General features: G+C 45.6%; 5 protein-coding genes and 2 long non-coding RNA genes across 23 annotated transcripts; 4 read left to right on the top strand and 3 right to left on the bottom strand.

Moving 5' to 3' along the window:
* The first annotated feature begins 23,996 nt into the window (after nucleotides 1-23,996).
* On the top strand, nucleotides 23,997-150,161 carry AGPAT4 (1-acylglycerol-3-phosphate O-acyltransferase 4). Of its 6 annotated transcripts, none has more exons than XM_015083256.3 (9): nucleotides 23,997-24,144; nucleotides 59,835-60,099; nucleotides 120,113-120,282; nucleotides 133,740-133,901; nucleotides 134,358-134,511; nucleotides 137,947-138,049; nucleotides 140,542-140,617; nucleotides 147,193-147,391; nucleotides 149,841-150,161. In XM_015083256.3, exons 2-9 carry the CDS (start codon nucleotides 59,922-59,924, stop codon nucleotides 149,933-149,935), a joined length of 1,137 nt encoding a protein of 378 aa, XP_014938742.1. In that variant the 5' UTR covers nucleotides 23,997-24,144; nucleotides 59,835-59,921; the 3' UTR covers nucleotides 149,936-150,161. The 6 variants fall into 6 exon arrangements, with proteins under 6 accessions (XP_014938742.1, XP_026912303.2, XP_026912302.2 ...); XM_015083257.3 differs by lacking the exon at nucleotides 23,997-24,144 and adding an exon at nucleotides 24,161-24,269; XM_053222014.1 differs by lacking the exon at nucleotides 23,997-24,144 and adding an exon at nucleotides 24,184-24,203.
* A 7,441-nt stretch (nucleotides 150,162-157,602) lies between these two features.
* On the bottom strand, nucleotides 157,603-268,214 carry MAP3K4 (mitogen-activated protein kinase kinase kinase 4). 10 transcript variants are annotated; one of them, XM_027056492.2, is made up of 27 exons: nucleotides 267,882-268,205; nucleotides 229,790-229,980; nucleotides 216,062-217,422; nucleotides 200,587-200,829; nucleotides 198,173-198,319; nucleotides 192,716-192,873; nucleotides 189,556-189,672; nucleotides 187,990-188,089; nucleotides 187,726-187,809; nucleotides 186,040-186,303; nucleotides 184,556-184,705; nucleotides 182,191-182,352; nucleotides 181,597-181,730; nucleotides 180,808-180,886; nucleotides 180,013-180,091; nucleotides 176,460-176,556; nucleotides 175,527-175,664; nucleotides 172,260-172,360; nucleotides 171,554-171,634; nucleotides 168,481-168,672; nucleotides 167,396-167,466; nucleotides 166,316-166,432; nucleotides 165,273-165,432; nucleotides 162,964-163,086; nucleotides 161,985-162,091; nucleotides 159,904-160,083; nucleotides 157,603-158,144 (listed from the first exon to the last, which is right to left on the bottom strand). In XM_027056492.2, exons 1-27 carry the CDS (start codon nucleotides 268,019-268,021, stop codon nucleotides 158,124-158,126), a joined length of 4,797 nt encoding a protein of 1,598 aa, XP_026912293.1. In that variant the 5' UTR covers nucleotides 268,022-268,205; the 3' UTR covers nucleotides 157,603-158,123. The 10 variants fall into 10 exon arrangements, 8 of the variants coding, with proteins under 8 accessions (XP_026912293.1, XP_026912294.1, XP_026912295.1 ...); XM_027056493.2 differs by having other exon boundaries at nucleotides 180,025-180,091; nucleotides 267,882-268,204; XM_027056494.2 differs by lacking the exon at nucleotides 267,882-268,205 and adding an exon at nucleotides 243,292-251,324.
* On the top strand, nucleotides 173,814-177,335 carry LOC128315454 (uncharacterized). The gene is made up of 2 exons (XR_008298219.1): nucleotides 173,814-175,696; nucleotides 176,288-177,335. It is a non-coding gene; the product is annotated as an uncharacterized LOC128315454 (long non-coding RNA).
* Nucleotides 268,215-324,280: 56,066 nt separating the features above from the next.
* Nucleotides 324,281-366,933, top strand: PLG (plasminogen). The gene is made up of 19 exons (XM_027056504.2): nucleotides 324,281-324,439; nucleotides 328,923-329,058; nucleotides 330,364-330,470; nucleotides 333,898-334,012; nucleotides 336,262-336,401; nucleotides 338,791-338,911; nucleotides 340,375-340,493; nucleotides 341,663-341,825; nucleotides 342,517-342,662; nucleotides 346,229-346,394; nucleotides 351,885-352,066; nucleotides 353,625-353,773; nucleotides 355,332-355,425; nucleotides 357,604-357,724; nucleotides 359,128-359,202; nucleotides 359,827-359,967; nucleotides 361,619-361,725; nucleotides 365,725-365,870; nucleotides 366,522-366,933. Exons 1-19 carry the CDS (start codon nucleotides 324,391-324,393, stop codon nucleotides 366,681-366,683), a joined length of 2,439 nt encoding a protein of 812 aa, XP_026912305.1. The 5' UTR covers nucleotides 324,281-324,390; the 3' UTR covers nucleotides 366,684-366,933.
* Nucleotides 366,934-367,522: 589 nt separating this feature from the next.
* SLC22A3 (solute carrier family 22 member 3) lies at nucleotides 367,523-461,852 on the bottom strand. Of its 2 annotated transcripts, XM_027056505.2 has the most exons (11): nucleotides 461,370-461,851; nucleotides 417,520-417,623; nucleotides 415,020-415,174; nucleotides 413,133-413,301; nucleotides 412,129-412,246; nucleotides 385,556-385,653; nucleotides 385,222-385,436; nucleotides 376,173-376,281; nucleotides 375,301-375,413; nucleotides 371,705-371,804; nucleotides 367,523-369,092 (listed from the first exon to the last, which is right to left on the bottom strand). In XM_027056505.2, the coding sequence occupies exons 1-11, from the start codon at nucleotides 461,778-461,780 to the stop codon at nucleotides 369,032-369,034; spliced, it is 1,653 nt and encodes a 550-aa protein (XP_026912306.1). In that variant the 5' UTR covers nucleotides 461,781-461,851; the 3' UTR covers nucleotides 367,523-369,031. The 2 variants fall into 2 exon arrangements, 1 of the variants encoding a protein (XP_026912306.1); XR_008298220.1 differs by lacking the exon at nucleotides 367,523-369,092 and having other exon boundaries at nucleotides 376,205-376,281; nucleotides 461,370-461,852.
* LOC128315455 (uncharacterized) lies at nucleotides 456,233-460,902 on the bottom strand. Its single transcript, XR_008298221.1, has 2 exons — nucleotides 459,062-460,902; nucleotides 456,233-458,386 (listed from the first exon to the last, which is right to left on the bottom strand). It is a non-coding gene; the product is annotated as an uncharacterized LOC128315455 (long non-coding RNA).
* A 63,238-nt stretch (nucleotides 461,853-525,090) lies between the features above and the next one.
* On the top strand, nucleotides 525,091-556,828 carry SLC22A2 (solute carrier family 22 member 2). Of its 2 annotated transcripts, none has more exons than XM_053222017.1 (11): nucleotides 525,091-525,975; nucleotides 527,819-527,922; nucleotides 533,289-533,443; nucleotides 535,817-535,985; nucleotides 540,197-540,311; nucleotides 542,146-542,252; nucleotides 543,565-543,779; nucleotides 544,663-544,771; nucleotides 545,306-545,418; nucleotides 548,919-549,018; nucleotides 552,489-553,741. In XM_053222017.1, exons 1-11 carry the CDS (start codon nucleotides 525,565-525,567, stop codon nucleotides 552,598-552,600), a joined length of 1,710 nt encoding a protein of 569 aa, XP_053077992.1. In that variant the 5' UTR covers nucleotides 525,091-525,564; the 3' UTR covers nucleotides 552,601-553,741. The 2 variants fall into 2 exon arrangements, with proteins under 2 accessions (XP_053077992.1, XP_026912308.1); XM_027056507.2 differs by lacking the exon at nucleotides 552,489-553,741 and adding an exon at nucleotides 556,217-556,828 and having other exon boundaries at nucleotides 525,203-525,975.
* The last annotated feature ends 14,483 nt before the right edge of the window (nucleotides 556,829-571,311 follow it).

The following is a 571,311-nucleotide window of genomic DNA, read 5'->3' on the forward strand; positions in this document are numbered from 1 at the left end:
TCCTGGTTTGCCTCCCCAATAGTTTAAGTGGTGCCGTGGCCTGGGAGCTTCTAAGATGTGAGGTACAATCACCAGGAACTTCTGTTTCCCTTTGAACAGGTCTGCCAACTCCCCGACGCTTCCCCTAGCCACGAGTAACATAAATATCACCCAACTAATGACAAAAAGCCACAGTGGCAAAATATATATCCTGTCAGGTGTAAGGTTTCTGCCAAGATCAGCGAGAAGAGCTTGAAGGTCGTGTAGTTCCCACGTGGGGCTCATGCACTGCACGCGGTCACATGCCTGTTCCAACCTGAAGACACATCGAAAAGGATTTTTCATTCACTTATCCATCCCCTCATTCATTCAACTAACGTTTATTTCTGGACTCTGTGTGTCACCTTGTGCCAGATCCTGAGTTGGGCTGGTTAAGCAGGGAGGGGTAAAAGAGTAGTTTCAAGGTTGAAAATTACATCATCTCTGGAAAAAAAAAGAGCTATAGAAACATTGTATTAGATCGTAGTATTGAGGGGCGCCTGGGTGCCTCAGTCGGTTGAACGTCCGACTTCGGCTCAGGTCATGATCTCGTGGTCTGTGGGTTCCAGCCCCGCATCGGGCTCTGTGCTGACAGCTCAGAGCCTGGAGCCTGCTTCGGATTCTGTGTCTCCCTCTCTCTCTGCCCCTCCCCTGCTCATGCTCTGTCTCTCTCTGTCAAAAATAAATAAACATTAAAAAAAAACTGTATTAGATCATAGTATTGAAGCAATGTTAAATCCCTTAAGATTATAATTATATCATTATGTAGGAAAATGCCATTGTTCTTAAGAGATATATATGTAGGGATAAAGTGTCATGATGTGTGCAGTTATTAAAAAGTTTTTCAAGAAGTAAATACGTGTGAGTATGTATATGTATATGTATATGTATATGTATATGTATATGTATATGTATATATACACACATACAGAGAGAGACCAAATGTCACAAAATAGTAATGATTGGTGAATCTAGGTCAAAAGAATGGGGGTGTTCGTTACATTTATCTTGCACTTTTTCTATGTTTTAAAATTTTTCGCAGTACAAAGAGGAAAATTTATCATCTCTGACTTCAAGGAGCTTACTATCTAGAGATCAATTTTTTCTAATAAAAAAGGAAGATAGGGAAGGACTAAATGTAATGTTTAATTTATTTTTGAGAGAGAGACAGAGCATGAGTGGGGAGGGGCAGGGAGAGAGGGAGACACAGAATCCGAAGCAGGCTCCAGGCTCTGAGCTGTCAGCACAGAGCCCGACGCGGGGCTCGAACCCACGAACCGTGAGATCATGACCTGAGCCGAAGTCGGTCGTTTAACGGATTGAGCCACCCAGGTGCCCCAAGAGAAGGATGAAATTTAAAAAATGTAGGATCAAAGTCACTGGAAGGATGTCGAAACTGGTGAACCAAGGCTGGAACTCTTTGGTGAGGAGGTCTTGGTGGTTTGTGGCCACACCCACAAACTGAGCTATAAAAAAGGAAGGCCCGAGGCAGATGCGCATGGGTCCAGCCGAGCCCACGGTGGATGCTGTCAGGAAACAAACACTGCAAGGCTCTTGGAGGCCCTCCTCCCCAGCCCCTGGAGGGGGTCTCCTACCCCATTCCTCAGAGATGACGACGGCAACACCGTGACTGGGGTGAGGCCACCGACTTCATGTTACAGGTGCCTGCAGTCACCGAGCGATGGCCAGGTAACGCTTGAATGGATATTTAGTAACAAGGAAAGTAGAGGGGATGTTTAGGAACATAAATCAGAAAGAATGTGGAGCAAACTCCCCTGCTTTGTCTTTATTCAGAAGGACTTCACGGAAGGTGATGGAAACCAACGTGGGAAAGCAGCTGGCCAGCCAAGCCTAACTGGGCCAGGGGCTGCGGGGCTCTTCCCTGCTACTGTTGGGGGCTTGGTGCCTCCATGAGACTAGAAGAAGCTTGAGCTTCTTTGTGGATGGCATTAACACAAGAGGACGAAGAGAGAAGAGTGGCTCTAGGGCCTGTTGGGAAGGGGTCGGGGTTACGGACCTGAGAGCAAGGCTCAGGTTCAGGCTCTAATGACCTCACGGCCAGGCTGGTGTTGACTTGGCCCGGAAAGCTGAGGTTTCCCTGCAACCCCTGAGTCACCCAGGATGGGATGACAGCCAAGCCTTCTCCCCAAGGACAAAGGGCCACCTGCGAAGCTGTGAGGCTTAATCGTCCTTCCCTCTCCGCTACATGATTACTGCAGGGAGATGTCACTGCTCGCTGTAAGCAAGTCCCCTCCGTCACAAATAACAGTATCAGAAGTTGGGGAAACACTCTCAGGAGTGGAGAAGAGCAAAGGTGGACCCTGGAGAGAATGTTCTCCACCGCGGCAGGAGCTGTAATCCTCTCCCTATCGCCAGCCAATTACAGGTCCAGGACTCAGACCTCAGCCTGTTCCACGACAAAGCCCGAGTCTGTGCCACCATGGACTCACAGAACCACAGGACGCTGTCTCACCATCTGACCCAGAATCGAAGGTTTCCTGTCATCCCAGTCCTGTGTGCTGACGTTAGCACCCCTGTGGGACTTTCTAATGTCCCGACTTTGTGGTTCTTGACCCTGCAATGCTTCTGACCTGTGGGTCACCTCATCTAGCAATCGTAACAATCCCCGCATGCCTGGTGCCTGCCCTGACCTCCAGTCCTGTTTGCCATCTTGGTTCCCAGGCCCAGATTTCTCTGCTTTGTTAGATTTGTTCCACCGGAAGATCATGCTCTAAAACTCCAGCTGGGGCCCCACTCTGACCTGAAATACCTTCTCATTCATTCTGAGTCCCAGCCACTGTGCAGATGATCCTCATGGTCTCTTTTAGTTGTAAAAAGCACTTGACTGTACCTTTTATTAACTCCTAAACCCTTAAGTCAGTTGCGTCCATCCCCGTGCTTCTGTTTTTCAGGAAGAACTATTTTTTGCTCTGACAAAGCTAACCCCTCATTCATCTCTGCTTTTGACTCCTTCCTACACCCTCTAGGGTCTTGTTTTAATTATTCTTCCTTATTTTTGAGATTTTTGATCACTCTGTTTGGGGCTCCTTGTTCCCAGACAGCATATCCAATCTTTCTCTGACACTCCTCACAGATCATGAAACGCAAAGCGCTTTCCTCCACCAAGAAAAGTGGCCATAGAATGTTCTGGGGCATATTCTACGGCTCATACCACGTGTTTCCAGGGAAGCCAGCCTGAACGCTGGCTATGACTGCCTGCACCAGAGACTGGTGTTCAAGCCAAAGGCAAATTCTTCCTGCCTGGACACCAAGGAAGCCAACAGAGTGTGAGGCAATTAAGACACAAACTGTGACATAGAGAGGTGCTCCATTCAGATCCTGTCCCAGAAACATAGCTCTAAAGTACCACCCAAAGAAAGTCATTGACCTGTTGAGTCCTAAACTGGGGTGGGTCTGTTTTCCAGTTCTTCACCAACATGGTGGTACTTCCCAGTGTGGAACATGCTGGATGCAAATAGCTTCCATGCTTTCTAAACCCACCACTTGAGAGAATCCGAGGTACACGGTTTCCTTTTCCTCCATCCTGCACCCCTTCCTGTGGGATGTCATGGGTAGTGCAATCAGGGAGTCTAGCCCTGCACAGGCCATGGTGTTCTGTCACCCCTCAACAAATGATCGGAGCTCAGCACGTGTATTTGACCAAAGCAGCTTCCTGCCATTTCATATCTCCACAGTGCCTTGCATTACTTCTCTTCTCTCTCATGGGTTATTGGTACTTCCATTTCAACACCTATGGTGCCTCGAGTTTGTCACCACCTTCCTGTTGTCACTGGCACTACCATCGGGCTTCCACCTAGACTTTCTGACCTCACGCCCCTCCTGCCAATCCATCCTATATAACTCTTAAAAGGCAATATTGTCAGTTCTCACAGTGGTAATTCTTGGCTCAGGGAAACACTGTTTTGTGATTTTATAACACTTAGAGGAGGGGTGTCTGGGTGGCTCAGTCAGTTGAGTGTCCGACTCTTAATTGGCTCAGGTCATGATCCCAGAGTCATGGACCAAGTCCTGAATTAGGCTTAGCATGGAACGTGCTTAGGATTCTCTCTCTCTCTCTCTTTCTTTCACTCTCAAATAAAAATTTAAAAAGAACTTTAATTTAAAAAATAATAAATAAAAAAACAATTGAACTCTTAGAGTATATTCAGTTTGGTTATCCAAGCTAGAGGTTCTTGTCCAGGGTCAGAGCAGGCAGGGATGCATGCTTCTTCTGTCTTCACAGACAGAATCTTTGTGTCGGAGCTATAGATAAGAAGCTCTCCCCTCCTCTGTTCTAGAAACTTCTTGTTCTGTCCTGTGGAGCTAGATGAGAAAGCCAAAGTTCTTGGCAAACACAACCCATTGTTCCTATAAGAAAGATCCCTGGTGTCAGAAGGAGGGGTCTTGGGTTCAAAGAGAATAAATGAACCAAGAGATACCTCTGAGAATAGAACCTGGAGAGCTTGCCCCAGAACCAGCCCTTGTGTTCAGGAAGATCTGTCTCTCTTCACATTTTCATCCTTCACAGTCTTTACTTTTTAGTATTTATGCCTTCAAATGCCCCTACATGCAAGTACTAAAGCATAATCTGATTGATTGGAATAGAGTTCTAATGTATATGTAATAATATTAAATGATGAAACTAAAATAAATTGCTTTTTCTTTCTTCCCCCATTTTTCATACAAGGCTTTTGGCTTGCTTAAGGCGATTAAATACCTTTTTATGATTTAGACATCTTCAACATTTAGAAGCAACGATGGTTTTCCAAAAATGATAAGCACAAAGCTATTAGATTATTTCAAAAAAATGTTTAAATTATTTTCTCCTATCCTTCTCCTGTCAGGCTGTGGCTGATGAGCTGATGACCAACATTAAGTGATAAGAAGAACAAAATAAATAACCCTTGAGTGTTCTTCCCACCCACCCCAGCCCCGACCCTTGGCTGAGCAGCTACTACAGGGGAATTTAGATGTTGTTGGTTAAAGCAGTTGCATCCAAGGGTCAAGGACGGAAGAAAAAATGGCAAAACTGGAAAGGCAAACTGAACTGGCTTGACCTTAAGGGTTGAGCAACTTCTCATGGGAAAAAGAAAAATGGATCTAGAAGAGGATTGTGGAGGAAAGCCAGATCGGGGGATGAGCACTCATAAAGCTGAAGTCTTAGACATTTGGGAGTCTGGGGGATAGATGGGGGAGAAGCTATTGCCACATGAGCTGTGTGAGATTTTGAGAGCCAGAAGGAATGGGCAAAGAGGATAAGAGAAGCTGGAGTGTGTTAAGAATGTACTCCTTTAGAGACATGGCAGTAAAGGCTCAAGTTACTTTCAATTACGGGATTTCTTCTGAATGGGATTCTGGCCAGAGACAGGCCTTAAGACGAGCAAGAGCTGATGTCTTTATGCAGATTAAATTTACAAGATAAGAGTAAAATTAATTTAGGAAGACTGGCATAGGCTTCCCTGTTCCCCAGGGAACTTTTAATGTCTGATTCCCAGCTGAAACTTTGTTCCCTGGGTGTGGAAAGAAAGAGTCCATTTACTAGACAATGGCCAGTGCGAAAATTCAAATCCACACATCCTTGTAAAAGGCACTTTTTGCATAGACTAGAAGACCTTTCTAGCATTGCAAAGCCTCCTTCTAACCCATGTATGATCAGGGCCTTGTCTACAAGTCATTTACATTTTGTAATGCATGTTTTCCTTGGTGTCTCTTCCTAGAGTGTTTTCTGAAAAGATATCAATCAATTCTCTCCCTCCAAACCAGCTTTATTCTTTTTCAGTAACATTATTCTTAAGCAAAAACACTTCACCTATTCAGGACCAAGAGATGAAGAAGCCAAAAAGCATCCATTATAGTCACCCGAACCATTCTTGAAATTCAGGCAGGTTAGTTACACCATGGCGTAGACCTCAGTTTCCTCTGACAGGCTTGGTTGTCAGGGTTCTCAGGTATTCATCTTCAGGAGAAAAAAAATTTTAAGGAAGTAGAGTGGCCCATGGTGCCCTACTTGTGTTAAGAGTTAAAAGGATGGATGTTAAAGGAGGAGTGGATGGATGTTGGGTAGATGTTGGGGGGAGGAATGCATGAATGTTGGGTGGTGGTGTGGATGCATGTTGGATGCATGTTGGGTGAGGGGGTAGGTGCATGTTGGGTGGATGTTGGGTGCAGGAGTGAATACATATTGGGTGGAGGTGTGGGTGCATATTGGGTGGATGGTAGGTGGAGGAGTAGATGCATTCTTCCCTCCACAGTCAACCCTGGGGTGAGGCAAGGATGGGAAACAGGGGGACACTGAGGGTCAGAGAGTTCTCTTGGCATTAAAGAGGAGAGAGAAGCAGTTAGACTGAGTTCTAGGGTCTCTATGAAGGCATAAAGTGGAAAGACAGCATTCAGGTTTCTGGGATGGACTTAGGAAGCAGCTGTGGAGACTGAACATTCAGTAGACTCTTACGGTGGCCAGATGTTAAATTCTGAGTCCTTTGTACCTACAGAGAGCTTTTTGTTCTCATCAGACAGACAGTATCTCTTGCCCAGTTGGTTTTTCATTGCTTTCCAGCACTCAGGTGACTGATGCTTTTTCTGTGGCCTTTTCTTAGCCCATTGTCACTGAAGAGGAAAAGCACAGAACTAAAAGGAGGTTGAATCGGTAGTGACAACTGCCAACCCCCGGAAGCCCAAGCTTCATCCCAGCTTCTAGTGCCCCCATTTCTGGATGGCCTAGGCTCTGTGCCCTTCAGCTCCCTCCGTGTATTCCCTGCTCTGCAGCTCAGAGGCAGCCAGCTGGCCTTCTCCTTTCCTCCCTCCCCTGCAGGACCTAGAAAACAGTCTCTAGGCTCCAGTTTGTAATATCAGTCACTGCCTTTGTTGGAATGATGTGGGAACAGATCCTTTCAGGATGAATGAATGTATCAATTTTTCTTCATTCCAGTTATCGTCTCAGAGTAAGCCTGTAACTACTATTCAAGGACCTTAACTGTAAGAATTTTATGAAATTCTGGAACCATTACAATAGTCTTAGTCCCTAGAGTGATTCATGGTAATTTTAAAAGTGAAAAAGGCCTGTTATAGACTGAGTTGTGTGCCCCCTCCAAATTCATATGTTGAAGTCCTAACCCACAGGATCTCAGGAGGTGACTGCCTTTGGAGACACTATCTTTCAAGAGGTGATTAGGTTAAAATGAGGTCACTAGGGTGGCCCTTAATCCAATGATTGGTGGCTTTATTAGAACAGATGAGGATACACACACACAGAGAAGGACCGTCATGTGAAGACACAGGGAGAAGACAGCCAACTACAAGCCAACAAGAAGCTGACCCTGCAGACACCTTGTTTCTGGACTGTTAGCTTCCAGGACTGGGAGAGAATGCCTTTCTGTTGTTGAAGCCCCCCAGTCTGTGGTACTTTATTAAGGCAGCCTTAGCAAATGAACGCAAGGTCTAAATCCCCACCCACAGGAGCAACAAAAAAAAAGATGAAACAGACTTTCTACTCATCCTCGGAGCAGTAAGCAAAGGGGAGGCACAGGAGGCAGCCCCAAGAGGAAAGGAAGTGGCCCTGTGCACAGGAAAGTGACCCCGGGGCTTCCAGCAGAAAGACCCTGGCGAGACCCCACCTCTGACATTTTCTAGCAAAGCAGGAGCCCCAACTGAGTAGGGTTCCATGTAGAAGCAGACGATACTTTTTCTCCACACCCACCCACAGACTTACAAACAATAGGTGAGAACACAGAAAAACCATCATCAGCAGATGTAAAAAATGCAAAATGCATTAAGAGTCTGAGCCCCTTTTGCAACTAGGAAACTGGACTTTGCAGCTCGTACCGTGTCTTAAGAGTATCTCCCCACTCACCAGTCTGGAAGGCAGGAGGCCTGGGGTGTGCCAGTCCAGACCTTGGACCAAGAATTAAAGCCGTAGCTTCTGGACCAGCTGCCTTCGAACCTAACTGCATTTTCCCGCTCTCCATTCCTATCATGCCTCCATTTGTGTGTCTAGAAATGGAGCTAGCTGCTCTCTAAGGGCCTTTTTTGTACTAAAATCCTTTGGTTTTGATTCATAATGATGATTCACCGTGAGTCAACAAGAAAAAGGTTAAATTATGTTCTGATTATTCTAGTTAAGAAAACAGGCAAGTATGTATTCTATTGTAAAAATGTTTCCGCCAGAATTATTAGAATTTGAGAACCATTTTGTTGTGTACAGATGTAGGGTTGAAATACTGAGAATGAATTTTAGCGGGGCCTCTCATCCCTTCTGATGCTAAATGGGGACTAACCGTACCTGTCTGTACCGCATTACTTCCTCAGAACCTTCTGGGCACAAGGAGATTATGTATCGTGCATTTTCAAGGTCAGAAAGTTCCACAGGCTGAAACAGCATGTTATTTCAGGGAGTGTAATGGCATTTAAAGTTGACATATCACATCTAATCAATCCCACTTGTCTTTCAGAAGCAGGATTATCCAAAAAAAAAAACAAAAAACAAAAACAAAAACAACCCAAAACTTAGGTATTTATAATGCAGTTAGCATCTTCTTTCCTAAGAAGTCAGTGGATTCCAAGTATTGAGAATCTGTAGATAATCTTATCTGTCTTCAAATTATTTTTAAAATTGTAATTATTTCAAAATCAAAACAAAGGGACATGAAGATTGTATCTCTGTCTCTTTCCTGTTAGATAGTCACATTCACTTCTGGTTTCTTTACCCCTCAAATCAGATGAGAACACCTTGGCAGGGCCAGCAGGTGCCCGCCTGCTAGACACACAGTACAGGGCATGGGAACAGAGGCAAGTGCCTGGAAAGCCCCTCTCTGCTTGAGACCCCTCTGCGTTCACCTCCACATCCAGGACTTATCTAGACTTTTGGTCCTTCTTTCATATGTTTCGCTGGCTCATTTTATTCTAAGATGAACATTCTTGCTTAACGGAAAAGAATAATTGTCTCAGTATCAATTGTCTAGAATGCCTGAACCACTGATTTGGTTCCGTGGTTTCCTGCAGTAAGGTGGCACTCCCAGACATTCTGTTGACAGGTGACAATGCTAATGCTCAGAGTTGCTTGGCTCCCTCCCTGCCCCGAAGAGGAACCTGGTGACCCTTCTTCAGTGTTCTCTCAGGAGAATGCAAATATGTATGCTTCTATTGATTCTTTCAACAAACATTTGTGGGAGGCCTATGCTGTTCAGGTCGACTCACAGAATTTTGGAGTTTCAAGGAATTTTCTACATAATCTGGACCAGTGTCTTATTTTGCAGTGAGAAAACCAAAGATCTGAGAGAAGTGATTTGCCCAGCGTGGAGGTTATGGAATTTGTTAGCAACAAGAGGGACTGGAATCCAGTTACCTGGGTCCTGGCCTGAGATTTTAGGGTTGACCTCCATTTCTGCTGGCTGTGGCTTCAGAAACGAATGAGAAGAGGGCAATGCTGCTCCTGAGTAGGATGAACGCTCCTCACTACCCTGGCCCCTCAGAGCCAGTGGCTCCTGCTGTGATGCGCCCAGAGCCTTTGCACAAGGATGTAGCTTGCCTTTTTGCAGATGACAGCAATGAACACCAAGACAGCAAAAGACATCACTATACTCTCCTTCCCTTAGCCTGGGATTCTCCTCCAGCCCAGGAAGCTAGGCTAGTCCACAGAAAAGGAGACCAAAAGAGTCATTGCTTAGCTTTTGACTTTTTCCATTTTTTATTGTGATAAGATACAACATAAAATTGTACACTGACCTATTTTTGTTTTAATTTTTTTCAATGTTTATTTATTTTGAGAGAGAGAGCCAGAGACAGAGAAAGAGCAGGGGAGGGGCCGAGAGAGAGAGGGAGACACAGAGTCCCAAGCAGGCTCCAGGCTCTGAGCTGTCAGCACAGAGCCCGACATGGGACTCGAACAAGAGTTTGGCGATAATATTTTGGTGCAAGAGACTGCTTCCCTTTCTAGACTGGGGTAGGAGTGTGGGAGGGGGTTTACTGCCTAATGCATCAGCCGCCTGCCAAGCCCTGACTAGGGACAGCAGAACCCTCAAGATAGATGTGGATATCCAAGTGTAGAGGAAGTGAGAGCAAGCCTCAGTTCTGGGGAGCGGGGAGCCCTCCCAGAGTCCCCCTAACCACAAGGACACGGGCCCTTAGAGTGGGGATGCTTGGGCAGGCAGGCAGAAAGGCATGGAAAGCAGCTAAATGTTCTCGGTGACTGGGAGTGAGTCCCTTGCTCTGTAGCGGGGCAGAGGTGTGTGGGCCAGAACGTGCAACCGTGTGTGATACCATTAAGGGTTCTGTCAGGTCTCAGCAGGGGCCTGTGGAAAGGGTCTTCCCGAAGGACTGTGGGCATAATGAATCATCGTGAGAGACAAGCAACACCGGGGTTCAAGTTCAAAGAAGTATCGCCGGAAACGCGAAAGTTCTTGATGCTCACGATGGTTATTTCATCCCTCTAGCCGCAAATCAAGCTCCTTTCTGCCTGTCATCAAAAGGAAGAAAGAACCTGCATAATTTAAGCAATATAAAAATAGGCTCCCTTTTGACTTAAAGAGGAGAAGAACTAGTACCTCTCTGTCCAGAACAGACAGGAGGGAAACGTCAGCGGATGGAGATGACAGTGAGCCACTCCGGAATTCTGGAAGGCTGGCCGTGGATCCCAGGCTCTGGTCCTGGAGGGATGCTGACGTTTATCCCCCTCCTGCATGGTGTTTTCTCATCTATAAAATGAGGTGCTGGGGTCAGATGTGTCTCGTGGCTCCCGCACGGTTCCGTGTGGAGAACTCTTTATGGATAAGCTCTAGGATTCCCCTTCTCCAAATAGGGTGTGGTCCCCTGAGCCCACCAGCATCTGTCTCACCTGGGAACTTGAAAGAAAGGCAACTTCTCAGGCCCCACCCAGACCTACTAAATGAGAAACTGGCCCTGGGGTGGGGCCCAGAGTTCTGTGGTTTAACCAGCCTACAGATAGTTCTGGAGTGCCTTCAACTTGGAGAACCACTGCCCTGATGTAAATAAAGTACTGAGTTTGCGGGCTGTGTGAAGTAGATCCTTACCACTTTACTCTTAGGAGGATGGCAAACGAGAATAGCACTTACTCAAGTATCCACAGATGTTAGAAGGAATAGGTTGGACTGATTACATTTGGTAACCAGCCTGCACCAAGATAAGTAAATTTTCACAATTGATAAATATGTAATGCTTCCCATTTATTTTAATGCAGTTAAATGATTTTGATTTTTTTTTTTTAAGAACAGTGCTGCAGTTAACCAGACGTCTCTATCTGATTAAATGTACAACATGCAAAAAGCTTTCACAGATGGATGAAGTCATAGAATAATTAAGTTACAGAGATCTTTGCAGCTTATTTTTCAAAGCCACATCATTGAGTTTTTTAGGGGGATAACCTATAAAATCAAAGTGTATTTAGATTTAAGTAGATAGATTATGCACGTAGCCAAAACACTGTGAGAGTAAATGTTATTTTTTTTTTTCTTTTAAAAACAAACGTAACACCCCTAACAATTTGCAGTTATGCGTGCTGATTCTCTGGCTCGTTTTCCAATACAAAAGGCTGACTAAGGTTTCCAGTCATGATATTATTTGGATAGGAGACAAAGATGAGCTCTGTGTTATCAACTGTGAGGCAGAATGTTCTTTTGAGTTGCAGCCCTGGCTTGTTCTCAGAGCAAGAGAATGTCCTGTGTATGGGGTGATATTACACTCTGCGAGATCACCTGACCCTTCACATTCAGTACCATTTTTATGTCTCAATGTAGCAAAGGCCAAGCCAACAAGTGAAGAAAGGAGGTTGTCTTTTGCTTGAATTAAGGGAGTTAGTGGTAACAACCACATTTTAAAAGTACTGAAGGATTCAAATGGTACCACTGCTGCTTTCTTTTTCCAAAAAAAAAAAAAGAGTATTGGCCGTTGGAATGTGGCTAAGTATGCTGTGGCGTGTGGGCCCTTCCAGCCCTGGAACGGTCATGCCCCCGGCAGGAGTAACTTGCTGCTTCCGGTGCGACCCGGAAGTGGGTTCAGTGCGTCCGTCAGGTGTCCCTCAGCTTTAGTCCTTGTGTTCCTGGAGAGCAGCTAATCACCTCCTCCTCATTACTGTCCCTCAGTTCTTCCCTTTTCAGCCCGCCTCCCCGTTTTCACCAATGCACATTACTTTAACCTACTTCAATTCTGTATCCACACTCGGGACTGCCTTTCCTGATGGAGGTGTCCAGTGAGTTTATTTAAAACCCCACTGATTGCGTTCTTTCTGGGGCATCTTCGAGATAGAAAGTGTCTACCCTAGCTCAAAGGTGAAAGTCATCCTGACCCCTTTCATCAATCAATCCAGCACCAGTGAACTGAGGTCCTGCACGTCAGGCCCCCAGAAGGAGGAAGAGCATTTATCTGTAAGCGCTGAGAGTCCACTCAGCACTACAAGGTGCTCACGCGCTGGGAGGTGACACCGGCCAGGGTCACCAGCAGCTTCCTCGTTGCCAGATGCCGTTCATCAGCTTTAGTCCTTGTGTTCCTGGAGAGCAGCTAATCACCTCCTCCTCATTACTGGTTTCTCCCTCGGGGGCCCAGGACCCTGCACACCTGGATTGTCTTCTTCCAGTCTTATCTCTCTGTCCCCTGCACATGCTCTTCTCCTTCTCCCCAACTGCTATGGACCCACACTTCAGTCCTTGGACCTCTCCCTTCCCTGCAATCACTCCTGAGGTAGCATTGCCAGAGTTTCAAAATGGGAATACAGAAGTCCCCATTAAGTTACAATTTCAGGCGAACCAATAATTTCGTAGTATGCATATGTCCCCAATATTGCACGGTGCCGAGTATTTACTTGGTTAACAAGTAAATATTGCATGAAACATGCTAAAATTATTTATCTGAAATCAAATTTAATTAGGTGTCCTGTGTTTCAGCTGTCTACCCTAAAATGATCTCATCCAGTTTCGGGACTCTCATGCCATCTAGATGCTGACTCCTCCCAAAATGTTTATCTCCAGCCTGGATCGCCCTCTCCCAAACTTTAGGCTCCTGCCGCCTACGCCTCATTGCCACATGGATAATTAATGGATGTCTCCACATCAACATATTAAAAACAAGGCTCATCTTTACCACAAATACTCTGCTCACAGGTAATTTTGTTCTCATTTGCTCAGCCAAATCCCTGAGCACATGATTCTCCTCTTTTCTCGTGCTTTGGTCCCGGCTGGTCTGCCACCAGCATCTCTTGCTGGATCAGTGCAAACGCCCTCTACTCCTCCTCTGCTTTGCCCTGGACCTCATACCGTTTTTTCTTCACGTGCCGACAAGATTCTTTGAAAATATTAGTCACATGATGCCACTCTTCAGCCCCAGCACTCCACAAGCCTCCCCATGCCACTCAGCCTGGAAGCCAAAGGTCCTTACCTCATCTTGCAGTGCCCCAGGCCCCCTCAGACATTATCTGCCCCTGCGGCCCCTCCAGCCACTCATTCCTGCAGCCTCCTTGTTTCTCCAGCGAGCCGGCATGGTCCAGACCCTTGGCTCTGGTGGCCCCTTCCTCCCTCCTGGAATGCCCTTGCCTCAGATACCCCTCCGCCTGGAGAAGATCTGTCCCTCCCCTAAATCTCTGCCCATATCTTGCCTTCTCAGAGTGGCTACTGACCATCTTATTCCCATGCTGATCTACTTACCACCCCAGGCACTCCAGGCACCTTTTTTCCCACTCTTCTCATCATTTTGCCAGTGATACCGACTTCTACTGTATTACAAACATACTCGTTAAATTATCACTTGTTCTCAGGCTCTTCCCACTAGAAAGCCCCACAACCCCCAGGAATCTTTGCTCGGTTCCCTGGTGTGTGCCAGGCACCCAGAAGAGGGCCTGCCTCACCGTTGGCATAAATGTTTATTGGATGAACAGACGAAAGAGCGCTTGTGGCTTGGACACACAGAAATGATTGCAGGGCACACAGATTCAGGTCAGTCTGTGCTCTTCCAGGGCATGGTCCACAGGGTGGAACAGAAGAGAAATCATTTGCAGAACTTAAGTCACCCTTTGCCTCCTTTCTTGCCACCCCCTTTCTATCCCTCGAAGTTAAATGCAAGAGGCGGTTGCCCTGTTTCTCCAGTTGGGTGGAGTCCCAGGAAGGGTGTCACAGCAAAGAGCCACCCGGGAAGTTTCCAGAGATAAGCCTTCTTGATGCCAATCATTAACCTCCTGGCTGGCAGACAGCTGTTTGTTCCTGGACTCTGTAGTTCCATATTCATCTCTAGGGAGCTAATAAACCCATAAGGAGTCACGTGACACTGATGGAATGACTACCACTGTGACTGGGGTGCTAAGCACTATCACTTGGTTATCAGTGGTTATTTTCCTGGGTATAAGTTCTGGAGGATCCTCAGAGTGTCACATTTTAAGGGTGAGATAAGGGAAGAACCGATCAAAGTTGCTTGATAAAGGGTCTTATTCATCTTGACAAGAAGAAGACACAAGGTAACCAGGTTGGGACTAGTCCCTGACCCCACTCTCCTCAACAGCCTGAAGTCAGGACTCATCGTACTTGGTGAGCGTGTGGTCCCGGGCAAGGTGACATGGTGCCAAGGGCATGGGCTTCAGGCTAATGAGTTGGATGAAGGTCCAGCACTACTTCCCTTATGGGATGCTTTTGGCCTTTCTGAGCCTCAGTTTCCCTTTTTGTAAAATAGGGAGGCTACGCCAAAGAGGTGTTATAAGACACAAATGAAATATGAATGTAGGGGCGCCGAAGTGGCTCAGTCGCTTAAGCGTCCGACTTCGGCTCAGGTCACGATCTCACGGTTCATGAGTCCAAGCCCCGCATAGGGCTCTGTGCTGATGTCTCGGAGCCTGGAGGCTGCTTCGGATTCTGTGTCTCCCTCTCTCTCTGCCCATCCCCTGCTTACACTGTCTCTCTCTGCCTGTCAAAAATAAATAAATGTTCTAAAAAACTTAAAAAGAAAGAAATATGAACATAATTATTTAGCATAGTGCCTTGAATATAGTGTGCACACAATAAATTATAGTGATTTCCATTTTGAGAGAAGTAAGTGACAGATGTTGGCTGCTGGGTCCCAAGAAAACAATTTAACTAGTACTAAGTTTCTCCAAGAAAAGTGAAACTCATTTCCCTTGAGGGTGTGGTTTTGCTTCAATGAATGTTTGGAGGTCCGACAAGAGTTTACCTATTGCCCAGGCCAGATACTTGGCTGTTCCCATGATGATAACATAAGAAGCCTGTAATCTTTTTTTTTTTTTTAAGTTTATTTATTTTGGGAGAGAGAGAGAGACCAGGAGGGGCTGAAAGAGGGAAAGAGAGAATCCCTAGCAGGCTCAGCACGGTCAGTGCAGAGCCCGATGTGGGGCTTGAACTCATGAACCATGAGATCATGACCTGAGCCAAAATCAAGAGGCAGTCGTTTAACCGACTGAGCCACCCAGGCTCCCTAGAAGCCTATAATCTTAAAACATCTCTCTGGTCAAGATACTTTTTAGTCCAAATTATATACCCACAAGATACAATGTCTTCCCAGAATAGAACTGGGTTAAGTAATTGGTTCCTGGCAATACTTACCAATCTTGTCTCCAGAGAGTTGGTATCGAGTAGTAGAGGCATGATAAAATAGATTATTTTTTAATATAAAGAATACTAAACTATAAGGTGCATCCTTATAATAAAGGAAAAAATCAAAATAGGCCACTGTTGGGGGGGGATACCCTCAAAATAATTACACAAAGAATCTCTCCACAAATGCCAAACTATTTTCAGTTTATACTGATCACATTAGGCCACCTTACCTACAATATTCTTCCTGAAGCCCTTTTCATACGCCAGAACGAGACTCAGTTGTATTCCTGGGTAACGTGAGCGAAGAGAAATTTACTTTCACATTAATATTCGGCTGGAAAAGGCTCAAATCTGTTGTTTTTGAGAGGAGAGCTAGAGTTTTTTTCTTGAAGAGCAGATGGAGAAATTGGAGTGAACAGTTTTTCTTCGCAGCTTTTTTATGGAAACAATACGCATGTGGAGAAGGGTGCACATCCTAAGTGTATACATATCAGTGACTGTCCCCAGAGTGAGTCCACCCATAAAATGACTACCAAACCAAGAAATAGAACAGTATCAGCATCTCTTATTCTTCCCCATTTGCTACCCTCCCACATCCCCAAAGGTAACCACACAGGTTTGTAACATAACTTACAACCCATGGACTACTCCAGTGGACTCAGAGGAGGATCCTCAGAATGTCACATTTAACGGTGAATCACGGAATAGGTTGTCGTTAGGGTCTAACGTCGTTAGGGTCTAACTTCGTTAGGTCAAAATTTGTGACATTTTTTCACATTGTCGCATTTACTTGAGTTCCATTTATTTCTGTTGGGGAATGGCATCATATAGCATATATACACCACCATTTCTTTATTCGCCCTCTACACGATCCCTTTAGCTGTGAAATCAGGCCATTGCAATTGTTTGCCAGTGCACATAATGCTGCTCTGAAGACTACTGAATCACGTGTGTGCACTTCTGTTGGGCATATGCCTAAGTGTAGAATTGCTAGGTCATAGAGGATGCATGGGTTCCACTTTATCAGAACACATTACGTGATTGTCCAAAGCGTACCGTCTGTTTACTTCCCTTCCAGGAGCGTTTGTTCTGATCACTCGACGGTCTTGTCAACAGCTGGTATATTTCATCTTTTGTACGTGTACGATGGGTGTGTGCCAGTGAAGTCGGCCACCTTTCCATTGTGTGTTGATGACTTGGATGCTCTCTTTTGTGAAGTGCCTATTGAGGTTTTTCACATTTCCTATGGGATTGACCTTTACTTACCAATTTGGAGCATATTTTAATACATTTGAGATAAGAGCTCTTAGTCATTCATATAACGAAGATCTACGCACTCTATGTACCTTGCCTTTCGACTCTGCATGCTGTATTTTGATGAACAGAACTTCTTCATTTTAGAGTAATCCAATTCCTCAGTCTTTTCCTGTATGGTTAATGCTTTTTGAATCATGTTTAAGAAAGTTTTTTCTACCCCAAATTCATAAAGATAGTTTTCTACTTTTCGTCATGATGCCTTACCATTTTATCTTTCACATTGAAACCTACAATGCATCTGGGAATGACTTCTGTGTATGGTGTGAAAAATCCGTTTTGTTTTCTCTGTGTGCCTATGCAATTGACTCAGGAGTTATTTCTTCTTTCTTTCTTCTTTCTTTCTTTCTTTCTTTCTTTCTTTCTTTCTTCTTTCTTTCTTATTTCACTGACTGTTCCTTCCCAACTGTCCTATGGTGCCATCATCGTCTTAAATCAAGTGCCCATAAATACATAGGTCTATTTCTGGACTTTCCATTCTGTTCCATCGGTCTGTTGTTTATTCTTGCGCTGTCTTAATCAGTGTAGCTTTATAATACACACCCGTAGCTCTTGCATCTGAAACTGTAGGTCCTCCCTCCTTTTCTGCTTGGCTTTTTGCATTTTCATGTAAACGTTAAAATCAGCTTACACACCGGCTGGGTTTGAATGGATTGCACTGAAACTATAGATCAGTTTAGGGAAAATTTACATCTTTGCTTAAATATTTGCATTTGTGTCCATATTCTTCCATTGATTAAATCTTCTTTAGGGGCACCTGGGTGGCTCCGTTGGTTAAGCATCCGACTTTGGCTCAGGTCATGATCTTGCGGTCAGTGAGTTCGAACCCCACATCAGGCTCTGTGCTGACGGCTCGGAGCTTGGATCCTGCTTCCGATTCTGTCTCCCTCTCTCTCTACCCCTCCCTCCCTCACATCCTGTATCTTTCTCTCTCCAAAATAAATAAATATTAAAACAATTTAAATCTTCTTTAATTTCTCTTGTTAGAGCTTTATAGTTTCCTATGTAAAGGTCTTACACATCTTTCATTAGATTCATCTTTAGGCATTTGAGTTTTTTGATACTATTGTAAATGTTTTCATTTTTTAAATTTCCGCTTTTTCTAATTGTCTGCTATGGGTGTATGTTTTGATGATCCAAAGCTGTGTGACAAACTACCCCGGACTTGGTGTTGTGAAATAACAGCCATTCTAGTATGCTCATGGCATCTGTGGGTGAGCTAGACAAGGCACAATGGGAAGGACTCCCTTCTGCTCCAGGATCTCCTCAGCTGAGAAGACTTTGAACAACTGGTGGTGACCCAGATGGCTAGGGAACCATCTGGAGGCTTCTTTGTTGGTGTGTTGGGCACCAGGGCCAGACTGACTCATGGGCTGGCCCCCTCTGGGACAGCCCACAGAAGCCCATCACGTGACCTCTTGTGTGCTTGGGCTTCTCACAGGTTAGTGGCTAGTTTCTGAGACATAGACCAGTGAGGGCAGCCCTACAGAGCCCAAGAATGTCCAAAGACCCAGGAGGAAGCTTCCCAGACTTCTCCGACTGAGCCCTAGCTCTATGACATCATCTCTACCACACTCTTTTGGTTACAGTCAAGTTCCAAGGCCACTGATATTCAAGGGAAAGGGAAGGGAACACCATTTCTTGATGAGGGAGTGGTAACGCACACTGAAGAAGAGTGGGTGGGATGGCAGAGATTTCCTGGGCATCTTGGGAAAATATAATCTGTCACTGATACGGAGATACCACTGATGTAAGCCTGTTGACCTGCAAAACTCACTTATCAATTCTAATTCATTATCTGCAGATTCTTTTGGAACTTTATTTGTACAAATATGTCATTGCAAATAAGGGGAATTTTATTTCTTTTTTTCCCATCTTTACACTTTTTACTTCTTTTTCACTGATTCGTTTCTTCATTGTTCCATAAGTGATTCTATCATACTGTTAAGTTTGCTCTCCCTACAATCCTAAGACACAATTACTTGGAAGAATAGTCTATACAATGACACAGACAGTGCTAAGATTGCCAGGAAAGGATGGGAGGGAGGGAGTGGTGGGTAGTAATGGGGGTGAGGAAAGGGAAGGGTATATTTTCTTCTTCAATAGAATGTTTGAAGCCCTTGATTCATTTTTTTCCTCTAGGCTCAACTATAGAATTTGTTTGAAAACATTCATTTCACAATTTAGCCAGAACTTCCTTGTTTTTTTAATGTTTGTTTATTTTTGAGAGAGAGAGAGAGAATGAGTGGGGGAGGTAAAGAAAGAAAGGAGGACAGAGAATCTAAAACCGGCTCTGCGCTGACAGCAGAGAACCCAATATGGGGTTTGAACTCGCAAACCCTGAAATCATGACCTGAGCTGAAGTCAGACGCTGAACTGACTGAGCCACCCAGGTGCCCCCTAGATAGTGGCTGTTAAGACATCCAGCCAACTGCTCCAGGTCTGCCTCTCGTGACTGGAAATGTCCATTGCCTTGGGCTACCCAGGGTCCTCTGGGACAGGGTCCTCTGGCTAGCTGGCATTCCTGTGTCCTGAATCTTCACCTGGAACAAAAACTCAAGTCCTCAAGACAGGGGTGCCCTGTGGGTGGGATGTGGGTGGATGAGTGGGATGAGGCAGGGGATCACAGTCTTCCTCATTATCTCCCTCCATCCCACATCTCTGAGCCCTGCTGGAGCATAGGAGAGTGTGCACGCCCTTTTGGGAAAGGCTACCCCCAACCACAATAGGATTTATCTCCACAGCCAGGGTCCTAACTCACATCTGTTCTCTCCTAAAGCCCAAGCTCTTTCTGTGTCAGCACACTCAAAACAAGGGAAGATTTATTTAATAAATGGCAGGACGGGATGGCAATTTGCTGAGCACCTTAAACACCGTAGACCGCACACAGAGGATGAGCTCAGAAGAAGTACTTAAGTACGGAACGATAGGACAAGGCATAGAAACTAGAACTGAGTGCTGAAACAGTTGAGGTCATAGAAGACACAGATTGACCAATCACAGTTTACACGCAGATGGTAAATACCAGGACCGAAACATAGTCAATGCGTAAGAATAGGTCTCACCGAAAAATGGCTGCAAATGGTAATAACTAAGTCAACCAAGAGAAGCTGGTGGGGGGGGGGGGGTAGGCGGAGGTGGCAGTGGGAGGTACGAGAGGTGGAGAGGGGGGGACTCTGCCAGCAGCAGCCACAGTGGGAGGAGACGCTTCTTGGAGGTAACTCTGAGAAGAGAGTTGCCAGTGCTGAGTGGGGAGGGAGAGCGGCAAGAGGAAGAGGGGGGGAGTCAAAGCAAATTTTGGAATCACCATTCACCAACGCAGGGAACCAGGGACCTGTGTGAAACTGCGGAGTTCTGGCAGAGTCGGGGCCAGAGGTCCGTCAGGGGACCTGTTCAGCGCGGGGTGCAGTTAGGGTTTGTCCATGAAGACAAGGTCCATGAAGACAAAGGTTATGGGGTAAATATGTCTGAGGTTCGCAGAGAGATGCCAACCGGACTCCTAGGTCTGTGAGTCATCTTTACGTTCATGAATGGGTTGAGGAAAAGAAGAAAGGAAGGACCGGTTTTTGAGGTCCTACCCCATTTTGGGTGCTTCCACCTCCTGTCTCATTTAAACCACCAACCCATGAATTTTATAGACGAGAAGGCCGAGGCTCTGAAAACTTCATAAAGAATTAGAACCCTTTGTTGCAAGTAACAAAGCTAGCTTGACGAGGGAATTTATTATATAGGGGACTCTCGTGGCACCCAAGGACAGCGAGAGAGGGAAAACCCGTATGCTCCTTTTTTATGTGGCACAGGCTGCAGGGTAATGAACGAGAGGACTGAAAAGTGGCAAAAGCAAACCCATGAGGCCCAGAGAGACCATTTCCTTTTTTACAGCCTCTTGGAAATCGGTCACGAAGCTCAGTTTTGTTGAATTAGACGTGGCTTTGGCTGGCAACCAAGATAAAAGATGGTGGAGAAGAGTTGTCCTATGCTTTTTGCCGACGTTGGGCCGATATTCCAGGATTAACTTTGGGTAAAACCAACACTCTATGTATAAATTCAAATGCATGGAGTATAGATAGGCTTTCAATAACCACACTTAGAATAACAACAGTTTAAGTAAAAATTATTTTTAGCATTTTTATGCCAGTGGAGTTTCTTTCAGACTTGCTTTTCATCTGAAAGCCTAGGAAACACCGAGGAAAGAATTTTGGGGTAGGAGACATTAAAAACTGAGCCTCTGCTTTAGCTGTTTCCTGTTCATTGTGTAACCCAGGACAAGCGGACCCAGCCTTCCCAGACTCTGATATGACAGATTCTCTGTAAATGAGAGATGCGGACTAATGCGAGTACTTCTCAATCTTTAACGTGCATATGACTGTCCTGGAGATGTCATTAAAATGCAGTTTCTGGGGCGCCTGGGTGGCTCAGTCGGTCCATTCGGTCTCCGACTTCAGCTCAGGTCACAATCTCACAGTTTGTGGGTTCGAGCCCCACGTCAAGCTCTGTGCTGACAGCTCAGAGCCTGAAGCCTGCTTCAGATTCTGGGTCTCCCTCTCTCTCTGCCCCTCCCCAGCTTGCGCTCTGTCTCTCAATGTCTCTCTCTCTCTTTCTCTCTCTCAAAAATAAACATTAGAAATTTAAAACAATAATAAAATAAAACAAAACAAAATAAAATAAATAAAATAAAATGCAGTTTCTGATTCACCAGGTCTGAGGTGAGGCTGGAGACTCAGCATGTCTAACACGTCCCCAGGTGATGCCCATGCTAATGGTCCCAAGCCACCCTCTAATTAGAATACCCTCTACGGGGCCATTAGGCTATAAGCTTAAGGGCTGCCAACTAAAGAAAAGCATACGTCACAATTAATAACAATACTTATTTTTAAAAATGAAGATGCTTTAGTTTTCCACTTATAAAAGTAATTCAGGATTATCAATGATTTTTTTTTTTAAACACACAATATATAAAGTTGCTGAGATAATTGAGACTGTGAGTAACATCATTGAAATAGACAAAGTGTTAATGTAGCAATAACACACATAATAATTATCATCATAATGGAATCAAGACATATTAAAGTACTGAGATCAGAATAAGACTGGCAATTGTCAAAAATTTTAATTTCATATTGTTTCCATTGAAATCAATGACTGTTCTTGTAGGAGCATCTAGGTGGCTCAGTTGGTTAAGCGTCTCACTCTTGACTTGGCTCAGGTCATGATCTCACGGTTGTGGGATCGAGCCCCTTGTCAGGCTCTGTGCTGGCAGTGCAGACCCTGCTTTGGATCATCTGTCTCCCTCTCTCTCTCTGCCCCTCCCCTGCTGGTGTTTCTCTCTCTCTCTCTCTCAAAATAAATAACTAAATTACCCTTGTAATATAGCACAACTTTATGCAATTTGCCGATCTTGAAATACATTTCCATTCAAGATTTAAATATGAAAAACAGTCTAACTCTACTTGAGAAGTACTTTGAAAAACCTTTGCAAGTTTCCCCCACACTAGAAATAAATGGATTTTAAAACATAATTTGAAAAGTTATAAAAACTCTCAAAAATCGCTTTGGCTGTAAGAAAGGTCTTACAAACATCTTTTATAAGCATCTCTGTATGGTCAAACTTTCTTTTTTTAGTTTACTTTGAGAGAGAGAGAGAGAGAGAGAGAGAGCGAGCACGAGCAGGGGAGAGGCAGAGAGAGGAAGAGAGAGAATCCCAAGCAGGCTGTGCACTGGCAGGGCAGAGCCCCACATGTGGCTCAAACCCACGAACCAAGAGATCACGACTCCAGCCAGAACCGAGAGTCAGATGCCCAACCCACTGAGCCACCCAGGCACCCGCATTTCTGTATGGTCACATTAATTTTCACATGGATATTAAAAGAAGACATTGCCACAAATGGGTTTTCTGTCCCGATTCCTGTTCAGATTCTTCTTTTATGCCTTCGATGTCCTTTAACGTCCCCCTCCCCATCCATGTCCCATCTGCCTCTCTCCCATCACACGTGCCACCAGCATGCCACACACCTTATAGTCCAAACCCCCCTTTGTCAATTGCGGATGCCCCCTTCTCTCCCACCATAACGGAGCAGAGCTCTTTCTCTGTTCTCTTTCTCTGCTCTCATGGCGCACTGTTTTGCTTGGGTTTTGGTTTGGTTTCCTTAGGTTTTAGCAATCTGTAGGTCTTAGTAGTTTTGCAGTGTGGTCTAGTTATTCGCGAGCATTCTATTCTTCCCCGTGGGCTGTCAACATCTAAAGAATGGGGGCCAACACAGGGGTCGTATGCAAAGGCTCCAGTGTTATTTGTGACTATGGTTCTAATAGTGGACATTTGAAGGGCGTGCATCTTAACTATTTGGAGGTTGAAATCATGCTGTGGGCATGTTGGAGACGCGGTATTTGCAGAGTTGCTGTTGAAACTCTTTTTAAAGTTGTGATGACAGCGTTTGATTCTAAAGGTGTGCCCAGACCCACTCCAACACACTGGGTGCAAATGCCACGTGCGTGTGTGTGCGTGTGTGTGTGCGCGCGGTAATCGACCCCGGCGGGGAGAAAACACACCGACCCCAGAGCTTCTGTTTCCTAGTTCGGAACGTCTGCGATCACTTGGACTTTCCGGCATTATTTCCTTGAAGGTGCTTCGGGGGGCCGGTGGGTGGAGAGCGATCTCCCCGCAGCCCCGGGCGTAGCAGCGAGGGCGGGGGGGATCGGAGAGCGCGGCATCTCTCCAGCCCCCCCCCCCCCCCCGCAGCAGACCCGCCGAGTGACCCGCGAGCCCGTTTGGGACCGTTTCCAGGTCGCCGCGCGGACGGGGCCGGAGTGCGTCCGGGCCGAGCCTGCAGGAGCCCTCGGGGCCCCGGGGATGCAACAGGGCGTGGGAGCCGCGGCAGGAAGAGAAGGGCCACCTAGCGGGCTTTGTTTCGGATTCCGGCAGGTTCCCCGAGCCGGAGGCTTTGGAACGCGAAGCCGACCGAGGAGGCACTTCCTTACACTAATTGCAAGGGGAAGGGAGTGACTCATGTTACACCGGCTCGTAGCTTCCCTCCCCGTAACTGCTAAATTGTAGCTTTAAAAGGAAGTGACATGGGGTGGGGAGAGACGTCAGCTGAGGACCACTTTTTTTTTTTTTTTCCCGAAGGGTCCACCCCATGGGTGGAGTCTCGCTTTTTTCTTTCCAGTGTTGGCTGACTTACAGCTCCTATAAACTAGTGGCAATTTCTGCACCCCAGCCTGCTCCCTTTCAGTTTCTGGTTCCCAAGCCCATGTGCCAGGGGCCGCCAGCAAGGAGGTATGTGCCGTTCGTGCGATTTCCAGGCGACTTCACCTCTGGGCGTGGCGGATGTTTGTGTGTGAGTGTCTGTGTCTCACTGTTATCCTCTGCGGGGCTGGACCTCACTAAAACCTCTGGAAGGGGTAGGTACAGAACGAGGAAGCGTGGAAGGTGGAGAAGGAAGTCAGGCTCCAGTGGGGACGTGGAGGGGCAGAGCCTGGAAGGCACGGGGGCTCTGCAGCCACAAAAGGACCCTTCCTTTGTGCTCAGCTGGGCGAGCGTTCGTTTCCCGGTGGTGATTTCGAGCTGCCGTTCAGGGCTTCCTCCCCGCCCCCCTCCCCCTGGGGCCCCCTCCCCTTGGGCCAAAGCGTTTTCTCTGCGATAGATGAAGCTGGGGAGAAGGTTCCTGTTACAGATCGGTCTCCTGTGTCATGCAACACGTTCTTCCGTCCCTGGCGTTTCTATGGCAACCACAAAAAAAAAATACTCCACAAAAGGCAGCCCCCGATATAAATTGATTTATTTGTATTTCGTTCCGAGTTTGCTGCTTTCCGGACCCGGTTATGGGCTCCGCTTGCCAAAATCCAGCACGGCTTTGTGGCTACCCCCTCCTCACTTTCATTTTGGTTTTTCCCTATCGGAGGAGGGCTGGGGGAGGGGTGTTGTCAAGGAAACAGGCATTTGGGATTACCTCTTTATTTACTTAATTTTTGGCCTATGAATTTCTCCGTCATATCTAGGAATTATGGAAGGAAGGGTTCTGTGTTTATGCGAGTCCTCAGTTTCTGGTCTGTTTTAGGAAACGAAGACAGTTTTCTAGACGTGGTATTAATGCCGTGAGCAGCCTAAGCAAGGGGCGAGCATGCACTTCTTTATAGGAGGTGAGGTCCTTGAGAAAAGTTTTAGAGGGTGTTTGAGGACCAGCGCTGATGGGAACGTTATTATCTGCCCAGGTGTGCCCCATCGCCCAAATATGCAAAAGAGGGTTCTTTGCTCTAGCCTGAACTTACTCAGCACAAAACCTAAGTTCAACAAGTACGAGTGGGTGACAAAAGGTAACTACTAGCAGGATTCTCTATTTGGATTTTTTTGTTTTTGTTTTTGTTTTTCTTTGCACATCTTCCTTATGTGGATCACCTGTGCCATCCGCTCTCGTTAAGGTCAGGGTCCGTAGACCTTCTCGTTTTCAAAACCGGGAAAGCATTAGCCCATCTATGATTATGAGGCAAGCGTCTGCAGTTGGAGAAAAGTATCCCGAGAGGAGGGAGAAAGTGTGTGTGTGTGTGTGTGTAGGTGGGCAAGGATCAAAGTCCTAAGTTAAAGCTACTGAATCTTCTCATCCTTTATGGGGAGAAAAAGAATTGATTTTCAGGAAAAGTATAGAATACAAGAGAAAAGTATCATCTCTCTGGTAATAAGCAAAGTTAAATATGATTAGAATCAAGGACATGTCTGCTAGAAAGACAGTCCAAATGGGCCTGTTAACAGGTGAGAGTCTTTTATTCAGCAAGTGTGAGGAAATATCTGATAATGGGCACTATTTTCTTAATGGGCATATCCCGAATTACAAGTTAGCCTTTATAAGATAGATCAATAGTCGTCTCATCCTCGATTCTTAAAATGATCTGTAATTTTAAATAAAGACTTGTGAAGGTCGCTCAGCCCTCCGAGTCCCTTCTCGTTCTTGAAACCAAAAACATTACTCAGAAACCTCAGGCTAACCCCTCAGCATGGAAGCAGGAAGAAGGGGTGGTTTTAACGAGGTTCTGTTTGCAGAGATCCTGACCTAAACATGCTATTATCTGGGACTTCTAAAACTTACTATAATGCAAGAGGTCTCAAGTATTTCAGATACAAAAGGGACCTGAAAATGAGGACTGCATCGTATGGCACGAGGCTAGCCAGAACCAAATGGAGGTAAAGCCAAGAGAACTAAAGAGCAAAAAGCAAAGCAAAGTGTCGTTGAAAAGAATCTGCCTCTCACTTTGAAAAGCGCCTGTTGGCACACCTGAGCAGTTGAGTTGTGGGTTTTCTGATGCTCGCAAAGAGCATGGAAAGCAGTCTTGCTAAGTTACTGTTTTCCTAGTCTGAAAATGGTCCTCGGGGATGTAGATTTACCCCTTGACCCCGCAAAGCAGATGGATGGTATGTGAGTCAAAGTCTGTGATGGGGGGCGCTCTGGAGTTTCCAGACCTAGCAGTTTCACAACAAAAAGCCTTCCGGCATGGAGTTCAGAGGGCAAGAATTATTGGGAAGCACAGCCAGAAATAAATAAATAAATACTGTCCTATAAATGGACCCTGAGCAGAGCTTAAAAACGTAATAATAGCCCTGACCTGGGGAAGGTCAGGGAGGCTATAGAGCAAAGCAAATTCAGGACGCCATGAAAGAGGCTGAATAGAGTTGGTTGGTTCCAAGGAAAGACCTTTTGACATTGGCGTCAGTTGCCACTGAGTGGGGGCCTCACTCCAAGGCTCTGAACTGGGTGCCGTGAAACTGCGAAGAAAAGAGAAGTTGTGGTCTGGGCTCCCAAGTTAAAAATCAAGTTAAAAGTTAAAAATCAAGTTAAAAACCCAAGTTAAAACCAAACAGGTGTGAATGACGTGTGCGGACGTGCACAGGGCTGGAGGGCAGGAGACCAGGCAGGAGGGAGGTGAGAGAGAGCAGACGTGGTTAGTCTGAGAAGACTATGACCGGGAAGAGGATGTGATGGTTGGAAGGAGAAGAGACAGACAAGTCAAGGGGAATAAGGCAACGTTGTCCCAGCTAACAAGGGTGGGTGGTAGGAGATGGTTCTCAGTTCTTGTCCCAAGTGGGGAGAAGTCCGTCTTTAGTGTGGAAATAGAGCAGGTATACCCTGTGCTGGTGGATATAGATTCAGGGGCAGAATTTTGTCTAAACCAGAGCAAGACAGACTGGTAGAAGAAAGATGATGTGAGTAGGTGGTGGAATCATACCTCATCCAATGATTGTTGAGTTGAAGCTCAAGAAGTGAAGGCCAGACTTCAATCAAGTAAGAGATTTGGGACAGGGAGCCCCACATGCCCCTGTGGCATCATCCTAATAATACCTACCGTTGCCATCGCTTTGAATTCTGGGATGGTCAGATGACCGTGGGGCCAACTTAACTACATTTTGTGCAGTCTGCCGTATTTTCAAAAGGAGGTCTAACGAGTTATGTGAAGACTCTACATTCACAGTTCTAAATGGTTTTTAATACCTAAATGTGTAGAGAGACCTATGTGATCAAGCCTGCTTAGTAATCATCCAACACTACCCAGAGCGTGGGCAACTCTAATTCAGTAGTCTTCGTCCAAGACAGAATCAGTTTGGAAATCAAGTTTTGGAACTCTGAAATTTGGCTTAATGTATGGACCAGGGAAGACCACGGCTAAGGCTGTGGGAAAGAGCAAGCTCAAATCAGGAACTCATTCTTTTAACAATATGCATTGTGCATGTATTATCTGTCAAGTGCTATGGACACAACTGTTAGCAAAACTGGATACAGAGTAAATGGCCACAGTTTTCAAATATCTGAAGCCTTTTCCAGGGAGATAATGTGACTGGCTGATCTCCATTTTCTTCTAATGACTGAGTAAGAGGAAATATCTTAAAACAAGAGCAATTTTTGGTGAGCATTATCCTGGGATGACCTGTCTAACCTATGTCTCCTCCACTTTTCAAGACACACCCTTGTTCCACCAAAGATTTTCTACCTGTTTTTGATTTTGTCTTCATTTTGTTACTCTAGTTGGGTTTGTTCCACTTCTTCCTTTGATCCTAAATCTTACTTTTCAGTCACCCTTCATTCATCCCTTTATACATTCATGCTTACATCATCCATCCACCCATCCATTACTCACTCACTCAACAAATGATATTGACTATCATGTGTCAGGCACTGTAAATGATGGATGTAGCAATAAATAGGAAACTATTTCTTTCCTAAATAAGCTCAGGAACTAACAAGGAGAGAAATGTGGAAACAGCCCCTTAAACCAGAGGGTGTTATCTTTGAGAGATGCATTTATTGGCTAATGGTGCTGCATTCTTGTTTCATTGAACAAATTTATACATAGATTGTGCTGGGCAGAGAATGAAAGGGTGGTTAGCTGTTGACCATTGTCCATGTTAAAGTTTTCTTGTATCTTTCACACTGGTTGAGCTTATGGCTGGTGTCAGTAAACATTTGTTGGTTAATGAAATGGGAAGAGGTAGGATTTCCGACCCAGGAGCCATAGAGGAATAGAGTCCAGAAGACTTACATGTTTTCTTTCTGAAAAGTACAAGCTGAGCCTTAATCTCTCAAAGTTCCCTCATAGTGAGTTACTTGTAGACTTCCATGGGACTATAGCTCCCTCCAGATGCACTCAATGTATAGCGTTTTTAAAAGAGAAACTCCCCCCTTCATCAAAATTATATGCCCAGTGGTTTACCAGAGAGCCTCTTGTCATTTAGAGCTAGGTTTCCCATAACACATTGCAAATCTATGTCTCCTTCCTACAAAACCTAGATTTAGGTTTCAACACCTTAAATCTAAATATCCAAAATACAGAATGTTAAAACTTTGTTGGAGTACTCCTGTTTATATTTCCTGAGGTCATGAAGCTCCTCTTAGAAATGTTTTGTGCCCACTTGATTTCCTACCTTCATCATGGAATTTATATGGGCAACCTAAAAAAGTTCTTCTGGAACACCACCCTCCTCTGCTTGTCAGACCTTCAGAGAAAACATTTAGCAAGTTCCCCTTCTTAGTTATTTTGATCTCATATGAGGTCAGCTTCTTCCTCCAGCATGAAGTTGTTGCAGAGTTCCAGATAATTCTGGTTGGCATAGACTCTCCCTTCTGAATTTGGGTTGTACATAGTAGCTATTTCATGGTCATTTCTAGGTGGGCTCCTACAACAGAAGAGGCCACATTTTGGACTTCTTAGGAGTCTGAAGCTGATCACTAAAATTTCTGCAGAAGGTTATTGCTCAGTCTGGGGGATGACAGGTAACTTGCAGAAGCCATCAGAGATGTTGAGGTGACCAGCCAACCTGTAGGCTCTCTGAGAACGCTTCTAGCCCGCCTTCACGAGGACTTCCTGTGTCTATTACAGAGACCTCCCATGTATCAATTCACTTGATCCTTATAATAAACCAAGCAGGTAAAAGTTTTCTTACTTTCCATTTTACAGATATAGAAGGCAAAGATTAGTGAGTTATTCACCTGGTTTCATAATAAGTAACAGAGCTAAGATTTGAACCAAGACCATAGCTTTCCCGAGCCCAGCTTGGAACCACTGTGCCCTCCGTATGGTTGGTTGGCATTGTATCCATCTGTCTGTGCCCAGGGCCAGCGCGGTGCTGCATGCTGAACAGACACGCAGCAAACATTTCTGACATAATCATCAGATCTCCACCATGCAGACCTTCCCCTGTATCCCTTTCATCTTAGTTTTTGGGAGCTGCAGAAATACTGGAAGAGACAGCAGTGGTTTTGAACTTGGGGAAAAACCAGTAGCAGAATGTATAAGACACGCTACTGTGGTTTTCAAGGAGCTTGGCTGTTCTGGTTTAGCCAGGGAAGTGATCTGGTGGGGAAGGGGAAGGGCCCTGTTGCTAAAATATCTGAATGACAGTGCAAGGCATCACATCAAATTAAATAGGAACTGTTCTCAAAACACATTTTTAACCAAGGGTTGAACTTTGCTTAGAAATTGCTCTTAAGGACACCTGTGGTGGCTTCTTGAAAGGCTCCCAAGGCTGTGGGTGGAGAGTCCGACTCTCTTTTCTGCTGTTGATTGCCAACAAATCTATCACCGAGTGTAAAGGCAGAGTGTCATCTGGGAAGACATTGCCTGTGCTGATCTCAGACAAACTTTGAAATAAGACCTGGTGAAATGAATTGATGGGGAGGGAAATTTGGTCTTTTTCCCATCTCCATCGGCTCCCTCGTGAGCTGTCACCTCTCTGTGGGCAGAGGTTAACCCAGGCTGATGAAATTTTAAAGAGTCTGTCCGTACCAAGTGCTTCTTCCCAGAATGCTGCCGCTCTCAGCACACAATCAGTGCAGTCCCCGAACCTTCCTACTGGGACCAGCTCACGCCCCCCTCTTTTCTTTCTTCTGCTGCGGGGAAGGGCAGGTTGCATGGAGATATGGCGACAGCTTCTTTCCCCAAATGTGCACCACCCTTTGGGTCTATCTCTCAAACTCCTGGCCTCTGTTTTCCTCCATCCCATCATCCGTGCTTTAGAAAACTCACTCGAGATGCCATTACGTTATATGACAATTCAGTCTTTATGGTTCTATCCTTTTTGGGTTTTTTTTCAGTTTTTTTTTAAAGTTTATTTATTTATTTTGAGAGAGAGAGAGAGAGCATGAGTCGGGGAGGTACAGACAGAGGGAGAGAGAGAGAATCCCAAGCAGGCTCTGCACTGTCAGCACAGAGCCCGATGTGGGGCTCAAACACATGAACTGTGAGATCGTGACCTGAGCCGAGATCAAGAGTCAGATGCTTAACCCACTGAGCCACCCAGGCGCCCCTTTATGGTTCTATCCTAATGATTGCACTGGGTGCTTCCTGGTGGACTGGGGTTTTCTAACTGCACTGTTTCTTGCACAGAGCACGGTCTGGCATTGAAGGGGTACTGTAGCCTAGAGAAGGGTGGGCGCAAGGAGTCAGGGGTCAGATGGCCCCCGGCAGGACTTCCCAGGCTGACTTTCCTTGAGGACAAATTCTCAACCTGGGCGCTGTTGACATTTTGGGCCAAGTCATTCCTTGTGGGGCCTTGCTGTGCGTTGTGGGATGTTTGCATGCCAGTAGTCACCTCCCCACCCCAGGAGTGACAGCCAGAAACATTCCAGACTTTGTTAAATGTACTCTGGCAGGGCGGAGTTACCTGCCATTGGGAACTCTAGGGAACTCTTACATCTGACACTCAGAAACCCGGTTAGCTGGCTAGTGATCTAAGAGAACTCATCTCTCAGGACTAACTTGCACTCACCAGCTTTATCACAATGGCCCCAACCAAAGGGGCAATTCGTTCATTTAAATCAATTGATAGGAATTGAAAAATAATAAGAACACAGGTGTAACCACAAAATAATCAAATGTGGCCCCCTGCCCAGGATTCCATTTAGGTTGCCCCTACCCCTCAGCTGGCTGAGCCCCCGGTGGGCAGGGGGGCTAAACTTTGGGCGGGACAACCCACTCCCCAGTCCTGGTGGGATGGATTAACATATGTAAGGAAAGAGTTGTGAGAACAGCTCAGTATTCCTGACTTCTGGTGAGTCTGCTGGGATTTACTGATTAATTCCCAGTTTCTAGGCCAACCAGTGTGCTCCCCACCCAGGTCTCCCTGGTTATTTATTTGCCTCTTAGTACCCACCTCCAATTCTGTAGGCATTTCAAGCCTCTCCTGCCTTCTCACTGAAGCCAGAGGGTCACTTTTATTGCTGGTCCTGGGACCAGCTCCTACTTCAGGTAACCCCCCCACCCCACCCCGCCTTGGCATCCCCAAGGCTCCCCAACGGCTCCCCACCAGACCGGTGCAACGCTAGGCGTCTAGTCTGTCCAGGTGTTGTGTCTGCCCTTCTCTTCCCTTCTTCCTTTCAGGACCAGAAAGATGGGCGTGGGGGGGGGGGGTCTGTTCTTCCAAACTCCCACACAATTCCAGAACGTTCTCACAGCATTCCTTCCTGAACCCTTGTATCCAGCCTATGGTTGGCCAAGCACTGAAGGTACAGAGATGAACCAGACGGAGTCTGCCCATGGGGATAAGACAGACTATAAAAGCATTGCATACACTTGCATGATGTGCTCTCTCCCATAACTTCCCTGGATCTTCTTTCAGGGTTAAAGGACCTTCCATAGCTTCAAAATGAGCAGAAATTCTACATCTTAACCCCTGAATCATGTGGAAATTTAAGAAGTTACTTAAGACCAAATAATCTAATGAGAGTTTTGTGGTGTCACTAAAATCCTCATTTGGCCTCCATTTCTAGCAGAATAATAGGGTTAAAGTTTAAGTAGGGGAAACAGGGAGAAAGGACTGCAGAGATATTTTAAATGTGCCTGATTGTTTTAATTATTTATATAGGGTCCAATTTTAGCTAGATTGAGATTTCATCCCCCCTCCCCTTCTTCCACTCCTTCTGTCTTCTCAAATGGTTGAATCTGTGGTTTGTCTTTAAGACAGTCTGGTCTTAACAGCTTCCCCTCCGGCCTGGTTCCCCAGAGAAGATGTACCTGTCTTGAACATGTGCTTAGCCAGGCTGGGATCTAGTTGTTCCCTGTGGGTGTTGGGCAAGCGTTGAGTTGCAATTTCCCAAGAACGGTTATGCTATGTGGCACACCCTGCCTGCCTCTCTGGGCAGGGAGAGGATTAGCAGGTGGGGAGTCAAGGTGTCCAGTCCTTGTCAAAGGCCACAGGAATATTTCATTAGCGAGAATCTGGTGACTGTCCCGCCTCCTTCCCTAGACACTTTCTGCTGGGCCACAGAGACTGGGGGTCTTTTCGGGACAACGAGAAGCAGCATGGCACAAGGGAGGACCAGGGCAGGGTAGCAAAGCCTGGGTTGGGGCCCCAGTCCTAGCCACCTGCTTCCTTTCAGTGGGACCTTGGGCTTCTTGAAACTAGGAGCTGTCTCTTGGTGGATACTGTCCCTGGCACTGGGAGGTAGCCTCACATGTCCTGTGTCCTCATTTCTCAGTCTGATCAGGGAGGAGTCCAGGCGTAGACACAAACGTCTTCAACCACCCACAGGTTGGGGTCATATTGGGGAGTGTGCCAGCAATTGTGCTGAGCTGCGGGAGAGACTGGGCCCAGGTCACCCAAGCATCCGTTTTGCGGAAAGATCTAAAATTTATTTTACTTTAAAAAAGACAACAAAGATGGATGGGCCATGATATAACACACAACATTTACATGAACTTTTAAGACAAAACCCGCTCGATTGTTTGGATGGCTTTAGGCCATAGCTCCAGACCTTTTGGAGTTAGCTTCCTCTGCTAAAGGGAACATTTCTGCAGAAACTTCTAGAGTGCTGAGTTGGATGATCTCTAAGTGACTTTGTGGGAAGGAAGAGTCGATTTATTGTGCTGTCCCTTCCAATGCCTTTCCTCTTTACCACGGTCACTAAATGAGGAGTCTTGGGGATGGGATGGGGTGGGGGAAGCAGGGTTTGAGTCATCTCTGAGAACTGGCCTGCCTTGACTCTGTTTTCTCCTCTCTCTGTTCCTGATGGTATAACTGATGGGGGGTTGCTTGGGTCTCTTTTTGGCTCTGGTCACCCACCACCCACCTTTTTGGACTTTCCTCCCTTCTACTGGAATAACCCCATCTCCGGATTAGCACAGTGCCTTGTTCTGTTCTTTCTAATGTCTCTTCCTCTCCCATTGCCTTGACTATCTCTCGAATAAGGAGTTACTTCAACTCCTACTGCCTGCAGCTATCTTTTATCTTATTGTCAGTTTATGATACATTACTTCCCATCCCCATAAGTATTTCTTTCATTGGGATTATCTTTTGAAATTTGGACAAAACAGGCAAGTAAAATTTGCCGATTCTAATCCCAACAAGCTGTCATAAAGGTACCCATTACTCCACGCTCTCCAGTGGGGAGAAAAATAACCCAAGTCAAACCTCCTGTGTAAATAAGAAGGCTGGATAGACCTTGTTGTAACAGAGGGAAAGAGGAGAACCCGACACCTAACTACCCTCAATAAACCACTTTTTTTTCCCTTTCCAGTTAAACTTTGTGGGAGGAAAAAAAAAAAAAGCTGAACTGTGGACTTTGCCCAGGCATAAGCAAACCATGTTTTATTTGGTATATTCGAGAATAATAAGGAAGAAGGGTCGACCTCGTGTGTGTGTGTGTGTGTGTGTGTGTGTGTGTGTGTGTGTGTGTCCATGTGTCCATACTCTTCTTAAAACCATGTTATTAGGCCACCTGGCTGGCTTGGTTGGTAGAGCGTGTGACTCTTGATCTCAGGGTCAGGAGCTCAAGCCCCACATTGGTTGTAGAGATTACTGAAGTAAATAAAACCATATTCTTAAGCATAGATGTGCTGTGTCACTTGGCCCAACATTTGACTGAAAATGCGAGTAACGCTGTGAAATTATTAGGCTGCTGTGATGTCTGTACATAAGAAGTCTTACCACGTATTCCAGTGCAATGTATATTCACATATTTGTGTGACATAGGATGGTGCGATCGGCATTATGGTGTGGAGCCTGTTGAAAGTAGAGAAAAGGTACTCTGTGACCACAGGGGGTTTATTATCTAATTTAGTTTAAACGAGCAAGTCTGCCAAAGTGCATTCCATTTAGGAGATGGTTGAATATCTGCTTGGGGACGGATTCGACCATGTGGAGCCAGCCCCAAATCTGTAGTGGGAAATAATTATTGTCAAAAGCCTATGTACTTTATGAGGCCAGATCTGATTTTTACCCTGAACCTACTGGCACGGCGTGTATAATACCAAAATTACTGGCTTAACAAGGGTGGTTACCTGTTTGCCTGCGTAAATTGTGAAAAAGCAACCACGATAGCAAGGTAGGAAAAGAAGGAATGGTCCACTGAACAAACTTGTCTGGGGGCGTCTGGGTGGCTCAGTCGGTTAAGCGTCCGACTTCGGCTCAGGTCACGATCTCGCGGTCCGTGAGTTCGAGCCCCGCGTCGGGCTCTGGGCTGATGACTCGGAGCCTGGAGCCTGCTTCCGATTCTGTGTCTCCCTCTCTCTCCGCCCCTCCCCAGCTCACACTTTGTCTCTCTCTCTCTCTCTTAAAAATAAATAAACATTAAAAAAAATGTTTTTTAAATCGTCCATGGTTGAGACACACTCACGTCCGGCAGAATCGAGGTCCTGAGCCGTTGGCGTGGTATCTAACCCACTCCATTTACTAAGGGAGGAGAGTCCAGATGCCAGTGGAAGAGAAGTTGCCATCAAAAACAAAGAACGGTTTTGTCAGCTTTAGTTCTAAATTTTAGCTTTGCCGAAAATTATTTTCACTCAAAAAAAAAGTTGTCCCTGGTTCACAGGGGTGACGAAGCTGATGGCTGCACGTAAAGTGCAGGTGGCCAGCTGCCTGCCCTCAGGCCGTAGCCCTCCTGCGCGGAAGCCGAGCTCTGAGCTGACCATCCAGGTCCAGATGGAGTCTCCTGGAGCGTCCACTCCCTGTTCTCAGTCTCCTTCCAACCTCAAACTCCAATGGAAGGAAAGGAATCAAAGGAAGAAAGGGTGAGCCTCCGTGGAGCTGGCCTGCTGACCTGGCATGCTTGGTCTTTGATGCAGAGGCAGAGTTGGGGACGCAGCCACAGAGGGCACGGAGGGAAGACGTGGCTCCAGCCAGCTACATCTCACTCCCTGTATTCCCGTCCCCGGGCCTCCGTGGCAGAGCCTTGCCCACGTTCTCAACCTTGCCTGCCTGTTAGAATTGCCCGCCTTGGACCAGCTGCTTGAGTCTCTGGTTCCTCGATTAAAAAAAAAAAAAAATGTTTCCTAGGTGATTCTGAGGGGCTGGGAGAACAGGAACCGTGTGACAGAAAGAGGGTGGCTAGTAAGACAGCGACTGGACAAACAGAAACCAGAACCAGGAGACAAGCAATGGGGATGATGATGATGATAGCCACATTTACGGTTATCATGTGCCAGGCAGGGTTCCAGAAACAGCTAATCTTCACCATGACCCCGTGAAGTAGGACCTACTATCTCCATCTTACCGAGGAGGAAACTGAGGTTAAGTAATCTGCCCGGGGTCGTGGAGCCCATAAAGGCAAAGCAGGTCTTTGGCTCTGGAGTCCCTGCCCTGGTGTTAAGGCTGATAACTTTCCATGACACAGCCTCTTCAGATACTCAGTCTGCAAGGTTCCGTGTTACAAGAGTGCAACAAGGAGTTCAGAGCCTACTTCGTAACTAAAACAAAAGGAATAAAGCGGATGAAACCAGTTGCAGGAAATCCCCTCATCCCTGATTTTGTTTTGCCTTGTGTTTTGCCCAGCGCCTCTTGGATTTCACTTTAATGGTGGTGGTAGAAAGTCATAGCAGAAAGAGTCGGGAAGGTTCTATCGTCTCTGACCGACATATGTTCCTAGGATGGAGATAGAGTTACATGACTGAGTTTTCCCACGTCAAATACAGCTTGGTGGCATTACGTTATCAGCTGGAGCGATGGAAAGTAAAATGTCCCACCTGCCTGTAGGAAGGCTGCTTCACTAACGAGGATGCCCCGGTCTGGGTGCTGTGTCACAGCTCCATTCCACTGACATTGTGTCAGGTTATTCATACGCGGTGAGCGTCTGGACCAGTGTGGTGGATGTGACTGACCATTGAAGTCATTCACGTTATGAATCTTTGCTAAGCACCTGCCACGGCCAGTTCCACGCGCTGGACACCGTGGATACAGACGAAAGCACTTTTGCCCCTCAGGAATTCAGGCTGTAGGACGGCAGACAGATACACAAAGGAAAACATTTATTGATGTTACACGGCCTGTGCTGAACCTTTTACATCACCTCCCCAGGCAGTAAGTAATCTTTACCATGCAAGGGTTAAGTTCTTGAATCCTGAACTTCACAGCGAAGATAGAGGGGACCCTGGGAAGGCAGGGAAAAGGGCATGTCTCGATTTGGGGGAGGGCAGCTGGGTGGTACAGGCTAGGGCAGGGTTTGGAAAGATGAGCACACGCCGGGCAAGTCAACTGGGGGAGGGGGAAGGGAGGGCAGCAGGCAGATGGGACAGACCCGGAGTGCAGAAGTGGGACAGTGAGCCCTGCTGGGGCAAAATGACCACTGAGGTGTGCCCTCTAGGAAAACCGTCCTGACTTCCTCACTGCCCTGCCCGCCCTCACTCACTTTTTATTCTAAAAACACACTGCATTTTGGGAGGTAGCTGTTATCATTTAAATTTCTCTCCTCCTCCTTCCCTACTGTGTAGCCAGCTCCTGGGTGCCATTGGGCGTTTCCACTCCCCTGGGTGGTGCCTCAGTAAATATTGGGGAAGGAGTGACGGGCATCCTCCGGGGAGGGGTCCTTACAGGGGGAGCCTCTCTCACCAACCCCCCCACCCCCCGCCGATGCTGCCAGTTTGATTGCAGCCTGAACCACATCAGAGCAACAAGCTGCCGGGCCAGCAGGGCTTCTGTTGGAGGCACTGAACCTCTTTCCCCAGGAGATGTTTCTGTCGTTAGAGGATGCAGTTCAGCGGCAGCCCCAAACACACGCAGTGCTCCGTGGCCGTGGAAGTCCTCCTGTGGTGGCCCGTGTGGGTCCCAGTGTGTGAACTGTAACGTCGCACAGAACCTCCCGCTTGGTATGAGCTCTGCACTCACGGTCTTGAAATTCTTCCTAAATTCTGACCAAGGGGCCCTACGCTCTCATTTTGCACCGGGCCCTGAAAATGATCTAGTCCCTACGGCGTTGAGTCTAGAGAGGTTTATTGGGTGTTCGTGAATGCCAGGGAGTCTGGTGGGGCTACAGTTCTGCCCTCACTGTGGACAGCTGTTCAAAAGCAAGACTGTGTGAGACAAGATGGCCACATAAAGATCCGTCCGTGACCACCAGCAGCTCAGGGCGTGGATGCCACTGCCAGCCAGTGTCATGTGAGGCCATCTTGGAGTAGGAAGGATGGTGCGTTTGTTGGGCAAAGCTTGTGGTAAAATTGTTCGCACACATTCTTTACCTCTGGCCATGTGATTAAATTTTCAACCGAATCTTCCTGAAACTCAGTCTGAAGAATGGCTCTCTGTTGATGGTGTTTCCATGGTTTTTGGGGGGGGGGGGGAATAGAACCATCTTCCAACATACGAAGATGCCAAAGTCCAAGGCCAAAGTTGCCTCAACTAAGAGAAATCATTTCTGGTGATCGTGAGAGATTATTGCTCTCCTGTGCCCATTTAAGTGTGTGTGTGTGTGTTTTCTGTATTTTGGTTGCCTTTCTGACTCGAGACCTGAATAAAAAATATATGTTTCAAGTTTTCTGTGAAAAACAGCAACTTTATATTCAGTAGAAAATAACTTTTTAAAAAACAAAATTCTAAAAATTAATACGTAGATACTTTCAGGTATTTGGAGATTCTGCCCACCCTGTTTATGGGAAATCTGTTTTCAAATGGGGAAGGATAGAAAAACGAAAAGGTGGGATTGCTGCCATTTTGAATTCTTTCAGTTATTCCAGCCAAGACAAATCACTTTTTAAGGAATGGAGAGAATTTACAGTTTTCATCTCTGAATTGCCATTCTCACTCTTGGCGATCTCGTGGGGAAATTGGAAAAGTATCATACGACTGAAGACAAGTGAAATTCCCCGTTTGCAAAAGCTGGGAAACATAAATACTGGAGCCTTTATTCTGGTATGCAGGACTGGCCCCAAATATTTCAGTTCATTAACTAATAAATAATCACATGGAGCCAGCATCCACTGTAGCTAAATTCTGTTGAGTTGACTTAACCTAATTTTTTCATTGGTACCATTATTGGGTGGGTCAATGGGGAAAACGCCAGAGCAAAGGTGTTATCTTTATTTAAGTAAAACTGTAACAGAATGTACCCATATGCCTTTATGTATATGACAGGGCAGCTGGGGGTTGTGAGACCAGCTGGACTCATAGCTAATGAAACAATGAAACAGGCATATTTTTATTTCCACTATGAAACAGAAGATGGAACTCATGCTGTCTTTCCTCTTTTCTATTTTACATCTCTTTCTCATTCATTCTTGCCTACTTTCCTTTTTAACTTCCACGAAGACAGTTTATTGAAACTGACTCCTCCTATTCAAAGGATCAGCCTATCGTTCTTTTCTATTGTTAGGAATTTGACCACTTTTTACAATTCTTCCATTCATTCATGTAATTGTTGATGGCTTTTTTGAGACATACTTTACATATCATAAAATTCATCCATTTTAAGTGTGTAGTTCAATGAGATGGTAAATGTATCCTGTTTTGCAATGGTCACCATTGTGTAATGGTCATTCATCACAGCCTTTTTTTGTCACCCTCAGCAAGTGCCTTGTTCCGATGGGATCCTCACTTGCACCTATAGCCCCAGGTGATCAGCAGTCCATTTTCTGTCTCTACAGTTTTGCCTTTTATGGGAGCTGCCTATCAATGGAATAACTCAACATGTAGTATTTTGTGTCTGGTTTCTTTCATTTAGCATAGTTTTTCTGAGACCTGTTCATATGTTGCATGGGTCAATCGTTTGTTCCTCTGTTTTGCTAAGCAGTAGTCCATTGGATGGACTAACCACATCTTGTTTATTCATTCACCTGGTGATGGATGTATGGTTTTCAACATCCATCCAGTTTTAAGTTCACTGCTTTTTTTAAAAAAAATTAATGTTTATTTATTTATTTTGAGAGGCAGAGAGAGTGAGCATGTGAACAGGGGAAGGGCAGAGAGAGAGAGAGAGAGAGAGAGAGAGAGAGAGAGAGAATCCCAAGCAGGCTCCACCCTGTCAGCACAGAGCCCCATGTGGAGCTCGAACTCATGAACCATGAGATCATGACCTGAGCTGAAACCAAGAGTCAGACTCGTAACTGACTGAGCCACCCAGATGCCCCAGTAAGTTTACTACTTTTATTCCTGATGCAAAGTACAGGTTGGAAATAAGTCCCATTTTCTTTGCTGCTTCATCCCTATCCCCAGAATCCCATTTGAGGGACACAAACATCCACAGAAGGGCTTGGAGGAAGAGTGAGGAGAGCTGCCCCCACCGTCCCTGGCCACAGTGTCTGTCTCTCAGACTATGCAGCAGGTGCTTCGACTTGGACGCTGTAGGTTGATCAAGCTAACAACTCTGATCTGGGGGAAAGAGCAGGTCTCTCAGATCTAAAACTGGACAACAGGGAATATAAATTCCTGACTCCTGTCATGGCTCATTTGTCTCCCACCCCCCAAAATGTAAAAATGTCCATGTTGCCAGACTGATGAACCCACTTTTCCCCCCTCAATTATTTACCTCCCCACGGATTTCATTGCTTAAGTAAAGCTTTTGACAATTTACCAAATTCCATTTACGAATTCTTTCCATAAGTGTCCGTTCCGCGCTGGCTCCTGGGGGGATGGGGTGAGCCCCCAGACCTCAGTCCTGCCTCCCAGGGTTGTGCTCCAGAGAAGCTTTGTCAGCTTCTGCTCTGTTTGGGCATCAAAGGGTAACTGACCTGGTAGCACTAGTAAAATTTCTTTCGCATAGTTGAGCCCTGAAATTTCATCTGAATTTAATCACCATGAGTCTGCTGTAGCAAATACAGCCTATCACGTCTTTGGGTGGGTAGCATTGAAAGTGATGACAGGATTCAATGTCAGGTGTTCAAAACTTTTGACCCGCAGAAGATTTTCTCTGGATCTTAAGCCCAAAGCCTAATTATCCTACATGGTGGCAATGGCTTCTGTGGTCTTGCATGCCTAGGGCTGATTTCCCGTCACTCTTTGTAGTATATTCAGAGTTGTGCAATCATCACCACTACCTACCCTTAGAGGATTTCATCACTGAAAAAAAAGAAAAAAAAAAAAACCCATACCCATAGGCTGTCACTCCTCCTCTCCAGCGCTGGACAACTACTAGTCTACTTTCTGTCTCTACAGATTTGCCTCTTCTGGATATCTCCTATAAACGGATCCAGATGATATGTGGTCTTCTGTGACCGGTTTCTTTCACTTGGTCTAATGTTTTTGAGGTTCACCCCATGTTGCGGCATGTATCAGTAATTGATTCTTTTTTGTGACTGAATAATATTCTATTGTGTGGATACACAGCCTTTTGTTTATCTGTGCGTCAGCTGATGGACATTAGGGCTGTTTCCATCTTTTAGCTATCACGAACAATGTTGCTATGAACATTCACATACAGATTTTGGGTGTCCAATTTTGGTTAGAGCGCATATCTAGGACTGGAATTCTTGGGTCATACATCTGGGAAACTAGAGGCGCCTGCGTGACTCCGTCAGTTGAGCATCTGACTCTTGATCTCGGCACAGGTCGTGATCTCAGAGGTTTGTGAGATACGGCCCCCCATCAGGCTATGTGCTGTCAGTGTGGGGACTGCTTGGGATTGCTCTCTCCCTCTCTCTGCTCCCCTCTCTCAAAATAAATAAATAAACTTTTAAAAAAATATTTGAAACAAAAACATCTGGGGAACTTGAGCTCGGTGTTTTCATTACTGCCTAAAATCTTCTCTGAGGCCAAGGAAACTGATGCTTTGCAGAGATGTCCCAGACTTTCAAATCAAGCCTCTTTGCTAGTCAGGCCTATCTGAAAATGATATTATTGAACGGATGCAGGAGAATTTTATGCATGAGATGCCACAGGAAAGAAACGAAGAAGGAACTATCAGAAGGGCTCTTGGTTCAACTCACGTAGTGGTAATTACATGGGGTTTTATGACAGGGAACCAGGGCTGTGTCCTGTCCGACCTGATGTACCTCTTACTGCCCTCAAAACAGTAAAAATGGTTTCTTGGGTGTGTTTAGCACTGTGTCCCTTTTTCTTTCTTTCTTTCTTTCTTTCTTTCTTTCTTTCTTTCTTTCTTTCTTTCCTTCCTTCCTTCCTTCCTTCCTTCCTTCCTTCCTTCCTTCTCTCCTTATTTTTGTTTTATGTTTACTTACTTTTATTTTAAATAGACTCCATGTCCAATGTGAGGCTTGAACAGACGACCCTGAAATCAAGAGTAGCGTGCTCTACCGACTAAGCCAGCCAGGTGCCCCAGTGGGTGCCTTTTTCTAACAGTTTTAAGACACTAGCTTTTTTTTTTTTTTTGCATCCAGGCATTGTATTTCCAGAGCTCTCCACTCTGCCAGGATTTGCTTTCTTAGAAACTAGGAAGTTCTGTGAAGAGCGTTATCTGAAACCCAGAAGCTTTCAGTATTGAATCCATTTTTTGTTCTCCCATTTGAGCCAGTATTTACTGATCTTTAAGAATTAAATTACTGTTAGACTAAAGCTTAGATCAAGGATTAAAAGAGTAAGTCTTCCAGCAGTAAACCATTTGCTAAACTATATTTCTGCCCATGGGGAGGACCAGTTGAAATGGTACCTTGAGGTTTTGTAAGAATGTATTTCCCCCACATTTCTTGATATTTAGTTCTTACTCTGTAAGAAGAGTGATGGAGATATAAAGAGCATAACTATGAAAAAAGACAGCCAATGAATTGTACATATATAAAAATCACTTTAATATTTTGTAGAGTTTTAAACAAATTGTCTTATTTTTCATCCCCAGTAGTTTTGTGAGGTAGGTTGATGGGAGTGACCGAAAAGGAAATTGAGGGAGCAAACTAAACAAGTTGTAGAACTTCCCTGAGCCTCCATTACCTTATCTATAAAGTGGGTACATGGATAAATCACAGAACATTATCAATCCCAAGTGATATACAACATACTTAAGTAATCTGAAAAATGCGGTGCAAAAGTTTGAGCTCTTTTTTTTTTAAACTAAAATACATTGCCTGAAATAAAAAAAAATACATTACCCAAGTGGGGTAGTGCATTACCCCAATACCCTTCTACCAGGGGTATTTACCAGCATCAAGAAGAAAATTACTATTTTCCATTATCTCTAACTCAGAACATCCTTCTGGAGTGTTAATTGTCCAACCATTTTTAAAAGCCATTCGTTGATATCTGGGAAGGCTGGAGGGGCGCTGTCCGAATAATGCACCAGTTCCAACTCCAGTGGTCATTAACACGTCGTCTAGAATAGAGAAAAAAAACCTGGAAATACCCTAAGTGTTCATCAATGTGATAATACGTTAATATTTGGTGTAGTCACAGAAAAGAATACTTTTCCGCACTTAAAACGACGAAACTACATGCATAAAGTTTCAAAAAAATAGTGTGAGGGTAGAAAGGAAATCACAAAAGGATTCAAATATTATTTTCACACGTCTTTACAACTCAAAAATTATGTATTGTCTGTGAATACAGATATATCCAGTAGAAGAATAGACACACAGAAGAAAACACGAATTTCAATCTCAGATTGGGGAAGTGGTTTCAGTATCTATACTATGTTATTTCCTTAAAAAAAAAAAAAATCAAATGTGACTAAATATCAATGAGGTAAAACATTTCGGACACTTTGTATATTTAAAATATTCCAGAAATTGGTGTGCCCGGATCACTCAGTCGATGGAGTGACCTACTCTTGATTTCAGCTCAGGTCATGATCCCAGGGTGGTGGGGTCGAGTCCAGCTCTGGGCTGAGTGCAGAGCCTGCTTGGGATTCTCTCTTTCTCTCCCTCCCTCTCTGTCTGTCTCTCTCTCTCTCTGTCTCTCTCTCCCCCCCCCCCCCTTCTCTCCCCTGCTCGAACTCTCTCTTCTTCTCTCTCTCAAAAAAAATTTTTTTTTTCGGAAATTAAAAAACATTTGATGGCTTATCATCCAGACTATTTCCTAAGCATAGAGATACACTTTTCTTGTCTCACAAAAGTTAGCTCCTGTGCCGGGCATGTTTTTGTTGACTTTGCATATTGTAAATGTCTTTTGTCACTAAATATACATTCTCATTGTTTTTTTCCCTGTGCCTCATAAGTCTTACTGTTACAATTTAATTATTTACTCAGAGAAGAATGTTTAGAACAAACAAAATTGCTGGTGCTTCCTCTTAATATTTTTAAATTATTTTCTACTTATTTATTTGTAATTCGAAATTATTTCTAATCCGCTTAAGATATATTTGGTCTCTGACACTGAAGGAGCTCATAACCTAAAAAGCAGAGGTAAAATTAAAGTCTGTTTTAACTAGGGCACAAAGAACCATGGAGTTTCCTAAGGAATTCCTCAAATTCGGGAAGTCAGTTTGGAACTTTAGTTTACTATTACCAAAAATAACAATTAATCAAACAAGTGCCTGGGTTGGAAAGAGGATTCGCCCATCCTCGGGCGACCCAAACTCTGTCACTGGCTGTTGCCCATGACTCCCTTCAGTTTTCCCTGTTTCCCAAGATGCCCTGTGGTTTGCCTGTGTCCCAGGATACCCTGCGGTTCTGCGTCCCAGGATGTTCTGTGGGTTCCCTGTGCCCCAGGATGCCTTGCGGTTTACTTGTGTCTCTGGTCTCCCTTTAGTACTGTGTCCTAGGCTGTCAGTCCTTCAGCAGGAAGTGGCCCAGAGGCCTTGCGAGGCTTTACTGCCCCCTCTATTCCTGGATGCATTCCTGATGTGGGTTCTGGAGATGCACCAGTTAAGACCACGACCTAAGCTCCCTGCTGTGCTAGGGTTTCCATTCCCTAATCTCTAATGGTAGTGTGTCCCTTTACAAATCTAAACAATTTGCCTCTCTGCTTTTGCTCTTTCTTCTTTCCACAGAAACCATCGTATAGGTAGCTAAGTATATCAGAACTGGCAGTGCCCTTACAGGTAGTGAGAATACTTCTTGGGTCTTTGGATGGGCAAAGGAAGGCCCAGGCAGTGGCTTCTGCATTCACCTTGGTTCCCTCCACTCCCAGCTGACATTATGTCGGCATGAGTGTAGTTCCAAGGTACAGCTTCCTGATTTCCTATGGATTTTTAACTAGTGATTGGAAAAGGCTGGTCTGTGACTCAGTAACAGTTGCTGCGTCTGAGAGAGCAAAATAGCATCTGGTGGCAGGGCCAGGAAGAAAGAACACTCAGGGCTTTGTCCCTACCCCCCCAGTGACGTGATGGGGCCAGTCACCTGACTGTCTCGATGGCCAATGTTTCATCTAGAAAATGAGTAGTCGGAGTATTGACCCCTGCAGTCTCTTTTTATTGGTATTTAATAGATGAAATTATAGTATGAATTAATGGAATAGGAAGGGTCTTTCAATAAATGCCTTGGATACAACTGGTTAAATATTTGGAAAGAGATCCACTTAGATCTTCACGGACTATCATAGCCCAAAATAAATGTCAGATATAGATTAACCAGTTAAAAATAAAATTAATTCTGGACCATAATATTTAAATAAAAATTCTAATAAGCATTAAAAAATAAAAAATAAAATAAATTAATTCTGGAAAAACCGTGACATGTGTTTTGTGCCGTTTGAAAAGTGAGGGTAGAAGGAAAAACTTTCTAAGTTTAAACTTTATGAAAGAAATCACTGTTCTTCACAATAATTCAAAGCCCCAACGAGCTAAAAATAAAAGCAAACTAGAAAAATGGTCATTCTAAATGGAATAGGAAGATGTTATTCTACTTAATAGATGAAAAGCTCTTGAAAATCAATATGCAAGAGATAAATGGGCAATAAATTAAAAGGCAAGTCATGAAGAAAAAGCCATAGTTTAATAAATGTTAAAGAATATCCAGCTTTACTTGTCACTCCAAAAATTAAAACAATGCGACACACTTTTAATGTATGAAGAGTGAGTCTGGTTTTTGTTGTTTTTAGATGAGACTTTTTAGTGTTGACATAAATGTGATAAAATGGGTATTTTTGTATTTTGCTGCTAAGAACATAAGTAACCACAAAACTTTTGGAAAATGATTTGGCAATATTTGCCAGATACCTTAAACTTTTATTCCTTGAACCCAGATATCCTATATGTTCTGAAGACCTAACTCAAGGTTCAGAAGAAAAGTTATGCCTGAAATTATTAATCATGGCTTTATTATTAAAAAGGCAAAAAGAAGTCTAAATATACAACGATGAGGCAGTAAGGTAATAATTAGGATATGCCCAGTATAAGTACTAGAAGAGTTATACTGTGATATTTGGACACATTGAAATGATCTCACTAAAGCTTAACAAAAGGGCATATAAAACTGATTTAACCTAAGAGTTCAACATATTTAAAAACAAAAAAGGCGTCTGCCTTTTTATGGTAAGTTCTACCTAACAAAGAAAAAAAAAAAAAAGGAAAAAAGCCTATGCATTCACCAAAGACTGAAAGAAAATAAACCAAAATGTCAGTGACAGTTTTAGGTGCTAAAATTTCTACATTGTAGAACTTGACAAATTTTTATATAATGAATATGAATGACTGTTATAGTGGAGGAGAGTTATCTTTAAAAATATCCATGACTATGGCTTAGTGACTTGCATAGAGCATATAGTTTCCTTTACTTTTATCAGATTTGCATTTTAATAGAAGAGTTTTTGTTTAAAAAAACAAAACAAAACAAAACAAAACAAAACCAGTCCCAGTCCGCTCTGGTCCCCAACCAACATCTGAGCTCCCCTACTGGAGTTCAAGTAGGTAATTTGCTTTCATTTTGAGTTATTTTCATGTCAGTTTGATATATTGCCTCATGCAATTTTAGCATTTGTAAAAGAGAATTCTGTGCTTGTTACACGCGATGTGATGGGTTAGGGAGCAATCATGGGGGGTTATCTGCATGGCTTTTGCAAGGAGAATAAATTGTTGGGTCATCTGACCTGTGCTTAATTTAATGGGAAAGAAACCTAGGACTTTATCAGTTCATGCTTTCGCTTTTGCACTTTGCTTTTGACGATTCGGAGTTATTGGTATAAAGATTAAATTATATTCGGTCGTCTAGAGATTCCGATTGAGTCACCATTTATGGAGTATCTACTTATTCTGTAAGAAGTGGAAGGGGTGGGGGCGCCTGGGTGGCTCAGTCGGTTAAGCAGCCGACTTCGGCTCAGGTCATGATCTCGTGGTCCGTGAGTTCGAGCCCCGCGTCGGGCCCTGTGCTGGCAGCTCGGAGCCTGGAGCCTGTTTCAGATTCTGTGTCACCCTCTCTCTGACTCTCCCCCATTCATGCTCTGTCCCTCTCTGTCTCAAAAATAAATAAACGTTAAAAAAAATTAAAAAAATTTTTTTTTAAAAAGTGGAAGGGGTAGAGGTTCCTCCTGAGCCTGGAAATATTACTCAGTAAGTGCTTTAGTTTATTGTGCACAGTGCTGACCCACATAAGACACAGAGAGGGGTTCTGTAACAATCCCCTGTGCTTACCTTCAGAAGTCTAATGCAGTGGTATAAAGTTATAACAATAAATACAAATCAATGAATTTCTAACTGAATGGATGAATGAGTAGCTTTGTGGACAACCTAATGCATGAATGGAGTTATCAATGGATTAATGAATGTTTGCACGGGTCCAAGAATATCTGTCCTGGATTCTACTGAACAGAAGTTGAAAAGAACATACCTGCTTTCACGAAGCATCCTCTGTTCCTGAGCTTTGTGACAAAAGGAGAAAAAGAAAGGGAGAGAAAGGAGGCCCTGCTTCATGTTTTATCACTGCTGTTATTAATGAGACTTTTCGAGGAATAGCCAGTCTGTAATGACCCCAAAAGCATTGTTCCTGTCTGAGTACTTCACTCTTCTGTGGTCATATTTCAGACCTATCTAGAAACAAGGATACTGTAAGTCAACTTATTTTGGGCCCTCACAGCCAGCATTTCTGTCTTCAATAAATGATTCATGTCAGGAAAGCATTTAAGTGCTTTTGTTTTCTAATAAGTCCCTCTTCGGGTCCATTATGCATGAATCCAGTCGGGGAAATTGCCTGGGTTCATTGACATCACTTTATGAAAATCAAAGAAATGAAAGATTTAAAATCCAGCCTTATTGATCTCCCACCTTCCACACACTTCTTACCAGAAAAGAAGAGTTGGCCACAACAGGGCCTCCAAGAACTCAAGGGTCAAGGGTGCTTAACCAACAATGAGGAATCTGCCAGAGAAAAGAGCCCATTTACTGGTGTCTGAGACACAGAAGAAAAAGGCCACTTGCTTATTTTGCCCGGAGTTATCGCCTCTGAGCAGACCCTCACAGAACCTACCCACCTTGAAATAAGCCCCATTGATCCTGACAGAACGAGTGGAGGGCTTCTTCCAAGCTCAACTCCCTGGTAGGGACCCCAGGGCATTAATGCTATGGCAGTTCCTATGAATCAGAAGCACTGTGGTTGACAGCATGTAGACTAGTGTCCCCATTTCCCATTTTCTGAGCCACAAAATTGGGTTTGACAGAGCCTTTCCTCATCCCTTACCTCACTGAACTCTCCCACCACCCTTCTACGTAGCCAGTGAATCTGTCATAGTCAATTGACAGATGACCAAGCTGAAATTCCTGGAAGCCAATGGCCAGGTTGATGCAGACACACAGACGGTCAAGAGTCAAACCCAGACCCAAGTCAATACTGGTGCTTCCCTTTCTGTACTTATGTTGTGGACCACTGGTAGAGTCATGATTTCTACCTTCCCAAAGAGAATTCTAGTCCGGTTGATACATGCCAGTGCAAGATAAGTTCCCAGTGTATCGCCCCCGGCACCCCCTGTATTTGCACCAAGTTAGCTATTGTGTACAGGAGCATCCCATGTCCATGTGGTTTTGTTACATAGCCCTCAAGCTTTGGTTCCCTATCACTTCATATCTTCTTGGTTTTCTCACTTCATATCTAATGCTCAGAACTTCCCCAGGACTGGCAGTTTGGGCATTTGTCTGAGGCTGGTGACCTCTGTTGGTTACAGGCCCTGTTTACCTGGCTACGGACAATGTTTTGTCCTGTGCGTAATGGCAAAGAGTCATGACTCCTAATGAGCTGTTGACCCAGACAGACTAGGTGGGCTAGGCCAGAATACGTGAAGAGATTTGTGCGGTCTCACCAACTTTACTGGAAAAACAATGCCAGAGAATGTGCTTGGCTATCTCTGGTGACTCAGTACTAGTGTCCTCACGGTTTCCTGGCCTGGCCATTCCCAGACCATGTGTCGTCTGGCCAAACTGAAGCCTGCTTTAAGGTTAGAGCTTCTAAATACTGAAAAGATTAGAGTTGTACCACTCTCTCAATGGGTACTGAGAGTGGAAATATTAAATTCTCAAATAAATTTAACGAAATTTTTGATGAAATTTTACATTTTGCCCTAAGTCTTAATTTAATTTAATTTTTTAAGTAGGCTTCATGCCCAGTGCAGAGCCCAACACAGGGCTCGAACTCACAACCCTTGAGATCAAGACCTGAGCTGAGATCAAGAGTCAAATGCTTAACTGACTGAGCCACCCAGGTGCCCCGCCACAAGTCTTAATTTTAAAGGCTTTTTATTATTATTATTATTATTATTTTACCTATTTTGAAACATTAAAGGTCAGATTTTATGAAAAAAATTTAGGCGCCATGATTTGCTGATGACCTAAGCACCTGTCTGTCCGCACCAGTAAGTTGTCCCCAACCTCACCCTGTTCAGAAGTCAGCCCCCTGCAAATTGCTTCCTGGTGGATACAAACTCATCTATTATCTGCTCCCTCTTATATATATATATATGTATATCTATCTTGTGTGTGTGTGTGTGTGTGTGTGTGTATATCTATATCTTGTATATATATGTGTGTGTGTGTGTGTGTGTGTGTGTGTGTCCTTAGCTTCTTATTGCAAGGCTCCAGGGAAATGCTGTGACATTCCAAGGGCACCAAGAGGACTGTGGTCTTAATCTTGTCAATATTGGTTTTTGTTTCTCTTCCACGGTGTAAAAGCAAGTCGCGTATCGTACATCCAACTTACTCCTTCCATGCAGTTTATATAGATGACTCACTGGTATCGCCCATCGTTTTGAAGAGAGCTTCAGAACCAATGGTTTTGAACTATCTTACTTGAGGAGAGGAATGAGGACCAAATCATTTAACTAAAACTTGTGAGTGGACTTTGGGGGTCTTACAAGTCACCTCACCTCATCCTGGAGTGTGTGGGGGTCAGAAAAAACAAATGTGCACACGAGGAATCTTACTAAAACAAACAGGAGAAATGGATTAGGAGAGCTGCAGAGTGGAAAGGCTAGTAAGAAAAGATGGTGAATGGTTTGGGGTCATGGGTAAAGCAGCTGAGGGAGGAGGAGACACGCCCGGGCCGCCGGTACCAAGGAGCTGCTTCATGTGGGCCTGAGCTTGGCGCTTTCTTTCTACACATTGGTGCAGGTCAGCGTCCCGCAGATTCCTGGAAGGAGGGGATTATTACCTCCATTACACAGACGAGGATACTGAGGCTGAGATGACGAGGCCAAGGTCATGCAGTTAGGAAGTGGGGAGTTAAACCCAGCGTCTTTCTGCGGAGCTTCTCCATGGCTGGTTTGGCCACCCGGCTTTGTCACGGCCCGTGTGGGAAGGGGAGAAGGAGGCACTGGAAGACCGCAGTCCTGACCACGTTGCCTTGGTGACAGTGGGACTAGAGTAGGAGGTGGTTTATACGCTGAATAAAGCTCTTTTCCCGTTTTTGGTGCCAGCTGGTGCTGCATCGAACTCGCGCCTGCTTCAGTAGGCCCAGGGCTGGTCCCGGGCCGTTTCCCCACTTGGAGAGACCTGAGGGGCTAACTGCTCCCTCCTATTTCCACCGTCACAGGTAGATTACTGGACCGATGGCCACCGATCTGCCACAACGAGAGTGGTGATGAAGAACCAACAATTTGCGTTCAACATCCATCTTGCTTTCGTTCTGTATTTGAAAAGGCTTCATTATTAATTGGAATATTCTTATTTAAAGCGGAAATGTCCATGTTTCCTGAATGGGAAGATTAGTGTTCCCCCATTTCATTTCAGTTTTTGGTTTCATGATACTGGATCTTGGGGAAACTTCCAGAGGTGGAACATAATTTCACAATGCATTTTCCACAGAGTACCTAGTAAAATAGTTCACACATTCTTGGTTGCTGGAATTGCAACCCACCAGCTAGCTCCTCAGACTGCCCAAACGCCGTGAAGTCAGGGCCCCCCCGTACCCTGTGACCGTGAGAGAGCTGGATTGGGGTGTAGAAATGGCAGGCATTGTTCTGGAAGGGAGGGTGTTCCTGAGGGCTGGGCAGGACCGACTGGCGGGGCAATAGCTCAAAACTCATGATCTCCCCAGTGTCAGAAATGGGACCATGAATTGAAATATGGAATGGTGCTATGAAGGCCCAAGTTCATGTGCAGTCCAGCTACCTCAGCTGTGTCAAAGCAGCATAATATCGCTCAGGGCACAAGTTTGGATTTTAGACATTTATTCACTCTTTGACCTTTGCATAGTCTAACCGCTTAGGCTAGCTAAATCCCCGTTTCCTCATCTATAAAATGGGGATAATAATACCTTCCATGGTGGGCTTTTGTGACGGCGACTGAGATAATGTGTGTGAAACGGTCAGTGTGCTGATCCTCACTGCGCTGGTTACTACTCAGAAAATCTCATGTTTAACTCTGGACATTTTAATCTTGTAGTCGTTACTGCTACAAAAGGCCTTAGAGAATATCTAATTAAATTTCCTTCTATCTTTGTTCTTTTCTCATAAAAAGGTACCTAGGGTATCCATCGGTGTTTATCTCAGAGTCTTGGTTTCCTTGGATTGGACAGAAAAGCTCTTCAGAATGTGTTTTGCTCTTATAAGCTACTCAGAATCAACTATTAAATATAAACTCAGAAGCCTCAATTTTCTATAGACCTAAGTTTTTATCATCCTAAAATTAGACTTTGGAGAAAGGCTCGGTGTTATTTATTAGAGGACGTAATGAAAACCTTGAGTATGACTTATGACTCCTTCGGAGCTTGGTTTGTTTTAATGGACATCATGTACGGTACAGGGATATTGGACAGAGGACTGGTCCATAAAATTTTAACATAAGCTAATTTTAATAGGCTTCTCTGCAAAACCATTCGATGGGGATCATTTTTTTAATTGAGGAGTATTGTAGTTACAGATGGTCCCAGAGACAGTTAAATTCAGTCTAGAACACTTTCTCTCCTGTTTTGTTTTGGGCCTTGGGCCAGTCTAACGCGCAGGAATCCAAAAACTAAATTTATCCTTGTTTGTCAGGACTAAGCCCTAAGTGGAAGCCTCAGGCTTCCACAAGGTAGTCGCTGCCCTTTTGGAGATTTCTGCTAAATTCATTCACCCTCACGGGGCACACAGAATCTGAATGTTCCAAGAGCAGAACATACCTCACTCATTTCCCCCTGGGACTACATCTGTGTCCCTTTCTTCCAGGGCCACCACCACTGGCCCCGGGCATTCTGTGCTCTACCGACCGAAAATACTGGTCCAGAGACAAAATTCACCAGCTAGCTGCACGTTAGTCTGTGCTACTCTCCACCAACCCTTAAGTTTTCTTCTTCTTTCCATCCAGTTGACCATGCCCCTTTGAGAGCCCTCTCTGTACATGGGAGCTGAGGAAGAGAGAAGGATCTCCTTAATCACTATTGAGGAGACCCCACTGAAATGACCGGAAAACCTGATTTGTGAGGACATACATTTCCTGTATTAGAATCAGAGACTGTTCTGTCTGTCAAAGATCTTGGAGCTCGCCTACTCACTGTCTTCCTAAGGAAGAAAATGCTAAAGCAGTAGTGAGGCCATCCCAACAGACTCCAGGTTGGCTGATGTGTCTAAGTGTGGGATGTGTGTATGTGTGTGTGTGTGTGTGTTTGTATGCGTATATAACAAATAACTGTTAGTGTTTTCGTAAGGCATTCTTGGCTTCCAGTACTTTTTTCTATACTTGATTTTAATGTGATTATTATTTATATATATGTATGTATATATACATAGATATGAATCGGGGTCCTTTAGCTCTTAATATATTGAAAATGTAGCCATCTCACTATAAACCTATTACAGTGATACTTAAATTGTGTGGGTTTGCCATAATTCACTTAATTGTTTCCACATGTGGAAATGTAAGCAGTTTCTAATTTTAGGTGCTTATAAATAATGCTTGCTGAATATCTGCATGCAGAGAGAATAGTCTAAAAGTTAATTTTGTCTTTAAGAGTGTTTCCCAGAAGTTGGTTACGAGATTGAGCGGTAGGAAGACGTTTCAGGTCTTTGTACGCGTGTCAAGTTGCTTTTCTAAAAAGACTGAGCGGTTGTTCTCACAAGGAGGGTGAGAGTCCCACTTCCCTTCAAGTCTTTCAGAATGTATTATTATTTTAGTTTGGAATGTAAAAAAAAAAATAGGTTCTGCTTGTTTAGTATTTGCATTTCTCGCATCTCCTTTCTGCTTTGTGACCTGTTCTGGTGCTTGGAGTTAAAAGAGCCTAAAATGAGGGGTTGTTTTGATTTCAGTGATGATACTACATTGGTCACGGGTATTATTTTAGCAATTCTGCTTGGACTGATTTCTTTGGAGGAACGTTTTGCTTCTTCTAAAACCCTGCCCTGGCTCGGCGCTGTAATAAGTGTGACAAACAAGCCAAACCCCGAGAAACAAGCTACTGAAGGACTTAAACCCATTTCAGACTCCTTCTCTCTTCCTGCCCGAGCCTGAAGGTCGTGCTTATTTAATGGTTTCAGAGTAGTGAGGAAGGCAGAGGACTTAAGTCTTAGTGAAGGCTCTTCTATCTGTCGCCTTATTCGAATGCTTTCCGTTGAAGCTCTCTATGCGCACTTAGAGGAGGATGCAGTTTGAATTCTCTCCTGGGGACACTCCGAGCTTTCTTTATTTGCTTATGTTTCCACTGCCTGAGGCTGGGCAACGTGGGGCACCATCTGCTTGACTGAGCTGAACTGGCTCAGGAGCCCCGCGGGGCCCTGCTCGGCTGCTGGGGTGCGCGCGGCTGCTGGGGTGCACGCGGCTGCTGGGATGTGCTGGGCTGGGGTGCGCAGGGCTGCTGGGGTGCACGCGGCTGCTGGGGTGCATGTGGCTGCTGGGGTGTGCTGGGCTAGGGTGCGCAGGGCTGCTGGGGTGCACGCGGCTGCTGGGGTGCATGCGGCTGCTGGGGTGTGCTGGGCTGGGGTGTGCGGGGCTGCTGGGGTGCATGCGGCTGCTGGGGTGCCCTCGGCTGCTGGGGTGCCCTTGGCTGCTGGGGTGCCCTTGGCTTCTGGGGTGCCCTCGGCTGCTGGGGTGTGCAGGGCTGCTGGGATGCACACGGCTGCTGGGGTGCACAGGGCTGCTGGGGTGCCCTCGGCTGCTGGGGTGCACAGGGCTGCTGGGGTGCCCTTGGCTTCTGGGGTGCCCTCGGCTGCTGGGGTGTGCAGGGCTGCTGGGGTGCACACAGCTGCTGGGGTGCACACGGCTGCTGGGGTGCACAGGGCTGCTGGGGTGCCCTCGGCTGCTGGGGTGTGCAGGGCTGCTGGGGTGTGCAGGGCTGCTGGGGTGCCCTCGGCTGCTGGGTGTGCAGGGCTGCTGGGGTGCGCGCGGCTTCTAGGGTGCGCTTGGCTGCTGGGGCGCACGGCCGCTCCTCTCCTCGGTGTCTGCTCACTTCCTTGCTGGGAATGCTGCGTGGGAAACGCAGCGTCCCTGAAAGCACGGCCCGGCTCAGACTGCCTTCCTTCTGGGGTCCGCTTCTCCAACTCCACACTTGGGAAGATTATTCCTCAGTGAAGAAGGTGAAGAGCCGCGAGCTCTCGTGAACGCATCGTTTCCCGTCTCTGAGTCACCGACGGAAAAGTAGAGGTTACAATGAAAACAAACGGGGGAGGAAATGTTTTCACACATTTGGAGGTAAATTCAGGAAAATGTCAGGCTCTAGATATGTAGTGAGAAGGGAAACTAAGTCGATTTCTATCCCTCTGCTTTCCCAGAAATGCTAAAATCACATTTCTTAGCTGCGCCCCTTTGCCTCTTTATTTTCTTGCCACGAGAAGAAAAATCTCCCACTATTTGGGCGCCGCCTGTGTGGCAAGCATTCCAGAAAGTGTTTCAAATGCGTTATTATCTGAGCCCCACGACCACCTGGTGTTGAAGGTATTGCTCTGATTTCACAGACACGGAAGGAACTTTCATAGCTGCTGATGGGCTGAGCCTGGATTTCTAGCCAGAGCTGCCGGACTCGCAATGTCCCCTTAACCTTCCCTGTTCCCAACCTCCTCCCAGGCACCTGTGCTGGGATGCAGGGTGGCATCCAGCCTCCACACGGTCAGAGCCTGGATTCTCACCTTGGCGCCCTCCTGACAAGGGGTGTGTCCTTCTCATCAGGTCTGTAGGCAGCACACTTGTTCTGCCTCAACGACCTGGGCTGTCTCCCCTTCTGCATCACACGGGCTCCGTCATCTGACCACAAGGAACCGCAATGCAGGCTGGGATCGGGTCCCTTCTTCTGTCCAGGGGAGGAAGAGCTCATTTCATTCTAAGAAAAGAGTAATAAAACAGGAGAAAAGAAACCGCCAGAATTCTTCCACCCAAAATTAGCCACTATTAATAGACAGCCATGAATATAGAAATAGAGATGTGAATGATATAAATATACACATTATTATTTTACAAATCTGAATCATGCTTCTTTGTTACCGTTTTTCACTCAGTGTCTTCTCATATTCTTCAAAGGCCTATACCAGCTCGTTTAATGCCTCTGTTATACAATTGGTTCATGGTCGTTCAACGTCCCCCATGTGTGTGACCCCAGGTCTCTCCCTTCCTTGGATGAACAGCTTCTTTTCTTCACAGTGGCACTTCAGGAGATTTCTTCCATTGAATAAGAGGCCTCCTCCAACATTAATGGCAGCTTTTTCAAACAGCTGTGAGCCGATTTAACATAGACTCATGGGCAACAATGTGCCCTCAAGGACTGCCAGAGACTTTTTCAAACGATGAGTTAAGTTCAAACTCTGCTAAACATCAGTAGCGGGGAAATGAAGGTAATTTGGAGTAAACTATCCTCCTTGAACCTATTATCCTCCTTGAACCTTGATTCCTGGTGACAGGAGCTTTCTGTCTGTGTTTAAAATGCTGGTTCAGGAATTTTCAGGTGATGGGTCAGACTCTACCTTCTGAAAAATTCAAATAATGTATACAGGTTGGGTTTTCTGGCATTTTTCCCTGTTCTCTACGATTTCTCTTTAAAATGTCTTCATGTTTCAGGGGCACCTGGGTGGCTCAGGCAGTTAAGCAGACGACTCTAGATTTCGGCTCAGGTCATGATCTCACAGTTCTTGACATTGAGCCCCAGGTTGGGCTCTGTGCTGAGTGTGGAGTCTGCTTGGGATTCTCTGTCTCCCACTCTCTCCTTCTCTCTCCCTCTCTCTCCCTCTCTCTCTCCCTCCCTCTCTGCCCCTCCCCCACTTGCACTCACCCTTTCTCTGTCTCTCAAAATAAATAAATCAAACTTAAAAAAAAATGTTTTCTTGTTCCGGCAATTCCTCCTACATGTTACCTGCATTCCCTGGGTTGTGACTGGTCTGGGCTTCAATATCTGGCAAGACCCCTGCTCCTGTTCTCAGCACAGCCAGCTTGTGTGCCAAGCCCCAGTCATGTCACCTCTCCCCTCTGTGCCCTCCTCAAAGATGACCTGGGCTGGACTTACCATCGTGAACACGATGGAAGGGGCTGTACCTCACAAGCCTGGAGTCAGCTCTCGGGGCCTGTGGGTGAGTGCCAGGGAGGGGCCCACAGACTGGGTTAAAGGCCACTTGGGAGCCCCTGATGTGCCGTCCACACTCTGCCCTGTGCAAGAATCCCAACCAGACCATGGCAGCATCTCGTTTGGGCTTTTAGGCACATAGGTTCTTCGTCATTGCTCTTGATGATAAGAAATATCTTTGCTCACAGCAATATGACAGAGAAACAGCTTCATGGTTATTTGTTGATTTACAAACTCCATAAATTACTTGTTCTGACAGTCTGTGAAATAAAATTCTTTGTCATTTCCTTGCTTCGTATAAGCTGCTGAAGTGAATTTGCTGGAAAGTTTCTTCCCCTAACATTCTAGGTAGTCACGCATCTGAAAGGGAAGTAGGCAAAGTATTTTTAACTGCTTTCACCGCTGGTCAGATATTTCTATCATCTCTCCTCAGTAGGGCACCGAATTGGCTGATGACCACATTCAAAAAAAGCTGTTCCTTATTCGGTATGGGTAGGGTGGCCCCCCACACTTCCATCTGGAATAAACTTAAGACACACAACACATATTTACCCAACAGATACCTCCTTAAATGATTTAGCCTTGTGTCTCTTTATTACTAATCAGCTCTGAGACTAAGTCAGTCAAATTGTTTAACAAACTCATGGCACCTGCCAGCCTTGTTCTTCTTCAGGCAGTTCCTTGGCTAGTCTTTTATTTTGCTCTTGCCTATAAATTTGAGAATCGGTTTAGCTTGAAAGAAAGAAAGAAAGAAAGAAAGAAAGAAAGAAAGAAAGAAAGAAAGAAAGAAAGACAATAGTCTTCTTGGAATTGTGATCCCTCTTTACAGATAGAGAAACTGAGATCCAGAAGGGTTACTTTACCTGAAGGCACATGACCAGTAAGAGGTACAGCAGAGGTTCAAACCCAGACAGTTGGACCCAAGCCCACGCTCGGCCACCACACTAGTCTAGGAAGAGAATTAGAGGAAGTGTGTGCAAAACCAAAGCAACCAGGGCCCACCTGCCTGTGATTCCCCCTTAAACATCACCAGTATTACATAGACTCCTGCTTCGTGCGGTACTAGCGAAGGTTTTACTTGAGGGCGTGGTGGTCCCTGGTCTTTTACAAGGGAAAAAAATCTTCCGTGTTCTTTGTAATGTCCTACTATTGACTGGAAATCGAGGAAGGCAGCATTTCATTCCCTGCGTTTCCAAAGTCTATTATCTTTTCTTAGTGTTAAGTCAGCATAGCAAAGGATTTGCAAAATACTTCACACGTACTAGATCATAGAGACCTAGGGAAGAATCCTACTTCTTTTGGCCAGATTGTCTGGAAGATTTTAGTGGCTCATCTAGGGACAGTGAATAAAGCTCATGAATATTCAACATCGTCCTGTAACTGCTGCCACACTGTAAACCAATGTACATCACTCCTCTTTTTGTGGCTCCTAAAAGTCAAGTGCATTGAAAGGGGGCTGCCAGCTTAATGCCTACTCATTAGAGAGAGACTGAGTGTGTTGGAACCAAGTGTGTCTTTGACAACCTGGAGATGTTTGTGGGAAAAGCCACCTGGGAAAGGTCAGAGACGTGATGCATCAATCAGTCCCCGCAGACCCTTGGCTTTGTGCCAGAGAGCAGGGCTTCTGGGGGGGTCGGGTGTCTCAGCTGACTCCAGAGAAATCAGGCCCAACGTTACTTTCCACTTCCCCCTACCAGAAACATATGGAAACCAGGCGGGAGTACCGTGTACCTTCCAGATCATCTAAGCAAATGTAAATGTTCTAGAGGAACACACCTTATGTCTGTCCTGCTGCCCACGGCCATCTTCAAAACCAGTCTGGGTGACCAGAAGCAAGTCCCATTCCCCACTCTGAATATAGCTTGTGATTTTGAACTCCACTGAAGGCTGCGCTCGTTTTTGCCTTTGGGGTCATCTCTGAGCTGCTCCGCAGAGCCCAAGAGAGCTCCCCAGCTCCCCCCTGGGAACAAAGCAGCCCAGGCAGGTGCACAAGAAAGAACTTGGAGATAAGACAGAGACCTATGATTAGTTATGGGCTGTGACGACCTTAGGCAAATCACCCAACCTGTGAGTCATCTCAGTTTCTTATTCTGAAGAATGGGATAATAATAATACTCTTCTCATTAGATTCATGGGAAGCTTAAAATGATATAATAGATGTGAAACTATTATGTAGATTTTTTGGTGTTATTAACACAGACTGATCTCTCCATTATTACTGTTGGAGGGTTTATGCTAAGTTTGGGCTGCTTCTAGAGAAGTTTGCAGTGAGATCCTGCTTCCAGGAGAACCAGGCTGCTGTGCGTGACTGCCTCAGCTTTCTTCCTTTTGCCATCAGAGTATTTGAAACTCCTGCCTTCACACTTGCCCTCAAAGGCTTTTTTTGCCACACTGTAAAGTCATATCATTATTCCATTTTGGGGTCGGAGACTGATTACCAGGCCGTGAGTCTGGCTGCTATTTGAGTTTCTTTCTGATTTTAGAACTGTGGGGGGGGGGGGGTGTGGTGGGGGTGGTTCTCTTGCCTTCATACTTGGTCATTTGTGTTTACTGATATTTCAAAGCCCATTCCTTGTCTACCTTCATTAAATCATTCCACATTTTTTTTTAATTAAGCTCCCCGAGGGGCGCCTGGGTGGCTCAGCCAGTTAAGTGTCCGACTTCAGCTCAGGTCATGATCTTGTGGTTCATGAGTTCAAGCCCCACGCTGGGCTCTGTGCTGGCAGTGCGGAGCCTGCTTGGGATTCTCTCTCTCCCTCTCTCTCTGCCCCGCCCCTGCTTGTGCACTCCCTCTCTCTCAATATAAGTAAATAAACTTTTTAAAAAAAATTAAGCTCCAGCTATGTGCCGATGACTGCTCCAGTCACTGGAGAGAAAATGGTGATCTTTAGGAGAACCGTGTACTTGGGAGCAGTGACGGTGCAGTGGGGGAAGGGGGAAGAGCAGAGGGTGTCCTCCAGGGATACACTGGGACAGGTGCTTTGGCAGGCAGAGGCCACCCCAGGGCTACCCCTAACGTCACGCGGGCCAGCTTGCCCGAAGGGACGTTGGAGCAGGCAGGATCTGGAGGAAGAGAAGTGGGCGGGGGAGGGTGTTCAGGCAGAGGTGGCAGCAGGAGGGGACACCGGAAACACAGCCTCTGCTGTGATCACCAAAGACAGGAGCTCGCACAGCAGCCGAGCCGCAGGACTCGAGCCAGCTCGGCCACCTGTGAACCTGGCAGCCGTAGAAGCCGTGGAACCGCGGCCGGGCTGCTTACCCTCCCAGGACCTCGGTCCCCTCCTCTGTGCTAACAGTCCCAGCCTCACGGGGTGTTAGGGCAGTGAAAGGAACTATTACTTTTAAAGGGCTGAAACCTGGCCTGACATAAGTAAGCGCCACGTGACTGCCGAATAAAAAGAAACCAACTCGTGTACAAAGTGTTTCATTGTAAGAGTCTATTTTAAGAGGGTTTTCTTCCCCCCCCCCCCCCCCCGACTCTAAAAGCACGTCTTATATTTTTGTAACGTGTAACACTGGTTTGTGTTCTAGACACTTCCCTGGGTGGCGGACCTTGGTTCCCTCTGGAAATATTCTCCTGCAAGTATTTATTTGTCTGAATCAACGCAACCCCGCGCCATGGACCTCCTCGGGTTGCTGAAGTCTCAGTTCCTGTGCCACCTCGTCTTCTGTTACGTATTTATCGCCTCGGGGCTAATAATCAACACCGTCCAGCTCTTCACCCTCCTTCTCTGGCCAATTAACAAGCAGCTCTTCAGGAGGATCAACTGCAGACTGTCCTACTGCGTCTCCAGCCGTAAGAGTCTCGTTTATTCTGTTTGTATCCTCACCGCTGCGGGGTGTCGGAGACAGGGCTGGGAGCGGCTCCCCGGGCTTGCCTGGCGGCCCAAGCTGCTTTTGGTTCTTTTGTGTCTGTTCCTTTGTTTTAGGTTGGGAATGTCTGCTTTGTCCTCACTCTTCAAAAGCTAATTTTTGACCGAGTGATGCCAATAGCCCACGGTGCAGCTCAACAGGCGCAGAACAGTCGCCTCTGGAAAGTAAATCTACATTCTGTCTGTGTTTTCATTTTGCTCCTCAGCGGCCACCAGTGTTAACGATTTCTTAGTTGCCCTTATGGAAATGGCATTATTTTGTGTACTGAGATCTTTACGGATTTATGGCTCTGATGTGTGTATGCAGGTGGGTCTGTGTGCATATGTTTGGATACATAATGTTTTTAACAGCGAAATGGCAATGTAACGTATTGTTCTTTTGCCCTGCATCTTTAACTTTTTATTTTGAGATAATTGTAGACGTACCTGGGGTTGTGAGAAATGACACAGAGAGCTCCCCTATACCCTCCAGGCAGTTTTCCCTAGTGAGAAATAACTTCTTGCATAACTACAGTATAACATCCCAACAAGAAAACCAACAGTGACACAATCCACCAGCCTTATTTAGATTTCTCCGGTTTTATGGACACTGATTTGTGTGTTTGTGTGTCTGTGTTTGATTATACTCAGCTATTTTAAACGTGACTAATTCCACTGGCCCGAATTTCAAAATTGAAGTGAAAAGAAGTAAATCAGAATATTGGGAGTACCTGGAGATGAGTTTTGTTGTTGATTGACCTTAAACCTGTACCTATTCTCAAGAGTACGGAAGGCAGTGTATCATTACCAATTATACATATGGGTGTGAATATATTTAAAAATATGAGCTCTTTCACATCAGGCAATTTAAAAATCTCAGCTATGTTAGATGCACCAAGAGTCCAAAATTATTGGCATTTTCCTGAAACCCTTTAAATGAAGCAATTAAATGTGAATTTGAATCCAGACAATACAAGCTGCTTACAATTATCCAAATGGATTACTCCTGATCCAATCAGTTATTAATTTAAACCTCAACATACCGACTTGTGACAAGAAAATGATAGAAACATCCTTATCCGTGATTTCTTTCACCAACTCAGAACTTACAAATCTCTCTGATACTATTTCTGATAGGGTGTCAGTGCTAGACCCCTAAGTCTTTTATTAGTGTGTTTTATATAAATATGTCTTGAAGGTATTCATAACATCCCAAAGGCAAGCTGTAACTGCAAAAAAAAAAGAGAGATCCTTGAAGCCATTTGTCTATGGCATATTGGATGCGGTACCCAATGCCCCAGTACATAATGCAAGTCTCCGTGTCATACATTTTACTGTCACGTTGGTCTGTGGTACTTAGGGAATGACTCTTCAGAGCACGGTGGCCGTAGTAAGAGATGTCTGAGCTGAATTGTAGCTGTTTGAGGAGAGAAGAGTTTGCATAGTCAAGAGAAGGCGATCACTGTCTGAGATGTACCTTATGATTTTAAGGTAAAATTTTAACTCCGGTAATTGGCATCTCTTTAAACAAAACTCAAATTTAACAAAGCAACGCTGATTGCACTCTTCATCGAAACCTGTATTTATGTGATGCGCACACACCTGTGAGATACCAACATCTGTCAGTTTGCAAGCTGAAACCATGCCTGTTGGCACCGTCACAACCCCAACCAAGTGTCAAGCACGTGGTTCGGAATTGGGTTTCTCATTTGGAGTCAAGAAGAAAGAGGTAGAATTCGGGAGGTGAGTTCCCAAGAGTAGTCGATTTTGCTTGTAGTAGGTGGGGAAGACACCCAAGGCTATGGCAGGATTAGGTCCAATTCTTCCGAGAGTGCTTTAGCCCACTTGTTTCTGGTGGAAATTAAGATGGGGGACAAATTCAGAAAGCAAGTGCATTTTTACCCGTCACAAATTGATGGAGTGATTTTAGAATAATTCCAAGTGGAACTCAGGAACTAACCATCCAAGACAACTAGCATTTTCCCCACACAGAGTGTGATGGACAGACAGTCTCACTACAAGGCCTGGGAGTACATCCATCCACGGTGTCCCAGAGGAAAGCTTCTGCAGGCTCTGGACTGAATAGAAGCAGGGCCATTGTACAGCTATGTGAATAGTGAAGGGAAGGAGCAGCCGTGGCTCCTGGGGAAAGAGAACATGGTAGGAGAGAAGGGCAATGCATCCCGGGCCCGGCTTGGGGGCACCTCCTTATAACGAGTTCCATGCAAAGCAGATTCCTCACCCCTGCTGCCCTGGCATGTGTTACACGGCAAAGCTACTCTCCTTCTCTTTCTCCTTTCACTTGTTCTAGCTGCTAGATATCCTTATTCCCTGGGTGCTTCACAACCACAACAGAGGACGTGTAACACACAGACCGTGGGCCGTTGAAGGTCACGGGCTACGGTCCGTGGGTTCCTCGGCAGCTTGGAGTAGGAGACGGTCAGGTTCCTTCTGTTGGCTTCACCCTCCTCCTCTCTCTCCAAGTTGAGATGAAAACTGTCTGTGGGGTTTGATTGTGCCTTCTGGCGTATGAATCAGTCCGAAGCTTAGAAAATCGGCAGCAGCCATCCCTGGCCACTGATATTTTAAGAAAAAAGGCAGAATAAATTGTCTCCTGGAGACTCAGGCCCCCTCCCTCACCCTGTTCACTTTACCAACAGGGCTGTGTCATCATCCCTTTTTCTTTAAATGTTTGTTAAGAGCTTGGTGTTGTGCCAGGTAAATCCGAAGTAATCCGCAGCCCTGGTGTGGGGAAACGCACGTGCCAAAGGCCACACGGATGTGAATGACAAGTAGAGACGAAATGCAGCAAAGACAGCGTGGTTACTGGCAAGACACACGGTGCAGAGAATTTCAGTCTAGTGGCCAGGACTGACATCATGAATAACAATTTGAAGGCATGTTTAATCTAGATGGCTGGGTTTGGGAGGGTTGTTGTATCTCACTTGCCCCTAGATTTGCCCGCACGAAAGGCTAAGACAGGCAGGCAGCTGAGTGGGGACGGGCAGGGTGGAGTCAGCTTCTGCAAGGAGAGAAGCAGGAAGAAAGTGACAAGATGCGAGGCAAGGAGTGGAATTGAATTACCTTTCCATTGCACAGGATGTGCCTTTTAATATCCAGGGAAAGGTAGCCAAGATTGGCTGGCTTGTTTTTCTTCCCTTCTGACACTGCAGGTTTAAAAACAACCACAACAACAACAAAAAAACAAACCCAAAGATTAAAAGAACCTGTTAATGGCAGAGTTTTTAAGAGGGGGTAGGGCAGGGGAGGACTACAGATGACTTAATGTTTCAGCAAGGGAAGGACTCTTGGTGAGCTCAAAGCAAAATGGAGACACCCCTGTTCCCTCTCCCCACCCCGCACCCCCCCCCCAGCCCCGGGGCCTCGCTGCCAAATTCTCTGCTGCTCTTCACTAGCCCTGTGCAGTTGCAATGCCATTTAGTTCCTCCGGACTGAGGCGCCCACGGTCACGATGCCTGCCTGACGCACAGCTCCAGGGCCAAGGCCGCATGGTGGCGAGGGGGCAGCCAGCATCTACGGTGCCAAGATGTACAAGAGAACGTCCTGCCTTCCTGCTTACAGCCTGACTCTTCACTTCTCCCACGGTGGCACTTAACTCCTTGGATAGGTAACTCCAAAACACGAACTCACATTTGAAGAAAAGGAATGGGGTGGAATTGACCAAGATTCCAAAATTTTTCTAGTTAAGGGTTTAGATTTTTGTTTTTGCCCTTGGGAAGATGTTCCCTCCTGTCTTTACCACCCCTGCTGCTCCCCTGACCTGGTTGATGGCCACCTAATCAGTAGTAGGCAGTGGTTGAGCATGACGAGAGAAGCGAGCTTCCCGGTCACCACCTACATGTGTCCTGCCTTGGAACAGATGCTAGTTTTCCTGCTGTAATAATAATACACATTGGCAATGGACTCTGGGGTGTGTACGTCACTTCGGAGTTGTGACCTGAGGAGAGGGCTTGGCAGTCTGGTGAGCTTGGCAGAAGTCAGTCTGTGATCCTCTCTGGAAGGATCAGGGCTCAGGAACTTTTCAGAACAGCCTCAACAAAGGCATGCGCACGCAGGCAGGGTGGAAGCTCTGAGACGCCCACGAAACTGTGTGTCCCCGAGGCATTCGATTCCGGGGATGCGTGTGAATCGAAGACCATGGGGAGAGGGAGGTAGCCCCATCCTCCTGAGACAGAGACCAGATTCTTCCCCTAGCCAGCACGCGTCATGGGTGCGAGAGTGACCCAGCAAAGAAGGGGCCGCTGTAACCTTTTCCGACATGACCTTGGGAGAAACAATATGTCCTGTGAACCTGGCAGCTGGCTGATCCATGTCTCTCTCCCCAGCCTGGTTGAGGGCAGGGCTGAGTTTCTCATTTCAGTCCAAACTGATTTCTCACTCTTCAGTCCTGGAGAGGTTTGACCGCTTCACTTGCCACAGTGGTCTCTCCTCCAGGATGTCAGAGAGGCTCTTTGTCAGATAATCCCAAAGCTCCTAGTCTTGACCCTGCACACGCTGTCTTGGCTCCTGCTGAAATGTGGGTCTGGGGGGGACCTGCCAGTACCTCCGCTGGTAGCCACGACCCGAAACCTGGGTGTTGTCATCACAGGTCTCCGGCTGCATCCTTAGCGGGTGCCAGGCGGTGAGCACCTCCCCGGAGGGCACAGATGCCGGGCTGTAGATGGACAGAGGCAGAAAAGCCTACAGTTGGCGCTCTCTCCTTTGCTACAGCTCTGTGATCGGATGGTGGCTTCGATGAGTGGTCAGTGAAGGGATTCTGAGGACTCATGATAGGTGCCTCAGCGCTGCCCCTATGGATTACCATTCTAGAAGGCAAAGCCTAGCTCCCTGAGGGACCCTCAGCTCTCTATGGGGACCCCTTCCTCTCTGCGCTCTGTCACCCGCTGGCACCCTTTGCGTCCCCTGAAGGTGCATTGGTCTCCCCACCCCCAGCTTTACCGAGCAAACGCTGCTGGCTTCACCTGGAGTCACCCTCTGATGGCTTGACCTGGGAGATTCCTCAACGTCCACGGTGGTGTTGAACGAGTGCTTTCAGGAACCGGCAAAGAGCATCCTCCTCCTCCTAATCCCCTCTTCTAAGGAGTATACCTCTGTGTTGACCCAGACGATGACAGCAGCATCCAAAGACAAGATCCATGACATGAGAAGGATCAAGCAACAGAGATCCTATGCTACGTAGCGTTTTGGTTTTTTTTTCTGGTGATTTATTCAACAAGTATTGAGCACCTATCATGTGCTGGGCACTGTGGTCCCGGGGACATAGTGGTGAGATAGGAAGCTCTGCCCCCAGGGAGCTTCCAGTCTGGTCTTCTAAAGGTCTCATCATAACATCTTACAAAGGCATCTTTAATGCGTCCTGCCTGCCACATGCCACAGCCGTCATTGTTCCCGGGCCCAAACCTTCCCGTTTGTCCCAGGATTGGGCGAAGCAGACCTCCTCCATTTTCTCCTCACTTAGTAAGGCCTCTTGGATAGCACAAACAGAAAACCATACCAGGTTAGCAAGTTAGCATTCCTACAGGAATATAGCCGAAGCGATCCAGAAATTGACTGAGGTTAGATCTCATTTAAAATTCCTTACAGAGCAAAAGAACTTGAGTGTCTGAATTTAAACGATGCCAGAATGATGCACAGGAGAGAAGTAAGGGCATAAGGGCATGCTGGCACGTGTAGGGTGAGCGGGACAAACCTCAGGTCCGCCCCTTTATTCTGCGGACTTCTGCCCAGCTAATAGGACAAGAGCACCTATTGTTCTAACACTGCTCTGAGTCCTTAGGCACAGAGAGGTTAAGCAGTTTGCCCAGGGTAACCCAGGAAGCGGAGAAACCATGATTGTATCCAGGAAGCCTCAGCACAGAACTTCTCTGCCGGGCTACCAGTGTGGCCTTGGGGCTGAGGACCAGGCTTCTGGGCTGAGGCCAAATGTCCAAGTGGCGATTGTAGTACATGACGTTCCACAGGGCCGTGGAAAAAGGAACTGGGAAATCATAATGGGTAGTTATTTTCATTTCTAATCATTGCTATCACTGCGGTCTGTGTGTTGACTGTGTATTCGGCAATTAGGCATCATGCTAAAACTTTTATATCCTTTACCTTGTTTGAGGCTATAATCCCTCTTTTGAGGGATTTTGAGGCAATCCCCCATTTTGTGGCTCAGTTAACTGAGGCTCCGAGAGGTCAGGTGACTTGTCTAAGGTCAGACAGTTAGTAAGTAGGAGAGCTGAGGTCCCAAAATGCATTTTTTTCTACCATATTTTGAAACAAACATAGATGGTGTGTGATAAGACTTCTTATTTTAACACCCATGGCTAATGTCAAACAAACATCTGCTAAGATCCACCCTGGGCATGTTAATTCACAGTCTTGGCCCCAGGTGACCCTACAGGATGCCTGTCCCTGCTCAGCAGGTGCTCTGGTCGGTTGCCCTGAGAGAGATCCAGTCTCATGAGGAAGGCATGAGGACACAAGCCATTGTGGGAGCATGACAGAAAAGCTAAGGTGGAGGAACTCAGGGAACAGAGGAAGGGACAGCCCATCCCGTGAGAGGGTAGAGTCATGTTCTACTGAAACATGTCACTAGCCAGGTGTTATGGAATGAGGAGGATTTGCAGTGTGTTAGCAAGAAGAGGAAGGATGGTCTGGCCTGAGGAAAAGGCATATTTTAGCGTCTCCAAGGGACAAATGGGTTTCTTCAGGCCGTCGGCCATCAAAAGGAGGGGGTCCTACCAAATCCCATCAAGAACCTTCCTGTGTCAGGAGACTGGAGCCAGCTGCAGCCCCCTAGGCCAGGAGGACAGCAAAGACACGTGTGCAGAGTGGACTCGAAGCTCCTGGTCTCCTAGATGAACCCCAAGTGTTTGTCCTCGGGAATTCCAAGCGTTATGAACATCAGTTTACGTCAGGATTTATTTCTGTTTTGCTCTAAGCAGCATTGTTCAAAATGTGCCTTGAGAAACCGTTAATTTGGTTTCTTCTTCTTTTTTTTTTTTTTTTTTTTGAAAAATCTGTTCACACATAATCTTTTATAGAAAGATACCCAGCTGGGTCTTTATTTCTTTGAACCATCTTATACCCTAAGTATAATATTAAGTAAAAATAGCATGATGCAAAACTGTACAATATAATACCAACCTCATAAATATAGACTGGACATAAATTCATCAGAGTGCCATTTTTAGAAATTATAATTAGAAATTTTTTTAATTGCCTTTGTATTTTCCCAATGTCTTCTATCTCATACGTGGAGCATGTCTTCTAAAGTGAAAGAAACCAAAACAAAATAAGAACCCAAACACCAAGAAGAACTAGAGAGTGGCTTATGGAAGGCAGTCAAGGGGGGAAATATTAAGTGAGCCCTTTGTGTGGTAAGGCTGGGTATAGGCTGGGTGTGGCGAAAGTCATGGAGACCTGGGTGACGATTTTCGGGCCCTACCTTCCCGGGATCGCATACAGCACGGTGAACCCCATCACAAATACTGCAGTGATTCAGTAGAAAGGAAGTGAGAGGGACATGTGGCCCCAGAGCCACGTGTTCAGGTTATGGGTTGAGCTGCGTCCGCCTCCCCAGAGGCTGCGAAGTCCTAACCACCCGTGACTGTGAATGTGGCTTCATTAAGAAACAGGGTCTTTGTCGATCATCGAATTAGGCAGCGTTCAGTGGAGTGGACCCTAAGCCACTAGCACTGTGTCCTTATAAAAAGGGACAATTGGGACACCGTGACAGATGTGCACTGAGCAAACACGGGGAGACACGTGGGGAGACCCGAGGCGGGAGAGGCCTGGAGCAGATTCTCTCCAGCAGCTTCAGTGACAACCAACCTGCCTACACCTTGATGTGGGGCTTGTGGCCTCCAGAACTGGCACAGTATTTCTGGTTTTGAGCGCCTCGGTTGGGGATAGTTTGTTATAGCGGCCCCAGCAAACCAGCACACTTTCCTTTTCTAAGTCCTTTTCCTTCCACTGTGGCTGTGAAACACAAAGTAAAGCCCAATCCATGGGCACCAGTAAGTGTGGACACTGCGTTTATTTCACCTTCTTCCCCCTCGCCTGGCTTCTGCCCACCCTGGCTTGTTTTACTGGAAGCACAAGAAACAGGTCACGCAGCTAGCCTTGTCCTTGCTTGTGGACCAAGCCAAGGACTCCCTTAAAGTCAGGGATCTCGGTGAAGTGGGGCTGGTGACACGGCACGCGGACGGCAACGCACTGGCCCGGAGGAGGCAGTCCGGTTCGGGTCCAGCCATGATTGGCATGTGGATCTTCCAGTGGATAGAGATGGCTTGCATGCTTCTTTCATTCTTTATTTCTTGTATTTCCAACTGGCGTTTATTTTTATCACTTTAAGTACACTATTCAAGTCCAGATCTGCTTTGGCTAACCACCAAAAGCAATCTGCCTGGGAAAAATAGAATTAAATGGTTCTTCAACCCTGCAGAAAGGTCTCAGAAGTGTCAAGGAAAGGGAATCGCTTACATATAATGCAATACTTGAGTCTGTCTGAGTAATAACCTCTCTGCCATAAAGGAGGTAACGAATCTTTTCTTCCCCTACTTGCCTTGCATAAAGAAGTCATAGCAGATGAAGCAATCTCAGCGAGGCAGTCTGTTCTGGCCTCCATGTGCCTGGATTTTGTATTCTCAAGTATCAAGGACGACGTCTGCCCAGCTTCGTTCAGATACGATGTCGTCTCTTCGTGATCAGTGTTACACTCCGTGCACCTCCCGACGAGACCGTTAGCGCAGAACTGGCCTTTTTACTTTGCTGACCTTTATCACGCACAGCTTGTTACAAAATTAGTTCTTTGTACCGCCACCTTTTTGGGGTTTTTTTCGGGGCGAAGAGGTATTGGGGTTGAGATCTAACGACAGAAGTATGTTACTAGCTCAGTCCCCTCAAGAAATAGCTCAGCCCCGTGCTTCGTGTTCCTGGCGATTGCAAGCACATTAAATAGCCAACTGGTCGTATCTTTTGTAACTGATTCAGTGAAAGGAGCATGTTAAGTGACACCGGACTTGTAAAAAAGTTTTTAAAGAGCAATGTAACTGTAGAGCATATGCCACGTTCAACTTGAGTCACATCCGTTTCCGTACCTTAAACATATGTGTGTGTGTATATATGTTTCACACACAGTAGAGGGATATATATTATATATAATATATAGAATCCTTTGTATAAGAAATTACATTTTATTTTTTTTAGTTTATTTTGAGAGAGAGAGAGAGAGAGACAGCATGAGTGGGGGAGGGGTAGAGAGAGAGGGAGAGAGAGAAACTCAAGCAGGCTCCGCATTGTCAGCAGAATCCGACGCGGGGTTCGAACTCACGAAACTGCTAGACCATGACCTGAGCCAAAACCAAGAGTCAGATGTGCTTAACCAACCGAGCCACCCAGCTGCCCCTGGAAATTATATGTTAGATAGGGAGACTGAGTGCTCCAAATTTCAAATAGGGGTAGTAAAAAGACAGCAAAATTAGGAATACTTATGTGATATTGAATTGTATGAGCAGATGCTTGACTTGGAGCAAGGTGTCTTAGCTGTTGATGTGGTTTATAAATAAATTAATTCTCAGCCAAGGTTGACATTTGTTTTTGCAAGCATTAAGTTTCACTTGTGACTTAAGTTGCAACTTTCAAATTAGGTTATAAGTTGGACTTGGGTGTCTCATAACTTCAGAAGACGATGGGGTGTGGGTGTTCCCCAGGAGGTAAACAAGAGAAGCCATTAGGGTATAGAAAGAAATTTCTGTTTCTAATTTATGTTTCTTTGATCATATATACACGGATAAGATAAAAGACATTTAAAATATTTTATATAAAACATCAATTGTTTTATACATAACAATTTGCATGTGCTAATAGTGCATATTTAATTTCTTTTGCTGAACCAATCAAAAGCATTTGGAGACCACTGCCTTAGCGTGTGGATTTGGGTACGAGCATACTGACGATAGAATTTAAGTGACACAGAGTTTGAGGCAAGGAAGAAACAGGCTTCATAGACGTGAGTTCCAGAGAAACGGAAAGACTAATGGCAAAAAGTATTTCCCTGTTTTCCTCTATTTCAGTTTATCTTGGGTCCAGATGGGAGACGAGGCATTTTCAAACAGTTTGAGGCATCCTTTCTCAGGCTCTTTCCCGGGTCTTCAGAAAGGAGGGGAGCTATCAGATTAAAAGTATTCCCTCGCCTCCGCATTTTGTTTTGGAGAAAAATAACGATTTTTTCTGTGTTTTATCATAATGTTTTAAAATACGTAGTTGGCCACTGCCCATCTCAGTGTGTCCATCCCGTGGGAGGCATGGAGTAGAGTGGGTCTTCCCTCTCATTCTCGGGCTGCCTTCGTAGTCCCCATGCAGCTATTTCGGGGTGGATTTATTTGGATGTCTTGTGTCTAGGGCTGTGGGGCAGGGGTGGGGGATGTCCTGCTCTGGTGTTCCCGGAAGGAGACTGCAGTTGGAGCCTGGCGTCCTGGTTTCCTGTGCACTGGCCTAACCAGCTTGGTGACTGGGCCTTGTTTTTCCATGCGCAAAATGAGGGAAATAAAATTTAACACGCTATAAAAATGTAAGGTGAAGGTATTCTTGCTGTTACTATGCACTTAGTCAGCAGGTGTGGGCCAGATGGGCTTGAGTATGCCCTACGAGGAGCTCTGGGAACCTGGGATGGGGGAGGAGGGAGTGGCTGGGAAGGTGGAGGAACCTGGGAAGGGAGACCGGCCTGGGAGGCGCCATAGCTGTGTCAATACTAGCAGGACATTACGTGGAGAAGGGACTACCGATGTAGCCCATAGCCTGGGAAGGAAGGAGACGGGCATGCGGAAGAAGCCACCCAGACACATCTGTAATGGCGGAGACTGGGGGCAGCAAGGCGGTTTAGGAAACGGGGAACCCATCCCCTGGACTCTGAGGAGACCGGGAGACCTTCCTTTGCGGGGAATGTGTTATAGGGCCTTCTTCAAACCACCTGTCTGCGTGGAAAACTTCCGAATCCCTTCGACGACCTTCCGAATCCCTTCCAACATTAAGAATCTGAGTCAGGAACGTTCATGGGGAAACAGGGCTGCAGGGTGCCTGCCACATCCTGGGTGCTGAGGAGAGAGTGTTGGAGGCTTTCTGCTGAGGTAACCCTCAGAGCTCAACAAACGATTACAAGAATACGGGGACTTGCTTCAGAAGAAGTAGGCGTGGGACAGATGAAGAGATGACTGAGGTATAAATCATGTTTCCCTGCTAAGGGAGGGAGAGGCTGGCATGGCCTCCATTAGATGGGCAGAGGGAGGCACTTAACAAATTATGTTTAAGACGATAGAATCAAATACTTTTGGTAAGAAAAATAACGTTTTGAACTGGCCAGAAGGTTAGAAAGGAGAGGCCTCCTTTGGTGACTGCTTCGCCTAACCATGGCTCCAGGAGCAAGGTGATGGGTGTGGGGGAGGGGAGGGTTCCCACATCAATAGGGCCCTCCCCCCACCTGCCTCTTCCTTCCCTGTGGGTTCCATTCATTCCGGTGGAGGGTCTTGAGGGCGACCAGCCTTCCGGGTTTGCCTCCAAGGGGCAGGATCCCCAGGATGTGGGATTTCCAGCTTTACCATCCCGACAGCCCCAGGTAAACTGACAAGTTCATCTCCTTAACTTGGGTTCAGGCACAGCCACCCAGGCCTAAACCCATCTCCAGAACTAAGGAAACAAGCTAATGTTCACTGTCTGCTCCTTGTGGGTGACCTTGGGCCAAGGACAAGAAATATTATGGTTGTGTGCACGCCCAAGCATTAATTTTTTACTGAACCTGCCTTTTATCATATGAATTCGCCGCTTTTCATTTCAAAAGGAGTATCTTTTGACAGACACTCTAACGTGACATTTTATTTTGAACGTCCTGACGGCTAATCATCCGGGTTTTGTAAACATGGCCTTCACGTGTATTGCTTTATAAAGGAGCTGTGTAAATTCAACAGTATTTTTTTTTTTTTTTTAATGTGAGGTTTTTGTTTAGAGGGCGACTATGCCTGGCTGACATTGCCTTGGAGGTCATTGTCATGCTATTCTCATAACTGTTTCGGCCAAGGCTGGACTAGTTCCTGGCTGAGATGTGCAAGTGGAAAAAATCTTCCACGTCATTGCATCAAAATAATGTGTGAGGTGCTTACGATTATTTTCTTGGACTAAAAGAGGGGATTACCACATTCAAGGAATAAGGTGATGCCTTCCAGCCAAGGTCCTGGCTGGTGTGCAGTGAAGGCCAGTGGTTAGTATGTGACTCAGCACCTGAAGTCTTAATTTGGCAACTCTGACTCAGTCCCGCCATTTGGGAAGCCCATGCGGGCTCCTACCCTCAAACCATGACTCAAAAGATGAGTCCCGCTCTTTCCTAGGATTCCCGGCGCTTGTCTCTGCCTTGACCTCCCTCATTGCTGTAGGGAATGTGAACTTCCTGGGGGCAGTGAGGCTTGATTGTCCATCCTCCCCGTGGGGCCGGCAGCCAGCACCCTCCTGTCACAGAGCAAGAGCGCTCTCTGTGAGGGTCATGTGGATAAGCCAGGGGACGCCCCACCCCAGTCCTAGAGTGAGCCACTGTGCACAGGGACCACCCCGCTTGACCCTGAAGGCATGTTTATGTAACCCCCAGGTGTGGGTGATTAGAATACTCGGATGCACTGGCTGCATTTCAGCGTTCTCAAGTCATAATTATTGAATGAGCCCAAGGCTGTTTATTATTGGGTACTGGTCTAGTTTCACCGTGCAACTAAGTATTACACACACGAGGGAACAGAAGACTGTGTTACTCATTCCAAAGTAATATGGGAGAGACCTGAGTCTTGTAGGATTTTAGTTAGTAGCGTCTGGACTAGTCAGGGAAGGCTCTAGAAAGGGAATGATGTCAGCCGGACCTCGGAGAATGGGAACCAAGGGTGAGAAGAGGAAGAGAGGACCCGTGCACCAGGACTCTCAGTTGCGTGGGGCTGACGCCCAGCTGGGCTGAAGGACCCGTCGGGACTTTACCAGCTCACCATAGCAAACTACAGGGAGGGTGGCTAGGATTGGCGTCCACCGGCCACAGCAGCCAGGAGGCTGGCAGACTAGCTCACTTAGCTTCTCTGTGCTGGTGGCCCTGCTTCTTCGCACGTGGGGTTTCTTCACCCAGCATGGCTTCCCCAAGTTCCAAACTCTCATTCTCCTCACTTCTGCTACCAAGGAGGAAAGGGGTCCCCCGCCCCCCGCCACGTCCCCATCACTTATGCTACCGAGAAGGAAAGGGGACCCCCCACCCCCCAGCTCCAGTGCCTGGCCCAAGCTGAGTCACGAGCCCATCATCCCTACAACCAGCAGAGCACAGGGTCACCAGAGCGAGCTGCTAAATCAGCAGTTTTCCAAGTCAATTAACCACAGCCATCACAAACTCACAATATATTACATTATAAAACAAAGGTAATAAGTATTCCAGACTTGTCACTCCCTAGTTAATTTGTTGCATTTTACTATTACCTCGTCTCTTCTGGAGGTTATTTACATCAGCCCTATACATACGCTAAAAATGCTATATAACTCCGCATTCAATGGTTACAAATTGGCAGTTTGACATTAACCGCAGTGGGAAGATTTACACCGGGAAAATTTACACCGTGGAAGTCGGCAAAGCCATAAATTGAGGCTTTCCCCCCACCCCCGCCCCTGCCCCCGCCCCCGCCCCTGGAGAGCTGGTTGTTAAACATTTCCCAGCACACCGCTGTCTGCACTGTCACTCTGGACAGGGAAGATTACCGAAGTGACCTTGTCCAGGTCACATGCCCGCCACTGAAGGGTATGCTTCTATTACTCAAAGAAAGGAGGATCCAGCTGGTCAAAGACACCAGCCAGCACAGAGCGCATCTAGTGATGGACGAGTAGACATTCAGAGGCCTAGGTAGGTATCACCGTAGCACAGGCTCTGGACCAAGAGGTGAGCAGGGAGGGGAACCAAAATGACAAAGCATCCTGAAGCCCAACCACGATCTCGTGGGGGCCACGCAGGGAGCAGGCAGTGCCAGCCATGCGGAGAGCTGTGCTGAGTGCCCCGGGATAGCCCCTGGCCACGGAGCCTCCTGGCTGGGCTGGAAGGGAGGCTGTTGGCTGCACTCTTTCATTCTGTTCCGAGGCTGTGGGTCGTTTCTCACTGGAAATCTCCATGTGCCAAGTAGAGCAGATGTCCCTGCCAGGCCATTGCTTTCACCAGGACAGTTTGGATGCTCGTAAATAGGTGATTACTCACGTACAATGTATATCTCTAAGCAGAAAGGAACAGATGATAGCCCTCTATCTCCCCACTAGAGGCGGGGCTCATGAGAGAGAAGGTAAGATGCAGTCAAGCGCCTTCACGTTGGGTCAGCACACGCATGCTTGGCCCTCCGGGTAGATGCAGGGAAAGGCTTCCATGTTGTGGGCATCGTTGCGATGAGCTTTGAACAGAGGCCCCCGCCCCCGCCCTCCCCCAGCACATCCTCCACCTGACACCCGATTCATTTTTGAAAAGCACACGCAAACAATGGAATGCCTTCCATTCATTTCAGTAAACATTTATCGAGCGCCTACTGTTAGCACATCGCAGGCATTGTGCTCTAGGTGCTGGGCGCCCACAGATGACTAGGATCCAGGTTCCGACCTGAGGGGCCTCGTGCCCCCCACCTCCACCCTCCGCTGCGTCCCCCTGCCTCGGCTTCCCAGCAAAAGGACCGCGTTTCCCTCGGCACTCCTGTCTCTGTGCATCTCCACACCTGCGCCTGCCCTGGTCTGTCCCCTGGTGTGCCTCCTTGTTGATCTGCTCATCATTCAGAAATGTTGTGAGTCAGCCCAGAGCCATGCTGTGCCCAAAAGGAAATCCTGATGGGAAAGCCTGGGAGCAAAGCGCAAGTGCATCATGGGGGCAGTATCAGCAGGTGGGAGATGAGGCCAAATGCAGAAGGGAAGCCCACGCTCGGGGATGGGAGGAAGTCAAGGCAGGGGGTGGAATCACTCAGGAAATTACCTTAAAAGAGAGAGTTGGGGTACCAGATGCTGCCCGAGCATTTTTGGAGCTTCGATGAGTAGCGCAAAGCAAGTGAGTGGGGAGGGAGGGGACGCGTGGGGAGGGAGGGGGTGCGTGGAAACCCTTTGTGTGGATGGAACAGCCCGAGAGAGTTCACAAAGGCAGGGGTACATGTCGTCTGCCCTCCTGATGCAAGAGGGTTGCGAATTTCACAGGGTCCCCTGAGGACAGAGAGGCTGGCAACGGGGTGGCCTCTCTGCCTCACAGCTTTCTTCCAGGAGCCCTGAGAGCCTCCAGTTTTGTTTCCCTCATCCGTTAGTTTATTCTCAGCCCAGCCCATGACCCCAGCATGGGGTCGGGACTCTCTGAACCAGGCATCTAGTCTTTGGGTGGAGGTGTCTTACAGTCCCTCCTTCATCAGATGCGAAGCAGCCTTGTCAGATCTGGAGGCCCGCGAGCTCTCGGGGGCCTCGCTCATCTGGCTTTAGTTGAATGTCATTTTCGGTTTGTTTTCTGTAATCCCTGTCAACAGGACTTGGAGCAGCAGAGAGAGAGGCAAGCTTGTCTGAACTGCAACAGCTCCCCAGCTCTGGGGGCAGGGAAAGGTTGACAGCCCTTCGTGGAAGGGTACGTGCCACAGTCTTTCCTGCAGACATACATCAGCTCGATTGTCTCCTGCATCCAATTTGGTGTGCATTGAGGGTAATGCTGTGTCAGTAGTAAAGGAGTGGGTACATGCACCTACAAAGGGGATGTTGTACGGGTTCCCGGGCGGCTCAGTTAGCTAAGTGTCCGACTCTCGAGTTCCAGCCCAGGTCATGATCTCACAGTTCGTGAGTTCAAGCCCCGCATCAGGCTCTGTGCTGACAGCACGGAGCCTGCTTGGGATTCTCTTTCTCTCTGTCCCTCTCTCTCTGTCCCTCTCTCGCTTGCTCTCTCTCTCTCTCTCTCTCTCAAAATAAATAAACTTAAAGAAAAGGGACGTTATAGTAGATTGGTGTAGAGACTTTTAGAGTTTGAGCCACCAATAGGAACCTCAGGATTTTTGTTGTTGAGGTGGGTGAGAGCTTTCTAGTGGGTGGTTCAAGCGATGGGCCTCTTCTCTCTGGCAAACATCTCTGTATCTTATGTGTGTGCTTGACTCCAGGACATAAAAGACTAGGATGTTTAAGGTTCACAAAGAACTTAATATCGGTTAAAATCCAGTTTCTGCCTATGTCTCTCTGTGCCAGAAAGACATACCTGGGAGAAGCACTCATGCAACGGAACCGGAATATTTCCGCGTGAGTCGCCGGAACCAGCCCAGGCTGAGTCACGGTCATTGGGTCTTTTTTTTTTTTTTTTAATTTTTTTAACGTTTATTTATTTTTGAGACAGAGAGAGACACAGCACGAACGGGGGAGGGTCAGAGAGAGAGGGAGACACAGAATCTGAAACAGGATCCAGGCTCTGAGCTGTCAGCACAGAGCCTGACGTGGGGCTCGAACTCACGGACCGCAAGATCATGACCTGAGCCGAAGTCGGACCCGTAACCGACTGAGCCACCCAGGTGCCCCATCATTGGATCTTTATATCATGCAGATTCAGGAGTGTGCAAAGTAGCAGAGAAGGGAGGAGCTGTAACGCCCAGGAGCTGGAGATCCAGCACAAATCTGCCCACTGGGCCGGGCAGACATTTCAACCCCTGCGTATACGGGAACTCACGTCTGGCAAGTCATGTTCAAAGCCAGCAACCGATGAGAAATGCAAAGCTTAGGCGTAGGTAGAGGTGGCCTCCTGAGTTAAATAGGATTAGCCTGTCATGTCCAATCGTGAAGACTCTTTTAATATTAGTATTCAACTTGTATTGAGGTCTGTAGAAGAGAGAAGTGTCTGCAGATATTCCCTTTGGGGGATTTAAAGTCAGTATTGAAAATACTAGAGAGAGGCCATAGCTGTAGCCTCTCTAAAGGAACGACTGTTACTGTTAAGCTGGATGTGAACCGACTTGCGGAGGCTGCAGTTAGCTGGCCCAATTGCCTTTATCCCAGGCCTGTCTAAGGAAGCTGGCACAACAGGTTTGGGAGCCTCCAAAAGCATAGTTTTGAGAGACACCAACTTGCAGCCCAACCCCATACGGTCCTCTTGCAGGCGCGTTCCCGGGGAGGACTCTGAGGGCTGAGTGCAGGCACCAGGCACCTCCCTGCTGGCCTGACAGTTGAATGGTCTTTGGCAGCCCCTCCGAGGCAGGGGTAGCCGGAAATGGTGCCAATGGACTTCTTCCGGTGCATAAATAGGGAAACAGAGCGAACCAGAGAAGTGACTCCCTCCCTTATTCGGTTCCCCTCAGGCAGATGCCCAATGAGCTTCAGGACCCAGGCTGGCCAGGCTGGTTCGGTTTCTGCCTCCGAGAGACTGCTCTGAGGCCTCAGGGTTGACTTATCCTGGACCCTCAGCTAATCTGGCCTCAGCTAGGCTCCGGGCTTCTGCCTGTTTCTTTCCGTCCCAGCTGTCACCTGGGGATTTGGACACGTCCCTCACCTTGTTCTGCCTCGTAGCAGTTGGGTTCTTCAGCACATCCTTGTCTGGTCTCCAACTCCTCACCTGTATTTGTGCCTTGACTGGCCTCCTTGATCCACTCAACAGACCTTTGTTGAGCACCTGCTTCTGCGGCCCACTGTCCTGGGAGCCGGGCAGACCACTGAGGACACCTTCCCTCTCGCTTGGGGCTTCCGTCCCCGTGCGCATGGCTGCTGACCCTCCGGGAGTCGACTAGCCTCTGACGCGGGGTCCTGCTACTTGAGAGCCCCCCAAACCCCGCTCTCCAGCCCCACCCCGCCCACTTGCAATTCTATAAATTCCAGGTCTCTCCTGGCCCGTGCTTTCAGATGCCCCCCTGTCCCGCTGGTCCCAGCTCCTCAGCGTGTGTCAGACCGAGTGTAGACTATCAAGGCTGGTAATAAAGGAACAGAAAAATTCCCTCATCTTTCTGCTTTTGTTAAAATCATTAACATATTTGGGGCACCTGGGTGGCCAGTCAGGTAAGCGTCCGACCCCGGCTCAGGTGGTGATGTCACTGTTCACGCGTTTGAGCCCGCATTGGGCTCCACGCTGAAAGCTCAGAACCTGGAGCCTGCTCCTGTGTCTTCCCCCCTCTCTCCGCCCCTCCTCCGCTCTCACTCTCTCTCAATAAATTACCTTAAAAAAATTTTTTTTAAGTCATTAATATATTTTATAGCTAAATTCGTGCAAACTTCTCTAGGGGCTTGGCAACGTTTCCCTCGTAAATGAGCGGTGTTTAAGCGCATCGATCCAGCCGGGTGCCACGTGCTGGATCACCAGCCGTGGGAGACGGTGATGTGAGCTCTTGGATGAACTCAAGTGCAGTAGAGGAGCAAACAATCACCTCTGGGCCATCAACTCTGGGCGAGGCTCGGGGTTTCTGATTGTGCCTTTCTGCTGAGCTGTTCTCCAGAGGGAGACAGTGCCATCCACACATCAGATTTCCACCCCCCTGGGGACTGCATCTCAGGAAAGCACCGCTCTGCCCTCTCGTCACCAGGCTTCAAGCTGATTTATGGGCAACCCAACTTTTTTCCGTTTGGCTTGCATTTCTGTCTCCTTGAGGAAGCCAGCCTTCCCCGTGAGATGAACTCATGCCCTTCCGATAACTGACACACGGGGCAGTGGTGCTGTTTACAGGGATCACTCCCAGTGCTGCACACCCACCCCAATTACGGTCCCCGGGGTGGTTCTGATTGCACATTTTGTCTGATTATTAACCGCCCTTTCCTGTTGGGTGGTGACACATTTCGTCCTGGCTTCTATTTGATTGTGACAAATTATAAATTCATGGAATTCAAATTCACTTTGTACCTTATGTAAATACTTGGAAAAGAACTCTTTATTCAAACCAATCAGCCACAGATCATTTCCTTTTGAGCACACCTGATTATTGGCCATGTCTTGCCATCTTTTTCCGTGGCTGTGACTCTTGACGATGTAAGTGACGAGCGATCGTGACTTTTTCAACCAAGTTGCTCGTTGCAGGCGTTTTCGTTATTGTTGACGTGCGTGAATTCTAACGTGGCCCGTGGAGATAGGAATTGTTGTGCGCCTTACTGGATTTTGTCTTAGATTTTGTGAGTGTTGTGAACAAAAATGAAAGCAACTCAGATCTGTGGATGTCAGTACCGTCTGGCGTGCGTGCGTTGTGTACTTTTGCGGACACGAGTGTGTGTACGTGGATGTTGCACGAGCTGTTGAGAACAAAGGACTCCAAGGTTGAAACAAAGAGAAGCCTCGTTGCCACAGGTGCCGAGATGATGAACAGGCCAGAGCGCGCCGTGAGGGCAAATCCAAGTCGGAAACGTCCTGAGAGATTTGTCGGAATCCCAACTAGCTTACTCTGTAGTACGGTGGGCTTTTTCTTGGTAGCTAATGTTCATGTACAAAAAAGCAAGACTGGAACGTAAAATGTATCCTTGGTTTTCAGAAAACCTGTTTCTTTTTAAACTGACCGTTTCCTCCTTGTTAGAATTGGAACTCAGCCGGGGCGCCTGGGTGGCTTGGTCGGTTAAGTGTCCGACTTCGGCTCAGTCCGTGATCTCGCAGTCCGTGAGTTCGAGCCCCGCATCGGGCTCTGTGCTGACAGCTCAGGGCCTGGAGCCTGTTTCAGATTCTGTGTCTCCCTCTCTCTCTGCCCCTCCCCTGTTCATACTCTGTCTCTCTCTGTCTCAAAAATAAATAAATGTTAAAAAAAAAAAAAAAAGGAATTGGAACTCAGCCTCACCTTGTGAGTAAGGGGGACATTAAAAAGCCCACGAAAGGATTGCTGATACTGCCTTTGGTTCTCATTCTTTTACCTCTGGTAAGAATATGTAAAATAAAACACCTCAGGGCAGGGGCTCCTGGGTGGCTCTGTCGGTGAAGCATCCCACTCCTGATTTTGGCTCAAGTCAAGATCTCACGGTTCATGGGTCCCAGCCCTGCCTGACAGAGCCTGCTTGGGAATCTCTCTGTCCCCCTTTGTCTGCCCCTCCCCCACTTGTTCTCTCTCTGTGTCAAAAATAAACATTAAAAAAAATTTTTTTAAATACCCCAAGGCATCCTTCAGATGATTCTACATCCACATCTCTCAGTCCGCAGCTCCTACACGAGCCTCACCCCTGTGCCATTAGCTGCTTCTCATAGGGCTTTCTTTGCCTCAGCCCATGGGCTGCCATATTGGCTCTCAGTGACTCTACATCTCCCTCGCCCGTATCCAGTGCTCACTCCCCCTGCATGCCCCTGATACTAGCCCACCATTTCTTTCCTTTTTTATTTTTTTTTCAACCAGAGGACTATAATTTTCTTAAATACTCATTTATTTATTTTTTATGTTCATTGTTAATGGTCATCTCTCTGCACCCCGCCTACCCCTCATGTCCCTGGAATTTGAGCTTATTTTAGGGACTTCTGTCTAGAGTTCACATATGTATTCCAACTCTACAGAGCAGTGCTTTCCACTAGCAGCACCAGTAAATATTTGTTGAAAGAATTCCTTCATTGCATTATGTTTGTTTGATCTTCTTACTGAATGTGTTTACCCAGTTTTACAGCGTCTTCATAGCATAGGCCAGTGCTCTGAATGACAGTTGGTACCAAAACAGGCTGGAGGCTAATCATGTGACCCAGGAGCTTTTTGTTTTGTTCTGTTCTGTTTTGTTTTGTTTCACTCAGATCCACCCCAGAGTGAGGCAGGGTCCTGGTACTCACTGGAGAACAGAGCAGCACAATCCAGTGCACCAGGAGCAAGAGGGCTCTTATCTCTTCCGTGACTGATTTCCACTGGCACTTTTAAGCAGCCAAAGACATTTTAGCAATTGTGCCTCCAGATTTCTAGAATCACTAATGGATTGCTCACTCTTTGCAGAAGAGAGATGGGCTCAGCCTGCATAGATGTTGTGGAAACACGAGACTCTTAAATTCACGTCTGCGTTGGAAACGGTGCCTGGATAATAGCTTTATACTTTCTAGGGACCCAGGCATTCCTTGGAATGTTCCACTGGGTAACTTGAAGGACTACTTTTCTGCCTTAGTTTTCTCCCTGTTGTTCCAATTGGAATTTCTGTTGTTCTGCCCTTGACTTCATGGATTCTTTTCTCTGCTTCTGTTCTGTTGGGCCCGACCAGCGACTTTGTTATTTTGCTGTTGCTTATTGAATTCCAAAATTTCCACTTGCTTCTTCTTTGTATCTTCTATTTATTTGTCGAGACTTTCTACTTCTCATTTCCTCCCAGCGTGTTCACAGTTAGCTCACAGTTACTCACTGAAGGATTTCTGGCATGGCCACTTTAAAACTCTTGTCAGATAAGCCAAACATCTATAGCATCTCAGTGTGGATAAGCGTCCATTGCCTTTCCTCATAGAAGTTGAGTTTTTTCTTGGTTCTTGGTACATCTGATGAATTTCCAGCTGTATCCTGGACATTTAGGGTGTCATGTTTTGAGACTCTGGATCTTCTTTAAACCTGTTTTAACAGGTTTCCTCTGACACTGTGTTAGTGGGAGAAAAGCTGCCACCTTCCTACTTACTGTTCAGCAAGGGTAAGTGCAGATTCCTTGCTGTACCACTGACGCCCCAAAGGGAAGGGTTCCTTGCTAGTGCTGAGCAAAGGTGGGAGTTGAGACTTCCCACCAGGCCTCCACTGACCACACCCGGGCTGGGAGAGGGAGGTCTGCCTTGTCACCTGGGGGGCTCAAAGGTTCATGACCAGCGAAGGATAGTGAAAGTCCCAGCTCCCCAATATCAGCCTTCCCAGAACCACCCAGCAGGTGGGGGAGTTGAGAGGAATGTTACATTATAGCCTGAAAGTGGTCCCCCACACCCCCCACCGGGCCTTTTCTGAAATGAATCAGAGTAGGGCTACAGTTTTTTCCATAATGTTTGGTTGGAGTAGGGCGGTTAATGTCTTACAGACTGTCTTACAGACTACTTTTTGCCTCGTCCTTGAGCTAGAAAGAGGAAGCTTTTGGGGCGCTTGGGTGGCTCAGTCAGTTGGGCATCTAACTTCAGCTCAGGTCATGATCCCACAGTTCATGGTTTCGAGCCCTGCATCAGGCTCTGTGCTGACAGCTCGGAGCCTGGAACCTACTTCAGATTCTCTATCTCCCTCTCGGCCCCTCCCCCACTGGCACACATGCTCGCTCTCTCTCTCTCTCTCTCTCTCTCTAATACAAATAAAAACATTTAAAGAAATAAAGAGGAGGCTCTGGGCAGGAGTGGGGGGATGGGAGGGGAGGGTGGCTTTTTTCATCCGCATCCCATTGGCATTTCCAGGTTGCGAACGCCTACAGCACCCAGTCTGGGATATACGATAAAGTCTATGTGAACACCAAGGAATGCACCACCTTGTTTTTCCTCTGATCCTGGTCCCTGCCTTTTTCTCTCCACCTTTCGGTCTTCACGCGCCCCTTCTCTACACAACACCCTGAACGAGTGCGTCCATTCCATCTTGTCCCACAACCAGAAGTCTAGAAGGACTATTGTAATATCCTGTTTTAGAATTTGTCCAACTTTGAAAAGGGGACCGACAAAGAATAGGGAGTTTTAGGTCGACACGTTTGTTGTTTAATTTCAACTCTTACAAAGTTTCTTTTTCTTTTCCCTCTAATCTAGTCCTGAAAATTGATTTCACTTCCACTCTGCTTTGATGTTTTTTGTGATTTGCCAATACGAAGATTCATGCTGCCTCTTCCCCACCCCCACCACCTGAAAGTGCTATTGTTTCTTGCTTCAGAACCAGGTATCCATCTGGTGCCTGAGTTCTTGACCAAAGCTGATGCAGGAAGAGAATGCTCTAACCTCAGCATCAGGAAACAGAGGCGGAAGGAGACACGAGGGAGACGTGCCCTTGTTCCAGGGGGCACAGGACTGCCCTTGATTCCTTTTTGGACTGCCTCTGGCCACTTGGTGTCATGGCCTCAGTTTCTCTGGCTGAGCCTGGAGAGCTGCTTGGCACGGGACCTGGAGGTTAGTGGGACATGCATGCCCACTGTCTGAGGTTGGGCAACCTGGAGGGGGCAGGTGGAAGGTCTATGTTTTAGGAACAGTCATGCCAGGGAATCATTACTTTTTCGACCCTGGGCAAGTCGGCAATGCAGTGCTCCTCACGCTTGCCTTACCACCCAGGGCGTCCGCAGGTAAAACTTCCCTGCGTGCACCCTTCCGTGGAAGGCCATCAACCTTTCTCTGCCCCCGTGTCAATCTCCTCTTGCTCAGCGCCAGTGGTGGGGTTGAGGCTGGGGCCATCTTTGGTTCCCCTCCAGCGTTTCGCCATCAATAATGCCACACAGGCATTTATGCCAGGGATACTGTTAAACTTGGCAATCTTTCACAGATGGGGGTCATCCGGTTTTCATTTTCTTTTAACCACAACTTACTTATTTCTATGGTGGATTCTGAAGAAGTTACAACACAGTACAATTGTGGGGAGGAAGGAAGAAAGGAAAAGTCATTCGAAGCTTTACTTCTCTCCAAGTATGTGTTTAATCCTAGGGGCAAAAATCCTGCTTCTTTTACAACAGAGTGTACCCATATCTATTATACTTGATGCACACAAATTCCTTGAATTTGAAGGAACAACCTTTTTCTTTTCTTTTTCTTTTTTTTTTTTTTAACAGCTGCTGGCGACAGACAACTGTAGATCAGTTTTGATTGACATTTTGTTGGCTTTTTTAGATTGAATTAGCATTTTTAAAATTTAGGAGAGTTAAACTTAATCATGACATAATGAGATAATGAGAACCAAGCTGTTTCTAGATAATTGTCTTTGCAGGGTAAATATAGAAGGAAAAGGAAATTTTGGTTGGGGATTAAGTAGAAGCTGAGGTATTTACCTTCAAGCCTGGTGCCAGTTATAAACTTGGGTATATGAATATTAAATTGAAGGCATTCATTGTTATTAGATCCAATAAAATAATAAATAAAGTCACAGGCTCAAACGAATTGAAACGTCTATCCAGACTGACTAAAACACCATTTTCTCAAATATCAGACGTGTTTAAAATGTATTCTAGGGGCACCTGGGTAGCGCAGTCAGTTAAGCATCTGACTTCAGCTCGGGTCATGTTCTCACAGTCCGTGTGGGTTCGAGCCCCACGTCTGGCTCTGTGCTGGCAGCTCAGAGCCTGGAGCCTGCTTCAGTTTCTGTGTCTCCCTCTCTCTCTGCCCCTCCCCCACTCGTGCTCTGTCTCTCTCTGTCTCTTAAAAATAAATAAAAACAGTAAAGAACTTTTTAATGTATTCTATACTTATGTAGAAATATATATTTTAATATATTCTATATTTATGCAGAAAGACACACAAATATTAATAAACACACGATCCCCTTTTTATACATTCATTAATGTAAGATTAAATGCATTCAACTCCTGAATGCAACTGAGAAAAAAAATTTAATTTTTTAAAATGTTTTTATTTATTTTGAGAGAGAGAGAGAGACATAGCACATGTGTGCATGCTTGAACTGGGGAAGGATAGAGAGAGAGGGAGAGAGAATCTCAAGCAGACCCAACGCCCGCTATGAGCCAATGCTCCTGGCTATGAGCCAGGGCTCCATCTCACGAACTGTGAGATCATGACCTGAGCTGAAATGAAGAGTCGGATGCTGAATTGACTGAGCCACCCAGGCGCCCCTATAAATTTAATCTTTTCAAACACATCTTCCAGCCCATATATTTGGAATTGAGAAGGTAAAATCAACTCCAGAATCCTAAAATTGTTTTCCAAACATTTAACCTAGAATCAAAATTAAATGAAAGTACCTGGGGGGCTCAGTCGGTTGAGTGCCCAACTTTGGCTCAGGTCATGATTTCACAGCTTGTGAGTTCCAGCCCCATATTGAGCCTGGAGCCTACTTGGGATTCTGTGTCTCCTCTCTGTGCCCCTCCCCCATTCGTGCTCTGTCTCTCATAAATAAGTAAATAAGTAAATAAATAAATGAATAAATAAATGGAAGTACCTTTTGACTTTGAGGCCACAGCCATGTTTATGATCGTTATTACTATTTATTTATGCTAATAGTATGCAAGTCTTCGCATAGAAACAGAAGGAGCCCCTGATTAAATGCTTTCGGGGTGAATCTAGAAGGTCAAAAGAAGGGTGGGATGAGAAGATAAGGAAGGAACGCCAACTCTGCGAGGGTCAGGGAGATGGGCACGTGAGCTGGACTGGTAAATGGTGGTAACTCTACTATAGGACTGCTATCCAGTGGATCTCAGGAATTCCAGCCAATGAGAACTATTCTGCCACAACTTCATGAATTCTTTTTCTTTTTTTTAATGTTTACTTATTTTTGAGAGAGAGAGCGTGCAAGCCGAGGAAGGACAGAGAGAGGGGGACAGATGATCCGAAGCAGGCTCTGCACTGACCACTGACAACAGCGAGCCCAATGCAGGGCTGGAACTCACGAACCGTGAGATCATGACCTGAGCTGAACTAACTGTGCCGCCCAGACGCCTCACAATTCCATGAATTCTTATTCATTCATTATTCGTTCAACAAACATTTGTTGAGCATCTACTACACGTCAAGCACTATGTTGGGTGCTTTATAAGGAGTAAGACACAGCTCTGTGCCCTAGAAAGCTTTCAGCCTAATAGTGTATCGGGGGAGAGCGTGAGAGAGCGCAGACAATTATAATGCAAAGTATGTTCCAGTTACTAAATACTGTGTAACCCAGAATCCCAAACTTAGCAGTTTAAAACAGCCATTCTGTGATGCCTACCGATTCTGTGGGCCATGAAACTGCACAGTGGTCCGTGGGAGCAGCTATACCCTGCTCCAGGATGTCTGGTTCTCAGCGGAAAGACTTCAGAGCTGGGGTCCAGAATGAGCGGGAGATCCCTTATTTGCTGGTCTAACAGTTTATGTTGGCTGTTGGCTGGGACGTCGGCTGGGGCTGGGGCACTCTATCCATGTGATCTGGCCTTCCTTGTGGCATGGCAGCCTCTGGGGGGGTAGGATTTCTTAGCTGGTAGTTCAGGGCTCCCAGGTGAGTGTCCTGTCCTAGCTCCCAGGGCAAATGGTGCTCTGCCTTTTATGACCTCACCTTGAAAGTTGTATCTTGCTTCCACCGTATTCTGTTGGTTATGAGTAAGTTGGCAGCCTCTCAGAATCAGGGGGTGGGGAATTTGTTCTACCTCTTGATGGAGGAATGACCCCATTCTAGAAGATTATGGGGCATAGGAGATATTGCTGCAGCTGTCTGTGAAAAATTCAACCGGCTGCAGGATGGTAATTTTTAAATATGTCTTTGACAATCCTTTCTACAAGAAGTGGGACCTAATTCTTCTAACTCTCAAATTCTGGCTAGACTTAGTGACTCTCTTCTAGCAAACTGAGTGATGGAAATGAGGCTCTGTGAATTTTCAGCCATAAAAAGTATAGTTTCTGCCCCTCCCTCTCTCCCTCCCTCCCTCCCTCCCTCCATCCTTCCCTCCCCCCTCCTCCTTTCCCTCACTCCCCTCACTGCTGCTCCTGTTCTGGGGAAGCCTGACACCACATCAGGAGGACATTCAAGCTGCCTGTAAATAGAATTGGGGTCTGTAGTCGGCAGGCAGCCTGCTGTGTGAACAGCTGCCTTAGAGGTAGACCCTCCAACCCCAGTCAAGCCCCAGCCGACATCCGGACCACAACCCCCCAAGAGACCCTAAGCCCGAACCACTCAGTCCTGTCAGTCTTGAATAATTCCTGACCCCAGAAGCTCTCAGAGATAGTGTTTCTTGTAGTTCTGAGCCATTCAGTTTTGGGGTACAAAGTGATAAATAACCAACACATCTTGTACAACAAGTATATAGGAGTGTGTGTTGGCATGTATAGGAGGCCCACCTTGTCTAGGTTTGGTGGGCCAGGAAGGCTTCCTGGAGGAGGAAACACATGTGACGAACCTTCAAAGGCTCAGACTGGGAATGGCAGGCTAAGGAATATGAACCAGGGAATACCACCTAAGAACAATGGAAATAGGGAAAGAATTATGGGTGAACAGTGACCGGAGTCTAACTAATTGTCTGTTATGGGACTTTCCTCTTGGACCATTCAGAGACTGAAGAGAACTAATATATTCAAAGAGCCGAGAACAGGACCTGGCCCTAGTTGGGGTGCGGTAATCCACCTACCTTTCTCCCCTAGGTCAGCCTCAGCACCACCCTGGAGTTAAAAAGGCAGATCTAAGCCCTAAGACTCAAGACCTAAGACTATGTCGTAAAGCCATCTGTAGGTGGTGCACATGCCTATGAAAGTTTGAGAGGCCCTGCTACACGGACGGACGCTGCCCCCCGCCCCCGCCCGTCCGCAGGGCGCCTGGCACCTCACAGGTAGAGCTCATGGTGGGGAAATCTAGATGGTGGCCTTGAAAACCAGTGACTAATATAAGAAGCAGAAAGCCATCTTGCCTGGTTGTCGCAATCGACTTTCTTACTTCTGTGTTCTATTTTTAACCCAAAGTGCTCTTTGAATAAAAATAAAACTTTAAAAAAAGGGGGGGGGGAATCAGTTCCTATAATTTCCTCTTCTTTTTGGTCTTTCGACATCTCCCTTAGGACTGTGGCGCTCATGAATCCAGTCCCCGGGCAAACTGTCATTTTTCCTTAATGACTTCCTAACCTTCGCCTTCTCTGATGAGCTATAGAATTAAGTCTGTCTTGAAAAGCCTCCAGTCCCTCCTTCCCTGCCAGCTTCTTTTCTCCAGGAAGACCTGGAAGATCAGTATTGTGGAGGAAGCCGAGCTGATCAATGGGACAAGATTTCCTTCGTAACACTGCCCGATTCATGACGACTTCCTCAGCTCAGCTGTTACCTTGGCGGCCGGCTGGAGAGTGAGGACAGGCTGCCTCTGTTAGCAGCTGCTGCTCTCCTTTCTCTGCTCATGGAAGGGTCCTCCAGCGGGTGTAGCCCCGTGCTTGCCAGTCCCAGGCTGGATAAGTGTTGTTTCAGTTGAGAGCAGTGAACCGAACGGTGACAGGGAGTCGTTCTGAAACGAGGTGGTGGGAGATCTCTATGTTTATGAACTTGGATAGGTCGTGTGGCCAAATAGAATGCCCTTCTCAGAGACTAGAGCCATGTGATGGCCGTGTGCCAAATGGCCCAGAACAGATGGATCCTCCTTCGAATTAAACATGTCATTTGTTTGTCCCTGATACTTTTTTTTTTTTTTACTCATTTTCTAAATTCAGTATATTTAAACTAAAAAACAAACTGAAACAGTTCACCCATTTTTGCCACCTCTAACCTTCCACTTCTGGCCGTTCTCTTTTTCTATGAGCTTGTTTATTTACTTTTAGATTCTACACGATATTTGTCTTTCCCTGTCTTAGTTCTCTTAGCATAATGCCCTTGAGGTCCATGTGTGGTGGTGCAAAGGGCAAGAATTCATTCTTTGTTATTGGTGAATAACATTACTGGTGAAAAATGTTATTGGTGAATAATAATAGTAAAATACACACACACACACACATCACATCACATCCTCTTTACCCATTCACCTATTGATGGACGCTTAGGTTGTTTCCGTATCTTGGCTCTTGTAAATAAACCTGCAATGAACATGAGTATACACATATCTTTTCAAGTTAGTTTTTTCCTTTTCTGTGGGTAAATAGAAACCCAGAAGTATGGAATGGCTGGATTATACAGTAGTTCTATTTTTCATTTTTTGAGGATCCCCCATACTGTTTTCCACGGTGGTTGCACGAATTTACATTCCCACCAAGAATGGGAAAAGGGTTTCCTTTTCTCCACATCCTCACCAGCACTTGTTATGTCTTGTCTTTTTGATACTAGCCATTCTAACAGGTGTGAGGTGATATCTCGTTGTGGTTTTGATTTGCATCTTCCTGGTGATTAACGATGTAGAGCATCATTTCATCTACCTGTTGGCCATCGTATGTCCTTTTTTTTTTTTTATTTAATTTTTTTATTTTTTAAAATTTACATCCAAATTACTTAGCATATAGTGAAACAGTGATTTCAAGAGTAGATTCCTTAATGTCTCTTACCCATTTATCTCATCCCCCCTCCCACAACCCCTCCAGTAACCCTCAGTTTCTTCTCCATATTTATCAGTCTCTTCTGTTTTGTCCCCCTCCCTATTTTTATATTATTTTTGTTTCCTTTCCCTTATGTTCATCTGTTTTGTCTCTTAAAGTCCTACCACAAGAATTCTTAATACATGGAACCTTAGTAATTCAAAGGACCTTTGAAGTTAACAGTATTCGATCATCTGTATGTACAAGAATCCTAACAGGTCTGATGTTAGTCATTCAAATGCAATTTGGAAAATGCATTGAGAATTGGAACAAAGTTGCTATTGGTACTCATTCATTCCATTGTTAATTAATATTATATTCTTTCCTCTTAAAACCTATATATATGTTTTTATATTTGTACTTAGGGAAAGATTAAGATACTTAAAATTATGTACTTTTGTTTTTTATGAATCATAAAACTCTTTTACTTATTTTTCTGTGTGTTTTAAGGAGTTATCCAATTTCCTCAAATGGGTTTTATTTAGAAAAAAGAAAAGCAAAAGAACAAAAAGAAGTTAGACAAAGGAAAGAAAAGTAGAATGAGAGAAAGGGAAGGAGGGAGGGAGGGAAAGAAAGAACAAAAGAAAGAAAGAAAGAAGGAAAAGAAGGAAAGAAAGAAAGAAACAAAGGAAAGAAGGAAAGAATAGAGGTAGAAGAGGAGGAATGAAGTACATTCCTGTACTGAATTGAAAATTTCCTCTTTTAAATTTACGTTCACCAGTCTTCTTGAACAACATAGAAAAGTTGAGTCTGTAATGAATATAATGGTTCAACAACAACCTGCTATGGAAGTTATTACAGTTCCCCTCAGGTTTCTTTTTTCCTTTTTTTTTTTTTTTTTAATATATGAAATTTATTGTCAAATTGGTTTCCATACAACACCCAGTGCTCATCCCAAAAGGTGCCCTCCTCAATACCCATCACCCACCCTCTCCTCCCTCCCACCCCCCATCAACCCTTAGTTTGTTCTCAGTTTTTAACAGTCTCTTATGCTTTGGCTCTCTCCCACTCTAACCTCTTTTTTTTTTTTTTTCCTTCCCCTCGTATGTCTTTTTTTGAAAAATGTCTGCTCAGATCTTCTGCCCATTTTTTAATCAGATTTTGTTTGTTTGTTTTGCTGTTGAGTTCCAGGAGTATTTTTTAAAATATATTTTGGATATTAGACCCTATCAGATATATGATTTGCAAATATTTTCTCTCATTCAGTAGGTTGCCTTTTCATATTTTTGACGGTTTCCTTTGTTGTGCAGAAGCTTTTTAGTTTGATGGAATCCCGCTTGCTTGTTTTTGCTTTTGTTTTTTTTGTTTTTTTTGTTTTTTTGCTTTTGGTGTCAGTTAAAAAAAAATCATTGCCAAAATCTATGTCAAGAAGCTTACCACCTATGTTTTCTTCTAGGACTTCTATGGTTTCAAGTCTGAATATATTCTGAGTTAATTTTTATGTATGGTATAATAAACTTGTCCAATTTCATTGTTTTTGCATTTGGCTGTCCAGTTTTCCCAACAGCATTTATTGAAGAGACTGTCCTTTCCCCATTGCATAGTCTTGGCTCCTTTGCCATAAATTAATTGACTGTATATGCATGGCTTTGTTTCTGGACTCTCTATTCTGTTCCATTAATCTATGTTTTTATGCCCATATTATACTGTTTTAATTACTACCGCTTTGTAATATAGTTTGAAAAAACGGGAGCATGATGCTTAGTTCTTTTTCAAGATTGTTTTGGCTACTTGGGGTCTTTTGTGGTTCCATACAAATTTTAGGATTGTTTGTCCTAGTTTTGTGAAAAATGTCATTGGAATTTAGATAGGGATTACACTCAATTTACAGATTGTTTTGGGGAGCATGGACATCTTAACAATATTAATTCTTCCAATCCATGAGCATGGAATAGCTTTCCATTTATTTGTTTCTTTTTCAATTTCTTTCATTAATGTCTTGTAGTTTTCAGTATATTTTCACTTCCATTTTCTTGGTTAAATTTACTCCTAAGTATTTCATTCTTTTTGAAGCAATTGTTAATGGGGTTGTTTTCTTAATTTCTCTTTCTGATAGTTCATTATTACTGTAAAGAAATGCAACAAATCTTCCTATATTAATTTTGTATTTTGCAACTTTACCGAATTCATTTACTCTAACAGTTTCTTGATGGAATCTTTAGGGTTTTCTAAATATAATATCATGTCTATTAAACAGTGACAATGTTACTTCTTCCATTTCAATTGGGTGCCTTTTATTTCTTGCCTAATTGCCCTGTCTAGGACTTGTGCTACTATTGAATAAAAGTGCTGAGAGTGTCTTGTTCCTGATCTTAGAGGAAAGCCTTTCAGCTTTTCACTGTTGAGTATGATGTTAGCTGTGGGCTTGTCATATGTGGCCTTTCTTATATAAGTTCCCTCTGTAACCGCTTTGTGGAGACTTTTTGTCATAAATTCATGTTGAATTTTGTCAAATGTTCTTTTTGCACCTATTCAGACGATTGTATCATTTTTATCTTCACTTCATTGATGTGGTGTTCCACCTTGATTGATTTGCAGATGTTGAACCATCCTTGCATCCCTGGAATAAATCCCACTTGACCATGGTGTATGAGCCTTTTCATGTGTTGTTGAATTTGGTTTGATCGTATTTTGGTGAGAATTTTTGCATCTACGTTCCTTACAGATATTGGCCTATACTTTTCTTTTCTTACGGCATTCCTGTCTGTTTTTGGTGTCAGAATAATGCTGACCTCATAAAATGAGTTTGGAGAGTTCCCTCTTGTATTTTTTTGGAAGACTTTGTCCCTCATTCTTTACTAGGAAAGCAGGGACCTCTGGTATACCCAGTCGGCATAATAAACATGATTATTGAAGAGGACAATAGGCATAGATAAATTCGAAGTATTCTTCAGCAATCAAAACATGAGATTATGTGGCACTGTCATGCTTAAAGACACGTATTTCTTTTTCTCTCCTTGTCCAGTCCTAGGCTGGTAACACACTGGACAGAGATGGAAGGAGAGAAAAAGAATGCAAATCTTCTCAGATAATTAGAATTTTACCACAGTTATTTGGGGATGGAATGGCATATTGTTTAAGAAAAGACCTTCTAGAGGCGCCTGAGTGGCTCAGTTGGTTATGTGTCTGACTCTTGATCTCCGCTCAGGTCATGATCTCAAGGTTCATGAGTTTGAGCCCCGCACTGGGTTCTGTGTTGACAGTGTGGAGCCTCCTTGAGATTCCCTCTTTCTTCTTCTCTCTCTGCCCCTCCCTCACTTGTACGTTCTCTCTCCTTCTCTCTCAAAATATAAATAAGTAAAGTTAAAAAAAAAAAAAAAGAAGATAATACTCTCTGAATCAGCCTGCTCCATTATCTACTGGCCTGTAAATCTTTTATTGTAACACTTGGTACACGGAGCTTAATTAAAAATTTAATAACACTTACTGAATGCCTTCTATATGAGTAGTAAATATATAAATGTTAACACTAATATCATTAGCAGTATTCTAGTGTGATTTTCTCATGGAAGTGATACAGGTTTACAGGGTCTAAATGCAGAGCTGAAGACTGTCCTTTTTCTTTCTTTCCTTGTTTCCTCCTTCCCCATTATGCCTGGAGTCATCCCAATTCAAAGTTGGGTTTCCCGGCAACACTCTTTAGTGCCTTTTCCTCAGTCTCTCTGTCCCTGTGCTCGTGCTCAAGAATGGTGGTCCTGCGAGATTTTAAAAGGCAAGTTCATGTTCCTGGAGGCCAAGAGGTATACATTCTTTTTTTTTTTTTTTTAACTTTTTTATTTTTGAGAGAGAGACAGAGAGTGAGTGAGTAGGGGAGGGTCAGAGAGAGAGGCAGACACAGAATCCAAAGCAGGCTCCAGGCTCCGAGCTATCAGCACAGAGCCCGATGCAGGGCTCAAACTCACAAACTGTGAGATCATGACCTGGGCTGAAGTCCGACACTTAATGTACTGAGCCACCCGGGTGCCCCAAAGGGTATGTATTCTTTATGCAAGAATTTACCTTGTGCATAAACCCAGGCAGTTTCTCCAGTGGTGGTGATGAATGTGGCCATCCCTCCCCAGCTCTTGGCCAGCCACTGTGTTCAGTAAGGGGTTGGTGTGTTCAACGGCACCAGTCAGGTTCCCACACAAAACAGAACAATAATAATCTCCACATCTGCAAAGACCTTTCCCAGCAGCAACACCTAGATTTAGATCGGGTTTGATTAAATAACAGGACACTGCAGCCCAGACAAGTTAACACATAAGCCTGCTATCACACGACCCATGGCTGGAACGAAGCCACGGTGCCCACGTGGGATTAGAGACCTTCACTCTGGCCTTGTTGGCCCTGTGCTTTGAACAGTAAAAAAGCAGTAGGAGGGGGGAGCGCGACAAGGTGATGCATGGAGGAAGTGGCAAACGAATGCCTGGTCAAAACATTTGCAGTCCTGCAGGAAGGGTTTTATATGTTTGTGCAAGTCTGATGCATGGTCTCGTAACGCATCATTTATGCAGAGGAGACACCAATGAATGTTTTCTGTAATTTCTCTACAATTACCCAACTAGAATCTTTTTAAAACCTGCATTGTTAGGCATGTCATATCCAGATGTTCTGTCCTAGGCCAGTGAGCCATGTGGAGAATGTAGACAATCTGTTCCAAAGGCCTACTGCACCGTGGATTCCAAAAACAAGTTTTAGGACTTCAGAGAATGAATTAATATTAGCAGGAATTCCGGTATGTGAGGGTTTGAGGATTTTCTAGAGTTTAAAATATAAAGTCTTGGATAATGTAAGGTATCTTTTCCTTAACAAGCTATGTAATTCTGTATTCATTTACAGACACAGATAAGTTCTGGGTCATTTCTTCTGTTAACATGCACACAATCTGCCCAAGAAAAGGAAATAAAACAAAACAAAACAACCGTCTGCAAATGCTCCAGGCACCGTCCCAAGTCCTTTATATGTGCTAGTTTACTGAAACCTCAGAACGGTTACAGAGGAGGAAACTGAGGCTCCGCAAAGTCAAATAACCTGTTCAGGGTCTCACGACAATAAACAGTGGAGCTAGAATTCAATGCAGACCAAGCAATTACGGATCCAGATCCAACCGTAAAACTGTGTGGCCAACCTGGCCCATCTTTTTCACTGTCGACGGTCATAAAGCGGGTTTGTCGGCCTCTGCTGACTAGTGACATTTGGGGCCGGGTAGGTCTTTGTCACAAGGGCTGGTCTGCGTATTTTAGGATTAGCTACACCCTGGCCCCAACTCCCTGATGCCAGTGGTGCTCCACCCCCAAGTTGTGACAACCCAAAATATCTCCAGACGTGGCCAAATGGCACTCTCAGCTGAGAAACCACTGCCGGAGAGAGAAAAGTCATCTGGTGGTCACACTGGGGTACAAAGCAAGCTGTGTAATCTCTAGGCTTTTATTATATTTTGGAAAGAATATGTAAATCATTGTACCTAATCCACTTTTAAAATGAAGAACAAGAAACACAGAACTCTTCTATCAGCATGTCAGTAATTGCAATGGAAATATGCTCAGTCGTTAGAGAAGGAGGGGAGGGACAACCGTAAAGGTACAAAATACACGATGAGTGAGGAAGAAAGAGATGTGGACGTTGAGGAAGAGCAGGGGTTAAAAACCGAAGCGGAAAATACGTCCTCCCCGACAGACAGCACGTTAAAATGGAGCTAACAAGTTGCTAGCCTGAATTTGGGTCAACTATGCAGGATTGCTCAGGTTGGAGATGGTGAGGCCAGGACCAAATTTCAATCAGTCACTAGTGAATACTGGCTGATTGTGTCATCTCCGCTTAAGCCCAGGCGTTCCCAGAACTTGAGGGCCCACAGGCACTTAACCCCTTGGCCGGTGCCCTCTGCCATGATCTCACTGGGAGGAGGGGCTGGGTCATCAGAGGCTCTCCTCCCCTGCCCCCCCCTCCACATGTCCCCATCCTTCCGGGAGCTTTTGCAAGATGACCTCTCTGGGTTAAGAGCAGCAGGGAAACTCCAGACCTGGTTTGGGAGATAAAAACAGGAACTCGAGTCAGTCTATGTCAGTACCTCCATCGAGGCCTGCCTGCTGAGGCAGGAGGGAGCTGGGTTGGTACTCTGGAGATTTCCCAGAGGATGGGGCAACCAGGTTTAGACATTGAGACTTTTTGCCAAGATTACATGAAACAAAACATTAAGAAATCAAGATAGACGGGTACCCTTACTCCATCAGGGATTACGGTTTCTGGAACACTAGTTCCTTAACAGCACCATAATGTGAGGTCAGGAGGTGGGTGCCAAGACCCGTCTCTGAAAAGTCTCATCAGCACATTGTGTCCTGAGAAGGCTGGTGGTGAAGACACTGATATGTCTCTTTTTTTTGTTTCCCTGAATGCTGATCTCCCCAAACACTTGTTAACGTCACCTAATAGTGTTCCTGAATTGGGGTTCCGTGGGGCAGAGTATGGGAAAGTGTTCTTGGGTGTGGGTAAAGTCTGCATGCTTTGGACCAGTTGTGATTAGCTTTTCTGGAAGAGGCTTGTGACACAGGCCCGTTGGTGCGACTGGACCGCCCTGAGCCCTACGTTCCACAAGCTCCCCTCCCCAACTTCCACTCTTTTTCTCTCCCCATCTGAAGAAACAGAGTCATATTCTAGTCGGAAACCTAACCTCTCCGTTTCCCACTTTCCAACCTCACACCATCTTTAAAATCACACCAGGTGAAGTCCTTCCAGGGCTGAAACCCTTCCGTGGCTTCCCATCACATTTATAGTAAAATCCAAACTTCTTCTAGTGGCTTCTGAGGCTGGCCTGGCCTGGCCTGTGTCCACTGACTCCCTCTTCCCACTCCCATCTCACACCTCGCGCTTCAGTCACTGTACCCTCCCACAGGGACTTGCATTCTCCACGCACACTCCACTGGCAAGACTCGCCTTTTCTGTCCCTTGTGCTGGCGACCCTTCCCCAGCTACCGATGACATCATAGGCGCTCAAGTACTGCCTCCCAGATGACTTCCCTGACCGCCTCCTCCTCCAATACTCCCCTTCACCTGCCAAACTTTCCCGTAATGTGCGCACCACTCCCTGCTCCCCCAGTGTCACCTCCATAGTGTGCAAGGTCTAAGAGGACAGATGCTTGCTTTTCTCGTTCATGGCTGGATTTCCGAGCCGGCCACCCAGTTTGCTCAATGCCTGTATCCTGATATAACCCTCCCGACACTCGCATTGCCAGTTTTCCTCTCCTTGCTTCTAGGATTTAACACATTACATTGAACTCTGGCCCTTAACTCTCGTCTTCCCCTCAGTCTGTTGCTTCAGACCTATTTGGGGTCCTATGTCCTCCCCTCCAGGTCCAGTTTCTCAGAGGTGATGCCCCCCCGCCCAGTCACCATGTGTTATTTGATGTGATTTCCCTACTGCACGTGACATGACCACTTCCTTCCGTCTTTTGAAATTTTCCCTTCTCTTTTTTTCTCCCGCCTTCCCTCCAGACTCCCGGACTCACCAGTTCCTGGATTTTTCTTAATGTTGCTTTAAATGTGGGTAAAAATTCAGCTCTCAGTGTCCACAGTGTAACCTACCATGTCCCTACCTGCTGCATTTCTCAGTCTCCTAGAAAACGTGTTTGACGATGGTGAACCCAGCCAAGAAGCCTGATCTTTCTGTTTTGTGACTGGTGTTGTTAAGGTCTGTTAAGCTACGCTAGTCCTAAAACTCTGACACCTGGAAGGGCTCTTGACTATCAAGACTTGTAGCAGCACATGAATCGTGAAACCTTGTACGAGTGGGGTGCACGGGTCACTCTGCAAGAGTGAGCAGAGCCTTAACGTGATCACAGTGCTTCAGAGAAGATGTGATTGGAGTAAACCTTGAGAAGTGTCACATTCTGGACTTGCCTTAACGCCTAATGGCAGAGAATCGACGTGCCCGCTGGCCACTGCACCTGCAAAGAAAAGGCAATCGGGAGTGACTGTGTGTGTTGAATGAGCCCGTTGGGAGTGTTAACCGTCCCCATGTCGGAAGTTTCCATGCATGTGAACTTTGGGGATCTGAGAGATAGAGGGTGACTTTCCTAGAATTGTATTCTATTCAGAACAAAGACGACTGAGGCATCCCCTATCTCAGGGTTTCTTGTCAACCTCTGAGTCTTTGACGACTTAACGAGGTCCTACCAAGTATGCCTTGGCTGCATACACCACGAACACACTGAGTGAACGGTGACATCGAGCGCACTCTACAAACCTTCTTTGGCCTTTCAAAGATGACTGGTTGCTGTACGAGGTGTTACTTCTAATGATCACGAAATCCCTGTAATTCGAGGTGGCTCTAGAGCTGGGAATGACCGTGTATTCTTTGCAGGACACATCACACAATGAATGTTGGCTTGAGAAGTGTTTATTCCAGTTTGCCTTCCAGTCGTGGTCCTACAGTGCTTGTCTTCTCTGGCTAATTGCTCCCCCCCCCCCCTTTATTTGGGAAGACTGACATTGGAAAGAGAAAGCCAGAATCTTACCCTGAACATAATAGCCCGTTTCTGGTCTTGAGTTACCCTTCAACTTGATCTTGAGTTAAATGGGGAGTTCGCTTCAAGCTCTGAATAATGTTTCCAGCGTAGTCAAATTAAATTGTATTATATTCTCTTTGGAGCAAAGGATATGTGTCATTTTGGACCTCGAGGATGATGATCTCCAAGAGGTCCTGATACATAGTACTGTGCTCAGTTATTTTTCTGAACAATTTGAGAATGTAAGCAGAGACACGGAGGATGGTGGCCAGAATATTTCCTGTGTCCCTGATGGAGCCTGTCTTGGAAGCTGTAGCTTTGTAAGAGCCAAACGGGCCCGCTGACCGAGCCCCAGGATTGGGCAAGCAGTGTTGGCCCAGAGCAGCCTCCCAAGGTCAAAGACGGCAGTTCCTGGAGAGTAGAGGAATGCTCACTTTCAGACGGAATGCAGAGCCAAGTCAAGAATTCCGGTTTAACTTTCCCCAGCTCACCAGTCGTGTAAATTACCCCACTTCTCCTGGGTCAGGTGAGTAAAGGGCTGTTGGAAGGGCAAGTGTTCTCTTAGAGAAACCAGAAGTCAGGAGAGGTGTTCCCATCTGAAAGTTGAGAGTGTCAGATCACAGGGGCACCTGGGTGGCTCAGTCAGTTAAGCCTCTGACTTCAGCTCAGGTCATGATCTTGCGGTTCTTGAGTTCAAACCCCACGTCAGGCTCTGTGCTGACAGCTCAGAGCCTGGAGCCTGCTTCAGATTCTCTCTCTCTCTCTCTCTCTCTCTCTCTCTGGCCCTCCTACACTCACACTCTCTCTCTCAAAAATAAATAAACATTAAAAAAATAAAGAGTATCAGACGACTTACCTTGGAAAGTATTTCATTCATTCATTACTCAAATGTTCACTGGCCTTCTACTCTGTAGTAGGCACCAAGTCTGATGATATAAAGATGAAAAAAAGTGTTTCCTTCCCCGAATAACAGTCTTATGGAGAACAGATACACACACACAAGAATGGTGACCAAGTTTGGCAGTGAGGCTCACCAAGGACATGGGAGCAGCTCATAAAGGGTCTTTGCAAGATGCTAAGGAGCTCTAACGTTTAGACTAGAGCTGTCCATTACAAGTCTAATGAGAACCACATAGGCAATCTTTCATTTTCTGGTAACCACATTTAAAAAAATTAAAGGAAGCAGGTGAAATTCATGTTTATAATATATCGTGCCACCACAATACGTTCAAATTCTCATGTCAAAATGTTACCATTATAAAAAAATACTGAGACATTTTACATTCTCTTCTTTGTTCTATGTCTTTAAACCCCAGTGTATACACCTACAGCATACCTCCCTTTGGTGTAGCCACTGGACAACACAGCTGTAGACACTGATTATCATCCCCGTCTTACAGATGGAAACATTGGGGCTTCGAAAAGCTAACTACCTTGAAGAGAACTGAGCCATTTTCAATATGGCCACTTAGGGTATTTTGCCCACTCTTCTTCTGCAAGAAGAAAGATTAAAAACTGAAACCTAACCTAAAAATTAAAACCAACCTAAATATTTTTATACTGAATAAAAAATATTTTTGAAAATCTTCTTCAAAGTATTAAAATGCTGTCAAGACACTAAGGACATACCAGATAAAATCTAAGAGAAGACAGGAGCCAAGAGTGTTCTGATCATTTTGAAGAAGGCAACAAAGGAGAGAGAAGAAAGACACATTGGAAATGTGGGAGGAATAATGTGACTCTAAGTCCAGGTAGGAGAGCAGTGCACCACCCCAGACCCCGTATAGCGCTGGTCACAATAGCCTAGGCTGTGGGCATTGAGCTGAAAGCCTCATTTCAGCTTTCAAGATTGAAGAAAAACAAATGACTTGCCTGAAGTCGTCACCTAGAAGAAGTGGAGTCAGTAATCAAACCCAGTCTGTGCTGACTCCAGAGTTTGAACTTAATGTGAGCACAATAACCTCGTCGGGGTCTAATTTTGTCCACATTAACTGGAACTCTTCTTCGGAAACTACATCCTTACCCACTGGGATGATGTGGATGCAATCTCTTAGTTCACTTAATCTACATCTGACAAAAATCCTTGTTATTGATATTTTAATGTCAATCGACAAAAGTCCAATGGCTGCAATTTAACCTTGATTGTGTCCTTACTCTAATGACTTAATCAATGTCTCCAGGACTATGACAGGTGGGAAAATATATATACATCTTTAATCTTGTCTGGCTCTAGTGTCACCAGCCATCAGAACTACTGGAAGGGGGGGGGGGGGGGTGCCTGGGTGGCTCGGTCGGTTAAGCGTCTGACTTGGGCTCAGGTCATGATCTCACCGCTCATGGGTTCAAGCCCCGCGTGGGGCTGTGTGCTGACAGCTCAGAGCCTGGAGCCTGCTTCGGATTCTGTGTCTCCCTTTCTCTGCCCCTCCCCCACTCACACTCTGTCTCTTTCTCAAAATAATAAATAAACATTAAAAAAAACTACTGCAAGTGGAAAATCTCTCCACTTGTATTTGAGACGTTTGGCCTCTTTTCTTTCTGCCGCTTGTTATCCTAACTTCAGTGGTCTGGGGGGGTTGTCTCCCTTGGCCATAGACTTACTTCCTTATACTTGAGTTTATATTGTGATGGTATAATTGTCCTAGTTTCTTTCCATTCTTAATTACCAAATTTTTACTGTTCTACATATTTCTCACTCCTAATTTTCATACAGTGTAGTAGTTAAGAGTGTGGGGGGTCAAAGGGGCGCCTGGGTGGCTCAGTCAGTTAAGCATCTGACACTTGATTTGGCTCGGGTCATGATCTCACAGTTTGTGAGACCAAGCCCCACATCAGGCCCTGTGCTGATAGCATGGGGCTTGTTTGGGATTCTCTCTTTCCCTCCCACTCTACCCCTCCCCGCTTTGTGCATTCTCTCTCTCTCTCCCCCCTCCCCCCAAATAAATAAATAAACATAAAAAAAAAAAAAAAAGAGTGTGGGATTTGGAGTCCACTGGGCCTAGGTAGAGTCTGGCTTTGTGACCCTGTATGTGTACTCAAGTCTTCTATACTTTGGTATTTTCATGTTCTGTACGATAACTACTTCATTAAATAAGACAATGTTTGTAAACGTTGCCACTACCCATAGCCTGTAACAAGCACTTAGTAAATACATTATTATACCTGGAATCTGGTCATTAGCCTTGTTAGTATTATATCTTTAGGGATTCAGAAACCAATGTAATGATGCTGGGAGATTTAAATACCAGAAGTAGCAGTGAGTCTAATAGACATCTATTTGTGGGAAATCTAGATTGGGAAGACTGGATATATTTGTCAAGAACAAATAACAAGCCTTGACTACCATTGTGACCTTAGATTATATTATCTATTCGTTAAATAGATCAAATTATGTCCCAAGAGCCAAAGCCATTGACTCTCATAATAATTGATTCCTTTCTGCTAGCCTTTACCTGAGAGATGGATATTTAAGGTCATGTTTATATCATTCCTTTTTCTTTTGGACCTACTGGGGCTTGGCAGCTGCTGATCTCCCTTTCGCGTCCTCATGATTGCAGAGATTTGATGTGTTGGAGGTGAAGGTGGAGTGGAGAGTCTTTCTCCTCTCTCCGTCAGCGTTGTAAAGCCAGGGATCTGATAGCACCTCTGTTTGCTTTCTTCATGACAAAGTGTTTCATCAGCCTGCTGTTGATGGGCCACGGAGAACTCACACCAGCTGAAAGGCGGGAGAGAAACCGGCAAGGGCAGAAACATAAACAATAGTTTATGTGCTTTCTGTAACATTTAAAAAAAAAATTTTTTTTAATGTTTATTTATTTTTGACAGAGAGAGAGACGAGCATGAGCGGGGGAGGGGCAGAGAGCGAGGGAGACACAGAATCCAAAGCAGGCTCCAGGCTCCGAGCTGTCAGCACAGAGCTGACTCGGGGCTCGAACTAACTCACGAACCGTGAGATCATGACCCGAGCTGAAGTTGGCCACTCAACCGACTGAGCCACCCAGGCGCCCCTGTAACATTTTTTTTTATAGAAGAAGTATAAAAAGAAATATAAAAGGATCAACTCACCCTGGCTTGTTTTAATTAATAGACTTTATTTTTTAAGAATGGTTTTAGGTTTACAGAAAAACTGTGTGGAAAGCACAGTTAGTTCCCATGGAACCCTCACTTCCACCACCGGCCACACACACACACACACACACACACACGGTTTCCCTACCATTAGCATCTTGCATGAGTGTGGTACATTTGGTACAGCTGATGAACCCATGCTGATATGCTGATATTCACTAAAGTCCATGGTTGACATCAGGGTTCATTCTTTGAGTCTTGATAGATGCATAATATCACGTATGGGCCATGACAGTATCGTACACAACAGTTTGCTGCCCTAAACACCCCAGTGCTCCACCTGTTCATCCCCCCCTTCCTCCCTGCTACCTTGACCGCTGGCACTGCTCTAACACGTGGCCGCATTTCAGATGCAGCCTGTCTAAAGGACATTGGCTTCCTAAGGTCAATTTTTTTTTTTCAAATTCCTATCTTTCACAGAATCTAAGATGTCACCAGTTGTGACGTGCATCATGACTTACATATCTCTAAGCAAGAAAAAGACACACTGCGATTACGCTGAGTTGCGCCACTGACCGTAAAATGCCCTGCCTTCAGGCATGTGAAAACGAGAACAAATAGCATCTCAGGACTGATAAAAATGTGACATGGAGTCCAGGCCCACACAGGTGACCCTGGCGCTAGGTAATGGGTGACGGCGTGTGACAAGCCTTGCTCACCACCTGCCCACGATGTGTGCTTCCCCTCTGCCTTCGTTCCTTGACTCCCCCCCTCACCTCCTGCACCATCCCTCTGTGTCCTTCCACTGTCTCCCCAACCCTCCCCCCGCCACCCTGCGCTCCGTCCCCCAGTCGACCTGGGCTGGGTTCCCTTACCTTGCATCTCGTGAGTCCCGGATGCCGGAGCCCTTGTGTCAGCCTTGGGCTTGCCTGCAGGAAGTAGCCTTCACAGTCAGAGCTGGTGGGGATTACCTAGGACACTTGACAGACAGCAAAGCCTCTTAATTCTTGGCCTTGGTGTCCCCGGGGCTGGGGAGCAATTAGGGTTTAGTGACGGATTGTTGTGCCACTCACTGGCTTTCCAACTTGATTAGGTAAAGCTCAGACAAACCCCAGTAAAATGATTTCTCGGGGACCTTTGAAAGTTTGGGATATAATTGAAGACAGGCTTATTATTTAACAATTGCTAAAATTCAAAGAAACACGTGTTGTGCATATTCGTGAGGTCAGTAAGGTGAGAAAACTCTCCCATCGACCACCAGGAATTCCAGATGGCAGCCGGAATCCTGCTCCCTCAGATCTGTGACTTTGGGGGGCCCTGGACCTTGCATCTTGTCATCTGGAAAGGGGGGGGGGGCAAGCCCATCTCCCGGATGGCCATCAGGGTTCCACGAGGTGATCATGAGAGCCCCGAGAGCTTCCGGCCCATCCCAGAGCTGCCTTTCTAGAGCCTCATCAGTGCTTGTTGCCATGGCTACTGCTGGCTTGCCAAGGACTCAGGCTGCCAGATTTAGCAAATAAAAATTCAGGATGCCCAGTGAAATTTGAATTTCGGATAAACAACGAATAATTTTTTAGTGTGAATTCGCCCCAGGTAGTCCACGGCTCGTACTTCACTATATCTTTCCTTTCCTATTGCAGGAGACATACTTATGCTGCAAAAGCATTTGTAGTTTATCTGAAATTCAGTTTCACCGGGCGCTCTGTGTTCTATCTGGCAACCTTAACAGGGACAGAATATTACCTTGTTGAAAACACTAGGAAGATGTTTCACTTGAAACAGCTGGTGTTAGGATAGATTCAGAACTATCTGGCAGCCTCATTTATCAGTTCTGCGTGAAGAAGAACCAGTTTATACATTATTCTCGATAATTAAACGTCGTTCCACCAAAGTTGGTCCTGTATTAAAGAAACAAAGTTAAGTACTTCGTGGCGTCCTAGGCTGAGAGAAGGAGTGTCTCATGTGATGAAAAGGTTTGTTGTTGTTAAAGTTTGTTTTTTTAGTGATCTCTGCACCCAACATGGGGCTCGAACTCATGACCCCGAGATCAAGAGTCACATGCTTTACCCACTGAGCCAGCCAGGTGCCCTGAAGAAAAGGTTTTTTAAAAAACAATCCCAAGACAGCCTCTCCTTCACATGACCCTAACAATTATTTTTGGATTTGTGTATATTTTAGCATCTTAATTTTTTTATCCTTTTCAAAATTACACTATATGTATTTCTCTGTGGGTAGCAAATTTGAGGCATGAAAATAAGCCTAATTACATTTCGATGAGGGGAAAGTGAGAGAAGACAGCAAAGAGATGAAAATTAAGAGCAGGTATTTATCTTAAGTAGATTCTAAAATTTGCTTTAGATGCTCTCAAAGTGATTAGTAATTTCTTAATGTTGCTTTTAGAATTTAAAAAAAAATGTCATGGGCTTGAGGACTCTACTATCCTTAACTGACTTTTGACATAATCTGGATTTTTGTGAATTTTCTCCTACCCGAAACTCGTGCTGTTCCCCAGGTTGGTGAATGACATATTTGTTGATGTTCGTACAAGCCCTGTTCTGTGTGCCGTAGGCAGTAAAGTGACAAAGTGGGCAAAGCCCGAACCCTCCCTCGAGGGAATGTGTGTTCTCTGGGGGGAGAAATACCAACCAAACAGGCCTCTGGAATGTGAGAAAGAAGAGAATCAGGCTGACTGGCCACTGCTACCTGTAGGTCCTTCTACAAACATTAGTCTTACTTAATGCTGACAACAATTTTGTGAGTGATACTATATTATTCCTTTTTAACAGGGAAAACTGAGGGCCAGAGAGGTTAAGTAACATGCCGATGTTATAAGACTAGTAGGTGATGGAGTGAGATTTCAAATCAGGTCCGTCTGACTTGGCTGTACTATCAGCACAGAGTCCCTAAAAGGGGGAGACTTGGAAGAGAGACAGGTCACTTCTGACAGAGGGGTTGGGTAGCATCTAGGACAAGTTCACGGGCAGAGCTCAGGTGAGCAGAGACCTGGTGGACAGATCAGGTTTTGACATGCCTTGGAAAGGAAGGGTCTTTGGGCCAAGAGAGGAGCTTGAGCAAGAGGCCAGACCTTGGGGTAGGTACTGAGTTCTAGGTAGTTCCAGGAATAACATGTAATTCACTTGGACCTGAGCTCAAGGTGTGTGGGAGGAAGAGGTGCACTAATGAGGTGAGCCAAGCAGGAGGACTTCGTGAAGGAGTCTCCCTGCCTCTGCGGATGGTGGGGAGCCAACAAGGGTGTTGACAGGGTTAAGCTGGCATCGGGCTCAGGCTGGATGAGAGGAGCATGTGACACTGGAGGCAGACAGACCAGACAGAAGGTCATCGGGGTGACAGGGCACCACTGAAAATGGAAAAGAGGGTGCATAGCAGTAGATGTGGGCAAAGCAGGCCTGGGGACTGGAGCGATGGCAGTGGATGGCAGGGGGAACTATAGTGGGGTGCACAGCTGACCCGTGGGTGGGCTGTAAGTGAAAATCCCTGGCCACAATAAATGGCTGTTTGGAGAGGAGCTCTAGAGATAGCAGGATGAGGGATGGACTTCCCCGTAGGCTGGTTGTACTCAGAATAGTTACCACATTCCGGAGTCTAATCCTCACTTTGTTGGGCTATGACACTGATTTATTATTATTTTAATCGGGCTCTAACAAACTAATATTAAGCAATCTTCTGATACACTTATGCAGGAAAATTAGAATGCAGCTAATCTATTTCTCAATGGAGACAATAAGGTTAAGTGAATGCTGACATTTGCTGATCAATACATTTTTACCCTGAAAGCTGATCTACACTTGAGTTCAGATTACATTCAGGAGGTAGAGGAGTACATTTGCAATCTCGGCAAAGGGATTTGGATGGGTATGCAGTGGTAGAGGTGTATCTGCCATGTGGACAGGCCTCACTCCCGAATGACCAGCATGCCTCTGGTTGATTCATTCTTCCTACAGTTGTATCCATTTCTTTAAATGAAGCCGGTGTCTGAGTCTTGGCCAGGAAACCATTGGTTCTCTTTAAGGTGACTCTGGACATGCCTGCACCGTCCCTTGGTATATGTTTTTACAGTGTTACCATGAGAGCACCATGTTGCACCTTATTTCCAGGCTCTTTGGCAGAAACTCAGTGTTGAATGTGGGTTTCGCCCGCACGGGTATAGGGTACACCCAGCTTGCAAAGTTGAACTTCCATTCAAGGATGTAGGGAAAGGACTCTTATCTTCAAGGAGAACATTTGGACCTGAGGCTTAACAAGGGTATAACATCTTTGTGCATATGGGAAGGTCAACACTTCAGAATATGACCGTGGCCTTCATACTTCTTGGTTTTAAGAAACCGTTCTTTCTTTAAAACAACTTAGCAAGTAATTCTGGGAGGACCACTCTGACTGAGACATTAGGAGCAGGCAGTAGAAGTCTGAGCTTCAGCCACCTCTGGAAATTTAAAAAACACATTTTAGTCATAGCTCAAGGATATAAAAGAGCCCAGAGGCATATGAACCTCCCATCGCTAAGCGGAAGGCACAGAGACCAGTTAGTTCACAAGTCAAGGGCACTTCAGTTTGGGGTCTGGAGTAGCTCTCCAAAGGAGGGAGCTTTGATGGGGTCTTGAAGGGCACTAGGATTTGGATCAGGTAAAAAGAGAGGTGTCTGTGTATCCAGGGTTGGATGGAGGAGACAGGTAAGAGTCTATTGCCCTTGAGAGTCTGCTGTCAGCCAGACCCTTTGCAAAGTGTTGATAAATCCCCATTTCTCTTGGTGGTTCTGTTCTGGGGGAAAGCCTGGAGGATTTCCTCCCAACCCACCCTGCAATGCCCAGACCTGGCAGAGAAAGCACTTAACAAGACTTATTTGATCAAGGTCGGAAACCTCGTCCACAGCCAATAACCATTAACAAGAAGTCACCTGGCTTTTATGTACCACTGACCTGAGAGCTTCGCCACGGCCTACTGGTGGCCTTGTCCCCACTTTAGACATCAGGAGACTGAGATGGGGGGCAGAGCTCCCCAAAGTCACTCTGCTGAGAAGGGGTGAAACTCAGGGGTCCGACCTCCATGGACTGACCCCCATGTGGCCTCAAGGCCTGGGAACTTGACTCAGGGATAGCGTGAACAGCGGAACAGCCGAGATTTTGCGAGCGAACTGCTACTCCACGGAGCAAGCAAGGGAGAGCAGAGCAGTGACGGCTTTCACACTCGGAGAACTTTAGACCTTTTCATCGCTTAACAGAGTGGCATTGAAATGCAAACTATTTTCAAATTGTACTTTAATCTTCATCTCCTTCAGAAATGAAAAAAACAAATCCATTTGCGGGGATGGTCTACATTTTACCGATGGGTATCTTCATAAGATTTTCGTCTTTGTGTCTTTCTCCTTGTTGCGTCTAGAGAGGCGGCAGTGAATGCTTGAGGCAGGACTAAGGTGTTTGGGGGAATGCCCTTGACCCTGGACTCAGTGCTTCCTGGACATACTCTTCTATGGAAGAGGGAACTTGTTTCCTTTTGCTTTTTTATTATGGAACATATAAATAAATATGAGTTAGAGGACATAGTGTAAGGATTCCCCATATTCACAGCACCTAGACTTAATTTTTCATCATACTGACATCTATAAAGTGAATCCCAGACCTTGTAGATCATGAAATACCACTCCAGATTATCACAAGGCATGTTTTATAAAGAATAAGGACAACTTTGGGGCACCTAGGTGGCTCAGTCCAACTTTGGCTTAGGTCATGATCTCACAGCCTAGGAGTTCAAACCCCATGTTGGGCTCTGTGCTGACAGCTCAGAGCTTGAAACCTGCTGCAGATTCTGTGTCTTCCTCTCTCTCTCTCTCTCGGCTCCCTGCACTCATGCTTTGTCTCTCTCTCTCTCTCTCTCTCTCTCTCTCAAAAATAAACATTAAAGAAAAAAAATAAGTACACCTTCAAAACGTTATAACCCCAATATTATCGCAACTATCAAAATTAACATTCTCTTAGTATCATGTTATACCATCTAGATTCAGATTTCTCCAATGGCTTCCAAGCTGTCTTTAGTTGTTTTTGTTTTTGTAACGTTTGGAGTGTTGAAATCAGGACTTGAATAAGGTCCATATACTGCATTTGGTTGTTATGTCTAGAAGTCTTTCTTATGTTAGAACAGACCCCTCTCACCCTTTTTTCCCTTCTTCTTGCCTCTGCCCTGTGGAAGGTCCCACATTCTGAGTGTGTGAGTGCTCATGGGGGTGGGGATTTACCTGCTCCTCCCTCCCTGGTAACTGGGAGTCGGGCACAGACGCTCCATGGATCCAGGCTCCGCGTTGTGCAAGAGAACATTTCGCGGCAGGGCTGCTTTTCCTCCCTGTGGGCAGTTTATAGAGAACAAAATCCAGGTGCTAATGGTGCTCGCTAATCCTGAGCTATCGCTGCTTCCAGACCTAGTGAAGTTCAATTTCTTGTCCTGCCAAGCACTGGAAGGCGTTGAAACCTAACGTGGTGACTGAGCAGGAAAGTGTTTTAAGGAGAATGACCAGCAGCATTTGGGAGAGAAGAGGTGGGGCAGGGCCTGGGGACAGAGTGGCTTGTGGCGCCAGGGGAGGGGGAGGCTTGAAGGCCAAGGTGGGATAGCACCATTACCACTGCATGGGTCCAAGCCAGGACTGCAGGATCCCTTCACTTGACAAATACGTCCCAACCCCCGCCCCCGTTCCCCCACCATCCGCACCTCCCTCCCTGCCCCATGTTTCCCAGCTCGTGCACCCCAGCTACTCAGGCGAAACCTCAGAATCTCTCCCTGACCGTCTCTCCTCCTGCACCCCATCCAGCCCATCCACAGACCCTGTCTGCTCCACCTGCTGGAACCCAACTCACTTCCACATGTCCGCCGCCCTCTGCCCTCTCCCTGGCTGATCACACGGCCCGCTCTCTGGTCTCCACCCTGAACCTAATGACATTATTCCCCCCACAGCAGCCTGTCACCTCTTAACTGTGTTCCCAGCTGTAGGCACTGGAAACGCCCCTGTGGACAAAACCAGCCCCTCGTCTGGCAGGGGTCACCTTCTAGCAGCTCACGTTCAATTAGGTCACGGCGTGCTTCAGGCTAAACTCCCGCGACAGCCAGAGAGGCCTCCTGTGAGCACCCCCACTGGAAGATCAGCCTTGCCCCCCTCTCAACAGCCCCCTGCTGTCCCCACGGCACTGACAGCCACCTTCTAAGTCACGTGTTTCTGTGGGCGTGCGTTTGTATCTCCCCGGCCGGAATTTGCTTGCTCACTGCCATATCTAAGCACCTCCAACTGTGCTGGATACCCGGTGGGCCCAGGATCTGATGACTGGATAAGTAAGGTCATTCATGTAACCAGGCCTGGAAAATCAGATGGTGGAGATGCCACAGCCCAGTGATCTCTGAGCTGCTTAACTGGAAGGGAGTTTTGAGAAGCCAGACGTCAGGGCACCAGAGTGGTGGGGTGGGGGGTTGGGTTCTAGACCCTTTCTTTCCCTCTCCTCCCATCTGAAGGTTCTGACTGAGGGTGGGAAGCATAGGGCTTCTCCCCAGCTTTTACTACCTCTCTCTCGAGATAGTCATATTTCTTGACATCCTGCCTTTCTGAAAGACTGACCCAGTAACTGGAAGCAGAGTGCTGACTCCACCTGATAAAAAGCTGATTTTTCACCCTTAACATGATTCACTCCACCGTTCATACTGTGAAGTCTTGTGACGTTCGTACTTGTGAAGTCCGTGAGGCACTCTCAGTCCACCTCTAGCTCAAAATCCATTACCCAATCCCCTCTTCTTCATCTGGAAGGCTCTGCGTACTGTGGGGAAGGAAACAGCACCCCCCTCACCTTGCGCGGTTCAGGCATGTTTTCACGGCCCCTCATCGCCCTCCCGCTCAAGGCTTCAGGAGGAAGTTACCGTGTGGCAACATTACCTTCTTACGATCTGGGCTCCAAGAACATACCAGGTCAAGTCCGTTTCCTCCGTACCTTGCCAAGGGCAAAGCCTGCCTGGAAACAGGCACTTCCTTTCCGGGGACCGGGAGAGGGACGGTGATGCAGGAGGGTGTGTTGTCGAAAGTAAGTGGCTTCGCACGATGCCGCTTCTACCAGATCAGTTTCTATCAGACGCGTGCCGCGGGGCTTCTCAAACTTCCCTCGTTCTCCCCGACAGTGTCTTTCTAGACGCTGTTTTCCTCAGCGGCCCCATGAGATGGCGGCAGCACGGGTGTACCGTGTGTGTCTTTCTGGGCGTCTGGCCTCGGCGTCATCCGATGACCCGGACACAGAAGTGGGAAAAGCCGGGCTGACTCTGGGGCGTGGACGCAAGTGTGGCGAGCGCACTGGGCTCCCCGCGTGGTGTCGTGGGAAGGCGGCGGGAAAGCTGGCTGTGGCAGAAAGGCGCCCGCCGCCGAGCTCACGGGAAGTGGCTCAGAACAAACCACAAGCAAGTGCCCAAATGAGTGGGGCACACTTAGCATCAGGAAGTTAGGGAGACCTGGCTCCGTGGCCTTGGATCTGAGACTTCACAGAAATATGGGCACGCCCTGAGCCTGGAAGGACGGAGAGACCTGGTGGGAAGTCAGGAGTGGGGAAGGAGGGGAAGGGGAGTGTGGGAGGAGCCGGCTCCAGCCAGTTTGCAGCTGGTTGGGCCCGGCTGTGAGTGAGGAGGACGAGGAGGAGGGGGTAGGCGGCTGCACTTCGAGCCTGGAGGGGGACGGGGACCAGCATGTAGGGTCTGCTCTCAGATCAGAAACCCCAGCAGCTGCGCCGGGCGCACGTGGTTACGGAACTTCACTCGCTCTACCGTCCCCGGGCCCACGCGCTCGGCCCTTGACCCTGGGCGTGCCGCTCAGCACCTGCTCAGCGGCCAGACCCCCTGGGCGCCACAGCCCAGACAAAACCTCCCTGTTTCCTCAGCTCCCAGTAAATCTTCAGTTTCATATTTTTATTCGAATTTTTGCCCGGGGCCCAGAGAGTGCGGGCGGGCGCCTGCGACTTGATGAATGGCTTCCAGGTGAAGGGCACAGGACAGGTGCACCAGAGAATGTCGCCGTCTCCTCCCAGGCCCCAGTGCCACGTGGCTGGGGCAGAGGCGTGTCCCCCACCCGCCTTCCGTACAGGATGGAGACACAACAGCACATCATGCACCAGACGCTTCAGAGTTTTGTTTTTGCCTTTTGGGGTCCTTTGAAGACGAGAAGGTTTAAGTTTTAACCTTAATTATTATCAAATTATAAAAACGGTTATAAACCCATAATTGTATATACTTAGTTTATAGATTACACATCATTATGGATGTGATTGTACAATTTTTTAAATTAGATAAAGTTAATTAGAAAACTACTATTTCCCTTTGTAGCATCTCTCCCCCGTGTCCGGATGCGGGGGAGGCTGTATTGTTGACGCAAGTTGGAACAATGAGCTCTGCTCAACAGGGTGGATTTCAGGGCCCTTTCTGCAGCCAGTTTGCCTCTCGTGTGTGATGAGAACTCCGCTCAGCACCCCCACCAGAGCGGAGTCAGGTGGGCTCAGCATCGGCTGTGTCCGGAGGGATGTCGAGACTGAGGACGGGGTGACTGGGGATGACAGATGGAGGGGCGGTCTGCACATGGACACTCAGCCTGGGGGGTTGCTCATCTCTTAACTGGCTGTTTTTCCGCTATCTCTTAATTACGTCTTTGGTCCTCAGGGCTGTCTGGTCGCTGGTCAGAGTGAGACGCCGGAGAAGAGCCGTGTGCCGGCTGCAGGTTAAATGCTTTAAATACTTGAGTGTATTTCACCTTCACCAGAAGCCCTGAGTTGATTATCTTATAGATAAGGAATGACCACCGTCTGCCTGAGGCCAGGGTTGACCTTCCACCGTAATCTTCCTCTTATCCGCCCCCCTCCCCAAATGCTCTCTTTCTTTCCCCTACGCCACCCCTTATAATCACGGCTTTTAGTGTCTGTGCAACCTCGGAGGGGCCTTGCAGGCACCGGTGTCCCCAGCTCTGGGTTCAACACCCGGCAGGCTCACGTCCCCGCTCTGGGAGCGTGGCCGGCTGCCTTGCCCCACCGTTTCCCTGTCCTCACCGGCAAGATGGGGGCAGGGACAGTGGCTCTCCAGGATGCTGTGAGCTAAGTCAGTGCATGCTACTTCTTACCCTTCTTCCCAGACAGGAAAATAGGCGCCTCCCCTCCTACCCCACTTTTCCTTTTGTCCATCTAACTTCTTGTTTCCCACCTGCGGTTAAGCGGAACGGCGCCGCAGCAAACAGAATAGACGTAAATCTGTGCTCCGGACCGTCTGTCTCTATAGCCACCTGGCATTGGTGCTTCCATCGGCCCCTGAGATCCTAGACCGCAGATGGGGTTTTGCGGTGAAAGTCACTTCTTGCGCCCCAGGCCCCTCCTGGCCGTCGCCTCGCAGAACTGGGAATTGGCCCCCACTGGTTCTCCAAATGGAGTTTGTAAAACTGGCCCCAGTGGTGGGCAGAGGCAGGTATGGCCCCAAGTGTAGATTCCAGGGGTGGTAGGGGAGGGGCAGAGAGAGAGAGAGAGAAAGAATCCCAAGGAGGCTCCTGGCTGTCAGTGTGGAGCCTGGCGTGGGGCTTAATGTCACCAACCGAACCGAACCGTGAGATCACGTCCTGAGCCCAGACCAAGAGTCGGAGGCTTAACTGACTGAGCCGCCGGGTCACCCCCGGCAAACCAAAAATTTTAGATGGAACGGAAATTTCAAAATTGCTGTATCGTATTGTAGGAACCTTGGCCGCAAATCTTAAGCAAATCTTATCTGTCATAGGTTTCAGACGGCCGAAGGCCCTGCCACTCACAGTGGCCCTGCCACTCACTCCGTGCCTCTGAGGAGAACCAGTGAACTGGGTGTCCCTCCCTCCCACAAGGAATTAACATGCAGCTTGAGGCTGCTGGAGTGGGAGGGAAGGGAATGTGATAAATTGGGTATTGGTTTGCCTAGGGGAGGGGAGGGGAGGGGAGGGAGGGACTGGATGGGGACTGGAGAGGGGAGGCAGGGGATGGGTGGGGACTGGAAAGGGGAGATGGGTGGGGACAGGAGGGGTGGGGAGGGGGTGGGGGGGATGGGTGGGGACTGGAAATGGGGAGGGGATGGGTGGGGACAGGAGGAGTGGGGAGGGGGTGGGAGGGGATGGGTGGGGTCAAGAGAGGGGAGGCAGGGGATGGGTGGGGACTGGAAAGGGGAGATGGGTGGGGACAGGAGGAGTGGGGAGGGGGTGGGAGGGGATGGGTGGGGTCAGGAGAGGGGAGGCAGGGGATGGGTGGGGACTGGAAAGGGGAGATGGGTGGGGACAGGAGGGGTGGGGGGGATGGGTGGGGACTGGAAATGGGGAGGGGATGGGTGGGGACAGGAGGAGTGGGGAGGGGGTGGGAGGGGTTGGGTGGGGTCAGGAGAGGGGAGGCAGGGGATGGGTGGGGACTGGAAAGGGGAGGGGATGGGTGGGGACAGGAGGGGTGGGGGAGGGGGTGGGAGGGGATGGGTGAGGAGGGAAAGAGCTTGGGGAGGAACCGGTTTTGGTGCGAAGGTGAGGAGTGAGGCCCTGCAGATCCAGAGGAAACTCATGTTTCTCCCTCTCCCTTTTCAAAGGGGCTTTCACTGCAGGTGAGGGGCGTGCCTCCCTTCCTCCTGTGTCCCCTGCATCTATTCCGTCGTCTGCCTTGAACAAACACTGATATCTCCATTTAGATTTATTCTGAGGTCAGAGCAAAGGGGCTTGAGGATTGGGGCTGGGGCTGGGGCGGGGCGGGACCCACAAAACCCAGCGCTGTCTGCATTGATGATGATATGGGAACGTTCTCGAGGACCTAGGACCGAGACCGACAGGAGAAGGTACTAAGGACAGAACCCAGACAGAGTGTGAGTCCAGAAGTCTCTGCACCCACTGAACTTCAGCCAGTGTGGTGAGGAAGCTCCTGGCTGGGCCACAGCAGAGCCTCTCCACCCCTCGCCCCATGTCCCAGGATTGCAGGGCCTGCTGTCACCCTAGCATCTCGGCCACCGCAGAGGCCACAGAAAAACGTGTGGAGTCCCCAACCTAAGGCAGTGCCACCCGATAGAAGGATTTCAGGGACGGAATGGAGAGGACTCTTCCTTGGGGGAAGGGCAGCAAAGAAGAGGGAGGGACCCGCCCGCCTGCACCCCCGGGTCCCTTCTTAGATCAGTGAAGGAAGTTTTTTCATGCCACCGATATAGCCCGATTATTCTAACCTACAGCGAAATGTGCCCAACCAGCAGGCCTCAGGAAGAGCCGGGAGGGAGGTGGCTCCGGTGGTCTGAGGACGCTATGTGGGGGTGGCTCATGGTCTCTGTGTGACTCGTGGTCTCCATGCGACTCGCTGCAGCCACCTTCCGTCGCACGTGGGTCCACTCGTCGCTCACTTTTTCCAGAGTGCAGGTACGGGCTGATCAAGGAGACACAGGCGGCATCACCTAAAGGCCCTAGTTACTGAGGTGCTCCATGGGGACATCACTGAGGGACAATAGTGGCTTCTCCACGCTCCAAAGTTTTCTGCTGGTCTTTGCCTTTTCTGTCTCGTGGCCATTAGTACTACCAGGCCCCCCATGGATGACCCAGCCTCAGGGGGGTGACCTCCTTGGCTCACCAAACAATCAGGAGCCTGGAGGTTAGCAGGTCTGTCTGGATGTTTTCTTTACCTGCAGCACCTGACCTTGGAAGAGTCAAATCCCAGCCACCTTCCCAAGTGACTTTCCTGGGCAGGGGCCCCAGTGGTCCTGTTCCCTTGTGCCTTCCTACAGTCTGCTCGTGGTCGGTGATATGTGGGGCAGTAGCCTGAGTGGACATGTCCACGGAGAGACCCTGCACTCGCTCACCCTCATGGCCAAGATATGGCCACCGAGTATGGAAGAGCGGGTCCTGGGGAGGCCCTGGGAACCTCCAAACTGCTGGCCATTTGCTGGCCTGGTTTCCTTCCTTCCAGCATCTTCCCACCGAGAGAGCCCTCTCAGGACACCGCTGCAGCCTCTAGGCTCTTGTCTGGGGCTGGCAGAGGAGCTCCCCTTCCCCCTTCTGCTTCGGTTTTGATGTGATGCATTGTTTTAATTCCGAGCTGCACTATTTTTCAATTAACTACTCAGTTATTGGCTCCAGTTCTCGTGAAGCAAAAACTTCCATTGCTTTTTTTCCTTCTGATTGCTCAATGAGGGTTGGTTTGGATACACAAACAAGAAGGTCAGTGCTTTGGGGGCAAAGACCTCATTTTGCATCTCTTATATTTGCCCTGGTAGTATTTGTTGTTGCCCCCTGGCCTCGTAATGCTAGCTGATGGGCCTGCAAATCCCAACAGTTGACAAGTGATTTTTCCCCCCGTTTTCTCATGGGCGTCATTGGCACCACTCACCTGTCCAGGGTCGTTTGGAGGGAGAGGGTCAGAGCAATCCCAAGATCTGCTGCCATCCTGGGCAGATGGTGAGAGCCCGCGAGACAGGCCATTGAGGGAGCTGCTGGCAGACCTCCCAGGATCCTGCGCCCTGAGCCGCCAGAAACCCTGACATTCAACACGCCATAGGGCAGAGTGCATCTAGCTCGAGTGACCGATGTCCCTCCCCCCCCTCCCATGGGAGCAGTCCACCAGGCAGGTGCTCTCGGGGCTGCCTGGCAGTTGGCTGGGAAACCGCAGAGCCAGGCCCTGACCCACAGCGCCGAGAGCAGCCACACCAGAGGGTGAATGAAACCTCGCTCTGGGAGGTATTTGTAAGTTGCGTGTAGTTATTCACATGGCACATCTCACTAAAACATCAACTGCTGAGTCATTCGACTAAAGGTTTTTGCGCACCTACCAGGGTGGGTACTGGGACAAGGGTGGCGGAGACACGAAGAGGAAGGGACGCGGGTGCTGCCTGGAGGGTGTTGCGAGGTAACTGACAAGAATCGCCCCATACTCTGTGGGAATTCGTGTTGAAGGACACGCGTGGTCCCAGACTACTAGGCGCTCCACTGTTAGCCCAGACAGGTAGGAAACGGACCGCCTCCCATCTTGGTGATTCAAGCGCAGATTGGTAGGATCTTTTTGGAAGGCAATTTGGAAATACCCATAAAATTTGAAAATATGCGTACTCTTCAACCCATAATTCTACTTTTGTGTATACCTATGCTGGAGAAATACTTTCACAAATATTTTTTTTCTAAAACATGCATTTTCAAGGGTGTTTATTGCCGTATCTGTAACAGTAAAAATGCTAATCAGTAGCAGAATGGCTAAATAAATCGTGGTATATCCATAGCATGAACAGCACAGCTGTTATGTTACCCTTTATGAAATTGTCATTCTGGTTATTTTTGACCTAAAACAAATGGCAGTTTCATATATTGAACAGAAATCCCTGTGCCTGTGTTTATCTTCAAAATGGGGATAATAATAGTGCCTCCTACTCTCATAGAATTAATGTGAGGATTTCATGCAATACCACGTGCAAAGCCCTTGGGACAGTCCCCAGCACATGGCTGGAGCCCAACAAATGTGTGCTAATATCACTATGTATACGTATCAACATGGAAAGATTCAAAATACACCCTTTGGAGAAAATCACTCTATTTACATTTTTACAAAGGCGGATGAAATATGAACCCATTTGTGGGTGGGAAACACATGAGCCAGTGTGTGTGCGTCGTTGAGTAAATGCCTAGGAACGGGACTAGAAGGCTTCCTTCCAAACTCTTCCTCGAGGTGAACCCTGGAGAAGGGAGCAGGAGGGGGAAGGGGAGGGAGCCGCTGGGAGATAAGGCAGCCGCCTGTTCAGGGACTGGTCTCGGGGACCGTCCTTATTCCACCGTGGGGCGGGGCGGGCTGTCTCTGCAGCTGGGGGTGTCATCTCTGCGGCTCATGTTGGAGCCTGAAACCCCAAGGGCAGGCGATCAAGGCGTGGTGGATGTAAGTTGGGGAGATCAAGGGGTTGGAACCCCCAAGTGCAACCCAAAGCCTTAGGAGGGCTTGCGTCAGCGAGGGGACACCCAGAACCTGGCCCAGGAGTCAGACGAGCTGGGGGCGGGGCGGGGGGAGGGGCAGTTGGAGACCCAGCTCTGATGCTGCCTCAGGCGGAAGAGGTGAATCAGCAGGTCTGCAGCCCTGTGTGTGTGTGTGTGTGTGTGTGTGTGTGTGTGTGTTACAGAATGCCGCTTTGTCCCCTCCACCTGCCAGACCTCCCAAGAGTGTTTGTGGCCCCCCCCAACTGGAAACAAACCAAACAAGGGAGTCTGGGAGATGTAGTCCAGCCTAGCCTAAGGGACAGGCCACCAGGCCATCAAGGGGGAAATGTTACGTTTTCCTCTATATACATCTGGATTTTTAAATTCTCTTACAGTGTGACCCTAAAAATGTATTTATTATGAATGAAAAAAAAATCTGAAAGCCCTTGGTGAAAAAAAAAAAAACAAGGAAAGAAAACTCTTCCTCCCAGTGAGATCTAACATTTGGATTTCTTGCTAACGGCTAACGGCGTCCTGAGAATCTATTTCTCCTCTGCTACCCGCCTGGCCTGGCCGCGGCCACCATCGCCTCCTCCCTGGGCGACTGCACTCACCTCCTAACTGCTTCTGGCCGACTCTCTCAGTCTGGTCCCCCTTCAGCCAGAGTGCGCTTTTCAAAATGCAAATTAGATGCTGCTGTGCGCCTGTTTAAAAATGCTCCAGTGGCTTCTCATTGCTTTCATTATGAAGCCATAAATCACAGCTCCCCACTCTGGTCCAGAAGTCGTTGTAACCCTCTCCCTCTGTCTCTCTCCCCCCACCTCTTCCCTCTTGCCTTTAGTGGTTGCAGAGCCTTGTGGGTGCAGAGCCATCAAGTTACCATGCAGATTACAGTAGTTCATGGCTGGCTACTGGCTGACCACCTACTGTGCGCAGCATTTGCTAGGTGCCTTGACGATGTCATCTGATTAAATACCCACGGCATGGGGTACAGGCTAAAAGCTTTTCCTGTGCCCAGTTTACAGACAAACACACCGAGACTTAGGGACAGAGAAACGAGCGAGGGGCAAGCGGCACCACTGGGATTGGAGTCTGGAGTGTCTGACCCCCATACCCATGAGCGTGATGTTCAGAACCATCCATCCTGGGGACAAGTCTTTCCTTCCCTGTCACACCACCTCGCGAGTGGGTAACGGGCTTTCCCTGGGGCAGTCGGCTCTGGGAGGGTAGGCATCTGAGCCATGTCTCCAATGCCCCGCATAGAACTCGCGCACAGTAGGTCACTGGTGTTTGTTGAAAGCGTGAGTGTGCTGGCGCCGTGCTGGGTTCTGGATTGCCACTAGGGTTATTAGACCCCAACGATGCAGTCCTTGCTCCCAGGGTTTGTGCTGTGGAGTAGGGGAGCTGGTCTCATGCTCTGTCACTAAGTCCCGGCAGGGTGCAGGGGGGCGGCACATGTGAATCAGCCCAGCCTGGCCCCCAGTAGGGAGGTGTGGAGCCCAGAGAGCCAATCAGGGGGTATTTGCAGAATGGCCGTGGGATGCGAGTCACAGAACTGGAACAACAGCCTTATCTCGCAGACTCCCACGTAGTTCTGCTTTTGGGGGCTTATCTGTGCTCCGTGGCCAGTAATGGGGTAGATTGGTCCTGCCCACCCAAGCTCTTAGAAGAAATCAGCGCAGCAATATAAGCTCCTCCTACCCAGTGGTAAACAACTGTCCTTTGTCCTGGGTGGTGCTGCCCGGCCCTCCCGCCCTCCCTAAACACTTACCTTCGTTCTGACTTGCTGTGTTAGGTCCCACTGATGTCATTGCCTGTGGGACAACTGACCGGGGACTTGGCATTTTCTCAGCTCTGAGGACTAGGCAGACACTTTTCATTACAAGTAAGGGGAGCCGGTCAGTTTGTCTGTCATGAGAGTGCTGGATCCTGAGTGGTTGGTTTGTTGGGAACTTCCTGTGTACTGTGCGTGGATCGGCCACTGTGTGCTGTATTCTTTAATCCTCACGGAATTCATTCTAAAGAGTAGGGCACTGAGGCACCAGGAGGCTCACTTGTCCAAAGCCCCACAGTGCTCACTGCTTAGAAACTAGCCTGTAATGCCTTCTAGAGAGTTCTAGGGCTCCAGTTAGAAAGCATCAGTCTCCAGCCTCAAGGAGAAAGGTTTCCAAGGGCAGCCACTGACGCCCTTAAAACATGAGGTGTGCCTCCAGTCAAGACTGCACCTGCTCATGTGTGCGTGTGTGTGCGTGTGTGTGTAGGGGGTGGGTGAGGAGTGAGTCTTCGTTAGATGCGTACCCCACTAACTGGTGATAAACAGGGCTATGGCCTTGGGGCACAGGCCTCACATACCACCCATCCACCTGCTGAACACCTTCAACTTTCAAAATTCATTTTAAAGCTTCCATGTAGTAGATAGAGTCTTAATCCCCAACGTGCAACTATTTTTCTGAGCCATTTCTACCATCGAGGCAGGCTTTTCCTGAGGCAGCCAGGTTGGAAAGGGGTCACCAGGAATAAAGCTATCACTGAAGAATAAAGCCAAATTGGTCATTATTGCCTGGGGCGGGGGGAGGGGGAAGGACTTCTCTATTTTCACAAGCTCCTTCCTGTAGAGAAGATTTGAACAGTTTCACTGAGGCCTGCAGTACGATGGCTCTAATGTATCCTGGCTTCCTGACACCATGGGTCTTCATTATTTCAGGTGCACACAAGCATCGTGAATGGGAGAGAGAAATTAGGTATTTAGTGTTCTTTGATGGAGTTTATAAGAATCCCGATTAGGGGCGCCTGGGTGGCTCAGTCGGTTGGGCGTCCGACTTCGGCTCGGGTCATGATCTCACGGTTCGTGAGTTCGAGCCCTGCGTCGGGCTCTGTGCTGACAGCTCGGAGCCTGGAGCCTGCTTCGGAATCTGTGACTCCCCCCCCTCTCTCTGTCCCCTCCCCAGCTCATGCTCTGTCTCTGTCTCTCAAAAAATAATTAAACGTTAAAAAAAAAATTAAAAAAAAAAAAAGAATCCCAAGTAGTCATTTTGCAGGCTTTTAAGAATTCTGTGCATCATCTCACGCTGCCTTTCAGAGCGCTGGAAACACGAGGGCAGGCATTCTTGATGGATTCTGGCTTTCTGATTTACTTCTCCCCAAGGTACTTAATCAAGGAATGCAAGCAACTCATTTGGCTTCTCAACGCTTCCTCTCCTTCCCCGGACACTGTTGTGAAGTCTTCCTTGTTTTCCTTCTGCTTCTAAGCCATTTCAAGGACAGGGGTCTGGGCTGAAATGATCTAGAACGTGACCTCTAGAAGTTGCTTTCTGCCCCAGCCGGGAGGGTAGAGCCTTGCTCCTGCCCGGCCCGGTAGAACCAAGCCTTGGTCACCAAGGACGCGTGAAATAAACGTCTGTCTGTTGTTGTGGTTTGTTCCAGAGCTGGTGATGTTGCTGGAGTGGTGGTCGGGCACGGAATGCATCATCCATACAGACCCCCAGGCCTACCCCAAGTACGGAAAGGAAAATGCCATCGTGGTTCTGAACCACAAGTTTGAGATTGACTTTCTCTGTGGTTGGAGCCTGGCCGAACGCTTTGGGGTGTTAGGGGTAAGTTGGATTCACATTTTTCCGCCTCACACACTTCCCTTGTTCAACACCATGACTTGCCTTTTTCTCTCAACCACTCAGGATTGCAGAAGCATTAACAGTTTCTACCTGATGAAATGTTCTTAACCAATTGCTTTTCATTCCTGCTTGGAGTCAAGATGAAATTCTTCTTCTTTTTTTTTTTTTTTTTGAGTTATTTTTTTATTAAGAGAGAGAGAGAGAGAGAGAGAGAGACCCCCAAGCAGGCTCTGCACAGTCAGCACAGGGCTGGACCCCACGAACCGTGAGATCACGATTGGGCTGAAACCAAGAGTCAGATGCTTAACCGACTGAGCCACTCGGGTGCCCCAAGATGAACATCTTCTAATGACCGACAGTGATATTTATTCAGCGACGACTGTGTGCTAGGTATTTCATATACCGTGAGTTTATTTGCTCCTTATAGAAACATTTATGAATAGATGATATATGCCCTCCCCTTTTTAACAACCTAAGTGACAGAGGGTTTAAATGATCTGCTCAAGCTCACAGACCTATCAAGTGGATTTGGACTCGGGCTCCTCTGGTTTGAGGCCCCGTCGCGCCCTTCGTCTCTGCGCTCCGCTGCTTTCCCGGCTACCGGCCAGGAGTCATTCCAGGGTGCACCTTCCCCTCTGTGGGCTTCAGCACGCTGGGTCCCCAAGCCAGAGAGTTTCAATGTCAGAGTTGAGAATAAATACGAACTTCTGTTTCCCGCCCCCAAGTAGTTTGACTTCTTGCACGCCTTTGGGACTGGGTTTTCTGGGTTGACTTTCATCATCTTGAAAACATCGCGTTGTGTAGTCACGCCCAGATCCGATCAGCGAATTTGAGCTGTCTAGGTGCTTAGGCTGAGCCGTCCCGACCGGGATGACGGGTGGCGGCCTGGGGCGAGGAAGGGCCGGGACAGCTTGAGCGCGAACTCGGGGCTCCTGTTTAGCCCTGTCTGCGGGGAACAACGCCTGCAGACAGACGGGGTGTCTGCTCACATTGTTTTTGGACGAGGGAGAGAAAATGATAGTGTTCAGAGGGGCGGAGATTGAAGCCTGGGAGGCTGGCGGGGCTGATGGGTCCACGTGTCTGACTCGGTGGGGAGGCCGCCTGGGTCTAGTCCCCGATGTGCCTGCGGAGTCTCAGAGACGCCAGCAGCACTTGGGGGGGCCCTGTGACTGACTATTTGGGAAGACCCTTCGTGAAGGAGGACTGCACTGCACGGATTACATTTTGTATCTGCGTTTAAGACATTGATGCACTTTTAAATTGGGGGCAGAAGGAGAGAGAAGGAAATGTGTTTAGAATCAAGTCCCATTCATGTCTTTGGGACAAAGGAGACTCCTTCGTAGGCACTGAAACCATCAAAAGGCAGGCAAGGTCTTTAGCAGTTTTTCAAGAGATAGAAACAGTGTGTTCCTTCACCATTGCCACCTTAAGACTTCGAGAAAGCTGGGTTGCCTATGAGCGAGTCACGGAAGGGATTTCTAGGAAAGGGACAGGCCTTCCGGCCAACGGTTTTCTCCTTTGTTTTCCTATTTATTCTTCCAGTTCTGACTTGGTATCTATGCGCACACGGGTGTTAAATATGTTTTCAGGAACAAGACCAAACACTTTAGCATCTGCCTTTCTCTGTTTCGGGCTCCTGGTCTCAGCTACAGTTCTGTGCTTTGATTCTCTGCGAGAGGAGACCACCCCCTAACGTGTCACAATCCGAACCCCATCACGGAGATGAATGGTCATGACAGGGTCCTTCTTCTGCCTTGGGAGAAAGGGTGCCTAGTCTCTCTGCGTCCTGACTGCTAGAACGTTCTTTCTACTGCCTCCGAGCTAGACTTCCTGGCGTGCCAGCGTCCCCCCAGGCCCGGGACTCCGGGTGTGGTTGAGGGACAGTTGGTGTGTTCTAGACTTCCCGAGGCTTTGGGGGTATTCCTGCTCAGGATGTGAACATGCATATGATCTGGGTGGCACCATCCAGTTCACGTCGTACCCTTGTAGCTCGATGACCACCAGCTCTTTCCGGGTACTTATTCACTGGATTTTGCTATTTCTAATTCTTAGGACATTGTCATTATTTACACTCCGTAAACTCCCAAAGCCTCAGTTTGGCTAAATCATTTGTCCCAGGAGCGTAACTAGTACATCTGATTTCAGAGCTCTGCTCTTCTCCCCCAATGGTGGTAGGGGAAGAGACGCAGGGGCCCTGGGGACGCTGGAGCCTTTGCATCAGAAAATGACCAGGGCCACCTGAGGACAGGGACCAGGCTGGAGCACAGTGGTAAGAGTGCTGATGGCTGGAAGGTTATTAACAGGACACCCCCATCTGGCCAACAGCACAGGGACTTCTCGCCTCCAGCTGTGACTCTGTAAACGGATACTCTGTCCGTCGGGTTTCCTTCCTTACTGTTGAAAACTGAGCAGTCAGGGTTGCCTGTGAGGGGGGTGTGAGCCCCGGCATCAGAGACTGTTCTAGGAGCTCGCAGGTTTCGGAGGCTGCCTGGCTGTGAAGCAGGTTGAAGCCTCAGCCTGGGGTGAAGAATGTCCCATTCTCACTGGAATTGGGGAGCCCTACTCAGTGGGGCCTCAGCTTCCGGGAGCCCCGGAGTCCTCGCTGGGACGGGAGGGAGAGTACAGCCGGGGACGGGAGGTGGCCGCCTTCCCCTGTCCTCCAGCACTGAGCACCGGCCTGTGGTGTGGCTGCACTTTCCAAGGTCGCCTCGTGCCGGCCAGGTACCTGGTGCCAGGAGAGCGTGATGGAGGAGTCAGCGACCCTTGTCGGGGTCGGGGGTTGGGCCAAGTCAGGGGGAAGCCGCCAGACTCTTCTCCCCGGGGACCGCCCTGTCTGTGCTGCAGGGGACAGTTCACATCCACACGTGCTGCTCGAGCAGCCGAGGTCCAGGCAGCGGCCGTGATGCCAGATGAGCCGCTTGGCCTCTTTCCAAAGTGGCACGTTTATTCCACCCTTCAGCGGCCACAGAGCAGCGTCTTGTTACGTTAATTGTTCAGCAGTGCCCTTTGGCCTTAAATCACCTGCCCCCCAAAATAAATGACTGAATAAACAACACGTGACAGCGAGATCCTTCTGGAGTCTAAGGAGCTCCAGAGCTTCTTAGAGAAGCTTCTTAGAGAAGAAGGGACAAGACGGAGTTCCTGAGGGGGCAGTTTTCACCTGCCTGTGCAACTGCCCACGAGGATGTGCGTTCATAGTGAAGCCGTGAAATTTGCCGAAATTCTTGAGAATGGGGTCACTAAATATGAAATTGGTTTTGGGGGGAAAGGGGTGGGATTTTCTTAAAAAGGAAAAAGACTTGTCGCCTTTTATAAGCATCTGCGGACCCACACAGTCATCCCAGTGGCCTATTCTCCCCTCAGAGCTGGCTCTTCGTGGCACAGGCCAGGGTTACAGCAAAGGCTCCGGTTATGACTTTGAAGAATACACACGCTTCCCTCCTGCCTGGGGACGGGCGTGGCCCATGGACAGTTAAGAGCGTGAATCACTGAAGCGTCCAGCAAAAATACAATGCAGAGGGGCCGGGTTTCCGAAGCTTCCGGAAGCTTCTCTTTCTGTCCCAGCAAAATACATACGTGTCACTTCATAGTGGCCCTGGCAGGTCACCCCAGGTCATATTTGTTGGGTCTTTGAGCGACACCAGGTGCCTGGTGAGCGTTCCATACACAGAAGCGGCTATGGTCAATATTTACCTGCTGGGTAGGTGTGGCCTGTAGGTTAACGTGGAGGCCGACTGGGATATTGTTCTTTAGATTGTTAACGAGCCCAGATCTGTTCTATCTGTGGCAGTGAGACAAGTCACCAAACACAGCAGCTTAAAACAGTGAACACGTATTGGCTCAGCCCATGTGCTCTGGGATCCAGGCACAGCTCAGCTGAGGGTCCCGGCAAGGGTCTCTCGGGAGGTTGTACTCAAGCTGCCGGCCAGGGTGGTGGTCTCATCGGAAGGCTCGCCGTGCGGTGACCTGCCTCCACCCTTGTCCCTGTGTTTGTTGCCAGGCCTGACCCCTCCCCTGAGCTTCTTCTCCGCTTTCCCCTGGACGTGGCCACTGGCTTACCCCAGGGGGAGCTGTCCCGGAGAGAGCAGGAAAAGGCCCCCGACACAGCACCCACGGCCTTTTTGTGACCGAAACCCCGAAGTGGCATCATCACTTGGTCATGTCGTATCTGTCCGAGGTGAGCAGATGAGTCCAGCCCACCCTCCAGGAAGTAGGGTGGGTTACAGGAGAGCTTCGATACCAGGAGGCCAGTGTAGACCAGTGGCCACCGAGGCCAGTGTAGACCCTGCCACCACACCACGGCAGGACATCTGCTCTCAGACCTCACATAAACATAATATATGATAGCTCAGCCTGAGAACAGATCGAATTTCTGTTGCGTTTCTTCATATAGGGGGAAGTAGAAGGAGAGTAGTAGAATCATTACCCTAAGCAGAGGGCACCCTGCTGTCCCTCACAAAGCTCTCAGGATGGCAATGACAACTACCGTGGGGAGGGGTTTCAATATTTTCACAACCGATGTAACATTCTGGTGCCTACCAGCACATGGGCTGTGGGGCCCCTGGGACACAGGGGACTTCCAGAAGGTGATAGCAATGGACCAAGGCCTCAAGGGCATGATTTGAGGAGCCACGGGAGATGCAGATGAAGGGATGATCATAGAGGTGGGGAGGTGCCTAAAGGGAGACCCTGAGAGATCGGCCCCCGTCTGCCAGGCGTCACGCCCCTCTTCGCCGTCTGGGCGTGGCCAGAAGTACGTATTAGTTTTCCCACTTATGTCACGGGCCGCCAGCTCAAGGCCACTGTGGGCTGCTTTCAGACTTACTGAGGCAAGTCAGAAAGAAGGGTGTGGGCAGGCTGCTGCCATTTTGGCGGACCCATCTGGGCCGAGGTGGGGGCCTGCACGGCTCCGGGTTAACATGGCCAGCAGATGTCATAAAGCCCTAGGAAATCACTCAGGGGCTGAAACCAAGAACGGAACCCAAAGTGTTGGTGTCCCGATTTAATTTTGCCAAGACATTTGTGGTCCGTAACATTGAATATGGTTCTCTCTGTGAAAGGTTGACACGTATCTGAAAACCAGCATTTCTCCATGTTTGATTACAAAAAGGAGCACTTTTGTCACTAGAGGTTTCCTGTAGGAAAAATACCAACGCACATTTGTTTAGAAAGGCTGCATGACTGTTGTTACCTATAAACCTCCGTCAACTATAACATTCCTTCAAATCGTAGGTTTCCTGGGTCTTGTGTTCCAACGTGTAAGACTTAGTAGGAAAGGGGACACTTTGAGAGATGAATCCATGCCTTCTGTGCTCAGATATCAAGAGCAATTGTTTCTTTTTCCCTCTACTTACTCCAGAACAGTTCTCTCCTAAGGGTGGCAGGGGAGACACAGATGTATAGGGAAAACAAAACAAAACAAACAAAACAAAAAACAAAACACACAGAAAAACCCGATGTCTTAGAGTCCCACAGATTGGGACTTGGAACCCTGACTCTTGCATTTACCAGTTGCACGACCTTGGGGAGGTTATCTGACTTTTCTGAACCGCAGTTAATAATTCCCACTTATGTGGTGTTGTAAGGGCTTAGCAAATATATAGGGCTTAATGGATATATGCCTCGGATTAATGAGTATAAGTAAAATACTTAGTTCAAGTGCCTTGCACAAAGTAGGCGTGCAGTAATTACTAGTTTCCTTAACCCTAATTAGTTTCCTTTCATTGAATGTTTTCATCTTACGAGAAGGAGGAAAGGGTATGGAAGACAGAAGAGAGAACAAAGGTTTTACGAAGTGGGCTTTGGCTGGTGCTAGACCCCCAGGCAACTGACACCTCCCCCATCCCATCATTTTTGTGCAATGCAAAGTGCGGTTGTATTCGCTCTCTCTTGGTTTCTTCATACATGGCAGTCAAGTTCCTTTTGGCCCCAGAGAGATTGGAAGTTTCTAGATGGGGAGAAACGTTTTGTTTTCCTTCCCATCAGATACACCTGCAGCTATGGTTTATCAGCTCCTTTAGGGTGGGTTTGCACCACGCTCAATGCCAGTATCACACGGTGTGAGGGAAGCATGCTCCCCCCCCCCCCGCCCCACCCTCAGGGGCTTGATCAGCAGCCTCCATATTGCACTCGGGTACCACCCACTATACTAAGAGTGGGCAGGGGTGCCACTTTTTGCCGCTAAGTATTGACCTATCGGGCCAGGCATGCGGGGATCTGGCATGACACAGATAAGGAGACCGAGAGAATAGTGATGAGGGGAGGCCCCTTACAACCCGGGGGGCCTCATGACTCACTGGCTAAGGACACAAGCCAGCAGCTCCGTGGAAATACAGATATGCACCTTGAGTTCTTAACTGAGTATATTCCTGGCCATGTTAGCATACACTTTATTTTTAAAAGCGTAGTGCCGAGTTCGACACACCAAGGTCTTTTTTTTATTAAACAGGATCCTCTGGCAATGTCTTTAACAAGCCAGGATTGGATTACACCAACCGATCGTAAATCCAGACTTGTTTAAGCAGCCCTACCATGGGGCTTCCTCCCTGCTCTTCACATAGCCCTCAGCAGACCTCCCAAGCCGGTGATGGGAACCAGCTCTGACTGTGCTGGGCCCCAGTAACTGCTCCCTCTTTGTCACGCCCGTGTCCTAAGGTGCTCGGGGCCCTCCATGCCCCCATCTTCCCTGTGCCTCTTCAATGGCTTATCAAACACCTGCTGGTGACAAGAGGTTGGCGGTATAGCTGTCCTGTTACCTTCTGCCCTTGCGGAGCGCTGGTCCCCCAGCCCCGCCCCTGGATTTCTAGTGCTCTGTCTTTCCATCTGGCCAGGCCCGGGGCCACCTGGGGCAGGACTCAGGAGGGCCATTCAGAATAGAGGATGGGAAGGGGACACATGGATCTGTGCTCAGGAAAGAGGAGCAGGGCATTGCGTGGCGGGGGGAGGGGGGGCTCCTCTCTCATCTGCTTTACCGGGAGCCCTGATCCGCTGAGCAGAGTCAAGTGTGATAAATACCCAATGCCCGAGAGTTTACTTTGCCTGCAAATGCCCTTTCCTTCCCCACTCCGCATCTGCGCACCAGGCAAACTAAGGAGAGCTTTGGGTTTGGTAAGGGCAGGGATGTAGACTGGGGAGGGGGGACAGAGGGCGGGAGGAGATGCTATGAAGAGCTTTGAGTATCGTGCTCCACCTGGATAAATGGCGCACGTTTATTTCCGGTCGAAGAGAGACGAATTCTCAGAGAGTGCTTTTGTGTCTTGTTTGTTTTGTGCATTTCCCTGTGGCTGTGACTAATTGTGGAACAGTGTTCATTTTGTTTTCAGACTCTCCGGAGATTTTTCTGGTAGGGCAAGGTCCCCAGCATTTTCTTTTTTAGCATCAGAGAAGGGAGACAGCAAGAGAAGGGAATGAGGGCAAGCAGAATGAGGCCACATGTACGTTACCCCAGTTGGCACGAACGGAGTCTCACCTTTTGACGTGCACACGCGTGCGCACACGCACATACACACACGCCCGGCTCATTGTTTTGAGCTCTAGTCTTATCTCCTGCCTTTTATTGTAGTGAGAGACTTACATTTCAGAGACACGTTCCAGCCCCGTCTCTTCCACTCTTGCACCGATCTCTTTTGCCAGAGAGCACGTGTGCTCCACTCGTTCGCAGAGTGGCGCAGGTAACACAGAAGTTGGTAGCTTTCTGTTTCTCTCCTCCCACGACACTTTGAGCGTCTCAAGGCCGTGGGTAACCTTATTCATCTCTGTGTCCCCAGCACCTGTCACAGTGCCCAGTACAAAGGAGGTATTTAACAGACACTTGTTGCATAGACAGAACAGAATAGGGTTTTTTTCAATGTTTTTTTAAAATGTTTATTTATGTTTGAGAGCGAGAAAGACAGGGTGCGAGTAGAGGCGGGGCAGAGAGAGAGGGAGACACAGAATCGGAAGCAGGCTCCACTCTCTGACCTGTCAGCACAGAGCCTGAGACGCGGGGCTCGAACTCACAGACCGCGAGATCATGACCCGAGCTGAAGTTGGCCTCTCAACCGACTGAGCCACCCAGGCGCCCCAACAGAACAGTCTAGATGGTAAAGTCCACACGTCAAAAAAGAGGCTGTGCCGTCGGCTGACTTTCTAGCCCTCTGCAGAGATGGGGCCTCACTCACAGTCAAGAAAACATTCAAAGGGTTGAAGTGTGGATGTTTTAGCCGGCTTTCAGAGTTCCACTTAAGATACCCCAGCCGGGTATTTCATATATTTAATAGAAATACGTGACCTTGGGTGAATCCAAATGACTGACTGGTGACTGTGCTGGTAAACCTCCAGGAACGCCCATGTGCTTGGAAACCAGGAAGAGATATTTACACAAACAACACATTGACCAGGGACCATCCTACTGACTAGCGTTAGTCCCTAATCGTGTTTTTGGAGCGGTCGGAGGAGGCGGGGGTGCCGTGGAAAGAAAGGATGCCCTACCTGTTCCAACCGTCCTACAAACCCAGTCATCGACACTTCATAGTTTCATCTTACCAGTCGGCGGGTGGCCATGTTGGAGAAAGCCCTTAGCTAGAAAGCCCTGATTCTGCTCAGTTTTCATCACAGAGGCTGTGGAGCTGAGAAAAGTCAGGCAAGGGCCACACGGTCTCAGGGTTGGAATGGACCAGATCTCGGTGTATCTTCAAAGCAGTTCTTTCTGGCACCACGCAGTGTCTGCACAGGGGTCGACCAGTTGGCTGGAGGTGCTGAAGGGGGTTGTGGGGCTGGCTGCTTCCCTGAGCTATTGGGTGGTCCCAACTAGGTTATGAGCCGATTGATTAGATTATTGGGCAGCTGTAGTAAGATGGTTCTCTCTCACACGCACACACTCTCTCTGACACAACACTCTCTATATACACACACACTCTCTCACACACACACACAATCACTCTCATACACACACCGTCTTTCTCACACAAACACACACATATAGATACATACTTTCACACATACTCTCTCTCTACACACACCATCTCTCTCTCTCTCTCACACACACACTCAAAAGTTTCATAAACTGCAGAACACGATATCACGTCAGCGACTCCCAACAGCTACTAGAAACAGCCAGGTCCTTGCTGTTGTGGATTCCTCATAGGAAGTTGTGCTTCCTATGAACATTTTTGATTTTCCAGATATGCTAGTGTCTAGAGGGGCCTGTGGTAAATCTAACTCCTCTGTAAATCCTCTCAGGTCTACCCTCAAAATAAACCCAGAGTCAACAAAATTGGTATTGTTTTTTGTACAGTGTCTTTCCTGAAGACGTTACTGTCCACACACAGAAGCCCTTGCGTGGCCTGGGAGGGTCATGATAGTGATGGCACATTGAGTTTCCGGGAGGACCGTAAGCACACTGAGGAGAAAGTTTCTAGTCTCTTGGTCTGAAATGAGCGAAGTTGGGTAAATCTCTTCGCACACGGCCTCTCAGGGAGCCCTGTAATAACCGCAGCCTTTCGCTATTACCATATGCTGAAGCATGGTTTCAGAAATGGGGGGAATAAAAAAGGACGTTTCGCCACTGTGCTTACTCTGTGGTGATAATAACAGCTATACGTTATTGAACACCCATGGTCAGGTTCTCACCTCGGCACTTTTGTGTATGCTTCCATGTGGTATTCAGTCTTTACAACAGCATGTCGCGGTAAGTATGACTTTCCTCAGAAGACGGCTGGGAATACTGAGGCTCGGGAAGGTTAAGTATCTGGACCAAAGTCACACGGCCGAGCCGTGGTAGAGCCTGGCCGAAACCAGGACTGATGTCAACGCTTTCCAAATCCTGTTATCCTTGCCAAGGAAAGGAAATCAAATAAAGTTGCTTTGATTTGAAAGGCAAAAGTTTCTACCTTAATATTTTAAAACAGTTCTTATATCAGGTAAACATAGCATCAAGGCCTAGGCCCAATGATAACATCCAGAACTTTAAGGCTGAAAGATGTATTAATTCCCCATAAAAACAGAAATACCTCCTCTGTCCCTTTTGATCATCACCAAATGGGCTGCTTTGATCCAGTCTCACTTAAGTGGTTGAAATGTGCCGATGTCAAGAACTTCCCAAAATGGTAGTTGTTATTAACACTGCAAAATATTTTGTTGGTGAAAGAAAACAGGAAAATATAATAAAATAATAAAATCGGGGGTCGCCTGGTGGCTCAGTTGGTTAAGCATCTGACTCTTGGGATTCAGCTCAGGTCATGATCTCATGATTTGTGGGTTCAAGCCCCATGTGGGGCTCTGCACTGACAGCTCAGAGCCTGCTTGGGATTCCCTCTCTCTCTCTCTCTCTCTCTCTCTCTCTCCCCCTCTCTCTCTCTGCCCCTCCCCTGCTCTCTTTCGCTCTCAAAAAAAAAAAAAAAAAAATCACTTCAGATTTGACCACCCGCCTCTAGCTACTGTTATTTTTTACTGTTTTACTTTTTTCATGGAGTCATAATCAGGCTCAGCTTTCATTCCAGACCTTTTAAAAATTTGGTAACATATAATAAGCATTTCCCCAGCTATTAAATTATCTGTAGAAAACAAGTTTTAGTGGCTCTAAATCAAAGGTTGGCAGACTTTGTAATTGGAGGGACAGTGAATATTTTAGGCTTTATGGACCATGTTGCCTCTGTCACAGCTATTCAACTCAGCTGTCGCAGTGTGAAGGAAGCCATAGCGGTGCGTACCCAAAGGAGAGTGGTTGTGTCCCAATAAAACTTTATTTATAAAAGCATATGGTGGAGCCGCTTTGGCCCACGGGCTACAGTAACTGCTCTATACTATCATATTAGGCACTGTATATACAGTCTGCCATATATACCACAATTCATCGAGCCCTTCTAGTGTGGGGCACTTAGATGGTTCGCGGTGTTCTAACACAGTAGGACAGTGATGGACATATAGACTCTTGAGCTCCCCTCTTTGGTCTACACATAGATCCTACATCACTGTCAAAGTTCATTGCCTTTTAGCAGTAGGTTACCAAAGGCCCACTTGCGTCTGGTGGGATAGAACCATTAATAGGAAATGCCCCTGAGAGTACTTTCCCCGCCAGACAGCCGTTGTGATTGACAGCATGGGGCCACTCACCTTCCTAGCCCCAGTGGCTGCTACCTTATAGAACATGATCCCCTTCTCTGTTATAGAACAGATCATGTTTTAGAATCCCTTCACATTGACACAAGGTATTTTGGGGATGAGTTCAAGGATACGTAATTTTTGTAAGTAGTCCTAACCTACCAAGAAGGTAAGTTTAGTTCATCGGGGAGGATTTTCTCTCTTGTTTCCATCTCACAGGCTGTGAGTAGGGAGGTAACAGGAAACAGAGAGCATGAGAACATTCCTGTCAATAGGAGGAGGCTGAGGGAAGGGAGGCAGGGCCTCCCACGACCTGAAAGCTGGCAGTGGACAGACCCGGTGGACTGTTAAATGGCTCCTGTGGGCAGAGTGATGATCCCCAAGGCCATTTGCTTTTGCGTTCTGAGTGACAGGCACTTCCTTCTCAGTCCTAGTGTGAGAGAACACAAGTCAGGATAATTCGTTCACGCTTTTAGGATTTAAAGCAACCCCATGTTGAAAAGAAAAAAAAGCTGACCATAGGAAAGATTCTCACCAGTAATGTGATTGATGCTCTGTCACAGGCCCTCGTCAGCTGGAGATGTACGGAAACCCTGACCCAGGGGCTTTGGCCTTGGAGACATTCTGCCACCTCAGAGGAGAGCAGGGCTGTAGCCAGATGCCTCCTGGGCTGGCCCAGCGGCCCCAGTGGCCTCAGCATTTCTAGGCTGTTGTCTCAGGGCCACAACATGATGGTCAAAGCCATGATACACTTGGCAACTATGTTCACGGCAGAAAAAGAGCCGGGCCTCCTGGCCATCTCTCTTTTTGTCGTGGAGCAAAAGCTTCCAGAAGCCCCAGAACATGGGCACCATGACCTCTGAGCCACCTTGCCAGAACTGGGTCAGTGCGCACACTAAGCTGAGGGATGCAGGAGGGGACACCAGGCTGGTATAGCGGTTAGCAATGTGACTCTGGGCTAGCTACTTCACATCTCTGAGCCTCAGTTTGATTATCTATAAAATGGGGCTATTTCTCTTGATTTCAAATTGAATAGAATTTATATAAGTGCACAGCCCATGCCTGGCACACAGCGGTCCCCCCTCCCCCCCGCCCACGTACAGCGAGTTCTCTGACCCACTGTCAGAGAACTCAGGGTTAGGGTTAGGACTGGCCTCTTAGGTCCTCGGGGGACAGGCCCCGGATCTTATGGCTTGGTTCTCTTCGAGATAACTTGCATGTTGGGTTTGTGAGAATAACAAAAGCAAAACCCATCAAAACATAGAGACACTGAACCTGAACGGTGTCTGTGCTTTGTCTTCCCCACCGTGGGGCAAGATGTTTGTTGTTGCTTTAACATAAAGGGGGCAAGTGGCTGTTTTTTGCCGCTCCAGTCTGCACAGGTGCGTAAGGGGATACGTATCGGCTTATTGGTCTTCACCGAGCTGCAGCTGTGTGGTTGCTGGGGACGTGACAAGTTTCGTAGGCTCAGGGCATACGTAGACAGTCGTCAGTCCGTATGGCTGCCCGACTGTCCGCATCACTGCCTTGGTCTCCCATGCCGTTCATCAATGACGGCTATCTCGAAGAGTATCTTGGCCAATTCCAAAATTAAGGGTGAAAAATATAGAGCCCAACCCACTAGATGTAAGGCAGTTTTGGGTCTCCCCTCATCCCCCTGGACCCCTGGTCTTCCCCAGGCCAGCACAGGCCGTGTAGACTGGCACAGCTGGTTCGGGGCCTTGGCTGAGCGGCCTCAGGGGCCCGCCGGTTGGTGGGCCAAGCCCTTGCGTCTTGAGCCAGCCTCAGGCAGCCTCGGGGGGATGTCCCGACCCCACTGCCAGCCTTAGAGATGAGCCAGCGAGGGGATGGGTGGGGAGCCCCAACACGATCTGGTGAGCTACGCTCAACTCCAGGCTTCCCCATTTTGTAGCTATGATGCAGAGAACCGCTCCACCCCCACCCCCACCCCATTTCCTAGTCTGCGAAAGGAGATCATGTCCGCCCTGCCTGCACAGCCAAGTTTGCCTGAGGACTGAGACCTACAGAAAGGGTTTGGTGTCACAACTGCATGGCCAGCTTGGAAAATGAGCTGAGCATCGATGACCCTTAAATGTCCCTCGCTGTTCCAGACGCTGCCCAGATGCCTGCACACCCCCGCTAAGAACGCCCCACTCCTCCTCCCCACCCCGCAGACTTAGCACAAACTTGGCCTCAAGTTAACCGCTACGGAGGCTCCGGCTTCATTGTGCTGTGGGACTGTCCCCTTAGGCCTTCGGAGAGCGCGTCCTCTCCACTTTTTCTAGTAGCGTCTCCAACCGCCGTGGGAGAGGCCCCGCAAATCCCCCTCGCGGACTCCTGGGCCCCCTCCTCTGTTCCAGGGCTCCAAAGTCCTGGCCAAGAAGGAGCTGGCCTACGTCCCGATCATCGGCTGGATGTGGTACTTCACCGAGATGGTCTTCTGCACACGCAAGTGGGAGCAAGACCGCAAGACCGTCTCGCAGAGCCTGCTGCACCTCCGGGACTACCCCGAGAAGTACTTTGTACGTGAGACCCCACCCCCCCCGGTGCCACGCCCCCCGGTGCTGTGAGCGCCTGACACGCCTCCTTCCTGCCAACTGCCCCGCTGGCCTCCCCACGGTCGCACACTTGTCCTTCCCTCTGAACTGACTGGTGCAGAAATAAATCCTCAGGACACTCTTGTCACACACACTCGGGACACTCTTGCCACACACACATTCACTCCTCTACTACCCTCAGGGTAAACGTTGGTCTCCAAAGCTCAGAGACAGGAAGGCCACCTCTGCGCCCCACCTGAGGCCGGGGGCCACGCAGCCGCCGGGCTGTCCCCACTCTGGCCGTTCCCTAGGGCTCCTGGGGGACCGTGTGTGACCGAGGCGTGTGACCGGGGGCAGCACGTGACTCTGAGAATGAGCGTGACCGGGGGCCCTGTGTGTGAGACCGGCAGCTGTGTGTGACCGTCGCCCTGTCCTTTCCAGTTCCTGATTCACTGCGAGGGCACTCGCTTCACGGAGAAGAAGCACCAGATCAGCATGCAGGTGGCCCGAGCCAAGGGGCTGCCCAGCCTCAAGTACCACCTGCTGCCACGCACCAAAGGCTTCGCCGTCACCGTGAGGAGTTTGAGAAATGTAGGTAAGGAAGATCCCAGAATCCCCTGCAGCAAGGAGACCGAGCCCCAGCACCCGATCTGAATGGCTGTCCCCTGGCAGCGGGCCCCAGCTGATGGCGGCCGGTCGCTGGGAGGGCAAACGGGGGACAAAGGATGGCTTGCCAGGATCCAGGCCAATGCTCGCTCTCCCCCCCCCCCCCCCGCCTGTCTCTGTCTGTCTGTCTCTCTCTCTCTCTCTCTCTCTCTCTCTCTCTCTCTCTCTCACACACACACACACACACACACACACACACACACACACGCACGCACTCGCGCACGAACTCTACGCAAACACCGCCCCCTCCTGCTCAGCACCGGGACTGCAGGGCTGTGCTGACCTTGTGGATTCCCGGGTCTTCACCTGGGGTCAGCCTGGCCCCACGCCTGCTTAGCCCAGGTTTTTGTTGTCATTTTGCTTTGTGTGGCATTTCTTGACCATCTGGTGGCACCAGCTGCCTCCAGCTGATGAACCCTGTGACCTTGCCATCTGTCCCCGCTGACCCCGAGTTGGGAGCATTTGTTTTCCAGCATCGGGTCATGACTCCGTCTCATCTTAAATCCCCGGGCAGCCAGCCCCCTCCCAGAGGTTCACCCCCTTCCTCGTCTGTCCTGAGCGAGGCTGATGACCCTCGTGGCCCACGTCCCCCGGGGCCAGGCGCCGCCCTGGCCGGAGTCCGGCAGCCGGTCCAACAGCTTCTGTCCGCGCACGGTCTTCTTTGTTTAGGCCCCCAGGTCTCGTCTCCCTCTTGGGAGCACAGGGATCTGAGTGTCCGGCGAGGGGTCTCCTGCGGCGCTGCCCGCGCCCGGGGTCGCGCGTAAACCCGCCCAGGCCCCCTGCAGACCCGCCCGAGCCGGGCCCCAACCTGCGGGGCAGCCAGTCCTCGGGTGGGGGGGCCCTACCCCCGCCCCGCCCCGCCCCGCGGCCGCCGCAGCAGGGGAGCTGAGCCTCCCAGGCCCTCGGCCCCGCCCCCGGCCCCGCCCCGCGGCCGCCCCCTCCCTTGCTCCAGGCCCGACCCCACCCCCTGGTCCCCTCGCGGTTGCAAGGCTGACCCGGGGTTTCCTCCCGCCCGGACACCACCGCGTCAGTCCGGGCTGGCTCGCGGGGAAGGGGGAGAAAGGAGAGCCCGGGCAGCCGCTCGCAGATCCCAGGCCACGCACCGAGGGCCCCCCCGCCCCCGGTCCGCCTGCAGAGCTGCCCGGAGACTAGACCCCGTCACTGAGCTCCCCGCTGCCCCCGGGGCCGAGGTCGCCCGCCCGGTTCCTAGTCCCTCCCTCGACCTCCCAAGACACCAGCTGCTTGCGTCCTGCATCGCCCCGGGGAGTCGGGGGCAGACCTGAGACCCAGCCCTGAGTGCCGGGGGCGGCGGGGGTGGGGAGGGGGCTTTCGCGCGCGCCGTGGGGCCCCGGGCGCATCACCTCGCAAAGCTTCTTGGAGTCGCGAGGGTTAAGTGAGAAAACGGGTAGAGGACTCGGCACCGGGCCTGGCGCGCACTGAACATTTACTCGGCGCTCACACTGCTCGCCTCACCTTCGCCCCCTGGTGGGGGCGCCCAGCTTCGGGGTCGGGTGTTCCCCGCGGGGTTCCGGCGCCGCGCCCAGACGGACCCCCTGGCTGAGCTTGGCCTGCAGGCCGAGGCATCCGTGCGCCCACCGCCCCGCCCCTCCCCCCACCCCGGAATGAGCGCCAGCGCGCGCAGGGCACTTGTCATCTGTCCCGTGCGCAGGCTCGTCACGCGTGGCGCGGCCAGAGTGTGCTTGCCAGATCCAGCGACGCAACCCTTTGTTTACTTCCAGTTTCCAGGTGGGGAAGTTGGGGCTTACAGAGAATTTAAGGAACTTCTTCCAAATGGCTCCACTAGTCCACAGAGGCTGGGGCTCAAGGGCTTTGCAGGCAGATGGGTTTCCTGCTGGGCCGTTGTGTCCCTTCAAGACGCTTCTCTTGGGGTTACTCCTCTGGAAACGAAGAGAACTGTGCAAGTCATTAGTTTTTAGGCTGTCCTCTGGGGACCCCCTGGCGCTCCCCCGTCCTTAATTAACCAAAGCCACCCCACTTGTGTGTAGGAGCCAGTCTGAAGGAAGGAGGCTGAAGCCCGCTGAACTCCATGAGCCACACGAGCCCTTCTTGCTCCCAGGCCCGGTGACCCCACAGCCACACCCGGTGCAGCCCGAATGCCTGTTACCATAATGCCTACACCAGCCTCACTCGCCCCTGGAGAGCCACACCTTTCCCCACCGGAATGACAGGATGGGGCAAAGGTCTGGGTTGCTGGGGGGTGGGGGGCCGCCCCCCGGGCACTCCTGCGAGCCAGCCCCAGAGCCCCTCTCTCCTCAGCAAAGACCAGCTCCAGCTGCCACAGCGCCCCACGCAGACCCCACTGGCGGGCAGGCAGCAGGTCGAAGCTAATGGACGGTGCTTTTCTGACCGGGTTTTGAATGCTGGTTCTTCATATTCCCAACTAGAACCAAGACATCCCGTCATCCTCCTGCCCGCTTTATGAAGAGTAGCCGTACACAGGCCAGGATCTCGGTACCGTATCAGGCGCACAGTCTCCCCGGCACAGTGTGCCAAGCCCTGCGGACAGTGGTGACTTTCGCCAGCTCAGCAGGTGTGGGAGGAGGGCATCGTGGGTCCCCTTCTCCAGGGGAGCTAGGCTCCGGGAGGCTGGGTGGCCTGTCCGAGAAAAGATCCCGCAGGCACCAGCCTGACTCCACAACTCCTGTTCCTTCTGCTGCCTGGTCCTGTCGTCCTGACGCCACAGGAATGGCATCTGTCTCCCCTCCATATTTCCCTCTCCACGGCTGTTCCCTCGCTGTTCCCTCTGGCATTCTGCATCCCTCCCCGCCTCCCCCCAGTAAGCTGCAACAGTGAATTCTGACAGCAAGCTGCGGGGTTAACTCACCGCCTGGGAGACGCATTGAAACCACACATTCTTCTTTGTTTCTCTGTCATGTTTCAGCCGACTCTAGTTCAACTCCTCAAGAGGTTCCCCACATCCACTTCTAGCTTTGTAGCTATCTTATTTTTCTAGGGGAGAAACGCTGGTAAAATGGTTACACTGCCATCAACTTAAGACACGTCCTTAGCATGCGTTAGATTCGTTGACCTTATTATTGGTATTTGTTGAAATATGGGTCCTTGTTGTAGTACGTCTAGAAGGGACATCGCAGTATTGCTTTCAACTGATCTGACCTCAGTAATAACTCTGTTCTCAGCTACTAAGTTAGTGTGCTGTCTGATTACAGAAAGTGATGTGTGTTCAGTGAAGGCATTTGGATGATATAGAAAAGCATGAAGAGGAGCCCAGTAATCCCACCATCCTGAGATACCCAGTTAGCAGATTTCAGTATTGTTTTCCAATGTGTGTATCTATGGGTTCACACGCTATATACTGCTTTGTATTTGTTTTATTTTTTTATAGTTTCAGCTGTATATGACTGTACACTCAATTTCAGAAATAATGAAAATCCAACACTGTTGGGGGTCCTAAACGGGAAGAAATATCATGCAGATTTATACGTCAGGTAAGTGGGTTCCATTTTCTTTCCAAAAAAGAGAGCGCCCATCAAAGTAAATAAATCCCAAATGGCCGGCCAACCTCTTTCCGGAGAAATCTGTTTAATATTTTCTTGTCTGTAATCTGTACTGAAACGGACCCATTCACTACCCGTATTAGTATTAGAAACTCAAGACACAGGCCACTCATGGGAATAATCAGGGGAGGCCTCGTTTCTTCTCAGCTACTTTCTGATTCTCTCTGACCAGTTCATACTCATCACAGAGCTCAGACTGGCCAGACGGAAGCCTAGTCATTTTATAGTCATTTTGAGATTGAGTATGAAGAGATTATTTCATTGACCCCTTTTCCTGGAGGATGTATCTGCTGCACACAGATGTCCGCGGATAAGAGAGTGTGTAATTTATAAGGAGGTCTAGAAACAAATGGAGACCATTTTAGCAGTATCTTACTTATGTGTTAGATTCCAAGCTATTACGATTTTATTGAAAACACTTCACAAGATTTTAGACAAGCTAGTTCTCTTTGCCCATTTATCAACTGACAGAATGGATCTCACCCTGGTCGTCTGCAATGTCGAGATTAATGGGAAACAGTTGAAAGACACTGCAGATGGTAAAACACAACGGTGCGCCCACATGAAACCCCATGTGACCAGGTTGAGGGATCACGCTGGTTTCTCAGGCAGTAGGTGGTCTGCCCAGAAGGCGAACCAAGGTGCTCAGACATGCCCACTGCTGGAGAGCTAGCCAAGTGTTCTATAGCATTCTGATTATTTTTTTAAAGACCTTACAGATGCTGAAGTCAACACAGGATGCAAATTCGGTGGCTGATCGTCACCACGAGGCTTCAAGAAAAAGCGCAAACCTTCCAGGACTGACAGCCTGGATTAAATAGCTTTCTAGCTGGAAATGACTTCGGCTCCCCCTTACAAAGAGGAGGGAGCATCATACTACTGTTTTCTAAGGCCACAGCCAACAGTCTGGCTTCTCACTCAGTTTAAGGCAGACGAGGGTAGGAAACGCAACCTTCCCAGGGGAGGCCTCCTTCCAGAAGTAAAGGAGGCTTTGTCCCCAACCCTATCACCTAGCAGAAGCGCCACTCAGTGGCCAGCTGGGCCCCTGGTATTTGGGGAAACTTCGCCCACTATGCAAGATTATTGCACCTCTACTAGGCCATCTCTCGGGTAACTGCACCTCTCTGGAGCACATGTAGGGATGACGGTTGTAAATGCAATACCCAGCAGGCCCACAGAAGTTGGTACACCCTCACGGCTTCCGAGGAAGACCGTGCCACTCCTCGTGGTGCAGGGGCCCTTTCAAAATGAGAGAGGCTTTCTTGTGTTTTACCGCAATACAAAGTGTTCAAAAAGCAAGGTGGAGAATGTCAAATAAGTTACTGAAAAGAGCAAAATTGCCTTAAACTCCTACTATTCGAATAAATAGTATGCAGGCTTTCTAACCTTTTTCAAGAAACACATTGAGAGATCCGGTTTCCAAACCAGGGTGAGCCAGTAAGAGCGCAGGAGTAGGGTATTGGTGGGAGTATTTGCAGGGGCCTACCAGGTGATTTCTCACCCTGAACAATACTGCCTCTGTTACAAGACGAAATCGCACGTTCTCGTAACGGGCTATAGTGTGACGGATAAGTTCTAAAGATGTATCTTCGTGCGAAGACAGTCCAAAGCCGGAGAGAGGACCCATTCCACCCATGGCAGTCATGAGGGATGTAGAATTTTACATGGATAAAATCAGGTGTGAATAAATACGGCTGGGCATCACAAAAGCCAGCAACCTGGGAGCACACAGAAATGTATGTACAATAGGAGACATGGTCCAGTGACTCCCCCTTGCTCACTGGGGCTGCTGGCAAGTGGCTGAGCCCCCAGCCCATGCCAGCACCAGCCCAGAGCCACCCTGGGATCTCCTCCACCTCTGGTGAGCCAAGAGCCCCGGGGCCTGGCCAGGATCCCCTGTCTCTCCCATCCTGCGGGGAACAGGAGTTGCCCAACATACAGGTCCTTCTGTTTGTCGAAATCCTTACATCAGGATCCACCTCTAACCTGTCCAAGAGGTCAAAGGAATCATTTGATGGGAGACACTTCACCACCGTATTTAGTCATTACCTGGCTGGCAGAAGTATTAGCAGGTTACCACCTACACGTAGATTCTCTGCATATACATTGGATTCTAACATGTGGGAACGGAGGCAGTTCTGCCCTCTCTTGGAGAAGCAAACAGCCGGTCTTGGGAGCCTTTCCATGAGGTAGGGAGGGAGGACGGAGAGAGGCAGGTGTCTGAGTCCCTGAACCTGCCGTTGGCCACTCCTTCGTGGACTATGATTACAACTGGGCCTGTATCAATTGAATTGCGCTCCTCACAGCCACGTGATCAGGTTAGCTAAACAGAAGCCCAGAGAGGTTGAGCACTGTTACTCTGAAACCGTGGTGGGGGCATCTGGCGTCGGCCTCCCCGCTGCTAGCTGCTCTCTGCTTTGCAGGCGGATTCCTTTAGAAGAAGTCCCAGAAGACGAGGATGAGTGTTCAGCCTGGCTCCACAAACTCTACCAGGAGAAGGTCAGTGCCGCGGGTGCTTCTGTGGGACCCAACGACCCCCGTTTCGAGTTGCGGCTGTGGGCGCGCCGTGGGGGCCTCTGGGAGCTGACGGTGGCGAGACCCCACTGCCTAGTTAGCAGCCGCCCTGGGGCTGACGCTCTGTTCAACAGTGGGGAAAAGAATATAGCAAAATATGTGTCAAAGGGGCTTCACAGGAAGAATGATGGGTGTAGTGGACAGAAGAGGAAGTGACGGCCCCAACAGCCCGTGTCTGGAACTCGGGGGTGGAATGTTCTTTCAGTAACGCATACGATCCCGATGGCTTCCAGACCTGCAGCGTGGCTGCCCGTGTGGTCTCAAAACCACCAGCATCGGCATTGCAAGGACCCACTTTGCTGGTGTGATCTGGTGCAGTGCCCCCCTGCCTCCTGCCTGTTCCAGCCCCTCAGCTCCCCCCGCGTCCCCGTCACTACCACACACACCGTCTTTGCTTCTTCTGGGCAGGACCTTACCTTCCGTTGGCTTCTCTCTTCAAAGACCTGCTCAGGGCAGAGGGAGGCTAATTATCATTGTCCCAACTGCCTGATTTTATGAAGGAGAAAAGGCTAGCTTCCACCTATGAGGAAGGCGTCCTTATGACCAAGCCTCACTGCCCATAAAGACTTATTTCTGATTCATCGTACATTGTAAGGGCAAACCAGCTTATTACCTAGAATCGAGCTCAATAAGCAGGATACTGATTTCCTGTTGCCAAACTCCATAAATACAGACTGCCTGCCTTTTTAATGTGCTGTCTTCCCCCCCTGCCCCATCCCTCTAGAGATAATTGCCCAGAACTCTATGGGCTGTCCCCTACAGTGGGGTAGGAATTTTAATCCTACCTTTGCCAATGTGCTTTGGCCCCAAAGCCTTCCCAGTTACTACCATCAGATTAAGTAGAGGCTCCATTTTGGGGATCAAGATCCTCATACTGTCTTAGCAAGAAGTCGCTCCTGTGTTCCCAAGGAAGTGATTTTCCGATGGTGCCTTTAAAAGCGCATTCACGGAACTTGCTTCGTGTCTTTTCTGGACGAGTAATAGGGATGGGCATCCAGTTTCCTCTTATAAATAGTCAACAGTAAACACCTGTCACAGAGTGTGAGCCATGCATCTTCCTCAGCCTCAGAGATTTATGCAGTGGGTCTGAGGAGCCCTGGAAACTTGTATTTCTAGAAGGCCGCCTCTGACACTCGGCCTGCAGGCCCGCCCTTGGAAACGCACTGCAGATGCTTTTTAGCAAGATTCCCAGTTATCACGCTTCCGTGCTGCCACGGGCCCAGGCCCGACAGAAACACACAAACAATACAAACTCTTTTCCTCTGGTTTCATGCACGAGGCAGCATTTTCCTTGCGCGGTTTTCTGGTTTAGTCATTTAGGCAGTATAAAAAAATGTCGCTATTAGCAAGACGAAAAACGTGCTAAGCAAAAGCCTAAGAAATGAATCGCTTTGTAAAGAACCACACAAATCTAACAAGCGCAGGACCCAAAACTCACCAAAGCAAAGGAGGTTTTTCTCCTTCAGCCCTTTCTCTCCTGTGTTCGGGCGCGAGAGCCGCGGCCGTCGTGTGAACCGAGCCACTTGGGTGTTTGGTGGAGAGGCACCTTTCCTTCTTGCCGACCTCTCTCGGGAAGGTTTTCCCTAAACTACGTATGCATTAGAAATGATAGCGTTCAGTTTGGAGAGGATTCTTGAAACGATCATCTGGCTCCGAGCTCTTAGGCTAGTGATGAGGGTATTAAGGTCCAGGGAATGACATCATTTGTCCATCCTCGCAGCTCACTAATAAAGCCGGGTTCCCGAGGCCAAGTTCTTCCTCTCTATGGAGGGCTGTGTCTGCCGGTGAGCAGACCTTTGAGGCGGGCCTTCTCCCTGGAGGGAACACCGCTGGGCAGTAAGTGCAAGGGTCAGCGGTGCCTCCAAGACGAGATGTGACCGGATGGCAGGGAACGATGGCATCCTTTCATTTCTGTCAGCCCTGTTTCCTCAGGAGCCTAGCTGGGTCTGGGGCTTTCTTTACGTACCAGAAATCTCAGGGCCCCACCATGCTTGTCAGAGTGGGGCTCTGTTTTAATCGTCATCTTTCAGATGTATGGTGTTGAAAGACAATTCTGTTGACTTTGAGCTTGGGACTTTAAGGCAGTAATTCTCAGGCTTTTGATGTCACAGACAAGCAAAGTGGCTGTCAGTGTGGGACAGGGTGCTGGCAGCCACACAGGGATGTGCTGACACTTTCTTCTGCTCCAGCAGAGACACAAAAGGAAACCCACTAGGGACGCCTGGGTGGCTTAGTCGGTTAAGTGTCCAACTCTTGATTTTGGCTCAAGCCATGATCTCATGGTTTGTGGGTTTGAGCCCCGCGTCGGGCTCAGGGCCGATGGTGCAGACGGAGCCTGCTTGGGATTCTGTGTCTCCCCCTCCCCTCTCAAAATAGATGGATAGATAGATGATAGATAGATAGATAGATAGATAGAAACCCATTAGCTACGACTGCCATTTTAACACCCTAAAATAGGAAGAGCATCATCTCTGAAGCCCGGGCCATCCTTTAAGTGGAACAAATTTGGCATTTCGGAAATGCACAATGTTGATCACTTGTCAGCATTCAGGACTGCTGCCGGCTGCAGGGTGTGGGCTTTGAGAAACCAGGCACGCCCTCAGGTGACCTCTTTGGGGACAACAGCAGCTCCCAAATCACCTTCCCCGGAGCCATGATGGTTCCTCTGTCATGTGGCTTAAACAAATTCTAACTTTTCATTTCTTTTTTTAAAAAATTTTTTAATGTTCATTTAGTTTTGAAGGAGAGAGAGACAGAGTGTGAGTGGCGGGGGGGGGGTGGGGGGGCGGTGTTACGCAGAGAGAGAGGGAGACACAGAATCTGAAGCAGGTTCCAGGCTCTGAGCGCTCAGCACAGAGCCCGACACGGGGCTCGAACCCAAAAACCACGAGATCGTGACCTGAGCCGAAGTCGGACGCTCAACCCACTGAGCCACCCAGGCACCCCGCTAACTTTTCATTTGTGACTTAAAGTACTCGGTTCCCTGGCGTGCAGTCTGAAGTCTGCTGCAGGGGTGAAGAATTAGTCCTTAATGGTGCCAGATGAAAAGTGGGTGAAGGAAAGGGGCATTCGAGCCGTCTCGTGGGCGTGCAGGGGCCGCAGGGGCCACAGGGGCCACGGTTGGCAGCTTCCCCGTGTGGGGTGCAGAAGCCAGCGGGAAATTCTTCACGCATAAGAACTGAGGGTTTTCCAAGCTGGCCAGGGCCTCTGCGCTTACACTGAGGGCATCGCTCCTCGGAAGGGCAGCAGGGTCTCTGGCCTGGCCCCGTGGTACCGTCCTTTGCCCACAGCACACTCCAGGCCAGAGTTCCGCCCCCATGTCAGGCTGATGCTGGGGAAGGCGTCCTCTGAAAATGTCCCTCCTGCCCAGACGTGCTTACTTTCTGTCTCTCGTTCTTTCCTCCTCTTCCCTTCCCTCCCTCCTTCCTCCCCCAGCACCATCGAAGACGTTTCAGTTTGCTGAGCCGAACGTTGGGAAAACCCAACCAGCCGGGCTGTTTCTGGCCGGCATGGCCCGTGGTGCCTGCCTCCCGGGGCTCTGGTTGTGTGCACACCGTGTGTGCTCAGGGGCTCTGCCCTGCGTCAGGAGGGCCTCCTCCTCCTTTACGCTTTTGGGCTGATGGCTCTTTCTGGAAACAGATCAACTCCCCTTTCACTAAACACATTTCCCAATTCCAGCCTCTCCTGGGCCACGTGATCCTAACACACGGAAACAAAAACTGGAAGCGTCATGAACCAAAGCCATCTCCCCGTAGGGCCGGACTTCATTGCAAAAGAAGGGACGTGACCAAGAGAGGCCGTAAATGCTGCTGGAGCTAACGTCTGGCCCCAGACGTGCTTCGGGTCTACCCTGCCGGGTCACAGAGTCACTGTGACGCCCCCGGGGAGGCCAGCAAGGGTTACTGCAGCAGCCACGTCAGTGGGGGCAGTGAAGGGTCTTAGTTTTCTGAACGAAACACAGACAAAGAAAACTCTGGGTTGAATTCGTTCTGACCCCCTAGAAAAAGCAGTGCTTTTTCCTCTTGCTAGAGGCACAAATAAATGTTGGCTTAGCCAGTGTCTTCCTGGCAAGAGATGGGGAAAGTGGCACCGGGCCCTCTGCAGAAATATCACAAGAGAAAAGTTATTATCAAGACTATTAAAGAGAAGAATTAAAAAAAAAAAACAAACAATTCCACTTTTTAAAATGAGGGAGTTTTATGAGATGTAAATGACACCTCAATAAAGCTGTTTGGGGTTTTTTTTAAGGCGCAAAGGTATCCCCTCCTATCTTTGTCCAATCAGGCTTGTATGACAAAGTGACAGGGACCAGGTGGCTTGTACACAGCAGACCTTTGCCTCTTGCAGCTCAAGAGGCCAGGCCAGCACCCCCCGCCCTCCCCCTGCCCAGGCTGTTGTGTCCTCACGTGCTGGACGGAGTGCAGGGGCTCTCTGGGGCCCCTGTGCTAAGGGGGGGCCCCCCCAGTCATGAGGGCTGCATCCTCACGAAAGGCCCCGCCTCCTGAAACCACCGCCCTGGGCATCTGGTTTCCACATGCAGATTCTGGGGGGGGCACAATCAGTCCGCAGCAAACCCCTTATCTGGTTATTGGGCTCCCGTGGCCCCAACCTGAGATGAGAAGCATCAGCCAAGTTAATGGCAGGGAGGGACCATGGGAGGCCTTGACAGAGTTAGGTGCCCTCTCTCTGGGCATCGGACATATCACCATCAGGTGGTCTGTTGTGGCCACAGGCTCTGTGTCACTTGGGCGTCAGGAGCACTCGGCACACAGGTCGGTTCTCCTAGAATTATCTGATTATTTGGCCCAAGCGCAGAGACGCAGGAGGAAAGTTTGGACCGGGCCTGGGAAGGGGCCACGGTGCAGAGCGCCTGAATCCCCAGCGAAGGGGTCAGAGGCTCTCCTTCCAGAAAGGCCCGTTTGCGGACTCATTTTAATAATGACCCTGAGTGGTCAAAAAGCATATTCCTCAGTACCTCCTGACTGGGAAAAAAGAGAAGTGGGATGTATTTTAGAGATTTCTATCTCAAGCTGTTGAAGGGAACAGTTTGGTACCTAAGGTGTAAGTCGCAGGCATATGGAGGCTTGTTTTCCAGGACCCTCGCCTCCTTAGACAACAGGGACATTACTGGGCTGAGACACGGGGCTCGCGGGACCCAGAGATGGGTTTGGGGCAGCATGCGTGTTGTCAGCCCCCGGGGTGTTGTTAGGAGATGTTAATTTGTTGCCGATATTCAGAAATGGGGAAACTGCCCACGGCTACCAGCCCTCATCCTCACACGGTGCCGGGAAGTGCCCATCGGTGTCCTGGTGCCCGTCCCTCCCGGCAGCACACTCCTCGGGGCCGCCTCCTGGTCCCGCTGCGTCACTCACTCCCACCTGGGGGCTCCGGGGAGCAGCTGGGCGAGCTCGCTGCGCAGGGCCGGCTTCGGGGCTCCCTGTGCTTCGCCGTGCCCCCACCGAGACCCGTGATGGCCCGCTGACACACACACTGGACCACTGGACCACCGGCCGTCCCCTCACCCACGGTCTGTGACCCACGGTCGGTGGCGGTGCAGAAGCAGGCGATCCTTCCTCTGACTCAGCACCCGGTCAGTAGCAGGCCGGCGGCTCACACGCCGTTCCTCCCATCGTCACATCCCGTGGGCATCTCATCCTCTCATGCCGTCCCTAGAAGGGAGGGTACGTGCGTGAAGGCACTGGGAGACCACAGTCACGGAGCCTTGGTTACAACGTTGTTGGAACTGCTCTATTTTGTTACTGCTGTTTGTCTCTTACGCACAAGGACTACACACAGGAAGGATGCGGCATATGTAGGGCTTGGCAGGTGCAGCCGTCCATGGTGGGTGGGGTTGGAGCCCGCAGAGAAGGGGCGGGGGAGGAACTCCTGTATTTAGTCTCGGGTCGGGCACCAGATGAGAATCTACTGAAATGTCAGGACAGGAGGCTGTTGGCCATCTGGCTGTGTTGACAGCCACTGCACACGGCTGCTGGATCCTGAGGAAGGAAGGAGGCACAGAGAGCATTGCCACTGGAGGCCGGCCTGGGCTGGGCACCGAGCCCTCCCCTGCCCGGCCTCCTCCGTGAGCACCTCGCCTCCCTCGAGCAGCCCCCACAGCCTTTCGTGGTCGTGTGGCCTGGGTGCCCGGGCCAGACGATCAGGACAGTGCAGCGGTGTCATGGGTCGGGTGCAAGAGGGTGAGCTCCTGGTCTTCCTGAGCCCCGGGGTTCTGGTCCGTTTTGCGGGCATCCACTGAGGGCCAGGATCAGTGTGTCGCCTCAGTTCGCTCCCTACTGGCCCGTCCTGGGCGGCAGAACTGCCCGTCTTGCAGACCGGGAGTCTGGGCCTCAGAGGCCGGTCACCTGGCCAGAGGTGGGGGGGGGGGGGCCCGGGGGGGGGGGGCCACGAGCCGCCCCCAGAAGCGGAGCCGTGGGAAGGGCCCGCATCAGTCCGGGGTCACGCATGAGGGAAGTGCTTCAGGGTCGCCTCTCTGTTCCCAGGATGCCTTCCAGGAGGAGTACTACAGGACGGGCACCTTCCCAGAGACCCCCATGGTGCCCCCCCGGCGGCCCTGGACGCTCATCAACTGGCTGTTCTGGGCCTCCCTGCTGCTCTACCCTTTCTTCCGGTTCCTCATCAACATGATCAGCAGTGGGTCTTCCCTGACCCTGGCCAGCTTTGTCCTCGTCTTCTTTGTGGGTAAGTAAAGACGAGAGGCCCGGAAGTAGGGACCACCCCAGCCGCGCCACCTCCAGGAGCGTCTGACGGGGAGACAGGTGGAGGCAGGAGTGGGGGTCGCCTCCACACGGGTGCCGTACAGCCTCTGGAGTGAGGGCGCAGGCTGCAGGTGCACAGGGAGGAGCGGACCGCAGGGCCCGTGTCCACACACACCCGGGACCCCAGGCCTGGAGGAATCTTTCCCCGTGGCCCGGCGAGGCAGGAGATCCGGTCACGGGGTCTCTGCGGACAGCACCGCTCAACTGTAGTCGTTTCTGCCTTCTCCCCAGGAAAACCCTTTTCCTGGGGCCCAACAGAAACCAACAAAGGCTCTTGGCCACTCGAAGCAGGTCCAGGCCCCTTCGGGGACGTGCGCGTGCTTCTTAAACTTGGTTGCCACGCGCACCGACACCCAAGAGAGGGGTTTGGTGACAGCGTTTTCATTGAGCCGTACTGGCTTCACGGACAGCAGTTTCGAACTGCTGTGGTTTCTTCGCGCCAAGGTTCCCTGCAGTCAGGTGCCCCTGGGGCCAGAGGGAGACGTGGCAGGATCCCCCGGGAGCCAGGCCTCCCGAAGCGGCCCGGTCGCCCTGAGTCTGGGAGGAAAGGCATCCTCTCTCGGGACTGGAAAGCGTGGGCAGAGGGCAGCCTGCTTCCCTGTGACAGAGCAGACGCATGTGCCGCGATCCGGGGGCAGGCGCAGTTACTCCGGCGAAACATGCAGGCGCCGAACGAACGCGCCAGGCGCCAACAGTATAAAAGTGTGTCAAATTGAAAGCGTCTCGGGACAAAATCGCCCCGTGAGCCTGCTTCCTGGAGATGATCATCGCTAACAGTTTGGCTCACATTCCTCCAGACGCGCGCACACGTGCGTATGTAAATTCACACAGATGGACTTCCCCTGCACTTGTCACAGCACACGAGACCTCTCTCATCCTTTTGGGTCAAACCAACCAATTCTAGACTGTTCGCAACAGGCCAAACTGGCTGTTATTCCCCAAACAGACCTTACTCTGGTCTTTTTAAAAATTAAAAGGTCTATTTTCATGTTGCAAATTAAAATAACGCCTGCTCTCTGTAGAAAAAAGGGGGTGTAAGAGAAACCCCATTTCCGATGCTTTAAGTCCCCCTCCCCCACAGGCCAGAGGGCCCCCTGCCGCCTGCTGGCCAGCTGACAGGCAGCTCCTGTGGTCAGGGTCTCCAGAGGGAGGAGGGAGGGGGCAGAGACCCGTGCCTTCGGGAGAACCTGGCTCCTTGGTGATGATGGTGTGTGGCGAGAGCCAAAAACGGGCTGAACTCTCTCCCCGAGGAGATGGGGTCCCCAGGAGCTCTGGAGGAGCAGACTGCCCTGTGCCCCCTGCCCCTACGCCTCATCAGCTGCGAGCCCCAGCCTCCCTGCACTCTGTCTTGGATTGCCGTGTGTCTTGTTCCCCTTTTAAGGCCTTTGGGCAATGGGGCTGTTTTATGCACCTCTTTACTCTCTACGCTCTCATCACAGCCACCGCACGGTGGTTCGGCCACTGGGACGGGTCCTCCTTAGAACTGGCCCAGGCTGAAGCCCAGCTGGTTTGTAACTGGCCCGTGGCATACACGGGCCCCATCGGGCCGGGCTGTGCTCAGGCACGCCAGTCAGCTCCACGGGTGCCTGACCGATGGTTCACTGGCCACGCTGCTCGCGCTTTTAAACACGTGCGTCACGGAGATTTCAGCTGTCACCCATTTATCCATTCTGAAACGTGTGCGACACAGTCTGCCGGGCCTGGGGTGTTTGGTGCTGGGCTCATCAGGGTGATTAAGACGAGCTCCCTGCCCTGAGCGAGCTCACCGAGTCTGCCCTCTCGGAGGGAGTAGCTTTAACTACAGCATCTGAACTTGGCCTTGTTTCCCAGCTTCCTGGTGGCTCAGCTGGGTTCTCACGAGGGTCCCTCCCGTTCTCTGTTTGGGCCAAACCTCACTTGGAGAAAAGGCTTTCTGCAGACTTTCCTTGTTCTCTGCTCTATAGTTATACCAACAGCAGTGCCGGGCACCGAACAGATACTTGAGCCCTAGCAATCTCCAGGCTCCTGGGGGGGCTATCAGGCTTCGCTGAGGGGCCTTAGTAAGCACCTGCCCTGCCTTCGCGAGGGAATCCTCTCTGCCTCGGGGGCCCCACGGGAAGCAGAGGAATTCCATAAGCCTCCGCGTATAGTGGAGCGTGGCTCACGCAGTTCGAAGGGTCGAAGGAGCATAAAACCCCCCAGCAGAACAGCCTTGCTCTGTTTTAGTGTCACTTAGTCTATCCTGACGCTTGTGCTCCAGGGTAACCGTGCAGCAGGAGGACGCAACGGGCCCAGGTTAGCCCCTCAGCTCATGCTGCAGCCTTGCAGATGGCTTTCCCGTCGGCATCTCCCTCAAAGGTTCCTCCTAAGTCCCTGCCTTCCCATCTCCGCAGCCTCCATGGGAGTCCGATGGATGATTGGGGTGACAGAAATCGACAAGGGCTCTGCCTACGGCAACATCGACAGCAAGCAGAAACGGAACGACTGACCCCGGACACATCAGCACCCAGAGGGGACCTTGGGGACTGGTGGACGCTGTCATCCTTAGTGGGACCCAGGGACGAAGCGGGGTGAGCCCCTGCTGGGAAGCCAGGGAGTCTGGTCTCGATGCCAGATGGGGAGGAAGATGTTCTTAAATCTTTTTTCCCCATCACGCTTTAGTGGGTTTTGGTTTTCTTTTCGTGTGTGTGTGTGTGTGTGTGTGTGTGTGTGAGTGTAAGAGAAAGAACACATATGAGTAAGAATGGTGTGCGGTTGAGTGTAAGCTTTATTTTGTGATCATTCGGGGGGGATCTGAGGCACAGGGGGAGGGCAGGGATGGGGAACGGAGGGGTTCCCCTTCATTCTTTGGTGCTGAGTTTTCTGTACTGGATCGCGAGAGAGTGAAAGGCGCTTTAGGTAAGATGACTAAATTATGCCTCCAAAAAAAACAAACCAATTAAAGTGTTTGGCTCTCTGTGGTACGTGTTTACACAGGCCGCCGCACGCTTCCACCCGGCTCCCTGCCGTGGCCCTGGTGTCCAGGTGGCAGTGACCCCGCAGCACTGCCGGGAGGGACAGGCGGGACTCCGCACGCCAGGGGCAGCCAGAAGGGACCCTCCCGGCAGGAGGCGCAGGGGCAGGAGCCCGGAGCGCATGCTCAAGGGGTGTGGCGGTGCCGGGGGCGGGCTGAGCGCGGCTGTCGGACACAGCGCCAGGCCCAGTGAGGTCCGGTTTTCGGAGTCTCCCTGGCCCAAGCCTTGAAGATGTGGCCGGTTCCCTGAGGAAACCGAATGGAAAAATCGTAAGCATTGCGGTCTGCAGTGATTTGAGAAATGACTTTATGTCCACTGCCCACCTCAGTAGCCGGTAGAAACCGGGTCCCTCAAACGAGGACAGGCTCCTTTGGTGCAAACACCATGCAGGGGCCACGGGACTCCTCTAAGCAGGGTCAGGCTGGAGCAGACACGGGGTACAAGCACCCCCTGGGCTTCCACGTCTTTCCCAGAAGCCCAGGCTCACACCACAAACGAGGGCTGCTCCTGGGCATGGAAGGTGTTCTTGGGAGTGACGGGCACACGCAGGGCTTCTGCAAGCCGCCTCCAGGCCCCACAGGCTAACGCAAAACACGAAAGAGAGGCAGCGACGCTTCTGGTGGAGAACACGTAGGTACCGGCCACTGTGTCCTCTCGGGTCAAGACGCGACGGCACTTGGACCGACGGTATTTCCAAGCGCGAAGAGTTAAGCGGGAGAAGCCTTTCTGTGCTCAGCGACACGCTGCTCAGGACAGAGGTCTATTCTGTGCTCCCAGAAGAAGCTGGGCAAATAGTACTGAAAGGCGTCATCTCTACAGACGCTCTCTCTGCTCGAGGGACAGTAACGTATCGTGGACATAAGCTGCAGAAGGGAGAAGAGGAACAAACTCTGGCTGTGGGACGGGCGTTCCGGTGAGGCCCAGGCCTGAGAGCAGGGTGGATGTGCCCCACGCGTGTGCTCGCGCTGCGTAAGGCCACGTGCTGGCTTCAGACGCACGGTTTCCACAAAGCAAGAAGAATAGAGAGGTGTGGGCAGATCCCCCGCAGGCCCCTGGAGCGGCTTACATGTCTGTATACGTGTTCCCATGTGTCAACCTGCACCTGGATGTGGGGGCTGCTCGCCGCTGGGGACTCCGTGCTCCGCAGGGGACCAGAGTAAAGCGGTCAGAGTCCATCATCCCTGAGCTGTGTGGTCCGCCCTCACAGCACTCTGCCGCTAACTCACTCCGAGACCTCGGGCCAGTCATTTTGCCACGAGTCCCAGCTTCCCCGTTGGTAAAACGAAGGTGATAACACCTACCTCTTGGGCTGTTTCAAGGGTAAACACACTGTAAGAATCCTAAAGCACTAAACAAATGAGGGATGAGAGATAAGAAAGCTGCCCTCCACCTCACGACTTCCCAAATTGCTCAGAAACCACCCTGAGGTGTCCAAAAACGTGTCACTTTCCTGTCACCCCCCCCCCCATTCAATACAGTGGTGATTCAGTTCTAATAACATATACCCTGCCTTCACTCCAGAACATAAAAGGGGCCCTGAGACATTTATTTTTTTTCTGAATTGGTTCTGGGACCAAACACAGGATCTGACAAGCAGACAGACGCAGGCTGTGCACCCGTGCCGTGGGTCCAGGTCGGAGGAGGGCAGGCAGAATGCTCTCCTGGGAAAGGACTCCTCAGCGCAACTTCTCAGAATTGCCTTAGGCAGCGAGAGAATGCGGGGTGCTGGGGACAGAGCCTGTCCTCCCTTCGGCTGTCTGCCCTCCCACGAAGAAGCATTTTGTCAGGAGGCACAGGGATCTGGTTTTCCTCCTACCCTGCTGCTGTAATGGCAGAGACGAGCACAGAACCTTGGAAAGACCCATCCCTGGGCCCCTTAACCTGTGCGCAGGTCTCACAGACGCCAGAATCTCTTCAGCAAGGAGCCGTTCTGGCTCCCAGGATGTAGATTTGTCCCCGAATTAAGGCCCCATGGGGTTTAAGCCTCCTGTAGTGCTCCCTGGTGGCGTGCCCCGGATGAAGAGCTTCACGTCCTGACATTTTCATCCGACTGTAGCTTGGGTCAGCCCTGCTCAGAGCCGGCACCGGGATCCAGAGGAAAACACCGTTTTCCTGCACTCTGGACAGCCACACCCCGGGCTTCCTGCAGCTTTGAGGCAGGGAGTTTGATGCACTTCTTCTAGGAAACCAACTCCACAGAGTGACTTTCTTTACCAAAATCCCCAGCCATCCAAAATGCAGCTTGTAGCCAGGGGCAGTGGACAGATTCTGGGCCTGCTAAAGGACCAGGAGTAACCATGGAGGAGGAACTCATGCGCTCTGTGAGTCTATCATCTTGCTTATTTTTTAGAGAGACCACAACCCTTTTCATGGGATCACACAGATGTACCGGAGTATCTCTTGACTTGCTGTATTCTCTAAATGAGTGCATGCAAAACCTTGTCAAACTAGTAGCCACTGGTGTTTAAAAATTAGAAACATTCATATTTTCCCAACATATCCGTAAAAGTGGATCTGAAACACAGTGACTTAGCAGTAAAATCCAATGCTAATCATGCAGCCATGACGTAGAAAGCCATGATGTGACGTCACCGAAAGGAGCCCTGGCAGCTTCCGGTTTCTCTCCCGGTAGAATGGAACAGCAGCCTGGCGGGTCCCCATGCGAAACGTTTTCGGCTTTGCAGAGAATGTAGCACTTACTCCTAAATATGGACAAAAATGACCAAAGGGTACCCGTTCTCTGCTCAAAACGCGGTTTAACCAACCCAGCTTGCCCCGAGGCACTGTTCAGACTCTTCACCGACTTGCTAGGCCCGGGTGAGGACAAATGCTCCGGGGGCAGCCGGTTTCCAGCGCGGCCACTGGAGGAGCGTCGGGGCCGCACCACCTGCCGTCTGTGTTGACAAGACCGCAGGAGCGAGAGGGGCCCGGGCTGCCGGCCGCGTCCGCACTGGCCGCGAACCATCCCGCCCTTTCCGGAGCTTCCGGGCAGGGCGCCCGCGGTGTCAGCCCCCGGGCCACCGTGCGCCGGGTTCCCCGGGGAACCCGGTGTCCGCCCTCCTTCAGCGGGCGGGTCTTGCAGCCTCCGCGGAAGTGGCTCTGGCGCGGGGCTTGCGGAGGACGGAGGACGGTGTTCGGGGCGGCAGCGATGGTGCGAGGGAACCGCCCCACCTGCGACCCCGCAGGGCCGCTCGCGTTCCCGGCCCCGGTTCTCCTTGTAAATGCTCTTCCTCCGACAAAACGGGTCCTAAGCCTAGCGCTGCCAGGGCGGGGGACGCAGCTCCGTGACACGCGTGCGCGGGCTTCCTGTGCGTCCACACACACGGCCAGGAGCTGCTGCTGCGTGTGCGAACTGGGAAGCCAGCTCAGTGGCTCTTAAGACGAATGACGTGGGGTTGGACGCCCTGGACGGGGGCGCAGCCCCTCCCCCAGGGCCAGACTCACGGTCATTTGCTGCCTTTGCCAAGGAATCGCGTGGGAATGTCACGCCAGCTGCTGAAACTCCATTTGTGGCTTCTTCCCCGCCTCTACGAGGACACTGTGGCTGCGCAGATAAAGAATTGGTTGCATCGGAGGAGGAGGATTTCCTAAAAGTATCCCTAGAGATTTAATTAAAAACCATTTTTAAAACCATTTTTTAATTTTTTGCCAGGATTGAATGAAGCTCACTTCCTTGATCGACATGCCAGACGGAAGGGCAAGTCCCTTCTCAAGGCCAGCCCCCCTGCCCTCCCTCCCCGCCCCCCCCCCAAAGGGCCCGTGTGAGGCTCCCTCGGCACCGAGCGCCCCGAGCGCACGGGAGCCTGACGCGTCAGCCACGAAAGAACGCACACCACAATCTGCAACGCGCTCCCGCACCCCTGGCTTGGGTTTTGAGTTATCTCCAGAGTTTCCACAAGGGTCAACGAAAACCAACCACTCCAGAGGCTTCGAGGCTTTCAGTCCTAAGGCAACGGTGCCGCCAAGCACCGCCCTACAACTTCAGAGGAGGGTAGGGGACTCACGGACTCAGGTTTCTCTAGACCCAGGACATCCTGTACCATTCCCAGCACCTGTCACCAACTGCTAAGGTGTCAGAAACAGAGTACGGGAAACTTGACCTAATTGGTTAGCGCATGTCTCCTGAGAGCATCAGCCCTCCAGGGCAGGGCCGGGGCACCGGCCACTCAGGGAAGGCTGGTGAGATGAAGGGGGTGCTGACTCAAGACGCTTTAGTAAGTGACCTTCCATGGTCTTCTTTTGATTCCCTTTCCTGAAGTAAAAGTAAGAACCTTTCTTAAATGCAAACGGGCCAAAATTAAATCCAGGACGTTATACACGGTATGTTGAAGCAGAGTTGGTGGTGAAAAAAAGCAAAGCTTTCTCCAGTGAAGGATAAGCAGCTCGAAAGGAGGCATTCCTCAGCCCCTGCAGCCTTGTCCTGCTTTAATATTAAGGTTCTGAATGGTCTGACAAGCACTTATCAAGTACCTACTTAGATCTTTTCAGTATCTAGAAAATACTCCTACGACCATGTTAGTAAAGCTTCCCACTGAATAAGACTCATACAATTTTTACCCTTAACATTTTGTTTTCATATGAAAGGAAAGTCTTGTTTTGCATGTTGGAGAAACTGGGTATTTTTGACATTTCTGGCATCTCTGTTCTGTTGAAATTTAAGGAGGTAAGCAGCATGAATACAAAGTTAGGATTCTGGGGGCGCCTGGGTGGCGCAGTCGGTTAAGCGTCCGACTTCAGCCAGGTCACGATCTCGCGGTCCGTGAGTTCGAGCCCCGCGTCAGGCTCTGGGCTGATGGCTCGGAGCCTGGAGCCTGTTTCCGATTCTGTGTCTCCCTCTCTCTCTGCCCCTCCCCCGTTCATGCTCTGTCTCTCTCTGTCCCAAAAATAAATAAACGTTGAAAAAAAAAAAAAATTTTTTTTTCAAAGTTAGGGTTCTGGAATAATAATCCCTTTGGACTTCAAAACTGCATTACGCCACACAAATCGCACTTTTTCTTGCTCTGTAGTCTCTAGCGGGATCCCTCCCAAGCACTTTAGGAAATCAGGAGTTACCAGTGCAGCCCAGAGCCATTTCCATCTGGATGTTTGCAAACGATGAGGAAGGAGAGCAGTGGAGAGAATTAACAAAGGTGATCAACCTGTGCAGGGTGGCTCAGGCTTCTAAAGTTTATGCAAAATAACATCACAAAACCACAGGACCCCACCCCCTGCCCACATGGGGCAGCGCCTAGAATGAGCGGTGCGCATCTGAGGCAGAAAGGCCGAGAGGCTCCAGGACAGGGGTGGCGGTGGGTGGGGCAGCTCCTCCTCCACTTCTCTGTCTCGTCCACAGTGGAAGTTAGGGAACGAGTCACTTGAAGTGCACGGTGAACCCTACCGACGTCACACATGACAATTACCTACAAACTGACGGTGAGCCTAAACGTAAGAGCAGAAACTATGAAAACTCTTTGAAGAAAACCTAAGTGTAAATCTTCATGACCTTGGGCCCGGTAATGATTTCTTAGATAGGATATCAAGAGAGCGTGCAATAAAGAACAAGTTAATGAGCCAGATTTCAAAAGACACCATTAAGAGAAAAGACAGACGGGGGGGGAAAAAAAACGACTGTAAATCATATCCCTGGTAAAGGGCTTGTATCAAAAATATATAAAAACCTCTCACGATTCAATCAGACGACAACAAATACCCCAATTAAAAGATGGGCAAAGGACCGGAACAGACATGTCACCAAAGAAGATGCAAATGGCCAACATGCAGGAGAAAAAACGTTCACCCTCCTCAGTGAAATGCGGACCAAGCCCCCAGTGAGCCAGCGTTTCCCACAGAGTGGACGCGATCAGAACGACAAGTCCCGTGGAGGTTATGGAGGAGCCAGAACCCTCGCACGTGGCCGGTGGGAGCGCAGGATGTGTGGCCACTGTGGGAACAGTTTGGCACGTTCTTAAAATACCGAACGTGGATTCGCCACGTGGCCCAGAAGTCCCACTGCCGAGAGAGATGAAAACGTCTGTCCGCGCGAACACGTGCGTGTGAATGTTCAGAGCAGCATTCCCCCCGAATAAGCAAAGCATGGAGCTCGTCGGTGAAGAAGTCGCGTGTGCAGCATCTGCACTCACTGGAGCGCTCGGCACCGCAGAGGAAGAAAGTCCCGGTGCGTGCAAGGGCCCGGATAAGCCTCCGAAGTGCCAAGCTCAGTGAGGGAGGCCGGACGCAAAAGACCACGTACAGTCAAATCCGTCTGAATGGCATGCCCGGAAAGGGCGAGCTGTCAGAAGAGGTGGCTGAGTGGTCACCTACGGCTAGGGAAGGGGGACCCAAGCGGATACGAGGCTTCTCCGTGGAGGGGTGTTCTGAGACGGGCTGTGAAGATGGCCGGCCGTACAGACGTACAACTCATTATGGAGAGTCACCTAACGGCATCCGTCCAAGATTAGGTGAATTCTACCTCAAAGAGCTGTTTGAAAGAGCTGAAATGTTTTTAAAAAATCTAAGTGTCTGTATAATCCTGCTGCGATGCCAACGTTCTCTGGACATTCATCTCTTGAAGGGGACTGCCGCCCAGGAGGGAAGGTGAACACACAACGTGCCGGAGAAATGAGTCTCCCAGAGCCAGCCGTTCGGTGTCAGCTTCTGAAAAGATCTCAGGAAGCTTTAAGCTCAATCTTTTAAAAACTTAATCGCAAAAAAGAAACGAAAGAACACCATCAATGACATATACTTTGGGCTAGTTTAGAGGACTAACTGCTGGAAGGTCACCTTCTGACAAAGATGCTTTCTCCTCAAGAGCTCATTCGGCGGTGCCTACCACTCACCTGTCACCTCTCCGTCCCGGGGTACACATCGATGGCCTCCATCCAGCGTGCGGTAACGAGGCTTACCCTTTCACCCTCCCACACTGCCCGGGTGACGTGGGAGAATTTAAAGGGGCCCTCTTGCATCCCGAGTGGTGCTTCCTTTATCTGCTTCACTCTTCACGAAAAGCCAGGAGGTCCTAGGTCCTGAAGGACGGCGCCCGTCTCTAGTGCGCCTGGCTGCACCCCTTTGGTACGGGAACACACGAGCGAGAGCAACAGACCTCTGTCTCAGGTAACGTCTAGGCCCTGAAGCTGGCAACCATTAAGAGACAGTATGACTGAACTTTCCTAAAATAAACCATTTATTGAAAAAAGAACCTTTTTCTGAAATTTCGTCAATCAGCCTTTGCGTAACAAGCCCGTGGCTTGCCAACGACAAAAAGGTAAGGTTTCACAGTCAGTGCACTCGACAAACAAGAAGTTTAACAACAAGGCCCAGGACACCGATAACACTACAACTGCTTTTGAACCCGGGAAGGTCAAAAATACTACACTGACGTCACGGTCCTCAGTCACACGAGAAACAGGTGACAGAGGCGATGGTCCGTGTACAGTAGTAATGGCACTTAACATGCAGCTTCTTTACCTCGTGGACACCGTCACGCGGAAGGGCCCCGCGCCACATCGGACAAACAGGAGCAGCAGGACGAGTGACGCTTGTCGCCTGTGCAGTCCTCAGTCTTGGAAGGTTAGAAAGGCTTACACTGCTTCTCGGCACAGTCTCTATGTAAATATTACATACAGTAGTGATTGAGAGAGAGGATTCTCCGAGCACACACACCACCAGGCCACAGACCAACTGGCTTCATTCTTCATCTGTGCAAACCTGTGAGGGAGGCAGGAGAGAGCTGAACACGATTCACGGTCCGCGCACAACTCACGGTGAGTCACTGCCGCCGCCTCCACGTTCCCAGCGCTGAGCCGGCGGGGGGAGGCTCGGCTGGTGCGGCGAATAAGGTCAGAGCTAAGTCACTGCTCTGTCACCTGACCACTGAAAGCGGTAAGAGTCTGTCTGTATGCTTTATAACAAAGAAATTAGTGTCTTTTTAATCACAGATCCTTAATATCTACATAGCAAATCCAGCTGTCTGTTCCCTAATTCCACCCACCCATGAACGTGGTCACTCCTCTCTTCCGCATCGTCCTTTCCTCTATCGGGGGCTCCCCTGCAAGGCCCTTCCAGTGTTGTTTTCCCCAGGGTTTCACGGGCACCCCACTTCTCCCTGAAATACTCTCTGGGAGTATTTCAACGTTCTGTCTCCCAGGTCTGCATCTGGGCCCCACTCTCTCCCGGGCGTGGGCCTGCAACACCTGCGTGCCCATCTGAAGTCCCTGAGCAGACGTTCCAAACGCGCCTCGACCGTGATCTGCCACAGACAGAACCACCACCTCCATGACTCAGCACCCCGCCAGCTGCCTCTGTACCCCTCCTGGCCAACGGGGTCTCTAACCTGGTGACCCAAGCCGGGGCCTGGAAGCCGTCCTGGACCCCACCCTCACTCGCCTTTCTCAGCTCATCAGCTACTTGGTGGTGGCCATTTTAACCCCTAAGTATTGCTGATAATTCGCCCCTGACCCCCCATGCCCAGCCTATTAGCTGTATCCAACTTCCTCACTATTCTGTTGCCAGAAGGATCATTCCAAAGCACTATTTAATATTATGCTTATAATAAAACTGAAATTCCTTCATGTGGCGCCTGCTTACTTTTCCAGCCTTACCTTTCACCAGTTTCCACATCCTAGGATCCATCTGCACACACAGTTCCTTGACTGTTTTACCCTCTTCACCCTGCCATACCCCTCCCTCCCTGCCTAACCCCTCCAAACCTTCCCACACAGCTCAGGCATCTCATTCCAGAGCAAGCAATACCTGAGATTACCTAGCTGGATTAAACTGCTCTTCTCAGTGACCCCACAACATAGCATGCGTACCATTATCACAGCTCTGAACATACTGACTGCTCAGTCATTACTAACTCTGTCTCTACTCTCCCAGAATTTAGTCATTACTAACCCTGCCTCTACTCTCTCCTGGTAGAACTCAGTCATTACTAACCCTGCCTCTACTCTCTCCTGGTAGAACTCGGTCATTACTAACCCTGTCTCTACTCTCCTAGATTTGAGTCATTACTAACGCTGTCTGTACTCTCCTAGAATTTAGTCATAGTCATTACTAACCCCATTCCTACTCTCCTAGTAGAACTCAGTCATTACTAACCCGGTCTCTACTCTCCTGCAATGTAGTCATTACTAACTCCATCTCTACCTCCTAGAATTTAGTCATTACTAACCCTGTACTCAAGCAGCCTACGCACTCTCCAGAGTAGAAACAGGGTCGTTCGGCCAGTTCCATTAAAAATTCCACAAGTGCACTGCAAACACACCCGGATGGATCAAGCAGAGGACCTCAATGAACACTTATCCCCCCAAAATAACATACAAAACCCCTTGGCATAATACGTTGACCTCCTTTCCATTCCAGATATAGGGATTTTATATCTAAGTTCCCAAATTCCTTCAGTGCCAGACATAAGCAGAACTCAAACACTGAAACATGAAAAACACTGTTCCGCGATCTGCCCAACCTTGACGAAGGCGTGGTCGAGGAGCTGGCTGGCCGTCCACCTCATCCGGGGCTCACTTTCAAGGCAGTGAGAAAGGAAGTCCTTTCCTTCTGGGCTTAGTCTTTCAGGGATCGGTGGCTTGTGCCCCATGCCCACTTTATACATAATCTGGAAGTTGTGTTCATATTCATGCCAAGGCCTCTAAAAGAGGGAAAAAACAGGTTTTAATACTACATGGCCTTAAAAAAAAAAAATGAAACTTTCAAGTCTTTTCAGGCACCTCAATATTAATACATGTCAGAGGCCGGCGAACTTTTAGCTACAGAGCCAAACGGTAAATAGTTTAGGCTTGCGGACCACGTGACCTCTACCACAACTCCTCAGTTCTCCCACTGTGGGGTGACAGCAGCCAAGGAAGGTGTATAAATGAATGGGTGTGACTGAATGCCAATAAAACCTTATTTACAAAACCAGGTGGTCAGCGTAGGCTGCCGACCCCGTGTGGATGTTCTGTTAGCCCAGCATTACCTAGAAGCCACATCATACAATAAAAAATGCAACACATAAAATGATGTAAATATGTCAAGAAAACATATAAAACTCAACAGTTATCTTATGGGGAATTACTACACTACCTTATTGAATAGTGAACGTGAAATTCTATTAGTGCGAAGCTCTGGTTACTTTATATATCATAAAACATAACAATAAAATGCTATTTCATTCAGAGGCCGCAAGGTATAATACAGTTTCCTACTAATAGCACGAGAGGTTTGTAACATCTCCTGCTTTACAAAAATGATGCTGCTGCATGTGCGCGCGCGCACACACACACACACACACACACACACACAATGGTACCTTTATACATTTGCCTCGTTTAATAGTATTTTCATCAAAAAATAAATTTTTTTAATAATAATAATTTTTTTAACAATGATTTTTTTAACTTTTTTTAGTGCTCATTTATCTTTGAAAGACAGTGAGAGAATATGTGAGGCGGGGGAGGCGCAGAGAGAGGAGGACAGAGGATCCAAAGTGGACTCGGCTCTGAGCTGTCAGCACAGAGCCTGACGCGGGGCTCAACTCACGTACTATGAGATCATGACCTGAGCCAAAGTCAGATGCTTAACCAACTGAGACACCCAGGTGCCCCCCAAAAGATAAGTTTTTAGACTTTGCAGATACTCAGTCCTACAGAACAGCCTCATTGCCCTAAAAATCCTTGTGCTCGATCTATTCCCCCTTCCTTCCCTTTCCCACAGCCCTTGGCAACAACTGATCCTTCTACTGCCTCTACGGTTTTGCCTCTCCTGGAATGTCACGTGCTGGAATCACACTACACATATGTGGTGTTTTCAGATTAGCTTCTTTCATGTGGTCGCATGCTTTTCACGGTTCCACCAAGTCGTCTTCTGACAGCTCACCTCTTTTCGTTGCTGCGTAATATTCCGTTGTCCGCATTTCCAGTTTGCTCATCCACTCACTTACTGAAAGACACCCTGGTTGCTGCTTCCAAGTCTGGCAAATTATGAATAAAGTTGCCCTCACATACCAGTTGTCGAGTGGACCTAAGTTTCTGGCTTCCTGTTTCTTTCTGTAGCTCCTCGCTTCTCAGTGTTTTAACTTCAGCTTCATACTTTTTTTATTCCCTCGTAAGAGTGCTCAAAGTTATAAATCTTATAAATATCTGGTTCCTAGTCTGTCACTCGTCTTCACAGTACTGTATCTTTTGACAGGTCACATTTTTTATTTTTTTTTAAATGTTTATTTTTGAGAGAGAGAGAGCACAAGTGGGGGAGGGGTAGAGAGAGAAGGAGACACAGAATCTGAAGCAGGCTCCAGGCTCTGAGCTGTCAGCACAGGGCCCGATGCGGGGCTTGAACCCATGAACCACAGGATCATGACCTCAGCCGAAGTCGGACACTTAACCGACTGAGCTACCCAGGTGCCCCGACAGGTCCCATTTTTTAATCTTTAGTCATGGTCTCTAGTTAGCAGATATGTCCATGGTATTGATAATAAATGATACAAGCACACGTCCAGTCTTGTCAGGGACAGAGCCCGCCGGGGGTTGGCCCCCAGGTGTGCACCCCGCTTACCTTGCCAGTCACCATCTCTATGACGACGCACCCCAGACTCCAGATGTCAGCGGCACGCCCGTGGCCTTCTCCTTTTGCGCGAGTGATGACTTCTGGAGCCATGTATGCTTTAAAAATCACAGATACGGGGATAGGAATAGGTTATAAACACAGTAGCACACAGTAATCAAGCCAACCATGAAATTAATATTGTCTAATATTCCACATAAAAGAAACAACTAATTTGCTGGGGGCAGGCAGGGAGATCTTTCTCTGAGTTATGTAATAGGAAATATCAAGAGCAATAGACATCTCGAATCAGTTTTCTGAGTGAACATTTTAAGAGGCTGAATTACTATCTAAAGGACGATTTTTGAATGGCAAATCTTCAGATAAACTGTATTCACATTAAAAATGTGAAACCTGCACTACAAAAGAGGATGAAAAGCTTTACGCCACTGAACAGTCGAAACAAATTAATTACCCTTTCTGCATGTCCCTCTTAAAGGGGACAAAAGAGTGGACCGTGGTGAGGAGCAGGCCAGGTGTGGGCGTGGCTGTGTGGGTAGCACGTGCCCGTGTGTGAAGACATTCACTTACTCCTGGGTGTGCCTACCCACTCCTTTTCCTTTAGAAGGGCCGATAATGCTCCGAACTGCCTGTCTGCTTTAGACAGACATGAAACGGTCACAGGTGCTGGACAATCAAGAGGTTATGTTCGAAAAGAAAAAAACAAACCAGCCCATACCATCGTGTTTAATATACATACGGCTGAGTTTGGGCTGGAATCATTTAAACATCCCGCATGTGAACAACAAACGATAGTGTTCCGGGGAAGAGAAGGAGAACTTTCCTCCTGCCTCTCACTCTGGGGGAAAGGTGTTTAGAAACCCTCCTCCCTGTTCCCGGGTCGAGCTGACAATAGGGGTGATGGAAAGCCCAGACAGCAGGCGCACTGTAATGAGCCGCCTTCGAAAAGCCCGATCGGGCCAGTCCCTACCTGCAGTCCCCAGGGTGCTATTCACTTCGCCCGGCATGGTCTGTGCGTTGTTTTTAAGCTTTACGGAGCATCCAAAATCCCCGAGCTTGATGAGTCCAGACGAGGTGAGGAAGATGTTGGCCCCTAACCGGAAGAAGAAGGGCACGCAGGTGCATTTAAGCTTGCCCGGTAACCAGAACTCCCAGGGACTTGCTTCACAAACTGAATTACGCAAAGCTTCATAAAACTCCACTTACAAAGATAATCACAGAAAGACCCTTCAGCCTTGTGCACAAATGTTAATACAAAGCAATTTTAATATCCGTACAAACAGCTTTGACCGATAGGTTCTGAAGTGAAATACACGCACAAACTCTGACACTAAAAACCCAGAGACAAAAAGGAGCTGTGTATATGGCGCAAATGCTTGTGCTGTGGGTCCCCGAAAACAGTGGGCACGGACGGAAGGCCCGGCACATGCACCGCTGCCCCGTAGGCCGACCGAGGCCGCCCTGGGCGGACGTCACCCTCTCCCTGAAGAGAACGCTCTGCCGCCTGCTTCTGTGTCTACAAGCAACGTGCCTCGCGTACCCCAGCTGGGGTCGGGGCTTATGCTCCCGGCTCCGGGCAGCTCGAGGCTCCACGATCTCTCCGGCACCGTGCGTCCTGTGGCACCTTCCTCAAAAAGCATGACGGACCCACTCGCGTTATATAAGCAGCCACACAATGAGCTGACATCTAACAGGGAGTCCTCAGCGCCCCAGTGCTCCCAGGGTACGCTGTCCCCACAGCGGACTCGACAGCGCTAACTTCACGACTCTGGAGCTGGCCCACATGTGCACACTGGCGGTGCTGAGTTATAACAAATATCACAAGGACACAAGTGAATGGATTGATTCAAGGACCCTGGCTGTGCTGACGACAGGAAGGTACCATTTTGTGACAGGGGTCAGAGACAGAACAACTGCAAACAGGCAATGCCGTGGCCTGACAAAGAACCAATTAAGCAAGTGCTCAGAATGACCCCCGCAGCGGTGTCGGCAGACGGGCAGGTGGGGAGGCAACGAGACTGGAGGACGCTGGGGATTCAGGGCAAGCCACTGCAGAGAGGGTGGACAACTCTTACACCCAGTCCAAACCAGGTTCTGGTGTAATCCATCCCCGCCCCGGGGTCTAGGGCCCGGCTGGAAGTCAGCCAATTCTAGAGTGAACGTGCTTAGGCTGGCCTCAGGCTGTGTGACAGAGTGGAGTCCTTTACTCGAGGACCCATGGGAGACCAGTAATTCGTCACTTGAATTACCTCGAAGGCTCCCAAATACAAAGGCCAGGGGCAAACGCCAGAGAGACAGTTCTGAGACCAGCAGGACCATTCCCCTCACGCCAGAAAACAAAAGCGCTTCAAATCAATCAGCGTGACCAAGTCAGTCATTGGCAGAACTCTATACTGGAGGAGGTTGGCGTCAATAAACGCTCTCGCCCAGGACACGGCTTCCATTTCAGACTCACTGTCCCTTCACACATTCACGAGGTCCACATGGAAATACCAAAGAGTCCGGACACGGGGAAAAGAGCTCCAGCAGTGAACGTCTAGTAAATACACAAGCTTGGCTAAATCAGCCTATAAAAATAGCAAATTTCATTTTTTTTTTTTTGAAAGTTTATTTATTTCGAAAGAAAAAGAGAGAGAGCACAGGCAGGGAAAGAGCAGGGAGAGAGGGAGAGTGCGAGAATCTCCAACAGGCTCCTTGCGGTCAGTGCAGAGGCTGATGTGGGGCTGGAAACCATCAACCCTGAGATCGTGACCCGAGCCAAAGTCAAGAGTCAGACATTTCACTGACTGAGCCCTGCGGGTGCCCCGCAAATTTTATTCTTAGAAACCAGACTTCACTGAAAAGAGTGTGACCCGCAAAGAGCAGACTTATCGGCTCATGGGTGGAGACAAGTGTTCTACATGGCCTCTCGATACTGGGCTCTTTGTGGAAGCACATTGCCAGTAAGGGTACTTCTTTGTGGAGAAGTGACATGTGGGAGTGGGAACGAGTGTCTTGGCAGCAGCCGCGTTCTGGTGCTGGGCACCAAGGAGTCTGGTCTCCGGCAGCCAGGTGAGTATGGGGGTCACCTTCGTTTTAATGTTTAGCTTGAGAGCAAGAGGGAGAGCGAGCGAGCGAGTGAGAGAGCGTGCGCAAGCGCCCGCATGTAGAAGAGGGCAGAGAGAGAGAATCCCAAGCGGGCTCCGCGCAGAACCCACGAACCGTGAGATCATGACCTGAGCCGAAATCAAGAGGCAGACGCTGAACCGACTGAGCCCTCCAGGCGTCCCAGGGGGTTACCTTTAATGTCTCGGTGAACTATGCCGTGCTCGTGGAGGACGTTGATGGCAACGGTGATCTGCTTTGAATACAGCCTGATGACGTGCTCCTGAAGTCCCAGCCTCGACACCTCTTCTAATGTCCCCTCGTCACAGTACTCCATGAAGATGTACATTTCTTCCTGCGGGTGGAAGAAGATGCAGCCGCGTGTTCACACGTACGCTAAGTGAAGAATCTGGAAAACGTCACAGGTCACACCCCAGAGGAATCTTCTTTCTAACGGTAGGCTACGCTTGTCCTCCTCGACACTGAATCTGTCTTGTAGCAGTCATTTCTCGCTCCTGCACACGGGTGTCTGCCTGCCTCCTCTGTCTGGAATTATACAGCTGGTTGGGACAAGAACGTCTTCTCCAAATCACAGGCGGTAAGTGTCCATAAACCTCTGAAACGAAGTCTGCTATATAATCTCAGACAGGGACCAACAGGGCTGTCCCTACGAATGTATTATTAAGTACTGAAACACATCCTTTTCAGACACGAATCTGTTTGGGAAAACATTGAAAATCACCGTTCAACTTCCCCCGGAAGTTCAGACTCCACCGGGACGCTCCAAGTTATCCTCTTTCCCTCCAAGTGTTTACTTCCAAACACAAGGGGGGAAACGAATTTGAGGCTGTAACGTTCTCATTTCACGATGGGCCCTTACACACGTGTAAAAGGAAAGTCAGCGTTACTCGATAGCGCACACAACAGCGGCTCAGTGAAAACTGGGGGAAAAAGTAACGCGCTGTGTAAGGGGCGCGTTGGAAGAATCTTCTGACTGGCAGGATGGGTTTCAGTGCTTTATAATGTCGGGTTAACGACTACAGTCTACAACTTACATTTTAGGAAGAACTCCTCTAGTTTCAGAGAGAAGGCAGAAATGATGTAACTCATGGAGATTTCCTGATAATTAGGCAAAGTTACTGTGCTCTGAAATGAGAAGACCTGTGATGTAGAACAGGACTCCACCTGCGCCCTTAACTGATTCCTCACACCAAACCGTGTGACCAAAGTTGGCTTACTCTATGCAGCTCCACACCAAAATACCGAACCAGATTGGGGTGCTTGACGCCCTCAAAGATTTTCAGTTCGTCTGCGGTTTCCTTGATGGTTTTATGGTCGTTGGGCTGAAACCGAATCTGAAAAGAAAACCGTCGATCAGCGTCGGTCCTGCCACAAACCGGGCAAGACACCTTTCGAACGCGGGGGCCGGGAGGCCGTCTCCTGACGTTTGTGCCATCCAGACCCACGGGGCTACGGTCAGCGGCTTTGTGACTCGATTTTGAGTCTTTCTTTCCTTTGTCGGGCCACGCGAATAAAATGCGCCTGCTTTACGATACTGCTGGGCGAGCAACCTGCTCACGGGATCACACTCCGAAGTGCGGACCGGACCCACAAAACCACGAGACAGTCAGTAGGCGATCACAGCTGTCTAGGTTCTGGGAAGGCAGACATGAGAGAGGATTCTGCCCTCAGGAAGCTTCCGGCCACGTGCCAATGAGGTTGAAGAAGCAGGGCGGGGAAGAGCCACACGGGGAAGACACGAAACGCGAAAGGGAGGCCCGGGGGCTGCGCGGGGGGCTACCGCGCCCACACGAACGGCCGCGGCAGCCCCACACTCGTCCTCCACGGGCTCCCCTGCCCTTCGGAGTCCCGAAGCGTCTCCTCACGAGCGACAACGGTATCCGTTTCCCTGACGGGCCTCCTCGGCTTTCCCCGGCTCCCCCCCAACCTAGCTGCAGCTGTTTCTGAAGCCGATCACAGAGGTCTCCTCCCCCGACTCCCCGCCAAGACGCTACCGTTGTCACCGTGCTCTGGGTCTTCGGCTAACTCTGCCTGCCTCCCCGGTACGGCCCCGAGCATCCCTGCGTGGGGGCAGAACCACGTGTGCACCGGTCTTAGCAGCCTCACCGGGATCCGCACTGGAGTCGGACACCCCGTTACTCTGCCGTCTCGGTGTATCTGCCCAGACGACGCAACACGGAGGCACCCGAGTTGGCTCTGTGCGCTAAGAAGGCCTCACAAACGAGCTGCTTTACCAAATCTCTGTCTCACAGAGAGGCTCCAAACAGAAGGGCCTCCGGGAAGGCCAGACCACTCACCTCCTTCATAGCCATCAATTCGCCAGTGTCGACACTGATGCAGGTGTAGACCTTCCCGTACTGCCCCTCCCCTGTGAACAGAACAAACACACTGCTCTCAGTCACCAAAGCTAGGTCATTTTAAGTCACTCAGATGTACAATAATCTTTTGAATTCTGGATCTATATTCAGACACCTACCTTACCTAGAGTCTACTATCGCAAGACCCAAAATGTTTCTGAATGTCCCCCAATAACCGAAAGCCATCTCTTCGCTGTGCCTTACCTGTAAATACCTATAAAGAGAAGTGACTTTGGCAAACCCCAGAAGAGGTACAGAGGTGCACACTCTGAGCCCTTATGACCCTTCAGGAGGTCAGGGTCAGGGTGGGGCACAGGGAGTAGCCAGGAGTGAGCCTGTGTGCAGGAGTGGATACTGCACCAACGTATCTTTGGGGACATTAAACTAAGGGCATATATGGCTAAGACTGGTAACAGTAACTGATAACATTTCTACAGCACGTCATTGTTTCCAGTGTTTCCTGCGCCTATGAATAGCTCTACGGAAACTTCAGGGTCCTGGAGGCTCCCAGAGTCCTATATTCCAACTGTGTCTGCCTCATCAGACCTAAACACTCCATACATAGATGCATTTAAAAGAGGGAAGGATGTGAAACATCATCAGGCTCCTTCCGTCACACAATCTCCCATGAGTTATTTCACCTGGAAATGAATTAATAGGCAATGTTTTAGGAAAGACTGTCTCTATTTGCATCCAGTCTCTCTTCGGTAATGTTCTTGAGGGAACACGATCGTAAGAAACACGATCGTAAGAATATCAACTGGAACAAATGACTAACTGGCAACTTCTGGAGTTATCGAGCAAAACCAGTCGGTTTAATGAGCCACTTAAAAATCCAAAATCTCCTCTCATATTGCTCTTAGAACACATTTCACAGATAAATGACATTTGCACAAACAAAAAACCAGAACCCTCTGCAAAAGACCTGCCACGTCTATGAGAGAAACGGCTTGAACCTAAAGACGTGCAATGATTGCCATTTCTAAGAGAGGCGACCTTTGTGTCACGTTCCTCAGTTTCCTTACCAATTTTGTTTCCTCTTTGCCACTTGAAGGTCACCTTCCTCAAGCCTACGTGCATAACATTATCATAAGATTTAGGGGTATCACAAACTTGACCAATGATATTCTTTCTCCTCATTTCTCGATACCTCTTTTCTTCGAACAATCGGACCGACTTCTGGATAGCCTCTATGGGTCCTTGTTTGGAAGCAGTGTCTGCAGAGAGAATCACAAACACAGGAGTCCCCAGTCACTAGCGGTGAGTCGATGTCCGGCAAATAATCACAGAAACAGAGCACTGCACGTGACCACTGCCGCACGGCAAGGCACAAACGAGCAGGTGTGTCCAAGAGCTCCCGGCACCGTCCTCCCAGCCCCGCCCTGCACAGGTACATACATAAAACACAGGCTAGTCAGGCACAGCGGGTGCCTTCCTCCCCACAGGCTGTGGCTTAGCAACCTCCCACCTGCCTCCAGCCTCTCCTGTCTCCAATCCACTCTTGTTGGCCAGATCTGTCTAACTAGCATGTAAAGTTTGATCATGTTCCTTTCCTACTTAAATTTATTTCATGGTTCTCAACAACCTGTTCACCAAAAATCCAAGTCTTTCCCACAGGATTCGAGGCCGTGTGGAATTTGGACCCAGTTTACCTTTCCCAGTTCACTTTTACAAGTAGTCTCCTTCTATTCTCTACCACAGGTCCCAGACAAGCCAAACTGAACACACTCCTAGAACACGGCAAGCCGTTCCCCACTCCCAAGCCTACGTTCCCACTTTCCTGCCTGCCCGAAATGCCTGTTTCCCGCCACAGTGCCTAGGGAGTAACCTCACCCCTCACAGCTCCGCTGAAGTTCCACACCTTTCTAGCAAGCATCTCTGATGAGAAGGGAAGTCAGTCATCCCTTCTCTAGAAAAAGTCCAGAGCAAAGGCTCTGGAACCAGAATGCCTGGGATAAAGCCCCAGCCTCGCCATATTCCACATGTCTGACAATGGGCAAGTTAACTGACGTCTTTATATATCCAATTCCTAATCTGTGAAATGGGAGTAAAATATCTTGAGTACAGAGCTATTGTGAGTATTTAATGAAATCCCACATGTAAAGTGCTAAGCCTTGTGCCTGAGACACAGCAATACTCAGTAAGATTCAGCTACTATTGTTCCTACTCCTTATTTTTTCATCTGTCTCTACATCTCTAGTCCTCCAACTTATTTGATTATGAAGGACAGTGAGAAGTAACTTTTACACACACAGGTATCTAAACAACAGTTTCATAAAACAGTGAAACAGACTCCATCCTATTTTTTAAATTTTTTTTTTTACATTGTATTTCTTTAGTAGCATTGGTTCTATGTAATCTTGATTATCCATATTAACTACAATTGTAATTGGAGTAATTTTATTTCCTACGGAGATAGAGAAAACTGGGAAAAGGATAATATTATGTTATACATAAGATAAACACGGCTCACAAGTACAAGCTGTATCTTTCTTGCCTTAAGAAATGTAAATAGGTATGTGTGACTATTAGGAGACATCCTGATTTTTTAAATGCTGACTTTCCGACCCTCCTAACCGATGTGTCACAACCCCCAATGTGAAAAGCACTGCTTCATTCATGTACCCATTACAGCAGCCCTCATACCATATCCTAGCTATGTAAGAGCCTGAATTTCTGGCCAGCAAAGAGAGGACCAGGACGGCTCTGAGGTTAACGCCGAAAAGAGAAATTCCCAAAGGTGCATCATGTTCTAACTGTAGTTTCTCACTACAACCGTTTCTTTAAAACATGAATCGCTGTTTCCTCTACCTCAGTAAATGACACATCAAGTCTACTGGGCTCTGAACGAGACTTCACAGCTACAAGGCCATGGACTCCACGGTCAAATATTTCCGGGAAAGGGTTTTTTTTCTTTTTTTTTTTTTTTACAGTAAGAACTTCTCAAGATTTCTCCATCTCTGTGAATGTGAACTGTAAGTCTCCCAACAGTTCCCAAGTTCTCTTGACCACAAAGTATTTGTTTTGAAAATCGTCACAAAGACCCGGTAAGCGTGGGAACTAGTGATTATGTGAGAGCCAGTGGAGACACCCTCTTGCCTGTCTCCCAGGCTCAAGCCTGTGGATCTCCTGCTCCAAACCCTCCAAACGCACCGCACCTGCACCAGGCCTGGCAAAGACTGCATCAGGGTCATTTCCTTTTTTAAAAATCCCACCTTAGCCTGATGTGTGACCATCTCCCCATTTCCTCCCCACTCCAGGCCAGCAGCTCACTCCACGCCGGTGTCTTCCTCACTCCTCCTTCCCACTCGCCAAACACACCAGCAGCTCAGGAGGCTGCAAGGGCTGCCCGCCGTCCCTGGGTAAGGCCTTCATCCGTCATTGAAGACCGGCCATGGTCTGACTTCCCCCAACACCTTCAAGATCATTTCCATTTCCAGCTACACTGCCCCATACAGCTGCTATATTCTTTAGACACTGGGCCTCCAGATGTGTTTTTTATTCTGTACTTTGCCCCCTGGCTTGATGCAAACCTGTTTTTTCTTGAAAAGCCAGCTCAAGCCTCACTCCTCCATGAATCACCCCCGCCCCCGGCCCCAACTATTCTCGGCTTTGGTGGGCAACATACTTCCACGGGGCGCTGAGAGGTAAGAGTACTGGACTCGGAGACAGCACTGTACGCACGGTGGTCCTAGCTCTGTCAGTTATCACGTTCACCAAACTATCTGGCTTCTCAGAAACTTTATCGCTTAGCATAACAGTTACTAATTTCACAAATATTAATTATATTCCTGTCACCTACAAAGAATTATGCCAAGGGCCCACTCAAGGTGACACATAGAATTAACCATCACATGTATACTTAAAGAATACAAAGATGCATAGAACACGTTCCGGATCCAAAGGAGCTTATAATTTATTAGAAGAAATAGGAAATGTATACAAACATGCTACACACAAGAAAGTGATGTCACAGGTCTAAAAGAGATCACTAAATATTAATGTAGAAGGTCTAGTAATTCAAAAGCTAACGCGTGTTTTAGCTGAGACTACTCACTCGATGCTTAAATGTTTTAAGTTCAACATTCTCTCTCTTACCCTTAGTCTGGCTGATAAGTGTCCGAAGTTCCCAACTTCTTCGAGCTGACCCACTTGAATCACCTTTTGGATATGCTGGTTCTGCAGGAAGTATGTTTTTCACACAAGTTAAGATTTACGACACAGACGCAGCTGATGTAATGGAGAGCAAGACTGAAGTGGTGAGTGGCAATGATTAGTTACCATCAACCCATCCTTTCTGGTAATTTCTAGTTGAGGTGAGTATGAGAAGCTGTCTCTATAATCAATTCTAGAGAAGTGTACCAAACGAAGAAGCTGACTTTACATGACTTTAACTACGTGAACTTTCCATAAGTAACAGACAACGGCATACTGAGCAGACATTAAATTGTTTAGGGACACCCCCCCCTCCCCCAACACCTCAAGAGGCCCTGCCTGGCATACCTCAGCATACCATTAACACACACAGTGTCAGTTTGTTTTTTTAAGCGGATGAGAGTGCTTGGCAATTAAAGTATCAGAGATCATGATTTTTAAAAAGTCAACAAAAGTAGACTTAGAAAGTGCAAATACGGCTAAAAAAGGCATCTATATTAAAAAGCCAGCATGCCGAGCATCAAATGTCTGAGAGTGCTGCCGCCTCTGTCTTACTCTTCACTTCTTTCTAAGGCACCAACAGTGGAAGCCGGTGAAGTGAGGCGGAGGATTCAGCCGGTCGGGGTCACAGCCAAGGCCTCACACTCACCATCGCGCTCCTCGGTGGGGCTTGAGTGGCGGCTCAAGGACCGAAACTGTAACTCCGCAGCTATGGAAGCCAGCCGGTCGTTCTCAGGGACGCTGGAACCCCTGTTTCGGTATTTTTAAAAATTCAGCTGTCAATTCAATGGAACTGCAAGTGAAAGCTCCGGGAGATTCTTCTAGAGCGGTGATTCTCAACTAGGGGTAATTTCTCCCGCCGGGGACACTGGCATCTAGCGAGGAGAGGAAAATGCAAAGGACGGCCCCAGATAACGAATTATGCACCCGGAACAACAGTGCTGCTACTGAGAAACCCTTCCTGGAGCTGGGAAGTCAGTCGGATTTTTATCCTCCACTGCTGACACATGAGAACCTGACTGCGTTACACTGTTTTAAGTTAAAAACAGCAAAAATAAAACCAAAACAGTATTTATTGAAGTGCTATTGACTTGTGTAGAAAGCTCCATCATTTCAGCCCAGGATGGATACAAATTATTAGTCAAACTGGCTAATGTTTAAAATTATGATCATACTATATATTTACGGGCTTAATTCCATTTAAAATGTAAAATTATTACATGATTCAAAGATTTCAAACCTCCTAATAAGAAAATGGAAGGAAGCACCTAGTGACTTTTTTAAGCAGTAGCCAAGCAAAGGTGCAGGACAGCAGGAAGCTTAGCACGGAAAGAACAAGGTTAATTTGCTGCTTTTCCAGAATAAAGTGAAGTGTGTTTAGAGATCCAGAATGAATCCAAAAAGAGTAAAGCCCAGAATTAAATAAGGGCAGTGTTAAAACTGTAATTCAAATAATCCACACTAAATATGGCATTAGTTTATTAACAAGTTTAGTATTTTGTACACGAATGATATTATGAAGTATGGTAGCATTTATGCTCTTTTTCATGATATGCTGAATGGATTTAAGGCGACGTGGTCTACTGAACACGTGTTCACAAATGACGCTGTAGGCAATGCTTTTTTATTCCCCTAAACTCTCAAATCCAGTGTAAAACTTGTAAGTCTGAAGAGTGGGGGGCATCCTCTGTGCCATGTAGCTCATCAGAGAGTCCTGACACCATCTCCCGGGAACAGCACTGATGCTGAAGTAAAGAAACACACGACTCCTAAACCAAGGACACGTCACTCAACACCCCTCTGTTCCTGACTTCCCAGACATGAAATCAGCCGATTCCACACCCTCAGAGATCTTTGCTAGGGCAAAAGGCAAAAAAATATCCTTAAATGAGGTAGCGTGCCGGTGAACGTCTCACTACCCGCTGTGGACTCCCAGTTTCAGCGGCGGGACGGCCGGCTTGCCAAAGCCGTGAAAAATTAACCATCGGTCTCGCAGACCGCTAGGAGCCAGTTCCAACGAGAACAGCGCAGGAAAGTTTTATCAACACGTCAGGTAACTGAAGCCCAGCCTGTTCCCTAAGTCAAACCCAGCCAAATCAAAACATTTCCGCGATGCCCCGGGGCACAGTGACAACTCCAGGGGCAGGAGCCCAGAACGTCTCTGAGACCTGGGCGGGGGGGGGTGGGGGGGGTGGGTGGTGGTGGCTGCACGCTGTGAGGCTGGGGCGGTCCTGCGGCCCCGGAAGTTCCAGCCTCGCGAGACTTCCCCACAGCGCCCTCGCCAACCGAGGGCTGTACACACTGCGGCTGCGCAGCAGCCGGCCACCCCGGGGTCCGCCCCGCAAGTTCCCGTCCGCCGAACTGGGCAGGCGCAGGTCCGGGACGCAGGAGGGCCTCGCTGCCCTCTGCCCACGGTCACACGTACGCCGCCAGAGAGTCGCGACAGCCTCATCCTCCGGAACCAGTGGCCTCGAGACGGCACACTGTGACGGCAGGGAAATCCCTGCGTGTCCAGAATCATCGGGAAGATGAAGAACACTTACGAGACGCTGCTCGTAACATGCTGAAAAAGCCTAAGACAACGCACAGGAAGGCCAACCACACGTACTTGGCCTTCAGACTAGTAACATCCGCTCAGCGTACCACTGGCACTCACAGATGCCTTCGGCCAGACTTCATGACCCTCGAGAACTGGGGCGCTCCTCCCCCCTCCCCTCTGCAGTCCTGCAGGAATGTTGTGCGGACGCGGACGCAGCACGCGTGGGAGCCAGCACCGCCGCCCTGGTGGAGTGTTCTGGAGTCTGCACTGGGGGGCAAGTCGCTTCCATTAACCCCGTGTGACACTTGTATAAGAAACATTGCGTCAAGAACAGTATCTGTAAAGGTCTGCCCTGCAACGCTCTAAACATAAATGAAGAAGGTGAAGGGGAGTCCGCTTACGGTTAACTGTTAATTGTTTTAGTTGACAGCTTAAGCTGTAAAGTATGTGGAATTTTTTTAGGTGATAGATGTTTATCACTACAAATTAGGGGCATCTGTTATTTTAATGAAGGAGAACAATGGAACTGCAGCAACTTGAGACTTCTATAAAGTACATCTAAAAACAAGTTGGTGTGTCTTAGATTCCAGAACTGTACGTCATCTTTCTGCCAATGACCTACTCGTATCTCTTACGAGCACCGAGTTTCTTTACAGTTTTGTCTGTTTTGATTGGATCACCCTCAACCCCTGGAGTTTGACTCTATCGCCATGTGTGTCCGAAGACGAGCACAGAGACAGTGTGTCCCCTCTGCCAGACAGAGGGGTGTAATGAAGAGTGACTGAATGGCTTTTCTCCACTAAGTGTAGGAGACTTGGCTGAAATCCTCTGTCAGAACGACTAGAACGGGTGCAGAGACTTCATGCAGGAGACCTCCGTTTTCCGGAGCTCGCCAGCTGTCTGACAGCTCTCTCCAGAAAGGACACTTTTCTCCGTAGAAGATACCAACCTCACGAACTCACTTTTCCACTCTTATACACTACTTCTAGTCAATGATTATATAAATGAGGAAAGCGGGTTAGGAAAGTGACCCTCCTCAAAAACAAATCCCCACCTGAGGGTATTAACTAGATGCCATCTCTGAACCACTATGGGGCGGGACCCCTCAGGAAAGGCGCTACTGGCCCAGATTCTCCTGTCCCCTTCGGTGGGAACTAGGTTCTCTTGTCCGATACTCTCTCAGAGGACTTGTTACTGGTCATTTTGGTTAACGTGTAGCTCCAAAGAAATACCGATCGGGCACACTGTCTCCTCGTGCTGCTGGGTGTGAGAGCCTTTGAGTCGGGACACCCCACGGGCGAATCCCAAAGCCGAGGCCACTGCGGACGTGCACACGAGGGGGACCCAGGGGACGTGGAGCCAGTGCAGGGTGACTACCTGGTGTCATGGGCACCGCTGATGGGTTTGGGCGGCACAGCGTCGCTGCCGGAGGGACCGGGCCGGCCGGCGGCGGCCACAGTGACGGCAGCAGCAGGGCCGCCGTGGCTCCGCGCGTCTGAAGGCACGCTCCGAGTGCTGGCACGAGAAGAGAAGCTTCAGGAACACAGGTGAGGAAAGGGAACGGACTCTTGAATCGTTTTCAGTTAGAAATAAAATAGGGTGAGGAAGGGAAAAATATTTAAAAATATAAAATGCAAAGTTTTCTTTGAGATTCAGGTCTAAGTATGAAGAAGAAAAAAAACTCATTATTTTGAAAAGTAATTGTGGTCTTCTCCTAGCAAATACTGTCAAATAAAATTAACTTTTAAAAAGTGATCCTACAGGGGAGAGAAAATGCTCACTCCCTCAAGATGCAGAAATGCCACCACATTCGAGGGAGAGACTTGGTACGAGAGTTCCAGAACTCACGGTAGTATTTAAGTTGCTTTGAGGTTACGTAACACGCATAAAAGTCAAGACTGAAAAGATCATTCCAATTGTTTCTCCACTTCTAAACTGACGTTTAGGATGGTTTTTCAAATGCTTATTACGCTATGCACACTCACATTTGATTTCCTAAGGTCATTTTCAAAGAAAAGAAAAAGAATTATTCCAAAGCCGGTCAGCATTTAGCAGCCTGAAGTTATAAATAAGCAGAGACACTAAGTTATCTTGAAAGGAACAAGTCTTGTAAACTTGCATGTCTTTTTCTCTTGCAGCTAAGGCACTGTGGTGTATTTCAAGATAAGGCAACAAAGAGCTTTTAAAAAAGGCTGAAGGAGGACACGGAAAGGATACTTAGTTACAGAGCAAGCACCCAGGAGCCCAGAGAGTGAGCATGCACGTCAGAGGAGGAGTCATAAAGCAAATGACTAGCTGAGCACCAAATACCTGAATCCCTCTGGAGTCGGGATAATCAGATGTGGGTTAGGAGGGTCACTGTGGCATCGCGGCACCTTCACGGGACGGGGACTGTTCCGATGGATGGCTGCCAGTGACAACGGAGACAAATGCAAAGTGTTAAAGGGGTGGACAGAAGATGCCGAACCAGACAACTTAGCAGAAACGGGATGGGCCTTAATTTTGCTGGTGACCAAAACAGATCCATTACATGAGTAAGAAAATCGTACTATACCTATACTCATATTGGGGAAAACACTGCTTTTTAAAAGTTAGTAAAAGTTACATCACACAAACTTTTAGCCGTTGAAAACATTTCTTAACATCCCGGAGAAAAAGTACACAACGGATGCAGAACAAACAACGTGGCCCATGTGAGAGACCGCGCCGTGGCAGCTCCAGTGAGAAAGGGCTCTTTCTGCTGGCTACACTTTTTGAAAGATTCTGGTCCATGCTGACGCCTCAACAGGCTCTGAGTCAGGGAGGGTCGCTGTCATTTTCCTGAGTACGTGGAGTTTTATTTAATTCTTTTAAATCTAGAATGAGGGGGGCCAGGCACAGTTTAAACAGGTTATTCTTTTGTTCAGAACACATTTTCTTCTCTTCTTTGTTTAAATAGTCTGGCAAAAACTGGATAAAATTTACAATAAAAATTTAAAGGGATAACCTTACCTCATGATTACAAAAACGCTGATAATTGTCCTTTCCCCGTAACTAGACACAGCTAGTGTTGCACATGTATTAAATTGTCTATTTCACCCTGACATGTTGTCCCCTTACTTCTGACTCCGTTTTAACTCTCCTTAATTTTGTAAATGTCCTATTTTCTTTTTATGTGAATAATTTCACTCCATGTGTTTTATTCACTCCGTATATGCTTTGTCCTAAGTGGAAACACTTCCTTCTTCATGGTTTTGGTTTCTTTTTAACATTACACAGGAAAGACAGCAGAAGTCCCCCAAACGGAGAGATCTGAAGGGAAAACTTGCAAAATAAAAATCAAGCAATTGTTAAGAAAAAAGTCAAGCAATTTGTGTCTCTGGCTCATTATCTCAACAATTACAGTAGTAAATAAAAAAACTCCAATTGTAACAAAGATAAAAAGAAACAAAACAATAAAAATGCCTTGGAGAAGATGGTGATGTCTTTAATTGGTGGTATCTTTAATTCGGCAAACGTACTGGGAATTTCTGAGTCAGAAACTGCTACACACTTTCCTCATAAAGGTATAAAAGAAATACCTGCTGCTAAAACACATGTGCCCAAGTTTTACGTTCCTCATCACAAAACAGAACATTTAAGAGTGTATACGACCCAACTGCTGAGAAACTGTGTGGTGTTTTATTGAAAAGAAAATCCGAACAGCCAATACAAGGAAAACAGATGCTCTAATTTCACTGGCAATGTTACTAGAGAGATGTTTTTCAGGGCAAAAACGAACAAAACAAATGTCCCCAAGGAAATGGTGCAAAAAATCGCAATACCCCCATCATGGACAAAACGAAGCCACTAAAGAGAATGAACCGGATCCATTCCTATTGACAGGAAGGAATTTCTACGATTGTCAGATAAGAAAACCAAGAGATTACTATCCAATGTGATCCAGCTTTTATACAGTGAGGCGAACGACCCTATCCACGCTTGTGTGATTACAGGAGCAGAGCCACACACAGCAGAACGCGCCCGTGCAGCTCCCTGAGCACAGGGAACCGAGGGGAGGCCACACACCAGGCCGTGCTCAGTGGCTACGAGCGCAGAGCACAGGGAGAGAAGACGGTACACAACGGAACGACAGCTGGTGTGCTCTCCACTCATTAACTGCCCTCGTAAGGGAAGGGCACAAAACGAGATGCGGATGGCTGCCGCGCACAGGACACTACAGTTTACAGCTCTCGTGACCTTACTGAAGCCTCATTAGCATCCAGTTGTAAGCATCTGCAGAGGAGCCTCTGTGATGTTGGATGAGCGGCCCCGGGTCAGCAGGATGTCAGGCGATCTGACTCGGCCAGTGCTGTTCCCAGCAAGTCACATGGCCGAGGGGACAAAGGGCACCTCCAGCCCACAGACGGCACTGCTGACCCACTGTCCCACCAGCAGTTTGCAGAGAGGCATGTGAGTAATTAGTGATGGATCGCACGTTAGCCGTGATTACCTAGCAACCGTAGGAGGATTGCTTTTTTTTCTTTTGTAATATTCTTCTACCTTGAAATTTTTTCTGCATGTACATTTTCTACATTTCTCTATATACTCTTCCTACATTGTAACTTTGCCACCATGGAAATGATTCCTCACGTAGGAAAAACTTTAAAGAAGTGATTTTTACTGAATTATTAATGATGTACTCTTAGTGAAATATTTTAGGAGATCAGAAAATCAAAGCTTTTAGGATAATATGATTAATCAAAAATTTGATAAGAATACAGAACACTATAAAGTTGTAACATTATATAAAATGTTCAAAGAGTTTTGTAAATGGTGACTTTCATAACAGCCTCGGGAGAAAAGCAGGTATAAACTGAGTGAACTGTTTTTTAAGTATTTATTTATTTTTGAGAGACAGAGAGTGCGTAAACAGGGGAGGGGCCGACAGGGAGGGAGAGAGAATCCCAAGCAGGCTCCGTGCTGTCAGAGCAGAGCCCAGTGCAGGGCTTGGACTCACAAACCGTGAGATCATGACTTGTACCAAAATCAAGAGTCGATGTTTAACTGACTGAGACACCCAGGTGCCCCCTGAGAGAATTTTAAAGATCAAGGAACCAAGCATTAAAACCCAGTGTACTAACTTTTCTATAGCTAGCAAATACCCTTTAAGATACAGTTCCTCCCGCTCGAGAAATTTACCATTTATGAATTATTTTATTTTGTGTAATTTAAACTGTTTTAAAATTACTAAATTTTCATTTTTGGATGTTTATTGCATACAAATAGATTTTTGCTTTTAGTTACTATCTCAAGAATGGGGTAAGGCACGGCCTTTTTCTGATACATACTTTGTTGTAAAGTTTCAACATACTCCATAAAACTGTAATATTAACTATAATTGAAAACTCTAATTGAAGTACATCATAGCATAACTTGTGTTTTTGTCTTTTTAAGTAAAATCAAATAAGAATTTACTATGTTAGTGGGGACACAGGTACCGTCTCAGCTGTGAAAAGGGGAACAATTACACTTGCCCCCCTCCAGCAGGAAAGGCCCTTCCTTGCTCCTTAACGGACAACTGTCTCCAAGTCTTTCCTTCCCAGAAGAAGAGATTTTAAGGGGGAGAATAAAGTGTTGGTGTGCAAAAAATAATGAACTAAAATGTGTAGTTAGGACTGCTGGCAGGCAGTGAATGCCGTGTGCTGGCATTTTAATCTTCCTGCTGGATTTGGAAGGACTATGGTCTTCTCCACAGACACACCTCATTCCTGTAACTTTCACTGTCGTTTTCCGGAATACCATTAAAGAACTTCTCTACACCGGGTAAACGGCCACAATTACAAGATGATGCGCTTGCCCAGACCAGGAGGTTCTAGGGGAAATGTTCTAACTGCCATCTTACCAAGGTACAAACCTGTAACAGGACTGTGCGGCTTTCCTATCACATGGCCAATGCATTCATTCATCAAGGCTTGAAGACTCTGGAAACCCGAGGAAAATAGCAAAGAAGAAGGGGAATGTACATTCTCTCAATTAGTAAGTAACACAAATTAACCTTTCAGTATATTTAAAAGAAACATGCTACCCTTAGTCAAGATTTTCAAAGTTTGTTTAAAAGAAAATAGCTATAAACATAAACACAAACTGCACATAACTTATAATGATAATACATACAATTCTATTTTTAGGAACAAAAACAAATTCACATTCAACTCCCCATAGTGCAATGATGTGCACAAGCACATCTCTACTACTAGAGGCTAAAATGAATGAATTCACATGCTGAACACCATCTTTTGGAACTGATGGAATGTACTGGAATAAAAGTGATAATATTCAGCATTTGGCACTACCCCCTCAAATGGCACATGCTTGTGTGAACCAGCTAGTCCCTCGTTAAACTGCCAAAAAGCAGCAACTAGTAAGTCAGCAATTCATAAAATCTGAAACTGACAAATATTTTAGAAGTGCTAGGCTTCCCAGCTATCCACGGACTTAGCCAGTTGGACACTATTGTTATGAAAAGAAAAGAACACGGAATTTCTTCCTATGCTATTAAGAGTGCTTTTACTTTAGCATTATCGTTACAATTATGAAAATAATATTTAAGAACAGCTATAAAAAATACGCAGAAATAGTAATCAATTCATTTCTTTAATGAAAACAAAACAAAACAAAACTCTAGAACATTCCATACCAAGAAGTCATCTTCTGGCAAAGCTGAAATAAAGGCAGGTTCAATGGCTTGTAGAAAATCAAAACCTTGGGTTGCCCACCTGTTACATGAAAAAGTTCAATAATCACAAAACCAAGAAAATACTGTAGCAGTTTTACTCTATACAATACTGAAATATAATCTGACTGGAAAATTATGGTCTAAGAAAAAACATACCTTTTGGGGATGAGTAAATTTATAGCATGTTTTGTGAGAAAAGGACAAACAACTTCTTCATAAAGGAACTGGTTACCAATTTGTTTCCACTTACATGAATAACAGGCTTAAATCTCATGAGGGAGGGAAAAAAATTAGCAATCAGGAAGACCTGTCCAGGGAGAAAGTGAACTCCCCTGAAGTTAACTCATTATGGGACAAATTTTGCTCTTAAGCTTTCCAAGCACTATGGAGTCTGCTGTGTTAATAGTCTCATTTAAAAACAAAACAAAGCAAAATCCTGATGGCCAAAGAGTTCAAAATGCTCCTTTTTGTGTCAGCTGCTCAGAAATCTCACATACAATATGCAAACGAAATATTGCCAATCCCATATCCCTTGTACTCCTGCATCTTCCAGCTTCACAGGCTGCTCCAACACTCACACTCACACATGCTCACGCGCTCACAAACACATACACACATGCTGGCTCGCTCTCTCTCTCTCTCCTCTCTCTCTCTCTCTGTCTCTCTCTCTCTCTCTCTCTCTCGTCTCTGCTGGAGAGACCGGAGTACTGAGTTACTTGCAGTTCCAGGAAACATGTCCTTGGTCATTACCTGGGTCTTGTACCTCGACCGCTCTCACATTTAGTTAGGACATAGTTCATCCACTTCCTGGCAAAGCTTATATATTTGTCTCCTATCTTCTGTCTAAACTCTCCAGACATCAAACGAACAACTTCTTTATGATACTGTAAGAAGATTTTGTGCATATCAAAATGAAGAAGAAAATAACAATTATACAACTATCTCAACGGTACAAATGCCATGTCTGTTTAAAATGTCATTTTTCTAAAAACAAAAAGCAAAGTCTAATTAAAATTTACACATTTTCAAGAGCATAAAAAGTTACAGATAATATAATATCTTAAAGTGCGGCTTCACGATGTTTTATTCATAAGTTGAAATTACAGACGTACTTTCATGATAGTAACCATCTCATAGAAGGTTTTGAACGCAGAAAGCTGTTAGCACAAAATAAGAACTAGGCAACGACTGGCCAGTCTAAAAGGAAACCAGCATTTCTGATACTCAGCAGCATACGATGAGTCGTGCCTGACGAAGCCGTGATTACCATCAACAGTCTGATGTGAGTGCGTTGAGGAGCAACTGCAAAGCTACACTGTGCTTCTCCTCTTACTCTGTACCTACCTCGAAACCAAAGTTGTACCCCTGAATCATCGCCTCGCGGTAGTACTGCTGCAGCGTAACAGACTCAGATTCGTCAACCTCCGCATCAAATTCGGAAGTGAACATGTGGTCCACTCGGTCGATGGCATCGCTTATTCTGTTGCAAAGCTCTAGCGCGTCATTCTAAAGAGGCCCAAAGCATAATGAATACAAACCAAGCAATCACCTAATACCTACTGCATTTTTAGAGGAATACTCCTTTCGTCATCACAGACGTTAACCACTGCAATATATTTTAGCCGTATTTATTCTAGTTATTCAAAAATAAAGGATATTTATTACTTATTTTCATGTTTGTATTCATCATTTGTATTAGGTCTTCTTTAACATCTTATGAAATCCAAGAGGAAAAATAAATCCATTTAAAACGATAATGTCTAGGGGCGCCTGGGTGGCTCAGTCAGTTAAGCGTCAAGACTCTTGGTTTTGGCTCAGGTCATGATCTCAGGGTTTGTGAGTCTGAGCCCCACATCGGGCTCTTCATTGATGGTGTGGAGCCTGCTGGGGATTCTTTGTCTCTCCCTCTCTGTCTCTGCCCCTCCACTGCTCTCTCTCTCACTCTAAATAAATAAACTTAAAGAGAATGCCTAATTACTATGTGGTCTCTGAACAGACGCTTTCCTCTTCATATTTTGCACATCAACCACCAGCTGCTTTTCCCCCCCCCGGGGGGGTTGCTGAAGTGTAAGTGTGGTTTCAATCCAACATGTGCACCCTGTATTGTCCTTCTCATCTCCCTGCTGCTACTTGCTAGCAGCCTGGGGGTTCTCAGCTAGGGCTGATTTCACCCGCCTTGTGCCAAGGGGACACTGACAATGTCTATTTTGGTTGTCACAATCTGGGGAGATGGGGTGTGAAATCTATTGGTATCTAGTGTGTAGAAACCAGAGATGCTGCTAAATATCCTACAAAACAGGGCAACTGCCCCAAAACAAAGAATTCTTGACCAAAAATGTGAACACTGCTGAAGCTGAAAAGCCCTGTCCCCGCTGGCACTTCATTGTCTCCGCAGGCAGGACGACAGCCACTCCAAGCTGGACCCCCACCCCGCCCCTGAAACGCAGGCATGTACACATGGTCTCCACCGGGCGCTCCCCCTACATACTGCTTCAAAATGCTCTTCCTAAATCTTCAACAACTCCCTGAGGCCTAGAAAAAAATAAAATCCAAAATCTCTCAACAGCCTGACTTTTGTCCATCTAATTTTACCAGCTTTATCTCCCCCAACTTTCCACTGTGTCCACCAAGATCCAGCCCAATCAGACTATTTGATATGTGGTGAGCACTCCGGTTCCCCTGATCCAGAGCAATGTTCCTTCCCAGTCTGTATCTTCGGTAATCCTACAAGCTGAAATGCCTCCGTGGTGGCAATTCCCAGATGCTACGAGGTTCTGATATCTCCCTCCTCAGGACTTCAGTGTGGCGGTTCAGGTCCTGAAGGCCATAAATCCCTTAGGCTCAAGAATCATCACTATCTTATATAATTTTACACTCTCCAGAGTTCATGGACTCAAAGACCAAGTCTCTTGCCCTGCTACTGGAGTGGGAAGGCAATCGGTGAGAGAATGTGTTTCCAGGTAAATAAGACAAATCAGACTGACAGAAGAAAAACAAATGTTTATCAAACTACTTCTGATTTCAAGCAGTCCAGCCCTGATGTGACTAAGAAGGCATAACTGAGGGCCTGTGGAACAGTGTGGATCAGACCACGGCTGATGACTGGGGTACAAGGCAGAAGTGGTGAAAACAGGAAATCCTGGGAGAAGGTGAGGCTCTGGCTCGCCCTGGACGTGGAAGGCCTGCCGCCTGTCTACAACTGCTTTCTCTGCCGTATTTCATTTGGCTGAAGTATCTGCTAGAGCAAGGTATAAACAAGGCTTCTTTTAGATTCCACATTACTGATCTGGAGTACCTCTAGCAAATAATGGTAATTGCTAAAGAAGAAAGGAAGCTCGATTAGAAATAAAGAGACCTAAATTCCAGTATCAACTTGGCTGCTAACCCACCACGTGCCATTAAGAAGTCACGTAACTGTTCAGACTTCTATCCCGTCCAATCCCAACGTTCTACGGCTCCAAGAAAGATGTGGGAAATTTGTAGTTGAAGTGTGGGAAAATGTGTATTGTGAAGAGGGAGAACGGAGAGGACAATGTCGGACTTCAGATTCCCCGCGTGGCATTACATTGTCACACCCGGACTCTTCCACAGCATTACCACGGAACATCAGTCAAATAGGCTGAGGTAGAGGTGGCAGGTGAGGGAGACGAGGCAGGGGGAGGCAGGGGAGGGAGAGGCGGCAGCTAAGGTTGGGGCGGCACCGAAATACCTTTAGCTGCTGCAAAGCCTTGGCGATGAGCGGCTGACTGGATGTCTGCTCCTGGTGCAGAGTCATGAGTCCCTCGATGGACTGCTGGAAGGCCTTCCTCTGAATTGTGAGATGGGCAGACTGCATGACAACTAGTAAAAGATTATCCACCTGGGAGGAAAATCAAGCACCGGGCTTAAAAACAGACCCACTTAACGGCTTCCCATTCCAGGTGAACCCCTCGTCCAAAACCAATGCCAACCTCACAGAGCCACCAGGCCAGAAACCACCGGATCAGAAAGCAGTTTTCAAGCAGAGCTACGCCTGGCAGTGGGCCCTACGTCTAAAGTCTTCCACACAATAGTGAAGAATCCCACGGAACTGTGTGGGCACGATGCCTTGAACAGCCTAGAACCACAAGTAACTCAATACTCCTGCAGCAGTCTGTGTGTGTGTGTGTGTGTGTGTGTGTGTGTGTGTGTGCGCGCGCGTGCGTGCGTGTGTGTGTACACGTGCTGGAGCAGTACATAACGCTGGAAAATGCAGGAATAAAAGAAAGTGACCTGAGCGGCTTTCCATGGAACAGACAAACAGCTAATTGAGACTCCGTTAGCTTTTTCTTTCAGCGACAGTGAGTCACTGCAGTATTTCGCAGAGAGGTGTGATGTGATCACAGCCGCGTGTTATGAAGGTCATTCTGAAAGTACCCACACAAACACAGACTTGGGGAGAGGGAAGGTGTGGCTGGAAGTGTGACAGTGCAGCAGTCCAGTCCCGGGATGACAGAATTGAACTGTGGTGGTGGCTCCGGACGGCACAGAAAGCGTCACGTGCTGGAGATGCCTCGGGTGTGCTAGGGCTGGTGACTAACCGGGGGGTAGAAGGACGAGTTTACACGGTCACACTCTGCGTTAAACACCTGAGTGGACACAGCAGCATTCACAGAGACAGCGAACACGAGCAAGAGAGCAGGTTGTGTGGAGAAGAGACAGCCGTGCGCTCAACTTTGGCCAGGCTGAATGCAGAGGGCATGCGAGGGTTTCTTCCAGGTTGCAATTAATGAGTTATTTCAACCCTCCTGGGGTTGAAACCCTCCCTGTCGGGGAGGTAGGTAAAAAGCTTCACCACAAAAATGGAAGCTAACAGCAAGTCAAGCAGAATACGCGAAGAAGCGGAACTTCTGAACGGGCGAGAGAACTCCTGTGAGAGTGCGAGTACACAGATCACGGCTGAACTAGGTAAGGACATAAGTAAAATACTCCAAATATTCCAGTATAATTTAACATACACAATTTGAAGGAATATGCTGGTACAAGTCGTGCTACAAAACTATGCAAACATCGAGGTCCATTTTGGGGGAAGTCTACACTTGAGACTCCTGTGGCAGTTAAACCAATCACTCGGGAGCCGGTCATTAGTTTTCTCTAAAGGTATTTGAAGTACCCAGTGCTGCCTCAGGTGGGGGGTGGGGAGCAGCGGGTGCGGGAGCCGCGAAGGACACACACCTGCATGCTTCTCAGGGTATCGACGGTCTCCACCTGCGGCACGACTTTGACGGGCTGCGCTTCCCACGCGGCCCAGCCATCGTCGGCATCCCGGGCGCGGTCGCTGTGCTTGGTGAGCAGTAGGTACGCGTCAATCAGGACGTCATCGGACTCTTTGGAGCAGTCCTTTCCCGCAGCTGCATTGAGCAACTGAAGAATAATGCTCTTCTCAGCGAGGGTGTCTGGGACAAACACCTGCAAGTTTTCCAAGCCGGGAATCTGTACCTGCAAAAGAAATGACCCAGAATCTTAAATTAGGGAATGTCACACATAGAAATGTTATTTAAAAAAGAAAACCAAAAACAAAAAACAGAAAAGGACCGGCCTGTGTGGGGAAGGCGCAGAAGGCACCTCAGGGCATCCAGGGCCACGCTGCAGGCGGCAGGGAGGACAGCACGGGAGCACTGTGCCCGAGAGGCCGGGTGAAGCCACTCACAGAGCACCCTCCCACCGCCGTATTTTTAGTATAAGCACAAAAATACCCTCCAGGGGAGGAATGTTGGCCTCCAACAACCTCAACCAGCGCTACTGTGAGATGCTTACAGAAAGTAAGGCAAAACATGCTAATAACGGATTCATTAATCATTCTTGGTGGGGGCATCATAAAAAGCCTTTTAAAGATCATTTTAATAAGGAACACGCATGTGATATTGTTGTGCAAATCACACATAAATGCAGGTGGGAGAAAACTGTGGGCTTGGGATAAAATTTCCAGTAATAAGACCATAACACAGAGTCTGTCAATACTAAATGTCCAACAACTTAAATGGGAGTAAAGATGGTGACTCAAAAAGGGGGTCCACTGATGGCAAACGTTCCTATAAAAAGTCTAAATTGTTTCAGGAAATGTAAGGGTAAAACATAAAAAAAACACTTAAAATAATTATTTTGTTATTTTACATTATTATTGTACACACATTATTTTAGATGTATGTGTAGCTAATTTTAACAAATAGTATGAATGAATATTTGATGACTTTATCTGCATTCTTTTTTTAAATTTTTTTAACATTTATTTAAAAAAATTTTTTTAATGCTTATTTATTTTTGAGAGAGAAAGAGAGCATGAGCAGGGGAGGGGCAGAGAGACAGGGAGACACAGAATCTGAAGCAGGCTCCAGGCTCTGAGCTGTCAGCACAGAGCCCGACACGGGGCTTGAACTCACAAACCACAAGACTGCGGCCTGAGCTTGAAGCAGGACGCTTAAATGACTGAGCCACCCAGGTGCCCCTAACGTTTATTCATTTTTTTGAGGAAGTCAGAGACAGCACAAGCTGTGGAGGGGCAGAGAGAGAGGGAGACACAGATTGCCAAGTAGGCTCCAGGCTCCAAGCTGTCAACGCAGAGCCTGACGTGAGGCTCAAACTCACAAACCGTTAAGGCCCATGACCTGAGCCGAAGACAGACGCTCAACTGACTGAGCCACCTCAACTTTATCTTCCTTCTTAAAGCAAGTCAATACATATGAAAAACTTTGTTTTTCTAATTATTTCATTGAGAAATTATGAGAAAGTCTTTTCACTGGGATCAATACAGCCAGCAAAGCCTAAAATATTTACCATCTGGACCATTAAGATAAAGTCTGTCCATTTTAGAGAAAAACAGGAAAAGCAAAATATTCCAGTTACAGCATTTTAAATATTTACCTTAACATACTGCTTTGATTTCAGAACATCCAGAAGGTCTCTGACTGGGGCTGAAAGTACAAATTCTGCTGCTATTTCCAGGTCCTAGGATCACAGTTACAAAGAAACTTCTTTAGGGTTAGCTTTTAAAAAGAAGGAAGGAAGGGAGGGAGGGAGGGAGGGAGGGAGGGAGGGAGGGAGGAAGGAAGGAAGGAAGGAAGGAAGGAAGGAAGGAAGAAAAGTAGGTAAAGGAAACATTTTCGACAATCAGGATTGTTAACTCACCTTTCTCAACATTTTGGCAAATCCGAGGGCCTTGGAGGCTCTTTCTCTGGCTTCGTGGAAGAGCTCCTTCAGCGCCCGACTAATCTCTATGACAGACCTCCTGCAAAGTCAGCGCCACCCAGTTAGAGCCTGTGACACTGTGTCAGGAAACCGCAACAAAGAGGAGCAAGTCCCAAGCCACATTAACAAAGACTGAGAACTGGACACATGGGAGCAAGCAGTTACTGAGAATGTGTCTGAAATACTCAGAAGCTCACTCTCTTGTAGTTTTCTAGAAGGTACTTGTATTCTTTACATAAGTAAGGCACATACAATAACCTTCAAATAACAGTAAGCTCAATTTTCTAAAGATTTGATTATAATAATTTCTTGGAGTTTGAGATAAAATTCCTAAAAGTTGACTCCCAGCGCAGAATCTTTCTGAAAAGGAACATACACAGTGGTGGGCTGGTAAATGGTTAACAACCGGCCCCCCTCAAGTTCCTGTCTTCATGGTGTCTGGTGATTTCTGTGGCATAAATACGCCCCTCGCGGCTGACTGCGAGCTACCAGCGTGACGGCACTGAGCGACGGCTGGGGGACAGGTGTGCACGATCGTACTTCGGCTCCCCGGAGCCGGGATGAGCCAGCACGAGCCAGACCCAGCACACCAGCGCACGAGCCCGCTTTTTAGATCCACCGCTAATAAAGAACCAGGGCATCCTAAGAGCCCTTCTCTAGTTCACCACCTTACATCTCCGACTCCCTGTTTATTCTGAATCCACCGTGTTACCTCCCAAACCTGCAGGACCTTCTACAGACCGACTCCTTCCAATTCTCAGCTATTCGTACTTTCCCAGGTTAAGAACCTGGGTGAACGCTTCTTTCTTTAACTCTGGCATGAGGACCTCCCAGGTATTCTGAAACCCAAAATGTGCTTCTCATCAAATTTTGGATGGTGAGAGAAACACATTTCAGCTCTAGAGAAGTCATTTCCCTTGAGCATTTCCTAAGCTTGAATCCTAGGATATCGCTAATAACTGGCCACAAAACAGCTATGCGGCTGATATACGTGCCACAGAAAGAGCAGTTTAACATGGTCCAACCTGAATACCATCTCACGGAATTGGAGGAAATGCAATACATGCGTAAGCCATGGTTTCATGTACTTAAGCGTCAAGTTCAACAGAAGGAATAAGCTATGCATAAAAACAATGACAATGTGTTAAATGTATTAATGGACTGACAGAAAGAAACATAATTATGTGATCAGAGACGTTCCAGGACACAGGGATGAATGCTCTCTACTCATTTTTAGTCAACTTGCACTCTTTCTCCCTTTCTCAAAAGACACTATTTTCATTAGGCCACTAAATTCTAAATTCACCTTCAAAGAAAACGCCACAGAAAATTCTAACTAAGAGAGGACAAGGAAAGATAAGACAGTCACAACCAGAAGTCTTCAGATCTACTATGGAAATCCCTACAGTCCAACAGTTCGGTTTGAACAAGGTGCATTTTAGACTCATCACCAAGAGCAGGAGTCCGTGAAATAAGGAAGGGCAGGGGAAGGGAATGAGGCACAACCTTATTTCGTCTGAAGCGTTGCTGTCGTCGGCGCTGGTCCAGAACTCGGCACAGCTCTCCTGTAAGCCAAACTCTAAAAAACTTCCTGTCGACTTCAGCAGCATCCCTGCGATGTCACTAAGGGAACAAAAGTACAAAAGTAAACCAAAGAAGAAAAACTGTCCTCGTTCTTTCTAATTCTAGAATGAGAAGCTGAAAGTCCAGCTGTTTTAATAGTTTGGGAATCAACAATAGTGAGAATTTTCTTGTACTATAAAATCCTGATTAATGTGAGAAAGGGGAAATCTCAACTACGGCATGTATCTGTCTTCATTCTATTATCACGGTTTTATCATAAACCTTAAAATTTTAAATCATATTCAGAGCAGCTAGGTAATTATTACACAAATGTAATTTTCTACTTAAAAGTAGCAGAAAACGGCCTCAAATATATATCTGTGACCAGATATTTTTTAAAAGCTTTATAAACTAAATGACGGCATAAGAAAACAAAGTGAATTCCTTAAATGCAACTGTTTCTACAAAGTTCCCTGACAATTAGCTTCACCTGGTCCATCAACACGAAACACTCCACACAGCTGATGGCCCTCGCGAAGTACACAATCCACACACTAGGGAAAAGGGTAAGCCCGAGTGTATAAAACTATCTAAATGAGTGAAGTAAAGACTCAACAGCAGTTTACCGGCCTCTACGTTCAAAGAGAGGAGCGTCTGTCTAGTAAAAGAGAGCGGGTAAGCATACAAACAGTGGCGGGCGCGGCACAGGGAAGCACCAGGGGACTTGCAGAGGACGAGACCAAACCCAGCTGCGTGCGACACAGGGGTACAAAGGAGAGAGCAGTGAGAAGAGAGGCTAGCAGCAAGGGAATGGAGGAGGAGAAGAAAAGTCCAGGAAGAACAATGAATACGATCGAAAGGCATGAAGACGTGTTAAGCAAGAGGTCTGGCTGCGAAAAGAAATTGCACAATCTGAAAGGAGCAAGACCCAGAACGCGAGCTGCGGCCAGGCTGCGAAAGGCCTTGCACGTCCTGCCGAGTGCCCCACCTTCAGTTACTGGGCAGAGAGGTCAGCCTTCAAAGAGACTGAGTGGGAAAGGGACCTGATTACAGACCCGCTTTCAGAACAGCAGTGGAGGAGGATACCCACAAAGGGTTTGCTCGACAAGCACTGAGTATCTGTTACGTAGTAAGCAGTGAACGGAACCGGTAAGAACCACTCCAGTGAATAGAGGAAAAACCAAGAAATAAAATAAAAAAGGAAAATATGGAGCAGTTCCGTTAAGTGCTATGGAGAGAAATAAGAGGAAAGGAAACCAAGAAGAACTTGTGGGTAGGAATTTCCATCTTCAGTATGGAGAAGGGGACATTTAGACAAAGACCTAAAGGAAGCGGAAAATGGGTCATGAAAATAACGGGGGAAGAGCAGTTCAACTAGAGGAACCACCAAGTGCAAAGGGCCGGAGGCACGGGCATGCCCTGTCCGGGAAAAACAATAAAGAGGCCAAGGTGGCTGTCCGGTAAGGCCCGGAGAAGGGGACAGAGAAGGGTGACAGAGAGTCAGTGAAAAGTCAGACTGTGTCCAGCCTTACGGGCCGTGTTCAGGAACTCTCACTTTTGCTGAGGAAGAAGGGAAGCCACTGGAGTCTTTGCAACGGAGGAGAAAATGGTCTGATGTGCACTTTAACAAGATCATTCTGGCTGTGGTGTTGAGAATAAACCAACGGGGTGAAGAGCTAAAGCAGAGAGTCTCCTTGGAGAGCGCCTGCAGTCATTCGAGCAAGATACGACAGCCTGGGAGGAGTGCCCACGTGGAGGGGTGTGCAGAGGTCAGACTGCGGATGAATCCTGCAGGGACCAGCGACAGGCTCAGGGGTAGTGTGCAAGACAAAGACAGGACTCAGGGATGGCTCCGAGACTGATGGAACCTGGGAGGAGCAGCCCAGGAAGGAGACCGCTGCCGTGCGCAGCCAGAAGTAGCCCGGCCCGCGGCGGCCGGCCCTCAGTCGGGAAGTGCTCAGAAGAAGGCACAGGAAGGTGAAGTTCAGACACTGCCGCGTACAGACAGCGAAGGACGAGCAACAGATAAAAACAAAAAACCGACAGGAGGAAACGAGGCTGGGGGAAATTACATAACATGAATGTGTGGCACAAATGAACAGTAACCTCTTAAAAAAAAATTTGTTTGACAAAGCCCGACAGCCTGGAAACAGAAAATGCAAACAGAAGAAATTACAGGCAAAGCAGAATTACTGGACATTAAGAGAAGGCGAGATGCTGAAAAGGGCCGTGAGCGCACTTTGTAAGAAGGCTGACTGGTTCTGGAACCAACCGGAACAGGAAGGCAGGGCCCAAAGGGCCAGAGAGGTCGGAGAAAGAGTCAGCCGCTCACTCACAATCCAGGGAGAGAGGACGGTCAGGGCAGGAGAGGGATTCTGAGGCCCTGCGCATGGGACACAGATGGGGGTGGGGGGGCTGACAGCGATGCCCTGTGAGGCTGGAGGGGAACCCGGGAGAGCTGCGGGCCTCACGACCCACACGACGGAGGGGAAGCTGCGCTGCGCACACGAGGACTTCTACGAGGGGACAGAGGAAACGAAATGGCTGATGGGGCAAGTGGGAGGGGGCGGCACTGACCCCCAGCAGCCGAGTCGAGAGCTGAGGGGCCAGCAGCGGGGACGCCACCTTGGGCACTCAGCTCCTGGAGAAGGGACGTGGGTGAGACACACGCCTGAGGTTCCCAGCGCCCCGCCGAGGCTGGGACACCCGGGGCCTCCGGTCTGAGCCGCCCTTCAGGGGCCTCAGAGCGTTTCCGCTAAGGCAGGGGTTCCTCAACTTCTCAACTGGCATTTTGGGGGGAGAATTCATGGTTTGGGGGCTGTCCCGTGCACTGCAGGATGTTCAGCAGTGTCGCCGGCCTCTAATCAGGAGCACCGCCCAGTCACTACAAGCAAAACTGTTTCTGGAAGGTGCCAAAAGTCCCCACACACCCCCCGCTGAGCAGCCTGGCTCCCAGGACAACAAAACTCGGGAGAGAGGCACATGCGCACGTGTGACTGCTTGTCACCTTCATGTAACTGAGCAGGTACACATGTCGCAGAGAACGGGGCGGGGGGCGGGGGGCGCGAATGGGCGGGCGCGCTCAGGAGCACAAGGGTCCTACCAGAAAAGTTTGCCGGCCTGTGCTTCTCCTCCCCGGATGTAATGGGTTATTTCTTTGGTGAAATTCCATTCTTCTTCTAACAGATTTTTTAAACTATGGGATGCCTGAGGTAACTGCTGTAGCATTTGGATCCAGCTTCTCATGTAATCAAAATACACCTTAAATAAAGAAACATAAAGGGAGATAGTTGAGAACAGAACTCAGCAGCTCACAACGTTCACCTCTGCTGACCTGAAAGCCACAAACGAGAAGGGCAAAGTGGAGGGGACGTTGAGGCACGCAGCCCTGCGAGAAGCAAGATCCTTCACTGCATCACCGAGGTCTGAATGGGCACTTCTCTTAAACTGTGCAACTCAACTCCTTGGCAATTTAACACATTATTTATAATCCCCTCAAATTACCAAGAAAATAAAATGTTCACAATGTACACAGAAGTAAAAAAAAAACACACAAACAAAAACCAAGATAATAATACCCAGAAATTTTCATTATTAATATATTACGAAATTATTCCTTTAAGAGGTTGGGATCTTTACTTGTTGAATCACCTAATTTAACTTTCGACAGTATCTTCTGTGTTGAGAGGAAAAGAGCACACTTTTCGCCACCATCCCTTCCTGACCCCGGACTTTTATGACACGGTTTTTTTCAAGATGTGTGATATATAAGTTATGGTATCTAATCAAAATACCCAGGTCCTCTGAAATGGGGTTTATGTCCACCACAAATCCCATGCAACAGCTCTCCCATCCCTACATCCTTATTTTGATGTATATGCTGCTTCCCTTTTCTCAAGACAGGTTCACAATTATTAGATTACAAAACCTCACTGTCTGTGGATTCTCCTACTGAAAGGACAACTTGACTGAGCATAAAATGCCTGAATTACACGTTCTCCGCTTCAGAATGTTTCAGGCATCGCTCCCGGACTACTGTCTGCCGTTGCGTGTTGTTCGAACAAAGAAACCTGATGGCAGCCTCGTCTCCCGCTGTCCCCGCTCTCCTCACGCCCTGAGGTGCCTTGCTTTTTCTCTGCCCGGATATATACGGGATTCTAGATCCAGTCTCGGATCTCAGTGACTTCCCCAGGCTACATCTTCGTGTTCACTGGAGTGGATGTTTTCTGAAATCCGGTACTAATTTTCGGGAGGTACATTTCAGGTCTTGATTTCAGAAAACCGTCTTCTGTTGTGTCTCTGGATGCCCCTGGGCTCCCCCAGCCAGCCTGTGGGGTGGGAATCTGCGGTCTGGGGTCCGTTATGAACACAGCTGTCGGGGTATGCGGAACCTAGCATTTGTGGGTCTACCGCCATCTCGTCCAAATGACACAAACTCTTAAATACGAGGCCAGAACCCCCTTTGGCTTCTCGGGGTGCTGCTCTTCTCCCCGGCTTCGCTCATGCCCGGCCGTCTCCCAAGGAGTGCACCTCTCCCTTACGGCCCCGTCACGGGGCGCCCGTGTGACCGCATACCCAAGGGCCGGAAGCATCTGGCATCCTCATGAACCCTTTGTTCATACGGTCACCTACTGATTTCCGACTGCTGCCATCCTGTCCCTCTCTGGTGTCCAACAGTCTTCTCTCCATCCCAGACTCAGCCACCACATTATGTTTCATCCCAGATCTTGTCATTACAGAGTATCTCCAGGCCTCAGATCACCCATCCAAACGCCTGATTCTAAAACTCCTCTCCTCATTCCAGTTTTCTGTTCAACTACCACCACCATGACCATTCTCGTATTGAAACCTTATGTGAACTCCAGTCCATGGGTTTCTCTTCCTTCTCCAGTTCGCTACTCCCTTCCTTCACTCCCTCTCCTCCTTTTTTGGCTTAGAGCCCACACGGTCAGCTCTCCACACCCCGGCCACCCCCCACCCTGCCACCCCTCCCTCTTCTTCAGCTCACCTGCCAGATCCCCAAAGCACGGTGAGCCCAACAAGTCCGCGCCCCACACCCTCACTCAAGAAGCTGAGGGTCGTGAGGGTCGCGGGACAGGGAGGAGCCCCTGCTCTACACATCGCGATCCCGACCACGTGGTGCGCGCAATACTTCTATCTCCACTCGACCCGTTGTCCTTCTCTCTACGACCACACTTTGAAACACCTCCATTTTCCTCAGACTGCCAATGCCCACCCTCAGCCCTTCTCAGCAGATGATCTATCTCAGCCCTCCTAACGAAGAGAAGTCATTAGATACAGGATCCCTCACCTTCTCCACCCCAAACACACACACGGCCATGTGACATCTCCTCCTAGTAGCGGCCGAGCGAAGCGTCCTCCCAATCTCAACACTTGTGTTGCGAGACCCGCCTCCTCATGGCATCTGCGGAAGCTCACAGTATCGAGTTCCCTCTCCTCTCATACGTGCATCATTTTGTTCATCTGTCTCCCTCCACAAAGTCAATCCCCAAGGCTTTCAAATGGCCTCCAGTAAGTTCTATTTAAGAGCTCTCACTGGACCCACAGTGTTCACTATCGGGGTACAAGCTGCACCCCAGCAGGAACACGGGCTGCACATGTCTCCCCTCTCCCTCCTGCGTCTTCTACAACTGCCACGTCTTGCTCCTCATTATCGCATTTTCATTCCTTGTAGGTTCTTTTTCTGTGGCTTCCTTAGATCCATCACACGTTCCTCCATCTCAATCATGTTCACTGCTTTGGTTACTTCTAAGGCCAGGGCCAGAGAAATGAGCTGAGACGGTTTATAGCTTCAATCTGGTTTGCTGCCTCAGCAAACGCTCAGCAAGTCACGTCCCTGGACCTGCTCGCAGGAGTGCTTCAGTTTTCCGCGTCAGGACGATGACGAAACGCGGAGTAAAGCCCCCAAAGTCACCGACGTTCTGCATCACGGCCTGCTCACCACTGCCTCCCGTCACCCTCCTCAGCAGCGGGATACGTTCGGACAACACAAGCGTGCCTGCTCCTCCTCTGTCTTGCAGACAGGCCACCAACAAGCCCTCCGCGGGGACCCCTCCAGCCTCTCCCTGGACCGCTCACACCCCCACACACCACCGCTCCAACGGATCCCTGGACGGGCTGTGAGATACTCAGAGCTTGCATCGACCCTCACATTAGTCCAAACTTCAAGGCAAATAACCGTAACGGTCTTTTGGTCAGGCAAGGAGAGGAGAACAGTGTGCCAAATTTTCTCCTTTGCTGAACATGGAGTTTTTTTCCTTACTCGCTATTCCTTTGGCTGTTTTTGAGTTTCAAGAGGAGGCTGTGTGGCAAACACGATGCAATGGGCCATCCAAAGACCATTCCCTCCTTCCTTTCTAACGAACACACCGATTGTGTTTGGGTTCCCCCAGATGTCAAAACAGGCCCGTGCCATTAGCCACTGAGCACATGTCGGGCACACGTTTAAAACTGCTGATAACTTCCAGCTCTTCATCTGTGAAGTCATGGAGATGAAACTAAGGGAGATCTTGTCTCACACAGATCATTGTAGCAAAACCAAAACAAAGTCCTAAGTACTTAGAGCTCTGAGGAGCTGCTGCGAATTTGGGTATTCCCTTCACCTGGCCTTCAGATATCTCACAGGCACACCGGCGGACTCCGGACTCCAACACTGAATGGCCCGAGGGCACACCCTGCCCACCTGCCTCTTACCCTTCCTGCCTCAGTGACCGCACTGATAAGGGTGCTTGCTGTGTGTGCCTTTGTGAAACCACCAAAGACAGTTTGGGAAGCTTTTTGTCTTTTTAAACTCCTGGTTTCACCATCCATTGAGAGAAAGGGAAAAAATAATTTGCATTTGTTTTTTTATCATGACTTTTCAATGATAAAGACTTTTCTGACCTAAGAAATACACTGTATTTCAAAATGTAGCCAGGTTACACACTCTGGTCTTTTATGCATTCACCCCAATTAAGAAATAATTTCAAACTCAAAATTCTTTCTTGTAATGCACCAGATATTATAAGTCCCCCTCCTAGCCACCTTCTTCTTTATTTTTTTTTTTAATGTTTATTTATTTTTGACAGAGAGAGAGAGAGAGAGAGAGAGAGAGAGAGAGCGCGCGCGCTAGCAGGGGAAGGGCAGAGAGAGGGAGACACAGATTCCAAAGCAGGCTCCAGGCTCCGAGCTGTCAGCACAGAGCCTGACGCAGGGCTCAAACGCACAGACCACGAGACCATGACCTGAGCTGAAGTCGGACGCTCAACCGACTGAGCCACCCAGGCGCCCCCTTTCTATCCTTCTGCTGTAGCAACTGGAAAGCTAAACATTTGAATCCCCAGCCTCTGCCACAGTCAAGAGGCCATGCCATAGGTTTGGTCAATACGATGCAGAGGAAATGTGGTGGGTGTGGCTTCCAGGAGAGCGTTCACTGCTCTGGACTTAGCTGGCAAGGGCACTTTTCCCCTTCTGCCCTTCTCTTTTCTTCTAGCCTAGAAAGTGGGGGTGGTACCTGGAGGTGCTGCAGCCACCCTGACACAGGACACAGCGAAACGGCATGCAAAATATGTCTTGAAAACCTTCCCCAAATAATATACCCACAAGCATGGTCATTCTTGTATTGTTTCATCAGCCTGCCAGGTTACAGAATCATCTGTGCATATGCCTGACTCAATCCAACAGGTACTGGCTACACACTATCCTCTACCAGACATCATGGAAGACAAAGTAACTCCAGGCTACAGCCGCTGGCTGATGACGCTTTCAGTAGTCTGGGAAACCTGAGAGCAGAGAAATGGTGTACCATTGCATATTTCACCGCACAGCTCTAACCATGACTGCGTAGAGTTCAGAGAAGGTGTCGACAGAGGCACGTTAAAGACTGAAATTGTCAGATAAAGCTTCCAGAGAAAAGCAAACCTGGCAAGTAAGTCTTAAACGGGCACCTAAGGTAAAAGGATACGTCCATCAGGAGCGAATAATCAGAGCAACAGGACAGGGGTTACAACGTGTGTGCGTGCACACAACTCACATGGTGTAGGGACTGGGGAGCTCCTCTGGGCAGGTCTGCTCCTGCCAGATCCCATTGTAATTCTTCAAATGGGCCCAGTTCCTCAGCGAACTCTGGCTCCCACACGTCCCCAAGCTAATTTAGGTGACCCATCTCCAAGTGGCCACCGCATTTCAGAATCCCGCCCAGGCACCTAGCGCTCACACCCAGGGCCCAGCCAGACTAGGAGCCTCTAACGGTCACTACTGTCTTCTCAGTCGTAGCGCCGGCCACGCAATGCAGAACAGCTGAGGACAGATGGCTCAATAAAATAGGACCAGACTATGACTCCATTTCTGAGCCGTTCTGCTCTAAGATGAAGAGTCTTACAGTTAACAAAATAGGGTAAGCTTCGTCAAAAATTCTAACGCAAAAACCCTTGAGCGTTTTTTAAAAACGTGGATTTAGGAGACACAAACGTAATCCAATACTAGATGAAAAGAATCAGGTTAAAGACTGCCCCCTCCCTCTCCCTCTTCCTCCCCCCCCCCCCCCCCCGCTGGGCCTCACCATCAGCATTTTGTGCAGGTCCTCCTCGAAGGCATCGATGTTGCAGTCGGTCTTCTCCAGGTCGTCCAGAACCTCGTGCAGCATGAACTGGTAGTACTGCTTCATCAGAAGGCCGCCCTTCAGCACCTCCTTGCACTCCCTCACCAGCTGCGGGAGCACACACACCCTCTGTGACGTCGCACACCAGGGCCGCACCATCTGTCAGCCCACACACCTCCCACCTAAATCCTCAAGAAGTCTCGAAGTCCTAAAGTGTTTCCAATTCTTTATCAGCTCCGTTCATATACATATCTTAGCAGTCTTGATTAGGAACAAAAAACCGAAAATAAGTATTTACTATTACAGCATGAATACACAGAGAGAGTACCAGACAGGCAAACGCCGATTTGTGACAATACGTTCCCCTACAAATAAAGTTATACAGAAGAGACAGCCCACACAGCAAGGTCTATTTTTCTACGATTTTGCATCATAGAAGACAATGGATAGAAAACTCTCCTAATGAAACTGCTTATTTTTAACCAAAAACATAGTAAAGATTCAAACACACCTACATACCACAGGGCATGACAATCTTTGCGGTAATTTAGTACAGTAACTACGTGATTTGTGGCCTTTACCATCAGAAGCCTCTAATAATCACAAAAATCAAACCTAAGATCAATTTGATGAAAATAGAGGTCAAGGGAAAACAAAACTAAACAAACAGATGAGTGACCCCACACACTAGGCCCAGGAGGCAGCGGGACAGGAGGGAGGGAGACGGGATGAGGTCACTGGCCCTCCAGCCCTTCCATCACGGCATCTCGCTAGATTATCACAGTATTGCTTAAAGCAACGGGGATTCCATAAATACGATGTACCTAGATAGCAGAGCACTGCTTTAGCCAGCTGAAATCCTTTTTTGAACAATGTTTAAGGGTAAAAACTCATCTCCTTTTCTTTTACTTGCATGTGTGGGATGAACAGGTGGACACAAATACACCGAAATAGTTACAGTGGTCCTCTCTGAGGGGCAGGATCATAGGATAATTCTCATTTTGTCTGCATCATTTTCTGTACTTGTCAAATATTCCAGAATTAGTACAGATTGCCTTTATACACATAAATTCCCCTTCAAACGGTTCTAAAAGTAATTACTATCAGGGAGCCACGGCTAGAGCGACATCTACTAAAAGCTGTTCTGTTCAGATGTACATTTCTCGGTTAAAGATGTCACTTAGGTGCTTATAACCAAATCTTTGAATGATCTAAGCCAAAACTTGTTTTATTTTGATTCTAGCAATACCACATTCATCTAAGTTTTGTTTTTTTATTTTTAAAAACATTTTAACATAAACTACTGTTTCATCTTCATAAGAGCCCCACAAGCAAAAAGTAAACTCTGCCTTGTTTTTACCAGGTTATATTCCTGAATATTGGTTTTGTGAGAAAGGAAGTCAGTATATACCCAGACCTGCTAAAGCCTGCTAAATTACCACTGCAACAGGTGGACAAGTGAGAGGCACGGCCACGGCCACAGCGGGCAGTGAGCAGCAGAGCGAGGGAGAGAAGAACACTCTCTGGCCGGTGCTGGGCAGGAACCCAGGAACCCAGGAACCCAAGCGGCAACAACAATGAGTCATGCCTTCTCGGAGCCACACCACCAAAGTCAAGTCCTATTCTGTGCCTATCCGATGACCTGTGCTTGTCCCCAGGTGCCATCCCATCATCCCCCTTCCATCCCCAGGGGACAGACAAGCACAGTTGACAAAAACATACCTTCCCTCCTCCCCCAATCGGAATTATTTGTCTTGTATAGTGGATATCCGTATGGTTAATACCATAAAGTACGAATACAAACACTCACCAGCATTCACCGTGCTAGATACAACTGCTTCCAGCCCTTCCTGTCACCTGTGGAGTATCAAACTCCCTAGAAAATCCCATCCAAAATTGATAAAAAACAAGAAAGCAGAAGCTGTCATTACTATTTAAACCATGCAACTGTCTACACGAGCAAAGAGTCCAAACATCTCCCAGCTGCACACTCTAAAGACAATGAATGATCTGTTTGCAGGTAGCTTCACTCGGACAAGAAAATAAGTGTAAGGAACTTAAACTACTTTTCCTGAGTGAATTTTAAGCTCCCAGCCTTCAACGGCTAACGTTGGGAGGCTACGCCATTCCACCACCATCCTTCCATATCCTTCCGGAACAAGAAAGTGATGGCAGGAAGGCGAACCACAGTCTTCTCTTTGAGGACTACAGGCAAAGAACGTTTGAAATTACCCTAAAAAGAGCAGCTTAACAACACCAACACGCACTCATTTTTCGCTGTTTGCAACAATTTTAAAAAATCCTCAAAATAAAGACTATAAGCCTGTAGAATAGCATAATAATTGCTAACTTTTTTTAATGTCTTGGAAACAGACCTGCTTAATACTCAAGAGAGATGGTTCTCCAGCAGGCCTCTGCTCCAATCTTAACTTCAGACACTCATGTATGACATTCAGAAGGACTCGACAGAGGACCAGGAAGGCAGGTTCAAATGAGGGCAAGTCCATGGACTGGAGTTCATCCCACGACACAGTGCTGCATTTCTGCTCCGAGGAACATGGCGTCCTGGATAACTGCACATAATCTGAACCCCACATGGGGTCTGGAAATTCGGAAAACTAGAACAAAAATTCAACAAAAGTTACAAGAGCATACAAAAGGAGGTGCTATGGTTGTGGTTGTAACTATTATTCCCTATAATTTGCTGGCAAACCTACAAAAATCACAATTTTACAGGTAAGATAATCTTTAGAAGAATTCAACATGTTTAACATAGACCCAAGCAGTTCTAAAAGTAACAGAAAATCCTAACAAGAACTAATACCAAACTACGACATTTTTATCAAAAAAGCACAGTGGAAAAACTACCAAGTTCATCATTTTCATCACAAATTTTATCATCATACTTAAACTGATTACAACACTTTACTTTTAGGGTTAGATACAGTACTATCCACAACTATCTCTAGACTGAGAAAACCAGAAATTATTAAAATCTGAGAAAGATTACCAGGGAGCCATTTACATAAACATAAAAACTAGCTGATTCTACCAATTCCTCTGGCCGTTGCTCTCCCGAGCTATATAAAAAATTTCTAAACTTCACCTGGCTGGTCCCACGCAAATGTTATTTGATACCCCTGGGAATCTCAGTGTCACTCCCCTTTCTTACAGTTACTCCATCCAATGCCTTATGCTGTTCCTCATAAAACAGGGAGTTTGGAGCTTCCCCACCGTTCTTAAACTTCTGGCAACATCACCCTGACCAATCAGATCCAAAGACCTTCATTTCTCCTTTTATTGACAAAACAGAGGCCAACAAAATTTGAAAACCCCAATTTCTCTTCAATTTAAAACGTCACCAATTAGAACTATTCTGCCTCAATGTCATTCATATCTACGTTCCCTGTCCTTTACTGAACTCTTAACTCGTCTCCTCTGCTCATATCCTTTCATGCTCAACACAGATTTCTGCCTTTAAATTAACACATGCTTTAGTTTTCTGTAACAGGCCAGAGTATTTAAAATAGTGCATCATTTTTAAAATGTGATAAACGTGGTTAGGGTTAAGACATGTCTGTTTAAAAGCTTTAGGCAATATAAATGCTTGTTTTTACCAGTGCAGAGAGTGGTACCAGATCAAAGGCTGATGTAAAGCTCTATGAAATTCCGCAAACTTTCTATGATAAAATTCTAAAGAATTCTTTTGGCATTCCCTAGCGTCCCAGTCCGTTTACCCACATGCTGCAAGCTCGCTGGGAAAGAGAACAATCCCTACTTGTCCACAGTGCAAGAGAACACCGCCTGGGAGACCCAACGGCCAGACCCACACACCTGCTGGGAAAACATGTTCCTCCTGGTGGTGCATGGCGGGTCAATCCCTGTCCAAGGAGGAGCAGGCGTTAAAAAACTACTGAGCACTGAAGAGGAAGTGGCAACTTTAAGGAAACCAAGGTGAAGAATCAGAACAGCTGACACTGATTTCATGTAGGAAACAGAAAGAACCATAAAATACTCTACTGCAAGATCTCATTGCAGTCCTCTGGAAAAACAATTTAACAAACCAAGACTTCTATAATAAATTCAATAAAGGCAGTAAGAACAGAATGAATGTGATAAAAATTAATAACTTAGGCAGTAACTACAGAAATTATCGCTGTAACAAAGAGCAAAAGAAAAAGAAACAAATTTTGGGTGAAAAATAGAGACACGGGAGTCAGATCTAGGAGCTTAACGTAAGAATCACATGAGTGCAGAAAGAACAGGAGATGGAGAAGGCTGTTTGCACAGTCAAGATACCACTAACGTGAAGAAGGAAGAAACCTATTTAGATAAGGAAGAACTCTAAGTACAATTCCTTTATCTTCACTAAAAAAAACCCTGAGGAAGTATAGTAAGGTCTAATCAAATGAAAATTAAATCCAAATAAAGATCCTAAGACAAAATACCCAAGGAAGTGAGAAGCCATGAAATTAGCAGAATCTATACAGGCAAATACAACTCCAGGATGATAACTCAGTTAAAGACTATAATGCAAGTTCTAGAAAGGAGTATTTGAATTTAAAAAAAAAAATACATATGAGAAAAAAAAACCTGGAAAGGGGCAATAAAGTGCAAGAATGGCACTATTTGTTATTATTTCCTTCATTTATTATTACCTCCAGTGAGAAATACAGGGTTAAATATGGTATAAAATCTGTGATCAATTCAGGCAAACTGGGCTGACTCCATCGTACACAGACATCAATAAAAATGCAATGTAATTACAAATCATAATCTCACTGACCTTTTGTGTGGATTAATAAACTCATTCAATAAAACTCATGTGGAAGAAAGTAATGTACAAAAATAAAAGCAGCCCAGAAATTTTTTTAAAAGAATTAATGGGAACGGGGCACCTGGGTGGCTCAGTTGGTTAAGCATCTGACTTCAGCTCAGGTCATGATCTCATGCTTTGTGAGTTCGAGCCCCACGTCGGGCTTTGTGCTGACAGCTCAGGTCCCAGAGCCTGCTTCGGATTCTGTGTCTCCCCCTCTCTCTGCCCTTCCCCTGCTCATGCTATGTCTCTATCTCTCATTAACGAATAAACGTTAAAAAAAATTTTTTTTAATAAAAAAAAATGTTTTTTAAAGAATTAATGGGAAGAATTGCCCCACACAATGGCAGACCTTACTAATGAAACTACTTTATGTAAAATAGAAAAGTACTGTACACAGATCAGCAGGGAAACATATCTAATTATCCATAATTTAATACATAAAAAAGGCAGCAGCTGAAACAGTTGGACAATGGATAATCTAATGTTCTAGAAAATTAAAAAATTACCTCCTTACCTCCCTCTATAACTAGACCTCATGCTGTCACAATTAACCATTTTTTAATTATGTGGCTGTTTAGAAATTCTTGCCTGATATGAGAAACCAAAGTATGTATTAGTGTAAGTATAAAAATATGTTTTGAACATACATATTTGGAAAGACTCCAAGCGTACTAAAACCTAAACACAGAGCTATACATTAAGTTAAACCATATGAAATTGTCATTTTAGGCAGTCGAAATGACCAGTCATTTCTAACTGTTGACCAGTTAGGCAGTCAACATAATAACAGGAATTCTGGAAAGACAGTGGTGGCAGCAGAATTTTGATTTCCCTTAGTTCCCCCATAAGAACAGACAAAACTAGGACAACAAGACACACGTCCAATACAACTTGGTGATGAGGTATTGCCATGAAGTCCAAAGTAGAAGAGATGGGGAGAAATGACCTGTTCCGAACCCTGCAGGATCAGCACTTGTGCAGGGGAAACCCAGGGGATTACCAGGGTGTCTGATGGGCCTAAAGAGGCAAATTCCACAGTCACCAAGGACCATTCGATAGAAAGCTCACTGCTTCCATTGAGGACTTCAGTGAGAAGAAAGCAATTTGGGCCCAGATTCACAAGTGAGGTGAAAGCGTTGTAATAGGTCTGAAGGGGCTGAAGCGGTTTAGGCTCCCCAGACTCTTAAAAACTATCCGCTAAAATCTTCTTCCAGGACAAACCTGCTAAAGTAAAATCCAACTGACCTGCAAACTACAGGAGACGTAAAGGAGCGAGAGGGTCCAGCAGTGGGAGGGGAACACAGCCAGAAGATCTCAAAAAGAAAGACTGTATTTTTTTGTAATTCAGAAGGAGAAGCTCAAAGCTATAAACCTAAACACGTTCTGAACTCTCTCTTTCCTTAAAGTCCATGAAAACAAATGTTTAAAAAAGAGCAAGAGGAAAGGACAGCACTAGAACCCACTAGGGCTGGAACCCATACGAGGTTATTACGCAGAGAAAGAAAGAGCTGAACCACTTTAGGGACAAAGAAAACCTGCCAGAAAGACACGCCCACTAAACAGAGCTGTGGCCCAATTTTCAAAAAAAAAAATGCTGAAAGAAATTAAGAAAACCACAGAAGATATAAAAGAACAACATAAATTAAAATTAGAAGGACTCAAAGTGATAGTACTCAGAAGATAATTTTTCATCATTTCAAAAACAGAAAACAAACTAGCAGGAACATGAACACAAACAGAACAGATCATGGCTTCACAGAAACGGGAGGTAAAAATGAAGAAAATGTTATATATCAGAAAGAAAAGAAAAGAAAAGAAAAGAAAAGAAAAGAAAAGAAAAGAAAAGAAAAGAAAAAAGAAGATTTGAAATAAAGGGACAGAGAAGAGAGGGGAAAGTAGGTCCAAAACATATACAGCAGTGGTTCCCAGAGAAGAAAACCAAATCAATGAAACAGAAAAAAGTTAAAACAGTAAGAAATTCACTTGAAATTAAAAAAAAAAAAACAGATAAAAACCAAACAAAACCTGAAATAACATATTAAAATGGCACCATGTATTCAAAAATACCAATGTGGAAAAACCAACACCAAGTAAACTAGTTGGAGTTTGAAGAAAAAGAAAACAACAACAACAACAACACAACGATCCTTTGGGCCTCCAGGTTATAAATAAATAAATAATACAGGTGAACAAAGGTCTTACAAGTAGAAACAAAAATGTATTGTCATCAGACTTCCCAACCTCCATGCTGCAGGCCAAAAGACAAAACCATTACATATATCAAACTTCTTCAAGGAAAGAAAATATAGGCCAAAGATTTTATAGCCAAACAGACTTGCAAGAGTAAATGCCACAAACTGTTTGGAAAATTCAAGAACACAGAAAACGCTGTTTTTGTGAACCCTTGCTGAGGACTACTATGGAACAAAATGACTCAGGAGACCATTAACAAAAATCAAAACATGAGTCTCAAAAATTTTAAAAAAAGCCAAAAACTTTGTATCTAAATCTCAATCTCTGTCTGTCTACTTCTCTATGTCTGTCTATCGAAACTCACACACATACTCCCCTAGAGCTGAAAGGAGGGGATAATGTAAGGGAGAAAGTATGGTCAGTAACGGCTATACTGTTGAAACACTGCAAGGATCACAATCTGGGGGGCCGGGGGTGGGGGGCGGGCATATGCAATTTCTTAGCATTTCACTGGACGTAAAAGAAAAATTACTTCAAATGAAAACCTGGGTTTAAAAAAAAGGGTAATTCCAGTATCCTCATAGTTGAGAACCCACAAATAACAACAAAAAAATGTTGGGCTGGGGCACCTGGGTGGCTCAGGTTAAGTGTCCGACTTCAGCTCAGGTCATGATCTCCCGGTTCATGAGTTCAAGCACTGTGTCGGGCTCTGTGCTGACAGCACGGAGCCTGGAGCCTGCTTCAGATTGTGTCTCCCTCTCTCTCTCTGCCCCTCGCCCACTCACCCTCTGTCTCTCTCTAAAATAAATAAACATTAAAAAAAATGTTGGGGCGAGAGAGAGCAGTAAGTATATTCTACAAAGATATTAATGTAAGTATAACCTTAAGGGGTAAAAATACACTTGTCATATATTAAAAGTAAATAAAGAAAACTGCGTACACAGCTTATATTAGAAAATGGAAGAATAAAACATAATCTTAAAGCGTAATACCTTTATCAGAGAAATCAGATTTCCTTGAAAATATATTATTCCACAGATTTTTCTCTTAAAACAAAGCATTTCTCATAACTCTTGCAAAATTAAGGTTAAAAAGCAAAACCTAAAAATAAAAAATACACATAAGAGATCTCTGAGTGGGTGAAGAAAATGTGGGACACCCACATTTCAGTGGGTATTATTCAGCCACACAGACGAATGGTGCATTGATACAACCACAATGTGGGTGGCATGAAAAAAGCCAATCCTGAGAGACCACTAGAGGATTCCATTTACAGGAAATGGCCAGAATAGGCAAATATAAAGAGACAGAAAACAGGTAAGGGGTTGCTCAGGGCTGCAGGTGGCGGGTGGAAAGACTGGAGGTGGCAGCTAACTGGTCGCGGGCCTCGCGCGGGGATGCTGAAGATGTTCCCAGGTTACGTGGCGCTGATGATTACACGGCCCTGAATACAGTAAAAACCCCTGAACTCAACACTTCAAAATGGTAAATATCATGGTATGTGAACTCTGTCTCAATACAGCTGTTATTTTAAATAGATAGCCAAAAAAAGAAGAGAATCTAAACACATGTCCAGTTGGTGGCATAACCATGAAGAATTATTCAAACATCTTTAAAACACAGTAATTTGAGGGCATATCCCCAAAGGGCTGTTCCCTAAGGATGGGAACGTCTCAGAGAGACAGTCATACATTCTGTGTGTCCCGATGAAGTAGTACTAATGCCATTAATCAACCAATCAATCAAGAAATCCTGAATCTGATCAAGCCACTAGACCTTACAGTCACTTTACACAGAACAAAGAGAAAAAGGAAACACATAATAGGACACCTGTAGGTCCATTTGCCAAAATTCAGACTGTGGGAGACTCCACGGGGTAAAAGGCCCAGGTTGTTCAATAAACATATGGCAAAAAAAAAGGAGGGGGACTTACACTTAAGAAATATAACGAACTGTTACCTTGTGTGATGGATATTCGAAAACTGATGATTTAAATTGTTAAATGGTTTTCAAAGAAAACCAAGATAACTATGACACAATCAAAATATGAACATTAACTTGATCTTTGATGATCACAGGAGTTAATGCTACCTTTTAGGTGTGACAATGGGACTGCGGTATATTTCTAGAACAGGCCCTCTTCCTTCAGAGAAATGTATAAAATATGATGATCCCTGAGCTTTTCTTCAAAATGATGGAGGAAGTGTGGAGTGGCAGTAGGTACTGGCCAGGAGTTAATAACCACTGTGCTGGGATACAGATTCAAAGGTATTCATGGTATTATTCTGTCTAGTTTTACATGGGTTTAGTATTTTTCTTAACAAAATTTTCCTGAACTATGCAAAAACAATTAGGAAAAAATACAGAATGTTTTATAAACTTGGACTACACACAAAATAAGGTGATGAAGGCTATAATAAAAATTTTAAGTTTCTGTGTAGGGAAAAACATCATAAACAAGTTAAAAGACAGTTTGAAAAAAAGATGTATAGCCATAATAAAAAATGAATAATATCCATAAAATATAAATAACTCCAACAGATCAAGATTATAATAATAAAAATAGAAAATGAATAAAATGAGGAAAAAGAAAATTCAAAGATGACATATATGTGGCCTATAAACTTGACAACAGGCTCAATGTCACTAAAAGTGAGGAAAATGAAAGACTAAAAGGAAATTACAGTTTTTACTGATCATGGTTGCAAAACTGAGGACTAATGGGATTTCTCCTCCACTGTCAGGTAACCATGAATAAAGCCATTTTGAAGGGCAAGTTGGCAGTGTCTATCAAAGATTTAAATGTGCATGCACAGTGAGCTCACAATTCCATTTCAATTAATCATTCTTACAAGAACAATGAAGTAAGTTTATAAAGGGGAATGTACACAATACTCTTGACTGCACTATTAAAAGTTAAGTGTCCCTTAAGAGTGACGTGGTTATAATCATCAGGGAAACGCAAAACAAAACCACAATAAGATATCACCTCACACTTACTGAATGGCTATTACCAAAAGGATAAGAAGTAACAAGTGTTGGCGAGGATGTGGAGGAAAGGGAAGGCTTGTGCACTGTCGGTGGGGATGTAAATTGATGCAGCCACCATGGAAAACAGTATACGGATGTTCCTCAAAAAATTAAAAATAGACCTACCACCATCTGATCTGCAAATTTCACTTCTGTGTATTTATCCAAAGAGAATGAAAACACTAACACGAAGAGGAATCTGCCCCCAGTCTGTTCACTGCTGCACTATGTACAATAGCCAAGATATGGACACAACCTAAGTGTCCATCAGTGGGTGAATGGATAAAGGAAGTGTGAGATTTTATATATACGCAAAATGGAATTATCATTCAGTCACAAAAAAAGAAGGAAATCCTGCCATTTGTGACAACAAGGGTGAACCCTGAAGACATTTTCCTGAGTGAAGTAAGTCACACAAAGACCAACACTGTATGATCTCACTCATATGTGGGATCTAAAAACAAAGCAAAACAAAACTGTCCTGGGAGACACAGGGAACAGGTGGATGGGTGCCAGAGGAAGAGGGTGGGATTTAAACAAGAGAGTAAAATGGTTAAACAGGCTATGGTACATTCATATGATGGAATACCATGTAGTTGTTAAATGGAACTGAAGCACAGCTAACTATACCAACATGGGGGCAGGGGGGACAACCCATCAGTCACAGAATAAATACAGCATTATCATTAAAAGAAAAAAAAAAAAGAAGCGCACTGGTGATGAGCACGGGGTGTTTATGGAAGTGCTGAGTCACTATATTGTGCACCTGGAGCTCGTATCAGGCCATATGTTAACTAACTGCGATTTAAATAAAAACCTGTTAAAAATTACCTGTATCACAGAACAAAGACATACATTTATATAAGCACAAAAAAAAAAGTCTACAAGATCCAAACCAAAGGATTTAGTACTCTGAGCAGGATAAGCAGCAACTTCATCTCTTTGTATATACACTCAATATAGAAGTAAAACAAAAGAAGGCACATCGTCTTACAAAACGAAGGAGCAGATCAAAATACAGCTGACCCTTGAACAGCAGAGTCTGAACTGCATGCGTTCACCTACACCAAGTTACTTGACCAACCCGCCTCCATATATAGCAAGTACTCCGTTAATGGCAGCTACTAGCCTTGCTGCTGCTGCTGCGTTGTCATCACGGGATCCAGTTCTCCACTGCAAGCTGATGAGTTCTCTCCTTTGATCTTTTTCATCTTACATCCGGTTTCACTCAGTTGGCTCACCGCAGTCAAAAATAACGCAGAACAAATATCTATCTTCCCTCAAGTGAGTATGCTTCTTTTAAGAAAACAGAAAACTTATAGGCAAGTGAGCAGTATGTGTTCATTGGCTTGCCACTTACTCAATTAAAAAGTTCATCATTAAAAAAATTTTTTAACAAAGGGGGTGCCTGGGTGGCTCTGTCAGTGGAGCATCTTCGGCTCAGGTCACGATCTCACGGTCCGTGGGTTCCAGCCCCACATCGGGCTCTGTGCTGACGGCTCAGAGCCTGGAGTCCGCTTCGGATTCTGTGTCTCCCTCTCTCTCTGCCCCTCCCCTGCTCACACTCTGTCTCTCTCTCTCTCTCAAAAATAAATAAACATCAAAAAAATAAAATAAAAAATAAGTAATAAAAAAAAGTTCGTGTAACTTTACTAATGCAATCAGACAGGTGATGACTGAAGCAAATGAAAAATTAACTACGATAACTGTATTAATGAACACCGATCTGGAAGGCGGGGGTAGGGGAATACCGTAGCCTACTTAGTGTCTCCCACAGGCTTAGCCCGAAGCGCACTGCGCTGGTCCCGCTCCGTGTGAAGCAAGTCGGAGGGTAAAGATGTCGATGCTCATGTCCTACCCCAAGAGATTCTGATTTGCCCTATAACCCAAAAGGCCACGAGTACGTGTATTTTCAAAAGCTCCCTGTGTAACAGTGATGTGCAGCCAGGTCTGGACACCACGGGCACAGTTGTAAAGCCCTCTGACAATCAACAGCTCCTGTGATTTGGAGCAAGTTACCTACTCCCCTTATTTGTGAAATATGGAATGAACACCACCCCTTCCTTGGGTTGTTGTGCCTGGCACAAGGCAAGACTTGAAAACGAGTAGCTGTTGTTGCTACATGTCCCAGCTTCTACAGGCTTCGTCCGCTCTGAATACAAAAGGCAACCTCTCCAGGGCTGCTTGTGCTTATAGGAAAAGTTAGCATAATTATATATATTCTCGGATCATAAGGCAAACAATATTTGTTTGGCCACTAAACTTACGATAAATACATCACCATTTCCAACTCAAAAGAGAGTTAATTTATAAAGTAACCAAAACTCCTCCTTAGGATTTGAGGTAATATGCATGGTAACATGCAATGAGTCAGGCAACTAAATTTTTTCATACACTAAAGTAAAAATTTTCATTTTATCTTTCTCTTCTTCTGAAAAGGTATAAATTTCAGATGGTAAAACAAAAAGGAAGGAACAGAGAATAACCATATCACAATCTATGGCTCCAATATTTTATGGGCATTTGACATTTTAAAAAATGCACAAAACTCACAGATCTATACAACACAAAAAGTAAACTTTATGGTAGGTAAACTTGAAAAAATCAACTAGGACACTGGGGAATCCCCGGACGGAAGGCAGCCTGAGATTAAGTGAATCTAGCTTGGGGCGCCAGGGGTGGCTCAGTTGGTTAAGCGACCGGCTTCCACTCAGGTCATGATCTCATGATCTGTGAGTTCAAGCCCCACATCGGACTCAGAGCCGGGAGCCTGCTTCCAATTCTGTGTCTCCCTCTCTCTCTGCCCCTCTCCCACTCATGCTCTGTCTCTTTCTCTCAAAAATAAACAAACGAACAAATAAATAAATCTAGCTATGTTGCAAATGTATGCTATAACCTCACTGAAGAAGCTGGAGGAAACTGGTAACCTAACTAACTAACTGGTAAATTCTGTTGTGACACTCTGAGACTAAAGACAAAACAAACTGTACCTAAATGCTGTACTCTAGCTGGCCAATTTATTCCTCACAGGGGCCCCGGTCAGTGCTTCCGAAACCACGTTGCATGTACACTCCAGCTGCACGAATATGCCAATGAACTGCAGTCACGGGAGCCAGGTTTCCCACTGCCAGTGAGCAGAGGAGGGAGGCTGGATGAAACTTGTGGTGCTGGATTAGACCGCAGACATCAACCGGAACTCATGTTTATTTTTAACGGACAGACAGACAGACAGGTAGGTAAGCAGATAGACTGATCGATCGATCAATCGATAGAGAAGGAATTGCAGATCTGTGCATACACGTGGGCTGAAAGACATACCTATATTTTCTAACGCTATCACTGAAGGGCATGGAAGAATGACACCTGACAGTAACATCCAGGGCCCAGATCTTCATTTCTAAATACCATACTCCAGTAAAAGGAACCAGAGCTCCTCGGGTAAACGGCTGACTTCAGGACAGCAACAGGAAAAATAAAGGATGATGCTTTAAAATAAGAAACTGCTCAAAAAGCAAAACCATACAAAAAAAGATGCAGGCATGTCAAAAGGACCCAGAAGCCAATTGAAAGATTCCCGATGGCTAAAGCAGCAACAATCTGAGCAAGGAAATAAAGAACAATATTATTAGATTGCAACCCAAGAAAAAGATAAAAATCTATGACTCCACACAGAGACATAAATAAATGGGAGAGAAGAGGTAAATCTTTCAAACAGAAGAACTCCAAATAATACATGTAAATATTCCCTCCTCCTGGAGGTGGAGATTCCTACAGGAACTCCCCTCCCCTTAAATGCGGGTTCCGTTCAGTGATTCACCTCAAAGAATGCAGCATGGAAAGGGAAAGCCGCTAACTTGTGGAGGAGCCTGTCGGACACTTCACGGGGTGATCCAGGTTAACATGACCGTGATATTATGATGCCGTAAGAGTGGCATTCATGCCCAAGCCTGAGAACCCAGTCTACTCTTGAGAAAACATCAGACAGACCCAAATTCAGGGACATGCTGCAAGCCACCCAGATCGTGAGAAACAAGGGAAGACTGAGCAGCTACCACAGATCACAGGAGACTAAGAAGATGCGACTAAATGCAATGTGGTGTCCTTGACCGGATCCTGGAACGGAAAGGGGACATTAGTAGAAAAATAGAAACCCAAATAATGTCTGCAGTTAGTTAACAGTATTTTATACCAAAGTTAATGAATTAATTTCGACAAATATAGCAGAGTTAAGTAAGATGTCAGCATCAGAGGAAGCAGGATAAAGAACATAAATGAAAACTCTGTACTATCTTTACGAGTTTTCCAGAAGTCTAGAATCAACTGAAGATTACAAGTCTTTACATTTAAAGATTTTGAAATATGATAATAAAATTTTAGAGAAAAACTGCTTCGTAAAGCATGTTGATAAGCCAAAGGAAATTAAACATAAGATCACGTTATTCATAAACACTAATTTTAAGTAACTTAATCATGAAGAATAAAAATACAAAGACATAGTCAAGAAAAATAAAATATCACGAGTATATTTCCTCCTTTCCACAAAATCCTTCGACTATATTCATTACTATTATCACATAAGCCATAAATACAGTGCAAAGTAGAAGATATGTGTTGGGTACAATGTGTGGCACCAGATGGTCAAGATGTTTCTAACAATTAAGAATGAAAATAAAATCGTCTTTAAACCTAAAGGCTATACACTGCTTAAAATGTACCTTTAAAATGTCTGAGTATTTGGCAGAGATTGCAGAGATAAAAAGGTTAAATACACTTTAAAAATAAAAATACAGAACAGTCTAGCCCATATTGACTTACAGTTAGCTTCTAAAGAGAAAAAAAAGTTAACAAAACTTATAAAAATTAATAGTTCATATTCGGCTTCTATAGCATTTTACTATGTATACAAATACCTTTTTAAGCCTCACAACAACCCTGTGAGGTAGGTAGTGAAGTAATATTATAGCCATTTTACAGACGCAAAGGCTAAGGGTCCGAAAGATTAAGTTATTTACAAAGTCATGTGGTGAGAAAGACCCACACCAAGGAATGGAATCCAGTCACTTGATTTCAAAACTGCAGCTCTTCCTCCAAAATACTTAGTCAAAGTCTAAAACGAACCAAGAAGGTAAGTCTATATATAGTCATGCGTATACATACACACCTCCCCTTACAGAAATGATGTTCCTCAAATGGAAATAAAAAGAAGTCTTCCTTTCCCACGGAGTTAATTATAATTCTGGGGCCTCATCTTTCATTAGTTTGGACTGATCTCTAATACAGAAGAATTTCTACTTCAGCTCTCGGTTACTCTTTCGTTCTTTGACAAACACATTTTATGACACAAAACCTGAAACAACAGGGGCTTCTGTACTCCATTTTTGTTGTGAAAAGCAAACACTATCCAAAAAATTCTAATAAGCAGCCTTTAACTCCCACGCTTTATGAGCTCTGAATCTGTACGTCTCCTCTTTTCCCTAACAAGGATAACCTTCTCAGTTACATCTCCACTGGTCAAACCGAAGGAAGGCAACTGTGATGGGAACCCATCTGTACTCAGCTTGAGTTCTAATACAAAATGTAGTGCACTCATCACCCATTCTCAGCCTCTTTCTTGTTCCAACACATCTAAGGGACGCAAAGCTCTACTGTTAGCATCGACAGTTCACTGCCACGGAGGATCCCCAAGGGAGAGGGAGACAATCTGGGGGGAGGGGGGAGTTTAAAGCAGTCGTATGAAGCCCCCACATGCGTCCCGGGGCCCTTACCATGAGCCCCCCTCTCCTGTGAGATCCACTGAATTAGAGGTGAGGTAATGCTGCCAGAGCCGCTCCATTCATATCACTTCAAAAATAGTGCTTCACAATAGAAGTTAATCATCGACCCTGTCTTGCCCACATGTGTCCTCACTGGAACTGACCCACTCCAGCCAAAAACCTAGACCAAAGTCAGCCATTCACCATCTGAAGTATCTGGCAAATCCTTATTCCGTATTTAGTTTGGTTCTACTGATTTTGAAACCTGCACTATAATGAAATCATACAAAACAGTGATTCAGGAGCTCAAAGGGAAAAAAGTCATTTGCCCTAATTAAAAGACGTACATAAAAAAATCAGAGTTAAAATACTGTCCAAAGAAAATCTCATAACAAATGCACTTTTAAGACATCTAATTAAAACAATAATCAAAGTAAACTAACTTCTTGTGGCTACAAAGTACTGATTCCTTTTGCAAACATCTCGCTATATTATGTTAATGTCTTACCCCTTCTCCTAGAAGTTCATGATCTAGTTCACAAACAGTAAAAATCTTACAAACTGAGGCTCTCGTCCACTGTTTCCGATTATTAAAAAAATGCTGTTTTATCACCTCTCACTCCAAAGCAAGCCAGATTGTGTAAACTGAAGTTTAAAAAATAAAAATAGGGGTGGCCTGGGTGGCTAAGTCAGTTTAGCATCCGACTTCAGCTCAGGTCTTGATCTCGCGGTTTGTGGGTTTGAGCCCTACGTCAGGCTCTGTGCTGACAGCTCAGAGCCTGGAGCCTGCTTTGGATTCTGGGTCTCCCTCTCTCTCTGCCCTTCCCCTGCTCACACTCTGTCTCTCTCTCTCTCTCTCTCTCAAAAGCAAATAAAACAAAAAGTTAAAAAAAATTTTAAGAATAAAAATAAAAGGTGCATACATACATATGTACGTAGCTACTAAAATTTAGAATCGCAACCTAACACAGGTGTAAGGGATCTCAAAGATCTGAGTGTTTCTGCTTTTAGCCAAATGAACACGCAAACTCGCCACAGAGAAAAATTACTCTTTTGCTCTGAAGAACAGTATCCAACAACGTGCTACTTTCTAGCTTTAACACCCTCAACAGTGAAGAATTTGAGACCTCAAGCTATCAAAATGAAATTTGTACTGTTTTCCAACCCCTTTTTCTAGGAGGCATATTCCTTTCCCAGAAATCTTCACATATCAAACCGCAGACTTGATAATAATGAAGACTTCCCTTGAACCTCCATCATCTGCGCTAATCACTAGCTTTGCCAAACACAGAAGTGAACTCTTTTTTCCTTTGATCATTCTTACATTTCTCCACAACTCACATCTCTTTAAATAAAATACAGTGGCCAATGGGGCGCCTGGGTGGCTCAGTCAGTTGAGCATCCGACTTCGGCTCAGGTCATGGTGTTACAGTTCGTGAGTTCGAGCCCCGTGTCGGGCTCTGTGCTGACAGCTCAGAGCCCGGAGCCTGCTTCACATTCTGTCTCCCCCTCTCTCTGCCCCTCCCCCACTCGCGCTCTGTCTCTGCCTCTCAAAAAGAAAGAAACATAATAACAAAAAAAAAATTAAAATACAGCGGCCAAACAGGACACACTACTCAAAAGGGAGTAAGCTATTTGCCAGGAATACAGAAAGAACTATATCCATGACCTTGGATGCCATATTCATTTAAAAATATTTCAGCATCATGTTGACTTTTTTACTGACTCATATTCAGCTTGTGGTCACCCATGATTGTGGCTTTCTTCCCTCTTTATTTATACCTAGCCTGTCCTTCTCCATCCTATATTTATATGGCTGGATTTTTTTTCCCTCCACACACCACCTTCTACTTAATTCACTGAATTTCATACAGTTTTCATAGATCCATTTCCCCATTTATTTCAGTACTTGAGAGAAATGTTTAAATCTGCAAATTACAGTAACTACCACTTACACTTAAAATATCGAGCCTATGAAAGTACCAACAATCAACACAACACCTTGTAATAATGGAACTAAGGACAAGAACAGACTAATGCCTACCAGAAACCTACCTCCACTGGATGGTCACTCTTTACCAGTGCTATACGTGCCCTTTGCAAGGAACCGTCCATCAGCTTGTGAAGTCTTAAAATTAACTTTCTTAACCCCATTTGCTTCAGCGCTTTGTCTACAAATGGCCTATAAATAGAAGTCAGACAGTGTCTACTAAAGCCTGCTTCCGTGCTGCAGTCTGGGGCTCCCCAGCCAACAGAATCATCCTCAGACTCAAGCCGCTCAAGCTTCTTAGACACGCAGTCCTGAGAATGGATGCTGAAACGGCGGTCAGTGGGCTGTGTGGGTTCCGGGGCCCTTGGACCAGAGAGCTCTTCTTCGCTCTCGTCCGCACTACTCTCCAGCCCTTTCAACTCCCCTTCTGTGTCATCACCCTCATCTTCCGGCTCATTGCCTTTGGATGATCGAGGAGAAGGGATTTCAAACACTGGCCAGCCAATGTCTGATAAATTCTTGATGCCCAAAACAGTGCCCATAATCCTTAACTTCTGATTTAGGTCTTTTGTGATGTTTAACCACAAACAGAGCGCCTGCACCCTGTCTTGGAAGTCTTTCGCAGCATATTTTTCGTAGTCCTTTTGAAGAGCCTGCAACGATGGATAAAGTGCTTCTATGTACTCCAGCAGCTCCATTATCCGTTTCACCTGCTCGAAGGACACCCTCTGGCGTTGGAGATGCTCATGATATGTTGAGTAACCCACAATCTTTGTTCCATGAGGGGCTCTGCGCTGCCCTTCTACTGAAGTACCATTAAAACTAGCTCCATTTCGAACAAAGGCAAAGCTCCCATAATTCACTTTGAAAGTAAGGATTTCGTTGATAATATCTGGGATGGCTTGACGGGCTGTGTACAAAAAGAGGTCCTGGTCATTAATGGTCCGTCCTGCATGCCAGGCTTGTAGCTCTAACCAGATGAGTTCGTTAGATCGGTTAAACCAGAGAGCAGACGTATTTTCCTGTCCTCTTTGCTCCCTGTCCTTCTTCTTTGAGACTGAGGTAAGCTTTAGCAGAAGTCGTAAAGTCTCAAAAAACTTCAAGCGATCTGCCGGACAATCAGTCCTAGAAGTCTGGCGTGCAGTTCTGGCTATAGGCATGGGCACGGATACCGGAAGCTTAGCATTGCTGCAGCCAAGACTGAGGTAAGGCTTATTAAGATCCACATCTGGAATTGATTTTTTGGGCAAAGACCCACCCACCGAGTCCAACATGAACGAGCACTGCACATTTTTCTTATGGTCGCGCTCTGTTGTCCTAAGAGCTGCTCGGATCTTTTTCTCCTGCTTATAGCTGTATTCTTCCACATTCTCCACAGTTTTTCCAGTGTCTTTGTGTGGAGGCTGGTTTGGTGCATTCATTTTTTCTATTTAAAAACAAACAAACAGAACATTATGTTACTCTAAAACGTGAAGCTACTCTCGGCATCTTCAATAAAACTGATACTCACATATACTTCTTTTTCAGGCTGTTACCGGAGACAAAATCATAGCCATTTGCTGAAAATTAAAAGATTCAGAATATATGCATTTCTAAACCTCTAAAAAGAATTTATCCATCTTCCCTGCTTTATTATACTTGCTATAGTCTCTAAGAGTCTCCGGTGGTAGCCTAGAACAAGCTGTGTACCTCTGTGCCAAGAGTGCAGTTATACAGGGAGAGAAATCGTCAGAAGTTAAGCCTTCACCTTACAAGAGACACAGCACAGCAGATCTGACAGAAACATGGTTTAGAAAACACATCCAGGGCCGCCTGGGTGGCGTAGCTGGTTAAGCCTCTGACTCTTGATCTCAGCTCAGGTCATGATCTCACAGTTCGTGGGTTCAAGTCCCGCATCGGGCTCTGGGCCGATGGCGTGGAGCCTGCTTGGGATTCTGTCTCTCCTCTCTGCCCCTCCCCCACTCATGTGCGCACTATCAAAATAAATAAACTTAAAAAACAAAACGAGACAGAAAACACATCCAATTCTCCCCTTTGCCGTAAACTAAATGTATTAACTCAGAGCAAATCACATAAGTTTTCCGGGTCACTTTTCTCATTTGTAAAATGAAGTAGATTGAACAAAGAATCTTTAGGCACTTTCAGATTATTTTCATAAAAAACGAAAGACAAACAATAGGCAAAAGTGTTATTCTCCTCCTTGGTTTCTTCTTTCCCACAAACAAATGAACGATAACATTTTGAATTTAGCATTAGCAAAAGTGAAAAGATATAGATTAATTCAGCATCACTTACCTGTACCGGCATATAAAGTAATTCAAAACTAATGCAAAGAAAGTAAACACACACTTTTTTGTCAAACAACTGTAGAAAGTTCCATTAATTTAATTCCCAAGCTCTGAAATGTCCTGTTTGGCATTTCTGCCGCTACCTTGCCGAAATCCCTCCACTCTGTCGCTTTGTAGACACAACAGTCTCTGGGTTCTTTCCTACTTCCCAAGTCACTCCTTTTCAAACCCCCTCCTTGCAACTTGCATCAGAAAATGCTAACGTTTCTCAGAGTTCCACTCTTCTGCCTCCTGTCTTGCTTTTCCCTCCCTCGGAGAGCTCCTTCACAGCCACTTCAGAGATCGAAATGCCCAAACCTAAATCTCCAGCCCAGTCTCCCCTCCACACCCAGGATATACTTCGTTTCGTTGAATCTACGATACACATTCTCTATTTTAACATCTCTGAAATGAAAATATGTTTCATAATTAATAATGATATGAATAAGTTTTAGGAACAAACTAATAGCTTTCACTTACATTTTCTCTTTTATATATATATAAATAACATATATAACATATAACATGTATATATGTATATATAACATATACATAAGAAGAATAAATAGCTTTTTTAAAACCTGTGTCTAAATATCAGGAAGTATAAAAGGGTTCTTTCAGTAAATAGAAAATAAAAATTCTAAGTATGAAAACACATTGCATCATCAATTGTAAGCATTTTTTTCCTTAACACATATTATAGTATGTCTTTAGACTGGGTGAAATATGGCATATTTATACGGGTTACAAACTAATAGACCCCAAAATCAATTCACTAAAGAAAATTAGTTTAAAACCAATTTACCTTCTAATCAATTCAAATGAGAATAGTTTTAAAATAAGAATTTTAAAACAAATATTCCTAAGTGCAATATTTACATTATATTTAATTTCCTTTATGGTCCATCAAAAAAGATTTTATCTGTCTATATGGATTTTTGCTATATTTTAATATAAAAACTATTATTTTTTAAGTTACTACTATTTTTTAAGCGATATAACTTTTAACTCTGGTTTTAATCTACTTTACTTCTAAATGTCTTAAAACTTGTTATGCAGTCCATTGAAGAAACTTCTTCATAATTTTGTTTCTAGCTACAAAAGCCTATCAATGCTCATTCATAAAAAATTTGCCCAGTCCAGGGCTTTCTCTCCTCTGTGATGTTTTAACTGTGTTTTCCATGTCTTTACCGACATAGCACACGCATACATCCATCTCTACTCGGGAGAACAATGGTTACTTGAAAGCAAAGCTAACAAGTGCTTCCAAATTTAACTCCACTACTTGTATTTTTCAAGATATGAATTTATACTATGTTACTATGAACATCATAGCACACTGTTTAAGACTAGAGAAAAAGATACTGAGTAACTTTTTACTACACTAAGTTGGAGGTGCCTACTGGATAGCCATGTTGGTTGGAGATATCTGTAGGTGAGTAATACGGGTCTTGAGTTCAGGTAAGAAATCCAAAGATACCGATTTGAAAGTCATCAGTATATACAGACGTCATTTACTACTAGGAGAGTACATAAGAACATCCAAGAAACGTGTACAGAAGAGAGGCAATGCAGGTCTAGAAGAGAATGTTTTTTTGGTACGTGCATCCAAATAAATGGTTTTGAGTCAAAGACATCGAATACTTAAGTAACAAAAACCAATTTTGTTAGCTTAGGGTTTAGGATCCTAACAAGACTTCATAAAATGATGCAGAGTAATGTAACTGATAATGGCCAGAAAATGTTTGCATATAGTTTATCATTTGAAAGTAATAGTGAAGAGTGAAAAAGTATTACTTGGCTTATAGAACTCATAAATGTTCTTCTAATCCATGATTTAAAGATCCTAAGGAAAACAAAGGGTTAACTGAGAGCGGCTGGAATGGTTTTTCATAACTCCAGAAGACTGGACTATAAACATTATGTCCAAATCTATGCTGTGTTTTCTAGGAAGCTAATCTTCATAGCATGAACATATTAAGAGGTAAAACTTCTCAGCCTTGATCTTTATTTCAATAATTAAGAGGACTTAAGACCAATAAATGGCACAATCCCATGTTTCTGTATAAAAGAATCAAATTTTAGTAGCATAAAAAGCTAATTTTTGTAGATTATATAGAAACCTTGTTAAGCTTACCTCACAGCATACAAAATGGTTTATTACACAATTTTTTTTTTAATTTTGTGTTTACATAAAGCAATGGCTTATTATTTGGATCTACAATGTGTATAAAGAAAAGCAAATTGGGAAAGGCACAAGATGGAACAGAAAAGCTTTTTTTTGTTTGTTTTTGAAAACAAAAAACCAAGTTGATTTTGAAAATAAATACACAAATGGAAACTGATACATCTTAATTTAAAGTTTTTTTTACCATTTACTTATTTTTGAGAGACAGAGACACAGCATGAGCAGGGGAGAGGTAGAAAGAGAGAGAAAGAGAGAAAGAGAGAGAAGGGGAGAGAGAGAGAGAGAGAGAGAGAGAGAGAGAGAGAGGGAGAGAGATACAGAATCCAAAGCAGGCTCCAGGCCCTGAGCTGTCAGCACAGAGCCTGATGTGGGGCTCGAACCCACGAACCACAACATCGTGACCTGAGCCGAAGTCGGACACAACGAACTGAGTCACCCAGGCGCCCCTGATACATCTTAATTTGAAAATGATTAATTTAAACTTAAAATAGCCTTTAACTACTGTGGGAAAAAAAAAATCAATCTACTTTATCGGTAGCTATACTTTTAGAATAATGTATTTGTGATGGGCAGAGGAAACACAAGCCTATTTCCTAGCAATCAGTGACCCGGTAGGCCTCTATGAAACCATAAGGGACCCATCAGTTAAGGGAGATGTAGAAATACTAGGTGTTGAGTGGGGAGGAGTGGAGGAAGGGGGGGGGGGGGGGAAGAAACTGTGCAAGTTTAGATACAGTTCATATTCCCAAGCATTTAATATTTTGTCTTTACCCAATCTGACATGAGTATAAAACTTTTAATAATAACTTAAAAGCCCATTGATAATAGACAAGTTTCTTTCTTTATCTAGTTTTCTGTTAATACTAAATCCCTTTGCAATTAATAAAAAGTCAAATACAAGTAGTTTCTGAAAAGGAGAATAAATCAAAAGTATACAGAATGTATTACATGAAAAAATTCTAATTATAGTATTACAAAACTAGTTCATAACAACTTAAGTAAGACTAATGGAACATCTAATCTCCTGAGTGGCTATAAATTAAATAGTGTGATTTGGTCAGTGCAGTTAAAGTGATCTTCCAGATAGTTACTTTTTCCTTTGGCCAATCACCAATAATTCCTGCCTAATGAGAAGAATATGAAAGGAAAAGAAAAAAAAAATTATAATGAAACCAAAAGCAACCAGTGACAAGCAATATGGTTCACTTGTTTAAACAGAAATGAGACATTCAACTGAATTCTCCCACCATCCATATCTAGAACTGGCTCATTAGAATATATAGAAAATGTATTTTTTATCAAGTCCCTGTAATACTTAGGCTCTCCCATCTGTGCACTGTCCAAATGCAAAGCAATGGCCTTCCTCAAGCTCTCGGATGAGTAAACGTAAACAGATGGCTGCCCCTTGCCTTTAAGTAGGAGACGATCATTAGAGCAGTGACGTCCTGGATGATCGATCACACAATGTCAGCAATCTGCAGGGGCTCAGAGATGGAATTCGAGGTTCTAAAATTTCAGTCAACACTAAGAATCACTTGGATTCTTGCTAAAATGCAGATTCCTAGGCCCACCCCCAGTGTCTCTGATTCAACCTGGCTAGAACGGCAGCACACATCGGAGGGAAACACTGCTTTCTTCAATCCCCTCCCTTTCAAGGTAGAAGCTGTACAGAGACTGTTGTCATCTTCACAACAACACTGTGAGGAAGACCACCATGGAACACAGAGACAGACAGGAAATGTCAGGACGGGGATCCCGACCAATGTTCATGCCATCACTCCACCGTTACACCTGTCACAGGTGCTCACGGACCAGCACTAACCGTCCAACGAAAGGTTAGACACTGAGGGTCGTAAACAACAGATTATAACAGGTGATCCATAAAGGCTTGAAGTAAGACCACATGCTTGACTGGGGCCTTAAAGAATGGAAGGAGCTCAAACAAGGGTATTAAGAAAGTCAAGAGCATCTTTGAAGCCAGAGAAGATCATGAAAAAAAGGAAGAAAAGAAGAGAACTTGGCTGAACAATGAGTCTGTATAAGGGTAGCCTGGAAATATAAATTACAACTTTGACTATCAGGCTGAGTTTAGACTAAAGAGCTGAAATGCAGATTTTTAAATCCACTCTAGTTAACAATGAACAATCGTGTGACTGACTACACAGCAGACCCCCTAAACAAGAAGGGTTTGAACTGTGCAGGTCCACTTATACACAGATTTTTTTTGATAAATACTGTAATTTTTTGATAAATACTGTAAATTCCCTTAAGTTTTCTTAATTTTTTTCCTCTAGCTTACTGCACTGCGAGAATATAGTACATAATACATACATAAATACACGTGAGTTGATTCCAGTCAACAGTAGGCTATGAGGTTAAGTTGTTGGGGACTCAAAAGTTATACACACCAATTTTTGTGCACAGGGTTGGCCCCCTAACACCTCCCCTGCATTGTTCAAGGGTCAACTCTATAGACTGAATTTGACTTTTATCAGTTCAATTTTATGGCAGTATTATAGTCTCTCAAAAAAAAAGTTGCCGAGGCACCTGGGTGGCTCAGTTGGTTAAGTGTCCAAATCTTGATTTCGGCTCAGATCATGATCTCAGGGCCGTGGGAATCGAGCCCCACATCGGGTTTTGCGCTAAACATGGAGCCTGCTTGAGATTTTCTCTCTCTCTCTCTCTCTCTCTCTCTCTCTCTCTCTCTCTCCCCGCTCCCCCGCTCACACTCTCTCTAAAATAAAAAATTTAAAAAAAATTTTTAAGTGCTAATCCTACTTTTAGCAAAAAACACTTTTACACACACATACCTTGAGATATTGTTTATGATAGGGAAATTATGATGTTTGTTTATGATATATATGTATATATACATGCACACATAGGTACCAATTCTGATTAAATGTCTTGAGATATTTGTTCTATCTCTATAATTTGGCAATTGCGGTATAGCGTAATACTGCTGTAAAAATGGGGCTGGTGTTGATTACGAGGCAGATTCACCCTGGAAAGGACTTTTTGGCTTGAGTGTTTTCATTCTTATTTAACCTATTTAAGCTATTAAATGAACTAGCTTTTAACTACGTTAAAAGAACAAAACTTTACAGATGCGATAGTTTGACTATCTCTTCCTTAAACCCATCTTAAGAAGAACAGTTACATATGACTAATTATTGTCCAAAACTTATTAAAATCTTAATTGCTGTGATTGGGCAGTTATTTACCATTATCCAAAAGTATAATTTAAATAATACCACAATTAGATCCTGTTACTCAGGGAAGTATGAAACCCAGCCTGGTCAGTGAGCTAAGTCAAGAGCTTAACTGGCAGGTTCCATCAGTCAGGATGTCACATAGCTGACTTCTTTTTAGGTAATAGGAACTGACCGTTCTTCCCGAGCTATCATAACGTGGCTATCATATTTGTCACAGCTTCTAAAAATAGAAGTTAATATTCTGACAACAAAAATGTCTTTAACCGCAAAAAACGGATAAAATATAGTTCTGCACACTTCTAAACTGGCAACCATTTAAAAGTCCATCAATACAAAGCAAGAAATAAAACACCGCAACAACGGTGACCTCGCCTTCGCCCTCACGTCCCACCCCCGTCTTCAGTCCTCTCCCGTCTCAGTCTCAGACAACCTCTGTGACAGACACTGTTTTGAACTGTCCTGTCTGGTGGTTGCACGCTCGCATACTACAGCTGGAAATCACAAACGATGAATGACACATGAATCTCTGGGCAGCATTTACTATGTGCATTTGCAGGGACTTCTCTAAAGTCTACTCCCAGTGTGTGGATTTGCCGGGTCAAGGACATAACCGACCACAACTTGACCGTATTAACAAATTACTGTCCCACAAGGATTGAGACCATTTATACTCCCGTTAGCCTGCATGAAAGCTGCCATCTCCTCATAACTTTGCTAGCAGTTACTCACTGAGGTAACTGTAAGAAATATATTTGGTTTTTGTCCAGGTTCCTGGCACAGAGCTGCTAAAAAACCCTCAGAATTTCCTAAGTGATAGGGGTTATCTTTTATTATTCATAAGGAGCCCCTTTCAATCACATCTAATAAATTTATGCTAAAGAGGTGACTTAGGGGGTGCTCCTAGAAAGCCTCCAGATGGGGCTGGTCACAGAGGGAGCAAGTAATTAGCAGCCCCCTACCCACCTTCCTAACCTCCCAGAAAGGGGTTAGAGAGGGCAGCCTGGAGATTAAGAGCTACAAAGACTCGCAAACGGGAAATGTGATGAGCCCCGGGTTGGTGAACACATGGAGGTGGTGGGGGGCTAACTAACACCTGGGAGGACCCGGAAGTTTCATGGGAACCCGACACCCTGCCCTACACATCTCTTCCATTTGGCTGTTCCTGAGTCCTTTATACCATAAAGTAAGTAAAGTGTGTTCCTGAGTTCCTGTGAGTTCTAGGAAATTATGGACCTGAAGAGGGTCTCATGGGAACTCTCGATTTATAGCGGGCTAGTTAGAAAGGGGCCTGGGACTGAATTTCCAATTATAAAAAAAATAAATCTATAGTAGTTACTACTATGGATTAGTAGCAGTTACCCTGAGCCTATAATAATAAAAATATTTGAAGAATCATATCCATATAATCAGTTCATGACAATGGTTACCATTGCTAAAAGAAAATAAACGTTAATAGTTACTCTTACCTCCTTTCAATATAATGCCCTCAGTTACCTTTTCATGTGGTTATATTCCTTCAGGAATGCTTATGACGTTGTCTGCATTCACAAAGGAGAGAGGCTGGAGGCATAAAGACAGTAAGGCTGCCCAGACACAAATGCTCCAAAGCTTTATATCCAATGCAGGTAGGAGCTAGTCTCTTACAGCTAGCAACCCACCTCCTGCTGGTGAAATGCCCTGTGGTCCCCCCACCCCCCAACAAATTCTGGCGGCCATGTGTCGCCAAAGAATTCAGCAAAAGCGGTGTCATGTGACTTCCTAAGTTATGGACCCTTACAACTTTCACCTCGACCTCTCATGACACTTGCTCTGGGGGAAGCTAGCTGCCACGTAAGAATTCCCATTACCCGGGACCAGTATGCTGTGAAGAAGCCCAGGATATTACATGTGGAAGGTTATGTAGGAACAAAACAAGGCCGGCCAGCTCTCAGCCCAGGTGCCAGACTCGTGAGTAAAGGAGCTATTGCGGACCACAGAGACCCAGCGACACCCTGTGGAGAGGAACCGAAAGCCCACTCTGAGGGCCCTATCCAGACCATGACCACATCTCCAGCCAACTGAGCCATTTCAGCTAAAGCTCCAGACATGATGGGTTTGAGACAAGCTGTGACCTGCCCGGACATGTGGCCCGCAGAATCATGAGCACAATAAAACGGCTGTTCTTTCACGCCACTAAGTTTTGGGGTGGTTTGTTACACAGCAATAGATAACCTGAAACATGCAAATACTATTGGTGACATTTATTAAAAAGATGAGTCCAACTTGGGACTGTAGTTCTAAAGTGAAGAGTCTGATTCGGAGCGTCTTTGCTTGTGGCAGTGAGAAAGAACGAATGCACCAGGTTCACATTTCCTTGGAAAGCTTTTAAAATAAAAGCTGACCAACCCAATTAATTCTAAAAGCTCTTGAAAGTACTGAGGGACCAATATATTATCATGAATCACACACTCCTTTGAAATATTGGTCTCCCTGACTCAGCCTTCAGGTCATAGCACAAATGTCACTTGTTCCAGAAGCCCTGAAGCCCCAGGGGCCTTCCCAGCCCCTCCTGGGGGGGCGGGAGGCAGTCTCTCCTCACCAGCCTCTGTCCCACCTCCGCCCCCAAGACCACACTGCCCGTTTACCTGCGTGCTTCCCACGCAAGTCGGGGCTCTCACCAAAGATAGTACAAGTTATCATTTCTATGTATTGGGTTTATAGGTATTTTTATTTCTTTTTGTTTGTATTTTCGAAATTTCCTACAATAAACATGTCATCTTTTACAATAAGAGACAAGATTAAGTTATTAAGGATTTTGGTCTCGTAGGTGCCACTGGATAGGTACAAGCCAAAAGACACATAGCGGGGCACCTGAGCAGCTCAGTGGGTTAAGCGTCCGGCTCTTGATTTCAGCTCAGATCACGATCTCACGGAAGGTTCGTAAGTTCAGACCCCGCATCAGGCTCTGTGCTGACGATGTGGAGCCTGCCCAGGATTCTCTCTCTCTCCCTCTCTCTCCCCTACCTATCAAAATAATATAACAAACTCTATCAAAATAAATAAACAAGCATACACACATAAAATAAAGACGTATGGCCATTCACTTCTTTACCTGAAAAATGGCAAGAATTGGAGTAAGCAGTCCTAAGACCCCTTCCAGATCTAAAATTCTGTAATTTTATGGAATAAACAACTGAAAGAAATTGAGGAGGAAAGGAGGCAACCTTCCATCTTCTACCTCCCACATACCCCAGAAGGACAGTAGCCATTCAGCAAATATTTAGTGACTATTTTTCTGATTAGTGAAAGATAGTTAACTCAAGTACGGCATTCAGGTAAGCTTAACATCTGCTGCTTGTACTAGAAAAAACTCCAAACCAAGTACCAGGAGAACTATTTCTAAAAATACTCCTGTCACTATCTCAAGTTTTCTAGCCTTGAGGTTGCTTTGAAAATCCAGGCCTCAGGGGTGCCTGGGTGGCGCAGTCGGTTAAGCGTCCGACTTCAGCCAGGTCACGATCTCGCGGTCCGTGAGTTCGAGCCCCGCGTCAGGCTCTGGGCTGATGGCTCAGAGCCTGGAGCCTGTTTCCGATTCTGTGTCTCCCTCTCTCTCTGCCCCTTCCCCGTTCATGCTCTGTCTCTCTCTGTCCCAAAAATAAATAAATGTTGAAAAAAAAATTAAAAAAAAAAAAAAAGAAAAAGAAAATCCAGGCCTCAGTTTCTCAATCTACAAAACGTGAGAATTATGCCTTCAACTCCTATTCTAAAATGGTATGGACCAGGGTACCTGGGGGACTCAGCTGCTTAAGCGTCCAACTCTTGATTACGGCTCAGGTCATGATTTCGCAGTTTGAGCCTCACACTGGGCTCTGAGGTGACAATGCAGACAGAGCCTGTTTAGGATTCTCTCTCTCTCTCTCTCTCTCTCTGTCCCTCCCCTGCTCTCTCTCTCTCTCTCTCTCTCTCAAAATAAACAAATAAACTTAAAAAATAAAGAAAAACCAGGGGCGCCTGGGTGGCTCAATCAGTTAAGCTTCCAACTTCGGCTCAGGTCATGATCTCACAGTTCGTGGGTTCGAGCCCCGCGTCGGGCTCTGTGCTGACAGCTGAGAGCCTGGAGCCTGCTTCAGGTTCCGTGTCTCCCTCTCTCTCTGTCCCTCTCCCATTCTCATTCTCTCTCTCTCTCGCTCTCTCTCTCTCTCTCTCTCTCTCTCCCTCTCAAAAATAAACAAATGTTAACAAATTGTTTAAATAAATAAATAATGGAAATAAGTAAAAATAAAACAGTATATGGACCAACAAGTGAAGAAAAGGCAGATGTGCTGCAGGCACCTTCTCAGTTTTCCCAGCTCGAAGCAAATATGTGCTAATATTGATTCAGGAGATGCTACTTCACTGACACCTATTTTAGATAAGGAGCTTCTATTGACGTCCTGGAGGAAATGAATAAGGGTTGATTTTAGAGATGATAAATTGCAATAAAAGCTATTAGTTTCCAAAGGGGGTTGTAAGTGCAGGTCGCAAGTTAACATCCTGGTGCAAATAAAGTTTTAAAAGAAAGTAAAAGAATCGGGGTGCCTTGCTGGCTCAGTCACTAGAGCACATGACTCCTGGTCTCAGGGTTGTAAGTTTGAGCCCCACACTGGGCGTAGAGATGACTTAAAAATAAAAAAAATAAAAAAAATAAAAATCTTAAGAGAAAATAAAAAATCACCTTCCCTGTGGAAAAGAAAGACTACTTACTGCTTAGAAATTCTTTCCTGGGTAATATTTCACTCAAGCAAATAAACAAAATCCATTTCTCTCCCCCTCCTTCTTTCTTGAGGAAGGGCTACGACAGGAATACAGAGTGAATTTGCCAACTTACAGCCATGAGAGGTCAATGTGTGGAAGAAATCTGTAGGAAGGGGAACCTGGCCAAAGAAAAAGGAAGAACACGGACCAAAGAAATGCAGAAATGGGCAGGAGCTTGATGTCAAAAAGGGAGAACATGTGATAGGGGAAATTTCTCAGATAAGATCAAGAATGAAATCTCTACCTCGTGCAGCAACTGATGATCAACTTCCAAAAAGCTAGGAGATCAATTTTAGGACAGGTGGTTTGCTGAAATTAATAGAGAAATGCTAAAGCCATCAGGCTTCAGTGACCGGAGGATCTAAGCCAGAAAGCAGGGAACAAGGAGGTAGCAGGTCGGCATGATTTATCTCCCTCAGAAAAGAACAGCTGTGACATGCTGGAGGAAGTGAAGAAATGAAAACAGAAAACACTCCCAGCTTCTAGGAACAGAACATTATCTGGCTCTGAGATTCTAAACAAAGAGAAAAGGAGGACTGTCTGTGCTGATGAGGTGTAGGGTACCATCTCGGCACTGTGCCTGGCAAGAAAGAGGGCCACACATGCACGCTTAGGGCCATGTCACGGTCACCAACAGAGAGCACACGTCATGAGCTGCTTGCAGAAGCCTGGCTCTGCCTCTCCCAAACTACCCACACATCAAGTCTAGAAGACAAAAGCTAGAGATTCCAAGAATGAAAAAGGCCTGGGTGGCTCGGTGAGCGTCCGACTTCAGCTCAGGTCGTGATCTCACAGTTCGCGGGTTCGAGCCCCGCATCGGGCTCTGCGCTGACACCTACAGTCTGGAGCCTGTTTCCGATTCTGTCTCTGTCTCTGTCTCTGTCTCTGTCTCTCTCTCTCTGCCCCTCCCCCATTCACACTCTGTCTGTCTCTCAAAAATAAATACACGTTTTTAAAAAATGTGTTGTTTTTTTTTTTAATGAAAGGCCAACTATCTCATCCAGGAGTACCATCCCGAAGGAGTACACACTCGACTTCTTCCACCACTGGCTTTAACAATTACTCCAGCCAAACCTTTCTAGCTCTGGAGAATTCTTTTCTCCTTCATTAACAATACTGCTAGTGGTAATGATTCGAAAGTTAAGAAGTGAAATTTAAAATCGGCATCAAAATTAAATTTAAGATAAGAAGAAAAACATTCTCATAGAAAGGATCGGTCAATAGTTATGTGTTCTACCGATTATGTACCAAAAGCGTCAGGCCTGTGTGTGTCGTACGTAGCGCACTCACCTTTCAAACCAGACCGGCCAGCAGGCCTCCCGACGTTATTCCTCTGGTTCTTGGTGGACATGCGTTTTATCTGCCGAGGGGTGCTGGGGGGAGAGGTGCCATCAAGGTTCTCTGTATTGGTTTCATCTGAAAAGTCCTCTGGGTCAGACTCGGAATTCTGGCAGCCAGAATCTCCTAACGCGCGCTCTTGCCTACGAAACATGATACACAGAGAAAATACTCAGTGACGCGGTAAGTGAACTCAAATGTAAACTACTTGCAATTTCATTTAAGAACTCTTTGCAGAACTTTGCTACGGATACGTCTCCTCCTCGGCACCGGCGTCGTTCTCCTCTATTTGTACGTGTGGCACTCACAGGAGAACTCCTCTTTCGCCCGGTGGAGTAACGACCGCGACTTCTGCTCTGACCGCGAATGGCAAACAGCAGGGGAACCGCACGAGCAGGACGGCCCGCAGTTTCTCTGCTTAGAGAATTCTGACGTCAGTGACGTTTAAAACCAAAAGCTCACAGATTGAGTAAAAAGAGAGCAAAGGACTGGAAGATACCAATCAGACAGAACGAGGTATGTACGTGTGTGCTGGCCACTGAAAGCCGGGTGGGCGAGTGGACTTGCCTCGTCCTGCCCCGGACCGCGGGGCTGCTCTTCCTCTGAGGCACACAGAACAGAAAGCCCAGGAACGTTCTATGGTGAGCCCGGCAGCAAAGCAGGGGGCACCGCTAACAGACGAGAGGTCAATGTTCCTATGTTCTCCGCCACACACGACAGGGCAGGGCTCGGGTGAGCAGTGGGGGAGGACGCTGGGGAAGGAGAAAAAGGAATTCGTTTCTCTTCAGCTTCAAAATGCCACTCCTCACTAACTTGTCCTCTGGTAATGCTTCCGGCCAATTCTCTATCCCCAGCCAGCTTCTCAAACACCACTATTTTGATAAAGTTCTATTTTTGCAAAACCAACAACAACAACAAAAACCTTATTAGTATAAACAGAAACAAATACAATCCCAGAACAGCAAACTAGAAGGAACCGATCATGAAGCTCCTTTCAAGTACATACCACAGTCTACCGCGTTCTGAATGTTCTTTATTAAATACACTTCAAATTTTTAAACATAACTCCACACTGTATCCAAGACAGAACCAGTTTTCTTCCTGGCAATTCATATCCTAATATAAAATCAAAGCTATCACAAAATCAAGATGGAAAAAAAAAAAACACTCTAAGATACAGGATACATTATTGAATTATACTGACAAAATATCAGAAAATAAACTTTCAAAAAATAAAAATGCTGCAGAACTACATAAATTGACAGCACTGAAATCCATACAGAATCCCTCAGATGGGTCAAAAACTGACGTAACCAGACAAGACCACTCTAGATACTGTGACTATACATGGCCCCACACATATGTGCATACATTAAGACATACAAATGAAATACCCTGAAAGCTGACTACAGCAAATCAAATCATAAGCAAAGTTAGAAATGAGTTTTTTTTTATTTTTTTAACGTTTGTTTATTTTTGAGAAAGCATGCCAGAAATAAGTTTTAAGTATTCCTGTTCCCTCAGGCTAACCACATCTATAATTTAAGTATCACACAGTCATACAATAAATAATACAACTTCCAGATGAACTTGGAATTTCCTACATCCATTTCTTCTACACTCACTGCAAAATAGCTGATTCAGCTGAACAGAAGATATGACTATCAGTGACAAGGTCACTCATCTCATTTCCCCGTGTTGTAGTGGTTACTAGCATAAGCTTGGAATGATTAACACTAGGCTTTGTGGCACAAGGGACTTTGGTTCAAAGGCTGACTGTGCTAGTTAGTAGCCATGTGGGGCTTCGCCAAATTACTTAGTATCTCCACACTGCGCATTTACCAAATAAAGATAATGCTTAGAATCCATACCTATGAGGATTTAATCCAATAATGCATGCTTAACAAAAGAGTAATAATAGAGCAGGGTTCACTAAATGATTGCTACTGCTCATATTATAAACCGTGGAAGTCACCAAGCCTATTGGCCATCATGAGGGAACCTGAGTTCCTTCCTCATCTGCTTAACATTAAGACAGGGGGTACCTGGCTGGCTCAGTTGGTACAGCAGGCAACTGCTGACCTCATGGTTGTTAGTTACAGCCCCACGGAGGGTGTAGAGATTGTTTAAAAATAAAAATGTTTAAAAAAATAAAAAAGGAGAGGGGCACCTGGGTGGCTCCGTCGGTAAAGTGTCCACCTTTGGTTCAGGGCATGATCTTGCAGTAGGTGAGTGAGAGCCCCGCGTCGGGCTCTGTGCTGACAGCTCGGAGCCTGGAGCCTGCTCCGGATTCTGTGTCTCCCCCTCTCTGCCCCTCCCTCACTCATGCTCTGTCTTTCTCTGTCTCTCAATAATAAATGGACGTTAAAAAAAAATATTTTTTTTAATAAAAAAGGAAAGAGAAGTCTGCCTTTGAGTTCAGCATGGTACAGGCCCAGAAACTATCTTAACATTTTTAACACCTTCTAAATTGTTTCAAATTCAATACTATAACTTTTTTTTCCCCACTAAGATAAAGTCAATGGTAAGGAAGGGCAGCATATTTCATTACTTTCGTATCTCCAAGTTTCTAGGATAGAACTCAAAAGCATTCAATGTTTTACCACAAAAACACATTTCATATTTCAGAACGGTAATCACAACAAAACTACAGCACAGACATTTAGTCAGTTAAACACATCAAGGCCAGATAGCAGTGAATGCCAGGCTAAACAGAAAAATGGAGTCAGATAAAGGAGCAAACGAGACAATCAAAACATCCCTCTGCAGTGAAGAGAGACGTGGACTCAGGAGGCAGAAGACCAAAGGCTAAGTCCCAGCCTGACTAGACCGGTGACTGCACACGTGACTTAATCTTTCTACGACTAGGAAAAAGACTAATATATAATTTGTAAAGCCAACATTCTAAAATACTTCAGGAAATTCAGTTATAAATATTTCAAAAAAGTCAAGGATATCAAAATACTGGAAATAAACGGCTATGTGGAAAACACTACGGGATAAAACAGGCACAGAAAATGGCCTGTTTTAGTAGCATCCAGCAGCACTGTGTGCATGAATAAATTACTAAAACGCAAAGTATAGGAGGAGGAGGTTTTTATGAAGAGGGACTGAAAATGTCCAAACATCAGTGAGCCAGGTCTCCAAGGGCCAGCTCCTGGAGCTAAGGACAGAATCATGATCTCGGGATGAGGAGCGTTTATTTTTAAAGAAGTACCTTTGTCTGATCTACATATGATGGAAACAAGTCCACTGCTTTAGCAGATAAAAAGAGTCAAAGACAGTACATGTAATAAAGATGCTAACTTTTATGAAAAAATTTAATTTGGGGAAACAGAAAAAAAAATATTTGTCATCTAACTACGGACAAGTTATTTCTCTACACACGGAAAAATTCACTTGGCTCACTCTCCAAATAAAAGTAAAAGACTAAATCCCTGTAATACTTCTCCAGAAGCTGAAGATCTCTTGTTTTCAAATCTGCATCTATCCCCAAACAGAAAGTCATCTTAGTCTATAACCTCACACACACAATAGACACTACTGGTTTCAAAGTATTTCCAAATTATTTAATTACTCTAACAGCAAACATAAAAAATGCATGGAAGCAAAGAGGAATACTGTCATAAACAATGTATTAAAATAAGATAAAACACGGTGCACTTCATCACTCTTTATTCATTACGCCACACAGAAAGTGAGGTAGAAAAACTGCCATGTGGAGCTGACAGCCACTTTCTTAGGATTACTTAAGCCCATCGAGATGGTACTCACACTCACTGAAAATGTTAATAGTTTACATTCCATCCAAGTAACTTAGTAACTTAATACATGTCAGTACAAAGTCCAAATATATTTGAAGGAATTTTTTAAAAGTCTAGCACTCAATAAGTAAAATTCATGTCTGCCATCCTGTCAAAAATTACCAAAGAAAAGGAAAATATGGCCCAAACCAGGAAAAAAAAATCAGTAAGCAGGCCAGAAATTTTGCTCAAACAGAACCTGTAAAGATGAAAACTATATCTGAAATGAAAAACACTCTGGATGGGATTTAAAAGCAGATGAGACACAGCAGAGGAAAAGAACCATGAACTTGAAGATACAGCAATAGAAATGATCCAAAATGAATCAGAAAAAGGTTAAGGAAAACAAAGAAAAAGAACAGAGCATCAGTTATCTGTGGGGCAGTAACAAGCAGTGTAACGTGTGTTATTAGAATCCAAAACAGAAAAAGGGAAGCACAGAAAAAATCTTTTAAGAATTAAGGGCTGAAAATGTTCTAAATTGGAAGGAAACTGTAGTTCACAGATCCAAGGAGCTCCACAAACTCCAAGCAGAACAACTTGAAGAAAACTATCAGTTTTGACTATGCACATCATAATCAAATTGCTGGAAACCAATGATGAAGAGAAAAATCTTAAAAGGAGACAGAGAAAAACAACTCGGCTTGGGAGTCTAAGCTAAGAAGCAATATACAATAGAGGGGTGGGAAGGGAAACCAAGCTAAAAGTTTCTTTTCTTTCTGTAAAAAGAAAAATTTATGCACAAAATCTAGGAATATAAACACTAGTGGTAAGTTCAAAAGAACGTGCATCATTTCAATTAAGTAACCCAAACCATCCAAAACCTCATTTTGTATTAGCTCATGTGAGATGAGCTAATGTGGTCAGTTGACTGGTTCAGAATGTTGCCATGGATACCAATTATTTTGGATGAGGAAAGTAATACAAGGTTTACATCAATTGCCCTGAAACACTGGCCTGATATGTGCTGAAAAACACACAAATGTGAAATTTCTTTCTAGTGCTAAATTTCTGACAGTCATATAAAACAGTGTCTCACTCTTTTCACATCAAACTTTGCTAAAGTACTATTCACTTGACATAGAATCTGGTCTAACAAAAGTGTGCCCTGAACTCAACCCAAGGGGTTTTGCTGTCATTTCAATGGAAAATGTGTGGAAGACAAGACAAAAATTCAAGTAACTAGGGGTTAAATAGTTCTGCTGTGACACAGTTGGTGAACCACATGGTGCCCGAAATAGCTCATCTATATAAAATAATGAAGTTGGATTAGACGAGTTCAAAAACATCTGTGGTTTTGCAAAAGCCCAAACACACCAAACACACACACACACACACACACACACACACACACACACACACACACACAAACACACACACACACCCTTCTTTAGAAGTTCTTTAGCAAAGTCCCTAGAAATCAATTTTAGGGACACCTGGGTGGCTCAGTCAGTTAAGCTTCCAACTTTGGCTTGGGTCCTGATCTCACGGTTTGTGTGTTGGAGCCCCACGTCAGGCTCTGTGCTGACAGCTCAGAGACTGGAGCCTGCTTCAGATTCTGTGTCTCCCTCTCTCTCTGCCCCTCCCCTGCTCACACTCTGTCTCTCTCCCCCCAGAATAAATAAACATTAAAAGAAATATATTGAACTTTTTCATTGACTCAGAGTATAGGGTCTTTACAAACCTACTGAGTCTTGGTTTTCAAGACAGACATTCAAACTTAATTTTTTTTGAACTAAATTCATTTTTTTTTTTTTAACAAAAGCAGATTAAAAAAAAAAAAAAAGATTTCCCGTGAAAAGAACTATCCCTCCCAACCAGTCTCAAAGCTCTGGGAAGGCAGGGACCCATCTATTACTGTTTTACCACAGTTTCTCCAATGTCTAGGACAGTACCTGGTGCAGATTATGTGCCCAATAACTACCTACTGAATAAATGAACTTGTGAGGCAAAAATAATGTTCTCTTTTGATACTTCAGACTTAATCATCATCTAAAGTCTATTAAAATACAATCCCATTTAATTATTTGAAGAATGTAATTTTTTTTAAAGGCTGCAAGAATTAAATGATTGTTGATTTCTGTGGATGATGTTATTGGGATACTGTAACCCTAGGTGCCAAGGTAACTACCTCCCGTACAGAACAATGGCAATGGTGGTTAACGGAGGGAATCGTGGTTTTGGAATCAGATTAACATGGGTTGAAATCCTTATGTCCCCACTCTTAAGAATACAAGCTTTAATCGAATTACTTTAAATTTGCTTACACTTTCATTTATTAGAAGCCTTCTTATCAAATGCCACTGAGACTTGTGGCTAGCCAGTTAATTTTAAAAACACATATCAGGGGTGCCTGGGTGGCTCGGTCAGTTAAGTGTCCAACTTCAGCTCAGGTCATGATCTCACAGCTCGTGGGTTCAAGCCCCACATCGGGCTCTGTGCTGCCAGCTCGGAGCCTGCAGCCTGCTTCGGATTCTGTGTCTCCCTCTCTCTCTGCCCCTTTCCCACTCGTGCTCTGTCTCTCTCTCTCTCTCTCAAAAATAAATATTAAAAAAAATTTTTTAAATACATATCAAGAGCATTAAGAATGAAACACGCAAACTCGAAAACCCGAAACATCTGTGGTGGCTGTGACTTTGGTGGCCTTCCACAAACCTGGCCTCCCAGTATTCACACCCTTCTATAATCACCTCCTCTTGAATCCAGTATGACCTTGTAACCTGCTTTAACTAAAGAGATGCAGTGAAAGTGACACAGGGCCAGTTACACCCTTGTCCTTCAGGGGAGGCTGGCCACAGGTAAGAAGGCCAGCAGCCCTGAGACTTCCGCAGTCTTCAAAGCCCCACCTAGGCAGGTGGACAGGCTGCAGGAAGAGCCTAGCTAGTCAAAGTCTTGTGAGCTTCCAGCTGACAGCCAGCACCAACTTGCTAGCTTGTGAGTGAGGCTATTTTGGACCTTCCAGCTGTCCACTGAACCCAAGCCAAGACCATGAGAAGCAGAAGACCCACTCAGTACCGTAACAGATAAGAAATGGTTTTCATTTTAAGCCATTAAGCTTTGATATGGCTTGTTAAATTATAAGAGATAACAGACACACATATAAAACTTAAACATCTACTTTCACTTTAAGCCCATGAATGAGATTAAACCTATCACCACTCTGATGAGGGCCACAGCCTTGCCTTTTAGTGTGGGTCCCTGAGAGAAGTCATGAGTCACACATACCACGACCAAGTGCGGTGTCTGCAATCCACACTCTGGTTCTTTAAAATAGAACAAGAATCTAAAGACTTTCGTGGAGCAACTTTTCCAGATTTTCATGATTTTTCTTCCTAAATGTTAACAGTCCTCTCCTTTACCTATTTGATGGCAATTTTCTTTTTGTGACCTATCTTGAGACTTTCCAAAGTATTCCATCTAGAGAGAAACTACAATTCTCTTTTGCATTCACAGTTCACATGTTTGTATAAAAGCGTACTAACAACAACAACAAAAAAAAAGCGTACTAAATTATGCAATAACAATTAAAACATACAACAGACCTAAACAGATTTAGGAACAAACAAGGAACTCTTGATAAGCATATGTTTCAACTGGTGGAAACAGAAAGTCACGGCCATTCTAGAGTGTAACCTGTCAGTCATTCATAATGCTGCAAGCATCAGTAGATATGTTTCATAGAAGAAGTGGAGAAGGTCAGGTCTTGGAAAGGGTTAGGTCACGTATGGATAAGGCTTACCTGACTTAGATCTTCTAGCAAAAGTCTTTTATTTAACTCACAGATTTACACAAAGTATACTTTATCAGTCCTAAACTAACTAGAACAAAAAGAACACCTAAAGATAAAAAAATAAATATACACTCCATATGGATAAGTTCTGCTCATCATTAGAAATAAAAACAATTATAACCTGTTGAAAAAAGATTTTCAGGGGTGCCTTGGTGGCTCAGTCAGTTGAGCGTCTGACTCTTGATTTCAGTTCAGGTCATGATCTCACAGTTGTGATACTGAGCCTCACATCTGGGCTCCATGCTGGGCGTGCAGCCTGCTTGGGATTCTCTCTCTCCGGCTTCTTCTGCCCTCCCCCTCTCCCCACCACTCTCAAAAAAAAAAAAAAAAGTATTTTCAGATGAAGTCTTTCAAAAAACAAAGTCTTATAAACAAATATAACAAACTGCTTTAAAGACTTATCTTTCATTTCTGGTTAACTAAGACTACTGGTAAGACTACTCCAAAAAAGAACTAGAACCAAAAGAAGAGAGAGAGAGAGAAAAAAAGATAAAGAAAGAGAAGCTTTAGGTATCTAAATACATATAAGTCATGCTACAGATGAAAAGACAAATGTGATTATTCTCGTTTTTTCTGCAATTTTGCTGCAAGAACTGAGGATAAAAAGAAGAGGGCAAAGAATAAGACATTTTCAGGTGTGCTTTCTTATTTTTACCAGTTCTAACAGCTCCAAAAACGTATGAGCATATCTATCATCTACATCTTTTTCCAAAGCTCTGCAAATCAACACTAGATCGTATGAATATAGATTCGCAAGGAGACAATCAAAATGGAACAAAAACCCTTCTGAGATGCACCGATTTGGGGCCTTCCAGCTGAGTTGTTCAACATGAACAGGAGAAGGATGCCGGCAGCACAGGTGAGAGGATGTCTTTTCAATACAAGACGTGAAAATAAACACAGATCAGTCTTGTTGTGAACGCATCTGATGATGAAATGCCCATGGAAAAGAATTTAAAGAAAGCAACATAAAAGTGCTAATTCATTCAAAAGCAGAATTGCAGGGGTGCCTGGGTAGCTCAGTCAGTTTAGCACCCGACTCTTGGTTTCAGCTCCGATCATGATCTCGCGGTTTGCAGGTTCAAGCCCCACGTCAGACTCGGCGCTGACAGCGTGGAGCCTGCTTAGGACTCTCTCTCTCTCTCTCTCTCTCTCTCCCTCTCTCTCTGCCACATCCCTGCTCATGCTCTCGCTCGCTCAAACTAAATAAACCTAAATAAATAAATAAATAAATAGAACTGCAGGGCTGAAGCAGCTTAAGTGGGAAGATGAAAAACTGGATCAATGCTGGAAGGAAGAGCAAACAAAGGGTCTTCTATGCCAAGTGTGCACAAAACATTAAAGAGAAACAAGAAAAATGCTTAAAATTTTAAAGGGAGCAAAAAAAAATTTTTTTAAGGTAGCAATAAGAATTATGATGTCCCTCTACCTACTCTAACAAATGAGAACATTTTTTAAATTCCCTTATTTTAATTTTAATTTATTTGTGGAAAAAAAACACATTTTCTATCATGAATTACTCCCTGTCATTCTTAGAAATCAAGTAACTGAGGAGGCTCTTTCTGTAGGAAACACATGAGCTGTCTGAATCGCCTTAGCTCAAGTTACCTTTCTAATTCAGATTTTTAAAATAGTTTTAACTATAAATATGCTCTGTGACACACACACACACGCACACACACACACTCAAAAGATGAACCCTAACTCTTGGGGGTAGATAGATCTAGGAAATATGAGTATATTAAATATATTCTCCCAGGGTTTTTAGCGACGTAAACTGCAAAGAAAAGTGAGGAAAGCAATTAGGACAATTTGGACATAACATTCCTCACCTCTGCTTTGACATCAGCTCAGAAAAGCTCATTTATCTAGGGACCAGATCTTGGGTTTCCAGCACCATGCTCCAATAGAAGAACCAGAAGAAATGGCTGAGTTCAGGACTGGGGCAAAGAAGATGTAATACAAGCCTGGAGCACTGTGTAGTGCCAGCAAGGGAGGAAGTGCTCAAAAAACAAACAAACAAACAAACAAACAAACAACCTATGGGAGTATTTTAGAAGGACACAGAAACAGAGCTCCCATTGGCCAAAACTGGAAAATTCTGAGCAACAAAATACAGATATATAGAATTATACTCAGGAATTATATCCAATTACAACCATGAATCCATATTGATATAATTACTAAATAAATACATGGGAGAAGAGAGAAATCACCTGTACAGACAAAAATCCAAAGAATTGAAGTCTACACTCCCCTCCCAAGGACGGGGAGGTTAACTCCCCACCACTTAGGTAGAATAACGTGTCAACGCTGGCTCACTAGCTGTGACAAATGTAGACAGCAGAAATACTGAAATTCTTTACACTATCTTTGCAATTGTCTCTAAATCTAAACTATTTTATAATAACCAATTTATTTTACACTTGATTATCTTAATGATGCTGTATGAGACAGTTCCTCGATGATGCTGAATAAATTTGGTGTTACTGTACCAGGTACAAAAGACTAAGAACCAGGACTAAATGGAAAATGTAGTATTATGAAATCAAGCAATTCTTTGTCAACAGAACTGATGATTGTGGTTGTAAAAAAATTTCAAACGATAAGGAAAGAAATGCCCTTTAAAACAGTGACTTCCAAAATTGGGATATGCATCAGATTTCTATTTATGTTTTTAATCAGCTGTATAATTCGTTACACAGTAATGAATGATTTCCATTCTAACAGTATAATTGCCTCCATTAGGTACTGAATTCTGACCATCTGCCAGGCACTATGCTAACCACCATATGTAATTTCACCTAATCCTTGCCAGAGCTTATGGAGCCATTGTAGAAAGGCTTCTTTGCCCAGAAGGCCACTTCTCATTGATTATGAGAAGCGCTCGTCATCAAATACCCATTACATACTAGGTAGTCAGTTAGGCACTCTATAAATGTTATCTTATTTCGCCTTCCCGACGACCCCCGCAGGTACTACTGCGATCCCTGAGCTGCAAAGGTAACTTGTGTGATCAGCTGGAAAGGACCTGAGCCAGAACTGGAGTCCTGGCCCAACCCCATGGCCCAGGGCCCCTGCACCCCCAGCCTGGTTGCTGGGACGTCTGCCCTCTCCCGGTGGCAGACACGGAGGAATACTCCCCCTGTGGAAGGAGGCCCTACGGGCTGGAGAAAGAACGTGGGAACAGTTCGGAGATGTAGTACTCAGCCGAGCTGCAGGACTCGTATCTTTGCTGATGCCTTTTAACCACTCCACGTCGAAATTTCCTCACCTATAAAGGCGTTAGCCTGGCTAAGATACTGAGTCTCAATTCGGCTGGGGACCACAGTGTGACTACAATTTAAGTGAAAAAACAAAACGAAACAGAATAGTGAGGGCTTTGCTTGCCCTACTTCTTTCTGCGTATAAAAGAAAAGGTCTAAGTCAAATCCTCTCCCCTTCAGGTAGCTGCTTACCTTCCCTACCAAGTCCAAGAATTACACCCTGTCTTCCCTTAATTTACTGTCCTCTAATAGAGCACTCCTCAGATCAGGCTAGTGTTTCCACTCGTTTTGTGTAAATCTGCGTGTGTTTATACCTAAAACAGAGCCTGAAACTAGAAGGACAGAAAAGCAAGCCTTTTAAATCAGAGAACGATAATTTGAAATTAACAATTAACTTTTTTTTCATCGAGAACAGGATTTTGTGTAAGAGAGGAGACAGAGGGCGATATAAAAATGTTAAGGTGTATTATCTTATTCACTTCCGTTTTTTTGTTTCTTGGGTCTTTGTTGTAGTGACTGGTTTACTTAGAGCTGAAAACACACATTAACTGTCCCATGCTTCCCTGTGTGTGTAGCTGCGTCAGCGACACTATGAGCTCCTCCAGGACGTTAACTGTGCCATTCGTTCAATAGCGGCCCTACCGGACAAGCGTTGTGCTAAGAGTTGAGGAAGAACACACGACTCAACGAGAGCGTCACCATTCCTGCCCTCCTGCAGCTTCCAATCTACAGAAAGAACTAGATACTTAGCATGTAAGTGCGCACACACCAGTGTTTTCAGTGCGGTCCCCCACTACGCTGTGAACGACTGCTGGCGGACGGGGTCCAGCCCCGAGAACTGGGACAATTCCCAGCGACGATAAAGCAGACTTCTTTACGAAGCAACATTTCAACCGAGATTTGAAAGCTCCGAAGGCCCCGACTGGACGAAGGAGAGGAGGCGCAGCTGAGACAGAGGAGCACGGGGCTCAGGAGGAACCGAAAGGCCGTGACGACCAGGCGCAGAGCGGGCAGAGTGAACGAGAGCCCCCGCAGGCGCAGGTGGCCGTCGGATTATGTCCTTCGTCCTAACAGGAACATGTAGCCGCGCGGGCGCTAAAGCGAGGAGGACATGCGCGAACCCACCTCCCTAAGCATCTCCCGCCCCACTGTGCTCTACTAGACAGACGTACAGATACGCACCATTTTCTGGCACTACGTCGACTTTCTCACACACAAGGCTTCTCAACTATTCCATCACAAAGTCAACCTAAAGGGTTATTCTGTCTATGCTATTTCAACAAGCAAGACCGTTCCCCGGCTGGGAGCCCAAAGAGGAAAGAGAACTGCTCACCTGAGAGGAACGATGCCTTTAGGGATCGTGAAATCCTTAGAAATGGCCCCTTAACAACCAAGAAGTAAAACACTACCCAACACCAAAGACGTAATTAAAGATATATACACGTACACAAAGTTGTCTCGTGAAAAATATAATTTTCTTCTAATTAAAAACTATGTAAACTAGGAAAAAACGTAAATGGGTCTAAAACAATTTTAGAAGAAAAAAATAAAAGCTCCCATTTTTAATTATATAGCTTTCTTCACTCAAGAGAACATAATTGGTAACTGTGGTTGAATACATAAGGCCAACGTGAAATTTACTGGAAATGTAGAGCCTAGAAGTCTTGTTTGTGCCAAAAATAAACACCACCTACGGTTTCAGAAAAGAATGTCTCACAGTATACACTTAAATGCAACATGTACAAAAAATATAGGGAACGCAAAAAGAGTTAACGTATCAAAACTGTATTTCTGTTTAATTTTTTTTTCTAACGTTTATTATTAAGAGGCAGAGAGAAACAGACCATGAGCATGGGAGGGCCAGAGAGAGGGGGAGACACAGAATCCAAAGCAGGCTCCAGGCACTGAGCTGTCAGCAAAGAGCCCAACGCAGGGCTCACACTCACAAACTACAAGATCATGACCTGAGCCGAAGTTGGACACTTAACTGACTGAGCTACCCAGGTGCCCCTTTTTAATTTTTATTTGAGAGAGACACAGAGAGAGAGAGTGAGCACTTGCTAGCAGGGCAGAAGGGCAGAGGGAAAGAGAAACATTCCTAAGCAGGCTCCACACTCAGCACAGAGCCCAATGTAGGGCTCAATCCCACACTGAGGTCAGGGATTATGACCTGGGCCGAAATCAAGAGCTGGATGCTTAACCAGTTGTGTCGCTCAGGCACCCCAAAACTATATTACCTTATAGCTCAATCATCAGACCACGAATTCCCTGAAACTGAATGCAAATTTTTATTACGTGCATTTTTCAGAGTCAAGAGTCTACGGTTTTGATCAGATTCTCAAATACAATCTATGACCGAAAAAAGGTAAAGAAGCAATGACCTAGAGAATATTTACCACGCAATTAGCAGAGTTCTCTTTTCAAAATACCTCATCCTGACATGTACTAGACACTCAGAGAATGAGGTTTCAGAGGCATAACTAATTCAAAATCAATACTCAAGCTACAAGGGCACAGCCACACTAGCCAAGAACGGAGGAAAACCCCCTCCCAACCACAAATACTGGCTTCACACAAAACTGACTTAAAACTCACCTAATGGTCATGAAGTAAACCAAATAAGAAAATCATTTTCAATCTTTGGTGACACGCTGTTGCTTTAGGTTTAGGATGACATGAACCTCCACACTCCCTGCAAAAGTGGTTAATTAAAATAACATTTAATTTTGTAACACAGTTAATTTAAGAATAAGTAAATCCTAGAGAAGAACTAGAGAACTACAGAAGAACAAGAGATTTAAGCAGTGATTTTTCCAGTGATGGTTGCCTTTGTGTTTATCCTTCCTGGGCCTCATCAAATTTTTTAAATCTATGGGTTTATAGTGCTCATCAAATTTGAAACATTTACAGTCATTATTTCTTAATCTTTTCCCTGTTTCCCCCTTTCTTTCCTCTTTTAGGAACTTCAATTACACAATGCTGACTGCTTGATACGTCCTCATGTGTCACTGTTGTTCTCTACATTTTTTCTGGTCTTTGTTCTCTCTGTACTACATCTTACAACACTGACATTGCTAGGCCCACAAGTTCAGTAATTTTTTTTCTATAGGGTCTGTTCTGTTGAAAATCCCATCTGGTGTATTTGTAATTTCAGATACTCTATTTTTCATCTCTTGAAGTTCCATGTGGTCTTTTTTATCTATTTATTTTTCTCCAATGTTCGTTCATGTTTTCCTTTAAACAGCTGAATTGCAACCACATTAACAATTCCTTCTTCTACTTCTATCATTTTTGAAATTTCTGGGATTGTTTCTATTGATTGTTTCTCTAGGTCAAGGGTCATCTTTTCGGGCTTATTGACATGTCTAGTAATTTTTGGTCACATGTTAGACATTATAATTTTATGCAACTGACTATCTGAATTTTGTTATCTTCCTTTAGAGACCATTTGGCATTTTCTTTTTTTTTTCACAAGCTGTTATTTCTAATTCCACTTTATCCTGTCAAGGTTTGTTTTCAAGCTTGGGTAGGCTAATTCCAGACATGCTTTTACTCTAGGATTCTACTACTAAGATGTGAATCTTCCATATCTTTATTGCATGTCCCAGTGACCAACAAACAAGAACTTTTCACTTTGACCACTGGAAATTCAAATACCTCCAAGTCCCATGTGAACTCTGGGCACCTTTTGGCTCACAGTTCTCCAGTGGCTCTTTGCTTAACCTTGTAGAGTTTCTACTCTACACAAGTGCATCTTGTATTCAAACACTCAAAGAAGTCTTTGGTAGATTTCTGGAGTTCTTTTTCTATATCATTCCTTTCTCTACAGAACTCTGCCCTCAACTTCCAACCACTTCAGTCTCCCTGAACTCCAATCTGCCTCCTCAATTCAAGAAGACTACTCTGCTTTGCTGCGGATATTCCTGCCTGCACCACAGTCTAGAACGGTTTGCGGGCAGAAAACCAGGGTAATTACAGGGCTCTCTTCATTTGTTTCCCTTGTCTCAGGGAGGACAATCCCGTATAGTCCATTATCCAGTGTCTGAAAACAGTTGTTCTGTATTTACATTTATCCAAAGTATGATAGGAATGGTTTATTATATACCACTAAAAGGCAGTATATGTATAAATTTTTATTTTAAAAATTGCTCTGTGGACTATTTAGTGTTAAAACAAAATGGTACTCTATCTACTCTGTTTTACATATAAGGAAAAGCCATACTTAACTTTCAAAGTGACTAATTTCACAACATAGCTAACTATTTTATGATAGGATCATACAGCAGTTACTTTAGGAAACGAAGAAGAGGGAAAATTTTGTTTAAAAACAAAGAAATTAATATAAGAAGGGAAACATTTCATTTTATTGGTTAAAATATTTACAAATAGTCAAATCCAACCCATTTATTTTGTAGCAATTAAAACACTTTGTTTGTGTCCCAGTTTCTATAATTTACATAAGATCAGAAAGACTCTTTGTAAACCTAATTGTAGAAGGGAAGATAAAAGATCTAAAACAAGATTTAGCACACAAAACTGATATCACTTAAATATACGAATATTTTAAAAATGACATACTTTTCAACTATAGATGGCACCAGAACACCAAACAAATACATAGCATTTTTGGCAGTTTCTCATGTCTGCTTGTCAGAAAAACTATAAGTAGTTCTATTACTCTAATTTCTACTGCTGAAGGGAAAAAAATCATTAACAGAAAAAAAATGCCCCTAAATTTTTCTGACTTAGCTACAATCATCCAAACAAAATTTCTAATATATTAAGACAAGACGCCACTCGATTTCTTTTTTTTATAATTTTTTTTAACATTTATTTATTTTTGAGAGAGAGAAAGAGACAGAGTGTGAGCAGGGTAGGGGCAGAGAGAGGGAGACACAGAATCTGAAGCAGGTTCCAGGCTCTGAGCTGTCAGCACAGAGCCCAATGCAGGGCTCGAACCCACGAACCATGAGACCACAACCTGAGCTGAAGTTGGACGCTTAACCGACTGAGCCACCCAGGCACCCCAAGAAGCCACTCAATTTCTGAAAATTTATACTTAAATAAACAAGTATATCCCTCTTCTACAAGAATAACTTTAACTATACTGAGTCTCAATACTTCCTTACAGCTTGATATTGTGTTGGTTAATCACTACTACTTTTGTTGATGTTTTTTTCATCTATGATTCTTTCCTCAGTGCCTACAGGACCTTTAATATAAAGCAACATACTTCCATGATATATTGCATTACTAGAAACTTTTATTAACAGAGATAGAAATAATAAGGAACTGAGGTATCTTACAAAATATACTGAAAAAGTGTTGGCTACAGCTGGAAAATTCTTTTTAAAGAATCAATTTACCGCTTAAATTGAAGCTGAATTAGTTACTTTAAAGCATCCTTGCAATAAATACTTACAAATAGTTACTATATCCTAAACATTATTCTAGGCACAGGGATACAAGGGGTTAGAAGATAAAGGTAACCGAAACAATCCCATAAAGACTACTGTTGAAGGACTCACCTTCCCGATTTCCTGTTGCAATTACTACAAAAGTAACAATAATTAAGACAGTGTGGTTATGGCATATGATAGGTACATAGATCAATGGAACAGAACTGAGTGTCCAGATATAAACTTAACGGACTTTTGACAAAAGTGCCTAGACCTTCAATGGGGAAAGAAGAGTCTTTTCAGCAAATGGTGCTCGGATAAACAGATAACCACATACAAAAGAACGAAGATGCACCCTTAACTCACACTATATACAAAAATCAATTCAAAATGCATCAAAGATCCAAATGTAAGAGCTAAAATTATAAAACTCTCACCCAAAAACTGGGGTAAATTTGTAGGACCTCAGATTTGGCAATGGATCCTTAGATACGGACTCAAAAGCATGAGCAACAAAGGAAAAAAATAAATTAGACTTCATCAAAATTTAAAATGTTTGTGCATCAAAAGGCACTATCAAGAAAGTGAATAAGATAATCCACAGCACGAGAGAAAATATTTGCTAATCATATATCTGATAAGGGACACATCAAGAATATACAAAGAACTCTTATAACTCAGTAATAAAAAGACAGAGAACCCAATTTAAAAATGGAGATAGGATCTGAATAGACACTTGTCTAAAGAAGATATGTAAATGGCTAACAAGCATCTGAAAAGATGCTCACCACCATTAGGAAAATGTAAATCAAAACCAAAAGATGGCACTGGATACCCAGTAGGATAGTTATAATCAACAAGTTAGATAATTACAAGTGTGGGCCAGGAGGTGAAGAAATCAGAACTCTCCTAAGCTGCTGGTGGGAATGTTAAATGGTACAGTCACACTGGAAAACATACGATGGAACAGTTGCAATCCTAAGTATTTACCCAAGAAAAATGAAAACACGTGTCCACTCAAACACTTGTGTATGAATGTTTATAGCAGCATTATTCATAATGCCAAAAGGTGGAAACAACTCGATGTTAATCAAATGATGAATGGATAAACAAAATATATTAAATCCTTTAAAAGGAATATTATTCAGCCGTATAAAGGAATTAAGACTGATACATGGAATATCATGGATGAAACTTGAAAACATTATGCTATGGGAAAGAAGTCAATCACAAAAGACCACATGTTGTATCCTTCAATTTATATAAAATGTTTAGAACAGTCAAATATCCAGAGACAGAAAGCAGATTAATGGTTACTTAGGGTTGAAGGGCATGGGGATTTGAGGGTGGCAATAGCTAAAGGGTGTAGAGTTTCTTTTTGAGGTGATTAAAATGCTCTAAAATTGAGTGTGGTAGTGGTTACATATACACTCACAGATGTATTAAACCGTGAAAGTATTAAACCAATTGATCTGGACACTTCAGATAGGTGAATTATATGGTATATGAATTATATCTCAATAAAGCTACTTTATTTCTTTTGCTTTTTTTTTCCCCTTGGGGTTGGGGGGAACACCTGGATGTGAATCAGAGACTTCCTGATGCACAGAAAGCTATTTAAAAAACAAAACAAAACAAAACAATAAAAGCAAGATCCCTACTCCTATAGTTCTCTTATGCTCCATGTAAATTACAATTCTGACTACTTTCTGATCAATTAGATGTGCAATGCTTTCGATAGTCCAGAATTCAAATATATATACACTAAGGTTAGTACAAGCTTTTAGCACCTTAATACCAAGAAAGTCTATCTCACCTGTTCATTTCTTAAAGAAACTGTGAACAGTAATAAATTTGGAAAACTGTATGGTACAGATCTCCACATACCAAATTAACTCATTTAATCACTTATTCAAATTCTGAAAGAAAAAATGAAAAAGCACTAGCAAACTAGCAGGATCTGAGAGGAAGGCAATCGAATATTTCTACTAAAACAAGGGAAACTGGGATATTACGACAGGCTCTACATTAACTCTCACTCAAATACCATTTCCAGGAACAAAGCTCTTACCAGGCATGTAACATATAGTACCAGTGATGCAAAAAAGCAGTAGAAATATACGCCTAAAAGAAAGGGCACTCCTGTGTCTTTTTATTAGTTCACTAGTTCTCAGAAAATGAGTGCATACAGAGAATCCAGAGGAAAAGGTGCCAAGAACCAGTGAAATTTACTGAAGTGGTTATCAGTGATAATTCATTGAATTAACTCTTATTCATTCCATCGACAGTTAGGACCTACTATGTGCACAACTTACTGCAAGAAGGTTTCCAATGATGTAAAAATACATAAAGCCCATATTATAAGCTCCTTTACAGCTTGCATGTAGCCTACAGTAATCTTCCAGAAAATATCACAGAAAATGATATTTATGTTATAAATACTTATTTATAGATTATAAATATTTATGTTATGTTATAAATATTTACAAATAAATAAATATTTGTTATTTTTCCAGAAAATGGGTCTAAAATTATTTTCCCTTAATTTCATGTGTTGGACTCTCTAGCTTTAATAAATGGAAGAAAACTAAAAGACTTAACTATGTGGGGGCACCTGGGTGGCTCCATCGGTTAAGCATCAACTTCGGCTCACGTCATGATCTCACAGTTTGTGAGTGTGAGCCTCACGCCGGGCTCTGTGCTGGCAGCCAGGAGTCTGGAGCCTGCTTCGGATTCTGTGACTCCCTCTCTCTCTGCCCCTCCCCGGCTCAGACTCTGTCTCTGTCTCTCTCAAAAATAAATAAAATGTTAAAAAAAAATAAAAATAAATAAACATTAAAAAAATTTTTTTAGGATTTAACTGTGTGAACATTTAAAACGCTAATATATTTTTTAAAAACTAAGCCATATTAAAAGCTAAAATGGAGAAAAAGAACACATTGTCCTGAATTTATAAAAGGCTCACTAAATCTGGCAAGAAAAACCCAAAGACATCAACAGGAAAATAAGCAAAGAATGCAAAAAGATAATTCACAAAACAAATTTAAATAGCAATAAAACATGAAAACAGTTCCACCTACACCAGTAACCAGACACTCGAATTAAAACCAGATAACCCCTTCTGACCTATTAAATTAGTAAAGGCTTCTTATAATACTCAGAGCTACAAAGGGCAAAGTACAGTAAGTACTATTTGTGGCCCACTGTACATCTGTACAATCTTCCCAAAAGCAAATGTTTAACAATAGATATTAAAAATCTTAAAAGTGTTCAAAAGACTCCTTTTGAATCCTACATTCAGAAGTTAATTTTACAAGAGCACCCCGACTGCAGTCCTATCTAAAACAGAAACTGGTAATAACTTAAATAGGTTATGGTATAACCATAAAAAGGAGTATGATGGAGCCAATTAAAAACGATGTTTTAATATTTTTACTGACATGGCAATCGCTCACAATACATTCAGATAACATAACATGCCCACCTCAGCCTAAAGAGACCTCTTCCCATTCCTGCATAATGCATTTGGCAATTAATCATTCTTGTGGTATTCTTGCTAAAACAAGCTATTGTTTAGATCCTTCACCATGTCCTTTCACATTTATGCCTAAGGACATAGCACATAACCACAGACTCTGAAGCATAACAAATACAGATGAGTCCCAGCTCCAGGTATTCTCACCTAATCTGTCTCTTAAAGTCTCATTTTCCTCATCTGAAAAATGCACATCTATTTTACAAGCTTGTTGTCATCGTTACGTAAAACAGCAGGTTACAGCACTCAGATGACGGCACACAAGTAGATGCAGGTGTAAATTTATCACCATTTCTGCACCAGACTATGAGTTATCAAATTTCCATTATTTTATCTCTTCTCCTTAACTAGATTATAAATCCCCTGAAGGCAAGGCACATTTTACATTATGTTTATTATGGAATAAAACTACTATCTGTCTGGGGGAGTGTGGGGATATTCACAAGTGGAGTGCCTTCGGGAAGGACTCCAGTGGAAAAGGCAGGAAGGAGCAGCTGACACCCAGGAAACAATCTAGGAAAGGCGAGAAGCTGAGGAAGAACACAGCGCACTGAGGAACTGGGAAGATGGTCAGTGTGAATGCAGATTCTGAATTCTAAGAGGCAAGGAGTTCAGCGGGTCTATTTGGCCTGGACCGCCAGCGTCAGCCTGAAATCTGGCTGCTACTGAAGGGCAAACGTGTGTGGGGACGCACCGTAAGGTCTCTTCACCAGTGGGATTAACTGAAATTTGTGGCCTCCCTGATTCTAGCTCAACCTGAAGGTGGGGAGATTTCTAACTCACAAAGCTCCCTGGGGCTAATCAAGGCCCGTAGAGGGCCTGGTCATCAGGTCAAGCCATGTCTTCATTTCATCCACCACTAGCCGCCCCATGGTCTGGCCTATCACTGCCTGACACTTAATTCATGAGCTGGGCACAAGGGAGATTAATAAACGGTACAGGATATTTAATAGTTAAAACGGGATGAGGACACAAACTACTACTGACTACCTGTCACTACAGTTAAGGTGGGGTTCTTAAATCTACTGCACAGAGTCAGGCCAGCCAATCTCCCTTTTTAGAAATCATTCCTCAATACGCACATACTCCTTTTGGTTTCCTGTTCAGTAACCTCTGGATATTCAAAGAGCCAAGCAAAACTCTTTTACAAAGTAAAAACTCAGCTCTGAAGTTGAACTTCACGGCAGACGTTTCTGATATTTCCAGAAGAATTTCTCCCCAATTTACTTCCGACATCCTACTTCATCAGATAAGTGAGTGTAATCAAACAACTTCTAAATTATTTATTTTAGTTCAAGACATGATTTCCAAAATTAAGTGTGTGACTGGGGGCAGGGGAAGAGGTGTTGAAAGGCAACCAAACAATAAGAGGTTGCCACCATTTTGCTTTGCCAAGTAAAACATACAGAAAATACATAAAATCTACTGCCACCATCATCTCCAAAAACATACAATTTAGCCTGGAAAATAAGTGTAATTTTATAGAAAAACATCACCACCCTGTCATTTTATCAATTCACTGCAGGCTGATAATTTGAGCACCTGTCTGGGAACCTCTCGCTAAAGGAGTTTATTTGACATATGCTGCCAAAGAAACTTTCCTTAAAAGCATTTTCCTTTATAATTCTTCGTAAGACTTTCCTTGTATAAACCTGTTGGGACAGTGACTGCTCCTGTGAGTCAGGAAGCGTGTTGGTACCCACCTCTCCCCACTCGTTTGTGCCCCCCCCACCCCCGCCAATGCTCTCACCCTTCTCTTTGGGGCTCTCCTCACTTACTCCCCGACAAGCACTCCTGGAATCACACACCCACGAGGTGTCTAAGCAAAGTCACCAGAGTGTCAGAGTTCTCACTCTGACAGCTGCCTTAGGATCCTCCAAGGAGCATCCGCTCCAAACACCCCAAGGAGTAAGAGGCACAAAAAGCATAATCAAAGCCACACCAAAGGACAACCTCATAGCCTTCGATGAACATAACTCAAAAGTTCCAGAGCAGTCAAAGTTGCACAAAATGCTTTGTATCAGACACCCATATGTGGCAAGATAAGTTCTCTTCGAAACTGTCCAAATATTTAAACTGTTAGTGGTTGAGTACTTAACAAGGATTAAAAACAGCGATACAGCAAAGTGATTAATGGTATGATCCTAAGCCTAGACTGAATAGTATCGTCAAGCTTATCTACTCTACCTAAAAGAAAATAAAGGGGTAGGCAATTATACAATTAGATGGGCTAAGGTCTAAGGAGAAAAAAGAAATGTAATAGATCAAAATGACTTTTATTTAAAGCTGCCTATTTGAAAAAACTAATACATATTGGTTTAACCTAAGAAACGTAAAAAAAAAAAAAAAAGCCTACAATAAAGATAACTTCTAATCTAATGTTACTTGAGTCTAGTTATCAAACACTACTTGAGACTGTTTACTATGCAACTACTTTCAGAAATGTTTTCATAACTGGTCACAAACCAAAAAGTACCATCAGGACAGTATTATCCTGTATCAGGATACAGTCTTATGAGGTCCCAATACAACCACATACAAATGTATTCATTCATTTACCAAACATATCCTGGGCATCTCATGTAGTTGACATAGAACTAGACAGTTCAGGGATAAAAAGAATGTCTAAGATGATAGTTACTACCCTCAAGTAGTTCACAGTCAAAAGAACGATATATGAATAATTTTTAAGACACAAAAGGAAGAAACGTAAGTAACCAATTGACATAGTTAAACCTCACAAGTAATCAAAACACTAACAAAGACTTAAAAATAATCACTGTAGGGGTGCCTGGTGGTGGCTCAGTTGATTAAGTGTCAACTTTGGCTCGGGTCACGATCCCACGGTTTTTGAGTTTGGGCCTGCGTCGGGCTCCGTGCTGACAGCTCAGAGCCTGGAGCCTGCTTCAGATTCTGTATCTCTCTCTCTCTCTGTCCCTCTCCCACATGCACTCTGTCTCTCTCAAAAATGAATAAACATTAAAAAAATTTTTTTTAATGATCATTGTAATGGCAAGACAAAGCTCACATGTTCCTAGTGAAAATTAACACAAATTTTATTTTTATTTATTTTGAGAAAAATAAAAAGCAAGCAGGGGAGAGGCAGAGGGAGAGAGGGAGACATTCTGTGCTAACAGCTAACAGTGCACAGCCTGATGCAGGGCTCAAGCCCACAAACTGTGAGATCATGATCTGAGCCAAAATCAAGAGTCGGACGCTTAACTGACCGAGCCACCCAGGCACCCCTGAACACAAGTTTTCTGAAGAGCATTTGGCAATATACATCAAAGATCTTTAAAATTATACAAACCTTAAAAGATGGAAGCAACCCAAGTGTTCACAGACAGATGAATGGACAAACGAAATGTGGTATATACACACAAGGGAATATTATTCAGCCTTAATAAGGTAGTTCTGACATGCTGCGATGACGCTTGAGGACGTTATGCTAAGTGAAATAATCTAGTCACAAAAAAGTCAAATGCTGTATGACTGCACTTACATGAGGAACCTGGAAGAGACAAGCAGACAAGACAGTAGAATGGGTCCCAGGGACCAGAGGGGTGGGAAGGGAGGGGTGGGAAGCTGTTATTTAATGAGCAGAGTCTCACTTTTACAAGATGAAAAGAGTTCTAGAGACTTGATGCACAGCAGTGTGAATGAATGGACATAAAGCCCTACTGAACTGCACACTTAAAGACGGTTCCTATGGCTGAGGCACCTGGGTGGCTCAGTCAGTTAAGCATCCAACTTTGGCTCACGTCATGATATCATGGTTCGTGGGTTCAAGCCCTGCTTCAGGCTCTGTGCTGACAGTTCAGAGCCTGGAGCTTGCTTCGGATTCTCTCTGTCTCTCTCTCTCTCTCTCTCTCTCTCTCTCTCTGCCCCTCCCCTGCTCTTGCTCTGTCTCTGTCTCTCAAAAGTAAGTAAAAACATTTTTTTTTAATTTAAAAAGAGATGGTTACTATGGTTAAAAAATAATGAATACATACACTGTGATACAACCACACAACAGAACATTTTACATATTTTACAGCATCAAGAGTAAAAGAACCATGACTACCCAAAACAAACCACACAGGTGAATTTCACAAAACATCCTATTGCATGAAAGCTGGAAAATATCAGCAAGTGTCCAGGTAATGGGGAGAGGCAGAAAAGTGGCTGTGTGGGGGCCAGAGAGGATTTCTAGGAGACTGCTCACGGTCTACGTCTTCACCTGGGTGATCTCACATCAGAGCACGTGCACTGCTGGATAATTTATCAGGCTACCCATTTCACACATACGCAAGTATTTGTATTATATTATACAACAAGAAATACTATTAAAAAACTTAAAAAAAAAAAAAACCTGAAGAACTTACCAGGTCCTGCCTAATGGGTCAACTGGCCTCTCTTTCATCTCTGTATTACCAAATTCTGCCAACAGCCTGTACCGTTGCCTCCATTATATATAAACTCACTATGTAAAATTCTGTATTTAAAGGATAGCAGACTGTAACTAAAGAATATAAAAGCATATTTTTTTGATACAGCAATTACATTTTCAGAATTTTATCCTAATAAAACATCCTGGATACACATAAAGATTGAGCTAAAAAGGGGCGCCTTGGTGGGTCAGTCAGTTAAGTGCCGACTCAATTTCAGCTCAGGTCATGATCTCACAGTTCGTGAGACGGGGCCCCACGTCGGGCTCTGTGCTGACGGCACCGAGCCTGCTTGCGATTCTCCCGCCTCTCTGCCCCACCCCCTCACATGTGCACACACTCGCTCGCTCTCGCTCTCAAAATAAATAAACTTAAAAAAAAAAAAAGATTGAGCCAAAAAGAATGCCCATAACGTTGTTTATAATAGGAAAAGAAATGGAAACACCCTAAAAGTCCAAGAAAGGACTGGTTAAATTAAGATCACCAACAGCCTCTTGGAATAGAAACATCAGAGAACTGAGTCAGCATCCAGTTTGCTACACAACAAAAGTTCCCACTGGTAGACTGAGATTATTCCAAATTTTCTGTAATAAAAATTAACTACATCCCACTTTCTTTCTACCCCATCCCACTTCCTTTATACTCTTCGTGAATTTATCAGAATCATGTAGAAGCCAGCAGCTTCCCCTGTATATACACACCACCATATATATCACATCAAGTTTAAAAACAATGGGAGTCAAGACCTTCCCCTATTTCACTGATTTTAAAACATGCATTTTCCACATCTTAACATTTCTGATATTACACTACTTCCTACAATGATATAAAAAGCCCTGTGTCATAGTTTAATTGCAGTATTTTTTCCCTTGTGATATATAAAATCATAGTGCATCTGACAATCAAGGGCATCTTATATTTGATGAAATACTATTTAGAAGTTCATTTCAGTAAGTTAAATGAACATTAGGCAGCCAAAAATGAAGTCTATCCAAGAGCAAAAGCACGTGAATAAGTATGAACCAAAGCAATTTTTTAAAAAGAAAAAAAATTTCTTTAGAGTTTTTTTAGAGCCTGTAAAAGTTCTGTCCAGATATTCACAATTAAGTAAATTACTTCAAATTACTTGACGCAAATGAAGATACTCAATGTTATAAATAAAACACGGTGAGCTGGGCACTTACACATAACACTTGTGAAAACTGTTCAGTTTCATCTGAGCTCTGTGCTCCTGGATGAGAGCGAACAATAAGAAACCCTCCACCCTTTTGTGGTCCAAGAAATGGCTAACCTGAGGGGCCACCATGTCCTTGCCTATTAGAGACCCACCTCTATCTTCCTCTATGATTTCCAAGTTTCATAAAACAAGCTTTCTCCCTCCTCTTTGAGACACTCTCCATTAATGAACACTCCCATACTGTAACTGCCTGAACTGTTCTTCATTGTTTAAGAAAGCAAAAGTTTCTCGTGAAGGAAAGGTCCTTTACAATCAATCGTGTTACGCCCATGTTCACTTTTTTTAAAAATTTTATTTATTTATTTAGGGGGCGGGGAGAGAGCATCACACAAGCTGGGCAGGGGCAGAGAGAGAGGGAGAGAGAGAATCCCAAGCAGGCCCCACCCAGTGCAGGGCTCAATCTCACAAACCTCGAGATCATGACCTAAGCTGAAACTGAGTCACCCAGGCACCCCCTATGTTTACTTTGAAAATCTTTATTGTTACTTTGGTTAAATATATACTCAAGCATCACTTCTTGGTAAGCCGTAATCCTATCTTAACCAAAGTGTTCAGAACTCCTGACAACTTTCTATACTTGCCTTCCCAAAATTAAATCCTAAATAGTATATTTTTTTACACCTATAACTGTCTTGGAGATTTCCCACAGGGGCCTTGGAAAATCACAAAGGATTTGTTTTTTCTTCTTGTAAAAGGAGAGGTGCTAGAAATAATAAGATTTATTTGATGTGTCCCTATGTTGATGAGTTACCAAATCAGAGGAGATGCTTAGGTTAAGTTCGTCTGGGTAAGATGTCATAGTATTTCAAAAATGGCCTGCTGTAGGAGAAGTTCTTACAGAATTATCAACGCCCTCACTGTCCACGACACGCTTAGATCAGAGTGCTGGACCTACGTTACTGGATATTAGACAACAGCCATATTCAGGCATAATTCAGGTATGTTTTTTATATTGTTCACTTAGTCCCAAGTTATTTTTTTTTATTTTTTAAATGTTTATTTATTTTTGACAGAGAGACAGAGCAGTAGTGGGGGAGGGGCAAAGAGAGGTGGAGACACAGAATCTGAAGCAGGCTCTAGGCTCTGACGCGGGGCTCGAACTCAGACCATGAGATCATGACCTGAGCCAAAGTTGGACGCTTAACTGACTGAGCCACCCAGGCTCCCCTGTCCCAAGTTCTTTAATTTGAATCTAGGATTATCTGGGCCAGTGGCTCTCAAATGGAAATTCATTATCACTTACCTGTGGAATTTTATAAATACACATAGATGTTTAAGACCTGTTCCAGATTTACAGAATCTCTATACTTGGTATTCTTGATATAGTCTTGGAATATTCTAACTGTATATTTAGTATATTGCTGGTATATTATTATATCTGGACTATTATATGTTACCTGTGAAGATCTTTTTTCTCTATAAAGATTAAATGTTTTCCGTTTTCATAAATTAGACATAATATCCACTCTTCCTTGACAGGAAAGTTAACCATTATGTTTATAAATATTTTATCTAAAGATTTTTGGACTGACTTTTATCTTGTTTTGCATGTCACAGAAACAACCAAATTTTCTTATCCATTGCCTCAATCTTATCATGAATCCCCACTAGATCTTATACTTTTGAAACTTAGCAGTAATAAATTAACCAGAGTCATGTCAAGTTTCCCATCACCTACAGATAGGTTTTTGTTATACTCTGCCATTTCCCAGAAAGCACTTGCAATCGGCTATAGGCCTGAGTGCCTATCTTCAACAAAGAAGGGCTGTCCCAAAGTTTGGGGAAAAGGACTGTGCCAGGTACTTTTGGGTACAGGCTTCTGATGGCATGTTTCAACAGCTCTAAGACCATACCAGTGGACTGAGTCAGGATTTCTGAACTCCAGTCGAGAAGATGGATTCATAAAACTACTAAGTAAACAGCAAGCAGAACCAGAACTGCCTAGAACTGAATGCACTGATGAAGGATGACTACGGCTTTTGTTTAGAAGACTGTTAGTGAACTAATGTTTCGTTGTCCCACTATGTAAGAAACCTCTTTTCTCTTAACTATCCATAACTCATAATTTTGTAAACTATGCTTTTGTAACTGAGATTATCCAGTGCATTTTGTCTTTCACATCAGTATGAGTAAAACAACTGAGTACCTTCTAAAAGGAAACGTGGCGACGTCTCAAGAGTCTTAAAACTCTAAATATCTTACGACCTAGTGATCTATGTTAAAGAAATAATCTAAAATACTTAAAAGTTTACATAAAGATTTTTATCAAGTCATTAACAGGAAGTGGAAACATGTATTATAAAACAATTCAAGAATAACTGGGGCGCCTGCGTGGCTCAGTCGGTTAAGCAACCAACTTCGGCTCAGGTCATGATCTCACGGTTTGTGAGTTTAAGCCTGCATGGGGCTCTGTGCTGACAGCTCAGAGCCTGGAGCCTGCTTCAGATTCTATGTTTCCCTCTCTCTCTGCTCCTCCCCTGCTCACACTCTGTCTCTGTCCCTCAAAAATAAGATAAAACATTAAAAAAAATTATTTTAATGAAAAAAAGAACAATTAAATTATGGCATATACATAAAGAGGAATACTCTGTCATTAAATATGTTTACAACATAAGAGGGTGCTCATGATATGGTAGCTTTTGAAGATAAACTGTATGGAGAAAAAAATGTGTGTGTATATATGTATATAGGTATTTATGTATGTGTGTCACACACACACATAGACACCACACACATAGATAAACCCAGGAAATAAATGCTAAAATGTTAATGGTAACTATATTTAGGTGGTAACATTATGATCGGTTACTTTCTTCTTTATACTTTTCAGATTTTTCAGACACAATAGATATGCAGCTTTTATAATCAGTGAGATATCTGGCTGATTAAGTTAGTTTTATTAATCAAATTGTATTTGTTTTTCTGAGGAAGCAGCTAGATCAATCTGAAAAATATTACTTTTGAATACAGCATACAGCATTTTAAAAAATGAACAGTACTGGGGGCATCTCAGCGGCTCAGTCAGTTAAGCGTCTGACTCTTGATTTCCGCTCAGGTCTTGATCTCGTGGTCTGTGGGATCGAGCCCCACACTGGGCTCTGTGCTGACAGAGGAGCCTGCTTGGGATGCTCTCTCTCCCCCTCTCTGCCCTTCCCCACCTCTCTAAATTAACTTAAAAAAAAAAAAAGACTAATATTGACCTAAGTTATAGACATGTCAAGTTAAATAAACAACTAAAAAGAACTTCAAAAAAAAAAAGACTGAGCTGTGCCTACTAACCTAAACAAGTTATTCAATCAGTAACAAAAAATTTCTGATTCCAAGACCATGCTTTAAGACCCTCTGAAGGACAGTCAGAATCCCAAACACCTTTAGGAATAATACGCTAAATAAATCAAATAAGTGAAGCAAAAGAAAGAATTTTTAAAAATCAGGTCCCCAAATCCTTTTTCTCCCTTCTTTGACTTCTGCAGACATAGAAAAAAAAAAAAAAAAAACAAATGTTTCCTGGGTAATGCAGATGATTGCAGTTATTTTTAAAAGTAGCTAGTCCCTAAGCCATTTGTGATGGCTTTTTAAGAAAATTAATTACAGTGGACTTCCCCTTTTTTCATTTTAAACCAAAAAGGAAGAAAAGAGAACTGTAACCATGATACCTAGTATGTACGGAGCACTTTATGTAAAAAGGCCATTATTTCATTGAATCTTAACGTAGCAAGTAGGTGCTACTACTCTTCCGTTTTTCAAATGAGGAACTGAGTCTGAGGGAGGTTATATAACATCCCAAGAGCAGACAGCTAACAATCAAAGGTAAGATTCAAAGCCTATCTAATACCAAATTCCCACTCTAACCAACATATTCACTGTCGCCTGCGTCCAACAGGTATCAGGGAAACGTACTAACCTTTAGATGCAGTACCAGGAAGTGGGATATAAAAGTCAACAAAACCATGTCCCTGCCTGCACGGGGCTTAACGTTAGGGGAAGGCAAGGCACAATGAGCAAACCTGCTCACAGATCTCATTACAAATCTTGACACACGCTGCGGTGGCCAAGTACAAGGGCTATGCGGACTTGTAACAAAAGGACCTAATTTAACCTAAGGGACAGGAGGAGGGGGCCAAGGAAAGGTTGACTCTGAAGTAAGTAATGCTGAAGAGAAGACCCTGAGCAAGAGGAATAACTAAGAGGGTAAAGAGAGGGCAAAAGACAACTCTCCACTCTCCAGGCCGTCTTCTCTTAAAAGTATACTTCACTGGGGCACCTGGGGGGCTCAGTCGGTTAAGCAGCCGACTTCGGCTCAGGTCATGATCTCGCGGTCCGTTGAGTTCGAGCCCCACGTCGGGCTCTGGGCTGACAGCTCAGAGCCTGGAGCCTGTTTCAGATTCTGTGTCTCCCTCTCTCTGACCCTCCCCTGTTCATGCTCTGTCTCTCCCTGTCTCAAAAATAAATAAAACGTTAGAAAAAAAATTTTTAAAGTATACTTCACTGTACTGAAAACTGCTGTGTGCGTGCACACACACACACACACACACACACACACACGGCAGGGGAAGGGAAAATAGGATTTTCCCCCCACTTAGGGGCCACTCTATTTGAAAAAATGTAAATACAGATCAGTGTTTTAAAGAAAAATAAAATATCAAAGGTATTCGTATATTCCAACTTCAATTTTCCTCTAAAATTAATCCTAAATTCTAAACCTCCCTTTACAATTGCTGTGTTTTAAGGATAACCAACCAAGAGAACAGCCCGGAAGGGCCAGGGTAAGATGTGCTCTTACTCTCGACTTGAGGAAATTACACTGTTTTCAAGGAAGAAATATTCAGATCCTAACCTCGCCCGCCTTCTTCACCACTATCACTCAGTGGATAAGCGCTGTGCCATTCTCCTGACTTAATCTCAAGGGACAAGGGACAAAGTACAACAGCACCTTTTTTTATTTTTGGTAGAGCCATGTAGTTGTTCAAAGTGAGGGTCACAACCCATTTGTGGGTAATAAAATCAATTTAATGGATCATGGTGAACAACTTTTTTAACAGAACAGAATTATCAGAGTGTATCACATAAGGCCAAACATTACCTGATAAATTTTTATTTCACTTATATAACATATACATACTGTTGTAAAATTTATTTCTTACTGTAGGTCACAGTCACGGCCAGAGTTTCAATATCACTACCCCAGAACAGAAATGACAATCTTACTGTCTGCTTAATCTAGAGACTGAGTACAGAAAAGAACTGCAAGGTAACTAAAACGGTTTGAGCAGTGGTTCCTCTTTATTCTGTGAACTTAAAGTTTCATGAGAAAATAAAAAAGATGTGTACAACGAGTTTGGGGGAGTTTGGGGGGGAGGTGCATTTTTTCCTGAAAATGAATCTTTCATCACTGCTGTATGCTGTAAACTCTAATCAATCCGGAAAATACAGTATTCCCCAGTTGCCGAGTAACTGGTCACGTGGGTATGAGCGGATGCTGGCCTAGGCAGTCAGGTGGCTGAAGAGCACCTTTAGCTTTGGACCCCAACCAGGGGAGCACAGTGTGACATAAAAGGAAGGGAAGCAAGAGCCTGGAGACCTGGATCCTCAACTGTAACCTTGGTGAGGCAGTAGCCCCTCTAGGTGTCTTTTCTCATCTCTAAAATGAAGGGCACGGCTCCAAATTCCCTTCCAGCTCCAATTCTTGTAATTCTGCAAAAGCAGCGACTGAGAGGTGGGACGAAATAAATATCAACAGTCCCACCACCCGTGAGGCTGGCACTGTAAGTGCTTAATTCCTTATTTGAGTAAGAACGAAAGAAAATCAAGTTATAATGACATCTTTAGGTTCCTACGTAAAAAGACTTTAGGATCTTTAATGGCACAATAAAAATAATGCATGTATTAAATTTCCTTCCAAAATATTCCCACTGACAGAGTAAAAAGGTTGACAATTTCTATTAATTTTACGTCTCCCAACTAGCTGTCCTCCAAGAAGCCCTATTCGGAACATTCTACAGTTCAGCAGTATCCTCAAATAGCCTGCTCACATGCACAAAAAGCTTCCCCTGAAAACATCAAATCTGATCAGCTTTAAAGCTTAGTACCCACTTTTCTCCACAGAAGGCTTACTTCTTCTGAAATTATGCTGAAATCAAATCCACTTACGAAATGCTTTTGACAGAATGCCTAATATCCTCTTAATAGCTTTCCCTGCTACTTTATAAACATTTGGCATCCAAATGATCCCTGAGACTAATACTTCCACTGACGTCTGCAAAATATGTCAACTAAATGTTCTTACAGGTAAGAAACAAATTCTCACTTTGCCTATGCTGTTAGTGAATAAATATCTATGGCAAATTACACTCCATTATATGAGTCTGAGGTCTGTGAGATACAAGAAAGTACCTACCACACCTACTTTCCAAAGGAATAATGCTCCTTTGAAAACACAGTGGTTTTGCACAGGCCTCTTAGAGAGGGGAAGGCATTTTAACATAATATACATGACGAAGATATATATTCTAAATAGTTCTATAAATATGGAAACTATCATGAAACAAACACTGTTTTTGTCACTCTCACGTTATTTTTTTTTAATTTCTTTATTAAATGTTTTTCATGTTTATTTCTTTTTGAGAGAGAGAGGGACAGAGCATGAGGAGGGCAGGGGCAGAGAGAGAAGGAGACACAGAATCTGAAGCAGGCTCCAGGCTCTGAGCTGTTAGCACAGAGCTCGAAGTGAGATCCTGACCTGAGCCGAAGTCGGCCACTCAACTGACTGAGCCACCCAGGCGCCCCACTGCTCATGTTATTTCTAACCTATAAATTCTGTTACCCAGGATGAGGTAATTAAAGAAAACCATCTCGATATAGTCAGTGCAGTTAGTTCATAGATACAAAAAACACGTTTTAAAAAAGAAAATTTAAGTAATTAAAATAATTTAATTTAAATTCTGGCAACCATATTCTCTTTATGTAAAATATAAAATCTCATCAATTCCAATTTTAGTAACCATTCCAAGTAAGGACACGTAAAATTATAAATGTACTAGTTAAGCATTTAGGCTCTATGATTAGCTTTTTATTATAAAATAAGAACATGTAACATGGTAATTATAAAAAACTTAGGAAAAAGTTAGTACGTGTCCTTTCAATCCTTTTTCTATGTCGATACACACTTTTTAAAAATGGGATCTATACTGAGCATTAGTTAGGATTAAGAAGCCCAACTCAAACTATTCATAATTTAAGCAAAAACAGAGAATTTATGAACTCACATTTCAAATCAAGAGAAAAATGGGGGTAAACCTAGCATAAAAAGAAATTGACCAAAGAGCCCTTTTGACCCCTCTGCTCTTTCTCTGGGGATTAATGTTACTGCCTGAAAGCAAAGTACTTCTCCATGAGACTGACTATAGCTTCAGGGAGCCAGCTCCAGGCTCAGAACTCCACATTGTATACATTTTGGTTATTTTATACACATATGTATAGTTATTAAAAACAGCACTGCTCTCCTCCAGCTCCAATTCCAAAGAACCGGCTTGGGTCAAGTGTCCATCCCTACGGCCAGGAACACGGAGGAAGATGGCAGGTCCAACCTGAAGCAGGGAGCTAGAGCCAATAGAGAAAGAGAGGACAATGGGAACAGGGAGGGCAAAGGAAGGACAGACACACTGGCGGAGAAATACACACCAGCTGTGCAGCCACCTCACGTTCTGGCTGCTATGTTCTGCAAAAAGCTTTTCTACTCTGTTACTGAATGCAGCGATGGGTATGTAAACATCAGAACTACTTGAGAATCTTTTTAAAACCAGGTACTCAGGTCCCACTTATCTATAAAGCCTTTTCTGGAAGGACTTCTATCGTGAGCATGTTTCCATGTCACTGAATATTCTTTTTTAAAAAGCGGGGGTTTTAATAGCGGCACTGAATTCTAACATGGTTCTAAATTTTTTCATTTTAATGATTTAAATCCAGAAAAACCACATACCATCATGATCTTTTTTTGAACATAATACTCCCGAGAGTCAAAAAGCATTTTATGAAAGCAGCAACCACTGCCACACCTTTTTCAGAAAGTATGCCCAGGATTCTTTGTGGGGGGTGGCTGCAGGGGGGTGGGTTATGCGGTGGGTGGAGACAGTTAGGTGACCTTGAGACTTACCACTACTAAAAACCTAGCACTGAGGGTTTTTTTAAACAAATGTCTCTAAGGGACAAGGATACAACATACCTCAAAGTATAGCCAGAAAAGCAAAGTCTGTCATAGTCTAATTAAAGTAAGACTGAAGATTATAAACAAACACAGTATAACGCAACTAGCGGAGGGAAGTGAGTGATGAGAAGGGGGAAAAAGCAGCCTGTGCAAAGTCTAGGGAAATGAAAGCTTACAAGTAAGACTCTGTCACACGCCTCTCATACGAGAAGAAGGAGGTACAAGCCAACCTCCCCGGTCTGTTAACATGAGTTGCTAAGATCATTCAACCAATTTCCCTTGTTGATGTCATGTTCACCAATCCACTTCCTAATTGTACTCTGGCTTTCTATAGGCAAGAAGAATACAGTGGAGACAAAGCTGAGCAGGGGCTAAAGCACAGGACCTGGAACTTATCCTGCCGAGGGAATGCCAGCTCAAAAAGACCCATAGCAGTCACTGCCCAAACTCCTTTTCTGACATTTCTTCTATTTTCTCTTTAAAGAAACTATTTCCAATGGTCTACTTTTAGGCAACGTGCAAATGTCTCCAAAAGGAATGGATACCACCGAGTCAAGTAAGAAAGCTGAGACAACAGAATGCTATGAGTAAAGAGATAATCACTGAGGAATGAGGAATTATTAAGTACCAGGAAGTTATTAAAGCAAATGTATCCAGTAAGCAGTCAAATCCTTATATCCCCATTTTTCAGGTAGAGCTCAGAACAAGATTTACAAGACACCGAGAGAAGACACGGGAGGAAGTAGAAGCAACTTCCAACAATGTGACAATTAAAGGGAACTACAAAGTCCTTCTTGAAACACTAGCTGTCCCCATTTCAGAACGCGAGAAAGCTTCTGCCTTCGCTGGAGCCCTTTGTTGCTGCTGCTGCATGGTCACTGCTTCTCTGCCGGAAGCCACCCCCACCAATGGGATCTAACGTTGTAATGTTCTCAAGCCACGCCCATCACTGAGGCGGCCCAGGCAGTCTGCAGCTGCACCAGAAGGTGGATTTCGCTAGGGAGGATAGGTGACCTCCAATGTCAAGATTAGAACACGGAGGCTCAAAGGGGACATTCAAGTTGAGAGAGAGAAGGGACACAAGATTCAAGAACTCTTTTGTAGTGAAACCCATTTTTTTTTCCAAATGAACTTATGGCAACATATTACATAAATAGTAAATAAAGGTACCCTGGGTTAAAAAAGGGTGATTTTAAAGTTCAGGTAACATGCACTTTTCAAGGTCAAGAAGTGGGAACAATGAGGCTATTTTAACATACATATTTTAAACGAAAAGTTACAGATAGGAGCCGTCTTTTATCAGCCTTAATATCCGAGTTCTGTGTTTTTTTAAGTGCAGATTCAAGAAATCCCAAAAGTAAATTGTTCCAAATTGTTTTTAACGTCTCTCTTTATAATCTCAGGATCTTCCTACAAATGACCCAGAAGCTTGAAAAATTCTAAGACATGTTTACTTCTAAGTTAAATCACGAACAGCTGCCACCCTTCTAATTCCTTATCAGAAGCAAGGGCAAGAACTACCCGGTGCCCGCCTGTAGGCAGTACAACTATTAGCACTGTCACCTCTCAACCTGTTTTGTGTTCCTTGGTGACTGTGTGACCCTCACGTCAGCACGCACCAAGCAGATGTGCAGGGCTGGCACCGGTCACGGCGGTGCGCTGGCCAACATGTGCAGACCTGAGTTCTGCAAAAGACCTGGGCATTAGAACAGCCTTCCTAATCAATGACATGTTAACATAAAGTACACCAACAAAGATGGCCGAAGAGTTTTATTCTGTCTGTCCCCAGACCAGTTACCTTGGCAGCACAAATCACCACGTCATTGGTCTCCAGGATTAAAATGTGGCATCTGTCATTTTGAACACGCATATGGAGCTTCTTTAAAATCGTTACAAACATAAATAAAAGCAGTCCAAATAAATACTTGCAGAATCCTGGAAGCATGTTGTCCTAATGATCTACAGTAAGTCCGTCAGGGGTCAGCTCTGTATACTGAACAGGTGGTGGTGACAATGATGGTGTATGAAAGACAAAATAACAGCTTTGTCAAATAATCTGTTTTACAGATTTGCTATTGTAAAATTAACTGCAATGTTGCTAAGAAAAATATTTCTAAGATCTTCTTGTTCTGCACACTGCTGTTCACTTCAAGTTGGATGAAGCCCATTTATCCTGACCTATTTTTATTATAACAAAGGCAGACCAAAACCTGACTGAAAAATCAAGGTTTCTTTTTATAGTTGGCGAAACAGTCCCTTTTCAGCACATTTCCACTTCTCTCTTTACTTTTACCTAAGAAGGATCACATCTATTTCTTTCCAAAGTACCGTTACACAGAATTATAAACTTCTGATCTGCCCATCTGGGTAATAAAACCACGCCTCGGGGCGCCTGGGTGGCTTGGTCGGTTAAGCGTCCGACTTCGGCTCAGGTCATGATCTCACGGTCCGTGAGTTCGAGCCCTGCGTCGGGCTCTGTGCTGACAGCTCAGAGCCTGGAGCCGGTTTCAGATTCTGTGTCTCCCTCTCTCTCTGCCCCTCCCCTGTTCACGCTCTGTCTCTCTCTGTCTCAAAAATAAATAAACATTAAAAAAAATTTAAAAAAAATCACGCCTCTTCTTCAGGGTGTTTAAGGTTGTGTAATGTGCAACCAGACCTGAGTTCAACTAGCTGTGAAACCTTAGACAAGACACTTAACCTTTGTGTCTCTGTTTCTTCATTCCTAAAGAGAAATAACAGGCCCTACCTCATAGGGTTGTTGTAAGGATTAAGGAAGCAAAGAAAATGGCACATTTTAAGTAGTTAATGAGTGTTCACTATTCTTCTTCTTCAAGTTTATTTAGTTTTGAGAGAGAAAGAGCAGAAGCGCTTGCACAAGCGAGGGAGGGGCAGAGAGAGAGGGAGACAGAATCCCAAGCAGGCTCCTTGCTGTCAGTGCAGAGCCCAATGCGGGGCTCAACCTCACAAACCGTGAGATCCTGACCTGAGCCGAAATCAAGAGTCTGATGCTTAGTGGACTGAGCCACCCAGGAACCCCTCGCTATTATTATTATTCTTAAAGAAAAATTTAAATGAGTCAAAATGCCAAAAGATAACCTACTAACAAATTCATACAATAAGCTTTTTGATAAACTTCTAAAAACGTTAGATGCATTCAAAAGGAACAAAATGAATTCTCATTACACCATGTACTATTATTTAGAGAAGCTGCTCCTTAAGAGTTCACAGAAGTATCTCAGAATTTAGGGAAACGAAGAATGACTTTTTTTCACAACTTATAAAAATAAAACAAATCTGTTTGGGCTGACCTGGTCGACAAGCAAGAATATGGCGCCTGTGTTCAGTTCTAACTACAGCTACAGAAATTGTTTTAAATGTCTTGAAGCAGGAAAACTAAAGACACTCGCCTTATTCGTGGAACTACAGAGCAAGACAGTAATGCAGGAGGAACTCGGCAGGTATTTTCACTATAAGGGACAGGGGGCAGCAGTTTGCAAGTTTACTCTGGGATGCAAAGGACAGGGGGTAAGAGGACGTTTGAACATACAAACACAGGCAATACAAGAGGTAAATTCTTAGTTATGGTGAGTCTGACTTCCCAATCAGAAAAAAAAAAAAAAAAAAAAAAAAGGTGACATGAAACGAATTAACAGAGTCTATAAGGCACAGAATGCAACAAATGCTTTGGGTACCAAAGTTCCAACTTAGAGCTTCAGGCGGTAGCAAAGTTTTAGAGAAATCAATCCTGGACTTTACGTGCACGTGTGAGCAACAATCTGCACAATGCTACTACTGAAGGCGGTCAAGGGCCCTCAGGAAGGGAAACCAACCTGCCGGTTTGCGGAGACGAAGTGCAGTTTCGCACTGGAAAGACGGCAAGCAAACGAAAGGGGGAGGGGGGTTGCAAAAGGAGGGCAGGAGGAGAACGCAGGGGAACCGCCAGTGCGTGTCTACTTCTTCACTCGAATTGGGGCAGAGGAGAGGGAGCATTTTTCGTTTGGCCACGATGGAAGCAATTTCTGCGCGGCCCCCGGTCTGAAGCTGGCGGCGGGGACGAGGTCACAGTTCCCGCAGGACCAGGGGTGCCCCACTACGCTCCCGGCCCCGCCGCGTTCCGGGCGGGCACCGAAGCTGCAGCGAGGGCCGGCGGGCTGGACGCTCGGGCGGCCCCGCGGTCTCGGGCAGGGGTCCCTCGGCAGACTCGGCCGCGGTGCCCTCGGTCCCAGGGCTGCACCCCGCCCCTCCGACCCGGCCGCGGAGCCTGGATGCTGCCCTCACCACCTGGCGGGAAGCGCAGACCCCCACGCCCCCTTGGCCTCCGACGGAGCTCAGGCCGGGACGCGACCCGCTTTCGGCGCCGGGCCGCTGCGGCAGCCCCACTCACCTCGCCGCCCGGCAGCGCTCCGGCTCGGGCTCAGGCTCGGGTCCCGGCGGCGGCGGTGGCGGCTCCTCCATGGCGGCGGCGGGGGTGACGGCGAAGGCGGGCGGGGGGACCAGCTCGGCGGCGGCGGCGGCTTCTCTCATCCGTGCACGGGGCCTCGCATGGCCGCGGCGGGCGGTAAGCTGCAGCCTGGCGCGGGGAACCGAAGCCCCGAAGTGCGGGAGTGACTCGGCTCCGCCTCCGCCTCTAGCCCGCCGCAGGAGCCGCTCGCGCCGCGGCCATCTTGGGAACGGCGACCGGCCAGCGCCGGGCTACGGCGGGCGGCGAGGGACAAGCCTCCGAGGGCGGCGGCGGCGGCGGGCGCGGCAGCGGACGGGCGGGGAGCCGGCGAGGGGAGGGGCGCGGGGAACGGCGCCGGGGGCCGGCGGCGTGGGCGACCGCGGCGGCGGCCCGGGAGGCACGTCGGGGCCACTTGGCCCGGGGGCCGGGGGCCCGCGACGGCCGCCCGATTTCGCTAGCGGGGAGTGTGCGCTGGGCCGTGCCCGCCCTTGGTCCCGGGGCGGCCGGTGGGGGGCTGGCGCGGGGGACCCCGGGAGGGGCCGCGCGGCCCGGATTAGGCGGCGACCGGAGACTTTGAAGGGCGCCGTGAACTTTAGCAAATGGATCGCCGCCAAAGGTGATACCATGCTCAGAAATAGGGCGCAGTGCAACGCAGACGCTCACTACCCACACGCGGGCCTGGGGGCTCCGAGGGTCCCGTGAGTCCGGGGGAGGGTGGGGCGCACTGGTGAACGTGCAGTCTTCCGCCTGCACGTGAAACTCGGGTTTCTGAGACTAAACAAAGTCTCGGGACACGCAGAGCATTAAAGCTACCCTCTTATCAACAGGGCAGAAAAGAACATTGATCTAACCTCGCCTCAGTATCACAAGGTGGTTTTGATCTTCCGGAAACCCGAGCGGGAGTGCTGCTACGGTGTGGAGAAAAGAATTCTACAGATTTCTTCAGAGTTACAGCAGTACTCTTGAAATTCCAGTGCATCCTGTGCCCTTGGAGAGGACTTGGGGCTTCACAGTTTTAAGTTGCACATATTACAAAACTTCCCACAGGGTGAAGTCCAGAGTAAATTCAAAATGAGCATCTTTTACAATTAAGTATATTTCTGTTCATTCAAACGTGCTGGTTTCTAAAACTTAATTCGGTGGAGCTCGAATATGTAAAATACACGTTGGTTGAATGTTGGTAAGAAAACTGGCTGAGATAGAAGACTTTAAATATGATCATATTTAAAGGCAGTTGTGAAATTATCTGTATTTCTCTCAAAGTACCTTCCAGAAATTTCTGCGTCAATCTACTGTATCACGGTAGTCTGTACTGACATTCATTGTATTTATTCAACAACACTCATTCAACAAATACCTATCAAATGCATATATGTGCTAGGAACTGTACTAGATAGTGAGGATATAGCAGTGAGCAAAACAGACCATATCTTTTCCTGGTCGAGCTAACATCCTAGTTAAGCAAGGCAAAGAGAAAGAAAAAAGAAAAAGAAACAAGCGAGCATATAGCATCCCAGCCAGTGTAACGGCTATGCAGATGTCGGCTCGGAAAGACTGGAGAGGGGAATGCTGTTTTTATAGAGAGAGTGTGTGCATGCACAAGTGAGGGAGGGGCAGAGAGAGAATCCCAAGCAGGCTTCACACTGTCAGTGCAGAGCCCAGAGTGGGACTCCATCCCAGGAACCATGAGATCAAGACCTGAGCTGAAAAGCTAGAGTCCTACGCTTAACCTACTGAGCAACCCAGGGCTGTGAGGAGAATGCAGTTTTACCAAGATTGGGTAAGATGATTAAATGATATGTGCATAAACCATTCTTACTTACTGAATTTCACATTGTCTTTTGAGACAGTTGTATGACCAAATCTGTTAACTTTATTTTCACTAATTCATATTTAAGTATTTTAATACTTAATGAGTATTAAAGTATCTATTATTTATTTATTTATTATTTGGATAAGTCTTGGTTCACAAATAATTCCTGAGAACTGTCTGAGCCTGTGGCCTATCTTCAGGTCTCCAAGCTTGCTTGCAAGTCTATATTTGATATATAGACGAACATTTGAGAGATGCGTGGTTTGTTGTTTTAATTTCCACTTGAAGATGCTATCTATTTTAGCATGAACCAAATGAACTTACATTTAACTAAGCACCGAAGGCACCAAGTGTAGAAACCTCAGTTAACTAGTACTAAATATTCAATGTAAGTGCAGTGAAGTTTTTCTTCACTTAAGGTAATTTTGTGTTAGGCATCCCCCCTTTTTTATTCCTTGTGTTCACCTCCTGTTCTGGGCCACCTCATTTCAGCAATCCACTATTCCAGATTCTGAGATCTGAATGGGTTTCCTTCTTATCCACACGCCCTTCAAAATTGCACCTGACCTGTGCTCTCTGACTTGGTGGTGAACTGTAGCAGCCTCGATTCAATCAGAGTTCTGAACCACCAGGCACCGCTATAACTCATTTTAAAGTAAAGAAACTTATGAAGGGCTATGTGAATTCAGTCTTGAGAACAGAGAGTGAGAGGCAATCTATAATAGTTCGTTAATGTGAAAAATAAAAACACCCACATCCTGAATGCGATGATATTTACTAGCCCCCTGACTAGTGCGTCCCAAATCCTGGCAAATTTTACCTCCCCTGTGGCATCCATGCACCTCTCTCCATTCTCCAGTTCAGCCCGCCATCATGTGTCACCTAGATCACAGCCAGCCTCCAGGTCTCCCTGCCCCTCACACGGCAGGCAGTCGGCTGCCACACTAATCTTCCCACATCTGCATCCAAACACATCACCCTCTTACCTAATGCATTTTATTAGCATCTCATTGCTGTCAATGAGAATAAAGTCCATAAAGAGACTTCCTGAGTTCTTCAAAAGCTCCATAGTTGGTCCCCTGACTAGGATTGTGCGCAAGCAGTTCCTATGCTGTGACACCACCCTTTCTACCTGGCTGGTGCCCTCCCAGGGCAGGAGGGAGAGCCGTGCCCTCTGGCAGGCTAAGAACTGGCATCTATTCAAACAATAATTTAAAAAATTTGTTCATGTATGTTATATATGTATGTTATATATATATGATATGTATGTAATTATAATATTATATAATATATAATATGTAATGTATATACATGTCACTTACTAATCCATGTCCAGTGTGTGAAGAAAGCCCAGCAAAGTATTTCCCAGCTTTCTGTAATTCTGGTTCTCTACTTAATTTTCCTTTATAATTTTCCAGGCCAGAAGCCTTCTTGGAAGGCATATTAAAAATGTTAAATGTTATATACGCAGATAAATCCCTCTAGGGGCGCCTGGGTGGCTCAGTCAGTAAGCGTCTGACTTCAGCTCAGGTCATGATCTCACGGTTTGTGAGTTCAAGCCCCGCATCAGGCTCTGTGCTGACAACCTGCTTCAGATTCTGCGTCTCCCTCTCTCTCTGCTCCTCCCCCACTCACACTCTGTCTCTTTCTCAAACATAAATAAACATTAAAAAAAAATCCCTCTCCTGTAAACAGCATTATGCCATATATTCTTTGATGTTGGTATTCCAACCAAGTGTGACAGCTGACTTTAATGGAGCTGATATACACACACATACACACGAGGCACAAAAATATGCCACAAATATAAACCAGCATCTGGGAGTGACTTCTTGTTATCTGAATTTCCACTTAAGGGTACTCTCTGTTTTAGCAGGAACCAAACAAATTACAGCAATCATGTAAGGCATCTTGTGTAACTGGTGCTAAATATTCAGTTTAAGGGCAGTGACTGCTGGCCCCCACAGCACCCACCACCTCCTCCAGCCCACAGATTCCTTTTCTGCCTTCTCCACTAGAGATGTGCTCCTTCAGGATTGGAGCCTTCTGTCATCCGCCACTGTGACTCCTCACCACCAAGTGAACCATCCTGGAGGGAGGGGACCACGGTGTCACCTGGCTGTCTCTGGTGCCAGCACAGTGTTCAATACATCACAGGAACTAGTAAACAGTGTTGCACTCGGGAGGTAGGTGTTATTTTTAACAGTGATGAACTGTTATTACAGTTAGATTTTTGTCTCTAAATGTATCACTGTTATCACATGACTGGTCTCATTGCCTTTAATCATGTTCTTAAAAACAATGACAACAAAATCTGCAGAGGAGTGCCTCGCTCTGTCCTCAAGACTGGGTTCACATTGCCCTTATTAAATTTCATTACTTTAAAATGAGTCACAAAAGCTAGATTAAAGTTTTACTGAAGATCCAGTTTAGTTAGAGGTTGAGCTACGTAACATTCTCAGCTTTGCTTACTATGAATGTTAGGCCCAATTTTGACACATGCTACCCCTATTATGAAGCCTCAGACTGGTAGGTAGGTAGGTAGGTAGGTAGGTAGATAATAGATGATGGATGGATGGATGGATGGATGATATAGATAGATGATAGTAGATGGATGGATGGATGGATGGATGGACAGATGATAGATAGCCACATAGATAAATGGATGGATAGATAGACAGACAGACAGACAGGAAGACTTCCCCAGCCATTCCCTCTCCTCTCCAGTGGCTCCCTGGAGCCCTGCCCAGCTCTGCAGAGACAGAAACACAAAAGCCCAGACATCCTCATCTGCTCATGACCAGGGAGGGCTGACTTATTTCCACTCCGGCACACACCACGAAGTCCAGCTCAGAAACAGCAATAAAAGCTTCACTCCTATTGAAGAAAAGCTAAACTGAGCATTACACACATAGGTCTTTTGTTTTCCCTAGTGATACAGTGACATCTATTTCTGACTAGTAAAACACAAAAAATATTGGATACGTACAGAAGATAATTAGTCCTTGGAACACTGAAGCTTCACCCTTGAGGAGTTAGGTAAAATCTCCCCTGGGTTTTCTGAGGGGTGATTTGCCTGTTCTTGTTATTTGTCCAGCTGGACACCAATCATCCCTTATTTCAGACGTTCTCCTCTGTACAAAGGAATCATTAAACGATGGATAAAAAGGTCACTCTCCTTTTCAATGGTTACAGGAATATGAATGACAACAATAGAGGGAAAGGAATTGTACTCCAACCTGTGAAAAGTCAGGCCAGAGAAGGGGGCGTGTGCTCCAGAGATGCACAGAGGGAAGAGCCCTTCACCCGATTTCCTTCTGGAAGTGCAGACAGTGGAAGTCAAGAGAGCGTACACTTCTTCAGCCCTGCTCAGCAGTCTCAGTTCAGCTCTCCAGGGTCCTGCCAACCTGAGCTTTGAGCATTTAAATCCCCAGGGGAGCCCACTCTTCTCGCTAGCCAAACAGCGCTCTCATTTCCCCACCAAAACGCCTACAGACCTTGCCAGATCCTCTCCCTTCCGTTCCGCTTTCAGACGTCCAGGTGCCCGCTTTAGAGAACCATGCCCCTGCAAGTGCACTGCCTAAATGAATTTCAGATCCCTTCAGTCCCTACACGTGGACTTCACGCAGGACACAGAGTGGATGACACCGGCGACGAGCTCCTGGACCCTCTGCCCAAGGCTTCTGCTCCTCGCTTTCTCCTGCCACAAAGTCACTCCTCCTTGCAAACGCAGACGAAGGTTCTCCCAAACCACTCTGGAAAGACATCTCTGAGCTCCACCACCCGTCTGTCCTAACCTGACAACTGGGTGGTGCCTTAATGTCCCCGTAACATCTTTTTTAAAATTTTTTTAAAAGTTTACTTATTGGGGGGGGGGGGGCTGAGTGGGGGAGGGGCAAAGAGAGAGGGAGAGAGAGAATCCCAAGCAGGCTCCCCTGCTGTCAGTGTGAGGCCCAGCACAGGGCTCAATCCCAGGACCCTAGGATCATGATCTGAGCCAAAATCAAAAGTCGGATGCTCAGCCTACTGAGCCACCCAGGCGCCCCTGTCCCGGTAACATCTTGGGCAAATCCTCACTTTAGCACTACCTCCCTATCTGCATCTATACGTTCGGTTGATTACATGTGTCTTTCCTCGCCTGTGACCTTCTAGAGAGCGGGAAATACTTCTTGCTATTGCTGTCTCTTCCGGACCTAAAATAACACACCGCTCGTAGTACATGTTCAGTAAAATGTCCGTTGAAAAAACGAACTGGATGGATGAGTGAACATATGGACAGATGGAGACACGGACGGATCCAATTGGGGAAATAAGCCTTGGATAAAAATCACTCAAGACTCTAAGAAGCATCATAAGGCAGCTTTTTAAAGTGTCACAGACGTTCTAAAGGGTCAGAGACAATCAAGGTGGACACAAGTAAAGACGAAAAGTTACATAAAAAACAGGCATTCAATATGAGGGGTAAAAGCAATGTTATTTCATATCCTGTGAGGCTTCAAGTCACAAAACAGAAGAACAGAACAGAAATAACCTGGATTTTTAGACTGACAGTGAAGAATCTTAATGACCCCTTTGGTTGTTTGCATTTACACACCAACAAATAAAAGGCTCTGACTTTATTCTGGTTAGAGTAAAAGAACAATAGTGATGGATAAATGTTAAAATGGAGTTTAAAACACTGATTTTTATTGAGATACGACTCTGATGCACATCGGAAATATTTTGACCCAACAGACTTATAACCAAAGGCCAGAAATAAGTTCCCAGAAGTCAAAGACCTATCCTTCTGATGTGTACATTTTCAGAGTAGTTTTGCAATAGGAAACCTTTGAATTAAAACTATTCTTCAAAGCCACCTATCTAACTGTCTTCTCAGAGCAAGATTTTTCTCTTCATTAAGTACAGACATGTCCAAGGCTTGAATTTGTCAGTTTCACAAGACAGTCTCTTCTGTATTTTGACAACTCTTATCCTTTGAAAATCAATGTTTATAATAATTCCAAACTTGCCTCCTTAATACATCTACCCAATGTTCTATCTAAGACAAAGCAAAATAAAAGTTCAACATTTGAGAACAGCTATTGTGTGGTTCTCCCCAAAAATGGCAACAAAAAAGCCTTCAAAACCTTTTTTTCCAGATTCATCATCCTCTCCCCTCCACTTCAGACTTGGGTAGTGTAGGCTAGCAATGACTCCACAGGAAGATCTTTCTGACAATGGTTTACTTGACAATTCCGACCTGATAAGAGTAGTTTTGCTTAAACTAATCACAGAATTTGACAGCAAAAGCAAAAAGTGCCTGGTCTGGGTGGGAGGACACCAACATGACCATAGCCATGAAACAAAATGCCACCTGCTTGGGATAATTCAGGGCAGAATGCACTTCTAGTAGAGTGGAGGAATAAGTCATAAGTCACCTGTGGGGAAAAAAATCAGTTTACATTAGGTTTGAGCAGGATTATTAAAAGAAGTTTGGAAAGTTAAGATATAGATCAATGGGTCTTCCCTTTGGCTGCAGGGCAGAACTACCTGGGGACGTCTTAAACACATTAATGCTTGGATCCCACCCCTCTTCTACATCTGAGATTAACTGGTCTGGGACAGGTCCCCAGCATCCACAGGCTGAGAAAATTCCTCAGGTGGTTCTAATGTCCAGCCAGGGTCAGAACCACGGTCATGGACCCCAACCTTCAACCGCAGGATGGCTTAGGAAACACCGTCTAAGAGTATTCCTCAATGATTTACTCAGGGCCCAATCTGAACAACATTGTGTGGCCTCAAGCTGGGAATACAGAGGTCTGGATAACCAGCTGCTGGTCCTCACGGGAAATGTCACCCAGTGGGGACCCAAGAGGCCCTGCAAACACAGAACTTTCCAGCATAGCCTTGACTGCATTGGGTGTTCACAAGGGTGCTGCCCCACCCTGTTTTTTTGCCTCCCCCCATGGGTCACAGACCTGTGCTGCCAGTCATCCAGTGCCTGCAAACAGTGGTTCAAGATATTCGGACCGATTTTCTAGTTGTTTATAGGCAGCTGGGTGTAGGAGTATCCCAGGGCCTCCATAATCCCCAAGTACCACAAACAGCAGGGCTTAAGACAACAATTTATTCTCTCACACTTCTGATGGCCAGAAGTCCAGAATCGAGGGGCCAGCAAAGTTGCTTCCTTCTTGGGGCTCAGAGGAAGAATCTGTTCCATGTCACTGTCATGGATTCTGGTGGCAGCCAGCAACCCGGCTTCCCACCACGTGGCTGTCTTCTGTCTGTCTCTGTGGTCTCTTCTCATAAGGACGCCAGTCATAACGGATTAAGGGCCCACCCTCCTCCAGTAGGACCTCACCTTAATTAATTACATTGGTAACAACCCTATTTCTCACAGGGTCATACTCTGAGGTTCTGGCAAGGACGTGAATTTAAGGGTGACCATGTTCAACCCCATGCAACAGGTCATGGTGGTCCTTGTCACTCCAAAACACTGCACAATGGGAGTCCTCACTTGCATTGTAGATTCCTTGCTAGACAGATTGGTTCTTACATACTTCCGTGCCTTTCACCATGCTCTACCATATTGCAACTCACATGCTGAAACGAATTAGAGTCACATACCGAAATATAACCAAGAATTCTGTAAGTGCAGACTTCATGGCCCACCAGGCTCTGCTGGGTCAGAGTCTTGGGAGGAAGACTGGGAACGTGCATTTTTAAGGGCTTCTGGGTTGTTCAGATAGGTTTAGGCCTTGTTCTGGGAGATTCTGGCATGGGGGTTGACTATATATACTTTGCAGTGAGAAGGAGTGGAGTTCAAATTCTCACAGGGTGTATCAGAGAGCAGAGAAACAGAGCCAATAAGAAAAATGAGAAAAATGTATGTGTGTGTGTGTGTGTGTGTGTGTGTGTGTGTGTACGGAGAGAGAAAGATTTTAAGCAATTGGTTTCCAAGATTAAGGAGGTTGACAAGTCCAAAGTCTGCACTGTGGGCTGGCAGACTGGAAACCCAGGGGAGAGCAAATGTTACAGATGAAATCCAAAGGCCATCTTCCAACAGAATTCCCTCACACTCAGGAGAGGTCAGGCTTTTGTTCTATGCATGCCGGCAACTGATTAGATGAGGCCCACCCATGCTATGGGAGGCAATCTGCTTTCCTCAAAGTCTACCAGTTTGAGTATTAATCTCATCCCAGACACCTTTACAGAAACATTCAGAATAATGTTGATCACCTATCTGGGTAGTGCAGCCCAGTGACGCTGTCACATAAAATTAACCATCACATAGGGATCTCATTGAGGCCGGCACTGAGAGAGGGCTAAATAGGAAAGGATCAGGAGAGAGGAGGCAGGGGAAGGTTGGTACATCTTAGGTTTGTGTTTCTCCAAGGAGGAGGACCTTTCTACCCCCAGCACTGGAAGCTCTACATGGAAACACAAATCACTGGGCCCCATCCAGGAATCCGTGAATCAGAACCCATGGGGGTAGGACCCAGGCATCTATATTTGAAACAAATCCCCTTGGTGCAGCAAAGCGAGTTTAAGACGTCGCGCTGACCAACTGACTGCAGATCTAGACCGGTCAAAAGTGTCCATCTCACCAAACACGTCTGGCATAAAGCACTACATGTGGGCCTTTCTGGAAGGAAACTGCTGAGCAACAGCTTCAGGCAGGAGGGGCACTGGAGGTCCCTGAGCCCAAGCGGATGCCACAGGTAGAAAGGGCGTTGGGCACTGGGGGACAGGGAAGACACGGAGCAGAGCCGCGTGCAGGGTTGGGGCTCAGACACGGTCCGGACGCCGTGGTGATAAGGGTGGGCCCCTGGCTGGGAATTAGAAAGTAAAGGCTTTCAAATGTCAGTCCGTACTTTGTGTGCAAACGTGGTGGCGGCTGGAGGGCCCCGAAGGTATTCTTCTCAGTTTCCAGTCTTAATTTTAGAATCTCGGTGCAACATAAAGGATCATAACAAGAGGACGGATTAAACGGCATTGAGAAGTCGCTGTGGTTCCCTAGCAGCAGCACAGAGAGAGTGACGACGTCTGCCTGGGCCTGCAGCCCGGGCCACGTCAGGAGAGACTTTTTAGCCCCTGTCCACGTCTGAAACTTGGAGAACTTAAGGCTGGAGACTGTAAATCTCCCTCTCGGTTGGCAGTCTCTGCCGTGATTCATTCATACCAGATCCCCAGTCACAGCGCCTCCCGGGTCCCGTTCCGCTGGGTGCTGGGGAACTGGGTGAAAAGCAGAAGCCGAGTGTGAGGCTTGGACACGTCAGAGGATTTCAGGCCAAACGTCTTCATGTCCCCTGCCGCCTGCCAGGTCGTGACACTTCTGTTATTATTAGGTCATCACCATGGCGTGTTTATGAACTGGCCAAACACCCCGGCCACGCGAGGGCAGATGTGTGGGAGAGTGTTTCTGGGAGCTGGGTTTGCTCCCATTTCCTCTTTGGAAAACACTGAAACCAAGGTGCTTAGCGATAATGAAACAGAAGTGGCTAGTTCAAGTGAAAACGGAGGAATAAGACACACCCCGGATCTCCCCATGCAAGCTTCCCCAGGTCCTTCCTTGCTCCCCGCCCCATCGCCCCTCTGTTCCCTGAGTCCAGCAAGGTAGGCAGGACAGGGAGTCCATCAGCCACGTACTCTGCTTGAATGGACACCACACACACACGTCTCAACACGCTTACATCTGGTGTCCAGGGTCCACTGCCCGCAGCTATCAGGCTTCCAAATTCAATGATCTCATCTAATTATTAAATTTTTTTAAAAAAAACAACTCCTCAGCCAAGTTTCTCTAGGACGTGCCTAGCAAATCAGCCTCCCCCTCCCTAAAAGTGGCTCTTGAGATGGAGACAAAAGCTGTTTTCTAAAAAAATGCTCATGTGGAGGTTAAGAACACCGCCAACATCAGAGCACAACACAATCGTTTAAGATAAGCACTGGAAACAAATCTCCGGCTTTATCATGATGATAGCGAAAGGTTTACAGGACAATTAACACATTTTTTTTAAGGTTTTTAAAGAGAGGTCCCATTATCAACATTAGCAATTTCAATCCTTGCAGATTAACCTCTTGACAACCTCATTCCAGGGGAGATTATTAGTCACTTACTGTATGCACGGCTCTGTGCCGGTTATGGAGGGAAAGGTCACTCTCCCCTGAGACTGTGCAATCTGGCTGGGAGATAAGACGAGTGTGGGTAACAATTAAGTAACAATGTCAGGCAGCAAGGTCTGCTTACCTCCTGCCCATCCTGCTGGCTCCCGCCCAAGCCCCACCTCCTCTGTGACAAAGTCCTCAGCCTCCCCAGGTGGCCCGTCTCTCCCTTCCTGGGCTCCTGTATTCGTGCCTCATTCTGCCACTTCCCTGGGCACTGCCTTTGCTTCTGACTTGATTGTCTCCGGTGCATTTGTCCCCGAGCTGGATGGCGATCTTTTGGGGGACCAAAACACACATTTACATTTCTTTTGCATTCTCCTCAGCAACTAGCAAGTGGAAGAGACTGAATTAATACTCAGGTAAAAAAAAAAAAAAAAAAAAGCATAGGGCTCAGTCTTCACTGAGGCCCGCTCAGCTCCAGGGCAACTGTTAGCTTCCGGGCGTCTCATAGAGAATGACCTAGATGTAATCAGTATCAGTAGTCAGGATTAGTTATGAGCTGGGGTCTCCAAAGGCGAAAGTTAATAGGTTATCTATTTTCACATCACAACCAGTCATAACCAGCCTTGTTTGTATTTGGAGCCAATTTCTGACAAACATAAAAAGCTAACCCCAAGGCCCCAGACCATCCGGTGGTACAACGCAGGCAGAGATACGAGGGATCATCGAAATCTTTCATATTTGCCTCAAAACATCTCAGTGAATATAATCGTGATAAAGCCAGATCTCTAACGTGTATTTCAAATTGTTACTTGTTCTATGCTCTGATGGTGACCACGTTCTTTGCTGAACTCTATATATAATATACTTTATATTTAGTTTACTATGAACTATATTGTATATGATTACGTATTTATATGTTAATACTATATACTTGATATTAAATATTTCATTATATTACATATTTATACAGTGATATTATAATGTAATTATATAATGACATATTACATATTTTATATGAACATAAAATATAAGTTATATAAGTTCCACTTAAAATAGAGTAAAAAAGTTTAGCCTCCTCTCTACAGATATAATGCAAGTCACAAAGGTGCACCATATATAAAGTTTTTAATCAGCCACATCAAAAAAATAAAAAGAAACAGATAGAATCAATTTTAATAATAAATATATTTTATTTAGTCCAAATAACCAAAATACCATAATCTCAACATGTAATCAATATAAAACTTTATTCATGAGATATATACTTTTTCATACTAAGTCCTCACAATCCAGCGTATTTTACTTTTATAGCACATCTCAATTTAGATGAGCCACTTTTCAAAGACTCAATCACAGCCCCATGTGGCTACTGGTTACCATATTAGACAGCGCAGCACTGGTTGACTAGTTATAACTGATAAAAAAAAATTACATAAACTGTTGTATTTCTTTTTGCTGCATTAGTTGCCAGGAAACCCAAAGCTAAATTTGGTGCTCGATTATAGAGATCTTCTCATCCGGAGGTCCTCTAAAATTTATTTCTCCTCCTTCTAAATGGATTTGAATATCTCTGTTTTGTACGTCCTTTTAGAGAAGTAATTTAATACTAGTAACAGCCATAATGATAATTGTCTTTTATTATTCATAATGATACTAATTTATCGCTCACCCGCTGTGTGCGAAGCAGAGTGCCATATGCCTTACATGGGCCACACAGCAAGACAGTGGTCGAGCGGCGACGAGAGCTGAGATCTGATTCTAAAATCCTCCTTCTCAACCATTCCGCTCTTAGAATGCTTGTATCGGTGAACACCAGCACCACTCTGTTCCAGGAACCTCACACACACTCCATCCTTCCTCATCGTACAGGTTAGGATCGAGGCTCGGAGGTCAGGTCCCCCGTCGGGGTACGGCTAATAAACACGAGAGCCAGCATATGAACTCAGATGCTTTGTGCATTCACTTTCTAAATGCTCTCTGCTTCAATTATGTAAAACCAACTTTAAAGGATCAAATTCCTTTTGAAGATCAACATATCACAAAGTTATTAATTCAGTAGCTGTATTTTGAGCTCTTTTTGTGAGCCAGGCACTGGCCCCTCCCCACCCCCCAACACTGGGATTCACAAACGGAAGGGACAAAATCCCTGACCTGAGAGGGTTCATAATGGAAGAAATGCAAAGTGGAGAAAAATGTTACAAATACTAACTGGAAATTCTCTGCTGGGTTTTGCAGAGCAGGTGCTAAGCAAGTATTTGCAAAGAAACCTATCTAGCAAAGATCAAATGAGTAAAATAAATTAGAAAAAATAGTTCAAACCACTTAGAACTCTGAGTGGATGCATAAATGTGTCAGCGTTGATTGCTGCCCTCCTGCTTCTCCTAAAATGCCCTACATGCCCTCTGTATCTCTACACGTGTTCCCGCGAGCTGTCCAAAAGGCAAATGGCCCACGGAAGGAGGCAGCCCACACCCTGTCTCAGCATAAACTGATACTCAGCACCATCAGCTAAATTGTTCGGGTGGCTCATCGAGTTCACAGGATGAGAACTCACAGCTGCTTTCTTGAACGTCTGGCAGGGGCTCACGAATGCATTTCATCAAATTTGGCACATGGGCTGTTAGCAAACGCACGAGCAAAAGGCACTCGTGTTTTGTTCAGTGCTGTCACTTTCCCATCCTCCCCCCAACATCTGGCCCTGACATAGACTGATCTCAAATGAATGCCTGAGACTCACCGCCACGTAACGTTGTTATGCATTCGCTCAGCCACCATCATTCAGCCCAGGTTCTCCATGCTCTCTCCCTGTGACCACACAGGCAGGTAGGTAGAGACATGGTTTACTGAAGCTCATTCATCAGGAATCCGTGCGGGGTCACTGGCTCAACCCCCTCCCTATTCTCCATTCTGACATTATATCTGATTCTAAAAATACCATGGTCTTAAGCCTAACCTTTAAATGACAGACACCTCATTCTTCATGCTATAGTGTCCTTAATTACCCCCTCAAAGCCAGTGATTTTGAAGGTTCCCAGGAGACCTGGCACGAGCGAGTTATAGTTTTCACTGGAGGGCTGTGTTTTCTGTATGCCCAGCAGAGAGTTTCTATTCAGATTGTTTTGGCTACAAGGAACAGAAGCATGCTTTAATCAACTCAGGAAAAGTGGGGCTTATCGTAAGGACACAAGGAAGATGGAAATGGAACCTGAGGTATGAAACAGGCCCGGGGACTGATGCAGGGCCCACGCGGGCTTGGCCTCTCTGGGCTCTCCCGCCGTTCTGTCTCCTGGCCGCTTCCTCTACTAATCACAGCTTTTCTCTCTTACAGTCTCAGACCCCATGGCCCTGACTCTCACTCATGACATCCTTTTAGCTGCAACCCCAGCATTCACCCATTCATATTCCCTACAGACATCACTGTTTTGGCCCAACCCAATTTTGAAGACCATTTGTCACTGGCCAGCTCACGGATTTGTTTATCTTGAGTCGGATGCCCAACTGTGGCCCAATTGTTTGTGGCTTCGAGGGCGGAGTGGGATGGGAGTGATGTGGCACCAGCAAGGACCCATGAGGGGGCAGGATCCCTAAGAGGTGTGGTCAGGGATGACACCTGAAGGTTTGCTTTGCCCAGTACAGACAAGTAAAATCACGTAATATGCTAATCGACGAAGAAACGTCTAGGAATTAAGTTAAGGGAGATGTCTGAAGCGGAGAAAGAAGATGAATACCGAAAAAATAAATTAATTAAATCCAGTAGAATTTGCTGCTGAAATTAGTATTTATTAGCCACTTCACGCTAAGCACAGTGTAGGCATTTTATATGCATTATTTCATCTAAGCCTTCCGAACACCCCGGAAATAAGTGTTTCACTAACCCATTTTCATTTGTAGGACCTGAGGCTTGGGAGACATTACCTACGTCACTACGTGACTCAAGGTCACAAAGCCAATGAACCAGGATATGAATCCATGTATATTTGACTCCGAAGTCCTTTCCACTATAAAACACACAGAGAAAGAGCTAAGTATTAACATCATTCTAATCTACCTGCTAACAAATTATAAAATACAGCCGTTTCCTTGCAGACCTGACCTGCAGCGATACGAATAAACAATAACTCAACTTCAGTGTCTTGACAGCACTAAAAATCATTCATAACAAATCGCTGGGTTATAACAACGTGGGCACTTATTACTTGGAAAAAGACCAAGCCCTTAAAATAATCCGTTTTAATCTACCGTATGAACGATTCTTGTCACCACCAACAAAATGCAATCGCTACCTCCCTGAGCCAGTCTGCTACTCTGATTCTTTTCTCTTACGTCTTTCAAGCTGAGCCAAAGGAAATGTAGGTACTGGCCCAATTGCACCTTGTTTTAAAAGTGCTCTCACAGCTTACTCCAGTATTTCTTTATAATGCAAATATCAGTTTAATTAATCATAGCAATATGACATTGGGTTAAGCTCTTCAAGACACACACTATTTTTAAGACTCAGACCCGATTTTTTCAGATTCACAACAAAGTGAATCTAAAATGTGGTACAATGTCCAGTGTTGATCTGATGGACACTGGAACAGGAACACATACAGTTTCTTGAGTAGAGATGGGTAAAGAACACGGCTGTTCGTAACTTTTTTTATTCTGTTAAAGACTGGCATCATCTGATCAAGGTAGAAATATATTGCTTTTGGCCAAAAAACTTTGTAAGATAAAAAAAAAAAAAAAGCATGAGCAGGGGTGCCTGGGTGGCTCAGTTGGTTAAGCATCTGACTTTGGTGTAGGTCATGATCTCGTGATTCGTGAGTTCGAGCCCCACATCAGGCTCTGTGCTGACAGCTTGGAGCCTGCTTGGGATTCTCTGTCTCCCTCTCTCTCTGCCCCTCCCCTACACTCTCTTTCTCTTCCTCTTAAAAAGAAGTAAATATTAAAAAAGAAAAAAGCAGGAGCAGACACAAAATGATCTTTAAAATCAATATCAAAGTTTAAATATAAGGATAGCACTTCAGACAAAACAAATGAACAAAGGGAAAAAAATAAGAGGCAGAGAGACAAAGCAAGACACAGACTCGACTATAGAGAACACACTGATGGTTACCAGAGGGGAGGGGATCGGGGAAATAGGTGACGGGGATTAAGGAAGGCACTTGTCATGAAGATCACTCAGTGATGTATGCAACTGTTGAATCACTATATGGCACCTCCAACGTTAACATTATACTGTATGTAACTATGCTGGAATTAAAATAAAACTTAAAACACAAACAATAGATCACGCTCCGGAACTGTCATCATAAAAAGAATCCTCACATTTAACACCACCGTGTCACTCTACCTTCACTGTCCGAAGTGTCTTTAGCTTTTCAGCTTTGAAATGGCCAGAGCACCTGGAGATGTAACAACACTGATGTTTCTGGATATCAGAGCTCTTTTTTTTTTTAAATTAACTTGTTTATTTTGAGAGAGAGAGAGGGAGAGAGAGATTCCCAGAGAGAATCTGACAGCGCAGAGCCTGATGTGAGGCTCGATTTCGAGAACAGTGAGAATCATGACCTGAGCCAAAATCGAGAGTCGGATGCTTAACTGATTGAGCCACCCAGGCCCCCCTCAGAGCTTCTAGTTAAAAACAATGAAAGCTCATTTTAACTGACATAGGCAAAACAGAAAATGTGTTTTTCTTTAAATACTGGCCTCCAAGACATGTACAACAATGTTCACGACAGCGCTATTCGTAGGAGCCACGTCTGGACCCAAGCCACATGTCCGTGCCCAGTGGAATGAACACAGGGATTGTGATACGTATATTCCTCCAGTGGGAAACAGCATCTGAATGAGAGTGAATGACGGACAACAACATGGAACACGGAGGCTTCTCAACTGCAAAATGAAGAAGCCCAACACCACAGAGCGCTATACGATTCCACCTTCTTAACATTCAAAACACAGGCAAAACTAATGAACGGTGTGAGAAGTCAGGATAGTGATTTCCTTCTAGGGGCACCGGTGACTGCCAAGGCACCTGACAGGAAATGAAGGGTTTCTAGGGCTTTGTTTATTGATATGAATGCTGGTAAGGATTGATCCCCTTCGTGAAAATCCATCAAAGTATACTCTTAAGATCTGTGCAGTCTTATGCGTGTGTGTCCTTTTTCAAGAGACAATTTTATGCAACGCCATGGGGCTTCAGTATTGCCAGGAAGACTGAAGGACCAGGTTGAGGGCTTCACGTCTGGGAACAAAGCTTGCTACAGAACTGGTTGGCCAACGATGCTGCTGCCACCACGTGACTACCCAACAGGGGACCTGTCCACCGGCCCCTACTGCCCTCTCTTCCCCTGGGGCTGACCCCTGCGAAGCTTCCCCCACTTTGCCTCCAGACTGCAAGGCTGGTATCGCTGTGGCCGGCACGTGGAGCTGGTGTCTGGAATTTACAACTTCTGTGCTGAAAAACCACAGGGAGACACATAAGGCACAAAAGACAGATGCGAGGCAGGTGTCGAGAAGGCTAATATCTTCTACTGCACCTGCATGGGACTCTGTTCTGGGCTGGACACGGATTCCAATGACTCGAGCAAGCTTCAGGCCTGGTGCCAGATATGCAGAACAACATAAAAGATGTTTTAGGAGATGCTTTGGTCCTCAAGGAAGGTCCAGAGAAAGGTCACCAGGTAGGGAATCTGAGTTAGAGCACCGAAGCAGGGGTGGCTTGGAATCAGATTGTTAAATGGCACAACAGATAGTAAAGAAAGCCATACTGGCTCCTTCGGGTGGTCTGTTAATGGCCGTTTGTAAATTAATTTTTATTTTAAAATAGTTTTGGACTTAACAGAAAAGTTGTGAAGATAATACAGAGCTGCCATATCCCCCAAACCTATTTTCCCCTCTTCATTCACATCTTACATCAGTATTGTGTGTCTGTCACAAATAATGAACAAACATCGATGCATTATTATTAACTAAAGCTCATACTTTATTCAGATTTCCTAATGTCCTTTTTCCATTCCAGGATCGCATCCTGGATACTATATTACCTTTGGTCCTCACATATCCTTGGGTACCTTATGGCTGGAACAATTCCTCACTTTCCTTGTTTCTGATGACGGTTTCGAGTAGTGGTCAGGTATTTTGCAGGAAATCCACCAACTGGGGTCTGACATTTTCCCCACAGTTAGACCACAGTTATGGGTGTGACGGAGGAAGACCACAGATGAAGTGCCCTTCTCTTCACATCATACCAAGGGGCCTTATCACTGTTGACGTTGACCTTGACCACCTCACTCGTGTTCATCAGGCCTCCCCACTGTAAAGTTTCTCTTTTCCCCTTTCCATTCTCTGCTCTTTGGAAAGAAGTCACCATGTGCCACCCTCATGGGGGGAGGGGTACCTGCCTAACTTATCTGGCATTCTTGAGTAGGGGAAGTTGATAATCATTTTTTATCGCCTTCTAACATGTGGGAGATTGTATATCCCAAATAATTAGTTAACCAGATACAGCGTTTTGATCTTAATTTGTTATATAGTTAGTATTTATCTTAAAAATAACCCATGAATCCAGAGAAGATCAGAGGTGACTGTGTTTTGGTACTTTGACTCCAGGTCTTGTAATGTTAAACCCAGATGTAAGCAACTGGAGTTGTTTACCTGATGTCAGGAGAGGAAAAACATGTATTTAGCAAATACTGGAGAGGGGTTTCAATTATATCAACATTTTAGAGGTTTCATATGTTTTGACGGTTGGCTTTTATGGGAATGTCTTTGTTTATATATAGACTTTTAATTATGGCCAGATGAATACAGTCTTTACCGGATTTAATATTGCTACCAAGAAATGAATGTAAGAGACTACTTTTTGGGGGCTGGGGGGATTAGATTACCTTTAAAGATTTACCGATTTGTAGTGTGTGCATGATCCCAACCTCTACTCTGTTTGAAATCTGGGCCTATAGCTGTGCTGCAAAAAAAAAAAAAAAAAAAGAAAAAAATATTGTATGCAGCACCACTGTCATTTCAAAATTCTATTTGCATCTTTACATATTGTGAATTTGCATACAAAAGTTTACTAACACCATTTCTGAATAGATTTCAGTTTTTGTACTTAAAACAGTGCGCCTTTTCTTAAGGTATATTCAAATTGGTTTAAATCATATCATAAATGTCTTGTATCTGAGTTTTCTCTGCAATGTTCTAAGTGATGAGAGCAAGCATTTTAACCCTGAGAAGCACAGCCCCGAAGAGCCTGTCCTCAGAGCTGGGGCACGCGGGGGACAGAGTCCTCTGGCCGGATGCAAGAAGGGTCCAGAGGTGGGTATGGAGACACAAAGCCATAGCTATTAGGATTCCAACCTATAAATCTGAAGGCCCGGGTAACAGGAACCAAAATGTCAAGAGAATGGGCTGAAAACCAAGCAGTCGGGGGCTTAGCCCCAAGCAGCGGTTGCATGTTGGAACTTCCTTCCTCTTTTCAGGGTGGTCCTGAACTTGACTGTGACACCAGGTGAAACAGATGCCTCCCGCTTGGGTTAAACAGTTGACTTTGGCTCTTTCCATCCCTCACCCCTGGGCGTTGCAGTTAACCCTACCGACAGCAGCGTGCCTCCCTCAGGCACAACAGAATTAGCATGAGTTCTTGGAATCTGATTGGCATCCTAGAAAGAAGAGAATTCTTAGGAAAGATTGAAAAGAAGGTTAATGCAGTCTTTTGGCCGTTTTCCAGTCCTGAAATTGTAAAAATCAACACAGCTGAATTTTAAAACAAGAGCCCCCATTCTTTTACACTCTGCCATCTCTGGGGAGCAACCTTTGATATTTCAGACTTGGCTGGAAATTAGTTAATTGCGAGGCCTGCTCACAGTACTTGGAATAAAAACATGTTTTGGGAATAACGCCGGAAAATACCTTTAGGGTGGCACATGGAATTGTTGACTTTTTCAGATTTGCTTATCACGCATTTAATGAATGGCAGTTGGATATGGGTCCGATTTCACTGGGTTCAAGAGAGGCTTTGTGGCCTCAGTCCGGAAAAATAGGCTCTTCATATTCAATCACGAAGGTGAGGGAGGTCAGGAGACGGCAGGGGCTGAAAGTGTATTTGGAAACTCCTAGGTACGTTAAAGAACACGTTAAGTTTAAGCTTTAATATCCATGAGTGTCCCGACAAAAGTTTGAATCTGGACTGTTTGAACAACTCATGTCTCTGGATCCAGACAAGGATCCATCATACACGTTATGACTAGTAATCACGTGTGTGACTAGTTGCCGTACGTGTGACCAGCTATCGCACGCATGACCAGCAACCACACAGGTCTTTAGCATGGCACTTATGGGTCGTGAGGTACAGGTATTTTCTACTTAGCATTTTAAACAGGTTTTGAACACAAATAAAGCATAGGTCATAGGTAATACAGAAGTTCACTGTGCATTGTTCCATAAACCTTCTCAAATGTCACCACCGTTAACCTTCCCGTCAGAAGCATTGTGAAGAGGTCCTGCAGAGCCCTCTGGCCCTTTGTCACTCTCTGCCTCTGTGGGACAGTGAAGCCCCTGGGGGCGGGAATAGGGTGGCAAAGAGGAAAGCTTTTAGGTTCAGGGAGCACAAGACGGATTGAGGCAACTTCTCCCATCTAAGCATCCTATGAGGAGTTGGAGAATAGAGCCGCCAGGAGTCTATTCCTGTCCCCATTCTAAATCAGCAGAGACTGAAGACTTCCACGCCCATTATCAGTTCAGGAACACTGTCCTCCTACGCTGTCTACTTCCCGCAGCCCAGGGCTCACTAGACCGATGGGAAAGCAGGTAGCAGCACAAAGCACCGAGGAGCTGAAACACAGACCCTGGATGTGATTACGTGGCTTGAGCAATCATATCATAAGACAGTTATAGTATTTTTATTGGTCACGGCTCCAGGATACGGCTTCTCAAATTGGCCTTGAATCAATGAGAAATACAAGTCTACAATCCATGCAGCCATCTGGGCGGCCATGTGCCATGCTGGGAAGGAAGGTGTGCGCAGAGGATATCAAGAAGAAGAAGATACACGCCCTGCCTTCAAGAATACGAGGCCGGATTGAATGAAACAGAAAATAAATATTATGAACATCTCTTTAAATACAAAGACGTTTTAGGTACTATTAAGTGACATTAATGAGGCAGAGAAATATCAGGAAAAGGGTAACTGGGCTGACAAGGGGATAAGAAACTAAGTCATAGAAAGAAAGACCATGGACAAAAACAGACACTCAGACCAATGGAACCGAATAGAGAACCCACACACCTATGGTCAACTAATCTTGGACAAAGCAGGAAAGACTATCCAATGGAATAAAGAGAGTCTCCTCAGCAAGTGGTGCTGCGAAAACTGGACAATGACATGCAGAAAAATGAACCTGGATCACTTTCTTACACCAGACACAAAAATAAACTCAAAATGGATGAAAGACCTAAATGTAAGACAGGAAGCCATCAAAATCCTCAAGGAGAAAGCAGGCACAAACCTCTTTGATCTTGCCCACAGCAACTTCTTACTCAACATGTCTCTGGAGGCAAGGGAAACAAAAGCAAAAATGAACTATTGGGAACTCAAAAAATAAAAAGCTTCTGCACAGAGAAGGAAACAATCAGTAAAACTAAAAGGCAACCGACGGAATGGGAGAAGATATCTGCAAATGACATATCAGATAAAGGGGTAGTATCCAAAACCTATAAAGAACTTGTCAAACTCAACACCCAAAAACCAAATAATCCAATGAAGAAATGGGCAAAAGACATGAATAGACACTTCTCCAAAGAAGACATTCAGATGGCCAACCGACACATGAAAAAATGCTCAACATCACTCATCATCAGGGAAATACAAATCAAAACCACAATGAGATACCACCTGACACCTGACAGAATGGCTCACATTAACAACTCCGGCAACAACAGATGTTGGCGAGGATGCGGAGAGAGAGGATCTCTTTTGTACTGCTGATGGAAATGCAAACTGGTGCAGCAACTTTGCAAAACAGTCTAATTTCCTCAAAAAATTAAAAATAGAACTACCCTACAACCCAGCAATTGCACTACTAGGTATTTATCCAAGGGATACAGGTATGCTGTTTTGAAGGGACACAGGCACCCCAATGTTTATAGCAGTGCTATCAACAATAGCTAAAGTATGGAAAGAGCCCAAATGTCCATCGGTGGACGAATGGATAAAGAAGATGTGGTATACATATACAATGGAGTATTACTCGGCAATCAAAAAGAATGAAATCTTGCCTTCTGCAACCACATGGATGGAACCAGAGGGTATTATGCTAAGTGAAATTAGTCAGTCAGAGAAAGATAAATATCATATGACTTCACTCATAGGAGGACTTTAAGGTACAAAACAGATGAATACAAGGGAAGGGAAGCAAAAATAATATAAAGCCAGGGAGGGGGGCAAAACATAAGAGACTCTTAAATATGGAGAACAAACAGAGGGCTCCTGGAGGGGTTGTGGGAGGGGGGGTGGGCTAAATGAGTAAGGGGCACTAAGGAATCTACTCCTGAAATCATTGTTGCACCATATGCTAACTTGGATGTAAATTAAAAAAATAAATTAAAAAAGAAAAAGAAAAAAAAGAAAGAAAGACCAAAAGATTAGGGTTTGTTTTCTAAAAACCAGAAGACTGTAAAGGGCACAGGGGTGTGCATATGGGGATCTATATACATGGGGCAGAGTAATGTGACTGCTCTTTTCAAATATTTGAAAGCATGTGTGGAAAAGCCTTACTCTGCGTTCTTAAGGCCAACACCAGAACCAGCGGCAGGAAGCTGAGACAAAAGGAGGGGTTTCCCCTAGGCATTCTATTTGCTTCTGGGCCTTCCTTGCCCCCGTGCAGTTAGGTAGCACCACGTGAGCAGCTCTGGTCAGGGGGGTATAGGTGGCAGTGACAGGTGTCACTTCCAGACAAGGCATAGAAGAGATGTGGGCTGTTTATTACTGTAGCATATCCTATCATATCCTAACTGATACAGAAATTATGTGAAAGGAGATTTGAGACCAAAAAACCCTAAGCTACTAAAACTATTTACACAGATTATTTACTATTCATGTTGCCTTTGTCTAGAAGTGTTCAAAGCGAGGCTGAATGTGGAACATACAGTAGAAATTTCTGACATGGGTGAAGAGATTTGGTTACTTTTGGGGGGAAAAGGGCAGTTAAGGGCCTTATCTTTAACTATACATAATAATAAATAACTTCAAAACACTTAAAACTTAGAAATCTTGAGTTAACCTGTATACACCTACAGATAGATATTACTTTCAGATAGCAAACAATTTTTTATATTTAAAAGAAAAGGAAAATACAGGTCAATTTGACCACATAAAATGTTAAAACTCTATAGATCATGTAATGCCATCATAAAACCAAAATGTAAATAGTTGAGGAAAATATTTACCCCAATATGACAAAATATCAATATTCTTACTGCACTGGTGGCTTGATCAAGTAACTAACAAAAACAGAAGACTTCAACAGGTAAACTGACAAAAGACATGAACAAAAGGCCTACAAAGCCATAACAAGCTTATGAAAAAATTGCAAACATCATTGACAATTTTAACTCTGTTGTCAAAGAAAGAAAGAAAGAAAAAGAAAGGAAAGAAAGAAAGAAAGAAAGAAAGAAAGAAAGAAAGAAAGAAAGAGAGAGAGAAAGAAAGAAAAATGACTAATACATAATGTTGGTGAAGCCACAGTAAAATAAGCATTCCTCTGTCACAAAGCCAAGAGGAGCATAAACTGGAACGGTCTTTCTGGAGGGACCTTTAAATACATATTCACTTTTTGGCCTTACAACTCCATTTCTAGAAACTTATACTGCAGTATGAAGTGATTTCCACACAAGCGTTATATACGATGCTGAAAAACTGATACAGACACCCAGCAATCAGAGAAAAGCAAATAAATTAGAGCACACCATGAGATGAAACACTATGCAGTCGGGGGGTGAGAGGGACGTGAGGGTGGGTGATGGGCATTGAGGAAGGCACCTGTTGGGATGAGCACTGGGTGTTGTATGGAAACCAATTTGACAATAAATTTCTCACACACACACACACACACACACACACACACACACACACACACAAAAGAAAAGAAAGACTACACAGTCATTAAAAGCCACATATGAGCATATGGAATAATGAAATGGAAAAGATTCATAAAGTAGTATCAAGAAGGCAAATACATACACATACTGTGTGTGTGTGTGTGTGTGTGTGTGTGTGTGTGTGTGTGTAAACACAGATGGTATGATCCTAATTTGTAACTAAGTAAGCAGAAAGACAACACCGAAAGTATTAATATTTTGGGACGCCTGGGTGGCCCAGTCGGTTCAGCATCCAACTCTTGATTTCAGCTCAGGTCATGATCTCACGGTTTGTGATTTGGGAGCCCACCTCTGCACTCATAGCATAGAGCCTCTTGGGTTTCTCTCTCCCTCTCTCTCTCTCTCTCTGCTCTTCCCTGGCTCTCTCTCTTTCTCAAAATAAATAAATACACATGTAAAAAAGTATTAACATTTTATTTTTTATTTTAAAATTCTCTATTCACTTCTGATTATTCAAATTTTCTTCAGTAAAGGGCACTGCTTTAATAATTAGAAAAAATGTATTTGAACATAATTGATAGCATTCACTGCCTGAAGGGAGTGGTAAAAAGCATCTCTCACTCATTTCGGATGGGTGTGTATATTCCTATAAACTTTCTCAAAAGGCAGCGAGTGCCCTAAAATGCTCCTACCCTTGACTCTTCTTGACTTGTATCACTTGTGGCTAAGCTATCCTAAGAATTCACCTCCAATGAAAACTAAGATGTTATTTTCAATGATTTTTATAGTGGTAGAAACTGGAAAACTTAAATGTCCAGAAGTAATGGAATAATTAAATTAGGATAAGGTATTGTGCAGTCCAGTCACCAAAAATAATGTTTACACAGCACTTTCAATGGCCTGGGAATATATGATGCAATATTAAGCTTATAAAAGAAAATTACACATACTCACAAATATGTATTCATAATATGGTCTCAAATAGAGGGGGAAATGCATTAAAAAACTGTGAATGGTTGGATTGTGGGCAAGTTTTTTTTTTTTTTTTTGGTTTCATACTCCTAAGTTTTTACATCGAGCATATATTTCTATAAGTCAATTTTTTAAAAAATTGCAATGCAAAAATAAAAAGACCAAGCTTCTGCCATTATTACTGTGTTTTAACACTACTTTTGACACCGAGAAAGAGAAAGAACAGTCAGCCCACTGAAGCTACCTGCACATTGCTAGAATTGTTCGTGTCTCAGACCTCCCGACACCTGACCTATTGGAAGCACCTGACAGAGGTGACCCCACCCAGGCCTCCTGGACATCATCTCTCTCTCTGCTTCCCCTCCCCTCGGGTCACACTTTCTCATGTTCCTTTGCTGGTCCCTTGCTATCCACTAACTGGCAAATGTTGGACTGCTACAGGTCTCTGACCGTGGCCACTTCCTTGTTTAGACCCACTCTCCAGATAATTCCATCTACTTTCATGGGTTTAAACCGCATCTCTGCACCGATGTATCCGAATGCATGTCTCCAACCCAGAACAGGCCCCCGGCTCCTGTCAGACTCTCGCTAATGAACATGCCTCCTGGACATCTCCACTTGGATAGCTAATAAACTTCACACGTCCCACATCGAACTCCTGACTTCTCTTGCATCCTTCAAAGAAACAATCAGACCTACAAAAACCCGCTCTGCCTGCAACATCTCCCTTTTGCGGATACAGAAACCCCACTCTCCCGGCGGCTCGAGCCAAAAGCTTAGAATTCTCTAATTTCCCTCGAACCTTATTTCCAAACGTTCAGCAAGATTTTCCCAGTTCTACCTGCACGGTACATCCAGAATGGAGCCACTCTCCGCACCTCTGCTGCGACAGCTCCCAGGTGGGTCTGTTGAGAGATCTGCTCTCCCGGCTCCCCTGGTCTCCCTTCAGTCTTCTCGACACAGCAGCAGAATGAACCCCTATCCCTCAATCCCACTCTCCTTGCATCTCACTTGGAGCACAAGTCAAGGTTCTACGATAGCCTGGAACATTCTACCATGGCCTGGCCGTCTGCCAGCTCTCTCACCTCTTCCAGCCCCTCTGGCCTCCTTGCCACGCGCTTCCAGTATCCAAACCTGGCCCTGCCTCAGGGGCTCTGCACCGGCTCCTCCCTCACTGCAACACTGCGCAGATGTCTGCAGGCTCGCTTTGGTCCCTGCCCAAAATGCCACCTTCCCTGCGAGGCTTCACCTGGTTGCCCAACGTCAGACAGGACACCTGATGCCTCTCCCCCTTCCTCTTTCCTCTATAGAGCAGGCATGTCTACCGGGCATGTGGCACATCTTCTTGCTGATTATTTATTGTCCTTTTCTCCTACGAGGACAGAGGCACCACCGTATTCCTAGAACAGTGTCTGGTGCGTAAAAAGCATTCAAATATTCATTGCATAAATGCGGGACAGCTGCGAATGGTGAAAAGAACACTTACGTGGAGTTCAGGACACCTCGGACCCACAGGCAGCTGTTGGGAACTCAGGCGTAAGTGCGACTGTCGTTGCCTTAACTGTCACACAGCAAAGGTACCGCGCGCTTATGAACGGCTGGAAGCACGAAGCCAACGAAAGGAAGCTTTTGCTTCCTCCGGGGCAAGCGGGCGGCATCCGTTCCTTCACTGGTTTTCTGTTCTAGAACAACAGTACGGGTGCATAGCTTCGATGCCGTGCACTGCTCCAGTCCCCAAGGGGCCTCCTGAGGGGTGTGGTGGGCTAAGGGCTTCCAGTGGGAAATCCGTTTGTTTGCTTTCTCAGAAGCCTTAAGTCACTGGGACAGCTGAGGCGGTCTCCAGGATGGCTCCAAAGAATGACATGAAGCTCATGACTATTCTGCTCATGCAGTAACCGCCACTGTGGACCAGGCGCTTTACATACATTGTCTCTAATGTTCACAACAATACCAAGTGCCATCGTGCACATTTTCCTGAGGCGACAAACAGAGCGACCGCTCTAGCTAAGCCATAAGTCCGTGCTCTCCTTCTGCGAGCTTCTGTGCCTCCCTAAGTTTGGACCTAGTCTTTGTGATTCTTTACGTCATGAAGAACGTCCTTGGTAGCTGGTTACAAACAATTTTTAAAATACACAGTTGATGCACTGTATCCTTCCCACCTAGATTTAAACCGTGCAGAAAATAAACATTTGACTCCACTTAAACATGAAAAACACCCGATTAACTCACTCATTCACTCATTCACTCACTCATTCATTCCACAAATATTTAGAGACCCTACTGTGTGCTGGCACCACGTGAGGCACTGGAGATACAGCATCTCACAGAAAGAAAACAGATACTGCTTTCATTCGGCTTACGTTTTATTGATGAAAGCAATCGGCCTACTAAATGAGCAAATACATAGTCGGTATGTCAGAAGGTGGTGAGGCCCAAAGTAGAGCAGGGAAAGAGCATGAGGTAGGTGTAAAGTGTGGAAGTGAAGCCTTTGGTCTGGAATAGAGTGGTCTCGGTCGACCTCACCGCGCCGGTCAGGGCGCATAATCCGATGGATCAGCAAATGGGCAAGTTAGGAGCCTGACCCCTAAAGTAGATTTTCACTTTAAAAAGGACTGTGACAAAACGACAAACGCCTCTAACTAGCCATCTTGCCTAGTATGATTTGATTCACAGAAACCACGCACATCACCCCAGCACACGTTCCCACGTAAGCAAGGTCCACCAGCTGTCTTAAGAAGGTTATTATCAAATAAGGTTAATCTCAAATACATCGCGTAAAAACAAATGGGTTTTTTCAAGCTTGTTTAAAACCCTGCAAGAATAACACATACTTTCGCATCTGGTGTAACCTTCCAAAGTCAAATGTCCCTAGGAAGTCCCAATAAATGAAACTATGGAAAGATATGTCAAAGGTTCCTGCCAGAGTCAAACACATGCATCCATGAGGAAAGGAGCTACTGTCTGCTGAATGTCTCAACAGTTCAAGAAATGTGCCTTCAAAGTTTTCTTGGACAAAGACGCCTCTGAGCTCACATTCTTTCCTACGCAGTATAATGATGCTTTGCAAGAAGGGGAAGCCATTTAGAAGCGGAATCAATGCAGGGCTCTTAGGGACAGAGGGAGACATTGGCGACAAAGGGAGCCTCCAGTGCACACGGAGCTACGAGGGGGACTCAGGCACAGGCTGGCACACCATGAACACGGACGGCGTCGCTGAAACCATCCCTTGACTTGATCGACCACTGGCACCATAAAACCTTAGGACAACGACTACAGCACGTGGAAACAGAACAGATATCACACAGCTGATTTCTCTCTGATTTAGTAAGGCCACCTCCAACAAAAAAATTGGGAAAGAATGAAAAGTTTAATGTCAAGTGTACTCACAGGGTGGGCTTTCTGTTTTCCTGAGGGTTTTTTTCTTTTTCCGCTCAGCAAAGGGTTTAATGTATTTCTATTTTTTCTCTTTTTAACCAGTCCAATAAAAGGTCTCCCTTACTTGCAAAGCATTAGGAGTGGGCAGGAGTTCATCAGTCATGCGTGTCCAAATCCCCTACTAGCTTCATGAAGAAACAATACCCAGGAGAGGTGATGTCCCTCGCCCTGGATCACAAAGCTGCCAAGGGCAGGGCTGGGGCTGGACCCCAGGCTCAGTGATGTGGGTAGCTCCAGTCTCTTTACCAACTAACAAGTCCCACAGGGCTGTCATTAAAAATAAAACGGGCTGTCATTAAAAATAAAACACCGTAGAGGGATGCTTGGGTGGCTCAGTCGGTTAAGCGTCTGACTCTTGATTTCAGTTCAGGTCATGGTCTCACACTTTCGTGGGTTCAAGCCCCGCATCGGGCTCTGTACTGGTAGCACAGAGCCTGCTAAGGATTCTCTCTCCTCTCTCTCCCTCTCTCTCTGCCCTTCCCCCCTCCCTTTGTGCTGTCTCTCTCTCAAAATAAAGAAATAAACTGGAAAAAAATTACTGCAGAAACCTGACTGAAAATGTACGGCGGACAGTTAATGATGATCTGAAAACAACTCATACTCCTTTCATACAGAAGCCTCCCCTGTGCCAGGCAGCCTGCTAACGGCAGAATGATCGTGAAGAAGGCCAGCACGATCCCTGTCCTCAGGAGCCTGCGGTCTAGTGAGGAAGACAGACAATTAAGCAAGTAATAAAAATGAAGCACAGTTTTGTTCCCATAGGGGAAGCACGGGCACTGTGGGAACAAGACAGATTTAAAACTCGTGTGTGTGTGTGTGTGTGTGTGTGTGTGTGTGTGTGTACTTGGTCACGTGGCAGGTGTAGAGAAAGCCTCACCCATCACTTGCCCCTAAAACAGACTCTATTTTATTCTCGATCTTGCCATCCATCCGGACTCCTGAGCTAGGATGCTGGGAGTCACCTGGACTTCTCTTGCTCCCTCGGCCTCCTATCCAGGAAATCGTCACGTTCTGTTGGTCGGAAGCTTATCGTTCTTGAGGCTGCCTCCCTCCTCCAGCCCTAACACCGTCTGGTCCACGTCTTACCCCAACTACCAGCAGAGTCTCACAGCTCCCCTCCTGGGGTTCCGTCTTGCTGTCAGTTCTGTCCTCTGTCCATTAAACTGCCTAACGTGCAACTCTGACCACGTGACTTCCCCACTGATAACTTTCTTTTCTTAATTTCTTTTTCACGTGTATTTATTTTTGAGGGAGAGGAAGACAGAGTGCGAGCAGGGGAAGCGCAGAGAAAGAGGGAGACACAGAGCCCGAAGCTGAGCTGTCAGCACACAGCCCGACACAGGGCTTGAACTCACGAACCACAAGATCGTGACCTGAGCTGAAGCCAGACCTTTAACCGACCGAGCCACCCAGGCGCCCCTTCACTGAAAACTCTCGATGGCTCCCTGTTGGCTAATGAAGGATGAAGCCCGAACTTATCCACACGGCCCGGGAGCGCTCAGGAGTCAGTCTGGCCTCGTTTTCCAGCTTCCTCCTAGCCTCTGATCTCCTTCACTGTATATGCCAACAACGCCCTCCTCAGAATGCAGACTGCTCTTTGTTGTGACTCACGGGACATCTCTGCCGTCACTGCCGTCCCCTCCCACACCGCCTCCCACTCTGGTTGGAGACAGGCTGATGTTCATCCTCCCTGACTCAATCCAAGCATCCTTCGTCAGGAGGCCTTCCCGGCTGCCTCTTCCCGAAAGCGCAGTTAGGGACGCTTCTCCGTGTCACATAAAACCGGCATGGTCCACATGGAATTACAGTCATTCGCCCCTGGCTCAATTTCCCTCCCTAGCTCTCAACCTCCTGGGGGACAGGGATTGCCCTGCTCACCTTTGCACACTTAGCACCCAGCATGGTCCTGACACACAGCAGGACGTCAGTATGTGTTTGTTAATGCCACAATGCTTGCATCACTCGTGGGCAGCGCTCAGCCCAATGGCAGCCCAAGGTGACAGTATTACATGTGGAAGTAAAATTAATGGGGTTTTGGTTTCCCAAAAGTGGAATAATTGGTTTAAGTTTCCTCAAAGTTACCGGTTTTGGCAAGACACATAACAACACCTAAAAGCTGTCTACGTTATCAAAAGACAATGGTTCCCGCTGTTTTATTACCGAAGAGATGTCCATATGTACACAGCTGAATTATAAGTGCTAAAAACTAGCACAGCACTAGTCCCGGGTCACAGCCTAGTGGTTTCTCTAATAGTGTGAGATTAACAAACTGGTTAGAGACTGGCTCCTGGGCAGGGCTCCTTAAGTGACACACTGCCTGGAGATGTCACCATCCAAAACAGCAGGTAACCAAAATGAAACACCTTTGCCCTCCCTTCTCCGAGTAGGGTTACCTATCTTCCAAATTTTGTAAACACTGTGGGGACATTGAAGGAGGGCACTGGAAAGAAAGCAACCTCGGAAAGTGTTTAGACAGAAAGCCGAGGCCAGCTAGACTTTGAAATGATTACCAAAAAGAGTGAACTACCGACTGACCATCTGCAAATTTTATAAGTGAAAATGGACCATGCTCCAACCAGAAGTAACCTGAACTTCAAATTGCGAACTGTACAGTCAGTGTGGAGAAGAAAATGACCAGCCAATCCCTCCAAATGCAAACATATACACTGGTTTTCTTAACACAGCACACATGCTTTCACATCAGCCCCAGTGAGGGAGTGGAGGGTTTATATACCATATTCCGGTGGTGTTTGTTTACAATATGGGTGTGGAGTAAAATATCATATCACAACACATTATCTGCTTCCATGAGAACCTCTCCTTCCCGCCTAGAGCGATCTGTACCCTCCTTTCCAACCCCGTATTTAAAAAGTGTATCTTGTCAAATTGTGACAAATTGTTGTTACCCGAATAGCAAAGAACTCGCTAACTAGAAGTAACTTTCGTTTCCTCCAAGCACATCCTTTAGGTAACAAACTGAATCTACTCTTTGTACTTCCGTAACCTTGAAAAAAAGGTGGGCCGGGGGCTCGGCAAAACCACTGGGTTATTCCCAAGAAGGCTCCAACACATTTTCAAAACGGTTTTCAGGCGGAGTATTGCTTTCAACTTACAAAAAGGAAACAGTATAGGCTGGTGCAGAACTAATCTAAAAATAGGGCTTTGGTGAAAAGGCTTTCTGCCTTCAAACATGAAGGGTGCTGGTATGTTGGTGCGTATCCATTCATCTATGGATGGACACTTAGGTTGCTTCCGTATCTTGGCTACTGTAACTAATGCTACACTACACACAGGGGTGAATGCATCTCTTCAATTTAGTGTTTTCATTTTTTCTGGGTAAATACCCAATAGCGGAATCACTGGACGGTATGGTATTTCTATCTTTAATTTTTTAAGGAAACTCCATCCTGTTTTCCACAATGGCTCTGTCAATTTACATCCCCACCAATAGCGCACAAGGGTTCCTTTGTCTCCACACCCTTGCCAACATTTGTTGTTTCTCGTCTTTTTGATAGTAGACATTCTGACAGGTGTAAGCGGATATCTCACTGTGGTTTTTATTTGCATTTCCCCGATTATTAGTAACGATGAGCATCTTTTCACGTATGTGTTGGCTATCTGTGTGTCTTCATTGGAGAAAATGTCTATTCAGATCTTCTGCCCACTTTTCAATCAGAGTATTTGTATTTTTGGTATTGAGTTGTAGAAGTTCTTTATATATTTTGGATATGAACCCCTATTGGATATGTCACTTACAAATGTCTTCTCCCATTCAGTGGGTTTGACTTTTCATTTTGTTGACGGTCCCCTTCATTGTGCAAAAGCTTTTTATTTTGGTGTAGTCCTGATAATTTAGTTTTGCTTTTGTTTCCCTTACCTGAGGAGACCTATCTAGACAAACGTTGCTAAGGCTGATGTTAAAGAGACTACTGCTTATGTTTTCTTCTAGGAGTTTTATGCTTTCAGGTCTTTAAATCCATTTTGAGTTTATTTTTGTGTATGCTCTAAAAAGTAGTCCAGTTTCGTTCTTTTGCATGTAGCTGTCCAGTTTTCCCAGCCCCACCTATTGAAGGGACTATATTTTCCCCGTTGTACATTCTTACCTCCTTTGTTGTAGATTAATTGAGGATGGTTCTTTTGTCTTAAGGAAAGCGTTGGTGGGAGGACAGAGGAGAAACCCGGGTACGTATATGTGTTGTAGGAATGGTATGAGATAAGTGGGGGAAGAGATATTTGCAGTACAATTTTGGCTATCATCAGCTTATTTCTTAGTTACTTTGGCTAGGGTCATTAAATAACAGGAATAACTATTTTTGCAATTTTGTTAGTATTTTCCTTTCAAGCAAAATACAAAAATGGCTAAGAGGTAAAAAATTGTCCATGGAGGGCTTCTGGATATGCCACTGTAGGTATACTCACAGCGTAATGTAAAACTTTATTTATATGTCAGAAAGAATATACCATGATGCTCCATAGATGTGTCTTTCCACTTTAGTTAGTCCTGTATCTGTGAATTAACATTCTTCCCAAAATTAAGACACCATGTAGTCATGACGCAATTAGTCAGAAGGCCACAATCAAAAGCAGCTGTAGAAGTATCTCTCAGACTTAAGTCATCATTTTCACAGCCTGGCTAACGCACAGAAATTGAAACTATACTTATTTATGCCATAACTACTAGGCAATAACTATTCAACCCATTAAAGTAAAAACTGGGAACAATCTGAGAATTTTAGATGTTCAGATTCCTGAGAACAAATAAGGTAAATCAACCACTGAGGGAGTTTCTACTGTGATGTCGAGTCCTCTCTTTCTGCCTAGTGTCAAAGCTGATGATGCGAGGAGTAATGGTTTCATTAAAGACGTGAATGAAAGAAAAATCCTATTATCTGATCTGTAACAGTCATGTATTAGAAATAGTGATGTAAGTTTTTACCTTTCCCCGGGATACTGGCACGTCGACACAGTTATAAGTGATCTCGGATCTGGAGGTCCACGCAAAGTGAGACATAACTCGGCCTGAACATAGGCTAGTGCCATCAAGTTCTTCTGCTTTGGCAAATGCACTGGTGAAACATCTGACAGATTACACGTGGTTTGTTGTTGTTTTCGAAGCGTGTGAGAACAATTTTACTGTTTCCTTTCCAGTTTGATTTTTTAAATTGTTTTGGTTTTGATTCCAGTAGTTAGCGGTGTTGTATTAATTTCAGGTGTACAATATAGTGAGTCACCAATTCCAGATGTCACTCGGTGCTCATCATGACAAGTGAGCTCCTTAATCCCCATCACCTGTTCCGCCCATGTCCCCGCCCACCTGCTCTCTGGTGTTCCTCGGTGTGTTCTCTGTAGTTAAGAGTTTTGTTTCTTGCTTTGTCTCTCTCTGTCTTTTTTCCTTGGCTTGTTTGTTTTGTTTCTAAAATTTGAGTGAAATCATATGGTTTTTGTCTCTCTGACTTAGATTACATAGGATTTCAATACTTGCTCCAATGCATACTTAAGGTCACAGAAAATTCTAATATTCAAAACATACTGGTAGTTATGTTGACCCAAATAGGCAAAGCAGTCAGTCAATAGTTTACGGCAGTAAAGCCTCAAATCTCTAATCAGAAGTATATGAACAGCTCCCCAGTGGCATTTTCTATACACCTTCAGAGAATTTGCTGCCCTCAATTTTCTGATTGAAATGGGGAAGGCCAAGTTCCTTTGATTGTTCATTTTATTTTAAGATCCCCTTTTATCACCAAAACTTTCCCTTCTATATAGCAGAGGGGGAAAATGAGGCGAAATAGAGGTAGCAAAAAAAAAAAAAATCTACAAGGGAACAAGAGGCCATATTGAGCACATACTGAAAGAAAATCTTTCTGGAAAGACTGTCAAAAGGTCACGTGGAAAAGTAGTCCAGGAAAGACAGAAGCATAAATGATACCTAAATAAAAAGTCCATGTGAGGAACAGTTCAAGGTATTTTGATAAAAGAAGGATAAAATAAACAAGCCAGGGTGTCCTAGGGGAGTAGAAACGAAGCAGTCACTCATAAATCACTTTAAAGACAGTAAATAGGGAGGTTTTTCTAAAGACAAAATAGCAAAAGGAGAAATAAACTGTCATAACTTGTTACACCTCTTGATTCTAATGGAGCGAATGTTAAGTTCTGCCGCAGAGAGGAGGTCTATCAGAAGGAGCCCTGGAAGATGAGGAGGTCGCAGAGGCGATAAAGTACAATCGGGGAAAAGGGTTTAGTGAGGATGAGGCCGCCTGAGTCAACGCCACAGAATCCCTCCTTGAAACGGTCAGCGGCGGAATAGTGGTGATTAACACAGCAGGACAAATGAGTCGAAAAAGAGGAGATCCCAAACCAAAGACAAGAACGAACAAGCAAAGGCCAACAAAAGTTAGGGTCTACACCGACCTAGTGAGTGAGCCGACCAATTTTAGGTTGCTTTCCATTTTCAACTTCAAGATCTGGCCACATGGCTGGTCTAATTCAGATGATAGGATTTCATGGCTTTTCTAGTAGGACCACTACCAACAGCAGGCTTCAGACAGTCAGCCTGAAGTACCCCGATTCTTTCAGTTCTCTGACCCATTACTCAGTCCTGGAGTCCAGTCAACCAAATGTCACACAGAACACTCTCCCTGAGCTTCCCTCCCACCCACAAAAACCAACCCAGATCTTGTCCCTGAAGGAGCTCTGGTAGGGAGTCCCATTCTTCTTGGGGTGAGCCCCGACGTCAGTGCAGAGAGGCCGATCTTTGGGCCCTTCCCTCTGCAGAGATAAACCTCTGACCTCCCAGCTGGGGCGAAGGGTGGAATGCTGGGAATTCTGTGAGAATCTGGGTGGAGGAAACACTACCGTGTTCCCCGTAGACTTTGACTCACACCCTTCTCTGTCTCTGGATCATCCCTGGCTGCATCCACACCTGGAGCTTCTCCAGAACCCCTGCCCACCTTTCTTGTGCATCCCCATCCGTGGGCGTCTTCCAGACTGTACCATCAGCTACCAATTCTTGTTTCTGCCATGGTCTCTGTCACCAGTGGCTCCCCTTTCTCTCACCCTTGTGGAGTGACGCTTTTCAGATCTCTACGACTCTTTTGGTGGGTCTCTCTCAGGAGGGGGCTGCATGGGCAGGGGCAATCAGACACTTGAACCAAAAGTTCCACAAAGTTATTGGCACCTTCCGCATCTATACTGAACACACTGCTTTTTGGTCACTGGTGCTATGATTTCAGTGCTTTGCTTTGCCAAATAGATTCTTTAAGTTGTCAGGCTAGGACTCTTTATAAGCCTTAACATCAATGGTGCTGGACATAGAACAGCTATGCAAAAACGCACGTGGCTCATTTTGAGCCTCAAGAAGAAAATCAGGTTTCCGAGCGTAAGCATACCTTTGCTCACCACTCGGCCTGTGGCATCCTCCTCTGCTCACTTTCTACCTAATGTCCTGGCTGTTCCTCCAGCTCCACCTCTTTGCCTGGCCCTCCCACGCCTTTGATGCTGGTGCTTCTTGGCGATTGTGCCCTGGCCTCTCTTTTCTCACTCTGCACGCAGACGCTCTCACCCATTCCTCTGGCTTCAAGAAACCTCTACGTGCTGATGACTCCCACGCTTACGTTCCTCAGACTAGATACGCACCTATATCTACCTATAGATGTCTGCTTGGATGTCTCACGGGTGCCTCAAATTTCACATGGTCCCCACCCACCTGTGGCTCTTTCCGGGTTCCCCAAGTCAGTGAACATCACCACCTGTCATCCAGATCAGAAACCTGGGCTCTGTGCCCCACGTCTCCCTCTTTCTCACCTACCCATCCCAACCCAATCCAATCATCCAAGTCCATCCCCAGCCATTCAGTTCCCTAGGTGCCAGCCACCCCTGTCCTCACTCTGGCCGCTGTCATCCTTCAAGAGCCTCCTAACCAATTGCTTACCCGCAGCATCACACTGTGGACATGTAATCCAGTATGTCAGTTTCCGGTATATGTAAAGACCCCCCCACAATCTGATCTTGACTCACTTCTCCAGCCTCATTTGTTTGATGATTCCCACCTCATAGGCACCATGCTCTGTGTTTATTTCCTTCAATGCGCATGGCTCTCCACTAGCCCCAGACCTTGGTGGATATTATTCTCTCTGCCTAGAAGATTATTCCTTCCACCCCCATGTTCTCAATCCACCATCTTTACCTCATTCTTCCTTCAGATCCCTGCGCAGAAAGGACTCCAGAAGTCTCTCTGGCTACCCTACCCTCCACCTATTTTGGATTCACTGCCTCCTATGGATACCATAACACCCTGTACTTCCTCATCATGGGTTTTATCATAGAGTGTAATTGCCTTTCTCTGTCTGTATCTCCCTCTTACCCATAAGCTCAGGGTGCACAATGCCCATGCTAACTTGTTCATTGTTTTAATTGCACCCCGGGGCCTAAGACATGGTGCACAATCCATATACACTTGTGGCATGAATCCATGAAAGAATAACCAGTATTTCATTGACTTCCGTTTTAATCTTTGCTTTCCTATAACTTTTGATTTCTAACATAAAACATTCAAAAGACAAATATTTCTCAAGACAGATGCTTTTTTTTTTAATGTCAGAGGTTTGCTTATTTATTTATTCCAACATATTCCATTCTTCCCTTATGCGATTGGCCTGAGGAAGAGAGCCACCCAAATCAGCGCAGTCCCAGATGGGCCAAAGAAGGGAGTCTACCACTTTCTTGGGTGACCTCCCATGAGGAGATTCCAAAGGTACAGAGATTCTTTGGGAGCTGGGAAATAGGTTGTGGTATCTCGCAAGCAAGACTTCTAAATGCAGGTATAGATTTTAGCCCACTGGCCAGAATACACAATATTTGTATTTTCTCTAAAGCTATTTCTTGGAAATTAAATAAAGTGTAGAGATTCATTATTAATATACATTTTTAAACTATCAGATGACTCTGCATAAAAGTAACAGTTGGTTCTTCTTTGTGTTCAAGATTTTCGTGTGTGTGTGTGTGTGCATGTTAGGAGGGGAAGACTGGATTAAAATCTTTGTTTATAATTAAAAAAAAAAAACCCAGACACTCTATTATTTAGGATTCTATGTTCTTTTTTATGGACCATTATTGGAGGTCAAGGGCTGAGATTGGTGTCTATGTAGATTTCAGAAGAAAGTTCCCCCAAAGGAGTCAAAGCTAGAAACCATTCACTAATTCTGATGATTCAGCTTATTAATGATAATGACAACAAACACTGGCTGTTGTACGCCTTCCTGAGCACTTAGAAGGAAACAGGTGATGGCTCAGAAAAAAATCAAGGCAAGCTGATCTCGATAAGCAGCTGGAAACAGTAGAGGGGAAAACGGTCTTTGGCATCAGATTAGACTGTCACCTAAACTCGCTCCTTCATCTCTCTGAGCTTCACTCTACCGATCACTAAAACTGTGGTAATAATGCTCCATTTTAGTGGTAGCTCTAGAGACATTGCGTGAAAACACATGGTGTCTTGCAGCAATACAATAAATGGTAGCCATTATTTCCTCTTTTAGTCTAATGATTTCGCTTGCTGCAGATACAATGCGTATCTGTTCCCCAGTAGGGCATGTCACAAAGCTGCTCATGGTAGCCTTGTGCAAAAGGGAAACATGAAGTGAGATTATAGCACATTAAATTAAATTAAATTAATAAATTAAATTAAGTAAACAGCCCCACATTCTGTAAGGACAGATCACTACCCACCTGAAGACTGGTTTCTAGGAACCTGTCACAAGGCTTTCTCATTGGCTCCATTCAATGCAATGCTTTTATCCATGATTTGGAAGAGGAACAGAATTGGGAGGTGCAGGTAGCATTTTTATTGTTATTATTTATTTATTTATCTTTTGCACACATCTCAGTTGTCTTTACTAAAAGATGATACAGAAATGACAGAGTGACACCTAAAGGGTCTTGAATATAAGATAAGAAGACAGAGGTCCCTAATGGAATGTCCCCGAACCTTCTGGCACTGGCCCCTGCAGGATCTGTTAAGTCTCCTTGCATGATTGCTGCATATCCCTTCCGGTGTTCAACCAGCTTCAGGAATACTTCATATATCTTGTCATAGTATCTTTTATCCTCCGGTCTAGGAAACACGACTTTCCCAACTTCGCTCATTCTAGCCATTGCCTCCGGTACAGAAGTGAAAGCCCCAGAGGCACTGGCACCCAGAATAACAGCGCCCACAAGAACAGACTCCACTTCTTGCGACAGGACCACAGGCATGCCTGTAATGTCCGCATGCACCTGCACAAAAGGGGATTCCTGCTCAGGCCTCCACACGGGAAAACAGCGCTGATACAATGCCCTGCCACCCCCAAGGTCTCTATAATGAGGTGGGTCCCAAAAGCAATGGCTTGAACTGTGGCCAGATAGAGAATGGCAAGATCATTGAGGTCCTGAGACAGGTAATATTTTAAAAAACAAGACAGGGTATTAAGTAACATTAGGAATTATTTTTAATTTTTACAAGTATGCTGAAAGGATATTATGGTTACCTAAAAGAGTATCTTTTTTTCCTGGGGCAAAATATCAACATATGTGTATATGTCACTGAAATGTTATAATGTCTGTGTGTTTATCCATGAACAATCTAAAAGTAAAATAACGTACGTGTGTGTGTGTGTGTGTGTGTGTGTGTGTGTGTGTAATGAAGACAAAGAAAAATCCCCAGAACTGAAGGACATGACTTTGCACTTTGAAACAGCCCACTCAAAAAATAAACCCACATGAATGTACATCATAATGAAGTACTTGAATACTGGAGATTAAAAAATATCCTAAAAACTACCAGAGAGAAAATATAGGTTACATGTGAGGCATGAAGAATGAGAATGGCATTAGGCATCTCACAGCAACTGTGGGACCAGGAATATAATTCTGGGGGGAAATTTGAAATTTTTATCCACACAAATTGTCAAGTAGGTGTAAAGGTAGAGTCAAGACATTTTCAGACATAGAAGATATTAAAAGATCTATTCAGTCAACTGATTTTCGATTAGAGTTCAAAGACATTCCATTGGGAAAGGACAGTCACTTCAACAACTGGACAGCCATACACAAAAGCACCAAGTTGGAACCCTACCTCACACCATGCACACGGATTAGCTCAAAATGGACAAACAACCTAAATATAAGACCTAAACCGTAACACTTCTAGAAGAAAACAGGGGCAAATCTCCATGGCTTTAAATTTGACAAAGGATTCTTAGACATGACACTAAAAAACAACAAAAGAAAACTAGATAAGTTGGACTTCTTCAAGATTAAAAAATATTATGCATCAAAGAACATTATCCACAAGGCAAAAAGCAACCTACAAAATGGGAGAGAACATTTACAAGTCATATATCTGATAAAGGCCTAGTATCTATAATATATAAAGAACTTTTACAACTCAACAACAAAAAGACAAACAACCCAACTTAAAAAATAGGCACAGGATTTGAATAGACAGTTCTCCAAAGATATACAAGTAGCAAACAAGTACATGAAATGATGTTCACATCATTAGTCATGAAGGAAATTCAAATCAAAATCACAATGAAATACGACTTCACACCCACTACGATGCGTATAACTTAAGAAAATGGAAAATAACAAGCACTAGTGAGAATATAGAGAAGTTAGAACTCTTGTTCATTGCTGGCAGGAATGTAAGATGGTTCAGCTGCCATGAAAAATAGTTTGGCAGCTTCTCAAAATGTTAAATAGAATTACCATATGATTCGGCAATTCCACTCTTAGGTATACACCCCAAATAACTGACAACAGGTACTCGAACAAATACTTGAGCACAAATATTCATAGCAATCGCTAAAAGGTGGAAACAACCCAGATGTTTGTCAGTGGGTAAATGAATCAACAAACTGTGGTATATATACACAATAGAATATTATTAAGCCACAAGAAGGAATGAAGTACCCATACATGCTACAATATGGCTGACCCTGGAAAACATTATGCTAAGTGGTTGCTCATTGCTAAGGCTGGGGGAAGGGGAAAGGGAGTGAGTACAGGGCATTATTTTGGGGTGATGGAAATATTTTAGAACTAGTAGAGGGAATGGTTGCACAGCATTAGAGATGTCCTAAATGACAATGAATTTTTCACTCTAAGATGTTTAATTCTGTTACATGAATTTTACCTCCATTAAAAAAAATTCACGTATCTTTTCTAAGGATTTCCTCCAATAAAATGAAGAAGTAATAAATTAAAAAAGGAAAGAGATGTGAGATCCAGGAATCAGGGGGTCAAATCAAGGAGGCTAAGGGATCTGGTAGATGACAAGACATGGGGATCACATGACAAGTGTGCATCAGGTCTGACACGTACCCAGGCCAGGTGGGAGCAAGACAGAAGGTCCAGAGAAGAGATCCCTAAGAGCAGAAAATCACTAGGCTGCCTAATAGATCCGGGTGTATACAAAAAAGATTTGTAAAACTGGTAGAGAATTTGGGGTGGGAATTAGTGAAAATCCATGAAAAGCTTACAAAAATTACGAATTCTAGCGAGAAATGTAAAAGTATACTACATGACTTAGTTATAAACAGCATTTTCCTACTCATTAAAGATCTGAACACTGAAGATTTACATAACCAAAATTAGAACGTAATTATCTATTATATTGGGAGCATATGAAAAAGGACGTGTGTGTGTGTGTGTGTGTGTGTGTGTGTGTGTGTGTGTGGTGTGATGTTGACAGGTGAGTTTCCATACAAACAAATTGGTTTGGTCAAATTGGTTTCCATACAACACCCACTGCTCATCCCAAAAGGTGCCCTCCTCAATACCCATCACCACAAAAGGCCCCGAATAGCCAAAGTAATTTTGAAGAAGACCAAAGCAGGACGCATCACAATCCCAGATTTTAGCCTCTACTACAAAGCTGTCATCATCAAGACAGCATGGTCTTGGCACAAAAACAGACACACAGACCAATGGAATAGAATAGAAACCCCAGAACTAGACCCACAAAAGTATGGCCAACTAATCTTTGACAGAGCAGGAAAGAACATCCAATGGAAAAAAGACAGTCTCTTTAACAAATGGTGCTGGGAGAACTGGACAGCAACATGCAGAAGGTTGAAACTAGACCACTTTCTCACACCATTCACAAAAATCAACTCACAATGGATAAAGGACCTGAATGTGACACAGGAAACCATCATCTTTTGTTTTTTTAAAGAATAATGCTCAAAGGACGAAAGGTTCACAATTATTCATTCCAGGTTGTGGGAAAGCTGGTAAATTGCTTTGGTATTTGTTCATTCTGTACTTTTCTGTATAGCTAACATTTCTTAAATTAACATATGTTAATGAACTCTATAATCAGCTTCACAATCCAGGATGGAAAGCTACCTGAAGGACGGTTTACACACACACACACACACACACACACACACACACACACACGACTGCTGAGCTACTAGCTTAAAACGAAGGGTCTTTTAAAAAATGTCTGCAGAATTCATAGAAATCTGGCATTCTGATCAAGGGATGCGTAACAGTGGACCCATGGGGCTCTGTCTTAGTTCTCTGGAACATACCTGGAGGCCGTGGTCTTTTCTACGGTGGTGCATATGCAAGGAATGGTGATGAGGGACTCAGGAGACTGGTAGCCCTGGGTGATGCTTGCAGACATCTCTGGAAGACTGTCCTCTACAAGAGAGGCTGAGGGATGACTGGTCCAGCACAAGTGGTCCTTATTACTGACAACATTTTTTGCTCGCCTTCTATGAGGATGCTGTGATCGCATTTAAGTTTCCTTTATGCAATTTACTTTCCTAAATGCAATTTTTTATACCTGTTTTCTACTTTTGTAAGAAAGATAAATAACAAAGAAAGCCAGAAAAATCTGTTCAAAAGAGTCATTTCCAAGGTATCACACTGAGAGAATGTGGATTGGGTCACCTGCATTTAACTGCATTTTTATTACTGACTGCCGATAATGGCAACCTCACGCTTAACCAGCAGTACAGATTATTGCTTTCGGTTTTTCAGTGTGCTTATGAAATCACAAAAACATGCAATGTTTTTGTTCCTGTTGCTTATTTCACAGATCTTTAGAAGTCACTTCTTTTTTTCATTTAAAAAGGGTTTAGTGAGGAGCAATAAAAGTATAGACTTAGTACAACGGATAACACACTTTTTCTTATAAAGATATCTAGCTGCTTATACACGCATACACATGTACATCATATGGGTTAAATTACTAGAGGAAATAAAATTTTTAGAAATTGCAACGTTTTCTGATTGTTAAGCATATCAGCTAGCTTTAGGGTATTAATTTTACTCTACTTATATTAATTGAAGCCCAAGCTTCAGAATAGTGGGGGATAAACGTTAAACTGATCTAAGTAAAAGGTTTGTCCTTTATTCCCTCTTCTGGAAATAAGGGGAGGGAGACGTAAAGAGAAAACAGTAAGCCCCCCAGCGCCCACTATATACCCTTGAAGTAACCAGCTCACAATTCTCAGTATCACTTAGAAAAGATCATCTGTACTTCTATATAACATGAGGCAGACGGAACATATAATTATCCATATTTAATTAAGGGTATATAAACCCGTGTTACCTGGGATCAATATGCCCTGTGGTAAGCTACTTCCATCAGATTCCATAAAGGAACATTGTTTTGCATAGCTTTCTAGGAACCCGTCTATCGCACAAAACAAGGCCGATCTGTGGAAGGAAGCTTACCAAAGAAAGTCACACTGGGCACGTTAAGGAGAAGGAGCAGAACTCGCTTGTCCGGTGTTGGAATTTCTCCCAAAAAACACAGGTGCGAACTCCCTGCCCCTTCCTCCCTAACCTAGCCTCCCCAGTCGCTGCCTTCATCAAAAGGGTGTTTTGAAACCGGGAAAGGCAGGGCGCCGCCGGCCTCCAAACGCCGCCTACGCGCACCGTTTCTCAGCGCAGGCTTCGGCGTCTAGAGCGTCAAGACTACGCATCCACGCACGTGCCAGGTGGAAATTCCACTCCTCCTCTTCCACGCGGATTGTGCGCAGGCCCACCCCGGGCGGCGGACGCTGGGCCAGCCCTTGGACGGAGCCCATCCCCGGGCGCGGGATGGAGGAGGGCTCCTACCTTTGCTTCCCGCCGCCGCCGCCAAGTCACTCGGCCCGAACGCGCGCAGCTGCGCCCCGCCCGCTCCCCCGGTCCTCCCCGGGGGCTTCCGCCCTGGTCCCAGGCACTAACCGTGCACGGGAACGGCCCCGGGCCCGCACCAGCACCCCCCCCCCGCCACCTTGCGGGGTCTGCAGCACCAGCACCCCCCACCCCCACCCCATGCGGGGTCTGCAGCCTCCGAAGGGATGTGACCCATCTGCTGGCGGAGTCGCTGAGGCTAAAACCTGCGACAGGTTCGGTGACCCGGAGACTCCGACCCGGGAGGCACGACGCTCAGCCTCCGCCGCGGAAAGCGGCGGCGTCTGCCGCCCCCTGCCGGCCCGGGTCGGCGCGCGCTTTGCTCAGCAGCGTTCCAGAAAAGCGGAGCACCTCCAAGGCACGTCCAGAGTAAAGGCCGCCTGCCGCGTGGGCCGGAGTTAAGTCTCCCTGCGTCAGAGCGGTGGCCCCAGGCGCTGGGATCGCCGCAGGAGGGGCGGTTTAAGGGCTGCGTCGCTGGAAACTCCAAGCCCTAGCGGGAAGCCAACTTTCCACATTGAGCACGTAACATAATCTACTTTATCTCCTCTGGTTTACCGTCTCTCCAGACGAGCAAGCCTCTGCAAAATCGGGCTTACGAAGAAGTTTTCTTCGGAGAAGCAAATTGTTGGCTGTGCCAATTCCCTGCCTGGGAGTTGTTGGCCGCATGGAACTGATGCCCTTAAACGCATTTGAACAATCAATCAGGAAGGCGATTTGAAAAGGAACGTTCCATTCGACTGAACAGGTTTCTACTTGAGCACCAAGACGCCCTCTGCAGGTTTGGGGATATAAAAGAGAACTAAAATGAGCCGTGTGTTTCCTGCAGGAGTTCAACTCAGCTTGGCGATGTCCATCCCAAAAGCAGGAAGCAAACCGAACTCTGCACAACCAAGAGGCAAACTCAGTGCAAGAAATTAAAATGTGCAGACCTGAGCAGATAGTCCCGGGGCAGTGGTCCCAGAGTAAGTTGGTCTAGGCAGCACCCTTTAGGCAGTGGCCTCTGATTTGGATTCTGCTTTGTCTACCTGACCTTGGCTTTGCTCATTGCTGCAAATGCAGCAGGCGCTCCATAAATGCTTATTTATGGTTGATGCAATGGTTGATAACTTTGGTGGATAATGAGAAGCTGGAGGCTTTCTGTAGCAGTGAGGCTGAAGGGTCTGGCTGGGGCATTCAATGCCCTGCCAGTTCCTACCCCAACCAGCCTCACTAGCTGTGTGACACTGGACCCGTTATGAACCTCTCCTCATTCCTCAGCCAGCAAAATGCAAATGATAATAACAGTGCCTCCTTCTTAGGATCAGGATGAAGAGTAAGTGGAAATAACATATGTAAAGTGTTTAGGGTGGAGCCTAGTACATAGCCAGTACTCAATCAAGTGGTGCTATTATCCTTTTTGTTACCACTGCTGTTCCTTCTTTCCCCAAGTTGCAATGCACTAGTTAATAGCAGTCACTTGAGGGGCGCCTGGGTGGCTCAGTCAGTTGAGCGGCCGACTTCGGCTCAGGTCATGATCTCGTGGTCCGTGAGTTCGAGCCCCATGTCGGGCTCTGTGCTGACAGCTCAGAGCCTAGAGCCTGTTTCAGATTCTGTGTCTCCCTCTCTCTCTCTCTCTCTGACCCTCCCCCGTTCATGCTCTCTCTCCGTCTCAAAAATAAATAAATGTTAAAAAAAATTTTTTTTTAAAAACTAAAAAAATTTTTAAAAAAGCAGTCACTTGAAACCCAGATATTTGGGTAGGAAGGTGGCCAATTTCCACTGGCATAACACTGGACAAGTGAGTTTCAATCTCCTGAGCTATAAAATGGCAATGATTATAATAGCAAAGGATATAGTGATTATTTCGTGATGTGACATTGTACTTAATTCGTAGAGTTGACTGTGCCCAGTGCAGAGTGGACAAGCCTACAGTAAGTGGTAGCTAGTAGTAAAACAAATTTTTTGTTTAATTTTTATTCATGTTGAGAGAGGGGGCAGGGCAGAGAGAGGAAGAGAGAGAGTCCCAAGGAGACTCTGAGCTGTCAGCACAGAGCCCGATGCGGGGGTCGAGCCCACGAACCCGTGAGTTCATGACCTGAGCCAAAGATCAAGTGTCAAATGCTTAACTGACTGAGCCACCCAAATAAATATCCCAAATAAATTGTTTGAAAGGCTGTGTTTAGACTAACCACCAATGCTTAATTGTCCCCTGAGGCAATATTCACGTCTTTGTCTCATTTCACTTTTCCATCTATTTACTTAGCAGAAGGTTAATTCTTATCAAATTGCCAGTGTCTGAACTCTGTGACACGAAGGTCAGTGACTGTGTACGGCACTTTGTCTGAGTCTGAAGGGCCTTGAGGACTTTTGCTGGTGATGACCGGTGATTATGGCCTGGGTGGGTGGAGGGTCTTGTCAGAGAAACCAAACACAGTAACCTTTTAGCTCCGGCAATTATTCGGATACGCCGCTTGGTTTTGAGAAGTTGATCAAATAAAAGTGAACAATATTTGCAACAATCTGGCACTCCTTGCTGACAGGAAAGGATTCTGGAAGGAACGGGGCTAGAGATGCATGGCAGGAGGCCGGCAGTGAGATATGGGGTACCCATCCCCTGTCTGTATACCTTTTCAGGACGATATGCACACCCGTTACTGGACTGGAACACAGACTTAGCAGATGCCTTTTACTCTCTGGGCGCCCTTCGGGACTCAGGAAGCCAGGCTGGAATGATTCAGGAGAGGGTTTTTAAAAGTCCAGGCAACTACTTTCTGTTTCCGTGCTCTAAGACTAAGCACCAGAGAAACTACTCTTTTGTGAAGGTCAGATGATCCTAGAAAAGGAAGGGCCCTATCTTCTTTTCTTCACAAATGACAACTTATTCTTTTTCAAGGAACCCGGAGCTCCCCAGTTTGTAGTATACCCTACCTTAAGTCACAGCCTTTAGGTTAAAATGTATAATATTTATCAAGCACCCCCTCCAGTCATCTGACCCCATTCTGATTTTCCACTCTTAGCATCCTTCCCCCCATGCTCTTGGTCTAACCATGGCTTTCAACAGCCAGGCAGGTAAAATGATTCCTGATGAGAGCCAGTTACAAATTTTTATTTTATTTTTTAACGTTCATTCATTTTATTTATTTAAAAATATTTTTTAGTGTTTGTTCACTTTTGAGAGACAGAGAGACAGAGCACGAGCAGGGGAGGGGCAGAGAGAGGGAGACACAGAATCCCAAGCAGGCTCCGGGCCCTGAGCTGTCAGCACAGAACCCCACGTGGGGCTTGAACTCATGAACTGCGAGATCATGACCTGAGCCAGAGTGGGACGCTTAGCCGACTGAGCCACCCAGGCGCCCCGATATTCATTTATATTTATATTTTTGAGAGAGAGAGAGAGAGAGAGTGTGTGTGTGTGTGTGTGTGTGTGTGTGTGTGTGTTCATAAGCGGGGGCAGGGCAGGAGGGGAACAGAGGATCTGAAGTGGGTTCTGTGCTATTAGCTTAGAGCCCAATGCAAGGCTCCAACCGACGAACCTGAAGATCACGACCTGAGCTGAAGTCAGAGGCTTAACCAACTGAGCCACCCTGGCACCCCAGCAAGTACAACTTTTAAAAGCATAGTCACTAGCAAACCAAAGTATTGTCACTTTCGCCAGCCACACAGAACCACATTCACTGTCACTCTTCCCTCTGAGCTGTCTCCACCCCTCCAGCCCAGACTCAGTTGGAGCAGCTCAGGCCTGGGAGATGTTTCCGGCAGGGATGAAGGTGCTGGGAGCCTGCCCCCTGGGCCAGGGCACCCACGAAGATGTGATCCGAACAGGCTATGCTTCATTCTCTCGAAAGGCCAGAGGGGTCGCAGGCTCCAGAGTCCAGGCCACCTCTCTGGGCAGCCAGTCCTGGGGCTCCTCCCAGTCTCCGTGAGGAGGCTCACGGACTGGCTCAAAACACCCTTACCTCCTCTCATCTCCTGCCTGTACCCTCGTGCCGCCTCTGCTCTGGGGACAAAATAGAACCCTGAAGGGGCTCACTCAGTTTCCTCGGGGAAACTGCAAACTCCCTGTCAGCAGAGAAGGGTTCTCCCTCTCCTGGTGCTTGGCTCGCGGCCTCCTCTGGCACCTCAAGTCAGTGTCCTCTGCTCTGGCCTCCTCATCACCCTTGCGCTCTCCCATCAACCCCACAATGTGGCCTTTGCCCCACACTCCCTCCAGCCCCGACTCTGTATCTTCCCTCTACTCCCTCACGGACCCACTTCCTGAAAGAGCTGTCTGCACGTTGTTTCCATTTTATTTGCCTCCGACGCTTCAGCTGTGGCCTGGCGCCCCCTCCCCCCTGTCTGCTGCCCCCCCTCGTGGCCGAGCTCAACGAACATTTTTCAGTCCTATCCTTATAAAGGGACATTTGGGTCGAGTAGGAATTGGAGCTCCTACAGCACTGAGGAAGAGAGTCGGAGTGTCCCCCAACTGATCTACAGCTGGGGCTTGAGTACAAATGCAGAGCTGGGAGGACCCTCTTACCCTGTCTTCACCTCCCCGATTGGCCTGGGGACAGAGGAGCCACCTGGGAGAAAACTACTGGGATGTCCACACTCTAATGCCTGTTGACGTTCAAGGATGTAAAGAGGTGACCAACTTGTGGGAAACCACTCAGGCTTCCTGGGAGAGAATGTACCACGAAGGGGAAAAGGACCTTATACCAGAGGTCTACCCCAATACCATGATGTCAAATTGGAGGGACTTTTGGTTCAAGACAGAATAAGGCGCTAATGCCAGAAGTCCATTTGCATCCTGACACCATAGTACCAAAACACACGTACTTGAATATGCTTTGCAAAAAGATTTCGTGTTTATGATAATTGAAGATTGGAACACTTTGGACCCCCCAAGGAACTTTGTGTTGTTATATCCCTGAATGAACGTAACAGGTGGGAGATGGTATCCTTCCAATAAGCCAAAACCTCCCTCTCTGTGTGCAATGACAATGTGGAGTTAATTGTCTGTGAGCCACTGAGGATAGATGAACAAGCTCCTTTACCTAACAAAGGCACAGTGATATTGAGGTGCTTTGACACCAGTAGCGGAAGGTGGGTGAGAACAAATCTCTGATTCTACTTTCTTTGGAAGGAGATGTGCTTGAAGCTCTTTGGGCAAACTGTAAGAATCTGATCCGTGTCTAGGTGGGAGAGGGAAGCGTTTTAGCAAAGTACTTTTGTTAAGCTATAGAAAGAGCTGAACTATGAAACACATGTCAATAGATCCAGATGTACAGTGAAACCAATAAAGCTGAGGCTGCAGGGTCCCCTGCAGCAGATTGTGTTTTTTTCCAAGATGGCGGCAATAGGACTGCCCATCACGTATGCTCTTCTTACAGAGTGAGGCCAACAGTCTTCCCACTGACCGGTAGGCCCTACGTGTTCTCCTTTTGAGTCTGGGTGGGCCTGTGACCATGATGCGTATACTTTCCGAGCTAGGTCTCAAAGAAGCTATAACTTCTGCCAGATTCTCTTGGAACCCAGCTGCCACACAGCGAGGAAGCCCAGGATACATGGAGAAGCTACAGGTGTTCTGGCCTGTAGTCCCAGCTGAGGTCCCAGTGACAAGACACCTTTGAGAGGACTCCAGCCCTCACCACCATCTGACTGCAACATTGGAGTGACCCTAAGAGAGAGAACCACCAGGCTAAGCCCAGTCAACTTACACAGTTGTAGGATATGATAAAATAATTGTTCTTATTGCTATGAAATGGATCACCACGTTTAGGGGTGATTCATTCCATCGCAATAAACAATTTTAACAGGCCCCTTGGAGGCTCTGCAAGGGCCCCAGCAATGTGTCCAATGTGATCATATGCTTTTGTAAGATTTACAAAGGTAAGATATTTTAGCCACAATTGGTTAAAATTTCTGTTTATTTCCACCCTGACTTCCCCTCTGTCTCTGCAAGTGACATTAGAGTAGATGTGGGCACTTTGAGGATTCAGCTAAAGGCAAATTGAGTTGGGGTTCATTGAACTTGGGCTCAATGTGGTGTATTTATGTGCTGTGGACTCACTTCTGTGTAAGTTACTCTGTAAATAGCTTCCAAAATATTTCTAACAACTGCTGTCCCGGTTTGGGGGTGTGACAGGAATGTGTAGGACTACAGATCATATCATGACAATGCGCTATATGGCATGTGGATTTGAAATGTACCAAGTTCCAAACTTTACAGCTCAGACATAAGAATAGTTCAACAGATGGGGCACCTGGGTGGCTGAATCGGTTGAGCATCGGACTCTTGGTTTTGGCTCAGGTCATGATCTCATGGTTTGTGAATTCGAGCCCCGTGTCGGGCTCTGTGCTGACAGGGTAGCACTTGCTTGGGATTCTCTCTCTCTCCTCTCTCTGCCCCTCCCCTGCTCATGCTCACTCTCAAAATAAATAAATATTAAAAAAAAAACTTTCTAAAAAATACAGTTTGACAGTGGCTTTCCTAGATGTGACTATTATCCTGAAAATTTATCTTTTATTATGAATAATAAGCTATGGAAGCTGAAACTATTACAGTCTATCAATAATAAAATGTAAGGGAAAGAATGAATTATTTTTCTATTCTCTCATGGGATCTGATGTTACAAAACCATTGTTATGTGAAGATTCAATAAAAAATTAGCCAAAAAGGTTAGGGAAAGAGCATTACAGAGGTGGCTCATGAATTTAATAAAAATATACTATTTTCCTAGGTTTCTTATATATTTGGTGATAGCAGTGGACAGGGTGAACTTCTGTGGGAGGCCAGACCCTTTTGAGATTGGCATTGTTGAGACGCCCAGCTTTAAAGCCCTGGCTTCCCTTGGCTTCTCTGAACCTCCAGTCAGTTCTTCTCTCCAGCTAACTGGTCCCCGTAATCTGGAGGGACGTCTCTTTCTCTGGGACCTCCCGTGGTCCCTCTTTCTTCTGTCAGGGCACCCTCACCCTACTCTCATTTCAATGCCATGGTCCTGCTGCAATCCCAGATTCTACACCTCCAGCCCACACCTCTTTCCTAGACTCTAGGGCCAGACAGTAAATATTTTATGCACCTGCTGGACATCTCACCGCCTCTGTCCACCTCAGCTCGACGTTGTCCTGCAAATGTAGCAGTAGCCAGTAGTCAGTTGGTGGGTGTGGCTGTTTGCCAATGTAACAGGATTTATTAAAACAGGAGGCGGCCCCAAGGGCTATATTTGACAACACCTGCCTTCGGCCCAAATATCCAGTTACTTCTGGAAGTTTCCCTGTGGACTTTCACTAGTTCCCAAATACAACATGTTTCCAAACAGACTCATTTTATTCCCTCCCGGCTCTGTGTTCCTTCTCAATGAACTATACCACTGGCAGGTGCCCAGGACAGAAAGGGGGGCACGAGCCTTGGTTCCACCCCCAGAGTCAGTCAGTCACCAAACCCTATCAATTCTGCTTTCTAATCGTCTCCCTGATGTCATCGCTGTTCTCTTTCTCCGCTGCCTTCTTTGAGACCCCTGTGTCCTCCCTCCTTCCCCCCTGCTTCTTACAATCCCCTCCCACTCTGCAGGCAGAAGGAGGGTGCCACTCTTCCAATCTAAAACCCTCCCGTGGTCCCTGCTGTCTGTCGGTTAAAGAACCCCCTGCCGCAGTGTAAGAGGCCAGCAAGACTGGACCCCCCTCAATCAGCCACCGGTTCCCCATTTCAGCCTGAATGCCTTTCAGTGGCCCGGACCTCTTGCCTCCGGGACTTTGCACATCTATTCCTTCTTGCTTCTCATCCCTCCCACTTGTCTTCTAGGGCTCTGCTCGATGTCACCTCCTCGGGGAAGTGTGTGCTCACTTCTCAAGACAAGCCAGGTGTCGCTCTGCCTGCTCCATGTAGCCTGGGCCTCAGCAGGGCTGAGCACTCACCATGCCACCTGACAGCCCAACTTATGGATCCACAGCGGCCCCGAGTCCATCAGGTGGGAAACTCCCTGAGAGCGGGAATCGGGTCTTACCCACTCGTCTACCCAGCTCCCAGCACGGAGCTAAACACTGTAGACACCAGAGAGGCTCTACCCAGGAGGGCCGCACCCGGCACAAACCCTGGCCTCCACCCCACCCTCCTGCTTCACTCAGGGACCTTCCCACACTTCCGCTGGACTGTGGAGTTGGTGTGGCTGAGTGGGAGACGAGGGAGGCGTCATCATGTGGGGCCCGCTTGGTTTGGATGGTGTTTTACCTGTGTGCAGAGGTGTTGGGTGTCTGAGAGGTGGGACTCCTCCAGCCTCCGGATTCCAAACCCGTGTGTGGGGGCTCCTGCTGCCGGGTAGCTCCACCAGACCTTAATAGTCGTCTTGGCCTTGGAAGAAGGGGCAGTGGAGGTGGGGGAGGGGGCCTCTCCCATTCCACTCACACTTCCCCTGCGCTCACAGAAATCAGCCAAAGGCTGAGTCCTGCATGCTGATTTAATATTTTGGTAGTTCTTTTAAATATTATGGAAGCATTTACCTCATCCTGGGTCCTCTTAAATATATACATGTATGTCCAAATATATATATATATATATCTCCAAATATATATACACATGTACCCAAAAATATATACACAAGTATCCAAATATATATACACATATATGTAAATACATATACACACATAGCCAAATATGTACACATGTAACCAAATATACACAAATATATAAACATATAAACATATATGCATATATAGATATATATTTTTGCTTTTTAGCTTTATATATATATATTATATATTATATATTTTTGTTTTATTTTGCTTTTTGCATTATAAACATACAATAAGCTACAAAAATAATGCTGAGAGATTTGGTATTGCCATTACCCAGCACCCAGCTCCTCCAAGGGTAAAAACTTGCATAACTGAAGTTCATTGTCAATACTGGGAAACTGCTCTTGGTCCAGTGTAATGAACTAGTCCACGGACGTAGCTCAGATTTCACCAGTTTTGATATAGACTCATTTTTTCTTAAAACATTTTTATGTTATGTACATGTTTTGTGTCTTCCAAGTACTATGAAGAAAGATTTTTGTCATAATTAGCTTAGAGAATAACGAATTTTAAAGATGGAAAGAATGATTTGGCTTCTCTCTTTGTTTTATATGTGGTGACTCTGGATCTCAGAACAGAAAGGATGTTTGCCTGGATCTCGGGGGAGTCCTAGTGCTGACTCAGTGTGAGCTGGTAAATTTCTTCACTGCTAATATTTTTTTTAGGCAGATAAAAATCAAATGAAAAGGTATCCCAATGAAGGCTAATTTTGTTTTTCCAAAAATGAATAAACATCTTGATTTCTGCAAACACAACTCAATTAAGAAAATATTGCCTTGCTGAACACTGAATTAGTCAGTCAGATCTTACTTAGAAAGTGCTCCTGGACTGGTTACATTTTAACCCCTGAGCTAACTGGAGCAGCCCTGTTATCTCTTTACAGGAGCTGATACATATCTCATTCCATAGTGCCAGAGACTAAGGAACAAAGGCTAACAGATTTGAAAGAAAGGTCGGATTAAAGAAATGAAAGCCACCTTCCGGTTAATGAGGACATGTTTCCTAGGTCATATGTCCTAATAAAATAACACAGTAAAAGCACTCTGCAAATTGACATGCAGGGCAAAGAAAAACTTGCCTAGAACCTTTGCAACAAGGAAGGTATACTTTGTTTGAACCCTTACTGGATTAATTAATTGTTGCTAGTTTCATTTTGAAATATATGGTCTTATTGGGGATACTCAGAGAATGGTCATGGTAAAGAAATGAGGTGTCTTAGAATGACAGTTCCCAGGGGGCAGAGCCTGGACTGGAAGGAACCCTACTGGGACTGGAGGAAGGGGGAGAGTCAGTAGAGAAAGGTGACCCGTGCAAATGTCAGGCCAGCAACACAAGGCCCAAGCAATGTGAAAGCAAGTCCCTGGGAAGTTGTGACCTGGCCACAGCTTCCACTTTAGGCAAAGTGGGGGCAGGTGCCACCGAAGGGGAAACTGCCTCACTCTCCTGGTGAGGTTGACCTGGCCTCGTGTTCATAACTTACCTCTCGGGTTCTTGCAAGGAATTTGCCACTGTAATGCCTGAAGGGAGGGTACTAATTCTCCTCTTCGTAAGGGAACCTGAATGGATCTTGGTGGCAGGCCCCGTGCTGCAGAGCTAAGGAAATTAGATTCATCTTCCGTCTAACTTTGATGTCCTTGTTGTTGGCTACAAGTATAGCAGAAGTCTTCACAAATCTTCGATGCAGAAGTTTCCTGGAGTTCCTTTGGGTAGGGACTGTGATTTGTACCTTTCATGTAATCTTAAAGGAGCCCAACACACAGTAGGTGGTCAGTAAATATTTGATGAATTGGGGGCGCCTGAGTGGCTCAGTCGGTTCAGCATCTGACTCTTGGTTTCAGCTAAAGTCACGATCTCACGGTTCATGGGTTTGGTTCGTGGGTTCGAGCCCCGCATCGGGCTCTGTGCTGGCCGTGCGGGGCCTGCTTGTGATTCTCTCTCTTTCCCTCTCTGCCCCTTCCCTGCTCACACACACTCTCTCTCAAAATAGTTAAATTTTAAAAAAAAAACTTTAAAAAATACTTAATGAATTGAACTCAATAAGAATGTACATCTCAGAATGTATTCAACCTGCTGAAAGTATAGAGAGATGATCTCTCCTTCTTTTATCTCTTTCCTCAGTTTTTGCCATTCTTTCAAGTTGAAAATGACTTATTTTGAATTAATTGTCTTTGCAGCTTTGAGCAAAAACCCCGCCCAACATCCTTCTAAGAGTGCTGGTGTGAGACTCCTATGAACTCTCTAGAATAGTCCATTGCTTTATGCTTACGCTGTGCCTGTGGAGCTAAATCATGGAGGACCATGCCATAACGGAAGTCTCTATGCCTTCGGTCTGGTACACACCTGAGCAATACATTCCTCTTTGCTCTTCTCTTTACACACTACAATATCTGATGGCACATTCACAAAACCCTGCTTCATGTTTATCTGAGCTCTCATGATGCTGATACATTATGAAGGTGAGGAAGAATGTATAGGCAGAAGACCATAGGAGGGCAACCTGATTTACAAAATAACAGGTGTAGAATCGAATCATTCAAGAAGCTTCCAGGAGGAAAGGGGACAAAAGGCATACCACCACCACCCAAATTAAAAAAATCAAACAGGAACAGGAAAATTACACGGATACAGAATTTCTTGATGACATTGTTCCTGATGCTTTATACATAAAGCAGTAATAAAATATTAAGCTAAAAAAATGTTTATTTATTTATTTGAGACAGAGACAGAGACAGAGAGCATGAGTGGGGGAAGGGCAGAGAGAGAGAGAAAGAGAGAATCCCAAGCAGGTTCCTCTCTGTCAGCACAGAGCCTGATGGGCTTGATTTCATGAACCATGAGATCATGACCTGAGCTGAGATCAAGAGCTGGAGGCTTAGCCGACTGAACCACCCAGGTGCCCCAAAACTAAAATATTTTAAATGGAAATAAATGCATACTGGAAACATTATGTATCAGAAAAGTCTGGTTTTTTTCCCCAAAGAACTTTCTCAAACACATCAACATAATCCCCCTAAAAGACTTTTGGAACATTTTTAAGAAAAACAGTCTGCCCAGTTCTGACTCCTCCACTTGCCTCCACACTGTGTCCCTGTTAGTAAACCAGGCCACTTGGGGACAGGGAGGGGTGAGGGGGACAGAAGAGTTTGGGGAGAGAAGAAAGCCAGGAGGAGGTAGAAAACCGGGAAATGTGACCAGGTCCTCCCTGCCGCTCACAATAGTTTGCCGCCTTATTCTCCAGCACATTTTGTTCCGGAGAATTCCACAGAGGACTTGGGTCCCAGGGAATTTAGCAAGAGGTTCCACCCAAGACAGTTTGGTGACGACCTCTACACTTTGCTAATTTACAGAAAGGGATTTCATAGCCTAGAGTTCTTATTTCACAATTAAAATAGAATCCATTCCACTCCTCCTAAATATTGGTGAATGCTGAAATAGGAGGGGTTTAAAAAAATTTTTTTAAAATATTTATTTATATTTGAGAGGGAGACAGAGACAGACAGTTCACGAGTGGGGGAGGGGCAGAGAGAGACAGAGAGGCACTGTGAATGTCTTTGGGGGAAAAGACGAATGTTTTTATAGCATAATTTATAATCATGGAAAGCATGTGAGTCCAGGGGGCATAAAGAAATTTTGATAAGAAAATATTTTAACTTTCGTAGTAATTTCCATATTGTTTGGTAGGCCGTGGGAATATGAATGCCAATGCCCTAGTTTATGCTTATAATCTAAGGCCTACACAGTCTGGGTCTATTAGCCTCAACCGTTGGCAGCTAAATAACCTTGAGAAAATTAAACTTTCTGAGGCTGGGTCCCCCCCTCTAAAGAGGGGGTGTTAATATTGCTTGTTTTGAAGGGTGAGTGAAACTGCGTATGTACCTCTTAGGAGAGTGACTGGCCTAGGAAAGTTCTCAGCAGAGGTTGGCTATTAGCATGATTGTCTTTCTTTCTTTTTGCCTCCCATTTTACTCAAAGCCAGGGAAGGAAAGTGGGGAGGAAACCGGACGGAACGGGGAAGATGGTAGGCTTGGTGGGGAGAGGACCGGGGAAGATAGTAGGCTTGGTGGGGAGAGGACAGGGGTCGGAGATAAGAAGGCAGCCTGGGGCGGTGGGAGGGGGGGAAGGAGGGAGGAGGGGAGGACGGCTTTCACCACTTCCCAGCATCTATTGCATACTTGGCTCTCAAACATTGTAAGGTGCTCCAGCCGAGGTAATGTTTGAACCCTTGGGAGCACAGTGGCGATGGGCGTCTCAGAGAATAATTAACTCCATGCGATTATCTTGTTTGTGGATGCGTTTTCTCTCCTGTAAGTCAATAACATCTCGGGATTGGGACACCCAGGTTTCTGGGCACTGCTGGCCGGTCCCAAAATGGAACACAAGGAAGTCATCCTTCTACTTCTTTTATTTCTGAAATCAGGTAAGACAGAGGGTGTGTTTGTTTTACTTTAATTAAAATGGTTTTCCTAGCAATGTCCTAAAGATAGATCGCATGACGGCTTTCTGGGCAACCTGTTTAATTTAGCTTTTGATTCATGAGAGTCCCAAACCAAAACCTACGTGCAAGGTTGAAGAGTTCTCTAAGAACTAACTTTCATTTCTCTGCGAATGCTAAAGACCAGTGGGCAGAGGAAATAATGAACGACTTTTTAAATCTAAAAGATTGTACCTTGGGGCGCCTGAGTGGCTCAGTCAGTTAAGCATCCGACTTAGGCTCAGGTCATGAACTCACGGCTTGTGAGTTCGAGCCCCGCATCGGGCTCTGTGCTGACAGCTCGGAGCCTGGAGCCTGCCTCCGATTCTGTGACTCCCTCCCTCTCTTCCCCTCCCTCACTCTCTCTCTGTCTCTCAAAAAATAAATAAACGTTAAAAAAAATTTAAAAATAAAAGATTGCACCTCAGTGATGGCTGCTAGAGTGGCAATAATAGCCCACGGAAGCGAAAGACCCCCAAAGTTGTGGGCCCCCTCGCCAGGCCCTCAGCTTGATTGAGATCATTTTTGTTAGTGTCCTGTATTCTCTTCACTTTTAAATGTAAGCGGTGAACTATCTCTTTGACTGTGTCCTTTGACCATTCTGTGGAGGTCGTCGCCAGTTCTCTGCCTGCTTCGGCTTTAAGACAGTCTTCCACACGTGTAAGTTTGCTTCTTATGCGTGGAGAAATCACGGCCATTGATGTGCAGAATGATGTGTGCATGGGGAAATTTAACAGATACTCACGTAGTGCTTGAGGTAGACCAAGCACGTTTTTATACACACACACACACACACACACACACACACACACGTGTGTGTGTGTGTGTCCCCTTAGATACTACTAGCTTATTCAGGTGGTATAGGTAGGATAGGTAGGGTAGTATATGCATCCCCATTTGACAGAAGAGGAAATCCACACTTAGGGAAATTATGTCATTTCTCTTTTGACCCTACTCCCAAATCCAGGAAGCGAAGAAACCAGAATTTAAACCAAGGCTTTTCCAGAAGGAATCTGGTGCTCTGCTCACTTTTCAACTTTGTTTAAACTGTCTTTAAAATATTCTAAGCATGGCCTTGTAGGTTTGGGGTTTTTTTTTTGGACAGCTTTATTGAATTACAATTCACATACAATTCGCCCATTTAAAGCATACAATCCAGTGGTTTTCAGAATATTCAGAGTTGTGCAACCATCACCACAATACATTTTTGAACATTTCCATTACCCCAGAGAGAAACTCCAGGCCCCTTGGCTGTCACCCCTAGTCCCTCTCCCCATCCCATCCCTCTACCTCCATTCCTACCCAGCCCCTGGCAATTGACAATCTACTTTCTGTCTCTGGGTTGCCGATTTTAGACATTTCATATAAATAAAATTATAAATAAAATTATGATGGTAATTCTTCATATCAACAATGCATAGATACTTGAAATTCGATTTTTAAATTTTGCTGGATAAAATTTTATAGGCTGTACTTTAAATTTTTTTAATGTTTATATATTTTTGAGAGAGGGAGACAGAGTGAGTGGAGGAGGAACAGAGAAAGAGGGAGACACAGAATCTGAAGCAGGCTCCAGGCTCCGAGCTGTCAGCACAGAGCCCGACGTGGGGCTCAAACCCACGAGCTGTGAGATCATGACCTGAGCCGAAGTGGGACGCTCAACCGACTGAGCTCCTCAGGCAGGCACCCCACTGTAGGTTGTACTTTAGAGTTAAATGTGCTTGAAGTTAGCAGATCCGTTTAAAGAAATACCAAAGAAATACAGAACAGAAGATTGAACACAGCGATTTTTTGTGGGCAACGGTCCTGTGGGGGGATGCAGGTCTGTGTCTTTTGTGTTAGCCTACGGAAAACAGGATCCAGAACACCATGAACCAATACAGTGGATCACATCAGAATGGGAGAGCAAACTCTTCTGCAATAGATCAACCTGGCAGGGGGAGACTTTCATAGGCTCTTTTTGAAAGGGAGGCATTTACTCTGTTTCCGTGGATGTGTTTCATCTTTCCAGGGCACAGACATGACTGGGGAGAGGGAAAAAATATCCTCTTACAGCCATTCTTGGTGGTTTAATAAACCACTAAGACTTTCGTTTCAAACACACAAGCACGGGTGTATGCATATGCGTTACAGTGATTAAACAAACAAACAAAAAAAACCCCAACCACATTATTAACACAATACATTTGCTTTGGTGGCAATATACATCTAAATTTGGCCTAGAATATAAACATACTTTTCTGACTAAAAAGATGTGTTTAATATTTCTTGGTCAACCAATAAATTGTATTATGCCCCACTGCTATATAGCCCTGCAGTGAAAGAAAATAACGTGGGAAAACTTTTCAAGTGAGAAAGAAAAAACTGATCTCTTTTGGGATATTGCTTTGAGACATCAACTCCTCAGGTGGTCTCAGCAGCTTTTTGCTATGAAATATAACAACACAATTAAAGGCCACTTAATTAATGGGTAATATAAATGGAAATTTTCTTGTCTTGGTATCATTCATACACCCCAGCCTTCTCAACTTTCTGAGAACTCTTCAGAAGGTTTATGTCTTTATAGGATATGCTTTCCAGAGTTACTGTGATCGCCATATTTGTTTTTTAAAATCACATCCCCATCTATAGAATTCAGCCAAGCACACCTTTTCTTGGAAATGAAAGCTCAAATTTGGGGGAAATGCAGGATGAAGGCACGGATATGGGTCTAAAATCTCTGCTTCTCCATAATCCTTTGAAACATTTTTCCAGTGCTTTCTGGTGCATTAAATGTAAATTACATCAGCTAACTTCCTGTTCCATTGCCACTTTCCAGTTTAGAGTATCCTAAATTGGGGAAAGCAAATACCAGAAGGAAGGGAGGGTGGCCTCCGGAAGATGGCTTGTCTCCACCTGCTAGAGTGCATTGCCTCTGTGCCCCAGGTCTCTCCAAGGTGGGCAGGGAGGGTCTTTCAGAGAATGAGGGGCTGACCTCTAACGGTACTTCCTAGTGGATAATTTTCATTAGCATCTAAACAAGCTCTAGAATGTCTCAGCTTAAACAAAAATTCCATGAGGGCACATGCCCTCTGGGAAAAGCTGCTTTCACAGCCAGGCTTCTGAAGACTTGCCTGCTCTTGAGGCTCCAGGGCTCCTGTCAGTCTTCAACCCGCTCAGCCTGGCTTCCGTCCTCACCACTCCCCTCCAGGCGGTCAAGGCCTCCATGTTGCCTAATCCCATTTAGGCAAACTTTAGGTAACTTTGCTGTCTTCGTTTTATTAACCTCTTCCAGCCTGTCACCCTGGGAACATCACTAGGGTTCCACACCAAAAGCAAAAAGTGGGGAGACCGTCGTCTCTGGGTGGGGAGTCAAGGTATCAAAGCCAGTTCAGCGCTGCCTGGAGGCCTCGAGACAGAGAACACTCCTGTAGCTCCTGTGGGAACAGTCTCTGAGGTGGCAAGGGCAGAGCAACCCTGGGACAGATTCTTTGCTTCAGATTTTATCTTCTAGAAAAATCAAGGCCAGTGTTCGTCCCAGGATCTGCTTTTTTATAATTTCCTCAGAAATGCCAGATACTTGTCATCATTGTGGGGAAAAAATGATTTCTCTTTAATTAAGAGTGAGGTGTCACTGTACTAAGCCCAGTATAAAAATGACCTTGTGTGGTAGTTGAGACGTAGTTCAAACCTTCTTTATTAAAATCATCAACTTGCTAACGTGGAACCATTCAGAGAATGTCTGTCTCATCAGTTTAAGTAACAGAGTCGCAACCAAAGTTTATAGTGTTGGAAATCAAGGAATGGCCTCCAAGTTGGGTTCACATCCAGCGAAGGACAAATCAACATTAGTAATTGCTAACGTAGTGGCCACTGGTGGTCTCTTACTGTTCTATCATGGTGTGGTGATCCATAGCAAACAAATCGAATTTTTCTTATTTAAGGTTTCATGCTCATTAATGTAGCAACAGAAGTTGTTAAATAATTCTAATCTTTTTCTTTTTAATTTTTTAAATTAGTTTTCTTTATTTTGGAGAGGCGGAGAGAGACAGAGCACACGTGGGGGAGGGGCAGAGAGAAAGGGAGACACAGAATCAGAAGCAGGCTCCAGGCTGTGAGCTGTCAGCACAGAGCCCGATGTGGGGCTCGAACTCACGAACCGTGAGATCATGACCTGAGCCGGAGTCGGTGGCTCAACCACCCAGGCGCCCCAATAATTCTAATCTTAATTAACCAATTGGTCCGGTTGATCTTTTAATAGAATGCAACCCAATGATGGAACTGTTTTCCTGACTAAACATTCTTATTCATGACACCCGTCTGCTTTCCAAGAAAGCAGCAAGTTTCATTTGGTTGATGCAAAGCAAATAGATGATTATGAAGTCATGATAATTGAACCATGGTGTTGATGAATCTTACCAATTATCCCACCTTTATCTTCCATTTGTAGGTCACGGAGACCCCCTGGATGACTATGTAAATACCCAGGGGGCTTCTCTGGTAAGCCTCACTAAGAAGCAGCTGTCAGCAGGAAGCATAGAAGAATGTGCAGCACGATGTGAGGAGGAGACAGGATTCATTTGCAGGTATTTCCCTCGTCACTGCTCACGCGCAGAGATTTTGCTGTTTGAGACCCTATTGTTTTGATAGCGAGAAATTTGCTCAGGGATTTCTTAGCAAAAATAGCATTTGAGAGGAAAGAGGAGTTTCATGGGACTGGAGTGTATTTGCACTCTGGATCTGAAGCCATGTGAACAGTTCCTTGTCAAAGTTGACTCGCATCCCTTTTAGAAAACTGCCCCCAAAGGATGTTATTTTTACCCACGACATCACCAGCTGTTGTTCTGAGCTCTGGTTTTTTGACATCCTCGTCGGTAAATATTTAATGAGCATCACATGACTGGAAGTGTCCTGTGCCTAAGGAGCCAAGAAGCACAGATACAGTGATCCAGGGTATATGATATATATGATCTGTGTCACCGGCATATATGATATATATGATCTGTATCAGTATGTGATAACTCTCTGTATAGTTGAACATGCGGTGTTTGCCTTTTTCTGTTTATGGTGTACTCACAGACACTGGATAAAATGTAAAAATTGTTTAAGAACACAGGCAATTTGAGGTGTCCGTAAGTGACATAATCAATGGGTGCTTTATGAAGATGCAGAGAAAAGAACTCCTAAGGGGCGAGAAGGCTGGAGAAAGCCTGGGGAGGACGGGGCTTGGAAGGAAGAGTGAGATATACTGACGAGGCAGGAGGCATTCAGGCTCAGGGAGCCTCGTGGCCCTGTGAACAGGACAGTGAGAGGCTAAAGAAGGGCTCATGGAGAAAATGGAGTTGGAAAGACAGCTGTGGATGGCTTTGAATGCCAGACTGAATGTCCACGGCAAGACCATGGCAATGGGCAAGGCGGTTGAGGAGAAGGGAGAAGAGGGGAAATGTAGAGGCAGAAGTCAAGTCAAGGGAAAATTCTGGGAGTCCACAAGTCACATAGACCCTCCTGGAAAGAGAAATCTGAGTTGGTTCTTTGGTTCTTTCAACATAAAAGCAAATATTCTAGCACTGAACTAAAAAAAAAAAAAAAAAGAAAAGAAAAGAAAAGAAAAGTGAAGAGAGAGCAGAGAAGCAGAGAAGTTGAAACAGAAAGAGAAACTTTGGAGGGGGAGAAGGCAAAGGTGGAAGACCACAAGAATAATTACCACCTTGATGTGTCCTTTCACAGCGCCTGACTGATAACTGGACCAAATTCAATGGAAAGGAAACATTCTGAGCTCCGTGACCCATCAAGAGATACAATTGCCTTTTGAGTCTCTTATTTATTAACACAGGTTTGCTTTCCTTTAATAGGGGAAAGCATTTGTTGTGTTTCCTGATTTTCTTCTGCAGGTCATTCCAATATCACAGCAAAGAGCAACATTGTGTGATCATGGCTGAAAACAGCAAGAATTCGGCTGTCTTCAGGATGAGAGATGTGGTTTTATTTGAAAAGAAGAGTGAGTACAATGTTTTCTTCCTCCTGTTCCTGTCCTTCTTTTCCTCCCCACATCTTCCCCCCTCCCCTCCTCCCCCCCACCACTTCCTCTTTTATATCTGTCCTTTAGCAGCTAGACCAGAGAATGGAGACACTATCACGCAGGGAAATTGAGTTCAGACTCACGGTAAGATTTGGTCACGAATCCAATATATATTGATATATGTTATATTATATATTGAGTACATATTATTTCCCCCTTTAGAGTTCATTTTTGTTGATTTGAAAATGAAGGAATTGAACTGACAAAATCACTTCTACCTCTATAACCCCGAAAATAAGATATTCAACTTTGAGGAGACGGGAGTCTAAATGTTCCTTATGATCGTGACTTTTTATTCTGCAGGGACCATGGTCCTCGGGCCCTGGCTTCTGGACCGAAGCCTAGGGAAATAGAAAAACTGAGGTGCCTTAAATCCTCGGTAACATTTGTATACAGACAACATATTTTCATTTTTAACTTTACAGATGTTTTATGTCACAGTCTGTATTTACCTCAGGCTCAGAAATATGATCTTTTGAAGATGTGCAACCCCCGTTGCTTTTCCATAATTTCCTTGAAAATTCTGGATCAAGAATCCCATTGTTTAGGATAACAGATGGGCTAGACTCCTATGAAAATTGTATGTCCTTTTAGATATGCCAAATCCCATTAAGTATGCCTGAAGATTTCAGTGATTGTGTGACATTTTAAAAGCTCCTCCGTACTCTGTTGTTGGCTAGGAGTAAGACTATTTATAATAACAACGTAGCTCTCTAAATATACTATGTCACAGGTGTGAAAGACAACAAGAAACATCCTCTAGCGTGCGTTATTGACAATGACCTGCAACATTCTCTCTAATCTCACCACAAAACTCTAAATAAGATTTTTTGAAGTATTTCCTTAGGTTAGGATTATTTCTGTGCCTCGGTTCATCTTCTGAGGTTTAATTAGCTGTATGCCTACTGCACTCCCTTTCTTACCATTATTTATCTCTAATTCTTTAAAAAAAATTTTTTTTAATGTTTATTTTTGACAGAGAGAGAGAGAGACAGAGAGACAGAGCATGAGTGGGGGAGGGGCAGAGAGAGAGGGAGACACAGAATCTGAAGCAGGCTCCAGGCTCTGAGCTGTCAGCACAGAGCCCGACGTGGGGCTCGAACTCACGGACAGTGAGATCAGGACCTGAGCTGAATTCGGATGCTCAGCTGAGCCACCCAGGCGCCCCATGTTTATCTCTAATTCTCAAGATTCAAGTGCAGAGTGAATCTGAAGTTTATCTGTTGAAGTTATTCATTTTTACCAGTCAGTGCAGGGTGAGCTATATAGGGTTACCTAGTAGATTTTTAAAAAAAATAGACCGGTAGGATTTTCCCTGCAAAATGCTAACATTTAAATAAATCCTTCGTAAATTGTTAACCAGAAGGAGCTTGGGGGTGATCGCTAGGCTTAGCATGAGTAGTTGAATAGTGGCTTGTTTTCAAGGTGATGGAAAGGAGCAAAAGGTTATATAAACTCTAGTGGGTACATACAAACAGAAGAGAGGTAAAAAGTCAAAAGTCAAGTCATTTGTGGTGCTTGTTTCTTTACTGTAGCACATCGACCCGCTGCTAAATTCCCTGCCTGAGTTTTTCTGGGAATACTCCATGTCAGATCCCATTTACGTCTGCCCCTCCCCACCACGGTCACCGCCACCACCTGGGTCTAAGCCATCACTATCACTGGCCAGGCCATGGCCGCAGGTGGGCTGTAACTTCCCTGCTTGCTACTCTTCATGCCTTTAGAATAAAATCCAAATACTTAACCTACTACGACTGGAACCTGTACTATTTAAGCCCACCCCATTTGCTGGTTCACTAGGCCTTTCTACTCCAGGCTTGTATCTGTTCCTCCCACATGCCAGGCACACACCCCCATGCTGAGGCCCTCTTCTGTTCTTTCCACGGCGGGACCCTTCTCACCTCCCGCGTCTCAGCTCAAGCATCACCTTCTTTGAAAAGTCTACCCGGACCCCTGGGCCTCCAAAGTGCCTTCAGTTTATACTTTTGATCACTGAAGTATGTCTACTGCCATAGCTTATCAAATGAAGATATATTTGGAGTCTTCATACACGAACTTGAGTTAAAAGCATTTGTTTGCTATGGGTGTGTTAGAAGTACTTGCCCCAGATAATTGATCAAATTAATTTAAAACCTTGGCAGGACATCGTAAAAGATGACACAAATAGACCGTATGTATTTTGTATTTTTAAAGAAAACACAATTCATATTGACACCTTTTGATGAAGAGTGGAAGCTTTTTTCTTTGAATATGGGGCCACCAATAGCAATTAGCAGGTCATTTCCTGCACAAACTCCGCTCTAAGCGCACCGTCTAGGATAAGTGCCTTTCATCTCTTTGAAGTGAAGCAAGGTCTAGAGACATCTGTTAATCAGTCTGACTGTAAAATACCTTTGTGTTTTTAGGATTTCCCACCCAAAATTATATAGCCAACAGTATGAATGGATTGCCCTCAGTGGGTTTGATAGCCTTTTTAAAGACGATTCGAGTCTTTCGAGTCCTTAAAAGCATTCGTCTTAGCTTTTTTTTTTTTAATTCATCTTTGATTTTTTCCCACATTCATTTCTCAGTTTAGATCATCTTAAACCAAATACAGCTGTATCAGAAGTTTAATGATGAAAATAGTTGACTCTTCTAAGTGTAAAATCCAACTGGTGGGAACAGAAGTGGGTGGGCACACTGGAAAGCGGCCCGCCAGCCACAGGTGCCCACCTTATCACACGGAGAACACAGGTGGGCATCTGACAGTGCGTTCTAAAAATGGGCTGGAGACTACTACTGGCTGACCAGTGAGTTGGTTAAATGGAGGCTAGTTGAGAGTGTCTACTGTGAATTCTCAAGCTGTTTGACATTTTTTTTCCATATCTAAAATACTGGGAGCCTCAAAAAACAGAAGTGGCTTGGATCTCTTTCCACCTCTGAAAAGCCCCCTCCCCGTTCCCTTTGACTCGCTCCTCATGTTATTGGTCCTGTCTGTTCCGTGTGTGACCGTGAGGTTATCTCATTTCATGATCTGTGACCTTGATTACTTTCTGTAACCGGCCCCTCTGCCTTCCCTAGACTGGAAGCTCCATGAGGGTAGGGCCTCTGTTCTCCTCTCCGTGTGTCTCCAGCACCCAGCCTGGTACCTGGTACACAGAGGGGCTGTGGCTTTGAATAAACCAAAGCGCCAAACAGCTTGGTGGACTGCAGCTCTCACACAGATGTAAAATGCACAACATGGTCTTTCCAAGGAGTAGGAAAATGGTGTCTCGAACGCGAATTTTTTCCACATGACTAAGCAGCACAGGGCTTCTTGGTGGTGGTTCTTGCGGAGGTCTTGACCGCTGTGTGGATCCCCCTTCAGTCTATCTTTCAGAGTGCAAGATTGGAAACGGGAAGAGCTACAGGGGGACAATGTCCAAAACGAAGAATGGTGTCACCTGTCAAAAATGGAGTGACAATGCTCCACACAAACCTAAGTAAGACTCTCATCACTGCGTTCCCCTGTGATATTTACAATGATCCCCATTACTTTTTTTTTTAAGTTTATTTATTTATCTTGAGAGAGAGAGAGAGGGAGAAAGCATGAACGGGGAGGGGTAGAGAGAGACGAGAGAGTGAGAAGCACAAGCAGGCTCTGTACCAGTATGGAGCCTGACACGGGGCTCGAACCCATGAACCGTGAGATCATGACCTGAGCCAAAGTCCGACACTTAACCGACTGAGCCACCCAGGCGTAGCACCTGCTCCCCCACCCCCTGCCGCCATTACTTCGAAATCAAACAGAATATGCGAATAAACCGGTCTGGAGAGAGCCTTATTGAGGTTGATGTGGAACGGGTCGGCTATTTATAGCACAAAAGCAGAGAAGGGTTCCATTTGCTCTTGTGTGTGTACTGTTTTGGAAGACCTGGAACGTGGAAGGATGCCTAGTGGAAAAGAACAGTCAAACCACGAATCCCAGGTGACTCAGAAAAGAGCACAGATGATCCTGTTTAGGACAGGATTAGTCTAACCCAAACATATCAAGTGAGAACCCTCCCCACGTGTTCACCTCAGCATTACAGAGCAAAGTAGCAAATAGAACATAAACGAAAAACTGATTATCCTGCAACTTGCCTATTATTATTTTAGTGTCATTCTTTTTCTGCTTTCCCCAGTATGTCATTAGGTGGCATGAACAGTAACAATTCTCATCAATTCTTAGTGACAGTGCTTATCAAGTAGAATTTAGTGTATATGACCGCCCACCCCCCCCAAAAAATTCCATGGGCAGATATAATATTCCCAAGACATATGGCTTATAGAGGAAAAACGATCAAACCAAAAGGCAAAGTCACGGAGTGTCAGGGGCTTTAGAGATAATCTAGGCCATCTTGACCCTAGCAGATGAGGAAACTGAGGCCCCGGGAGGCACTTTATCAAAAACAGGTACATAGAAGAACAGAAATGAAATCTGCTATTTAGACTCTAAGTCTTGGGCTTTTGATCTGATTTTTATCTCGACACAGCATCTAATTTCTAGAGCTGGAAATGAGCTTAACTTTACCCACCCCCACACATTTGGAATCAGACGGGTTGATTTGAACTTGAGATGCTAGTTAATTAGGTGTTCACACTGAGGCAAGATGTATTTTGTTTGACGTTGCTGTGCCTCAGTTTTCTCATCTGCACAATAGGGAATAATATGTTTCCCTTTAGGGGTTTTATCAAAGCTAAATGAGAGAATGTAGAGGAAGGTTTCAGTATTGCCTGGTGCATTGCTCACACAGACAGAAATGGCATTAACTACCACTATTTTGACAGAGTGAAGGTTACCTGAAAAAAGCAGGTGTTTGGAAGGAATCAAGAATTTGGCAGGCTTTTGAGGTCTTTATATTTCTACTGACTGTGCATAAAAACACTTTGGCTCTACTTCTGAGACTCACCTGTCAATATCATAATAATGGTAATATTAGCTTACCTGTCAATATCATAATAATGGTAATATTAGCTACTATGCTGAAGCAGTCTAACAGTAGAGCATTGGAAATCAGACAACACAAATGCTGAAGCACATAGCGGAAATGCATTTGGATGACAGAACCTTGAACCTCAGATGGGAATGGCATCTCATTCTGCCTTCCTAACAGCATACGGACTTTTAAAACACATTTGACCCCTGGGGCGCTCAGCTGGTTAGGCATCTGACTCTTGATTTCGGCTCAGGTCGTGATCTCATGGTTGTGAAACTGAGCCCTTCACTGGGCTCTGTGCCGGGCACGGAGCCTGCTTGGGATTCTCTCTCTCCATCTCCCTCTGCCCCTCCCTGCCCGCGTTCTCACCTTCACTCCCCTCCCCACCAAATTATAAAATACATTTGACCCTAGAACAACACAGGATGAGGGCCACTGGCCCCCTGCGCAGTTGACAACCCATGTATAGCTTTTGACTCCCCCCAAACTTAACTACAAATAGCCTACTGTTCACTGGAAGCCTTACTGATAGCATAAAGGGCCAAGTAATACACATTTTGAATGTTTCACATATCAGAGACTGTATTGTCACAATAAGGTGGGCTAGAGAAAAGAAAATGTTACGAAGACAATCATAGGGAAGAGAAAGTCCATTCCAGTACTGTGCTGTGTTTATTGAAAACCATCTGCATGTAAGTGGACCCATGCAGTTCAAACTGTGTTGTTCAAGGGTCAGCTGTATAGTCACGGGGATTCTTTCCCACGCTCTACAGCTATTCACCTGATAAGTACCCTTCGGAGGGGCTGGAGGAGAATTATTGCAGGAACCCCGACAATGACGAGGACGGACCCTGGTGCTACACCACAGACCCAAACAAGAGGTTCGACTACTGCGACATTCCAGAGTGTGAAGGTCAGGAGCGGCTCTAGAAAATGTTCTCACATCTGCCATCTATCTGTAACATGCTGTAGAGCGATTCCCTACAGGAATATTATTAACATTAGTGGCATGTTTGACAAAATTGAGTAATGTGTATACCTCTGGGAAAAGACCAAAAATTTGCTCAGACTCATCCCTATTTATTGGCCTCAATTATTTTTATTTAAATGTTGTTTCAATATGTACAAGTATCAAAGTAGATGTAAATTCTAGATACAATTTCTTTTTTTAAGTTTATTTATTTATTTTGAGATATAGAGAGCGTGAGCAAGCAGAGGGGGAGGGGGAGAGAGAGAATCCCAAGCAGGCTCCGCACTGTCAGTGCAGAGCCTGATGTGGGGCTTGATCTCATGAATCATGAGATCATGACCTGAGCTGAAACCAAGAGTCCGATGCTTAACCGCCTGAACCACCCAGATGCCCCTAGATACCATTTCTTTTTTTTTTAATTTTTAAAAATGTTTTTGCTTATTTTTGAGACAGAGACAGACAGAGCATGAGCAGGGGAGGGGCAGAGAGAGAGGGAGACACAGGATCCGAAGCAGGCTCCAGGCTCTGAGCTGTCAGCCCAGAGCCTGACACGGGGCTCGAACTCACAGACTGTGAGATCATGACCTGAGCTGAAGTCGGACGCTTAACCGGCTTAGCCACCCAGGCGCCCCTCCTAGATACCATTTCTTACGCTTAAAGCTCTTACACAGGATAAAGCCAAAAACAGATTTGCGATTAAATCGTTAGAACCACAACATCAGTGAAATCCAAATACATGTATTCATTTAATGCGGTAGACTTTGCTGTTTTGTCAAAGCCAAGCATCAACCCGGGTTTTTAAACCAGCAATCTGCTATCTTTAAGGACCAACCAGTTGAATAGCATACCTTGAGAGTAAATGCTAAAAACTTTAAGAACCTCCTACTGAAAAACTTTTCTTCGTTTCCTATTTTCTGCCACATTTATCGGTGCAAAAGGGGCATGGATGAGGGTGGAATTTGTGTGGCAGTGTGGATTGTATACGCACCGTGCGACAGCTCACTTCTCCCGTCTTTGTTCCAACCACAGAGATGCCTTACTGGTATATGATGTCATGAGGTCATTTGGCCCTTAAATGACATGAAAGCATCAGTTTTGTATCAAGTCCGCCTCTGGTTTCGTTATCATTCCGTAAAAATTAAAATCCTAGATTCTTCCACTGCACCATGTTATTCCAATAATTCCAAAAAGAAAGAAAGAAAGAAAATGTAAATGGGAGGGAAAAAAAAAAGAACTCCCGACCAAAGTTTCAGTTTTTAAATAATGTAGGAGTGCAAAAAACAAGCAGTCTTGCTTCTCAGTACAGGAGTGCCCCCCCCAACCCCGTCTTATCTGCAGGGGATACGTTCCAAGGCCCACTGTGGATGCCTGAAACTGTAGACAGTACAGAACCCTGTATATACTGTCTTTTTCCCTGTACCTACATACAATAAAGTTTAATTATAAATAGGGCGTAGTAAGAGATGAACAACGGTAAGTGATAATAAAGGGGGGTGATTATGACAATACACTATACACAATAACTGTAATCAAAGTTACGTGGATGCGGCCTCCCCACCTCCATATCTTATTGTACCATATCCTCCCTTCTGGTGGTGACGTGAGATGATAACATGCCTACAAGATGAGACGAAGCAAGGGGAAATGTCGTAGGCATTGTGATGTAACCTTGGGCTACTGTCGACCCTCTGACGATAGGTCAGATCATCTGCTTCCGGGCTGCGGTTCACCGCAGGTAACTGAAGCACAGAAGACAAAGCCACGGATAAGGAGGGGCTACTGCTATAATATAAAAAGAGAAGCCCTGTCACTTTAGGTGAATATTGGTCTCCGGGGAGGCCTTGAGCACCATCAAAAACTCAAGCACTAAAATCCAACTCACTGGCAGTCATCCACATGATCAGAATAACTTCCTAGAAATTTCTAAAGACTGTTATTGAAATGAAGACATCAAGTATTTAAAAATCTTTGTAGAGAACTTACAGATTTCTGGGGATACATGCACCTTCTCCCCATACCCTTCCCACCCACCAAGGGCCACTGGATCCCAGTTTGAGGAACAGGGTGTTACGGAATTTCTGGACGTGGTCATGAGTATAATAGTTGAGGGGGTATTGACCGAAATACATGAATTTTATTCTTTGAAGGAGAGAATGACGTTTTAGAGTGTATTAGAAGAGTGCTTGCAGCAATTTCATTGTCAAGTGATTGTTGGAAAGTGCAAATGAACAAGTAGCTAGTGGTATTTGAGGCATTGCTAGTTTTTACTCTTTTTTGATTCCTCCATTTCCGTTTCTCCTTCATTCCTTTCCTCCTTCTCCATTCTGCCCAGATGAATGTATGCACTGCAGTGGGGAAAACTATGAGGGCAAAATTTCCAAGACCATCTCTGGAATCGAATGCCAGTCCTGGAACTCTCAAACCCCACATGCTCACGGATATATTCCTTCCAAGTAAGTCTTACTGGAAAAGCAATTCGACGGTTACAACTCTACACCTCTAGGGAGCGTTTAATGTTATTTAGATGTTTTCGCATGCCTCAGGAAGAGAACACATCTGATGTTTTGAATTTGAAAGTGTGTATCCTCCCGCACCATTGCAACTGAGGTATAATTTCTTGCTACTCAAAATGTGGTGCAGGGAGGAGTGATATCATCTGAGAGTTTGTTGGAAATGGAGAATCTCTGACCTTCTGAATCTGAATTTGCATTATAACCAGCTTCCTGGCTGATTCATATGCACATTGAATTGTGAGAAATACAGATACATCTCACTTGTGTATTTTCCAAGTATTTCCCTCCTCTCTTTATTCCTTTCCTTTTCCTTTATACTGATGAGATTCAAGGCTTCCTAATGTATGATCAACGGACAGGCCTTAGGGATTGTGAATCCCCCATCGTTTTATGTGTATTTATATCAGTGCATTTTTCTGGGGTGAGGATTTTCAACTTCCACCAGAGTTTCAAAGGGGATCATGAATTTATAATAGGAATAAGAATCCATGATCTGGAAAGTAATGATGATTCCTAGAGTAAGGTTTTCTGGGTCTTCCTTCTCACACTAATTGTACTGGAAAATGCCTCGTAATGGGCCTTATAAAACTCATAGGAAATGGGACTAAGCCACGGATTTCAGCGTGGCTCACAACTCCCCTGAATTTCTATACATCCCATTCCACAGGGCTCGCTTAAAACACAGCCGTTGTCATTTGCCTTCAAAGGAGAAATACGGTAAAGGTCTCAAGGCCCAGACTGGATAAATTCACTTTCCAGAGACTAGAAGAGGCTTGTTTAAGCCACTGCTGGTTGTTCTCTACATCCTGACTGAATATTCACAGCTTCAGACAGGGACGTGAAATGAGCCCAAATGGCCACAGGCTTGCCGTGCATCTCACAGTCTCCGTCACTAGGTCCCTGCAGAGGTCCTTGGGCACTATTCGGCCAAGTGCTTCAGGAGTATACCTTCTCCCTTCCAGTTTCTATAAGCTTAAAGGCTAACAGGACCAGAACCTGGTAGACCAGAAGGACCATTCCTTTAAGTTATGAAGATGCCAACTTCTTGACTATACAGTGTCTTAGATGACCATCCCTGGTCAGTGAGTACTTTGTATTTTCAAATGGCTATCATTTGCAGCTGAATAACTGGAGTTTGCCTACATTAATTTTCCAGATGGCCAAAATGATGAAGGCCTGTGATTTTTGCATATATACACTGTTAGAAAAACATCCCTTGGAACAGTGAGCTAATCTTTCTAATGAGATAGTTACCTCTTTGAGGATAGCTCTCATCCAGTCATTTCTTTGGGTGCCTGACTGTGCCTAACACACAGCAGATGCTCAATATTTGCTCATTTGAAGTGGTTCTCACCCATAAATGTAAATGCTCAGTGCTATTAAAATCCTTCTTACCCCTTCAGATTTCCAAACAAGAACCTGAAGATGAATTACTGCCGCAACCCTGATGGGGAGCCCCGCCCGTGGTGTTTCACCACAGATCCCAACAAACGCTGGGAGTTCTGTGACATCCCGCGCTGTAGTAAGTATGGCTCCTGCCCAGTCCTCAGGGATCCTCACCTGTTATGCCCTTGAAATAGAAACAAACAAACAAAACAAAACAAGCAAACAACAACAAACAAACAAAAACAAACAGAAACCTTGCATCAGGCTCGAGCGCTGTGCCTAAAACGTGCCCTATAGGTCCCGTGGGATATAATTGTTCTTTTAAAACAATTTATTGATGACTGTAGGTAATTGATCAGAGCCTCTACTGATTATGTTTTCGTTGTTGTTTTTCTTGCCTCTTCCAAGTACAGTTCAATGTAGGTTTGGGGGAAGTATCTCTGCTATCCTACTTTTCTCTAGTGCACAAGGGCAACAGACCCATGCTTTCTGATACATGGATTTCAAATCAATCCGAGTTCCTCATGACTGTTGCTTTGTAAACAAACGATCTCTCTGGATGCGCAGTTTTTCAGTAAGCCAAACTTGTGAGAGAGCAGCAGAAAGATAGTGTTCAGGGGAAGACTTGGCAGGAATGACTTGGAAGAAACAATTTTATGTTTTCCTTCTGGGAGAACCTGTAACAGAGGACTAAACATTTAGACAAGGACAGTCATCAAAGATTAAAAAAGATGCAGGAGACCTTGATGGTGGCTTCCTGTTCTTTGATCTGACAATCGTGCTTTGGGACTCTGAAGGTTATCAGGTGCTCTCCTTTATGAATATCAATTATTTTGTCATCTTTTTTTTTTTTTCCTCTCAAGAATTTCTTGATTTCTGTATGCATACGCTTTTCCTTGGAGGTAATTTTTGCCTTCTTTCAATGGGCTCCTTGTTGTTTGGCTTTATAGAATGCTGGGTGTTCTCCAGTTATGTTTACTCAGTGAATAATTTATTCATTGCAAAGGAAGTTGTATCATTGGTATATGTGACTCTTACCATGAATGATGAACTGAGCAGAGAAAATATAAAAAGAAGCATCCACTCCAAGGGTCTTGTCTTGGGAAGAGTTCCTCATTAGATGATCTAATAAACTCTACCAAGTCAACTTCTTTTGAAAATGATGGACAACTTTCAAATGCCAGATTCCGAGAGAGGATGAGCCGAAGACAGGCTGATTCTCCCTGTCTCCATCCCTCCTACACTATCCATCTGTGCATTCTTTATTTTTAAAATACTCATAGTAATTTATTACCTCCATTCAAGCAACACCACCCCCAACTTCTGGTCCAACGTATGAGTGTCTGAAAGGCAAAGGTGAAAACTACCGAGGGAAGGTGTCTCTCACCGTATCTGGACATACTTGTCAGCGCTGGAGCGAACAGACCCCTCACAAGCACAACAGGACCCCTGAAAACTTCCCTTGCAAGTAAGTCGGCCTCTGGTCTCAATCCCTGTCTGCTGAATGGAATGTGAAATCCCACTGACTCGGCCTTGGCTTTGTTACTAGAGGAACCAACATTAAAGTATTCTCGAATGAGAACTGGCCAAGTCATACACAAGGAAGTGAAATTTCACACTGCCTTTCCTCTAACGCTCGTTCTTTAAGTGTGGTTCCCCAGACCAGCAGCACTGGCATCATCAGAATTTGTTCCAAATGCAGATTCTTGAGCCCTGTCCAGATCCACTAAATCAGAAACTCGGAAGTGGGTCCCGACAATGTCTTTTGGAAAGCTCTCCACTAAATGCACAGTAAGGTTTGGGAACACTTAAATTCTACAGCTATGATGTATCCTTCTTGAGGCAGAAACGGTCTGGAAAATACCCACTGTGTTTTCCACATTGAGCATAGCACCCAGCCCACAGCAAAAGACCTATTTTGCTTCACTATCCACAGTTGAGGTGTATAGTCCCATCATTTGCCAGTGAGAAGCATCGGTGCCATAATTCTGCGGATCCTGCGGAATCCCTCTGTGCTTAAGTTTCCGCCTGTTACTTGATTTGTGTCATTCTGGAGAATTAGCTGGGTGCATCCCCAATATCACTATCAACAAGCATGCATGCACCATTATGTATTGAGCCTTTTTGAAAAGCTGGATTCCCAATCACTTCTTTTTCAGAAATTTGGATGAAAACTACTGTCGCAACCCTGATGGAGAAACAACTCCGTGGTGCTATACGACCAACAGCGAAGTGAGGTGGGAATACTGTCAGATCCCGTCCTGTGAGTCCTCGCCACTGTCCTCAGAACATTTGGATGCCCCAGGTAAGCAAGGGGAATGAGAGCTTACCGAGGGCCCCGAGGCATTCTGGGTTTTTCCACTTCAGTGGTGCCACAGGACACAGTAGCTTTGTATATAGTTTCCTTCTGCTCTGTTCAGAGAGCATGCTGTATGATTTCAATTATTTTGAATTTGTTGAGGCTTGTTTTAAGGTCGAGAGTATGGTTGTCTTGGTGAACGTGCCCTGTGCTCTTGAAAAGCAGGTAGCTCTGCTGTTGTCGGGTAGTGTTCTACGAAGGCCAGTTAGGACGGGTGGGTTAGTGTTGTTTCGCTCTTCTGAATCCTTCCTAATTTTTGTTTTTATCTCTGTTCTATAGATTTCTGAGAGATGAATGGTGATGTCTCCAACTTGAGCTATGGATTCGTCCATATCTTCTTGGTCTTGTGTTTGCTTTATCCATTCTGGAACTCTTTGTTAGGCAGATATACATTTAGGATTGTTATGTCTTCTTGAAGAAATGACCCATTCATCATTATGTAATGTCTCCCCTTATCTTTGGAAAGACTGCCCGCTTCAGTCTGCTTTTACTTGTAGGAATACAGCCCTTACAGCCCCATTTTCACTATTGTTTGTATGATACCTCTTTTCTCTCAGCCTTTTAACTGAGATGTTTAGCATTTGCATTTAATGTAATTGCTTTATTTTTATTCTTATTTATTTTTAATTTTTTAAATGTTTTTATTTGCTTTTGAGAGAGAGAGAGAGAGAGATCAGGGGAGGGGCAGAGAGAGAGGGAGACATAGAATCTGAGGCAGGCTCCAGGCTCCGAGCTGTCAGCCCAGAGCCTGACACAGGGCTTGGACTCATGAACCGTGAGATCATGACCTGAGCCGAAGTCGGACGCTTGACCAACCGAGCCACCCAGGTGCCCCTAATATAATTGTTAATATGGTTGGATTTAAAAGTTGTTTCTACTTGTCCTGTTTGATTTTTGTTATTTTTTTCAATCCTCCTCTGCCTCTGTGTTCACTCAATATTTTTGATTCTCTTTTATCACCGCTATTTGCTTATTAAACCAATTTTAATGTTTTTACTATTTTTTTCCAATATCTACAATGTCCATCTCTAATATCACATTCCACCTTCAAATGATATTAGTCTCCTATATTTGAAATGCAAGAATCTTAGAACACTGTATTTCCACTTCCTCCCTGCAGTGTTGTGCTACTGTTCCCAAAGGGCTTCCTTCTACTATGTTATAAATCTCACAATATATTGATACTATTTTTGCCCGAATAGTCACCTTTTAAAGTGATTATAAATTAAAGTGCTTATGTTCTTCATTTCTTTTTGAAGATTCAAATTTCTATCTGGTATCCTATTTCTTCTGTAAAAAAAAACTTAACTGTTAACATTTTTTGTAGTACAGATCTGCTGCTAATGAAGTCTTTCAGCTTTTATATGTCTTAAAAAGTCTCCATTTTGCCTTCAGTCGAAAAAATAATTTTGTTGGGTGTAGAATTCTAGGCTAATTTTTTTTCTCTCACTACTTTCATGATATTCTGTTTAGAATAGCTTCTGACCAGAAATCTTATCTTTGTTCCTAAGTATTTCATACTTCTTTTTTCTCTGGCTGCCTTCAAGATTTTGTCTCATCTTTGGCTTTCAGCAGTTTCATTGTGGTGTGTCCACATGTGTTGTCCATTTATTTACATTTTGTATCTATCCTGCTTGAGGTTCTCTGAGCTTCCTGTATGTGTGGATTGATGATTTTCATCACTCTTATAAAATTCTCAGACATTATTATGAAACTATTTTTTTCCTGCTCTCTCTCTTTGTTTTCCTTTTTTAGACTCTAATTACCCTTTCATATTACCTCATACCTCTTATATATTCTTCTTTTCCCTTCCACTTTTTTCTCTCTTTGTGTGTCAGTTTAGACAATTTCTTTTTTTTAAATTTTAATTTATGTATTTGAGGGAGAATGACTGGGGGAGGGCAGAGAGAGAGAAGGAGGACAGAGGATCTGAAGTGGGCTCTGTGCTCACAGCAGTGAGCCTGATGTGAGGCTCAAACTCATGAACTGTGAGATGATGATCTGAGCCCAAGTGAGACACTTAACCATCTGAACCACCAGGAGCCTCAGTTTAGATCATTTCCATTAACCTATTTTCAAGTTCTCTGATTCTCTTTTCAGTTGTGTCTAGTCTGCAGATCAGCCCATCAAAGGAATTCTTCGTCTCTAATATCATGTTTTTTAAATTTCTATCATTTGCATTTTATCCTTTCTATCTCTGCTGAAATTCTTCACCTATTCATATATCTCGTTCACCTTTCCTATGAGATACTTTAGCATATTAATCATAGCTACCTCACAATCTCTGATAGTCTGCTCTGGTCATCTCTGAGTCTGGCTCTATTAATTTCTTTATTACTGGCTTTTTTAGTGTGCCTTGTTATTTTTTTATCCAATGTGGGACATTATGTGTAGAAGAATAGTAGCAATGGCAGTAAATAGTACTTACACTTTGAAATGGACACCCTCCTTCTGTAAGCATCTTGTGTGGGTAACTGAGTCAATCTAATCAGAAGATGAACAGAATTTGAGTTGTCGTTGCTGCTTTTACTTTAAGCAGGTTTCACATTCCTCATATCCCCTTCACATTCCTTCACATTCCTTACAGTAAAGTTTGGGGGTGCTCAAGAGTTTTCTTAGGATTCTTAATCCGGTCTTAGTTTTTAGCAGTCACTACATGCTTGCATCACAGAGAGCTCTTGCTCTAAACCTGATTTTAGTGATAGACTGCTATTTCTTGTTACTCAATGCTAAGCTTTTGGTGGAGGTAGGCATTCTCTACCTTCCTGATCTACCCTCAGTCTTAGATGGACTCTGTACACTTGGGCTTTAAAGGTAGTGTTTTCTTAATGTTCTTGCTCCTTCTTTCCATGGAACTAAATTCCAACTTGTATCTGTGGTGGGTCTTAAGTGGAAGAGTACCAGACTTCTGCTCTGGGTCAGTGAACGATTCTGAGCACCGGAGAATTCCCTGTCCCTTTTCCAGGGGAATAGATCTTTACCTGTATCCCTCCTTGAGAAGCAATGGACATTTTGCCTGCACTCTTGGGTGCAGAACTATTTCCTGCCCCATCTCCCATCAGATTAAGGCTTTGGCTTTGTATAAGCAAAAGGCCTGGGGAAACACACACACACACACGCACACACAAGGATTTCATTTCTGCCCCCACTGGAAGCCAATCATCATGTGCAGCTTACACTATTGAATGTGCCTCTGGGATCCTACCCATCTATTCTCATGAGCAGCCAGTGGACATCCAAGAAAAAGAACTTGCACATGAGTGCAATTTCCAATTAAAGTACTCTGACCCATTTGTTTTTTCCTGAATTTTAAATTAAATATTTACAAAAGAAAGTACGTGATTAAAATTCTACAGTGTGATGGATCTATTGTTTTCTTTACAAGTCCATCTGACTGCCAATATGGAAAAGAAAGCAAAGTTAATTTCAAGAGACTACTGTTCTGTTTGTGTCATGAATTGCTTCACATATCTCTGTTCTAGTCATTACTTAGTTGATTTCTTCTATTTCAGTTTCAGTACCACCTGAACAAACTCCTGTGGTCCAGGAGTGCTACCGAGGCAATGGACAGAGTTATCGAGGCACATCATCTACTACTATCACAGGAAAGAAGTGTCAACCTTGGTCATCTATGGTACCACACCGACATGTGAAGACCCCAGAACGCTACCCAGACGCGTATGTCTTTAATTTTAACCACAAGAGGAACAATAGCCAAACTAAATTTCTGTTAGAAGGTCCATGCTTTAAGCTAATGTCTTAGAACCAAATTTCTCTTTCACACTCTGGCTCCAGAATGTGAGGCAAAATGTCTTAGGCACCTTGCCTTTGAGCAAAAGCTCTGAAAGTAGAGACGTTAGAAACTGGCTATCTTTCCTGAGTAGTTTTGTGAAAGAAAAGGAAGATGTGTAGAGGTGTTACAGTCACACCAGCAGAAAGCTCAGGAGAGCACATGACCAAAAACTTAGAAACAGAACCATTCTCTAACCCCTGCTAAAGATCAATGAAATCTTTCAACTATGGAGTTTTATCATTCCAAACTGCAACCTCTGAAGTGGACTTTATCATTGGATCACAAATATTTATATATATATATATATATATATATATATATATATACACACACACACACACATATATATATACACACACACACACATATATATATACATATATATATATACACACATATATATATTCAAGTATATATAAAATGTAATATATATCACTTAAGTTGTACTGACACACGGCTCCTGAGCACAAGTGGTCTGCAGGGGTAGGTTGCCAGGACATGAAGAGCAAAAGCAGAAGGGCAGATGAAAGTCAGGGAGTATACAGATACCAATAAGCAAAACAGGTAGAAGGACAAAAACAAGCATTTCTGCTGTAAATGTTTAGAAAATGTAAGGAAAAACTATTTTCACATGACGGACAAAAGGTGTCACAGGACTGAGAACTTTTAGAAAGGGAAATAAATTAGTAGGTAGTAAGTTAGTTATAGGATTACTGAAGCTGCAGGGGTTTTGTAGGCTGGGGAATAATGAGGAAGGATCCACGAAGAGAAGGAGCCGAAAGAATATGCACAGACCTCCTTAAATCTTTGGCTGAATAAAAAGGTGCACCTGCACAGGGAAAGATTCCATAAAGTTTGCAGGACAAAGAACAACTACTGAAGAAAGAACAACTACCAGGGAGTGGTGAGATAAATGGAGATTACAGAACTCACACAGCATTGGGAGATTCTGTGTTCAGAGATTTGAGATCCTGAGTAGCCAGAGAGGGGAGACCTCATGGGACACCGTGAACATTTAGTCAAGACTATAGAAAAGTCACACTTTACGAGTAGACTTAGTGTATTCCTAAAGTAAAGGCTATTCTAGAAACACCCCAGCAAAGCCTAAAAGCAATCTTAAAAGGATCAAAATAATCTCTATGTAATTAACTACTTGCCACAAGTAAACTCAACTCTCTTTAGAAGAAAACGACAAAATCCAGTCACTCAGTAATGTGGCATCCAATAATGTCTGGCATAAATTTAAAAATTACCAGACATGCAAAGATCATTAAATGTAATCCAGAGCCAAGAGAAAAATCAGTCAACACAAGCAGACCCAGAAATAGATAAATTTTAAAAAGATATTATAATTGTGTTTAAGAATTTAAAGGAAAATTGAATATAAAAGAGAAAAGTCGATATTCTAAAGATAAAGGAAAACTATAAAAGAAGCAAATGGAAAAGGCAGGATTAAAAAAAATATATACATCAAATAAAAAGTACAGTGGATGATCTTACCATCAGGTTAGACATTACAGAAGAAAATCTTTGCTTGAAAACAATGTAGTAGAAGCTATACACCCTGAAGCACAAAGTCAAAAAAAAAAAAAAAAAGACTGAAAGAAAATAAAGGAAATAAGGATCTCTAGAAAAATATCAAAAGTTCCAATATATGTGTAAATCAAGTCCCAGAAAGAGAGGAAAGAGATATTGAAACAGAAAAAAATACTTGGAAGTAATGATGGCTGAAATTTTTCCCAATATGAAGAAAATTATAAACTCATAGGTTTAAGAAGCTCAATGAATCATAAGTAGAATTTCAAAATTTTATCAAATATTTAAGGAGAAATAATACTGATCCTTTATCATGTAAAATGGTGGAGGAGGGAATACTTATCAATTCAATTTGTGAGGCCCAAAAAACTGAGATACAAAAAGTAGACAAGAATATTGCTAGAAACTACAGAACATGATCTGTTGTGAACATAGACAAAAGAGTTAACAAAAAATTAGTAATTTGAGTGCAGGATTGGTTTAACATTTGCAAACAACCAAACGAATCCAACGTGTCAACAGAATAAAAGTGATATATCATATGATGTTATCAATAGATGTAGAACAAAATTAGACAAAAATTAACATTCATATGATAAAAAAAGTTTTAGCAAACTGAGAATAGAAGGAAATGTCCTCAATTTGATCAAGGCCATCTACAAAAAACCTCCAGCTAATATATTAATGGGTAAAGATAAATGCTCTCTCTATAAGACTGGGGACAAGAAAAAGAAATAAAGAGGCTAAAGTTTAGAAAGGAATCAGTAAACCTATCTTTATTCACAGAAAACTTGATTAATAATACAGAGTCCTAAGGACAAAAATAAGTGAGCTTTTCAAAGTCGAAATATACAAAAGTATATACAATATCAATGTTTAAAAAATCCATTGTATTTCTATACACTAGAAATAACCAATTGGGAAAAGAAAGATTTTAAAACAATGTCACTGACGATGGCATCAAAAACAAAATATTTAATGATAAATTTAACAAAGTGTGTACAAGAACTATATACTGCTTACTACAAAATGTTGAGAAAAATTTAAAAGATCTAAATATAGATATACTATGTTATGGATTACAAGAGTCAGTATCAATTCGCACCAAACTGATCTTTGGATTCAACCTACATTCAAGCAAAATTCCTGCAGCTTTTTTTTTTTTTTTTGAAAAAGAGACAAAATCTGTAGGCAAGGGACCTAGAATCAGCAAAACGATCTATAGAAGAAGAACAAAGTTGGAAGACATATCCATCCTGATTTAAAGATTTACTATCAAAGTACAGTAATCAAGACACAGTGGTAATGGCAGAAAGGTATACAAATAGAAAAGAGGACGGTCCAGAACCAGACCCACATACACATGGTCCATTGATTTTCGATATGATGGCAAAGCAAAGCAGTACAGAAGGGAAGTCTTTTCCAAAATCATTCTCGAACAACTGGATATCCAGGTGGAAAAACAAAACCAAACAACCCAAACCTTGACTCTTCTTACCTCAAATTAGAGAAAACTCTTAGACCTGAAGGTGCAGGCTAAAACCTAAGCTGAAATACAAAGCTTCCAGAATATTTTCATATCCTTAGGGAAGGGAAAATTTTTTTTAGACAGGACCTAAAAGGCAGAATAAAAGAAAAAAGAATGTATATTTTGGACTTTAACAAAATGAAAACTCCTGCTCACCGAAAGTCATTGTTTAAAAAAAAAAAAAAGGTAAATCACAGACTGAGAGAAAAATACTCTCAATTCATATATCTGCCGCATGGCTTATATCCAGAATATATACATATTCTTCCTACTTGCTAATACAGAAACAAACAACCTAATAAAAATGGACAGATGAGTTCATTAGGCATTCCACAGGGAAGATACACAAACGGCCATTAAGTACCTAAAAAAATGCTCAATATCTTAGCCATCGAGGAAATAAGAATTGTAACCACAATAACCAATGGCAGTGGCTGTTATTGAAAAGAGGAAAGACTGACAACAATCAGTGGGGCCAAGGTTGCAGAACAACTCTACCCGCCGCCCCGTGTTCTGGGTAGAGTAGGAAATGTACAATCATTTCATGTGGAAATCAGTCTGCCCAGCAATAAGAAAAGGAATCAGTAATTGGTGGTATATTCATACAATGGATATCATTCAACAACAAAAGGGAACAAGCCACCGATACTCTTAAATAGCTCAAAAAAATCATCCTGAGGAAAGAAGCCAGACACAGAAACGTACGTACCATGAGTCCGTTTTTATGAGGTTCTGGAAGAGGCAAATCGGGTTTATGGTGAGAGAAATCAATAGTATTTCCTCCCCCAGAGGGGCAGCAGAGATACATTGAACGCTGACCCCGCTTTCTGGGGGGATGGGAATCCCGTATAATCCCGTATAATCCCGTGGGTTGTACAGGTATATGTGGTCAACAAAACTCATCAAACTCCCTTGAAGGTCTATGCATTTCGCTCTGTATTAAGTATACCTCGATTCTAAAGAAGAAAGAGATCAGGGCCCCATTTCAAAAGGTAGAACTTTCGACACATCCAGTTGCTTGGGGGCCTCTCTGAAGGGCTTCCTCGGATTGTTGGCCAGGCCCCGAGACAGTCACTTGCCTGTAGTATCCACAGACATAGTGCTGGATTCCCATAATTCATAGTATGTTTCAGTTTTCTCAGCAGGTTGTGGGTCTGAACTCGAAAGAGGATTGCAAAGCTGAGAAATCCCAGAGGCTGGGGCAGTTTGGGGGGGGGGGGGAGGGGGGCGGCAGGGACCGCACTGCCCAGTGTTCCCAGGTTCCTCACCTGCTGTGCCTCTTTCCCAGTAGTCTCTGACTCTCCCGTAAGCCCTCAGCCCGGCTGCTGCACCCTCACATCTCCTTTCACCCCTGCTTTAGCATCGTCTGCCTCCCTCCATCCTATGTGGCTGCGGCTGCAGCGAGGGAGTCCCCAATCCGCCTGCCCCCACCTCTGCATTTCCCCAGAAGGCATCCTTTAGAGAAACACATTCTGCCTGGGAGCTAGTTTTCCAGGCGAGCTTTTCTTAATCTTTCAAAGCCCAAGCCCACGAGATGTACCTGAGAGGCTATTTACAGTGTTTTCATGCTAAGTGCACAGCATTTTAGCAACATGGTGAACCAGTCGATGGAGGGGGCTGGCCTGGGAGTGTGGTCATGACGTCACTCCTCAGGGGAAATATTCAGTTCCTAGTTACATAGCTCTGTGTATTCATAAGATAGAGATAGAGATATATTTGTATGTGCATAAGAAAAAAAAATCTAAAACATCTGCTTTAAAATCAGTATTGGTTATCCCTGGGGAAATGTATATAACATTCCCAGGGAAAGGAAGACATTCAGGTACTTTCTTTTACACATTTAGGTATTATCTGTTTTTATATGAAGTGCATATAAACTGTATTATTAAAGTAAAAATTATAAGCTATGGTTTAAAAACATTTTTTTAAGTTTATTTATTTTGAGAGAGATAGAGACGGCATGAGTGGGGAAGGGGGATAGAGAGAGAGAGTGAGAGACTCCCAAGCAGCCTCTGCCCAACACTGGGCTCGAACTCATGAAACCGCAAGAAGGTGACCTGAGCCAAAACCCAGAGTTGGGTGCTTAACTGAGCCACCCAGGCGCCCCTATAAGCTGTGCTTTAAATGTACCCCGTTGTTTAGAAGTTGAGAACCATCTGTGCTTGTCATGATTATAATAGCAATTGGCACTGAGGTACAGGTAAGGGAACGATTTCAAAGTCACTATCAATCAGTCTATAGTTATAACAAAAGTCTGGGAGGGCCCCAGAAGATCCTCCACCTCTCACGCCCTGTATTGTGGACTCCACAGCGGCCTGACCATGAACTACTGCAGGAACCCAGATGCCGACAAGAGCCCTTGGTGTTACACCACCGACCCCAGTGTCCGCTGGGAATTCTGTAACCTGAAAAAATGTCCGGACAGAGAAGAGAGTGCCACCAAGTCCCCGACTGTTTCCCAGGTTCCGAGTGCAGAGGACCCTTCCGAGTCAGGTGAGAAGTCCGTGCCCTGACGTCCACACACCTGGGCATCAGGAGGATGCGAGGTGGGACGTCTCTTGGAAGGGCTTTATTGCTACAAGCAACTGAGCCCCGGCTGACGGTCGGCCACCGGAGGCCACAGCCGCTACTGCCCGTGTGACGTGGGTGGGCCACGTTTTAAGGACTTGCAAACCAATTGGTGGTGAGGGATGGATGAAATGTGAGCCTGAGGAGACTGAGGGGCTGATCATGGCAGCACTGGCCAGGATGGAATCTGCTGGAACACCCAACGCTCACCTCCTCCATGGAGAAGTAGAAATGATTAATTCGGGTTTGAATGTACTGAGTTAGGAAGGCTCAGAAGGCAGTTGGGTGAGGCTCCCTGACACAAACCTGGGAAGGTGGATGTGTGGCTTGCGGGGTGCCTGGGCCCGAACACAGGGTTGTGATTGTCATCCGAGGAAAATAATCACGCTCCCCTGTGTTTCCCTGGCCCTGGGAGTGTATGTAGCTCTGAGCGCTTAGCACCTGCTTCTGGGCTTGTCTCCCCTCGGCCCCAGCATGGAGACTCAGGGGTGCAGGGCCCATCTGGCCACATTCAGGTAACTCAAACACCTCCAGAGGGTAATGACTAAAACAAGAACTTTGCTGGAAGTTGAGACCCCTCTCCTTGCTGAGATGGGCTTAGTTCCTCTGAAATGCTCACCTCCCGTTCCCTTGACCAGGCTGAGTGCATCTCTCTTTCCTCTCTCTCGGTGACACCCTAGGCTCTGGGCCTGTCTGCATATCCCTCCTAGATAGTACTTGAGATGACCCCCCCATGGGTCTCCCTCATGCCTGCCTCACCTTTGGTGTGCGGGGTAACTCCCCTCCCCTGGTCCTGGCAAACACCGAGGTTCCAGGCTTCCCAGATGGCCCCCCTTCTTGGCAGAGAAGCTAGCTGGCCCAGCTTTTGTTTTTTGTATTTTCCAAATGGCCATCAGAGCACTGGTGCCCTGGGTCCCCCTATGGGGTATGTATCATGTTCTCGGCGGGGGGGGGGGGGGGGGGTCTTGTGGAAGCTCCCTTTCCCGAGGCTCGAGTTGAAGATGGGCTTGAGGAAGAGGCCCCAAGTCATTTCTTTAGGAACCCTTTCACCGCAGAGGGTGGGAACTCACAGCACAGCTCCAGCCAAGATAGACTTGTTTATAAAATCCTTTTCAGTCCGCACTCTTTTTATCCACCCTTGATGAGAATGGGGTGCCCAAGGGTCGCCTGACGGCTCACAGAACTACCTGCGTCTTGTCAACCCTCCACGTGCTAAAACTCCCCTTGTTACGAAATTGACCTAGTGTCCTAGCCAAAATTCCCATGCTAACATCTTGGCTTGTCATTATTTCCCAGGCAGTAGCGTTTCCAGTAACATTTTAAAGTAGTCAGCGCTCACTGGGATTGTCAGCATTCCAGGGCCCTGAGAATGTGACCGCAGGATCTGTCGTCAGAGAATCCGCGCAGGCTGTATATCTTCCTTGCCATCCCGGAACCGCGCAGGACATATCACCCCCCCCCCCCCATTTTCTTTTCCCTACAGACTGCATGTTCGGGAATGGCAAAGGATACCGGGGCAAGAGGGCAACCACCGTTTCGGGCATCCCCTGCCAGGAGTGGGGAGCCCAGGAGCCCCACAGACATGGTATTTTCACTCCTGTGACAAATCCACAGTCAGGTCTGGAAAAAAACGTAAGCTACTTTGATTTGGACTCTATTTGGCCTTCTGCTGACCAATCTTTGCAAAGAGGATTGGTCCTGTGGTACAGCAAGGCAGCTGGACAGGTCCTCGGGGGCGGCAGAGAGGATTAGGAGAGAACTCAGGAACTCAGCCTCCGTGTAACTGGCATCAGCACGTGGCAACGACCCTTTCCAAGGGCAAGCGGACCTCCGGGCTTGTGGCCACTGGGCTCAGGCCCCTCACTTCGTCTGTGACCTTTAACATTGTGGGCTGTTTCTACTTTCTCACGTTTGTCTTCTACGTTCTGGTGGTCAAGGGTGACTTTTGTGACATTTTAGTCAAATTTTTCTAGAAAAAAATGTGGATGGTCCATTAGGACTCCACGCGGTAGGATTTTTCCTAGTCTCACCCACTCTGTGGGGTGGTTTATGTGGGGGGTCTATACAGGACAGGAAAAGAAAGACATCGCCTTCCTGTGGCTTGACCCTGTTGGAATGTGCATGGTTGCTGAGAACAGTTTCTGGAACAAGAGCAGATGGGCGTCACTGGGGAGGACACCGCAGAGGTGAACCTAGGGATGAGTCAGTCGTGTCCCACGGTCCACTTTTGCTACTGTTTGGTCTCTAAGAGGTCCGCTGACACAGGCTGCTGGAGGGGCGGCCCCTTTCTATCACCTCTACCCAGGGCACCTGGGGGGCTCAGCCAGTTGAGCGTCTGACTTTGGCTCAGGTCATGATCTCACAATTCATGACTTTGAGCCCCACATCGGACGGGCTGCTGTCAGCGCAGAGCCCAAGTTGGATTCCGCTATCCCCCTCTCTCTGCCCCTCCTCTGCTCATGCGTGCTCCCTCACTCTCAAAAATAAAATAAACATTAAGGAAAACCTATAGCACCTCAGGGCGCCTGGGTGGCTCAGTCGGTTAAGCGTCCGACTTCAGCTCAGGTCATGATCTCACAGTTCGTGGGTCCGAGCCCCACGTCGGGCTCTGTGCTGACAGCTCGGAGCATGGAGACTGCTTCGGATTCCGTGTCTCCTTGTCGCTCTGCCCCTGCCCAACTTGTGCCCTATCTGTGTCTCTCAAAAAATAAATAAATGTAAAAAAAAAATTTTTTTTTTAAAGAGAAAAACCTATAGCACCTCTACCTTAGCCCCTCGGGGGTTCTATCCACTCACAGGGGGCTTGACCGATGTCAAACTGAGTCAGAAGCTTTATAATATCCTAAAAAAATAACCTTGCCCCCTACTGCAAAAAACTAAGAACACTACTTTTTATCTTTTTTTTAAGCGTGTTTATTTTGAGAGAGTCAGAGAGATTGAGCAGGGGAGGGGCAGAGAGAGGGGGACTGAGGATCTGAAGTGGGCTGTGGGCTGACAGCAGAGAGCCCGAGGCGGGGCTTGAACTCTTGAGCTGATAGATCATGACCTGAAGCGAAGTTGGACGCTTAACCGACTGAGCCACCCAGGCGCCCCACTACGCAGCTTCTAACGACAGCAGTGAAATGTCTGTCTGAATACCTTCTCTGCCCTGCTGTGCCCAGCCCTCCATACACCTGCCTTTTGTTTTCAGTACTGCCGCAATCCCGATGGTGATGTCAATGGTCCTTGGTGCTACACGATGAGTCCAAGGAAACTTTTTGACTACTGTGATGTCCCTCAGTGTGGTAAGTTGCTTGCCTTTCTGGAAGGAGATGACTTCTTGGATAAATGCAGCATCATCTCCCCGATACAGATTTGCAAAAGGAAGGCTCTGAGCTGAGTGCGTCGGGTGGGCTGCCCTCTCTTCATCCTGGGCCTCTTGAATCTGTCCTCCTGGTGGCCCCATTGGTCAGGGAGTCCCCTTCCCTGACACCTGAAATAAAGTAAATACATCATCTTTGCAAAGAGCAAACTTAGAGGTGATCCGATCAGCCTCAGGATGGTCTCACTGAATTCTCCATGTCCCGCTTGAGCTGCCTGAAAAACAAAGTTAAGTCCAGTCCCCAGACAGGTGACTCTTCTCTTTCAGTGGCTGAGAAGTAAGAAAAAACATACGAACAACATGACCCAGCTAAGCATACCATGTACGTTGCAAACCTATAAACTGTCATCCTAAGAATTCAATGAGAAGTAATGTAGATTTTTACCAAGCCCCAAATCTCCTTTCTCCTCAGATTACTGTTCATTACCCACACATTAGCCACATAACTTAGAGAAAGCTTGTCTGGATTCTTTCCTCATTTCCCTGAGGTTTTCCAGGGAGCCAGAAGCTTGGATCAGGGAAAGGAGAAAATTTGGAATAACAGATCCATGGGAAGGTCTGGAGAACAACGTAAGCCTCTTTGATTTGGACCCTGTGTCATTTCCTGCAGACCTGTCTTTGCACACAGAATTCGTGCCGGTTACAGAAAACCAGGCTGGACCTCCCCTTTGCTCGGCTTGGTTACATGTGATTGTGTCTGATTGTGTCTGCCTGGTGGAGGCACTAGTGCTGGGGAGGGAGAAGCTCTGACTGCCGAATCACTGAAGACCAGCGTGCAGAGGCGGTTGGGGGGCAGTCGGGAGCACAGGTGAAGAGCACGGGAGCCACTTTGCCAGGCTTTGCACCTGGGGCCCTCCTGGGTAGAGCTGCGGGGTGGAAGGAGCAGCCAGGGGGACAGGCAAGTTTGCACTCGGCTGCTGTTATTCTGCTGTCTGGCTTTGGGGGGAGTTTATAGCTGAATCTTCCTCGAGTGGGTGTTCTCTCTGCTCTGCAGAAGCTCTCTTGGCGGCCCCTTCATCTGGAAGTCTCTGAATGGGGTTACTGCCTCCTCTTCAGCGGGTCACTCCTGATCATCAGCCCTGCCCCTTCTGGAATACCTGGCCGCCTCTTACGGCCCAGGCTCTCCATGCTGGACAGGCTGCTTGCTTGGCAGGATGGCCTTTAAGTTGTCTTATCAGCATGACATTCCTGCCATGGGCTCCACAGCTGTGCCTGGGATGATGCTCCTCAGTGCCCATGGAGGAGAAGCACAGTAACTTCACAGGTGCAGCCCTTGGCCACCACCAGATGCTCTGGCCTTCTGGAGGCTAGAGCTGTTTTAGGCATTAGTGGGTGGCACCAAGGAAGGAGCACGGCCCTTATTGCCTAGGGGGAAAGGTAGGAGGGAAATAGAGAATAGGGCAAGTGGCTGTAAGTCATCCCCAGGGCATTGGGTTAGTCTTTGGAAGCTTCTGGAAGCCCTGTCCCGAGGCTGGCTGAGAGATGTTTAGGACAGTTATCTTTGTTACATACAACTATACACACACACGTACACGCACGCACACACACACACACTCTGTATGTACACACAGAGTTTCACATCAAAAAAATACCCATCGTGCCTTTCAATGGACATGACAACTATGGTTTTCAGTAAACTTTGTGTGGTTCAGATGGCACAGAGGAAGAAGAAGAAGAAGAAGAAGAAGAAGAAGAAGGAGACAGAGAAGGAGAAAGAGGAAGAAGAAGAGGGAGATGATGATGGAGATGAGAACCTAGATCAATCACATCAAGTCAGAATAACATTTGTGTCATGGCGCCCTCAGCAAACTCTCACTGTAACACCTAACTCTTCTTCATCCCTCCCCCCAAAATAATACAAGAGCACTTAACATTTTCCTGAAAGGAGAAGGTTCTGTGTTGTCTGCTGCCACTTTTGAAATCAAGGGGAAAAAATATCCCAAAAGATGCTTGTGACCTTGCTGTTCAGTTTGGGCTTCGAGATGTCAAAACCTTCGTGCTTTGACCATGACCCATTGATCTCTCTGGGGTTGTGTGACGCAATGGCTACCTTTCATTTCGCTTCTTTAAATGTGACTCTCTTCTCCACTTTGTGCCACAGCGTCCGCTTCATTTGATTGTGGGAAGCCCCAGGTGGAGCCGAAGAAATGTCCTGGAAGGGTTGTAGGTGGATGTGTGGCCAACCCACATTCTTGGCCCTGGCAAGTCAGTCTTAGAACAAGGTAACAACATTTCCAGAAACGATTAGTTCTATTCTTCTAGGTAAGCCCTGCAAAACCTTTCTCATTTCACACTGAATCCACAGAGCTTAAGTTATCAGTACCTGCCTCTATATTCTTAGGAGGAAGGAAATCTATGAAAATAAAATTATATTTTTCTAAGTTCTCTACTTTGAAAATAGCCAGAATTGGAATATTTTCCTTGATCTGGGCATCTATCGTCAAACTCTGCGGATGTAGTAACTTACACCAAATTCCGATATTTCTGGCAAAGTATTGGAGATGCCTGGAGGGTTTTTACCAATGTCTATTGTCTCTTTGGAAGACAAAGGGCAGGGGGTATTTTTAGAAATGTGTTACGTTGAGGGAGGCATGGGCAAAGTTATCTATAATCTTTGACCGATACCCCCCCTTTTTTTTTTACACTTTTGTGAATTCTTGAATTTAATCAAAGGGTGCTCAGCCATTCATTCACAAGCACATCCCATGTCTTCACTCTAAGTTCAGGAGCACCATAATTCAAGAGTGATCAGTTCTGGTCCTATGGAACCCAGAAGGTTCGGGTGACTGTTTCAGTGGCATGGGCTTTTAATAAGTTCGATTTTCCTGGATGCCTCTTATAAAGCACACGTGTGAAACAGGCTGATCTGTTTTCTGTGTTGCTCTGTCATCTTGTTTCGACACCAGGGCAACACTTCTGCATTCGGTTGTTGTTCTCAATTGCATTCCTTCCCTATATTTGGGAGATGCCACCACTAAACTCGACTTGAGTGTATTTCATTCTTTTGTTGAGTTGGCTTTTCTTCTCTTCACCTTATCATTTATTAACTCTTTGCTATACAAACCCTCACCTTTCACACATTTCAAGTTCTTTCTTTCCCCAACCGTGCTGTGGTCTATTTCCTGAGTGATTATTCGGGCACTTACAATTTGTATCCCTTTCATTAAGAAGGAGTGGCTGACACCCAAAGGGTAAATATAAGCAGATTCCCACAAATCACAGCTATTCGGGGTCACATTTGGTTCAGGTCTTGCATAGGTCTTGCCAGAAAGAAATAAAAGAGGCCTCAAGGGTAGGACCTTTGGCTGGTCACTTCTGTTGGAATCCGGGGCCAACGAGTCTAAGCCACGGGTGTGGACTTCCTGTTGCAGCCCCATGGCTTTGCTCTCCTGTGGACCGGTTGTGCCTGGGTCTCCCCCTGCCAGCTAAAGCGTGGTGAGGATGAGACCTTCTGGAAAATACACTACTGAAGCACAACTCAAAGTTCTTGCCATCCTGATGATAGGCTGGTAGCCTTTTCCTATGGGAGCACCAACTTTGTTAAAATTGAGTGAATACTTCTTTCGGGCTTTCTGTAGAACATATCATCCGATTTGAACTAAAATTCTGGCAATTTTCCTTATAGATTTGGAAAGCACTTCTGTGGAGGGACTTTAATAGCCCCAGAGTGGGTGTTGACAGCTGCCCACTGCTTGGAGAGGTATGTCTGGGGAACATGAAGACTTGTCTTAAAAACTCTCTGCCTCTCTCCCCCTCTCCTTTCCTGATTTCCTCCCTCCTTTCTTTCTCTCTCTGCCCCTTCTTTTCTCCCTCTCTCCCTCCTTTCTTTCCTCCTTCCCTCCATCTTTTCTCCATCCCTCCCTCCTTTTCTCCTTCCTTCCTTCCTTCCTTCCTTCCTTCCTTCCTTCCTTCCTTCCTTCTTTTTATGGCAGTGACACTAGGGACCAGGGAATGGATGTGAAGGTTGAATCAGAATTTCCAGGGCCACTGGATGAGAGAGAAGGGGAATAATTCTAGGGAGGGTGGGTATGTAGGCCTGGGTCCATGGTAGAACAGACCTCCTCACTGTGACAGACACGGGTCCTCCCAGGTTCTCCCGACATGGGTATCTGTCCATTCTTCTTCTGTGGTCAGGCCAAAAGCAGCTCGAGAACATTCCTTAGTGACCAGATTCAAGTAAACGGTGAGCTTTGTCTCTTGCCACTTGGAGGTCACTGACTGCGGGTAGCGAGGTGGGGAGAAGACGCCATGTTTATGACTCAGAAGGCCACCTGATGAAGGGGCTGGCACATGACTTTGCTCCAAATGTCACCACCTTTCCTAGATCCTCAAGGCCTGCAGCGTATAAGGTCATCCTGGGTGCACACCGAGAACTAAATCTTGAAACGGATATTCAGGACATAGAGGTATCCAAGCTGTTCTTGGAGCCCACACGTGCAGATATTGCCTTGCTGAAGCTAAGCAGGTACTAACTCACCCTTGGTTTTCATCCCAAGATCAGGGATAACATTTGTTTATGCCCGGGGTTTCATGAGCATAACAGAGTTGTGCGTATGTGTGTGTGTGTGTGTGTGTGTGTGTGTGGTGGGGAGAGACACCGTCTAGGACACGAAAGACACAAAGGCTTTGGGGAACAGAGAAAACCTGGGTTCGGTCCCATTCTGCCACACATTAGCTGTGCTCTTGAAAAAAGGCATCAGACAGATATCACAGGATTTCACTCGTAGGTGGAATTTGAGAAACTTAACAGATGATCACAGGGGAAGGGGAAATAAAAACAGAGAGGGAGGCAAACCCTAAGAGGCTCTTAAATACAGAGAACAAACTGAGGGTTGATGGGGGGGCGGGAGGAAGGGAAAATGGGTGATGGACATTAAGGAGGGCACTTGTTGGGATGAGCACTGGGTGTTGTATGTAAGTGATGAACCACAGGAAACTACTCCTGAAACCAAGACTACACTGTATGTTAGCTAACTTGAGACTAACAATTAAAAAGAGGCACCAGGATTCGGTTTCCTTGTGTGGAAAAGGAGTGAGTTGAAATACAAAGTGCATGAAGCTCTCACTTAACGTTGGCCAGTCAGCTAACATACATCCATGATCAGAGAAGTATTCAATTCTTCCAGGTTGGCCGTTGTCCTCTCAAAACAATAATTTGTTTGTGGGAAACCAAACGAAATCACATGTTTCAGAGCACTTCAAAAGCTACAACATAGGGGCGCCTAGATGGCTCAGTGGGTTGAGCATCCGACTTTGGCTCAGGTCACGATCTCGCGGTTTGTGAGTTCGAGCCCCACGTGTCGCTCACTGCTATCCGTACGGAGCCTACTTCAGATCCCGTCTTCCTCTCTCTGCTCCGCCCCCGCTTGTGCTCTCCCCCACCCCAAGTAGATAGTTTTTTCAAAAAGCTACAATATAGACCCACACACAAACACATACACACACAATTCACAAATGCAAGTTCCTCTTCCTCCTATCTATGTTTTTGTTTTTGCTTTTGCTTTTTTGGGAGAGAGAGAGAAAGAGAGGGCGAAAGTGAGCGAGGGGCAGAGAGTGAGTGGGAGAGAAGCAGGGCTCACCCGAAGCGGAGCTCATGTTTTTACCCAAAGCGGGGCTCAAGCTCACCCGAACGCGCGAACTGCGAGATCATGACCCGAGTCGAAGTCGGATGCTTAACCGATGGAGCCACCCAGGCGCCCTTCCCTGTCTTTCGTTTTATTTTCCCCGTGGAAATAGAATTTTGTTAAGTCTGACGAAACGATAAATCTGCTTATGTTACTTAAAGTTAGTGATATTTGGAAACTGGTGCCAATGGAGAAGGCTGATCGGACAGCTGTTTTGAGAATAGGCGCATTTGGGCCGGGCAACAAGGCCCAGAGAACACGTGTACCGTATCTGGTGGATTCCAGACAGCGTGGGATGAGCCAGGATGGGCCAGGCCAGCACAAGGAGGAAAGGTGTTTTCTGCATCGTACTGTGTCAGTGGAGCAGGGAAATACCAGCTCAGAGGATTCTGGGGGCTTTGGGCCGATGGCATCTTGTGAGTGACCAACAGAGGAGTGGTGCAAGAATCCTAGTGAGGCAGTCCGATGTAACCTTTGATGTTTTTCTTTCAGATCCGCCGTCATCACCTCCAAAGTGATCCCAGCTTGTCTGCCACCCCCAAATTATGTGGTTGCTGACCGGACATTATGTTACATCACTGGCTGGGGAGACACCCAAGGTGAGAGAAATTCCCAAACTCACACAAGGAATTGGTGTAGACCTATAGCCTACAGGAGAAAACGACCATTTGTGCAAATTCCTACCACTTTTCCTGAGGGTCCACCCTTCCTGACTTTGTCTTGGTTCCCGCCTAAGTCTCCATAATTCATCATCGAGGGACGTGGGCGAGGGACGGAGTAGTCCCTCTTGGGACTCAGTCTCTTGGCCCATACATGCAACGTTGATATCCCATCCCCAGGTAAGTAGGGTTTTGAAGTAGACCTAAACATTAAGGGTGTTTGATTATTCTTCACGTGAAGTTAGCCACACTGAGCTCCCTGACATGGCACGACACAACAAAAATTACGTTAAGCTCATCTCCCCAGATCCCCACACGCATTCGTAGGCGCGGAGAGGCTGTTGGTGGTGGGACAGACTGACAGCTGGGGGAAAGGAAGGAAGGTTCCAGCCCTACGGTGGCGTTCAGTGTTGGTTGATGGGGTGTGCGTGAAAGAGGAAATGCTTATGCAGGATCCTGTATCAGCACTCGTGCTGCATTTGGGGGGCCCCATCTTCCTTGGCAGTAGGCCCTAATAGGGATTATATTCATCCGACTCGGGCCTCAAAACATTGTAAGAATGCCTTAGATCTCTGCCTCGATTTCTCCAAGTGTTGGTGAGGGCTCCAGAATGGGGGTCAGGGGCTCCGGAGGGTAGATCTCGTTCTGCCGCTCGCTGGGCAAACTGGACAAATCACCTTGCCTCCTTGTACCACTTGGCCTGGAAGCCCTCACCTGTAAAACCCGCGTTTTCGAATTGTGTTTCACACAGTATTTTGTTATTAGCTTCCGTTTAAGCAAGGTTTTGTGGTTTGGGGGAAAAAAAAGTTAAACATGACTGGCCTTGGTCACTTCAAATCTGCCTTCCTTCTTTCTGCACTTTTCCTACATTTGTGAAACCCCACCTCCTGAATGTTGCACATCCCCTACTTTCTGTGCTTTGGAGGCTGTGAGCACTGAGAAGTTAAAGGGAAAGCTTCCCAAATGAAGCGTCGCTGTGGGTGTGGCAGTCTATTCCGTTGTTTTGCATTTAAAAAAATTTAAACATCCCAAACCCGTATGAGCTCAATATTTTTTGTTTCCATTTTGGAAATGAGGGATCTGAGGTTCCGAGAAGGTACAGGGCGGCCCCCTGGGAGCCGCATGCACAAAGGGCGGGTAAGGGGGGTTCTGAGTCAGAACCCCGACTCCCACCTATCGGCTGCAGGCTCTTCTTGAACCTGTTTCCTCAGCTAGAAAACGGGTTGCAGGGCCATGGTGGGGGAAACGATGAGAGGGGTGCACGGAGCACTGAGCATGGCCACCATCCACAATTTTCTAACTGCCATCCTGTGCTAGGTTCCTCCATCTACCCTGGCCTCACCCTCAGGTCGAGTGGGAAGACGATTCTCCGTACACTCAGTGAACCAGGAGGAGTCACGAAACAGAAGTCAGGCCTGTTTACCACTTTTCTTATGTCAGTAGTAACGTTAGATCAGTGTTCTCAGCTTCTCGGCGCGAAGTCAAAACTCTCCCATTCTCCCTTTCAGTCTCCGGACTTTCCCTGACTTGCTATTTCAAGGCAAGGTGAGCATTCAGGCAAGGGGCTCCTTCCGGTTAGTCCCTCATCAGCAGAGTGCTTCTGGGGCTGCTGCCTCTTCCTCCCCACAGCCCCTATCAGGGCTTCATCCCTAGGACACCTCCAGCCTCCCGGCCCTCAGCAATGCCGTCTCTACTGTGGCCACACGATGGCAGCACTTCTGCACAGACCACACCAATTTCGCCGCCAGCTAGTGGGGGATTTTGTCACCAGCATCAGGATGCGTCTTGCTCAGAAAGCAGATACAAGGGCAAGACACTTGAACAAATCAATTTTCAGCAGGATATTTGAGAAGGCCGGTCCCTCCCCACGAGTACTCAATTCAAGTAGTGCACTCCACCCGATGCCTCCTCGGGCCCTTCTTCCACGGTGGCTCTGCCCAGCCAGAGCTGGGTCAAGCCTCTCCTTCCCAGATGGCGGTCCCCGTCCACGCTCCTGTCAACTCCAGATCCAGCGTAGGTATTCCAAACTCAACACGACCGTCCAAGTGTATTCAAAGTCTTTGGAGAAGGAGTAGCACCCCGTCTCTTGGCTGTTCCACGCTAGCAACGCTTTTTTGCGAGACACGTGAAAGCCGGGCTTGCAAGATTCGAAAACTGGGTTATTTCTGAAAACACATGCCCGGGTGTGTCTATCTGGAAAAGCAGCGTTTCCTCTGGCTGTTTTGCAAATGTTCCACTTCAATTTGCCGAAGTAGAAAAAAAAAAAAAAAAGGCAGTTTTTTACAAAAGAAATACGAGGAGTAAGACAAGCACACGGGAGAATATTTACTCTTCCTAACTGGAAAAGAAGTGAAAATTAGGAAACAAACCAGGACAATTTTCACCTATTATATTAGCAAATATTTTAAAAAATATTAAATACTCAGAAGTGTAGGGTGAAGTGCCCTTTTTTTCTGCTGAAATTGTGTCCTGTCATACACTTTTAGAAAATAATTTGGCAACGTTAACCGGGAGCCATAAACACATGTATGTAATTTCCGGGAACCAGGGTAAGAAAATATCAAGGAATATAAATAACATGCATGAACAAAGATGTGGACAGTTGGAAACCACTGTAGGAGCCCAGAAACACGGGTGTGAAGAATTTGGGCAATGATGTCACAGACCCAACTTCAAATCCCAGTTCCTCCACTGACTTGCTGGGTGATCTTGGGCAAACTACCCACCCTCTCCCAGCCTCAGTTTCCTTCACTGTGCAATAGAATTGACAAAAGTGCCTATTTCGTGTGACTATGGTAAGGATTAAATGAGATACACCACCGAACGAGCTTGTGCCTGAAAAAGTTTATTCCGGTAAAAGGAGGCCATTTTTTTTTATATTGTGGTAAAGTATATATGACATAAAGTTCACTATTTTAATTATTTTGAAGAGTACGACTCAGTAGCACTTAGTACATTCGCAATGCTGTGCAACCACGACTACTATTTCCGGAACACTTTCCTCACCTTAAAAGGAAACTGCCCACCCATGAAGCAGTCACCCCATCGAGATATTAACTACGGGCACCCGGATGGCTCATTGACCATCCGACTCCGGATTTTGGCTCAGGTCATGATCTCACGGTTGTGAGATCCAGCCTCACATTTGGCTTCTCGCAGAACGTGGAGCCTGCTTAAGATTCCCTCTCCCTCTCCCTCTGCCCCTCCCCCGTTCGTGTGAGCTCTCGCTCTCAAAAAAAAACACAACCCACTAATTACAAAGATTGTAGTATCCAAAAAAAAGCCCTTATTATATAAGATTGTGTGAAATCAACCAGGGTATAAAGTCGTGCAATATGATATAAGTAGTAAAAAAGAAACAAGCATCTAAAAAAGACTGAAAGTGAATATATGATATAGTTAACACCTGTATTTCTCAATCTCTCTTTACATATTAAAAAATATTTCTTTAGAGTTAAAAAAAGAACCAAAGAAACATAACAACATGAACCCCAAACCACCACAAAGAAACCCAGATTTTTAAATCCAGGTCTTGGGAACATGAAATCATATATAATATTTATACCTTTAAGGGGTAGAAAGAGAAGAATTCCAGTAGTATTAGGAACTGACTTCTTTTAATTTTTATTTTGAGAGAGAGGATGTGAGCAGAGGAGGGGCAGGGAGAGAGGGGGACACGGAATCCGAAGCAGGCTCCAGGCTCTGAGCTGTCGGCACAGAGCCCGACGCGGGACTCGAACTCCTGAACCGCGAGATCACGACCTGAGTGGAAGTCGGACGCCTAACCCACTGGGCCACCCAGGCGCCCCGGGAACTGACTTCTTTATACAACCTCACGGTCAAACAAGAGACCTGTCACTGTTGCTCTGTTGTGCCGGAAGTTTCCTTGGGGGCATATTTGGGATCTGGTAGCCATTTCCTTAATCTTTTTAAACACAGGGACCTTTGGCGCTGGTCTCCTCAAGGAAGCCCAGCTACCGGTGATTGAAAATAAGGTGTGCAATCGCTACGAGTATCTCAACGGAAGAGTCAAATCCACAGAGCTTTGTGCTGGGAATTTGGCCGGAGGCACCGACAGTTGTCAGGTAAGGACAAAGTCCAATCTTCTGCCGTCCTGCGTCGGCCTCTTAGATACCTCTGCCCCCCCGAGTGGCAAATCCAGGAAGCCTTTGTCCATTGAAGGCCACGTCCACGTGCTACCCAGAAACATTTTAGGTCTGGCCCTGAATGCGGACTGAGATCATCTGAGGGGATTTCTCCGGCCCTGAGTTCCAGATGGGTTGTAAGGGAGTCGTAAAGTATCATCACTGCCAGAGCCCCACACACCTGGGGACTGTGTTGGAGCATGGGACTCGGGTGGTGGCCTTACTAGCAGGGAAGCAAGGGAGGGTATGGGGAAAAGACCAACTGTGCCCCCTTTGCAATTATTCTGGGGTTTACTCTGCCTAAGGGAAACCCCAAGGCACGAAGGGATGAGTCCACTCTTTGCAAGGGACTTCTCCCCCAGGAACACCAAACGGTGTGGTTTTGCTAAATGTACCCTGTTAAGTACCAAAGCACTTCAGCCCTTGTTGGGTACTGAAGCTACTCAAATAACACATTAATAAGTTTCTTTCTAATTGCAAAAGAATGTTCAAGTGCTGGGAAAACATACATTTGGGTAACAGAGGGGTGACATCCCATAATAAAAGGGTGCCGGTTTAATCCTCTCGTGGTTCTTTTCTCTCTCTGCCCAGGGTGACAGCGGAGGGCCTCTGGTCTGCTTCGAGAAGGACAAGTACATTTTACAAGGAGTCACTTCTTGGGGTCTTGGCTGTGCCCGCCCCAATAAGCCCGGTGTCTATGTTCGTGTTTCAAGGTTTGTTCCTTGGATTGAAGGGATAATGAGAAACAATTAATTGGATGGGAGACAGAGCGAGGCGTCAGCACATCTAGAAGCTGGAACGCGGGTGGGGCATTGAGCACGCTCAGAAATGATTGACAGTAATCAGACCAACACACTGTACTCACACCGCCCGCTGCTAAACCTCAACAGTTTTTAGTATTATCGTGGATAAATTGTTCCTGTCCGTGGACTGCTGGATTCTGTAATAAAAAACGTAACACATTTATAACATTTGTTGAAAATAAACTCTGTACTTCCTTTAACTTTTTTGAGCTTCACTGTTTTCTTGTTCTTCGTTTATCCTACCCATTTTAAATAGTGTGACTGCCAGACTTAGGTGATCTCTCTCTTTCTCATAAGGAGTCGTTGCATAAAGGACAAAGGAGCCTGTAAGATCATAGAGAAGAGAGCAGAGAAGTCCTAGTAAGCCTCCCATATGTTTATCATGTCTACAAAAGACGGGTTGACACACGTCTTTATTTCTGGCACCGCGATGGATGTTTTCAAAGCTGCAGCATGTATGGGGAGTCATGAGAACAAATTCTATTCTTGGGGATGAAATCTGTTACTGACAACTTGACGTTAGCTGAGCACAGCGGACACCGGGCGGAGACGTGTGCACGGTGAAGGGAACCGGGCAATGGCAGTGTAATACAAGACCCGTAGGGAGCCTGCGTGCTATTCTGGGTTACATTTGAATCTAGGAAGGGTACCAAGATCCACGACCGCAGACTGAAGGTAGAGCACTTAATTTCCATCCCTAATTGTCTGCCCCGACAGCCTGTACTGTCATGCGGGAACGGTGTTTTCCAGTGACGCGTGTGCAAAAGGAAGACGGAGAACAAACCTTGATTGTTCTTGACAATTAAACACTTTTTTATTGTGACCAGAACCAAAATAGCAACTCAAGATGCAATTCAAAGGTGAGAGTATCGAGGAGGAATAGTCATCTTCCAGCATAGAGAGAAGTGTGAAAACAGCGACACTGCAAGTGTGGACGAATACAGGGTGACGGCAGCATGAAGTCCCCAAAGAGTGGCGTTTGTTTCATGGGAAAATAAAACATTCATATTCAGTCCTGTTGTGCTGGAGGATTACAAAACTTATTTTACAATTAGCCCACACCCCGTACCTATTGTCACGTGTTCACAAAGAATTGTCTTCTTCGTTGGCAAGACTCTCCTCGGTGCTCGTTTTGTCTGTCCACACAAAATAACTCATGAAAAACTTCTGCGTAAGATATATACTGAATCGGAAATACCACGAATATAACATACAAAGCAGAACAGCAGGAAAAGGTAACAGATATGTATTTAAGCTCTGCATTTCAAAAGTCTCAGTAACAAAAAAAGAAAGATCAAATCCCTTATTAGTGTCTGTGACATCACTTCTAAAGCTTCTCCCAATTCTTTTAAACATGGATATAAATTGACCTTACTTTTAAATTAAAGTGTAAGCTGCTTCCCAAGACAGGTTAAACATGTCAAGGTTGAATGAGAACAGTCCATGGTTTTCACCCTTGACCATGGGCAGCATCATAGAACTGAACTCACAAGATATAAGATAAATATCCCTTCAAGATTAAAATCTTAAGACCCATGAACTCAGAATCCATGGATGTTGTTCAATACTGAACTGAGTATGTGGCTCTATCTTCTGAGGCCCAAATCTGACTTAAGAAAACAGTAGGGTCAAATCCTCAAATTGTACAGCGGGTTTGTTCATGATCACGGAACAAGGCCCCAGCATGCCCGCAGGCCCAGATGCTACAGTGGCTTCCACAGGGCAAAACAAGAAGAGAAAGGAAAGCCTCAGTACCACGTGGCCCAGGGGCCTTAGATTCAGTCTCTTCACAGGCAGGATTTCCAAATCTTCATCCTCCCTGGAATCTTCAGAACGCTCAGCTCGGAGCTTTCGTTCGTCGATCAGATTTGATGAACCCGCTCTGGACACTTTTCCCCGATCCCTGGTTTGCACGTCCTTCATCTTTGATGGAGCAAGCAGTCGTGAGAACTTGGTGAAGGTTTCTCTCATCCCTCTATAACTGGGTCAGACCTGCTGCCCCAACTTTAGACAAAAACTGGGGCGGGGGGCGCTGTATGTGCGACAGGCTCTTGGCTACACCAGCCGCATGTTCTGTGCGCCCAGAGAGTTCCCTAGCGCCATAGATCCTAATTCATCCAACATCATATAAATATACTCTGGGCAGTTTGAATGTCTTTGTACAGCATGACGAACACTTAGAGCCGCGCGGCATAAAGTGGCTAAAATGGACAACATGCACGTGTGTGCAAGGCACATCGGTTCCTTGAGAGACGTCGACCTAGAGAGCCCCTCCCTTCTGTCTTTGGCAGGGGGGCCTCAAAGGTGCGAGCTGCAAACTTGGGTTTTCTTTTTCCTGACACATTTGTAGGAATATGGACTAACAAAACAAGGAGAGAAGAGGAAGTCCTTGTCAACTATTATACAACAAACTACCACAAAGTTTTCTTGCTCAACATGATAGTTGGTTTTGATCAAACACACGGAAGTGTAACATCGCATAAAAGCCCAATTCAAAGGTGACAAAAAGACTGTCACCAGGCTCATTTTTTAAAACCTGCTTTCAGACCCTAGGCAGGGTTAATCTGCATGTAAGTTCTTTATGTGACAGGGTGCCACCCACCCTGCCCTGGTCCCTGAACTCTGATACAAACCAAGCAATTGTCTAGAGAGACACAGTTAGCAAAATGTTTCTTTTGGATAAAGCAGGACCTTACGATGGTATCAGGCTCAAGAGGATTTCACACAGTTTAACACCTCTTATAAATTTCTTAATTTTGACTTGCAAAATGGCAGTATCTCAAAGAGAATCTTCGACCTCACTCCAAATTTCAGGTATCATTGCTCTAAGGGTGAAAAATGGGTGGAGCTTTTGGGTGAGAAGTCAGTCATCACTCGTCACTTCATTTCCAAACAAGCGTAAGCATCTGTTTGGATTACTTCCTGAGGCAAATGCCCACCTGTTCTCTGACTGTTATAAGTCAGTTACTGCGACATGAGCTGATGGTTTTATTTTACACACACTGGTGAGCTTTCCTTAGGAAAGTTCTGAGATGACGAATCAATCTTATGTTTCAAGATAGCATCAAGAGACAGGGTGATAAAATCCAATGAAATCATTGTACAAGTTTTAGAGGTTTGGTAACATACTCAGGAGACACTTAGCAATGGTTGCTGACCTGAGCCAAAGTCGGACGCTTAACCGACTGAGCCACGCAGGTGCCCCAAAGCTGTGAACCTTTCTAAGCATAGATTTCCTAGTACTGAAATGAGTGAGGATAAGAACTGCAATTGCATAAAATCATTTTGAGTATTAAATAAAATGGCATGCGTGAAACCATCCATCACACGGGTACTTAAAAAATGGCGCCTTCTAATCTCTTCCTAATCTACAAGTGAGGAAAAGAACTGTCATGAGGTTATTAACACTTCGGTCTTCTTATAAAGCTTTTTGATGCAAAATTTTTTTTCAAGTTGAGAGAGCCACATACTTAATTTCCAGGCCGTTAGTTAGAAGACTGGTTTTCTTTTAAAAATCAGCAGTTGGGGCGCCTGGGTGGCGCAGTCGGTGAAGCATCCGACTTCGGCCAGGTCACGATCTCGCGGTCCGGGAGTTCGAGCCCCGCGTCGGGCTCTGGGCTGACGGCTCAGAGCCTGGAGCCTGTTTCCGATTCTGTGTCTCCCTCTCTCTCTGCCCCTCCCCCGTTCATGCTCTGTCTCTCTCTGTCCCAAAAATAAATAAAAAACGTTGAAAAAAAAATTAAAAAAAAAATAAAAATCAGCAGTTAAATTGTTTGTTAACTATGCAAATAATACAAGGCCATGTGTTGTAATGAGAAAATTAATCAAATAATACAAAAGTCTACAGAGTGTATGGGGCTCCTGGGTGGCTCAGTTGGTTAGGCGTCTGACTTTGGCTCAGGTCACGATCTCACAGTTTGTGAGTTCGAGCCCTGCGTCGGGCTCTGTGCTGACAGCTCGGAGCCTGGAGCCTGTTTTGGATTCTGTGTCTCCCTCTCTCTCTGCCCCTCCCCGACTTGTGCTCTGTCTCTATTTGTCTCTCAAAAATAAATAAAACATGTAAAAAAAAAAAGTCTACAGAGTGTAAAAGTGAAGTCTTCCCAATTCATTGCTATCCCAAGAGGGTCTACATTACTATATTAGATTTTTTGCTACACTCTCATATTTCATATCCTCTCTTCCTCTTTTTATTATGAAACACTTCCAGCAGAGGAAATTAGAAAGAATTTGTGTAGTGTGAATTTTTCTTGATATAACTCTTCATGTTTGTGTATCAGTTAGATACTTGCCCTACACACCAGTTAGACGCCCTTCTCCAAAACTTAATCTCTCTTTCTCCTTCTCCATCATCTATTGATCTATTTTTATCCATCCACCCACCCATCCATCCATCCATCCATCCACCCATCTTCCATCCACCCATCCATTATCTCTTTTCTCTCTCTTTCCATCTTCTGTCTTCTCATCTAGCTCCAGAGAGGATTCGCTATTGGTTTTATTTTTTAATAAATACTGAAACACATTGTTCAGCAACTTTTCACTTTGTAATCAATCTTGAAGATCTTACTGTGTCATTCCATACAGATAGATCTCAATTCTTTTCATCTCTATATAGTAAGCCATACCATGAATATATTACCATTCTCACAATCAGTTTCCCACTGATGCACATTTATTTCTGCTTTGCCAAATGACCCATTCTCTTCCTTTAGATTTTTTTTCTGAGTTTTAACACCTTAGCAATGTTTCCCTCTTCATAGCCACATCTTAAAAAATAATATACATTCTTACAGAGTTTTGTTTTTTTTTATATTAATCTTCCAAATCAACTTTGAATCTTCTGCTTAGGACGTGAGATGACGGATTGATATTATTTCCCCCCATGAGAGTTCAATTTTCTCCACACCCTTTTTTCCCTTAGTAGTTTGAAACGCTGCTTTTATTTAAGGTGCACTGAATTTCATACGATACCTGCCAAGTTTTTCTACATCGTCCACTGTTTCTGGCAAGGCGATACCTTTGGTTTCAGGCAACAGCATCACGAGCCCGCCGCAGACAGATGCTAGGATACCTACGGAATAAGGAAAGGCGACAGCACACGAGGAACGCACAGCTGGCCCGTGGCCTCCCTCCCTGCTCACCCTGGAGCTTAGCCTTAACCAGTTAACCAACTAACCTTAACCAGCCCTTACTGGCAGCAGCCCTCTGGTTACCCACCCAGCTCTCCAGTTCTCTTCTGCCACCCTTCCAAACGTTCTCTTCCTTCCTTGGACCCTGTGTGGTCCCACCGTCCCGGGACTCTTGCAAACACCTGTTCATTCGCTCACTTCACTATTACTTATTGGGCGCCTAAGTGAGAGAGAAGACCTCACCTCCTGCTTCTCACAGGATTCCTCTCAGCTTCCTTTTACCCACCAAGCGCTTTACTGGTTCCTCTCCCTCCCCTTCCTTACTGGGTCACATTACACGGTCGGACTCGTCCCCACTTTAGCCCAATGGCCATCTCTTGGAGTCTTTCTGGGCTTCTCACTGTGCGCCGAACGCTCTGGCTCCAGTGTCTGCAACGGGCTGGTGGAGGCACGGACCCTATGCCAGTCTCTCCTCTTTCGGGACCCTTCTCCCAACCTCGCGTTATCCTTTAGTTGCTGTCCCCACCTTTCCTGTTCTTTAGAGCTGAAATTCTTGAAACACCGTCCTCCCCTACTTTCCACATCTCTTCACGTCCTATGGATATGCCAGTAAATGTTTAGCAACCCGCCCTCCCGAAAATACAGCGCCGACTTGCAGCGTCTGCGGATTTCCGTGGTGTGAGTACCCCCACCACGGGCATCTCTAGGTCCTGCCACGATATCATGGATCCAGGCGGTGGGAAGGGAGGGGCGGTGACCACGTGTGATGTCGCGTCTCCCCCATAAGGACACGACAGACCAAAGTGGCCCGAAGAACACAGAGTAGGGAAATGTACGTGAACTAGGAAGTGATGGGGTTTGAGTAATTATCTCCTCTGTTTTTAATAGATTTGATACAGGGAAGTTTGAACAATGGCTATGCTAACCCCTGGGCTCAAAAATCCCTGAAAACTTCAGAGCTGGCTTTGGCAGGTGGGTGCTGGCTGGCGTCCTGTGCCACCCCCCACCCCCCGCCCACTCTCTCTGGGGTCTGCCCTGCGTGCTCCGGACCCACCTTGCCCACTGGTCGGGCCCCACGGCAGCACCGGCCGCTGGTGAAGCCGCTGCCCTCCCCTGGCCCCGCTTCTCTCTGGCCTCTTCATCCCTCTCGCATCCCTCCTCCTCTCCTTGAGGCCTCCAGGCCCTTTGCCACCCAGGACGCTTTGTCGCTCATCAGGGCTCTGTCTTGCCCGGGCCCTCTCCTTTCCTCTCACCTGGTCCCATTCCTGGGGTGGGGGTCTCAGACCCTCCCATGTCAGTGGTTATCTACACTCAGATGGCCTCCCGATCTCTGTCACCGGGCCACGCTTCTCTCCCGAGCACCGGCCCCAAAGGCTACTGGCTTTCTTGCAGGCATTTGCTGCAACCCACACCCAGACAGGTTCCTTGGTGTCCCGTGGGCCAGCTCCTCTGGTGTTCACTCAACGAGGGCCTGGCTGTCTCTGCTTTTCCCAGCCAGGAGCTCGGCCTTCCCCCCTCCCTTTGCCTCTGGGGAGCCCCTCCTGGGAGCCCACTCAGTCACCCCTCTTGCCAGTTTTACTTTCTTTTTAAGTTTATTTATCGTGAGAGAGAAAGAGAGAGGGAGAGAGCACAAGTAGGGGAGGGGAAGAGAGAGAGGGAGAGAGAATCCCAAGCAGGCTCTGCACTGTCAGCACAGAGCCCGATGTGGGGCTTGAACTCACAAACCATGAGATCACGACCTGAGCCCAAAGCAAGAGTCGGACACTTAACCGACTGAGCCACCCAGGTGCCCCCTTGCCAGTTTTACTACTGACGTATTTCTCGAATCTCTCTGCGCCCAGTGCTCCTGGTGTCATGGCCTTAACCCCCAGCCGCCAGGCATGATCCCTTCCCTGAGGAACTGGCTCCCCACCAGCACGGCCTCCCTCCAGCCCATTTGCACATCAGAGTCCTGCTTCTAATATGTAAACCTAACACTGTCAATCCCAGCTTAGATCTCCTAGCTTCCACTGCTGTTTGGATAAAGAGCAAACCTTTGTGGGACCAGGACTACCCTTCATGACTGTGATCTGGTCCAGCCTGCCACCCAGCGTCCCCTCCCTTCCCCGCGCCCCCAACCCCCCACATCTGGCATCTGCTTTTGACTTCCCCGCTTCCCAGACAACAGCTTCACCCTTGGCCGCTAGGCCTTCCACTGCCTGGAGCCCAGGCCCACGCTTCCCACATAGGTAATTTCTACTCCTCTCCGATCTCAACTATGCACTCCTCCCTCCTCCACTCCAGCGGGTCAGGTGTCCCTACCCTGCGCTCGCCTGCCCGCGCCCTCTGCTTTCAGTGTTTAGCACACTGTCCTGTGACTGATGGTTTGGAAGGAAGTGTGGCTTTCTCCCCAGCCAGACTCGGCAGGAAGGGGGCATCAGGGCCGGCTTTCCCAGCACTTGGCTGCAAGCCAGGCCCAGACCTTGAACGACTGCCGCCCCACCCCCAGCCCAGACCACTTGGTCTTGGTTGAACAGAGGCACTCTCTGCTTTTTCATGCTGGCCACAGAGTCAACACTGGGCTTGTTCATCAGACCCCATGAAATAATCTGCGATGATCTTTTCTTGAATTGGGTGCTGTCACGTGGTTAAGAGCTTTCCTGCCCCGGGCTAGCGAGCACCGTTAGGGATTTTGCATTATTCGGGATGTATGTCCCCACGGACTCAATATTTTCATTGCAAGTTAAACTGCTGAACACAAAGTAGAACACAGTCTCTACCAGGAGTGAGGACATGGAGGTGGAGGGAAGGTAGGTGGGAAGGGGGCCAGCCTGTGTGCTTTCTTGCTGAAGAGAGTAGAGCAGGGACGAGACACAGGCAGAAAGGTGAGCACAACACTTGAGAAGCACTGGACTGAATTACCCTACGCCCCCAGCCCCTATGCCTTGCTTCTGTCCCCTCAGGAGGCCTGCGGAAACTGGAGTTGGAAGGAGGGCATGGACTTGAGACCCATTGCAGAGCTTATAGTACATGGGCAAGGGGTTCCACGCACAGCCTGCTTCACGTCAGAGCAAACGAAGATACGATATCTAATAGGTATCGAACATTTAAAAATCTAATTAGTTTGTAGGCTTATTCCGAAACAGCCGGAAGGTCCAAATTGGTCCCCTGAAAATTAGTCGTGTGGTCCCCCAATTTCAAGAGTTTTGTAGTACTGGAATGCAACTCAGAGCTTAAGCAAAGAAAGCTAATGGCTCATCACGACATTTTTATATAAAATAAATTAAAATCATTTAGGTTTCCCATAGGACTATAATCGGTTTGGCCACTCAAAACTCAAGCAATTGTCATAAAAAAATTGAATGATCTCATTAATAGCAAACCTAGTAATCACTATAGATGAAATACAAAGAATATAGATGAAAGCATTTAGGAATCACGTATGAAAGGAGTTCTTACCAAAGATGATAAGAGGTAGTTCTAACCAAATGGCCGCCAGCCGGAAGAGCAGAAATGGGGCTATGATTCCCCCAAAATCACATAAACCCGAGCAGAGAGAAACTCCGAAGTTTCTGTAGAGTAAAACATTGTTTTAGAGACAAAAATATTTAAATGTAGTCAGGATAAGGGAAACGTTCAGATACACAGGCAACAAAGCAATCTTAGTAACATTTTCCGTTTCTGTAGCTTTCGACTTTGAGAACTACGACCTACTCTCCTATTTCGAAGCACGCCGTTTCCATTCTGCCCCATTTCACATCCGGGCAAACGCCGAGTCCCCGGAGAGCGAGGTGGTCTACAGCGCCGGTGGAAATCACTCTCTCACCGGAGGCTCACCGCCCAGCCCACGCCGCAATGCTCAGGGATCACCTCGGCACCCTCACTTGACAGTAAGGAAGGCCCGTGAATACTCCCCCGGGAAAGGAGGCCAACGTGCAGCCCGCGCACGTTGTTTCACTCTGTCCTTCCTCAATCACTCACAGCTGCCAGACGTGGAATGTGGTCAGAACAGAGGCCGTAGCCTTCAAACGGGGTGATGCCGACGAGCGCAGTTTTGACCCATATCTAAGCAAGCACGCTACCCAGATTTTCCGATCCCACAAAACCACCGCTGTGTATACAGATACTGATATGAGAAATGTTTCTGTCAAGAGATGCGGAAGGTAGCAATGCAGAAAGCAGTTACAGCTCAAAGTGGATCTTCTTTACTGGCTGCCTCCAGCCCGGGCTAATATATCATCAAGTTAGGAAAACTGTTTCATGGGTTGTAGGTGAAAACATTTGGCTGCAGAATCACTTAGGAGAAACCAGGACATGTAGGTTGGAATTACCGTAATGTTGTTGGGTACAATTCTGAATTTACCAAATAAACAATTTCAAAGGCCATGGTAATCCCTAGTCTTCCCAGGGTAGCCACTGTGGTTCTCAACCATGGTATCCCTGCAAATAGAAAATGTGGAAGGGCAGAGTTAGGGGTTTGCTTTCAATGAAATATCACAAAACAACAAAAGGCATTTGTTCAGTGTTCCCCCAGCCCTAAGTCTTTGCTAATGTTAAGCACAAATGACAGATATCTTCTAATATTGTAGCCAAATTTATTTTTAAGTGTTTATTTATTTTTGAGAGAGAGAGAGCATGAGCAGGGGACGGGCAGAGAAAGAGGGAGACACAGAATCCAAAACAGGCTCCAGGCTCTGAGCTGACAGCTCAGAGCCCGATGTGGGGCTCGAACTCCCGAGCTGTGAGACCATGACCTGAGTGGAAGTTGGACGCCTAACCGACTAAGCCACCCAGGTGCCCCATATTGTAACCAAATTTTAGCAGCAACAACCACCAGGATGATAGCTTATATTTAGCGTGCTAGTTGCCTTTCTGAGCAGGGTTAGATGATGGAAATACAATTCAAGAACCATTTGTTCAGCAGCCACTGTATTGAAAACAGTGTTCCCGGCACTGCCATCCTAGAGGGCCTGCGTGCCCTGGCCTTCTGGAAGGTGGTCTTCACTTGGGCCCTTGAGAACCGTTATCATAGCCTATTGCCCATTTGCCCTCTCTCTGTTCCCACCCCTTAGTGATAACACACAGAACACCTGCTCCAAGCAGGCCAGAAAGAATCTGGATGTGAAGCCAATGTTGCTTTCTAGAGGGTAGCAAAGGCTTGGAGACTGGAACCTTCAGAAGGGAAGATCTATGCCTTGTGTTATTGGTAGGGTGTATATTTCTTATTGTCTTCCCCATCCCCAATCTTGCTGCTTCCCCAAGAAATCATCTAGAAGAGGCCAGATTCTTAAAAATCAGTTGGTTCATTCATGAACTATTCTAGGGGCTGCACTGGTTATATGAGGAAATTCTATCCTCCAAAGTAACTAGGGGAAAAAGCTCAAAGTTCTTCATTAAATGTTTTATTTCTTTTGAGTTTTAACAGAAGAGGCAGTAAACCATCTTTGCCCTAAAAAAGTCAGTGCTCTAAATTTCTTAAGAGTTGCACAAAAACAGACACTCAGATCAATGGAACAGAATAGAGAACCCAGAAATGGACCCACAAATGTATGGCCAACTAATCCTTGACAAAGCAAGAAAGAATATGCAATGGAATAAAGACAGTCTCTTCAGCAAATGGTGCTGTGAAAACTGGACAACGACATGCAGAGAAATGAACCTGAGCCACTTTCTTACACCAGATACAAAAATAAACTCAAAATGGATGAAAGACCTAAACGTAAGACAGGAAGCCATCAAAATCCTCGAGGAGAAAGCAGAAAAAACCTCTTTGACCTTGGCCGCAGCAACTTCTTACTCAACCCATCTCCAGAGGCAAGGGAAACAAAAGCAAAAATGAACTATTGGGAACTCAAAAAATAAAAAGCTTCTGCACAGAGAAGGAAACAATCAGTAAAACTAAAAGGCAACCGACGGAATGGGAGAAGATATTTGCAAATGACATATCAGATAAAGGGGTAGTACCTAAAATCTATAAAGAACTTATCAAATTCAACACCCCAAAAAACAAATAATCCAGTGAAGAAATGGGCAAAAGACATGAATAGACACCTCTCCAAAGAAGACATCCAGATGGCCAACCGACACATGAAAAAATGCTCAGCCTCACTTATCATCAGGGAAATACCAATCAAAACCACAATGAGATGCCACCTGACACCTGGCAGAATGGCTCACATTAACAACTCAGGCAACAACAGATGTTGGCGAGGATGCGAAGAGAGAAGATCTCTTTTGCACTGCTGGTGGGAATGCAAACTGGTGCAGCCACTTTGGAAAACAGTATGGAGGTGCCTCAAAAAATTAAAAATAGAACTACCCTATGACCCAACAATTGCACTACTAGGTATTTATCCAAAGGATACAGGTATGCTGTTTTGAAGGGGCACATGCACCCCCATGTTTATAGCAGCACTATCAACAATAGCCAAAGTATGGAAAGAGCCCAAATGTCCATCGATGGATGAATGGATAAAGAAGATGTGGTGTATATATATATATATATATATATATATATATATACACAATGGAGTATTACTCGGCAATCAAAAAGAATGAAATCTTGCCATTTGCAGCTACGTGGATGGAACTAGAGGATATTATATTATAAGTGAAATTAGTAAGTCAGAGAAAGACAAATATTGTATGCCCTCACTCATATGAGGACTTTAAGGGACAAAACAGATGAACACAAGGGAAGGGAAGCAAAAATAATATAAAAACAGGGAGGGGGACAAAACGTAAGAGACTCTTAAATATGGAGGACAAATAGAGGGTTACTGGAGGGGGTGTGGGAGGGGGGATAGGCTAAATGGATAAGGGGCACTAAGGAATCTACTCCTGAAATCATTGTTGCACTATATGCTAACTAACTTGGATATAAATTTTAAAAATGTTAAAAAAAGAATGATTAGCAAGATTCACACACACACACACACACACACACACACACACAAAGAGTTGTGCGACTTATGCCATCCGTCCTTAGTGGACATGGGTCTGAGATATGTGACTGATGGACAAGCACGTATCTGTTCTCCCAAGCAAAGCTAAGGACATCCTGACTTGCATCTTTGAAAATGAAACTCTTCCCTTTTATATTCATATGTATTCATGCTCACTCAGTACTAAATGGTCCTCTTGTCTCCTAGAAGGATTAATGCTCATTCCCGAGCACATGATTTTTTTAGTAGAAAAGCAGGTGTGGAGGCGGAGGATGAAAGAAAAGAATCGAGCTTGGTAGATTTACCGGTCTTCTCTACAGAATAGTCAACGACAACAGCAATAACAACAAAGCTAAAACCGACCAAATAAAACCATTGCCTAGGACGTCAAGCACAGAGAAAGACGGTTTAAGAATCCAGATCACTGCTGGGAGGCTCCAGGTTACTACATTTTGACCGCAAACTGGCCGAGGACGTCCTGGTGTACTTGACGTTTTTCCCAGATGAGGACACCTGTAGCTCTCACGCTAACAGTTACATCAGGGGGTGAGGAGTATCAGGATTGTGCTGATGTGCTGGGCTGCCATGTGCCCTGGCACAGAGCAGTGGTAAACATGTGTTTTATTTAGGCCTTGCCTCTTCATGAAGGCCAGAGAGGGGGACTAGGAAATGCATTCCACCCCAGCCTTCAATGAGCAGGTGGTACAGCGCCAGGGGCCAGGGAACGGAAAGTGGGAGCCCTTGCCCAGATTCCCTGGGTCCCAGCCCGACCGGGCAACCTCTCACTGTTCTCGGGCTGCAAAGAATGTCGCCGGCTACCGTGGAAATGACTTGATTATCCAGGTTAAATTCTTAAGTTAGAGGGGTTTTTTTCCTACTGAATCAAGACTCCTCTACAAGTGAGTCCCGCTGATAACTTTCATGACAATTTAAGTTTACGAGTGAGGCTATCACCGTTTGCCAGAAAGAGCCACACGAAACCCAAGAAACCGAACACACACACACGCACACACACGCAACACGTGGTTAGCTCAGTGAATACAGACAGATAACAAGTCAATTCAGCGGTATGTTGAGAAAATGCTGTCAAGCGGCCACCCTTGGGGAGACATGGTTTCTCCTACATGCTGACTTTACCCCGAAAGACTCTCAGTTCGTTCCGAGCAGCAGAGGCCACTATCTAACCACCCTGAGCTAGAGATTTCGGTGAAACGTGTAATAAAACAGAAGTCCCAAGGGCACTGCACTGTTCGTGAACTTAAAAGTGAAGTGAAAGCGATTTGTCAGGAAGTGTAAATGATGTGTGGATATTACGTATGCAAACAGAGACTTCTGATCATCCATCACAGGAATGCTCGAAGTTCATCTCAGAGAGGCAACAGGCACCTTTCAGGAACAGTGACAAGAAAACACACAAGACAACTTAAAAATGAGGAGTGCTGCTGGAACTAGGCTCCGTGGAGTCCTGAGAGCACAGAGAAAGATGGTCCCTCTGAATAGACGTTTATTTGGTCAAGGGACTGGAGATTACTGAGAATAATGCCTCAATTTTTGAAGAAAGGATATGCAGGATTTTAAATGAACACTATTTTACATCTCCTCTGACTGTACCATCTGCTTGGAGTTCTGAAATAAAACGGTAGTGAAAATTTGTAATAGAGATATGTAAATTAAGATGTATTGGCTTACTCCTCACTTCAAGGGAAATAAAAGGCAGAATTCTCCTTTCAAAAAGACTACTTACCAAAAGGGCTAGGTTTGTACCCATCCTAAACAAACCCAAATGAAAGATGCAGACAGCTACGGATAAAGAAAACCTAGTTCTCAGACTTCAATTAGAGTTCAGAAATTTGGGTCAAAAGCAGAGTGCCTTAAGTGAAGAGACAGCCAGAAAGACTTTCTTTTTCCAGAATGTCATTCTTTAGACCATGAAAAGTTGTGCTCAGTGGAGGCAAAGCCAGTTAAATTGTTCTCTAAGAGATAATTTTAGAGCTGATTCCTCTAAAAGGCTAATCAGCATTCAGTGCAGGGGCCCTCCTCCTGTTCATGACGTCAAGAACGACTGAGAGGAAGAGTCTTTCTAATGTTAATCCAGCAGCCCAAGTAACCAGGTCCAAAACCTCCCTTAAGTAGAAGTTAGGGCTGCCAACTCCAGCGAGGAACCTCTGTTAAAATTTGGTGCTCACAAGGAGCATTAGGGCTTGAACCTCTTCTTGTCAATCATGGCCGACGTAGGCTTTTATAAAAGCAGCTGAATCTGTGAATGTACACATCAGATGTGTCCAGAATAAAAGCAATTATTTTTCAGTCCTGCTGAGAACAATTCTAAGGCTGAAATCGGGAAATTATGTCTTCAAAATAAGACGGATCAGACCAGACAGAAAAGTCTATTCTTTGCCTTATGGTTTTCAATTTATGAGTGTTCTCTACAAAATAGCTCTGTTCCCACACATTTAGTTCCTCCAACGTTGGTGTGGACATATGGCTTAGAATGCTTTCTGGGATCGTGCGGGATGCAGCACCCATCAAAATGAGCCCAATCAGTCCGGGGCCAGAGAGAATTTTCCAGGGAAAGATTGTATCATGAAATGATGGGCCACCTGTAAGTCATTAACCTTTCTCCACACCTTCCTAATTTCATATGCAATAAATAATTCCTATTCCATGTGCGATGAGGACAGAAGACTTCGCTCTAGGGAACTAAATCCAAAATGATACAGTGTCAAAAAGGGAAGCAACAGCGAGGTCTCCAATGTTCCCCATTCGTCCCCCTTCTAGTTCAATTGTGCATTGTTCACAAGGATAAGAGCTACGTCTATCTTGTTCAGGCTCTGTTCCCACTCCTAATTTAGTGGTGGCAATTAATAGATACTAAATAGGGGCGCCTGGGTGGCTCAGTCGGTTGAGCATCCGGCTTAGGCTCAGGTCATGATCTCACGGTCTGTGAGTTCGAGCCCTGTGTCGGGCTCTGTGCTGACAGCTCGGAGCCTGAAGCCTGCTTCGGATTCTGTGTCTCCCTCTCTCTCTGCCCCTCCCCCACTCATGCTCTGTCTCTCTCTGTCTCAGAAATAAACATTTAAAAAAAAGATACTAAATAGACATGTATTGACCAATATGAGTTATACAGATTCCTCAACTGTTAGAATGCTTGAATCCAGTGTTGTGGGTTGAATAGTGTCCCCTAGAGTTCATGTCCACCCAGAACCTAGAATGTGACTGTATTTCTATATGGATCTTTGCAGATGACATAAAGAAGAGAAAGTCATACAAGGGTGGAGGTGGACATTGGAATGATGTCAAGCAACACCCAAGATTCCTGGCAACTGCCAGAAATTAGGAGGAGGCAGGGAAGGATTCTCACCCAGAGCCTTCAGAGAGAGTGTGGGCCTGCCCACACTGGGATTTCAGATTTCCAGTGTCCGAGACTGTGAGAGAATACGTTTCTGTTGTTTCAAGCCACCCGGGATGTGGTGCTTTGTTACAATAGCCCTAGGAATCTGGTATACTCATCAAAAATGAGATCAGTGTAAATAAACAGTTCTGTTTATCATCAACCATTCCAATCAGAAGACTTTACATCTTTTAAAAAAATTTTTTTGTAATGTTTATTTATTTTTAAGAGACAGAGAGAGACAGAATGTGAATGGGGGAGGGCAGAGAGAGAGGGAGACACAGAATCCGAAGCAGGCTCCAGGCTCCGAGCTGTCAGCACACAGCCCGACATGGAGCTTGAACTCACCAGCTGTGAGATCACGACCTGAGCCAAAGTCAGACGCTTAACCGACTGAGCCACCCAGGCGCCCCAGAAGACTTTACATCTTAATTTTCTGGTCTGAAGGGGGGCATTTCTGTAATTTTATTTAAATAGGGTTTGGGGACTTCATAAACCTTCATATAATTAACAAACTGATCTGTAAATGTCTATTTTCACTTCCACAATACTGGAGCTTCTTTCTTGACCCTCAAGTGATTCTCAAAAGAAAAGACAGACTCTCTGGGGCCAACAAAAGGGCTCCCAGAGAATCAGCCCTCTCAGTATCCCCCACCCCACATACCCCGGAACATGGAAAGAACGAACTTGCTCTAATTCCTACGCATTCCGTGGGGCTTTGAAAAGCTTCCCTGTCCTGCGTCTGCTGTGTCCTGTGGCAGAGATAACGCGGGTTGTGTTAACGGTGCACTTGGGGTCACCCACCACCTCCTCAGCGTGCACTGGCCTCGGGCCCCCCCACGAACTCTGACTTCTCCCTGAAATCACCCTGTGCCCCCCGGGCCGCCTGCCACAACCTTAACTCCTGCTCTCGGCATCTCTCTCCTCACTGGAGAGATCCAACCTGATGCGGCGAGCAGGAAGCTCGCGGGACCATGCCCAAGTTCCTGGCACGGCCAGGGAGGCCAGTCACTGCTGGTGGCAGGTATCCTCGGCCCCTTCTCGTGCATGTTCCAGCAATAACAGAGAACGTGTGGTCCCAGGACTCCCGAAGATGGCTCATACTTTTGAGAGCTCTGCCCTACTGTGGACAATCTCTACTACCCTTCCCTTCTGTCCACTACATTTCCTTTCTCTTCTTTTTTTAAGCTTATTTATTTTTTTAGTAATGTCTACACCCAATGTGTACGAACTCGTGACCGTGCGGTCAAGAGTCACATGCTCTTCTGACCGAGCGGGCCAGGTGCCCCTGTCCAGTACGTTTCTTTTCCTTCGTATGTGCCGAGTTCTTGCCTCCGGAAGCTTTTCCTGACTACTTCATGCATATCACTGCTTGCGTCTATTTTTTTAATCAGTCAGAGCCTTCAGAGAGATTTATTTTTCTAAATCTTGTATTGTTGGCTCTGGAACAACAGGTTTAAACTGCATGGGTCCACCCACAAGCAGACACTTTTCACAGTGCTGTACTGTAACTGTATTTTCTTTTCCTTATGAGTTTCTTAACATTTTCTTTTCTCTAGCTTACTTGATTGTATGAACACAGAATATAACACATATAGCATACAAAATATGTGTTAACTGACTGTTTTGTTGTTGGTAAGGCTTCTGGTCAACAGAAGGCTATTAGCAGTTAAGTTTCGGGGGAGTCAAAAATCATATTCAGATTTTCAACCATGCAGGGAGTCAGCGCCCCCACCGTTGTGTCAAAGGTCAACTGTAAATAATTCCATTATTTCATGTATTATAGTGAGTTGTGAAAGCATTAAAGTGTCTATATCCCAACATGCACCTCGGTGTTTACAGCAGCATTATCAGCAAGAGCCAAGTTATGGAATGACCCCAATGTCCATTGACTGATGATGAATGGATAAAGAACATATCGTATAGATATGCAATGAGATACTACCAGTCATAAAAAGAATGAAATCTTGCCATTTTAAATGCAACCGTGTGGAAGGAGCTGGAGAGTATTATGCTAAATGAAATAAGCCAGTCAGAAAGACAAAAACCACATGATTTCACTCATGTGCAATTTAAGAAACATAAGACATGAACGTGGGGGGAAAGAGAGGCAAAGAACAAACAGACTCTTAACTACAGAGAACAATCTGAGGGTTGCCGGAGGGGAGGTAGGCAGGTGGTCGGATGGATTCAATGGGTGATGGGTATTAGGGAGGGCATTTGCTTTTTAAAATTTTTTTTTTAATTTTTAAATTTATTTTTAAGAGAGAGAGAGAGAGAAAGAGCGTGAGCAGGGGAGGGGCAGAGAGAGAAGGAGACACAGAATCCAAAACAGGCTCCAGGCTCCAAGCTGTCAGCACAGAGCTCAATGTGGGGCTCGAACCCACAAACCGCGAGATCATGACCTGAGCTGAAGTCGGACGCTCTACTGACTGAACCACCCAAGCGCCCCAGGAGTGCACTTGTTGTGACGAGCACTGGGTGTTGCATGTAAGTGATGAATCACTAAATTCTACCCTTGGAGCGATTATTACACTATACATTAACTAACTGGAATATGAATAAAAACTTGTAAGAAAAAAATTTCAAAAATAAGGTATCTATATCTCTTACTAGGTTGTGAACCTTTGGAAGTCAGAAGTGTCTTCCTTGCCTCCTTTTGTAACCCTGGTGCTTTGCATGGGGCCAGTGATATGGCAGAAGCTCAGGAAATATGCAAAACATGGTCGGCGATATCATGAAAATAAGTCAAATAAAGGCGATCAAAAGCAAGTTACATGGCTACAAGCTAGATTTTGCACATCTATTTCATCCATAAATGCACCTGAAGTGGAGAAAACAGAAAAGTCTATGGAACCAACTGCTACACTCAAACTCGTTATGCTGATTAAGCAGAAAATCGAGTGCCATCACTATAGCTTGGCTGGTGCTAAGATTTTGATGCAGTGATACGTTTTCTGAGGACAAGAGGCTCCCATTCTTGATTATTTTGATTTAAGACTACTTCAAGGCCTTGAGTGCCCAACAGATTCAGGGGCCCATTACCTTCTGGTAAGAATGCGGTGACAAGGCAGGCCACGCCTGCCACCATGTTGCTTCCCGCAAAGGGAAGGCGGCGTCCAAAACGCTCAATGGTCAGTAAGATCAAAAGGGCTGCAGGCAACTCCACAACTCCCGAGATGAAGAAGTCGATATACAGGTTGCCTCCTATAATCCCCAGGCGCATGACGAGTCCTTGATAAACCACGGCACTTGTGAACCTGGGGTGACATTGAGAGACAACGGAGATCAAGTAAGACATAACTTCAGCCTGACCTGCACAAGGGGACACGTCGTAAATTCGATACAAGGTTTTGAGCTCATCACAAGTCAGACTTACCAAGCAAACATAAGAATAAGTGTGCACTTCCTCATTTGGGGAGTCCTCACCAGATCTAAAAAGGATGGGTTACTAACTTCCTCATCTGTAACAGTGATCTATATGAGAGAAGCAGATTTCAGTAGCAAATACAGCAAGAAACACCTGCACATTATAGATTTTCACTGACCAGGTTCAAAGCCACTGAGTCAAATGATTTGACTGAACTGACCAGGGTCTTTCCACTTACTACATCTGAAAACCTGAGAATGAAGACTTTTGAATTCCTCGCTTTGTTAAAAGGTCAATTTCACCAAGATGTGGTTGCCACACTGACACTCAAGCACGTATCAGCAGTACTGAATTCTAATATGACTAAACAAGGAAAAACGGGGTGTTTTAAAGTAAAATACATTTGTGCATTTATGAAACTGGAGAAAATAAACGTGAAAGTGGCAAAAGCAGGGGGGATCCAAACGAGTGTTTCTTTGTTGAATATCAACCTGGTGTTAACACACCAAATACTAGCGAGTTCAACAGCAAGCACCGCACCAAAGAGATCAATTTGCTTCCGTCCGTTTCCTGGAATCCAGCATCTTTTGGAGCCAGGAAAATTCAGCTCATCTCTACTCGGCCGTCCAAGAAGTTGGGTCTTTTCTTGAATTGCATTAAACACATACTGCTGTTTGCCTACCATGTGTAAGGTACTGTAAGGGAAACAAAGCTGAACAGCAGACCCTGGGTCACCACGGCTGCTCCAGTCTAGCATGCCAAAGGAATCCTACCAGAATGCCCTCATGCGACAGTTCCCATGCTCTTGCACATTCTGTCTCCTCTGCCCTTCGACCTCCCCAGTCGTGATTCCAGCTCCACTGGGAGGCCTTTCTGAGGCTGCCCGATCTGTGCGTCTCATCTGCACGTCTACTTCTCTTTCTCCCTCCCCGAGCTCTGGAGCTCCAGGAGGGCATGGGCCGTGTTGTAGCACCAAGCAAAGTGGCCGGTCAACCAACGTTTGGGTGATGACTGAGTGTGAAGCCAGAAGTCAAGTGCCCAGGCCATGCCTGTTCCCTCGGAATACTGCCCTCAGTCTTTGTCCTACTAAGTGAGAGCCCCGACTAGGAAAGACAGGACCCCTACTATCTTCTTACTCAACTCCACATCCGGTCAAGACTGAGTGGAGATTTAGGCAAAATTTCCCCCCCAAGACTTTGAGACAAAAGTCTCTCTGCCAGCAGTCACAGGAATTTGACTTAGAGCACGCTCACACTGATAGTACTTTGTTAGTCACCTAGTCGAGCATTACACTTGATGGCTAAAACAAAGTTTGATATCTCCTGTCAAGGCTTGCTCTAAGGAAAGTCACACACACACACAAAGACTGCAAAAATGAAAGTCTTTGGATCACTTTCTCTTCCTCAGTCTTTCCAATACTGTATTTCTTCTATAGCGAGACACAAGTTTTTCACATTTTAACACCTCTTAAATTGGGATGGGTCCTACAACTGAGCTAATAAGAAAATATGTTTAATAGAATTTTTTTTTTACTTAATCGTGCATAAAATGATGGGTTTTACAATCAATAGTGTCATAGCTCGGGGAAACAACACTAGTTTCCATGACAATACCCGTGGAAGACTGTTAATGGATTCCACCGTCCACTCTTTCCTCCTCCCGATTGGTAACAGAATCCACTGAATTTTAGTTGGGCACATGGCTGCCTAGCTAGAGTCACATTTTCTAGCCTCTTTTTCAACTGTGGGTGGCTATTTGACTAAAATCTCGGCAATGACATGCGAATAGAAGCCAGGTATTTAATTAAGCTCTACATACAATCCTTTGAAAAGGATGGCTTTGCTCTTCCTTCACTGCCTTCCCTCTCCTAAGGGATAGAAGGAGAAGATACTAGTGAACCAGCTTCTACGATACAACCTACTGCAGTTGACAGTGGACAAACAAGGTAACTGGAACCTGGGTCCTGGAGGCCCTCATGGAGCAGAGCTGTCTTCCGCTGCTGGGCCTGCTTACCTCTGGGTGGGAATGTTAAAGACCCTTCTCTTCCCTCCCTCTTTCCTCCCTCCCTCCCTCACTCCTTCCCTCCCTCCTCCCTCCCTCCCTCTTCCCTTCCTCCCTCCCTCCTTCCTTCCTTCCCTCCCTCCTTTGTTCCTTCCTTCCTTCCTTCCTCCCTCCCTCCTCCCTCCCTTCCTTCCTCCTCCCTCTTCCCTCCCTCCTTCCTTCTTCCCTCCCTCCCTCCTTACTTCCTTCCTCCCTCCCTCCTTACTTCCTTCCTCCCTCCCTCCTCCCTCCCTTCCTTCCCTCCTCCCTCCTTCCTTACTTCCTTCCTCCCTCCATCCCTCCCTCCTTCCTCCCTCCCTTTCCTCCCTCCTTCCCTCCTCCCTCTCTCCTTTCCTCCCTCCCTCCCTTCTCCTCCCTTCCTTCCTTCCTTCCTTCACCCTCTTCCCTCCCTCCTTCCTTCCTCCCTCCCTCCCTCCTTACTTCCTTCCTCCCTCCCTCCCTCCTCCCTCCCTTCCTTCCCTCCTCCCTCCTTCCTTACTTCCTTCCTCCCTCTATCCCTCCCTCCTTCCTCCCTCCCTTTCCTCCCTCCTTCCCTCCTCCCTCTCTCCTTTCCTCCCTCCCTCCCTTCTCCTCCCTTCCTTCCTTCCTTCCTTCCTTCACCCTCTTCCCTCCCTCCTTCCTTCCTCCCTCCCTCCTTACTTCCCTCCTCCCTCCCTCCCTCCTCCCTCCCTCCTCCTTCCTCCCTCCTCCTTCCTCCCTCCTTCCTCCCTCCCTCCTTCCTTCCTTCTTTCCTTCCTTCCTCCTCCCTCTTCCCTCCCTCCTTCCTTCTTCCCTCCCTCCCTCTCTCCTCCCTCCCTCACTTCTTCCTTCCTTCCTTCCTTCCTTCCTTCCTTCCTTCCTTCCTTCCTTCTTCCCTTCCTCCCTCCCTCCTTTCCTTTGCTCCTTCCTTCCTTTCTCATTCTATTTTTTGGGTCTCCGTTTCAGCAGCAAGTTGACCTACATGCTCAACTAATAACGTGCTTATTAAAATGTTCCCTGATCTGCTCTTCTAAATGCTAAGACGCCAGTAAAGGGTTTTAAAAATCTATCTTCACTTTTGCTGGTCCAAAAATAAAGCAGGAATATCAAAAGTGGAAGAACTTAGTATATTACAACAATATATCATTATATGGTTGGTTATCAAATGTCTTCCACAACTATCTTGTCCACATCAAAACGGTTCACTCCTAAGGAGCATGTAGTATTTGTTAGATTCTGGGCTATTTTCCATGGATTATTTCACTTGATTATCATCAAAACTCTCTAAAGTTAGTCCTTTTTATCAATCCTATTTTGTAAATAAATTAAAAAAAAAAACAAGCCTTAGGGCATTAAAGATTAAATGGAGGGTGGCTGAGCCAGGATTTGAAATCAGGCAGTTGATGGAGATCCTTTATTCTTAATCCTCACACTGCGCTGAATGTATGAAAAGCTTTTTGTTCTAGAAAAGTTCTTTGTAGTTGATGGTCACTTCATTTTTAGAGAAGGACATTACACATTTGGCCAAAAATCTAACGGCCTTTAGTTAAGACACTATTTTTTGGAAAAGTTGGATGTAACTAAAATAATTTAGATCTTGAGGATCTTTAAATTCAAGACCAAAACGACCCATAAGGTGAGGGCGGTGTTCCTCCACGGATGTATCACTTATTCCAGTGATGCTTTTCTCTTCCCTTATGGCTTTTCCGAGCCTCAGGCTTGGGTCGGCTTCACTGTGCTCATTCAGACTGGGGAGCCCTTCCCATCCACACATCTCCACCACTGTTCACCCAGAGCACACAGGGGGCGACAATCTTTTCTTTTCTACAGCAACATCTGCAGCGACTTGTTATGGGTTCTTTTTCATTTGCTCTTCAGTCTTATTTTCTCCCTGTAGCTGTGACTCCATACAAATTCACTTTCGTTCATGTCCCAGTGTCAACACGCCAGAGTTCAAGGGAAATCACGTATCACGTATTTTAAGATCTCTGGTCAATTCAGATAGATAATTTGGCATTTAAACACCTTGGTAGATTTTTCAATTACTCATGGTTCTTAACTATTTCTAGCTGATAAAATAACTTCGCATCATCCCTCGCCTTTGTGTAAGCTCTGCAGATGTCACTTTTTCTTGATCGTATCTCCAGGCTGGTTAAGTTACTGCATGACCACAGAACTATGACATGTGAGATTTTGACAAGACAATAGAAGTCTGATGGTCTGACCCAGAGGTTGGCAAACTTTTTCTGCAAAGGGCCAGATCAGAAATACCTTTGGTTCTGTGCGCTATATATAGTCTCTGTCGGAATGACTTAACCTTCCCATTGTAGCGTGAAAGCAGCCATAGATGGAAACACAAACAGATGACCGTGACTGGATTCCAGTAAAACTTTGTTTATGAAAACAGGCAGCAAGCCAGGTCTGGCCCGCAGGCTGTAGATTGCTGATCTCTGAGCTCCGAGGTTACTGCCAGAGCAACTTATAGATACTATTCTTATGTCTATCACAGAGAAGAAGTTGAGGCACAGGAAAGATAAGTAGCTTACTCAGTGAGGACACACAGATAGCAGGGTGACATCTAAGCCTGTATACTGCTAACCATTAGGCTATACTGTGTCTACAGAATACACAGTACAATATTTTATTATTTAAAAATATGCTTGTATCACTCGTTAATAGTTCTTATGGCGTAGTGGGATTGTAGTGGTTTTTACTCTCTTCCTTTTTGTTACAAATATTCTCTTAAAATTAAAATTTAAACCTAGAGTACTTTCCTAAAAAGAAAAAAAATACAGCTCCCCTTTAAAGTAACGGATTTAAATTAGACCCTAATGTACGTTTTGTACTGTTGACTCAGTGTCAATCTCCCTTTCTCTTTCTTAATGGAGCTGCCACTGCCCCCACCCCACCCCACCTTCATCCATTTGTGTTCTCAGGGGAGCTGATTCTGTTTCCAGTTGTAGGGCAGACCTGATTACCGAAGGGTAATTTCATCCTCTGTACGAGGGACTGGGCACGTGACCCGATCTGAACCAATGAGAAATGGCCATGTGACCCAATTTGAACCAATGAGAAAAGACCTCCAGAAAGTCCTTCACTGACCTTAAGCCAGAGGCTCCTGAAGGAATCTTCTCTCTGGATTCTCAGGAAATTAGTGGGAAAATGGTGGGCTCAAACAGATCTTAGCAGCCATGCTATACCCAGGAGGGAACCAGTGTAAAGAGAAGCCATCCAGGCAGCAGGGTAGAGAGGAAGGAAACCATGGCTTGATGGGACTGTTGAGACCCAGGTCTAGCCAACCCTGAACGGGGCTGTAACTCTAGAATTCCAGATACACAAGCCAGGAAATGGGCTTCCTGTCTAAGCCCATGTAAGTTGGTTTCTGTAACTTGTTGCCAAAAGCAGGATTATCTGGAGAATTCAGGGCAGAACAATGCTTTGGCATTAATAATTGAATATTTGAGGCAAAATAATTCTCTGTTAACTAATTAAAAATAATTGCTTTTGTATTCCAACTTAGTAAAAATATTCAATATTCATCTTAGTTTCAAATTCTTAAGATTTAGAATCAAGCAGTCACATGATCCCTGCTTTCCCAAAGCACAAGTTTAATGCCTAATATGTACCCTCTACCAAAAGAACATGCAGTATGGATAAAACCGAAGGTAATCAAGACCATAAAACCAATCTTCCCTGTCCAGTGAAGGAAGGGATTAATAGTACTTCCAAGCAAGTGAGCATTTTGCCAATTTAAGAGTAAATCCAGCTGGTTTTTGATTTACTGACATGTTCTCCATAGTGACGCAGATATTCTGAAAGACGACCCACTTTCTGGGTGTCCAAAGACCTTGAGAGACTAAATGCAGTATCTTGGATGGAATTCATCCAATAAAGTCTTGGCAACTCATTCTCAGTGGCTGCTGCAGCTACTTTTTTTTTTTTTTTACAGCAACTTCTAGGTCTCTACTGTGAAATTAAGCTGAGTTTATTTTCTGTTGCCAAAGGGTTACTGAATTTCACTTACTCTGAGTCAGATACAAAAGGGTAGAAAGGCTATATTAGGTTATCATATATATGTATTTTAATTCGCTTTATCGACACAGAACTTTCATACAATAGAAGTCAGCAATTCCAAGGGTACACTTCGGTGAGTTTCGACTAATGGGTTGAGTTGTAGAAATCCCTACTTCCACCATCACCATCGTGAGATGGAACGTCTCCATTACCCTCAGGAAGTTTCCTCCTGACTCTACGGTCACCCTCTCCCCACCCCCAACTCTTAGCCCCTGGCACCCCCTCATCTGTTTTCTGTCATAACAGTTTTGCCTTTTCTAGAATTTCATATAAAGGGAGCCACACAGAATGTTATCTTTTGTATCTAGCGTGGTATTCTATTTCGTCGTATGATTATGCCATCTAAGTGGTATGTGCCTGCTTCAGTTCGGAGTAAAGGAAGACAGGAAAGGCTCTTGGTAACATTTGCGTGTTTGGACTCTTGTTGCCTAGTGATGTCACTCATAGGAAAAGGTGTTGCTCACAGGTAGATTGCACATGTTGGTTTCCTGATGTGTGTTTACTGAGCTGAGTGCCATTTGTCCTGTCTCTTAATGGTCTTTTAGCTTTTCCAAGACTTTTACATTACGTTACCAGTGATTCAGCTTACGCTGAAAGTATACTTTGTTCATCTTTCTTTGATCAATCTAGCTATATTTACAATCCTTCCTGGTGCCTTTCTGAAACCATTCTTTAAGTTGACATTTTAATTTAAATTGCTGAGGAAGAGAAAGACATTATAACTTGCCATCTGTTGGGGCGCCTGGGTGGCTCAGTCGGTTGAGCGTCCGACTTCGGCTCAGGTCATGATCTCACGGTCCCGTCCGTGAGTTCAAGCCCCGCGTCAGGCTCTGTGCTGACTGCTCAGAGCCTGGAGCCTGTTTCGGATTCTGTGTCTCCCTCTCTCTCTGACCCTCCCCCGTTCATGCTCTGTCTCTCTCTGTCTCAAAAATAAATAAATGTTAAAAAAAAAATTTATAAATTGCCATCTGTTCTAAATATGGTTCAGTGCGCCCCTGATGTGAAAGACAACCAGCCAGGGGGTGCCTGGGTGGCTCAGTTGGTTAAGTCTCCAACTTCAGCTCAGGTCACGATCCCGCTGCTCGTGGGTTCGAGCCCCCCATCAGGTTCTATGCTGACAGCTCAGAGCCTGGAGCCTACTTCAGATTCTGTCTCCGTCTCTCTGCCCCTTCCCCACTCAAGCACAGTCTCTCTCTCTCTCTCTCTCTCTCTCTCTGTCTCTCTAAATATAAATACACATTAAAAAAAAAAAAGAAAAAAAAAAAAAAAAAAGGACAACCAGCCAGGATCAGGCCTGAGACACAGTGTTTTGCTCAGAATGTTTTCTTCCTGACATGTTACTTAAACTCCATGGACCTTACTTCTCTGGTCAGGAGTGTAAGGATAGTAACCCTCATTTTACTAGTATTTTGAAGATCCAATTAGATAATCCGTTTACATACACACACACACACACACACACACACACACAGGGCACACACACAGCATTCAGTAATGGAAGTGATCAGCATTACTATTGCTTTTTTATAACATTTCAGAGATATTTACTTCCAGATGATGGTTCCCTTGGCACTTTTTTATCTTTTCTGTTAGTAAACTCTAGCTGTGAGTAAACTCCCCTTAGGGGGAGATGCTTTTAAAGGTTCCCTGTTGTGAATCCCTTTGTAAAAAGAATGGTCAATCCTTTTTCAAGGTTTTCTTTTTATATTGGATTTTCTTAAGTTTACCAGGTATATTTAACGCCAGTTTGACACGTTGATCTCCCAGGCCTCAGGCTGGATAATTTTTCGGGAATGTCCACACAAGCAGATGACGTTTTGCGAACGTGCTTCTCAAAGTGTGTGTGGTCCGCGCATCGGCAGTGTGGCCATCACCCGCGAGCTTGTTCAGCACGCCTCAACCCAGATTAGGGAATCAGAATCTGCGTTTTTACAACATCCAAGGAGACTAGTGTGAGAAGCACTGATAGTCAGTGAGTTGTCCCGCCTCAGGGCTGCCTCCTAGAGTTTACTCTCCCCAGGCTGAGAAGTAATAGCGCCCCCCAGGCTTCAGAGGAAAGAACTCGTTCGCAGGGCCGGCCAGGGTAGGGCTGGGGGTGGCGGGGACAATGTCAGGTGGCTGTGTCTCCAGCCTTGCAGTGTCATCTGCTTGTTCTCAACAGGTGGATTTTTCATCAGTTGCCATATTTCACAAGGAAAAGGAAGCCACCAATGAGAAGGAGGCTTTATCTGTTCCTGAGCCAGACCCTGTAATTTAATCAGTTGTTGCTGGTTCCCTAAAGCTCTGTTTTCTAGAAGCCTTGACTCACTCAGAAAGCTGTGAGAATAAAATATTGCTTGGGGATTTGGGGTTCACTGATTTGGAGGCCCAGGGGCCACCTTTGAAGTTCAATTGCCCACACGTGTCTCATACAAGTGTCAGGGGCCAGAAGGCGGGGCTGGGTGGGAGGAAGTCCACCGATGCCTGCTGGGCACCCATGCCCTCACCCCCTGGCCCCCTGCCTCGTGCACACCCCCCTCAGTGAGATGAAGGCCGGCACCAGAAGGTCCAAGGGTAAGTATTTAACATTAGAAAGCCTAGGCCAGCTTAGCACTACCTGGTATCCACAAAAGAGAATTTGTCAAATAACCCATAGTGCTTCAGGAATTGTTAAAAACCTCATTCTACTTTAAAACAAGAGTTCGTAGGGGAGCCTGGGTTGGCTCAATCAGTTAAGCGTCTGACTTCGAATCAGGTCATGATCTCATTGTTCATGGGTTCGAGCCCCACATCGGGCTCTGTGCTGACAGCTCAGACCCTGCTTGGGATCCTCTCTCTCTGTCCCTCCCCAACTTGTGCATGTGTGTGTGCTCTCTCTCTCACTCTCAAAATAAATAAGTAAACTTTAAGAAAAATAAGAGTAGACAAAATATTTACCATGCAGAGTTCACAGTAAAAGGAAAAGTCCACATTAAAATGGTAACAAGCATTTGCCTCTTATTAAGGTAGTTAAAGACACATCTCCGTCACCTGGACTGAAGCCACCCCACAAAATTATAATGCGACTTACACAGTTCAGTTTAAATTTTCTAGAAGCCACATTAAAAGGGGTGAAAATAAACAGTCAAAATCAATTCTAATAAAATGTTCCATTTAATCCAATCTATCCAACATGTTACCGTTTCAACAGGTAATTAATATGAAGTTAACAAGATATTCTACGTGCTCTATGAAATTCACCATTCAGCTTGCTTTTACAGCTCATTTTGGTTCAGATTAGCCACATTGCAAAGCTCCATGACTACACATGGCTAGTGGCTGCTGTACTGGACAGAGCGGGTCCCAAGAACCTGGGGCCCAGCCAGGTCTTCTGTTACGGTGCCGTGCAGAGAAGATATTTATTCCATCCGTTTGAGTCTGGCTGGAGAGAGCCCCTCCCCTCCATTCCCCAAGCAGGCACACTGCCTAGAACAGCAAAAGCGCATCTATCTAGAGGTCCCACGAGGGATCCAAAGTGCAGACTCAATATTAGCAAAGGTTAACGGGTTGCAGCTGTGGGTCACGTGTTGGAACATTTCTTCATTTTAAAAAAACAAACTGAAAGAGGTTTTTTTGGGGGGGGGTGTGTTAAAGTAAGAGAAAGAGAGAGAAAGAAGAAACGGCACTCTCAGATCTAAAACTCTAACCCAAAAGGCTCAGAATTTGGGGGGGGGGGCGCAGGGACACCAAAATGATTGAATTGAACATGTCCGTCAACTCTCCTATAGCACCTACAAACGTCAGTGACAATCACTGAAACAGAAAAGTTCTAAATATCACGTTTTAAAGGACGTCCATTGTCTTATACTAAAGTAGCATGCTTGGATACACAAAATTTTTAATTCTATGAATCCACAAATTGAGTATCTATGAGTCACTGGTTAGTCAAGGACTTTTTTTTTAAGAGAAAGGAAAAAGCTAGTGAGTGAATTAAAGTCATCTGATATGTCACAAATGAAAGCCAAACCACACTCTTCCACTCATCAATCTTTTTATCATTGTTTCTTTTCAGTCTTCTGAATGCTTCAGACATGGTTTTAACAAGAACACACTCTTTAACGTGTTAATAACAGGGTAGATAGAAACTCATGAGACGGCCTTTCTCTTCATCAGCTGGGGCAGGGGGTGGTATTTTCCACTAGGTTCTGCGAGCTGTTGCCCACGTCAGCTCTCTTTTCCAGATGTTCAGGTATTTGCAGGATTCCAGTAAAACGACAACTCTGCCCAGTTAGATTCCCGGCAGGTGTCTTTCTGCCCGGGCCTGCGGGCCTAAAGGACTCCTGCCCCGACTCTGGGTTGGCAGCCCTTTCTGGACAGGCCAAGGACAGCCAGGCGGCAACAGGCTCTGCCACACAAGTGCCCAGGGCCACGGTGATGGAGCGAGTCCAGGATGGTATTCTCAGAACCTGCAGGTTGGTGTCAGCTGCCTCCTGTATGTCCCCCCAGGGACGGGGTCTCTCTCTTCTCTTCCGTTCTCCGGCCCCTCCCAGCCTCTCCGCAAGCCCAGGTGGGGTCCCCGCCTATTCCCGGGTGCTCCCCCTCCGCTTGGTTCTCGGGCATCTCTTCAGGGCGTTTTGTGCGAATCCCTGCCCCGAACTGGCCCCCACCTGCCGGCTGTGCCGGGGGGACACCTGGCGGCTCTTCCACTTGCCCCTGTCCCTGTGTCCCTGACGTCTGTTCCTTTGGGCACGGCCCTCTGTCCGCTCCCAGGGTGCCCCGAAGTTGGGGTTTCTCTGTCGGGAAACAGGTCTTCATAATTGTTACTATGTCTTTCCATCACAACTTTTAAAATATGGGTACACTTCGACCAAATTTATTTATTTATTTTTTTTTTACCAGTTATAGAAGGTGAAGCCCGCTTTGCAGTAATCATTTGAACTGAAAAGCATTTATCTTCCTGAGTCAGTGTTAACTGAATCCTGTGCTCTTAATCATTTGTTTCTATCTTAAAAGGGGCTTCTGGTGGTACTTATTAGCACTGTTTGCCAAATAATTTTGCTTCCCTCCCTCCCTCCTTACCCCATTACAGGGGCATGATAAGATTGTACTTCTTGGCCCCTTGTGCCTGGTGGGGGGGGGGGGGGCCCGCTACCCAAATCTGCCAAGGACATGTGAGCATTTCACTGCTGAAGTAAGACCCCCTCGAATTCTCTTTCCTCTGATAGTCCAGGCAGCAGCCGCTAGGACAGCCTGGATTATAGGCGGAGAACCCCGCTCCGAGGAGAGGAACCCCCAGTGAGCCTACGGGCACAGACGAGACTTAGCCCTTTATCGTTTTAAGCCACTGAGATTTGGGGAGTGCACGTTACACACAGGCCTAGCTTATCCTGAGTGACCAAGAGTCTGTAGATTTCTCAGGTTTACCCAAAAGACCTCTGGTCCACACCTTCTTCCTGATGGGAATTCACATGCAAAACACTAAATTTCTATTTGGAATTAAACTTAGACTGTCCGATTTAAATTTGGAAAACTTGCAATCTTTACGATTTTGTTTCTCGTAATAACCCCTTTTGACAAAATCGCACCATTAAAACGCCTAAAAGGAAATGAGGACCATTTCTACTGCATTTTCAATTCACAGGCACTAATCAATTTATCACAGAAATAAACCATGGAAGTGTAACACTAAAGCAGAGGGCCCTGGTGCGAACTTCCATCCTGTGGAAGGCTTTCAGCTAAGAAATTGTGCAACTGCCCAAGGAAAGAAAACGTTAACAAATCAAATTTCAGCCCCAGGTAGATCTCATGAAGGTGTTGGTGGGTCTAAAAATCATGATCTCTTTTTACATTTCTGAAGTGTGCTCATACACATCACCTCCCTTTACAAGGTACAGAGAGGGCAGGGCATCACTGTCGCAGAGAGCAAATCTCATTTTTTAAAAATTTTTTAATGTTTGTTTATTTTTGACAGAGAGAGAGACAGAGCATGAGTGAGGGACGGGCAGAGAGAGAGGGAGACACAGAATCCGAAGTAGGCCCCAGGCCCTGAGCTGTCAGCACAGAGCCCGATGTGGGGCTCAAACTCACAGACCTTGAGATCATGACCGCAAAGTTGGATGCTTAACTGACTGAGCCACCCAGGCGCCCCCGCAAATCTCACTGTTTAAAGAAATGCTGAGGGGCGCCTGGGTGGCTCAATCAGTTAAGTGTCTTGACTTCAGCTTCAGGTCATGATCTCACAGTTTGTGAGTTCAAGTCCCGCATCGGGCTCTGTACTGATGGCTCGGAGCCTAGAGCCTGCTTTGGATTCTGTGTCTCCCTCTCTGCCCTTCTCTGTCTCCCACTCACGCTGTCTCTCTCTCTTTCAAAAATAAGTAAACGTTAAAAAAAAATTTTTTTTAAATAAAGAAATGCTGAGTATTTGGAGGAACAAACATATCCCTTCTGCTTTATTCCCGGGACGAACAGAATGATAAAGGGTGCTGTAGAGAAGGGCAAGAAGGAGAGGGGCAGAGAGAGAGAGAGAGAGAGAGAGAGAGAGAGAGAGAATTTTAAGCAGGCTCCATGCCCACCGTGCTGAGCCCAACGCGGGGCTCGATCTCACGACCAAGAGATCGTGACCCCCCCTAACCGACTGAGCCCCCCAGGTGCCCCACGTATTCATCTTTTGAGGCCAACAAGGTGAAGAGGACTGTTTGGTAGTGCACACAAAGCTGGGGTCTAAATGCTGTGACTCATTACCCCTTTCTTTATCATATGGAGCTTTGCAAGCATGCCGTCACTGATAACATCTGCAACCCATCTGGATCCTGGCTCAAGTCTGCAGCACAGAAGCACATATTTAAGTCACCAGCTATTTGGTTCCTTAAAAATAGGAGACAGGCTTTGGCTTGGAAACTAATTCAGACTCTGAAACAGGAACTTGATAAATGATGCATTTGCTTAGTAGCTGGAGCTCAAAAAAAAAAAAAACAAAAAAAAAAACAAAAAAACAAAAAAAACAAAAAACAACCAGCTTGGCATTGAAACAAATAAAGATGGATCATTGCTTCTCAGTCGGAATGGTGGGGGGCAGAAAAATTCGGGCGTGACTGTGGTAGCTAAAGCCATAGCTAATAGGGGAATATCTTTGCGGCCCTTGGATGTAGAAGAATATTTCTTAAACGAAACCTATAATACAATCAATACACAAAAATACACACTCACTTGCCCGTATCGAAGAAGTTTAAGGCTGTAAGAATTTTTGTTCAATGAAGAAAAAAGTAGGCAAAGTTAAAAGTAACTAAAACATTGAGGAGAATACACTTGGAATGTCAAAAACTCACAAGGGGTGGTGGTTTTAGAATATGAGAGGAGATCCTATAAATTGGAGGAGGCAAATGCCAGAAAATCCAACACACGTGGGCAAGGAGATGGCAAGGCAACCCACAGAGAAGGAACCCAAATGGCAGAGTAAGGTGCTTGAAGATATGCGGAATCTCACTAGTAACCAGAGATGTGCCACTGCAAACATTCAGGAGGCGGGCCAAAATTAGAAGATCGGAAAATACCCAATGTGTGTGGGCACCTGGACACTCGATGGGTGTACACGGAAAGCAATCTGGCATTACTCAGGGCACGAATCCTGCCTGCGTCACAGGACCCAGCATTACACTCCACGGGGAACCTCCAAATCTTGCCTTCCTTTGGTACCTCAGAAAACCCTTCGTTTCCTGTTTATTCGCTTGCGTTGGCAGATGCGGAGAAACTTTTCCGCTGACGGTCAAGTACAACCGAACAGCAAAAGACTGGTTGAAGTGTACCTCCGTAAATATCACAATCCTTGGTGCGTTCTAGAATTTGCAAGCTGCTCCCTTTCCTTGATTTGCGAAAAATTTTTTCCCATACAGCTAGTTATTGTTCATTGGTATGTCCTTATTGTTCAATGCAGAACAATCTTTAGAGAGGGACGAGATGCTTCTATGTACAAGCCACGAGCAGATGGCAGATGCCATCCCTGGAATTCTGTTTCCGGAGGTTTTCGATAATGAAGCACGTTTAGTCTCACGGCTTGACTCTGGACCACGGTAATGTGCATCGAGGTGAGCCTGTGCACACGATTTACCCTAATTTTGAACTGTGAATTGTTTTATTATATTTCACCTAATATATATGTTCGTTTTCATCATTCACAGCTATACTGACTGAGATCCAATAAGAATACCTTCCTATTTATAAACAAATGCAATAAATAAAAAACAAAAAACACTGAAATGGTTTCCAAACACTGCCCATGAAAGCTAAGCTGTCCTTCAACTTTAACTGACAAGAATTTAGATTTAGCCCTATTCAACATCCCTATATGATGAAAGCGAGTATAGTTGAAGAGATAAGGAATTACCAGTCACGGAAACTGAAAACAGCTCCAAAAAGACAAAAGAAACAAAAAAGCAACCACAAAGAATTGGAAAAAAATGCATCTTGAATGCCTGTCAAGAAACATTTTTTGAAAGTGAATATTACATGGAGGTTGTTTAAAAAGCAGATGTTTTGAACACAGCGCTTGGTAACTATTTGCCGACTAAATAGATACACAAATGACAATGAGTACCAGCTACACCGGGTGAGTCAGTGTCCTTTTGCTTCTGCGCAGCTTCATGTCAATTAAACTTAAATGGTTTTTCTAAACATGTGACCACCAAATAAAATATTCTGTGCTTCACTCTGTAACGTGAAAAATATCTTCATGGCAACGATCAATGACTTATTGAACTTAAGAAGCTGGTTATGTTTAGGCAATAAAGTCTACCAAATAGTTTACAGAACTTGGGAAGAAAGGATAGGGTAAAAAATACTACATGAAGCAGACCCTACGGTTCACTCAACTGCCATCAAAAAGTCCGTCCCCTGCTAATTTTGGAGCAGTCTCTATAAATACAGCATGTAAACGATCATAAATGGCAGAGTGAATGCTTCAGCTGTCTTTTTTTAAAGTTTATTTATTTTTGAGAGACAGCACTAGTGTGGGAGGGGCAGAGAGAGAGAGGGAGAGAGAGAATCCCAAGCAGGTTCCACGCTGTCAGCGTAGAGCCCGACCCAGGGCTCAAACTCATGAACCATGAGATCATGACCGAAATCGAGAGTTGGATGCCACCCAGGCGTCCCTTCAACTGTCTTTAGCAAAATTTCTCTAAGGTCTCAAAGACAACTATTTATGCCTGGAGACTACACATAATGATCAAAACAGGAGGAGACGTACTTAAACTCTACGGCACTCTAAATAAAATAATCACGCTGAGCATTCATTCTGTAAGCCTCCCTCATTCTTCCTCAAAATCTAAACTATTTGTGTGTGTAGGCTCTGAAATGTGAGCAGGAAAGAAAACCAGGATTCACCTTTTCGAGGTAGCAAGGCAACGGTACACCGAGTCACTCAACCCTTCCTACTCAACACGTAGAACTTGTCCACAAGGTCAGTGAAAGGGCAGAATACGATGCACTTGCGTTTACTTTACTGAATCAAAAAAATGAATGAATCTTGGAAGCTGTCAAGATTCCATGTTTATGAAGACGATGAGAGGTCCTTCAGCTCTTCCTGAGAACATCATGTAACTTTAACTGTGACAGCTCAGACAACAGTTTTGCAGCAGATGGAGACTAATCCTACTTATGCTGACAGATCAGTGACTCTTATCCCTCCCGAATATTATGACTTCCAGGTAATGTCAAAGAATATAACGGCTGCCCATATGATAGAAGTTGTGCTTTTAATTTCTGTTCATTGAGGCCACATAACGACATAGATTTACTACCAACCCAATAAGATCTTTCAACCCATTAGTTATTATTACGAACAATTGCATCCGCCTTCATCTGAAAAATTAGTACGTATTTATCCAAGGTGTATTAATTCAATCTACAGATAAGGCTTGGTTGCGAATGGTTTGAGGAGTCTTGCAGAACTTCCATGGTCCCCAAGGGTCTGCGGCCCCTTGGGGCAGACTGCCACCTGATTATCCCATCTGCCGTGGGGCTGAAGTTATAGCTGCTGGGAGACACCAGTGTGTTAGCAACTCTGCTCATCAGGATTTTCTGTCTGGTCGCCCTCCATACGCCACCTTACTAGGGAAGGTGACAAATTTTGCTTTTACATGAAAGTTTCCTCTAGCAGAAAGAGTGTCCTCGGTTCTGGCCATTCCCCCCAACATTCCCCGGGTTCTTCTCCTGGGAAGGACATAAAGACTTCACTCTCAGCCCTCCTTCACCCGGCCACATCAAGAAGGGTGCATTCACTACGTGGAGAAGGAAGGCTTCCTCCCAATCAGGTTCCCTTTAAACAGCACCAAATTCAAAGAAAAAAGAAAACAGCACAGGTCCATACTATTTGGTTCCAAAACAAGGCATCCAGCCATCTCTGGATCGTGTGCGCCTAGTCCCCTTTGCATCTGCACCCACATGAGGAAGCGTTGGGAAGGCGACACAATCGATATTCTTCATCCAGCCATCTGGGTGCCCTCTCAGGAAAGAGAGGGTTGATCCCATGAAAGATCTAGCACCTGACATCTTTCCTACCATTTTCCAGGATGGGGCCTCGAGCGAAGGAAAAAACAAGTGGACCTTAGTGTGCTTTCTCCTTTACTCTCACACAATTTCCTCCCGTGTTTATTTGCATCAATGGAGCTCGTCTGTGTTCACCAGCATCAACTTGGCCTTGGAGAATCTGAATGATTTCACCTGCTCCCCAGGCTGCACCTCTTTTCTTAGGATTATTTTGTGAACAAAGGCAACTTTCCTGGTGGGATGAAGGTCGAGCAGCCAGTATCGTCATGGCAACGGCAGCTCTGGATTAGGAGTAACGCCCAGAATCCCTGCCAGGGAGCTGGACACACAGGGCTCTGGACATTGTACCCCTCATCGCCTTCGCAGCAGGGAGCGCGTTCACAAAGAGCTAGTATTTTCTCATTTATTCACAGCGGGGAAGCACAGCAATTGGGATTGCACAAACTGGTTTTGCCAAAAACACGAGACTGGGCCAAATGGCGCAGGAACAAAATGCTTCGAAAAGCCGAGCATCTTTCTCGCTCACACAGAGCGTGAACGTTTCAAAGACGGTATTAGAGGGCCGTTCTCTTGGCAAATGCTTGAAAAAGAAAAAGAAAGAGCAAACCCACTCCCCTATTCTATTAGAGCGGGATTCAGAATTAAAATAATTGAATTAAGCATTTTCACAATGCCCACAAAAGAGAGCTACCGTTATTAACAGAATAGAAAAAGCCCGTGTGGCTTATTCATTTTCTTTTATACTTGAATTCATTCTGTCCGTCATGCCACCAGGACTTGGGCTCGGCAGAAAGAGGCAAGTGCCCCTCTGCATCCTACAGCATGCTGCGGCTGGAAGGGGAGGGCCATTACTCTCCAGGGCGAGGATCAGCCTTTGAGAAGGAAAAAGGGAGGGGTCCCTGATTCCCAGATTATGTAACAACGAATGACCCGCTGAAATGACTGTGAAGGTCACCAGAGCTTGGAGCTCTCTGCGCCCCCCACCTCCATCATCCCCCACAGAGATTTGCTGGAGTCTCAGCAGGAGGGAGAGCAGGCCACGTGTGAACGGATGGGCCGTGGTTCTGTGCCTGGCCACAAATGGGACCAGGACCTGCAGGTGGAGAGGCTGGTGCAAGGAAGGGCACACGTGGGTCTTGCATGGGCACACGGCTGTCTGTGGTCTGGGACGCGTCTGCAGAGGGGGCTCTTAGTGGCAGTGGTCTCTCGAAAGAGCAGGTGCCGGTCATCAAGAGAATGTGGCATGCGGCTTTCAGAGAACCGATGAGCAGATATATAAGCAACAGGCTCCTACTTTCCAGAGAGAGGGCAAACATTAAGCAGGGGTCAGGCCCTCAAATAGGCTAGGGTTCAAATCAGACTTTTTCTTTTTACGTTTATTTATTTTGAGCATGAGAGAGACAGCATGTGTGCAGAGTGAGCAGGGGAGGGGCAGAGAGAGAGACAGAGAGAGAGAGAGAGAGAGAGAGAATCCCAAGCAGGCTCCAGGTGTCAGCATACAGCCCGACGTGAGGCTCCGACCCATGAAACGTGAGATCGCGACCCGAGCCGAAACCAAGAGTCAGACGCTTAACCAACAGAGCCACCCAGGCACCCCAAATAGGCTAGGGTTCAAGACCAAGTAAGAACTAGAATAGAAAGGGGAGTAAGCAAGCTGACTAAATCAAATACGTGCAGCTTTTTGTGTGTTTATCAGATGTCAGTCAAGTGTTATTTTAAAAAAGGAGTATCATTTCATGTCGGAACTTCAAATAAAGGCCGTAAAAGTTAAAAAACAAAAAAAGAAGAAGACAAAGAGAGAGAGAAAAGAAGTGAGGGATTGAAGAAGAGATGGCTGGAAAGAGAGGGGTCTGGTGGGCCCTGGGGCGTGATGGCCTGCATCTGACTTTGGGACTAGTCCAAGGAGCAAACTCGGAGCCCATCCTCTAGTGGCGTCAGGCAGGCAGGCAGACGTGAAGCCCACGTACGTAAACCTTTGTATCTCCCTCTGATACAGCCAGGTGGGCGAGGACTGACCAGCTCGTCCCAGTTTGCCTGAGACTTTCTCAGACTTTCCTGCATCCCAGGAATCCCCCCAGTTCTGGGCAAATGCGGACAACTGGTCACCCTACTGGCGCCTGAGTCCACTGTCCTGGGTCCTGCAGGTCCCATTACTCGTCAGTGATGTCATGAGACACCAGGACCGATGCACAGGATCGAATACCCGGAGTGCACGTTAACAGTAACGCTGCGTGCTTTCCCTTCATACTTCTGACGGATGTTTTTCAAGCTTTTACTTGTATTTAAATGAAACAGTTAAGGTTCTGACAAAGGTGTACGGCCCAGTTATTTCTAGAGGGAGTCTGGAAGTTGGGCGTGAGGAACTGGGGTGGGGGGGCTCTGTCTCTCCAGGGTTCCCCACTCGAGATGCTGTTCTTTGGGGAGGCGTCCTGAAAAATCTGCCTTATCTGCTCCAAAGCTGCAATCTCATTCCATAAGAGATATGTCACTCAGATTCCTAGCTCAATGAAAGCCATATGATGCTCCGGAACATCCTCCCATCAATATTTGTATAAGTTAAACGAGAGTCCACCGACCTGGAAAGAGTTTAGGCAGAATTTCCTTTCATGGGAGGGGCTTAAAATTTAATCACCCACTTTGGGGCGGAGGGAAGGAGCTCACTCTGGATTCAAAAGTCCATCAGGACTGTTTTTTGTGGCTGTTCTTATTGTAGCATTTTCCCCCTTTGCAGGCATTAGTTTTCTTCACGCAACATTTTACCCTTTTCGTGCAATACGGTCCCATTTTGAAAGGGTTAAAGACATGGGAACCAAGTAAACAACCCATTTAAATATAGGTCATTCGTTGAACTCAGGCTATTTGTGAAAATGTATTTAGGTAGAGTACTATTAAATTAACTCTCAGCTCCAAAGGTCCATTCTATGTTAGCTATATAAAGTGTCCTGCTATTTTTTATGCATTCGAGAATATTCTAAATTAAAGTTAACATGGCAGCATGCATATTCCAGTAATTTTTATATGCCAGTATTTTTACTGGCATATATGCTATTTTTTATGCATTCGAGAATATTCTAAATGAAAGTTAACATGGCGGCACGCATATTCCAGTAATTTTTATATGCCATTTTTAAGGATGATGGCTTTGCTGGTACGACTGGCACCATTAGTTCTGTGTGAGGTCAAAGAATGAAGCTGGAATTCTGTGAAGGGAAAGTGGTGTATGAGTTTCCGGTGACTTTCTTTCCGATATCCTTCACTATTTTCTAGACTCACGCCTTTCCCACTCTTGACATGGGAAGTGGACTGGAGCCCCGCCTTGGGCACTGCTTGGGCCTGAATTACTTTCTCTGTAATCGAATTCCAGGAAGAGAGTTTTCAAGTCCTGAGATGGTAATTAAACACAGCATTAACAAAGACAGTACAATAATTGGGCTGAAATTCCACACAGCCCAGATGGGCTTCATGACAGCCAGAATCCTGGTGTGGTTCCTTCCTTGGAAGAACAAGAGTTACGTTTATAAAAATCCCCCATTGAAAGGAAATGTCATAAACAGACATTCCCAAGGCTGGAAAGTCCCTTTCTGTAGTGATATTGGCGTCTGTGTGATACTTCGTTAAAATACAGATAAGATGGCAGCTATCAAGAGTTGGAAATCACTCTGGTAACTGAGGTAATCTTAACTTTAGCCTGACACTATCTAATGAGGTCTTAATCTTTTCTATTTTCTGTTTCTTATATACCTGCCTAAAGGCTTGGGATCAGAAAGCTCAAGGATTAGCTCCTGATGTTATGTAAACATGCCACCAGGGACACTGCCCACAAGTGTTATTTATGCACGAATGGGCATCAAAATAACATCTGGCACTTGTATTTTAGTAAGTTGTAGGTTAGCTGTGAACAAGGAGCTATATAAGCATAGCATCAAAATAGGGAAATTACAATCAAGACTTATTGGTTTTGGGGGCCAACACAGAACATCGCTAACGAATAGGGACAAATATTCAGTTCTACGCTGTTAGAGGCTCTTTGTTAACGAGAATTGCAACATACTCTTTTCCATGAGCATATTGCATACAAAGACAAGACGTGGAGGAGTAGGGGAGGAGAGGGAGCTTTAGGGTAAGGGCTTTTAAAATCCTTTAGAAAAAAATGCAAGCACAACCACAGCCACAGCTGCTACCTACGCAGTTGTACGATCTGGGTCGGTAAGCGCCAAGAGCTGTTTAACCAGCGTATTGGTTAAATAATGCTGCATAACAACCATCGATCTCAGTGGCATAAAATAATAAGCATTTGTTTACCTCACACATTTGTGAGTTGGCTGAGAGACTGCTGATCTAGGTTTGAAGTTTTGGTAAAATAAGCCTTACTCCAAATGCTTCTCAGCCTCCTCTGGGGCCAGGAGGCGAGCCTGGGAATATTCTTCTCCTGGTGATGGCTGAAGCGCAGAGAGCAAGCCCACATCTCAAGAGCCTACTGCACCACGTCTGGTGGTAGGTAACCTGCCATTGGCCAAAGCAACTCGCATGGTCAAGGCGTGATCAAGGCCAAAGTCAAAGGGCAGGACATACATTTCACCTGCCACGAGACCAAAGCGAGTTACGCTGCCCTGCCCGATATCAATGGAACCAGGAAGTATTTTCATCCAATGGAAATGAGGGGCGCGACATGAATATTTCAAACAATAAACTACCACAATCCACCATCACCCAGGTAACCAAAAATGTGTTGAATCACTAAACCCTACTCTGGCAATTGAAACAGTGCTATTATGATCAGCTACATTAGTTAGGTTTGGCCACCATAACAGACACCCTCAAATCTCCAAGAGCACACTAAGACACATTGAGCAGACTGTAGTTGACTGAGGAAACAGTTGGGTTTGGGCTGTATTCCATGTAGTGGCTGTAGGTCAGCTTCTGCAGCTCTGTTCCAAGTTGTGGTTCTTCTCATTCTGAGACCACGCTGAAGGAACAATACCAGTTTGGGATATGCTGTCCTTGTGTCAGAAGGAAAGAGCCAGAGAGCTGTCAGAAATGCATGCTGCCTTTACAGCTTCTGCTCTGAATGGGTACCTGGCCACTTCTGTTCCTTGGGCCATCAAGTCAGATGGCCAAGCCTCAGTGGGGAAGTATATCTGCCTGCCTGGAGGCACTGCGGCCAGTCACATGGCCACAGGTTGGGGGGGTGTCATCCTCTTACAGAGAGAGGTGAAGAGCTGGGAACAAAAACACAGTCTATCACAAGTAGTACCGCCTCGTGATGAGAAAAGGTCACTAAGCAACAAGCCCAGCTCTCCACTACGTACCAACAGACCAAGCCTACTACTACCTAAGCCTCAGCCCACTTAAATACTTGCTCGCTTTCTCAGCTGTTTTGACACACATTCAGTTTTTAGGGCAATGGCCATCTCTTCAGACCAGCATTGCCATTCGATGCCTTGTTCAATCACACACACAGTACTGGTGCGTGTCTACCATACGAGAATGGAAAGTCGGATCGACTGGTAACTTACCAGGCGTGAGGCAAGAAACAACACACGCCAAGTGACAGGTCGGAAGTAACGTCAGACTGATGCCAAATTTAACCGCAACGTGTAAGAAGTCTGCCCGGCGTGGCCAGGGCAGGAAACAGTTCTATCACCAACATGCTCCCCGGGTCAGAGGATGGCTGTGGATGCCCCCGAATGACATTAGGAGACGCTATTGTGCCATTGCTGTGCCTGGGCTATACCTACCGTGATCTTGCCAAGAATTTGGTCTTAATTTCTTCAAGTGTGCCTTAAACAGTGCAAAGGCACCCATGTAAGTGTCTAAGCCAACTGTCTTCCTGCATTGGCTAAGTGCCTCGTGTTCCACACTCAGCCCCTCCGCTGACCCTCTACGGGGGTCTTTGATTTCCGTTTTCTACATTGCTTCAGCTTCCTAGAAGTTCCACCCACCTGCCTCATCTGCATTGGGTTTATATTTTTGGACTTTTCTTTTCAGTAAATAATAACTACACTGTTCATATATCCAGAGAGCCTGATGTTCTCATCACCTGTATTTCTACCTTCCAGCTGTGGCTTTAACAAAGTCAGAAGCCCGCTGGGAATTCTGGCAAATGGAAGCCTAGGGACCAGTGAGACAGAGAGCCAGAGTTTATTGGCCCATGACATGAGTAACATCCATGTGAAATATAACTGTGATGGTTTATTACACAGCCAAACCTTAGAATAACCCACCTGGTTGAATGCTGGAATTCAATCCACCCTACCTATTTCTCCCCAGTATCCCCCTTCCATTTACAAAGCCCAGGGGGTTGGTGTAATCCTAATTTGTGGTGAATTTCAGGATCTCTTCTGTGATAGAGTATTGTTTTAAGCTAGGTCTTTTGATCCCCATAAAACAGACCAGGATCTTTGGTGCCAGCGATGGCACGGGCTAGGGTTTGGGGGTGGCTGAGGAAGACAGCATAGCTGCCAGTCCTCCTGCGGACAATGTGCGTCAAGCAGATCCTTTCTAGTTGATTCTAGCTTCACTGCAATCAATGATGTGCACCCTTAGGATGAGGTGGGGATTGGAGAGGTCTTGGAGGATGCAGTAATTTACGTGATAATAACTTCTTCCTAAAGTCGGGATTTACTGACAAAAAGGTTCTGTGGAAAGAGAAAAGGCTATGATCCTGGGCCATGGGGGCGTCCTTGAGATTATATCCAGAGAGCAGGGACACCAGTTAAGGCAGCAAAAGGACACAGAAGGTTTGAAGTGACTATGTAAACATCAGGTTTCAAGGTGACCCGGACATTGACATGGGCAATTAGTTATCTGAGTCACTAGAACATGAGAAATTGACAGGGTTACACAGAAACCATAACAGGACCCTGCTTTGCTTTTGGCATTGGGGCTCCAGCCAATGCACTTGAGTGCAATTCCACCACTGGCCAGTATTTCTGAGTATTATAAACTGTATCTTGCACATGGTTATGCTTTGTGGGAACATTAACATCTCTGAAACAGAAAATTGTGGTTTGGCCTATAATTTGACTGAATTCCTCTATTAGCAAGGGGTTTTAAACTGAAATGTCAATTCCTTCTCTTCTTGAAGACAATACTTTGCTTTTCTACTTACGTTGTACAATTTTAAAAGGTTGGGGATGGATAGGTTCAGTTTGAAGACATTTGTTTCACACCTCAAAGCACCCTTTGAGAAGTGGGTGATTCCAAGAGGGAGACCAGAGACCACAAGATGAGCCTGGGAAAATGTCACCGTGCTAATGAGCAAAGCGGCATTCTGAAACTCCTAGAATATGGCAGAGGGAGCCCGGAACCAACAAAGATGAGCCTTGTCTGTCCAAAGATGGGGCGATCTAAGCACAAATCAGGATAATGACAACAACTGAGAAGGGCTGACTCATAGTAGGTTAAAACCCAGATGTTAATAATGAGGCTTAAAAATTTTTTTAAAAAACCCCACAACACACAATTCACTGATAGCTTTTGCAGAATGCAGTGAACCGACTTGTTATTTTGAAAAGAAAGAATTACACGTTTCCTGCCTTTCCTGTAAGACCTGTATCTCAGAGTCACCAAATGATTGATGGGAGAAGTTAGTCTTTATGTAAGTATTCCAGCAATAAATGAAATAATAACGATAACATGGGAATACTGTCACTTGCGACCTCTGATAAATTCATAAATCCAGGCAACGACGATCAGTGGCAGCTAACATCACAAAAGAAGAAACCGGCAGACACGAGTTATCTCTTAATGGAAATGTACTAAACCACTTACGAAGTAGGATTGCCAAAAGTATCAAACCCAAACTTAATTAAGCTCTAGATCTACCTACCGACTGATAGGGAACACAAGAGACAGAGGGCCATATTAAAGGATCCTAAGGATGTAATCAACAAAATTTAGACTGCAGGCAAGTCTACAGAAACAAAAAAAAAAAAAAAAAAAAAAAAGGAAGAAAGAAAAAAAAAAAAACCCTAGCATTCTTTATTCCCAAGGTTGCAAGGAAAAGAAAAGAACAGGAACCTACAGATTAAAGACCGAAGAGGCTTATGAGCCAATCACAATATGTAATCATCAGACAGTGGTGGCTGGGGCACTAAACTCCGCGAGAAACTCATGTCTGGCTTCGAACCTGACTTTCAAATGGAGATCATCTCACTGCTTAAAACCAGAGTTAACATGTTTTGGAAGCCACTGGATCCATCATTTACGATCCTTCCACAAGCACAACCATGTAGAGCATTGGACTACTTCCCCGGGGAAATGTCTCTACAGTGTTTGTGAATTAGAAGTGGGTCAGTGGGTCTATGGGCGCAGCGTTGAACTGGTCCCCCGAGGATGTGCAGAAGTAGCTGGGGCCTCTTAGCAGTACTCACAATAACACATCACATGCCTCGTCAAGTGGTGCCTTCTTCTGGAAGCCATCAGAACACACTGGTTTCTTTCTTTCTTTTTTTTTTTTTTCTATTTTTTTAAAACCTTGATGTAGATCTGACAAATGCTTAACGCCAGGACTACGTGTGCAGTGTCTTCAGGATACTGCTGAGTGAGGAGTAAAAATACTTATTGGACTATTAAAACTGAGTGCAGATTATTATACGTTTGATCCTGTTGTGACGGCCAAGGCTAACGGGATGAGAGCAAGGTGTGAAGGCAGTGGATACTTTTTCCCTAAAAGGAATACACAGCCCAAAGGTGCTCAGAGAACCAGGATCGCTTTAACCTTAATGGTTAAAACAGATTTTTTTCTTTTTATCTTTACCACACATTGTACGATCTGTAAACCCCCAGGTACATCATCACAATCCAGTGACAACTGGTCAACTGAAACCTTTGTAAACATGGAGGCTCCTGCTTGTTGCTGAACATAAGAGTGAAGGAAAAAGGTAGAAATCCAAATATCTCCGACCAAGTTCTGGGGGGTTGGGGAGGTGATAATAAAACCAACGAAGCCTGTTTTCTATCAGAATGTTCTATCGAAACTGAGTGCTACCAAAAAAAAAAATGTTAGCGACCTAATATTCTTCAAGATTCGTATCTTCCAAAAATTCTTCCCTCACATCCCTTTATAAGAAATCTTCTGTTATTCTATATTCACTTAGTCTCTGTAGTAAAGCATTGCCATGTCTTTTTTTTTTTTTTCAAAATCTTATTTATTTTTGAGAGAGAGACAGAGCATGAGAAGGGGAGGGGCAGAGAGAAGGAGACACAGAATCCAAAGCAGGCTCCGGGCTCCGAGCTGTCAGCACAGAGCCCGACACGGGGCTCAAACCCACAAACCATGAGATCATGACCCGAGCTGATGTCAGACGCTCAACTGACTCAGCCACCCGGGCGCCCACATTGCCATATCTTTTTATATATTATTCTCTAATTATTCAGGTGTGGCTTCAAATATATCTGAGGCATATCAAACCTTCCAAAGAGCAAAGAATAAGCTTTAGTCCCCACCATTTCTTTTAGTGTAATGATGCAGAAGCACCCCAAAAGGCTTTGCTGGACAAAGGAAGAAGAAAAAGAAGGGAGGAAGGGAACGAGGTAAGGAGGGAGGAGTAGGCCAGCCAGCATGTGTAAGTCTAAAGGTTGAAAACTACATTCTTGCTCAAGCTCTGATTCGAAGAAACAGTATTTCCAAGACTAAATTTAAAGACAAATCTTTAGACGACACTGAATGTCAAGAAAAGATCTCTAGTTTGTGCAATTAAGATGAATGAATGATTTCATAGTACGGGGCCTACGGTAGGTAAAGTTTAATAATGTAAGTGACAAGGTGCAACTATGAAAATACGGACTAAGTGGCCAGTTGGGCTCAACCTTAATGCTGTCACAGCTTCCAAGTGTGTCTTCTCTAATGCACCTTGTGATTCTCCCCAAGGCGGTTTTTTTTCCTTTTTTAAAGCCAAACTAAAAATGATTTAGTCAGATGTTTGATAATGAGACAAATTAATTCACTCACTTGAATAATATTTGTTACTAGTAATAAATGAAATTACCTCTGAGTAATTTGGTGAGAGATACTTCCCATTGCATTTGGCAATGTTCCTCAGAATTTTTAATGCTTTATCTCCTTTCTTCCGAGTAATCAGCCAGCGAGGAGATTCAGGAACCACCCTGGCAAGAAGACTTTGTTGAGTTATGTCTAGGAATTTCAAAACCTTAACAGTTAATTAACAACCTCACTTTCCCTCTTAAAATAGAGCTTGCAATTAGATAAAACTTTAGGAGATTCTGAGAGTTTAGAACATGCTCTTTGAAACATAGATTATCTTGGAAAGCTTATAATGGAGGGAAAAAATGCTCACTTGATAATTGGATCATTGGTCATAATAAAAACAATCAATATTACATTGTTCTTGTAAGACCAGGCTACCCTAGAATACAGTGTCCTAAATTACACACGTGAAAAGAACTGAAATTACACACATGAAAAGAATTCAATGGGCACTTAGGCAGTAAGTGCCTAATCAGTATGTAAACTGATTTCCCCATATATTAAAATTAAATTAGAGAAATGATCAAAATGTATTTGCTTCAGTAAGAGTCAAATGTATACACCTGTAGCTTTCTGGTAACTTAATTTTCTGATGCTCTCAACGTTTTCTTATTCCTCAGAGGATTCCTGAACAATATTAATTTGCGTAATAGAACACACAGGGAAGCAAAGCGATTTCGTTGCATTTAATTTGCATGTTGAAATATCGGCAGATAGGGTTTGTTACCTTACAGTGTTCGTGAAAATATTACAAAATAACAAAACATAACTAATACTCTGCAGTTTCGCGTTTTGGTACTTTATTAATCTATTTTAATGAGAACTATTAGTCAATTAATGACCACTCTCTATAAATTCTCAAACACTCTAGAAATTCTCAAAGCCCACGGCTATTCTGGAGATGTCAGAAAATCTCCTTAATTGCTTTCATTTTCCTGTTGGTTTAGACAGTTCTACATTTCTGTGGAATAAGAATAAATTCAATAATGACCAGAACCACTTTACCAGTAATAAAGGAGGAAGAGAAAGCTGGGCAGCGTTATGGCTAGCTGGATCCCTTGCCAACTGGGGATAAAGTAGGCAATTCCAGGGAGAATTATGATTCCAAGGGTGAAGAACATTTGGACTACTATCCCCACAATTCTCCTTTGCTTTGAACCTACTATTTCTGTTACTGAAGGAAAACAAACACAGAGGTTAGGGAAGCTCAAGTTGAGCTCCAAAATAAACACACAGAGACATTACATCTGTCATATCCATCGGCATTGTTAGAACACCACAGAATTCTCTTTCTTTTTTAATTTTTTAAAGTTTATTTATTTATGAGAGATAGAGACAGCATGAGTGGGGGAGGGGCAGAGAGAAGAGGGAGACACAGCATCCGAAGCAGGCTCCAGGCTCTGAGCTGTCAGCACAGAGCCCGACGTGGGGCTCGAACTCACAAACCGTGAGATCATGACTGGAGTCGGACGCTTAACCGACCGAGCCACCCAGGTGCCCCAACGGCACAGCATTCTTAAGGACACTAAAACTTCCATGCCTGCTGGAGCTGGGTTTTCTGCTCACTCTCTTCTCTGCCAGTTATTGGCAGGCACTGGCCACACTCATCTTACACACACAGCCTAGCACTCTTCTCGTTATACAAAAAAATGTATCTGTTGATTTTAGGAAAGCTTAAATGATGACTAGTGTATCAATACAGAAGTAAAATAAACTGGCTAGATTTCTATCATGGTATCTCTAAAGGTTTGCATATTATAGTCTCTTTGGGAGATTCTTTATGAGCATTAGACTCTACAAATGATTTTTTCAAGATCACAAGACAGTTTCTATTACATGATGGTCCTCTCCACAGACTTTCCATGTAGGTGATATCTCTTTAAAAATCAGATGGAGAATTCTATTGCTGGCATCCTTCTCCACCCAAACGAATCCATTTCTATCTGTCATTAATTCTATTCCGATCATCTTGGGATTACGCTACTTGGTTGTGCCCTAAGATCGCAGCTTTGAAAATTCACCTACACTTAGATCTCCTTAGAAATGCTTCATATGCCAAAGTTATCCCTTCTGCCCCAGCCAGCGACAGGCAACTTCCCGACACTCTCTCTCCTTCCCGGCCCAAACAAAGACCTTCAGAGGGTCCTTAAGGTGGGCACTGCTTGGGGAAGGATTATCTAGCAGTGATGGAAGGGACTAGAAGCCTAAAGATCTGGAGCAATACTGTAAAAGAAGCTTTTGCCTCTCCCTGGTCACGAATCCACCGTGACCCTTAGAGGAGGTGACTGGTCTGCACATCACTGGCAACAGAGCCCAAGTAGCATCCAGGACTTTTCTCAGTAAAAGGAGCAAACAGCAAAGGGAAGGTTTTCTTTCTAGAAAGGTCAAACTTTCTGGTTACGGAAGTAACAAAGGTTCACAAATGAGCTTCTCATTTTTAGGTCCTATCTCCTTCACAGTAAAAAGCTTTCCACTTGTACACAAGGAATAGAATTAAGAAATATTTGAGAACACAGGAGTGTCGTCTCAAACTATACCCCAGAAATGCACAGAAAATGCTTTAAAAAGGTTTCAAAGAATTGCTGACATTTTTCATAAACGTCAATCTCCGAGAAGGCAAACAATAACTTGTGATAACAGTACAGCAGTTATCTGCAAGAGCGTGGTTCACCCCCGTATTTTGTGATATTCCGTATGTGGCCAGGACCTAAAAATGAGAAGTTCATTTTGCCAGAGTCAGAGTCTCACCGCAGCGACCTTCCTATTTGCAGAGATCATTCGTGTGGCAGCCGTGAAGCCTCATCATACGAGCCCAAGGAGGCTCAGCGGCCGGCACCGCCCGGACACCTGACCCTGGCCGTCAAAGAGACACGGAGCGCAGCAGTGTCTTACCGATCACGTAGCAGGTCATCCACGTGCCCTTTCCAAACACACCTTGTAGGAAGCGGAAGGTCACAAACACGGGGAAATTTGGTGCGAACGCCACCACCACACCGGTGACGCCAACACCGAAGCAGGATATTAAGTAAATGACTATCCTGCCGTACCTTTTTGAGAAAGAGAGAGGAAGAAGTCACCTTTGGCATTTTCTCCGACACAGTGAAAAGCACTATCGGTAAGTGTTGTTAGAAGAGGCTTCAGGACAGAAATTTTGTTTTCGATGCTGCATTATTACTACCATGTACAGGATGGCTGAGAATTCTGCGTTTCGTTTCGCAGCAAAACCAGGCAAGTAAGGACATGTGTTCCTGAAATGGCATTACAAAACGCAAGGCACAGAATGCATTTTCGGGGGGACTGCAGTTTCCAAAAAGATGACCCTCTCTGTCACATACAGTCGCCCCGATGGCCCAGCTTTGATACCTTTCTAGCATTTTTGTGGGTGGAGTTGGAAGGAGAAAGGGAGAAAGCCCCAGGAGCAGGCTTCAGTCGTGGCTCAATCATCCACCAACTATGCGACCTTGGGTCCATTTCTTAAGGGAACCAAGATTCAGATTTTGTTTGTTTGCTTGTTTCTCCCCTCCCTTTCTACAGTGAAGTTGTACAGGCTCAAATGCGATGCTGATGTGAAAGCTGCTTACAAACTCTAAAGTTCACGACCAGGGCGAGCTGTTCTTAAGTTTTGCATTTTAGTCTCACCATTTACGTAGCTGTTACTAAAGGCGTAGGCAAAGGGCACAGGTTACCGTCGTGGGCAATACTCTGGGATTCTGATGCTAAATGGTTCAGTGCAACTGTGCCAGATTACTGGCTGGTGAAAGTCTGTCGTCAATGACCTTTATGAGACTTGATTCAAAAACATTCTCCCATAGAAATTCCCACCAAATTCACTCATGCAGTGTCCTGCTTCGGTCAGCGGAGCAGAGACAGAAGTAGTTCTCATTTATTCAGGTTTTAAAATTCACCGTCTGTCCTTCCTACACTGTCCTCTGGTAGATTTGGGGCCTATTAAATTGTTTCTGGTCCTTTCTTTCAATGATATAAAAGCAGAGAAGGAGCCAAGATGGTTGGCCCTGTGGTGAGGCAGAATCATTCATGGGTCTGTCTTCTTCTTCAAAGCATGGAATCATCAATGAGGACAGGTGCGCAGGCCCCTGCTGGAACATAGGTAGGAAAAGCCCCCCTCCTTTAGTTGAGTTCTTTTGTTTGGGGATTATGTTTATTGACTGTGAGAGAAGAACATGAAGAAGAAGCAAAACCTAATGTTTAAATCAGGAAGAGTAACAACTAAAATGACGAAATACGTGTTGAAAACACATCACTCAATTCTAAGCCACAGCAGCTAGGAGAGAAAGTGATGTGTGGGGAGATTAAGAAAAGAAAGATGAATGGGAAGGGCTATAAGAGGAAACCATAGGAAAAAACACAGATAAAAGACAGGGAAAGGGCATCAGACACAGGGATTAAGGAGAAACTCACATGCAGAAGACGAAGGAGCAGAAAAAGAAAACAAAGGTTATACTTTGAAGTCCGGATCCGGCCAAATTCAGATTGTCAACTGGCTAAAGCATTTGGGGCATTTTATTGTCTCCAATTAGCTAATTAATTGCTGCGGGCAGTTCTCCAAGAAGTACCCTTAAGCACTGTGCGCTGTGTGCTGGGTCACAGGGACCCATCAAGGCTGGGCTTAGAGTGACCAGAGCGATATCCAGCCAGACACGGTCAATGGCCAAAGCTTTCCTACCCCTGTCCTAAGGGGTATAGAAGGAATTATTAAATTACTGCATGTATTTTCATAGTTAGAATTGGGATAAAGGAATAGTTAGGCATGGATATAATAACCAACATCAATAATGTCCAAAACAGGAATGTTGAATAGAAAAATTACTATGTTCAGTATACAGACTCACCATGTCTGCCATTAATCTATATCTTTACGAATGTTAAATAATAGATACAATTCTCTTAAAGGTCTTTGGAAAAACTGTGTTGTTTTTTTTTTCTTGCAGAGTTTTTAACTTGTAGAATAAAATACAAGGATTTCTTTTAAAAAATATAACCGAAACATATTGGGAAGGGGCCGACTCTATGACTAAATTAATCCAGACCACAACCAGTGAGTTACGGAAGCACAGGGAATCAACTCTGTCCGCAGTGTCCAGCCAGCTATCCGTCTGTCCCATGATGAAGTTACTGCCTTGCCGGTGTTTCCGCTAACATGCTTTCAGATCCACGGGGAGTGGTCCCATCCATTTGTACAGTTCAAGGAGTAAGGAGACGCAGTTCAACAAGGAGAGAATTAGTCTAACCAAACAAGTGAGAATGTCACAGGTAGAGAAAATAAGATTCCGCCCCCCCCAAGTTTAACAAAAATTGTTTCCTAATGTTAACATAAAATATTTTCATCCCCACACTTATGCATCATGTCAACGGCTGTCATATTCGTGCCTACCTGTCCGCCGCATAACCCAAGGTGAAGGCTCCGGCCAGGAAGCCCAGGTTTAGGACGGCTTGTGTGAGGTCCAGCATCCAAGCATTGACACACACGAGGTCAAACTGGGAAAACAAAGCAAATGCGTGGGAGTCACGTGACCATGCTTATCCTCAAGACATCTGGTCTTCTGTCTAGATCTGTGATCGTTAAACATTTTTGCCCAAACACTCCTTACATTTTTCAAACGTTTCACATGCATATTTTTAGATTGATACGTAAGGGTTTTGTTTTTGTTTTTGTTTTTTGGTCAGTTTCAATAACTGGCAAAGATGTCCCCACTGTCTCCAACAGTCTAAATACTGAAGCCACCGGACACCTACCATCACCCAAGTTCCTCAGTGGTCTCAATCTGAAGTCGATCTTTTTTTCTCTTTGAATTCTTGTTTTCATTCCCACAGACTTACATCCTCGTATCATCAGCAGAACATATTTTATTGTGTTTTGTGTCAGTGCGTATTGCATCGACCGTGAGGTACACAGATACTTCTGTGTGTAAAAACTATATACATAAACTGACATTTAACTACAAATTTTTCCCTGTGACAACGTCTCGAAATATTTGCATCCTTTCTGATGGGGTTATAATTACAGTTACTAGACTGCAACAGATGCAAACAGAAAATGTAGGAATCTTGAAAAAGAATTACTGCGCAGGGGTAACATTTTGTTGGAAATGCGGCTCTCTGTTTCTAGAAGAATGTTAAGAAAGCCTGGGGTTTTCCAGGCAGTTCATGTCATCTGGGGAAGAAGACTGTTTATTACTAGAGTCAGTTATGGCTAAACATCAATTCTGCTCCATTTTTCATTTTTATAAATAGACATGCCAGGAAAACATATGTGTATAAATAAATTATTGAGAACTGACAGAGTTTTGTTACAGCAATGTTACTCAATTCTTCTGTCTCCCTCTCGGCTACGTGCCAAGACTCACAGAGCAATCTATCATCAAAATTAGTTTTACTTGCCTATTAACCAACATGCCCTTTTCAGTCCTACGCTCTTGCTGCAAGGAAAGAGACGGAGACCGCCACACTTACAAAAGTTGTTGAATCAAATCATTAGGCTCAGTTATTTTCTTTCCTCATGATCTTCTTCATACCAAAACCAATAGCCCAAACTGTCCCACTATTCCATTCCCCACAGTTTTTTTTAAAATATGAAATTTATTGTCAGATTGGTTTCCATACAACACCCAGCACTCATCCCAACAGATGCCCTCCCCAATGCCCATCAGCCACTTTCCTCTCCCTCCCACCCCCATCAACCCTCAGTTTATTCTCACTTTTTAAGAGTCTCTTATGGTTTGCCTCCCTCCCTCTCTAACTTTTTTCCCCCCCTTCCCCTCCCCCATGATCTTCTGTTAAGTTTCTCAGGATCCACATAAGAGTGAAAACATATGGCATCTGCCTTTCTCTGTATGGCTTATTTCACTTAGCATCACACTCTCCAGTTCCATCCACGTTGCTACAAAGGGCCATATTTCATTCTTTCTCTGCCAAGTAGTATTCCATTGTATATATAAACCACAACTTCTTTATCCATTTATCAGTTGATGGACATTTAGGCTCTTTCCATAATTTGGCTATTGTTGAAAGTGCTGCTATAAACATCGGTGGGAATGCAAACTGGTGTAGCCACTCTGGAAAACAGTGTGGAGGCTCCTCAAAAAATTAAAAATTGATCTACCCTATGTCCCCACAGGTTTTAAAACATCAAGTCAGTGCATCATAGCGAGATGGGAGAGAGGTAGGATTCCTTTAGCCAAGTGGGAGAAGGACATTTAGGAAAAAGGACCCACGTCCTCATCACATGCATACTCTCAGGCAGATCCGTTCTGGACCCACATGAGCCGAGGCTCTGACAATGGAGTCCCTTCAACGTATCCAGACCCTCCACCCTGTGAACGAATGGCTTTGCATACCTCCAAATGGCTTGCCCACCCCAGCTTGAGGATCGCTCGTAAATACACATTCATAAGCAAACTGTCACATTTATTTACGGAACCCAACTTCTTGTCTTGGTTCCACAGCTAATGACCTGTCACTTAACACGGCTGGGGAGAAAATGGGAGCATTGGTAGCTGGCCCATGTCACAGAGTTGCTGAGAAGATTTATGGAGATTAAAAAGTAAAAAGATTTCCATATATGCAGAGGATAGTAATTTTGGTAACTTAAAGTGAGTTTTATCATCCATTCAGGTACTAGTTTCTCAAGGCATGGCAGTTTGACTATAAGTAAACTTGCAGACGATTAAAATTAACTGAAATAATTTCCCACTGGAATTAACCATGCAGAGAATGCAGTCAGAGGACAGCAGCATGCAGAAGAATGAAAATGGACCACTTTCTTCCACAACACATGGAAATAAATTCAAAATGGATGAAAGACCTAAACGTGATATTTGAAGCCCTGAAAATCCTAGAAGAGAGTACAGGCAGTAATTTCTCCGATGTTGGCTGTAGCAACATTTTTGTAGATAGGTCTCCTGAGGCAAGGGAAACAAAAGTAAAAATAAACGATTGGGGCTTCACCAAAATAAAAATTTCTGCACAGTGAAGGAAACAATCAACAAAACTATAAGACAACCTACTGAACGGGAGAAGATATTTGCAAATGACATATCCGATAAAGGGCAGTATCCAAAATATATAAAGAACTGATACAACTCAATACCCAAAAAACTAATAATCCAATTAAAAATTGGCAGAAGACATGAACAGACATTTCTCCAAGGAAGACACAACAGATGGCCAACAGACACACGAAAAGATGCTCAACATCACTCATCATCAGGGAAATGCAAATCAAAACTACAATGAGATATCACCTCACACCAGTCAGAAGGGCTAAAATCAAAACCACAAGAAACAAGTGTTGGCGAGGATGTGGAGAAAAAGGAACCCTCTTACACTTTGGATGGGAATGCAAACTGGTGCGGCCACTGTGGAAAACAGTATGGAGGTTCCTCAACAAGTTAAAAATAGAACTACCCTATGATCCAGTAATCACACTACTGGGTATCTACCTCCCAAATACAAAAACATAATTCAAAGGGATACACGCAACCCTATGTTTTGCAGCATTATTTACAACAGGTAAACAATGGAAGCAGTCCAAGTGTCCACTTATAGATGAATGGATAAGGAAGATGTAGTATATATACAATGGAATATTATTCAGCCACAAAAAAGGAAATATTTTCATTGGCAACAACATGGATGGAGCTAGAGTGTATAATGCTAAGTGAAATCAGTCAATCAGAGAAAGACAAATACCATATGATTTCACTCATGTGGAATTTAGGAAACAGGACAGAGAGAGAGAGAGAGGGAGAGAGAGAAACCAAGAAGCAGACTCTTAACTACAGAGGACAACCTGATGGTACCAGAGGAGAGGTGGGTGGGGGAATGAGTGAAGTAAGGGACAGGGATTAAGGAGTGCACGAGTCAGGATGAGCACTGAGAGATGCATGGAATTGTTGAATCATTATACTGTACACCTGAAACTAATATAACACTGTATATTAATGACACGGGAATTAAAATAAAAACTTAAGGGGCCCCTGGGTGGCTCAGTCGGTTAAGCGTCCAACTTCCGCTCAGGTCATGATCTCCCGGTCTGTGAGTTCGAGCCCACAAGGGGCTCTGCGGACAACCTGAAGCCCCGCTTCAGATCCTCCCCCTCTGCTCCTCCTCTGCTCGGTGTGTGCATGTGTGCACACGCTCTCTCTCAAAAATAAAAGGAACATTTTAAACAATTTGTTTAATTAAAAAATAAAAATAAAAACAAAGAAAAGAATGCAACAAGGAAAAAAGCATATCAAACAGGCAACTTAGCTGCCAGAGAAAACACTGTGCTTCAGGAAAAGTAGCAACCAGTGTCAAATATAAGTTCCCCGAGAGTGGAAGTCGCCTCCTCCAGCTGTGCTGCAGGTACCGGGATTAGCTGGGGGCGCAGGCAAGCTCTGCACAGATGACACAGCAAGGCCCAGCAAGAGCTATCCTTCCAACAAATTTGTGCAGCCGCTTTTGAATTGCACGAACTAAAATTGCTCCCCAAATATTCTTTAAATCCACGAAAGATTCTCCAATAGAAAACTGATGATCTTTTTCACCCTCCCGTAAGAGAAACTATCAAAAAGTGTTTTTTCATATTTCGTATTAAAATATTTTTCCTTAAAAATTTTTTTAATGTTTATTTTTTTTGAGAGAGAGACAGAGAGAGAGGGAAACAGAATCTGAAGGAGGCTCCAGGCTCTGAGCTATCAGCACAGAGCCCCATGTGGGGCTCACACCCACAAACCGTGAGATCATGACCTGAGCCAAAATCGGAGGCTTAACCGACTGAGTCACCCAAGCACCCCAAAATAAATGTTCTTCATACTTTAATTGAAAATAAATGTCTAAGTGGTTAAAGTTCTGTGATGACATTTTCTAAAGGACTGTGATGCCATCTGGGCTACGTGTTGCCTGCTCTTTGTGCTTTATTCTGCATCCCAGGGGCTGGAGGTGTGAAAACTTCATTTTCCCAGAATACCTTGCCAGCAAGGCTCCGAGTTCTGGTTCCGCCAGTGGGGGAAGGGGGAGGTAAGTGCAAGATCAGAAGGCTGGAAGCAGGTAGTGGGCCTTCTGCTTCTGGATATGGCAGCAGCTCCAGCTCGAACCGTGGCAGTGACAACAGGGGTTGGTGGCTGAAGTCAGCCAGCATTTCTAACCATGCCCTGTCCACGTCGGAGCAAAGGGGCACTGGGCCCACGGGCACTGTGAGCACTGTAATGCCCCACACAGGGCAAGGGATCCTCAGGCGCTATCCTTCCTGATCTCTCCCGTCTGTGCTTTCCTAGCCCTTCCAAAGCAACTCAAATCCAAATCCTTTTACTAAATCCCTTCCTGCTTGAGATACCTCACCTGGTTTCTGCTTTTATGATGGGAGCCTGCTATCTTTCAAAAGTACAAAATAAATTAAATCATGTACCTGTTAGGAAATGCACACAAGCACACATACACTTGTGTTTCCAGTATGGGGACCAACACAGCAGGGACACGCATTCGGGGGCTTGGTTTTGACTCTAACTCATACATTCAGGAGGCAGCCTGCCTCCTGCCTCCTGGGCCTGGCGCTTGCTAATCAGCTCTCAGCTCACACTGCCTGCTACCACAACAGCTCTGGGTCTGTGATATGTTTTCATGTTTAAAGAGAGGTCAGCAGACACGGAAGCTGATGAGCTTCGCAGGCCAAGGACTTTTTCCTAAAATAAAGTACTGAAAGTTTGTTGTAGTTCCCAGACAGACCTAAAACCTACCTCTTGTCAAATGTACCCAAGTCTGAATCAAAGACACACGTGTTTATGTCTTTCTTCTAAGGCAATTTATCAAGAGCAAATGAGACATTTCTTTTTTTTATTTTTTGAGTCTACACAAAGACATTTAAAATTATTTTTAAATACTCATAAATCCATGTGTACCCATTCTGTTAGTTACTAATCTTCAAAATCACCTTTACACAAAGAGAACTTACTCCCCTTGGACTCAAATAACTATTCATGTAATGTTGAAAGAATCACATTGCTTCATTTCACAGAAAGCACAACTCCAGCTTTATTAGATACTTTTGAAGGGCTTCTAGACCTAGGGATGTTTCTTAGCATTTCCTCGTTGTTACAATCCAAATAGACATTCTGTTAACTTCAGCTACAATGATAAAATGCTGGGACGAGTTACCATTCAATACCTGTTACAGTTTTGATTTCTAAGTCCCCTTTAAGACTAGAGCAACAGAATATCTCCACTATACAAAGGTCAAAGGCAATAAATTAGGTACAAATAATGCAGGTATGCAAAAGACTTAGAAAGTCAGAGGGGGCCTGCCTGCTCCTTAAGCCACAGAGAGTGGACCTGGATGACCAGCTGCTGGCTTTTCTGCAGATGTCTCTAGAACAAACTGTCATGTAAGAGGGTCAAGGTTAGAGGCCATCACAGCATCTGACGTCAGTCACGTCCGTGAGGAAGAGTCCTCATTAGCTCTTTGTACTGTTGTGGGAGAAAGGGAAGTCTCTGATGTCAAGTGACCAGACATATGTGCCTGTGTTTTGATTTTCTTTTCTTTTCTTTCTTTCTTTCTTTTTCTTTCCCTTTATTTCTTTCTTTCTTTCTTTTTCACTGTTTGCATTTTCTAAGGATGAGTGCTAAATTGAGCCATTCCTAATCAACTTTTTGTTCAAAATCAGTGGCCACTAAACTCTTCATCAGCGTTAACAAAAACATCAAATGTACCTTTGATTTGACATCAGGTATGGGGTGCCCCTGGCTAAAAGTAGCCCTGGCCAATTACATGTCAACCTCCATGGGCGGGTGCCATTTCTTTTTTTCTTTTTCTTTTTTATTCTTGAGAGAGAATATTTTATTCTTGAGAGAGACAGAGCATGAGTGAGGGAGGGGCAGAGAGAGAGGCAGACAAAGAATCTGAAGCAGGCTCCAGGCTCCGAGCCTAACGCAGGACTCAAACCCACGTACCATGAGATTGTGACCTGAGCCGAAGTCAGGTGCTTAACCCACTGAGCCACCCAGGCACCCCGGGTGGTTTCCATTTCTAATCAACACCAAGCCACCCTAACAGAATGATTAAAAACTATTGTAATCGTAAAGAGAAAAATGTGGGTTGGGCCTCCATGAGGGGAGAGGATACCGTAAGTAATTCTAGTCATAATGAACATTTCTTTCACGTGATCTGCTGGCCTATATAGGCCTCTTAACATGGAACAATGAAAGCTTTTCTGGTAGGTACGAACCATCACAATGAACTAACCGCAGCTGCAAGAAACCCAGGCAGCTTCCAGGGGCGTGCTCAGCCTGGCCTCTGCCTCTGTGAGGAGCTTAGTACCTAGGTTGGAGAGCCAAGGTCAACGTAGGTGAAGCAGCTGTGGAACAACTGAGATCAGGGCTGAGCGTGATGGGCCACGAAATGCAGGAGGGCCTCAGCAGAGGAAATGGCAGGTGGGCCCAGAGCAGTCAGTTACAGAAGAAGGTGGGATGTAACAGATCCTTCGGCAATGAGCTGGGCTTAGCAGGAAAAATGGGAGACAGGAAGGGTACTGGAGCAGAGTGATGGCCAGCCCAGGGCAGGGGCCATGAAGGCCGGTGAGGTTCAGCAATGCCTGCAGCACATGGGGGTGCCGAGCTCAGATCCTAAGCTGGGAACCACCTGCCTCTGTCCCACCCAACAGGGCCCAGGGTGGGCCCAGGGCGTGGGACAGTGAGTTTCTTTCTCAGGAAACCAGAGACATCAGGGGAATTCAGGACAGAGGGAGCAGGAAGCTCTAGAGGACGGAGGGAGAAGCTGCAAGGTCGCAAATGGAAAGGCCCAGAACAGATGTCCTGGTCCCAGGACAGAACACGATTCCGGGGAGATGAGAGCAAGACCAGGATGGAGGGGAACCTGCGATCTGCCACGGGTCTGGCATGAGGAAGCACCAAATTTGATTAACAGGCTAATATAAGCTGCCACCTAAGCTGTCCTCCAAGGTTAATAACGGCCACGCTTTAAGGTACGGCTAAGCATATCGCCCTCAAGATAGAATGAGTAGGTGTTCTTTCAGTACATGGCTTTTCGTCTGGGCTTCTGAAGTAAAGAAAAATACAAAAGCGAATTTACCTCAATGGTAATAATGCCTGGTTGTCACGACTCACCCTCTAATCTTAGGAGCTCAAACCGTTCTGCCTTTTTGTGGCGAAGACAGGCTGTTACTTATCTTGAAATGTTGATGATTTCTTTAAACGACTGAATGTCCACAGACAGGAGGAGGACGAGAGGCTCTGGGTGTGTGTGTGCACATCTGAGGGCAGAGGAACCGCGGGGCTGGGGTCAGCCAGCCTGGTGTCTGGTCTACCATTGCTAGGTGTGTGGCCTTAACATCTTCAACCCTCTGTGTCCCCATCTATAAAACGAGGTTAAGGACAGGACTAATGATACCAACGAAATAAACTGTGTAAAGTACTTCCCCCAATGCTTGAGACATCTTAAATGTCTGATAAATGCTACCTCTTGCATTAGGATTAGTGACACAATGATAATGATAATGATGGTAATTCATAACATTACTAGTGGTCTTAAAATGTGCTTTTCCACACTGGCTGCCCATTAGAATTACTGGGGACAACTGAAAAAAAATGTCTAAGGCCCCTCCAGACCAATTCAGTCAAAATCTAGTCTAGTGAGCCGCTGAGGTCGAAACCCACCGGTTCTCAGCTCTGTAAACACCTGCTGGGGGATAGTGGACTTTTGCCACTTTTCCACTACTTTTGCATATTGTACCGGATTGAATAGGGCCCCTCCCCAGTTTTTCCCTATCTGGAACTTCAGAATGTGACCTTATTTGGAAGTGGGGTCTTTGCAGATGTAATTAGTTGGAATGACGTCATACCGGACCAGAGCGGGCCCTGATCCAATGACGGGTGTCCTTATATGGAGAGAAAACAGAGACACAGACGCATGCAGGGGGAACAGCATGGGTAGGCATAGGCAGACACTGCTCAGGATGGCCAAGCAGACCTGTGTGTTCACTTGCCAGGGCCACCATGGCAGAGTAGCTCAGATGGGGGCCTAAATGGCAGAAACTTATTTTCTCGCCAATCTGGAGGCTGAAAGCATAAGACCACGGTGTCCACAGGGCTGGTGAGGTGGCTCCTTGACTTGTAGACGGCCACCTTCTCCCCGTACCTTTGCGCTGGCCTCCTCTGTGTGTCTGTGTCCTGACCGCCTCTTCTAGTAAGGTCACCTGCCATTTGGATGAGAGCCCACCCTGATCGCCTCATTTCAGCTTGCTTTGCCCTTAAAGATTCTGTCTCCAAATACAGTCACAGTCTGAGGCACATATGAATTCAGTGGGGGCGGGGGGGTGATGGTGGCTATATCTCAGCCCGGATCATCTGACGTCAGATTTCAGACTTTTGGCCCCCAGAATCACGAGAGAAGAATTTTGGCTGTTTTATACAACCCACTTGGTAGTAACGTGTTATGCCCGCCCTGGGAAACTAATACACGTATCAATCAGGATATTTTCAAAGTTTTTGTATAAAATGAAGGATTAAAAAAAAAAAAAAAAAAAGACAGCTCTTCCTTCCTGGTCCTAGCTCCTTGGGATGCATGGGTGAGCTGCATCCTGGATCCAGATCCGCACAGCTCCGTTTCCCTCGGTGGCCCATCTTGCTGGTGTAGGGCCCCGGAGAAAGCGTGGATCCTTCTCTCACTGGGGGGGCCAGCCACCACTGCTGCCTGGGCCGAGGGGCTCAGGGTGGAAGCCTTCTGTGTGCAGGTGGCCAAACGTGCTGGCTCCCCAGGCAGAGAGGGCTTGACATCTCAGACAGGAGAAGGAACGGAGGCCTCTTGGTTCGGACTGACTGACGGGAGGTGGGAGACGGGAAGAGGGAGGAGGGAGGGGTCCCACCCTGCCGTGGCTGCTCTGAGATGTGGGTGGTCCACGCGGCCTCAGGGGAGACACTGAAGGCCGAGCACACACAGTGTTTGCTGCGGAGCTGTGGCCGGCCTGGGGCTCCACTCCCTTGGATTTGCCCTCCCCTCTTCGCTTCCCCCCTTCACTCCTCCCTAGCTGGGGCTGCAGCTCCTGATGCAGAGTCAGTATGCAAGCTCTTGTCCCAGGCTCTGTTATTTAGGGAACCCAGGTAGAGGAATGCTTCACAAGCAGCTCATGATCCTTTCAACAAGCACTACTCTGTTTTAAATTCACGACTCTGTGTGGACGGGTCTATTCAGAATGAAACATCCTAATAGGCGAGTTGTGAGTTCGGTGCAAATAGTGCTACGGCTCCTATTTTCCACGAGTTAAGCACCCTTAGCTGCCACCTTGATTGAGTACAACTGCATCCAGAAGGAAAGATCCATCCAAAGTCTCAACCAGGCGCAGCTATTTTAGACTTCACTCTCTGGACTCTCGCGCCTTCCCTGAGGGAGCCAATTCCAACCAGGTTCAGGAGTGTATCCTCAGAGCCAGGCTTACCAGCAGGTCCTGTGGCCACACACCTGGAATTACCAGATGCGCCCCTTTCTAGAAAGGGTGGGACATGATTTAAGAACTGAGCCTCCAGCCTGGCTCCGACCCTCAGGGTAAGAGCACCTTCAACACCGGGAGCAAGAATGGTCAGAAAGGAACACGTATCTGACCTGCTAGACCCACGGAATAGAAGAGCCCCTTGGCAGAATTGCAGAAAAGTGCCTCGGACTCCACATGCAGGACACAGGCCAGGCTGACTTCTGGGGACTCACCCCCCACGTGCTGTGAACAGGTATGGGAACTGTCAGTCAAGGAGCTCTGTCCTCCCTCACCAAAGCCACCACATGGCCCGAGGCGGGTTGAGCTGAGGATTAAATGATGGAATCAACATTTACTTGCTCGACACTCTGTAGACACTCGATAGATGCTTGTTCACCGACTGGTCCGGTCAGTTATTCCAAGAAAACGGTAGAAGGAGCTCAATACTGGTACAAGACTGTTTAAACAAAATGGCTCACGGCTGAAGCTCAGTGGTACAGAAACAAGTCCCGTGACTTCTTAACCAAGCGAGATGATGCATCTACAATCTCAGATACTTCAGTAGGTCACCTGAAAATGAATGTTCTGGGAAGATGAACAAAATCACCGCACCTTGGTAAATCATTCTTTTTCTAGTATTAAGTGACCTAACACAGTGGTTCTCGAAGTGTTTGGACCAGCAGCAGCAGCAGCAGCAGCATCTGGGAGCTTATGAGAAACACAAGTTCTTGGGGTCTACCATAGACCCGCTGAATCAGAAACTCTGGGGTGGGGCCCAGAAACCCGCGTTGGACCCAGTCCTGCAGGGGATTCGGCCGCGCACTCAAGCTTCAGAAACACGGACTCTGACATCCTGTTTGCGTTAGTAAGTTTGCAACCTGGACGCTCTGATGCGTACAACTGGCCGCCTTCAGGGAAGCCAAGCTATCACCACGGGCTTCTTGAGAGAATGCGGGGCCCTGTATCAGTTTTGCGTAGGGCTTCGGTCCTCAACTGCTATGTGACAAATTACCACAGACCTAGCAGCTTCGGTCAACACCCGATCGTTGTGCCACAGCTCTGGAGGTCAGAAGTCTGGACAGGCCTGGGGGCGGGGGTTGGGGGGGAAGTTCTGAGTGGTTGGGTGGTAGGTGATCTTGTTTTCATACGTTTTTGTGTGCTTTCTTAATTTTCTCTCCATTGAGTATGTATTATTTTTATGTATTTTATTAGAAAAACATAAAATTAGGGGCACCTGGGTGGCTCAGCCTGTTAAGCATCCGACTCTTGATTTCAGTTCAGGTCATAATCCTGGGGTCATGGGATTGAGTCCTGCGTTGGGCTCCGTGCTATCCGTCTGCCCCCCTCCCCGCTCATTCATGCATGCTCGCTCTCTCTCTCTCTCTCTCAAGAAAAAGAAAAAGAAAACCACAAAACTACATCCACCTCTGAAAAATTGTATACTGAATATAAAGCCATATATTAGAAGGTTGGGGAAAGACTTTGGCTGAGGGAATAATGTAACCATGGCAAGGGGAAGGGGGGAGAAGGGGCCTCTAGAGTTGGGAGCAACTATCTATCAAAGGCTAGTATGGGGTCGAGTGGGGAGCTCTTCCTGACAATTATGTTTGAGATAATTCAGAAGGGAATTAGAGATGAGTGAGGGTTGGGCGGGGAGAATGTCTTCTTAAAAGTCTTTCAAGAGGGGCACCTGGCTGGCTCAGTAGGTCGAGCACGTGACTCTTGTTCTGAGGCGTGAGTTCAAGCCCTAGGGTGGGCACGGAGACTACCTAAGGGAAAAAAAAGTTTCTCAATAATATTTAGTTTCACTTGAAATGTAAGCAATAATTAAAGATGCAAAAACACAGATCAAGAATCTCTCTCAAAGTAGAGCTAAAGCCCTAATGCCTAAGGCAAGTCCCCACTCTTACCTCTGGCAAATCCAGTTCTGGGAAGTGAGTTTTCATGGCCGAAAGCAGCTCTCGCTCACTGCTGTTCCTGGCTGGTCTGTAGCCTAACGCTCAGGCAGAACTGGGGTTTTGTACACGGACCCTGTGATATTATCCCTCAGGTCTCTGGGGCACTGTTTGTGTTCAAGCTTTTTCCTTTCTCTCCTTGGGACTGGGTCATCTCTACTGATCTACCTTCAGAATAACTTATGCTTCCTTCTGCCCTCTCCAATCTCCTACTGAGCCCATTTAGTGAATGTATCATCTCAGTTATTGTACCTTTCAGCTCTAGAATTTCCTTTTTTTTCAAAATTGTTTCCATTTCTCTATTGAGATTATCTACTCATTCGGTATTAAGACCATTTTTCCTTTAATTCTTTGAACATCATACAATTGCCTGAACGTACTGACAACAGCCACGTTGAAGTCTGACTACTTACTAACACCCAGGACCACTCAGAGTCAGTCTACTGGCTTCCCTTCTCCACCCCAACCACCCCTGGCATGATCGCCTTTCCTGTTGCTCTGCATGTCTTACTGGCTTGAGGTGTCAAAGGACAGGGCCTAAAGCTGGCAGATAATAGTCACTTCAGCCTCTCTCAACCCAGTTGTGCTCCTTTTTTTTTAAATTCATCTTTGAGACAGAGAGAGCGAGCAAGAGAGCACAAGTGGGGGAAGGGCAGAGAGAGAGGGAGACACAGAATCTGAACCAGGCTCCAGCCTCCGAGCTGTCAGCACAGAGCCCGATGCGGGGCTCCAATCCACGAACTGCGAGATCATGACCTGGGCTGAAGTCGGAGGCTCAACCGACTGAGCCACCCAGGCGCCCCCGGTTGTGCTCTTCTAATAACTGTAGACTCTTGTTCTGGTAGAAAGTTACCTTATCTGGACTCAGACTGCCAAGTCTGACATCCCTGTGATGTATGGCAGCTAATAACAGCTCAGTCTTCTAGCTGGCAGCTGCCTCTTTTAGCCTGGTCCTCTGGTGGTCAGAAATCTCTTACTCCATGATTCCAGTATTGCACGTAATGACAACAGCACTTAATTCATTTAAGTGGAACTTAATTGAGCCCAGCGGAATGGAGACAATTTTTAAAATCAAAAATTATGAAGGACGTATTCTTTTCAGTAGTAGCTATCTTGTCTTTTTCGTGAAATAAAACGTTCATTTTACAATTATTTTAAAGCCTGAAAGCTCATTTTGTGTGGTCTTTAAATGTGGAAAATTCAATATTATCATGGAGGTATTACCCCATTAGAGCCACAGTATGCTAATTCCCAATTTTATCCAACTTAGTTTGTCTTAGAAAAAAAAAAAAATCCAGATTCACTTTTTCTCATTTATTAACTGAGTGCATGTCCCAACCTATGTACAGCTTGGGTGACAGAAAGCCAAAGCCGTCCTGGCTAAAGATGTAAGAGACCAGAGCTTTGAACTGGCAGACCAGCTAGAAATTAAGTGAATGAGCTTCCCCAGAAGCAAGAGAACCACAGAAAGCATGAACCTTGGAATCTGAATATACAGTTGACCCTTGAGCAATGCAGGGTTAGGGGCACCAAGTCCCTGTGCAGTTAAAAATTCATGGGTAACTTTTGACTCCCCCCAAAACTGAACTACTAACAGCCTACTGTTGATCAGACTCACTGATAACATAAACAGTCAATTAACACATATTTTGTATGTTATATGTATTACGTACTGTATTCTTACAATAAGCAAATATGTTCCCATATTCCAACTTATTATAAAACAAATTAAAAAATACTATGTAAAGCAACTTGCTAATTTATATATATATGTATAATACATATTATATATATAAAATACATATTATATATATAATACATATAATACGTACATATATATACATATTACAGATTATTTGGTAAAACTCTTACATTGACCTTCTAAAAAAAATATGTATGATTTTTCACAGAAATCCATTTTTCCCCATAAAGTTTTTCAACCCCAGTTTTTTGTTTTTTGTTTTTAATTTTTTTAACGTTTATTTATTTTTGAGACAGAGAGAGACAGAGCATGAACAGGGGAGGGGCAGAGAGAGAGGGAGACACAGAATCTGAAACAGGCTCCAGGCTCTGAGCTGTCAGCACAGAGCCCGACGCGGGGCTCGAACTCACGGACCGTGAGATCATGACCTGAGCCGAAGTCGGACGCTTAACCGACCAAGCCACCCAGGCGCCCCAACCCCAGTTTTTTTTTTAAATGTGGGATCTATCTAGATTAGCCTCAATGTAAATGAAAGTGATCACAGGTTTTTTGTGGCATTGATTTTGTAGCCCTTACATGAGAATAACCTTCTGAACTATTTACAAGATATGAAGACATTTAAAGGACATGATCAGGGGCCACTGGGTGGTTAAGCACCTAACTCATGATTTCGGCTCAGGTCATGATCTCACAGTTTGTGAGTTCGAGCCCCGTATCGGGCTCCATACTGACAGCACAGGGCCTGCTTGGGATTCTCTCTCTCTCCTCTCTCTCTCTCTCTCTGCTCTCCCCACCCCCACTTTCAAAATAAGTAAATAAACTTTTTTTAAAAGTGTGAAAAAAATAAAGGACATGATCAATGTATATAAACTGACTCAACATTTTGGAAACAAGGCTATCCAGGCTAGATGATAGAAAAATAAAAACAGGTAACATAGTCAGCATGTACATTTTAGATGCATTTATTTGCATATGATTTGTGAGCACAGGTCATAAATGAGATACAACTCAGAAACAATGACACGTACCGAGCATGGGTCATCGCTCTGCTTTCTTAGACTCAGACTGCCGTTACACATGGGGGCTGACTTGAATTTGAAAGCTCACAACAATTAGCGCAAAAGTAGGCCAACTATTTGATAACTGTAAGTACTAAAGGGGAAAAAACACTTCAGATTTATCTTTAGAAACATTATAAGGTTCAAAACTAATCGTAATTAATAGAAGTTTGGCTGCCTTTTAGGACTCCTTGGTTTGGGAAAAGGAAAGTACTAAATTAACCTAGTATGCAGCAAGAGACTTGGGGACCTTTACTGGTATAAAAAGTTCTGTCACATCTACTTGGCATTTTGAAAACAGAACCAAGCAATATTTTGCTACTAGAAATTTTCTCAAATACAGACACAGTGATATTCGGACAGCTTCCTGGGCTGTAAGAGCCAATGGAATGTCCAGGAAGGATGCCATAAGCCATCTGATTATAGGCTGGGTGAAACGGATAGAAGAAAACAAAAGAGTAATAATAATAATAAATCCCACAATGAGCTTAACCATTCCTTTTGAGGAAAGTAAACACATAACCTTTTCTGTCCTTTAAAGAGAAAGACAGACCCCCCTTCCCCACCTCCCATGTGAGTGTGTGATTTGGGTCCTGTTAACTATTGGGGCCTCTCCCAGGACACCTAGACTCCAATCCCTTTTAGAAATCTGCCATTTTGCCTTTGTAGCAATGTGGATGGAACTGGAGAGTGTGATGCTAAGTGAAATAAGCCATACAGAGAAAGACAGATACCATATGTTTTTACTCTTATGTGGATCCTGAGAAACTTAACAGAAACCCATGGGGGAGGGGAAGGGAAAAAAAAAAAAAGAGGTTAGAGTGGGAGAGAGCCAAAGCATAAGAGACTCTTAAAAACTGAGAACTGAGGGTTGATGGGGGGTGGGAGGGAGGGGAGGGTGGGTGATGGGTATTGAGGAGGGCACCTTTTGGGATGAGCACTGGGTGTCGTATGGAAACCAATTTGACAATAAATTTCATATATTGAAAAAAAAAAAAAGAAATCTGCCATTTTGATATGTCAAAGATCTCCTGATATATATTATGCCCATCGGACATTCCTTGCAGAGGAATTCCAGAGTGGAAAAGGAGGAGACCCATAACATCTTACTAGATTTTAGTTTCTGTCTTTCAGAATCATTGGCAACACGTTTTCTCCACTTGGAAACCACCGTTGCCAACGATTTTCATAATCTCGTCTGAACATGGCATAACACGTACCCCTTTTAAAGTCTGCCAAAGCCTATGTTTTCTAAGAACACACTCTTATGACATAGTCAGCCAAGCTGATGAAACACCAGCAAGAGCGCCACATAAAAACTGACTTCTCCAGAATATGAAAAGTAGCTTACAGATTTTAGACATCTAGAACCTTCCCACTTTAATACATGTCTTTCTTAAACTTCTAAACATCATTGCATTTTGGTATGAATATCAAAAAGCTGCATTCTAATCCTATTACCACCTTTCTGACGTGGACACACCATTCTAGAACCATCTAGGCCTTAGTTTTGTTCACACATCCAATTAGACACACTGAACCGTCTTGAAGGTCCGTGCTTTCCTGTTCTGGTATTTTTCTGATTCTGTGAATGTGGAATGAGTGTTAGGGCAGAAACGCCAGGTTACTCATATCCTTAAAATAACTACTATTTGATTAGGAGGGAAACAAACATACGATGAAAAGTTTCAGAGGAGAAACATAACATTCGATAAACCAGCGAGAAGAGTAGAAGCTATTGTCAGTGTAAGTCAACGAATTCCCACAAGGTTAGATCTGATTCAAACAAATGGAAATGTCTGAGCCAAATCTGAGCTTCTTAGCAGCCTCTGCGGATGGTCTCTGCCCCTTTTGTGTCTTGTGTTTGCTTCCACTTTGTTTTTTGTTCTCTTGGTGGTTTGTATGTGAAAGCAAGAATAAATGGGACTTGACAACAGATTTATTTTGATAACATTTCCAATTGCTTAGAATCAGGAAAGAGATTTGAGAAACGCGTAATCTTGGGAGAGTTTTGGCCGGGATTTGTGGTCGAGAGCTTCAGGGAAGTCCGGGGACAATAGGATCATTGACTAATACTCCTGCTGGAGAGCACAGCTCTGAAAACGTTTCCTTGTTGTGACTGTAAAGTTGATAATCATTTGACCTGAGGTGCAGATCCAACTTTGTCATCTGTATAACTGAATAGTGTTCTCGCACACACACGCCCTCCCCACCCAGGAGCGTCTGTCCCCGAGCCCTGAGGATGCCCCGCACCATCCCTGCCCAGGTGTCGGGCGTGTTAGAAAAAAGGTATGAAAGGCATCCCAGCTCCCCTTCTGGGCCTGAGATGCACTCTGACCCTGCCTGCTCCCGGAAAGCCACTCTGGGGTGGGATACACGGGACCCAAGGCAACATTATGATTGCTTGTACAAGGCCCTCAATTGAAAATATCTCCTTCACACATGTTTAAGACCAACTGTTTTCATAATGCTTATTTGGAGTGGTGGAAACCAAAACTATAGACGGAGTTCACAAAGACCCTGTTTTCAGGGTCTTAAAGGAGGCGTCACTGAGGACCGTCCCCGAACGCACAGTAACCAAGTACGCGAGCGGCCGCGAAGCGGCAAGCGTCAACAACCTGGGCAGTTTGATTGTATACATCTAGACGCCCGGTGAATAGATACGCAGACGAGGCCCGGCCGGGAGTAGCGGGCAGGCTTCGCATCTGGAATCCAGTGGCTGAAGCCGATTTCCGTTGACACCTACCATGCACCGCGTGCCAGGCCTTGGGTTAGCCGCTTGGTTACACGCTGTCACTTCGAAGCCCTCCAGCAATCCAGACGTGGTTATTATCATCATTTTACAGATGAGGAGGCTGAGATTAGACGCTACTTAGCAGTTGCATAGCAGCCAGTATGTAATCAGGGGAGGCTGATTATCAACCCCTAGTACGCCCCAATCTAGACCCACACCCCAACTCCTCCAGCCTTTTACAAAGGCACGCAGTTCTTAAAATCTGCCAAAATAGACATTCTTCATTTAAGCAGGTGCCACAGATCATTCTTAAAACTGCTTTTACTTGGATCGAGGCATGGTGCGGCAAATATCCAAAATTCTCTTGTTTGGGGGGTTTTCTAAAAAAAAAAAAAACTCTTGTCATTTTCTTCTAAACAAATGAGCATTAATAATTACACAGATAGGGCACCTGGGTGGCTCAGTCGGTTGAGCGTCCGACTTTGGCTCAGGTCATGATCTCACGGTTCCTGAGCTCGAGCCCCACATCGGGCTCTGTGTTGACAGCTCGGAGCCTGGAGCCTGCTTCGGATTCTGTATCTCCCTCTCTCTCTGCCCCTCCCCCGTTCATGCTCTGTCTCTCTCTGTCTCTCAAGAATAAACATTAAAAAAATGTAAATAATTACACAGACTTCATTAAACGGTCTCTTTTTAGTAAGTGAGCTACTGCCTTCATTTTGCCAATTGAATACTGCCTCAAGTTTTCTCTAAAATGTTCTACAACTGGTATAATACAAAAAAAAAAAAAAAATGGCATGGGTATCGTACCAGTCTGGTTATTCATTGTCCTCAAACATTGCTCCAGCAGCTTCATTTTGCTCTTAGGACCAATTGCTTGGGGGCTGGGGGGAGGGGCAAACTCTTGAGGACCAGAGTTATGCATCTTGGCCTTAAAATCATGTTTGTTTCGAAAAGGAGAGACGGTTCTACAGTAAAGTGTCACCTTGGCCGCTTATCTTTTTCTTGGCTCTAAGCTAGACACAAGAAAGTAAGCCATGGCTAAGGCTGTATTTCTGGTGTTAAACTTCGCGGGGCACTTCAGAAAGGCGGTGGTGCTAGTTTTGTGCGCTGAGGTGGATCCGGCTGTTTGGGAGCCAGATCTCGTTGGGGTCTGGCCTGATCGGTTCCTGGAAAGAGATGCTGCCACCAAGGTTTTGGGTGGCCATGAAGTCGTTCCCGTGGCGCTGTTCACCTACCCACTCAGGAAAGCGGTGGGCGTCAGACTTCCGAAGCTGGGCAGCCGCACGACTCCGTCTACACTTCAGTGGCACCTGGGATTCACAGAGGATCCACCTGCCACACCACACGGCTGTGCACCGCGGCACTGCGCGGGCAAGGAGGCAAGACACACATTCCTTTACTCTAACTTAGTGCTTAAAACCGGAGGTTGGCGCTCATCCCAGAGAAAGCCTAAATGACCTCCCTGCCTCCAGGTCTATTTGCTTTTTCACGGTCTTTCCCAATCCACATGTGCTCCGGACTGGAAAGCCGGGGCCCCCAGAGATGAGCGCCCTGGTGCCGGGAAGGCGTGAGTCGCGGGAAAGGCCCGCGTCGCAAAGGCCACCATCTTCTCGCTAAAGCTGTGTGATCTGGGGTGAGCCAGGGAAGATTCCTCTGAGCTACCAGGTGCTCCCACATATAAAGTACCCCCAGACCTTGTCTCGTCCACGCCTGAGAGAAATACGAGGAAGCAAAGCATGGTGTAGAGATAGTTCGTTCATTCATTCTTTCACTCGTTCATTCAAAACACTTCTACGGACTGCTCCTGGCCGTGAGGCATGTTGTCGTGCACGGACAGGGCACCAAAGCCAGGCTCCGGTTTGCCAGAAGCTTCCAGCTGAGCATCGGGGATGCAGCATGTGGAAGAGAATACAAAGCGGAATGTGTTTAAATGCCGTGAGAGACACATAGAAGGCTCTGGAAGCACAGAAGAGAGATGAGTCCCAGCTGCGAGGCACGTATCAGGGAAGTTCTCTTGCAGGAGGCAGGATCTGAGCCAGGCCTTGAAGAGCTGGTTGCATCTGGACACACGGAGATGAGCGGGAGCAAAGCGGGCAGGGTCAGCCAGGAGACACAGGAGGGGCAGCGCAGGGCAGGATTCCAGGATATAAGCAGCTCACCAGAAAGCGTGACTGCGGGACTTTATAGCAAGGGGCCTCTCCATAGCTCTAGACGGTTCCCGAAGCACTGGGTCAGCCATTACGTTGTTTCACACAACAGACATACTTAAGTCTTAAGATTCTAATCAAGTTTGTTTTCATGCAGCCTCAACTAAAGGAATTAATGTGAATGTCCTTTAAACACCGTCAAATACTCCACCAAGTAAGATATGAATACTTTTACTAGTGATTTGAGTGTCAGAAAGTAGAGTATAATTCCATCAAAGGTATGTATCAATGCCACGTTCCCCCTACCCCCTTCCCCCTTGCTTGATAAATAATACTGTGAGAGCACTGGCGACGCCTGGTTCTGACGTTGCATATCCACGGCCCTCGGTGGTCAGTTCTTAGAAAGACAGCTACAACAAGAAGAAATTCACGTGGACGCCCACCGATGCAGGATGACTACTAAAAAGGGACCAGAAGCGCACCACAACGGTGGGGGGCCCCCGAGGACTTGTGGCCTACTGAAGGACGGCTGGACCCCAGTTCCCACCCCACAACCTTGTCATGCTGTCACGAGGAGGCAGAATCGAACTCTCCTTCCCGGGAATCCAGGCAGGGCTTGTGATTCTCCTGGAGCCCACGGAACGTGGCGGAAGTGATGCGGCGTGACTTCCACGGGAGGCCATCAGCAGTATGAGCTAGACACACAAGGAGTTGTGAGCCGCCACGTGGGAAGTCTGAGGCCGTCTTGCCAGTGAGAAGCCCTAGCTACCTGGAGAGGTCAGGTGCCACTGTGTCAGCAGACAGGCCCAGATGACGTCCCAGCTGGCGTGGATACTAACTGCCCGATGGCTCCTGTCACGGGCCATCGGGTCATCTCAGCTTGTGAGCCTTCCTATCTGAGGCCGCGCATCACGGAACAGAGACAAGCACTCCCCGTTGGGCCTGCTCGGAAAACTTCCCATGAAATACATTTGTATTTCTTTTTTTTTAATTTTTTTTTTCAACGTTTATTTATTTTTGGGACAGAGAGAGACAGAGCATGAACGGGGGAGGGGCAGAGAGAGAGGGAGACACAGAATCGGAAACAGGCTCCAGGCTCTGAGCCATCAGCCCGGAGCCCGACGCAGGGCTCGAACTCACGGACCGCGAGATCGTGACCTGGCTGAAGTCGGACGCTTAACCGACTGCGCCACCCAGGCGCCCCTACATTTGTATTTCTAACGTGACATACAAATTGCCAAAACTTCCAGTAAATTTCTAAGGGTTGATGTTAAAAAAAAAAAATCTAAAAGACTCACACGTAAGGCTATTTGCATTTTATTTGGTTCTCTTAAGGATTCAAAGATGGAGATAAAATACCTATAAAGTGGCCCATGAGAATTACAAGCACATGTCACTGGAATTGCTCTGCTAATGGTTCCACAAAGTAGTAAATTCCGATATTGGTTCCCATGACTTACTTGAGTGGAAGAGTTTCGTAATAGCCTGGAAAATGTCAGCACGCTACGACAGCATTATTTACCAGATTTTTTGAAATGCTAATGGATTTTGGCCTCATGTCGAAAAGGTTAAACAAGTAAACACAGGCAGTCAGGGATAATTTGTCAACATGCTAAGTCAGGCATTGAGGCTTGGGCTCTTTCCAGACAGAGCGTGGCTGAAAAAATAAAGAACAATGAGAAAATGAAATCACCAATATGAAAATCTCCTAAGAGCATCTACATTCCAAGCAGGCACTTGGAAATAACAGCAATGGTGGAGATAATGGGTTACAGGAGAGTTAATCTAAATTATTTCTACTAGATTGAATATTTTCTGCAGATGTCTCCAGATTTCGGAGCACGGTTCCTGGAATTGTGCGGGAACCAGCAGATGGGGGTCCGCCCGGCTGTACCCATCTGTTTGGGTGTGTTGGCTTCAGCAGACAGGGGGCTGAGCGGGCAGAGGTGGGGCAGAGGTGCCTGGGGGCACAGGATGAGCAAAACAGTGAAATATGAACAGGTCCCTATGACAGCAGGGTCACTAACAGTATGAATCATGCCCCTCCCTCAAGCACAGGCGACACTTTGGGGGATACATGGGACCAGGGATGAGGCTTGAATGAACAGCAGCCCCCGGGGTCTCCAGAGGCCCCGGTAAGAGCAGATTCTGGATGGTGAGGATGGAGAGAGCACAGTGGCTGGAGAGGAGAGTGAGAACGCGGGGGCGATTAGAGCGAGAGACCTTTCAGGAGATGAGCTTCTGGGAGGGGGGAAACATGGACCTCAGCTGTAGAGATATCCAGGCATCAGGGAGGGTGTCCTATAGATGAGATACACTTGAGCACCTTTAAACGTGGATAGGGAAAGATGTCAGTAAAGGACACCAGGAGACAGAGCAGCGGGGGAGGGGGCGATCACCTCAGAAGTGGGCACGGCGGAGGGGACAGCCTTCCGTGGGGAGGGGCGTCAGGCGGCTAGGATGGGAGCTGGCACGGGTAAGTTCCTATAGGTGGCAGGACACTCAAGAAGCTTCTTGTTCCAAGTCTTCTATGTCTGGGCAGTGGAAAGTGAAGGGACTTGCTAGGAGGGAAGGTCAAGGGTGGGTGTGGGGAGGACAGACGGTGGAGAAGGAGTCTCCGGAGGGAGGGAGGCTGCCCGCCAGCACCGGAGGCCCAAGGACCGGCGAGGACCGTGCTCGGCTGGCCAGGCAGGCGTGGAGCAGGGGAGCAGAGCTGTGCAAGATGCGGGCTGCAGAACTGGGCCTGAATCTAAACAGGATGAGAAGGAAGAGGAGAGATGGTCCTGGGGGCCCAGGGGCCTTTGAGGGGAGGAAACAGAAACAGAAAGCTGGAAGAACACAAGGTAGGGGACGCCCCCGCACCTATGACGTGCCTGGCACACCCTGGCCACTCCATAGACAGCCCCTCCAGAACCACATTCCAGGGGCTGACAGGACTCTCGGTGGCGCTTTCAGGGGTGGCTGGTGGGGGGGACCACACTGGCAGAGCACAGGAAGGTCCCATTTCATTGGACAGTCTGCTCCAGGCACGTGAGATCAATGCCAGACGGTGGTACCTGAACTTCGTTTCATAGACAAAAGGGAGCCTTGGTTGCTCTGTAAAAAGAACCGTGCTGTGACCAATGTGCTGTGTGCGTAAGACCCATCTGGCGACATTGGGCTAAAAGAGAATATGACTGAGAAAGAAGGCACATCAGTGAGTAGTAGCTGCATTTTTAAGAAGAACCAAACCTCATATGAACCTTACTTGAAGACAGTCATTGTTTTCCATTCAAGTATAAGGTTAGCCGGTCACCATCCTCATGAAAATTCATGAGCTAAAGCCAACCTCCTTTTAGACCAAGTGGGTCTCAAAGTGTGGTCCCAAGGATCCACAGCATCAGCAACAGTCGGGAATCCAGATTCTTGGGCCCACCCCTGCCCGACTGACTCAGAAACTCTGGGGTGGGGCCCAGAGATCTCAATCCCCACACGCCTTCCAGGTGGTTCTAGACTCTGAAAGCCACTGTTCTGGAGTCAGGTTGGTAGAGACAGGTCATTGGCTTGGGTGAGGCTGACCTCAGAAGGAATGCAACTCACAGTGGCCCATCTTCATGGCCTCAGTCCCATCCTTCGGAAAACAGGAAAATAACAACGACTTCTGTCATAAGGCTATCTTGATGCTAATATAATACATTCAAAGTACCCAGAACATATCTAGCTCTTATGTTTTTTATGACTGAAATAAAAGTCAGTGATCAAAACAACCCCACCTGGTACACAACCTCAAACACATAAATAAATGGTTCATGAATCACGTGAGGGCATCTCATCACACAGTTAAAAAAAAAATCACTAATGTAAAACAATATAAACTGGACAATGCAAAATGTAATACGGTCTCTAACACATGTAAACCGACTCTAGCTGTTAAAGCCAGGTCAGATTCAACCCTTAATTCCTGCCAAGTGGAGCAAAATCGCCTTTTTGATTATTCAGAGCAAGCCAGGCAATTATAGGTCCAGCTTTGTTTTCTGACCTTGCGTTGGGTTGAACAAGAGGTGTCTTGTCACCTATGACAGTTTCCAGACTGGATACCCTTGATGCTAGAGGCTCCTTCTCCCCAGGCGACTTTCCCTGAACAGCCCCCTCTTTTCTGGAGGCTTTTGGGTAGGCCATTAAGTACTTGTGCTGGATAAGAAATTATCAATACTGTTCTTTCACTAGCTATAGGATTTCACAACCTCGCATTAGTGGGCCTTACGGAGAGCTTTTTCCTCTGCTGAAAACCTGGTCTTATTTGCACGCTCTAGTTTTTGTAGATTTGCCTGGTTTCTCGGCAATCCTATCAAGGTGAACAAAACAACTGCAGTTACTTTGAACGAACCATGCGCATTCTGTTTATCCGTTGTTTTATTTTACTTTATTTTATTTTGTTTTATTTTATTTCATTTTGTTTTTGAGAGAGAAAGAGAGAGAGAGAGCTCAGGTAAGGGAGAGGAAGAGAGAGAGAGAGAGAGAGAGAGAGAGAGAGAGAGAGAGAGAGAATCCCAAGCAGGCTCCAAGCTTAGTGCAGAGCCCAACTAGGGGCTCAGTCTCACGACCCTGAGATCATGACCTGAGCTGAGATCAAGAGCCAGAGGTTCAACTGACTGGGCCACGCAGGCGCCCCTCTGCTCATCAATTTTAAGTGCAGCATGACCACAACGTTAATATGGCCTTACCTGTATTTTAGCGCTGACTTTGGCAAAAGAAGATCTCCATTAAGAAAAAAATGTAAGCAACAGCAACTAAACGGTCTCTCCTTTCAAGGCCTTGGTGTAGGCGGTCCCTGCTTTACAACAACCAATTTTGCACGCAAAGGTTTTATTTTTTTTTTAATTTTTTTTTCAATGTTTTTTATTTATTTTTGGGACAGAGAGAGACAGAGCATGAATGGGGGAGGGGCAGAGAGAGAGGGAGACACAGAATCGGAAACAGGCTCCAGGCTCTGAGCCATCAGCCCAGAGCCCGACGCGGGGCTCGAACCCACGGACCGCGAGATTGTGACCTGGCTGAAGTCGGACGCTTAACCGACTGTGCCACCCAGGCACCCCATGCACGCAAAGGTTTTAAACATACGATTGCAATCGTGCAATATGCACACACTGATAGCCCAGCCCTTTGTTTTAACTTAATATTGTCTCCCCAGCATGTCCACATTACGATGCTGTAAACATGGTTTTATCATCTCTGCCGTATCATATCAAATGGGTACACTACGTTTATTTAACCATATTCCCCTCTATTACACAACCAAGTTGTTTACAAATTTTCATTTTTTATACATCTTGTGAATCACTTTTTCTGCTTGTAGCGTGCTCGAGGTGACCAACTGTACCGGCTTGCCAAGGACTCTCCCAGATCCGGCACCGAATGTCTTACATCACAGAAAACCCCCTCAATGGCAGGCAAACTGGGACAGCTGGTCCCCCATGGAGAGCCCCCTCTGCGAGCCGTAAAGAAAATGGGAGCTAGAATGCAGAACACAGTATCGGAAGGGGAAAACTCCACAGGACAAGTTGGGGATTCAAGGCGGCCCCATGCAAGGAGGCAGGGGGCAAGGACATCTGACATGAAGCCGGGCAAAACACGGTGGGAGGGGAGCCACCACATGCAGGCGTTTCGGAACAGAGAGGCAAAAATCCAGTGAGCTCCAGTCTGCGCAGGAGCTAGTGATCTACTGGTCCCAGTATCAGACTGTCTCTGAAGTCCTCCCATCTACTATTCCTCACTTGCCTCCTGACCTGGCCCTGTGGGAGCTCTGACCGCCTGATGCAGGCCGCCCCTCCCCCACCCCTCCTACCCCCCCCCCTTCCCCCCCCTTCCCAGCTCCTGGCCTCCTGCCCTTGCCCTGCACCACCCCCTCCTACGTCAGAGCCCCACGCGCCCTCTGCAGGATAACCTGAAAGCATGAGCCAGTTAATGCCTGGGGTGGGAAACTTTGATCTCAGGGAGGCGGGAGCCAGCGGATAAATTCTTCCCCTTTCCACCCTCACTGCTCTCTGTCCCTCGTCCTCCACCTGATTCTCGGGGGCAGGGTGCACAGGGACGTGAAGGGTGTAATGGTGAGGCCGCCTGCTTCCTTCTCCCCTTCTTCACCCTCCTTGCCCCCACCCCTGTTTCCTGGCTGTGCTAAGGCATGAAATAGCACATATACAAACCCTCGTCTCAGGCTCTGCTCTCTGGGGAACCCAGGTGAAGACGGCACCTCACCGAAGAACCAAAAGACAAGGAAAGAGGGCAAATCGAAAAGGACAGTGATGACAGACTACAGCATCCTGTTTCTGGAAGACCTGCGGAGTTACCCAGTCGCAGGACTTCAAGAACCTAGTGCCCTCAAAGATTCTGCACAGTATCTGCTACCTCTGCTTCCCAAATAGGAAGATGATATGATCTTGAAAGACAAAAGCAATGCCTGAAATTCTATATCCGAGAACGCAGAAAAGCATAATAAAAACTGTGGATTAAAAAGCAATATTGGGAATGCACTACTGGACTTGATTGAATTATTACATTTTATATTAGACTTCTGAGATGGAATCTGAGGGACATCTTCCATGTGACATGTACAGGAAAGACCCACTTGTGCCGCAACGGTCTGCATCTGGGGCACAGCATCCCCAGTGACCGCTGAAATCACCTGTCTCTGTCCTTCAGCAGTGCTGTCTCCGATCCCTGCAGGTAGACAGCCCCGGGGACATCTCTGGCCAGCTGTCACAGGGGATAAAGACACAGGTGGTACCCATACACTTGAGATGTATTCAGTCTCCAAGGTGCAAATCTACACATAGATTTACATGATGTTCCATGGTGCACTGAAAGCTAACAAAAAGGCTGAATGAGCATTTAGGAATGACAAGTTCCCAACACCTTCCCGGGAAAATTTCTTATATACACTCACACGTGGACCTGACATTTCAAACTCCCAAGTTTTAAAACACTGGTAGTCAAGATGGTTGTTTTGTTTAAAATGTGCACTGAAAGCTAACAAAAAGGCTGAATGAGCATTTAGGAATGACAAGTTCCCAACACCTTCCCGGGAAAATTTCTTATATACACTCACACGTGGACCTGACATTTCAAACTCCCAAGTTTTAAAACACTGGTAGTCAAGATGGTTGTTTTGTTTAAAATATGCAGTTTTAGGGGCGCCTGGGTGGTGCAGTCGGTTAAGCGTCCGACTTCAGCCAGGTCGCTGTCCGTGGGTTCGAGCCCCGCGTCGGGCTCTGGGCTGATGGCTCAGAGCCTGGAGCCTGTTTCCGATTCTGTGTCTCCCTCTCTCTCTGCCCCTCCCCCATGCATGCTCTGTCTCTCTCTGTCCCAAAAATAAATAAACGTTGAAAAAAAAAATTAAAAAATATATATATATACAGTTTTAGGTCTGGAAGGGATCCTGGGGAATATTTATCCTGCGTTTTTTCAAATATTATTTTAGAAGAACTCTAGCTCCCCTCTTAGAAAACAGAACAATCTTAACACCAAAATAAAACTGACAAAAGTAAAATTACGTTGCTGAAAGGGACGGGCGTTGCAAAGCCAAGGATTGGCAAGAACACAGTTTGCAAGAACCCTAGTGAGGCCCTGTCGATATTCCTAGGTTACAGGCTGATCCATTTAACAGACCAGGGGCTGGGTGATTTCTAAGGCATCTTACAAGGCCCTTGAGTATCTTTGGAAGAAAAACCCATTTCTTTCTTTTTACCCCCTTGTCCCTTTTGAGCCTCAATGGAAGAAGGCTGGGTGAATTATAATGTATTCCAGTCATTGGTTATACAAGACCCCTCCCTTATTTTTTTATCGATTCTATTTTATCGCTATTCCTATTTCCGTCCCGTCCCCACAAAGGAATTATGCTGATGTGTTAAGGTGTCTCTTTTTGCCCGTCTTCTTATAGAATCCATATTCTTTTGGGTCCACATATGTTTAGTGTTATGTAAATGGTATTGTATCCTATGCCTCACTCTGCTTCTTACTTTTTATTCTGCCCGAGGCTTTATGGACCATCCATCAGGCCCTACGAACATCTAAGCCACAATTTCTGACAACCGCGCGGGGCGTACGCACCGCATCTGACATTCCCTCTCTCCCAGACTGCCTCCAACTCTCTGTCACCCAGGTAATGCTGCAGAGAACACACCCACCTCCTGATGGATGGGTTTGAGGGCTTCCTTTGGGACTTAATGCGCAGGAGCGGAGCTGCCGGGTCACAGTACGGGGACAGCTCACGGGCATCCGCGGTTCCAGACCGTGACGGAAAACAGCTGCACGTGCCCTCCGGCAGGCCTCCTGCCACCTACCAACGCTTGGCACTGCTGGGCTTGTCGTTTCTAACCAGCCTAATGAGCGTGAAGCGCTACCTTGGCTCCATTTTCATTCCTCTGATTACGAATGGGTCTGCGTTGCTTCTTATGCTTGATGGCCTTTTGGGTCTACTTCCAGGAAAGCTGTCTCCATCCTTTGTTGCTGATCCTACCAGGCCTGTTACCTTTGTCTTACTGATTCACGGAAGCCCCGTTCAGATTCTGGAGACATCGGTTAACTTCTTGTTGGTTCAGACATCAAAAAATATCTTTTCCCGGCACCTGAGTGGCTCAGTGGGTTGAGTGTCTGACTCTTGAGTTGGAGTCTGGTCATGATCCCAGGGTCTCTGATCCCTGCGGGTAGACAGCTCCGGGGACATCTCAGGCCAGCTGTCACAGGGGACGAAGACACGGGTGATATCCGTACACTTGAGACGTATTCAGTCTCTAAAGTGCAAATCTTTGCATAGGCGTCGGGCTCCGTGCTGGGCAGGGGGCCTGCCTGGGATTCTCTCTCTTTCTCCCTCTGTCCCTCTCCCTCGCTCATCCTTGCTCTCTCTTTCTCAAATTAAAGAAAAAAAAAAAATCTTTCCTAGTGATCCAGACATGGGACAAGTTACTTAATCTCTCTGTACCTTACTTTCCTTCCCTACAAAAGAGCACCTGCCTCCCAGGGTGCGTGAGGATTAAACGAGTTGACTGTTTACTACGTTTTCCGGCAATTTAGTAAGGAAAAAAGTCTCCAAGCAGTAATGTGCATTAATAACTGTAAGGTTATAGTTACACGTAGTATATTACAGCACGGCTTTGTGTCCCTATCAGGGATTAAGCTACTTTCATGGATTAAATTTTCATGCCTATTCAAAGTCAGGGGACTGGACTGCTTAATATAGAGAGCAATTTAGCCAAATTCACTCAACCTGAATCCCGATATTCCTGATTACTGCCCCCCCCCCCCATCACTGCTCTGTGCTCATTTCACAGACCGCAGGGGGGCTGGGGAGGTACCCTTCTGGTCTTTTCTCTCTGAGGCCACTTTCTCATGACAGGACAAGCAAACTGTGATATCATTTAGACTTTGAAAACGGCCCCCAAACATGAGGCAAATGTGTCTTATTGACCCGACCAGAAAGTTGGCATGAGCCACAGCGGTGCGTCCCAACACAGCACCTCTGGGGAAGCTTTGCCGTCCTGATTTACTGAAGGATTTCAGGGGGTTGTGCATGAAAACACGCGACGGAGAGGGCTTCGTGGTATAGTGATGCCTTAGTCCTTTTCTTTCCAAAATCCTTCATCAACGAGCAGCCAGCGCAGGAGGGAGCGGGCAGAGCCATGTGTGTGGCTCCGAGTGATCACGGACAGTGAGCCACCCCCCCCCCCCCAGAGCCACAGGAGGCCCAGGGAAGTGGACAGATGCCAGGCTGCCACCCCAACTGGCCAGAGAAGAAGCACATTCTACTCGGGGGGGTCGCAGGGCCTCAGCGTGTGCCTCTGGCCGTCCTCTTTCCCTCCCCAGGGGCTCTCCTGGCAGCAGCCTGCTCTCTGGGGACACAGAATGCATCAGTTCCAACCAACACACAGCTCACACCGTCACTTGTCTCCCACAGTGCCACCACCGCGAGTAAAACAGCCATAACTTCAATCAGGAGAGCTCTCTTTTACGTGAAACTTGAGAAAAACATCTTTACCTGCTGCCGGGCTTTCCGCCCGCACCCTGCAGCGCCCCGAGATTTCCCCAGTTTCAGGGAAGTCCAAGGCCCTAGCCGGGCAGTGCTCTGCTCTGCCTGCGGTCAGAACACAGCGTGGGGCCTGAGCCAGTCTGGGCTCCTCACCCCCAGACCAGACCAGGCGCACCCAGGCCTGGGAGGCCACCTTTAGTGACAAGCGCGAGACGAAGGGAATCAGTGGAGCTCTCTGACGGGGGGAGGTCACAGCTGGAGAAAGGAGCCTTGGGAAGTTTTGTCAAAGCTCGTGGCTCTGACCTCGTATCCTGGATCTTTCCTCAGTCTTTATTACTAAGCCGCAGCTCCACGAGCTCCAGACGGTGGACCCCTGCCATGTCCCTCACTGCTGGAATCTTGGTGGTCTGCCAGACAAAAGCTTTCCTCGGACCCAGGGTTTGCCATTTCCTCTAATCCCCAGACCCAGGCTGCCTCTCTGTGTAGACTTCCTGAATATCTATAGTCAACAACTACCACCAGAGCCAGGCACTCAGCACTTCCCAGGGGCCAGCGCTCCGTGCCGGCCTCTCAGTGGCTAGTTTTCCCATTTGTAAGAATCTGAGCCTGGGGGGGTGTTCGGGGGGCTCAATCCGTTAAGCGTCTGACTTCAGCTCGGGTCATGATCTCGCAGTCTATGGGTTCAAGCCCCGTGTCGGGCTCTGTGCTGATGGCTCAGAGCCTGGAGCCTGCTTCGGATTCTGTGTCTCCCTCTCTCTCTGCCCCTCCCCAACTCGCTCTCGCTCTCTCTCTCTCTCTCTCTCTCTCTCAAAAATAAACATTAAAAAAAAAAAAAAGAATCCAAGCCCAGACACATGTCAAACTGAGCAACTTGCCATCTTCACACAACCAGTGAGCCTATATCCTTAGCCACGTATTCAACTTTACAGACAGGCCACACCGCACCGGTTCAGGTCTGAAATCTGATCATTTCTTCACAGCATTTTGCAACCATAAATGGCCATTATCTAATCATCTATATGGTTTGGTAACACACCTGACCTGCTTTCATTTAAAGTCGTCCACCCTGGAGGGGGTGCCGTCGTAATCCTACAGGGGCGCGGGGGTGACAGAGGAGAGGAGGCCCCCAGAGAAATCTGTCACACCAATTCCCAAGTTGCCCAGACACGGCGACACGGAGAATTTGCTGCGGGGCGGGATCCTGGAGTAATCTCCCATCCATGACAGAAACCCTGAAATTCCTTTTTCTCTTTGACTTTTTAAAAAGTTGGTGCCACATTCGTTTTAATGAGCTTCCCCCTAATTTTCGCCTCAACCCTCGATATTTAATACGTTCAATTATCCCCGTGGCTTCCATGCGCGTGTCGGCTGCCAACCACGCGCTTGAGAACAGTGCACGGGAACAGGTGTCTCCCGAGTGTCATGGTTAGAACAGCATCCGCATTGAGCGTACAGCCCGTGAGCGCCATGCCCCCCCCTCCCCACCCCCCCCCCCCCGCATAAATGTGCCACCTCTTCAGAATCAGAGGCCCTGGCGCCTCTCCCTTCTGCTTACGTCTCCGAGGCCTCAGCTGGTGGCGTCCCTTCCCCGGGGATGGAGACACACACGCTGTCTTTCATCCTGTGCCGTGGGCCGCACGGCACTTCCAGTTGGACGAAGCCCCTGAAATCGGAGCCACCCTGTGCGTACGTGGGACTTAAGCCACAACTGAAAAAGGCGTCTGAGACGTGAGCCGTGAGCCGCTGTCGAGCAGGGAGGATGGACAGCGTGTAGGAGAGGAGCCCGGGAGGGGGTCCAGGCTGCCCTGGGGAAGCGCTGTCTTCCCTGGGGGGGGGGGGGGGGGAGGGGCAGTCCCCTCAGCCTCCTTGGCTCACGAGGACACAGGCGGTGACCCCAGAAACCCGACAACGCTACCGGCAAAAACTTTCAAAGACGTCGGACTTCGCTGGGACCCAACAGTGTCACGGGCCCCGGTGCCTTAGAGTCAGGGCTGGTTTTTCTGTGTCGCTTCCTTCTTCTGTGGCCAGCGGGACCCGCCAAGGCCCTGGATTCGTCTAACTTCACCTAACCACGGCCCTTACTTGGGTCTCTCGTGCTGGACACCACGGTGCCGGTGGCGTTTCACAGAACACCGCCACTTTCCAAAGCCGCCCCCGTGTGACACCGGCAGTAATGAAGTCAACTTTCGTTCCAGACCAAAGAAACTTGCATCCCATATTCTGATATGCTAATGTAGGTCTTGTAGGTGAAACGCCTATTTCTGCGTTACGAAGTCAAGAGAAATTAAACAATTCTGACTGATGATACAAAAGAAACTCTCTCACCGTGAGCTCTGCTTTGCCATCACCTGCACCTGTGAGGAAGTGCGCGTCTAACTTCCCAGGTGTTTTGAAGCCTGTCAAAGTGGGTCTCTGAACTCTATTCTAAGGAACCAGAAAACATGGTCTCCCACACTCACCTTTGGGTTTTATTACAAATCAGCGCAGCGTAAGTTAACAAACCCCATAAAAGAAATGTTATATGCCCCTTCAACGGACGCAACCTTGTCAGGATTGCTTAAAATACTTAAATGTTTTGGCACAGACGTTCAATGTTAAGTTTCATGGTTGAATGTTAATGATCAGATCACTGAGGCCAAAGGGTGTGAGTACGGACAGGCTTGTGAAGCTCTTGTTCATTTTCCCATGTTACTGTCTCAACTCCCGGCCCCAGCCATCGCCGTTCAAATGGAAAGCCAGAGACCCACCTGTCACTTGGTCATCTCCCCTGCTCCTGCCCCAAAGCAGGAGTCACCTGCCTCCCAAGACCAGATCAGACAGCATCATAATAACCTTTGTTTCTGAAGTCTAGGCTTGCACTACCCCCTGCCTCCCCCTGGGAGTTTTTGTTGTGTGCGTGGCCCGTGACATGTCCCTTTCAGATTCTCCACGAGGCCCTGGGGTCTAGAATCAATGTTGAAGAAGGCAGGACGGGCACCTTCTGCAGGGTGCAGGGACACCCATCGACCACATTCCCCTGTGCTCCTGTGGACATCACTCACGGCACACAGCATGCCCACCCGAAAGAAAGGCGCCCTGGGGAGGAATCCATCCTGATTTCCAGAAACTAACACCTGTAGGCTTTAAGTTAGCTTCATCCCAAGACACTGGAATGTGACGACGCTGAGCTCAGGGTCAGGGATTAAATACATCAGGAGCCTGATAACGGATTTGGTTGTGGAAGGATAGACACGGAGGAACCTTGGAAATCCACTGGCAATTAATTGACAGAGGTCCACAGATGTGGCCCACTGCCCCCAGTGGCTCACAGAAACCTGTGACGGGGTTCTGCATCTTGGACCAGGTTCTCCTTCTACCATGCCGTCTGCTTCTCTGATTCATCAGAGACCATGGTCTAAGCTTTTAGAAACTATTCAACAACAATCACTATGCTCATTCCCTGACTTTCATTTTTAATTTTCCCGAACACAGCTTTTGAGGTGAAATTACTGAATCAATCTTACACTTTGAATGATGTGCTGCCCCAGGGCCCACACTGTCGGCAGAATTTAACTTTAAAGAATTTGTTAAAATCACATCCGTTATTCACCTTCTTATTAGGCCCTAAACCGCATCCCTCACTGTTTTTCTCTATTACTACTCAACAGCCAGCCCCAAAGTTGCTTTGCTTTATTGCAAGCATGGAATGGTTAGGGGCATCGGGGGGGCTCAGTCAGTTAAGCGTCCAACTTCAGCTCAGGTCATGATCTCATGGTTCGTGAGTTCGAGCCCCACGTCAGGCTCTGTGCTGACAGTTTAGAGCCTGGAGCCTGCTTCGGATTCTGTGTCTCCCTCTCCCTCTGCCCCTCCCCTGCTCGTGCACTGTCTCTGTCTCTGTCTCTCTCAAAAATAAATAAACATTAAAAAATTAAAAAAAAAAACAAGCATGGAACAGTTAGAACCCAGCAATCCTTGAAAAGCCACGTCACTGATCTCTCACCCGGACACAATGGCATTAACCATTATTTATCATTCTAAAAAGCGATACCAGGAACTTTAGAGAACTTTCCTCATAGAACAGAAATAAACTTTCTTTCTTGGCTGTGGTTCAGGAAAGGGAAAGATGAGGAAGAGTGTTAGAAAGGTTTTATTTGGTTCTGAAATATTATTTGGTGTCTGCCCTCTCCACAGCTTTGGGGGGCTCAGCCCTGGGTCTCTGAACCGTTGAGAGCCAGGCCCCCGTAAGCCCCTCGCTGAGCCAGGCCCTGCGCCCGTGTGCAGCTGCTTCTGGAGCGTGGCTAGGTCGAAGACGCACATGTGCCAAAAAGTGTGCCAGGACGGCTGAACAAATAGCCTTTTCTGCCCAGCGGACGTCAGCACATAACAATTATGGCCCCGAAGAGCCAGAAGTTCTGTTCCCTGGTTCCTTTCCTGTTCCAGGTCACATCCCCTGAATTAGGATTCTGAGGATGGCAAAACCCTTGTGCAGACAGGGGACAGGGGTGTGGTCTGTCACCCCTCGGCCTCGGCGTGGGGATGGGGGCAGTTTCTGCAGGGCCGTGGCCACCTGAGGACTCGTCAGACCTCATGGGGTGAGGAGGAGGCCCGTACGGTGCCATCAGTAGGACAACAAGTACCCAGGAATAAAACCACTGACATCTGTGTAAGACCTTCACTAAAAACAAGACGCTGCGGAGAGAAACTGAATAATGCCTATGAAAGTGCAACAACACAGCCGTTCAAATTATACCAAATACATCACGTTCAATATATTGGAATTGTTGAAGTGTCCATTTTCCCTAAATTAAAACATAAAATTAAAGTAAAAGAGAAAGAACAAGGGCAGCCTGTTTGGGGACAAGAGCTGACGTTAATCTACGAAGGTCAATTTCAGGGTTGGCTTGACCAAAATTGTAACAGGGGTCAAATTTGTCACTCAACCCTTTTCTCATTGACTCACTAATTTAGCCACAAAAATTACCACACTGAGATACCACCTCACACCTGTCAGAATGGCTAAAATGAACAACTCAGACAACAAGAGATGTTGGCGAGGGTATGGAGAAAGGGGAACCCTCTTGCACTGCTGGTGGGAATGCAAACTGGTGCAGCCGCTCTGGAAAACAGTATGGAGGTCCCTCAAAAAATTAAAAATAGAACTACCCTGTGACCCAGCAATTGCACTACTAGGTATTTATCCAAAGGATGTGAAAGTGCTGATTCGAAGGGGCACGTGCACCCCAACGTTTACAGCAACACTATCAACAATAGCCAAAGTATGGAAAGAGCCCAAATGTCCATCGATGGATGAATGGATAAAGATGTGTGTGTGTGTGTGCGTGTGTGTGTGTACACACACACACACATACATACATACATACATATACATAAAATGGAACACTACTTGGTGATCAAAGAGAATGAAATCTTGCCATTTGCAACAACGTGGATGGAACTAGAGTATATCACGCTAAGCAAATAAGTCAGGCAGAGAAAGACAAATGTCATATGATTTCACTCACATGTGGAATTTAAGAAACATAACAGATGAACAGAAGCGAAGGGAAGGAAAAATAAGATAATAACAGAGAGGGAGGCAAACCATAAGAGGCTCTTAGATACAGAGAACAAATTGAGGGTGGCTGGAGGGGAGGGGGGGGGATGGGCTAAATGGGGGATGGGTATTAAGGAGGGCACTTGTGATGAGCACTGGGTGTTGAATGTATGTGATGAATCACTGGATTCTACTCCTGAAACCAAGACTACACTGTAGGTTAACTAACTTGAATTTAAACAAGTAAATTAAAAAAAAAATTACACACCATGTAATTTCATCACATATATTTACTGAACATGTTCTCAGCCCTCAAGAAACCTGTAGTCTGACAAAGGAGGCAATGATGAGCACAGTTAGCATACAGTGAGGGTGCTGAGGCAGAGGAAGGAATCCAGATACCCCCCAGGGTAGTGGCAGGTGTGTGTGTGGGTGGGGAGTGGAGGGCAGGTGGAAATTATGGAAGGTACTTCTGGAATAGGTAACTCCAAGCTGCATAAAAAATGGAACAGCCTTATGGAAAAAGAAGAAAGGTATTTTGAGAAAAGGAAACAGCACATTCCAGGGCAGCTGGGCGGCTGGAGCACTGGGTGCTAGAGTGGCCAGGGGCCTGTAGAGCTCTAGATGCCCACAGGCAGGGACAGGGTGGCCTTGTGCAAAGACCAAGGGGAGGACTGTCTTGAAGGAACAAGCTTCCCTACCATTTAATCAGGGATGTGCAACCTACAGAAAATATGCTCAAATGGTGTGTTAGTCAGGGTAGGCTCACATTAAGAGAGGCAACAAACAGCCCCTCCAATATCAGTGGTTTAATACAAGAAAGTTTATTTCTCATTAATTTCACACTCCCATGTAGACTTCCTCCCCACAGGCTTTCAGGGATGGATCTCCTTCCATCTAAGGACTCCACCATGTTTTAGGGCGTCAGCATTCTCTGCTGGAAGGTGAGGGAAGCAAGGAAGAGACGGGGATTACCCGGAGAAAGGTTATTCGGGCTCCGGGCCTGGCAGAGTCACATATCACTTCTCCCATCTTCACTGACCAGAACTCTGTCCCATGACCTACTAGCTGCAAAGGAAGCTGGGAAATACAATCTCGTGTGTGTCCAGGAGGAAAGTACAGGGTACTGTCTGCCCTAAGGGCAAATTAATGTCTGAGAGATTTTTTTCTTTATATTTAAAGCCAAGTTTATTAGTGATGTATTATGCTAGACCAGGAGTCAGCAAACTACAGCTGCAGGGTCAAATCTGGCACACCACTAATTCTCTCTCTCCCTCCTCCTCCTACTGGTAGGTAATAACACCTACGCATCATCATGGTAGGTGTTATTACGCCCATTCTAGAGCTGAGGACACCAAGGCTGAGGCAGATTCTATGACTTGCCCTCAAAGTTGAAATACAGAGGAGCTGGCATTTAGGCCCAGATCTATCAAATCCCAAAGATACATCAGAAAGTGTAAATATCAGTGCCATATCTGTTGGATATCCCATTCGGTTGTGCCCCTGCCTCTCCCCAGAGCTCTATTCAGGTTTGCCAAAATTCGCAGGGAGTGTGGTCCAGCTGTGGGCACCCCAGCCCAGTCAGTTATGGGATTTTGCTGTCAGTTGCCCATCTCTGGAGAGCCCCAAGCTTCTGCAGATCAACAGCGGCTTTTCACCAGATACAATCTGGGACTCGTGCCTCCAGGGAAAGGGATGATGCTTTTGTCCCAAGGTCTCAGAGTGTCTGGAGGAATGGCACTTGCTTCAACCACACATAAGGCTGTTCCTCTCATGATATTCTCGGCATGCTCCTCATAAAGAAACACTCAGCATGTCTCCATGGACCACCTCCATGGGAAAAATGAAGATTCCCCAACCCCACCTCAGTCCTTTGATTCCAAATCTCTGAACAGAAAGGCAGTGTTCTGGAAGGTAGGTCTGAAATAATATCTAGACCATACATGTAGGTATGGAAATGGAAAATATGAGATAATGTTAAGATTCACGAAGGGCAGCAAAAGAAGGTCCAACTTATGTCTAATTAGAATCCCAAAAGGAAAAAACAGAGCACGGAAAAGGTAACACTGAAGAGATAATGGCTGAGAGTTACCCAGGACTTATTAAAAAGAACCAAAATTCACAGTTAAAGGAAATACAACAATTGGTTCATTTAATGAATATTTACTGAGTGCCTATTATATGCCAGATGCCTTTCAGAGGCAACGTACACCAATCTGGTTAAACAAAGAAGTACCCACTTAGATACAACCTGAGAGAAAAAGGATGGTTAGATGGTCAGCAGATTTCTCCAAAGCAAAATGAAAGCCTTAAGACAGAAGTAACAACTTCAGAGCACTGAGGAAAAATAATTGGCAACACAGAACTATTTTCCTACCAAAACCATCTTTCAAGAATAATGGTGAACAATGGCTGGCTTGGTCAGTGGAGCGTGTGACTCTTGATCTCAGGGATGTGGGTTTGAGCCCCATGTGGGGTGCAGAGATTACTTAAAAATAAAATCTTCTCGGGGCACCCGGGTGGCTCAGTTGGTTGAGTGTCTGACTCTTGATTTCAGCTCAGGTCATGGATCCCAGGGTCATGGGATTGGGCTCTGTGCTGATAGCAGATTCTCTCTCTCCCTCTCCCCTCCCCTGCTTGTGTGCTCTCTCTCTCTCTCTCTGTCTCTCTCAAAAATATAAATAAATAAATAAATAAATAAATAAATAAATAAATAGATTCTTAACTTGTTGCGGCGAAGTTTGCAGTATTAAATTTAGGCTCTGTGAAGTAAACATAGTAAAATGTCAAGGGTAACCACTGAAAGAATTGAAATAAAAAATCTAAATTCCAAACAAACGAAGGAACAAAATAGAGTAAGAAAAACAAATTGAAAAATCATCTTTTAAAGGAAGGAAAAAAGCACAGAAAGAACAAGACAAAGAAAATAGTGTAGTATAACAAGCTCAAATATACCAATTAATACAATGAACATAAAGAGACTAAGGATAGCAGTTAAAAACTAAATAAAGTTATATGCATTTTATAAAAGATACATATAAATATCAGAACATGGGAAGCTTGAAAGTCAGAATAACACAAAATACAGCAGGCAAATATTAACTAAAAGAAAACTGGAGTAGCTACATCAGTTTCAAACAAAAAGACCTTAAAACAATATACAGCATGGATTTTAGATAGGGTCCCTACACCTATAAAAGGTTCAATTCAGTATGTAGGTTAAAAGCAAATTCTAAATTTGTAGACACAGACATCTAATAAGACTGCCCCATGTATGTGACTTTTTAAGTCTGCTGGAAAAATAGGGAGGAACTGACAAACCCACAAACATAATGACAAATTTCAATACCTGTGAGTTAATTTTGACAGACCAAGCAAATGGAAAGTTTAACAGCGTAAGTGACAAGCTTCAAATATGGGGCATCTATAAACCCTGCACCCAACAGCTAAAGACTGTACATCGTTGTTTTTTTTTTAATATTTATTTTTGAGAGAGAGAGAGAGACAGACAGAGCACAAGGGAGGGGGGCAGGGGCCGAGAGAGAGGGAGACACAGAATCTGAAGCAGGCTCCAGGAGCCATGCTGTCAGCGCAGACATGGGACTCGAACCCACAAACTGCAAGATCATGACCTGAGCTGAAGTCTGACGCTCAACCTACTGAGCCACCCATGTGTCCCAAGACTGTACATTTTTGTGGAGCACGCAGGGAACATTTATGAAAATCGACCTCTTAAAGGCCAAAAAGCAAGTTTCGATAAAGTCTAAAGAGGCCGTGTCACACAGACCTTGTTCTCCGACCGTTCCAAAGTTAAACAATTAAACAACAATTAAAAGTCAACAATTAAAAGATAAAAGCATCAGCACACAGTTGAAAGTTTAAAACAAGCCTCTAAATAAATCATGGGCCAAAGAGAAAACAATAATGGAAATTACAAATACTGAGAATGAAATATTAAAATTAGCTTTTCAAAACTTGTCGGATACAGTCAAAAAAATACATAGAAGGACATCTATAGCTTTAAATATTTATACTAGAAAAGAAGAAAGGCTGAAAATAACTGAGCTATGGATTGAATGTAAATCAGAAGAAGCGTACCAAAAGTAAATCCAAGAAACAAGAACAAATAATAAAGAGGAGAAATTAATGAAATGAAAATGAACAGCCACATATTTGGGTCTTCAAAGTAGTAATAAAACAGATGTCCTCCTGGTGCGGTTGATATAGCCAAAAAAAAAAAAAAAAAAAAAAGGAGGTCCAAATCATATTAGAAATAAAAACAGTACAAAAGCAAGATCTTTCTCAAGTACCCAGAGCAAATCAGAGACTGAGCACAGACTAAAACGTGGGCCTGGATAGATTTTCTCCAGTTTCCACAGCAGCGCAATTCCATGCTTGACAACAGAGAGGCCAGGATGCTGGCGGCACTGATGTCTGTGGGTTGACCTTATGTCGTGGGACAGACATTCAAGAGGCAAAGCAGAGACATGTGAAGCCCCACAGATCAAAGCAGCCATCACTCTCTCCAGCTACTTCCCTCAAATGGACTTTACTTTTATTGTGGGAAAAAAAAAAGATCTGGAAAGGAAAAATAAGCATGATCAGACTATTTTTAAAAGGTGCTCTGAAGCCCAGTTCCTAGTGAGACCCTAGAGGGAACTTCTCTTTCTTTTTCTTTCTTTCTTTCTTTCTTTCTTTCTTTCTTTCTTCCTTCCTTCCTTCCTTCCTTCCTTCCTTCCTTCCTTCCTTTCTTCCTTTCTTCCTTTCTTTCTTTTTCCCATTTATGGTATACAAGGAAGCATTTAAAAGTCCTAACATCCATTTCAAAGACTCACTCCCTAGGCAATGAATTGAAATATTGGGGTGGGGGGAGGGGGCTCGGACTTCTCTGCATTATATCATGCTTAATTCTGGCCAGTGTCTGACAAGCAGACAAGGCCAAGGTTCAGACTTAGAAAGTCTGCGCTGAGAAAGCTACATGCAGGTGGAAAATCTACTGCCTCGCCTTGAGCAAGAGAAGTAACTGAGGGAGCTGGATTTAAATGGCCCTGCACTTGGCCTTGGCTTCTGACTTCACTCCCCGGAGCCGTTCTGCTTCGAAAGATGGAAAGACAGTGGGTGAGGTGCCAATGTCCGTTCTGCAATGTCCACATCAAGAGGAGACAGCCATTCTCATCCGCCGGTCTGGCTGTATGGCTGACCCCGTTCCTGCCACCGGGCAATGAAATACAATGGCAGGTTGGCCCGAGGAATGAAGTCAACACGAAGAGGCCCCCGGGATTTCCTGCAGCTTCTAAAGTGTGAGTGGTTGGCGGGGAGGAGGAGAAAGGGGAAGCCTTTCCAAGAACCAAGTCCAAGTTGCCTGGACTTTCCCGAGACTTCAAATGCCGTATGGAGGACAGGAGGACGATTTACATTCATGACCCTTAGATCTGATCCCAACTGGGCTACTTAAAAGGTCTGGGACTCTGGCAGGTCCTTCCACCTCAGGTACCTCTTCTACAAAGCCGGGACAGCAATGTCTCCTCACAGGGGTGCAAAGATGAAATAGAATAGCCAGATAGAGACATCCGGGAGTCTGGTCTGCCCTTCTCCCTTCTAAACTCTTGCAGTTCACCCTCTTTCCACGATTAATACGTTAGACTCGGAGCCTATAAAAACACATTGGATACACCGTGTTAACCAAACACAGAAGGATAGTTCCTTGAATGCTGACAGAATATGAAAGCACAAAAACTAAACAGATCCTATTCAAAACCCAAGGCAGCAAAATATCAGCCAGGCAGAACTTTGAAAGCGAATGAGTCACTCTGAATGGCGGAACTTCCTAAATGGAAGGGGGGGAGGTGGGGGTTCCTCTTAAGAATCAATACATTAAAAGCAAACAAGCCAGAAGAAGCAAACAGTTTGGGACTTAAAAAGAAAACAAAACAAAACTCTCCAACAGGCTTCAGAGACTTGGCGGTGGCCTTAAGGAGTGCCTGCTATCATTCAACTTTTCCTTGAAGATTTTTATCATTGTTCTAAGCGCACGGAGCGGCAATCCAGCGATACCACTGATGGACGGCATCTGTAGGACGTCATCCAACCTCTAATTTTACAGATGAGAAAGCTAAGCCCAGGGAGGTTAAGTGATTCACTCGAGCCACACAGCTCGCTGCAGACAGTGCCACACGGGGTCTCTTGCCCTTCCACCTGCCACGCGCTACCTTTGGGGAGCCACTGACCTTCATAAAACTACCTGTCCCTCCTTACAATAAGCCCAGATCGCTTGAAACAACTCCAGAACCCCAAAATGTTTCTAAAGCATTGGGGCACCAACTCACAGATTTTTACGTCTCCTTTCTCCGATGTCTAGGGATCATGTCTGCTCACAGAAACCCCGCCTGAGTGCGTGTGCCTTTAGCTTTAGAGGCTCATCTGATTCTTCATTTGAGGCTTATATGTCTTCACAAATCAGGTGTCCTCTCTCCAAATGGTATCTTCCGATTTGCCTGGGAAGTAGGCACTGAGCAGCCAGGTGAAGGGCTATTCCCGGAGCCACCTAACCGGTGCGGCTCTAAGCAAGTACTAGTGACAATGCCCCGTCCTACAGAAGTCCACCCCTGCCCATTTCAACTATGAGATCCTTAACCACAAGGCCACCATAGTTTATAAAGCAGTCATCAGCATCACCCACAGGTTAGGTAGAAATTAAAGTACCCCAAACACACGCACACACACTGCCTGGCTGGGCTGCCAGGAGTTCTACAGCACATAGTATGGCACCACACACGCTTGGCACTCTACAGAATATGCGTGAACTGGGGGCACCTGGGTGGCTCAGTCGGATAAGTGTGGGACTCTTGATTTCGGCTCAAGGTTCGGGAGTTCAAGCCCCGCATATGGCTCCCAGTGCAGAGCCTGCTTGGGAGTCTCTCTCCCTCCCTCTTTCTCTGCCCCTCCCCCGCTCACTTGCTCACTCTCTTTCTCTCAAAATAGAGAAATAGATTTGTGGGGCCCCTGGGTGGCTCAGTTGGTTAAGCGTCCGACTTCAGCTCAGGTCAATCTCACGGTTCGTGAGTTCCAGCCCCGCATCCGGCTCTGGGCTGACAGCTCAGAACCTGGAGCCTGCTTCAGAGCCTGTGTCTCCCTCTCTCTCTGCCCCTCCCCTGCTCACACGCTCTCTCTTTGTCTCAAAAATAAATAAATGTTAAAATTAAAAAAAGAAAAAGAAATAAACTGTAAAAAAAGAATATGCATGAACTCAAAGATCTATCACCCCAACACCAGTGACACCAGACCAAAGAATACCATCAACAGTGACACACTGCTAGAGCTGAATCTAGTGTTTTCTCCATTATTCATGCAGGTGCTTTAAAATGTTTATGACAATAAAGACAAAAGTTTTTCTTTCCTAATTTGCCTGAGCACATTCAATCGTTTTTTTCAGACATTAAATTGACCTAGGATTGCAGACGAAGTTCAATGAAACTGCTAGTTCCTGCCACCCAGCCCCCATAGAGGCAGCCCCCCGCAGATAAAGACGGCCAAACTGCCTTCCCAGCCCGGGGTAGGAACGGCCGTGCAGCCAGGGCTGAGGGGCCACGCAACCCCCAATGCACTGCATGCCCAAACACACCTAGGGAAATGGGGGGACTGCCGCCACCTGGCCCAAGCAGCCACTCCCAGGAAGGTGGGAGGGGGTCTGCTTCGTAAGGCTTGAAGCCTCTTCTGCTGCCCTCCCGTAATTTATTAGCAGGGGGAAAAAAGAAAGAAAGAAAGAATTAAAACTCTTTTTTTTTTTTTAACGTTTATTCATTTTTGAGAGAGCATGAGTGGGGTAAACGGCAGAGAGGGAGGGAGACACAGTCCGAAGCAGGCTCCGGGCTCCAGGCTCCAAGCTGCAGCACAGACCCTGATGCCGGACTGGAACCCGCGGACTGGGAGATCACGACTCGAGCTGAAGTCATACCCTTAACCAACCGAGCCGTTCTCCAGGCGCCCCCAAACTCCCAATTCAAAACCTCAGCTCTCCCAACTTCGCTCCGATGTTGCTCTTTGCCCCCAAAGCGGTTTTACCAAAACCGCGACCCGGCAGAGCCTTGACCTTCGTGCCCTCGCGCTTCACGTAATCGTTCGGGCAACCAGGCACCGTCTCGCCCTTCCCTGACCCCCCCCCCCCCGAAGACCACAAAGCACTCGGGCCCTGCCCCCAGCGAGCCGCCCACCCCGCGGGGCTGCGCTTCCCCGCCGCGAGCCGACCCAACATCGCCCCCCGCGGCGCAAACCCCTCGGGGGGCGACGACGCGCAGCGCGCTGGCCGCTCGGATTCCCCAGGAGGGGCGTGCGGAGCGTCTCCCAACTCAGCATCCGTCCCAGCTTGCGTTCCCTCCCGAAACCCAAGCATCCCCCCACCCCACCCCCAGTCCACTCCCCCCGCAGAGGGACACACACGAGAGGCATTTCCCCGGGCACTCGGGACGCAGCGCTTCCGAGCGCGGGATGAACCCGGACGGTTCCCCCCCACCCCCCGAGGCAACCAACAGGTGCCGGCGCCCCCGCGGCCCTTCCCCGCGGCGTCCCGTCCCGCCGGGGGTTTCTCCCCCGCCCCCCCGCCACCCCCCCACCCCGAGCGAGCCCCGACGCCCGTACCTCGCTGACGATGGTGGAGTGGGCCTGGACGTACCGCCAGCCGCCCCGGCAGGGCACGAGCGGCGCCGAGCGGTTGGGGAAGGCGGCGAGCGGGTCGGCGCAGCTGAGCGCGCCCGCCGCCGCGCTGCCGTTGGCCGCCTCCAGGAGGTAGCGCCGGCAGCCGGCGTCGCCGCCGCGCTCGGGGGGCGCCGTGCGGTTCCACTCCTCCTCCGGGCTCCAGCCGCAGCGCTCGGCCAGCGCGGCGGCGCTCGGCCCGCGGCACCAGTAGCGCTCGGGCCGGCTGCCCAGGAAGACCACGCCGACGAAGAGGAAGGCGAAGGTGACGCCCGTCAGGCACAGCAGCAGGAACACGCGCCGCTGGAAGCGCCCGAACTCGCCGGCCCGCTGCAGCGCCTCGTCGAACGAGGGCATGGTGCGCGACCCCGCGGGCGCGTCCTGCCGCCCGCCGCCCGGCCTCCGAGTGAGCGCGCGCCCCGCCGCCGGCCGCCGCCTCACCCCGCCCCGCGCTCCCCGCCTCACGCCCCCGGGCGCCGTGCCCGCCGCCCCCGCCTCCCGCCCGCCCGCCCGGGCCGCGCTCCCCGGGGACGCGCCGGGGGCCCGGCCCGGGACCGCGAGTGGCGGCCGCGGCCGCCTCCGGCCTGGCGCGGGGCTCCGCTCGGTCCCCGCCGGCAGCCTGCTCTGCGGTCGGCCCCGGGGTCGCGCTCCAGAAGGAAGTTGCAGGGTCACCCTCCGGTCTCGGTCGCGGCCCCTCGGAGGCCCCCGAGGGCGGCGTCGGAGGTGGGGGGGGGGAGGGTGGCGGCGGGGCGGGGACGGACGCCGCGCGCTCCGGGTCCCGCGCCTGTGCCCCGGGAGACGCCCTCGGGCCCTCCAAGCCCTCGGCGCTCAGGGGCCGCCCCGCGCGACCCGCCGCCGAGCCGGCTCCAGGCGGGATTCGAGTTCGGCGACATCTCGGAGATGGTCCAACTTTTTCAAAAAGGCAGCTGGGCGGTCTACGGAGTCCAAGCGCCTCGTTCGCGTTCCGCAAGTTCAAAGTGGGAGAAGACCTCGGGCTGCATCTGGGGCTCCTTAAGCCCGGGCCTTTGCGACCTATTCTCTTGGCCCGAAAGCGCCCGGAGAGGGTGTTGGTTGCTTTGAGCGTTGTTTTTACCTTCTTGACTCGCGCCCGGAGGTCCGCAGGACTGTGTCCGCACTGGCCCCTGGCGTCCTGGGCCCTGGGCTGCCGTGTCCCGTGCCTCCTGGGTCTTCCCGCGCGGGGTCGCAGCCTGGGGCGGTGCTGACCACGCCGCACCGGTCCACACTGCCCACGGCGCTCACCCAGCCCTGGCCTAGCCTATCTGGCCATGTGTTTTCTCAGAATTTCTCTAGCTCTTCTCCCCAGACCCCACCCCATCCTCAGAAAAGCTTTGTATCCTCGTGTTGCTTTTCTGGAAGCTCCCAGAAGCGGGTAGAGCACAGACACGTTTTGTCCTTCCGGATCAAGGACTCGGGAAGCCAGGTTGCCTCTATGCAGCCCGCTTCATCCCCTCACCAGCTCTTGACCTTCACCAACTCATTGACCGGCCCAGTATTCTCATCTGTCAAGCGAGGCTAACACCCTCCTGGGGTCTATAAAGTGCCAGAAGAGCACCTGATGCACAGAGCATACCCTTTCATGTGTTGGCTGCTACTACTGTTATTTGTGTCGAGTTAATGCTATGGAGGGTGCAGGGATGTCCTTAGGGTGACAGATACTGTGTAGGATAGAGCACCTGGTAGTGTGCAGGCCACACAGCAGGGGCTCGCTGATGGGCGGTTTTTATTGCCCTCACCTTCCTTGCCCTCGGCTACTAAATAAAGCAGATCTACCACCGAGTTAGCAATGATTTCTATGTCCACGTGTCTCCTGCTCCAGGCTGTAGCCCATATTAAAAAAACAAAAACAAACAAACAAAAAGCCCTTTTTTAACATTTATTTATTTTTGAGAGAGAGACAGACAGACAGAGTGTGAGCAGGGGAGGGGAAGAGAGAGAGGGAGACACAGAATCCAAAGCAGGCTCCAGGCTCTGAGTTGTCAGCACAGCGCCCGACACGGGGCTGGAACTCAGGAACCGGGAGATGGTGACCTGAGCCGAAGTCGGACGCTTAACTGACCGAGCCACCCCGGCATCCCCCTAGCCCATATTTGTAACCGGCTCCCTGGACTCCAGACTCAAGCTGTCACCCCCTACCCCCACCCCAGCTCTTCCTCCTGACCTCCCTTTTGGTGTAACCAAGGCCCAACCCCAGAATGAATCTCTGGATCATCTCAACACCTCTCCCTTTTGCAGGCCTTTCTTCAAAAGTCACCTCCGCTCACTCCGCCCCCACCGGTCAGCCTTCCCCTCACCACCCAACACACACGCAGACACACGCACGGGCGATCCATCCTGGCGGCTCCCTTCCCTACTTTATCCACCTGCCATGCGTATCCGTATTCCTTTGTTTACCATGTGTCTCATCTGTTCATTTATCTTACTTGTGATCCTCTGCTAGACTGCAAGTTCCATGAAAGCAGAAATTTCTGTTTTGTTCACTCTAGGTTGCCACCACCTACAACTGTGCCTGCTTCATAGTAAGGTGGCTGGTAACTGGGTGCTTCTTGACACAGCCCCCTATACACACACAGGTATTGTCTCCTTTCCTCTCCGCCGCCATCTTTGTTCTGCCCGCAGTGCCCCCGGGGTTCCTCACCTGCAGCCCTGGCCCTGTCCTGCGGTCCAGCCCACGCTGCCCGCCAACTGCCCACAGTGGAGCTCCAGGCCCGCCTACCTTCCAAATTAAATCCTCATGTCTCACCCTCCCTTTCAAGATCCTAACCCATGTTCCTCACCAAGTTGTCCCCTTATGTGGCAGCCAAACACAGCTACTTGCTAATACTCCAATCCTTCTTGAACTTTCCTACACCCATCCCGGTATACGCGAAGTTCCCTCTTCCTGGTGGTTCACTCTCCTGCCCCTCCCTGCCCACTGCCCAGGAAGGCCTGGCCTAAAAGGTGGCACCAGGTTCGTGAAGCCTTTCCCACCATAGCAACTGCCTTCCTTCCCAAGTAATGCCCTCTTGGTTTGTGCTCCTAACACATCCAAGAAACTTCTCATGGAATTTCACTACCTTTTTCTTTGTATATACTTGGTATTTTAATTTTAATGTTTGTAATGAAGCATACAGTTAAGTAGACCTAGTATATTGCTAAGATCACAGAGCCCCTACTGGGTTCAAATCCTCTTCTATTTTTTGCAATGAGTGACCTTGGGCAAGTTATTTAGTTGTCTTCCATAAAACTGAGTAATAATGAACCTTCTCGTTTTTAATGCAAATCATTTAGAATAATAATTGAAACATGATAAGTGCTGTATGTGAGTCAGCTATTTAAAAAAGCAATGAGTGGGGTGCCTGGGTGTCACAGTCAGTTAAGCTTCTGACTCTTGATTTTGGCTCAGGTCATGATCTCACAGTTCATGGGATCAAGCCCCACATCAGGTTCTGTGCTGACAGTGCAGAGCCAGCTTGGGCTTCTCTCTCTCCCTCTCTCTCTGCCTCTAACCCCGCTCACATACTCTCTCTCTCTCTCAAAATAAATAAATAAACTCAAAAAAAAGTTTTTTTAAAAAAAGAGCAATGAAAAAAAATACCACCCACCCCGAGAATTAGCAAATGTCATGTTGTTATGTTTGTTTTAGGTATATCGTTATAAAGAACTAACATTCATACACAGAGTTGAAGTCTCCTTCATAAGCCTTCAGATCCTGTTCCCTGTCACCTCCCTCCCTCCCCAAGGCAGCCACCAGGCCATTTCTTCAGAAGGTGGGCCAGGGGAGAAGGCCCACCCAGACCCAAGAAGCGGGCTCAGGACCCTTGAGCAGAGAATCTTGGGTTCCTGGCTCCCAGAGCAGGGGGGAACTGGAGAGACATAGTGGTGATAGGCCTCCGGTGGGTACTACCCCTTGGCCCTAGGGCTGGAGCAGACAGAGGAAGGCCAGACTCCCCCGAAGGCACAGACCTGTCGTGCCCAGGTGTAGCTATTGTGAAATTGTTAATTTTCATCTCGTCCAGTTTTCATCCTTTTAATACACAAGTATCACATACAAACAATATCTAGTACGTGGGGTGCTTTGATATTTACATAAGTGGTACCACACTCCACATATTTTTCTGTCACTTCTCTTTTTCACTGCACATTATATTTTTGAGACCCATTAGCCTTGATAAACATGGATCTAGCTCATTTACTCCAGCTGCTACGGATCATTCTTTTGGATGACCATACTATGATTTATCCATTCCCCTACTGAGAGACATTTAGCTCATTCTTAATTTTCCACAATTACAAGTAACGTTGCAGTGAATGTGCTATGCACGCTCCCTTGTGCACTTTGTACAAGAATTGATGGAAAGTAAGTACCTAGAAATAGATTAGCAGGGCTGCAGAGTGTACGGATTTGGAGTTTGCCAGACATTGCCAGGTAGCTCTTAGGGGGGTGGTCCCACCTTGCATCCTGCAAATGATGTATGAAGTTATCCATGTCCATGCTATGGCTCAGCTTTGTTAAACTCAAGCCCGCTAGTGGATACTCTGGGTATAAAATGCAGTCTTACTGTTCTGATTTGTATGTGGTCAAACAGAACACATTCTTCATGCTTATTCAGTACTCGGGTTTTATCTTCCAGGAGAGGCCTCTTTTCATATCCTCTACCTGCGTTCTCTTTGTTACTTGTGTTTTCTTATTGAATTTTTAGGAAGTTATTTGTATATTTGTGTATTCTACTCCTTTATCAGTGGTATGGGTTCTGTCCTCTCAGTCTGTTAACTTTGTTTATAGTGTCTTGCTGACTATAAAAAGTTTAAGTTCAGCTGTAGTAAAATTTATCAATTTTCTTGAGAGCTTCTGCTTTTTGTCTTTTGCAAAAAAAGAAAAAAGAAAAAAAAAGAAATCCTTCATGAATGTGTTTCTGGGTTCTTCATTCTGTTTTACTGCACTAGCTCCATACCAATATTTCCTTGTTAATTACAATAGCTCTATACAAAGTCTTAATATCTGGGAGATATTAAATCCCACCTCCACTCCCTAACCTTATTCGTCTTCAGAATTATCTTGATGATTTGGGGGCTTTTTTCTTCCATATAAAATTTATATTTATTAAGGTCCATAAAAATTCAGTTGGGACTGTGATGTAAAATCCTGTACACATTTTATTTCTCCCATTACTTTGTAGGTCTTCGAGAGAAAAGCCATATCAATTCATGTTTCTATCCCAACACATTGATGTCTATTTTATATCTGCACATGTGGCTGTTTAAATTTCATTTAATTAAAATTTAGTAAAATAAAGAATCCTGTTCCTCATGAGCCACATTTCAAGTTGCACACTAGTCAATGTGGCTGATGGCTAAGATATTGACTAAGGAGATACAGAACATTTCCATTCTCCACATGAAGTTCTCTTGGGCAGTGCTGATGCAGATACCATGATCATTAACTGAATAGAAATAACAAGAATCAATTGGCCCACAACCTTCGGCCTTTGTAAAGCATACTGACTTTATTCTTTCTGAAAAGGTAATTTTTCAGATTTATTCATCTAAAATTTTATAGCTGGTATTTTTTATTGCATTTAGGAATTGACATACCAAGTATTAGGGTATATTCACCACATACTGAGTTACCAAAAGATGTCTTAATGACATTTATGCTGTTTGTAAGGCACCAAAAGACATTAGTTTGCTTGAGAATAAAGAATAAATCTTGAAACAAAATCTCTCAAAAAGGTCCACTGGAAAAAAAAAATTGGGCAAGTGGACTGGTGCATGTATTTAAGCCTAAGGAAAAAATTAGGAATTATATTCTTTTTTTGTTTTTTAATGAATGGGTAAGGATATTTGAAGCATTCTCATTCTTGCCATATCTGACATGGAGTAACTATTTTTTACTTTAGCATATGAATGTAGTAAATGCTACAGGGCACTTCCATTATTACATGGTCTAACACTGGACCCTAACATTGATTTAGATTGGCCAGTATTCATCATTATCTTTTTCTGACCCATTCTCTTGCTAGTTGATTACGATTTGGACTTTCCTATAAGAAACTTTCTGGTTTGAGGGGGAAACATTATAGATACCATTATCCTTTTGAAATCAATGCTCACTCTATACTTGAAATATCAAGGAACTAAGACTTAAAGTAATCTTTGGAGAAGGTGTAGCCAAGCAGAAAACATGATGAAATATTCCAGAGTTGGTTTTTGACAAGGTAGGAAAACTTAGTGACGCTTTTAAGAGCCTTGTGGAGTTCTATTTACTCTGCTAATGTTTACGGTAGCAAGCCCTTCACCACTTCCCTTTCAATATTTGTGGGGTTTGTGCTCTTCTAACAAGTGCAAGGTGAAGTGTGTTGCAACTCTTGCCTTTTCATGGCAAATGGTTTAGACCAGTGGATTCCTTCTTATGTCCCACCCTGTGATTTGGCAGAAGCTCTCTGGAGGATAACTTTATCGAGGGTAACTTTGAGGTTGAGTCCAAAGCAGGCCACGATTGATTAGTAATGTCAGATAGAGGAGAAGGGGGGGCGGGCAGAATGAGTGTAAAAGAGTTGTCATGCTTCTATTGGTCCACGCAGCCCAATCAGTGCCAAATTGCTATGATTCGTCCTCTGGGTCTCCAACACTCAGAGCCTCTATGACTTTGGGGATTTATAAAGGTCTTGGTGAAAGGCCACTGTGCTATTAATTGCTAAAATATTGCCCAGAGGTTTCTGCTATCGGATCCCAATTGTAGATGAAATTGTCTTTTAGTGAGGTGCCTTCAATAGTTTGGGAGTAGTTACCCTGGACAGAGCATTCAACAGAGATGCACTCTTTCTGAATCTCAGTGCCAGTGTACCGAAGTCCCATTAATGCAATCTTCGAAAGGGAGCAGGCAGTCTTGGGAAAGAGGCAGGCATCAATTAAAACTTGAGTCACCTCTCAATTAATTGCACGTAAAGACTGAAGAATAACACATTCACTGAAAATTATGTTATAGGGGCACCTGGGTGGCTCAGCCTGTTAAGTGTCGACTCTCGATTTTGGCTCAGGTCATGATCTCGCAGTCGTGAGATCGAGACTTGTGGTGGGCTTACAGTGAGCATGGAGCCTGCTTGGCATTCTCTGTCTCTCTCTGCCCCTCCCCGGCTTGCATGCTCTCTCATGCTCCCTCTCTCTTTAAAAAAGAAAAGAAAATTATGTTACAGACACATAGTCACTGAAATCGAATGATGCTCACTACCTGTTAGACTGCGTTTGATATCAATGATTCCCAACCAATCTGTGGTAAAAGAGACGTGTTTGTTTGCCCGTTTTCTATCAATTGCAGACCAATTCCTGGTTTCGCTCGGTATGAAAAAAGCCTGAGGTTCACAACACATACAACAGCAAGGTGAATTCAACAGCATCAGAACCGGTCTACATCCTATTCAAGGAGACCCGTCTACAAGGCACACACTTCATGGTGATGTCAGGTTGTATAAACGTTTCTAAAGGCTTACTCCCAATTTCTGCACTTACCCGATTGCAAACAGGGGGAAGCAATTCACAGATCAGTTGTAATAGTGCATCCTATGCGAAATCTAATTTTTTGTATAATAACATATATATTTCCATGCAAATTCTTTATTGTAACCAGGACACAAGCAGATGTATGAACATTATAGATACCATTATCCTTTTGAAATCAATGCTCACTCTATACTTGAGATATCAAGGAACTTAGACTTAAAGTCATCTTTGGAGAAGGTGTAGCCAAGTGGAAAACATGATGAAATATTCCAGAGTTGATTTTTGACTATGTATGAAGGTAGTACAAGGTTGGCGGATGGAATATTCAATTTTGCGAGATTTTTTAAAGCTGTGTCTTAACATAAGAATGTGAAAGAATCTGAAAAATTCCAAAGGAAACCTTTTAAAAATGTGGCCTGGAAAAAAAAATAGAATGAAATGAAAAATTAAAAAAATTAAAATGTGAGCTGAAGTAATCGAATCAGGAGTATAAGAATGTCCATTATGAGGGGCGCCTGGGTGGCTCAGTCAGTTGAGCATCCGGCTTCGGCTTAGGTCATGATCTGACAGTTTGTGGGTTCGAGCCCCACATCGGGCTCTGTGCTGACGGCTCAGAGCCTGGAGCCTGCTTCGAATTCTGTGTCTCCCTCTCTCTCTGCTCCTCCCCCACTCATGCTCTGTCTCTCTCTTTCAAAAATAAATAAAAATATTAAAAAAAATAAAAAACCAAAAGAATGTCCATTATGCAATTTTGATGTAAATAGCAGTGACACATGGCTGCTGGGACAGCCAAAACAAATATTTCTGTCTTATTTTTTTCTATAGTTTATCGAATCAATCGTGGTCTGGATGATTTTACCATTTATCTCGAGTGCAGCCATTGGAAGGCTTATGTTTGAGGCACCACTGTAAATATTAGGAGAAAAGGCCAGGCAGCGGAGAAGATGTTTACGACAGGAAACGAGAACGAGCAGCAAGATGGGGAGAGAATAATAAATCTTTGCTTCATTTTCATAGTAAGACGTCTTAGACTCCGGAACCCAGAGTCTAAATCCTAATCCCAAACGTACAGTGAGATAAAAAGTACGTGGGACGTATTTACTTGTCCTAAAAACAGATTAGAGCTCTCTGTGTTGCTCATTTCTGCCTCTCTGCCAGTTCAGGGATGCTGAGACCATGAGTCTCTCTTGTGCATCATGGGGGAAAGCCGCGTTACCTTCCTCAGCTCAGCTCGATGCTTCGGGAAGTGGCCGGGGCGACAAATCCATCTGAGCCCCATAACAGGTTCTCCTCCTGAAGTGTCCTCAGAGAACAGAGGCTTCCCACTGAAGGTAACTGAGCTAAAAGACAAGCCGACTGCTCCTTTCAGTCATATTCCCTAAATGAAAACCTCCTCCCAGCCTGTCTCGCACATTCCCTTCACCCCTGACACTCGGGCTGTCTGGTAACCTTCATGGACCCTGCTTGGGACGCCTGTGTGCTTTACTCCCTCCCTCCCTTCTGGTCCTCAGAATCACACTCCCCGGGAATATGGTCCTTTTGCACAGTAGAAGAAACACAGGCTCGGAAAGGCTAACATCATCCGTCCGAATGTCACACGAGTTTCAGTGGCTTCTGGGGAGTGCAGACCATTTGTGCCTTCCTGGCCACCTGCAGGTGGGTCTCCGCAGGGCCACCGATGCTGCCTTTGCATTCTCTTTTGTACTTTTCCCATGGCCTTCATGAAAGTACAAGACGTTTTTTGCTTTTGCTTTAGACCTGGGATCATTTTTTGGTTTGTTTGTTTTAAATAAAAGCATCTTACGATTTCTATAATGATCTCTGTACAATACTTCTGACAAAAGCTATTGTAGGACTTCTTTTTTAACGAAAAGACATTTTAGAAGTCATGTAGTCTGATTTCCTTATTTCGCAATCAAGTAATTAAGGGCCAAAGAGATCAAGTAACTCAGCTAAAAGGACTTCACTTAGTTCGTGGCACAGTGGGAGCAGGAGGCCGGCCCACACTATTATCAAGTGTCGACTCATTATCTTGTAAAGTTGTCATTTCATAACTTGTTCCTTTGACTACAAATATAGCATATTCCAGAAACTTTAAAAATCTTTGCCTTTTGATGTCAGAATTAAAGTAATTTGTATGAATAGAAAGCCTACTCAATCTTCATTCAAATAAGATAGTTAAAAATTTTTATAGTAAAGAATGGGAGATTTTGTTGCAAAAGTAAAGATTTTTAGCATCTTTAACACTGGAGAAATAAAATGATCTCATAATTCTAAAGCATTATATTTGTGTGGGGGGAAAAAAAGATAACTGGGCAAGTCTGAGTAAGCTCCCTAACTGGGTAAAAAGTATCGTGACTGTATCAGGCTCCTGGTTTTGACAATACACCAGGGTTATGTAAGATATGATCATGGGACAAAGTGGGAGAAGGGTGCACAGAAACTCTCTGTACTATTTTTACAACTTCTTGTGAGTCCTAAACTATTTCAAAATAAAAAGTTATTTTTAGAAAAGTATTGATATATCGCCATGACAACCAGTCCTGAACATTTTGTGGCCAAAATGACTGTGGCATTGAGTTCTTCCTTTCAAGGACAGGACGGTCCCTGAACTCCAAACCCAGCCCTACCTCCCTGGCTCCATCCTCTCTCTCCCAGGTGCCTGGTGACTCTTGGAACCAGCCTCAGCTCTCAAGGGGTTAACTAGAGTTTTCCAGACTGTCCCGAGGGTGAAGCACTCCTTCCTACCATTGTGTCCTTGGGGAAATGCCCCAGTGTTCCAGGAACCAATTTACAAGTGTTCTCTTGGGGCCCCGCCCATCTGTAAATTGAGGATTGTTTTGTGTGTGTGCTGTCTTGAGTGTGACCTTGAGTTTAGCACAGAGTACAAGCGAAACTGAATACACAGAGCTATAGATTTCTTCTGCTTGGAAATAAGCTTTCATCTTTGGATGGACAAAGAAAGAAGTTTTACCATTAGGTGATCAGTGATCAGTTATGTTTTTCCAAAGCCAAAGTCTTATAAGAAGGCTACAACCAAAAAAAAAAAAAAAAAAAAAAAAAGGTATGTGTGTTTCTTCTACTCTTTTACCGTTTCAGCCATTGGTGTTTGCGATCCTGTGGTCTTGCTTACTTACACACGTGGTGCATAGGGTTTTGTGTGCACATCTGGTAACACACCTGAAGCACACCAGAACAGCGTGTATTTGACAAGCTGGCTCTCCTGGGTATCTTCAGCCTGTGCTCACCAATGCAGCACTTCAGGATGGCTGTGTGAATCCCTGCAGCTTTAACCACCCCCATTTCTGCAGAAGGTCGCATACCCAAGCATTCCTGGGAATCCCTGGGGCTTGTCTTTATGTGGATCCCACAGGCCTTATTGGCAGTTTTGGAACTTTCCCGTTCTGGTACCTCCCAGGAATCTCTAAGCCCACAATAGTGTGGGTGGGGCTTCTCCTGTGCACGGAGAAAGTGCATCTTACACACGTGTTTGGTTCTCAAGGCAGAGCACACGGAGAAAAGAGTGTGTGGTCAAAAATCTGGCTTGAAAGTCTTCTCAGTACCCCAGAACAAGATCAGATCATGTTTCTCTGGTCAGGGACCAGGTGGGGTGACTGGCATGCACTGGGGGATCACCTTGCTTGAAACTACAGAAGGAGAATGGTGACGTGTGCCCCTGGGAGGCTGGCCAATGCCAGGGAAGAACAGATCCACCGCACTCGTTCAGATTCCTTAGGGGCCGCTGGCCCCTGAGTGGGGGTTGGGGGGACTGGACGGGACCTCTTCGAGCCTCAGACCCTACGTTCCCACTGCTCCCCGCCTCTAGTTTATCCCTCAGGTCTGCGTATATTTTACCCCCCTCCCCAAACAGTCAGGGTTCTAGCTCTTTGCCACCGGTCTCCTGGGCTCAGATCAGGGGACTTGCCCGGGCATGTGTCCCTAAACACTCTGTCAAAGCACACAAATTATGGTGGTTACTTATTCGGGCAGCCAGTACACCCCTGAATCTCAGCTCCAGACCAGCCCTAACTCCCTGTCACATGCTATCCCACCGGCCTGCCCACTGGGTCTTCCATAAGCCAACCCCTTTTCATCTAACCCTTCCCAAGGTAAGCCCTCCTTTCAGCTGCTAGGGAAGTATCCTCGTCGACCCCTCCTCAAACTCATGCCAACTACGACTACAGTTACGCGTAATTCTTCTCTCGCATCTGCAATACCCTCCTATTGCTGTCTGCTGCCTAAGTCACGTCCTATATATATATATATATATATATCTCCAGTATTTATATGCAAGGTGTGCTGTTTATAGACATCATATCCATTTCTATCCATATATAGACGTTTATATCTGTATTCATAGCTAGACCCACGTCTCTTACAACAACACTGCCAGCTACTGGAGCAAGGTGGCGAACTTCTGGAAATGGATCTGGGTTTCCTCCTCCATCACTTACTTTTACTTGCCGGGCGTCTCAGACACATCACAGATCCCCAGCGAATCTCAGTTTCTTCTTCAGCGAAATGAGGCTAAAGAGCAGTATTAAGCCCAGAGAACCGCCGAAGGGAGCAGTAAGTGAAACACTGTTAAGTTGACTGTTTACCATAGTATCTGACACAAAGAAGGGTTCAATGTTAACTATTCTTCTGAACTGCTCTCCACTTCCAGGTTGCACTTAATCCCATCTCCCCTGTGCCTCTTCCTTACGTTTGTCTCTCTTAACTCTTGGGTATTTATGCCCATGTCACACCACTCACCCCCAGTACAAACCACTTAGCAGGAAGTACGTTTTCTAATTATGCCGTACGAGTCATTAGTGTCTTCCTGGTCTTCCTAACAACCAGGATTGCATTATGTATTTCTCATGCATGTCTTTCCCAATGTAATGCTGGACATTTCACAAGACAGTCCACAATCAACCCATCGGATCTCTGTGTCACTTTAAGGGGAACTTAATGACTCATAAGGTTAGTAGTTCAGAATATTCATTTTTCTGAAACGCTTTTTTTTTTTAATGCTCGGGTCTAAGAACACTTTCCCCTCTATACAAGTGAGAAAAATAAATTAAGTCCTCTGTGGTGTCCAGAAACCCGTTCTTCGCTGTTCATCCAAGAGCAAGAACGCCATGATCTCACATTATCAAAATGGGCCCAGATGCCTGACGCAGTTGCTAATTATTGTTCCACTGACGTTTTTCTGATGTGCTTCTGATCTGCCTGTCATGAGCTGGTAACACCAAAACACCAGTTACAGAGGAAACTTGGCAGGGCACTGGGTGATTTATCGCCCTTGCAGGTGTTAGACAAAGTCTAAAAGATGTTCAGTTTGCGCGGTCGGCAGACCTTTGTTGAAAGCAATGCATTTTATGCACCAGAAAGAGAGATAAACATCTTCCCACTTGGATATTTTATGACTGTGAAATCTCCATTAGAGAACATCAAACAGCTTTCTGCAGATGTTTGCCTGAAGTGATTAGCATAATCCTCACTCAGATGAGAAATGACGCAGATAGCCTGGGAATCATAATTCTAAATACTGTTTCTCAGATGGCAAGTCCCTTCTTCATGGTATTAGTTCATCCAAATATTTAGGAGATTTGGCTTGGAAAAAAACGAGACATTGAGCTTTTCAATACCAGCTCTGCGATAAGATTAGAGATTCGTGCTATCCTTTCAGGAAAAGAATACTCATGAATGGGAGTGGTGGTGAATGTTCCAGATGTTGCGTGAATGAACTGCATGAGTGCTTCCTGCTCACACCGCAGTTCCCTAAACTTCACATAGCAGACAGTCTGATGTGTTGTGACATTAAAGAAAGATCATTGAACACAGTACAAACTCACCTGTAGAAATCAACTAGACAGGTGCATATTTTAAATGATGATGAAACTTTTAACTTTTTTGTTTTAAGTTTATTTATTTATTTTGAGAGAGAGAGAGAGAGAGAGTGCGCATTAGCGAGGGAGGGGCAGAGGAAGAGGGAGAGAGACAGAATCCCAAGCAGGCTCCATGCTGTCACCCCAGAGCCCAAGGCAGGGCTTGAAATCACGAACCATGAGGTCTTGACTTGAGCTGAAATCAAGAGTCGGCTGCTTAACTGACTGAGTCACCCAGGTGCCCCAAGGTACCTTTTAACTTTTAAACAGAAAGAAGTATGGATTTCAGTCTAGGAGACATGTGGAGATATACCATAAGTTTCTGAAATCTCAAATTTAAAAATGAGAAATATTTAGGTTAAAACTCACCATCCAGAGCATGTTCGAAATAGTTCTTGCTTTTCTTTACGGAGCCTGGAGTGAAGCCCCAGAGGAAGCAGGACCTGACTTTAATCCACTTACATTTCAAATCAGAAATCAAAATAGTAACTTTATATATCTTATTTCATTTAATCCCCCAAGGCATTAGGAAGAACAAAAAGTCTTGTACAAAACAAACGCGTACCTCGTAAGATAAGTGGAATCTTTCAGATAAGCATAGATTTTTCTCTTTCCTGTTCTTCTTTTTTTAGAATTTCCTTAACTGAGGAATAAGCATTAATTTCTAGAACATGCCATAAACTCAAAATACATTATCATTGGAAAACAGTTGTAAAAACTTCCATGTGCCATTTTGTTTTCAGAAGACGGCACTAAAAATCATTGCATAGGAGTCATATAGGACTCAAGTGTGATGTTACTAGAATAACCCCAATGTGTTAGTAAGTTGTAAGACTATCTTAGGCAAGCGTTAAAATATATTAAAACTCCAAGGTGTGATTTGAAGGAAGAAAGGATTCAAATAAGTTTGGGTAGACTTTGGAAGCAAATTTTGCTTTTTTACTATAAAACTTCTCAGAGCCCTCGAAGTGCGTTGTGTATTCCCAATGTGGTACACACTATTTTTGAAATGTATGTTCGTCGTGGAATCCTTCTATCACAGATCATCTTAAAGGACTGAGGTGTCCTGGCAGCACATTTTGGGAAACATATGCGATGCAACAAATGGCCTTCTGATGTCTGTGATGGTCTCCTGTGGCTGAGAGAAGTGTGGCTGGATGGTGCTGATATGACTTGGTGCTATGACTCAGTTAGAGAACTGAGCCCAAAAAGTGATGAGGACTCAGTTCCACAAAATCACAATTAGCCCTGTCATCATTTTCATTCATTCATTCATTCATTCATTCATTCATTCATTCACTGAGTTCTGCTATTGGGCCAGGTGCTGGAGGTACAGAGATTAATAAAACAGTATCCCTTTCTTTAAAGAGCTTACTCTCTACAGTAGAAAGGGTGAGGGGCATGTGACATCAGATCAGAGGCTGGAACAGAGGTGGCCAGTTCTTCCTGGGAGTCAGACAACCCCTCGAGCTGGGTCTGATACCAGGGGCAAAGGGCGTGCCAGACTGAGGAGGATGAAGGGACAGAGTCAATGACGAGGAAGCCACACGTCACATTGGAAAGCTGCAAAACTTCCTACAGCTGGGTTTCAGAATGAAGAAATTCCTTCCAAAGATGACGTTGCTAAATCGAGGAAAATCCCTTTGAGGATTTGAGGTATGAGACGTGAGGCGAGGTGGCCATTTGGCTGGAGGGAGAGGAAGTGGCAACTAGCTGCCCTTAGGAGTGACAGTGGGGACAAAAGAGACTGATGGATGGGAGGGATGTTGAGGGGATCGTAGGATGCCACCGGGAATCCAGGGTGACGACAGGTACCTGACGTGGCAGCTCAGGGAATAGCTGGTGGGGTCAATCAGGAGCCTACAAAAAGCAGAAAGCTAGGAGGAGAGGGGGAAATCAGTTTGGGCTTGTCGAACTTCAGGTACCCAGGGAATATCCACATGGAGCTGTTTGATTGGCAACTTGCCGGTCATATGAGAATGTCATCCGGGCAGGAGAGAAGGTTTTGGAAATTGTTCGCCTGTGTCTTCCATTTCTTTTTCCATTATTATTTAAGCATGCTTACGTCTCTCTACTCAAAGAAGGAAAAGAGGGGAGGGAGAGGGGAAGGAACAAAGGGAAGGAGAAGAAGAAAGAAAAGAAAGGAGGAAGAAGGAAGAAACCCAGCTTTCTACAGCCCCATCCGTCCAGGGTGCCGCCCACCCCTTCTCTGGTTACAGCATCTCCTCCCCTGCTATAATTTCCCTTGTACTCACTACTCCACTAAGACCATTGTGGCAAGATCATTAAGGACCTCCTTTCGGCTCACCATTTGCGTCCACCTGGATGGATCTAGAAAGTATAATGTTAAGCGAAATAAGCCAGTCAGAGAAAGGCAAATACCATATGCGTTCACTCATAAGTGGAATTTAAGAAATGAAACAAATGAACAAATTGGAGGAGGGGAGACAAATCAAGAAAGAGAGTCTTGGGGCGCCTGGGTGGCTCAGTCAGTTAAGCAACTGACTTCAGCTCGGGTCATGGTCTCATGGTTCGTGGGTTTGAACCCTGCATCGGGCTCTATGCTGAAAGCTCAGAGCCTGGAGCCTGCTTCGGATTCTGTGTCTCCCTCTCTCTCTGCCCCTCTTCCGCTCATGCTCTGTCTCTCTCTTTCAAAAATAAACATTAAAAAAATTTTTTTAATAATAAAATTAAAACTTAAAAAAAAAAAAAGAGACAGAGTCTTAACTATAGAGAACAAACAGATGATTACCAGCGGGGAGGTAGGTAGGGGGATGGGAGAAATCGGTGACAGGGATTAAGAGAACACTTAACATATGGAAGTGTTGAATCACTATATTGTACACCTGAAACTGAGATAACACCCTATGTTAACTACACTGGAATTTTTAAAAATTTTTTTTTGGCTAAACCCTATTGATAAGAAATCTGTTCCTCTTAGACTTCCCGGTCACCTTCAATGTTACTGAATTCTTCCTTTTTCCCGAAGCACTTCCTTCCCTTGGGTTCTGAGAGACCCAAAGCCCACTCCTCAGACCTCTTGGTGGGTTCTTTCTTCCTGCCCACTCCCTCCACGTGGGCATACCACAGGGTTCCCCACAAATCGCACTCCTTTTCTACAAACTCTCCTTGGGCAATCGTAACCACCCCATAACTTCAGTTATTCATATTAAAGTAGCTGTAGCTGCAATATCAAATGTTCCCCAAATATACAATGCCTCAAAGTTAATGGGTGCTTAGTTTTGCTCAGTCCAGGAGAAACTCAGAGCCTGGTCACCTCATGTCCCCAAATATGTCCCTCTCTTACTCTTACCCGTTCTTTCTCCTTCTCCTACCTCATTTCGGGAGGCAGAATTTTTATTTGTTTGTTTGTTTGTTTATACTTCCTAGGCTCTTACCTCTTTTGGCGAAATAGAAACTAGTATGTTCCAGACATTTTTCACACACTTCGTCTCATTTAAACTGTTATGCTATTTTTTCACAGAGAAAGACCGAGATTGGAGAGAGTGAATTCACCCAAAACATAACAAGGACAGAATTAAAATCCAAGCCCGTCAAATTCTAAACCTGATGGTTTTCCCACCTGGTCATGCTGCCTTTTTCTCTTTCAGAAAGAGTGAAGTTCAAACAAGAACAAATTACCCATCAGTAAGAGACAGAGTTGGGATTCAGACTCAGGTTCCTAAGCCTGCAATCAGGGTTCTAAGTCCTTTTTACATTAGTCTATTCTATATCTTTATCAACGTCACGATGGATTTCCCAAGTTCCTGCCTCTACGTTTGCAAAATAATTGACATTTGACCACTAAGTGCTTGGGTAGAGCCCCAAGAAAAGCTCATGGATCACTGCTGATGTCATCCACACTCTGTTGGCTCCCAAGTCTGTCTTAGAAAAGGCCCTCCTGGTAAATGGCCACGGCCTGAACTCTCAAGTTAACCTGGCCAAGAATATAGAAAATAGAATCCCCACCCCAAAAACTGTTGCACAACAGATAGCTCCTTGCACTTCCAGGCATGGGCTTCTCCAGCTCTACTGGAAAGGACCATCCATTTGAGTTTTCAATAGGCACAGTTACATAGCCCCCCAAAGAATTAAAATTATGTCCCCAAATCCATCTTTGAAACCAACTCTCAATGGAGTGGGGAGAGAGAAAATTGGGTGGGACCAGATGGAAATTGTTCTTTTCTGAGCAAATTTAAAAGCCCTCGCAAAGCCAAAAACATCCAGGGGACTCTGGTGTCTTGCAAGCCCTTGAACTCTGACAACATGCTTTGCCCCTTGCTACAGATACTAATGTTAGTGGTACCTTCTCGAATCAACTCAGGAGCAGCGTAGCTATGCCTTTATAAAAGCATCCCAGATGATTCAAATGCTGCTTTCGTCAATCGGTGAATTTTCCCGTTGTTCCTGTCTTCACAGATTTGTGATCCAAGCCTGGGCTTCTCACAGATGTGCCCTGGTGCTGCGAAAGGTGGCTTTATGAGATGTGGGTTCTCAGGAATAAGTACAACCAGGGCTCTATGACACTGGAGACCTTCCAAGAATTCTTGAGCCCATTACAAGTTGTCCTTTCTGGGGGCAGGCAGCTGATACCCAGGACTGGGAGGGAGGGCCAGGGGGCCTGATTCATGACTGTACTGCCTCCCCTGTCTGACCTTCTTCACTCTTCCCCAACTTCTACCTTGAGCATACACTTTACTTTTGGGATAGCTTATTTCAAAAAATTCAGTTAAAATAATACATGCACATGAAAAAAATTGAATGATACCGAAGGGACTATGAGGAAACAACAATCTCTCATCCCATGACCCTTCCACGTCCCCCAGAGCTGACCATTTTTTAATGATTTCCATTTTCAATCCTACTGGACATGACCACTGTCACGTAGAACTCTAAGCCTCTGCTTCTATTTCTTGTTTAGCCAGTCTTGACAGTATCCATGGACCCTCTTCTGCAAAAGATAAAGTATTCCTTTCCTGTAATCCTCTAAGCATTTTATGACTACAGAATAATTTATAGTTTTCCCTATTTAAATAAAATGCATCTCTATGTCTTGTCCTAGAATCCTGGACAGCATCTCCCGGCTCCACCACAGAAGCACTGGCATCCCTCCATCCCTAATGTTCCACCTTTTTTACTACCCTCTGTCAAGAGTGAGAAGACCTCCAGGGTGGACGATGAAATGAACAACTCCTAAGTGGGTAATAAATCTCGCCGACTCTCCTGTGAGCTCCTCGCAAGTCCATTGTCAACGGAATCTTTCCGTGGGCTGCTAGCACTTGAAAATGAGGAGGACTCTCTTATTCCACCTCCAGGAATTGTTATTTCACGTTTGTATTAGTCTGCTTTGAGGTACACTCACAAAGGAAGACCCGAGAAGACTTTTAACCTCTCCTGGACAGAGCTGAAAGTCAGAGGTGGAAAGAAGTGAAGAGTATAGGCTAAATGGAAAGAGGACCCGGTTCCTATAATGGCGTGTATCAGTTTCTCATGTCCGCTGTAACAAATTACCACAAAATGTGTGGCTCAAAACAACGGAAATGTATTCTCATGGCTTTGGAGACCAGAAGTCCAAAATCAAGCATGGCCGAGCCATGCTCCCTCCTGAGGCATTAGGGAAGAACCTAGTCCTACTACATCCATATTCTGATGGCTGCGGGCATTGCTTGGCTGTGGCTGCACCCTTCCATTCTCGGCCTCTATCTTAACGTAGCCTTCACCCCTTCTCCCTGTGTGACTCTCCTCTGTGTGTCTCTTAGAAGGACACTTTGTGGATGTCGGGCCCATCCAGATAATCCAGGAAGATCTCATCTTGAGATATTTAGCTTAGTTATCTCTGCCAAGACCCCCTTTCCAAATAAGGTTGCATTTACAGCTTCTAGGGGTAGGATATGGACGCATCTTTTTTTTGGGGGGGGGGCTACCATTCAGCCAACCACGCTGCACCTGGAAAAGTATGTTTTGATAAAAAAAAAATGAAGAAAGGGTCATTTTTTTCCCCTTTGTCCTCTAAAAATAGGACAGGGAAGTAAGCTGGCCCTGAAGCGGCCATTGACAGAGGCTGGCTAGTATCATTTGGCCTAGCCATTCCCTCTCTATGGTTGCTGGTCCCTCTTCCATGATGGATACTTTCTAGTGAGCATAAAACATACAACATGAAGGCATTCACACTCCTGTAGCTGCATCCACACGCATCTGCTTCAGATCTCTCTGTCCCCAGTCTTCCAATTGTTCACTGACCTGTCACCCAAGTCATCTGCCACTGCCCATGTGTCTGCTTGTATTCTAACTCAGGCCACTTACCGTCCTTTAAAAATTGGGTGACCAGGTATACTACCTAAAGTTCTCACCATGGCCTTCCAAGCCCCCACTGGGAGGGATGGTGAGGCTGTTCCTGTCAGCTCATCCACACATCAGGCCAGCCTACCCGTAAATCAAACTGGGGCCTTCTTCCACTTCCGGCTGGCCACTGACGATGCTCCCTAGAGCCATAGATGTAAGGCAAGTGACAGCCACTGTGCAACATTGGTGGGTCACATGGCCACACGCTCGTGAGCCCGCTTATGCCTTCTGACTCAGCTCCTGCTCAACCCCAAGTGAATTAATTCCATCACACAAGGGCCCACCACCTGATCTCATGACTTGGTTGGTCTGATGGAACCAAGCTTGTGGTGGCCAATTGTTGTCCTGCCAGCATTTCGTACCTCACAGTCAGGGCTCCTTGTCCAGGGCTCAGAACATGCCAGTTGTTTTCCAGAATTCAGCCAGTTCCTATTGCAAATGGCATGACTGCGTCCCAGAAACTTAGGGGTCAGTGTTATGATATCCCATTAAGATGTGTATTTTAAATTCTACATGGCACATTTTCCCACCACTGACAGCTGTAATACCACAATATCAGCCAGGCTGTATGGCCCACGTGACAAAACCTGGACCTCCTGCCAAGCCTTCTCCTGCTTACGATACCACTCCAACGTGACAATTTTGTGCCACCCAGTATAGGGGTTGACGTTATGCTTCTTTCTTTATGGTGAGAGATGTAAGATGCAGTAATTTGTCCTGTTCTTTGGATGGGGTGGATGTTACAGCATATCCCCGGCCACCGGATCCCTAAAAATTTTACTGATATGGCCAGTCCCTGAATCTTCATGGGGTTTATGTGACGCCCTCTGGAAGACATGTGCCATACCAAACTTCCAAAGTGCTTGGGAGGTTTTGTCATCCAGCCACATTAGCACAATGCCATTGACATAGTAGATCAATGTGCAGGATGTTCAAACCATCCAGATTTCCTGGGAGTAGATTATGACAGAGAGTGAGAGAATTAGCATAGATCTGAGACAAACTGCAAATTAAGACTATGGACCATTTCACGTGAATGCGAAATCTTCCCGACCCTCTTTTCTGCAAAGGACATAAAAGAACCTATTTGCCAAATGAATGGCCATACACCATGCACCTGCGGCTGTGTAAATTTGTTCCAGCAAATTTTAACAAACATAGCACATTTTGCATGGCAGCTGTAAGTCGGGCTACCGTTCAGTTAAGTTAGTGGTAGTCTATTGTTCTTCTTCACGTGGGTTTTTCAGGGCCCAGAGTGGTCAATTAAATAAAGATATGTTGGAAAACACTGTCACTACACCCTGTAGATCTTTAAGGGGCACACTAATTTCCATCACTCCCCCAAGGATACAATATTGTTTTTTTATTTATTGTCTTCATGGAGACAAGATGGGGAGGAGAGCACTTCAGAGGCTTTTACTTGGGCTCTTACCCCATAGTCCAAGGACCTAACGTGGCGGTCAAGCCAAACATCAAGGATGTCTATTCCAATTATAATGTCCAGTCCAATTCCAAATATAATTATTTGAGGACCAGGGAAATGGTCATTGGACTCTGTTAACCTAATCTTGGCCACAACTCAATTTATTTCCCACCCCCAATATGTCCACTCTCTAACATAGGGGCCATGATAATGTTTTGAATTCCTGCATATCTATGTCAGCTTTGACCCCATGTTCAATAATCCTTGAAATATTGGGTATTCTTTTCCAGTGCACGGTTTCCTGAGTAAATGGCCATAAGTCCTTTTGGGGAAAGACTGGGGTAATCATTATCACGTATGCTTGCTGTGAGGTAGCAGAATCCCTCCTCCTGGATACCCAATCATTTTTTAATAGATGAATTTCAGGTCAAAAAGTTGGTTCAGCTTCAGCAGCTCCTTAAAGAATCATGCTTTATTAGAGCAACTGCCCTCAACCTCCTGATCATTCATTCGTGATTTTTTTTTCTTGGCACAGATTGAGTGGTACCCTTGTTGGCAGCATGTTTGGTTTTCTCCCAAGAATGCTGTAGCGTATAAATCATCTCTGTAACTCTTGGGCAGTCAGGTCCCCTGACCGAGCCTCCAACATTGCAATTTATTGTGGTAATTGCATCCATCTGGCTTTGGGTGAGTAACTACCCGACCGGCTTTCGAGTTTTGGGTCCTACCCCATTGCTATCAGTGAGCCAAATTCTGTCATAGCCTCTCCCTGATCGGCCCTGGCTTACAGAAGAGATCCATCACAAAGTTCTCAGTGATGCTGGTGCCCCTCACCAGTGCACTCCTCATGGCCTGGGTGAATTCTCAAAGCCTTTCCATGGAACATTTGCAGTTAGTGGGTTTTCCGGTCTTACAGAGTCTCTCCAGCCCAGTATGCCCACTTCTCTGAGCCTTTTCATCTTCTCCACTGTCAGCCATGGTAATTCTGGCATTTTTTCCTCACCTGGCATGGGCCAGCATTATTTCCGGGCTCTGAGAGCCACCCTAATAGTGAGTTCACACTACGTTCTGAGGTCCTCGCCAGAGTCTTAAATCTCATAACCTGGAAAACTGCTCTCAAATCAATGAACTCTCCCTTATCTGACCTTATGTTTTGGTCTCTTTGTTTGAATCAGCACCCACAGAATCCAGTCTTATGTGTCCCCTTCCAGCTCCCACATGGACAGTGCTTATTATCACTCTTCTTGGGGGTAATTCCTTTCCTCCCTTGTCAGGATCAGTGCATCCTTGGCTGGGTCCCTGTAATGTAACCTTAGCTGTAGACCTGGTGTTAGGAGGTGGCGGCGGGGGTGGGGGGGGGGGTGGGTAGGCATGACTGTGGAGCTGAGGGGCCACATGGTGTCTTGTGAGGCAGTGACCTCTGCACTGTATGCAAATAAGAGGGAGGGATAAGCCACTTCCTAGACTCAGAGGAATTCGGAGGAATCCACAGGAATCCAGATTCAAGATGGGGGTGGGGAGGTGGGGAGCTTGATGTCTGCAAAAATGGTGGAGCAAAAACCTCCAAAAGTCCATCCCCTCATAAAAGCAATGAAAAAAGACTGGCAAAAAGTAACAGAATCCGCTTTTCAGAACTCTGGAAACTAACCAAAAGCTTGCAGTAACTGAGGGAACACATATACAAGAAAAACAGTTGAATCTCTGTAAGAAAAGCAAACTTTGTGTCTTTTTGATTCAGCCTAATCCCATCCACCATGCCCCAGCTCACCGATAGCCTTGAAAACCCCATCCTGTATCCCTGCCACCAGTCCAGAAGGAGCAGGACAAACATTCACAAAGAATTGTATTATTTGTTTTGGTCAGTCTGGTGGGTTCCTGGAAGGCCAGCTCAAAATGCTTGCCTTTATAGTGCCTAACTTGGAACCCACCTAGAGCTAAAGCCGTTATCTGTAAGTGTCAAAAACATTTACAGGCACATGTAAAAAAAATAAATTAAGAGCTAATAAATGAGTTGAGAAAAGTTGCAGGATACAAGAACAATATGCAACTGTCAGTGGTATTCCCATACACTAACAATCAACAGCCCAGATTTCAAGTTTACAAAATTGTGTTTACAACAGCTGCAAAAAGAATAAAACATTTAGCAATAAATTTAATCAAGAAAGTCCAAAACTTGTACACCAGGGACAATAAAACATTAATGTAAGATATTAAAGGAGGACTAAATCAATTGAAACACATCCCTTGTTGTGGATTGAAAGACTTAATATTGTTAGAAAGGCAACATTCCCCAAATTGATCTACAGATTCCACTGAATCCCTATCAAAAGTCCAATATGTTTTTTGCAGAAATGGACTGGATGATCCTAAAATTCACGTGGAAATGCAAGTGACCTCAAATAGCCAAAAGAACCTTTAAAAAGGAGGCACACAGTAGTAGACTCACACTTCCCAGTTTCAAAATATATTAAAAAGTTACAGTTTTTAAAACAATGTGTTACTGGGGCGCCTGGGTGGCTCAGTCCGTTAAGCCATCAACTTCAACTCAGGTAATGATCTTGTGGTTCATGAGTTCGAGCCCCGCATCGAGCTCTGTGCTAACAGCTTAGAGCCTGGAGCCTATTTCAGATTCTGTGTCTCTGTCTTCTGTGCCCTTCCCCCACTCATTCATTTTCTCTCTCTCTCTCTCTGTCTCTCTCTCAAAAAGAAATAAACATTGAAAAAAATTTAAAAAAACAACAACAATGTGGTTCTGGCTTTGAATCAATGCATAAACCAATGGAAAAGAGTTATAAGTCCAGAAAGTAGCCCATACATCTGGTGAACTGACTTTTGTCAAGGGTGCCAAGACCATTCAAAAGAGAAAAGAATAATCTTTCAATAAACAGTGCTAGAATAACTGGCTATCCACATGCAAAAGAGTGAATTTGGGTCCTCATTTCACGAACTCAATCGAACAACGAACTCAAAACGAACTCAAAATGAATCAGAGACCTGGGGTGCCTGGGTGGCTCAGTTGGCTAAGCCATTGGTTTTGGCTCAGGTCACAAACTCACGGTTTGTGGGTTCGAGCCCCACATCCAGCTCTGTGCTGACAGCTCGGAGCCTGGAGCCTGCTTCGGATTCTGTGTCTCCCTCTCTCTGCCCCTCTCCCGCTCATGCTCTGTGTCTCTCTGTCTTTCAAATGTGAATAAACATTAAAAATTGTTTTTAAAAATGAAATCAGAGACCTAAAACTGTAAACTTCTTGGAAACATACATGTAATTTTTAGTCACCTGACATGTGTCTCAACAGGGATGAACCTATAAAACATTATGCTAAGTGACAGAAGCTGGATACAAAATGCTACATTTTGTAAGACTCCCTTTATATGAAATACCCAGAAGAGGTAAATCGGTGGTGTCCAGGGCGTGGGAGGAAGAGGAAATAGGGGAGCCCACGCTTTCTTTTGGGCATGATGGCTATGTTCTGGAATCAGGTAGTGATGATGGCTGCACATTTTGAGTAGATGAAAAACCACTGAATTACAGACTTAAAATCATATGATGGTGAATTTTATCTCAAAAATGTTTTTAAAGTATTTGAAGGAACACTGACTTCTTGTCCCTGTTCCCTGAGCCCCGGTTGTATTCTTTCCCATAAGGTCCCCAAGTCTGGCATTACATCCTACCTTGGTTTCCATTTATCCTTCTCTGGGCCTTGGCTACTCTGGCAATTCAGTTTGGGTCTCATCCTCAGCTTTGTGTCCCCCCTGCTGCAGGAGAACCGGGGGAAAGCATGTTGGTATGTGACCAAGGTAGCTTTCCGTTGCTTGTTAAGCGACCTCAGGCGGTATTCTTCGCCTAAACCCCGATAGATCACACCAGGCATATTGTAGCAATCTCTTTCCCTGTTTTGCCACCCCAGTCCTCCACCAGAGAAGGTTGAAATCATTAGACTATTGCCTTCTACCAGGGGCTATGACGGGGTCCTCATTACCACCCTGACTCGTGAGTGTGCCCACTCCAAACTCCATTTCTTTTGGCCTGCTGTCTCAGTACATTCCTGCTGCCAATTGTTGCAGACTGGGTCCCAGCGAAAGTCTCTGAGATGGAGGTTAGCATGTGAAGTGCTTGTTCGGGAGTGCCCTGGAGGGCCATGCCAGGGGAACAGAAGAGAAAGGAGAATGGGGCAGAGGGAAAGGTTGACCTGCCTGCAGGTCCAACATTAGCCTCAGAAAGACCCCACAGAAACTTCTAGAAATACACTGGTTCTTCAGAGTAGTCCTGATTGGGCCAAAAGAGCCAGACCTTTGTACTTTTCAATCGATCAGTCATATCCTGCATGCTGCCCAAGGCAGGGGAGGGCAAAATGGCTCTTTATAGCTCACCTTTGCCAACAGCTCATCGAAGGGGCATCGTAGGAAGCGCAGCTCAGCATCCGTCAGGTCCCGCGTTGGATTTCATGCTTCTGCTATTCCCGTACGGATTCCCGTACAAATCCTAAACTCCTCACAACCCACTCAGAGTTCATATCCCTCCACTTCTCAGAACGTGTAAGAACCTTGCAGCAATATGGTTCCATTTACCACTGTTCTTGATTCTACTGCTGCCACATGTATTATATCTACGTACTTCACGCACAGTGTTACACATATTGTCTTTTTTTTACTTTATTTGTATTTATTTATTTTGAATTATAATTTATTGTCAAGTTAGCTAACATACAGTGTATACAGTGTGCTCTTGGTTTTGGGGGTAGATTCCCATGGTTCATCGCTTCCATACAACCCCCAGTGCCCATCCCAACAAGTGCCCTCCTCAATGCCCATCACCCATTTCCCCCTCCCCCTGCCCCACCATAAACCCTCAATTTGTTCTCTGTATTTAAGAGTCTCTTATGGTCTGCCTCCCTCTGTGTTTGAAACTATTTTTCCCCTTCCCTTCCCCCATGGTCTTCTGTCAACACACACAGTGTTACACATATTAAGTCTTTTTTTAAAAGTTAAGAGAATAAAAACTATGCACTCTTCTATACTTGCCCTCATATTTACTATTCCTGGTGCTTTCTCTCTTCCTGTCTCTCTCTTCTTCCCCTGTAGATCTAAATTCCCATTTGGGGTCAATTCTCTTCAGACTGAAGAACTTGTTTTATTTCTTATAATGTGAATCTGCTGGCCACAGATTCTGTCCATTGTCAGACATCTGCAAAGGTCTCCTCCATTTTTGAAGGGTCTTAACTCATTCACTCCTACTAGGTTGACAGGTACTTTTTTGTACTTTACAGACACCGCTCCATCATATTCTCATCTCCAAGTTTTCTGCCGTGAAGTCAGCCATTATTCATATTTTTGCTTCCTTATAGTTATTGTGAGCTTGCTTGGTTTTTGTGTTTGTTTTACCATTTCCAAGATTTTCTTGTTCTCTTTGATTTTCAGCAGTGTGACTATGACATGCCGAGGTGTGGGCTTCTTTGTATATATTCATCTTAGGTTCAGTGAACTGTTTGGATCTATAAGGTTATGGCTTTTCATCAAACTTGGGAAAATTTAAATCATTAGTTTTTCAGTAATATTTTTTGCCCCACTTTTCTCCTCCTGGGACTTCAGTTACATACTTTAAATTGCTTGATCTCATCTCACAGATCAATATCTTCTCAAACCATTTCTTCTTGTTTTTCAGAATTGATTGTTTTCATTAATCAATCTGCAAGGTTATTGACCATTTATTTTGTCGTACATAGCCTGCTGTTAGGCCCATCCAATTTTTGTTTTGGTTATTTTACTTTTTAGTTGTACAATGTCCATTTCGTTCTTTTTACGGTTTCCACTACTCTACTGAAATATTATAACTGTCCTTTTATTGTAGGCATTGCTGCCTTTAATTCCTTAATATATTTATAAGGCTCTTTAAAATTCCTTGTCTCCTTCTCGTTATCACATTTGGGTTATTTCAAGGTAATTTTCTATTGATTTTTCTTATCTTGATTATGGGTCACATTTTTCTCCTTGTCACACGCTCATCGATTTTCAATTTTAGGCTGGAATTATGAGTGCTGCATTGTTGAGTCCACACTGTAATGTCTTCATCCAGCAATCATCTATTTTTGTGCCAACAGGCAGTTGATTTATTGGCACATCAGGCTCTTCTAACGAGGCTTGATTTTAAGCTTCATCAGATGAGTCTAGAGCAGCCCTTACCCTAACCAGAGTAGCTGTGCTTGTAAGTGTGGCCTTTCCCGTATGTGAGCTGAAAGCTGGGGTGTTCAGTGGGTCTCTCTCCTCTGGCCGGCTGGATGCCCCTGACTCTGGTCACTGGACACCTTCTACCATCTTCCAGCGTTCCCAGCAACTGCTCAGCCAGGCTCGTAGATTCTGCTCTGTTCACAAGCAAGTTATTGTTTGGCTAAAGACTTCATGGCTCCGTAGGGGTGAAGGTTGCCACATGCCATCCAGAACTCTGCATCCAGGAGAGGTTTATTGAATGAATACATTGCATTTACATCGATTAGACACTCAGGGCTGACCCAGTTACTATCGGCACGTATCTTCTCCATTTGCTTTAGATATTTCCTTTCCTTCGTCCCTCCTTCCCCTCTTTCCTCACATATCTTGAGTCCCGGGAGAAAATTCTGTACTGTGGAATTATTTCTGAAAGGGTAGTATTTAAAATAAAACTGAAGAATAAGGTCATAAGGGATCACATTTTTCTACTCAAAAGGACAAAGCAAAACATTAAACACTCTAATCAAGGGATCATTGATTTGATTGTTGGCTGCAGAATCTCTTCTTCTGTGCCAACAAGGCCACAGGGGAGGAGAAGACAGCAGGACACTTCTGGGGTGGTGGCACTATGCACCCCAGGGCTCCTGCAGCCTTCTCTCCCCAGCACCTCCCCCATCCCACCATGTTCCCCTGAGGCTGAGGCTGGGCAGAGTGAGTCTCAGGCATCAGCAGGTGGAAAACTTCTGGAAGGCACCCAGGATGGACTTTAGAGGCAGAAGATGGAGACGGAAAAAGTCCGGTGGTCAGGAAGACCCTGATTATATCCCTGAGAGAACTGTGGCCTGGAGAGGGGCAGCTGTTGGCAAGACGCACCAAGCTTGTGTTATAGAGTGGACGTAACCCGAGATCCTCTGGTCACATCACAGAGCCACCCTGCTGCTCTCTCTCAGACACTTCCTGGGGCGGCTGCGCCCCTGGGCACTTTGCAGAGGCATAGCCTGACCCCCTTTACAGCCATCAGTCCAAGACCTAGAACCCCGTGGGCTGATTCACTTTGAAAAGATCACCCCAACTGCACCTGTCAGCAAAGAGCTGAGAGACACTGGAGAGGTCCCGGGAAGGAAGAGCTCTAGCCCAGGGGTCCACAGCACCCCCCACCCCGCCAATCAGTGGTGTCACATTGGGTAAGTCCCTTTCTCCCTGAGCTGTTTCCTCCCCCATAAAATCAAGACACCACCCGCACCCTCGACTCCTCCCTCCCTTCCTTCCATCCTTTCTTCCTTTATTCAAGCATTAGCTGAACTCCTGCCAGATACTTGGCCCAGAAATGAGTGAGTCTCTCTCCTGGATAGCTTCTGCACCCTGTCACCTCTGTTGGGTCATTGTGGGGATCAAATAAGAAGGCGATGTGATGGTGTCTGGTAGAGCAGAGATACTTTCCAGGCACGGGGTATGATTGCTATTTTTAAAGCAGTCCTATTTTAAAGGCAGGGCCTCCTTTAGCGGCATGTGGTGTGAGTAACAATGGCCAAGTCCGTGGGGGGAGCCCTAGAATGATCGTCCTGGTTCTGTGCTCGTGAAAGCTCAAAAGCCCCACCGTGTTGTCCGGCTGGCTGAGCCGGCATCGATCCAGCCTGGCTCCCCGGTGGAGCCACCTGCCTGCCCCCCTGTCCAGGGTCCTTCTCCCCTCCCCGGGGGGCCCATGGCAGGTGAGCCGGAGGGTGCCCAGGCTCCCTTGTGCCGCTCAGGGTAGTCCTCAGCCAGCTCCATCGGAAAGGGAGGGGAGCACACTGACAGTGCGGGGGTTTCCTTTCGAGTTCTTCGGTAGACAGCCGTGTGCCGCTGGACCAGTTTTAAATTAGCTCCTATTTAACGTGTTCCTGCAACAAACGTTCACATAGAAAAGTTCCCATCTGGTGGGCCTCCCCCTCCCCACTCTTGCTAATCGTGATCACTGGAATGCACCTGGGTGGCCAACACACGGCCCCCGGCTTTCCGCGCGCCGAGCTCCACGTCCGGCACCAAGCTGAACCAGTCACAAGCGTCTATCCACAGCCCCCGTGGGCTCATCTGAACGGGGAGACAAACCGGACCTGTGGGTCTCGCGCATTTCCATAATTATACAGTCCTGATGCTAAAGGTTCTGAGTTTATCCTGTACTTCAGGGTTTAGAGCTAACGAGGCAGTAAACAATCCAGGTCTCTCGCTGAGTCCCTCTCCACGATCCCCCTGCAATTAAAAGCAAGACACAACCTCCATCTCTTTTCGGGAATCTTGCTCAAGTGCTTTGCAAGTCGGAGAGGCCATGAAAGCGAAGGTACATCATGCATGATTCTCTCTCCCAGGCTCGGTTTGTCTGTAAAATGGGTCAGTTACATCGCAGTGCTGGCCTCCCACAGCGTTTGCTGACTTCTGTCAAAATGGGGGTAAGATATGAAAGTATAATGTCATTCAAATTTTTTAAAGCTACATTTATTCCATTTCTACATTCTGCGACGATGCCTGCAATGTCTAGTCTCCGCGTGTCCTTTTTGCTTGAAGTCCGGGCAAGAGGAGAAAATTTGTTGCTGTCATTGCTTCGGTTTGTGCTCTGCTTTTGAGGGTCTTGCCAGCAGCTCCGGGTCAGTCATCACAGGTTTTAAATGCACCGTCCTGGTCCATAAAGCACAACCAGTTGGAACTGTTAGAGTGTGGATTTCTCCTTTGAGTCTACTGTTCTTGTGGCCGAAAAGTCTGTGTGGTATCTATGTCGGCAAATTAATTAAAGCCTTTTTACCACGATCTCGGTCCCTCAATCTTCCTCTTGTCACTCACACCCTAGCACCCACTCTTCCTTCCAGCTGCTGCCCCTCCAAGCCACCAGACAAGCTAATCCCCGCCTGGAACATCCCACCCATCCCAGGCGAGGCTCCTCCCTTCCTTCTAAATTCAAGTGAAGACTTGCCTTTTATCGAAAACCCTTCTGGCATTGCTTCTCTCTGTTCCAGTCACTGTCATCTAAGTGATTGCAGCCTGATGACATTAATGCAGAGAAATGGGACCAGCTCATGATGGAAAGCAACAATTGTATGAATATGTATTTCTCTGGTTCTCATCAGCAATGCCTTTCTCTACCCAGTACATCTTATCTACCTCCAAATGGTGAATACATCAGAACATTTAGGACTGAAAAAAGTCTTGGCGGCTAAGTGACATGCCCAAGGTCACCAAGCTGGTTCAGGAAAGAGCAGGGACTGGACCCAGCCGCCTGTCTCTTACTGCCAGTGTTGGTAACATAGGGCACGCCACTCTCCCATCACGAGTCCAGATTCCCGGGAGAAACATCAGTGGTTTCAATGCACCAACCTAACCCCTACTGGGTGTTTTCAGAATCTACCTAGGTGATACCTCTTCGATAGAGTCCTCACGGGAAAAAAAGGGGGGAGGGGGCAGGCACCTGGGTGGCTCAGTTGGTCGAGCCTCTGAGTCTTGATTTCAGCTCAGGTCATGATCCCAGGGTTGTGGGATCAAACCCTGCATCAGGCTCTGCACTGAGCATGGAACCTGCTTAAGATTCTCTCTCTCTCTCTCTCTCTCTCTCTCTCTGTCCTCCGCCCCTCCCCCCATTAAAAAAAATAAAGTTTAATAGTCCTTGTAGAGATTGACTACCAAGCATAATAGTTTCCTACAAATTGCCTCTTCCCAGAATGGATCCAACTTCTCTGAGCTTGCCATTTCGAAGGCAAGGCCTCGACAGGATCCTTGAACTCACAGCCCCTTCCATAACACACACACACACACACACACACACACACACGCACACACACACACACACTTTGCATCTGCAAATGGTCTGCCCTCTAGACAGAACAGGCCTTTGATGTCTAATAATTTCAGGAAGCTCATCTATTAATCCCTGGAGCAGGCCAACACACTTATTTCAAACCACAGGACCCCTGGTGCACATACTTCTTAGCATAAACAGCTTCTTCCTTAATATACTGTGACTTTTTCCACCAAACTGGACTTTTAGTTATTTCAATTTGAGACAAAGAGCAACTTTTGTTTAGACTATAAAATGCTGACCATAGAAAGTGGCCTCGAACGATCAGCTCTACTGACAAGTTTAGTAACTCTTTCAAAGGGGAGACCTCAAAACTGCCGGATCAACTCTGTCTCAGCAGTGTGAGTGGTGGTCGGCGACTGGTCAGACGACCACGAGGTGTTGGAAGCACAGCGGCTGCCTGCACCGCACAGGGAAGGTTCCGGAACCCGAGGGGGCCTGGCCTCCCCCGCTCGGCCGTTCGGAGCCACGCCGTCTCTCCAAGCTATATTTACGACATGCTCCTGATCTACCTGAAAGTTCCCTGAGCCAAATCCTTAGGCTAAACTCCTAGCTCACGAGAGATCCGGGTTACTCGGCTCGCCAGGGCCTTGGTGGGAAGAGAAACCGTGAAGGAAAACCGCTGTCCTCTTTCCATGGTTGCACCATTGCACCCCTCCCCCAGCCCTCGGATGGAAAGGTGGACACTGGACCGCTTTGCCACAAAGCGGAGGAGGGTCTGGACTGTGCACCTGCCTCCCGGCCCAGCCTCCCACCGGTGTGGAGGGCTCTCAGCGGGTGAAGCCTCTATGGACTACCGACCCGGGCTGCTCCTCGTCAGCACCCAGCCAGCTGAGCCCCATCTGTGCAGGGTGAGGGCTGGCCTCTCACCGAGCTGTCTAGTTGGGGAGCAGGAACCCCAACCCCCCCCTCGCAGCACAGGAGTGTTCCTGTCAATAAGTCCCGCAAGGATTTGATAAAGTGCCTGGCACGGGGTTTGCTGTTCGAGGGTCCAGAGCGTGACCTGTGGAAGCCAGGAAAGGCTTCACCTGTGAGCTGGGAACCGAGTCTTTGGGAAGTGGTGTTGTTTGGGAAGAAAGGCTGGGAGGGTGTGGCGGTGCGGACGTGAGGCTGGGCCGAACCCATTTGAGTGTCGGTGAGGAGTGGGGCCAAGCGGAGCGAGATATGAAGGAGGCAGAGGCCCTGGAACCTCAGCGGAGGGTGTGCACCTGTTCCCTGAGTGGGACACCACTCCCTGTCACTGTTTCCTCTGAGGGACACGCCCTGCCTCTCCTTTGTCCAGTTGGTGCCTCCCCGACCTTCAGGACCAGGGTCACGCGTCACTCTTCTGGGAAGCCCTTGCGGGCCTCCCTGCTGGCACTGTATCCCAGCCACCCCTGTCCTGTGTCCCCATTGCCTTAGCACTTGTGGGGACAAGGACTGGCTTGCTGGTCGACCTCCCCAGTAGGCGGTGAGCACCCAGTACCTGGCTCCAAGCCCAGCATTCAGTCAGCATTCAAATCACAGTCTGCTGAGCGTTGGGGGGCAGGGGGTGCACTCTGCCCCCTAATGGGGACCTACAAGGATTAGAGGGAGCCTTCCTTGGCTGGCAGGGCTACTGGAGAAGATTCAACATCTCCAGGCTTATGCACCTGCCAAGGCTCAATGGCTGCTAAGGAGCTGAGACGCCTCTCAGCAGTGCCATTTCCCCACGTGAAGAACCAAATCTCAGTTTCTCAGACACTGTCACAGGGTCGCCAGACATTATTAAAATCTTTACCTTTGATCCAGAAATCTCGTCCTATAGAAATAAAAGCACATTCCAACGCTTAAGTCACATACAAGGATGTTTGTTGCAGCTTTGTTCACGGTGGTAACACACTGAAGACAACGAGAATGCCATCGAGGGGCACACACGCAGCTGTTGTGACGTACCCACACCGTGGAACGCGTGTGCTATTGGGAAGCGGACTGCCCACCTCCGCGAAGTGACTGGGAATGATTTGCCGGAGGTCTTGCTGAGTGAGAGTAGCAAATGGGGCTCTCCCTTCCCTTGCCTTTCCCATCCTTTCCAGAACAACTCAGCCCTAACGTCTTTGGTGGGGCTAAGCAGGGTGGGCAGTCACACATGGGATGTTGGGGCCTGGTCAGGGGAGGACGGCATCCTTGTAGGACAAGTCAGATTCTGAACAGAGCATGGAGAGTGTCCGTGCACAGGGAGCCCAGAGCAGAGAGAGGAGGGTGACAACGTAACGTAAGGGGGTGGCCCAATGGAGGTGTCAGAGCCTGAGGGAGTGAGAAGAGCGTCCATTTCCAGGGGGTGCCCTGGCAAGATGTCAGAGGCTCAGCGGAGAAGACAGGTCCTGCAGTGTGGGAGCCTGGACTGGGGTCTCAGAGCCCCAGAAGGGCGAGAAGGTGCTCAGGAGGGGGGGGGGGGTGTCCCAGCGTGGGGTGACTGGTCCAGGAGGGCTAAGAGGGACTCTGCCTGGGGGAACAGCCCAGCGTGTGGGTGCTGGAGCCCCAGCAGGGGGGAGGGGGAGCAGGGGTATAACGTGGGGTGCAGGCAGCAGGTGAGGAGAGCATCCACATAGGAGAGGATGTAAGGCACAATGGAAGGCTGTTTGTATGCCAGGGGATCCATCACATGACATGTTAAGAATGATAGAGCCATATTCCTCCCTGTGAGAGATGGGACTGACAGATAAGAACACTCCAAAATTGGGATAAACCCAGCAGTTTTAAATTGGAAGCAGGGGTACCAATGTGAGTTCATGGTTGCCAATATACGCAATTATAGTATGTATATAATACGTAATATATAAGAACGGATATACATATTCTAATGTGTGTATGCGTAGATACATATGGGTGTGTGCACATATGTGTGAATATACGTGTGTGTGTGAACATGCATATAAAATCTCTAACTCTGCTGACTGGGGGAGAAGATCCTTAGAAGTGGCAGATTCTGCACCAGCATTCTTCTCGAAGCTAGAACAAGCAATCCTAAAATTTGTATGGAACCACAAAAGATCCCGAATAGCCAAAGTAATATTGAAGAAGACCAAAGTGGGAGGCATCACAATCCCAGGCTTTAGCCTCTACTACAAAGCTGTAATCATCAAGACAGCACGGTATTGGCACAAAAACAGACACACAGACCAATGGAACAGAATAGAGACTCCAGAATTGGACCCACAAAAGTATGGCCAACTAACCTTTGACAAAGCAGGAAAGAATATCCAATGGAAAAAGACAGTCTCTTTAACAAATGGTGCTGGGAAAACTGGACAGCAACATACAGAAGAATGAAACTAGACCACTTTCTTACACCATTCACAAAAATCAACTCAAAATGGATGAAGGACCTGAATGTGAGATAGGAAACCATCAAAACCCTAGAGGAGAAAGTAGGAAAAAAGCCTCTCTGCCTTCAGTCACAGCAATTTCTTGACACATCTCCAAAGGCAAGGGAATTAAAAGCAAAAATGAACTATTGGGACCTCATGAAGATAAAAAGCGTCTGCACTGCAAAGGAAACAATCAACAAAACTAAAAGGCAACCAACGGAATGGGAAAAGATATTTGCAAATGACATATCGGACAAAGGGCTAGTATCCAAAATCTGTAAAGAACTCACCAAACTCCACACCCGAAAAACAAATAATCCAGTGAAGAAATGGGCAAAAGACATGAATAGACACTCTCTAAAGAAGACATCCAGACGGCCAACAGGCACATGAAAAGATGCTCAACGTCACTCCTCATCAGGGAAATACAAATCAAAACCACACTGAGATTTCACCTTACGCCAGTCAGAGTGGCTAAGATGAACAAGTCAGGAGACTATAGATGCTGGAGAGGATGTGGAGAAAAGGGAACCCTCTTGCATGGTTGGTGGGAATGCAAACTGGTGCAGCTGCTCTGGAAAACAGTGTGGAGGTTCCTTAAAAAATGAAAAACAGATCTACCCTGTGACCCAGAAATAGCACTGCTAGGAATTTACCCAAGGGATACAGGAGTGCTGATGCATAGGGGCACTTGTACCCCAATGTTTATAGCAGCACTTTCAACAATAGCCAAACTATGGAAAGAGCCTAAACGCCCATCAACTGACAAATGGATAAAGAAGATGTGGTTTATATACACAATGGAATACTACATGGCAATGAGAAAGAGGAAATGTGGCCTTTTGCAGCCACGTGGATGGAACTGGAGAGTGTGATGCTAAGTGAAATAAGTCATACAGAGAAAGACAGATACCATATGTTTTCACTCTTATGTGGATCCTGAGAAACTTAACAGAAGACCATGGAGGAGGGGAAGGGGAAAAACAGTTACAGAGGGAGGGAGGCAAACCATAGGAGACTCTTAAAAACTGAGAATAAACTGAGGGTTGATGGGTGGTGGGGGAGAGGGGAAAGTGGGTGATGGGCATTGAGGAGGGCACCTGTTGGGATGAGCGCTGGGTGTTGTATGGAAACCAATTTGACAATAAATTTCATATTAAAAAAAAAAGAAGAAATGGCAGATTCCATGCTGGGGTAGGGAAAATGCAAGACGGGCCTGAAACTTCTTGCGTCGATGAGCAGGAAGGTGTTCGAATAGTGATAGGACTTACCAAAAGGATACGGACACGGGCCTCAAAATGCGTAACGATAGTTAATAGATTATAACCTATAAATACAAAAACCAAGTATGATTCCATGTGATATGCATAAACGCGTAAACAAAAATTCGGCCAAGGAACAAGATATTTGCAGAGAGTCACAATGCCTTCCCACAAACCGTTGATTACGAAGGGAAAAAGAGTAACCGTATGGTAAAAAAAAAAAAAAAAAAAAAAAAAAAATACGGGCAGACACCATCTTGATCAAGCTGTGAAGGTGAACGTCGTGAGTATTTGTAAATGAAACTGCGCACCACCTATGGGGTTCCACGTGAAAAGCCAGCATCATTTCTGTAATATTCCTGCTAACGATGCCAACCTGTGTGTAGGAAATACAGACCAAAGTAATCAGATGTAATGAAGCATCAGGTCTACACCTTGGTCCACGTGCATCAGGGCTTAAAAACAACGACAAAAACAGCTACTTTAAACAACGACAAAAACAGGTACTTTGTATTATACTTGCAACTTTTCTGTAAGTTTGAAATTGTTTCAAAATGTAAAATTACGTAATGAGTAACGCAAAGCAAGATGTTGAAAGCTGTGTGATATATGATCCTAATCGTGTGAAACAATGACCTGCCCTCACATAATATATACATGTTTGGGGGGGGGGGCGGGTAAATGCCTCTTTGATTACATGATGATATAGAGAAATGTGGACTCCAACCGGATGAGTTGTACACAGGTGACCTTGGGCAGAGGCAAAAGAACGAGTCAAGCATAAAAATAAGAGAAAGGCTACATTAAAAATTTTTTTTAAATTTTTTAATGTTTATTTTTGAGAGAGACAGAGCATGAGCAGGGGAGGGGCAGAGAGAGAGGGAGACACAGAATCCGAAGCGGACTCTGGGCTCCGAGCTGTCAGCACAGAGCCTGATGGGGGGCTCGAAACTGCAAACCGTGAGATCATGACCTGAGCTGAAGTCACACGCTCAACCGACTGAGCCACCCAGGTACCCCACTACATTAAAAATTTTAAATGTGCGGGGCGCCTGGGCGGTTCAGTCGGTTGAGCGTCTGACTCTTGATTTCAGCGCATGTCGTGATCTCATGGATAGTGGGTTCCAGCCCCGTGTCGGACTCTGCGCTGACAGTGCCCCTCCCTCCCTCTCTCTGTCTTCCTTTCTCTCAAAATAAATAAATAAACTTTAATGTGCACTGTAAGCCATCATTATCTTGTACTTCATGTAAAACAATGCGTGTATTAGTCACCAAGGGCTGCCAAACCCCGTAGGCTGGCAAGTCAGCTCTGGAAGTCAGACGTCCGAGATCAAGGTGTCGGGAGGGTCGGTTTCACTCGGAGGGCTCTCCTGGACTTGCGGGTGGCCACCTTCGTGTCCTCCCTCACGTGGTCTCTCCTCACACACATGTGCATCTGTAGCGTCTCTGTATGTGTCCAGATTTCCTCCTTATAAAAAAACTCATCATATTGGATGAGGGTCCACCCTAACAAACTCATTCTAACATAATTACTTCTTTAAAGGCTCTGCTTCTGGGGCTCCTGGGTGGCTGGCTCAGTTGGTGAAGCATCCAACTTTGGCTCAGGTCACGATCTCATAGTTTGTGGGTTCGAGCCCCGTGTCAGGCTCTGAGCCGACAGCTCGGAGCCTGGAGCCTGCTTTGGATTCTGTGTCTCCCTCTCTCTCTGCCCCTCCCTGCTTGTGCTCTCTCTCTCTGTCAAAAATAAATAAACATAAAAAAATAAAATAGAATAAATAAAGTAACATAAAATAAATAACATAACATAACATAACATGAAGGCCGTACTTCCAAATACAATCATTCCGAGGTACTAAGAGTTAGGACCTTCTGCATACAAATTTGAGAAAGACAGGATCCCGCCCAAATCAGTATGACTATGTGTGAGTGTGCGTGTGTGTGTGCACATGCACGCACAAAAGCCTTCACCCTGATCATCCCATGTGTTCCCAGTCCAAGCAAACATCCATTATGACTTGTTCTGTACTTCTTCCTGAAAAAAGATTTGGTGACTTTTGCTCTTCTGAAACAAATGTTTTTATAGGGTTGAGTGTTTCCTGAGTTTTCTTAATTCCAGCTGAAAGCCACAGTAACTCTTGCTTCATTTTAGGTAAACCCGGACTTGGTAAATGATGAGGGATAGGGCAGTCCTCTCTGCTAACAGGGTGTTTGTGACATGACACAGAGAATCCCCTTCTCTTTGGGGTGGAATGGCCGGAGAGCACAATCCAGCCGTTCAATTCTGGTTCCACTTGTCTTGAAGTTTATACCTTTGCTCTTATCGTGTCTTCGTCCGGTATATCGCTCTGTGATATCTTCAAGACAACTTCATCCTCCCTCCCCTCCGCCAACTGAGATTTCTTTCCCCTGCACCTTTCGGTCCCATCTAATTCACTTCCGTCCTCTCCAGCATCTACAGTCTCCTGATTTGTTCATTTGAGCCACTCTGACTGGCGTGAGGTGATATCTGAGTATTGGAGGCATTTCCACAGCAAGCCAAACACTTCCCACATCGCTGTGAGCATGACGCGACAGGGAGTTGAGATGCTGTAACACTGAATCTGCAAGGAGCATCCCGAAGAAAACACAGACGTGGGTTTTTGGTTTTGGTCTTGGTTTTGGTTTTTAATAAACCAGGCTTTGGAAACCGTGTAGTTTCATTGTTTGGGTTGCGTTGGACTGTTCATTCAGCGTGGGTGAACGTAGCACTTCGTTTGGGGAGAAGAAGTGCCTCCAATAAACCTGCACATCTTCCCTTTTCCTTCTTCCAGACTCTGATGGGATGTGCAAACCCTGAGGTGGACGGAAGTGAACTCCCCCGCAGAGCTCGGCTAAGTGGACCGAGTTGCACCATTTACCTGTTGTATCATTCTTTTTTTAAAAAAATCTTTTTCTTCAACGTTTATTTATTTTTGGGACAGAGAGAGATGGTGCATGAACGGGGGAGGGGCAGAGAGAGAGGGAGACACAGAATCGGAAACAGGCTCCAGGCTCCGAGCCATCAGCCCAGAGCCTGACGCGGGGCTCGAACTCACGGACCGCGAGATGGTGACCTGGCTGAAGTCGGACGCTTAACCGACTGCGACTGAGCCACCCAGGCGCCCCTACCTGTTGTATCATTCTTCAAACCAAACGCGGGAGAGCCCTGGCCGGGTCTAGAGAGCTCTGCGGTTCACTAGCCGGATGACCTCACTTGACCAGCCCCTCCCCGGTGTCGCGGACAAGGACACTCCTGCTTATGCCTCCACTGGACGGCCAGCTAGGCTGGGGATCACACACGAACGTGCCCGCCGATGGCAGAGCCCCATGCCAATGGGAGGCGAGAGGCGGTGTTAGTGTGGCGGGGATGGGAAGGCGGGCTGGGGGGCTGGGGTCCGGGGGCGGGTTTCTCCCTGGGCACTTTCCTCTGAACCTCGGATTACTCACGGGGAAAGCAAGGACACAAGAGCCACCCTCCCGGCTGTCAGGTCCACAGCTGGACCATCCAGGGCATCAGACAGCATTTTCCCAGGAGGCACCACTGTCCTGTTTGACCGTCTCCCCAAGGACACCGCTCTGTGAGCAGGAGATGGGTGGAGTAGAGCCCACAGCTCCTGGGAGCAACGGATCCTCAGCCCCCCGGCCCTGGGAAGTGCGTCCCTGAGTGGCCTGGTGCCGTGCGGCCGGCTCAGCAGCTGTCCTCTGCTTGCTTCCTGTCACGTTCCTGAGGACTCTGCAAACACCACAAGGTGGAGTCCACGGCTCAGCCTCCCTCAGAACGAGGACAGCTTCGGAGCTCTGCTTGAGATCAGAGCACAGTCCCCCTGCCAAGTGTGACCATCTCACTCAAGCACGCCGCGGAGAGTGGGGGGGTGGGGAGCCCCACCCCGCTCACCCAGCAGCCCGGACCACACTCGCAAAGCTATCCTAACAGACCCTGCCCAGGCCTCACCAGCTCACGAGGGACAGGGAACTTGCCCTGTGTTTCTTCTCCATCCTTCTCACGCTTGGGGCCCGTTCACTCATTCATCCCTTCATGGAAACCTACCGTATTCCGGGCACAGTGTTAGCGACAGAGCACACGCGCGCGTGAATGTCATCATCCCTGCGCGGTTCACGATCCAGGGAAAGGTGAGCAGACAGGAGGTGTGGGCATTCGACAAACACTTGATGGGCGTACTAATATAAAATCAGTGCCCACACTTTAGATGTTCCTGCGCATTCATGTGGAATATTAACACGTTCATCAAAAATATTTTGAGGTCCAGGCCGTGGAACAATCTGATCTAATGGCCCCAGATGAGGAGACAATTCTTGATTTTGAACCCTGAAGCCCAGGTCTCTGGTAATCCGCGAAACGAGTTAGTGAAGTTTTCAGACTTGCAAGTAGGAAGGGCTCCGTGCCAGTGGTGGCTCATAATCACGCTGCGGGGTCTTTGTTTTCATCAGAAACACTTTTTTTCCGGCTTCCTAAATGAGGACAATGACGGCCCGGATTGCTGCGTACCTGTGTCTTTAAGGAGAATCTGTTTTTCGAAGGTCCATGGAAGGAATCCATCACCAGGGCACTGACTCCTTCTTAGGGTACCCAGGGCTTGCTCTGTTACCCCAAGAAAAAAGTAGAAAAGCTCCTAGCGGGAGCGTGTGTGTCTCAGGCTTCCTCCTGGCTCTGTCCCCTTTCAGCGATGCCAGAAAACCACCTCTCCGGGCATGTCTTCCTGAGTCATCCTGCTTTACATAACCCACTTTGAAGCCTCTTGGCACGTATGCGTGTGGTTTGTATATGGTTTTACAGACATCCACCAACCACCAACATAATCACTTTTCCCTCTGTTTACCCCCCTCCCCGATGTGGGCTCTTTGGGGGGGATTTTTATTTAGCCTGCAGAATAGAGGTTATATCTACATGCCCTGTAGGCTTGTGAAATAAACATGTATTTAATCATAATCTTATCCTGTGGTTAGAAAAACAAATTGTCACACGTGTTCATGATACCAATTGCCCATTGTAGAGTTCCATTAGCTGCGCTCTGGGATTAGCACGGTGACAGCAAATGTTGGTGAATTTGAAGTGAACTTTCTTACCAGGACCTACCACCCAGAGCTACATTTGTGGAGGACTTTCTGTCTACAAAAATCTTACACACACATTTTCTCCATAAGTGTCTCCATAGCGTTGTGACGTAGATACAATGGTTTCCATTTTTCAGGTGGGGAAAAAGACGTTGGGGGTGTTCCAGACCACAGAGGTGATAAGGGCACAGATTCGAGCCCTGGTGTTCTGAAATAGCTCACTGTTTTCCACCCGTCATAACTTCCCCATGTGATATGCATGTACAAGAGCCTCTGTGCTCACCGACAACCTACTCCGTTCTAACAATTCCTCACGTTGGGCATCTGGCTCGGTCCCTGATACTTACAGGTGAAAGTGACAAGCCCCTGCAGTTGAATGTGGAGGTCTCTCCCGACTTCTTGCCCACACTTGGGTACTGATTTCCCTGATGCCTGGGACCAGATCTTCTGCATTCTCTGTAACTCAAAGTCTTGGGCACATAGCAGCTCACTCCGGATCTGTTGAAGAAGTTAACGAATGTTTTCTGTGAAGCTAGAGATCCAGTTCCCATGCCCCTTTTTTGTGAACTTTGGAGGTTATGCTGCAAAAACTTGAGTGTCCTCAGCCTCTGGGGAACCTGGCTACACCTGACCCTTGGGGTCAAGCTCGTTTCTTCCCCCAGGGAATTTTTTCAGAGGGCTTTGAAGCCACAACAGGAGGAGAGATTTGCAATCCACTTTGCATAGCTGGCTCCCTCCAGGGGATCCGAATAGCCAGGTCTTTCAGGGTATGTGATTGCAGACATGTTTAGTTTCAAGCATGTTTAGTGGTTTTAAGGATACGAGTCCATCGGGGTATCTATTCCTATGGAGCTGCCCTGAGTTCCAAGCACCCCCCTCAACCCCCCAGACAAACGCGACTCCAGAGCAGTGAGTTTCTCCTTGAAGGTTCACAGTTTGTGTGTATTGGCCGTTATAGACACTCCCTGAAATGTGGCCAGTGCAATAGGCTGCTCACTTAGAAAACAGCCTAGAAGAGCAGCTTGGCGGAGCTAGTGGAACCTTCCTTTCCACTTCTGCCTTGAAATAAAGCGCATCATTTTGAGACAAAGGGGGTTATGATGAAATCACTTGCTGAGAAAAATACAGGTAACGTTAAAAGTGTAACATCACTAGGATGTGTTGGATGCTTGTTACAAGGAAGTCGCTAATGTTTCTTCCTCCGCCCTGAACCTGAAAAAGCTAACATAAATTGTATGTGGAAGACAGATTGAAGGAGTAAGAATAATCAGTGAATAGGAATGGTACAGGTCTTTTCTACAGAAGACCTTTTCTAGAATTTAGAGTAGCATTATAGACGTAGAAGACAGAAAAAGAAATAGAGCTGAGAGCCCATGAACAGATCATAGTATATATAAGACGTCTATATTGTACAAAAATGGCATCAGAAATCAATGAGGACAAGTCTCTTTAAAGCGATGGTGCTGGGAAACTTTCTTGACATTTTGGAAAATATCATATTGTTTTCTATCGCACACCCCTAACAAAAGAACGATAAGACATAAAAGCAATGGAAGAAATAAAAGGAAAACATCTATTTAAATTTTAATCGCCTTTGTAAGTTGAAACTCCTTAAGATAAGAAGACCAAAAATAAGCTGGGAAAAAAATCGTTGGCACAAATTTGCAGCTTCCTAAAATGTACTGACTCTGCCTTGCTCGCCATTTCTGCGGAGAACAGGCTATTTCTGTGTTGGGATAGACTGTCCTGCTCTTATTTCTGCTTTTAAGATCTCTGTGCCCATGTACCCTCTGGAGACACAGAAGCACCATGCGTGGAGATCCTACCATTTACTTACCAACTATTTACTTATGGAACATTTATGTATAATATCTAGGCATTTCCATGCCTGAGGATTTTATCACGGTAAATACATTTTTAGAACTTGTATTACTTTAGGCTTAGATTTTTAAAACTAGAAATGTGCTCTGATCCCTTTAGGAGAGAGAAGTCAATTTGTAACATGCTCAAGGGAGCAAAAACTGAGATTTGAGGGGCGCCTGGGTGGCTCAGTCGGTTGGGTGGCCGACTTCGGCTCAGGTCATGATCTTGCGGTCCGTGAGTTTGAGCCCCGCGTCGGGCTCTGTGCTGACAGCTCAGAGCCTGGAGCCTGTTTCGGATTCTGTGTCTCCCTCTCTCTGACCCTCCCCCATTCATGCTCTGTCTCTCTATCTCAAAAATAAATAAACGTTAAAAAAACCAAAACCTGAGATTTGAAAAGAGTGAACTTGACACGACTTCGAGTGGGTAGTTAATAGGAACAAAGACCTTCACTGAGAAGGGAATAATTCCCTTCAAGCGAAAAGAGGGTTCTGAATGCAAATCAGTGACAGGCGGATCTACCAGGGCAGGAAGACTCCAGGGTATTCAGTACCTGCAAGGCGTGATTTACCTAGCAAACAAACCCATGATTTATTCAGTTCCTGTTCAGTTCCAGTATAAAACCAGGATCAATTTTGCTTAAGAAGATAGCTATTAAACACCGTACAGTGTAAAATCATAGCCACATGCATACATGTTTGTAAGAAGAAAGTAAAAACTGGTTCATTTGCATCTTCTGCTTCTGACAAACAAGGAGTAACAGAGACCAGACTGCCTCCTGAAACAATTAGAAACACCAAATGAAATGTATCGATCAGCAGTTTTTAAGGCAGTGGACACCAGACAAGGAAAGACAACCATCCAGGGAGTTGGGAAATAGACAAGGTGAGTCCTCTGATCACCCCAGCTCATAGTCTGAGAGTTTCCAGACCATGGTACAGGGATGGGGAATCGTAGTGCCCAGTGGACTCCCTGGGTAAACAGAGCTCTACTGAAAACACAGAGCTGAAAGTGTAAGAGATCAAGGTACCTCAAGTCTGCAGAATAAAGCACCAGAGAGGCGAGAGCTGCATGGAGGTAGAATTTCTGAGAGCTGTGGAGGGAACCCCTCAAGAATCCAGCAGAATGCAGGTAGGGCACACCCGCACGAGGAAACTCTGAGGCAGGAGAAAGAACTGTCTGAGAGAGCTGGAGAGAAGAGGATCAAGCACTCACACAGGACCAGAAAAGGTGCCTGTCCCCACAGCAAAAGGTGCCCCGAGAATGAGAAATATTTAAAAATCATACAGAGGCACTTCATATTCAAATCGCACAAACCACTGATAAAATCTGAAGAGCAGCCAAAGGACACATTAAGTACACAGGAGCAAAGATAAGGATGACGGCAGATTTTTTTTTTTTTCCCAACACTTGATTTCAACTCAGGTTATGACCTCACACTTTGTGAGTTCGAGCCCCCCACCGGGCTCTGTGCTGACAGTGCAGAATCTTCTTGAGATTCTGTCTCTCTCCCTCTCTCTCTCTGCCCCTTCCCTACTTGTGCATACACACACTCTCTCTCAAAATAAATAAATATTTTACAAAGTAAAAAATAAAAAATAGCTCACTTTTGGGGGGTACCTGGCTGGCTCTGTTGGAAGAGGACGTGACTCTTGATCTTGGAGTGTGAGTTTGAGTCTGACATTGGGCATAGAGATTACTTAAAATGAAAAAAAATATTCTAAAAAATAGCTAAGTTTTTAGGCAAAAAATATTTTAAATCTTAAGTTTTCAATTTTTAAAACAAAAAAATCTTTTTAACTTTTAAAGCTTCTTAACAATAACCAAAAAGACTTTTTTTATTTTACGTTTTTATTTTATGTTATTTTATGTTTGGAGGGGGTTAGTAAAAATGTATGTCAACAATACCATGAAAGCAAGAAGAGGAAAATAGAGTTCTACTACTGTATATAAATGCTTATATGGAAGTCACATAATATCTCTTGAAGTATGTTTACTGTAAACTCTAAAGCAACCACTAACATAGCAAAACAAAAAGTTTTAGCTAAGAAGCAACAAAAGAGATTAAATGCAATAATAATAATAAACAATCCAAAAGAAGAAAGAACATAGGAAAAAGAACAAAAAGGTAAATAGCAAGATGATAGACTTAAATCTAACCATGTAAATCATCACATTAAACATAAATGGTCTAAAGATCTTAGTTAAGAGTTTTAAAAGGCACAAGTTGTCAGAATGCATAAATGAAGCAACATCCAACTAAATTCTGCTTACAAGAAACCCACTTTATATGTAAAGAAACAAGAAGGTGAAACCAAAGGATGGAAAATGATATGACTTGCTAATCCTAGTGAAAAGAAAGCTAGAGTAGATACTAATATCAAACAAAGTAAACTAAAGAGCAAATAATATTGCCAGAGATTAAAGGTTATTTCAGTAAGATAAAGGATTAATTTATCAAGAGGGTAGAATAATCCTAAAAGTTCATATAACTGACAACAGAACTTCGAAAAACGTGAATAAAAACCTGATAGCTATAGAAGAAGAAATGGATGAATTGATAATTATAGTCAGAGATTTAAATATCACTCTCTCAACAATCAATTAAACAAGCAGTCAGGAAAGAAAGGCTATATGAGACGTGAAAACACTACCAGCCAAGTTGACCAAATTGCCATTTATTGAACACTCTACCCAACAACAGCAAAATACACATGCCTGTCAAGTGTATACACAACATTTACCAAGACAGTCATATTCTAGTCCATAAAATATGTCTCAATAAATTTAAAAAGGGTCAAGTCACACAGAGTATATTCTTTGACCACAGTGAAATCAAATTGGAAATCAATAACAGAGACATCACTGAAAAATCCTCAAATATTTGAAAATTAAGTAGTATTTTAAATTAAATAAATTTAAAATTAAAATATTAAAATGTTTTAAATTAAAATATTAAAATAAAAATATAATATTAAAATTATATAAATTAAATATTATTCAAATATTTTTGAATAATCCATGGATCAGCCAGGAACTTGAAAGGAAATTAGAAACAACTTTGAATTGAATAAAAATGAAAACATCACAAACCAAATTCTGTGGAATAACACCAAAGCTGTATTTAGAAGGAAATTTATAACACTGAGTTCCTATTATTTGAAAGGACAAAAGGTCCCAAGTCAAAAACCTCAGATATCATCTTAAGAGAGTAGGAAAAGGAGAGCAAACTAAACCCAAAATAAGCCAAGGAAAGAAAATACTGCTAATAAGGACAAAAAATCAATGAAATAGAAAACAGTGAAAAGAACAGAGAAAATTAATGAAACCAAAGCTGGTTCTTAAAAAAAGAAAATCAATAAAATTGATAAACCTCTAACCAGACTGATCACTAAACTAGAAAAGAAAGAAAATTCACAAATTACCAATATCAGCAATGAGAGAGGTGGCACCACTGTAGAATCCACAGACATTAAAAAAATAATAAGAAAATATTATGAACAAATTCCTGCCTATGAATCCTACAACTTAGATGACATGGATAAATTCCTTGAAAGACATAAAACCAAAACTCATTTAAGAAGATGTAGATAATTGAATAGCCTTACATCTATTAAGAAAGTTGAACTTGTAGTTAAAACCTGCTCAATAAGAAAATTCCAGATCCAGATGGCTTCACTGAAAAATTCTACCGAATATTTAAGAAAGAAATAATATCAGTTCTATACAAATTTTTCCGGAACTTTGAAGAGAAAGGAAAACAGTACTTCTTAGTCTATTCTATGGGACCAGCTTTACCCCAATACTAAACACATACAATGATATCACGAGAAAAGAAAACTACAGATTAATATACCTCAAAAACATAGATGCAAAAATTCTAAACAAAATTTTAATAATCCAAATTCAACTGTATAGCAAAAAGATAATGTGTCATGACCAAGAAGGACTTACTCAAGGAATGCTTGGTTGGTTTAATATTCAAAAATCATGGGTGTTTTATTTTAGGCACTCTGACAAGTGTAAAATGATATCTTGCTGTGGCTTTAATTTGCATTTCTTTGATAATTAGTGATGTTGAGCATCCTTTCAAGTGCCTGTTGGCCATCTGTATGATTCCTTTGGGGAAAAAAAAGTATCTATTCAGGTCCTCTGTACATTTTAAAATCAGATTGTTTTTTTGGTGTTGAGTTGTATATATTCTTCATAAATTGAATATTAACTCTTTATTTGTTGTATCATTTGCACATATCTTCTCCCATTCAGTAGATCGCCTTTTTGTTTTGTTGATGGTTCCCTTCACTGTGCAAAAGCTTTTTATTTTGGTGTAGTCCTAAAAGTTTAATTTTGCTTTCAATGTAATTTACCATCTTCACAAATTCAAATTGGAAAACCGTATTATCATCTCAATAGAAGCAGAAAATCATTTAACAAAATCCAGCACCCATTTGTGATTAAAAATAAAAACTCTCAGCGAACTAGGAATAGAGCGAACATCCTCAATCTAATAATGAGGATCTATGAGTTACCCATGGTTAAAATAATAATGGTGAAATACTACTTGCTTTAACCCTAAGATTAGTAACAAGATATTCCCTGTCTCCACTTCTATTCAAAATTGTACTGTAGATTTTATCTAGTTCAGTTGAGCAAGAAAAAGAAAAGGCATTCAAGCTGAAAAGGAAAAAGTAAACTGTTTTCATTCGCAGCAGAATTGATTATCTATGTAGAATATCTGAAGGAGTTTACAAAAATCAAAAAGCTACTAAAATTAATGTGAGTTTATCACTGTTGCAGGATACAGGCTAAATATGCAAAAAGTGTTTATATACTAGCAATAATCAACAATTGAAGTTAAACACCATTTAAAATAACACCAAAAAAATAACACTAGAAAGAAAAACACTTAGAAAATTTTTTACAAAAGATATGCAAACTCTTTATATTGAAAAATTAAAAGATTGAGAGAAACTAAGGAAAACCCAGATAAAAAAAGAGGTATGCCATTTCCATATATCAGAAGTTTCAGTACTGTTATTTAACTCTTGCTAAACTGATCTACAGATTCAAAATCCCAGAAGTCTTTTCTGTAGAATTCCACAAGCAAATAATTCTAAAATTCAAAGGACCTAGAATTAAGCAAAGCAACTTTGAGAAAGAACAAAGTTGGAGAGTTAACACTACATAATATAATATAATTAATATTGATATTATTAATATAATTATAATATAATTATAATTATAATATAATATAATACATATTGATTTCAATATGTATTATAAAGCTACAGTAATCGAGGCAGTGTGGTACCAGCATGAAGATAGACAAATAGATCAATGGGAGAATACAGAAATAGACCCATACATATATGAACAAGGAATTTTGAAAAGGTATAAAGGCATTTAAAGGGAGAAAGCACAGCCTTTCAACAAATGATGTTGGAACAACAGGATAGATCCATATGCCAAAAAATTAACTCTGATACATATCTGATGCCTGATATAAAAATTGGCTCAAAATGAATCACAGATCCAACGTATACATTATCATATGGTATATAGATATATGCATGACCGAAACCTAAAACTATAAGACTCATAAAGGAAATCATAAGAGAAAATCTTTATGATCTAGGGTCGGGCAAATATTTCTTAGGTATGACATCAAAATCACCATCTATAAAAGAATACATTAATAAATTGGACTTTATAAAAAAAATGTCTGCTCTTTGAAAGAATTTATTAAGGGAATGAGAAGATGGATCACATCCTGGGAGAAAGTATTTGTGAATCATAGCTGATGAAGGACTTGCATCTAGTACTCTGAAAACTTAATAATAAGAAAACAACAAATAAGAGATGGGCAAAACACGTGAACAGACGCTTCACAAGAGACGATAGGTGGCAAATAAACAAAAAGATTAAGCTGTACACTTTAATAATGTACAATTTATTATATCTCAGTTGTAACTCAGAGAGCCTCAAATCATTAGAGAAATACAAATTTACAGCACATTAAGATACTGCTACACATCCTCATAGATGACTAAAATTAGGAAGCCTGACCACACCAAGTGTGGGTGAGGATGTGGAGGAACTGGAGCTCTCATTCACTATCGGAGAGAATGTCAAATGATCCATGACTACTTTGAAACACAGTTTGGCAATTGCCTAAAAAGTTAAGCATATATGACCCAGCCACCTCCTTCCTACGTATTTACCCAGAAGAAATGAAGCCACATGTTCACACAAAGACTCATGCGTGACTGTTTATGACAGCTCTCTTAGTCATAACCCCAGACTGGAAATCACCCAAGACTGCTGTCCATCAACAGCAGGAAAAAGGAAAGAAGTACTGATCTACACAACATAGACGGTTCTCCAAATAATATGCTGGGTGAACAAAGCTGGAAAAAAGAACAGAATGTGTGATTTCATTTACATAAAGCTCTAGAAAATGTAGACTGCCTCTAGTGACAGCAGATAGGGGGCTGTGTGGAGTGGGTTGGGGCTGGACCACTAGGGACGATTACAAAGGGCATGAGGAAATCTGGGGAGATGAGAGATGCTTTCATTATCTTGACTGTAGTAATAGTTTCATGGGTGCACACATCAAATTTTACACTTGAGATATGTGCAGTTTATGGTTCACCGATTAGAAAGAAAGAAAGAAAGAAAGAAAGAAAGAAAAGAAAAAGGAAAGGAAAGAGAAAAGAAAAGAAAAGAAAAGAAAAGAAAAGAAAAGAAAAGGAAAGAAAAAAGAGAGGAAAGAAGATTCTACAATGTTAAGTTTGAGAAACTCCTTCCATGGTTGTAGGGTCGGGAGGGGGGCTGGAACCAAGGTTTGAATTGTGTATCTATGTTAGGGACAGTCATTTCAAAGCACGCCAATTTCTACACCAAAGTACAGAATGTGGGTACTACACTGGAGAAGACTCATTCATGGGTGTGGGCCAGTGCTGGAGGCTCCTCTGGGCAGGTGATGGAGCTGAGAACGAGAGACATAAATCCCCAACCTGAGGAACCTGCACTGTCATGGGGGAGATAGAGACGAAACACAGGAACTATGTAAAATATGCTTTCGAGAGCAAAATGCTGGAAAGGAAAACTAAAGCAAGAGCTGTGTGTCTGCACCCTGCGCTGGGGTGTCTGCTCTGACGAGGTGAGCACTGCTGAGTCCTGAAGGAGGTGAGGAGGGGTTATGAGGAGGCGGGTCCTGCCGGAGAGGCTGTACCTTAGGCAAGGGGCCAGTGTGCCAGAGTCAGGGAGCGGGGGAGATTGTGGAGTTCTTACTCTAGAGTCAGTGAGGAGAGCCTCAGAGGAGAAACGGGATCCCTTTGTGTGCCGGGTTGGAAATCAAGGTCTTTGTCCTGAGTCACCGGAAGAACGGAATTGCTATTAATCCACGGTGCAGGTGTCTCGTCTTACAAAGCTTGGCTACTTCAATGTTTTTCCCCCAAAAGTTGAAAATATGAACTTGGTTTTTTGTTTAAAGGCTGTTAATAGGAATATCTGTAGCTTAAAAATAAAACGAATTCATCTGCTACTCGATTAGCTACCTGCTTGAAAATTGGTAGCAGCCAAATGAGCCCAAGGGGGGAAAAATGTGCTAGAGAAAAAGTCTGACATTGAGAAGCTCTTTTCTGGTGAGAGACCGAATCTGGTTTTAGCTGCAGCTGAACTGAATCCAGTTTGGGCCAACACAGTACTTTGCAGGAATGTATTTGCAGAGGCCCTGCATTATATAATTTAATCTTCATTCGCGTGTGGCTTCCGCCACGTAAAACCAATAAGCGGAGCCGCAAAGAAAGATAAGCTAGACCATCTCTGGGGCCGGATGGGAGCAGCTGAGAGAGGGAGCGTGGGGGTAAGAGCAGCTGCCTTCGAGGGGGAAGGGCTGGAAGACTCAGGCTGCTTGGCAGGTGCTGTGGAGCTGCGGATCCTCGAGGAGACTGAAGGGCTCTCTTCAGGGGATGGAGGGGAGAGGGGAGCCGAGGCAAATTCTCTTCCTGTCAAAGTAAAGTCGGTGGTGAGGCCGGCAGTCCACCAACCCCGCAACATGCATGGGGTCACACACGGTAACCGGGATGGTGTGTGTGCGTGTGCGCATGGACGCTGGGGGACCGAGCGAGTGAGACATTGGAGCCCAGATGGGTGAGCAGACACCCGGACTGAAGCCCGCACAATCCACGGGAGCGGCCGGCCGTCTTCAGTGCAGGACCAGGGCTTGGGGTGTTCAGTTAAGAGCTCCAGGCTTGGGGTGCCCGGGTGGCTCAGTCGGTTAAGCAGCCAGCTCTTGGTTTTGACTCAGGTCATGATCTCAGGGTTGTGAGTCAGAACCCTGCATCTGGCTCCGGGCTGACAGCTTGGATTCTCTCTCTCTCTCTCTCTCTCTCCCTCTCTCTCTCTCTCTCAAAATAAATAAACTTAAAAAAGAGAGGGGGAAGAAAAGACCTCCAGGCTTGCCCCAGCTGGCCACCACAGCCCCTGGGGAAGCCCACGGGAGAGGTTCTTGAAACTGATGTCCAATACGCTCGTAGCTAACCACGCATGTCTGTGTAACTTTAAATATAAATTAACTAAACTTAAGTAAGATTTAAAGTGTGGTACCTCGCTTGCATTTGCCACATCCCAAAGCTCAAGAGCTACCCGTGGCCACTTGCTGTCAGACTGAACGGTACACGCACAGAACACTTCAGTCCTTGGAAAAATTGCCATCGCACAGCACGTCTCTGGATCTCTGCTGTCCTCTCTCCTGCGGCAGAGACCGGCTGCCCGATTCCAAATATTTTTAAGTGACCTCAGTGATATCTGATAAGGTGCTGTTCAAGCCAAGACACGTCATCACAATGGACGTGCAGGGAGAATTCCAGAGTCTCAAAGAGGTCACCAGTCGGGCCTCATTGTCCTCACCGTGCCTTCCCAGAAATCAGGGAAGGGGTCCTGCTCATGAGTGCCCGGAAAATACATCATTGTGCCACAGACGTTTGCGTGTTCTACATCTTGGTTCACAATGAAGTTGTTGTGACAACGTATTTTTCACGTTTCTACACTACCAATATACACACACATATACATACGTATACGTATATCGTGTTCAAACAGAAAGGCTCTGTGGAACAACAGTGTGGGCTCTTCATGAAATTTGTGATGTGACCCCGAACAGGCATCAAAGAAAGCAGCTAAAGTACAACCTTAGGAACCAGAGTGTCTGAGCTAACCACGTTTTCAGAAGCCTAGTCAGTGACTTTACCTGTGGCCAGATTCTCAGGGGGACGTGCACAGCTCCGTGAACTAGCACCCTCGACTCTCCGAAGCAGTGGGAAACCACAGCTGCAGCCAGTTGAGAGGAAACATGGCCCCCAGCAACCGAGCTTTTTACGCCAGCTCGTAAACACTGTCAGAGCGTGAATGGAATCCAGACATTTAGGCTCAACTGGTGATCTTCCTGCTCTCCCACGCTGCCACGTCGGACGTGTGCTGTGCACGAAAAGAGACCAGGAGATAGGCCTTGTCTACCTAGACTGAGACACAACACGACTCTGGGAATAGCGCAGAAGAGGTAGTAATTCAGGGCAAAGGAGTGAGGGCTCTGTGGGGCCTCCAGATGGATGTCCTGACTACGCAGCATCGGCCTGATTTTGTTTCCACCCCCAGACTTCAGGTGGACTGCGAGTGTTCCCGGGTTCTGCGCAAAGCCAGCGCGGAATTCATCGCCGGGTGCGGTGCGTCCATCCCACAGTCTGGAGACACGGTTCCTCTTACCGGCTGGCAGATTGCAGCGTAAGCAGGTAAGGGTGCTGAGCCCCTGATGACGCCAGCGGCATTCCTGAGCTGTCTCCCGGAGCTGCCGGCCATCTCAGCGAAGGGCAAGGAACAGCTGCTGAGGCCATTGGCACTGGCTGTCGGCGAGGATGTGCCCTGCCAGACAGATCCCCAGCAGCGCCGAGGAAAAGTTGTGAATTTTGTCACTGGCACACTGACATAGATTGGAGTGGAGCTAGAATATCGCTGGTGGTCGTTTCCAGCCGCCGGCCTCTAGAGTCGATGCCAACGGGCCTGCAGCGTCAGAGTCCAAGCTAGGCCTGCCGAGTGACCCTGAGCAACCTATTAGTGAGGGGGCTTCTCACGCACCAGGGAGGGCTGGTTCACAGAGATCCAAATCTCCAAGGATAAAGCAGAACATTCTGGAGCCTGCTTTCATTCGCCCTTTGCTGTCTCCTTTACTGATTTGTCAATATGGTAGTAAGAGGCGAATGACAGGACCATAGGGCTTCAAAATATGAATTTAGGTTTCTTTTTCCCCTGGGTATCTGAATGTACTGACGAGAAGAAATGACCTCCAATAAAACTAGGTGTTTTCATGAAGCAAACTCTAACTTTGCATATATTACAACCAATCATCAAACGGACAAAGGCTGTGTAAGGATTTATTTGCTGTTTGGCAAACATCTTGGTCACCCAGGCACCGGTACCCCAGAGAACGATCAGATTATACAGAAAGCCTCGGAGACTGGCTCAAGGCCTTTGTTTTTTTCACAAGTAAAGGAGGCGGGAAGAGATATTTTCTCAAAAAGAAAACATGACCTTGAAAGGAACGTCTTGGTTACGTAGAATCATATCAATGAGCATCATTGAAATTTCACAAAAATCTTGGTTCTTTAGTGAATTGTAGACAACTCAAATGGCTCGCCAAGCCTGAGTTTTTCAGTAGAAGTGACGCTATTTTGAGGGTCTGAACCAGAGCTCTGATACAAACAGGATGCTTGATTAACTAATACTGGCCAACAGCTCTTGTGATTTCTGTGGAAACCGCTGGAAGACAGGCAAAGGAAGACCAGGGTGGCTATCCCCCAGTCTGTTTCCAACTAGCTGCATAATCTAAGGCTCATCACTTACCCTCTCTTGGTCTCCATTTCTTATCTCAAAATAAAGAATTGGGATTCGGGGTGCCTGGGTGGCTCAGTTGGCTAAGCATCCGACTCTGGCTCAGGTTATGATCTCACGGTTTGTGGGTTCGAGCCCTGCGTCGGACTCTGTGCTGACAGCTCAGAGCCTGGAGCCTACTTCAGATTCCATGTCTCTCTCTCTCAAAAATAATAAAACATTAAAAATTTAAAAAAAAAGAATTGGGATTCTGGGGACATCTGGAGACATACAGCACTGTCTGAAACATTTTGTCATGACTTACAGTCAGGGTGATGCTAAGAGCATCTAGTGGGTAAGACACCAGGGATGCTGCTAGATTAAGAAACCCTGATAACAACTAGAGTGGACTGAATTTTCAACAACATAATATCCAGGGCAAACATCCTGTGGTTCAGCAGATAGTTCAATATATTTCTTCCATTCCAGATCCCTTATTTTTAAATTGTCCCAAATTATTATCTTCAATGTAAGTAATAAATTTCACATATTACCAAAAATGAGTGCTTAATAAGCACTTTTTTAATGTTTAACAACAACAACAACAACAGAATAAAGCTTCTTAGTCATTGGGAATATCTTCCCAATAAAAACATTTACAATGACTGCTGACAATGATTCAAAGTCTTCCAGGATATAATCTATATCCCAGCAGTAAAATTAATCTTTGGGGAAGTTACCTTAATAGTTGTTGGGACGATGTCTGCCAAATAAATGATTCATCAAATAACATCTTTGGTGCTGAAAGAAACAGGAAGCTTGTGAAAATCTAGGCTGTGGGATCTAGGGAGGCAAGACCTTCCGTGTGTGATTGTGGGTGTTGGGCCCACACATAGATTCTAAAATAAAGTGAAGCCAAAAGTGTTTTCCCCACCAAATTCCCTTTCACATTCATCTTTGCCAGTGGAGACTTTGTTTAGAAGAATACGTGTTTTCTTTGCTGACCTGCACCCTTCCCCTAAGCCTGAGTCAGATGTCCCCCACCCTAGTATACGTCAGGACACTTGCACCACTAGACCTCTTGTATTTATTATAAATGTCTCATTGGTCTGTCTGGCTCTCTGGACTCTACTTGCCCTGAGGAAGAAGCCCATGCTTTATTTCTCATTCTCTGCACCCAGCTACAGTAGATATACAGCAGACACATCATAAGTATCGGTTGCCGCTGGTCAATATGGCAGACGTAGCAGATCTCACTGCTCCTTGCTCAGAGAAATGCTGGATAGAAGCATTGTTAGATAGAAAGTCAAGCTCAAAAGCAAGAGAAGGATATCCCTAGAGGCTTGAGTCCGCAGAAGAAATTCTAAGTCAGAGCAATGGCTCTTGAGTTTCAACATGAGTTGAGCCCATGGGGTGCCATCCACCCCTTGTCACTGGAGATTACTGCCTAAGGAAAAACAGAAGTCAGGGACTTAAGCCCTACTTGTGATGAGCAGCTGAAACTGAGTTCCCAAAATAAAGCTAAAGATGGGAGATAACTCACTCCCAAAAACACAAAAATAAGGGAATCTGAAAAATATTTTCAAATGAGTAGGTTTTAAAAGTTTGTAAATATATGGATCATTGAATATGTAACACAAGAATGCAGAATTACCTTAAAAACAACAAAGAGATTGAAAATGTACCAAACAGCCATTAAAATCAAATTCTGTACACAAGTTGAACTGTAGGCTAAATACAGCAGAAGAGGAAACTAATCAGTTGAAAATATCTTGAAGAACAAAGCAGACTTTAATACAGAGAAATAAGGAGATGGAAAAAATAGACCAAAAGTTTTTTTTAAATGAATGAAAGAATGAAAAACTCCAAATTACTTATGAAAAGACTCCAGTTGGGAGAATGGAACCGAAATAATGTTTGAAGGGGAGAAAAATGAAATAATATTTGAAGGAAAAAAGGTTAGAGAATCTTCTAGAATAAGGACCTCTACCAGACTTCTCCCCTCACTTTGATAGAGCTGTTTTTCTTCAATGAAATAGGAAAACTGGATTGTTGATTGCACCATTACAATCTCAGAGCCCTAGAGTCTAGGAGAATCTAGAAGAAAGTTGCTCCGCTCTGAGATCTGTATTTTTCCTGGTGATTTTTTCTGATGAGGTCTGAGAATCACACTCCCAAACATGAAATCACATATCATTTTCTGTGACTACAACCCATCACATTGTTCTGTCTCCCCAGCCAATGCCAGTTTGGTTTCTTTGCACAGAGCAGCTAAAGCTTATTCTAACAAATGACTAGTTTGTGAGAGACAGAAGATGTAAACACGCAAACAGACTGACTGCAGCAATCAGTCCGGAAAGCCAGATAACCACTTGTAGCAATCAAACTAAAATGGCCAGGACCTGATTAATAATTGACAGCTTTTCCTCATTTTTGTCCCTGTTTCCCATTTATAAGCAGCCAAGAAAAGCCAACTCTGTGCCCCTAAGCAATCCCATGGATGCCCCCCTCCTCGTCGGCTGCCCCCAGCAGCCCCGTGCCCACAGCCTCCGTCACCGCGCACCCAAAGCCATTCCTTTCTTCCCTGAGAAGCTTCCCACCCTGCCTGCCTTTGAGTCTCTGCCGAAACACAAGTGATGGTGCCTGACTCCCTTGTTCCACCAAGCGCCAAATAAACAGCATTTGCTTCTTCTCATTTGGGTGGTTTTTGTTCATTTCCACACTTGTTCATTTTAGCTTTTAGAACAAATTCATTCTTTTCCCTAAAGGATGAATTATGTCACCCATTAATATGAAGAAAAGAGGTAAAATTTTTAAAAACTTTAAATCTCAGTTATACGCTTCACATCGTATTCCTTTTTTGCTTGCTCTGGGTAAATGAAATACAGCTTGCTGGTCCCTTAAGTAACTTCCAATCCTATGAAAACTATGACCTTAGGCTCTCTGTTCTCGCTGGTCCCGAATCAAAGAAACTAAAACTCTGAGAGCTGATCTTGAGGGAATCTCAGATACAAACACAACACTTCGGTAACTTCCCATGGTCGCTCGTTTCAGCAGGAAGTCCACAGGTCTTTCCTAGACTTCCAGTTGAATTTGTCTTTCTTTAAAAAAAAATGAAGAATTTCTAGAGGAAGTGATTATATCAGTGATATGCTGGATAATTTTTCTCTTAATTAGACAGGCTGATAATCCAAGGAAACCAAGAGGACGTGGGTGGCCGTTGATTCAGAAACCATACGCCTCGCACGAACCAACTTGGCTCTGCCTATGCTAAAGTGGAAGTCTGAGAGAAAGAGGGAAATGTTTACATCTATTTATGCTGTGATGATAGATCTCTAGCATAATAAGTTTTATGAGTCTATCTGTGCATGACATAACAGACTGGATTTACCACCAGCAAATCTCAAAGTCCTTAAATTATGGCATGTGAAAGGAACCCTAGAGAATCTGGGTCATTCTCTTCTATTTATGGAAGAGGAAATTGAGACTCATTAACTGACTAGCTTAAAGTAACTGGGTGAGACAGCCCATCTAAGACCAAGTACAGATTCTTTTCTAGTCTAGTACATGTTTCATTATACCACACAATGATCACTGGTTTCCTTTTGGCCCCCAAGCTGGGCACTGACTTTTATATCTCTAATTTAGGGGTCAGCAAATCACTTCTATAACTTCAAAATCCAGTGGAATTTGATTTTATTGCCCCAACTGTATAATGAATTATTCTGATATCTGCTTAGAATTTTTTCTCAATTGGCCGTTTGTACTGTGGGCCGCTGAATTGGTATTTACATGATAAAGGAGTAGCCAAGTCATCTGGAATTTCTAAGTGATAGGAGTTTCTGTTAAGATTAGGTTCCTAGGGCACCTGGGTGGCTCGTCAGTTAGGCGTTCGACTCTTGATTTTGGCTCAGGTCATGATCTCATGGTTTGCGGGATAGAGCCCCGTGTTGAGCTCAGGGTTTACAGCATGGAACTTGCTTGGGATTCTTTCTCTTCCTCTCTCTCTCCCTCCCCTGCTCGTGTGCTGTCCCCCCCTCTCTCTCTCAAAATAAATAAATGTTTTTTTTAAAAATATTAGGTTCCACTGCAAGGTAACACAGATCCAAACTAACAATGATTTAAATAGACATTTGTTACTTTCTCATGAAAAAGCCAAAAGAAATCATCATACTACCTGCAGGGAGGCTCTATGCCACAAAGCCACCATGGAATTTGTCCCCTTTGGTTTGGGGTCAGGCATCCTCACCTTCAATTTCATGGTCCACGGTGGAGGCAAGAGCATCAGGATGCTGCAGGCAGAGGAAGCAAGAAAGGACAAAGAAGCAGAAAAGACGTGTACCAGTTGTCAGTCGTCTCCTCCCTCCTTCCCTCCCTCTTTTCCTCTCTCCTTTCCTCCTTCCTTCCCTCCCTCCTTTTCTCCTTCCTTCCCTCCCTCCTTCCTTCCTTCCCTCCTTCTGTCCTTCCTTCCCTCCTTCCCTCTTTCTGTCCTTCCCTCCTTCCCTCCTTCCTCGTGCATCTGCGCCACATCATAAGCAGATGAGAGGTTGTAAACACTGTTATCCTCTGTGCTTTGGATAACTGGTTTTAAGCAACAATAACTTGGTCAAGGAAGAAACTGGTCACTAATCCTAAATTTTAAAAAATAATAAAAGCTGAGAATTATGGAAATGAAAATCTTTAAAAAATTTTTCTTAACGTTTATTCATTTTTGAAAGAGAGAGAGAGAGGGAGGGGCAGAGAGAGGGAGACACAGAATCAGAAGCAGGCTCCAGGCTCCCAGCTGTCAGCACAGAGCCCAACGCGGGGCTCGAACTCACAAACCTGAGGCGAAGTCAGACGCTTCACAACTGAGCCACCCAAGCGCCCCATAGAAATTAAAATCTCAATGATTCTTCTCTTCTCAGTCTCCAATAGTTCTCCAGGTAACACTTAAAGGGTGTTCCTTCTATGCCACCTGGATTCACTATCTCTCCGAAGAAAGCAGTCCAACCAAGTTCACTCTTTCCTGGCTCTTGGAGAGGTTAACCACCCACGACAGTTTAAATGGTGTTTGGATATCAATCAGGTGTTTGCTTTGGCCAACAGAACTGGACATGCTGAGCTGCTAAATCGAGGAGCTCTGGATACTGAAGCCCCAATACTCTGCAGTTAATTTTACATAAGAAATAAAATGGTATGTTATTTTTATTTTTTTAAGTTTATTTACTTTGAGAGAGAGAGAGCAAGTAGACTAGGGGCAGAGAGAGAGGGGAGGGAGAGAATCCCAAGCAGGCTCTGCACTGTCCAGAGCCCGACCTGGGGCTTGAACTCATGAACCATGAGATCATGACCTGAACTGAAATGAAGAGTCGGACTCTTAACCGACTGAGCCACCCAGGCCCCCTGGGGTGTCTTGTATTTTAAAGTGCAGAGGCCAGGCCAACAGCTACCAGCCTGGGTGTGGAGGCAGACACATTATGGGAGAGAGAAGGTGCTACCGGAGGGAGGGGACTTAGAACCAGCAACGTGATGCTCAAGCCTCCCCCTCCTGGCAAAGACCTCCTGATCTCACACCCATCTGACTCTGACTTCCATGCTTAAAAGGAATAAGCACAGAGCCATCCTTTCGTAGGGAAAAGAGAACCAGTAAACAAAGGGAAAGATGGCGTTATTGAAGGGAGCTCCAAGGGAGCTGCCACGAGCCCTTGGGCCTCCAGCCTCAGCAGGAAGGTAAATACAGTGGGCTGATTAAGCAGTGGCCTCCTCTGCCGTGGCCCCAACCGTGCTTGGAAAGCAACCAGCTGGCTGTGTGGCACACACATACCACCCCACCCGCGCGCTGTGTGGGGTCCTGGATGCAGCCCGTTAAGGGAAGAAAGAAGCCATCTTGCACGTCAGGGCTGTCCCCGGGGATGGGGACAACTGAACGCCTGTCCCGGCAGAATGGGAGGGTCTACTCCTGAAAAGAGGCCAAGGACAAAGAAAGTCATCTTCCAACATCTAAAGTTCTGTGTAGGAAAGTTTTAACTTAACCTACCTGACCCCAAAAAAGGAGAACAACGTCCAAGTGTGTGGGAGATTTTGGAAGACAAGTTCTGATACAATAGGCGGAAGATCTTTCCAGCAATCTGTGACATCCAACAACGGACTGTGCTCACCTGACCTAGGAAGCATTTGTGTGTGACTATCTGGGACAGATGTCTGCGGGGAATTTAAGCGCGGTGCTATTCTGATGTCGCCTGAGGTCCTTTCCATCCGATGTTCTGGGTCAAGCGGATCTCTTGCCACCATGGCTGGCCACAGGACCCGATGCCTAACCAGCTGGCAGTGATGCACATGGGCAGCAGGGAATTGCAGAAGACCCCGGCAAGTGCAAGATAAGGTGGGGGGACAAGGAGGAGGGGAACAGGGAGAAGCGAGGGACGGAGTGAGGAAGGTCTCGTGAATCACCATGGACCAGTGTGAACCACCCAGGGTAGTCCCGTGTGTTCCTGCACATCAGCTCTCCGACTTGGGTACAGTAGTCAGTTCACGAGTTAGGAGCCTTCCCAGGTGACACAGATGCCCTGAGGCAAAGCCGGACCACGGTCTATGTGGCCCCGCCCCTCCTGGCCCCACCTGGCCTCCCGCCGTTATCCCTGTGAGTCACAGAGAGGAAACAAAACATGCATCACCGTGAGATAATCTGTCTTCAGTCATCCTTGTCTCGAGTGGACTTCAACTTACCCGTAGGGGCAGCACTGACCCAGGGCCACATCTTGCTTTTTCACTGTGTCAGACATCTAGTGTTAAAGCCATCCTGCACGACACAAGACCAGAGACCCTCCTCTCCCTTGCTGATGGGTCACCTGGCTCTGCCCTGTCGTCCTTCAAGGACCCAATGCCTGGCTTGTTGCCGAGTAGGAGTCTAACCGCCCACGTGAACCAGTCCCTGTCCTCCCGTGGGGAGAGCTGGGAAAGTTAGTGTAGACACAACCAGCCTTCCTCCGTGCCTCCAGAAGTTAGCAGCCTGGGGACAATAATTATTTACATTGCAAAAGAACCTGATAACAGATTGAGAAATAGTGCCGATATTAATTATAATAATCATCAGATTATGTGGATTAAATGATCATTCACCATAGGATCGGATTAGCCCCTTATCATACTTGTGAGTATATAAGCAACCCCCCAACACCACGGGAAGTGATAAGTGCACAAGAGACCAGATTCAAATTGTAAATTCTGAGTTCGCTCTATCTTGGGTCCCGCATCTCCCTCTGTGGTTTCTCTCGTCCAGTGTCTCGGCTGCCTGTGGCTTTGCTGTGGAGTCTGGTCTGTCACCTGCCAAGGGTGGGTGTTACGGCAGCCGTGCTGTGGGCTTTGTGCCTGTGCTCCTAGCCCATGGGAAAGTGTGGACGACAGGCAACCAGTTGCTGTAAGTGATCTGAGGTCTTACCTTCTCCTTATCTGATTGTTTAAGTAATTCATGGTGCATTTCAACATCATTTCTCCTTGGCAAACAACACTCATCTTGCTTCTCACCTGGTGCCCTCTTGTTCCCGGTATGAAGATCTGGTGTCCTAGTAAGTGGCAGTCAGGACCACCTCTGGGTTCTTGGGACTGGAGTCAAGATTCACGACCTCGGTCACTTTTTAAGGAGCCCACTCTCACAGCATTTCTGGTGAATGACGGGAGGCAGGGGAAGCGAGGGACACCCTCACCTCCGGTTCTGACCCATCCTTACTGGCTAGCTGACCCTGAGGAAGTCCCTAAACTGCTCTGATCCTCGGCATCCCCGTCTGTGAAAAAGAAGCATTCACATCCACCACACAGGGGTGTTGTTCAGATGACAGGAGAGAAGTCGCACGAACACAGCCCCTCGAGGGCTACCTGGAGCAGATCCCGTGCAGACCACGTCCCTTCCATTCCTTCCTCCACTCTGTGCCACGCTCTCGGTCCCAGGCTGCGGCGCCCTGTAAGTCCACCTCCGGTTTCTGTCATCGGCACCTGGGAGAAGAGGCTGGAGGGGGAGGGCGCGGTGCTGAGACCAAAACCACAGCTGGCCATGTTTGACTCTGAGGAGAAACCACAGACCACCTGAGTCTCTTCACGTCGGCCTCAGCAGTGGTGCAGGTCTCTACCGTGTGACGAGTGTCCCCTCAAAGAGGAAGAAGTCCTCATTCTGGTCATCCGGAGAGGAGAACGAGGTCCAGTAGGTAGAGGTTGGACAGGGACAGTCACCAGAATTACTAAGATGGCACTTTTCTGTAACTAGAAATTTCAGGCAGTGAAGCTGGCGGCCTCCGAGGTTGAGGATCTTGTTGAGGGATCTACACATTTGTCCGAGGCTGGTCTAGGTGACAGCTGGTCCCTGCCAGTTGTTCCCAACTAGGGAATAATGTCCAAGGTGCTCAGCACACTTGTTCAGATGACTAAATCACCCTGCAGAATTGCAGACAGCAACTCTGAAAGGAAGGCTACATCACGTGGCGTTCGGACATTCTTCCAAGACCATTTGGAGAGACAAAAATGATTTGAAGTCAGTAAGATACCGACCAAAACACATGAAAGAGGAACGAGATGTCCACAGGGCTCATAAAAAAAAAGTTTTGACTTGTTCCTGGGAATCTAGAGAGAGCAGGCTTTTGCTGGGGCTCAGGGTGCCTGCCTCTATTGGTATTTTGGCTGGCGGGCTTCTCCAGCACCCAGTCTGACTTACGTGAAGTGCAAAGAAAACCCGGAAGAAAACTCACCCACCATGTCTCTGGGCCCGGATGTCCCAAGCCAGTCTGACTTTATTTCCACTGTTCGGTCTCTTAGAATTGTTTTATAAACAGTATCCAGGGGCCTTAGTTGTACTGAGTGGGAAGAAAAAAGTAAAGTACATCTACTCCATATTTCCTGGAAGCAAAAGTTGAAAGTATATTTTTCCTGTTCGACACTATCTCATCTTTTTGCTGGTTGGCATTACTTATTTGACCTTGATTTTATGAACGACTTTTCATTTGTATTTGAAAACTCTCTCCACCTCAGGAGCTCCTGAGGCATGAACTGGAATGTGTCTCAGATTCGTGGGCCCACAGCCTCGTCTCTCATAAATGCTTCCCAGCACCCACGGTGGCTGCAGAATGAGCCACAGCTTTCCAGGAGGTGAGATCCCCATTCGCCACCGCCTACCTCTGGCCTCGGATAGTCACGATGCAACCACAAATGTAATCCATTTCTCGTTGGGTTGTTTTGTTTTGTTTTGTTTTCTATTGACTAGTCAGTGGGGATAATTGCGATGGGCTTTGTCATTATAACTTTAGTGCCAGAAATTCTCCCCCAAACTCTTGGTCCCGCAGGGTCTGAACCCACTCACGCGGCCAATGGCAAACTGAGGAGGACAGCGGTAGGGACCCGCCCGGCCTGATGCACCCCTGCACCAAGCAGAGCACCCCTGTGAGCCAACACAGGTGCAGCAGAGGCTGATAGGGTCCCAACAGGCACCTGCTTCTTGCTTTTTCAAGAAAACAAGAAGCTCAAAACTGCAGGAGAGAGGAGGATCCTCATGAGCCACTACTTTTAGGACCATTATCATACCCACTGACTAGTCAACAGAAGAAAAGGAAGAAAGAAAGCGAGATTAAATTTCTGGTGTTTTCATATGCAGATATATCAACAGGCCACCTTCTCCATGGGGCAGCTTCCCGCTGTAGGAAGGATCCTTTTGCACACCAGGAAAGATGGACTGACTGTTTGTCTGGTGTTTGGATGCGCCCAACACCAACCTAAAGAGGCATCCTTGACCGCCGGCAGAAATCTCTCGGACGAAAGAAGAAAAATAAAAACATTCCTGCCTGCCTGCATTTACACGTGACCTGTATGTGTGGTGAACATTTTATTCTTTCCCCACAAACGGGTCAAGGGAAGGACACTTCAGGGTTGAAACACAAGAATGCCAGGTTGGCATTCTTTGAAAAGCAGAATTATAAAATCGGGGGGGGGAGGGGGAATCAAAACAAGCGTGTATCCCCAGTGCGCTCGCTGTTGTTTGTAGACTGAGGCCGGTGGTAGAAACTGCAAACCCCTCTGAATCCAGACAAGAACTCTGACCCAATACCATGATTCACATCCCACTGGCGAGCAAAGCCAAATGCGTGTGCGTTCTCTGTAGCACCTTAGAGAGGAGGTTGGCTGCGTGGGTGAGATACGAATATATTAATTTCCTGGACGCTCAGCCTACCGGGGAAAGATTAACAGGCCCGTGATACGTGAACGCTCTCCGATTTCTCCCTGGGTGATACAGAGGAGGGCTTGTTTGTGGGGTTGGGGTGAGGTAAGGCAAGCTCTTGGGGAGTGATCTTACCACACACACAACATCTGGCCCTGTTTCTTGCTCAGGGCACCTCGGGAGAGCAGCAGGACACATGTCTGCTGGAGGAGGGCACAGTTGGAAATTAGCCTGACCAAGTAAAAGTCTGGATCAAAGGTTGGTCTCATTTTAAAGTAAACTCCCCCCAACCCTCTGACTTTTGGATAAGAGCTGAACTGAGCCGGCCACGGCCTCACTCGGGGCCACTCGCACCAGCCCGGGGAAGAGCATCAGGACTCCTGCCTCCGATAATAATGCCAACTGTGGATGACATCCTAGAGCACATAGGGGAATTTAACTTCTTCCAGAAGCAGACGTTCTTTCTCTTAGCTCTGCTCTCGGCCGCGTTCACCCCCATCTACGTGGGCATCGTCTTCCTGGCCTTCACCCCGGATCACCGCTGCCTGAGCCCCGGGGTGGCCGAGCTGAGCCGGAGATGCGGCTGGAGCCTGGCAGAGGAGCTGAACTACACAGCGCCGGGCCCGGGGGCCGCGGGCGAGGCGTCCCCTCACCAGTGCCGCCGCTACGAGGTGGACTGGAACCAGAGCGCCCTCAGCTGCGCGGACCCCCTGGCCGGCCTGGCGGCCAACAGGAGCCACCTGCCGCTGGGCCCCTGTCGGCACGGCTGGGTGTACGAAACGCCCGGCTCGTCCATCGTGACCGAGGTGAGTGAGAGCAGGACTCAGGGCAGGCGAGAGCCAATACACTGGCTTTTCTTAAGGGAGAAGCCAGTGAGGCCTGGTTCTTACGCTGTCTGGACGTGATTTGGGGGCTCAAAGGATCTTGTAAAATCCTCATTTCCGACAAGAACATGGAGCCTCTTATTTGTCTGGAGGATGAGTGAATTAGTTAAAGCTTCAGATTCTGGCAATAATGATTCCAGTTTATGTAAGTTTCAGGGGTAAGAAACAAGGAAAAGCATAGCCGAATTCTTAGACATAATTCCAGGAAAAGGAACATTTTTAAGCCTCTTTTTTCTGGAGCCTGAAAGTTCATGGAACTCGCCTGAACGGTGCCTTACCATGATACGATGCATCTTTCTCTTGATAGCTGCTTTTTTCTCTTGGATTTGCTCAAAATGTTTGCATACAAACCATCTGGGGTTGACGTTTCTGCTATGGCGCTATTGTTTTATTAAAAACTACAGTCAACATTAATAGCTAATTGTGGAGCCTCCTTTTAATAAATACAGAGAAAACAAAAAAAAATGGGGACCTGCTTTTATTGGAGGCAAACCAAAATGGGAGGGTGCATTTATTCTGAAAATACAGAGAAAGCCAGCTGCCTGGCTTAATTTAAAATGACTGCTTGGGTAACGTGAAGACATTCTGTATAAACAGACATTTAGGTACTGGAGCTTTTCTCTTTTTTTTTTTTATTAAAAAAATTTTCTTTAATGTTTATTTGCTTTTGGGAGAGAGAGAGAGAGAGACAGAGAGACAGAGACAGAGGCGTGCGCAGGGGAGGGGCAGAGAGAGGGAGACACAGAATCCAAAGCAGGCTCCAGGCTCTGCGCTGTCCGCACAGAGCCCGACGCGGGGCTTGAACTCACAGACCAAGAGATCATGACCTGAGCTGAAGTCAGAGGCCCAACCGACTGAGGCACCCAGGCTCCCCGGTACAGGAGCTTTTCTTAAATGGTCCGATGCTTACATGAAACTGTAGAGAGAGATCACAGATATAACATCATACAATTTCAAGAGGCTTTACAATGTTGCTAATCTCATCCCTTCATACAAGAGATGAGAAAACTGAGGCCCAGAACAGAGAAAAATTTTGCCCAAGGCCACAGAGTTAACAGTTCACTCTAGAAACCAAATTTCCACCTGTTCCTTCAACATTGCCTCTCGTTCCAAATGAGAGCGAATGTAGCAGGCTGTGAAAACATTCCAGATTCCCTTACTATTTTTTTAAATGTGTATTTATCTATTTTTGTGAGAGAGAGGGAGAGAGCATGAGCAGGGGCAGGGGAGAGAGAATCCCAAGCAGGCTCCATACTGTCAGAAGGAGCCCGATGCGGGGCTCGATCTCACGAGCTGTGAGATCATGACCTGAGCTGAAATCAAGAGTCGGAAGCTTAACTGACTCAGACACCCCCCGACCCCGATTCCCCTACTGTTAAAGAGACAGCAAAGAGATGCTGAATATCCCAGCTCCCTCGGGCCAGCGTTGGCATCCAGCTTACACACCCATTTGCTTTTCCGTATCAACATTAGAAAGGCAAAATGGAGCAACATGGAGTACTTACCTGATTTCAGCTGGTTTCGCCAACAACGGATTTTGGCTTAATGACATGCTTCTAGGTGGAAGGCTAAATAGATCGTGGGACAAATCTCTTGGTTGTATAAGGAAAATTCACATAAGCAAAAAAAAAAAAACAGTTGGTTTATTGCCATTCATCCACATCAGCTGAAGGCAAGGAATATTCGAGGAGTTCCCTGGGCTGAGCTGTGTCTAACAGGATTTTGTTTTCTCTCCTGACCCGGGAAACCTCTCGCCCCTCGGCAGTTTAACCTAGTGTGTGCCAGTTCCTGGATGCTGGACCTGTTTCAGTCGGCTGTGAATGTAGGATTTTTTATCGGTTCTGTGGGTATCGGCTACATAGCAGACAGGTGGGTGTCACACAAATGTGGTGGAATTTAAATAGTCCCGCAGGTCCGGAAAACACTTGGATTCACCTGCCCCTGCTTGAATAGCATCCTTTCCCAAAGCACAAAGACCACAGTTCCTGGCCTCATGGCAGCCGTCTTGACAATTTGAGATGTCTTCCACTGCTTTGATAACCATGGCCGATGTGTCTGTTTTCTAAGTCCCTGGGGTCACAGAGGAATGTTCTATATTGGGCAGCAGTTTTTCTGCGTGGACTATCCAGAAGCCTAGGGTTAGAAGGGAGAGTAATAAATGATTTGATCCCTTTTGTGATTCCCAGTTCATTGGCCTCATCACTAGGTCCCCATTCATGAACCATCAGGGCTCCTAAGCTCTCCCTCCTCTGCCTGCCTCTCATAGACCCAAAGCCAGTGTAGACCTGCCCTGCAGCTGTCCTTGCCTAGCCCATTGGGTCACAGCATTCCTGATAGGGATCCTGGGGACAGATGTAATTGTAGGTACGGAACCTAGGTTATAATCTGGTAAAAGGAACACAGGGGCCTTCTACCCTGACAGAGGTAAATATCCACTATCACAATGTCAGTGTTCCCAGAGAGAGACGAGGAAAGACCTCTTTGTGTGGAGCATACAGCAGATGGTCCTCTGAGGAGGTCCGGTTCAGGGAGCTAGTTTTCAGTGAGTCGTACTAATCCAGCTCTGCCTGTATCTTTTGTATGTCCATCACTTTGCACTCCCAGATTTACTGTGCTGAAAGTGCCTTTTAACATGCATTTTTACTCGGTTGATGGCCAATTAGATATTTTTCGGAGTCCTCAAAAGAGAAAGGAACAGAAAAATTTGCTTTATACTTGATACTTGAGCACTCGAAATACCAACTGTTTATTGGGTGTTCTCCATGTGCCAGGCACTGTGCTCCAGTGTTTGAACAGTATCATTCTCGTGAATAACCAGAGCTAGTGCTGTGTAACTATATAATAAATACATATAATCTAGGTAAACACGCTTTATGCTCATTGCTTTCCCCAACTAGATCTGTGGTAGAGATAAACCCAAATCTGTATTATATTAAATGTAAACAGAATATTTTCTTTGATGATGCTATATGGTCAGGCTGGATGGAAACTTGCAAATGAGTTAAAGATTGGTAACAAAAGTTAATCCATCCCCTCCCAGGGGCATCTGCGTGTTCACAGCCCGGGCCCACTGTGGCAGCGGGAGGGAGAGGGGATGGCAGTCGAGGCCGCTGAGCCACAGGGCAGTCCATCCATCGCTCCACTTCAGTAACTGTCTGCTCCGCCCTCCTTCAAAGGTTCTTCCTGGAACTTTGTGTGGGAGGCTTGTGAGGTAAAAAGGAAGGTCATTTGCTTTTATTTTCATTGCCCCACAACCAATAGGTCGATGGTTTGGAGATGAGCCCTTAAGTCAAGAGAGCTGCAGGCAAGGGACGGTCTAGAGTGTGTGGCTGTCCGCCCCCCTGCCTCCTTGCCCCTTCTCCACTCCCTCCTTCCCATAAGGTGGGGATACTAACACTCAGCTGCCGGGATGGAAGTGAGCAAATAGGTGACTGAACGTCTCGGCTGGTTAAATAAATGAGTTAATTATTCTCACCCCACTCACAGAGAAGGAGACAGGTTATAATTCCCCACTGACAGTGCATTCCTGATTTATAACCCGGAGTCAATTATCCACCTTCTTGGATGACCTCATCTCATTATTTTGCTCCTATTGTTGAAATCTTCTATGTAAAGTTGATTACTCACTATTCTTCCCCAAAAAGCTATATACAAATCTCCATTTCTTTTCTTTTTTTTTCTTGAAAGAGAGAGAGAGAGAGAGAGAGTACAAGCTGGGGAGGGCAAGAGGGAGAGAGAGGGAGAGGATCTGAAGTAGGCTCCATGCTCAGTGAAGAACCCAACGACGCGGGGCTCAGTCTCATGACCCTGAGATCATGACCTGAGCTGAAATCAAGAGCCAGACACCCAATCGACTAAGCCGCTGGGCGCCCCCATTTATGTTTCTTAAATTGTCTGAATTTCTGTTGTTTATTGCCCCTTCTTCTGTTCTACTTGCATATGCGTGTGAGAGTCTGCAATAGCACAACAGCCATTGGATTAAAAAGAAAAAGCAAGTTATCTTTTGCATAATTAATGCTTTTTTCCGAACAATATTCAGATTCTATACAATGGTACAAAATCTCACGGAAAATCATTTCGTGCTACGGATTAAACTAGCATTACTAAAATCGATTGCCTTCTGTGATGCTTTTTAAAGATATGAACCAACAGCTGATTAGGGTATCTTTTAGAAGAAAACCAGGAGGATATTATGAAAAGGTTGCACATAAGAATACTGAGTTTTACACCATGTCAACTTTCTGAAAGTCAGCTTTGCTGATGGAAGGGAGGGCTGAAGGAAGGGCATGTGTTAGAGAATTTGAAAACAAGCCCTTAATAATATGTCTAACTTATGTCATCATTCAAACCTCCTAAAGAACATTTTTTAGTATCACCTGATGCAAAAAAAAAAAAAAAAGGGTAATCTCTCACCAATTCCAGATTTTTTACTCTACTGATGGGTAGTTGTAAGTTCTGTATTTAGTGGCATGCCTGTAAATGTTTAATGACTGGCTTTCTGAGGGATAAAGGCCTGGTGTGTAGAATTTGCTGATTTCCCTGGTGTAAGTACTCCCACAGTGGTCCATTTCAAGCTACCAAAGTGAGGTCACTGGACACAGGGTTGGCCAGAAATAGGCACCATTGTATGGTATTTCCACTGTACGGATACAGCAGACAGAGGTAAATAATCTCATGAGCATAGATAATGGCCGAACACGGTAGAGTAATTAGGAAGCAATGTTTTGCATATTTATTACACTTGTTTTTAATCTAATTTCCTTATTTTTAAGTGTAGGATTTAATTTCTAACAGTGGCTGTGTTTAACAATTAGCTTGCAAATTTTCTGAGATCCTAATGACCAGCTAACAAGAGCCAGCCCCCATTCCTCTATATTTCGTGATGGAACTAGATCAGAGCAGAATCGGAGTCTCAACGGATCATAGTCAAACTTACCCAGCTATGTGAAATCTTCCAAAACAAGTTCTCCGCTACCAACCATGTGCCAGGCACTGTACTGGGCACACTGATGTGTTATAGATCATTTAGACTCATCACAGCCTTTTAAACATGATTTTGTTATTCCCAGTTTGCAGATGAGGAACCTGAGGCTCGGTGAAATGAAAGCAGTGCCCCCCAGACATTAATGTGCATGTAAACCAGCTGGGAATCTTGTTAAAACTCTGATTCGGATCCAGCAGGCCTAGAGTGAGCCCCGAGCCTGCATTTCTAACCCCTCCTACACGATGCGGATGACCCTGCCCACATTCTGAGTGACAAGTAGTCAAATACGTATGAAGCCAAAAATACTGGAATCCACCCCCCTCTCCTGTTTCAGCTCTTTGTTTTTCATTTAACCACTTACGTGGTTGTGTTGCAGGCAGAAAAAGTCCCAAACCACTATCCCAGATCTCCAAAACTTCTCCCAACCATGCCATAGTTTTGAAATGGCGTCGTGACTTTATTTGGCACGTGTCCCCCGCTGAAGTTTTTCTGCATCACAGATTTGATTTTCTGAAGGTTTTCATGCTCTCAGTTTCCAATGGTAAATATTCCCTCTTATCAGCCACAGGATTTTGTCCATCTACAGGAGCGTGACTAGTATGGGAGGCCCAGGTCAACTTTGGAAGCTAAAGAGCTATCACCTGAACAAATGTTTAAAGACTCTTTCAGGGTAAAGGAAGGGGTGTGGGTAGGAGAACACGGGAGATGAAAGGCTAAAACATTTTGTCAAGATGGGATTTTGGAAGACTTTGAATAAAAGGCCAAAGAGGCAGATATTTACAGTGGGGAACCATTGGCTGAGAATTAAGAAATCAATGGTCCAAACAGTGTCTTAAGAAGTTTAGCAGTTTAGGGGCACCTGGGTGGCTCATTCGGTTAAGCGTCCAACTCTTGATTTCAGCTCAGGTCATGATCTCACTGTTTGTGACACTGAGCCCCACGTCGGGCTCTGCGCTGGCAGCATGGAGCCTGCTTGGGATTTTCTCTCACCCTCTCTCCCTCTCTGCCCATCCCCAGCTCATGCATGATCGTGCTCTGTCACTCTCAAAATAAATAAGTAGCCATAAAAAAAAAAAGAAAGAAGTTCAGCGGTTTACATTTATTACTCATGAGAATGCTTGATCTTTCAATTTCCGATTTAAAACATTAACATTCCCCGATAATTGTTAAGGATGTCGTGGATTATTTTCAAATGGTCAGCTGGTATTGAAATGGTCGCTAGGACGTAGTAGCCTAGGAGCAGAGTAACTATTAAAAAATATTCAGCCACCATCAAATGTGCAAAGGAATGACATAAAACAGTCCGTGACTTGAGTTTGCAGTGGATAAGCAAAGACTGACTAAAACATTGCCTTCTATGAAGAATCTTTAAAATACCCATTAACAGCCAACTAGGATGATTCTTAGAACAAAACAAGGCGGACGCGATGACAACATGAATTACAGTGCTCTGCCCCAGGTCAACTCTCAGACAGCCTGCTTGACACACAGAAGGAAAGACATGGGGGGAAAGGAAGCCAGTGTCTCTAGCTCTTTCCGTGTAATATCTCACTTAACCCTCTTGTCGACTGGGTAGGACAGGTCTTTTCCAGCTGAGGAAACAGAAAGGTTGACTAACACAGACATCGGAGTAATTGGTAAGGCCAAGATTCAACCAGGTTTCAAAGTTTTCCCCTCCTCTGTGTCCTGGGACCCTCTCCAGGTCCCTAAGCTGATGAAAACCCAAGTCTCTCAGATAGAATGTGAAGAAGCTAACCTGGGGTACTCCATGACAAAGGCCCTCCGCCCCCGCAGCTGACACCAGAGACCATTTCCAGGGAGACATGCAAATACCACAAAGTCCAAAGGCAGTATTGAAATTTTTGTTTTTCCGAAAGAAAAACTCTCTGGGGTGGGCAGTTGGTGGAGACTGTTGGTGCAGAGGCTCCAGCTTATAGGATAATGGAAGACCCAGATGGGCCCCTGGGTGGCCTGGAAGAGTCACCCCCTGCCTGAAGACCCTCCACAGTGTGAGACTGAGAAGGTTCTGGGGCCCTGGGGTGAATGAGGCATAGAATTTTCACAGAGTGCCCTGGGGAAAAGTACTAAAGTGAACTGACCTAAAGTCAGGGATCCTCCCTAGGTGGGCATCAATCCACGTCTCCTGAGTTTGCCTAATTCAGAGCCAACCTCCTCTTGAGACTTCCATAACTTCTGTGCATTTTCTACAGCCTTCATGAATCTAATCTAATTCTATTTTCTCTCCTTGCAGGTTTGGCCGTAAGCTCTGCCTACTGGTTACGATCCTCATAAATGCTGCATCAGGACTCCTGCTGGCCATTTCCCCAAACTATACCTGGGTGTTAATTTTCCGTTTGATCCAGGGGCTGGTCAGCAAGGCAGGCTGGCTTATAGGCTACATCCTGAGTAAGAATGTGGCTGCTGCTTGGAGAATTAAGTGACATTGTGCCAAAATCCATAGGAGAAGGGAAGGGCTGGGCCCCAAAACGGACCCAGCTTCAAGAAAATGTTGAGAGATTTTTTTTTTCTCTATCAAAAGTATTTCTAAAATCTTTTCAGCAACTCAGTCTACATTCTTTCTATAAAGAAAACAATGAAGGCAGAAATGAGGGTAAACATACCATCCAGATTCTAATATAACTTTTTAGGAAAAAACTTTCTATACCCGGGGGTGTTACATACAGAGAAAAATCTAGCCCTCCAGGTCTATACATAAAGAAAATTCAACGGTGAGACATACGTCAGCTTTATGAGGGACTTCACTGCTTTGCATAAATGGATTCTTGCAAACCACTGTTCTCCTCAATTTATATACAAGAAAACGGAGAATATAAGCCCCGTAGGCAATCTAGATTCGACAGCCATTTGTCTGACCAGGAATATCATTTCATCCCACACACTGGTAGCCAGTTATGCTTAAACTCCACGGAGTCCGGGAGAATACTTGAATCCCAATAAATAGCATAGCGCCTTTAAAGCCATAGTGAGAAAAATTAGCACCATAATTAGATCTGGGGGATTACTTGCCCCTGGCTACATTCAAAGAGCATCCATACAAAGGGAAATGGGCGCTTTGAAATCCAAACCATCACCATCATAAAACTCTCATTACCCATGAGAACTAGAATATGAAGAGCTGGAATATGTGTGCTTAAAATTGCACCTGGTAAAGTCAATTTGGGGAACTCTGTGAGATGCAGAAGGCTACTGTCTTGGTAGGCACCTCCCTAACGTATTCCCAGGCAACAAAGGAATTAATTAATGTACAGTTATTCAACCAGTAATTGGTTTTTAGAACACATGATATGTAGAAATATGCGTAATTTCATTGTATAAATTTAAATTTCAGCCTTCTGCCCATTAATCTCTTCTCCAGTCCCTCTGAATGTCCTTGAGGTACACCTTGCTGCTTGACCTCTTCCCTCCCCACCACCCTCAGACCTCTCCGTGGCCACAACCACTTTGAAAGGCAGATATTTCTATTTATTGAGCACTTACAGACTTTTGTTTAACTCTGTTTTAAATACTTTTTGATAATTGGCAGTAATTTCTAGAAATATTTTGGGGGCGCATTTATATTTGGTTTATAAATAGTTGACGTCTTGAACACGATTCCTAAACATTTAAAGCAAAAGGTCTGTGGCTCGTGGAATATCTGGAATTGAAGTTCTAGAGTGTTTGCGATAACGAAATGACTATCCCCTAAATCCATGTCCTGCAGACTTCATACATCTGTCAGGGTGGAGCCATGGAATGGGGGAAAGCTGATTCGTATGCCACATGCAGAGCTATGCTGCCAACCTGGCTCTTGGAAAATAAAGAGCCCTGATTTGTGGAGTTGTCTGATATCTGAGTTGTAAATACTCCCACCATGACTGAGGTTAATGGGTTTAATGACCAAGTTGCAAAATCCCTGAAAATTTATAAAGCAGTTCGTGCAAGCCAATGCTAGCAGACTCCAATCAGTTGGGAAACCCACTGCTAGGTTTCCAAGACATTTACATGCATTATTAGGATTGGCAAGAAAATACTTAACTCATATAAGAGATGTTCATTTACATAAGAATCCTTTACAATCTCAATTCAGTGCTTGATCCATTTATTCACATCGTAAATTACCCCTGCCTTACTACTCTAGATCAAACTTTTGCAATTAGAAACAACTGGGTTACATAAAAAAAAAAAGCAATCACATGGGGCACCTGGGTGGCTCAGTCAGTTAAGCATCTGACTTCGTCTCAGGTCATGATCTCGGGATTTGTGAGTTCCAGCCCCGCATCAGGCTCTGTGCTGATGGCTCAGAGGCTGGAGCCTGCTTCGGATTCTGTGTCCCTCTCTCTCTCTCTCTGCCCCTCCCCAGCTCATGTTCTGTCTCTCTCTTAAAAATGAATAAACTTTTAAAAAAGTGTTTTAAAAAAAAGCAAACACAACTTAAAAAAATAAAAACTTTGGATTGCTTCAAAAAAACATTTTTTTTGCATGTATCTGAAATCCAGTCACATTTTCCCTGGAAATTATTCTATCGATCAAACAGTTTGCTCACACTGGCAGGCCTCCCTGCCCCCCAACCCAATGTGGAATTACAAGATCTTATATTACTACAACAGCAAAATTATAACAAAATCAGTCCCAAAGAACACTTAAAATTATTCAGAAAGTTGTATACAACATTCTAGAACTTGGACTCTTTTTTGAGGCTGGCACTCTAGTTTCCCCGAAGTTGGATGGCCAACTCCCTGCCCTACTGACTTGCGTTGACCGTTTGGATTCTCTCTGCAGTTACAGAGTTTGTCGGTCTGAGCTATCGGAGAACAGTGGGCATCGTTTACCAAATGGCCTTCACCGTTGGGCTCCTGGCGCTGGTGGGGGTGGCATACGTGCTTCCTCACTGGAGGTGGCTCCAGCTCACTGTTTCCCTGCCCAACGTCTTCTTCTTGCTCTATTACTGGTAAGTCCATTTGGAACCAAAAAGGAAATAACTTGAACTATTTTGTTTTCCTGAAAAGGCTACCTCTCCTTAATGCACACCATCCTTCTGTATTGCAAGGTGTCCTTCACTCTTTCCCTTCATGGAAAGCCCAGGTCAGTGTTTCAGGGATAAAAACAAAACAAAACAAAACAAAAACAACAACAAAAAAACCCCATGAACTTCAACGTGTCTTGCCCTCTGGAAATCAAATGTCCTTTTGCTTCGGGCTTAAGAGTTTTATAACCCACATCTTTTTACATTATTAATGTGGTGTTTAAATTAACTTTTAGTGGCTGTAATGCCCTTGGCAGAGGTTGACAATATTACTATTCTCATTCCATCCCTGCTCAGAGGAGACTTTAGCCTACAAGTGTTACCACTTCCCACATCCCTGCCCAAGGCACACATCTCGAATCAATCCAGCAGTCTTTATCCCAGATCAGGCAGACCATGTCAGTCAGAGTCGTCAGGACATGTGAAACTTGTTTGTCACACCTGCCGGGGAAACCGTGGAAACAGCAGAAACTATCAGAAATTCCTAATGCGAGTTTACCTGAAATAAAACAAGAGGGATGTTAGGTTATCGTGCAAATCCCTCTCTCAAGCAACAAACCACTTTCTGGACGTAGTCACCTCTTCCTCCCAGAGTCATCCTGTCTAAGAATTAAGCATCTCAACCCTTTCCAGAAAGCCTGGCTCTCCTCCAAAATCCAGTCAAACTCTGAGAGGGACCCTTACCTCCCTCCCATATCCATTCTATCTCCTTTATATCTCTGAAGCCACCCCCACGATAGACTCACCCTGGTTTCTTTGACATTCGCTCTTCCATATCCTCCAATGCATGTTTCACACTCCATTTCTAAAATTAGTTCCACCGTGTTCCCTTCCTGCCTAAAAATCTTTCAACGGTTTTGTTCTCCTGATGCTTTAGCATCACAGAAAAGGTGCATCTCTCATCCAAGTTCTGATCACCTCTGATGTGTTGCTTCTTGCCATTTTTACTCAATAGAATCAAATTTCATTTACTTCCAATTCTGCGACCTCCGTGATGGGACTACGTCATCGAAAATCAATGGAGATATAGAGTAGAAAACAGGTGTTTAGGGGGAAGAGTGGAGGCAAAGAGGTTAAGTGAGGGACTATCGCCATAATCCTTGCAAGAGAGACAGAGCCTGAGTTAAGACAAGTGGTGGCCTATGAAGAGGAGAAAACTGGAAATAAGTTTCACCAGCGAGCAGGGACAGAGCCTGGTGGAGACCAAATGGGAAGGTTTAGGAAGAGGAAGTGCCTCGTGGGTGGAGTGGAGGCTTCTGTATCTGCACGTGCTGAGATAAGGAGCACAGGAGGAGGGGTGGGTTTGAAAGGAGGGATGATGAGGGCAAGCTTTGGACATGCCGAATCTGAGATCCATCTGGAAAGGACATCAACATGTACACGGCCAGGGGCGGTTGAACCTGAGGATCAGGAATTCAAGAAAAATCCCCCTGTTGGTGGGTAGGGGATAGAGGCAGTCCCTCAGAGGAAAGGAGCAGAGCCTGGAGAGGAAGCGAATGGGGCAGAACACAAAAAAAATATACTAAATTCTGAAAGCCTAGCTGAGGACAAGGAGCCAGGACAGAAGACAGAGGCGGTGTCATGGCTAGAAGGGGTAGGGGGTGGGCTACAGGGGAGGAGGGGATGCGATGGTCACCAGAGGAGGGACTCCATGCAGGCTGACCAAGGCCAGTGGGGGGCCCTGTCCCCTGCCCAGTGGCATTTCTCTCATGTCTCTGTAACCTTCACGTTTCACTGCTTGTTGGGATCAGCTGTTCACCTGACACTGTGGGACTGGCATGTGTGTCCCAGTAGCTGTCAGCTCTTAGAGGTGAGGTGACATTAGAAGCCCTCTGGCACAGCTTCCTGCCCAGGGCTGGAGCCCCAGAGCAATGCCCCCAGAGGATCATTATTCAGCCTCTGCTTGAAAACTGTTCTCGCTCTTACTCTGTCATCAAGCAAGTGACTTCACTGCAGAACCCAAAGCTCGTCTTCAAGAGACTTCTCATTGACCCGGAATTTACCTTCCCGGCATGTTTACCCAGCGTTCCTAATTCTGCACTGAGAGCTTCAAAAAATTAATTTCTATTCTACCGGGCAGCTCTGTACCTATCTGGATATGTCTCCGAGGATCCATCCAGACGTTCCACTGGGAGGCTAGCCATTTCTGGTTCCTGTCTTCTCTGACGTGGCTCCCAGGTCCTCCTTGACCCTTCAGCTCGCTTGACACCTGGCTCGGCCGACTCTGCTTCTGGGGGTGTGAGCGACTGGGCTGAACCTGTGCGTCAAATGTGATCTAGGAAAATCATGCTACGGCATCACGGCAGAAAGGATGCTCACCGTGAGCTGTGGATTGGCCGCCGCCGAGCACCACATTTCTGTTCCTGATGTCGAGACTTAACTGAGGAATTGGACTTGATTCCTCTCTCCATGGCACTCCCACAAACATCCATCCCGAGTTCCTTTTGGGCCCTCTCAGAGCAACTTTCTCCCCCAGGGTGAGGCCCCAACATGGGGCCTTCCGGACTCTGTGCCAGAACTCCCACCAGGGCGGTCTTCCAACCTCCTTCCTGCCAGTCCCTCTTCCTCCCGTCGACCCTGAACCAGCTACTCCAAGAATACTCTCCAAACACAGATCCAGGTGGCTACAGTCCTGCTCCAGGAGGTACAGGGCCGCCCACCCCTTGTCCTGCCAGATCCAGCAATCTGGCTTTTAAGCTCTGCTACCATCTTATCTCAAACTCTTACCTCCTTCCTTTGAGAAATCAGCTCTCATAATAATACACGTAAAATACTTGGTTTCCCCCGTGAGGGAACTGCATTCTGCTGTCCCCATACCCGGCAGATGTCAGCACTCGCAAAGCCCAGCTGACCTGCCTCTCCTCCCTCTAGCACAGGGCTGCCTGGGCATCCGGTTGACCACCGGGGACTCTGAAGAGGATGCCCCAAAAGTCTCCTGCACAAGGCTGAACACACGTCAGCATGTGAGGGAGGAAAAACCCACGTAGCCTCTGCAAAATTTTAAAAAATTCTTTTCTTGTGAGAGAACTTTGAAGACGGCTTGTCCCAGCAACTTTCAAACATGCAATACAGTTCTATTAACCGTAGTCAGCGCGCCATATGTCGCATTCTCAGGGCTTCTAATTCTTTTGTAACTGGAAGTTTGTGCCTTCTGACCCCCTGCCCCGATGTTGTCCACTTCCTCCGCCAGCAACCACCCATCTGTGCTCTGTATCTATGAGCTCGGTCTGTTTGTTTGTTTTGGATTCTACATATAAGTGAGATCATGTGGTGTTTGTCTTTCTCTGACTTATTTCACTTAGCGTAATACCCTCTAGGCCCACCCATGTTGTCAGATGGCAAGACTTCATTCTTATTTATGGCTGAATACTATTTCATTGTGTAATATACACCACATCTTCTTCAGCCATTCATTCATCCATCCCCGGGCACTTAGGGTGTTTCCATGACTTGCTGAAGTAAACACAGGAGTGCATATACCTTTTTGAATTGGTATTTTTGTTTCCTTCTAATAAATACCCAGAAGTGGAATGGCTAGACCATGTTGTGCTTTCTATTTTTAATTTTTTGAGGAACTCCACACTCTTTTCCATAGTGGCTGCTCCAGTTTATGCTCCTACCAACAGTGCATAAGGGTTTCCCTTTCTCCACACCCTTGTCAGAGTTTATTGCTTGTCTTTTTGAGACTAGCCATCCTAACAGATGTGAAGTGATATCCTCTCATGGTTTTGATTTCTATTTCCCTGGTGATTAGTGATGTTGAGCATCTTTTCATGTACCTGTTGGCCATTTGTATGTCTTCTCTGGAAAAATGTCTATTAGGATCCTCTGCCCATTTTCCAAATCAGATTTTTTGGTTTTTTGCTACTGAGTTGTATGAGTTCTTTATATATTTGGGGTATGAACCTCTTAACCTGGCACATGATTTGCAAATGCTTTCTCCCATTCAGTAGGCTGCTTTCTGTTTTTGTCGATTTCCTTTGCTGTGCCGCCCCTGCACAGTTTTATTTCCTTTGTAGATCCACCCCAACCTCACTTGCAGACACTTGACTATGACCACTGCGGGAAGAAGGTTCAGTAAGACCTCCACCCATCCCCCACTGAACAGCTCTGATAACACTTATGCTATTCCCTAGGTGCATCCCTGAGTCTCCAAGGTGGCTGATCTCCCAGAACAAAAATGCTAAAGCCATGAGGATCATTAAGCACATCGCAAAGAAAAATGGAAAATCTCTGCCAACCTCCCTTCAGGTGAGCCAGCGGCTGAACTATCAAATGATGGAACGGTGACGAAGGAGAATCTGGTAAAGCCGTGTGTTCTCAATGGGGAGTCATAGAAGGGGCCCACCATGTGCAACAGGATGTTTCCGTTGTACTCGGATTCATGGTCCCCAGTAATATATTGGATTCTAAATAGATCCAAAGCATAAAGGTATAAGGAAACTGAAAATCACTGAAAGGCAAATGAGGAGTTTCTATCATGTGCCACCCAAGGCTGTGTGGGCCACTTGTACCCAACTACCCGATGTCTTCCTTACCAGATCGGGGAGGGGGGAGAGGCTCACAGAGGCAAGAGTCTTCAAATACAAATAATTTCTTAGAATTTTAAACATTTTGGATAGAAAATGTCCCAAAACATCGTGAGCTCTCTCCTGCCTTCTGCAAAACAAAACAAAACAAAACAAGTGGCTGGGGTGCCCATTTTCTCTGCATTTCGTGTTTTGCCTCTAGGAGACCTCATCACCTTTAACTTAAGCCTTTCTACCTGGTGGGACAGAACAGAGAAAATCAAGCTGATTGGAAAACTCTGTCAAAATAAGAGTAATTCATCTCTGTGTGAGGATCTAAGATAGGTTCCCTGTAAGCATTTGCGATTTATATGACTTTAGAGTTGAGCATTTGGGGACTCAGAGGCTTTTTTTTTTTTTTAAGTTTCTTTATGTATTATTTTGAGAGTGTGTGAGGGAGGGGCAGAGAGAGAGGGAGAGAGAGAATCACAAGCAGGTTCTGTGCTGTCTCACAGAACCTGTCATGGGGCTCAAACTCATGAACCATGAGACCGTGACCTCAGCCAAAATCAAGAGTCAGACGCTTAACTGACTGAGTCACCCGGGCGCCCCTGAGAGCCCTTTTTTTTTTTTTTTCACTTCTTCTCTGGTTTCTGGTGGTTGGGTAGACAGTCTTTTCCGCTGATGACCAGCCAAGCACTGATTAAGTTTTAGGCCATTTCAGAAATTGGTCAGGGATTAAAGCACGTGAGTCACTCTGGCCAAAGTTCAGGTTCACGGAAGAGCGGTAAGTCCACTGGAGGTTCTTCCTCTTGTCCTCGGGCTTTTAGCACTCGTCCAGTGTTGCTTTCAGAAGGAGTGTTTTTTGCGAATATTCTGCTTCCTGAACCCTGGAGATTGGGTCTCAACTCCACCACCTACTATTTTCTTCTAGAGCAGAGCTTCTGGAGCGTTAATACTTGTGCACAGGGTGCACCTGGGACCCTGTGGAAATGCAGATTCCGATTCAGTCTGTCTGGATGGGGGCCCAGGTCTTTCATTCTAACAAGCTCTAGGCGATAAAGAGCTGCTCCCAGTGCAAGGGTCCCAGAGCAGAGCTTCCTGACTGTGGGGTCCCAGCCGGTCCTGCAGAGAGGGCGCTCCGTGCCCTCAGCCCACAGGGCCACTGAGCCAGGCCTCCTCCTGCCCCCCTGTGCTTTACCTCCAAGGGCCCCTTGACAGAGGCACATGAGTTACCCAACTCCCCCAAATCCCAGCTTCCTCTTCTGTGAAAGGGGTGAAAAAAGGTGGACACTAACTTCCAGGATAGTCCAGATTAGCCGAGCTAGTACATATGAAAGGCTCACTATGAGCCCCCAGCAAGTGTCACCTACTGTTGTGATTCCCTGTACTACACAGGGACACTGTCTTTTTTTTTTTTTTTTTTTTTTTGACTTGCAGGTCTGACAATGCCTTTGTTCCCCTGGCTTTTTTTTTTTTTTTTTTGACATATGAGATTTATTGTCAAATCAGTTTCCATACATACAAGGACACTGTCTTTAACCACACAAAGCTGTTCCTACGATTTCTATTCCTAGAGCCTCAGACCTGATGAGGAAGCTGACGAGAAGCTGAATCCTTCATTTCTTGATTTGGTCAGAACCCCTCAGATCAGGAAACACACTTTGATCCTGATGTACAACTGGTAAGGAATGTTTTTCACTTCAAAACCTCTCCACATTTTTTTAAATCCCCATCATCCACATTAAGGGAGGGACCAAGAGCACGGTTACATAGCCTAGTTCCAGTATCGGTATTGACCGTGGATGGTGAGGGGACTCACTTATTGCAGGTTTTCCTGATATCATTTTGGGCTTACAGTCCCAAAGCATAGATAAGCACATTCTCGACTTTGGCATTGCCAAAGGAGGTTATAAAATACCAAGCCGAGACTCCCCACACTGCCCCCCTGAAAATACTGATTTAATTGGTTGAGGGAAGGTCCAAGGCACCGATATTTTAACATTCTCCAGATGATTCCGGTATTTAGCCAAAATGGACAACTCCTGGTTCTATATTTATGATGAGTGTAGATCTCTCCTTATTGTACAGGGCTAGCAAGGGAAGGGTCTTTTCCTTTTCTTGTCTATTGGAGAAAAAAATAAACTTACGAATGAGAACAAGCCACAAAGAGTAATCCACTAACTCCACAATCCGTGGCTGAAGCGTGATTGTTTTCACTGTCTGCAGGCTTCTCCTGGAGCTCTGAGCCCTCACCCTGCACCAAGCCTTCCTTAGTCCAGTGAACTTTCCTTTCAGTGTGCATTGGACTGACACTGGCCAAACGGAGATTTGTAACCACTGGCAGAAGCAAGGCTCACCAGGAATTAATCTGGCACCCTTTACAGTACTGCGCGTAACACGAAGCAGTGAAATGTGGCTTCGTTAGCCTTCTTTCCTTTTCTGAATAATTGTGGCTCTTGCCAGGGGTCTTCCTAGTTTCCATTACAGATAACAAACACTTTCAGTCGACAAAACAAAGCAAAAAAAACATCGTCAAAATGCTATCTGGATGGTGTCAGAAGAGAAATCCTCAAGAAGTGAGGCCGTACCCATTTGGGAATTTGGTACCCATTTGGGTCTCTGGTCTCCTAAAATTTGAATTAAGTAGCCAAGCCTTTTGATCCCGATTCCATCAGAAAACCACAAAGAGATATAATTAACAGCCACTAATAAACTGATACAGTTTTACCAAATAAATCACTCTAGAAAGAAATTTCTTCTTGCCTTTCAGTTTGGCCAGGGAATGTTATCTTAATTTCTTCTGCTTTCCTGGTTCTGGGCTCACAACCAGCCACCACAGTGGGTCAGATGATGCAAAAGCAGTGGAAGAGAGGGAATAGCACTAAGATGACAAAGAAAGGTGACCCACAAACCACTCTCATTTCCAGAAGCTGCTCCTTCTCGATGATTTTCTTTTGGTGCTTGGCTTGACCTGAGCTTTCCTCTTTGCTCAGGTTCACGAGCTCTGTTCTCTACCAGGGCCTCATCATGCACATGGGCCTTGCAGGGAGCAATTTCTACTTGGATTTCTTCTACTCTGCCCTGGTGGAGTTTCCAGCTGCCCTCCTCATCATCCTCACCATTGACCGTTTAGGTCGCCGCTATCCATGGGCTGCATCAAATATGGTGGCAGGGGTAGCCTGCCTAGCCTCGGTTTTTATCCCTGATGGTAAGTGTCAGGCCAAGCTGGGGTCTTGTCTTCTAAGGCCCTGAGAAGAGGGAGGTCATAGCCCTCTGAGAGTAGGACTATGTAATTTGTCATCCAAATCAATTTGGAAAGAGTGAACACAGTATCTGGGACCTCTCTGAGCAAACCATATAGCCACCCTGTCTTTAAGAACAATTGTACCCAAAGATTGCCTGACATAATACAATCACATTTGATTGTTCTCTAATGTACTAGAACAAGAAAGGCTAAGGGGACTCATGCTACAGACCATTGGCCTGGCCCAGAAAAGAAAGCATGGGCTTTGCAGGGGTAGAGCAGGCCCAGGGTTAAAGTCTTATTTTAGTGTTTCCCAGACACTATCCAGACAACTCCCTTGGCCTCCCTGCATCATTCTGCAGAACAAATAAGGAAGTTTAGGTAAATGCAACAAATGAACACTTATTCAGTTCCTTTCCTTCTTTTTAAAATGCGTTCTCAACGAAGGAGAGTAAGAACCTATACAATAGAATCCTCTTAGCAACTAGGAGCTTTGTTTGCATCCTTCAGTTATTAGCAATTACTTAAAATATTTCCATATTTTACTGTTCCTTGTGGGCGACCTCTATAGACTAGTGTTGGCCCAGCTTTGAAAACTGGTATAATTCTGTCATCATTAATGACTGGGGTCTAAAGATACTGTTAGAACTGTGTCCAAGTTAAAACTAACAGATGTGGGGAATCTTGCTCAAGACTTGGAGTCTATAGAAGAAGCATTTTGCGTTCTCAATCCATTCTGGAATGTGGACTTTCCCTTTGCATGCCTCTGGACCACTGTTTGCAGACCAGGGTTTGGAGACCATTACCCAGTGCTGTGTGTGTAACTGGTGTGTGTTCTCCCCCTCAGATCTGCAGTGGCTAAGAGTTACAGTCGCGTGCTTGGGTAGGATGGGGATTACGATGGCTTACGAAATGGTTTGCCTGGTCAACGCGGAACTGTACCCCACATTCATCAGGTTAGCATGCTTTCCTCAACGTGAAGAGGGTGGTCGGGACATTTGGTTGTTGGCTAGACCTAGCACAAGTGCCAGTGGGGGACACCTTTTCAGAGGACGCCTTCCTTTCCAAAACACGGGTAAGAGAAGATTAGAACATGTGAAGGCAGTAACGAGGCCACATCTCACACTTACGGCTAGGGTGAAATACAGCGTATTGACTGCAAGAGAGCAATGACCAAATGGCCCTAGGAGAGCGTGGTCAGAAACAGCACACACAGGACCACAGAACAGCGTAGAGAAGACAGGTGATAAGAGTAAAATCACCCCCCCCATTAAAAATCTTCAAAAAAGCTAACATGAAATAAGCACAACAGAATGGGGATGGAACTGTGTATCACACCATTTGTGTGTGTTGAAAATAATGTGAACCTTTTGGTTTTTTTCCAGTTCACAGACATTTTAGTGATGTAGGGAAGTATTTATGTGGAGGCAGTGGGGGATAACTACCATCCGGCGAGAAGCTAAAAGTTCAATCCGTTTCCTGCATTTCAGGAATCTCGGTGTCCTTGTCTGCTCCTCCATGTGCGACATCGGTGGCATTATCACACCGTTCTTGGTCTACCGGCTCACCAATGTCTGGCATGAGCTCCCACTGCTGGTTTTCGGTAAAAGATCCTCAGACATGTCTTTGAATGAAACCCTATTTTCCTAGCATCTGCCATTTTTCTATCTCAAAATAGGTATCATGCCTACCAGCGACTACTAAATACAGCTAGTAATTAGAACTACTCTTAGCATTAGTAAGACTAGTATTGGTAATACTATTAGTAGCTACTAAGACCCAGGCATGGGAGCCCACTAGGACTCACGGCCTTTGTGGTACAAAGTTCAAGAGGGAGTAAGATGGAAAGACATTTGCCTGAAGAAAACCCCTAACTCTCCTCACCGATTTCCACCCCTCCTTGGGTCTCTTTGTCAAAGAGCTCACTCTGCCTCCTCTATGGCCAGACGTGAGAAAATACGCAACTCTTCGCTACATTACTTCAAAGAAAGGCAGTTATGGTTTTGCAAAGAGCGTTTTCAAAATCCAGGGGAAACAAAGACCACCATTAAGGAAATGCGTTGGCTTAACAGTACACGTGTGCTGGTGTCGGGCACCCCTTCCTCGGATTCCTTGGGCAGTTAGAGTTAAGGAGGATTGGCTCAGTGCTTCCTTCCAACACTGAAGGAATGCACCAGTGCTGAGCCCTCCCCTCCCCGACCAGCCTGCAGCCTGGAAAGTGACAGAGACAAATCTAATTATCAGCAATTCGCACACAGAGGCCAGTGTTGAAGGTCTGCAGGCTATCAAAGGGCTCTGGGAATCCTGGGCACTTCCGTTCACTCATGGCCATTGCCCTTCCCCGCAGCTGGGGACTGTGAGACCGACCCTCTCCTGGGCACCACGCAGAGAGGTGTCCAGATTCACGCACACAGCATTCACCTTCTCACGTTAGCCAGGAGGCCTCAATGCACTCATTTTCATCTTCTTTTAGATCCATTGGGAACCACTTTTAATCTGACAAAAAATGTAACATTTTCCCCTATGGGCCTCCAACACTCACTTAACTGGAGGGAGGGAGGACAAGACCCTCTGCACATTGGACAAACACCCAAATGGCTTTTCCCCTAATGCTGCACATTGTTGCACACAAACATCTCCGCTCCTTCCTCTTCTCAAGGGATTCGGGAAGGGGAGAGGGGGATTTTCCACTGCTGTGCATCTGCCAGCAAATGCTCCACGCCACCAATAGAACTCCCCCTCGGAATAGACCCAAAGAAGTCTTCTATGTTGCAACGTAGTAACAGCAAGATGGCCAAAGTTGCGAGAACACGAGCTCTTTACCCTGAGATAAGCATGATTTGGCCACAGAGTGGCTGGTACCACTTACCTATGGGGCCTACATGGCCCAGGCGCCTTCCTCTCCCCACACCGGTTGAGGGATCTGCACGGAGCCTACTTTCCAACTTGGAGGAGTCCCACAAGCCCCTGTGGACTCCTTCCTTCCAGGGAGGAAGGTGGAACTGCCTCAATCTTGGCCCCTCCCTTAGGTGGGCAGTGAGTGATTATGGGTCAGCGAGACATTTGTGGGTCAAGAACAGAGACTTCATTTACCAGAGCAATGTAAGGTCCAGACCTAGAGGAGCCTCTGTTAACCCTCCCTCAGGATTCACCTTCCCCTTGAAAAGATAAAGGATTTTAGCTGCATTTCACCGTTTCAAGTAAACTCGAAGACAACTCCCATTTTTTTTTTAATTTTTTTTTCAACGTTTATTTATTTTTGGGACAGAGAGAGACAGAGCATGAACGGGGGAGGGGCAGAGAGAGAGGGAGACAACACAGAATCGGAAACAGGCTCCAGGCTCCGAGCCGTCAGCCCAGAGCCCGACGCGGGGCTCGAACTCACGGACCGCGAGATCGTGACCCGGCTGAAGTCCGACGCTTAACCGACTGCGCCACCCAGGCGCCCCGACAACTCCCATTTTTATTGGGAAGCGAAACTAACACTTTGACATTTTTATTCCTTTGCGTTTCTTTTGCACACATTAATGGTGCGCCAACTGTGGTCTTGAAATCGCCGGAAGTGGTTCTCCAGAAGTCTGAAAATCAACACGTCCAAAGCTGGGAAAAACCCCAATTGGAAGAGCACTGGAAAAAAAAACTGATTTAAGAAATAACCCGGTTCAGGGGCGCCCGGGTGGCTCAGTCGGTTAAGCACACAACTCTTGATTTCAGCTCAGGTCATGAGCTCATGGTTTGTGAGTTCGATCCCCACACCGGGCTCTGTGCTGGCAGTTTACAGCCTGCCTGGGATTTTCTCTCGCTCCCTCTCTCTCTCATTCCCCCCTCTCAAAAATAAATAAAAAACTTAAAAAAAAAAAAGCAATAATCTGGTTCATGAGGCCTATCTTTGCAAATATAAAATGCTAAAGGGATGACAATTTGAGCCATCTATTATATTCTCTACATAATTCACTTACTTCAGAGGATCAAAGCCCACGGAATATGTTTATTGTTTGCACGAGTTACAACCAAGTGAATCGTTGGTGGTTTGGTGAGACTCCGAGGGGAGAGCTACCTCGTTCATACGCTGTGGCGGGCACGGCCACTTAACAGGCAGGAAGCCACTTGAGGCACACAACAAGCATGTGATGTGGAGATGTCACCTCACTTCATGGCTGAGGTTCAGAAGAGAATTTCCCAGGGCTCTGAGACCAGTGAGTGGAGGCTCCGAAGTGGAGCCCAGGGACCCGGAGCTTCAGCCGGCATCCTGAACCGTGGTGGCCTCTACTCCTGCCATTTTGCAAAGATGTCAAAACGGAGTCCAGTGTGCCCTTCTTTTGAAACTCCAAAGCAGCGAAGAACCCCCACCTACTTCCTGCATTCTACCGTAGCAAAGCATAAAATGTGACCTTAGAATCCCAAAATGTTAGTGGGGATTTAAGGAAGCATAAACATCCTAATGTTTACGATTACCCCCTAGCGTGTGCAAAAAATTAGAGCTGGAGACAAGGGAAAAAGGAGCAACCAAAAGACTCTATCAACCCCCCGAATTAAAACTAAAAGCACAGGCCTGGCTATACTTTTTCATACTGTGATACAGTAATACATGATTCATTACCTCTGTTTGCTCACAGTGGTCCAAGTTTCTGACTCATTTTCATTGCTAAGTGCTTTATGTTGGCAGGGTTATGTCAACTCCTCGGAGTTGATTTTTTTTTCAGAGTTATTTTCTAACTCCCATGTATCTTAATATCGTGGCAATGTTCTCTAGCCTAGAATAACCTTGACTCAAAATGTTAAGTATTTCATCTCCCTATAAGGAATTGCAATCCAACGGCGTTTGGAATCAGCAAAATATTTACAGGACAGTCAGAGAGAGCAAAGAAACCCGTAACTATAGAAAATCACACACAAACGTTTTTTTGAAGAAATTAGTGGAGTTCTAATTATAAAACTTGAATGTCTGGGGCCCCTGAGGAGTTTAGTTGGTTGAGCATCTGACTCTTGATTTCAGCTCAGGTCAGGATCTCACGGTTCGTGGGATCGAGCCCCACGTCAGGCTAAAACAACCAACCTGCGCATTTTAGTTCTTAATGTGATTTGCATCTGTTTGACCTTCAGCTGTGATTGGCTTGGTTGCTGGGGTACTGGTGTTGCTGCTTCCGGAGACCAAAGGGAAGGCTTTGCCTGAGACTATAGATGAAGCCGAGAACATGCAGAGGTAAGGAAGGAGCTGAAATTCCTCTGTGCGTGCGTGTCTGGGCCAGTTCTGAGGCCAGGTGGAAAAAAAAGAGGAGGTTGAATTTGTAGCTCATGCCGTACGTGGAGATCGAGTCACACGAAATCAAAGACTGAAGAGTAAAAACAAAGCAAAGCAAAGCAAAACAAAACGAAACACAAAGAAACAGTAAAATAATGAACACACGCTAGGAGATACCCTGATACTTTCAGAATGGGGAAGGTCTGTGTAAGTAGGGCAAAAAATCCAGATCCCTTTGAAAAGAAGATCAGTAAGTGTGCCTTTCTGAATAAAGAATTCTGCATTGAAAAACCAACATTGTCTAAAAAATAATAATAACAAATGTGGAGAAAATATTCACTCCTCGACAAGGGGCTGGTTTTCCCACTATATAAAGGGCTCTGACAAATCCATTAGAGGAACCACCCAAAAGGAAAAAAGAATGGGCTAAGGACTTGAATAGGTAGTTCAGGGAAAAGAAAAGAAAAACAGCTCTTAAAGGTATGAAAATATGCTCAGATCTCCCATAGTAAGACAGGTATAAAGGAACACCACACGACTCACAGCTGAGGTTGTCGAAGATTAAACTGCTCGTTAACGTATCATGTTGGGAAGGACCGTGGGGAAACGGCGCCCTGTCTTGTCAGTGGGAGTAGAAACCTGAACTCTCTGTGATGGCCATAGTATCAAAAATGTGCATTTCTTTTTACCCGGAAATTTCCACCCTTCTAGGAGCATATACGTACAAGATTACGGGGGCACAAGATTACTATTTAAGACCGCGTTTTATGTAAGAAAAGATTGGAAACAGCCTAAATGCCCACTGATTATATAAATTATGGTAGGTCATTCGATAAAATACTCTGCAGCCATTAAAAAGAATGAGGCAGGGGCACCTGGATGGCTCAGTTGTTTAGGTGTCTGACTTCGGCTCAGGTCATGAACTCACAGCTCGTGAGTTCAAGCCCCGCGTCGGGCTCTGTGCTGACACCTCAGAGCCTGGAGCCTGCTTCGGATTCTGTGTCTCCCTCTCTCTCCGTTCCACCCCCGCTGGAGCTCTGCTTCTCTTTCTCTCTCTCTCTCTCAAAAATAAATAAGGATTAAAAATTTTTTTTTAAATAAAAAAATAAAAATAAAAAGAATGAGGCAGCTTTACATGCACTGATAAGGAAAGTTCTCTCAGATATATTATTAATTTTAAAAAGGGAAATATAGAAAGTAAATATTCTACCATTTCTGTAAAAAGAATGAACAAATAGGGGCACCCAGGTGGCTCAGTCAGTTAAGTGTCCGACGTGGGCTCAGGTCATGATCTCACGGTTCATGAGTTCGAGTCCCATGTCGGGGTCTGTGCTGACAGCTCAGCACCCGGAACCTGCTTCAGATTCTGTGTCTCCCTCTCTCTCTGCCTCTCCCCCTCTCATGCTCTGTCTCTCTCTCTCTCTTTCAAAAATAAATACACATTTTAAAAAAAGAATGAATAAATACATATCCGTGTTAAATATCTATATACATATACATCTATATGTGTATTTACTGTATCTCTGAAAGAAGATGGAAAAGCTGTAACATTGGCCATCTGTGGAATTGGTGGGCGGAGAACGTAGGTGGGAGAGATTTTCTTTTTTTTTAAAGTTTTTATGTACCCATTCTGAGAGAGAGAGAGAGAGAGAGAGAGAGAGAGAGAGTGAGCAGAGGGTAGGAACAGAGAGGGGAGAGAGAGAATCCCAAGCAGGCTCCACACGGTCAACACAGCCTGACACGGGGCTCGAACTCACGAACCACGAGATGATGACCTGAGCTGAAATCAAGAATTGAGCACTTAACCAACTGAGCCACCCAGGAGCCCCGGGAGGGATTTTCAACGCATACCTTTTTGTACATTCTGAATTTTGAACCATATGAACCTATTCAAAAAGTAAACTTAAGAAAATCTAATAAAGAGGGGCGCCTGAGTGGCTCCGTTGGTTAAGCATCTGACTCTTGATTTTGGCTCAGGTCACGATCTCACGGTTCGTGAGTTCAAGCCCCCACATCGGGTTCTGTGCCGACAGCACGGAGCCTGCTTGGGCTTCGGCCTCCCTCTCTCTCTCTCTGCCCCTCCCCTACTCGCTCTCTATCTCTCTCAAGAAAAATAAATAAACTTAAAAAAAAAAAACAAGAAAATCTAATAAAGATAAACATAGGACACACTCCCCACAGGTTTGTTTATGCAGTGTGCTTAGATGTTCTTACGCATTTTATTTGTAGTACAGTTTTGGCCCGCTGATGCCGAGGACTGAACAGAATTTTACCCATTCTCCACGATGTTCCCTTTTAACACGTTCAGTACTTATGCAGATGTTGCTGCAGAAGAAATCACCGTGGTCAGAGGCTTTCCCCCGAGCTTGAAGGCCAGCATTAGAAGAGGCCCTTGAATTCAGCAGAGGTCACACACTGGCTGCCAACAGGACACTAGGGTCTCGAGCGCTTTGCTTGGCCCACGTGGGTATTTTTTAAGTGGGAAAGTCCACATAAAGTGGATTCCCAGGATCTGTTAAAGAAAACAAATTCAGAGGATTTGGTAACACGGAGCAGGCATTTCCTCTTGTCGATGATTCGTCGGAGCTGAGAGACAGCTCGGCATTTTGAAGGGCACGGCCGCTGGTGTAGGCCGCGGTGCCACCAGGCCCGACTGTCTTGTGCCCGCTACATTTGTATCTTCTGCCCGGTACCTGCAGACATTTGAGTCGAGGTCCCTGATCTAGACCAACTGTCCCCTCTGGACCCCCGTCTCAGTGAAGCTTCCCATGCACACTACTGTCCCCTTGAAGATGTCTGTCGTCTTGAAGACAGATCGTGCCCCATTGACTGCCACAGCCCTAGAGCTTAGCACGGTGCCTGGCACACACACAGAGCGGGTGCCCGCCAAACAGCTGTGGGACCCATGCTGAGTTCCTTCTAGAGCATCTCCGACTGTGGTTTCTCCAGGCTCTCCCAGCCAGCTCCAGAGGTGGGAAGGATATGTGGTGGGGGAGGACAGGGGCTGTGGAGTCTGATAGGCGAGGTCTTGACATTTCCTATCGTGTGGCCTTAATTCTTCTAAGCCTCAGTGTCTTCATCTGTAAATGGGGACAACAGTTTCTACTCATTGGATTTTTGTGACGAGATACGTGCATGTAAAGAGGCGGGCCCTTTGTGGATGCCCAATAACCACCGATATTGTTCACAGAAGTTTTCATGGCTCTTCTATAAAATAGGTAAATATGTATCTAGATCACTGACTGGGGATCAAATTTTAAAATCTATTCGGAACGGTGTTGAGACAGAGAAGTTCAGCCCAGGGACGTACACATCCACATCCCCTCGCAAGAGGCTTTCGTTTTCGTCAGGCTGGTTCGTCAGGCTAAAGGGGGATCGCGGAGATCATTCCTGCTGTGGCTTTACACGCCTTCTCTTCATGTGACCCACAAATACGTCTGCGAAGGTTTGCGCCTTTCTGCTGTCCATATTACATCCTCCGGCTCACCTTTCGAAGAAGGAAGGCAGACCTGTGTGAGGCTTGAGGGCTGCACAAGGGAGTGAGGACGTGGACGCCGAGGCAGGGCTGGGCAAAGGGCCCCCTGTGGGGAAAGACAAGCAGGGGCAGCCCACAGGATGCGTAGATGGCCGGGAGTAGGGGCACCCCACGCTGGCCCTGGGGGGCAGGCAGGCTGCCTCCGTCAGGAGAGCTGACCCAGGTCCGGTGTCCCAGACCCTGCGGGAGAGGCGCACAAACAGGGTAGGGCGGGACTCCCTCCACCCCCATCGAGTCACTGGGCTCCCGAGGGCCCTGAGCCCATCCTGGTTACAAAGACGACCCTAGGGATTTCCCAACGTACACCTTATTTCATCCCTGACCCTTGTTTCCTTTCCTGTAAAATTGGGTAACAGTGGCTAACGTCTGCTCAGAGCTTTTAGCTAGTGCTTTCCAAGCCCTTCCCGTGTGTTGCCTCATTTAATCCTGGCACCAACCCTATGGAACAGGTATTATTATTATTATTAGCCCCATTGGACAACTGAAAAAAATGAAGGCAAGACAGATGGAAGGATTCGTCCATGAGGCCAGTAAGTGACAAAGCCAGGCTAGTCCTGGCACCCAGGTCCCAGACGGCCGGGCGCACAAGCGGAAGAATGCAGTGAGGGTCCAGAGCGGGCTGGGGCTCCTCACCAGTCAGTCGGCATAGCTGTGCCGCCGCCGCTGCTGTACCTGCTGCTGTTGCCGTGGTCACCGTTGTTGCTGTTGTTGTTGCCATGGTCACTCTTGTGGCTGCTGTTGCTGCTGCTGTTGTTGTCTTTGTTGCCGTTGTTACTGCTGTTGCTGTTGTTGTTGCTATGGTTACTGTTGTGGCTCTTGTTGCTGTGGTTACTATTGCTGCCGCTATGGTTGCTGTTCTCGTTACTATTGTTGCTGCTGTGGTTCCTATTGTTGTTGTTAGTATTGTTGCTGCCGCTGTTGCTGCTGTGGTTCCTGTTGTTGCCACTGTTACTGTCATTGCTGCTGTTGTTGCTGTTCTTGCCATTGTTACTGTTGCTGTTGCCGTGATTACTCTTACTGCTGTTGTTGCTGTTGTTTATATTGCTGATGCTGAGGTTTTCATTGTTACTATTGTTGCTGCTGTGGTTCCTGTTGTTGTTACTATTGTTGCGGCTGTGGTTCCTGTTGTTGCCACTGTTATTATTGATGCTGCTGTCATGGCTGCTGTTGTTGCCATTGTTGCTACAGTTGCTACTGTTGCTGTGGTTACTATAGCTACTGCAGTGGTTCCTGCGGTTACTATTGTTGTTGCTGCGGTTCCTATTATTGTTGTTGCTACTATTGTTGCTGCTGTGGTTGTCGCTGTTGTTACTATCATTGCTGCTGTTGTTGCTGTTCTTGCCATTATTACTACTGTCATTGCCATCGTTACTCTTGCTGCTGCTGTTGTTGCCATTGTTACTATTGCTGATGTTGTGGTTTTCATTGTTGTTGCTCTTGTTGCTGCTGTGGTTCCTGTTATTGTTGTTGTCACTACTGCTGCTGCTGCAGTTGCTGTCATTGTTACTGTTATTGCTGCCACTGTTGTTAATATTGTTGCTGCTGTGGTTCCTGTTGTTGCCGCTGTTACTATTGATGCTGCTGTCAATGCTGCTATTGTTGCCATTATTACCACTGTTGCTGTTGGTGCTGCTGTGGTTCCTGTTGCTGCTGTTGTCACTGTGGTTCCTATTGTTGTTGTTGCTACTATTGTTGCTTCTGTGGTCATTGCCATTGTTACTATCGTTGCTGCCGTTCTTGCTGTTCTTGCCATTATTACTACTGCTGTTGCCATAGTTACTCTTGCTGCTGCTGTTGTTGCTGTTGTTACCATTATTGCTCTTGTTGTTGCTGTTGCTGTTAATATTGTTGCTGCCGTTGTTCCTGTTGTTGCCACTGCTACTACTGATGCTGCTGTCATGGCTGTCGTTGCCATTGTTACTACTGTTGCTGTTGTTGCTGCTGTGGTTCCTGTTGTTGTTGTTACTACTGTTGCTGCTGCTGTTGTTGCCATTGTTACTATGATTGTTGTTGCCATTGCTGTTAATATTGTTGCTGCTGTGGTTCCTGTTGTTGCCATTGTTACTATCATCACTGCTGCTGTTGCCATTATTACTGTTGCTGCAGTGGTTCCTGCGGCTACTATCGTTGTTGCTGTGGTTCCTATTATTGTTGTGGCCACCATTGTTGCCGCTGTGGTTGTTGCTGTTGTTACTATTATTGCTGCTGTGGTTCCTGTTGTTGCCACTGCTACTACTGATGCTGCTGTCACGGCTGCTGTTGTTGCCATTGTTACTACTGTTACTGTTGTTGCTGCTGTGGTTCTTGTTCTTGTTGTTGTTACTATTGTTGCTGCTGTGGTTCCTGTTGTTGCCATTGTTACTATCGTTGCTGCTGTTCCTGCTGTTCTTGCCATTATTATTACTGCTGTTGCCATAGTTACTCTTGCTGCTGTTGTTGCTGTTGTTACTATTGTTGCTGCTGTGGCTCCTATTATTGTTGTTGTTCCTACTGTTGCCATTGCTGCCATTGTTACTATTATTGCTGCCATTGTTGCCGCTGTCGTTCCTGTCGTTGCCACGGCTGCTACTGATGCTGCTGTCATGGCTCCTGTTGTTGCTGCTGTGCTTCCTGTTGTTGCTGTTGTTGCTATTGTTGCTGCTGTGGTTCCTATTGCTACCGTGGTGGTTCCTATTGCTGCTGTTGCTATTGTTACTGCTGTTGCTTTTGCTGTTGCTGTTGTTCCTGTTGTTGCCGTTGTCACTGTTGTCACTGCTGTTGTTGCCACTGTTGCTAGTGTTGCTGTTGTTGTTGCTGGTGTTCCCGCTCCTGATGGTGCTGTTGTTTCTGTTGTTGCTGCCGCTGCTTTTGCCATTACTGTTGTTGGCACAGAGACCCCGGGAGTGCAGCTGACTTCCTTGGGCCCCAACGCCTGGGGTCTGAGAGAACTCCAGCACTGCCAGGGGATTCGGGTGAGCTTCTGCTACCCTCCCTGTCTCAGACTGGCCCAGAAGCTGAGGCAAGACTAGGCATCCCCGAGCAGGGCAAATTCCGCAAGGAGCTGGGGGACCCAGGGGTCGCCCCACTGCAGATCTCAGCCTTACTATCGAAGGGCATGTCTGGGAGCAGCAGAACGAAGAAACCAGCATCTCTACAATGAGTGTCAGCAACATCCTGGTATTCATGAAGATAAGATGACTGAGAAAATGTGCAATTTGAACAAATTTCTAGTTGATTTTTCACTTGTGCAACTGTTGAAAAATAAATGAGCTTTGGTAAAAAGTTTCTAAAATTGTATTTGCAAGAAATGACAGCTGTCTAGATTTTGCAATAATCATTTTTTACCAATATAAGATTAAATAAGTCATCACCCACATCCTCCATTACATAGAAAAGTGAACACCTAAAATAAGGAACATAGGCCAGTCCCAGAAGAGCATTTTTGGAACCACCCCACCACATTAGTTGTTCACCAAGCTCTGTCAATTTTCTTTTCAGGAATCACCACTCAGAACACACTGCAAAACTAATCCTGGACAAAACTGACATCAATTTTTTGTCCCATTCATTTACTACCCACTTTATTTTGGTTTATAGCTTCCTTATTATTTCTTTATCTCCTCTCCATTTTCTTTATTACTGCAGACCAAGAAAAAATAAAGAAAAGATGATTTACCTCCAAGTCAAGAAAGTAGACAATCCGCTAAACTAAGAAGAGAGACCACTCTTGCTATGGCCTTGCTGTGATGATACAAGTCCAGACCAGAGATTTCTCCATCCACCACAATGCCCATATAATTCAACCTTACCTTGTTTTGAACCCTAATGAACCTAAATCTATAGCCAAATAGAGTTTGTTGTCCTACTTATTAAAATCTACCCAGGGGACCAAACCCTACCAAGCCCCACCAGCTCACTCCATTCCCAGCATTCCTAGGACAATGCTATTGGTGTGCTGGGAATTGTCTTTATCTTATTGTATTTTATTCTTTTCTCCACAATGATATCAAACCAAAACACATAGGAGAATCGTGGGCCAGGGAAACAGAACAGAGAAGATCTGAAAAACTATTAAGTAGAGCAGAGAGCCTGTTTTCTTAAAGAAATGACACATGTAAAGTAATATCAAGTTGTCCCGAATGTATGCCAAGAAATTTAAATTGGCCTTTCAAGTGACATGGGTGACAAAATTTTAAAATACATTATTATCTGGGTTAGATGTTTAAAGGAAACTAAAATAAAGAATCAGAAATACAACATGAGTAATCAGTAAGTCTGCTCCATTTAGACGTGTTGAATACAAACGTGTGCTTTCCACAAAAAAATCTGGAGAAGAGTTTGACAGGGAGCAGTGTTGAATTTGGCCTATTAAACCGATGTGGTAATGTCTCACCCTGATAAAAATTTCTCTAAATTTGTGGTTTAAAAAAATTATATTAATAGTTTTACCATGGTCATATAATAAATTAATATTTAGAAGCTAAATACTTCAAGACCTATAATGCAAACAAAAGTTCCTTGCCCCATTCCACCTCTACCAATGCCTCCAGAATAATTTTCAACTATTTCAGCTGTTTCTTTCTCTTGTGATTTATATTTATATATCTAAATAACCTGCTTTATATTGATACGTCTTGCCTTTTTAACTTTAAATATAACATTACTGGGGTGCCTGGGTGGCTCAGTCAGTTAAGCATCTGACTTCTGCTCAGGTCATGATCTCGTGGTTCATGAGTTTGAGCCCTGCATTGGGCTCTGTGCTAACAGCTCAGAACCTGGAGTCTGCTTCGGATTCTGTGTCTCCCTTTCTCTCTCTGCCCCTCCCCTGCTCTCTCTTGCTCTCTCACTCTCTCAAAAATAAAATAAAAACAAAAAAAAAATTTAAATAAATATTACATTACCTATTGACTTTCTGGTATAAAATATGAAGATTTAGCTCTCGTCATCTCTGTCCTCAATCCAACACACAGTTTTTCTCTTCAAACTCTGTGTTATCACATTTTTATTCAATAAATAGTTAACATCTGCCTAATTTGGGCTGTGTAACTATTACTAACAGCTGAGCCACATAGGGTGCTATGATCACTCTTCCACTCTTTTCACAGCATTTTGTTCCTGTTGAGCCTTGGTTTTTGTTGCTGTTTTCTATATATTCACCATTAATTTCCTCCCCCCCCAACTCTTTGATAAAACTATAAATATCTCAGTGCTTTCAAACACAGCTCCTTTTTCCAGAGAGCCTTCCCTCTACTGCACAGCTGTTGCCCTGAGCTCTCCTTTCCCCACCTCCTGAGCATGTCCAGTGCCTCTGTTTTGTGTACCTCTGTCTGCTAGATCCGAAGTCTTCCTCATCCTTGGTTTTCTCCCTCGTTTTGAAGAAGCACATCTCCCAGTATTGTCCTGAGAAAGAGCACACACGTGTCCTTCTAAATTCTCCTCTGTCACATCAGGAGTTGACACTAACACATGACATGTTCCTGGCCCTGTGCCACCTGGCTTCTTATAAGCCTCTCCCAATGGGTAGCATTGGCCAGATAGGAAGATAAGAGCAAGAGAGAAGCCATTTTCCCCTGTACCATGAAGGAATCTTGGGCAGCTGCAGTAAGAGCTGCTGGCGACCTCAACCAAAGGAATGAGGCTCCTGGTCACTTCTCGATGGCACAGGTGCAGTTTTAACAGCAACAGCAGCAGCAGCAGCAGCAGCAGCAGCAGAAGTGCCTCACTGACTTCCAGCAAGAACAGGATCTCAGGCCCCAGCCAGAAGCAATCACTGTTTGCTGGTCTTACGTCAACACCCTTTTCTCTCTCTAGCATACCTTTCTCCCGTTTGTTCAACAATTTTGTCAACAAGTGCCTGTATTAAATTCCTTCTCTTTGAAATACCTGCAGCGGTTTCTGTTTTGCTGATTAAACACAAATTAATATTCTACTTGGGACCATGAGTAGACCACACCCAGGACATAGATGCCCAGATAGGAAAATCTGCAATTTGTTAAATGATATGTTTGGGATTAAATGCATTGATGGCACTGTTGTCAGAAAAAAGTGGGATACTGATAGTATCTACTTATGACAGTTGCAAAACAGTTCCTTAAACTTAAGCTGCAACTACCTGAAATGAAGTACCTATTTAAAACAAGACTTTGGGGGGTCAAGGGACTGTTGAATTTGATCACTGCAGTGGAAGCTATAACCACAGAGTTTCTGGAGTAGAGTTGATTGATTCTGACTCCACTGGAGAAATTACAAAAAGAAAATAAGAACCTTAGGCTTTCAAATATCAAGTTGAGGCATTGTCAGAGAAATTGGGAGCTCCTTATAATGGCCCTAAAAGACATTCTTGAGTTTTGTAGAGGCAAGGCTGATACCACGGACAAGCAAACTCAAAATTTGAGCCTGTGGGTTAAGAGTTACATCCTATATTGAATTCACAGCCTAGCCATGCCTCTTAAATATAAATTACAGAATGGGTGGGAAAGAGTTGACTCCTGAGAAATAAGATGGAAACTATAACCACTTATAGTTATAGATTCAAATGAATCTGAATATCTGTAACCCCCAAAACCTCTGAACCTCCTTGGCCAAAAGAAGCATCCCCTTTCTCCCTTTTTGGAAAACAAAAACAAAAACAACATACTTTCCCTTGCTTGAAGACTTTTCATGACCTCATCTTACCTTAAAAGGGGATGATAGGACTCCTAAGACAACACCCCCTACTTCCTCATGTTGTACCCAGATAAGCCTAGAGTAGATTACAGTATGTCTCAAGGGAAAAGTAAGAAATTTGTCTGGGAAAGAGCTTACACATGAAAAGAATTTCAAGATTTTGTAACATATCAGCAGAAATCTAGGGATTAATTTAGGAATGAATTGTAATGATGCTAGGCCCAAGAAGATGAAACAGTGTTGGATCAGGTCCAATTTGTGGAGACGGGTGCTCTAATCCAAAATTCCAGATATAATGTGCCAGCTGAAAAACTTGGTATTCTTTCTAGTAGTTTGCAGACCAGAAACATTAGAGAAGATATAAAGGAGTTTTTCCATAATTTGAAATAAGGAGGGCTACCTAGGCAAGAATAAAATCTAAGAGAAATAAAATGAAAGATTAATCAATGTGACTATGCAAAACAAGGCTAAACTAGTTGAGGCTAGCTGTGTAATACACATACACACACATGCACATGCACATGTGTACACACACACACACACACACACACCAAAAAAATTTCACTACATGAGTGACAGATCCGGGGAAATATTTGCAATGTATATAAAATTTCCAAAGGGCTAATACCAAAAAGAAATAAAAAGCTACTAAAAATTGATAAGAGGGGGACCTGAGTGGCTTAGTCAGTTAAACGTCTGAGTCTTGATCTCAACTCAGGTCTTGATCTCAGGATTGTGAGTTCAAGCCCCACGTTGGGCTCCACACTGGATGTGAAGCTTACTTTTTAAAAGTCCAATATGGAAAAGACAGTAAAAGAGAAAAAATAATGGTCTAAGAATACAAATAGTTATTCACAGAAGTAACATTAAAATGGTTAATTATGGCACAAAAGCAGACACTCAGATCAACAGAACAGAAAGAGAACCCAGAAATGGACAAACGTATGGCCAACGAATCTTTGACAAAGCAGGAAAGAATATCCAATGGAATAAAGACAGTCTCTTCAGAAAATGGTGCTGGGAAACCTGGACAGCAACATGCAGAAGAATGAACCTGAACCACTTCTTTACACCATACACAAAAATAGACTCAAAATGGACGAAAGACCTAGATGTAAGACAGGAAGCCATCAAAATCCTCGAGGAGAAATCAGGCAAAAACCTCTTTGATCTTGGCCGCAGCAACTTCTTATTCAACATGTCTCGAGGCAAAGGAAACAAAAATAAAAGTGAACTATTGGGACCTCATCAAAATAAAAATCTTCTGCACAGAGAAGGAAACAATCAGCAAAACTAAAAGGCAACTGATGGAATGGGAGAAGATATTTGCAAACGACATATCAGATAAAGGGGTAGTATCCAAAATGTATAAAGAACTTATCAAACTCAACATCCAAAAAAAAATAATCCAGTGAAGAAGTGGGCAAAAACCATGAATAGACACTTCTCCAAAGAAGACATCCAGATCGCCAACTGACACATGAAAAAATGCTCTATATCACTCATCATCAGGGAAATACAAATCAAAACCACAATAAGATACCACCTCATACCTGTCAGAATGGCAACATTAACAACTCAGGCAACAACAGATGTTGGCGAGGATGCGGAGAAAGAGGATCTCTTTTGCATTGTTGGTGGGAATGCAAACGGGTGCAGCCACTCTGGAAAACAGTATGGAGGTTCCTCAAAAACTAAAAATAGAACTACCCTATGACCCAGCAATTGCACTACTAGGTATTTATCCACAGGATACAGGTGCGCTGTTTCAAAGGGGCACCTGCACCCCAATGTTTATAGCAGAACTATCAACAATAGCCAAAGTATGGAAAGAGCCCAAATGTCCATCGATGGATGAATGGATAAAGAAGATGTGGTATATATATATATATATATATATATATATATATATATACACACATACACACACACACAATGGAGTATTACTCGGTATTCAAAAAGAATGAAATCTTGCCATTTGCAACTACATGGATGGAACTAGAGGATATTATGCTAAGTGAAATTAGTCAGAGAAAGACAAATATCATATGACTTCACTCATATGAGGACTTTAAGACACAGAACAGATGAACACAAGGGAAGGGAAGCAAAAATAATATAAAAACAGGGAGGGGGACAAAACATAAGAGACTCTTAAATATGGAGGACAAACAGAGGGTTACTGGAGGGGTTGTGGGAGTGGGATGGGCTATTGGGTAAATTATTGTTGCACTATATGCAAACTAACTTGGATATAAATTTAAAAATATATAAATAAATATTAGAAATAAAAATAACTAAATAAAATGGTTAAATCATGAAGAGGAAATGTGCAACCTCATTGTTTTGTTTTGTTTTGCTGAGAGAGAGAGTGAGCAGAGGAGGAACAGAGAGAGTGGGAGAGAGAATATCTCAAGCGGGCTCCGCACTGTCAGAGCAGAGCCTGATGTGGGGCTTGAACTCATGAATCATGAGATCATGACCTGAGCTGAAATGAAGAGTTGGATGCTTATCCAGCTGAGCCACCCAGGCACCCCAGCCTCATTGTTAATCAGGGAAATACAAGTAACAATAAAATATTCTGCACTCTGAGAAATCAATAAAATTAATAAAAATTAATAAAGTTGATATCCAGTGTGGATGTGGGTGTGAAGAAACATACATTGTTGGCAGGAGTATTGATTGGTATATTCTGTAGGAGGCAATTTGGAAGTGTCCATAAATATCAGAAATGTGTCACAATTTCACCCCTAGCTGTCTTTGAGACACACAAATGTAAACACAGAAGCATCTCAGAGAGACTTGTTTCATCATTTCTCAATGCTGGTGAAAATTGGAAATAACCAGTCTTTAAATATGAGGAATGCTTACATAAACTACGGTATATCTACTCATCAGTTAAAAAGGAGTGACAAAAATTTATAGCTGCTCCATAGAAAGATGCCCACAACAAAGGACAAAGGTGAGTTTTGGAATAATAATGTAGGAATAATGGGATGTATACCTGACTAAGGATCTAGGAGGAGGAAGTCTGGGACTGGGCAGTGCACAAGGAGATTTTAGATTTTTCAGTAATTCTTGCATTTTTATGTTTTCCTATGCATGTGCATGGCATATATTCATGCTATTTTTTAAAATAAATGATTAACTCTGGCAAACGGTTTGGCACTTTCTTAAAAAGTTAAGTATATGGGGCGCCTGGGTGGCGCAGTCGGTTGGGCGTCCGACTTCAGCCAGGTCACGATCTCGCGGTCCGTGAGTTCGAGCCCCGCGTCAGGCTCTGAGCTGATGGCTCAGAGCCTGGAGCCTGTTTCCGATTCTGTGTCTCCCTCTCTCTCTGCCCCTCCCCCGTTCATGCTCTGACTCTCTCTGTCCCAAAAATAAATAAACGTTGAAAAAAAAAAAAGTTAAGTATGCAATTACCATATGACTCAGCATTGTACTCCTGGCATTTATCCCAGAGGGAGGAAAATATATGTCCACGCAAAATCTTACACACGATTGTTCATGGCAGCTTTAGGTGTAACAGCCAAAAATCTGGAAATAACCAAAATGTTCCTCATGGAGTGAATGGTTAAATAAGCAGGGGTATATCCACACCAAGGAATACTACTCAGCAAGAAAAAGGAACAAATTAATGCTACACGACTTGAATGGATCTCAAGGGTATCATGCAGAGTTATAAAAGTCAAATCTCACAAGGTCATTCATGAAAGGAAAAATATCTGTACAGATGGAAGATAGATTAGTGGTTGATTACAGTAGTGGTTACATAAATCTACATGTTATAAAATGTCGGAGAACTATACTCACATATTGTACCAATGCCATGGTTTTAATATCATACTATAATTATGTAAAATGTAACGATGGGGAGAAACTAGTGAAGGGGCCCAGGGCTTTTCTGTACTACATTTTGTGACTCTATAGCTATTTCAACATAAAGTTTTAAAAATAAATCTTTAAAATCACAGTATTTTTTTATCTTATAATTTGCAATTTATTTATTTTTTTATTTTTACATATTTATTTTTTGGTTTCAGGAGTAGAATTTAATGATTCACCACTCACCTATAATACCCAGTGCTCATCACAGCAGGTGCCCTCCTTAATCCCCATCACTCATTTAGCCCACCCCCACCCTCCTCCCTCCATCAGCCCTCAGTTTGTTCTCAATAGTTAAGATTCTTTTATGGTTTGCCTCCCTCTCTGTTTTTACCTTATTTTATTTTTTCTTCCCTTCCCCTATGTTCATCTGGTTTGTATCTTAAATTCCACATATGAGTGAAATCCTATGGTATTTGTCTTTCTCTGACTTCTTTTGCTTAACACAATACCTTCCAGCTCTATCCATGTCTTTGCAAATGGCAAGATTTCATTCTTTTTGATGGCTGAGTAATATTCCTGTGTGTGTGTGTGTGTGTGTGTGTGTGTGTGTGCGCCACATCTTCTTTATCCATTCATCAGTCCATGAACATTTAGGCTCTTTCCATAATTTTGCTATTATTGATAGTGCTGCTATAAACATTGGGGTGTGTGTGCTCCCTTGAATCAGTATTTTTGTATCCTTTGGATAAAAACCTAGCAGTGCAATTGCTGGGTCATAAGGTAGCTCTATGTTTAACGTTTTGAGTTTTCCTGTTTTCCAGAGTGGCTGTACTAGTTTGCCTTCCCACCAACAGTGTAAGATGGTTCCCCTTTCTCCACATCCTCACCAACATCTGTTGTTTCCTCAGTTGTTAATTTTAGCCGCTCTGACAGGAGGCAAGGAAAACAAAAGCAAACATGAACTATTGGGACCTCATCAAGATAAAAAGCTTCTGCACAGTGGAGGAAACAACCAATAAAACTAAAGGGCAACCAATGAAGTGGAGAAGATATTTGCAAATGACATTTCAGATAAAGGCTTAGTATCCAAAATCTATAAAGAACTTATCAAAGTCAACACCCCCAAAATAAATAATCCAGTGAAGAAATGGGCAGAAGACATGAACAGACATACCTCCAAAAAAATTACAATATTAAAAAAAATGAAATGCCATGGGGGCTCAGAAGAGGCCGTTTCTTTAAAGCAATGTTTCTTAAAGTTATTAATCAAGGTGCTTTTGAAATCTGAAGAAAATCATGACTCCTCTGTCCAGAAAAACACATACCCCAAATCTGCATACACTTCTCCAGGTTTACTGATCTCTCATTCAGTTAAAAACTCTTGTGATAGACACAAGGCTCAGCAAACTATGGCCCATAGGCCAAATCCAACCTGCTGCCTGGTTTTTAAGCAGAGTTCTATTGACACAAAAGCACGTCCACCCATTTCTATACTGTCTATGGCTGCTTCATAACCAGTGCAGCAGAGTGAATAGTCGCTATATTCTCTGGCCCGTGAATCTTAACACATTTACTACCTGGCCCTTTATGCAGAAAGTTTGCCAACCTCTGGGTAGAATTCCACCTCTGGGAGCCGGAAAGAACACTGAAATAAAAAATTAATAATAAGAGCACAGAGAAGGCAAGACTATTAACACTCCAAACTTTGCACGTCTTTTTCTGTGTGTCTGGAATTAAACACCATTTTCTGTAGGCAGGTAAGCATTCAGGTAGTCAGATAAAAAGGCGGCAATTAAAAAAGAAGAACAGGGGTGCCTGGGTGGCTCAGTCATTAAGCATCCGACTTGGGCTCAGGTCATGATGCCCCATGGGTTCAAGCCCCACGTCGGGCTCTGTGCTGACAGCTCAGACCCTGGAGCCTGCTTCGGGTTCTGTGACTCCCTCTCTCTCTCTCTCTGCCCTCCCCCCACTCTGTTTCTCTCTCTCTCAAAAATAAATAAACGTTAAAATTTTGTTTTACAAAAGGAAAGAACAGCTAACATTTATGGAGCTCCTTTGTACGTGGGCTGTGCTCAGCAGTCTTGCCTCATCCTCTTGCATGGATTCCTCCCTACGACCCTGAGGTGGGCAGGGCTGCCCCCTCCCAGGATCAGTGACCTCAGGGTGTGTTGACAGCGAGGTGACCCCAGCAGGCCCCCATACTCAAGAAAAGAAATGGGGTGTCCATGCAGGCTGAGAGGCTTGTGAATGGAGGTCTGGCAGACCACTCTATCCATATTGTTTAAGACATGCTTAGTAGAATCTCCATCACTTAATATCCCATTTATTTAAAAAAAAAATTAACCTAAAACAAAAAGAATGTACTTATATCTTCTCATGAAGAGTGAAGATCTTTTCTTTAAACACACGTCTCCTGATAGGACTTCTCCGTGTTCTTTGTTGCACAGACCACAATTTGTAATGCATTGTTTATAATTTGCAATTCTGATTTCTTTAAAGTTGAGCCTGTACTCAAAACACTTGGAAACAATCTGAATCCAAAGTCCCAGATTCTTACCATACTCTTTCTTTTATATTTGACTCACCCACATTTAGACGTTTTTGGTGACTCATTTTTATCGAATATCAAGAAGGCATTGGTTTACTTTAATCACATTATAATAAAAACATAATTCATTTCTTATACCCCTATTTCATCAGGTTACATAATGTCATCAAGTTAGGTCATTGCAACACCAAGTTCAATGAGAAAAAAGAGATGTAGAGAGGAACGTAACTGACTCTTGGTCAGCTTGTAACTCAACTGGTAGATGCAGACGGGTGAACATTCTAGAATGTGCCACCTGGCCAGAGCTGAGGGTTCATCAGCTGGTTGTACAGAGGGAAACGTGTCAGTCAGGGTTCTGTAGAGAAACAGAACTAATAGGATATGTGTATGCAGGATAAACCAAAGAGATCATGTATTTTATATACGTACATAAAAGGAAATATGGGCTCACAGCATTATGGAGTCTGAGAAGTCCCACATCTGCTGTCTGCAAACAAGAGGCCCAGAAAAGCCAGTGTCATTCATTCAGTCCAAGTCTGCAGGCCCGAGAACCAGGGGAGCTGCGGATGTCACTCCCAGTGCAAGGACGGCAGGAACGGAATGGCCCTCCCTTCCTCCACTTTTTGTTCCATTTGGGGCCTTGACAGATTGGGGAGGGGGCAGTCTACCGAGTTCACTGCTCCACATGCTAATGTCACCCACAAACACCCTCGAGGACACACTCAGAAATCACGTTGAATCTGGGCCGCTCAGGGCCCAATCAGTGCGACACAAAATTAACCATCATCACGGAGGGGAGATCCTGTGAGCTGGTTCAGTAGAGGCTGGTTTCAAGCTTCTCCTAAGCCCAATGCTGATATTTCAAACAAAACATAGAATTTTCTTTATTTTTCTCATGCAAGCCTCCATGAGTAGGACAACGTGTATAATAACCAGCCCGAGCAAACGTCAAGAATAAAACTCTTTTCCCTTTTCCTTGTTTGGTCAATCTTAGCATACCATCTATGATTAACAAGGACTCTGAAAATGTGAGCCTCAGTGACCCCCATTAAGTCCTGGAATCAAAAGTGACTTGGCAAAGACTTCTTCCTGGCAACTGCTCTACTCTGTGTCATCAGACAAATGAGTCTTGGGCTCAAGTTCACATTCAGACGTCGCTAGCAACAATTCCTTCAAGGCAGGAAGATGTGGAACAGGGCATCAACGTAGGATGTGAGTGTGAGATGTGGTTGTGTGACACCCACGTGCCCTCACTCCGTGTCCGCCCTGCCTGGCCTAGAATATAACAAATCCTACACCACGAATGCTTCTCCTCAAGTGTGGAGCACACGGGATGAGGCTTCTGTCAGGACGAGTCCTGGCAAAACTGAGGCCCCACCTTCCAGGTCCTCTGGTGCCCTCGCCTCTCCTTCTCCCCTCGCCCAGCCCCACTGCCTCATCCAGGGTCCCTTGAAGCCAGACAGTCTCCCCTCCAGCCCCTCATCTGAAGAAACAGGCTCTATGACCCAGAATCTTAGGACTCTGGCACTGAACCATGTGTGAGGGCAGAGGACCTTGGTCCTGGAAACCAGTCCGGCTACACTCTGGTCACTACTGGTCTCCATCCCTGTCCCTGGGCCTTCAATCCCGTAAGTGCTTGTGTTCCCAGAGGCTCCAAAAGAGCACGGCTTCCACCACCAGGCACCAGCTAGGGCTCCCACGTCAGCGGCTCTAGCCCAGAACTCTCTTCCAGCTCCAGACATCGCCACTTACCCGTGCGGAGGGTTTCTTGTAGACAGTGATTCTCCCTGAGATTTTACTGCCAGTACTGAGATGGCATTATCTTTGGATCTTGAAAAGAAGAATTCTGGAAAAGCCCGTATTTGTATCTTGCATGTACATTTCCTAAGCCCTCTCTCAACCCCGGACTACTTGGGGAATATCACCACGTATCTTCCCAAAAAGCAGATGTTCAGCGACTATTTCCATGTCAGGCAGAACTACTAAGGTCAGGCCACCAGGAAGAGGAAAGCCCAGTCCCTGAGCCCCTGGAGCTCACGACCTAGCGGGGGCCACAACAAACCACCATGAGGTGCTGTCACTAGGCCTGGGCTGTGTGTGCAAAGACTCCCAGACCACTAACCTCAGAGCCAAGCGGGGGGACCTGCTCCACTCAGTCAGTGCTGGCTCTGGAGTAAATAATGCCAGCATCTCGCTAGGCATCGGGACAAGGTGAACAAGACGGATGTGGGTTTTGTTGTCAGGGGGCGACAGAGGAGGCAAGGGCAGCCCAGTGTGGAAAGTGAGCCTGGGAACAAACAGGAAGGAAGCAGCTGGCCTCGCAGTCACTGCTTCCTGCTCACTGGGTGGGGACAAGTTTCCCTGACGCTTAGCCACAGTTCTAGCTAATTGTAGAATCCGTTGTAATTAATTAATGGCCTGGCTCCCAGGATTTGCCAGACGGAGGAGGGAGGGTGTCCTCTGCGGAGATAGTAGCAGGTTTGGAAGGTACTGTGTGGTTGAGGTACTGCACATACAGGAGGGGAAAGTCCGGAAGAGCAGGAGGGTATACGGACCCTTGACCTTGTCGGAGGAGGGCTGGGAAGAGAGGGACAGGCAGCAGGAGGTCAGGCGCAGCCCAGGGCTGAGCCTCAAAGGGCATGAGAAGGGGGTGGCTGACAGGGGGTTCAGGGAGGGAACCAACAAAGAGGTTGATGCAGCGTGGGGCCAGAGGTTAAGCGAGGAATCTGAGTGAGTATAGCAAGAACTGTCCCGTAACAGTCTAATAGAAAACAAGCAAACTGGAAGCTCATTAAATCCTCAGCAGTGACATTTCACACAGGGACAAACACCCGGGGACAGCTCTGTCAGTCCCGATACCACCGGTGACTTCGAGCACGATACAGTAAGTTTTGTACACAAAATAACCCAAATTCATACAAACAGCTTTGAGTACATTCGAAGTAGTTTCAGAAGGGGGAAAAAAAAAAAGATTTCAGAAATGGTTTCACCCAAAATGGTTAAGAGAAATAGATGGTTAATATTATGTTTTGTAATATTTATTTTCAAGAGAAGCTTGAAAGCTGGGTGGCTCAGTCGGTTAAGCGTCCGACTTCGGCTCAGGTCATGATCTCACAGTTCACAGTTCACGGGTCATGATCTCACAGTTCACGGGTTTGAGCCCCTCATCAGGTTCCATGCTGACAGCTCGGAGCCTGGAGCCTGCTTCTGATTCTGTTGTCTCCCCCTCTCTCTCCGCCCCTCCCCCACTCGTGCTGTGTCTCTGTCTCTCTCTCTCAAAAAGGCAGAGCACGAGCGGGGGAGGGGCAGAGAGAGAAAGAGAGGGACAGAGGATCTGAAGCAGGCTCTGTGCTGACAGCAGAGAGCCCAACACGGGGCTCGAACTCACGAACCGTTGAGATCACGACCTGAACTGAAATCAACAGTCAGACGCTTACCTGACTGAGCCACCCGGGCGCCCCTGTGATGACTGTATTTTATAAAATATATTTGTTAGGCGATATGTGATGCACACGAGAGCACAGATGCATTGCGTGAGTTGTCTCTAAGCCTTCCTTCCTTAATTATTCCCTGGTCCACCTCTATCCCACCAAAAGTAACAACTATTCCAGGTTTGTTTTGTGTGTGAGATGATTTTTCTTGTTTTCAAATTGAAGTATAAGTGACAAACAATATCCAATTCGTTTCAGGAGCACATCACAATGTTTCAATATTTTTCTACATTATCAAATAAGTTTGTGTACTACACAAAGTTATTTCAGTATTACGGACTGTGTTTCCTATGCTGTACATTATAGCCCATGACATTTATTTTATAACCGGACGTTTGTACCTTTTAATCTCCTTCACCAATTCTGCCCTCCGGCAGCCCTTCCCCACTCTGGTAACCAACATTTTGCTTTCTGTGTCTGTGAGTCTGTTTCTATTTTGTTTCGTTTGTTTGTTTTGGTTTTCAGATTCCACATTGAAGTGTAATCATTTGTCTTTCTCTCTCTGATTGATTTCACTTCCCATAATGCCCCCCAGGTCCACTCATGTTGTCACAAATGGCAGGGTTTCCTTGTTTTTTTGTGTGTGTGGCTGAGTAATATTCCAGTGTGTGTGCGTGTGTGTGTGTGTGTGTGTGTGTGTACCACAGCTTCTGTGTCCACTCATCCAGCAATAGATACAGGGAACACAGTGGTGCACATATATCTTTGAATCGGTGTTTTCATTTTCTTCAGGTAAATATCCACAAGTGGAATCACTGGATGGTATGGTAGGTCTAGTTTTAATTGTGAAAGGAAACCTCCACATTATTTTGCACAGTGGCTGCACCAGTTTACGTCCCCACCAACAGTGCATGCAGGTTCCCTTTTGTCCACAACTATTCTGGATTTTGTCTATCTCATTTCCTGGCTTTTACGTTTAACACACACACACACACACACACACACACACACAGAGTCACATATGTCTGTGCACACCTCTACCTTGTTTTCATTTCTGTTTTATATTTATAGTTTCTGTTCTTATGTTTATCTCCATTTTTCTCACTTGGGTTTGTTCTGTGATTCCCTTTCTAATTCTCTATTCCAAATGGCTCAAAGCCAAAGTCTTCCCCGTGTATCAAGTATTTGTGCTCAGAAAAATAGAACACACAAAAGAATACGATTTCATTTGTAGTTTGGTGTCTCTATCATTTACAAAGTTTATCTTTCCATCACAATTCATCACTTGGAGTCTTAACCCCCTAAAGCACTATTTCTCAGGTTACACGCTTTATGGCGTTTCATAATTGCACTTATACATAATTGTGAGTCTTTCTTGGCCATGTTTGATCCAGTAACTGTGGCAAGTAGTTACCATTCCATGTTGTTAAAGAAAAAATGTACTTTTCTAACCAGGATAAAATATGATTTAATTACCAATCCAGCCAGGTAGTAGCCAAGGAAAGATGTCGCAAGTTCCTGTTCTAAAAAACAAATAAACAGTGGTAACTTAGTGTTTATCTGGAAAAAAGAAACACATGGGTATATTTGAGGTTTCTTTGGTTATTGAAGATTCAAGCTCTTTTGATGTGCTAGGAAACAATGTTAAATCATTTGACCCAATACTCTTTAAAAATTCAAAAGCAATCAGATTAAATGGACGATTTGTTTTTTTATTCTTTCACACCGGATGATGACAGTAAAAAATCTGGTAATAATTACTTGAAGATGTGACTTAGAATAATATCTTATTTCTCTGACACCCTTCGAAAACCCAAACGTTCTAGTATTTAGAATGGAAAGGAAGTATGGGGCACATATGTTGCAATCTCAGCAGCCAGTGAGATTAAACAAGAGGGTAAGAATGCTTCTCCCCAACCTCAGACACTGTTAAAAAAAAAAAAGCAAGCGTTAGCCAGCGAAGTTTTAAAGGGCCAGCTTTGATGAACGAAACTAATAAATATTGTGACAGCTGACTGTGGGGGTGAAAGCCCCACGAAGATAAACATCCCTCAACTATTCGATGTCTTGCAGGGTTCCCTGTGGGTGGAGACTTAGCTGTCATCCAGATGGGCTCTCTGGTACAGCAGCTGCAAGAGGGAAGTAAAAGAAATGCACTGGGAGAAACATCAGTGCTGCCTAACTCTGGGGAACAGAGACTTCGTGGCCCCCCTCTAGAGATCAGTCTAAATGAACACAACCTACCTTTGGCTATCGTGCAGTCCAAG

Source organism: Acinonyx jubatus, chromosome B2 (genome assembly GCF_027475565.1).
Source record: "Acinonyx jubatus isolate Ajub_Pintada_27869175 chromosome B2, VMU_Ajub_asm_v1.0, whole genome shotgun sequence".
Classification (NCBI taxonomy): Eukaryota; Metazoa; Chordata; class Mammalia; order Carnivora; family Felidae; genus Acinonyx; species Acinonyx jubatus.

What these genes read in the sequence shown, in the direction of transcription:
- AGPAT4 (XM_015083256.3), top strand. Translation starts at nt 59,922, where the DNA reads ATGGACCTCCTCGGGTTGCTGAAGTCTCAGTTCCTGTGCCACCTCGTC. An exon ending in ACTACCCCGAGAAGTACTTT is followed by an intron (nt 133,902 to 134,357) that starts GTACGTGAGACC and finishes TGTCCTTTCCAG; the next exon opens with TTCCTGATTCACTGCGAGGG. An exon ending in TGTCCTCGTCTTCTTTGTGG is followed by an intron (nt 147,392 to 149,840) that starts GTAAGTAAAGAC and finishes CCATCTCCGCAG; the next exon opens with CCTCCATGGGAGTCCGATGG.
- MAP3K4 (XM_027056492.2), bottom strand. Translation starts at nt 268,021, where the DNA reads ATGAGAGAAGCCGCCGCCGCCGCCGAGCTGGTCCCCCCGCCCGCCTTC. An exon ending in CCCCACCGAGGAGCGCGATG is followed by an intron (nt 171,635 to 172,259) that starts GTGAGTGTGAGG and finishes TACTTCCTGCAG; the next exon opens with AACCAGCATATCCAAAAGGT. An exon ending in AATTGATGGCTATGAAGGAG is followed by an intron (nt 166,433 to 167,395) that starts GTGAGTGGTCTG and finishes TTTTCTTTTCAG; the next exon opens with ATTCGGTTTCAGCCCAACGA.
- PLG (XM_027056504.2), top strand. Translation starts at nt 324,391, where the DNA reads ATGGAACACAAGGAAGTCATCCTTCTACTTCTTTTATTTCTGAAATCA. An exon ending in CAAGTCAGTCTTAGAACAAG is followed by an intron (nt 357,725 to 359,127) that starts GTAACAACATTT and finishes TTTTCCTTATAG; the next exon opens with ATTTGGAAAGCACTTCTGTG. An exon ending in TGGCTGGGGAGACACCCAAG is followed by an intron (nt 361,726 to 365,724) that starts GTGAGAGAAATT and finishes TTTTAAACACAG; the next exon opens with GGACCTTTGGCGCTGGTCTC.
- SLC22A3 (XM_027056505.2), bottom strand. Translation starts at nt 461,780, where the DNA reads ATGCCCTCGTTCGACGAGGCGCTGCAGCGGGCCGGCGAGTTCGGGCGC. An exon ending in TCTCACCAAATTACTCAGAG is followed by an intron (nt 385,654 to 412,128) that starts GTAATTTCATTT and finishes TCTCTCATATAG; the next exon opens with ATCACTGTTACAGATGAGGA. An exon ending in GATGTAGAAAAACTTGGCAG is followed by an intron (nt 369,093 to 371,704) that starts GTATCGTATGAA and finishes TTGTTTTGTTAG; the next exon opens with TCCATATTCCTACAAATGTG.
- SLC22A2 (XM_053222017.1), top strand. Translation starts at nt 525,565, where the DNA reads ATGCCAACTGTGGATGACATCCTAGAGCACATAGGGGAATTTAACTTC. An exon ending in CTCGGTTTTTATCCCTGATG is followed by an intron (nt 543,780 to 544,662) that starts GTAAGTGTCAGG and finishes TCTCCCCCTCAG; the next exon opens with ATCTGCAGTGGCTAAGAGTT. An exon ending in GCTCCCACTGCTGGTTTTCG is followed by an intron (nt 545,419 to 548,918) that starts GTAAAAGATCCT and finishes TTTGACCTTCAG; the next exon opens with CTGTGATTGGCTTGGTTGCT.